The sequence below is a fragment of the Tenrec ecaudatus genome, chromosome 15 (assembly GCF_050624435.1).
Source record: "Tenrec ecaudatus isolate mTenEca1 chromosome 15, mTenEca1.hap1, whole genome shotgun sequence".
Taxonomy (NCBI): Eukaryota; Metazoa; Chordata; class Mammalia; order Afrosoricida; family Tenrecidae; genus Tenrec; species Tenrec ecaudatus.
In genome coordinates this window covers 52,505,386-53,019,945 of record NC_134544.1, presented here as the reverse complement: position 1 = coordinate 53,019,945, position 514,560 = coordinate 52,505,386, and the positions used below count along the sequence as shown (strand labels likewise).

Here is a 514,560-nt window from a genome sequence, read left to right as displayed (position 1 = left end):
TTGGTTTCCCAATCCTAGTCTTCCCAGATTGCTAACAAGGGAGTCTAGGTGATCAGTTCCTTGAGGCTCGAGTTACCTAGAAAGAGAAGTGAGATGGATATACATGTTCTAATACTTAAGTCGTATGGCCAGCTAACAGAAGTCAATAGGAAGGAAGGGGTCACTTCGAGTTTAAGTTACAAAACAATGAAATAAGAACAAGACCAGAATTATTACCCAGCACTGCTGGAGAAGACTATACGCTCATTTCTGGATCTTCTGCACTGTATTTGTCCTTCAGGAGAAAACCAGCAAATAATTCTAAAAATTGACTATAGGAATCCTATATGGTATCTGAGAACGATATGCCATACTTTCCTGAAAATGAACCAAAACACCAATCCCTTTTATGACCTTCACACCGCCATCTTGCAATATGCCTCCTAATGATCATATCTGTACACAATTGAAATGGTCTCCTGGAGAGGTAAGAGGTCGCCATGACAGAAAGTATGCAACAGAAGGTACTCACAGCCAGAAGTAGACCTTTGGGGATCACATTTGGGGGTGGCAGTTTAATTGCATAGATCTAAGACTCATGCATTCTGAAAACATTGATTTTTATGACAAGCCCATCCAGGAACTCGGTTCTCCCTGAACTGCCTTGGACAGGTCTACACTAAACCCAGGACCCTCTCCGCTGTGTTCCTGACAAATTCACAGGGTTATTCATAGAACGTTGTGTTGTTGATGATGTTAGAACTTTCCTGAAGCATTTTAAAGTTGGGGAGGACAATACTTTTTAGTAGTTTGAAGAACTACTTAAGTTTCCATCATCCTTGCCATCAGGAAGCCACGGAAAGTATCCGAGGCGGAATTACAGTCCAGGATGCACACATTCCTCCATGTGACTCTTCTCAGATTGGACATCTGGGCCAAAGCAGCTCCTGTTTCCCAGTCCCTGACTCCTTCAAAACCGAACCAAGGCTATCTCAGGCCCAGCTAGTTCAGATTCACGGGGATTCCGTGTGTGAGAGAGTGGAACTGCTCCGTGGGGTTTGCTCAGCTGTCCTCTTCAGATCAGCAAACCACCAGCCCTTTCTTCCTGAGTGCTGCTGTAACTGTGAACCACTCAAACTGAGATGAGAATCGTGAGGGTGGTGCGGGTCTGGATGTGCTGCATCCTGTTGTATGAGTTGAAACCCACGCCAAAGCATCAAACAACAGAATGACTGTTTCTTGGAATGTGAACTTACGTATTCGGATTAATTCTTAGATGTGAAGCTAGAGGGTCCAAGGAGGCGAGCATTTTTATGGTGGTTATTAGCTATCGCCAAGTTGTTCCCTTAAAGGGAAGGTCTACTTACATTCAGGATCATTTGCACTGACATTTGCCCTGGATGTCACTAATTATAAACCCATGAACACACACATGTGCGCGCGTGCACGCGTGCTGAGGCAGGGAGGAGCTGTTTGATTAACATACAGCTCTTAGAGGCCCGCTGGGATCCAGGCGGAGCTGAGTCAGAATCACAGCACCTGCAACCACGTGCCTCCCCAGCTGCTGGGTCTCCACTCCTGGTTCTGTAAATTGCCTTCCGAGAGGGGACAGCTTCTCATTAGCTCCTTGGAGTTGGTGCTAAGCCAACAGACACAGCCAGGACTGCAGGACACGTCACCACCTGAATCGCTCCAAACCGAAGCCAAGCGTGGGATATGTTTCCAGATAAAGCAAGACACTTCTTGGAGAGTTTGAATATTGTAATTTGCTCTCTTATTATTGTGATTATGATTAACCCATTGCCATGGGGGCGATTCTGACTCAGAGTGCCCCTAGAAAGGGTTTCCCAAGGCTGGCAAGTTTACTGAAGCAGTTAGCCTTAACTTTCACCCACAGAGCGACGGATGGCTTTGACCCACCAGTGCACAGTCCCCCATTTACCTGACAGTGCCCGTCGGCTGCCATTTACTCAACTCTAGACTCGTCAAGATGGCATGCGCAATGGGGTTGGGCTATTGTGGCACAAAGGGTTTTCATTGGCTGGCTTTTTCCTGATTAAATGGCCAGTCTTTTCATTCGAATGTGCTTGTTTGGTAGCAGCTAAATCGCAATCATAATTCCAGCCGGTTGTCTTTTTCCTCTTTGAGGTTAGAAGTTGGCCCACGTGGTGTGTGAAGCTTTCCTAAGGCTTTCCCACGAAGGGGCTAAGGCAACATTTCTAGGACTTAAACTGCTAACAATGCAATTCTCCCCCCAAAAATCCTATAAGCCCTAAACAGACATGTCTTCTCACAGGTATTTAGAGTAGTCAGGAAATCTGAAGGGCAAAAAATTACCCCACTGTATATAAAATTGTAATGAGAATAACCTTTTTTAAGCTGTTTCATTGGCGTATAATTCACATCATACAATTCAATAGTTGAATCGCATCAAGAAGAGTTGTACATTCATCACCACCATCGATTTAAGAACATTTTCTTCATTCTCGTCCCCATCAGGATTTGCTCCCCATTTCTCTCCAACCCCTCCTGCCCTGCCCCTAACGAACCAATAATCTAGCTACTGTCTCCATAGGTTTGCCTATCCTGGATTTCAGCTACAGAAAACAACTTTTAAAAAACTAACAATAATATCAAAGTAAAACAGGTAAGAACCTCAATCAGAAAAAAATATTAAAAACTAGAACAGAATTGATGGACCAAAAGGGAGATCAAATGATCAGGTGTTCCATTTTGACCTCACTGCCTCTGCCATCAGCCACATTCCAGTGCACAGTGCATGAGAGCAAACCTACACCCAGATGACCATTAACAGCTCTCACCACTCTACCCCCAAGAGAGAAATCCAAAGAGGAAACTCTCCTTTTTCTTAGCCTGGGTGATAATGGGAAGAGTCAGGGTGGTGACCAGCAAGGGTTTCAATGTCCAGTTTCTTCCTTGATCAGCAATGTGCCGGCCTAATGGCTGCAGGCCTGAGGGTGGAAGCAAAGGATACAGCAGAGACCAAATTTGAATGCCCCTGTCAATCATTTACTCGACTCTCTCATGGTAGAGGATGGGGTCCCAAGGTGATAAATAGTACTGATTGGATTTTTCCCCTCCCTTCCTTATAAAGACTTGCATGATCTGAGAATATAAACGGTATCTTTCTACTGTCAGAATACTTTGCTTCCCCTAAGTGTGGGATGTGTGGCCTCTTTTACCGTATATGGAGTCCCGGGTGAAATAAGATGAGGGAGTTGGAGAGGGTAAAGGGCCGGACCGTTCTACACCACTTCAGCTTGCATGAATGCACACAGCACACATTTCAGGGTAGAACCACGCTGTGTTGGGAAGGCTCTGGCTAACTAATGTGTCACCTCAATGGATTCACACTCTGGGTGCTTGCATTCCTGCGTTTCTGCACAGCAATAAGCCAGTGGCATGGCATGAACGCAATGTCCCTTCAAAAGGGACAACTCGGTAAGTGTGTCCTATGTCTATAGGAGATATACATCCTCCGAAATGAAGTCTATATTCTGGAAGAAGAAGGCACTGAAGGTACACGGCAGTTAGCTTCCCATCTGTCAAACAGAATAAGATCTCTAATTCACACACCTTCCCAGGAGAGGCTTTGTCCTTGGCAAGGCAAGGCTTCTGTCAAGAAGCTGAAGTGCATCGTGGGATTTCTCTACTGGCTGCTCCTGGGCGGAAGTCCTAGGGCTGATAGGATATGACAGCTCCTGACAAACCCAGCTCCCTGGGGGTGCAGGTGGGGAGGGCAGGTTGTCTCCTGCTCTCACTGCCATGCAATGGGTATTGACTCATAGCAACCAGATAGGACGGTGGGATGGGGGTGGGGGACCCGTGGGGGGAGCCACCCACTTTCCCACTCATCAATGCATTTGAGTTGTGGTGCTGGAGGAGAATACTGGGAGTACCCTGGACTGCTCAAAGGACAAACCCATCTGTCTTGGAAGAAGTAAGGCCAGAGTGCTCCTGAGAAGCGAGGATGGCGAGACATCGTATCACGTGTTTTGGATGTGTTGACAGTCCCTGGAGAAGGACATCCTGCTTGGCAAAGTGGAGAGGCAGCGACAAAGAGGAAGGCCCTCGGTGAGATGGACTGGTACAGGGATGGCAACAATGGGCTCAGGGATAGGTACAATTGCGAGGCTGGCACAGGCGCAGGCAGTGTTTCGTGCCCAGGGTTGGCTAACGAGAACAATGCTAACTCATGGCAACCCTACAGGACAGGGTGGAACTGCTCCTGTGGACTTCCCAGACTGTAACTCTTCACAGGAGTAAAATGTATCTTCAATGAAGCCCCCGCAAGGTGGCCGGTGGTTTCAAACTAATGACATGGCTGTTAGCAGTCTAGCACATACCTCTATGCCACCAGGGCTGCTGCTCCTTAGCTCCCCCAATCCATCTTTTCCCTACTGCTGCCCCTTTGGAGAAGAGCTGCCCAGAGTCACTTAAATCCAAGCCACTTCTTCCTTCCTTGGGCCTGTCATCTCAGCTGCGGTCTGAACAGGCAAGTTTCTTGTCCGGTGCTGAGCATATTCCAGAAGTCTGAGACACAGGAATGGCCTCCCTGGATGTGACAATGCTGTGAGAATGTCGGTGCTAACGCTTCGGAAATCAGAGACCTTCTGGGGGTTGAGTTATTTCCAAGAATGGAGTTCAGCTGTTCCAGAGGACGGGAGTCCCGGATGCAAGTAATAAAGGAGCTGCTGGAGGCTGGTGCTGCTGTTTCTCCTGGTTTGCCGTCCTACGGAAGCAATGTCCCCCTCGTGCTGGAGCGCACTGCTGTGGACATTCAGACGTAAGGGGCGTTTCCAAGGAAAGGAGAGCCTGTGTACCAACGGCTGCCGGTGCCTGGCCCTTGGCCCTTCACCCTCACCACTTCACGGCACGCCATCCTAACTCTCTTATTTTCTTTTTTTAAAAAAATAATTTTATTGGGGGTTCATACAACTCTCATCGCAATCCATACTTCCATCCATTGTGTCAAGCACACTTGTACATTTGTTGCCATCATTCTCAAAACATCTGCTTTCTACTTGAGCGCTTGGTATCAGCTCATTTCCCCCCTTCCCATTCCTCTCTCCCTCATTGAGGTAGTTAGTTTATTGTGCCAACCTGGCTGATAAACACAGGTGGGGTTAATTGAAAGGCAGAGGGATAAATGGCTCAGTGAGCCTCGCCTTTCTAGTTCTCAGGTCTCTTGCTTTGTGATGGTCGGACCAGGGTGCAGCTGCCTTAACCAGTTCCCTGCTTCACCTGGAAAGGCTCCTTTCCTGCAATACATCTCTGAGGAGAAGCCACATGAACCTAACCTGATGCAGCCCTGGGTGCTGGCGCAGCCATGTAGAGACCCCTGCCAGTGGTGAAATGCTTACATGCTCACTGATTCAGCTTTCCTCCTGCAGTCGGCATCATTGCGTCTGTTTTGTGAGATGGAGGAGGACTTTGTGGATTGGAGTCGGACATATGGGTTAATGGGTTAATGCTGGAATTGTGGGCTTGGGTAGCACTGGTTGGGATGTTTTCTTGATGTGCACTTAACCTTTATATAAAACTCTTATACACGAGTTTCTGTGGATTTGTTTCTTTAAAGTACCCAGACTAACACACTCCTGAACCCTTGATAATTCAGATTTTTTTGTTTCATGTCTTACACCGACCGCTATCTCCCTTCGCCCACTTATCTACAACAGTTTCGTTATGGAAATGTAGCTAGTTCCCAGCTTCTTACTATTGTGAACTGTGCTGCGATAAACATGGGGATGCAAACGTCTGTCTGTGATCTGCTTCTTATTTCCAAGTAATGGTGTTGCTGGATCATATGGTATTTCAATTGCTCTCTGTTTTAGGTATCACCAGATTGCCTTCCACAGTGGTGGTACTTATCTACAAGACCACCGGCAGTGGATAAGAGTTACAAACTACCACAGCCTCTCCACCATTTGTTGTTCTCAGTTTTTTTTTAATTGGCTAAAGTTATGGATGTTAGGTGGTATCGTGTGGTGGTTTTCACTTGTGTTTCCCAGATGGCGAGTGAACAGGGGCATTTACTCTTGTGTTTAGAAGCCATTCCATTGCCAGCCTTTGTGACTCATCTGTTCAGGTACCTTACCCACCTTCTCAAGGGATTACTAGTTTTTTCTTGTCATAGTCTTGTCAGATACTGTAGGTTTTAGGAGTTGTGTCATTACTAAATATCTTTTCCCAATCTGTGGACTCTCTTTCTACTCTATTAATGAAGTCCTTCAATGTACACAAGCCCTTTATTTTTAATAGGTCCCACTCATCTATTTTGTCTTTCATGGAGTGTTCCCTCTGTTATCTCTAATACCCCAGATATTCCCTGCACTAGGGCACTTCAATTTATACTGATTTTCTCATCAATGATCCTGATAGCTTTGGGTTTTACAAAGTCTTTGATCCACTTTAAGTTTGTTTTCTGTGCATGGGGTATGATGTGGGTCTTGTTTCATTCCTCTGCAGGCGTATATACAATTTTTCCAGCTCCATTTATTGAAGAGGCCATCTGTTTCCCATCTAATGATTTGGGAGACTTTGTCAAAAACCAGTTGTCTGTGTGTGGATGTTCTTATTTCTGGGTTTTCTGGTTCTTCTGTCCGGATCCACTGGTCTGTGTAACCATCACTGTATCAGTACCAGGCTGTTCTGATGACTGTGGCTGTGTAGTAGGTTTGGAGGTCAGGTGGAGCAAGACCACCTCCTTTGTTCTTTCTTTTGAGGAGCTCTTTGCCTATCCTGGGATTCTTCCCTCTCCTTATGAAGATGGTAATCATTGTTCCATTGCTCGAAGAATGATGTTAGGATTGGGATTGGGATTGCATTCAATCTGTGTAGTGCTGTAGGTAATATTGATAGATCTGATCACGTAAAGGTATTAAAGTCTATAAGGTAAAAAAATGTGATGAATTCAAATAGCGGAAGAAATACTTGTGGAAAAAAGCTTTAATGTTCTTATAAGTTAAGAATTCTTATGGATGAATAAAAACATCCCAATAATGTCCAATAACCATTAATATGTAGAATTACATTTATTTTTATAAATTACATTACTTTGCAAAAGAAATAAAAATGGTCATTAAGAATATGATAACTAACTAGCCACCAGATAAAAATAAAATGTGAAGTGTATTATTTTTTGTCTATTATTTTGACCAAGTTTTTCTATGTAATAGGATAAAGCACATAAATTAATAACAGGATTTCCTATTGGTTTGATTTTTAAGGAATACAAGCAGCAATTTGACCACAAATAACAAAAATTTTTAATATGTATATATCTGTCCTAATTAAAGAAGAAAATTATGGATAATTAACATATATAAAGGTATCTGTATACATAGTTTTGCTATCTATAGTGTGCATTATTTATTTATTTACTTATAAATATAGTGCGGTTTTTTAATTCTTTTTTTTCCTTTTTTAACTGCTTTAAAGTGAACATTTTAGTGGCATTTACTTCATTCACTGTGTCGTGCAATTTATCTAGTTCCAAACATCTTATCACCCCCAAAATAAATCTGGGCTCCTTAAGCAGTAGTTCACCATTTTCCCTTCTTCCAGCCTCTAGCAACCGCACGTCTGTACCTCTGAATGGACTTACCTCTTCTGGGTAGTTCGTATCAATGCCATCGCCAGAGGCTGTCAATAGACTCCATCTCACGGCGACTCCAGCTATGTTAGAGCAGAGTGTGACTGATTTTGACAATGTTAGAGCAGATTGTGACTGACAGATGTCCAGACTTCTCTTGAACTGCCTCAGGATGGACTCCAGCCTCCCGCCTTTTGGTGAGCAACTGAGTGTGTTAACCATTTACACCACGGAGGGGGTGCTTCATATCCGTAAAACCATTCAATTGACGACCTTTGTGTCTAGCTGTTTTCATCCGGTACGATGTTCCTCGGGCACATCCACGTTGTCGCATATGTCATCACTTTTCATATCTGAATAATATTCCATTACATGGATATGCCACAATTTGGTTTATTCATTCTTCTATTGCTAAGCATTTTAGGACCTAGATCCCTGGTGATGTAGTGGTTACATGTTGGGCTGCAATCCACACGATCAGCAATTAAAACCACCTGCAGCTCCGCGGAAGAAAGACTTGGCTTTCTACTCCTGTAAACAGTTACAATCTCAGAAACCCCCTTGGGGTGGCGATGTGTCACCATTGACTCAGTGGCCATGAGTTTGGTTTGGGGAAGGTTCACAGACAAGAGACAGAGAGGCTGGTGTCCTGGTGCCGCTAAGGGAGCAGAGCCTGGCATGAAGGTTGATGCTTTCATGATACCTCATTTGTGGCCTGAGCTCCCTAAGAACAGGGCCCACGATCCCCCCTCTTACTCCCGTCTTCGTTTCTTGTCCCCCAGTTTGAACAAGTGGCTCCCACTGTAACACCAGCACACATTCCCTCCCTAGTGGCCAAGGCTCACATGGTGGAGACAAGAGAAACTATTTAAAATACTGGCTTTTGTGGAGATGTGTCACTGGGGTTCACATGATGAAGCCATAAGAGGTCCGTCAAGGTCAGATCATCATAAACTTCCCATGATGGTGGCCCAACTGTACTCAGCCTCTCTCTGAACACCTGTGTTCCCATTACCATGCTACACTTGAACCACAGTTATACCGATCTGTGAGACTGAAAACTGTCCTCAGAACCTATGGGATTCCTTTCTGCTCCCCCCCCCCCCCCACTGCATTTGAAAATATCCAGGCCACGGATGGAAATCAAGTCATCTGAGGCTAAGGCTTACTAAACACATGTAGTTTGGCTTTGATTTCAAGCTGTTGCTCAGATGCCCCAGTGTAGTTCAGGAAGCACACTGTTGCTCTTTCAATAGGCATGTGGCTTCAATAGCCATAAGTCACAGACCTCCCCACTTATCCCCACAAGGAGATAAGGAGCTCTTAAAACACACAAGGAAGAGCGCCTGCCCTTCAGATTCTGACTCCTGAGGTCAAAGCAAGGCACAGACATATGCACTTGAATAGACATGCCAGGGGATTCCCATAATCAGGCATATGTTATGCCTATATTTTAGGAATAGGCACATCAAATATGACTTCAGAGTTCATTCCACTTTAGGTCGGTTTCCCTGGGAGAGGATCCTATTGCTGGCGCCAAACCAGTTATCTTTCTAATGGAGGATCTGCATTCAAGGAAGGGTCTATTATAGACTTGCGTTTGGGTGCTAGGCAGAATAAACTTACTGAACAATAAACAAGCAACAAACAGTGGAGGGGCGCCAGTCAGTGTTGCACAGGGAGTGTCAGGGAGTCCGTGGAGCTACCCAATGTTGAAAACCACGTTATCCTCATCTCCCAATTAGGGAATGACTCTTCACCAACAGAGAACAGAGTGTGGGGCTAAGTAGGGCTTGTGTCATTCAGGAATGCAGAATGTGGGCACAAACAGGGCAGACAGAAGAGCCGGTGCAAAGAAAGATGCAGAGAAAGAAGACAGCGTAGCTTAGAGCTGCCGTTCTCAACGTGTGGGTCGCGACCCCTTTGGGGGTTGAACGGCCCTTTCACGGGGGTTACCCAGTTCATAACAGTAGCAAAATTACAGTCATGAAGTAGCAACAAAAACAATTTTGTGGTTGGGGGGGGGGGGTTACCACAACGTGAGGAACTGTATGGAAGGGTGGTGGCATTAGGAAGGTTGAGAACCCCTGGCTTATCGATGAGACACCTTGGTAGCTTGGGCAGAAAGCATAACCACAGAGGCAAGTACATTGGGCTGAAGGGTTGGGCAGGAACCAGGTCCTCAAGGGCACGGTGATCCACAGTCATTGCTGCGAAGCCTTTGATTTGGCTCGAAAGGCTCAGGAAGGGCCTTTCCTCCCATCAGGGAGGGCCATTCCAGGGCTGTGACGGGGCCATCAGCCAGATCCCAGTAGATCAAGGAGTGACTAGGACATGAAGTAGAGTCCCGAGTTTGTGGACACCGCTCTTTGAAGAAGCTTAGTTATGAAGAAAAGGAGAAAGAACTTAGAAAACGGTGGCGGTGGATTACTTTGTTCGGTTTGATGAAAGCAGACTGTGGCGTGGCCTGGAAAAGGGGGTTTAGAGGGAAGGTGACACGCCGGGGAAGACAGCTGATTTCACGGAGGAGGTGAGAGGATCGGGGAAGGATTCAAACTCTGGGAGAAAGTGTACTTCAAAGTAATATGAGAGGCTTCTTCCTGTGAGAGGAGCGGAGAGGGACCTCAGCATGTGGGTAGCATGTGGAGGCTTTGATTGGGTTGACTTTTCTCAGAGAGGCAGGGGATGAAGCCGTCTTAAGGAGGAGGCTGGACGAGCCAGGGACACTGTCAGTGGGCCACCGGGAGAGTGTCAGGGCACGAGGAACATGTTTACTGAGGAGGGTTCATCCTGGCTTGTAGGAATGTAGTTGGTAGCATTGACTCCCAATTATGTTCGTTTCTTTCCAGCAACAATTAGGTAGGTAGAGAAATAAGAGAATGAAGCCTGTGAATGCTTTTTCTTTTCAACCCCCCTCTCCCACCCCCTTTCTATTTTTAATTTTCCATTTTCCAGGTGCCAAGAGCTACGTGACTCATTCTCGTCATCCATGGCCTGGTTGGATTACCTCCTCCGGTGGTGCTCCCTCTACATTGTGCAGCCAAACCACCTAGGGGGGTCCTTTCACACAGATGACTCCATCTACTCCCAGGGAGCTCTGACTCCAGCTGCCTTGATGATTTTAACATCACTCTGTCAGGACCCAGGTCTTAGCCTGAGCCATCACTCCAGTGCGCTGGTGAGGAATGGCTAGGAATTGATAGATTGTCACTCTTTTGAACTTCGTTTTATACATATATTCACAACAACCAAATATTCTCACAGCTTCCATTTTAAACTATCCTTTGAATAAATCATTTGCATTTCCTCCAAGTCCTGAGTTAAAGAAACCCTTTAGCTACTGTTTAAGGTAAATGGGGAAGGGTGGGTGGGTACATCAATCACAGGTAAATCCATGGATACCTGGGCATGGATACATATGCAGACTTACACACACACACAGAGTTTCTAACAGGGTGGGTGCTCAGAGAAATGGAAACAGTAGGCAGGTAGGATAGCAATGAACGGTGTGAGGTCAGGGATCATGCAATGCGTGCCCAAAGCACCCGTTGTCTTTGTATTGAAGCTGTAGAACACGGAGGAGTGCTAATCCGATTCCTTGCTCAGACGAGGGAAACCATCCAGAAAATACACAGCCATCTTTATAAAAGCAGTCGCTCTGACCTTAGATAGTCAGTCGCTTAGCTATAGGTTGCCTGGCACAGGATGTGGCTGGCATCCTGGGATAATAACAACCCTAGGGTATGTGTAATTCATTCCATTCGCATCTCCCTCTCACACAGATTTACCCTGCAATTTTTACCACAGACTATGTATGACCCAACCCAGGGTAGTGGCAGCCAACCGCGTGCCTTCTCCTGATTCTGACTATATCTTCTGCCTGCAAAATAGTTTCCTACTCGCTAAGACGCTGCCACACATTGAAGGACTCGGACTTCACGTCGGGACACTCAATGCTCAGAGAGTCTACCACTCTGACACCCCACTCCTTCGCCTCTGAGAGCTGGCACAGAAGGAGTGGGTGTGAGGTGGAAACGGGCTGCGGGGAAGAGGCTGAGCATCTGACTTGCTAGCTTCTCACTGCTTGATCTTCAATGAGACTTGACGACAGGCGGCACTCTACTCGCCATAGGGACCCACACCTTAGCCAGGGGCCCTCTGATTTCATGGAGGTGGTGCACACGAACAGAAGCGAGAGCTGGACATGGGTCTGTCGCCTCACCTTGTCGCTCTTGCTGCAGTACTTGGAATCACAGCAGATGCTAACTAACTGGAGTTAATAGAGAGAAATGGGGCTCGATTGACATCTACCATGCAGACAATGATCAAAAGAGCTAGAAAGCCAGAGAGCCCTCGGAACATCTTCTCCAGAATCAGCTGGGGGTGGGGGGGGTGTTGCTCACTTGTTAGGTTTTATTCGCTATCTGTTGAGTTCTCAGTATTGTTCACCAGGACATGTGGTCCCTCTGGGACACATGCAGGAAAGGGGCTTTGGGGTCAGTCGGCCTGGATTGTTTTACATATTGGTAGACAGCAATGGGGCTCTGCATCAAAGGCCTGGCTAGTACAGGGGCGAATGCAATCGAATGGACGGTTCTTTGTGCTGTGTACCTGCTGCGACCTGTGGACTGGCAGTCTGCCTTCCTCCCGTCCAGAAATATAGTGGACTATGGGGATCACTAGCCCATTTTATAGACCAAGAAGCACAACCTCTAAAAGCTTAAGTCATTTGCCAATATTCTAGCCTAGGTCCTCTGACTGGACAGCCCAGACCTGTTGACTGCCTGATGCTGGGGATTGCTTAGGCAAGTTTTCCAACTCTGGAAAAACCGAATGCTTCCGTTTTACTGGAGGTGCATGAAGGAAAGTCATAGGAACCAAGGTTAGAAAGATCATAGCGTCTTCTTCTTTTTTAAGTCAACATTCTTGTCGTTCCTCTTTTGATTGAGAAGCCAGAACGTCACCTGCCCAGATCAGTTCCCTTCTCTAGCCCCATCCCTGCGATGGCTTCTCCCTTGGTGAGACAAGCCCAGGTTGTGTGAAAGCACAGAGGAGGAGCCCAAGGTCCAGACTGAGGGGAGGGTGGGTCAGAGGCTGCTCCCCCGGGACTCAGTGTTGAAAGAAACGAAGAGTTTTCGCTAGGAAGCCCTGGGCTGGTATCACCATGTGAAAAATGCCTGGAAATATGGAGCAAAATATCAACTGTTCATGGAAACACCGTTCATGCTTATGGTTAGAATTAACATCTTTCAAATGTATCTTCTTTAGAGAAATGCCCATTCTGTTGGGTGAAGGTTTACTGAGTAAATCCGTTTTCCATCCAACAATTCCTACACACATTGGCTGGCATCACAAAGTCACATTGATCCCCACTTCTTCCCTCTGCTTCCTATTTCCATTCCTCCTTCTTGCTTTGTCCTTGAGCAAAGGCTCCCCCACATTTCCCCCAAATGATTATTATAAGGTGTACAGACGTCCCCAGTAAAAACGGAGCCAGGAAGGTGACTCTGTCCAGACCTGAAAGGTGACTAAGATTGACCAGTGTCTATCTGACCAATCAGCCTGGGTTTTTTTTAATGCTTTGGAGTTCTGTTCCACCTTGTCCTCTGACCCTACCCAGCACCCCACAGAGCGGCGGAGAGTAGTAGCCAGGCACCATCTAAATCTTCTGGACACACAGTGATGGACACTGCGGTTTGCCTCCATTTGGATCAATGACTTCCTTGAGTCTTGGATTCCCCACTCCACCCCACTCTTCATTGCATCCTATGGCCAGAGACCAATAGTTGCATCTTAAATGGCTGCTCACTAGCTTTTAAACCCCAGTTGCTACTGACAAAAGTAGGCTTGACACCCTTGTCTTTGTGGTCTGTTTGATACCAATTGACCTTGGTCCCCTCAGACTTGAGCTCCTGGCACAGCAACTCATTCTCTCAAGGCATTTGGACATGTTGAAGAAGGTTTCATAGCTTTGTGCCCTGAGTGCTGTATTATATTCATGAATGAACAATGTCGAATGTCCTCTTTCAAAGTGCATTTTCATCGGTATGGTCTCGTGCTCTTACCCCCACCAGCTCAGCTGGGGTGTCTCTCTATGGATCCACGCATAGAGCATCATGATTGCAGGAGTGTGCATATCACAGTGTTCACTGTGATTGACGTTAACTCTTACACTCCTCCCGTGTCTCCCTTTGCCTTCGTCAGTTTGGATGGCCTTCCTCTTATTGTGTATTTACCCAGGGGAATGTGCGTCCACCCTCTAGTTAGTAAATTGTACTCTTCTCTCCCCCCCCCCCCCCACTCCTGCTAATCATCAAAGAATGTTTCTTTTAGTGTAAAAACCTTTGCTTGATTTTTTCAATAGTGGCCTTATACAATATTTGCCTTTGTCCGACTGACTCATTTAATTCGGCATAATGTCTTCCAGGTCCATCCTTGTGATGCGTGAGGCATTGTGTAGATTCATCCTCATTCTTTAATCTTCCTTCATGTTATTTTGTGTGTATGAATCACAGTTTGCCTATCCATTCACCCACTGATGACCAGTGAAGTTGTTCCTCTTTTTTTTAAGCTACTGAAAATATTGAGCTGAGCGTGGTTATGCATGTATCTTTTTAAGAAAATCACTTGGAATCTGAATCCAACTTGCTACTTGCCTTGAACCCGAAGATGTTAGAGCTACATATATATATATACGTATATATAGATATATATACGTATATATATATATATATAATCTGCTAGGCCAGTTGATAGAGGATTGTTTCAAATCTTAATGCTACTGGTTTGGCCTCTGTCAATTGTTGTGCAAATCAATAACTAGCTTACCTTTGGTTTGCAATTACTGCAGAGTAATTACAAACTTCATTAAGTCTTTAGGTCAAAGGAAGGGAAATTTGGAACAGTTATTCCCTGGCCTCAGACTTCAGGTTCATTTTGCATTTACTTCTGTTGGTGCTTTTTTTTTAACGTTTAAAAAATATTTTCTTCTGTTGGTGTTTTTTCACCTACTTTTTCTACTTTCTTCTTGTGGTGTTTCCAGTTATGCATTCACAAATGGAGGCAATCACAGCGAAGGCAGTCTACAGTGCAAAGAAATGTGGAGCATCCTCAGCTTTGTCGGTATGTGGATTGTTTCTTCCCTGTGACTCGCTTGTAATAAATAGTCTTTCGAGGAAGAAGAGAAAGAATGAAATGGCACAACTGGGTGATGAATTAAAAAGCAAAGATATCCATACCACTACTAGCATATTATTTGATCACTAAAGTTTAATGGAAAATTGATCCATTAATCAACCAACTGGAGACTTCCCCAAAAGGCTTAACTGTCCATCTATTTGGTGAAAACCAGGGAACTGACTCTTTCAGGATTAAAGTTCCCCTTCTGGAAACAGATCCCGTTCAAGATGGATTCAGAAGAGTGACGCTGCCACCTCTGTGTAAAGCACTCATTAAAATAATTTAAGAGAGAAAAGAACCTCTGCATGAGTCTGGGTTGACTAGAGAAACAAATTCATAGACACTTGTATGTGTACAGGAAAAAGTTTTATATAAAAGAGCAATTATAAATGGAGAAAACCGCTCAGCCCAATTCAGATCAAGTCCATAAGTCCAATATTAGCCCATATGTCGGATACCAATTTATAAATTCCTCTGTAGGCTCATGAAACACATGCAATGATGCCAACTGCAGGAAGATCACAGGCCAATGGTGGGAAAGTCTTGTGGGTCTAGTGGCAGTAGAGGCATCTCAGCGCTTATAGGGGTGTCCACACGGCTCCTCCACCTCCAGGGATCTAGCGTAGCTCCTTGTGTCTTATCAACAGGAACGCCTCACAAGGAGTGAGTGTATGTCACACCTCCAGCAAGCTACTTATTTTCTTAGTGCTTCCAAATGAGGTCATCACACTGTGATCTGATTGACAGGCTAAACTCCACCCCTTCACTCTTAATAGTCTCAAGTTGATAACAGATTATGTAACTGGCACAATTTCTAAGTTCAGATAGGAACAATTTCCCAACTGGAAAGGTATTAAAGGACTATATCTGCCCTTAATCTTCCAACGTCATGAAATAGCCCTCTCTTCAAACTCTGTAGCCAGGGCTCATGGTCAGAATGCATGATAATCATTAGCAATTGGAATGCAACAGTTTGACATCAAAAGGAAGGAACAGTAGTTGGAAATGTTGACCTTGGTAATTAGAAAGGATCCCTGGAGATCGCATGGTAGGAGTTTGCAACACTCACCCCTTAATCATCACAAATACCCTTTTTTCCCAACAACACAGTCAGTGTCTAAGCACGTGGACTTCTCCAGAGGGAATACACAGAATCCAAACTGCCAACACCTGTGGAACGAGATGATGGACGTGCTCAAGATCTGTCACTAAAACCAGGCCAGGGACAACTGCAGAAGAGATCATCAATTGCTCGTATATACGTTCAGGTTGAAGTTGAAGAAAATTAAAACAATTCTACAAGAGCTAAAATACGACCTTGAGCATTCCCCACGGGAATTTGGAAAACATCTCAAGGAGAGATGTGATGCACTGAGCAGTAGTGACAGCAGACCTGATGGGCCGTGGGAGGACATCAAGAACATCACACATGAAGAAAGCGAAACGGTCATTAAAAAGACAGAAAGGGAACAAAAGAGCAAAGTGCCTGTTCGGAGACTCTGAAACGCGCTTTTAATCATAGAGTAGCTAAGGCAAACAGCAGAAATGATGAACAGATAAACCTGTCTTGGAAGACGTACAACCGGAATGCTCCTTAGGAGCAAGCATGGGTGCTGCAGTTTACAACCTTCACCTAAAGTTTGGTGGTTAAACTCACCCAGTAGTGCCTAAGAAGCAAGGCCTGGCTGTTGGCTTCCATAAAACATACAGGCAAGCAAACTCTATGGAGCAGTTCAATTCTGTGACGTACTTGATCTCCGTGGATGGCAAGGGGTTAGGGCTTGGGGTAAGATTCCTTGAGCCCTTTGTAGGTCTCAGATGTTGTGCCAACCCCCTTGCCTACCCAACATCATTTGAGCCAAATAACCCTAAGAACCCAACTCCCCGCCACTGAGCCAATCACTACTCGCAGCAATGCCACAGGGCCGGGGAGGGTAGCTTCTGTGGGTTTCCAGACTCTGAACAGAAGTAGAAAGCCTCATCTTGTCCCCACGGAATGGCGAACGGTTTTCAACGGCTGACCTTGCTGTTAGCAGCCCAGTGTATAACCTGCTACACTGCTAAGGCCACGTCAGTTCTTACCAGTCCACTGAACACAGGAAAAAATCAAGACTCAGAGACTTAAGCTCCAAGATCACGGAGCCAGTTTTCATGGACCTGTGGACTCCCCTGAACTGTGGAGTGTAGAAAACAGAACAGAAAAAGGGAAACCGCGCCTCTGTTGGCGATTAGTTTATTTTTTTTTAACTTTTGATGTCCACAAAGACAGACCACCACTGACAAGTGTCTATTCCAAGACCATAACAAGAGGAACCTCCCTTTGTCTTCCCTGAGACCGGGGCAGTGGCAGTCCCCTTTTTCCAGCTGAACTTCAATGGCATTGTGATGACGGGCAAGGAGAGGGACAGCGTGTCTGAGGGGCCTCGATTTGGACATTCACCAAAAGGCACTTGGAAAGGTTGCAAGGCACCAAACATAAAATAATGTTGTGTATCCTCCAGGAAGTGTTCTTTTGATCATAGATGGAAGCTTTTAAATTAGGGGTAATGTTGTCAATCTAAAGATGGCTGGCCAAACCCATCTCCCTATAACAGATAATTAAGCCAAAGACTGGTTGAAAAGTAGCAATTAATCACCCAAATTACCGCAGTTAGGCATTTGCTCGCTGATTGTTAGTGCTGACTCTGCACACAGGACCGTGTCTTTCCTGGCGCTGTACTCGCCCCAGCCCACGCCACGAGCACAGCTAGCTCACAGATGAGTGTCACGGCTCCAGCCAGCTCTGATCCAGACGGCTGACCTTCTCTTGCTTAAAGTAGCTTCTGCACACACAGAGAAAATCGCCATGTAGTTCTCTAAAACCCAGAGACTGAAACATCACCCAGACCCCACATCTTCTGTGAACGACAGGCCTTCAAGAGGCTTAGTCACCCAAGATGCAGCCAGCTTTCGATGATCTGAGTCACACGGTGCGCAGGGCTTAGCTGTCACACGGTGCGCAGGGCTTAGCTGGCACACCGTGAGCAGGGCTTAGCTGTCTCTAGTTGGCACCGAGTCCTCGAGGTCAGAGCTGGCTTCCATTACTTGCATCACTGAAGAAGAGTGAGTGTCTTAGGGACCGTAGAGTGGCAAAGCCCAACCTAACCAGACCCACCGCCTGCAGTGATGGCAATTCTGACGCATGCCGACCCTCCAGGACAGGGTAGAAGAACGGCCTCTGGGAGCCCCTGAGACTGCAAATCTTCAGGGAAGGAGAAAGCCTCATATTTCTCCAAAGAACTGCTGACTTCATGGATTGAAACCCAACCTATAATCCCGACGCCACCAGAGCTCCAGAGAAAAGAAGGTTCTACAACTAAAATTTAAAAAAAAATTTTTTTACGTTGCCATCAAGTCCATTTGAACTCCGGTGACCCTGGCTATAACTGTGCGCCACAGGCTCCCCATGGTTGGACTGTTGGAAGTAGATTGCCAGACCTTTTTTCCAAGGCACCTCTGGCTAGATTTAGATCGCCGTCAGGAGTCCCTGGTCAGGAGCCCAGCAGTTAGCCATTTTACTGCGCAAGCTCTCCGATTCTGCCAGGAGGGTGGAACCCAAATCTCCTGACATCGAGTCGGTTCTGATTTATTGGTGGTGGTGTTGGGTGCTGTCCAGTCGGTTCTGACCCATAGTAACCCTGTGTACAATAGAAGGAAACTCTGCCCTGTCCTGTCCTGCCTCACAATTGTGCTCATCATGTTTAAGCCCATCAATGCAGCCACTGGGTCGATCTCTCTTGTCCAAGGTCATCTCTTTTTTGCTAACTATCTATTTAACCAAGCATGCTGTCCTTTTCCAGGGACTGGTCTCTCTAGATAACATGCCCCAAATTAAACCAAACTTACTGCCACCGAGCGATTCAACTCATAGTGACCCTATAGGACTGAATAAAACGGCCCCTGTGGGCTTCTGCGGCTGTAACTTTTTGTGGAAATAACAGTCTTGTCTTTCTCAGAGTGGCTGGTACTTCAAACTTCTGACCTTGCAGTTAGGAGCCCAACATGTAGCCTGTCCGAAGTACTGATACACGAGCAACCCTAAATAGGGTTTCTGAGCCTCATCTTTCTCCCACTGAGTGACTGGTGGTTTTGAACTACCAATCTTACATTTAGTAGCCCAATATTTGAACAGCACCACCAGAGCCCCTTGGGGTATAAGTAAGGCAAATACATATTTCCTATTTTGAGTTTGCAAAGGGTGATAAAGCATGTTGTTACTGTGTGTGGTTGCCACGGAGTCGGATTCCAAGTCATGACAACCGAGTGCCGAGTGGCATTGCTCTGTAAGGTTTGCAAGGCTGTGGGGCCATCAGGAAGTAGATGTCCAGGCCTGTGCCAGGTCAGAGAAATTGGTTGTGTGTGCCTTCACTATCACCCCCATCACCCCTTGGTCTGTCTCCTCAGTGACCATCAGGGCATCAGTCTGGGCTGGACCCTGCATCAGCTTGAGCACCCTATAAACCCTTCTCCACACAGCGGCTACTGGGGGTTGGTTTTGCTTTTGTTATATCAGACAGATCGTGTCTGTCAAGAAAATCCTCTTATTAAGAAATAAGTGATAGAGACACTTATTCTATCAGTCCTGAAGGGAGAAAGTTCACATTCTGATATTTTCTTAGAGGGGGAAAAATAGAAGCAGAAATGCAGTCCCTCTGGAGTTAGACATTGGGCTGAGCGCAATTCTCCATGCTAACCAATTAGCATGCTGCCCTAGGTTTGATGGTGTCCTTCTAGAAGAGATAGCTTTACACTTTGGAAGTCCTGGCGCCTCTTTGGTATTGCTTATGAACTAGACAGGACATTTTCATAAGGATCAAATACAATCTCCGCCTGAAACAAAGGAGCCTTCATCCAAATGGGTTAGTGTGAAAACAGCATGGAGACCGCATTGGATGTCCTTCAGCTACACAAGTGAGGAGGAGGATCTGCTCCACATCTGCCCAAGGATGATTCCTGTTAGACAGACCAGTGTCCATCCACCAATCTTCCTCATCCTAATCTGACATCACTCATCCCTCCCACGGCACTCTTTCTCTGCTGAACTCCATCGCCTATTGCAGCAACCACACCGAACATGCAGATAATATAAAACTCCTGACTGTGGGGTTTCTTAGGAAAGCTGACAGGTTCAAACAAAATCAGGATCAGAAATGTGCAGGGTACAGTTCTTTCATAGCACTTCTCAGCCATGCCGGCAAGCATACTCTCTGGTCCTCAGCTTCTCAGTCTGGTGACTCCCTTGGCCTCTGCCATGCTTCAGCAAGCTGTTCTCTGACTCTACGGCATTTGGGTTGACTCATTCTATGAGCTGGGAAACTTACCATTCCCTCTCACAGTCTCTGTGCTGCCGCTCTGGTCCTGCTTTGGCTGCCACCATGTCTGTAGGTAGGAATTTCAAAAGCATTCTGCTCAACGCTCTTCTTTCTTAATGACTGTGGAAATTATTGCTTCATAGGTGTGTTCGGCTGCATTGACTGGAGAAACAAATCCAGAGACATTCGTACATGTGTGTAAGACAGAGTTTTATATCAAAGAGTAATTGTATATTAAGAATACACCTTGGGCCAGTCCAGATCAAGTCCTTTAGTTCAATATTAGCCTATAAGACCGATATTAGCCCATATGTCTGATACTAGTCCATAAATTCTTCTTCAGACTCACACAGAACATGCAATGATGCCAAAAGCAGGAAGTTCCTAGGCAAGTGGGTGAAGAGTCTTGTGGAAGCATCTCTGCACTGGCATGGCTCTCCATGTGGCTCCTCCAGCTCCAGGGCTCTGGCTGCCATCAGCATAGCTGCCTCTGGCTTGTCATCAGGAATGTGAAGCAGAGAGTGTGTCCCGCCTCCCAGAGGAAGAGAGGAAACTCCCAGAATTCTCATAAGAAGGTCATACCCACAAGGAAGCATCAATCAGGCTGTGACCTGATTGACAGGCTAAACTCCACCCCTATAACCTATGTATCAAGTTGACATGAAAGTCATGTAACGACCACAATAGGTACTGTTTAGGGTGCTCAGACACTTCGGTGTGTAGTGATGAAATGTTTTTTGGAAATGCATAAATGGTGGGGGTGGTTAAAAAAAATAGATCTTACGTTTTCTACTTCTACATGCTGAAAATCTCTACGTGGTTTCACTTCGTTTACAAAACTCCTCCTGATCCTTTCAGGCAGCCGTCAGCCACCTGGAGAACCTCTGCCCAAGCCCACCACAGCTCACCCCCGAGCCACCATGCACCTGCCTCCTGCTTTTCCACGTCCTCCCTTCTTTCTTTCCCAGGACGCCGTCCTCTCTTGTTTGCTCTTCCTGCATGCTCCGCCTCGTCCCTTTGCATGGCCGACCCCTTCGGTCTCAAATTGATTGTCACATTTGGAGGGCGGGGCGGGGGCTAGACTGGATCCTCGAAGCACTGAGCAGCAGATACCCAGTCTACCAGGGCACACAGGTTTCATTGTCTTACAGAGACGCCTTGAGAGGCAGTGACCTGGTACTCAGCCCGGACCATCAGGCGACTGACCATCTTCCTGCTTGTTATTTCTGCCAGTGCCCATGGCTCATTCATTATGTGTGAGGCAGGAGACGTGAGGGGGAGGGCAAAAGGCCTGCTCCTCACTCTCAGGAAACAGAAGCCTCACAGCCACCCATCCCTACCCCACCCCACCCTCAGCAGACCGTCCTTCCATCTCACTGGGTCTCTTGCCTTCCTCAAAGCCAGTTATTAGCCAACGGGAATAAGGACATCATGACTGATTAGACCAACCATACAGCATCAGTCCTGGGGGTGGGCTGAGGTGGGGACTGTCCTTCACATACGTGATGCACACCCACGATATGCCGCCTGAACACACTAGGGTCTATGAGAGGGCTGAGGAGAAGGAATGGAAGGCAATGGGCAGGATCCCCACCCAGCCTCTTCATTTTATGTATTAATATCTTTTAAGGATTCCTGGTGACTGCTAACCTCAAGGTCAGGGGTTCAACCCCAGCAAATGCTCTGAGGGAGAAAGATGAGGTTTTCTGCTCCCCTAGTGATTTACAGCACAGGAAACACTTGTAGGGCCACTTTGATCAGACTCGACTCTGGCAGTGGGTTTGAGTTTGTCAGGTGATGCTGTGGCTTAAGCATTGGGCTGCTAGCCATCAGGTGGGAAATTCAAACCCACCGGCCACCCTGGGGGAGAAAGATGAGGCAGTTTGCTTCCATAAGGATTTAAAGCTTCATGAACCTTCAGAGAAGTTCAACTCTGTCTGTTAGGGTCACCAGGAGTAAGAAAAGGCTGGACACAATGGATTTTAAAAATTTCTTTTATGGCAACCCCATATTCTCTAGGGCCTGTGTGAGGGGGTGTTCACTTGCATGCTGCCCATCTCCCTTGCTTGAGGAGACGCTACATGGAGACAAGGATCTGCTCTGTTCTGTGCACAGGTACCACCTAAATGCCAATGATGTCCTTTTGGCTCAAGGAATGAAAATGCCTCCTGGAGGGTGGGGGAGGGGAAATGAGGAGCTGATACCAAGGGCTCAAGTAGAAAGAAAATGTTTTGAAAAGGATGATGGGGGAGGGGGAGCAGGGAGGGAGGGGAAAAAATGAGGAGCTGATACCAAGGGCTCAAGTGGAAAGCAGGTGTTTTGAGAATGATGATGGCAACAAATGTGCACATGTGCTGGACACAAATGATGCATGGACGGATTGTGAAAAGAGTATGAGCTCCTAATAAAATGGTTTTTTTAACAAAAGAAAGGATGATGGCAACAGGTGTACAAATGTGCATGACACGATGGATGGGTGGATGGATTTTGAAAGAGCTGTATAAGCCCACACTAAAATGATTTAAAAGAAAGAAAGAAGGCACCTCCCTTGATTTCTGGCCATTCACTCAGCCCACGTCAGCTGCTTTGCCTGCATTACGGTCATGTTTAATACTTTAAATCATATTTTGTGGGTCACATTAGTCTCCCCTCTAGCAGTTGGGAAAATAGACTGCGGCTGAGAAGAGGCTTCAATAACTCAGATGTTTCCGTGTTGAGCTGCGGGACCTCCACTTGAGCTCCAGTGTCCAGGCTCCCGACTCACTGGTCCTTTGCTCAAGTGTTTTGTGCCCAGGATGTTTCGTGCTTATTGACTGCTCTCACGTCAGCTCCCAGCCTAGGGTGACTTATGAATGTGTGGTCTTTGGGGGCAAAGGGACGTTGCAGATGTAATGAAGCGGAAGATCTTGAGACAGACAGGCAGAGAAATGTTCCTGGATTGCCTGGCTGGGCCTGATCACATCAGACAGGCTCACTAAAGCCGAAGCTCTTTCCCCGCTGTGGTCAGAAAGGGGCTGAGGAAGGAAGAAGGTCAGACAGATGTGGCGTGGCTGCCATTGCAGATGGGGGAAGGGGCTGTGAGCAAGGCAGGCAGGCAGCCTTTTGAAACTGGAAAAGGGGAGGGAAAGGATTCATCTCTAGGGACCCCAGAAAGAAGATCAGCCCAGGGACACCTGTGCTGGACTTTGGACCTACATCATTACAAGTTAATAAACTTATAGTAGGTTAAGCCAGGAACTGCTGTAATTTGTTATTGCAGCAATAGGTACCTAACACACACACACACACTGTTTTTGAATATGTTTCAACACATGGTGACCCTATGTGTCAGAGTGAAATTATATCCTAAAAGATTTTAGTGGCTGCAACATTGTGAGTAGATCCCAGGTTTTTCTTTCGGAGGCACACCTTAGTGCACTCAAACTGCCAACCTTTCAGTTAGCAGGGATTTAACTGTTAGGTCCACCCAAGGTTGCCAATTAATGCACACTCACATGCCTCCTTCTCGGTCTTCTCTCCCCATTCCCTAACCCCTTCTTCTCAGAAGAGTACATACTGATGGCCACGCTCTTGTCCCAGGTGCTGTTTATAAGGACAGCCAAAGGAAGATAAAGTATATTCTATTAGCCTTTGTCGCTCTCATATTCCCCACTTCCTTTCTCCTTTCTCGTCCCCCCATCCAAGCCCCCATTATAGCCTTCGATGATCCTGGGAGTGATTCAGGGAGCAGCTAAGATTCTTAAAACTCTACTCCTCTAGGTGAGTAGAAAAGTTTTGGTAAGCCTATACTTTACTCAAAGGAACAATTAGCATACTTTTTGGTCGCTGGTCACTTAAGAATGACATGACCATTTCAAATGAAATATTTGATTGATGATCAATCAAGCAGGTATGACCTTGTGTCAAACACAACCCAAGGCTGCCCGGTCCCACTCTGTCCCACACCATCTTCACGATCATTGCTCTGTCTGAGAACAGGGTTGACCTTGGGCCTGTCTACCTCATTGAGTGACTGCATTTTCCCAGTATGATGTCCAAATAAGGGAGCCGTGGGTGACAGGAAACCTGGTTCTGGCTCAGAAGCTGTCTTGCGAGCAGAGATCTGACTTCAGAAAGAGGTTTCTGTAAATGCCACGCCAGGCAATCTCCCGGGTCCCCTGAGCACAAGCAGCGGGAGCCTTCTACAGCACTCTCTCTGGCCGGCAGCTCCTGCAGGCTCCCAGAAACCAACTCTTCCTCCCCCACTCCAGACAGGGCATCTTCAGAACGCTGGGTCTCTGAAAACACAGACTATTCACAGGAGACAGAGTTCACAGCTAGTTAGATGGCAGGAAAATAGACGTATTGCCATCTCTCCACCCCTAGCCAAAGGACTACAGGCTGTGGGCTTCCCTGCCCACACAGGGCCAGGTTTGGGTAAAGGAAGGACTAAGCCTGGCAGCTGATTCAAGAGAAGCAGTTAGAGGCGGAAGCTTAGAGACTGCCATGAACTCAGGACCGATGGCTGGCATTGATGGAGTTCAGAGAGCCTCAAGGAAGTTCTGGCGGTAGGGGGTTACGGGTGGGGCTGCCAAGTGCAAGGTCAGCAGGTCAAACCACTGGCTGCTCTGCCGGAGAAAGAGGAGGCTTTGATTCCTGTCAAGCGTTACAGGCTCTAAATCGACCAGGCAGCTCCACCTTGCCTCTCAGGGGGCTGTGAATTGGGTTGGAGCCGATGGCAGGAGGCTGAAAGGAAAGGCAAATTCCTTGACGCCAATAGTTCATGGGTTCGGCTGCAAGTTCAAGTTCCACCAAAGGCACTCAGAAGACAGGCTTGATGGTCTACCTCCCCCAAATCAGCCATGGAAATCCCTACGGCTCAGAGTTCCACTCTGACAAGCCTTCTGGTCACGTGAGTCAGAATTGATTCCATGGAACCTGGTAAGAGACAGGTGGGGTAGGGGGGAAGTGGGGAAGGAGGGGGCAGGAAGCAAGAGAGAGATGAGAGGTAAGAGGGAAGGAAGGGAGGAAGGAAGGAAGGAAGGAAGGAAGAAGAGAGGAAAGATAGGAAGTGCCTGCTTCCAAATCCAGAATGGGTTCTGAAGAAATCTTTGAGATGATAAAATTGGTTTCGGGCACCTCTCCATGTCTCCCTTTTGGGTCATGAGTTCCCCTCTCGTGCTCACGCACATGATCCTCCAGGGCCCGTAGCCATGGTGACTTTCATGGAGTCAGGGGTGGCCTCACCTTCAACCTTTCCTCCTTCCTACCCACATCAGCCTGTCCTGCCTTGGGCCTGTTCTCCACGCCCCGAGTCTGCCGGTGACAGACAAATGAATAGTAGAACTGGATTAGCTGGCTAGGGTTCTACTCTTAAAGAAAAAATTCTATCTTCAGGCAAAACCCTACAACCATACCTTACTTTAAAGTACTGACTTTCCCATGACTGTGCCAGGAAGGGCCCCGGATGGGCATGCTCCCACCTCCTGGCCACTGTTTAAGCTAACCTCTCTGGCTGCAGAACTTGGCCTGGTGCTCTCGGTTCATGAGGGACTCTGCTTACAAGTCGTCTCCTCAGAAAGAATGTTCCCGTCTATACTACCCCAAATCATGCCACCATCATTTTGTGTGTCTCCTCACTCTGCCTTATGTCCTTTGTAACTTAATTGCTTAATCACCAACTTTATGTCCTACCACCCATCTGTCAGCTTGTTGTACAGACTTGCCAGGTGTTAGGCTGCTGGAAGTTATGGCACTAGTATGTCAGATACCTGCAGGATCATAAAAATATTTACACCCAAAGATGATTATATCAAGAAGAAAGCTCACACAGTTGTAGAAGTGGGTAAGTGCAGTCTGTGGGTCAGATGTTAAGCTAGAGGCTCATGCAGCTTATGGTGCTGATGAACCAGGAATGAGGAAGGGGAAATAGGAAGCAGGAACACCACAGGCTGGCGGAGTCAGAGTCAAATGAATCCAGGGTTGGCAGATCAGGCTCATAGCTGCAGAGTCTAATGAATCCAAGGTCAGCAAGCTATGTGACAGGCCACTGATAGCTTCCAGGGTTGGCTGGCAATATGGCGGGCTGCTAATTCAAGTTCAAAGATCTGCAAGTTAGTGGCAGACATTCAGGATCCAGGACAGCAAGAGGGGACAGACTCTTCTCAAGGTGTCTGCTTAAAAAGAGTAGGCCATGCCCGGGGGAATATCCTTTCCATTACCTACGTCTGTGCCCTTAACAAGGAAGCTGTACTCCCTCCTAATCTCCTAACAACTGGTTTGCTGTCCAGAGCAGATCTCATCATAGAGTTGTTTACATCACATTATGGGAGAGGCTTCCACTGCCCAACTACTGATAATCTTGGCCCAGCCAAGGTGACACAAAACCTATCAAACCTCCCATAATCTGTGCCCTATTAGTAAGAACATCTTTGCTTTGGATTCAAAGGCCTCTGGGAGCATGTAATTGATGTTGGATTACAATTTATTCTTTTCATTTTTATAGCCAGGGATAACAAAGCATGAGAGTCACAAAGTGAGGAGCAGGAAGACCAAACAGCCCAAACAAAGAGACTAGAACTATCCACCAACTGGATTTTATTTATTTATTTATTTATTTATTTATTTATTGTTTATCTTTTATTTCATAATCATCAATTTAACTCTGCTTTCCAGCTGGACTCAGGGGGAATAAGGAGTGTAGGAAACTCGAAGAACTGGAGTGAGAGCACAAGATGAACCGATACTGCAAGCACATGGGGAATGGAAGGGTGGTTTCCCAAGCTACACAAGGAATGGTCTGGTGCTTAAGATAAAACAGAAAATCCTGATCACATTTAATTAGAGTTGTCCACAGTCAGCAATGGTGATCTTCTTGCTGGTCTTGCCATTCCTGGAACCAACACGCTCATGGTTTCCACAATGTTCATGCCTCTTTCACCTTACCGAAGACCACATGCTTGCCAACCAACCATTCAATCTTAGCGGTGCAGATAAAAAACTGGGAACCGTTTGTATTGGGTCCAGCATTTGCCATAGACAGGATGCCAGGACCTTTGTGCTTCAGGATGAAGTTCTCGTCTTCAAATTTCTCTCCATAGATGGACTTGCCACCAGTGCCATCATGGTGTGTGAAGTCACCACCCTGGCACATAAACCCTGGAATGATTCTGTGGAAGCAGGAACCTTTGTAACCAAAACCTTTCTCCCCAGTGCTCAGAGCGCGGAAGTTTTCTGCTGTCTTTGGAACTTTGTCTGCAAACAGCTCGAAAGAGACGTGGCCGAGGGGCTCGCCGTCAGTGGCTATGTCGAAAAACACAGTAGGGTTGACCATGGCTGGGCACAGCAGGACCAGACAAGACTACAGATTCAGGCGGTGGCGTCTGCAAAGCCACCAACTGGATTTTAAAACCAAGACTTAAGGGAACATGCGTCAGGCTCTTGCTGTGGGAGGTGTACCATTATATGTTCAAACATGGGAAAGCACAGTATTTGTGGTAGTTACATAATGTGTCATCAATTTGAGACTTAAGAGTGAAGGGAAAGAGTTTAACCTGTCAATCAGGTCACAGCTTGATGGCCTTATTTGGAGGAGATAAATAGCTCATTGGAGACAGGACACACACTCACTCCCTGTGAGACATTCCTGGAGCTTCACCAGAGCCCTGGAGTTGGCGGAGCCACATGGAGACCCCTTGCCAGAGCTGAGATGCTTTCAATGCCACTGGATCCACAAGAATTTCCACCCACTGGCCTGTGATATTCCTACATTCAGCATCACTGCATGTGTTTCATGAGTCTGAAGAGGAATTTATAGATTGGTATCAGACATATGGGCTAATATTGGCCTTATGGATTTTATCTGGACTGGGCTGGTATGTTTTGTCAATATTCCATTGCTCTTGTATGTAAAGCTCTTTCTTAACACACATGAGTGTCTCCCTGGATTTGTTTCGCTAGTCTATTGGGACTAACACATTATTCATTTCAATTGTTACAAGTCTCAGCTGTGTATTTTTTTTTCAGATAACAAATGTTAAGGCAATAGTATGACTAATCCTGAGATTCCAGAAGAGAAGAGTCTTGGGAAATCCTTTGATCTGTATCACTGAGAACACAGCTAAATCTGTCTCCATTGAAAGTGAAGTGAGAGATACAAGAGTTGCCACGAGTGGATTAAGCACAGTGATGAATCCGGGAGCATGCTCACACTGCAGCTGTTACTCAGGATGTGCTACTTTCGATATTGGAGGCACAATCTTTTCTTTTCTTTTATTCTTTTTAATAAATTTCTCATTTTATTGGGAGCTTCTAAAGATATCATAATATTCAGTCACATCAAGAGCACTGCTGTACAAATGCTACCACAATCAGTTTTACAACATTTTCTTTCTTATTTTTTTATATCATTTTATTAGGATCTCATACAACTCTTATCACAATGCATACATAGATCAATTGTGTAAAGCACATTTGTACATTCATTGCCTTCATCATTCTCGAAACATTTGCTCTCCACTTAAGCACCTGGCATCAGCTCATTTTCCCCCTCCCTCCCACTCCCCCTCCCTCATGAACCCTTGATAATTTATAAATTATTATTTTGTCATATCTTACACCGTCCAATGTCTCCCTTCACCTGCTTTTTTGTTGTCCGTCCCTCGGGGAGGAGGTCACATGTAGATCCTTGTCATCAGTTTCCCTTTCCACCCCACCCTCCCTCCACCCTCCCGGTATCTCCACACTCACCACTGGTCCTGAAGGGATCATCTGCCATGGATTCCCTGTGTTTCCAGTTCCTATCTGTACCAGTGTACATCCTCTGGTTTAGCCAGATTTGTAAAGTAGAATTGGGATTATGATAGTGGCGGGGGCGGGGGGGCGGGGCAGCTGGGGGAAGAAGCATTTAGGAGCTAGAGGAAAGTTGTATGTTTCATCATTGCTACACCGCACCCTGACTGGCTCGTCTCCTCCTCGCTACCCTTCTGTACGGAGATGTCCAAATGCCTCCAGATAGACTTTGGGTCTCCACTCCACACTCCCCCTTATTCACAATGATATGATTTTTTTGTTCTGATAATGCCTGATACCTGATCCCTTCGACACCTCAAGATTGCACAGGCTGGTGTGCTTCTTCCATGTGGGCTTTGTCGCTTTTGAGCTAGATGGCCGCTTGTTTACCTTCAAGACTTTAAGACCCCAGATGCTATATTTTTAATAGCCGAGCTCCATCAGCTTTGTTCACCACATTTGTTTATGCAGCCGCTTTGTCTTCAGCGATTGTGTTGGGAAGGTGAGCATCATGATATGCCAGTTTAATAGAACAAAGTATTCTTGCATTGAGGGAGTGCTTGAGTGGAGGCCCAATGTCCATCTGCTACCTTAATACTAAATGCATACATATATGCACATAGATCTATTTCCACATCCTCATATAAAAATATATGTACATATGCACATGCCTGTACTTAGACCTCTAAAAATGCCCTTTGTGGAGGCATAATCTCAACTGCTCAGTATACCTCTCCTCTCTCCAAGGAACTGCTGTTTCTCCAGCTCTGCCTATGGCTACCATGACGTAAAGCCAAAGACCTAGACTCACTATTATCGAGTCCACTCTGATTCACAGCAACCCAATGTAGAATTTCCAAAACTACGTTTTATGAGAGTCGACAGCCTCGTCTTTCTCCCTCAGAGCAGTTAGTGGGCTCGAACTGTCGACCTTCCAGTTAGCAGCTCAACACCTAACTTACAGTACCCCTCCAGCTCCTTGACCATGGACACAGTCATCTGTCAAAGATGACTCAGGCCCTTGGTCTCTGGGTTATCCTCATCTTGACTTGAGATGAACAAATTAGAAAATTTCTCTGGGATTTATGACTCTAGAACTAAGAAGACCCAGCTTGTAACTACTGAAATAGGAAGGTGGAAAAACTCAGCTCATCCTGGCAGTTACCACCAACCTGAGCAGAGAAAGAGATGAAGCTGGTAGAGAGACCAAGAGACAGAAAAATAAAATCATATTTAGAGGGATGAGGCTCAGCCCTCCCATTCAGGCCCTGGTTCCTCGGCCAATGAATAGGCCTGAAGTCTGGCCATGGTTCCACCCTACAGGGCCCCTGAGAATCCTTACCTACTCCATCAGTCTATTTTTGCCTAAGATAGTTGGAATTGTGACTTAAAAAAATAGTCCTAACTGGTAATGGTTTCTTCCTTTCCACTAGCTTGAAGATGTTCTGTATTCATCTCAAGCCTCTGTCCATTTCCTGACTATGAAGCCTGTGACATAGCTAGGTTACCTAAAAGATTTTTTAATTCAAATTGCCATCTCTTCTTTTCATAATGCCCCCCGAGCACATGTAGCAAACTGGGACTGTCCTGAAGAACGAGGAGATGTGGGTGGCCAGAGCTAAGTTAGCCTCAGCTGACCAGTCAACTCAAAGGTCAGAAGCAGTAGCTTCACTTGAGGTCTCTGGGTTGCCATTCAAAACTGAACTCAAGCTTCATTTTTAAAAAGTCACTGAACACCATATGGATTCTTAAGCGGTATAATTCAGACCGAGGGGTTTTTGCCTGGTCAGTGCAAGAATTAGACACACCAAACATCCAGCCAGCCAGCACGGCCCTTTCAGAGCGCCTCCACACGCAGCCAGGACAGACATCATTACAGAAAGCCAGCAGTGGATCCCCTAGGCTTCTTTGACCATGGATGGCTCTCATCACTCAGCATGGCTCAGCCAGCGGGACAGGACCAGCGGGAATCTGTCTCCGGGTACTCTTGAAATCAAATGCTCATTAAGCCACTGAGTGGGTGTGTGACCGGGACCAGCTACCTAACTTCATGCAGCCCAAATAACAATAATCACATTATTATCCAATGAGCTGAAGAATTAGATGTGTCTATATAAAACATCCAGCACAGTTCTTTCCTCTTAAGTGCCCACACAGTCCCCAGATTAGTATTTCTTCTCCGGTGGCATTGAACAAGGAGGCTCGTTTGTTGCCAAGCTCAAAGTTCAGTTCTTTGTCACCTGCTCTGCTGTCACAGAATCACCACAGCCGGTGCCTTTAAGGGACAGAAATTTATGTTCTCCCAGGTGCGGAGGCTGAAAGTCCAAACTAGGGCTGGGCCATGTCAAGACCTTGGAGCCTTGCCTTGCGGGCAGCCCTCCAGGTCATTGCTTTCTCCTGTGTGTCTAATTTGTTATAACTCAGATTTAGAACCTACTAAGTGGCAGTGAGTAGAGCAGGAGGCATTCCTGGCTAGGGGCAGAGGTCAACCTGTCAATCAAATGGTAGCTTGAGGACACCTTGGATATGTCGTGGTCTTTGGTAGAAGAGTGAGATCTAACAGGAATGATTTCTCTCAGCAGCTTTGCCATCCCCCATGCGGGGACTTTCCTGGGACTCTGTATCTGCCCCAAGGACAACCCCATGCGGGCCACCCAAGCCTGAGAGCTGTCAGCACCCTGTTGTACTTCCACTGACCTTGGGTCCACATAACTCTGCATTCACTGGCGTGCTTTCTCCCTGCTTCCTGCTTCGCCGTTGGACATCATGGTCCTACAGCTAGCTATGTGAGTCTGAAGAGGACCCTGGCTAGAATTGGACCTATGAACTTGAGATGGACTGGGCTTGAGTTGTACATCTTCTTGATGTACAGTTGTGTGGTAGTTATATAATCTTCTGTCAATTTGAGAGGATTACGAGTGAAGGGGTGGAGTTTAGCCTGTCAATCAGGTCACAGCTTGATGACCTCATTTGGAGGCATTAAGAAGATAAATAGCTCACTGGAGGCAGGACGTAGGCTCATTTCCTGGGAGACATTGCAGATGACAAGACACATGGAACTATGTGCCCTAAGGCTGGAAAAGCCACATGGAGACCCCTGGCAGCCCTGAGATGCTCACATCGCCACTGGATCCATAACACTTCCCACCCATTGGCCTGTGATCTTCCTGAATTTGGTATCCTTGCTTGCACTTTGTGAGTCTGAGAGGACTTTATAGATTGCTATTGGACATATGGGCTATATCAGACGGACGTATGGGCTTGATCTGGGCTGGGCCGTTTTCTTAATGGACAATTACTCTTTATATGAAGCTCTTTCTTATACACATATGAGTGTCTCTGAATTTGTTTCTCCAGTCCACCTAGACTAACACAAGTTGCTTCTTGATATAAAATCCCTTCTTGTACATAGAGGAGTGTCACTGGTTTATTTCTCTAGACAACCCAGCCTAACACAAAACCCAGCCTAATGCACTACCTTAACACAACAGAGGAAATTCACCTCCAAACAAGACTGCAGCCACAGGTTAGACTTAGGGTAGGGTTGGGGTGCCAACACTGATTTTGGGAGAGAACACAATTTAATACAGATCATCAAGATATTAATTGATTTGATTCATTTGATTGTTGGTCAACAACTCTATGCCCATCAATATGTGATAATCTTGATCACCAGGACACTTTCTTCGTCACTCTGGGAAATCAGGAGACAGGATGGGATCTGCTCCTTGGCTTGCATCTCTTTCCAAATCCCCACAGTATCCTTATGCAGCCTCCCTTAGATGTTCATCTGGAGATTAGTGCGAATAGAGCACAGCTTATGGACATTATTTTTTATCAAAAGTCAAAAATATTGCTGTCATGTCCACAGAACTGGGCTATAGGTGAATTTTCTTTTAAAATTAGCTTTAATATCAGAACTGCTGATGTAATTGAATTGTCCTGTAATTATTTCATCTACCTTGTTTTCTCTCCCAAATGAGAAGATGAGCCCCTTGGACCAGCAATTGTATTTTCTGCGTTTTCCTGTGCCCTGCCTCAGTGTGCAGTCCCGAATAGGTGCTCATACATGGATGGTAGAGAGTTGGCACGGAGGATCAAACTTGTAGGTTGTGGATTGATGGCTGGAAGGCAAGCTGGGCCCCATAGCAGAAGCAAGGGAAAGGATGGAATGCCTTGGGTGATGGGAATACAAGACTCTGTAAGAGGCATGAAGGTAGACTAGGGATTGTTAGCACCTTTTACTGGCAACTGGGGGTGTGTGGGGGGGGGGAAGCATTTAGGAACTAGAGGAAAGTTGTATGTTTCATCGTTGCTTCACTGCACCCTGACTGGCTAGTCTCCTCCCCGTGACCCTTCCATAAAGTGTCCAATGCCTACAGATGGGCTTGGGTCTCCACTCCACACTCCCCCTCATTCACAATGATATGATTTTTTTTTGTTTTGATGATATCTGATCCCTTCAGTGCCTCATGAGCACACAGGCTGGTGTGCTTCTTCCATGTGGGCTTAATTGCTTCTGAGCTAGATGGCCGCTTGTTTACCTTCAAGCCTTTAAGGCCCCAGACACTATCTCTTTTGATAGCCGGGCACCACCAGCTTTCTTCGCCACATTTGCTTAAGCACCCATTTGTCTTCAGCGATTGTATCAGGGAGGTGAGCATACAATATGCTTTTTTGTTCTTTGATGCCTGATGACTGATCCATTTAGCACCCCGGGAGCACACAAGCTGGAGTGTTATTCCACGTGGGCTTTGTTGCTTCTGAGCTAGATGGTCGCTTGTTTATCTTCAAGCCTTTAAGACGGATGACCCCTTCAGGACCAGTGGTGAGAGTGGTGACACCGGGAGGGTAGAGGGAGGGTGGGATAGAAAAGGAGAACTGATTATAGGGATCTCCATATAACCTCCTCCCTGGGGGATGGACAACAGAAAAGTGGGTGAAGGGAGACATCGGACAGTACAAAATATGACAAAATAATAATTTATAAATTATCAAGAGTTCATTTGGAAGGGGGAAATGGGAGGGAGGGAGGAAAATGAAAAGCTTATGCCAGGTGCTTAAGTGGAGAGCAAATATATTGAGAATGCTGAGGGCAATGAATGTACAAATGTGCTTTACACAATTGGTGTATGTATGGATTGTGATAAGAGTTGAATGAGTCCCTAATAAAATGATTAAAAAAACAAACAAACTCAAGACTCACTGCTGTCGAATCAGAGCTGACTCATAGCATCCCCCTGTGGGTTTCCAAGACGGTAACTGTTTATAGGAGTAGAAAGTCCAGTCTTTCTCCAGAGGAGCTGCTGCTCCTTTAGAACTGCCGACCATGTGGATCCCAGCCCAAAGTGTAAGCACTGCACCACCAGGGCTCCATAATTATAGTGGCTAAAACGGCAAGGTTTGGTTATGTATTTTAACATCATAAAATAAATTTAGTGAAAAATGAATTGGAATTGAGCTGTGGTTGATTGGATTCCATTTAATTTTCTCTTCCTGTTCTTTCTTTTCCACACAACAGCAAGGTGGGCTGTGGGTAAGAACAGCAAGCAAGGGGCTCTTATCCCTTATACCAATTTTATGATCTTAAGTCAGCTCCTTGGCCCAGTTTTCTCATCTATAAAAATGAAGAAGTAGGATAATATCTAAAGTTCTTTTCGGTTCTAATAATACTTAGTCTGAGACTCCTGTTATAATTAGGTGCATATATCTCTAAGAGTTCCTTAACTTTAACAAATAATACAGTTAAATCACTCATCTGAAGTCCATTTTAGAATTGTCGACGAGCTTTGCCCACAAGGAAATGATACATTCAATAGAAGCTGCTGGGAACACTTTCTCAAATATTATAGTTACAAAAATATAATTATCCAGAGTTTGTAACATTATAAGATAGTCTATTATTAAGTAATGTGGTAAAGAGTTTAGAAAATTGCATATAAGTGCATCCACTCTGGGTTAGGTTCTGGGCTGCTGACCTTCAAGCTGATGGTCACTCCAAGGGAGAATGGTGAGGTGTCTGCCCCTGGGGAGAGTCACAGTCTGGGAGCCCTGTGTACGTTTGCTAGGAGTCTGAATTGATTCAACGGCAGTGGGTTTTGCTTGGAGCATCACTTCTCTAAAGATTCCTGGTGGCACAGAGATTACAGCTGAGCAGCTAACCAAAAGGTCATGGTCCAAACTCACTCTCCAGTCTTTGGGAGGAAGACGTATCAGTCTACTTCTATGAAGAGTACAGCCTTGGAAACTATTGGGCAGTTCTGCTTTGTCTTATAGGGTCACTATGAGATGGAATTGACTCTATACCAATGAGTTCATTACTTCTATAACCAGAGAAATATAATTAAGAGATTTCTTCACGTAGATGGAAGAAATGCAATAAATGGTTTTAGGTTATTTTTTCCTTTCTTTGTTATTTTTTTAATCTGACCTCTTTTTTTTATTTATTTTTACCCTGTATTGTGTACCAGGAATCATATCTAAAGCAGTTTGAACTCCAGCATCCAGGTTGTTTTTCCTGCCTATGTTTTTCTCCTATTGAAGCCAATGAACCAATCGGAGAATTTTTTTTAAATCATTTTATTGGGGACTCATACAACTCTTATCAGAATCCATCCATCCATCCATCCATTGTGTCAAGCACATTTGTACATGTATTACCATCATCATTCTCAAAACATTTTCTTTCTACTTGAGCCCTTGGGATCAGCTCCTTATTTTCCCCCTCCTTCCCTCATGAACCCTTGGTAATTTATAAATTATTATTGTTTTTTCATTTCTTACACTGGCCAATGTCTCTCTTCACCCACTTTTCTGTTGTCCATCCCCCAGGGCGGGGGTTATATGTAGATCATTGTGATTGGTTCTCCCTTTTCCCCTCACCTTCCCTTTCCCCTCCTGGTATCTCTACTCTCATTATTGGTCTTGAAGGGTTGATCTGTCCTGGATTCCCTGTGTTTCCATCTCTGACAATCAGAGAATTTGAGGAAGTATTTGCACATATGTGCATGTGCACACACATATGCTGAATTCTGCTGTGTTCTTTGCTTCCTAACAGTGCTTTCTTTCACCTCCTATAGCCAACTTTCCATAGCCTCTATCCTCCTCTATACACTAGATTGGAAGTTCCATGTGGAAAGAGCAGCTCTGTATTGTTTCTGTTTTATCCACTGCTGTAGTAACGGCACCGTGAGCAATACCTGGGCAAGTGTGCCGCAAACGGATCTATTTAAAGTGTTAAGAAGTCCAAGGACCCCTGGGAGGATTAAGGTGATCCGAACATAGACCTTGGTATTTTCAATCACCATCTATGTATGTCAAAGCTGGACAATGAATAAGGAAGATCAAACACGAGTTTATGCATTGGAATTCTGGTGTTGGCAGGAATATTGAGAAGGCAGCACAGACTGCCGGAAGAACACACTTCCTGAGAGGAAGTATAGCTTGAATGCTCCTGAGAAGTGAGGATATGAGACTTCACCACACGCATTTTGGACATGTTATCAGAAGCCAGTCACTGGAGAAGGTCGTGACCTCAGGCTGGGTAAAGTCGCGGGTCATCAATGACAGAGGAAGACGTTAGGTATCCCAGTTTATGGGGCACAGAAAGAGCTGATGCTGAGAGACAATAACTGGTGCCAGGGGAGTGGAGACGGTGAGGGGAACAGGGGAGCAATCAGTGAACAAGGGGGTGGGAGGGAACGTTATGAGGATGTCTAGACAACTCTAATACGATGGATGGATATGATGTGTGAATTTTATATGAAGAAAACTACTTTAAAAAAAAAGAAAGAAACCAAAGTTGACCAATGGTTACCCTGGGTGAAGAAGGAAGAGTTTTGGCTTACAGGGAGCTGAGTTGATGTTACTGGTGGTGGAATCGTCTGGAATAAGCCATCCTCAGTAATGGTTGTGCACCACAAAGAGTGTCATCAATGGCCCTGAATGACACATGGAGAAGTTGTTGAATTGGAGAAGGTTTTGTTGTGTATGTTTTTGCCGTAATGCACAAAAATAACCATGAGTTCAAGGAAGGAAATGCTCTGCAATGGGCTGGCGCTGGTTGTCCAGCTCTCCTTGATCTGAGCGAACTATGGAATTGGATGCTATGCGGAAGCAGTGCCAAATAAACTGTTAAAGAAGAGGCTGAGCTCGGCGCGATGGGTTGAGGAAGCGGTTGCAACAAGGGGTTCACGCGTGCCAGGTGGGGTGCTGAGGGGGCCGCTGCGTGTTCCCTGAGGGTCACACTCCGAGCCTACTCCTCCACAGTAGGCCCTCAATCGATCAGGAGCCTCCTAGGGGCGATGCTAGAACGCCATCAGATTCTGGAGGTTTGTGAAATCTCCTCCTTTTCCAGAGCAGAGCCAGGGTATCCGAAGGGAAAATTCTGTGGGGAAAGGGGTCATGATCTTGGCAGGGTAACTAGGGGGAGAAGCTGGAGGGCTCTGTGAAGGCGAACGTCAATTTTGCCTTGACACCAAGGGAAGCGAGAGCAAACCTAGAAGTTTCTATAAACATTCATCTTTTGCTAGATGATATTTTAAGAAGAAAAAAAAAGCAGGGGACTCAACTTTGAGCTACAGGCTATTTGTTTTGCACGGCACGTGCGATGACGTGGAAAATTAAATGACTTTGGCCTGCAGATCAGAGCAACTCCTTGGCTAGTTAACCACAGAACTGCTCTCTGTTTCCCTCGCTGGCCAAAAGGCGATAATAACAACAGTTCTGCTATAAATATTGGATTTCATAGGCTTGTCTGGTAAATCAGCTGAAAAAATGCAGGTAAAGCGGCGACTCCCAATGGGATTGGCCAGCTGCCCTGCTGTCTGGAGGCAGCATCCTGGTGATGCCCGGAGCAGCCGACAAGTTCTGCTGCTAACCACAGAGTTGGGTCCAAAATGAGGCTTTCTACTCTCGAGAAGAGTCGAAAGTACTCCCAAACCAGACTGACTCCCATTGAGTCTGTGCGACCCTGGTGGGCTTCTGAGCGTGTCACTGTCGACAGGAGGAGAAAGCCCACAGAGCTGCTGATGGTTTCCAACTGTACACTCGGTGGATCGCAGTCAGACACACAACCACTGCGCCACCGGGGCTCACAGTCTCTGGAATCCCCAGGGGCAGTTCTAGCCTGTCCTACAGGGGCATGGCTGTCAGTCAGAACTGACTCAATGGTAGTGAGCTTGAATTTGAGAGGTCTCTTTTCAGGGGGAAAAAAAGTGCTGGGCGCCCCCCGGAAATGCAAACCTTTTGTACTATAGCCCACAATGAAGGATAAAGTGCAGGTACCCATCTGCTTTTGCGGCAACCCCCTCCCTTCTGGATTGTTCTATGGCCCCAGGGGTAGCAGTATTGCTCACTCCAGAAAACACTGATGGAAAGCCAGGACTGACACACGTTACAGAAACTCCCTAAACACCCATGTCACTGTCACTTGCCAGGGCGCCAGGTCCTGGCTTTTGGCAACCCTATGGCAATGGACCAAAACACCGCCTGCTCTCGCACCGTGCCTACGATCTGTGGTAGACTGGGCTTCGGGAATCCAGGGGTTTCCACCGGCTGGTTCTCAGCAGTGCTTAGACAGACTTGGCTTTCTCACTGGCCTTAGCCTGAACGCTCCTCTGGAACGTGTTTAGCCCCATCGCCGCCACAAGCAAGCCTCCACACAGAGAGGGGTGGCTACGCATGAAGGGCCTTGCCTGGGGATTGGCCAAAGAACGCTCTACCACTGGCCCCGATTCCACTAAGGCCCCTACACACATCAGACATTCGACCGCGCTATATATAAAATCGCTGATCAGTATGAGGTACGCAGACCCTTTCTAACACTCCGTACTTCCGTAGACCTTCTGGTACCTTCACTGGGCTGAAGGTCATCAAAACATGACCTCCAAAATGCCGCCTTCCAGCTGTGAGGCTAGGATTTCATCTCCCGGTGTCCTTGAGCCTCTGGGAGCAGCAGGCAGATCAAAGGTCACGCTTCATAAATATGTAAGTAATGCTACAATTAGCAAGGCCCTTCTGGATGATTATTTCACTGCACTGTTAGACAGCAGTGGCCACACAAAGATATAAGACGAGCTACCAGCTGCCTTGTCTTGGGAAATAGAATGGGAAGGGAACACACGTATGACATCATCCACACTCAGCCAGAAAGCTTCACATTAATCTTGAACGAACGGTTACAACCAACAGATTTCCAACAGGGATTCGGCTAGAGAGACTCATTGTGGAGTCTGATTTATTTATTTTGAAAGCATTTTATCAATCCTAAATATTTTACCCAAAGATAAAACGAGCAAAAAATATATAAATTTTTTTTCATCGTTAACTATCCCTTTTTGGGGGGAATTAGCTTTTGATTGCTTAAACTAAGACCATAGAGCAGCGGTTCTCAACCTGTGGGTCGCAACCCCTTTGGGGGTCAAACGACCCTTTCACAGGGGTCACCCAATTCATAATAGTAGCAAAATGACAGTGATGAAGTAGCAACAAACATAATGTTATGGTTGGGGGTCACCACCACATGAGGAACTGTATGAAAGGGTCGCGGCATTTGGAAGGTTGAGAACCCCTGCCATAGAGAATAAAACGATGGAGATGACCCAGTTGTGGTGACCCCCCAAATGAATCTGTGTCTCCAAAATCTCTGTGGATGGGCCCTCCAGCGGGGTTGGCAGATGACTGGCAAACCCTGAAGAACTCTGTTATGAATTTAGAACTGAAAACTAGGCGCACCGTTTCCATTTGCAGGAGAATCCGGAAGGGAAATGTGAGGGAAACCAAGAACATTCATCACCCCAGTTCATGGGTTCCCAAACCTATTTAGCTTACTGCTTACCACCTTCTTTTTAAAGATGATTTTACTGGGGGCTCTTACCGCTCTTATAACAATCCATACATCAATTGTCTCAGGCATATTTGGACATATGGTGCCATTATTATTGTCTCGGCATTTAATTTCTATTGGAGTGAGCAAACAATGCCCCCTTTTAAAGAAGGCTACTCAGTGCCCCCCGGCAAGGACAGGCTTGTGTAGCACGGCCTGTAATCCAGGACAAAGTGAAGGCATCTGAGCACTTTGGGGGCTTACGCTCCGCCCTAGGTCAATGCCATTCAATGCAACCCAGCCTCCCAGCGCCAAGGCTCCATCTCACACACTGTTACCATGACACTGGAATCGACGCGGTAGCAGTGGGCTGTTTGGGTTGTTGCGGATGCTGTTCTGTTCCTTATTCTCTTTAGAAGCAGCACGACGCGGCCAGTTTCAAGGCTTTTGCAAAACCCCATCACTATGCAAGCAGTCCTGGCCCCTGTAGCTCTGTGGTACCTGGGACAACTGTGTTTCTATGGAGTGAGATGTTCGACAGATGAAAAAAACATATATCACAATCCTTATGACCCAACCCCAAACCCCACTGCCAAGGAGGCAGTTCTAACTCACAGTGACCCTACCTAGAATTTTTCAGGCTGTAATTATTTTATTTTAATAAATCATTTTACTGGGGGGCTTTTTAACAGCTCTTATAACAATCCATACATCAATTGTATTGAGCACATTTATATGTTGCCATCATCATTTTCAAAACATTTTGTTCCTACTTGAGCCCTTAATATCGGCTCCTCTCTTCCCCCTCCCTCCCCGCCCCCACCCTCGTGACAGGCTGTAAATTTTTATGGGAGCAGGTAACTTCATCTTTCTCCTGCTGAGGAGAAAGATGGGACATCTGCTCCCAACAGACGCTACGGCCTTGGAAACCAGAAGGACTTGATGGCAGTGAGTTTCGCTAGATGCTTAGTAATGGCTGCTTATGGTTTTAGCTGGCTTTTCCTTGGTTGCTAGTGGTATCTTTTCATGGGCTGGTCTGCCATCCACATACCCGGTGAGGACGTTATCCTCTGTAATGCCGGGCCCTATGTGTCAGCTCATGGCTCACACAACTTCCCAGGGGTTTCAGGCAAGGCTTCAAAGCGGGTCACGGCAGGTTAGTAATTGACACCAGTGTTGCTCTCCAAGTCCTGCCACTGTCCTTGCGCCAGGAAGTTTCCGGAGCCTGATGCAGGAGGCTGGTTTATTGGTGGGACGCTGGGGAACATAGAGGCGAGGTCGGCCACCTTTGGTGAGTGGGGAGGAGCTCACAAAACCCTGGGTCGATGCTGACTCACAGTGAGCCTGTAGAACAGGGTCGAACGGCACCTTTGGGTTTCTGAAACTGCAACTCCTGACAGGAATAGGAAGCTTCATCTCTCGCCCATGGAGCCACTGGTGGTTTCAAACTGCTGCCCTTTCAGGTAGCAGACCAATGTATAACCACTACACCGCCCGGGCTCCGGGCTCATTTCCTACTCAGGTCACAATGCCTCCTCATCCATTTCCTCTAAAAAACTCAAAAACTCACACTCATCAAGTTGATGCTGACTCATAATGACTCTATCGGACAAGTTGGACCTGCCCCTGTGAGGCTCTGAGACTGTGACTTTATGGGAGTAGAAAGCCTCATCTTTCTCCTGAGGAGCGACTGGTGGTTTTGAACTGCTGACCTTGGATCGCAGCCCAACGTCTAACAACTACTCAGGTCAAAATACCACGAGCAACAGGTTTGCGTGCTGTGCAACACATATGTGGCCCTTGCTTATGGAAGCAAGGCCTGGACCGTGTTGAGTGGTTTGAAGGCCTGGTTTCATGAGGTGAAACCCATACGAAATTGTTCGCTGCAGACAAGTGAGTAAGCACAAGTAAGCTCATGCTTACCTTGCTTCCTAGTGTTCTGTCCCAGTCAGGGATTGTAAACTTTGATTCTGTAGGAAAGTACTGTGGGTTTGGGAATGACACAGATACCAGCCATACCTCAAAGCAGACTCTTTGATGTAAAAACAATATGAAGTTGTTCACTATAGATTAGTAAGTAAGCAAAAGTAAACCTGTGCTTACCTTGCTTACTGGATAATCTGACAGATTGGCATACAACAAAAACATAGCCTCTTCAGTGAAATAATATTTTTCTATCTTGTTCCCATTTTTGACTTGGATTTGATTATTGGGCTTGTGAAAAATGCCCTGGGGTCCAAATCCACTAGCCTTCCTGGGGGAGAAAGATGAGGCTGTCTGCTCCCAGTAAAGATTTAGTCTCAGAAACCCTTTAAGGCAGTGGTTCTCAACCTTCCTAATGCCGAGGCCCTTTTATACAGTTCCTCATGTTGTGGTGATCCCCCAACCATAACATTATTTTCATTGCTACATCATAACTGTAATTTTGCTACTGTTATGAATGGGGCGACCCCTGTGAAAGGGTCATTCAACTCCCGAAGGAGTTGAGAACGGCTGCTTTACAGGGTTCCTAGAAGTTGGACTTGACTTGCTGGCAATGGGATTTGGGATGTTCCAACTACGCAGCCGGGTCTGGGAAGCATTGCCTTATTATGTAACCTCTCCACGTAAGCACCTTTCTGATAAGAAGCTTTTCTAAAAAAAATTTTTTTGTTGTTTTGATTCACGTAGATATAATGTAAACTGAAGCTGCTACACCTGTGCTAATATTAAAATAAGGTCTGTATGGTTTACCGTCCAAGAGAATGGGAACTGGAGGTGCTTTCCAGGAGCTGGGTTTGTTTGCACATACTGACCACAGAGCGGGAGGGGCAGCCGCAACCTCTAGGGGTCATTCTGGAAATGTGGCTCAACCACCTTCTGCCTCAGAATGACAGCGCGCGCGCGCGCGTGTGTGTGTGTGTGTGTGTGTGCATGAGAGAGATGATCACAAGCATTATCGCTAGTCCTAGTGAACCAGGATGCTTGGGGATGGACCTAACAAATCGGCACACATGGACTAATTAGGTGTCGCCGTCAACCTTGAAAATCTGAGTCCTGCCTTCTCTGAGGAAGGCTGAGGCTTGAACCCTCCATTGCTGGAATGCATGTTCGGAGCGCAGGCAGGTGCTATTTTACTAGGTGATTCAGTTAAAGCTAGGATAGCTATTACAGCATGCTAAGCTGGTCTTCCAGTGGAGCTCTGGTTCCACCACTGTAATTGCAAGGTCCACAGTTTGAAACCACCAGCCCCTGCTCAGGAGAAAGAGGCTCTTTGCTGCTATAAAGAGGTTCAGTCTTGGAAACCCACAGGGCCAGTTCTACCCAGTCCTAGAGGGTTGATATGAGTCGGAAGCCACTAAATGGCAGTAGGTGTTGATTTGAAAGTTGGTCTTTCAAGGATCCCTGGTGCATTAGTGGGCTATACCTTGGACTATGAATCAAAAGAGCAACAGTTTGATCCACAAGCTGATCTGTGGGAGAAAAGTGAGATTTTCTGCTCCTGTGTAGATTTATAGCCTCGACCTTATGGGGTCACTTTGAAGTGGACTCAACTTCAAAGACTGGCAATGAGTTTAGCCAGTCTTTCCAAAGTGATCCTTTGGCGAAATCATTATGTATTCATTTGTAGTAATCAATAGCAGTAATAATAATAACTAATATTTTTTGGAACACCAGTTATGTACAAAAGAGGCCTAGTATCATAATGGTTAAGCAAATCCTGTACGGCTAACCAAAAAACCGGCAGTTCAAACCCACCAGCTGCTCTGCAGGAGGGAGAAAGATGTGTCTGCTTCCATAAAGATTCCAGAACGCACTGACATGGAATCGGCACCAAATCATAGAGACCCTATGGGACAGGGTAGAACTGCCCCTCTGAGTTAACTGTTTACAGGAGTAGAAAGCCCCATCTTTCTCTCAAGGAGCTAGCTGGCTAGTGGTTTGAACAGCTGACCATGTGGATCACAGCCCAAATGCATAACCATTACACTACCAGATTTCCGTCTAGACACCCAATCGAGAAGCCCCACGCTGTCCAGTGGGGTCGGTCTGAGCTGGCATGGGCGCAACGGCTTCACACAACAAACTCCATTCTAGGTTCTTTCTGCACACAGCACTTTCCATTCTTCTGACAACCGAGTAATAGATCGGTAACTTTTTCATCTTATTGATGAGGGAACATTTTTTCTTTCTGAATCCCTTATTTTTGCCCTATGGTGTCCCAAAGGTCAGTTATTGTTTATTTTTTTTAAAGACTTGAGCCTCATGTCTTTAGAAGCTTTAAGAATTTAGAGATCGATTTCCAGAGCCCTGAGTTGCCTCGCTGGCTGCCATTGGTGCCAGTGTCCCCTTGCTCCCCACAAATTCATTCCTCATCGCTTCTCTGGTGGAGTCCAGCGACCCGGCTGGAAATATCACACTGGCTAGACACGGAGAATGGAACTCGCAGGAGCACTGAAGGGGTAAATCGCTGTGCAGTGTTAGACCTTATTTTTATCCTGCTGCTCAGGAACCTGTTGTTATGGGGAGAAGGAGCCATGCCCTTTAAGCACACATTATCTGCCCTGGCCTCCCTCCTCCCCACACACCCCCGCCCCCGCCCTCCCCAACACCGCCACCTTTACGAGGCTCATTCAGGTGAAAGCCCCTTTGTTTTCCAGCTTAGGTCCTCCATGTCTTGGATGATTGCCTCAATTCTCTGGGGAGCTTTGCCATAATTGATGTTTGCATAAGATACTTAACCTCATTGTTCACAATTCCCCGGTTGCATCCTGTGGTTACGAGTTTGGCTGCGATCCGCAAGGTCAGCAGTTCAAAACCACTAGCCAGCTCCTCAGGAGAAAGATGAGGCTTTCTACTTCCTGAAACAGCTACACTCTTGGAAACTCATAGGGGCAGCCGTACCCTACCCTGTCCTGCAGGGTCGCCATGAGTCGGAATGGCCTTGGTGCCTGAGCCTCTGTTCCCTCCTCCGATTCTAGACTTTAGGTGTTTTCCAAGAGTAAAGGGAAAGGGTGGGTGGATGTGTGTGTGTGTGTGTGTGTGTGTGTGTGTGTGTGGTTTCTTCACTAGTTTCTGGGTTTCCATACAAAATAAGCCATGGAGACACACTCCAGTCAACAGCCTGCAGCAAAGCTGAGGTGTAAGGCTCTGTCTCTCCCAGAGATGCAAGGTGAGGGGGGGGGGAGGGTGAAGGGAGACAAGCGTGGGAGTGAATGCAGGGTGATTGCCACCCAGCTACCCACAGCTTCACCAAGCCCACACCTGAGAGCCAAGCAGCACTCTCCACTTAGAGAACCCCTGTGGAAGCAACACATCTTGCAATTATCTGTCACAGGACGGGGGTGGGGTTTTAACCTGCCGGGTTTAAGCTCCTCGCCTGGCTCTCAGTGGTCAGGGCTTGTTCCAAGTTGGAGGGGTGGTGGTTCAAGGCTCCCTCAATTCTGGGTTGTCGCCTGGCCCCCACAGGCAGCTGAGTGGGAGCCAGTGCCTCACAGCAAGGTAAAGAGGTTCCTCACTCCCAGCCTCCCCTGGTGGTGTCTCTTGCTGGCCCTCTCATTTACCCATGTTTCTACGAGAAGCCACACCTCTACAGGAACTCGATTTGGGTCAAGACAGTAACCTTTTGACATCAAATAACTGCATCTGTGAAACACCACTAGAAAGCCATTGGCAGCCACTTTCTTGGTTCTAGATATTCTGCCCTTGGATGTCCTGGGATAGACCAACCCTTCTAATCTGTCTTCACCCCCCCCCCCCATCGGTCATTTTGAGGTGGCTGGCATGTTGGTAAGATGCTAGACGCGATGCCACCAGCATTTCCCAAACCAGCAGGGCCGTTCATTGTTGACAGGTTTCAGTGGAGCTTCCAGGCTAAGACAGAGTAGAAGAGGGAAAGCCCTGCTCAGCTAGTTTTCAAAGATTAGGGTCGCAGCAGACGATTGCCCAAAGGCATCCTGGAAGACGGCCCTCATCGGTTGGAAGGCACTCAACATAGGGCAAAATGCCCACCACCACAGACTGCAACATCCCAAGAGCCGTGAAGAGGACGGAAGACAGGGCTGGACTTTGCTACACACACGGTTGCCATGAGTGGGGAGCGGCTGGATGACAGCTAGCAACAACGGTCTGCCGAATGTGGAGACTCATGAGCCCCCTCTGCTAGCCTCACTCTTTCTTGCCCTTGCTTTGTGGATGCTCTCCTACCAGGTCCGGTGTGCTGTCTCTCTCTCTCCTCGACCTTTCCACCCCATTCCTGATCTTCCACAATTTCCCAATCAGCACCCAGTTCTCACACAGCCTCCAAAATCCTCCACCGGGTCTCTTTAAGTCTGAATCGACTCCCTGGCAGTGGGGTGTGTGTGTTGTGTGTTGGCATAAACACACGCCTAGCACACGGGCCTCAAATGGTTCACGCCCAAAAGCGATGGTTCAACAGGGGAAATGATACCACTCTCGGGACTTGTGTGTGTGTGTTGCATATTTCTCACAACGCTTAGAGAGTGCTTTTGGCTTGGGGTGTGATAGGATGAGGTCTGCAGGATGAAGAATTGTCCCGTTGCCTGCTCTTCCACTGCCTGGAGGAACAAGGGCAACTCGTAAGAGAAGCAGAGTTCTGGGACTGTTGAGTGAGCACCTGTGTCCAGCCCTGAAGGTGCGTACAGAGTCCTCCATCCAAATTCTTTAGTGGGTCCTGCTGTCTACAAACTCCTTGTTGGTAGGCCCTGCCATTCGGTTCAGATGCCCAGCAATGAAATGCCGCCCGTTCTAACGGCATCCTCACAATTGTTGGTGTGGTCCAGCCCATTGTTGCGGCCACGGTACCAACCCGTCTGTGGAGGGCCTTCCTCCCTTGCACAGACCCTCCTCTTCACCGACTATGATATGGGTTTCTGAGATCTGACCCTGCCTGCTCATATGTCCAAAGGAAGTGAGACCAAGTCTCACCATCCTCGCTTCTAAGTGCTTTCTGTTTACACTTCTTGCAAGTTCGATGGGTTTGTTCTTCCTGAACCTGTGGACTCGTCAGTATTGGAAAGGCCCATAAAGCTACTTTGCCAGACGCAGGCCTCACTGATTCCTGGCCCACACGCTACAGATCCACCATACGGTTTGAGGATTTCTGCTGTTTCCTGTCTCCATGCTAGTGCTCCTGCTGATCTCTCTGGAATACACTTCTTATCTCTTTCTCCTAGACTCAGGTCAATGACCAAACCTCCCCCCCAGAAGGCTCCCCATCAGACTAATGCCCCTTCACTGTGCCCCCATGGCACATAATGTTAGATCTCTCAGGGTAGAAATAGACCTCAGTCCTTGGCTCCGCACGAGAAAGAATTCATGTCAAAGCCTGGTTTGTGATCCAAGTGAGTTTTATGAGAGTTAGAAGTTTCAGGTTTATACAGGCACCCGCAGGGCCCCTCACCCCGTGCAGCCTGCCTAGAAGCTGCTCGGAAAGTCACCCAGTCAGCACCAGGTTCCTGCCTTTTCAATTATTCCACGGGGAGGTGTGGTGGACGACCCTGGTAGACCCCATTGGCTGAATTGAATTTACCTGGCCTAAGTGGGCCAATCCAGGTGCAGTGCCCACCCAGGTGTACCTCCCCTTCCTAGCTGCAAACCTGAGCCTCTGAGCATGCACAGTGTGCCACCACTCACTCCTTCATGGGCCGGTAGCTCGGACCTCTGAGCATGCGTAATGGACACCCCAACCCCTAAGCAAGACTACCTGACAACACTTACATAATGATACTTGGTATTAAATTGCCTGCAGGTGTGTCTGTCATGCTTATTAGACTAGATGACCCTATGATTCAGGGCTTCTAGCTGATTCAGCTTTGTGTTCCACAGCTTCAGCTGTGGCTGGACCATGGTCAGACCAAACCAAACCAAACCAGTGGCCATCAAGCTGATAGTGGATTCTGACTCCGGTGACCCCATGTGTGTTAGAGTAGAACTTTATTCCACGGAGTTTTCAATTCCAGTTACCAGGCCATTCTTCTGAGGTACCTCTGAGTGGACGTGAACTGCCAACATTTCTGTTAGCAGACAAGCACTTAACTATTTGCTCCATCAGCAACTCTGGGATCACAGTAGGTGCTGGGGGGTGGGGGTGGGGTGAACATTGAATTAATTCGGCCCTTGTTTTAAATCAAACAACCATTTTTCTGATTCATCTGGTAATCAATGTCATGTCTGACTCTATTCAAGAGGCTTGGTGGTATTGCGGGTTACCATAACGGGCTTTTCACCTCAGTGTCAGCAGTTCAAACCCCATCAGCCCCTCGGGGGGAGAAAGAGGAGGCTGTCTGCTGCCATACAGACTGACAGCCTCAGAACCCTAGGGAGCGGCTCTCTCGTCCTGCACGTTTTCTGTCAGTTGAAATCACCTGCATGGCTGTGACTTTGCTTTAGTTTCTTTTGTTTTCTTTTTTACTTACATTCAGGATAACCAGCAATTTATATCATAAATCTTACCTCTTGTGTGACACTTACAGAAAAAATGAGCTTTAACCAAAATACTTTCTTTAAGATGGCTTGAATCACTTATGTGGAAAAGGAGGAGGAGGAGGAAAAGGAAGAGGAAGAGGGAGAAGCAAGAGGAGGAGGAGAAAGAGGAAAAGGAAGGGGAAGAGGAAGAAGGAGGAGAAGGCAGAATTCCTATCGTAAGTTCAGAGGAACCAAAGCAATTTTTATTTACACAAAGCTTTTTATTTTATTTTGACCCCAGTGCTGCATCCCACTCTGGACTGCATGGGAGCATGTATATAGGTATAGACAAGAGATAAAGCTCATAACACATGGAACCTGGAACAGGATGGGAATAGAGATACCAAAAGGGTGTGGGAGAGGCGGGGAGGTAGAGAGGAAGGGGTACCGATAGCAATGAATGGCTCATAACCACACACCCCCTCCAGGGGGGAGAACAACAGAAACCAGAGGGGAAGGGAGACAGCGGTTGGTGTGAGATCTGAAATCAACCATCTATCAAAGGGCCATGAGGGTTGGGGGAGGGGGAAGGGAGGAAGGGATAAAAAGCTGATTCCAAGGGCTCAATGGAAAGTAAATGTTTAGAAAAGAATGATGGCAATATATGTATGAATATGTCTGATACAATTGCTGCATGGATTGTAAGAGCCCCCAATAAAATGATTGCTTTTTTTTAAAGGCTTTTTGTTTTCATAAGGTTGTAAGCACCGTGGGAAGTGAAAGGCCACGTCTTCTCAGGGTGAGACGCAGCCCACGGTGGTGGTTTTTCCGCAGGGTGGTGAAGGGAAGGAGATGGCTTCCGGGCCCAGGGAGCCCTTCTTATTGGGAATGCCCTCCGGAAGGGAGCCTGTGGCACCGGGGGCCCTGGTGTCTGATCCGCAGGGATGATGTGTGTTTGCTTTGCCAAAGGATGCCCCTGTCTCCACTGATCTTGCCTCAGAGGAAATGCCAGGTGGAAGAGGATGAGGAGAGGTGGAGAAATATGTATTTTAGCCATGATTCTTTTACCACCACATTTAAAAATAAATGTCAATGATTAGTGGTTTCTTTTACCTTCCTTAGTGTGGGCCTGTCTTCTGACCTGGCTGCAGGGGCTGGTTCTTCACACTGTGATACAGAGAGCATTAAGGAGCCCTGGTAGCATAGTGGTTATACATTGGGCTACTAGCCGCAAGGTTAGTAATTCAAGACCATTAGCCACTCCTCGGGAGAAAGATGAGGCTTTCCACTCTGGTAAAAAGTTATAGTCCCACAGGAAGAGTTAGCTCTACTTGGATGTACAGGGTCATGCTGGGTCAAGAGTGACTTGGTGGCAGGGAGTCTGATCTTGTTGTTGCTGTTTATGTACAGCATTAGTACATGGAATGAACTGATTTCTTTTTAAAAATAATAGCAATTTACCAGAATATATAATGCCATTTATATAGATATTAATTTTTAAAGAGCTCTAATGATTTAAAACTAAGTAAAAGAAAAGAGCACTAACTGAGTGCCACAAATTCAACTATTTGAAAATAAGAGGGGATTTCAAAAAGGTCATGGAGATTCCACTATCTTCCCCGCCCCCCCCCCAACTATCTTTTAACTCCATTTTTTAATGCATTTTATTGGGGGCTCGTACAACTCTTACCACAATCCATACATCCAGCATGTCAAGCACATCCGTACATTTGTTGCCATCATCATTCTCAAGATATCTGCTTGCTACTTGAGCCCTCATTTTTCCCCTCCTTCCCTCAAAAACCCTTGATAATTTATAAATTATTATTTTTTCATGTCTTACACTGACCAATGTCTGCCTTCACCCACTTTTCTGTTGTCTGTCCCCTGGGGAGGGGGTCACATGTAGATCATTGTGATCAGTTCCCTTTTCTCCCTCCACCTTCCCCATACCATACCCTCCTGGTATCCCTACTCTCATTATTGGTCCTGACGGGGTTATCTGTCCTGGATTCCCTGTTTCCATCTTTTATCTGTATCAGTGTACATCCTCTAGTCTAGCCAGATTTGTAAGGTAGAATTGGGATCATGATAGTAGGGGGAGAGGAAACATTAAAGAACTAGAGGAAAGTTGTATGTTTCATTATTGCTACACTGCACCCTGACTGACTCATCTCCCTCCTGCGATCCTTCTGTAAGAGGATGTCCAGTTGCCTACAGATGGGCTTTGGGTCTCCACTCCACCCTCCCCCTTATTCATAATGATAGGATTTTTTTGTTCTTTGATGCCTGATACCTGATCCCATCAACACCTCGTGATCACACAGGCTGGTGTAATTCTTCCATGTGGACTTTGTCGCTTCTGAGCTAGATGGCCGCTTGTTTACCTTCAAGCCTTTAAGACCTCAGACGCTATAGCTTTTGATAGCCAGGCACCATCAGCTTTCTTCACCACATTTGCTTATGCAGCCGCTTTGTCTTCAGTGATCGGGTCAGGAAGGTAAGCATCATGGAATGCCAGTTTAATTGAACAAAGTGTGAACAGATTTCTTATGACATTAAGTGAAATACTTTTGTTTAAAGAGTCTAAATATGCCCATTTATCCAGCCTTGGATATTACAGTTGTTTACACTTGAGTGTAAAATCTGATTTGACATCAAAATCACATATCCCCCTTTCATATCTTTCATTCACTATGCAAGACTTTTCCAATATTGACCTGTGTACCATCAGACTCCACACCTGGGATATAGTGACTTCAGCGAGTCACTTGCTGTGCATAAATTGACCAACAGAGCTCGTCTGTTTTATGAGCATCCTTCAAGAAGAGACTTTTTTCTTCATAATAAACATTTTCTATTTTTCTGTTTCAGATTGATGAAATCAGATCATTCAAACAAAAAATGTCCTTCTCCTTTGGCTCTTTACCCTTTGCTTTGAAGGACTTGAAACCTTTTAACTAATAGCTTTATCGCAATGTGGTTTATGTAGGGTGAAATTCATCACGTAAAGTATACCAGGCAGCGGTTGTTTTTAGTCTACTTAGGGAACTGTGCTGCAATCATTACAGTCTAATTTTAGAACATTTTCAAGATGAGTTTTTTATATCTGTGGGAGCGTGTGTGCGTGCGCGCGCACACACACACAATCTGAGAGTGACTTCTAAAATACAAATATACAGAATTATACATTGTAATAGGTATTTCTTTCTTTAGACACCTTGGGAGACTTTTAAAGATACTTTTTCATCTTTATAATTCTTCTGGAATTGTCTTCAGATTTTCATTCACATTGTCTGAATACCCTTTGTTATAGTCTATCTTTAAAAGATATGAAAATTATATTTTAAATTGTGATTACTAAAAACTCACTGCCATTGAGTCCATTCCAATTCAAAAGGACTCTATAGGGCAGGGTAGAAATGCCCCTGTGGGTTTCCAAGACGGTAACTCTTTACAGGAGTATAAAGTCCATCTATCTTCCTCAGAGTGGCTGGTGGCTTCAAACTGCTGACCTTATGGTTTAGCCTAATGCCACCACCAGGGCTTTGTGAAGAGCTCAGGTAAATGACTAATATGGGATTTCATACTGGTTTAAGCTATTTCAGGGGTCAAAATTCTGAGTATTATTACAAGTCCTGACAATGTTCTGGAATGACCCATCTGCTAACCCTGGAGTCATAAAGCCTTTAAAATTTTCTAAAAATTGGTGCCTATCAATTTATAAGGTAATGGTTGCCATAATCCCTTAGGGAACTCACCTTAAATAAAACCAGGAACTAAATGGGTTGCCAAAAACTTTGTATCAAGATCTGTGTTGACACTGACATTGCACTATGAATTGGTATCTGGCTGTGTGTGTGACACGGGAGGGTAACTTTGGGATGCTCAACACTCAGTGGGATGTGTGTGTATTAGACTCAGAAACCCCCTAGAGCAGTGGTTCTCAACCTTCCTAATGCCGTGACCCTTTAATACAGTTCATGTTGTGATGACCTCCAAACATAAAATTATTTTTTGTTGTTACTTCATCACTGTCATTGTGCTACTGTTATGAATTGGGTGATCCCTGTGAAAGAGTTGTTCAATCTCCAAAGGGGTCACGACCCACAGGTTGAGAACCGCTGCCCTAGCGGGTCAGAACTCACTCCATGACGCTGGGTTTGTTTGTTTGTTTGGGTTTGCGTGTCTCATGAAGGCGGCCCGGTGGCCCACTGGCCTGCCAACCAAAAGGCCAGCAGTTCAAACACACTAGTTGATCTATGGGAAAAGAGGTGGCTGCCTGGCTGCGTACCAATGACAGCCTAGGAAACATCTGGATTGCTGACCTAACCCCACAGAAAACGGGCGAGGAATCACGCATTCCTTTAAATGGGCGATGCTTCTCTTCTTGCAAAGCTAAAGATGAGATAACTGCAAGCCACATATGACACGCAGGACATAGAGGATGTATTTAAAACAAAACAAAACGTGTCCTTCTCACTTGGCTTCCCATTGGCTTCTAGTTGATTCTGGCATATAGCAGCCCTATCGGACAGAATTACTGCATAGAATTTCCAAAGTCTGGAACCTTTTCTTGTTTCTTTAAAAAAATTAATGTAATTTAGGTGAAAATGTGCAGAGCAGATGAGGTTTACATTCAACAATTTATTCACATTTTGTTTCATCCATTTCAACGCCCTTGATGTATCATTGTCAAGGCCACTTCCTCCCTGTGTTTCCTGTTTCCATGCTCCTTTCTTTCCTAACTCTGTCTTAGGGTAAGTGCTGCCCTTTTGATCTTATTTGAATATTCTAATACGGGGTGGGGTGGGACAAGGAATGAGATCATTTCCAGACCTGAAGGGGGACTGAGGGCCATAATTTTGGGGGTCCTACTAATTCGTATCCCTCCAATAAGCCTGGTCTCTTTCATGATTTTGAGTTCTGGCCCACATTTTTCTGCTACGTTATTTAGGATCTCCTAATGTGATCCTTTTCAGAGCAGCTGGTCATGGTTGCCGGGCACCACCCAGTTCTTCTTGTCTTAGGGTTATGGAGATGGCTGCTTGCATGGCCCCTGGGGCTATTGAGCAATTGTTTCCATGTGTCTTTCCATTTTTGTTACTTTCTTTCCTCTGGATAAGTAGAAACCAACAACTGCACCTTAGAGGGATTCTCATGAACAGAATCTACTCACCAAAGTGAGTAGATCTATTACTATGTCATTATGCCTCAGGCCCAGGGCCTCATTTCCCTTAGAGTGTCTGGTTATGTCTAGTAAGTTTTCATAAATTTGCACCTGTCTACTCCAACAATTCCTGGGTATATTTGCAACTAAAGTAAATACACATATGCAAATATTCTGTCAAAACCTATATATATCTCAGTGGGTATACTCTCAGTCTCCCTCCCACACCTGTGCAGCCTGCATGTCTACTCAAGAGTCAACGCCATGATTACAAGACTGGGTATATAACAGTACTGGCCTCTGTTGCCTTTAACTTTTGCAAGCCTCTAGTATCTTTCCCTGCTTCCATATTTTTTTGCCTAACTTCCCTCTCATTTTATATTGTCCTCCCCTTCATCCGAGTTAACACTTGACTATCCTAGCTAGCCCTTGATTTCCCTACCCTCTCCTCACCCGCAAAGTATGTTTCTTTAATTATAAAACCCTTTTTCTGGTCTTTTTATAATAGTGGTCTCATACAATGTCTGACCTTTGATGATCCACTCATTTCACTCGGCATCGTGTCCTCTAGGTTCTTCCATGCTGCATGAATTCTACAGCTACGATATCATTATTCTTCAGTGTCCTAGTATTCCATCATAAACATGGACCAAAGCTTGCTGACCCTTTCTTCCACCAGTGAGCATTTTGGTTGTTTTTCTGGTTGTCTTTTTGTGATTGTAAGTAACCCTGCCACGAAGACTAGTATACATACCTTTATTTGTGTCCCGACTCTTATTGCTCTATGGCGCATACCATGTAGGATTTCGAGCCCCAACTTTTTTAGGGCTCATCCAGGCTGTCATCTTTGCAGAAACAGGCTCCCGCAGAGCAGCTGCTGGTTTCAAACCACTGACCTGTTGCATAGCAGCCAAGTGCTAAACCATCACACTACCAAGACTCTTTTCCAATTCCTAGACAGTGACAGCAACACAGTAATGGATTGTGACAGCAGACACAGTGCTGCCGATTCAAATGAAGGACCTGCACAGTGATGCACATATTTACAGTGTAGTTTTTATACATGCTGGACATCATTTGCAACTCTTCTTCCGGCTGTATTCATGATAGCCAACGTGTAGTGTCTGTATTAGAACACTTTAAGTTAATCTTCCCCATAGGATGCTTCTGGTGATTTAATTGCACAGATTGACTTTTCACTGGATATTTCAAGATGATACTACTGATAAGTAAATATGAACAGCAGGAGCCACTAGATTGAATAAATATTAGAAAAGCAATTCTATCAGGACTCAGATAATACTTTAATAATGTTACATGTTACCACCATGCATGCCAGTTATCATACTGAGGTGATTTGTGTGTTACCATGGTGCTGAAAGCTATTTCAGATAGAAGTAGTGTCAGCCAAGAGTGGGCAGGTTTTAGCAGAGCTTACAGACTGAGGCTAGGAAGAAAGGTCTGGCTACCTCATGCTGAAAATTAGCCAATGAAAAGCTATATGACTCGGTCTGGGAGGCTGGCCCCAGCACCATAAATTAAGTGGATTCCTGCCCCTCCCCCGAAAAGAATTTGTTCCAAAGGACGACATTGACTCTGCAGCTCTGGGAGATGGACATATTTAATCAGAGCACACGGGAGCAGATGAAGGGGCAGAAGGAGAGAGTGGAGCACAGCCTGGCCCACCAGGCCGTGATGATGATGTTCCTGAGTAGAGCAGCCAGTCCACAGAGAGAACAACATGGCTGGCCCCACTATGAGACATGATGCCCCTCAGTGACTAAGGGCGATACAGGGGACAGCACCGGAGACACAGTGTGGGAATTGCACCTGACCTGATCCCACCACACCAAGGCAAATCACTGGGGGAATGCAGCAGAACAGCAAGGGAATGGAGTGGCAAGGTCCCCAGGGAATGCTGAAAGTGGACTTTGGGGCCAGGGCGTGGTGCCCCAACAGACTGGACTGGAAAACGCTCCTAAGGGCCAGCAAACGATCCCTGAACTAACTACAAGCTTTTCTCTTGTGAACTGTTTTGTTCTGTTCTTTGTCAGTGGTTTGTTTTTGTTGTTTTGTTGTCTGGTTGTATACTGTTGCTTTGTTTTCCTCTGTCTAGTTTTCGTGCATGTTAGTGACTCCACAGGTCTGTCTGAATAGGACAGGCTGGATGAACTATCTGGAGGAAAAACAACGGGACCGACAGTTCTGGGGGGACTTGGGGTGGGGGGTTAGGGGGGTAAGGAAGTGGTGTTAACAAACCCAGGGACAAGGGAAAAACATGGGACCCCAAATGGTAGAGAAGGGGGAGTGGCTGGCCTGGTGGGAAATGATCAAGGGTTAGGGTGCTTAGAGAAGAGGTATACTCTAGCCCAGGTGGCGATGAAGCATGGTAGTAGGGCAGGAGGAAAGTCAAGGGAGATGGAGGAAAGAGCTAGGAGTCAAAGGGCATTCATGGAGGTCTAGACAAAGACATGTACATGCAAATATATATAGGAGGATGGGGAAATAGATCTATGTGTCTATATTTATAGGTCAAGTATTAAGGTGGCAGAAGGACCTTGGGCCTCTACTCAAACACTCCCTCAATGCATGAATACCTTCTTTTATTAAATTGGAACTCTATGATGCTCACTCTCCCGACACAACGGCTGGAGCCAAAGTGGGTGAACAAGTAAATGTGGTGAAGAAAGCGGATGGTGCCCGGCTATCAAAAGAGATAGTGACTGGGGTCTTAAAGGCTTGAAGATAAACAAGCGGCCATCTAGCTCAGAAGCAACAAAGTCCACATGGAAGAACACACCAGCCTGTGTGATCGAGTGGTCCCAAAGGGATCAGTTACCAGGCATCAAAGAACAAAAAATCATATCATTGACTGCACACCTCCATGATAGGATCGCTGAAGACAAATGGGTGCATAAGCAAATGTGGTGAAGAAAGCTGATGGTGGCCGGCTATCAAAAGAGATAGCATCTGGGGTCTTAAAGGCTTGAAGGTGAACAAGCGGCCATCTAGCTCAGAAGCAAATAAGCCCACATGGAAGAAGCACACCGGCCAGTGCGATCACGAGGTGCCCAAGGAACCAGGTATAAGGCATCATGCAAAAAAAAAAGATATAAGTGTGTGTATGTATGTGTATATATGTGTATATGTATATATGTATGTGTATATATGTATATATATCATATTAAATGAAGGGGGAAGTGCAGAGTGGAGACCCAAGGCCCAAGTGTCGACCAATGGAGATCCCCTCATAGAGGGGTTTAGGAGAGGAGATGGGTTAATTAGGGTGTGAGGTAGTATCGATGAAGAACACAGCTTTCCCCCAGATCCTGGATGCTTCCTCCCCCCAACTACCATGATCCGAATTCTACCTTGCAGGGCTGGATAGGACAGAGGCTGTACACTGGTGCATATGAGGGTTGGAGGTACAGGGAATCCAGGGTGGATGATACCTTCAGGACCAAGGGTGTGAGGGACGATGCTGGGAGAGTGGAGGGTGAGTGGGTTGGAAAGGGGGAACTGATTACAAGGATCCACATGTGACCTCTTCCTTGGGAGAGGGACAGCAGAGAAGGGGGGAAGGGAGACTCCGGATAGGGCAAGATGTGACAAAATAACGATGTATAAATTACCAAGCGCATATGAGGGAGGGGGGAATGGGGAGGGAGGGGGGGGGAAAGAGGACCTGATGCAAGGGGCTTAAGTGGAGAGCAAATGCCTTGAGAAGGATTGGGGCAGGGAATGTATGGATGTGCTGTATACAATTGATGTATGTATATGTATGGATTGTGGTAAGAGTTGTATGAGTCCCTAATAAAATGTAAAAGAAGAAAAGAGAAAAAAATGATTAGGGCAAAGACTGTACAGATGTGCTTTATACAATTGATGTAAGTATATGTATAAACTGTGAAAAGAATTGTATGAGCCCCAATAAATTATTAAAATTAAAAAAAAAGCTATATGACTCATTACAGAACGTTGCTTGATGCACCAGCTTTAGACACACTGTGCAGAGGAATCCACTGGTGCAGGTGGACATCATGTTTTGGCCCGAGAGGGCCTGAAGAGACACACAGTGAGAGGGATTGGCACAGTAACCACACGAGTGTGGAGATCATATCACACCACATGTTGTTCTGCTGTGTCCACGTGTTCACCATGAACCAGAATCAACTCATCACCAGGCGACGACAGCAGTTGACAAAGCACTATTTCATTTACTTGCCTTGAAGGTACTTGAGAAACAGAGTCTAAAGGAAATTAATTAAGCAAATTGCTCCAAGTCACATGTGGTGTATTTCAAGGCCAGAATCAAAACGCATGGTTTTAACTCCTCTTGCATTTCACACGCACCCTCTTGGCACCTCACACTCCTTATATACCTTGGGGACAGGCAGTGTGCACCTCCTATGCACCCTGCACTCTCCCAGGCATCTGGCTGCCCTTTAAGATATGGAAGCAAGCCTGCTCTAAGAAGCAAATACCAGTACTGCCAATCACACACACACACACACACACACACACACACACACACACACACACACACACCCTCATTACCATCAAGTCAACGGCAACTCATAAATGTCCTATAGGGTAGGGTGGAACTGCCCCTGTGGGTTTCTGAGACTGTAACTCTTTATGGGAGTAGAAAGCATCACCTGGCTCCTGTGGAGTCGTTGGTGGTTTTGAACTACTGACCTTGCAGTTAACAGCCGAAACATAAGCCACTACGCCACCAGGGCTCCTAGTGCTGCCACTTCTTAGCCCCAAGTACGTCTACATATGTGGTTCGGTGAGCAGGAAGGTCCCTCCTCCTTTCTCCTGTGGACAGGGGAGAAGTCTGGTCTTTAAAGAGAAGCAACTGGCATGGTGTTCTTTGCTGTCTGCTAATGTGGGGGACACGAATCACATCTTAGCACAATCAAGCTAGGGCTGTTCGTAAGAAATCAGGCCAAGCTACATGAATTGAAGGAAAGTACATTTCTGGTTTAACTCAAAGTGGGGATTCAAGAGCGAGATGCATCATTGTGGCCATGGGGTTTGACTTGAGAAAAGGCAGAAGAAAATCTGCCATCGGGCTGAATGAAAACCCTTTCCTGGTCTGATACCTCTGTCTCCCCCATCAGGAGGCAGAGCTCACTCACTTCCAGGTCAGGGGTCAGCAGATGCACACTTGGAAACTCCAGACAACCTCTCCCTCTACATCGCACCAGTCTTTGGCCCAAGGAATCGTGGACTGCTAACAGAGGCTGCCAATGCAGGAAAGCCCTGAGAATGGGCCCAGGGAGATGGCGGCTGGGTGCTCTCTGTCAGCAGGAGGGAGGGCCAGGCGATCCCAGAGAGGAAGGAACATCTGGGAAAAGGAAGGAGACAGGGTAAAAGAAGGTAGTCTGTACAAAGAGAGGTGTCATCACGAAATGGCACATTCTGAAGACCAGGACGGAACCCCCATAAGATTCACGTCTTTCCAAGGCTTGAGCTAGATGGGTGCTATGGAGCAAATTGGTGTCATCTTGGAAGAGAAGATGAAGTCTTAGCTCCTGTACTTGTAAATAGAACCCATTTCAAAATAGAGGTTTGCTTTTCTTACGTTAATAAGCTTTAAAGTGATGGAAAGCTAAGATCGTATTTTGAGGACTAAGGTGCACCTGACCCAAGCCAAAGTATTTTCAATCCTCCCGTACGCACATGAAAGTTGGACATTGACTGAGGGAGACCGCAGAAGAAGCCATGCATTTGAATTGCGGTGTTGGTGAAGAATGCTGGAAGTACCACGAATGGCCATACGATCAATGATATCTGATTTGGAAGAGATGTAGCTACAGTGCTCCTTAGAGGTAAGGCTGGTGAGACTGTTATCCGAAAAGACCAATCCCTGGGAAGGAACATTACGCTTGGTAAAGTGGGCGGGCAGCTCCACAGAGGAAGGCCCTTGGTGAGATGGATGGACGCAGTGGCTGTAACAATGGGCTCACACATAAGAACAATAGTGAGGCTGGCCCAGGACTGGGCGGTGCTTCATTCTGTTGTACGGTAGGATCGCTATGAGTCACAACGACTGTATGACAGCCAACAACAGCATGTTAATGAGCTTATAGCAAAGTAGAAAGAGTTTTTACCTTCTAGGTAGAAGACCCAAGTCCCAGGTTCAATCCTTGGCCAAGGCGCCTAGGCCAGTGGAGACTTTGCTCTGATATTGAATGGGTTTCAGCGAAGCTTCCAGACTAACACAATCAAGGAGGAACGACCTGGTGATCCCCTTCTGAAATTCAACTAAAGAAAAGCCTGTGGACTGCACCCGTTCCCCCACCCTCAGCCTCTCCCAGTGTGGGGATGGTTCCTTCCCTTGTGCTCTGGGGTGCCGTGTGCTGGAGTGACGCGCCGGAGGCGAACAACCACTAGCAGAGGAAAGGTCCTGAACCATCCTAGTGGTCCAACTCAAAGCAACAGACCAGAACCCCAGCAGCACGCACAAGGGGGAAGACAGGCAAGACCCAGAGGCCAGCCAGGGGCATCAAGGAGCACCTGAGGTCATGCACAAGGTCATGCACAGTGGGGTCATTCACGCTGGCCCTCCTCTAGAGCCAGTGCCCTCCTTTGGACTTTGTAGTCTCCCAAACTGGGAGACACAGGCCTGTTCGTTAGCGTCATTCATGTGGTCTTTTTCATCTGCTAACACTAGGCTAGGGGTTAATGACATCATGGCCCTTCCTCCAGCCCCAGGGTTGCCCTCGGACCTATGCAGGGCTGGAGCAATGACCTTCAAGCGAGTCAACAGCTGCCTAAGGTGCCTGGGTGCTGCTGTGGGATGATGCTGGGTTGGAGTTGACCCCCCTCCCCAAGTTGTTCTGTGGGAAAAGGTGAGGCTATCTTGTTCCCTAAAGGTTTATAACCTTGTTGTTGTTTGGTGCCATCGAGTCAGTTCTGACCCGTAGTGACCTTATGTACAACAGAACAAGATACTGCCCGATCCTGTGCCATCCTCACACTGGTAACGAAGCCTGGGCCCCTTGGTGCAGCCTTGGTGCCAGTTCATCGCCTTGATCTTTTTCTCTGGCACTCTACATTACCAAGTCCCATGCTTAGTAATCCAGTGTCAGGTTGCTACGGGACGACAGCGGGTCAAGCACCTACCTACACCCTAATTGGCGCTCAGTGGCAGATGGGAAAGGGTGCCCTCCTCTGGGGTTAGTGCTGTGCTCTACAGGGCAGCTCTGACTACGCCCTCCGGGAGGGACCAGCACTCAGGCCAATGGAGACATGGCTTCCTGGGCCCTCAGGGGCCCACTATGAGCTCCATCCTTGGACTGAGAAGTTAGGGTTTTATGTGTACATTCTTGACCTTATTTATCTTCCAGCTTAAGAGTCGTTAATTAAATTCTTACCTCACCTTCAACCAAGCCCAAGGGCAGGAATCTTCTAGATTAAACTTTAGCGCAGTGTAAGGAACAGCCTGAAAACTGAGTGGCATCAGTTTCCTTGTCTTCTTCCTTCGAATTCCTTTGGAGAATCTGTATTTATTTCCATGTCAGAGTGCAGGGTTACAAAAAGATACAGTAAGGGGGCGGTGGGCTGAATGGGTTAGAGAAGCAAACTGCGTGATACATATGTATATCAAAAGAGAGGTTGATACCAAGAAAACTGGCTCACCTGATTGTAGAAGTGGTTAAGGCCAATCTGGTTGTCAGGTATTCCCTGACTTGCAAGGCTGCCTAGGGCTGGAAAGCGAGACGCCCAGAGACCTGAGGCTGATGGCAGACATGGGTAGCTTCCAGGACCAGCAGGCAATCTGGCAGCCTGCAGGCACATGTCCCAAGAGAGCACACTACACACCAGCAGGCAGTCAGGAAGGGAGGGAGGGAGGGAGGAAAAGCGAACCAGTTCTCTGTAGTTATCAAAATAGGCCACATTCCCAAGAAGTTACCATCACCTGCGGGAGAAGGCTTCCTATCAAACCACAGTGAACCCCAGCTACGCCAAAAGGGCACAAACCCTAGCTAGCACATAAGAGATGATTGTTAGCATTACCTTTTAAAATTTATGATAACGGAAGTACACACAATGAGATTTCCTTAAGATAGTCTATTCTCTAAATGGATTTGAAATGTGATTCCACAAACTCAAAACTTGTTTCGGAACACAGAGATCAATGTTTTGTTGGTTGTTTTCCCAGCATACATTTCCTATCTCCATCTTCACAAAAGGAGCCCAGGCGGCCTAGTGGGTTATGTGTTAGGTTGTTAACGGTAAGGCCAGCGGTTCAAAGCCGCCAACTGCTTCACAGGAGAAAGATGAGGCTTTCTACTCTAATAAGCATTTACTGTATGGGAACCCCCCCTGAGACAGTTCTACTTTGTCCCCTATGATCACTACAAGCTGGAATTTATTTGAAGGCACTATGCTTGGGTTTGAGACTTCCTTCGAAAAAGAGGTGAAGTTCACTCCCCACCCTATCTGAACAGCCTTCATGTCTCATAGGCACATGTTTTAGTTCAGGAATGGATGCCTACTCCCAAGCAGGGCAATCCAAGCCAGTGAAACTCAAGTCTCTGATTTTGGTTAAACTATTGCAAGTTTCAACGGTTCCTTCCTGCTGGGTGTGAAGAGAGAACTGGGAACCTCAGAGGCCCTGGAAGTCATCTGAGGACCTGGAGAGGAGACCCTGTCTGAGAACAGAGCCAACAGGCACTGAGGTGTCTGTGATGAGACGTAATGGGGAGCACTTGAACCTGGCCAGAGTGCTGGTGCTCTGTGTACAGTCTCTTTGGGGGATCCACTTTCCTGAGCCAGATTGGGTCAGCCTTTTCTGTTGCTGGCAACCAAGACATAAAGGGTAATACACACATTTAAATTCTTTACTGGTCATTCAGACTTGGAGTTTCATGTTCAGAATAAAACACACGAAGAACCACGAAGTCCTGACAATACCTACAAGGGAGGTGTAGAAAGGAGATAGGTTACTAGATGAATGCTTGAGTTCCTCTCCTCTCCCTTCCCCACAACTCCTATCATCCCCCCACCCCTGCCCAGCCACCTTGGTTTTTCATGTCCTTCCTTCTAATCTGACACATTATGATGAGAGAGTTCCCGCTCTAACCATGCCACACCTCCTCTGCCTGCCACTAGGTACTGAAACCTTGCTCCAAGCGGTTAAACTGAGACAAGTCTGAGTAACTGGCTTGCTAAGTTCTCAAGGTAATTAGTCACAGACACACTCTGTCCACATCACACAGCTGCTGGACCTCAGCAATCCTTGAAGAACTCCTAGAATACTCTCGATTCCTTGGAGTACCTGTCTCCTCTTTCTTTCTCTGCGCTCACTCCAATCCACTTGATTCTCACGCACAGTGACCATTTTGGGGGGTTTGGAAAGTTGTAAACCTTTCTGGGGACAAATGTTGTTTTCAGGTGTTGTTCAGTTGGTTCCATATCATAGCAACTGTGTGGACAACAGAACCTACCATTCTGCCAGGGCCTGGGCCCCCCTCACATTGTTCCTATGCTGAGGCCCACTGCTGCAGCCACTGCATCCACCCAGCAACTTGCGGGCCTTCCTGGTTCCACTGCCCCTCTGCTTTACCAAGCATGATGTCGTTTTTCCAGGGATGTCTCTCTCCTGTTAACATGTCTAAAGTATGTGAGACAAAGTCTCCTTATCCTTGCCTCTAAGGAGCGTTCTGGCTGTACTTCTTCCCAGGCGGTCCGTTTGTCTTGTTTGTCTGCTAGTTTGTCATACGGTGGTGGCTTGGGTGTTGCTGGGATGCTAGAAGCTATGTGACTGCCATTTCCAGTACCAGCAGGGTCACCCAATGTGAACAGGTTTCAGCAGCTTCCATGCCAGCCGACCACTTCGGAGGAATTAGCCACTGGAAACCCCTATGGATGGGAACAAATAGACTTATCTTGCTCACACAGAGTGGCTGGGGGTGGGTTGATCCACTGACCTTGCAGTTGATTGCACTGACCTTGCCACCCACAGCCAACTCAAAAGAGGCCTGAAAATGTGCTTGGGCAGGTTCTCCACTTGGGGGAGAACAGGCTGTCTCCCAAATTTGGGATTCCTCTCTTGCCTTCTCACCCTTGTCGATTACATTGTTTTAGGAGTTTGGGGATCGGTGTTTCCACAGATTCAAATGTCAAGCAGTCTATTTGGAGTTTGGTTTTATTTGTGCTAAGCAGTTGCCAGTGTCCCTTCCCAGTATTAAGCCCATCTAGACAGGCAAGCAGAGATACACAGACACACACAAGCCAAACTCCTGTTATCAAGTGCTTTCTGGCTCATAACAACCCTGTAGGATGGGGCAGAACTCCCCGGTGCATTTCTGAGACTATAACTCTTCATGGAAGTAGAAAGCCTCCTCTTTATCGCATGGAGGGGCTGGTGGTTTCAAACTACTGACCTCGTGGTTAACAGCCCAACGTGAAACCCACTATGCCACCTGATTCCATCCACCCATCTAAGCTGCATAAGCAGCAAAGCCACCAAGACCTGTTTTAAGAGTCCTGCCCAGCAACACACACACACACACTCACACACACACGCATTCACTTATTAATGAATACACAAACACCTGTCATGACACCTGACCCTCCATGCTGGCTCAGCAGAACCTATAACCTCGACCTCTGATGGCATGATTCCTATGGTTCCGGCCCCAGTCACACTGCTTCTCGTCTCTCCTCTATTTTCTAAAGCGAAAAGGTGACAGCATCTAATACTACAAAGGGCTGGGTTATCTTACACAGAGGGTCATCTTTGAAGTCCAGAAGTGCGTACATGACAATCTTAATCAACTAGTCAAATCCTGGATCTCCGACAGCACGGCTGTGGCCATTTCTGCATCACAGAGCCCGTTTACAAAGAGAATCCTCCCCTTTCTTGGTTCGTTAGGCTCCAGCGTGTGGGTCCAGAGGTCCTCAAGAACTCACATAGCATTTGCAACAAGCCTCACATGGCACCTGCAGGTTTTTTTCCCTTCAATACAAACAATCCACATTTTTTTGTGTATGAATGTTGGCAATGCTGTGTAGGTTTAGGCATGATTGTGAAGGATGGAAAAACCGCAATTTAAAGAATAGAAATGTATATGGTGAAATTAAATTATTTCGTACTACTTTTGTGATGATGGATTATATTGATTGCATTAAGTGGTTCACTATATTTAAAATTCATGGTTGATTTCTAAATCTGAATATCGCTTTAGAAAAGTTTAAACAAGCTCAATTATAAGTGCACCAGCAGAATAAAATGTCCCTAAATGAAAAATTGATTAACTGCCTTATAAAAACCCAAGAAAGCTGGTCTAATTTGACATTAGAAACTATCCAACTGGTCATTTTAACAACTTACCTAAGGATTTTGTTAATTAAAGGTGCTGCAAATGTTACAGAAACATTTTGTTGATGATTTATGAACGCCTGTGTTTATCGACATCACCAGTCCACGCTGGTGATGCAGTCAGACATGCAGCCAAATGCAGTCATGGCTAAATTCAGTTGTCTTCCATCTTTTGTTGACATTGGTCTTGTAAGACACATACACGGCTCTACTTCCTAGGCAGGAAGGTGTAATTGTCCCAGCTGAGAACACATTCTTAACAGTTTGTTAGCTGATTTTTACAACTTTTAAATATTTGGACATACTGTATTTGGACATATTGTCCTCTTGCTTCATCGACGGGCCAGAAGTAGATGGGTACCCCAGACCCCCATTCGGGAGATCTTGGGGTCCTGTGCCCCGCGCTGGACTCCTGCAACGGTGCCGCAGGTGCCCGGAGGCTCCGCCCCGAATCCGCCGCCTCGGGGATTGGTTGCCTCGGCCCTAGTGGGCGGCCCCGGGGCTTGGGATGAAGTTCGGGGTCAAGGCCCTTGGCTGTAGTGTCATAAGCGCCGCGCGCCCGCAGCGGCTGACTGGTCTCCGGCAACGTGCTCTCGTTGGGGTCCAAGCCGAGTTTCCCCCTCTGCTTTCCAAGCCCTCTTTGCCTGCCGCCCCGTGCCACCTCTCGGGGGACTTCCCGGGTCTGGCCCTTTGGGGTGGGCCGAGCGGGGCGGGCCTCCCCTGTATCAGTCCAGCCGGGGCGCGCGGGTCCCGGGCGGCTGGGCGCAGACTGCGGAAAGCGGGGGGCCACCGGGCGAGGGGCCCCCGGAAAGGGATTTGGCGGCGGTGCCGGTGCCGGTGCCGGCGCCGGCTGGGTGTCTCGGCGCGAGCGGGCCCCGCGGGCGGCTGCTGAGTAATCCCGCGGGGGCGGCGGGGCCTGGGCGCCCACATCCTCCGCCGCGCGCTGCCGCCGGGCCGCGGCTCCTCCCCCGCGCTCTGGGCGCCCGGCGCGGCGCAGGTGGAGCCACTCGCCCGGGGCCTCGCGCGCCGCCGCCGCCGCAGCTGTCCCGCCGGCGTCCCCGCAGCCCCGCGCAGCCCTTCGCGCGCCCATGGCCGGCTCGGAGCAGCAGCGGCCGCGGCGGCGGGACGACGGCGACTCGGCCGCGGCGCCCCTGCAGGACGCGGAGCTGGCCCTGGCCGGCATCAACATGCTGCTCAACAACGGCTTTCGGGAGTCGGACCAGCTCTTCAAACAATACAGGTGACCCACGCGCCCCCGCCCGGGCCGCGCTCGCCGCGGGGCCTTGCCGGCGCCTCAGCCTGAGTGGGGCGCCCAGCACCCCGCTTCCTCTCCTTCCTGTCGCTCAGCATCCCCCGGCCTGGCCCTGGCAGCCGCGTCGCCTCCCCGGCCCGGCCTGCACGGGCGGCCGGAGCTCCCGCGCCCCGGGCCACATGGCCCCTTCCACGGGCACCCCCCTCTCCGGATCCCCGCCGCGCGCCCTCCCGCCGGCTCTCTCACTTTGTCCCCGGCCTCGCCCTCCGAGGCGTGCGCCCCCCGTTTCTCTGCCGCCCTGGCTTCCCTCGCCCTCCCGCCGCCGGCTGCCGGCTGCCCAGGTGCCCGGGTGCCCCGCACCGGCGGCGATCTGCGGGCGCAGCCAGCCTCGGGCTCGCGTTGCGGCGGCTCTGGCTCCCGGAAGGGCTTTCACCCCCCTTGGGCCCCGCAGCAATTGTGCCTGCCCGGGGCACGCATGCTGCATCTTGAACCTCACATTGCTTCCAATCCTGGTGCATTCCAGACCCTTTTATTGTTGGAAAACAAATCCACTTAATCTCCTTGCAGGAGGGGGGGGGGGTAGGGGGGGTCAAGCTAACTCTATTTGCTCATCTCTCCGCCTGTTCTCAAAAAAGGTCAATCCTGAAAATGAGCTCCCAAAGCCTTTCAAGCCAGCATATTTATTATGGATTTTCCTAATTTAGGGGAAGGAAGAAGAAAATGGAAGTGAGTGTGTGCGTGTGTGCGTGCGTGCGTGCGTGTGTGTGTGTGTGTGTGTGTGTGTGTGTTTAAATACAAGTACAAGCTTGGAAGAAAACGCACCTGTATTCAGTTATTTATTTTTATGTGTCTAAAAAAATACAGCGAAATAGCTGAACCGCTGTAGCTTCTGGCCTGTTTGTGTGGGAGGAGCCTTCTTGTGGAGGAAGGGCGGGTGGAGGGGGGGCAGAGCATCCACAAGTTTGTGCTTCACACTTTGAGTGTTGTCGGGATGAAAGGCTGTTCATTATCAGCATCCCTGTGGATGTTTCAGGGCCATCTGCTTCTCTAAGTTTGGTTAAAATGTGAGGAGGGATGTGACTGAGAGCCACATCTGTAGGAGATGCTGACTGGCCCTGGAAGTGTCCAGACCTCTGACACGACTGGTTTCCTGTACCCAGCTCTCCTTCCAGGTTCCGAAGGGCACAGCAGTTACTGCACTTGGCTACAAACTTTCTGTTGAAGAGATGTCACTTTGAAATTAGCTTTCTTGGACCCCTCTGGGAATATGAAAACCTCCTTCGTCTTACTCTGACAATGATGTACTTAAAAGGTACAAGCAAGTCTGTTTTCAAGCCAGGGTTGCGTCCATGGTGCTGGCCAGAGGAGATACATTTGAGGTACTTAATGTATATACTGTTTAAGCCGAGTTTTTTCAGCACATTTTTAATGCAGCTTTTTGTGGTAAAATTAGGTGCCTCGGCTGATATTTGGGTCAGCTTACACTTGAGTATATACGGTACTTGCCCCTACAATCTCTCCTGTTTAGTCTTTGCCTCTCTGAAAATGTATTTCTCTCACACGCAACAATGACATCTAGATATTTCATATGTTGTACTGTGTTCTTTTAAAAAACCCTTTCATTGGCATAATTCGCATCATCAATTTCAATAGTCCAAGGTTATTACTCTTTCAGACGGCTAGTTTATGTTGTATAGGGGAACATCTTGGGGTCTGGTTTACTCCCTGGGCTTGCTGGCTAAGGCACAGTACTCGCATGTTTCAGGACTTCTTGTTTTGCTTGGAATTGGCCTGTTACCTACTGTAATAGCCCCTTTTTCCTCTCGCCTGAGCCCTGGTGGTGGTGTGGGTTAGGTGGTAGATGCAGTTGCTCACTGCAAGTTTGGTGCTCCAAACCCACCAGCTGCTCCTCGGGAGAATCATGAGATGGTCTATCCTGGTAAAGATAGACAGTCTCTGAACCCCTATGTAAAGTTGCTTTGAGTTAGAATTGACTCAGTTGAAAATGGGTCAGTTTTTATATGGTTTCAACACACTGGCAGAGTGTGTTACAGATTGGGCTGGTAACCCACAGGTCAGCAGTTTGAAGCCACCAGCTGCCATGAGACCTTCTGTGGCCGGAAACATTTCTGGGCTCCCAGACCCAAAGGGGCAGTTCCAGTCTGTCCTCTGAGATCGCTATGAGTCAGAATTGACTCAAAAGCTGAAGGTTTGTTTTTGCTTCGTTTTGTTTTAGTGCACTGATTGAGACCTTGTGGTTACTTTATAATGTTGTTGGGTGTCATCGACTCACAGCTGCCCTGTGTACAACAAGAGCAACAAAAAAGTGTCCCGCCCTGCGCCATCCTCACAACGGTTGTTGCGGCTGAGCCCGTGGTCGTGGCCATTGAGTCACTCTATCTCATACCTCCTTACCGCTCTCTCTCCTTTGCCGACCCTTTCTTTTACGGAGTACCATCCTGTTCCAGGGACTGGTCCTTACGGATAGCATGGACAAAGAACGTGCTTCGAAGGAGCATGCTGGCTGGACTTCTTTGAAGCGATTTGCTTTGATTTCTGGCAGCCCCGGGTACTTTCACGGCACTCGCATCCTGATTGAAGTATATCCATCCTTCTGCAGTCTTCCCCGTGTACACGTGGGGGTGATTGAAATACCATGGCTCGTGTCAGGCATACCCTCGTTCCCAAAGGGACATCCTTGCTCTCGTACACACTTCAGAGAGATCTTGCGCAGCAGATCTGCCCACTGCAACCAGGTGTTGATTTCCTGATTGCTGCTTCCATGAGCATTGAGTGTGGATCGAAGTAAAATGAATCCTGACAACATCCAACTTGCCTGCAATCCTCGTGATGTTGTCTCTTGGTCCAGTTGTGAGGACTAGTGTTTTCTTTACACTGTGTTGTGATCCACCCTGAAGGCTGTAGTCTTCGATCTCCTTTGCTCTATGTTTCACGGCCTCATCCTCCTGGCTTTCGGCAACCAAGTTTGTGTCATCCTACCCGTGCCAGTTTGTTACTGAGCCTTCTCATCCGGATGCCATCTTCCCCTTCATGTAGTCTAGCTTCTTGGATCATTTGCTCGGCATATAGATTTAGTAAGCAGGATGAAAGGATTCAACCCTGATACACGCCTTCCCTGATTTCTCAACCCTCTTCCCCCTTGTTCAGTTCTGTGTTCAGGCTCCTCATGAGCATAATAGAATGTTGTAGAGTGCCCATTCTTTGCCACATTGTCCACAGGTGTACTCCACAGTTGACTGCCTTTCTCTTGTCAGTAAAACACAAGCAGACATGGTTCTGATATTCTTTGCTTTCAACCAAGATCCATCTGACATCAGCAATGATATTCCAACTTTCTGCACTGTTAGCTTTGTTGTTAGCTGCTATGGAGTTGACGCTGCCTCGTGGCAACCTTTTATGTGTCACATAAATAACCATTCGCTGTCCTGCACCCCTTCATGCTCGTTGGCGTGGTTGAGCTCATTGTGTCAGCTCATCTCCACGAGGGTGTGGCACAGTCTCATCAACCTTCTGCTTTGTCAAACGCCGGGCCCTTTTCTGGTGCTTGATGTTTGCTGATGATATGTCCAATGTAAGCGAATCGGAATCTCACCATCCTTCCTTCTTTGGAACATTCTGGTTACAGTCGTATTTCTTCTCAGACAAATTTGCTTCTTCTGTTGGCAGGCCCGCTATACTAAGTATGTCTGATACTCTTCATCCAACCACAGGTCCAATGCACCTTTCTTCTTCTGTTTTCCCTTCCCATCATCCAACTCTCACACGGACATGAGACTATGGGAAAGACCATGGCTTATGTTGGATGCACCAAAGTGCCATCTTTGCTTTTTAGAATCACAGGGGGGTCTCCTGGAGCAGTTTTGTCCAGAGAAATAGATCAGTTGATTTCTTGACTGCTGCTTCCATGAGCATGGATTGTTGATCCAAGTCAGATGCAACCCTGGGCCACCTCAGCTTCTTTTCCATTGCATAGGAAGCCGTGAGTTTTCTGTTGTTTTCCCATGGCTGGAAGGCAGCTTCTGAAGTGAGAACAGCGTCCTCCCTCAGGCAACAGCAACAAGATGCATCTGAGAAGGTGTGTCCTGGTGGGAGAGTGTGTTGAGGTCAAAAGAAGAGCGATTTGTACAGGGAAGATTTCTTTGTCAGAGCTGTGTACTTACTTGTTTGTTTAATAGCCTTTTCATTTTAGAGCAGTTTTAGGGTTATAGAGAAATTGCACAGGAAACGCAGACTCCCTTTTTGCCTCCTACACAGAAACACACAGTTTCTCCTATTATTAATATCTTGTCTTCCAGTGGTACATGTATTGTGAGGGAACCAGTATTGATACAACATTATTATCTTGTTGGGTTGTAATATTATCATGGAATGTTGTTTACACCCAGGTTTGCTTTTTGGCTATAGAGTTCTGTGGGTCTTGGCATGTGTATAATGTCATGTGTCCACCATTTTAATATCATGAAGGATGGTCTTCCTGTCTATCAAACTCCTGCGCTCCACCTGCCTATCTCTCCCTGCCTGTTCCTGAACTCCTGGCGACGGCTCATCTTGTTCACTGTTGCTGTAGTTTTTCCTTTTTTGGAATGTCTCAGTTGGAATTCCACAGTATGTAGGGTCCTTGGTGGCATGCTGGGTTAAGCATTGGGCTGCATGCGCGACAGGGTCAGCAATTCAGACTCACCAGCAGCCCTGTGGGAGAGATGAGGTTTTCTACACACTAGCTCAGAAACCTGCAGGGTGGCTCTAGGCCGGTCCATAGGCTCCATGAGTCAGGACTGACTCAACGGCAGTGAGTGTGGGAGTATTTGTTTGGTGCTTTCATTGAACAGTGCATGTCTGAGTTTCCTTCATGTCTTTTGGTGGCTTGATAGGCCGTTTCTCTTCAGCGCTAAGTAATGCTCTGTTGTCTGTATGCACCACGGTTTGTTTGCTCACTCACCTACGGAAGAACTTTAGGTCTTTTCCATTTGTTGGCAATTAGGAATAAAGTTGTCATAAACATCGTGTGGAGATTGGGGTGTGTGTGTGTAAGTTTTTAAATCTTTGGGGGAAATACTTTGGAGTGTAGTTTGGTAGATTGTATCATAAGCATTATGCTTAACTTTGTGAGAAGCCACCAGCCTGTCTTCATTGTGCATTGCCGTCAGTCAGCAGTGGATGAGAGAGTTCCTGTAGCTCCCCATCCCCACCAGCATGATGTCAGTGGTGTGCATTTTAGCCTTCCCAGCAGGGCATCATGCTGGGTCAAGTAGAGAATCAGCGGACGAGAGGAAGGACCTTGAACGAGGTAGATTTGCTCAGTGGATGCAACAAATAGGCTCAAACATAACAATTGCGAGGACAGTGTAGGACTGGGCAGTCTTTTGCTCTGTTGTATAACTGGGAGTTTCTGTGAGCTGGATCTCACTCAATTGTACCTAACAACAACAACAACAAAAAACAATCACAAGTTGGCAGTTCAAACCCACCAGCCATTCCATGGGAGAAAGATGAGGCTCCTGCTCCCATAAAAATTTACAACCTGAGATAAAGACTTGAAATAGACTCGATGACTGTGTGTATGGTGTGTGTGTGTGTGTGTGTGTGTGTGTGTGTGTGTGTGTGTGAGAGAGAGAGAGAGAGAGAGAGATTGAGATTGAGGGATGGAGGGGAGGAGGGTGGCGAGAAACTCTTGTGGCTCGGTGATTAAACAGTCAACTACTAAGTGAAAGGCCAGTGGTTCTAAGCCAGCCACGAAGCAGGAGATAGGTGGGACCGCAGTCTGCTCACATCAATTTATAGCGTTAGAAAACCTCTGTCCTATGGCGTCACCATAAGACGGCATGAACTCTAGAGCAAACAAGTGCATAGTGGTATTTCCTTGTTGTTTGAACGTGTGATTTCTTACTGACACGTGATGTTGAACATCTCGTCTGCTCATTTGCCATCGCATAGCTCCGTTTCAGTGCTCGTGGCAGAAGCAGCCAAGCGCTCAAACAACGCCTTACTGGGCAAGGCTGCTGCCCATGACCTCTTTAAAGCGCCGACAAGCAAGGCATGCTGGGGAACAGGCTCTGCCTTGTTCTCTTTGCTGTGATTGTGGAGAGTTGCCTTCTTCCGCCTCCCAGCGCTCGGCTGTGGGTGCACAGCTGTGTCCCAGTCTCCTCCCTACACTCAGTGCCATCCAGTCCATGTCAACTCAGGGTGGCCCCACAGGAAAGGGTGAGTTTCCAAGACTCACTTCTCCCAGGAGTTGAAAGCCTGGTCTTTCTCCCATGGAGCCGTGGTTTTGAACTGTGCACCTTGGGGATCACAGCCCAATGTGTAATGACTATGCCCTCAGGGCTCCTCATCGTGGTGTAGGAGTCAGCAGTCAGGGTTCCATTCTTGGTCCATGGCTTTTCAAGCTGCTGCCCCTGGTCTCCCCAAACTGGAGTAGCAGGAATAGTCCGCCCTCATAGTGTCCGTCTTAGAGAGAGATGGAATCCCCATGGTGCCTGGCACCGGGTACGTGGTGGTGGCAGTGGTGTGTGATTCCAATTCGGAGGACCTGATAAGCCAGAGTGCACTTGTTCCCTGGGGTCTCCAAGGCTGTCTTCTTTATGGAAGCACATCCCACCTCTCTCTTCCAGGGCCTTGCTGCTAGTTGGAACATCCTTCCTTTGCGTTATGGCCAGCTCTCACTGCTGCACTACCACCGGGCCCTCGGCACAGTGCAGTCACTCCCTCCGTCTAGCTAGCCCCTGTGTTCAGACTCGGGCATCGTAAATGGTTCACATGCCAGGCTGCCAACAAGAGGATGGTGTGAACGTTCAAGTCTATGCAGAGATGCCTCAGAAGAAAGACTTGGAGATGTACAACCCCCCGCCCCCCAAAGCCAACAAAACATCCATTGAAAACCCTATTGGACACAGTTATATTCTGAACACTGTGGGTGCCATGAATGGGAGTCAACTCATTGGTAACTAGCTGTACTGACTTTGGCTTTTGTACACGATGTCTTCAGCCTGACTGTGACCCTTTCTTGACTGCTTGCTTTGTGTAAAAGACACAATGTCCTGTATGGCCGTAGCACCTATCTTTGAAATTAGCTTCACCTCTCCCACTTTGAACAGTTTAAGATCATATGCGTTGGGAGATTTCTCTTTCTCTTCCCAAGTTGGACAGTCGGCTAGCAAGTTCAACATTGGCCGCAAAAGTCATATTAAGAAAACCTCTAGCTCAGTTTATCGACAGAAGAGAAAGAACTGACTTATTGCCTCTATTGCCTTTCTTAGGATTGTACACTAAAGGCCAGTCTCTCACCAGGAGTAAAGTGATCTTATAATCTGAGATGCAGTCCTTTTCTCGTGGCATATTATTAGGTAGGACACCAGTTTCATCAACAGGTGCTTCTGAGACAGGTGATCACGAAATCCATTCGGAATCAGTGCACAGTCTGCATTGCACATGGAATTCAGAAGCCATGTGGATGCGGTTCTTAGCTGCCATGGAGTTGACCCAGGACTTGTTGTTTTAGGTACCGCTGCGTCGGTTCTGACCTTATGTACAAGGTAACAAAACTGCCTGGCCCTGCACCATCCTCACGATTGTTCTAGTATTTGAGCACATCGACGCAGCCCCTGGGTCAGCCCAACTTCTCCAGCACCTTCCTCTTTTCCCCGCCTTTCTACTTTACCAAACTTGAGGTCCTCCAGGGACTGGCCTCTCCTGACAACGTGCCCAAAGTATGTGTGAGACGGTCTTGCCGTCTTTACAGTCTGGCTGTGCTTCCTCCATGGCAGATCTGTGTGTTCTTTTGGCGGTCCATGGTGCCATCAGTGTTCTTTGCCAGCACCGTCGTTCACGTGCGTCCACTCTTCTCCAGTCTTCCTTCTTCAGTGTGCAACTTTCACCCGCATGTGAGCTGATTGGACATGCCATGGCGCGGGTCTGGTGCACCTTAGTCCTGACTCATGGCCGTTGTGTGCCGTACATAGCTGACCTGCCTCGTTGGGCTTTCTTTGGTACCATCTCTTTGGAAGTCATGCCCAGCCCTTTTGTTCCCCACAGAGCTAGAGTGGTTTCAGACCGCCAGAATTTTAGTTAGCAGCAGATCTCAAGCTGCTTGTGTCGCCCAGGCTCCTCCCACATATCAATGAATTAGAAACATACGTGCATATGCCTGGACAGAGCCTTCTTTTCAGCAAGGAGACATTCCCTGGTGAGATTTCAAAACATCGCCGTCACTTGCACTGTAGCTCTAGGAATAAGCAACAGCCTTTCATGTTGCTGGTGCTCGCCCCCGCATGTGCTGTTGGAGATGGTTTTCAGTGGCTGGGCCAGGTGGGCCAGATGCCACCCTGGGGTCTTCCAGCGTTGTGTCCAAAGACACAAGGGTCAAGACAATGACCGTGTGGAATCGAATTCCTGACCTCTTGTTCTCCAATCCAGTCATACTCACCCACCCACCCCGCCATGCACACAGACGCACACATACATGAAACATATGGAAGACACACATGGCACACACTCGGACTTGAAGGCCTCCGGGCTATGATGAGACCACCATAGGTTGGGTTGTCCATGTAGGCAGACACTGGATTGCAGGTGTTGTGTAGAAGTCGGAGTGATAGTGTTCGTAGGCTGTAGCCGTGCCCATGCTGTGCAGACAGAAGCAACCTCCGGGCCAGTTGAAGGGAAATGTCATGCAGGAAGTGATGCCGGAGCTAAGGATGGGGTAGAAGTGCGTTTGGTGAAGAAGGGGAAGGGGCTGGAGTGGCAGCGGTGGTGGGGGAGGAGATGGGAGTGGGGAGGTGGAGATGGAGGTCCGGAGAGGAGCGGGGACAGACCCGCATGCATACGTGTGATGGCACTGGAAGGGGGGGGAAGGGGGGGCGCCGGAAGGGGGTGGTTCACGCGGATCACTGTTATTAGGCTGCCACAGTTGATGGATTATTGCACATGTGTTATTTTCTTCTCAGATCCAGCAGCTGGTGCTCGCTGCCTGTGAGTCAGTGCTTATTGTGTCAGGGTTACTTTCTTGCGAGGTGTCCAGTCAGTGGGCTTTTTACAGTGACCCTCGTCCTGTCACGTTGCAATTGACTCCTGGTTCCTCCGGGCCTTGGTGCGCTGACGTCACCGTTGTCTGCCCTGTCCACGTCTCAGGTGTGACTCAGCCAGTCCGAGGGCTGCCAGGAGAAGCGCAGCGCTCGAAGGCAGGGGACAGGATTCCTGACCAACTCCCTGCTGAGTCCAAATCGACTCCGGGCAACTGACCCACCTGACTCCACAGGCCTGAGGTTTAGCTCTCTTTCTGCGCCTTGTGAGGGCCCCATTTCCTGCCTCCACTGCTGGTGTCCCTCTCACCCTGAGACCTCTGCCCTTCTTACCCTTGACCACACGGCCACGGACATCAGCGCTGATATTCTGAAAAAGCCATGTGGTCATTGTCAAGTACACACAAAGCACACAGTCCTAAGTGGGAGGGATGTCCGTCGGTGATAAACGTGCACGAATACATAAAGCGGGTCTGAGAGTTAGTCCCTAGATGGTACGATGCATTGTGATGGTTTTCCTCTCCTTCTGATGGTCCAGATAGCAAAATCGCTTAGAAATAAGAATTCAAGCCTCCCCAGCTCATGGCCATCAAGGCGATTCTGACTCTCCGTGACCCTGTGGCATGGGCTTGTATGTCCTTGGGGATTTCTGAGACTTTAAAAAGAGCCCGTCTTTCTCACACTGGTGGTTTCAAACTGCTGACCTTGATGTCAGTAGCCCAGCAGGTTACCCACTCTACCGCCTGGGCTCCCCCTAAAATGAGAAGTGATCAAAATGTTGGCGAAGAGTGAGTGGGTGTGTGAAATTTAAAAATGGCGCCTAGATTTTTAAACACCGTTTTTGGCACATATGAAGTCGCCATATGATATCTGCCCCATCTGTGAGCGTATGGAGTAGGGAGCCCGCAGTACCGTCGTAACGGCTCCGTGTAATGGCGGGGCTGGCAGACTATGGCCTACCGGCCATATCTGACCTCCGGTCTGTTTTTGTTAATAAAGTTTTATGGGGACACAGCCACCCATTTCGTCATCTACCTGCCATCTACAGCTGCTTCTCCCACTGCAACAACAGAATTGCATACTTGTGGCCAAGGCCTTTGGCCTACAGAGCCTGCAACGAGCTATGGGGCCAGTTACAGAAAAGAGTTTGCTGAACCCTGGCACAGACCATGGCCCTTCCTGGAAAAAACAAAACCAAAAACAAACTAAAAAGGCAGTATATGAGACTTTGTGCCGACCATCGGGCATCTAACGACCTCCCCTCAGGTACTTTGGCCAGCGGGCAGGGCTTGCCAGCTGCTGTGTTTGCTGGGGTGCCCGTGGGCAGCAGTGCGGCCCTGCCTGGCTGTGGGACTTGTGGGAACACCCACGGATGCATAGCTGGAAGAAAAGGAGAAGCAAAGGAAAGCAGAAATGCTTGGGGGGAACTGATAGGAAGACCTGACCGGAAGCTCATCTGCTGAGTTTTCCATCCTCCGTTCCCGGCATGTGCCAGGCTCATCGTTCGTTCCGCCTGCGAAGTTTGCAGTTCAAGCTTCATTTGGCTCAGGAGGGATTCTTTTTAACGAACAAGGCCTGTGAGCATAGTGCTTTTAAAACAGCATCTGTAAGCATATTGGAAGCACTTAGGAAATTATGAGGAAAAGCTGAATGCGGTGGCGGGCAGATGTGTGTACGTGTGCGTGAACACAGAGTCAGAACTGTAAACCTTTCCAGGAAATCCGTGTTCTCTGAGCCGCACAAGCTGTCGGAACAGGGTGTTCAGGAAGCTCACCCGCGTTCCGCAGCCCTGAGGGAGGAGCCGTATCCCGAGTGAGAGGGGGTTTCGATGAGCATCAGAAATAGAGGGAGAGAAGATTGAAGCATAAACCCTTGTGTCGTGGTTATAGGAAACAGCTCACCGTTCCTGAAACATGACGGTTTTCCAGGTCTCGGCCCTGGTAGCACAGTGAGGGACGCATTGGGCTGCCAGCCCTAAGGCTGGTAGTTTAAACCCACCAGGCGCTTCGCGGGAGGAGGACACGGCTGTCTGTCTTTGTAGAGATGGCAGCAGCCGCACAAGCCCTGGGCGGGCAGGTCTGCGTTGTCTTCCCGCGTCATGATGAGTCCGAATCAACTAGAAGCCTATGGGATTGGGCTGGCTTATACAACAGCCTGTTTTAACGCCTCACATCCCATCTTCCCTTCAGCCCCGTTTCCTTTACCAAGGTCACCTTCCTGCTATCCCACCAGAGCAGATGGGCAGTGAAGAAGCGGCTGCTGAGAAGGATGCGAGGAGACGCTCAGGAGTAGAACCGGGCTGGCTGTGTGGCCGAGGTGGATTATGTTCCCTGTCCTTGCCGCACTTCACCTGGGGGAGGTGTGTGGGGAGGCACTAGTGCCTGTCGTAGACTTCTTCCACGTCTGTCTTCGTTCCCTCACCCCTGCACTGCCATCAAGTCCACTCTGACTCATCGTGACCCCATAGGACAGAGTAGAACTGCCCCCGTGGGCTTCTGCGACTGCCAGTCATCATGGGAGTAGACTCTTGGAGTGGTGGTTTTGAACTGCTGACCTTGTGGTTGCCTACTATACCAGGACTCCTTTTTCTGTTCCCAGCACCCTAAATACCTGTGTGCAGACTCCACTTGGGGTGGAGTAAGAGTAGGCCTTTGTGGCTTAAATTAGGAGTTGAGTCGTTTGGGGTTTTTTCAAATGGAGACATTGCATCCCGATTTCTGACAAGTGAGTTTGGATATGTGTTTTCCAGAAAAAATTCCGCATCAGTGTGCTGTAAAGGAAGAGCAAGTCCCAGCTTCTTGAGCTTTGAGTTGTCGATTGTGCTGGGAGGTCGTTTCTGGTGTAATGGTGGCTGATGGTTTCACCTCGAAGTCCTTTTCCTCCAGCTGCGGCGGCTCTCGCTGTCTCTTTCTTCACGGTCAGGAATTTCAGGGCACAAGCCACACACATACAGCAGGTAGCGGTCCCCAGTGTTTCACGAACCCTGTCCACGAGGAAGGGGCTTTCTCTGAAAGTGGGGGTACTCCCAGTTTGAGGACAAAGATGGGACACAGGCCTGGCCTCGTACGTGGCCTCTTCCTTTGAATCTACCTCCCGAAGCTGGACAGTGGGTCTGTGAAAAGCTGTAATCTCGGTGCCAGCACTGGTTTGGGGACTGGAACTGCATGCATTTTAATTTCCTCAGTGCTCACCACAGTGGGCAGTGCGGTGGGGGATGGGGGGTGGGGGCAGTGGTAGAATCCTCACCGTCTACAGAAGAGACACAGCCAGGGTAGATCAAGGGCAGCTAGGACTCATCTGTCTTGGAGACTTGTGTATTCCTGTGATGCTGAATCAGTCTCAGCAGAGCTTCCAGACTAAGAAGGACTGGGAGGAGAGGTCTAACAATCTAGGTTCCCAAACCAGCCAGTATAAACCTGGGTCACAAAGGTCCCCAATCCCATTGTGTGTGGAGTCACCGTGGGCTCAGAGCCACCCCGATGCCAGCTAACAACAGCAGTCCTCCCAGTGCTCTGGGAGGGGCTGCTCTTCCTGTCTGGGGTGTCTAGCTGGGAGCACTGAGGCACACTGAGTGAAGGGACCTGTCCGGGTCTCAGAGCAGTACGTGGGAAAGCTGGGGTTAAGCCGAGGCCATCTGGCTGCAGAGTGTGGCTGTTGAACCTCCTTGCTGGACTCCTCGCTTATGTAACTTTTCTAAGAATGAGTGTTTATCTGTGTGCTGCTCAAGCCATGCCAGGGGGAGTTCTCCCAGCCACCTAAAGGTCATATTTTGACACCCAAAGGCCACTGAGAAACCAAGGTGACCTGTCCTCAGAGAATTTGTCTCTCCTGAGCTTTGGATTCTGTGGTTCTCCTTAGGAGCCCTGGGCATCATGTGTTGGACTGCTAATGGCAGCCTGCTCCATGGGACAAAGGCAACTTTCTGCTCTCACAAAGACTCACAGTCTTGGAAACCCACCGGGAGTAGGTTTGACTCGATGGCAGTGAGTTTTGGATTTGGTGGTTCTCCACCTTGTGATAATGCCAGGATCGGTGTAAGTTCTCCTGTGGCCTGTCCTTGCCTGCCTCCCTGCCTCCCGCCTGCCTCCGCCCTTTGTCCCTTCCACTCGAGCTGTGTTGGAACAGCTCGGATCATCTAGCTAGTTCTGGCTTGTCACTCGGCTCACCTCAGATTTCCAGGAAGCATCCCACCCTCCCCTTTGCCTAGCAGTTGTGTGGCATGGATAGAAGTTTCCACGCTGCCAGGGTGTGAGCTGGAGATAGTGGAGATGGCTGCCTGCCTGGCCTCTCCAGGTGTTGCTGGAGCAATGTAGAGTCCAATGTATGTGCATAGTACAGACCTTCCCAGCTACTTGACTGTGCCAGCTAGGGCCTGCAACCAAGGGGCCCCAGCTGGGAAGCCTGGCATCAGTCCCTGAAATTGATGTTCTTTTCAGGAACAGCTAGTATATAATCTGTCCACCTCTCCCCGCCACCCCATTTCTCATTTGTGTCCCGGTAGCTAGATCTTGGTAGGAGATTATAGGGACCGTGGAGTCTGCGAATGGTGCAAGAGGTGCCTTAATAGAATGGTCTGGTGATCTCTTACATACAAAAACACCTTTGAAAAATCCTGTGAGCACACGCCACCACTCAGCCAAATCGTAAGTCAGGTGTCTCCATAAGTTGCAGTTGACCTACTGGACAAGACTGAGAGCAGACGGCTGCACAGCATGAGCTGGCCTGGGCAGGAAGACCTGTCCTGCTATTGATGCGGCCTTGGTGACAGCTGGACAGTGGTCACTCCGAGAACTGGAACTCTGAGTGATTGGTTCATGCCTGGGTGTGGTGTTCAGGGAAGGAGGCAGCCCAACTCTCCAGGGCTTTTTAAAAATCTGACCACATACCCAGGGCTCTCGGCAGTTCCTGCGCGGTGACATAGCGTGCATCCTAATGTTAGTGCCTTCACAGCGTAGAAGGTAGCACCGTGGTCCCTGGCTTCCAAAGCCACCTGCTGAGTTTCAGGAAGGACTGGTTTCAGGAAGACCTTGGCAGTGGCTGAAAGATGAGTTTTCTAGAACAATGGTTTTCATCTCTCTCCAATCTTAAGACCTCTTTTTGGAACAGATATGTCATCATTCCATTTATATGATCCTCAAATTAAATTGTTCGACAGTTTAACCTACCTTAAAGATACCATGTAATGTAAAAATAAAAAATTAAAAAAATTATTATGCCCTGAGTATTAGGAGAAGGAAAATGAAATCTGTAATAATAAACGATGTACATTTTGCAGTGTAAAGGCCCAGCACACCATCAGCAGGAAATGAAATTTAGTAGGAAGATGCATGCACCTATGTATAATGAATAAATTTTAATTTCAGGGCGAAGATCATTAGCCATTGCTTGGGAGCGGAGAAACACGAGGACGGAGGCCCAGAGCACTAGGAAATGGAAAGAAAAACAAAACAAAAAACAAATTCAGATCAAACTAGCCTGTTAATAGAAAGCAAGAAATCACTTTAATTGATGGAGTGAAAGGCAATGGATGGAGCAAGGCAAAATAGCTGTGGTCGAGGTGGAAGGGGAGTGAGGGATACTTGGTGGCGTGGAGGTTACTCGTACTGTGATCCTCGGGGTCAGCAATTCGAAACCACCAGCTGGTCCATGAGAGTAAGATGGGGCTTTCTACTCCCATAAGCAGTTACAGTCTAGGGCCCTTGAAGGGGGCAGTTCTATCCTGTCCCAAAGGGTCGCCGTGAGTCAGAGGTGACTCGTTGGCAGTGAGTTTGAGGGTTTGAAGGGGAGCGAATGAGGAAGTGGGGTATTTTGGAAAATGAGCTGGGTCTTGTTTGTCAGGGAGGAGTCGGGATCCCTGTGGCGGGGTGCAGGGTAGGGATACCTGCTCATAATGTCCCTCAGAGATACACCCTCCACTTTCAACCAGTTCTCTCCAGTTGAGAAGCTGTGGACCCTCGAGTTCCCAGTAGCTGCAGTTTGGAAGTAGATCACCAGGCCTGCCTTCCACGGGCTCTCTGTGGACTTGAACTCGGCAAACATCGTATGGATAGTTTTTGGCGTCCAGTGGCTCCTCCGTCTTTAAGCCTGCCACAAGTCATCCACAGCTTTCCCTACGTATCGAGGATGAGAGGGTGAGCTGGGGGGAATGGTTTAGAGGGAATGTCTGGGGGACAGCCCTGAGAACAGTATCAGATTGAAAAAGGAGAAGCCAACCTCACGCCATTCAGTTCAGTGCGAACATTTCAGTATGCTGTGGGAATGTAAAAAATGTTGAGTTGCTAACACATTATTGACTGGCCACCAATTAATTTGTGTTTGCACTTACACTAGTTTATGCAGTTTGTAAGCTCAAAAGGGATGTAGGGCTCTGTAGGAACTGGGTTCACGGCATAGTTTGGGCTTGAAAATAGCAGGCCAGCAAAGTGCTAACGTGAAATATTTTAAGATGTGGTGATGAAATTCCTAGGCATAGAGTGTTTCATGTACCTCGGTAGTTACTTGGCTTTAAATATATTAAGAGTGGCATAGGCTATGCCTGTTAGCTATTGGCAAGGGGGGGCTGTGGGTGCAGAGAGCACAGCATTGCTCTCAGGTGTTGGCATCTCGGGCCACGAGTCGCGTTGCTGTGGGATGAGGTCTTCCCAGGCTGCGGGCAGTCTGGGCGAACAGTTGAGCACAGTAGTGCTCAGTCTTCCCCTGACTTGGGAGGTCATGGTTGCTTTCTCGGACCATGCAGAGTAGAGTTAAACCGTGCAGATCAAGTTTATGTTTATATGTAAATGGAGGTGGACTGCAGAACGAAGGGATTTTAAACAGGTTTTGTTTGTTTTTCTTTATCAGCTGGCATGCCTGGAGAGCCGGGTAAACATTAGACTGCTATCCGAGAGGTCGGGAGTTCAAACCCACCCGTCATGCTGCAGGAGGATGATGAGGCTGTCTGCTCTCATAAAGACATACAGTCTTGGAAACCCTATGCAGGCTCGCTGTGAGTCAGAATGTACTCCGTGACAATGGATTAGAAATGCCCAGGGGATGCTGAATGTTTGTACAGCACATAGGACCCTGCATGGCCCTATTCCCTAAATGTCAGTAACACCCTCTGGTCATCATGTCACCCCCATGGGGAGCCCACACATTTTGAGAAGGCCTCCATTGGAAAGCACCAATCTTTGGGCCTATGAGATGATTCAGAATGCCGTCTGGTCTCTGCTGCTGAAATCCTGTCTGCTCCAGACGGCAGGGTGGGGTCATTCTACTGCACTCGTGGGGCTGCTGGAGGAGGTGGTCATGGGGGCTGCCGTGGGGGAAGGGGGATCGTCTGGTGGGGGAAGAGCAGGGGGGAGCAGGTGATGGTCTCCATTGTAGCTGCTGTGGAGAACAGAGCTGTGTGTGTGTGTGTGTGTGTGTGTGTGTGTGTGTGTGTATGTTGGGGGGCAGGTAATCTTGAGGGGGTGTTCCTTGACAAGTCCCATTGTCAAGTCACATAGGTTTCAGCCCTTGGCCCACGCAGCTCCAGGGATGGCCATCAGCACTGGCTCTGCCCCTCGGCCTGTGGACGGAAGGACGGAGGAGAGCCACGGTGCTCCCTTCTCCCCTCCAGGTGGCAGGACATGTGTCTCTCCAACCTCAAGGGAACTTGACCTCAGAGGCCTAGTTTCCCTGGCCCTCCTGCAGGGGAGGGCAGTCTTCTCGGGCTTTCTTGAGATGCTGAGCTTTTTGAAAGTAGGTTACCAAAGGAAGGGGGAGGAAAAAAAAGTCCAGGTCTCCAGGAATCAGGGCCCATAGCCCCGCTGTCCCATTGAAGTGACATAGCCAAGGAGACTGTGAAAGTGACTCTTCTGCAATGTGGGGATTTACGGCAAATGGTTTCTGTTCCGCTCACTGAGAGAAGCAGCTACTGTGGGGAGATCAGCCACTGACTCCCTGGAGGGTGGGGGGCCCTCCACACACACATGCCCAGAGCTCTTGCCACCGTGACATTGCCCATGGATCAGGGACCCGCTTGCTGAGCCAGTTCTCGCGTGCTGGCCTGCATCCGTCTCCCGCGCTGGGTGGGACTCTCTTAGAAACACCGGAGCCTGGGCCTGCCCTGTGCTTTGGCCTCAGTTCTCCCAGTGAACCGCTCACGTTTGCCCCTCTCCTGCTGGGCTGGCCCGCTGAGCACCTCCACAGATGCGATTTGCCTGGGGCCTGCTCATTCCTGCCTGTCTCTGCCCTCTTCCTGGTTTTATGCCATCTACACGTTTCACCCATAAAGCTCCCATCAACAGATCACCAGAGTTTGAATGTTTCTATCCTCTTATCTCTAGCACAAGTGCAGTTTTAAACTGTTATTTTAACAGGACAGAAAAAGAGGAGCATGGTATCTTGCATCCCTAAAGGTGAAATTATATATTTAGAGATCTTATTTTTATAATACTTAAAATTTTATTTTTATTTTATCACTTTATTGGGAGCTTTAATATTCCCTGGTTCTGTCACATCAAGCAGTATTGTACGATTGCTACCACAATCCGTTTCAGAACATTTTATCAGCTCCCCTTTAACCCCTCACCATACCCCCCCCGGAACCCCTTTATTTTGTTTCCACTCTTTCTTTGGCCGTATCTTATATAATAGATCCATTCACATACAAGTCTGCTGTTCATCCCATTGAGTGGGGTTGTACAGTCATCAATGCTGTCAGCTCCCCATTTCCCCCTCCTCCCTCTCTTCCTGCACCCTCAGGGAACCAGTACTCTTGCTTTACTTTCTGAAGTACTATCTATCTTGGCTTTCATATACCAGATGGTTTTAAATATGCAAATTTAACATGATTAATGAGGTAAAACCAATAAAAATGATAATAGTAAGAGGAGAAAATATGAAAGAACTAGAGGATAGTTATGTGCTTCATCAGTGATATATCACACCCTGGATTTATCATTCCTTCTGAAAGGGACTGTCCAATTTTTTTACATGTGAGTTTTGGGTCTCCACTATGTCCATGCCCCTTCACATTGATTTGGTGGCTTGTTTTTGAAGTTCTGATATCGTTTCCCATGGACACCTCATGATCACACAGGCTGGTGTGCTTCTTCCATGTGGGCTTTGTTGCTTCCCTGCTAGAGGGCTGCTTCTTTAACTACAAGCCTTTAAGACCCCAGATGCTATATCTTTTAATAGTCAGGCACCATCAGCTTTCTTGACCACATTTGCTTATGCACCCATTTTGTTTTAGCGACTGTGTCAGGAAGGGATCATACAATGCCGCATTCTTAGAACATATGGTTCTTGGATTGAGGTAAGATTTTAGAGGCCCAATGTCCATTTGCTTCCTTCTTGCATTTCCTCATATGTAAAAAATACCTATATATTTGTATATATATGTTATTTTCTTTCTTTACTCTTTTTCTTTTTCCTCCTGCCCCACTACCATGTTTAAAACCTATTTTATATAATAGTATATGATAAAGATATCATATACTGTATTTCATATAAATGTTACTTTTATATATTATGTGCTATACATAAGAACCCTGGTGGTGTAGAGGTTACGCATGGGTCTGCTAACCACATGGTCAGCAGTTCAAAACCACCAGTCAACTCTGGAGGAGTAAGACAGGATCTTCTATTCCTGTAAAGAGTTATGGTCTTGGAAACTCACAGGGGCAGTTCAATGCTGCCTTACAGTGTCACCACAAGTCAGTATCGACTCAATGGTAGTGAGTTTGGGTTTATGCTGTACATATTTCTTTGTTCAGGTTGAATTTTCCAAGTGACAGAGATTCCAAGAGGCAGTTGGGCTAAGCTGAACCCCTGCTGCCTCCAGAGGATTGCTTCGGTGTTGTCATGAGTCACTATCAATGCTTTGAGGACTTTCTCCCTCCTTTTGAACACCGACTTGCAAAATCTCTGGTTAGGCGCTGTCAACTACTCTCTGGAAACAGGAGAGAACGCCATGTACTTGTGTCTTGTAAATCATGTTTACCCTCTTTATTAAGTTCTGAAGTACATGAACTCGTGAGATCCGTCAGCTGCACACTGTCCAACGTGACTTTTGAATGTCAGGACTCTTGGGCTGCTCTCCCAGGCCTGCAAGCATCGGAGCTTGGGGGCTTCGGATGTTCTTGCAGAGTGGAGCAGCCTTTGGGTGGCGGTGCGGGAAGCAGCTCTGGAGTGCGCCCACACCCTGCCAACCCCACGTGCCACAGGCCGCAATGCCACGTGGGCCTGCCCCACCCCCTTGGTCTTGTATAGGGACCTTGCCATCCGTGGGGTCTTCGTTGGCTGATTTTTGGAAGTAGATCTGGCATTTTTCCATCTCCATAACTGGTCAAGGATCCTTGTGGTATGTAGAGTTTTCATTGGTTGATTTTCATAAGTAGATTACCAGGCCTTTCTTCCTTGTTTGTCTATGTCTAAAAGCTCTGCCGAAGCCTTTTCATAATCATAGCAACATGCAAATCTCCAACTGACAGACCGGCAGTGGCTGATTACATGCATACTGAATACATGAAAGTACTGGCAGAATTCAAACACAGGTCTCCCAGCAACATGGGAGGAGGGAGTTCTACCATGGACCATCAGTGTTCCCTGGAGCAAGGTCTGCTTCTATTTGGTTGTTCAGTAAACACTTTTGTTTACATCTTGAGTGCCATTTATAACAGCTATCGATCATGTGAGTCCACATTTGTTGTTGTTAGTTCTTTGTTGATGATTTTTGATACTCTCATTACTTTGAATTTTTCCAAATTACAAATTGAGCCAGATAATCTGCCTCCTAAATAGCAGCAGGGCAAAAACGGACAAGAACAGCCCCTGGGCAGTGAGGGGCATGTAGCTGTCTGAAGTGTGTAGCCAGGTGCGTGGCCCTGCTGTGGGGGAATTCTCAGAGACTCTTGGTCAGAAGTCGTCAGAGCTGCAGGGTGGCTGGGGGGCGAGGGAGGGCAGTGGAAAGGGTGAGCTTTGCTCTTGAGCTGAAGGATGAGTTTTATCTCAAAGAAAAACGAAACAAAGCCTCATCAAAGAAGTATTCTGTAGCTAGTAGAGTCTGCACGTCTATTTCAGGAAACGTATGAATAATGTAGGAAACCCAAGTGAACTGTAGTTTGTGTGTGTGTCTTGGTGAAAGGCACTTTCCTAGGAAGTTGTTTTCAAAGAACTGCTCACTGCCATGGAGCTGATTCCAATTCCAGGCAACTCGCTGTAGCCAGGTTTCCCAAAGGGAGTGACACTGTCCGGGGGTGGGGTGGGGAAGTGGGTGGGGAGTGCTTGCACCATCCAAGGGGCCCTGCCAAAGTGGATACTGCATCCTGCACTATGAGGTGTGGTACAAAAATTGTTAATTGCCTGGAGAACTCCGAGCAGTTTGTGTTGTTTTCTCTGAAATGAGGGGATAGACCAAATAAGTTTAGGAAACTCTGCTCTGTAAGGTCTCCAAGACTGTGAAACTGTAAGGGGCAGACAGCCTCATCTTGTGCCCCTGGGACCCCTGGGGGCCATTACCCTTGTGAGGAACAGTCCAGTCTAACCCAGAGAGCCACCAGGTTTCCTTTCCTAAGAACTGTTGCATCAATATTTCATTAGGAAGAAGAAGTCTTTTGCTTCCTGGTTCATTTGGAAGTGCCCTTTATGTTTCAAACAGGAAGTCGCAGGTAATGTTTTTATGACTGTTGAGTTGCTTTTTATAAGTAGCTGAACTATTCATGCACCCATCAAAGTATTCATTTAGTGTGTAGGTTACGGCCGGACTTCTGTGCTTATTTGTAACCCCATTGTAATTTGGAAATGAGAAAAAAATGAAAATTATGTTGAAAAAATGTTTTATTAATTTTAGAATAGTTCTGGCTGAAGGATTGGTGGGGAAGACTTTTGAGCTGTTTGATGGACTGAGGCTTGGATGTTGTCTGCCAGTCACTTACCAAGGCTGTCTCCATCTGCTCGCGGCTTAGCATGGAGGCGATAACGTTGATTATGTGGATGACTAGCATTAAAGAAAGAACCAGTCCTGAGGAGTTGTGGAGATGTTTGATTCACATTAGTGGCCAACTTAGGAAAACTGTAAATAAAATACAAATGCTTAAAGGATTACTTAACATACAGAATTGTTATCAGAAGACATCAGTGCCTTCCACTGAGCACCAGACCTCAGAAACAAATGAGTGTGAATAAAGGCCAGCTGGAGAGGAGATTCAGAGTCAGGTTGTGCAGACTGGTAACCATACAGCATGCATGGCGAGGATGAGTGTGGATGGTGGTCCAGTGGGGAATGAGGGCACTGTTACCATTCAGTGTTTTTCATCCTTTATCCCAATTCTGGCAACAATTTTGACATCAGTACCATTACAGTGACTGAGGTAGTTAGTTTATTGTGCCAACCTGGCCGATAAACACATGTGGGGTTCATGGAAGGGCGGAGAGATAAATGGCTCGGTGAGCCTCACCTTTCTAGTTCTCAGGTCTCTTGCTTTCTGATGGTCAGACCAGTGGGTAGCTGCCTTAGCCAGTTCCCTGCTTCAGCTGGCAAGACTCACTTCCTGCAAGACATCCCTGAAGAGAAGCTACATGGACCTACCCGGATGCAGCCCTGAGTGCTGGAGCAGCCATGTGGAGACCCCTGCCAGCGCTGAGATGCTTACACGTTCACTGACTTGGCTTTCCTCCTGCAGTCAGCGTCATAGTGTGTGTTTTGTGAGATGGAGGAGGACTTTGTGGATTGGTGTCGGACATATGGGTTAATGTTGGACTGTGGGCTTGGGCAGCACTGGGTTGGGATACTTTCTTGATGTGCACTTAACCTTTATGTAAAACTCTCTCTTAGACATGAGTTGCTGTGGATCTGTTTCTCTAAAGTACCCAGACAAACACAGTGACTTTGCATGTAACAAAACCAAGGCTGTCTAAAGTCAGATCTGCCCTCAACCCTAAAGTGTATGCTATTTTTCTTGCCTCCTCTAAAATTTCCCAACAGAACCAGCCCTAGTACATGACCCACTTTTCGCCCACCAGCTTAGCTTGGCGGATGGTACCACCAGCTTAGCTTGGCGGATGGGACCTGGTCATACGCACCAGAAACCTAGGAAGAACCTCAGCGATGTTTCATGGCAAGGGAAGCTCAAAGGATAAAAGATTAGAAGGGGATCCCAAATTAATCAGGGGCCAGATATTTATCCAAGTGTAACAGGGAGGCTCACACTGTACCCCGCTTTGTGACAGAAGAAGGCAACCACTCAGCTAATGTCGACTCACCGTAGCTGTGCAGTCAGCATTGTAGGAATGCTCCTTGTTTGCAGACATGGCTCTTCCTGGAGTTCTGTCTGTGCCTGCCTCAGTCCCATCTGCAAATGTAGTAATTTCTTGTAATAAGAGCTTTGTCTGGGGGGAATTTCAGGGTCTCAGAGGAACTGTCTTACTAGGGTGTAAAGTGAAACTATGAACTGAGATTTCTCATCTGTCTTAAGACTTCCATCTACAACAGAGCTTCAAAAAATTTGTGAAAGAAACATTCCATTGTTTTCTTAATTCCATGTTTGCATGAACCGTTTGAACCCCTGTCATATTTTTGTCTTTGGGATTATTGACTGCCACGATGGCTCCAACGTGTGGTGACCCGCGTCTAACAGGATGAAACGTGACCACTCCTGCGCCATCCTCACGCACATTGGTGTGCTCAGCCATTGCTGGCTCCACCCTGCGTTTTGAGTGTCTTAGCTTAGGGAGCTCATCTTCCAGCGCTATATTAGACAAGCCACCCTTGTGATTCGTCAGGTTTGCGTTTGCTGATTTTCTGAAGTAGGTCCCTGGGCCTTATTTCTTATTCTCAGTCTGTCCAAGACGCTCATGGAGACCCTGTAGGAGAGGGTAGAACTGCCCTTGTGAATTTCTTAGACTGTAACTTTTTACAGGCGTAGAAAGCCCTGTCTGCTTCCTTCAGAGCCACTGGTGGTTTCAAACTGCTGACCTTGTAGACCACACCCGGACTCGTAACCACTACACCATCAGAGCTCAGTATTGACTCCATGGCAGGGAGTTTGGTGTGGCTTTTGGCCTTGGTCTACAAGCTTCTCTGGAACCGGCCCACCACAAGTTCCTTGGTATTTAAAATGTCGGTGACAGAGCTTCAGCATCATGGTGACGTGCCAGCCACGACCACACACCATCCGACAGGTGGCAGTTGTGTCTATTAGACATCCTATGTAGTGTTCGGAGCCCTGGTGGCATAGTGATGATGCTTCGGGCCGCTAACTACAAGGCCAGCAATTTGAAACACCAGCTGTTTTCTCGGGAGAAAGATTTGACTTTCTACTCTTGTAGAGTTATGGTCTCAGAAACCCATTGGGCAGTTCTGTCCCATAGGGTCACTGTGAGTCAGAATTGACTCGACGGCAGCAAGTTTGGTTTTTGAGTGGTGGCACTGTTGACTAAGCCTTGGACTATTCACTGAGAGTTTAGAGGTTCCAATCCACTAGCCTCTCTTCAGAAGGATGAGACTATCTTGTTCCTGTAAAGATTTATAGATAGATAGATAGATAGATAGATAGATAGATAGATAGATAGATAGATAGATAGATAGATAGCGAGCCTTGGGAACTATATATATGATTGATGTATGGCTTAGTGGATTTCACATTGGGCTTTTAACTGGAAAGTCGGCAGTTTGAAACCACCAGCCCCTCTGCCGGAGAAAGAGGAGGCTTTCTACTCCGATAAAGCTTTACAGTCTGAGAAACCCAGAGGCACTTCTGCTCTGTCCTCTCGGGCTGTTGTGTGAGTCAGTATTGATTCGATGGCACTAGTGCTAGCTGGTTTATGGCACTGGGATTTAGCTTAACACTTGGGTGTGGCTATGAACACTTTTGATGCCTACAATTCTGTGGCAGTGTAAGATGGCAGCAGGGTACTGCTGAAGGCAATTGCGACAGAGAGAACATGGGGTGCTTCAAGGAGACCATAAGAGGGCCATGACATTCTGTATTTGTGTGTGACTGCGGAAGTCAGGGATCATAGAGGAGGTCGAGAGAAGAGACTCTTCAGTTCTTTCATTCTTCCAACTGCACACTGAGATTTCTCTGCAGGGAGGCTCCAGCCCCAGGTTGGAGGAGGTACAGCAAAACATTGGCATTTGCTTCCCTACACATTTCCTGAACAGCCAGGCATTTAAAGCTTGCAATTCAATCCCCTGAAAAGGATGTAGTTCCGGAAGGTACAGATAGTTAAGGTGCTCGCTTACCTATAGCCAAAAGGCTGGAGGTGGGAATTCCTTGCAAGGCACCTTGGAAGAAAGGCCTGGTTATCACCTTTCAAAAAATCAGCCCCAAAGGAGCAGAGTTCTGTGCCACAGGCGGTCCCTCCCTCAGTCAGAATTAACCCTGCTCCATCAGGTTTGGATGTGCTTTCATGTTTTATTTACAGTGGGATTCTCTTTATTTTCATGTATAAGTTAAATATTTATTGGTTGCCTACTGTGTTCCAGTCACCGTGGTCGAGCCTAAAAGAAGAAGGTGACTAAGACCCAGCCCATGTCATGTCATGAGAATAATTGTAGCGTTAGCAGGGACACCTGATGCTTTGTAAAGACTTACCATGTTTGGCATCTAATCAATTTTTTTCACTCAATCCTCCCTTCCTCTCTTGTCAGATAGACCCCATCGCTGCCCTCTACTGTACAGATGATTTGGAATTCCATTGTTTTTCAGTGCCACACACTGCCTGAGGCAGGTTTGAACCCAAGGCCACAGGAATTGGACGTGTCAGAGGAGGTGCCCAGAGGAGAGCTGAGAGGTGGTCTAAGGGCACAAGGGCAGAGGGAGATGCCCTGACTGTGCATATGCTACATTCGGGCACCATGCTCTGGGCTGGGCCTATCAGAAATGATGGAGCTTCATGCTGATAAGGTCGGTGGGCCCACATTATTCTCAGAACCAGGAGTTTTTGCATCATCCGCGAGACATTGGAGGTTTTGGACACAGGAATGACAAGATTTTTGTTTTACAAAGCTGATACTGGGGGCATGTACACAGTCAGTCTGGAAGCTTAAAAACAAGTTAGACAGCAGTTGCCATGTCCCGGTAGGAGACTGGCCAAGGCCCGGGGTTACCTATGAGAGAATCTGGTCACAGGGAGAAGAAGCAGGAGGAGCTGAGGATGCCCTGGGTCACTAGCCAGATGGTAGCGCCACTCAGGGAGCAGGAAAGAATCCAGAAAGGGGAACCGATCTGCAGGATTAAGTAATGTGACAGTGTCTTCACTAATGTGTCGCCAGTTGGGAAATGTTGCATGAAGTGTTTTAGCTCTTGGGCAAACAAAGGATAGTCAGTAGCTGGTTGTGTTTATTGGGAGTCTAACCTTTTGTCATCAGGGCCACTGTGATCATTGCATGTACTGGTTGGGTGAAGCAGAGGCTACACATGGAAGAACCGCAAGTCAACTTTGCCTCCTGACTTTTAATGCGGGACCAAGTGTGAGTTTGCCTATGAGGTTGCAGGGGGCTCTTTGAAACGAGTTCTCTTGCCTTTTTGTTGCTGCTGGGGCCCCATGCCATTGAGTCAGTGCCCACTCACCACGAGGAACTGCTGCAGGTTTTCTGAGTTGTAATCTTTACAGGAGCAGCTGGTCAATCATTCTCTGATGGAGTGTCTGGTGGGCTCAAACTGCCGACCTCAGGTTAGCAGCCCACCTCATAACTCACTAACTTCAAACTGCCAAACTTCAAGATAGCAGCTGATCCCTTAACTCAGTGGTTCTCAACCTGTGGGTCGCGACCCCTTTGGAGGTTGGAATGATCTGTCCCCCGATTCATAACAGTAACAAAATTACAGTGTGAAGTAGCAATGAAAATACTTTTATGGTTGGTGGGGGTCACCACCACATGAGGCACTATATGAAAGGGCCGCGGCGTGAGGAAGGTTGAGAACCACTGCCTTAACTGTTGCATCACGAGAAGTCCTTGACTATCCATCCCTTCCTGTGATTTACAGAAGGAGAATCGATTTATTGGCATTACGATGTGGACAAAGAATAATGGCTAAACCGTAGGCTGCCAAAAGAACAAACAAATCTGTGTTGGAAAAAATATACCCCAAATACTCCTGGGAAGTAAGGGTGATAGGCTGTGCCTCACATATTTTAGACACCTCATTAGGAGGGACCAGTCCCTGGTGAGGGACACCAGGCTTGGGGAAGTGAAGGTTAGGGAGCAAGGAGACCCATAATGCACTGAATTGATGCAGAGGCTGTGGGAGCAGGCATAGGGACTACTGTGTGCTGGTGTAGAGCGGAACAGTGTTTCATTATGTTGTACAAAGTATCACTGTGAATTGCAACTAACTCGTTGACCTCTAATCACACCACCGTGGCTCATCGTAGAAAAGTCTCTAAAGTGGAACAAGAAATTAAAGTCAGCTGTGAAGCAATCTCATCTAATCTTAAAGTCTAATTTTAAAGTCGTTTGCCTTTATCTCATCTTTTCAAAGCATCTGATTCTTTTTCATCTACATAATACTTTTTGACCCTATTGTATCTATTTACACAATAAGCAACAGATGCTATCAAGATAATAACAAGGGCAAGAGGCACAAAGATCTCTGGAAACAATCGCAAGGGCTCTGGGTCAGCACCCAGCAGGGAGGTTGAATACGTGAAGGGCATCTGTTTCCTTCTACTAATGGTCAAAGGAGACTTACTGAGAAGGCAGCAGCTCAGTGCTCGGCTACACACTAAAAGATCAGCAGTTCAGTCTGCTCAGGTCAAGATTTCAGACCAAACCCCCTGCCATTGAGTTGAACCCAACTCTCAGTAACTGACATAGTTAAAGTTTATTGTGCCAACCTGGCCGATAAACACATGGGTTAATTGAAGGGCAGAGGGATAAATGGCTCGGTGAGCCTCGCCTTTCTAGTTCTCAGGTCCCTTGCTTTGTGATGGTCGGATCAGTGTGTAGCTGCCTTAGCCAGTTCCCAGCTTCAACTGACAAGGCTCACTTCCTGCAAGACATCCCCAAGGAGAAGCCACATGGACCTACCCTGATGCAGCCCTGGGTGCTGGAACAGCCATGTGGAGACCTCTGCCAGCGCTGAGATGCTTACATGTTCACTGACTCAGGTTTCCTCCTGCAGTCGGCATCGTAGCGTGTGTTTTGTGAGATGGAGGACTTTGTGGATTGAGGTCGGACATGTGGGTTAATGTTGGACTTGTGGGCTTGGGCAGCACTGGATTGGGAGGCTTTCTTGATGTGCACTTACCCTTTATATTAAACTCTCTCATATACATATGAGTGTCTGTGGATTTGTTTCTCTAATGTACCCAGACTAACACAGTAACTGTCGGACAGAGTAGAATGTCCCCATTGGATTTCAGAGACTATACATTTTTACAGGCGCAGAAGCACCAGGAAGTCTTATCTTTCTGCTGGAAGTGGTGGATGGGTTTGAACCACTCACCTTGTGATTAGCAGTTGGATGCTTAACCTATTTCCCCACCAGGTCTCCTTCTCCCTTCTGGGGCTGTTCTGCCCTGTCACATGAGGTCACTGAGTTGGAATCGCCTTGGTGGCACAACAAAACGAATAACAGAGCCCAGAGCCCTGGTGGCACAATGAAGAGCTCCCTGGAAAATTGCTGATTAGAACCCTCCCAGGGGTTCTCCAGGCAAAGGGCTGGTCGCTTGTCTCTTTAAGGATGGCCCACACGCAAAACCACTGTCCTCAGGTGGGGTCCCACTCCGAGTGACCCAGTAGGACAGGGAGAACTGCCCCTGTGGGTTTCCAAGATTGTAACTCTTCATGGGAGCAGAGAGCCGCCCCTCTCTCCTATGAAAATTAGAGCAGAAATCCCTTTGGGTCAGTTCTCCTCGGCTGTAAGTCATTGTCATGAGTCAGAATGGACACGACACACCTGGCAGCAGTATTGGTAAGAGGTAGCCTCGCCTTTCTTGCCGGAGACTTGTTTCATACCGGCCAGTGCATCTCATGCGTGGCCTCCAGCGACTATCAGTACAGTTGTTACTGTTGCTGGGATGCCCCAGCAGATTTCAGCAGAGCTTCCTGACTGACGGACAGGGACTAAGAAGAGAAACCTGGCGAGGTACTTCTGAAAAGCAGCCAATGAAACCTTATAGATCCCAATGGTCTGATCTTGTGCTTGGGGTTGCCCTGTGCTGATCCAACCGCGGTTAGTAGCAAGTGAGGAGAGGTCAGTTACGTGATTTTCCGGTGTGTGTGTTGCATGTACCTATCTAGAACAAAGTCAGTTTTTGATATCCATTTGCTATGAGTGCTGTTAGTTGCTGTCCACTCAACTGTAACCCGTGTAACCCCCAAGCACAGTCAATGAAACAGTCCCTGGCCACTGGCTTCTGCATGATGCTTGACTCCATAGTTACAGCCGTTTCCTATTTTGAGTGTCTTTCAACCTGAGACACTCAAGCATTTTCAGCACTGTATTAGATAACATTCTATTGTGATTCATCATTTTTCTGTTCGGGAAAGCTGCTGAAACTAGTCGTCATGGAAGAGGAGGGTCCCCCTCACGTGGTCTTTGAGGTTCTGGTCGCTTTGCTTCTACAATCCAGTAGTCCTGAAGCCCCATCGTCTGATGAAGGCACAGAGGGCTGGTGGTTGAAATGGTAGCAGCATATTTTTCTGGATTATGTCCTAAATAACTGATTATGCTTTAGGCAATTATAAAGAGGAAATGTATATTATGAGAAGCGTATGCAACAGTACTTTAAATGAAATTATTGCTAGTGGGATTTCTCATTGGCCACAGTCGTGAAATTTCATGGGTTGAGTTCCAGGGGCTATGGAGGGTGGTGAAGGGACTATTAGAGGGTGCACGGGATTATTAGATTACTAGAGAGAGGAGTAGAAGTATTTCCTTTTGGAAATCATATTTGCGTATGTCATTTCATAATTTATGGCTTCATAGATTCCTAATGGCAGCCGTTAAAATGGTCATTGCTCCAAAGGAAGCGCACCTGCTGTTAATGGCAGGTACTAAAAGCATAGCTAATTCTGTCTCTGAAAGTAGGTTGCATGACTGCTAACTGAAAGGTCAGCAGTGAGAACCCACAAGTCCCTCAGTAGGAGACCGATGTGGCCCTTGGCTTCTAGAAAGACTTCCCGCCTTGGAAACCCAGGGGGCACTTCCGTTCCACCCTGCCGGGTTGCTATGAGTCAGCATTGGCAGTGGGATTAAAAGCAGGCCATTAGAGTAGAAACGTGGTTCTTTTCTCTTGGTAGGATTTTCATTGATTAATTAACTCTGCAAGATCAAGTTGTTGTTGTCTGTGAGCACTCAGCTCCACCTTGCTGCCAGCCTGTGTGTGGCCCAAGGTCTGACGGACAGGTAGATGGACAGTGGGGACAAGGCATTTAGTCAGTGGCCCACTGGAGTGAGCCAACATACACACACTAAGTTCTTGGCTGTGTCCTCCAGAGCGGTGCTGGTCTTTGGCTAGTTGTGTGGTAGCTCGTGACCTCCTTTCTTTGGATGTCTTTTTCCCCCTCACTTGTTCTTCACCATTGTAAAGGGAGTAGGATATCACTTTTTTAGTCTTTAAATCCTGAAATATTTCAAACATACCAAAAAGTACAGCCACTATCAACAAATGTAAGATCTTTATCAGCACTCAGAATCCATGAATGTGAACATGTGTCATGCTTGTGCAGAGTTTTTAGACATCAAATTGTGTGCCTGGGAAAATCCACTTAACCTCTTTTCCTCTTCAGAGCTCCCCATCATCCTCCAGTTGGGATGTTTTTCAAAGTCATATGTTATAAGGTTACTGCAGAGGTTTCTATCCAGGGAGCACAATGAGCTTTGTGCTCTGAAGATTACATATGTACATCCTTTATGAGTTTTCATTTTTGCCTGTTTTTAAAATGTTTGAAGTCTATTGATATTGATAAATCAAGTGTAATCATTGGAACTCTCCAGCAAGAAAATGTTTCATCATATCAACCTGTGATACATTTATCTATTGCCCTACCAATAGGTACTTCACTTCTATTTTCTTAGGATCCCTGTCAGTGCCTGAATGAACATCTTTGTACGTGTCTGACACACGTCAGAACATGAAGAATGGAGAGAGAGACTTTTCAGACTAAATGAGATAAGGATGCATTTATTGATAAGATGGGAAATATCAAAAAACGGACAAAAGGAAGATCATCCTGCACTCCTGCTGCCTGTGTTCAGGGCGTCCTCTCTGCAGAGGTTTCCCATAGTTGAGATTACACTGTACTCTTTCCTCTGCTTTTTCACTGAGAATGAGCCGGTTCCTGGCTTGGTCTGTTTGCTCAGTGCCAAGTTTCCAACTAGGTAGGTTTCTCATCTACTGTGGTATAATCATTTCATGTTTACAAATGAGAGATTTATAGGTGCCCTGCTTTCTCAAACACAGCAGAATAGCATTTCCTTAGTTATTACTTAAACAAAAAGATATGTTTACTTTTAGAATTGATCTAACATTCTCTTGTCAACATTTTACTATTTCCTGAAATTGCATTACTACTACAGTGGGCATACTTGTTTTTCTTCGTTTTATGTTTCCTATGGTAGATTCTTAGAAGCCGCTTTTTAAAATTATGCACACATGTGTATAGAAAGAACCTGGTGGCGCGGTGGTTAAGTGCTCTGCTGTTAACCAAAAGGACAAGAATTTGAGCCCACCAGCTGCTCCGTGGGAGAGAAATGCGGCAATCTGCTTCCATGAAGATCGCAGCTTTGGCCTCCCCAGGGGACAGTTCTATCTTGTTCTCTAGGAGGCTGGAAATCAGAATTGCGTTTACACTGTCTACAGATAGAGAGATGTGGGTAGAGATTTACAACTCTCCAAAAGGAGTGGACCAATTTTTGTTCCCCCCAGCCGCTACACGCATACTCAGAGTGACCCTGCAGAGGAGAGGAGGGGGGACCTGCACGCGCTTCCAAGACTGAAAACTGCACCGGGGAGAAGGCCTCATCTTTCCTCTGAGGACACCTGGTGGTTTTGAACTGCTGCCCTTGTGATTAGCAGCTCAACGCCTAATCCTCTCTGCCATCGGGGGCTTGGAAGCCGCTCCATGGCAGAGAGTGACACTGTAAAGGCTATGGTGTGTACAAACATACACACTCATACTGTGTTTGGCGTGAAAGTTTACATACCAAATTACTTTTATACTTAATAATCCACAGATACTGCTTTATGCCATTGATGGTCATCCCCGCAGCACTCTCCGTGTCTACTCTGGGATTCCCACTTCCGTCCATCTGATTCCTCTTCCGCCTCCTGGCTGCTCTCATCATTGCTTTGGGGCAGTTGCTCATTTTTCATCTCTTACTGCGGCATTCTCCCCAGGGGTTCCTTCTTTTTTAGGTCAGTCTATTGGACAAACTGCTGCTTTGAGATTTTGCTCTTCTTCATTCTCCTTTGCTGCTGATGGAGAGAGACCAATAAGTAGACCTTAGATGGCCCCTTGGAAGCTTTGGACACCTCACTTGGTGCTCACCAAACACGGATGGGGGCACTAGCTTTACGAACTATGTTGTTCCAGTTGACCGAGATGCCCCCTAAGACTGTGGGCCTCAGGTCCTGGGTATGTTAATGCCTGTGTACCAAGTCAATTGCCAACTAAGCTCCTTGTGTTGGACAGGGTTCTCTAGAGAGACAAACCAGATTGCTAGTAATTATATATAAATACATTTATAAAGATAGACATATAATTCAAGAAATAAACCATTAAATAATATACAGATAGATAATACAAGAAATTAACAGTTAAATTTTAAAGCAGTGAGACACTAGCAGTCCTTCAAGTTTTGAGAGCTGCCAGGTACCAGTTCCCTTCTGTAGAGAGAGCTGGGCTATATATACCCAGGCAGCAAACTGCAGGGCAGGTCCCCAACTGTCATCAACTGTCAGTCCCCGGCTCCAGAGATGAACATTCCAATCGTGTGGGCTTAAAGGGACCTCAACTTACAGCGACACAGTCCACAGGCTAGGCATCCCATAGGTAGTGTACCCCTTTAAACTGAGGCACAGAACAAGCAAGCCATTTATCCCTCTGCCCTTCAGTTAATCCTACTTGTGTTTATCGGCCAGGCTGGCACAATAAACTATAGCACTCCTGTAGGAAAAATGTCATGTATTTTCTGTCTGCTTCAAGTAATTTTTAAACTTTCCGTTCACATAACTTAATGGATGTTTGCTAGTGACATATTTAGCTAGTCCCGAATGCCAGTGGAGATTGAACTTTAGCACGACTTTCCACTACCCTGCCGACGACCTTACTTTAATGAAGTCCACACTTATCAGAATACTTCAGTCCGCATTCCTTAACCTCAGAATTCTTCTTGAGGAATTGATGGGTGGTTTTTTTGGTTGCAGATGTCGCTTTTGTAAAAAGTCAGCAAAGCCGAAGACTCGTGATGAGACGGCTTGATCAAGTGGCTGCAGCAGCGGCGCCCACCCAGGGACCATTGTGAAGTGGCACAGGACAGACAGTGCTCAGTTCCCTTGTAGGGAGGTTCACCTGGAGATGACTCCACAGCACCTACTAAGAACATACACTTCTGTGCCTTCGGAATATTCTCAAAATCAGGGCATGCCTGTCCTTCTCAGACTATGACAGGGTATTTTTGGTCCTTCCCTCCTCTGCTCCCTTCTCCCTTTCCATTCTTTCCCTCCTTCTGTCCTTTCTTTCTAGCAGGGAGGCAAAGAATGTGCCGTCAGGAAAGCCCTCTGTGCTTTGAAAGCGAGAACAGAACCCCAACAGCAGAGCCATCAAACAAGCCTGTAACCCCCTCCCCGCAAAAGAAAGACAGAAAGAAAAACCCAAACTCAGTGCCGTTGAGTCGATGCCAACTCCAGGCACTCCAGAGTCGAACCACCCCTGTGAGACGCCAAACTCTTTATGGAGGCAGAGAGCCTGGTGTTTCTCCCAAAACCTTTACTTAGGGGGAAGCCTAATTAGAGACTTGACTAAAACTCAGGGTGGGGGGGGGAGCTTCTCCGTCTGTTGGAATCTGAAGGGCGCGTCTACCAGAGGCTAGGCTGGAGACAGGGCCCAGGGAAGACGATCACATGGGCCTGTGAAAGGAAGAGCCTTCACCAGAAAGAAGTAAGACGTGTGCATTTTTTGTGTCCTTTCTCCATTTTTAACGTAGTATTCCTGAATTCATCGCAGCCATCTTTAGTCTGATATTTCGTTTCAATAAAGATCGACAGCTTCAGAAACCTGTATGGGCCCCGTTGCGTCCAATTCCACTCGGTGGCGGTGGGTTTGGCTCGTTGGCTCTGTTTGAAGGCGAATAGAAAGGTGGTGCCTTGGGCAAGCGCTCGGCTGTGAACGGACAGAGCAGACTTGACCACCTGCTTGCATCAGGTTTTCAGGCCAGGAGACCTGGGGCGGGAGCAATTCTGCGCTGTCCTATAGCTTCTTTGGAAGAAGAAGGGCACAGAAGGGGGAACGATTCAAGAAATACCGCATGCACTCGTGTATAAGCCGGGTTTCAGCACATACTTAATGCAGTTTTTGTGGAAAAATTTGGTGCCTCGACTTATATTCAGGTCGGCTTATACTCGAGTACACACGGTACATTGGTAAAATGACCTTTTCAAACACGCCAGCAGCAGGATATCACTTGATACATTTTGATCACCCCCCAAAATGGCCAAATATTGCTCCTGTTTTCAATAGTACCTTCTTAGGCATACACACACATTTCCTTCATTTTATTTAAGCCAATTCTTTATTCTTAACTTTATTCAATGAGTGTTTTTATGGTGCTCACACAGTAGAACAGCTTTAAGCATGAAGAGAAATAGAAACAATTTCTTCCTATCACCTAGACCCCTGAAAGAGCTCAGTATCCAAGTGTTCCTTTCCTGGCTTCTTTATTCCCTTCAGCAGCGTTTGTCCCTCTGGCCACGCCCCCACTCAGCAAGTCTTCACTGAGAACATCGATGTCAGGCCCTGTGCTTGGCACCAGTGCTGAAGGTGATGGATGCGGAAGGAGGCAGGACCTTCTATTCTGGTGGGAAAGGCAGTGCTGTGTGTGAGCAGTGCCCTGTGGTGGACTGATGGCCCCCTGGAGGGTCCAGGAAGGGCTGTCTGGAGCCTGGGTCCTTCTGACAGATGCTTGGGGCATGAGCTAGCAAGGAAAGATGGCGGAAGGAGGCAGGTGATCGTAGGTGCTAAAATCCATTACCAGAAATCAGGCTGTTTCCCTCCCATCCTTTTTATCTCAAAGGAAATAAAATGAAAACAGTTTTTAGCTTCCTTGTTCTTGCTTCTAGACACACTTAATTTTTCTAGAGCCATTTTGTTGTCTACATTATCAGCTTACTAAATAATCGGTCAGATTAATTAACACAGTCTATTCAAACAGAAGGCATCATTTGGGATTCAAAAGACGGGGAATTTGGAACCAAACCATGGTTCCTGGTTTTTGCCTTCTCTCTCTCTTGGCAAGCCCAGGGCTGACGTGAAGGCAGGGCCTGGGATGGAGAGGTGAGATGAGGTTTGGAATTGGACCCTGGTTTACAAAAACCTGAACTCCAGAACAGCAGCCCCGTCAATGAACAAGTAGACTAGAAATGAATCTAACCATTGGGCATAGCAGTACCATAAGGAACCAAGTTTCCATCTGAAGGAGCATTGTGAGTTATGTATTTGGCTGTTAACCGCAAGGTCAGCAGTTCAAAACCACCAGCTGCTCCGAGGGAGAAAGATGAGGCTCTCTATGCCCATAAGGATTTACGTCCTCAGAAACTCACAGGGGGCAGTCCTACACTGTCCTATAGGGTCACCGAGTCAGAATCAACTCAATGGCAATGAGAAGGAGAGAGAAGCTGTAAAAATGAACCACTAAGGTGGTATAGTGGTTACTCATTGGGCTTCGAGCTTAAGGTCAGTAGTTCAAAACCACCAGCTGCTATTTGGAAGAAAGAAGGAGCTTTCTACTCCTGTAAAGAGTTACATTTTTTGAAACCTACAGGGGCAGTTCAACTCTGTCTTACGGGGTCACTGTGAATCAGCATCAACTTGATGGCAGTGAGTTTTGAGTTTGGAAGGCTCTTGCTTATTCTGTTCCTGTGTGGGGCAGAGATCCAGGGTCTCAACTTGCTCTCCAAAGCTCCTCCCACGTCCTGCTACAAGTGAATAGCTTTATTTCTTCCCCTGAGTCGTTTGTGGCTGCTTGGCACCAGAGTGGAGCTACACGGATGTCTTCCTGCTAGGTTGCGAGGCCACATGAGATGCAGTCAGTGGAATAAAAGTCAACAGTGGAAGCGCCAGTGGTGATGTGTGCAAATACGGCTCTGTACACAGGAGCTGCAGGACTCAGTCTGGTCACTGGCTTCCTTCTTGGCTGAGGGGTGCTATGGCCTAGTGGTGCCCAGAACATGGTGCCAATGTGCTGTGGGCTAACAAGTGTGGGCAGCCATCCAAGGAAAGTCTCTGGTGACCTTTACCTGGGTCTGAAGATGACTCTCCCCCAACAATTCTTAATCAAATACCAAAACACTAAATGGCTGTCATGGTAATTATTTTGAGAGACATGCTGTCCTTTAGCTATAAAGCTTCCCCTGAAGTTACCTAAAAGTTGCCCTTTGACTTGTGCTTAGGAAGTAAGAATAGTCTTCCTAGGAAATTCCCAACTGTTGTCCGGAGAGACCAGTCCCTGGGGAAGGACCCGTGCTTGGTAAGGGAGCAGGGCAGTGACACAGAGGAAGGCGCTCAACAAGATGGATGGCCACAGTGGCCCAAACATGCCAGTTGTGAGGGTGGCACAGGACCGGGCAGTGTTCATGCTCTTGTAAATATCTATGTAAACCAAGTTGGAACCAACTCCACACCACCTAACGATGACAGCATCATCTCTGATCCCCGGCTGCTCCAAGGGAAAAAGGCGAGGCTTTCTGCTCCCAGCAGAAAGATTTCCAGCTTCTGAAAACCCAAACGGTTCTGCTCTGCCAGGTAGGGTAGCTGCAAGTTTGGCAGCGTTTGCTTTGGGTTTTTGGATCTCTGCCCCTGACACCGTCTGCCCGCTGTGCTGTTGTAGATTGTGTGTTGCTGTGAAGCTAGAAACGCTGTTACATGTATTTCCAATGCCCTCAGTATCACCCAGGACATCCAGGTTGTAGTAGAGTCTCCAGATGAAGGCAGGTCAGAAAGAATGACCTAGCAATCTATTTTTCCAAAATCAACTAGCGCAAACTATGAGGCCCACAGCAGAGCATTGTTCTATGCAGTGCTGGAAGACGGGATGGGCCCCTAGGTTGGGAGACCGTGGAAATGCTTAGTGGCCTCTGTATCTAGTCGGATTGTCTGTTACTGCAGGAGTGATTATGTAACAGTAGTTACTTGTTTAAGGAACAGTATTTACTGCCTTTGTTGTCTTTACTCTCTTGCAACTTCCCGTGTTTTCTTTTGCCTCAATCCTACTGTGCTGACCTCCCCACTCTCCTAAGTTACATGGACTCTCTCCACGTGATTTTCCTTTCTCTTCGCTGCCATCTCGGCGAACCATCAAGAGTGCATCGTTCTGTGCCTACACCTCGTCTGATTTTCTGTAACTGTAGACTCGGGTCCTATCCATCCTTTCATGGTTGACTTATTTCACTTGGCACATACCCCCCAGGCTCCTCCACACCATGAGGTGTGTCACAGATGCCCTTTCTTCTTTAGCGCCATGTGGTGTTCCTGTGTGTGTCTGGGTTTTTTATACGTTCATCCACTGATGGTGCTTGTGGTGCTGTGGGTAGGCATTGGGCTGCTAGCCACCAGGTAAGAGGTCAGAACCACTGGTTCCTCTGTGGGAGAAAGATGAACCTGCTCCCATAAAGCTTATGCGGGGCTGCTGTGAGTCAGAATGGCCTCAAAGGCTGGTGCTTTGGGTGTGTTGGTTTTGCCATTGTGAATAGGACACACACCTAGTAGTGGGATGACTGGTCCATATGGTGTGTCAGTTTCACAAACTCTCCTGTCAACTTGAGCCAAGCAGTGGAATCCAGCCTGTCAGTCCGGTCATAGCCAATGAGGCCTCTGTGTGGCCATGCAGGACCTTCTCCTGAGGATTCTGGGAACTCCTGTCTTCCTCCCTGGAGGCGGGACACATACTGTCTCTACTACACATTCCTGTTGACAAACCACATGGAGACACACTGATGGAGCCAGAGCCCTGGAGATGGAGGAGCCACGTGGAGACCCCTGCCAGCACTGTGATGCTTCCATCGCCACTGGATCTACAAGACTTTCTACCCACTGGCCTGTAATCTATGTGCATTCAGCATCATTGCATGGCTGCGTGAGTCTAAAGAGGAAGTTATGGACTAGTACCAGACATACGGGCTAATATCAGACTTAGGAACTTGATCTGGACTGGGTTGGGATGTTTTCTTAATATACAATTACCCTTCATATAAAACCCTTTCTTATACAGATATGACTGTCTATGAATTTGTTTCTCTAGTCAACCTGGACTAGCACATAATGGTGTTCCCATTTCCAACATCTGAAAGATGCCCCATGCTCTCTTTTTACAGCAGGTGTACTTTGTGTCAGCCACACCAGCAGTGCCTGAGAGTCCCAGTCTCTACACTTTTGCCAGCATTTCTTTTTTTTCTGGCTTTTGTTTGTTTGTTTTTAACTTTGCTCTTCTTGCTGGGGTGAGATGATTCCGCAGTGTTGCTTTGATAGCCATGCGAGCTGACCATGTGAGGGACGGCACATGGGAGTATACCCATCAGGATATAGAGGTAGGCAGAAGATATTTCCACATATTTACCACAGATGCCTGTGGGTGTGGTAGAGTATACAGGAGGCAAAAGTTTGAAAACTTCTTAGCCATATCCAGACACCTTGAAGGACTGAATAGGACCACCGACTAAAGGAATAACTAGGTCAACTGGCATCACATAGGCCATAAAAAGAATGTTGTTAATCGGACTTTGGAGGTTAGTGACTGGGGTCTTAAGAGCTAGCGAGTGGCCCTCTAAGATGAAATTATTAGTCTTTCCCTGGCTGAAGTGAAGAAGAATGAAGAAAACAAGAGTCAAGCAAACCACAAAGACCAAAGCACCATGGAAGCCAAGCTTCCCCTACCCTGAGATGGGGAGAACGTAGATGGTGCCCGGCTACCACTTCCAGTTGCTTTGAAAGGGATCACAGGAGAAGGTCTTGGGCAGAGTGGAGCAAAAATGTGGGACAAAATTCAAAATCATGAAAAGCCCAAGCTTTTACTGGTCTGATAGAGGCTAGTAGAACTCCTTAGAATGTGACCTCTAGATACTCTTTAACTTGAACCCCATCCCTAACCCCAACCCCTAGCTCTGTTTTCAGTTGAACAACGGACAGGTCGACCAGGGGAACAAGAACTGTAGGGAGGAACCTACATGCGCAAAGGGCAGCACTAGCCCAGAAACAACGCAGAAGGCGGGAAGGGGCAGGAAAGGACACATGGGACCCAGGGAGGAAGTGGAAAGGGATCCGTTACAGTGAGGGGATCGCAACCAATGTTGCAGAACAAAAGGTGTATAAATTGCCTTTGCTCTGGAAACCTTCACGCGAGCCACATGAACAATTTCAAACACAAAACAAAACCACCAAATAATGGAAAGAACACGGTGGCCTTGCGCAGATCAACCACCGTGAAGACAGCCCAGAACCACGTCACCGTGAGTCAGAAGAAACGTGACAACAACTGCCACCCGCTTGTAACCTCTTCTGGTCATTGAATGTGTCATTGAATGCAGCTTCCGTCTATTCAGGTTGATGGCAATTCTACCGCTGATTGTTTTTCCTGACTCTGGGTAGGCATCTCCAGCAGTTGCAATGTCCTAGGAAGTGTGGATTTTGTTTGTTCATGATGGACATGTACTTGGGACTGATGGTTTGCCGGGCTCTGTCCTCAGTGGGCAGGGCAGCAGCCCGGAACAGAGCCTGGGTCCCTGCTCCCGTGGGGAGCTTTCGTCTATTTCAGTGCACAATAAATAACAAGACAAGCATCAAATAGTGGTAAGTGCTCTACAGAGAATTAAAATGTAGAGATGTCATAGAGAGGTTGGAAGTTGATTAATAAATCCTTCTGAAAAAGAACACTAGGGATGAAGGAAATAAAAAAGGACAAATAAGCCCTTTTCAGATTTTTTCCAAACATGGTGGAGATAGTTTATTTTGCCAGCCCGGCCAATAAACACAAGTGGGATTAATTGAAGGGCGGAGAGATAGATAAATGGATCGGTGAGCCTCGTCTTGTCTCTGGCTCTTTGATCATCGGACCAGCGTGTGGCTGCCTTGCTTGTTCTGTGCCTCAATTTAGAGGCTACACTGCCTGTGGGATGCCTAGCCTGTGGACTGTGTCACTGTAAGTTGAGGCCTCTTTAAGACCACACAATTGGAATGCACATCTCTTGAGCTGGTGACTGACTGTTGGTGACCTGGCTGACAGTTGGTGACCTGCCTTGCTGGTTGCTGCCTGTGCTGGGATAGCTTGAATCTCTCTACAGAGGACTACCTAGCGGCCCTCATGACTTGAAGGACTGCCAGTGTCTCACAACTCTCTCAGGGGAGTGAGTTGCACTGAGCCATTTGTACTGCTTTATAATTTAACTGTTCATTTCTTGTATTATCTATCTACCTATCTATAATTTAACAGTTCATTTCATATATTTATATAATTATTAGCAATCTGGTATTGTCTCTCTAGAGAACCCTGTCTAACACAATGGTATTAGTGGCAGACTCCATTTTGAGGGGAAAAGTATGGTGACAAAGGGTAATTGATAGTGACTTTGTGAATAAGATTAGTAATCGTGCCCTCATTTGTCATCACTGTGTATTAAAAATGGAGGCCTGGTGTAGTGGTTACACATCGGGCTGCTAATCTCAAGGTCAGCAGTTTGAAACCACCAGCCTCTCCTTGAGAGAGAGATTGGGCTTTTGCAGTCTCAGAATCCCCAGGAGCAGTTCTCCCCTGTCCTGTAGGGTCCACTGTGTGTTGATCGGCTCGACAGCAGTGAGTTAAGTTTTGGTTTTTGTATGAAGAGTTCTGTGCTTTCCAGCGGGTTACTCCCCAGCCGCCCAGGGGGAAGGCGCAGGCTGTGTAAAGACGTAGTGTTCTTGGTTCTTTTTTCATCTCCCGGGCTGGCTACGTAGGTGGTGGTCAGCAAGTATATTTTGAATGTCCAAAGAAAACCTTGATTTAGTAGAACTTTTCCTCCAGTCCTATTTAAACAGCAGGCCATGTCTGATTTACCTTCCTTTAACCCAAAGCAGGACTGTACCAGTTGTGTCTTACATAAGCGGTATTAAAATTAAATATCCTGGTTTTATTCAAGACATTTGTGGTGTCACTTTTTTTAAAAAGTACAATTAGCCTTGAGATAACTCTGCTGATGGAAACGGGGCACAATCTGGAAAACCACGCATTTCGTGATTTCTATTGTTTTTATCTGGGCTAATTCCTTAATAAGCCATCTAATCTTTGGCTTGGTTAGAGTTGATGTTTTTTAACTCTTCACTAAGCAGACTGCCCGCCCCCCCCCCCCCCCCCGTGCTGTGGGAAATCCATTTAACTGCGCATTTTCGGTGGCTCTCTCAGACACATGGAGACGTGGAGCATGCGCTCAGGACCTGGCCCTATTTAAAGGTAGCTTTTGCTCAGGCTTGCTGGAAGGAGGACACATAGTGAATATGCCAGGGCCGCTGGTATTGCTCCGAAGGTGATTAAAAACGGAAAACTCGATTGGTGCTCGCCTGTCTTATGAGGCCTCTTGGAATGCTGCAGGGAGCACTTGACGTGCTTTAGATGAAGCCTTGTGAATTGCTAACGGCTTGCAGCACAAGTCAGCTTTCCATCCCACAATTCATTCATACTTTATTTCATCGCGGTGACGGCCAGCCCCACAAGGTAACATCTCTTATCCCACTTCCCTCCAGTCGTTCTCGCTTTTATTCTTTATGCTGACGGAACCCTGTCCTTGGGAAATGCTGCACTTTGAGCTCACATGGGTGATTATTCTAAGAATACCTCCCTAGAGTTAGTGTTCCTCTTAGGGATGTGTCTACGGCTTGGCTGAAATGGAGCCATGGGGCTAAGTCTGGTTGCAGACCACTGACTAATGGCCATTGTCTCCATATGTGCACCAGTCTCTCTCAGCCCAGTAAGCCTGGTCTCTTTCGAGTTTGGTTCCACCGTTTTGTCCCACTCCGTTCCAAGATCTTCTGTGATCCCTTGCAGAGCGACCGGTAGGCAGGCACCTTCTGGTCCTTCTGCTCTCAGAGCAGCGGCGGCTGTAGTCCTCATGGTGCTGTTTGCTTTCTCCACTCATGGTTCCTCCAGACAGGGAGAGACTAATAACTGCCTCTTCGATGACCTCTCACAAGATTCTGAGGCCTCAGTCACTACTCAACAAAGTAGGGTGAAAAACAATCGTCTTTGTGGACTATTAGGCCAGGTGACTTGTCCATCTAGGCAGGGGTCCAAAGCCCCGTGATTCATTCCCTCAAGGTGTTTGGTTACAGCTAAGACGTTTTCAAAACTTTGCCTCTCATATGTTTGGTTATATTTGTCGCATAGGAAGGGAAACCCCCCCAAACCTGGAATTGCACTGGGCAGAGTGGGCCTTTCAAAGTATACATTTTTCCTGCTGGGGAGCATTGAGCAACTCACTCTGAGTTAGTGCACGCAGTGGCAGTACCTGGGAAGGTTCTCTCTGGTCACAGTGGTTTTTTCGTTAAAGCAGTCTCACTCGAACCTCGTCTTTTTCGAGTGATGGCCGATTTAAGAGAACAGTGTGCAGCTGTGGAATTTTGTTCCCCGCTTCGGGAAAATGCCGCAGAAACTCTTGTGATGTTGCTACAGCTTACAAGGACCGCACTCTGGAAAAACCTCAAGTGTACATTCTCATTTCAAAAGAGGTGAAATGTCGATTGATGACAGTCCTCATCGTGGACATCTGTCAGCTTTCCGTGCATTCAGTTTGTCCACCAGGTCAGACTGTTAATCAAGCTTTCTATTTAGAGGTTCTGAAAAGATTGCATAACAGTGTGTGACCGAAAAAAAAGGCCTGATTTGTGGCACATGGGGGACTGGTTTTGCCACCATGAAAATGCACCTGCTCATGCAGCCATCTCAGTGTGCCAATTTGTGGCCCAAACCAGCATGTCTCTCTCACCCTATGCACCTTAGCACTGTGCTCACCTGACCTCACTCCATGCAACTTCGCGTTGTTTCTGCGAATGAAGAGGGACATGAAAGGACAGCGATTTGACCATGTAAAGTGGTGAAGGAGAAATGAGGGAGGTGCTGTCTGCCATCCAAACAGATGAGTTTGAAATGCATCCCAGAATGGAATAGCAGATTTGACAAATGCGTTAAGTGTGATGGAGAGAACTTTGAAGGTGATACGGTGGTTTTGTTAAGAAAAATTTAAATTACATAGCTTTGAAAAAAAATTCTGGGTTTGTCTATAAGTACATAGCAACAGCCCCATAGGACAGGGTAGAACTGCTCCTGTGGCTTCCAAGCCGATAGCTCTTTCTCCCACAAAGCAGCTGGTGGTTTTGAACTGCTGACCTTGCAGTTATCAGACTAGCACACCAGCACTATGTCACCAGGGCTCATTGACTCGATGGTAGTGAGTTGGGTTTGGCTTATAAGTCCGTATGTTAGCAGTGTCTTCTGCCACATCTCTATATTCTGGTGGGTGCCTTCTCCTATGCCTTCCAACACCTGGTCAACTTAGCATGTCTATCAGAGCCATGAGCTAGCATCTCCGACAATAATAGCAAACTTCAAAAACCACAAGTGCTGTCAAAGATGTAGCGATCGGAACGCTCCTACACTGCTGGTGTAGTGGACAAAAAGTACAGCCACCGTGAGAAACATTATGGGCTTCCTTAACATCTTGGAAATAGAAATACCATCTGATCCAGCAACCCCACTGCCAGGTATGTATCTTCGCGAAATGTGCCACCTGTATTCATTGCGACATCACTTACACTCGCAAGAGGCTGATACAAGAGTAAAGTAAACCTTTTCCTTTTGAAAACTACTTATTTTTGTTTGTTTGAAAAGTACTCAATAATTCTTATGTGTCATGTGAAGAAAAAAGACAAATCTTTTTCTTTTTCTCAATCATCACCTGAGGGAAGAGGAAACTGTTTATCCCTCAGATACTTTGGTCTGGATTTCTTCCTCATATTTGAGGCATATTGCAGATAAATGTTTTTATTTACTTTTCATTTTCTTTTCTGCATATCATAGATAAGTGATTGTTGAGTGAATATTGCATTCCACAGAAAGTACTGAGAACAACACAACTGTTTTGTTAGCTATCAAGTTACAGGTAGAGTTAAGCCTGTCAAGCTCCTCAGTCAGCGAGTGATTGGAGTTTGTGTACCTTTGGCACCGCGAGCCCGACTTTCCTTTCTCTGTTACTGCTGCACCTCCCACCAGCATGGGCTTCCACGCAGCTGGCCACAATAGTTTCCCATTTCTGAATGGGGCCCAAAAGTCAGTGCCGGCCATTTGGAAAGCATAGTTCTTCGCTGAAGATTCAAATGAATCTTATCTGTCAAATGTTACTTCAGTGTACTCAGAGTTCTAGAACTCGAGATAGAAGACTTTGCAAAGTGAGCCCGGGGCCTGAGTGTTTAAGCAAAATGAGGCCACTTTGTGACTTAGAAGTGAAACATTTCCAGGCGCATCTATTTCGTAGTGGCTTCTTTGGATCCAGAGCTGTGAGTTTTGGAGCCTTCTTTAACTCGGTATAAATACTATTATTTATTTGGGTTTTTTTTTTTTTTTGTCAAGTGGGGATGGGGGAAGGTAGAGGAAGGTTTTCCTATTAAAAATGAAGAAGGTACAGCAGATACTCGAGTATAAGTCGAGGTTGTTTTTAGCACATTTTTAATGCAGTTTTTGTGTTAAATTGGGTGCCTTGGCTGATATTCGGGTCAGCTTATACTCAAGTATATACTGTAAATAAGATACTTAGTTCAAATGGTATGAAAATATGTAAGACATGGTTTTCTGTTTGAATGCACCCCCCCTTTCAAGTGATATAGTTAAAATCTTTTCCCCACGAACTATATGGATTATAGGAGACCTGGTGCTGAGTGGTTCCAGAATCCAGCTGCTCCCCAGGAGAAAGATGTGGCAGTCTGCTTCTGCAGAGGTGACAGCCATGGAAGCCCTCTGGGCTGGTACTATTCTGCCCTGTGGCATTGCCGGGCACTGGGATCACCTTACTATAAAGGGGTTACTATGGATTTGGGGTGGGGAGACTGTCACCGAAGCAGTTGTACTTGTTTGGGGAAAACAATCAGAGACTGTCTTGGTGAGTGACTGGATACAAGTGTCTCCCTTCTTCTTGGGGGCCAGTTCTTGCTTAGCCTTGTGCTAAAGAGACCCTGGGCCCAGCTGGACACAGGCGGGGCCATTCAGCCTCTGCTTGACACTAATGAACAGCCCAGGCCCCCACTGGGTCGTGTTGAATTGCCCCCATTATTCTCCTTGGTTCGCTGAATGATACATCTTGTATCAAAGCAAGGACTGAATCACGGAGAGTATTTCGAACAAGTGAATTGACTAACGTGACGCAAGTATGTCTCTAAAGGTGTCTCTGTGTGGGAGCATTTCTATGGTAACACTCTTAGAACAAAGATGATGACGAGAGCAGTTTGAGTCGTGACTGTTTATCCTCCACCCCCAGGACACACACGCACACACACATGTATACACATGTACACGCACACGTACTCACGTGCGCACACATGCACACGCACACACACGCACACATACACATGTACACACACGCACACTCGCGCACACACACATGCACACACACTACACACATGCACACACACACACTTCTCACTGCAACACAAAACCAAAAACCACCCTTGAGCTGATTGCCTCTGAGGAAACAGCATGGAGGCCCTGTCTGGTCTCCTTCAGCTACCCCATGGGGAAGGAGACTCCAACCCTACATCTGCACCATGCTGGTTCCCGTAAGGCCAAGGGCAGACACATCTCTACCCTCCACCCTTCCGTATCCTCTCGTGGCCCCAACCGTTTCTCCCACACAGAGTTGCCTTTAATAATCTCTTGCCTCCTCTGTTGCCTTTAATATTTTAGTGCAATGGTCACATCGAATTTACAGAAAATGCTCATAAATATAGGGTTTGCTAGGGAAGCTGATACACTCCGTCAGGCGTAGCTGTCCAGATAACATTGTGTGACAGAAGCCAGACCCCAAGGCATCTGTACCACATGATGCTACTTACACGGCATTCAAAGCCTTTAGGGTGAGCGAGGCCAGGACAGTGTTGGAAAGGGATGCTGACTGAGAAGGAGGACCAAAGTAGGATGCTGTCATGCTGGATCAAATGTTCTGTGATTTGATCTGAAAGGAAGTCAAGCTGATGCGTACATACATATGCCAAGCTTTACTTGATGTATGTTTTCCTAATGAACAATTAAAAACAAGGAAAATCCAATAAACTATCTGTGATCATGTCCATGAATGACTAGTCCAGTTTTAGGTGTTGCAATGATCCTCTGGCAGTGTGATAATGTGAAATGATGACAGATTAAAGTAATTGGTGGCCAGATGGTTCAAAGTAGGTGGAAGTGTCAATAAGAAAAAGTGGCCAAGAGTAGAGATTTACTGAAGCTAGGTGATTCACTGAACATAAAGACAGCATTCTTTGTCGGCCATTCCCTCACTAATTCCTATTTATTGAATTCCTGCTGTGCATAGCCCGTATGATGACAGAGAAAGGAGAGGAAGTAGCAGCCTAGAGGAAAAGACTGATATTTCAACAAGAGTGTAATGCAATAGGATAAACCCACTGAACACCTACTGCCGTCAAGTGGATTCCGACTCACAGTGAGCAGACAGCCTCATCTCTTGTCGGCGGGGCCCCTACAGAGTTCCCTGAGTTGAGAGAAGCTCGCTCCCATGTGGATACACTTTGTATGCCAACAGGCCTCCTGCCTATGAGCACTGCCCACCCAGCGGTAGATACTAGCAAAGACAAATGTCTGTTTGGGTGCAGAGGGCAGGAAAGAAAGAGTTTTCACACTAGAGCTCCTACTTGAGGTAGGCTGATGAGCGCTGGTTTGGGTATCACACACTGATTGACTTTGATATATATAAATTAGACCCAGAAGTGTATATATATATATATGTAACTTACATATATAAATGTAACATATATATGAAATAAAACATCATCTAATGTGCATAATGTATGTTTAAGTACCATATTAAGTGAGAGTAAAGAGCTATTTTACTCTGTTAGAGATTGAATAAGTATTAAATAGATGAGATAAAAATTGTAGCAGAAGCTTAACTTTCCCGATAAATTGAGTCCCTAATCTATCTCATCTTATCTCTATCTCTGTGTCATTCCTCTTTTTTCTCTCTCTCTCACATTCACACATACATACGCACACACACACTACACTCTGAGAAACAAAGATGTGCATTCCCCCTGACTCAGCAGGGACCCCACAGAGATGTTTGGACTGGCCTGCAGAAATATGCATACAAAGCTGCCCCATAGTATGTGGACGAGATGTGGGGGGGGGAGGGTGTACACACATTAGAGACTCACTGGCTATCTCTACCACACAGTCTCACACACCTAATACCCAGTCAGCGATTGACTGGCTAAATAAAGTGCTATGTCTTTTTTATATAGTGACCATGAATTCGTGGCACACCATCAAAATCAGGAAATCACTTGTTTTCATCCAAAGGCTTTTCCTTTTAGAACAACTTCCAGATCCCATCCCATCCTTCTGACCGCTTCCTTGGCATGCCGGCAGGTGGAGAGCTGCCTGGTGAGCAATTCCTGATCTCGGAGCAGTCCGTGTGTACCCTTGGCATTCTAGTGCAGGTTTGGTTGGGTGTGATAACGGGCTTGTCTGTGGGATTGCTCTGTGACTGTCTCAGAGAGGATGGCGACTGCCCAGGGGGCATCCTTAACATTCTCTGGGTGGAAGCCAGAGGTTGGGAGGCCTCACTGCTCTGTGAGACACTAAAATCAGGCTCATTTTATGTGCACATCCTTTGAGCAGCTCTCTCTTTTAAACCATGAACATTATTTTTCCTTCTTTGGCCACGTTCTTATGGGTGCCAGTGTTTCTGTGATCTTTGCAGTACCCCTCAGCCCTCTAACAGTGAGACTGGAGAGGCTTACTAAAGCAGTCCCGGGTCTTTGGGCCTTGCCTAGTGGTTCCAAGTCGCGCTGCTTCCTGTCAGTCAGAATTGAGTGGACAGCAGTAGGTGTGTTGCTTGGAAGAATGAAGGGGCATGTTGCATCGGGGCAGAGAAAGCGGTGAGCCCACTGTGTGTCTAATTTTTCTTCTTGCGGTAATTTAATCTGTCTGAAATCTCAGCTGTGTTCTTGGGGATCATTGCTGAGTCAGAGGGAATGTACATCTGTTTTTCTCTCGGAGCGTATGTGTGAGAGAGAAAAGATACACAAAACTTCTTTGCATTTGCGTTGCTTCATAGGTTTGACTTTGTGTGTGGAGAGAGAGAAAGGACAACGAGGGGATTAAGGACTCCGTTTATTGGGAAAGTGAAGGTCTAGTTGCTAAGGGTACATATTTCAAATGCATTTAAGATGAAAAATTATCATAAAATAATGTTATTTTTGTTTCTTTCACAGGAACCACAGCCCACTAATGAGCTTCGGAGCCAGCTTCGTCAGCTTTTTGGTATGTTGACCTGGGGAGAGGTATTGGCATGAAGGAAATAAATATGTAAAATATGTCTGTTAGTGGCCGCTGCTGAATCCACTGAAGTGTAATATTTTTGCCTATTGGTCAGTCTATGAGATAACTTCTCTTCCTAATTTAAGAAATGAAATGCTTAGGGGCGGTTTACACATTTTTCAGCCCCAATGCTCTCTGAAGCAAGAATGTAATTGAAAGACCTCTCCAAGAGTTAAAATACCATTCAGGATCGTTACTGGGGCCATCTGAGTTTGGGTACTAAAGGCGTGTTCGAAGGTTACGAGGCACATGCGGCTTGGAAGATGAGGTAGATTGGTAGAGAACCTTGTCAGTTAGCATCCTATTTTGAAAAGCGAATGTTTACAATGGGGGAGAGAGGAGGCCTTCCGCTCCTGTAGCCGTGTCCAGTCTCAGAAGCCTGCAGGGTCCTGTGAGTCAGCCTCAGCTCCAAGGCAGTGCGTTTGGCTTAGACATTTAGGACTTGAGGGGATTGGTTGCCGTTGGGCCTCAAAGCTCATTGTGCAACGTAGACAGTTGGATGCTTTCACTTTCAGAAGCTCTTGTCACTTCACACAAGCTGTCTGTCAGCACCTATTGATAAGCTAGTGCCTGTCAAGCTATGTAATAGCCAGCAGCAGCAGCAACAACAAAGCCAGAGGTGGAGACAGAGAGGAGGGAAAGGGAGAGAACCCGTAGACTGGAGATTTGGGAGAATGGAAGAAAATGGGCAGGAGGAGATCAAGCTGCTCTTTTCCTCCCGTCACCAGTTACGGTCTCCAGAGTTGGAGACCTAACGTGTGAGTCTAGATGGGCCCGGAGCGGTACGAACGGTTTGTACCTGGCTGCTCCCAGAAAGGTTGGCGCTTTGAATCCATCCAGTAACACCACAGAAGAAAGGCCTGTGGCCGCCTTCCATAAGATGACCAAAGTCATAGAAAACCCCGTGGAGCACACAGTTCTACTGAGACAAACTTGGGGTCGCCATGAGTCAGGATTGACTCAACGGTAACAGGCTCATTTGTAAGGGAATGTAATTCCTGGACTTAAGGACAATGGTACTTGGTGGGGATCATAAAATTGGTACCCACTTAACTACAAGGGCTTTCAGGAAGGCGTCATCAGTGGGTCTTGCTCTGAAGGAGATGGAGTGGGCCAGAGAGAGTCCTGGCCTTTCAAGTCAGGGTTGAGATGCCAGTAGCTTCAGGGATGGCTAGGAAGAAGGGGGTGATGGGGAGGCTTGGGCAGAGGTGGCACTGGTCTGGTTTGGCTGGAATGGAAAAGCAGTTCAGAGCCACGCTGCTCAGATGGCAGAGCGGGGCATGTGAGGGAAGTGGAGAGTCAGACACAAGTTCATCAGGTCCTTCTGCAAACGCGTCTCCTGCAACCGCTTAGCTCTGCTTCTGGGAAGCTTCGCTCTTCTGCTGCATAAAAGTAGCCGCTTTTGAGCAGACAGGAGATTGCACCTTCCTGGTCCATTGTGGCCTGAAAAAGCTGCCGGGAGCAGGTGCCTGGAAGCTAGCCATCAGTAGAATTTATAAAATGAATTCCTGCAGTTGCCGCTCCTGCAAAGACTGATGATATTCAGCGAACACCAGTCAGCTGCTGTTTCATTAGCATTTCTGTGCAGGACTCAATGGAGCCAGGGATACACGTGGGCAAAGCAGACCTTTAAACTGAGTGGAGCAATCTGAAAGGAGATAGGGTTTTCATTCCTGTGTTTAACCAACAACAAGGTAAAATAGTCATTGAAAGGACACTTTAGTACCATTTTTTTCTTTAGATTGTTGTCTCAAGGCATCTTCTTATTTTTCGCTGCAATTATACTTTAAGTGGCTTAGTGGGCTCCACACTGAGATGCTAACCACAAGGTCCACAGTTCGAACCCACAGCCACTCCTCAGGAGAAAGCTTCCTACTCCCATAAGAAGTTACAGTCTCTGAAACCCACAAGGGCATTTTTCTACCTTGCCCCGTAGGGTCGCTAAGAGTTGGAATTAACTCAAAAGCAGTGAGTTCTCGAGAGTTTTAACATGAATAGGGGGTGCTGTAACATGCTGATGATTTTACTTGCCACAAATAATCTCTTATGATTCACCGGCCCTCAGTCTGGAGTTTCACTGCAAGAAATTGTCCTATGTTCTCAGATATTTACGGATTCATTCATTCATTCTCCTTCCTTCATTTCCCCCCTTCTTTTCTTCGTCTCTCTTTCTCTTCCCCTCCTTTCCCTCCTGTCTGTTGCCCTTCCTCTTCCCTTAGAATGCCATGATGACGTTTGAGGAAGAGAAAATGCAAGTGGCCTGCGATGATTTAAAAACTACAGAGAAGCTGTGTGAAAGCGAAGAGGCCGGGGTCATAGAAACCATCAAGAATAAGATCAAGAAGAACGTAAGTCACAGGCCACGAAGCTGGGCCCCGTCGGCCTGCCTTGAAGCGTGGCTCCTTTCCTTGCTCCGCTTTAGGTAGAATGACGGGATGAAGCAGAAGGAAGGAGGCTCTGAATGTTTATTCTGACTTCCGATGATGTGCATTGCATCACGTTTCTGGAAACAGTGGAAGCCCTGTTGAGTCATTGGGGTTATTAAGTACATGTTCTCTTGGTACCAGAAAGTATTGCTACAAACAACGAAGTGGAGGCTCAGCAGATGGATGTTTGCGCAAGGTACCACAGTGGTAGTCAGTGCTGGGACTAGAGTTGGGGCGGGACCCCAGTATCCATAGAAGATAAAGCTGAAATCTAGAAAATGTGGCACCGGTCCCTCTGCCGGGTGTCTTGGCATATATTTTTAATTTAATCATTTTATTGGAGGCTCATACAACTCTTATCACAATCCATGCATACATCCATTGTGTTATGCGCATTGGTACATTTGTTACCCTCATCATTCTCAAAACATTGGCTTTCTACTTGAGCCCTTGGCATCAGCTCCTCATGTTTTTCCCGTCCCTCCCTATTCCCCCTTTCCCCATGAACCCTTGATAATTTATAAATTATTATTTTTCATATCTTGCACTGTCCGATGTCTCCCTTCACCCACTTTTCAGTTGTCCATCCCCCAGGGAGAAGGTTATATGTAGATCTTTGTTATTGGTTTCCCCTTTCCACCCCACACTCGTCTTGGCATGTTTTTAAAAGTCCCGTGACATGTCTGTTTACCTCTTCCATCATTGTGAAAGCTCTTTAGCCCATCGTGCTTAGTTTTGCGATGTATTAAGAATAGAAAACATTCTTTTGCACAGTGGGAGTCCTGGTGGGAGTGGCTCAGGCAAGAGGCTGCTAACCGCAAGGTCAGCTGTTCAAACTCACAAGCCGCCCCAGTAAAGACGGGCTGCTTCGAGACACGACCTCTACGCCCTGAATCACAGCGCTGTAGAGGACATCCCTGAACATGTGGTTCAGGGAGTGCGGCCGGTCTGACTCCCCCAGATTGGGGCAAACCAAGAGGGGAATACAACAGAGCAGCGATGGGAACAAAGCCACAAAGTTCTGGAAGAATCCCGAAAATGCACTTCTGACTTGGGGGCACCGCTTGGTACCTCATCTGAGCTGGTTGGGGGATAGTCACAAGGTCAGCAGTTCAACCTGGAACTATGTATATTTCTTGTTTTGTTTGTTTTTAAAGATAGACAAGACAAGCAATCTCAAGGAGACAGCAATGGGACCAACGGTTCCAGGGGGGCATGGGCAAGGGGGAGATAGGGGAGAGGAATGGTGAGTCAATATGCCAGGGAGAGGGGAATAACCAAGGGGTCTAAAATTGATGACAAGGATGGTTTAGAGTCCCTGGTGATGTTTGATTAATTTAGATGCAACTGAGAGGAATTACTGAGAGGCAAATGATGGGCAAACATGATATAGTGGGCAGGAGGAAAGAAAAATAGAGGAAAAACACAGAAGTAAAAATTATTCATGTGTATATACACTGATACTATAAGTAAATACAATAAGGAAGCAGATGGACTTTGGGCTTCTACTTAAGTTCTACCTTAGTACTAGAATGGTTTGTTCTAATAGTGTGTCAATGTATGATACTCACCTTCCCCACACAATCGCTGAAGACAAGGTGCAAAAGCAAATGTGAAGAAAGCTGATGGTGCCCAGGTATTAAAAGACATTTCACCTGGGGTCTTAAAAGCTTAAAGTCAGTCATCTAGCAGTGAAGTAACAAAGACCACGTGGTAAATGTATGCCAGCCTGTGTGATCATGAGTTGTTGAAGAGAATAGCTGTCAGAAGTTCCAAAACAAGCAATCACGTCGACATGAAGGAGCATAGGCAGTGTGGAGCCCCAAGGCCCACCTGTTAGACAATTGGACAGTCCTTCCCAGAAGGGTCATATCCAGGGCTCAGTAGCGCACTGATAAAGCACATAACTATCCTAAGTTTCCTCCTCCCACTTTTATGGCCTTTGTTGTACCTCTCTAATCTTGCTAGACCTGTGTATGTATATTGATACAAATAAGAGCTTTCGATGCAGCATATCCAAGATAGATAACCTCCTCAGAAACAGTAATGGAAGTAACGATCCCCTGAGGGTATGGGAAAAGAAGGGGGCTTTGGAAAGAGGGGGAACTGAAAGCAACAATGTCTGTATAACCCCACTTGCGGGGAACAAACATCAGAATTTTAGGTGAATGAATACATTGGAAAGTGTAAGTTATGCCAAAAGACTATAATAATATAGTTAAGGGTTCAGCAGGGTGGTAGGGTGGGGGAGGGAGAGGGTAAAAGGGAGCTGATATCACGGAGTTCAAGAATAAAATGTACTGAAAATGATGATGGCAGCAATTGTACACTTATGCTGGATCCAATGTACCTATGGGTTGTAAGTAAGAGCTCCTAATAAAATGTTAAAATATATAAATTTTAAAAAGTTGGCTGCCTGCTCTCTTAAAGATCCACCGTGTCAGAAACCCCAAGGAGCAGTTCAACTGCTTTACAGGGTCACTGTGAGTCAGGATTGACTTCATGGTAGCAGATATTGGTTTGGGTGTCACTGTGAGTCAGGATTGACTTTATGGTAGCAGGTACTGGGTTTGGGGGTCACTGTGAGTCAGGATTGACTTCATGGTAGCAGATATTGGTTTGGGGGTCACTGTGAGTCAGGATTGACTTTATGGTAGCAGGTACTGGGTTTGGGGGTCACTGTGAGTCAGGATTGACTTCATGGTAGCAGATAGTGGTTTGGGGGTCACTGTGAGTCAGGATTGACTTCATGGTAGCAGATAGTGGTTTGGGGTCACTGTGAGTCAGGATTGACTTCATGGGAGCAGGTACTGGGTTTGGGGTCACTGTGAGTCAGGATTGACTTCATGGGAGCAGATATTGGGTTTCAGGGTATTGCACAGTGGATTTTCTTTATTTTAAAAATACACACCTGGGGCGCATGCACCCGCACCCACACACACCCCAGCTCACTTTTCTACCAATTAACAGGCCTATAGGAGAACAAGGAGCGCTGGTGGTGCTGTCGGATAAGCTTTGGGCTGCTCACTGTGAGTTCAGCAGTTCAAACTCACCAGCGACTCAGGGGAGAAAGATGAGTCTGTCTGCTCCTATAGAGACTTAGAGTCTTCAGAACCCTGTGTAGTGTCTTGACTTGGTGGCAGTGGGTGGAGATAAGGAGACTAACAACACTGGGGTGTACACATTTCTTAGAAACATAAACCGTTGAGATCTAAAGAGCAGCATTTTCCCAAGAGCCGAGTTCAGAAGGTCAGAAGGGGTAAGAGGGAAAGGAGGAAGGGCACAGGGAGGTGCAGGTGGAAGTGCAAACCGTGATGGTACATTGTGGGGATTGTCATCAGTAGCGTGCAACAAAATGTGTATGAATTGTTGAATGAAAAACAGATTTGCTCTCAAAACCTTCATCCATTCACAATGAAAAGTTGGGGCTGGGGAGACAAGAGAACAAACTCAACAATTTTCATGGTAAGGAGAGGCTTTTATTAAGAAATTGGACATCCCCTTGCAGAAGGGCCATGGGGAGGTGACGAGCCAGTCAGGGTGCAGTGTAGCAATGATGAGCATACAGTTTTCCTCTGGTTCTTTCCTCCACTATCATGATCCCAATTCTACCTTACATATCCGGCTGGACCGGAGGATGTGCACTGGCAAGGATAGGAACTGGAAATACAGGGAATCCAGGACAGATAAACCCCTCAGGACCAGTGGTGATATGGGGGTGTGTGTGGAGGGAGGGTGTGGGAGAGAGGGGGAACAGATGACAAAGTCTACATATAACCTCCTCCCTGGAGGACGGACAGCGGAGAACTGGGTGAGGGAAACATCGAAGGGTGTAAGATATGATAAAATAATGATTATTTATAAATTATCAAGGGTTCAGGGCGAGAGAGGAGCGGGGAGGGAGGGGAAAATGAGCTGATACCAAGGGCTCAAGTAGAAAGCAAGTGTTTTGAGAATAATGTGCTGGACACAAATGATGAGTTACGGATTGTGGGAAGAGTTGTATGAGCCCCTAATAAAATGATTGAAAAAAAAAAAGAAATGGGATGATTTTTTTTGTTTGTTTGACTGTTTTTCCCAGAGAGGCCAATGCCTCAGCAGCTGTAATGCTTGTCTTTCAAGTTCAGTTTGTGATTTGCTCCAAGCTAATACTTAAAGCATCATCAATGCTGACTGTCCCATATCAGTTGCCTGCAGCAAGGGAATGCACCCCAATCTCAGTGATCCCTGAAGGTAGAAGGCTGCGGAAGTAATAAGCTATGGACTTGTGGACTGGTTTTGGTACTCGTAGTGGTTCCAGAATTGGATTAGTAAGGATTGACGTGACTTTCAAAGAGGTGAAACTCTGTATAAAGTGTTGGGTGTGTTTTCTCAGGCTTCCCCTGCATTCTGTTTCCATCCTTCAGAATCTTGACTTCTGACTGTGCAGAGAGAGACTTAATGGAACAGGGGACTCTCGGGCTCAGAGTGCGAGTTGGGGCTTGGCCCTGAGTGGCTGCCGTGCTTCGTCGCAGTTCCTGGGAGAATCTCCTCTGCACTGTGAAGTCATAGCTGTTTGGAAGGCGCGTTGCCCTTGTGTGTGATTTAATGGTGTGTACCTTCATGCCACCAAACAGGCCGACGCCCGGAAGTCCGCCCCCTCCATGGTTGACCGGCTTCAGAGGCAGATCATCATAGCTGACTGTCAAGTGTACCTGGCCGTGCTCGCTTTTGTCAAACAGGAATTATCAGGTATGCCACCCCATTCCTTTTAATGGCGTGCCCTGCTCCGCGGACACATCGCCAACTCTCCCCCGTTCGTCTCTGAGAGACTGGTGCCTCTATGGGGCGTGGTATTGATTTATGACTCTGGAGGGACAGTGAAACCACAGGGCGGTTGGTGTGCGTGTACCTGAGCGATCTTCGTCCAAAGTCTGTGCTTTATCTGCCTGCCTCCCACGATCCTGTCACGTGATGGTTGGGTGGCATCCTGCAGTGATGCCATGTGATAGAACCCTTCTGCCCCTAGGTCAGCCCTGCCTCCTAGGCGGGAACCTCCCAACAGCAGACTGGCAGGCTGTCTCGAGGCTGGGGTGGGGTTTGAACTGCTGACATTTTGATCGGCAGCCACATGGTGAGTCATCTGCATCACCAGAATTCCTAATACTGTCACTTAGTGAAATTGTGACCACCTATAGGGGGCGGTGGGGCCGAGACTTTATATAGAGCAAGTTGTCAGAATGGCCTTTGGAGCAAAGTCTCACAGGTAAAAATTTCAGATGTTCAGAGACTTGTTACTGAAGGTCTGAGAGCTCACTAAAGACTTCCTATCACACGTCAGGGCCCGGCCTTTCACAGGCCTTCGGGGAGGGCTGTGCGCACCTGTCTTAATCAGTCTGCCCACCACAGATGTTCTCCGGGCATTGGTAGCGTTAATTTCTTTAGTGATGGAGACTCAATTGAGTCTCTCCTAGGGTACGGCTGTGGCTGAAAGGGACACTAGTTCTTTGGCTAATGTGGTTATGTCTCTCTGATCCTGACAGCAGAAATCCTTTACTCTGGTGCATAGGATGTGTTTGAAAACTAAAAATTCAAGAAGCAAATGGAAGCATATTAAGTCAGAAAGGGGTTTTCTTCTAAAGCTTAAATACAGAAGACGACATAGCTGCCAAGCAGGCACACTTCTGTGTAGGCTACTGGGAACCCTGCCTCTCCACCCCACCCCACCCCACCCCCCTCGGCTCCCACCACTGGCGGAAAGATGGGGCTTTCTCCTCCGGGAAAGAGGTACAGCCTTGGAAAGCCCAGGGGCACCGTCTCCCCTGCGTGATCCAGGCTCTCGGTGAGTTGACTCTCACTCGATGGCAGTGAGTTTGGATTGGGATCCGCATCTTCAGGCTCTCCCAGGAACCCATCGCGTCGCTCCCCTAGCTTGTGGGGAGTTGGCGCTCTGGAGTGGAGGGCCGCCCTGCCTCATCTCTAAGAGAGCAGCGGCGCTTGTCTGGACAAAACCTTTTTTTAAAAAAAAACAGGCGTTCTGGCGGCACTTTCCGTGATCTTGTACTTCCTTTCCTTGACACTTCTCAAAAAAACTCACTGCCATCAATTTAATTATAACTTGATAAGTAAAGTTGTAATTATAACTTTATTTTTAAAACAGGAGCAGGGCCCCATTTGGATTTCGGAGGCTATAAGTCCTTAGGGAGCAGAAAGCCTCCTCTTTCTCCCATGGGGTGACTGGTGGGCTCAACCTTCTGACCTTGTGGGTTATAGCCCAATGCAGAATCCACTGGGCTCTGTTTCCTAACACTTAGCTTTTCACAAGGAAGCTACCTTTGAGTTGTCCAGGCATGATGCTCGGCCATATTCCTCTGCCTGCTTGTCCCCTAGAGCTGGTCGGGGATGGCACGGAACCTGCTCCTGAGTCACACTCTCTGCCAGGTGTCTAATGGCCACCCATCACCTAATAGGGAAGTCCACCTCCCCTCTTCGGGTGGTATGTAAGAACCCTCCTGCCTCCCAGCCTCCTTGTCTTCCTACTCCCCAGTGAACCCAGAAGAAGCACACTGTCATCAGTCACAGAAGGTTTATAAATTATATCATCCAAAATCGATGGAGGGACTAGTATTAGAGCCTAAATTGTGAGAATCCAGTTTGCAGAAGGCTCCAATGTCAGTCGGAGTCCCAGATTCATTGGTGGGCCGTACGTAAGAAGTAAGTCTCCAGCGAACTCCCTCTGTCCACGATTGAGGGATGGGATGAAAGGAGTCACTAGAGAGAGGGCTTTGGAGAGATGAGTATGGAAGATCAGAGTCATAAAAGAACAGTTTAAACTTTGTCAGTTGATCCCCACCCTAATGCATGCTGGACCCGATCTGGTTTTCAACATTTCCTGTTGTTTTGTTTTGGCTCGTTCATATGAGGGTGTATCTCAGAGGTATGATGTCATTGAAGGGCACCCTTTTGAAGTTGCGTTATATGTTTTTCTGTTTTTTTGGTATATGAAACTCTGGACTGATGAACCTATAGGGACAGCAAGTGGACTATGGGTTTGGGGGTGGTCAGGGGGTACAGTGTAGTGGTCAGGTAAAGGAAAGGATGCCAAGGAGTCCAGGAAGAAAAAGAACACTTGGAAATTGATTGTGGTGACAATTGTGCAATTCTGCTTGATGTGATTGAACTATGGAATGATATAAGTATTAGCTCCCAATTAATAATTATACATATATATATAATTAAAAAAAAAGAAGTCTTTGAACTGGGGGTGATGACAGTAATGAGGTTGGCTGTCTCCTCTTTGGGTTACAAGAAACTCTAGCCCAAACCTAGCCTAGCTTTTTTAAAAAAATCATTTTATTAGGGGCTCGAACAACTCTTATCACAATCCATCCATCAATCCATTGTGTCAAGCACATGTGTACATTTGTTGCCGTCATCATTCTCAAAACATTTGCTTTCTACTTGAGCCCTTGGTATCAGCTCCTCATTTTTCCCCTCCCTCCCTGCTCCCCTCCCTCACGAACCCTTGATAATTTATAAATGATGATTATTTTGTCATGTCTTGCCAAACCTCCCTTTTAGGGCTGACTGACTTCACTGTAGGACGAAGGGGCTGATACAATGTGCCGGTTTGTACTTATCACCAGACTGCGTCATCCGTGACACCCCACACGATTGTTCTGAGCTACATGTATGTTACTTGGCATTTTAACCACTGAGATCATTCTTGACCTTTCTCAGGAGGAGGACTCATGTTCCACTTAGGGGGCCGGGCTTCCTCTCTCCCCTTAAGCTCCGGCCTGAAGCCTGGCTCTCATCTGCTAGCCTGCAACTTGCCTTTGTCTGGACAGGCACAGGCAGATAAAGAAGCTGAATGATTTATGAGTGACCTTCCAGGAGCCATATGGAGGGCAGGCCAGAGGGCGTGGACTTTTGAACATGGATTTCTCTGTGTGTGTGGAAGATGTGGCCTCATTTGCTGCATTGCCACATGAGGGGAGGGCTGCTGCATCGTGTGTGTCCAGGTTGCTGTGGCTTGACAGACGGCGACAGTGAATGCACCTTCACCTTTGGCAGTGGGTGGACACTGTGGGTCACGGGCAGTAGGGTGAATCCTGGGGAACCTGTTTTAGTGCCAATGGGAACTCAGAAAGTTAAGAAGCATTCATCTCTTTCTCGATGTGTATAAACTTTGTTTTGCACATATTTCAGTTTTTGATGTTTGACTTAGCTGAGCATTTGGGGGCTCTGTTTTGTGTGGCTCCCCTTAAGGGCACTAAAGCTTGTAATCTAAACTTTCTCCTGTGCTTTTCAGCTGTGGCACATACGCTTCTACATTACGCATGGTGTGAAGACAGGGTGAATTATTCTCATCTTTATTCATTAAAACATTTTTTAAAGATCAACTTAAAAAAAACCAATGTTTTGCTGATCATACAGTACTTGACCTTTTTATGACTGACTGAGTTAACGCAGTGTGCTGTTCTCCGGGTTTATTCATGTAGTATGATGTCTCAGGACCTTATTTCTCTGTGGCTGACCCCAAACTGCATGCTCACGGTCAGCTAATTGATTCTGACTCTGTACCTACTCTGTAGATCAGAGTAGAACTGCCCCCTGTGGTTGTAAGTCTTTGTAATCTGAGGCTGTAAATCTTGATAGGAGTAGAAACCTTCCTTTTTCTCCTGAGGAGCGGCTGGTGGTTTTGAACTGTTGACCTTTCGGTTAATGGCCCAACATGTAATCTACTAGGGCTCCTATATGGTTGTACTACCCTCTTTCCTGAAAATAAGACAGTGTCATATTAATTTTTGCTACAAAAGATTTGCTAGGTCTTATTTTCAGGGATGTCTTATTTTTCCATGCAGAAGAATGTGGTACACATCTATTGTTTATGGTTTTATTAAAAGAGACCTCGCACTTCCTGTCTGCTCCGGCTGCGCTGTGGCCAACAGTGAGCTGTGGGGCAGTGCCTGCCACTACGGTCCAGAGTCCAGAGTTACGGTAGCTTTGGGGGGGCTTATTTTTTGGAGGTCTTATTTTAAGGGGGCCCATCTTGTCCAAAAGCTACAGGAGTTTGGGAAGTACAGATACAGTGAAATAACATTTCTCTCTCCAAATTTCCACTTCTTAGTCGGGGTAAGGGTGGGGATGGGAAATCACGTTTTCTCCTGAAATGAGGCTATACTTATTTTGCATGCTGTGATTTAGTTGGAAAGTAATAACCAAATTAAGAGCTATTTATTTATTTTTAAATAATTGTATTGGGGGCTTGTACAACTCTTATCACAATCCATACATCCATCCATTGTGTCAAGCACATTTGTACTTTTGTTGTCATCATCATTCTCAAAACATTTGCTTTCTACTTGAGCCCTTGGTATCAGCTCCTCATTTCTCCCCTCCCTCCCTAACCCCCTCCCTCATAAACTCTTGATAATTTATTAATTATTATTATTTTGTCGTGTCTTACACTGTCTGATATCTCCTTTCCCCCCAGGGAGGGGTTTCTCTGTAGATCCTTGTAATTGGTTCCCCCTTTCTACCCAAACCTTCCCTTCATCTTCCTGGTATCGCCACTCTCAGCACTGGTCCTGAAGGAATCATCTGTCTTTGATTCCCTGTGTTTCCAGTTCCTATCTGTACCAGTGTACATCCTCTGGTCTAGCCTGATTTGTAAGGTAGATTTGGGATCATGATAGTATAGGAGGGCTGGGTGTATTAAAGAACTAGAGGAAAGTTGTATGTTTCATTATTGCTACACTGCACCCTGAGTGGCGCATCTCCTCCCCACGACCCTTCTGTAAGGGGATGTCCAGTTGCCTACAAATGGGCTTTGGGTCCTCACTCCATACTCCCGCATATGATTTTTTGTTCTTTAATGCCTGATATCTGATACATCATTATCACCCAGGCTGGTGTGCTTCTTCCAAGAGCAATTCATTTATAATATCAATAGTCTTTATTTTCATTTTGCTATATGGAATCCATAGGAACCCTGATGTGTAGTGGGTTCTAACTGTAAGGTCAATAGTTTGAAACCCCTTGCTACTCCATGGGAGAAAGATGAGGCTTTCTACTCCCATAAAGAATTTCCATCATGGAAACCCATAGGGCCAGTTCTCCCCTGTCCTGTAGTATCTCCATGAGTGGAAACTGACTCCATGACTGTGTGTGTGTGAATGTGAGTGAGTGTGTGAATGTGAGTGAGTGAGAGTATGAGTGAGCGTGCGTGCGAGTGAGTGAGTGAAGACTCTTAAGTGGCACACTGTCGTTCTCATTTATGATAGGTTCTTTCTTATCTTTAGGGTTGGCTGTTGGAAGTCTGAGATTATGCTTCCTGCAGATGCTTATCTCAGTCCCAGGCACATAAAATAACTCTAATAGCTGCTTAATGTTTTAAATTTTAAAATGGGTCACAAGGGAAATAAAATAAGGTAGTACCTTTAATCGTAGCGTTAACCTAAGAACAATTAGTTCTTACAACATGGCCCTACTCATATGGTACGTACGCTCAGCTCATGAAGAGATCACTGAAGATGTGAGTCGAAAAGCAAAGTGTGGTGTAAAAAATCTTAGACCAGTTTGTTTGACTTGTCCATCCTATCCCATACATAGCGTGCATATGCTGGTGGATTTAGGCTGTAGGACTTGTAGGGTGACTGTGATTTTAATTGTGACCCCATAGGAGGTACAGTCATCGTTTGTCAGAATATTAATACTTTTTTTTTTTCTTCTCCAAAATCCTAGTGTGATACATTGGGTCTGGGGTCCCAGAAATGCTCCTCGGGTTTGCTTTTCTAGGAGGGACTCTTGGTTATGATGCATCACAGTGAAAAGATAGAGTAGAATCAGCCATGGGGAAAGGTGCATGGGCACCTATTCCAGGAGAAGCCAGGCACAAGCTTTCCTTTCCCGGAGTACGGAGTGTGACAGCACAGGGCATGCTGTGAATCTGGGGTGCTCAGCAGACACTTGGCCCCTAGGGGTTTTATTGACACCTGATAAAATCCATACTCTCAGAGGAGAAAGCAGGAATGTAGCATAAATGATTAGACAAAAGGTTTAGCTCTGCCAGCCATTTTTGCTAGTTCTGGGACTGGTGGGCACCTTCGTAAGATCCATGTCTCCAGCCGAGAGCCAACCTTGGAAGCAGGCCCTTCGTGGGATAGACTCCAGGTCTGCTAGGCTAACAGCTTACTGTGTGGTCATCTTACATTAGGTCACTTTGAGGCTGGGAATCGGGATCTTTAGCAATCACTTTATTTTTTGTCTTTTATATTCCCTGAATATAAAAACACGTGTTAAAAAGTGCCTGCCTCTGCTGCTCTCTAAAGGGCCTGGGAGCCTCCTCATTCACATTTGTTCTCTGGGTCAGAGGTTGGTCCTGCATTCCTCGCTCGGCACATGCAGAAGCTCTGTCCTGCAGTTGAGCACGCGTTGATGTTGCAAACATGCCTACGGGAGACCATTGCTCAGAAATGTGGCAATGTGAATCAGGCAAGCACAGCCCATCTGAGTGTGGAAGTGTTCGCAGGAGGTGAGCGGGAGGGCAGGGACCTGAGCACACTAGTTCTGAGAGAGGCATAGCTCTTGGCTCTGGAGGGCAGGCAGTCCTAGAGCTGGTCCCCTTCCTCTGGTGATGTCTTACATCTTCTCAAGACGACTCCGTGGAGGGAAAATTCGGCCAATGAGAAAAGTTTTTCACCTCGCCCTGTGGAAGAGCTTCTTCTTTGCCACCTTCTGTCACTGTGCACAGCTCGGCAGGGCAGTGCGCGGGCCGTTCTCATGGACCAAAGGCAGCCAACCGATAGGGTGGGTGAGCTCCCACAGCAGGCATCAGGTAGAGCAGAAAGGGGGATTCATGCCATGTCTGTATGTAACACAAATGAACACTTTGTAAGATAGTGGCCATTTGTCCACTCATTAAACATTTGTGACTTTTTTTTTACTTGTCTCTTCTAGTTTGGGGCAAGAGACCAGGCTTGGTCCTTTGAGTATAAATTTAGCAGTCCATTGACTCCCATCTTGGCCTTGAGATAAAGTGAAACACAGGGTGCAGCGATGTAAGATTTATGAAAGAGCTTGTCAGTGAGGTGCCGTGTAGTCCAGGGCAACGGGGATGTCTCCCTGAGCAGATAGGACAATCGAGCCCGGACTCCTTGCATTCAGCGTACAGCACGTTTACCTACGACGATGACCTACCTGCATGAGGGACGCGACGCAATGAGCTAAGAAGCGAAGAGCCAGACGGCAAGTCAGAAACGCAGTAAATGCAATGGAGAAAACGAGCTGCAATGGTAGATCATAGCGTTTGTGGTGCTAAAATATTTATGCTCCATGTTGAGATGGTTCTTTCCAAATATCCCGTACCTGAATCCCACCCCCCGCCCCACCCAAAGAACGTACTCCGAAGGCTTGTTTTTAAATGTTTCTCTTCCCTTCTCTTTCCAGCATATATAAAAGGTGGCTGGATACTCAGGAAAGCCTGGAAGATTTACAATAGATGCTATCTGGACATCAATGCCCTTCAGGAGCTGCATCAGAAGAAGCTCAGTGAAGAGCCCTTACCTTCTGACGCTGCAAATGATAATCACATTGTGGCTGAAGGGGTGTCTGAGGAGTCTCTAAACAGACTGAAAGGTGCTGTTAGCTTTGGATATGGCCTTTTCCACCTTTGCATATCCATGGTACCCCCAAACCTGCTCAAAATCATCAACCTGCTGGGTTTCCCTGGAGACCGCCTACAGGGCCTTTCTTCACTGATGTATGCAAGCGAAAGTAAGGACATGAAGGCCCCTTTAGCTACGTGAGTAGCTGCATTGAAATGCTTTGGTAGATAATGTAGTGTTGAAAGTAAGCAAACTGCCCTCAAAGACTGTAAAGGAAACTGCAGGTAAAGCGCCGGGTTGTTTGACATGACGCCATGCCTTGTGTCTTTTCATGACACGCTGACAACTCTGTGTGGCGGCGGTGCTTATAAGCAGACCTGAGAGAACAAGATGCTGGAGGTTGTTCCAGTCCTACGACTGTATTTTATTCCGCAAATAATTTTATAAGCGGTGTTTTGAACTGAGATTTAGTCATCATGCTTCCAGGGTGTGAGGGAGATACATTTGGAATACGTGATTCTGGCGTTGTTACTCATAGAAAGAATCCTCATGTTGAGTACCGCCTCCATGATGATTCTGTGAGTCGATGGGTCTTTCCTATGCACTTGGCCTATCTTGCGCTTTTTCAGCTCAATGAGCCATGTGACTTTGTTGTGTGTAACCAAAACAAAATGAAAACTCACTGCCATTGAGTCGATTCTGATGCCAGGGACCTTATAGGAGGGAGTTGGACTGCCCCGCCAGGTGGTTGAGGCTCAGGCTCTCTGGAAGTAGAAAGTCTTATGATCTCACATGGAGTGGCTGGCTGCGTCCAACTCCTGACCTTGTTCACAGTCCGGGACGCCTCAGTCTAAACTTAAGCGGCAAATACGTACATGAGAGCGCATGGTGAACCTGGTAGCCGTATTTACATCAATTATCAGTGATCTGATTTTCTTTCTCAATCTGGAAAAGATTGACAATTTGAAATTTAATGTCAGTTTACCAAACAGCAGTCTTTTGTCTGTCTCTGTACAAATGAACTGTTTCTGTAAGCTGATTACCATAGTAGACCTTAGTGATTTTCCTCTAGACTCATGTCAGTACCGAAGCATTTAGATGCTAACTTATAAAGAGTTGATAGTCATTAAATACACCATTCATTTTGCATTTCAAGATTATCTGTGCCTTTTGAACCGCATCCAATCACACCGTGACCCTGGACTAATGTGACTACACAGATTTGTCATTTGTGCCAGTCTATCTTTTTTTCCATGTTCATATTGTGTGTATTTTGTCAATATCTCCATGAGAATTTTGCTTATCTCTGCGCAAGGAATGAATTAATACTACAAATTAGTGTGATCTCATAAAAACCACACTAGAGACGCATATTTGCATAAAATATTGATGTGTTGGTTAAACCTTTTAATCTGCTTATTAAAGCAGGTCTTGGTGTGAATTGTTTTTTTTTCTGAGCTTAATACGGCTTTTCTTTTCTTCTTAAAAGTAATGAATGAGTCAATACATTTCTAAGTAATTTCTTAATTTGCTTGTTTTTAACTTGAGTTGCCTCCAAAGGGCTCCTTATCTGGTCCTCCCATTTATGTCAACATAACATAAGATAGTGTGTGTCCGTGACCCCTGTGGTTACAAAGCTTATCTTCTGAGGCATACAGCCTGCCTTTGTGATGCTCTCCTTCTCAGGGAGGGCAGGACACTGTCCTCTCCACGATCTGCTGTTGTCTGACTTGGGCGTTGATGAGTAAGATGCGGGACGCAGACACCTCGTTTTCTGAGGCTCGTCCCAAAGGCTCCGAGCAGCAAATACTCCCGTTACGCTGTGCTCCCCGCACCTCACGGGAGGAGTCTGTGCATCTGTAGGTGACGCTGAACTTGCATTTGTCCAAGTATCGACAGAGTTAAAAGTGGGAGAGATCCTCCCCTTTCTTCTCCCAAGGCTGCGTCGTAAGCTTTCTGGCAGGTGTGTGGATGTTGGGAGAGCGCAGCCTGGAGGTAGGAAAAGTGGAAGCGAGGGAGAGCAGCTGGTTGCTGACGGTTGGTTTCCCTCCCTCTGTCTTCAGCTTAGCTCTCCTCTGGTACCACACTGTCGTCCGCCCTTTCTTCGCCTTGGACGGCAGCGACAGCAGAGCAGGGCTGGATGAAGCGAAGGAAATTCTCCTCAAAAAGGCAGCTGCTTATCCAAACTCCTCCCTCTTTATGTTTTTCAAGGGACGAATCCAGCGCTTAGAGGTAGGTGCTGCGCCTTCCCCCTCTTTGGGTGGGTGGGTGGGGGGAACCTGTCGATGATCAAACCCATAACCCTTGCTTCGGGACTTCTGGCGGGTGGAATGAGCCAGGATGTCACAGGGCAGAGGAGCGTTGTGTTCTTTCGCCTCCCGTTGCATCACGGCTCAGAAGACGCTTCCAGGAACCCAAGCTGTTGGGCAGCGCCGTCTGTTTGGAAGAGCCCTCGCTGCTAATGAGGCAAGGCGGGCATTCCCTACGGGTAGGCCACAGCACGATGAGCCATGCTTTCAGCTGGCCAATACAGAAAACCATTCGCCCCTCAGGAGCTACTGATCATTGATTTTATTTATTTATTTTGATTTTAAAGGTTGATCTTGGCTAAAAGAACTCACGTGAGAGTTCCTGCTGTAAACGCCAGCACAGCAATGGCTGTGACCACAGGATAACTTTTATTACTTTGTCAGGTGCTCAGGTTGATGAAGTAATTTAATGCTCGGTACCCCTCCCCCCTCCCCCGGCCCCAGGATATAATCATCTCCTGCAGTGGAGAGAAGAGGGGTGAATCTCAGAGAGAAGTGTGGGTCCTTCCCCAATCTAGAATGTTCTCTGCCCTACCTAGAGGCTCCCCTTCTACTTAAAAAACAAACATTTCAATAATACAATCAGAGGTGTCTTGTTTTAAATAACACGTGTCAACTCACGCATTTATAAAGTGATAGGGGAAAATGATAGTTCTTTCATGAATAAATGATTTCTCTCTGCTTTATAGCATGAAGACTGGTAGGAAAAAGAATATACGTAATGTTTAAGAAGAAACGTGTTATTTGATAAGAAGTGATTGTCACGCTTGCTACACCGACCATGTTTTTTACTCGTAGCTTAGTGATTGATCTGAGGTTTAACATCGGCATCTGTCCCCCGTTACCTGGTGACCACTGTCTCGGTCAGTGCGGGCAACTAGCACCCAGCCCAGCCCATGCAGACTTTGTCTTCTCCCTTTTTGTAATCTGGATGAAAGCTTACAGAGTAAATTGCCTTTCAAGTCGACATTTCAGACACATTTTGTCTCGTGGCAAGGATTTCATTGTCCATAATGTACGGGCATTCTCCTCACCTCCTCCCTAGGCACCCGCTGCCCCTTCCATGTGTATGTCAGCGTGTTCTAGAGTGTGTGCTTCTGTCGTGCCAGTGGTCACCTTACGGGCTCGTTGCTGGGCTGACAGTGCAGCCTTAGGGATGAGGTCACGTCCATGTCTGAAGGGCCGTAGTCCCAGGGGTTCCCCACTCTTTATCCATCCAGCAAGCCTGGTCTTGTTGATGAGGTTGAGTTTTGCTCTGCAATTGTCTCCCACTCTATCCCGGACCCTATTTTGTGATCCCTTTCAGAGCAGTCAGTAGTAGTGGCTGGGTACCATCTAGTTCTTCTGGTCCCAGAGTTGGGAAGCCTGAGGTTTGCACATAGGTTGTTGGACTAATTGCTTCCATGTGTCTTCATTTATTTATTTTTCACCTGTCCTTGCTTCCGATGAGGAGAGGCCAGCAGCTGCACTTTAGATAGCTGTTTGCAAGCTTTTCAGGCCTCAGTCACTACTCAAAGCAGAACCTTGACTTTGTGGACTGTGTTATGTAGTTGACCTGGATGTCCCCTGAAACTATCGTCCTGAGCCCCGGGCCCAGGGACTTATTCCTTTAGGTTGTTGAGTCCTGACTAAGAGAGTTTCTTAAGTGTGCCTCTTGTATGCTCTATTATAGATACAGATCTATATCTAAATTCATACAGAGCACATCTAAATGCATACAGAGAAATATCTTCTGTCAAACTTCTATATATGAGAATAGTCCCATTTGCCTTCCGGCATCGGTTCAGATTGCATGTCTATCAATGCCCCCAGTAGACTTACTGTCATCACTGTTATTGGATATGCAATTGTTTACCTTTGTTGTCTTTATATTATATTCTTTCCCCAATGTCTACCTCTCCCTTGGTCATTTTGTGCAGACCTCTCAATGTATATTGCCTTCCTTTCACCCAAAGTTAATGCACATCTACTCCTGGTGGTGTAGTGGTCACATGTATTGGGCTGCTAACTGCAAGGTCAGTAGTTCTAAACGTCCAGCCGCTCTTTGTACTCTCAGAAAGAAAGTTGGAGGGGCAGTTCCACCCTATCCTACCAGGTCTCCGGGAGTCCTCTTCGACGCGATAGCAGTCAGTGAGTGAGTACCTGTAAGTAGTAATTTGCCCGCCCTTCTGATCCGCTTCTGACAACCTTTGAAGAATGTTTCTTTCTCTGTTCAACTTTTTTTTTGACTTTTAATAGTAGTAGCTTCATCTAATATTTGCCCTTTCATAATTGACTAATTTCATTCCATATAATGTACCCTCCGGAGTTACCCGTGTGAGATGTATGAATCATTGATACTCTTTAATGTTGAGTAATGTGCTATTGTGTGTATGTACCCATAATTTGCTTATGCATCCATCCATTGATGAGTCTTAATTTGTGACCATCATTTTTTTTTATTAAATACTTTTATTGGGGATTTTTACATCTCTTATCACAATCCATATATTCATCCATTGGGTCAAGCACATTTGTACATAAGTTGCCATCATCATTTTCAAAGCATTTTCTTTCTACTTGAGCCCTTGGTATCAGCTCATTTCCCCCCTCCCCCGTCCTCTCTCCCTCATGAACCTTTGATAAGTTATAGATTATTGTTGTCATGTCTTATATCATCCTCTGTCGCCCTTCACCGCTTTTCTGTTGTTTGCCCCTCTGGGAGGGGGTTATATGTTGATCCCTTGTGATCTATTTCCCCTTTCTCCCCCCACTTTTCCCTTATCTTCCCGGTATCTCTATTCTCATTGTTGGCCCTGAGGGGTTTATCTATCCTGGATTCCCTGTGTTGCAGGCTCTTATCTGTAGCAGTGTGTATGTTCTGGTCTAATCCAATTTGTAAAGTAGAATTGAGGTCATGATAGTGGGCGGGGGTGGGGGTGGGGGTGGGGCATTAAAGAACTAGAGGAAAATTGTATGTTTCAGTGGTGCTATACTGTACTCTGACTGGCTCATCTCTTCTTGTGACCTTTCTGTAAGGGGATGTCCAATTGTCTACAGATGGGATTTGGGTTTCCACTACACGCCGCCCCCGTACCCCATTTACATTGCATATGATTTTGTTCTGGGTCGTAGGTGCCTGTTACCTGATCCCATAGACACCTTATGGTCGCGCCGGCTGGTGTGCTTCTTCCATGTGGGCTTTCCCGCTTCTCAGCTAGAGGTGCCCGTCTTTGGCTCTAGTGAATAGTGCTACGATCCACGTGGATGTGCATGTATCTATCTGTGCCACCGCTCTTGTTTCTGTAGGGCAGCTAGCAGTGGGATTGCTGGAGCAGATAGGTTTCTGTCTCTGATATTTTAAGGAAGCGCCTCACCATTTTCCACGATGGTTACATCACTCGACAGTTCGACCACCAGTGGATAATGGTCTCTTCACACCCTTGCCAGTGCCTGTTGTTTTCCGTCATTTTAAACCTGGCCCGTCATGCAGGGCTGACCCAGAGGTGACACATACTCCTCCCTCAGCTGCTCCTCAACCAGGGCTGGAGCTCATTAAGCGGACAAGAAGTAGCCTCTTTAGCCATTGGTGCCGGCAAATAGGATATCCACCTGCCGAAAAGTGAAGCAAGAGCCCATGACTCAAACCCTATGCTTTTAATAGTAGTTTTAAACAACCAACTCCAGATGGATCAAAGACCCAGATGTAAAACCTAGAGCTGTAAGGATCATGGGTGAAACATGGGGACAGTAGGTGGCATAAATGCACTATGGAACACAACTGCAAGCACACACACAGCAGAGGACAAGCAGAGCTACTGGCGCTTCCTAAAAATTCAACACGGAGAAAACTTCAGCACCAAATAACATGATTTAGAAATGGGCAGAGGACACGAACAGATGCTTTTCCAAAGAAGACATCCAGGCGGCCAAGAAGCGTGTGCAGAACTGCTCGCGATGATGTGCGTTAGAGAGAAGCCCGTGTGAACTGTCGAAGACGTTTGCCCACGAATGCTTCCAGGAACGCAACAACCCATGACTCTTTAATGTTGTTGGCAGTGGAGTCTGGGAGTCCCCAGTCCTTTCTTCTTTTCTTTTTCTATATGCCGTGAGACTCCTGACTCCTGAATAGGATGTCTACATCGGAAAACTCCCCCGTGCGCTTCTCTTTAATTCCGTAAGCCCTTCGCCTGTGCACGCGTGTTTTAACGATGACACCGATAGTTGACAATTGTAGCACAGAATGGAGAGCTCGCCAGCACTGTCATTACTTCAACCCATGCCTGGCCCGTTTCACTTCCACGATCTGGAAACGTTTTCTTTGCATTCAGGCTCGCGAGCCTTCCGTTATACGACCCCCCTTTGTCTCCCGCGATCGAAGCAACTGTTCTGACCCATCTCTCATGCAGCCGCATCCATGGGGCCAGGCACTTCCCTTTCAAGATCAGCGTTAGGGCCCTGCTTGTAGATGTTCAGGCCGTTCAAGTTCCCCCACCACCTTGGGCTTCTTCGGGAGGAAATAACACGGTAAGAGGAAAGCTTAAGGGGACTAAGTCTTCTCCCTTCCGTGACCATTTTGGAAATGAAATTTGGCAAGGGAGTAGTGCTTTCTCAGGTCTCCATCCCTTGAAGGGAAGGCACTCTGCATTTGGGAGCGCTCTGTGTGGGTAATACCAGGGCTGGTGTTCCACAGGGGTTTGCTGGCTGGGAGTGAGCCTCCAGTTTGGAATTGTGTGCCGCTCAGTAATGAGACACCGACTAGCCAGTCATTAAAATACTCTCCCTGCCCTCACTGAATACCGAATGCTAGAAATTGGCTTCCGAAGCTGCTAAAAAGACATGTGAAAACAAGTCAGGGCTTGTAGGTTGTTCTGCTTAGCCTTTTCACTGATTGTTTATTTTTAAATGAACATGTTTAACCGAAATGCTAACAACGACTCCCTCCCCTCCCCTCAACCAACCCCTCTGTGCCATGGCTTCTGTTTGTTCCACAATTCCTTCCCACTGGGAACTGAGTGAATACTAAAAGCAAATGATCATTCATTGCTGCTGGAACGATTCTAAAGTAAGAAAGGCACACCCTCTCGAAGGAGCCTTACAAACAGGATTTTAGGAGTTGCCTCATCAGCCTGAGAGTGTGGGCGTGGCTGGGTCAGCAGTACAGTTGAGTTCTCACTTTCCCTATGGGAGGCCTGCGTTCAGTTCCCGGCCCATGCATCTCAAGCACAGTCCCACCCATCTCTCCAAGGGAGTCAGTGTTGCCGAGATGCTGAAAAGGCTTCAGCGGAGCTTCTCGAGTATAGACCAGCGGTTCTCAACCTGTGGGTTGTGACCCCTTTGGGGGTCGAACGACCCTTTCACAGGGGTCACCTGATTCCTAACAGCAAAATTACAGATGTGAAGTAGCAATGAAAATACACTTATGGCATGAAGAACTGTGTTAAAGAGTCGAGGCACTAGGAGGGTTGAGAACCACTGGTCTAGATGAAGAGGGATTAGGAAGAAAGGCTGGCTCCAAACAGCAGCCAATGAAAAACCTCTGAGATTCACAACAGTTCTGCTTCCAAACCACCATTGGGACCTGGCAGTGTTTTGTTCCCTTGTGCACAGAGCGGCCGTGGGTCAGGGGCCAGTGGTGCCTGGGGTGACCCTGAGTCGGGCTGGTTGACAGCTGATAACAAGAACAGCTGTGGACCTTACAGCTCTTAGCGGGCATTCTGTCCTTTTAGACTAGAAAAGTGGGAGCAAGCCGCGTGCAGGGGTAGATGTTAGAAGCCTTCATGCGAAGTGGCTTCCTTACTTAACTGATACTTGGTTTAAGACAAAGAAAATACGACATGGAAGCACTCTTATTTAGTGCGCGGTAGCCTGAGGGCCCAGCAAACGTGACAAATGTTTTCATACGGCTCTTCCCCGAAGGCTCAGGAGATGAAAGGATTTTAGGGCTCACTTGAAGTATGGTTGGAATTAGCCTCAAGTACCCGGACAGCACCATCTCATTAATCTTCCCAGGTAAGCGTGCAGGAAGGGTCGGGGAGCAGCATCCTGCACTTTTAGAGGAGCCACTCTGCCCCAGCAGGATGTGATCGGGCTCTTGACAAGCATTTTATAAAGTCCCAGCTCAGCTTGCGAAAACACGCATGGCTGAGGGCAGTCAAGGAATTTCCTTGCAAAAGAATCTTCTACCTTGTTGGTGAGCACTTAGGATAGAGAGAGGGCCCCTTGGGTGCTTCTGTATGTGTATTTTAAAACCCCCCACCAGGACCTGGTCTGGGGGTTCTCAGTTAGGAAGTCACATCATCCAACAGGCAGTTGGTTTCTTCAGTGGCTCAGAATCCGCACAGGGATGTCGACCGCTGCCCTTGTGTAAGCTTGCTGTCACCCAGAGGGACCAGCTCAGGATGTGCAGATTGTGTTTGATTTTCTTGCTATTTTCCTTTCCCTTTTGACTCTTTCTTGAATGTTTTCCTGCAAATCAACCTGTATGCTGTCCTCGCCACCTCTAGTCATCTGGCAAGGTTAAGTTAAGGAGCCCGAAACACGGCAGAGGTTTAAAATAACATTTATTTATTTCAATCATTTTATTAGGGGCTCATACAGCTCTTATCACAATCCATACATACATCAATGGTGTAAAGCACATCTGTACATTCATTGCCCTCCTCCTTCTCACTTAAGCCCCTGGCATCAGGTCCTCATTTCCGATCCCCTCCCTGCTCCCCCTTCCTCATGAGCCCTTGATAATTTATAAATTATTATTCTGTCATATCTTGTCCTGTCCGATGTCTCCCTTCACCCACTTTTCTGTTGTCCGTCCCCCAGAGAGAAGGTCACATGTAGATCCTTGTAATTGGTTCCCCCTTTCCAACCCACCTTCCCTCTACCCTTCCAGTATCGCCACTCACACCACTGGTCCTGAAGGGATCATCCGCTCTGGATTCCCTGTGTTTCCAGTTCCTATCTGTACCAGTGTACATCCTCTGGTCTAGCCAGACTTGCAAGGTAGAATTTGGATCATGATAGTGGGGATGGGGGTGGGCGGAAGGAAGGAAGCATTTAGGAACTAGAGGAAAGTTGTATTTTTCACCGGTACTACATCGCACCTTGACTGGCCCGTCCTCTCCCCTAGACCCCTCTGCAAGGGGATCTCCAGTGGCCTACAAATGGGCTTTGGGTTTCCACTCTGCACTCTCCCCCTCATTCACTATGGTAAGATTTTTTTGTTCTGATGATGCCTGACACCTGATCCCTTAAATACCTTGTGATCACACAGGCTGGTGTGTTTCTTCAATGTGGGCTTTGTTGCTTCTGAGCTAGATGGCCACTTGTTTACCTTCAAGCCTTTAAGACCCCAGACACTATATACCTTTTGATAGCCGGGCACCATCGGCTTTCTTTGCCACATTTGCTTGTGCATCCATTTGTCTCCAGCAATAGAATCATGGAGGTGTGCACCCAATGATATGATTTTTTTGTTCTTTGATGCCTGATAGCTGATCCCTTCGGCACCGTTGATCACACAGGCTGGTGTGTTCTTCCATGTGGGCTTTGTTGCTTCTGAGCTAGATGGCCGCTTGCTTACCCTCAAGCTTTTAAGACTTCAGACGCTATATCTTTTGATAGCTGGACGTCATCAGTTTCCTTCACATTTGCTTATTCACCCGTTTTGTCTTCAGTGGTTGTGTCAGGAAGGTGAGCATCGTAGAATGCCAATTTAATAGAAGAAAGTATTCTTGCATTGAGGAAGTACTTGAGTGAAGGCCCTTCTGCTACCTTAATACTAAACCTATAAATATAGGCACATAGATCTATTTCCCCATCCTCATATATAAATATATTTGCATATGTACATGTCTTTATCTAGACCTTTATAAATGCTCTTTGCCTCCCAGCTCTTTCCTCTATTTCCTTTGACTTTCCTCCTGTTTCACTATCATGCTCAGTCCCCACCTGGGTTTCAGCAATTCCTCTTGGTTACATTACCCTTGATCATGCCCTACCAGGCCTCCCACACCCACCTCACCACCAATTTGGATCACTTGTTGTTCCCTTGTCCCTGGGTTTATTAAAACCACTTCCTTAACCCCACCCCACCCCCTCTCCCATGTCCTCTGGAACTGTCAGTCCCATTGTTTTCTCATCCAGATTGTTCATCCAGCCTGTCTTATTTAGACAGACCTGTGGAGATAATAACATGCACAAAAACAAGACAGAGCAAAACCAAGCAACAATATACAACAAACCACTGACAAAAAGAACAAAACAAAACACAACAAGAAAGAAAAGCTTGTAGTTAGTTCAAGGATCATTTGTTGGGCTATAGGAGTGTGTTCCAGTCCAGACTGTTGGGGCACCACACCCTGGCCCCAAAGTCCACTTTCAGCATTCCCTGGGGACCTTGCCGCTCCATTCCCTTGCTGTTCCGCTGCACTCCCCCAGTGCTTTGCCTTGGTGTGGCGGGATCAGATCGGGCACAATTCCCACACTGTCTCTGGTGCTGTCCCCTGCAGGGCTATGGGTCAATGAGGGGCATCATGTCTCATAGTGGGGCTGGCCATGTGGTCCTCTCTGTGGATTGACTGCTCTAATTGGGGTCATCGTCCTCAAGGTCTGGTGGGCCAGGATGTGCTCCACTCTCTCCTACTCCCCCTTCATCTACTCCCGTGTGCTCCAATCAGATATGCCCCTCTCCCAGAGCTGCAGATTCAGTGCCGTCCTTTGAAATATATTATTCTGAGGGGAGGGCTAGGTGTCCAATTATATTTGGGACTGGGCCCAGCCCCCCAGACCTCTCCACTGGTTCCCTACTCCACGCCGGAATGTTGCATTTCACACCCTGGGGCACTAGGTTGAAGTCTGGTCCCTTTTTCCCTGTGGAGATATAAACAATACCCTCCCCTTAGGTGGGTTAGCGCCCCATGCCCCCGCTACCCATTCCTTATTTTCATTATAAAATAACTTTCTTGTACAGTATGTCAATCCTCATTACGCACAGGTTCCATACTTGTGACTTCTCCTACTCACGTTTATTTGTAGCCCAGAACTCATGCTCACCTGTGGTGGGAAGAATGGAGTCCAATGATGAGCATGTTCTTAACCTCTTAGCTGAGGTCCTCAGCGTGACAACCAGTCTCCTTGTTTCAGTCACACACTGTCTCTCTGCTTTTTGTTGGCGATTTCGCTGTGTTAAATGCCCCCAGTATACTGCTAGGGAACCCTGGTTGTAGTGGTTATGCATTGGTCTATGATCAACCTGGTCAGCAGTTCGAAACCACCAGCAGCTCTGAGGGAAAAAGACTGGGATTTCTACTCCCCTAGGCAGTTACCATCTTGGACACCAAGAGGGGGTCACTGTGGCAATGAATCTGGGCTTTGTTTTGAGTACAGTGCTGAAGTGGAAAGCTGGATTCTCTCCACCTTATGGGGAAAATGCATGTGTTTAGGCATGAGTTACAGTGCTGCTGACTGGGAGCCCAATACCAGCAAATTGACAGTACTAAGCAAGGTGTCTTGAAGAGGAACACACATAAAACAAGGTTATGTTTTGACTAGTAGATGAAATTGTTGTGACCGGAGGTTTACAGATGCCTCACATCTTGTATTTCCCTTAGAGCAATGGTTCAGTATTTACTAATTCAGTATTTGTCATGATGTTATAGAACATAATTATTGCAAATAATGAGCATCAACTATTAAGTTGATGTACCCATTAAGCTGTTGCCATCAAGTCGATTCTGACTTTTTTTTTGGCTCTTCTTTTTGTGGATGCAAATCACTGAGCTGGTGTCTTTGTTTTAGCTGGATGGGTTCAACCTGCTGAACCAATAGCCAATAGCCAGCTGCTTGTACCTTCCAGGGGCCCCCATCATGTGTACCTGTATTCTATGCATGCATGCACATACAGTACATACTCGGAGAAATGTGAAAATAGTGTGTGGGTTTACACACACACACACACACACACTCTCTCTCTCTCTCTCTCTCTTCTCTTCTCTCTCTCTCTCTCTCTCTCTCTCTCTCTCTCTCTCTCTCTCTCTCTCTCTCCATCTTCACACAGGGAGATGGGGAAACAGCATGTGGGTCTGCTCTGTGGCCTCATTTGCCACTCAGGTATTGAACCAGGTGTATCCGCTCCTTCAGTCTGTCAAGAACCAAACAATTAACATCTCTGTCAAGACCGGTGCCTTTACCACTCAAGGTGCTGAGATAGATGGGATCCTTGTTTCCAAGACCCTCCCACATTACGGAATTTCCTTTGGTTGGAAGCTGCCTCGTTGCTGCTGTTTCTTGTGCAGGGACACATTCCATCTCTCAGTGCGGGCTCCGTTTGTGCCTGCTCCCACTGCCCTCTGCCCAATCAGGAGGGCACAGGGCAGAGTGTCTCGTGTCAGTGGAGCTGCTCTGACATTGACCTTCACACGGTGCTCCGCTCAGGAGCCTGGGGTCCTGGTCACTGAATTCTGTTGTCCTGCCAGGCTCTGTGTGAACTGTGTTCAGACTCTTTCCCCCCTCCACCCCCTCCCCCAGTGTGCTGGCCGTCCCTCCCTCCCACGCCTTGTTTCAGATCATCCTCTCCATTAACCGTGAGAGGTGCCTTATCAACGTTGGGGCTGGCATGTTCTTCCTGTTCTCGTATTTAGGGTAGGCAACATTTTCTTGTGTGCTCTCCAGGACACAAGAGGGCTGTCTGCATCATTTTTTGGCCCATCCGTGCACAGCTGTGGGAGGGGCAGAGACCGAGGCAGGGATCCCTTAGCAATCAGTGGACCCGAAAGAGGCCAGTGGGAGAGGGCCAGCAAGAGTCTGTTGTGAGTTAGGGGTCCCGAGGACGTGCCAACTGCTGCTGCGGCCTGAGCCTCTGCATTGTGGAGCCCCTGCAGCAACAGCAGCAGCAGCAGCATCTCTGTCTCGCTGGTCCATGGCAGGACGCGCCTGCCCCCTGCTTTTGCAGAGCTGGCTCTATCCGCATGACGTCATGTGGCTATTTATAGGCTCGGCGCCTGGCAATGCAGGAAGAGAAACAAGTCCCTCAAGTTCTGTTGATTGCAGTCTTTCCTTGTCCCTCCGACAGGGCTGTCTTCTTTTCCCAGGGCACAGGGCAGCCGTTGATTCTGTCTTCCACTCAATGACGGCTTGCTTTCATCTGGTGTAGGGAATGAGGGGTGGGGGGAGCTACATGGGTGCCAGGTCTGGGGTCCCCTGTCTCTGTTCACGTGAGTGAGAAGAAGAGGGTAGCCCAAACAGCTGATTATCAAACCTCATTTGCTGTCATTTAACCCTCTCCAAGCGGTTGGGCTGAAACTCAAGTAGGTCAGTACTGGTCCCTGCCTCTGGGCTCACTCCGCTCCGAGGGCGTCCTGGGATGAGCTTTCCTGCAGTCTGCCGTTTGTGCGGGGAGTGCACAGCCTGCTGTTAGCCGTCCTCAATGGCAAGATCGTCGCTGAAGCCATCCGTGCTCGGCAGCCACATCGCCGACTGGCTCCGAAGAAGCTTTGCACCACGTGGGCTTCGTGTGCTCCGAGGAGGTGCGCTCAGTTTAAAACACCTGCATAACCGGTTATTTTAGGAAGTCAAGCAGCTCGTAACAGTAACAAGCCAGTGGTGACCCCATTCTCATTCCATTTGCTTTCGTAGTGATTTGTCATCTTTCGTGGATGCATGGGAGACTGGGTACAGCTTTACAAACCTCATGGCTACCTATACGAACATCGTACTTAGAAATATCAGGTCTGTAGAATATTTGGATGGCCATTGTGGCCGTAGGAGGAGATTTCCCTTTGCAGGGGAATGGTTAGGCTAGGCAGGCCACGGTTTTTCTTCCCTGCTGCTTCTCACTATCTCACAGTGGCAAGTCCTATAATGAATAACTTTGTGCTATTTTTTCTAGAGTCACTGCTGGGAGTGTCATTAGAAGCACACAGTATGATTAGCCCTGTAGTTTGTGTCACATGAGGGGAGATTATGTGGAAGAACTGGTCACACCTTAAGGATCCGATCTTTTGTAGAATTATGTATTTATTATAACATTATCATTATGATATCGGCAGCAATGTTTCTCCCGTTGTCATTTTATTTATTTCTATTTCTGTTATTGTGTCGATTTAAGCAATGGGAAGTTAGCTCTCAGCTCCATCCCTCCCGCCCACTTCCAAACCACCTGAGGTTTTTATCCCACACATTAAAAATTGTGAATTAGGTGGGGGTTACATATCAGATCATTGTTTTTATATTCAACAGCTTAAACAGGTTCGCAAACCTCCTAATAGCTTGCTCAGTTTCCTGTACCCCCCTCCTTCTCAATCATCTCCCCTTATAATTTTTACTATCTGCACCTTCACCAAAGTTAATACCTGGATACTCCCTAGCCAATAGGTTCACAAACTTCCTTAGCCTACTACCTCTTTTAAAAAAAAAAATTAAAATTTACTCAGTGCCCCCTGGTAATTCAACTTTTGTACCGTAAATTGGAATCCAGGATAGAGTCAAGGCATCTGCTCTTTCAGCTCTTCCTGATTGTTCCGGAAGAGTCCTGGTGGCAGAGTGGTGACTCATTAGCCTGCGAACTGCAAGATCACCAGTTTGAACCCACCAGCTGCTTTGAGTGAGAAAGATGGGGCTTTCTACTCCCATCAAGAGTGAAAGTCTTGGAAACTCATTGGGGGCAGTTCTACCCTGCCTCCCCTTAGGGTCGCTATAAGTCAGCATCAACTTGATGGTAGTGAGTTTATTTATTTGTTTGGATTGTTCCCGAGCTCCCCACAGGACAGTGGCCCCCACTGTAGGCAACACTGCTCACCGTGTGGCTTCTCCTTCCACCCTGATAACTGCCAAAGTCAGTTTCTTCTGCTCTGAAGACCTGCTCTTCATTTTTATAGTCTCACTTAATATTAGCCTTTTATGTTCAACTAACTTCAGTCAGCATAATTTCCTCCAAATCCAGCCATGATCTGTGTATTCCTTAGCTTGTCTTCAAATGTAACTGTACCACATCTTTTGTTCATGGATTAGAAAGAATGCCTAATGATGTTGAAATGGTGGTACTCAAATTGGTTGACAAATTCAGTGAAGTCTCTAATACAAATCAGGGCTCATTTTGTACAGTAATTGACAAATAGATCCTAGAATTCATATGACATTCAAGTGATCCAGAGGAGGCAAAAATACCCTATAAAGAAGTACTGAGTTGGCAGACGGACATGTCTGGATTTTAAAACTTACTGAAAAGCTACCATGATCAACAAAGTGTGGTCCTAGCATAAGATTAGGCAGATAGGATAGTGGAATTCAGTTCTCGTTCACTGTGATCAAGTCCTTTCTGACTTACAGTGACCTCATAGGACGGAGTAGAGCGGACCCTCTGGGTTTCCCAGGCTGTCTATCTCACAAGAGTAAGAAGTCTCGTCTTCCTCCCTCAGAGAGGCTGGTGGTTTCGAGCTGCTGGCTTTGCGGTTCACAACCTAAGGAGTAACCCACTGTGCCACCAGGAAGGGCTCCTGTGGAATACAGTTGAAAGTCAGTACATAAACATTTATGATTAATAGACATTTTCCACAGGTCCTGAGACCATGCAGTGGCCCAGTATTTACTGCCTTTCTAAGAGATGGTCATGGGACAGTCGGATATCCACTTGCCAAACAATGAAATGGGAGCCACACTTCACAGCACATACACACAAAGTGACTCATCACAGACCCACATGTGGCAGGTAAAACTATACGCTCGATGGCTTATTAGAAATGACACATAAAAGCACAAACAAAGAAAAACTAGACTACAGCAACACTGAATACTTTGGGTTCCGAATAATGTCATCAAAAATTGAAAAGTCAATTTATAGAAGGGGAGAAAATAGCTGCAAATTGCGTATGTGATAAGGGACTTGTACCCAGAATATATAAAGGAATCTTACATTGCAAACATAGAAAGACAAATAACCCAGTCAAACAACGGGCAAAATATCTGAATTGACACTTTTTCAAAGATGTGCAAATGGCCAATAATTACATGAAAAGATGCCTAATATAAAAAACCATTAAGGAGATGCAAATCAAAATGACAAGGTCAACGTCACTTGGGTGGCTCTAGTAAAAGAGGGAGCACACCGTGCTGGAGAGGAAGTAGACACGTTGGAGCCCCCGTGTATTCCTGGTGGGAATGTGAAACTGTTCAGTCCCTTAGGAAAACACTTTGGTGGTTTCTCAAAAAGTTGAAAAACCCAAGAGAAATGAAAACGTATGTCCATATTCTTACTCATCATAACTGAAAAATAGAAATAATTTAAAGGTTCTTCAACTGAAAACTGGGTAAACAAAGTGTGACATTTCCAATCAATGGAAAACTATCCAGCCAATAAAAAGGATGGAAGCAGGACGGATGCCGCGACATGGACAGATTTCAAAACCATGCTAAGCTAATCACAAAAGGCCATAATTGCATTTTTTTACTCATGTGACGTCTGCAGAATAAGTCAGTCTGTAGAAGCAGAAATTATTGCTTGCTTGGAGTAGAGGTGGGTGGGAGAAAATGTGGAATGACTGACGGCTAATGGATATGAATTTCATTGTGGAGTGAAGGAAATATTCTCAGCTTCTCAGTGAGGATTATGCATCTGGTGGATATCTAAAAACTATTCAATTGTACACTTTAAATCAGTGTATTGAATGATGCTGTAATCATATCTCAATAAAGATTAAAGGTAATCCCCTCAAGGATTACCAAGGATTACTAAGGATATGTCATTTCTCTTTGACTATATATCTTCTTTCCTTTGGACATAAACTGTTGATTCAGCCAAGTTTGATGAATTTTAAGCAAGAAATATTTTCCTTTTGTCCAAATTCTAAATGTATCATAGTCTTTAGTTAGGCTTATCATACATTTTTCCTCTTCTATTACTTGCATTTTGAGAATTATATAGTAGTGAGGAAATTTTAGACATTCAAACATTTACTGTCATGATAGACTTCTTCAGAAATAAATGTACCTTTCTTTCACAAATAGAAATGCATAGACAATTCTAATTTAAATTGCAATGGATTCTTTAACAATCTTTTTGTAGTCTCATAAATCTTTGGATGTCTGAGATGTACATGCGATATAATCCTGATCCTTACTGTCATTCTTGGCTATTAACACTGTAGATTCACGAGTATTTTCCTGTATTAAATTAAATTCTTTCCAAAAAATCTGTTTTTGAAATAACTTTATGCATTGGCTATGCATCCAAACACATACAGAGTGGTGACTGTAGCATCGTTTTCATAGTTGTAATTTTACAATGTCTTTTAAACAAGCAAACCCATCATTATTGAACCTGTAAAATACTGTATACTTTATGCATTTATTCATTCATGTGTATTTAGCTATTAGTTTATGAGGTCCTAGATGAGTAGCACAGCACAGGGAGGTTCTAATTGATATTATACTTGTAATATTTCTGACTCCTCCCTGAGTAGCGCTCTTCATTGCTGCGTGCTGCTTAGTGCCATTGAGCCAGCACCGAGTCACACAGCATGGACCAGTCCTGTCAGCCTCACAACTGTGAGGTGGGAGCCCATTGTAACCATTGTGTCAGTCCATCTCTTCGAGAGTCTTCCTCTTACCAAGCGGATGTCCTTCTTCAGGACTTGTCCCTCCTGATAACATGTCCCAAGTCCCAGAGACAAAGTCTCACCCTCTTCGCTTCTAAGGAGCATTCTAGTACGCTTCTTCCAAGACAGATGTGTTTGTTCTTCCGTTTGTCTATAGTCTATTCGATATTCTCCAAAATCCAGGCACCCTTTATTGTACCATTAAGAGACTTGGGGGATTTGTGCATAGAGAGGTTCTGTGGGTACAAGTGCACAGGAGTCCAGGTAAGGCCTGATGTGCCTCTGTGCAGTTACTGTGGAATAAAGAAGAGCTGGTGTGGAGACCTTATCTTCTCATCCAGCTCTACCTACTGCAGCCTCTGCTCTTTGCAATTTCCCTATGAATTTACTGCGCCTGGGTGTGTGTCTATAACACATGCATTTTTAATCTTCAGAAGGGCTTGTTCCCATTGAGCTTTAGGAATGAAGAACTGATTTCTTCTTAGAGATGAGCAAGTCAACAGAATATCTTTTGTACATTTGGGAGAAGCCAAGTCAATGTAATCAATTCTAAACTCGACATGTGAAAGCTCTTTTCCTGTCACTCATTGCTGTTAAGTATCTTAAATGTCACTTTATTTCTAATGTTTGTTCATTTAACTTTTTCGGTTTCTTTTCCGAGTACTCTATTAGAGCATATTTATCTTATTGGAAATAGTGGCGTGTGAGGGGTCTGGTTCTGGGATTTGATGGTAGCTCTTGAAACCCGGCCTGCATGTCTGCACTCCTGTTAACTTGGCATGGATGGGGGTGTCTGCAGTGCTGGGCAGTCGTGGGAGAGATTAGATGGGTAGTGTCCAGTCTTCAGTTCCATGTCTGTTGTCTAACGTTAACATTCACTATAGTTACATTCATGTCAATCAGTCACTGTGTGGTGACACCCTCCTTGCTGAGGCCCTTCCCTGTCACCTGTGGCCTTTTCCTGGGCGTGACAGAGTATGAGACTGAGTACTCACTGTGGACCCGGGACGCAGGATGGGGCCTGGCTCCTCCTTTCTGCCTAAGTGGCCTTGTGGGGGACATCCTCATTCTCACTTACTCCATCTCTCACTCTCTCTTCTTTTTAGTCACTTTAAAATGTTTTAACTCTCACTGGGGTAAAATAATTGTGATATAAATTTGCCATCTTAGCCATTTTAAGTGTGCAGTTCAGTGTCATTAATTATATTTAAATTACTGGACAAGGTGACCATGATCAGTTTCCAAAATGTTTCCATCACCCCAGACACAAACTCTCTACCCAACAAGAAGTAACTCCCTATTCCCCCTCACCCCACCCCGAGGGCCCCTCATGTTGACTTTCTCTCTCCATGCCCTTGCCTGTTCCGTTTTATATGAGAGAGATCATAAAATACTACGTGGCTCTTGGTTTGGGGCTTCTTTCATTTGCATCCTGTTTTTGAGGTCCGTGCCCATCATCACATGGATCAGTACGGCACTGCTTCCATGCTGTGTGCTGTTCTGAGGGTGCCTGCGTGACACGCTGTTGACCCAGCCCCTCTGTCGCTGTGCCTCTGGCTAGTTTCCAGTCTGCTGACTGCTGAATGATGCTACGACAAACATGGGCACACCAGTCTCTGTTTGAATCCTTTTTAACTTCTCTAGAGGGTGCTTCTAAAATTAGGATTGCCGGGTCATATGCGCAAACTACAAACTTGCTCCTATTGAGTCTGTGACACCTGGCTCGTTTTTTGAGGAGCTGCCAAACGCCTCCAGTTTGAATCCCACAAGCAGCATGTGAGGCTTCCAATTTCTCCATGCCCCAGCTGTATTTGTGTTTTTCCATTGTGTGAAGGATAGCCATTCTCATGAGTATGAGACAGGGTGCCCCAGTGGTGCAGTGCTAACGTGCTGGGCTGCTAACCCCAAGGTCAACAGTTCGAAACCACCAGCAGCTCTGTGGGAGAAAGATGAGGCTTTCTACTCCATCAAGTGTTACGGGCTGGAGCCGACCCCAATCCCAACTATGTGAACAACCACGCCCCTACCCCCACACTCCCACCTCAGAAGAATGCACTTCAGAGGACAGCACTGGAGCTACATCTTGGGAAGAGGGGCACATCTAATAAGAGCACAAAGTGGAAAGGAAAAGGGATGGAGAAGGAGGGGAACACATCCTGGCCCACCAAGCCCCGAGGACGATATTCTTGCTTGGAGCAGACAATGCACAGAGAGGACGATAGGGCCAGCCCCACCACAAGAAATGATATCCCTCACTGACCCATAGCACTACGGGGGACGCAGTGCAGGAATGGTGCCCAATCTGACCCCATCACACTGGGGCGAAACACTAAGAGTACGCAACAGAACAGCAAGGGGAGCAAAGTGATGAAATCCCCAGGGGAATACCAAAAACATACTTTGGAGACAGAGTGTGGCACCACATCAGACTCAACCTGAACACTCGTAATGGCCAACAAACAGACCTTGAACTATTTACAGGTTTTTCCATTTTTGTGACTGGCTTTCTTTTTGTTTTTGTTTTTTTTTTTTGTTTTGTTGTTGTTATTGCTTTTGTTGGTTTGGGCTTCCTTTGTTGTTTTGTTTGACTTTGGCTGTTTTTTGCGCTTTCTTAATGTCTCTGCATGACTATCTCGATAAGAGAGGCGGGATAAATAATTTGGAGATGAAAAGAATGGGACCCATGGTTCCAGGGGATACGGTAAAAGGGGAGGTTGGAGAAAGGAAGGGTGGGGGACAACCCAGGGAAAAGTGAACTAAAATCAATGGAGAGAAGGGCATAGGATGCCTAGGGGGGCTTAATCAAGGGCAATGTAGCAATGAGGAATTAGTAAACCCGAATGAAGGCTGAACATGATGTTGGGACAAGAGGAAAGTAAAAGGAGATAGAGGAAAGACCCAGGAGGCAATGGACATTTATAGAGGCCTAAATACAGGCATGTACATATGTAAATATATTTATATATAACAAGAGGGGAATAGATCTATGTACTTATAGCTACATGTGAAGAATTAAGGTTGCAGATGGCCATTGGGCCTCCACTCAAGTACTCACTCAACACAAGAACACTATGTTCTAATAATCCAGCATTCTGTGATGCTCACCTTCCTGGCATGATCACTGAAGACAAAGCGGGTCCATAAGCAAATGTGGTGAAGAAAGCTGATGGTGTCTGGCTATCAAAAGATACAGCATCAGAGGTCTTAAAGGCTTGAAGATAAGCAAGCAGCCATCTGGCTAAGAAGCAACAAAGCCCACAGGCATCAAAGAAAAAAAATCATATCATTGTGAATGAGGGGGAGTGTAGAGTGGAGACTCAATGCCCATCTATAGGCAACTGACATCCCCTTACAGAAGGGTTTCGGGGAGGAGATGATCTAGTCAGGGTGCAGTATAGCACCGATGAAACATACAACTTTCCTCTAGTTCTTTAATGCTTCTTTCCCCTACTATCATGATTCCAATTCTACCTTACAAATCCGAGTAGACCAGAGGATGTATACTGGTACAGATAAGAACTGGAAACACAGGGAATCCAGGACAGGTAAACTCCTCAGGACCAATAATGGGAGTAGTGATACCAGGAGGGTAAGGGGAAGATGGAGTAGAAAGGGGGGAATCGATCACAAGGATCTATATATAACCCCCTCCCTGGGGGATGGACAACCAAACAGTGGGTGAAGGAAAACATTGACCAGTGTAAGACGTGACAAAATAATAATTATAAATTATCACGGGTTAGTGAGGGAGTGTGGCAGGGGAGGAAGGAGGGGGAAGAAATGGGGAGCTGATATCAGGGGCTCAAGTGGGAGGAGAATGCTTTGAAAATGATGATGGCAGCATATGTGTAAATGTGCTTGACACACTGGATGAATGTATGGGTTGTGATACGAGATCTAAGAGCCCCCAATAAAAGTGTTTAATAATAATCAAAAGTAAATCCAAAAGGAGATAATTCTAGCTCAGAACAGGACATATTATATAACAAATCTCAAATAGGCAATAAATTCACTCACGCAGAAAATGCAAAATAAGTCATCCTCAGTTCATATTGAGGTTTTATAAAATTAAATCATAATCCCCAAATGATTATATTACTAAATATTAAATTGTTCAAAACATAATCTAGTGTAAATTCACATTAAATGCCTGCAGGAGGTCTTTTGACAAACTAAAAAAAAAGTCTGTAGCATCACAGGCTTTGAAGTGGAGTTAATTTTTTTCTAGGAAAGTTAATTTTCCACAAAAGGAGACTTCTAGGATATAGTTTCTTTTCTATTAAAATTAACTTCAAATTTTAATACACTGAATTTTACTTATAATAAAATACAAATAATGCAAATGAAATTTAGAGAAAAACCCAAGAGTTCATAAACTGGCTTAAAGGGAGGTTTCTTACTCATAATGTGTTAATAATGGCTATTTTCTCGACACTAACAATTTGGTTATGGAAGTATTATAATTTTATTTGTTTTCTTTTCTAAAATAAACTTGCTAACCTGGAAATGTTTGAAAAATGAAGACGAAAAGAAAAATCATTCGGTACTGAAAAAGGCTTAGAGAAACAGGTCCCTTATAAACGGTTGGTCCATGAGGAAATTGGCAAACACCTTGCGAGGTAGGTGAGCTACTATTTGTACAGCGTATGATAGGACCAGCTAATCAAAACGGAATGAGCATAGGTGCACTGGACTAGGACCCAAAGCAGCCAGTTACCACTGAGTCAGGGCTGAGCCAAGGGGCCCCCACATGTGGCAGAGACGCACCGTGCTGAGTGGCTGCCTTTGCTGTGAGTCGATTGATAGATGTGTATGTTTGAGGCATCCCTGTCTCAGTGAATTCCAACTTACAGCCTTCTGGAAGTGAACCTTTTGCCTGTTTACCATTTATCCCACCCAGGATACCCCAAACCCAAACCAAGCTCAATGTCATCAAGTTGATTCTGGCTCCTAATGGTCTGAGAGGACAAGGTAGACCTGCCCCTGTGGGTTTCTGAAGTTGTAAATCTTTACAGAATAGAAAGCCTCATCGTTCTCCCATGGAGTGACTGGTGGTTGCAAACTCTTGGTCTAGCAATTAGCAGGCCAGTTCATAACCCACTACTTCACTGGGCCCTCCCCCAGGATACACAGATTGCTGTATATGTATACATTCCCATACCTTAGCAAGCAGACAGGCAGGCACCTTATCTGCCCACCCTCATCACCTACAAGAAAAAACTGCAGGGCCATATTCTCAGGGAAATTGAGATACTGTGCTTTTATAGTTTGGGCCAGAGAAGTTGTAAAGCAAAGCAGGACACTCAAAATTCCCAGCGCACACTTGAGGGTCCCTAAAGAAAGGCACCCTGACAGTTGGCAGTGCCCCCCTGTATCTCCCCATAAGCCCGTGGGCATTCTGCTTTTTGCATGGATGTGGCAGGTGCCACTACAGGCCCCAAGCAGCTCTCCTGGGCTACCCTGCCATGCGTCTCAGAAGAAGCCTGGCCGCCCAGAGAAAGACAGACTGGAATCAGATCCATTGAAAGTGTGCACTGAGATAACGGGAGAGGGGGAGCAGGCCAGTTAGCATTCTCAGGAATGAGACCTTCACACTGCCAAATCCTGAGGCACACCAGGTTCATGGGTATGGCCTTCCTCCTGCACTCCAGCCTCTGGGTGGTGACCTGGTTTTTTGAGCTATTTTTTCCCCTTAGCGTTAACTACCGTTTGGACGCAGTACAAAAGGAAATGGCTGGTTTGGGAAGCCGGGTTTATGTGACAGATTGAGGAGACCCTGGAATGTGAGGTCTCCTGGCAACCTGGTCAGCAGGCCTGCTGGCATAGTGGTTATGTATTGGACTGCTAACTGCAAGCTCAAAACCTCTAGAGAAAGATGTGGCTTTCTCCTCCCATAAATAGTCTCAGAAACCCACTGAGACAGTTCTGGCTTGTCCTATAGGGTCGCTCTGAGTCGGGATCATGGTGCTGGCAGTGGATTTGGTTTGGAATGTTGGCGTTCTAGTCTGGGGCAGCCCCCCCTCTCCCCCGGAAGCATCACCTTGCTTCCGTTCCCATTCCTTTGACACTTCTAGAAAAGGGAGTCTTTTGCTGGGTTTATGCATTTATTGTCACTGCCCCCCACCTTGGTTAGGAGCCCTGGTTTGCACTATGGATTAGGCGCTGGTCTTCAAACTAGAAGGTTGGTGGTTCAACTCTACCAGCTACTCTGTGGGAGACTGTCTAGGCCTGTAAAGGTTTACAGTCTTGAAAACCCTACATAGGGTCGCTGTGAGTCAGAATTGACTCGATGGCACTGGGTTGAGTTGGGTTGGCTTCCATTTTCCCAGCTGGGCCTGGCTGGTGAAATTCTTTGAGGGGAGCAGAATGGAAGCAGAATATACCCCAGGTGTCATGCACACCGACTCCAAACCAAATTCATCCTCCTGTGTCTTGCTTTTTGTACTTTGGAGGCCGTTGCTCTCTGGAGAGTTTTAAAAGAGGGGAATAATGATGCAGACATAATCAGGAAAGCCTTCGTTTTTAAAATTGGGTAGGAAATGTCCCCGGTAGTCAACTCCTCCATCCCTACATATGACTCATTTCGTTTTCTGCCATCCCTGTCGCTACAAAAAGAGTGCCCACATGTGTTTATTGGCTTTTAGGCAAGAGTACATACTTGTATATTTGTGGTAGGATCTTAATTATGCCTGATCGATACAATACGCAATGTCTCCAGGTGGGTCTGAAACATTTGGTGAGAAATGTAATTGCTAGTCACTGGAAGTGCTTGCCCTGAACAATGAAAACAACAGCGTGATTTGTTTCCAGAGTGATTAGTAGTACACATTACTAGCCAGCTAATTGTAAAGACGAGTTACCTTTCTTTCATTCTATTCTTTTTAAAAAAATAATTTTATTGGGGACTCATACAACTCTTATCACAATGCATCCATCCATCCATCCATCCATCGTGTCAAGCACATTTGTTGCCATCATCATTTTCAAAGCATTTTTTTTCTACTTGAGCCCTTGGTATCTGCTTCTCATTTCTCTCCCCTCCCTCACCCTGCCTCCCTCATGAACCCTTGATAATTTATAAATTATTTTTTCATGTCTTACACTGACCAATGTCTCCCTTCACCCACATTTCTGTTGTCCATCCCCCTGGAAGTGGGTTATAGGTAGATCATTGTGATTGGTTCCCCTTTTATCCCCCCACCTTCCCCTTCCCCTCCTGGTATGGCTACTCTCAAAATGGATCCTGAGGGGTTTATCTGTCCTGTATTCCCTGTGTTTCCAGCTCTTATTTGTACCCATGTACATGCTGTGATCTAGCCAGATTTGTAAGGTAGAGTTGGGGTCATGATAGTGGGGGAAGAGGAAGCATTAAAGAACCAGAGGAAAGTTGTATGTTTCATCGGTGCTACACTGCACCCTGACTCGTCTCCTCCCCGAGACCCTTCTGTAAGGGGATGTCCAAATGCCTACAGGTGTGCTTTGGGTCTCCATTCCAAAATCCTCCTCATTCACAATGATATGATTTTTTGTTCTGGGTCTTTGATGCCTGATACCTGATCCTATTGACACCTAATGATCACACAGGATGCTGTGCTTCTTCCATGTGGGTTTTGTTGCTTCTGAGCCAGATGGCCACTTTTTTACCTTTAAGACTTTAAGACCCCAGAAACTACATCTTTTGATAGCTGGACACCATCAGCTTTCTTCACCACATTTGCTTATGCAACCATTTTGTCTTTAGTGATCTTGTTGGGAAGGTGAGCAGAAAATTAGAACAAAGTGTTCTTGTGTTGAGGGAGAACTTGAATAAAAACCCAATATCCATCTGCTACCTTAATACTAAATCTATAAATATATGTACATAGATCTATTTCCCATCATCATATATAAATATGTTTACATATGTATGTGCCTGTATTTAGACCTCTATAAATGCCCTTTGCCTCCTAGTTCTTTCCTCTATTTCCTTTTACTTTCCCCTCGTTCCACTATCATGTTCAGCCTTCATTTGGGTTTTGGTATTTCCTCTCGGTCACATTGCCCTTCATCAAGCCCTGTCAGGCTTCCTACACCCTCCTTGCCATCAATTTTGGATCACTTGTTGTTCCCTTGTCCCTGGGTTTGTTAACACCATTTCTTTCCCCCCAACTCTCCCTCTCCCATGTGCCCCTGGAACCGTGGATCCCATTGTTTTCTCAGAGTGTTTATCCCGCCTGTCTTATCTTGATAGGCCTGCAGAGATAATATGCACAGAAACAAGACAGAGAAAAACAAACAAGCTACCTTGCTTAAGAGCATTTTAGTTATAGGAATTCATTTATTTCAGTATCCCCCCTGAGAGTAAAAATGAAAACAAATGATTTCCCAAGGTCCAAAATTCTGTTAGCTATTAAGTTGCCTCTGAAATGTGATGCCATTGATTGAGTTGTTTGGTACACAGCGTGCCTATTAAGGAAGAACATTTTAATTGTGATTAAATTTTTTTAAATTAAGTGTTCAGTGGAATGGTAAGACTTTAAATGAACCATTAGTTGGCATCATTTTAGAGCACAGGTAAAAACAAAATTGTTTCCAACTCATTCTACCACTGTGGCATTACCCTGTAGTCATCAGGAAGAGCACGTAAAGCAGAAAACTCTAGGTCAGCCTCCTTCCAAGTACAGGTGATGTCGTGGTTACCTGTTGGGCTGCTAACTCAGAACCACCTGCTGTTCCTCAGGAGCAAGGTGAGGCATCCTGCTCCCAGAAGGAGTTCACAGTCTCAGAAAGTCACAGGGACCATTCTTCTCCCACTGGGAGTAGGAATCCGCTCAACAGTGGCGAAGTTGGTTTGGGCCTCTCAGCCCATGTCCTAGTTAGCACATTAAGAAGTCTATTAATAAGGCGCTCCTAGCCATAATTCCTGTGTGATGTGTTGTAGATTCTAACCCCTGTGCCTGTGGGTATGATGCCATTGTGGAGAGAGGGTCTCTGCTGTGCTGGTAGGAGAGGGTTAACGTGGGATTCAGTCTCCGGGAAGTCACACCCTTTATTTCATTGGGAATAGGGCCTGTTGCTAGACAGAAACCACAGAGCCAGTTCTCGGTGCATAAGCGCCATCTCGGATACCAGGGGAAATGCCAGGAGCAGCCGAAGAAGAGTCACTAGGAGAACCTGTTTGAGTTCCCTGTCTGAAGTGGTGGAGGCCAAGACCAGAGACACCGGGGCTGAAGCACAGAGATCCTGGGACACAGCAAAGGAGCCAAGACGAGGCCCTGAGACAGAACAGAGCAGCAGCACAGACTATGAGCCAAAGCAGGGGGTCCATGGGGGAAGAAGACGAGGGACTGTGTGGTTGAGAGGCTGAGGACCAGAGAGAAGCTTGGCTGCTGTCTATGGGCGGGCACTGCTGTGGACTAGTGACTAGATCATTATTCACTGATCCTGAGTTTTGGCGACCTGCTAACTCCCTAATAAGCCCCGTTACGCTCGAATGTTGTCTGTGAGCTCTGCTCTGTGTGACCCTTGCAACAAATGATTGACCCGCCCCAGCAGAGAAGTGGAGTTCTGCGGCAGGAACAGTTGGTGTCAGCATTCGGTAAAGAAAGATGGGGGCGGGGCTTGTCTACTGGTAATAGGGAAGCCAGAGGATGTCAGGTATGGGCTCCCCCCATTCTGTGAAGCATGTGACGGAGCGGCCATCGTTTGCAGCTGATTTGAATGTTTCTCTGGAAACTCAGGAGCAACACGATCAGCCATGAAGCCAGGAGAACTCACGGCTGGAAGACACTACATAAAGTCGACTCCAAGCACCACAACTTTCCCTACACACCCACAATGCTTGGAAAATAAAATGGAAATAAGTAACACGAAATGTCCAGCATTGGACCTGTTCTCAACTGAGGGCCATCTACCAGGAGCTAGCCGCCCAGACACAGCCCTGGGTGGACGGTGGGGCACACCTCCCTCTCCCCTCTCTAGTGGGGGCTCCACAGAAGGCAGGCTGTCCTTCAGAGAGATCCTGTATCATCCTTTAAAATGCCATTATGGTAAAGCCATGTGTGTGTATCCAAAAGCTTGTGGGGAAAGCCCATTTTTTTTTCATTCTATGTTTCCACAAATGTTTGAAGCCTTCTCTCTCTCTCTCTCTCTCTCTGTCACACACATACACACACACACACAGGTCTTCACAAAGTTCATGGAGAAATGGGTGAAAAGCTAGTGGGTGTTTCCCACAGACTTTGAAGCCCTCACACATCTGCAGAACGTTCCCCTTTTCCAGCTGTTTCTGCACACACAGTCCAGTGACATAATGATTCCCACTATTGTGTAACCCCCACCTCCCTCTCTTTCCAAACTCCATAACAGAGGCTCAGCGCCCCTTAAGCAATATCCTCTCACTTCCCGCTGCCAACAGCGGCATTGAACTTGGCAGGGACTTGGGCTCTTTGCTCTGCACACTCCAGGCGTGTGAGAGCCAGCCAGCGCGTGTTCCTTGCTTTACAAGCGAGAAAACAGTCATAGAGTGATTTTGTAGCAGCGCAAGTCATTTCACAACTTACGAGGCAGAAGCCTCCACTGTAAGGTCTACTTCTTTCCTGAGTGGCTTTTCATACCACTGTTGTCTGTTTTCCTAATTCTCGTCAGACCAGCCAGGGCATGTGCAGGTATGTCAGAATTCAACGGAGAGTGGAGGTCGTCTTCGCTCTTTGCTATGTTCTGGGTATTCTCGTTTGTAATCATAAAACCACCCACAGATCACTTTTACCTACAATTATTTTGATGAAAAACAAAGAACACGCTATCCCCAGGATTTTCAGGGCTGCGCATTGTGCTTCTCAGTGAGTGAGCGAGCAGGATCGTCCCAGACCTCGTGGCGGCTCTTGTCGTTCAACCCCTAACCGGGTCTCTGAGTGCTTCTAAGTTCTATTACAATACTGGTCATGGAAGCAGAGACTGACTTGCGATGTAAAACGCAGCTCATTTGCTGGCGAGAGAATTTCTCCCCTGGTCATTCTTCTACTCTGCAAAGGAAATTCTGGATTTGCTGCAAATAACTAAATAGATACTGTTGTTACTGGTCCTCTTTCTGCTTCTGCCACTTGTACTTCTACTTCGTCTGCCTTTTCTTCTATTCTGTTTTTTTTCTTCCATTTCTTTGCTGCTTCTGCCATTTCTTCTACTTCTGTTTTCTTTCTCTCTAACTTCTACCCCTGCTTCTTTTACTTCTGCTTCTCCTTCTGCACAGGCACCCCACAGGTAGTGCACCCCTTTAAACTGAGGCACAGAACAAGCGAGGCGAGGCTCACCAAGCCATTTATCCCTCCGGCCTTCAGTTAATCCTACTTGTGTTTATCGGCCAGGCTGGCACAATCAACTGTCACAGATGGGTTTTCATTACAGTTAATATTTTAAATGAAATATCCTGCATTTCCTAGGATTATGTCTCAGCGTTCTACAAAACTGGTGACTTTCAACCACAGAAGTTTATTTCCTACAGTTCTGGAGGCAGGAAATTAAGAACCCGTTTACTGAAGTGAAATCAAGGCATCAGCAGGACCGCGCTTCCGTCAGGGACCATGTGAAGTTCTCGTTTCTAACCGCTTCTAGGGGCATCTCCTGGTCCGTGGCCTCATCATCCCGTCATCTCTGTCCCACGGTCACACCGCCTTCTCCTCTCTCTCTGGGTACACGTGATTGCATGTAAGCCCTTCCTGTCTAATCCAGGACAATTTCCCGGTCTCACATTCCTTACTCCACTCCTTCCTCCATCAACCAACACCTTCTCCAATAAAGGTTCTACTTATAGGCTATCGAGGTTAGATGGCGCCCGGTGGAATCGTGGGTGCCTCACTGGGCTACTGGGCACAGGAGTTTGAACCTAGAGTTGGAACCCACTTGGTCGAAAGGTGCAGCTTTCTGTTGTCGTGAAACGCAAAGGGTCATTTCCGCTCTGCCCTCTTGGGTTGCTGTGAGTTAGAACTGACTCCATGACAGTGATTTCGGTTTGGGAGCTTGGGGAGAGATGAAGACCTGATACTTTGGGGGAAACCCTCAGCCAACAACAGACATGCCCCCTGGCTCCCTTCGGAGGCAGGCAATGGAGTTTGAATAGTAGTCCATTTCTAACTTGTTGACCTTGAGTAACTTATTTTTAACCTTTTTGGTTTTCCTCTTCTTTACCTGCAAATCCAAGGAATACTTGCCTGTTTTAGGTTTTGAAAGGGTTTTTTGACTTTTTTAAAAAGACAATATTGATCCCATTGTTACTTGTTGCTTTTGTTTCTTAACTTGGATTCCAGGCATTGTTTGGACATGTCTCTGCCTCTCTAGAGGAGGATCCAGCCTTGGTATAGGTGGATTGGCAAGGTTTTCAGAATGCTTGTCTCTCTTCCAGAGGGCAGTGTGGCATCACTCTGTCTGAACTTGCAGCTGGGGACAGATCAGTGGTCATGACTCATCCAGATTGTGGTGACTGAGGGTAATTACCCGGTCAATAGGAAAATGTGTGCCCAGCAGAACCCCTGCAGCAGTGGTTTCTGGGTAACTGCTAAGTCAGGTCAATATGCAATGGCGGGGGGAGGAGGACTGTTGACCCAGAGAAGAAGTTCAAGGTGGGTTGTAATGAGAGTTGAGATCTTTGTGTGTGGGCTCTCTCTCTCTCTCTCTCTCTCTCTCTCTCTCTCTCTCTCTCTCTCTCTCGCTTCATAAAAGAATGACTGAGAAATGACTCCTTTTGGTTAGTTTGATTGTGTAACTGTTGCCAATGGAAATGTCTTCGGAGCCGTGGCTGGGTGGGATTGAAGTTACTTGTGAACAGGAATTATCGACTGGGTGGTTCATGTCTTTTCCGATTACTCTAGTCAGCTTTTATGAAAGTGAGGAAGTAGTGCGTGCTCTGGGTGGGACCTCCCTGTCAGCAGAGCGTGGGTTGTTGCTCTGGGGTGAGCGGGCATTGATCCAGCCTTGGCCTTGGTTAATGAGTTCTTTGGCTTACACCGCCCAGTCACAGCCTGTTCTGAGATGACCTTGCTGACTCAGGAGTACATTTGTGCCGCAGAGCTTCCTCTGGGGGCCTTGTGGGGCTCTTGGCGCTGGGGCAGGCAGGGGCCGGCAGGGCTAGAACTGGTCCCTAAGAGCCCTCTGCAGCTTCTCTTTCCTGACCCTTTCTGCCCCCGCCTGGCTGCCTGTGGAGGGAGGAGGCGGAGGAGTGCTGAGAAGGAATCCACGGAGAGGAGGGCAGGACTAGAGGAATTGCTCGCCCCTGCGGTGTCTGGGCAGGGGCCGCGGCTCCTGCGGCTGGGCAGTGGGATAGGTGGCATGGTGAGGCGGCCCACGCTCACTTTGGGGTGTTTGATTAGGATTTGTGTTTGTTCTTGTTCGCTGCTGTTGTCCGTTGTTGTGGAGTCTGCGTGGCAACCCCACGCACCGCAGAACAGCATGACACCCGTCCCTCCCGTCTTCACAAGTGCTGGGCCCTCCGGGTCCACGATGGCTGCCCCTGGGGAGTTTGAGTGCCTTCAACCAGGGCCATCTTGGTTCTGTGTCTGGCTGCTAACCTCTGCACACTCCATGGGAGCTGCAGTCTCGGAAACCCCGGGGCACTTCCACACAGGGTCGCCGGGAGGCAGCGTGGACGCCCTGGCAGTGAGTTTGGCTGTTAGGTTTTCCAGGCCCAGGGACTCGCCTCCCAGCGCTCTGTTAGACGGGGTCCCGCAGCGATTCTCGGGGTGCTCACTGGCTGCTTCGGCTGCAGTAGATGGTCACACCTATCCCCACCTTCTGGAGGCGCTAAGAAACCTGCCCCCCCCCCCACGGGTGACCTGCTGGTATCTGAAATCCTGGCGGGAGAACCTCTGGTATCACAGCAACCACACCCCACCCCAGGCCGGCCACTGATGGACGGGGGAGGCTCCTGCCTCTGCTCGATGCACTGCACCCCTTCTTATCCTGATGCCGCTTTCTGGGCTCTCTTATCAGGTGCTTGTGCTCCTCAGTGGCCAGACTTTGAAAGAGATTCTAAATGCTAGAAAAGATGAACTCCGTTTACTCAGGAAGGGGCAGAAGGGACATTTGAGAGTGTGGGGTCCCGGCCGGGTGAGAAAGTGGCACCCACTGCCGTGCCAGCCGGATTCTCCGAGGTGTTTGCACTGTGGGGCGCGGGAGGTGTGATGGCCAGGAGCAATGGGAGAGCAGTCTTCCAGGGTAGGGAAGCAGACTGCACTGCTCGCTGCCTGGCACAGAGAGGGGCGGGCCCATCAGCGAGGACTGGGCCGAGTGGGGCTGGCTTCATTCATTCACTCGGCACCGCTGGAGATACAGACTCTCCCTGTGCCGGCTTAGGTGTACAGCAAAGGGGGAAATGGTCATGTCCATGCAGAACCTGCCTGGTCACATGGAGCTAGGTTAGCAAGCAGCTATGACCATGAAACAGAACAACAACACAAAGTAAACACCAGCCTCACCGCCCTGGAGCCGATGCCAACCTAGAGTAACTTTATAGGACAGGGGGGAACCGCCCCTGTGAGTTTCCAAGACTGTAATGCTTTACGAGGAGAAAGTCTTATCTTTCTCCTGAGGGGCAGCGGCTGGTGGTTTTGAACTGCTGGCCTCGCAGTTAGCGCCCAACATGCCACCCCTCCGCCCCCTGGCTCCTTGAGGGCACTGCTTTGGTGTCGGGATATGAAGCAGCAGAAGGTGGTACTGAGCTCACCGCCTCTGGTGGAATCCACCGTGGCAGCCGGAAGGAGGCTCTTGGAAGGAGTTACATTGTTCTGTTTTAAAATAGCCTGAATTGTTACTCTTGTATCTAAAGCTCTTTCTCAGACACAAGTGTGAGTCTCCCTGGCTTTGTTTCTCTAGTCAACCGGACTCACACAATGGGATTGCATAACTCGCGATGTGGTTTGAATAGTGAATTACTATGATAATAGCTTGGCTATTGGGACTTCCCTTCAGAAATAAAGTCCTAAAGGTTTAAAAATAAATAAATAAAACAGCATGAATTGTGATGATTGGAAGCGCTGGGCCAATAACTCTCTCTCTCTTTCTCTCTCTCTCAGTGTCAAATCAACAGTGCCTTGACTTCTTTCCACACGGCTTTGGAACTGGCGGTGGATCAGAGGGAAATCCAGCACGTGTGTCTGTATGAGATCGGTACGTAGGAACGTCTGGTCCAGCCTCTCGTTCTCAAACGGTCCCGGTGCTTGCCCGCCTGGTGTCTTCCACTCGCGCCTGCACCATGCTCGCAGCCGTGCGCATGGCCGTGTTAGCGACACGCAGCCAGCGAGGGCCTGGCCACTCTGACTTTCACTCAGAGACCTTGCTCTTCGTGACTGTGGGAATTGAGGATAACAGGCCAGGTGACACGAGTTGGTCAGTACGCATTCCTGAGCGTTTAAATGGACAGCACAGTGGGCTTCCCTACTCTTTGTTTCTCGGAGTCTTCCTGGAGACCAAACAGGGCCCAGGGGAGAGGGGGGCAGGGGCGTCCTAGTGCCAGCTCTTGCACCAGGAGGGCTGAAGCTCCCACACGTTTCTTTAGCCTCCGAGCCATGTTGCCGGCGGCATGAGCTGCCTGGCCCTGCCCTGCGCCCCCGGCCATTGTGAGTAGGGGAAGAAATGACCATTTTCTGAAGGCTCTGGTGTGTGACTGGCAGACCAAAGGCACTGCAGCAATGTTAGCTGGTAAATGCACGAGCAGGCTTAGAGGTCTCTGTGGACCCCAGGTCTGCTCCCCCACGCCTGCTACAGTCTGGTGGCAGTCCTTTGCTGGCTTCCCTTCTGCTCTCCAGTCTCGAAGCATCCTTAAGACTGGGATCCTGGGGGATCACAGTTGCCCCGTTAGGCTGAGAACTTGAACCTAAATCCCGACACCCCCCCTTCTTTTTTTTCAAATAAGGAGTTTGTGTTAGTCTGGGATGACTAGAGAAATCCAAGGAGACACTCGTGTGTGTAAGAGAGGATTTTATATCAAAGAACAATTGTACATTAAGAAAACATCCCAGCCCAGTCCAGCTCAAGTCCATAAATCCTACATTACCCCCTATGTCAATACTAGTCCATAAATTCCTCTATAGACTCATGCAGCCATGCAATGATACAGGAAGATCACAGGCCAGTGGATGGAAAGTCTTGTGGATCCAGTGGTGGTAGAAGCATCTTAGCTCTGGTGTGGGTTTCCATGTGGCTCCTCCAGCTCCAGCTCCATGTGGCTTGTCAATAGGAATGTCTGGTAGGGAGTGATTGTATCCGACCTCTAGTGAGCTGTTTATCTCCTTCGCGCCTCCAAATGAGGTCATCCAGCTGTGACCTGATTGACAGGCTAGAGAAGTTGCAAGTTGAGAGGAGGTTATACCATAGGGTTCACATCGTGTAGCACATGGGAAAGACATGACGGTAACGATGGGGTGCAAAGAGAACTCGGGTCCCAGAGCGCGCTCTGTAGAGGGGCAGTGAGGAAAGCAGGGAGAGTGTCCCATTGGCCACTCGTAGTGTGTCTGTCACATGCCACACCTGCTGTGGACACAGTTGTGATCTTGAATGGTTTTAACCCTGTGATGGCGGAGGGAGAAGCGAAGAGCTGTAGCCAGAGGGAGAATGCACACATCTGTGTGTAATTTGTCTGGCATTCCGCTTTGTGGCCATTGTGGGGGAGGAAGTGAGTTTCAGAGGACTTGAAAATCAGAAGCCGCCTAGCCCTAGTGGCCTCTCCGAGTCCTCCCCGCCAAGGTCCACGCAGGAGAGAAGGCTCGAGCTGAAGGATGCTCAGAGACTTAGCCTCAGGACTTCCTGTTCCAATTCCATGCTGTACTGCCTGCCGTCTCTACTCTGCCTGTCATTCAAGTGTTCTATCCAAGGTCATAGGACTGCTATGCCCTGCTGGCCACTGCCAAATGAAAACAATTAGCCCCCACTTGTACACCAAGGCATGTCCTTTTCACATGTCCCCTGGACTCGATGCTGGTTCTGGAATGGTAGATCCCCACCCCACCCCCTACCCCACAGTTTAAGTGCCCATCCTTTAAGTATCTAACGACACTCCTGATATCAGCCTGTCCTCTGCATGAGACCATCATTTATGAAGGCAAGAACTTTGACCTTCTCTCCTTCGTTCCTCTTAGCTGTGTGGCCTTGAGGCAGTCACAGGAGCCCGCGCGTCCTCACTGGGAACAGCAACACGGGCAGCCCCTCTGCACGGTGGTAGTAAGCCTCGCCCACCACTGCGGGTGCTCCTTTGACTCAGGAGAGCTGGCCCATCGGGTCTCTAGGCTCGCATCCTTCTCAGAGCAGCTGCTGGGTGTGACATGCCAACTGTCAGTCACCACGTGAGCCGCTGTTTGTTTCGGCATGGTGGCACCGGGACTCCTGTCGCTAGGGCTGGAGAGAGATCGTGTAAGGTGCCAGCCCGGGGCCTGGCACACAATGGGCCCTGGCTGACGGTAGCTGCTGCCGTCCGGGATGAAGCATGGGCAGAGCGCTCCTTAGGAGCGAGGATGCTGAGACTCATATCGCACACTTGGGACATGTGATCAGGAGGTACCAGTCCCTGGAGAAGAACAGGGTTAGGGAGCTTGGTAAAGTGAGGGTTGGTTAGTGAAAAGGGGGAAGACCCCCCAGCGAGACACATTCACACACTCTCTCTCTCTCTCTCACTGCCACCGAGTCACTGCCATCCCCTAGCAACCCTTTAGGACAGGGTGGTGCTTTAGAGCTGCTGACCTTGCAGATGGGGACCCCTCTGCCCCCACTCTGACGTGGTGGCTACTAAAGGACTCACGGCGACAGTTGGGAGGACGGCGCAGGACCTGGGCTCCGGCTGGCAATGGACAGGGGCCACTCTGACTCAGAACCAGCCCAATGACAGCCCAGCTGCTGTCAACAGGAGCTTTGGGGGCACTGCCCGACCTTAAGCTGAAGCACAGGTCTGGGAACAGCAAGGCCAGCCCTTTGAACCCACAGCTGCCCCGGGGCAGAAAGGTGGGGCTGTCGCTTCTGTGAAGATGGCTCTGGGTTGGGATGACAGCTGCTCCCCTCCAGCAGAGGGCGCCAGCATGCCCGGGGAGTGGGACCCTTTCCAAGCCCACTCCCTATTTACAGAGGGCAGAGTGGGCAGGTATGGATTCTGACTGGCTAACTTTCTGTGTCTCATGAACATGTGTAAATAAGAAAAACTGACGAGACATTTAGAGTGCGTCACTATGTTTAGAACCGAACGGCCTGGCTTCCGCTGTGCCTGGACCTAACCAAACAAACCAACCCCCGTCCGCTCCTCTAGCCTGGCCTGGAGCTACCCCTATGTTCCCACACAGCGGACCTGCTCCCTTGGAGTTCTGAGCCTGGGCGTCCTTACGGATGCAGTCTGCCTCTTCTTTCCCCCACGGGCAGCGAGTGGGTTTGAACTGCTGCCGACCCCTGGTGCCACCTGGAGAGGCACAGCATGGTCTGAGGTTGCTCCTAATTGTCTGAAGGGGCTGTGGGGCATTTTAAATCACTCTGCTATACTGCTTAAATCAGTGCTGAAATAAGTGCCCATCTTATTTAGAGGCGCCCTGGTGACACAGTGGGTTCAGTTTGGGTGGTTAACCTTGAGGTCAGCGGTTCAAACCTATCAGGCGAGCCCTGGGAGAAATAGGCGACTGAGTCTCAGGACTGCAAGAGGTAGTTGGAGTCTGTCTGACCAGGGTAGCTATAAATCAGGATGGACTCACTGGCAGTGAGTGATGAGTGGGTGTCTATTCAACACGGCACGTTGGACATATGGCTCAGGTAAGTAAGGAAAATGTTCCTGTTTCTTATGGTGGGGAAGAAACCCAACCATTAAGAGTTCAGGTAGTTCACACAGACCACTCACAGCATCGGAGCTTTGTAGAAGAAGCGCGGGCCTGAATGGCAGGGCTGGTGGGGATGTGCTGAGAGTCTGTCTCCCGTAGGCTGGTGCAGCATGATCGAGCTGAACTTCCAGGATGCATTCGATGCCTTTGAGAGGCTGAAGAATGAGTCCAGGTGGTCCCAGTGTTACTACGCCTACTTAACTGCAGGTGAGTGGGCCCAAGGCCCAGGGCCGAGCTGATGCGTTTCTGTTTGGTGGGCTCACCAGCCTTCAGGTGAGGGCAGTGAGATGGGAGCTGTTCTGGGAATTTCCCCAGCATCTGAAAGTTCTCGGCTTCGGGTAGCCAGCAGCGGGACACAGTGGTCTGGCCCGCCGCTCAACTCCCAGAAGCTCCATCCTGCACACCATGTCCCTTTGTCCCTCTGCCCCATCGAATGGGGCCGTGCGCTCACCCAAGGAAGTTCTTATGGTGAGACTCTGCCGTGTTTCTCTCCTAAACAGCGTCAACCCAGCCCTGGCCACTTCCTTTAAGTCACATGTGTGTATGAATCTTCTCTCTATTTAAACAAGCTTGAAGCATGTCATGTCTCTTTCTGTTGGGGTCGTTAGCTCCCCAGTTACAAAAGGGCATGGGTTTGGAGGAGTCTGCCTCCACCTTGGGTTACCTGCTGACCTTTCAAGTCTATTCCGACTCAGACAACTCCATGCGAACTGTAGGGTTTCAGCAGCTGGGGTTTATCCTGGAAGGAGATCAGGTGGCCTTTTTTAGGCAGCACTGCTGAATGCACTAGGCATTTTAGCATCGAGCCCTGGTGTTGCAGTTACGTGCTGCTCAGCTGTTTGAAACCACCAGCAGCTCCTCGGGAGAAAGACTGGGCTTTCTACGCCCGTAGTCCCGGAAACCCATAGGTGGGTCACTGAGTCAGCTTTGACCTGATGGCAGTGAGTTCGGTTTGGTTTGGTTTAGTTTTGGTTTCTAACACGAGAGGAGCCCTGGAGTCTGCGCAGCCTGCTAACCTCAAGGCCATCCGGTCAAAACCAACCAGCTGTCTCAAGGAGAAAAGAGGTTTTTTGTTCCCACAAAGATTGACTGCCTCAGAAACCCACAGGGGCAGCTCTACTCTGCCCTATGGGGTCCCTATGAATCTCAGTGTATGGATAGCAGTGAGTTTGTTTCTTGAATGAGAGAAGTAGTTTTAGAATTTAGTTGCTTTTTTTACCCCCCTCATGTATGCGGAGCTCATTAACGATGTGCTGCCACCTGGTGGACAGCAGGGCAGTCTGCACCCTGAGATGTGTAACGCTATGGAGATTTCAGATTACAGAGATAGACACACAGTGGAAGAAATCCAAGTGACTGTACGTTTTATGCTATTTTTTTTTTAATCCAGAGTCCTGGTGGTGTAGTGGTTGCGTGTTGGGTTGCTGACTGAAAAGTCAGCAGTTTGAAACCATGATGCTCTCTTCTCCCATAAAGAGTTAGTGTCAAGCCCACAGGGGGTTCTGCCTTGTTCTAGAGGGTCTCCAGGAGTGGGAATGGGAATTTACCTGATGGCATTGAACTGAAACAAGCTCTACTTGACCCTTTACAGACATGAGAGGAACTCCATCTACTAAAAATGAACTCTTCTTAGACACCCACATTCCCTATCATTCAAGACAAGTCAAACAACAATACCTGTTTATTCTTCTGCGTGTTTAGATTTGATGAGCCATCTTCCCCGCTCACCCTGCCCTTTTGATTGATATATTTTAAATCAGATAGCATTGGCTGACAGGGGTCAACTCTGCATCCTAGATGTCCTATAATTCCTGTCACTTTTAACAAATTCCCGAACAATCGGTGAGCAATCCCCTTTATGGCCACCCTAGGTTTTGGAATGGCTATCAGGTCAGCTCTGACTCCTGATGAACAAGGGGCCCTGTATCATCTTCACACACCTTGGTGCGATGGAGTCCAGTGTGCGACCACTGCATTTGGAGAGCCTCCGAACCTCGTGCCGGGGGCTCATCCTCCGGCGCCACCGTGGGCAGTACTCTGCTGGGACCCACCAGAGTTTCACGGGCCAACGCTCAGAAGCAGAATGCCAGCCTTTCTTGTCTGTCTCAGTGTGGGAGCTCCACCGAAGCCTGGCCACTGCTGGATGTCTTCAAAACCGCCAGCCTTGTCAGTGACTGTGTGAGGGCCAACAGAATGTGCCAGCCTTGCCACTTAAGAAATGCACTTGTGATTTTTTTTTTTTTGCAGTGTGTCAGGGAGCCAGCGGTGACGTGGACGGGGCACAGTTCGTCTTTAAAGAAGTCCAGAAACTCTTCAAAAGGAAAAACAATCAGATTGAGCAGTTCTCGGTGAAAAAGGTAGGATGCAGCCTATTGCTCTGGAACCTTGTTTTGGGTGGCCATCGGTGTCACCAGGGCTACTTTGGATAGATTGGGGAAATGATCTTCAAGGTCAGAGACTTACTTGCGATGTAAAACGCAGCTCATTTGCTGGCGAGAGAATTTCTCCCCTAGTCATTCTTCTACTCTACAATGGAAATTCTATATTTGCTGCAAATAACTAAATAGATACTGCTGCTACTGGTCCTCTTTCTGCTTCTGCCACTTGTACTTCTCCTTCGTCTGCATTTTCTTCTAGTTCTTCTGGGTTTTTTTCTTCTATTTCTTTGCTGCTTCTGCCATTTCTTCTACTTCTGTTTTCTTTCTCTCCACTCCTTCTGCCTCTCTAACTTCAGCCCCTGCTGCTTCTACTCCATCTGCTTCTCCTTCTGTTTCTTCTACTGCTGCTGCTGCCTCTTCATTCTGAAGAGCTGATAATCATATCTGGGCAGGGAAGTTTCCTTAGTTTTGGAAGACTACAAAGGAGCAGAGCTGAGATGAGAGGGCAGATGGTAAACACACCACATTTTGACCTATAATTTAAAAAGGAATGCATTAACTATCCCACCAGCAGAGAACAGCAAGGATAAGTCCCCCGCCCCCTATCTATTCTGTAGTCTTTAAGAGTAAAACTTTACTAAATCATCTTGAGGGACATGGCATCTTACTTCACTCTCATTTCCCCTTGATTCCAGTCCAGTCTGTTTGTTATTGACTAAAGAGTGCAAATGTTTAATACTTCTCAGATTGTATTGTGAAATGCAACTGAGAGTATTTGGGACTAATTGGGAAAGCCGAAACGCCAATCACAGCCTACCGGAGGCACCCAGTTGTACATACATAGAGATCCACGAACCTGATGACTGAAGTATTCATCATCCAGCTTTTATGAGTCCGCGGGTTTAAACTCAGGGGAATCTAGTCTCATTTCGACATTTCCAGAGGACGCCCTTGATCTTGAGAGTAGATCGTGTTGAGCTGTGAATGACAGGCACCCATCCTAATGTGTCAAAAATGGGAGAACAAAATCTGAGTCTCTAGAGAAGCGTCCACTTTTGAGTTTACTAGGAGATGGGCTGGTTGTTCATTGCCATGGCGCTGGTGCTGGTGCTGGCGCGGAATGACCCCATGTGGGACAGAATGACGTGCTGCCCGACCTGCTCTGTCTTCTCAGGCTTCGGCATATGTCAGTCCGTTGCTGTAGCGAGTGTATGGGCCCATCTCACTGTGGGTTCTCCTCACCGGCACCGGCCTTCCACCTTCCCTTTTCCAGCAGCTCTTTCCTCCTGATGACTTGTGTATTTAAGGTAGTCCAAGTCTCGGGCCATCTTCTATAATCCATAGGCTTTCGTTGGCTAATTTTTTGAGTAGTCTGCCAGGCTTTTCTTCCTTGTCTTCCCGAGTCTGGAAACTCCTGGCCACCGTGGGCAACCTGGCTGGCATCTGAAGTACCGGTAGCATGACTTCCAGCATCACAGCCACAGGCCCGCCAATGCGCTGTGACAGGAAAAGCTGGGTGGTGGGTAAGAGTGGGCAGTCACTCACAAGTGACCTGTGTGACCTTACATGGCTCAAGAGTGGATTTTCTTTAGGATTTTTTGGAGAAAAAAATGGACCCTCATCTTGCTCACTACTTGCAGGCAGAGAGATTTCGGAAACAAACGCCAACCAAAGTGCTCTGTGTGCTGGCCTCCATCGAAGTGTTGTACCTGTGGAAAGCCCTCCCCAACTGCTCCTTCCCCAACCTGCAGAGGATGAGTCAAGGTAAAAGCAAACACACTAAATCAGCGGGACCCGGCATTCTTGGATACGTGGTCCAGGGACCCAAGAACCCAGTTGGTTAGGCAATCAGAATGAAGGTTCCAGAGACAGCCTGCCTTCATAGGTGTTTATGATGTGTGCTCAGCACCCGGTAGTGGTAATTCTGTGGTCCTGAAGGTTTCCAGAAGCATCCATGCTTTCCCATGATGCGGAACATTTCCTCCACCCCAAAAATGTCCCTGGGCCCCTTCCCAGCCAACCCTCAGGGCAAATCCACCACCCCTCTGACCTTGATCTCTGTAGAAAGTTTTGCCTGTCCTTGAACCACCTCGTACTGATGAGTTCATACTGGACGTACATCATTGTACCTGGTTTCCTGTGTCCGATTGGATGCAGGACTTGGTCATGTTGTAGCCTGCTCTGATGTCTGGTGCTTTGACTTGTGCCATCGTGTCTCACAGTAGGACGCCAACGCCCTGCTGTCGAGCCATTGCCATTCGCTGAGACCCCAGAGCACAACTGCTCTGTAGGATTTGGGGCTTGTAGTCTTTTCAGACGCACATCAGCGGGCCTTGACTCCGGGGTGCTGTTGGGTGGGTTCACACTGCCAACCTTCAGGTCAGTAGCCGAGTGAAAACTGTTGGGTCCTTCATGCTTCTTGCACATGGCTGGCGCCATGCCACTCTGCTTGTATTCCAAAAAAGGCCCGGCCAGTGGATATTCCGTTTGCTTCTGGTGTTCAGTTATCGTGAAGAAGGCTTCTATAAACAGAAGCATACACGTCTTTTAAAAGCTTGTGTTATAAATCCATGCATTTTAAATAACCTAAGGCCGTAGGTTAGGGTAATATAACCTTGATAAAAATCATATTTTAATAGTGGTAGGAAACGTTCATGGGAAGAATCAACCCAGTCTTTAAATCTAATTGGGCTTTTTGATATCAGATATTTAACAGTAATTAAGATAGAAACACAATATGAGAGGGCTTCAAAAGCTCATGGGGGCAAAAATCATTATCTTTTCATTCCATTTTCTTCCCCTGGAGCTTTCAGAAGCCCCTTCCTCTCAGACAGATAGTCACTGCCTGACACGGACAGGACCAAGCAGTGCTGAAGTGGCATTTGAGTCCACATTCTCCACCCAGTCCTCGGGATGAAAGTGAAATGAAAAGAAAGAAAGTCGGTTTTATTTGAAAGGCTTCATGACACATTCCGATGGCACCTGATAGTCGGGAAAATGATGCCATTTTCGTCCCTCTGCAGCCCCAACCCCCCAAAAGCCAAGCCCACCACCACCAGGTCCCCTCCAATTCACCGCGAGCCAGACAGGGTTTCCCAGGCTGGACATCTCTTCAGGAAGTGGGCAGCCTTGGCATTCTCCCCGGGAGCAGCTGGTGGGTTTGAACCCCTGAGCTTGCAGCCAGCAGCCCCGCCCCTTACCCGCAGCCCCCACAGGACACCTGCTCCGCAGCCTGAAAGGAGGAAAGGCAGTTGATATTGCCAGACCCGTTTCCTTGTGAGAAAACTGAGACTTTGAAAGGAGATTTGCGCTGATCCCATAGGAGCAAGTCACCATGGTGCCGGGCAGGGCACCAGACGTCAGGTAGCAGGCCATCAGCTCGTCTGCCCAGAGCTGCACGTGCTGCGGGGGAGTAGTTAAACGCCGCAGCGTGAGCTCCTGGAGAGACTGCTGCGTCAACAGCAGAGGGCAGACATGCAGAACCCAGAGGCCATGTAGAAAATACGTGTTTTTAGAAATACATTCTTAACCAGATCTCTGTTGCCCTTTGCGAGCGAGGCAGGATGTCTTGGCCTTGTCCCTGTGTAGTTGACACACACCTGGGGGAATATTCGTCAGATCTCGCTTATGGTCATACTTGTTTGGGGCGAATTATGGCATTCTTCCGCCTAATTCACAATAAAAACAATCATTTAAAAATAAGACGTTATCCACAAAATCACCCATCTGGCTCATCAGCTTCCCTGTAGGAGGCTGCCTTTTGCCTTGTTCTAAACGAGAAAGAGAAACAAAAAGGTCCGCCTTCAGAGGTTACAGACCTGTGGGGGAGGCTGTCCTGGGAACCCAAGTAAGCCAGCAGCCATGGGCCTGGCAGAGCAGTGGGCTGTCGCTGGGTCCAGTGTCACTCTGCCTGCCCAAGGGGCCACTTGAGAGGAAATAACAGTTTTCTTGGAGGCCAAAGCTATGGGAGATCTGCGCAATTTAGAAACCCATGCCTGTTTGTTGAAACAAGCGTAGAACGCTACCACCTCACCGGCTGTCCAACTCAGCCACGACAGGGGAGTTTAAACAGGGTCACAAGCCACTCGTGCAAGGCTCACGTGTTTAGTGATTAAGATCGAAATACCATATGAAGGGCCTTCAGAAAGCTTGTGGAAGAAATACTCTTTTTTTTCATCCCCCACCCCATCCCTCGCTCCCCCAACGAGCTTTCAACCCCCCTGTATCAGACAGACAGTGATTGACGGGCACAGATGAGAACGAGGATTTGTGGATTTGACTCACATTGTCTCAACTCCTTCCTAGGACTCACAGTACACACTAGCAACCCCGAGGATAGATAATCTCTTCGTATCTTTGTTAGGTGTTAATCCAGTCTCCGAGCTGCCCGTTCAATTACATTACTCCCTGGTGGTAAGCCGGAATGATCCAATTTGACACAAGCAGGCAGGGAACAGTGAGATCTTTATCTAGAAATAGATCCCAGAGGAAGGTTAGGATGGGTCGTGTAGATCCTGTGTAGCTATTAGAACCTTTCTATGAGGCCCACCTGCTAAGCATAAATGGGATCAGCTTATCTGAGTCCGCAGCTGGAATGCCCTTTGTCAGTGGAGCTTGAGTCTTGGATCCTGTGGTTTCATGCATAGCCTGCCCTGCCCACCGACCCCTCTCCACTGCATCCTACCTCTGCATGGTTAAGATGGTCTCTCTATTCTCATCACAGCAGGCAAGTTATATTAAAACCTAAGTCATATCCTGTCAGGAGCCATGGTTTATGCATGTGGCTGCAATCATCAAGGTCAACAGTTTGAAGCCACTCGTCAGGAGAAAGATTGGGCTTTCTACTCCTGTAAACTGTTAACATCTCGGCAACCCACAGGGTCAGTTCTACTCTGCCCAGTAGGGTCAGGTCACTATGAGTTGGCATCAACTGGATGGCAATGAGTTTGGGTTTTGGTATATCCTGTCAGTCCACTTCTCAGATAGTGGTCTCTCACCTCACTCAGGCCTGCTGTACCCAGTACCCCGCACCCCTGCAGGCTCTGGTACCTCTCACTGCTCATCCACCTCGCTCACTGGGCTCCACCTCACCTCTCCTTACTGATCTTGAACACACCAGCCCCATGCTGGCCACAGGGCCTTTGCACTTACATTCCGGCCAGGAAGTGCTCTTTCCCACGTGCACATGGTGCGTTTCAGTGAAGAGTGAACTGTATCTCTGGCACCCCCACCCCCACCCCTCAACTTACAGACCTTTTAAAAAAAGTCCTAGCAAAGGGACACTCATTTAATAACAAAATTCACTTGCTTCTTTCTCCCCTTTATTTTTTAATATTTGTCTGTCCCACAAAGTGTGAGAGACACTTCCTAGGAGCAGGGATGCAGGGACATTGCCTGCGCTGGCCTCTATTAAATGCCAAGCACACCTAGAACTACCTGGTACACAGGAGGCAGTCAGTAACAGTGAGCGAGGCATGAATGCACTGTGCATGCCGGGATTGGGGAGGGGCGGAGCCCCTGCTCCTGAAGAACAGACTCCACTCTCCTTCACACTTAACTTCGACGTCACTTGTCCAACCCAGTTCTGCCAGTGATGTTTGTTCTTTACGGTTGAGCGGTATATGAAAGTTCGTGGAGAAATGGAATGGAAAGAGAATGGGATTTTTCCATAAACGTTTTTCCCCCCTTACCCAGTATGCAAGGAGGCTTCAAAAAGTCGGGAGAAATGTTCTTTCTGATTTCTTGTTGGTTAACTTTGTATGGGGAATTCCGTGGAAGTTTACAGAGCAAATCATCCGTTTTATGTTCAACAAATCACACACATCTTGCTTCGGCCCCTCCATTGAAGTCCCCCTCTACACCATGACTCCTGCCCTCCTCCCGGTGTTTCCTCTTTCCTAACCCTCTGAGCATGGTCTTTTGGTCAGTGCTGCCCTCCTGTTCTTAAATACTGATTATTCTAACCCGGGAGAGTTTAGTTTCAGACCTGAAGAGTGACTAAGAGCCATTATCTTGGGGGTTCCTCCCAACCAGGGAGCCCCCGGTCTCGTCTCTGATTGTGAGTTTTGGTCCACATTGTCCTCCCACACGCTCCCGGGACCCCTAACGGGAGCCTTTCAGAGCGGTTGCTGGTGGTGGTGCACCACGTAGTTCTCCCACTCTGAAGGTCGTTTCTGTACACTTTCTGAAGCTCCTTCATACATGTGTCACATGTACAGATGCATACACATGTGCACACACACATGTGTAGTCACGTCGAATCTCAAGTTCCTATGGGCTTGTGGAAATAATTATGTCACCGGCTTCCTTGCTCTATGACCTCCACCATGTTTTCACTTTCCATCTTTTTCATCTCCTGGGAGAAAGTCATGCAGGGGTCCTCAAACTTTTTAACAGGGGACTAGTTCACTGTCCCTCAGACCCATTGGAGGGTTGGACTATAGTTTAAAAAAAAAACCGGTGAACAAATTCCTATGCATACTGCACATATCTTATTTTGAAGTAAAAAACAACTGTATACGCCCCACTATCATGATCCCAATACTGTCTTGCAAATCTGGCTAGACCAGAAGATGTACATAGATACAGATAGCAACTGGAAACACAGGGAATCCAGGACAGATGACCCCTTCAGGACCAGTGGTGAGAGTGGCGATGCCTAGAGGGTAAAGAGAATGTGGGGTAGAAAGCGGGAACTGATTACAGGAATCTACATATAGCCTCCTCCCTGGGGAGGGGCAGCAGAGAAGAGGGCAGGGGGAGACGTTAGACAGTGTAATATATGACAAAATAATAATATATGAATGATGAAGGGTTCATGGGGTGGGGGGAGTGGGAGGGAGGGGGAAAATGAGCAGCAGATATTAAGGGCTCAAGTAGAAGGCAAATGTTTTGAGAGTGATGATGGCAACAAATGTACATATGTTCTTGACACAATGGAGGGATGTATGGATTGTGATAAGAATTGTATGAGCCCCCAATAAAATGATTTAAAAATATATATAATCAAGTAAAATAAAAAAGAACCAGATAAATGTCTTCGGTGGGCCGCATGTGGCCCGCGGGCCGTAGTTTGAGGACGCCTGGTCTATGACATCTGCTCACAGAGTCTGGGCCCAGAATATACAAGCTGCTTAATATGGCGGGTTTAGGTCTGATCCCTCCCTGAGCTCATGACAGGTGTCAGCTGCGTGTTTGGTGAAATCCCTGTGATGGAATCTTGAGTCTCCTTGGCTCTGTTAAGTTTGACTCGTGCCCCTTTCCTTGATGCCCACCAATGATTGAGAAAGGGCTACCCCCGGAGTTCCAGGGGCAGAGGCACGAAGAAAAGGCTTCCTGAATGTTACCTAGGACGTCAAGTGAACGTAATGCCTTCCTGCTGTCCTTGCTGCTCGTCTCTTTCAGCCTGCCATGCAGTGGACGACTCGCATGTGGTCGGATTAAAGTATTTGCTTCTTGGTGCCATACACAAATGTCTAGGAAACTCCCAGGATGCTGTTCAGGTAAGCGGCTGCTATTGTTGCGCTTCTCAGAATAACCCACGGACACCTCCGTTTGCTCTCGTAAGAAACAAAAGACGGTAAGGCACTAAACAAAGCAGAAGCTCCCACGGCGAGGCGAACGCTGGCCACTCTGCTTGGTGACTGTCATTTCTCAGACGCTGGGAGCCGACGATGGCGCACATCAGTTTCCCATGCAACTTTGGGAGAGGGGGTGCTTTGCCGGCACTAGGTGGTTATCAAAGACAAGGACGGTCTCGTTTGGCGTTAGGGAGAGATGAGAAGGCAGGTGACTTGAAAGGATTCACCAAGCCTCATAGGTAAAGAAGACAAAGAAACGAGCAGGCGTCTCCATGCACGGCTGCTTTCCCTCTCGCTCTCCTTCTGCAGATTACGGAGGGAGGCCTGGAGGGGCCGGCTGGGTTGTGTTGCTGTTAGGAGCCCTTTTGGAGGTTCTGACCCCACGTTCACTGGTACAAAGCCCCGGGCAGGCCTGCTTCATCGTCACAGGAGTTGGTGCGTTTGACTCATTGCTGCAGCCACTGTGTCCATCGATCTCATTGACGGCCCTCCTGTCTCACTGGCCCTCTGCTTTACCAACCGTGATGTCCTCCTCCAGGGCTGGTCCCTCCCGAGATCACGTCTCGCCAGCCTCGCTTCTGCAGAGACTGTCCTCTTTCCAAGACGGATGGGCGCCTTCTGGCAGTCCGCGCTGTGTGCGGTATCCTTCGCCAACATTTTCAAAGGCGCCAGTTCATCTCCAGCCTTGCTTATGTAGACACTGTCCGGTCTCCACGTGCATATGAAGGGATCGAAAATACCGTGGCTGGGGTCAGGCACACCTTGGTTTTCAGAGTGACAGCTTTGTGTTTAACACGTCAGAGAAGTCTTTTGCCGCAGATTGACCCAATGCGATCTTTTACTTGGTTTTTTTTTTACTGCTGTCTCGATGGGCATTGATTTGGGGATTCAAGGAAAGGGAAAATGTTGGCAGCTCAACGCGCTGTTTCTCATGAGGTTGCTCATTGGTCCAGTGTGAGGACTTCTGTTTTCTTTGTGTGCCAGTATCCTTCCACCATCCTCAAGGTCATTGTCTTTGATCTCTAGCGGGTAATACCTCGGTCCTCTCACTTTCAGCAAACAAGTTGGTATCATCTTGGCTTATGATATTATGCGACATGAGTAAGAATCATTTGTTATTCTCGAGGATGGTTGAAGGAAGCTTTCTGTGTTTTTAATTTGTCCTCCTGGATTGCTTTTAAATAATTATATTCCAGTATATATGTGTTGAGCTTTTTATTGTGAACCGGGTGAAGGTTGACAGAGCACATCAGGTTTTCATTCAACAATTCACAGACATTTTGTTCCATCGTGTTGATGGCAGATCCCATAGTAAAATGTCACTCAGCCACTTCCTGTGTCTCCCGTTTTCCTTCCTCCACTCCTAACCCTTCTGAACTTCGGCCTTGAGTCCATGCTGCCCTTTTGATCTCAAATGGCGGATTCTTCTAAGGTGTGTGTGCTTTGCTGGTGCGTGGCTCCCCTTCCTGTTTGGCTGACCATGGAGCCCCAGGTGAGTTCATTTACAGACTTCACGAGTGCTGAGGGGCCTTCATCTCAGGGGCTTCAGCCATCTCTGAGACTAGTAATCCTGTTTTGTTTCTTTCGTAACGGTTTTGGATCTTTGCCCACTCGTTTCTCCCATTGTTTCCAAGGCCTTCTCAGGCTATCCCTTTAAGAGCAGTGGATCGTGGAAGTCAGGCACCATCTAGCTCTCCTGGACTCAGCGGCTTGGAGACTGATGTCTGTGTGTTCCATTTGGGTCCATTGGACCAGTCATTCCCATGCATCCTCAGTTTCCTTTCCTCTTACCTTCTCCAGCTGAGAGACACGTGAGATGGTCACTCATGCTCTTTTAAGTCCCAATTGCTACTCAGTAAAGTAGGATGTTGCGCACTGCCTTTGTTATGCCAGCTGCCTTGAGTGCCCCTCCAAGTTATAGCCCGGGACGCCCAGGCTGAGCTACTCATTCCCCCAGGTGTTTGGTTCGGTCTGAGACGTTTTTCGTACCATGGCCCCCACTGTGCTTCCCCATCTTCACAGATGTCTTTTCAGCCAAGATAAACACACAAGGGGACGTGCCCTCTGCCAGACCTGTACATTTATCTCCTCGTGGGTGTGTGCCCCTCTGCTCTCCCTCCCACACTCGTCAGCCTGCATCTCTGTCCACACATTGTCTGGTAGGTCAGCGTGATCGCCCGGGCTGTGCCTCTCACAGAGCTGGGCTCTGTTGTCCTTCGTGCTGGCACTCTGCTCAGTGTCCTTTCCCTCTCTGTTCCCGACTGCATCGCTCACCCATGTTAACGCACGGCTGCGATGTTCCCTCCCTCCTCTTCCTCACATTCCTGGTCACCTTCGGAGACTATCTCTTTAGTGTGAACCCCTTCCTTGAGGTCTCTGAACAGCGGGCGCCTGTCGTTATCTGTCCCTGCCGATGAGCTGCATCCACTCAGCGTCATGCCCGCAGGACCATCCCTGTGATGCAGTGTTTCCCATATCCATTATCCTCCTTGACACCATGTCACCTCCGTCTGGGGGGGTGTTCCTGCCCTCAGGGGCACGTGCCTGGTTCCTGTCTTTTCTGTTGCTGTGGACCGTGCTGCCGTGAACACGAGGGTGCCAGGATCGAGTGGCATCACGGTTACTTGCTCTCTAAGATAGCTCCAAGGAGAGGGCTGTCCGGGTCATGTCGTATGTCCGTTTCCTAACTTTGGAGTGAAGTATCATCACCGTGTCCACACTGGCCATCCCCTTTTATAATCCTACCTGCAGTGTCTGGGGGCTCTAGACTCTGGCCCTCACCAGCATTTTTTTTTCTATTTTTTTTTGAGCCTTGTTATTAGTGCTGGGGAGAGGTGATAATCCATTATTGCTCCAATTTGCATCTTTAATGGCTAATGACCACATGCATTTCTTAGTGTTTGTTGGCCACCGGAATTTCTCCTTTGGTAAAGTAACTGTTCTCTGCTCATCTTCAACTGGACAGCCTAGTAGTGGGAGACTTTTGACGTTTGACTCCTAGAGCATTGATGCACTTGTATTATAATAATTAATTACCATTGCCACATGGAGTAAGAGAAAGTTGTTCTTACACAGCTCCAAATGACTTCTTTTAAATCTTGTGTTTTAAGTATCAGCAAGATACGTAATGTGTCACGAGATGGTTCTTGATGTGTTTGTTCTGTGCTTTACGTATAAAAATTGGGGTGTTCAGACTTTGAGATACAGAATTTTGTAGTGGTAAAGTAAAGTCAATAGAGGCTGGTGCGTTTCCTGAAAAAATAAAAATAAAAGCCTCACGTGGGCTGGCTAGAGGGTAACATATATCTGGGGGAAGATCACGAGCTGTGTCTAGAAAGGAGACTGGAGAGATGAGAATTCTAGAACTTTGGACTGGACTTGATGGAAAGAAATGTAGATGAGAAAAAAACACCTCATATTGAATATAGAAAAAAAATGAGTCTTGATTATTTTCCCACCAATTGAAGATTGGGATGTGCCTGAAGCTAAATAAGGAAATGTATTCAGACCATTAACACGTGTGTGATTTTCATCCAGTTCTTTCAGCATGCTGCTAAAGATGAGTTATGTCGTCAGAATAACTCATATGTTCAGCCCTACGCCTGCTATGAACTTGGCTGTCTTCTATTAGACAAACCAGAGGTGAGTTCTTAGCTCATTTTCAAATAATCTCCCCAACTAGAAATATACAAAGGAGTGTAACAAAACATTCCTTATGCAGAATAACTTGGCTGAACATAGGAGGGGCCTTCAAACAATTCACAGAGAAATTCCGCTGTCTCTTGATTGCATTTTTTTCCATCAGCTTTTGAAGGTACTGCATTTTGTTCTTTGTTACCAAGCCTCCTCACTTGTCAGAGGAGATGATCTTGCCTCTGGAATTAGGATTATCAAGTCACTTTTTAGATGATGATTCTGCCTTTTTCAGAATGAGCTGATGTGGTGTGACTTTTTCAGAAGAGCACAGAATTAGATTATGGTCCTAGTCCGGCTGTTTCATGCCTGGTACTGATTAAGTTACTTAACCATGTAGTTCTTTCCTAAACTGTAATATGGATTTTCCAGGGCCAATTAAATATATGTTAATAGTGAGATAAAAGAGCCCAAGTAGTGTAGCACTCCGTTGTTAATCAAGAGGTCAGCGGTTTGAAGCCCCCAGCCGCTCAGACGGAAGGCAGATGTCGCGTCTGCTTCTCCGGAGTTTACAGCCTTGGAAACCCTGTGGGCGGTTCCACGCTTTGCTGGAACCGTGATTTGGAATCCACTGGATGGCCTGGGCTCTGGTTTGTTTAATCTTTTTGGTAGTGAGATAAAGAAGGATAATATGAAAAAAGGTATATGAAAATAAAGGTAGGATTGCTAAATTTTTGGATTATTGTATAAATGTGATTGTTCCTGTTTTTATTTGTACTTAGCTGTGCAATGGGGTAGATTTTAGTTCCTGATTTGCTTGTTACAGCAGGTTATAAAGTCGGATGCCAATAGTACCTGAATTTGCCGCCTTCTATTAGAAACTTGGGTTACATGGTGCCGGCTTTATATAACCCTCTCTTCTTCCCATTAAATTAACTAAGCATTCAGAGACATCAACTCTGTAAAAATTAGGCTAAATTAACAGAAATATGACGGCAGTCTAATTATTAAGCATTTAGCCCAAAGATGGGCTTTTCGTTTGAAAGTTTTTGAGAGTTTTTCATTAAAAAGCCTTTGAAAGTTTTATTTTATCAAAACAGAAGACAGTTTTGTGAATGTGGGTAGAAATTACTGGGTACCGATGACATTTTTACTTTCAAGATAGTCATAGAATGAATGTATGACTGTGTGTGTGTGTGAATGCGTGTATGTAAATATATATACCGAGTATGTATATGTACATCTATACAACATAACATACACTCTTGCTAAAGATATGAATGAAGTTGAGTTAACATAGCGTTCTGTGATGGTTTTTCCTGCGTGTGTGTGTGCATACATGAAGAGGTAACATGTGTATATTTTGCATCCATAGACTGTCGCACGAGGCAGAACCCTACTTCTTCAAGCAAAGGTAAAATACTGAATTTACCATTGTCCTTGACCTGTCCGACCCTTTTTCGGGTACCCCTGAGCTTGAATTCAAGAATGCAGAATGAATATTCTACTGGGTAATATTTCTTGGGAGGAGACGTGTTCATTAATTGATTCAGCCAGAACTTGATTTTGAAGCAAGATTACAGAGGTCATAAGACATTCCTATTCTGTAGTTCCTCCGGTTTTATAAACACCCTGCTCTTCCTTGCTGGGGAAAAGAAACTAAGTTCTCCAAACAAGAATTCCTGATAGTAACTTACAGTGAGCATGCCCCAAAAGGACCACTTCCAGAATGGGCCGAGGACGTTTTCCCTCCGTGAGCAATAGGGATAGTCGGCTGACATTTCCAAAAAGAACACACAGTTTGAGATTTGGGGAGTGAAGAAACCAAGTTGTTGTGAAGCCTTTACTAAGAAGGCAGGGCTTTTGCTTTGGGAAGCAGCAAACCCCGTGGGCTTTGTCTTGTCGCGTTGGCCCTCAGTGTTTGTCTTTGACCTTGCAGGAGGACTTCTCGGGCTACGACTTTGAGAACAGACTGCATGTGCGCATCCACGCGGCCCTGGCGTCTCTCAGGGAACTGGTTCCTCAGTGAGCAGCCCGGAGCCCCTGCTCCGTGCCTCCCACCCAGGTTCCGCACCTTTAGAATGAACGCGGAGGACAAAGCTCGTGTGAAGACCACCCGTGCCACAGGCACGTTTACCATTTAGGCCGACCCGTTTACAATAAGCAAACCTCCTCTTTGGAACACATAGCTACCCATCAATAATCCTAACAGAAGACAACGAGAAACACCTGGGGAGAGGGTGAAGTGACCTTGTTCACATATTTTACTTTTGTGATTGATTATTTTTAAAATAAAGCCAAACTAAGTATCGAACCTGTAATCTTGTAGAAACCTGCAACCGGAAGCACACATCAGACTGGGTAATGTGGAAAGGTCCCTGATCGATGGCTAACAGTATCAAAACATAGTCTTTGTATTGTGTTTTGAAAAAAAATAAACGTGCTCTCTAGTGTCTTCCTTTTACCCTCACAATATTCCTGGGAAGGAGGTAGCCCTGACAGTCTTGGGCCCCATTAATGAAACTCAGGCAGAAAAAGCCAGTTGACCTCCCAATGACGGATCCCATTGTCCGCGGTGGGTGTCACGGATAGGCTGAGGATTTCCTGACCGCCTGCGGGATGCTCTTTCCTTGTGAAAAAGATCCCTGTCAGTAACGCCAAGTCCCACGTTTTCCTCATCCAAAATCAAATGCTTTTCAGCTGCAGTTGAACCATCAAAGACATCTCCAGATTGTCTACAAAATGTTTCCAAATGGAGGACGCATTTATTCTTCCATTGAAAGCCAGCCAAATGAAAGGAAATAGAAAATACTTTTACAACCAAAACTGTAACTCTCTTTTGCTAATCCATTAAAAAGCCTAGCTTACAGACTAGCTATTAAATACCTACATTTTAGGACTTTCCATTTATTTGTGATATTGAATGACTAACTTTTAGAAATCTTTTACCCAGTTACATGAAAAGGTTATTCTTGAATGAATAGATATATATATATATATTTTTGCCTCAATGTATTTGCTGGTGAATGATTTGCTGAGCTATATGTTGCCAAGATTTAATTACTTCCCCCTTATCTCAGGTTATTACAGATTATAAAAGGAATTGGATTATTTTTCTAGGCCCTTAATGCTCTTTTGTTGTCATTTCACTGATCTCCGTGCACACCTGTGATTTTGAAGGCTCTAAATACCTCAGTCACTTTGGAAGGATTTTTGCCATAATTATGTGACTAAGTTGGCTCCAAAGGTGTGATTTTTTTTTCTTTTGCCCTAAAGGGTACCGTCTTAGACTGTCATTTCCATACCCATCTGTTTGGCTCAAACGCGGCTTCCTGTGAGGTTAAGATGTCAGCGCGTCTTTCTTCCTTTCGTTTTCTTGAAGCAGAACCTGGGAAAAGCATGCAGGGTGCTGGCCGACTTCATCTGACGTCACAGGGTCCGCGCTGACTTTGAGGAAATGCTCTGTTTGCTCACCTCGGTGACGGACCACTCCGGAGTGGCGTGTCCCGCAGGGCTTCTGCACGCCACCACCCGAGGGCACTTCTGCGTGGCTCCAGGGGGCAGGGGTAGTTTCAGAAGCCAAGCAGGCACTTTCTGACACGAAACCATGGGTGTCTAAAACTACCAGATATCATCTAGGTGGGAAGGGAGCCATTACGAAACTTTACGGGCCTTTTTCGTGTCTTGTCCACAGTCAGAGTCAGAACACAACCGAACCGCCCTGTGTCCCAGGTTGCGCTAGTGTCGCATCGTGTCCGGCCACAGGCCAATTAACCACCTTCCCAGGACGCTCTGCCTGTGGAGAATGTTTGAGTTCTTCCTCCCCGTCAGGTTTCCCCCTTTGGCAGATCCCACCTTTTGCAGGTTGTCTTGTCTGGGAGCGCATTTCCTCGTGATGCTTATGAAACTCTGTATCGTGAAGTTCCTCAGAGTCAGACTTACTTGGCTTTCCATTCAAATAGGATTAGGACTATTGTTCATTATTTGAAGATTACCCAGAAAACCCTTCCTTTTACAAAATTATTTATTAGTGGCTTAAAAATGACTCTTATTTCTCCAGAGAAATGTCAGAGTTTTCAGCAGGTTGTGTTCAGCTTGTGTAACTGGATAAACAGCGTTCCAGCTCTGTCCATTCAATTTCCTCTAAGAGTCAAAGAAAAGGCCTGATTAGAGACCGTCCCTCCGGGCTCCGGTCCGTATGGCTCCTGCGATAGAGCTGTGAGAACCTGATGGCATGAGCACTTTGTCGATGGTGATTCTAAAGACTCCCGCAACAAAGCCAAGATTCACAAACCTCTTGCTCCAAAGAGCGCGGGTATACCAGACCACTAGGTTGACTGAAATCTGAATATATTTTTGAGTTGAATCATTCCCAACAGTTACCTGGCCTATGGACTGTGATTTATCCGACCTGTGAACTGACTGTGATCTACTGAGTAGCCTGGTTTGGCGTAAATGGCTGTTTACCCCTTGCTGATGAAGAAAATAATATTTAAGTGGAACTCTGTGTATATGTGTGCTTTTTTATTTCCTGCTACCTTCACTGACTCCTCCCCCTTTCTCATCCTGAAGGCTTTCAGGTAGACCTAATTTAGTAAGTGTCTGATACACTTTTGTATTAGGTTATACCGATGATGAGAGAAATCACCAAAGTATGTTACCTATTCCAAACATTTATAATATGATAAATTTGGGGGCATGGTCTAATAGCAATAACATGTCCATCTTGTTGATCAATATGTAAACAAATTTACCTTTACTGGGTTAGGTATCTTTTTTATTTGAGTTCATGAACACTTCGCTTTCAGAGGTCACAGAGAGGAAGAATTGACGCCTATTGTTTGACAATGACTTACAGGACTGTACTTTCATATTTTTGTCAAAATAAAGGACAGTACCCAACTGAATTTTAAATTAGGCACACAGAGGCATACATGCACACATGTGCTTCCTATTTAGTGTGAAAATCTTTCCTAATTGACAGCTTCCTTAAGCAAATAATGGTGGTAAATATTGAAATATGACTTTGTACCGAAAACACATTCACGCAGGTATGATGTACTGTTTGGCATTTCTTATATTATTCTGAATTATGTTGCTGGTATAGTTTGTATTATGAGCTTTCCTGGTGTAGTGGGTTGTGCATTGGGTTGCTAACCACAAGGTCAGCAGTTTGGTCCCACCAGCTGCTCTTCAGGAGAACGATGAGGCTTTCTGCTCCCTTAAAGATACACAACCTGAGAGCCAAAAAGGCAGTTCTGCTCTGTCCTGCAGGGTCATTATGAGTCAGAATTACTCAATGCAATGAGTTATACAAAGGGAACCCCCAAAAAACCTATGTCTTTAATTTTTCTTTACAAAACAACCTTATCACTTTCAAAGTACTCTCCATTACACTTAATACATTTGTCAAATCTGCGATTCCATTCTTGGAAACATTTTTCAAATTCATCTGTTTGGATGGCTGACGGCACCTCCCTCGGTTTTTTCTTCACCTGTTCTGCGTCTTCAAATCACTATCTCTTCATGTCCTTCTTCATTTGCATGGAGTGAGGTTAGGTGAGTAAAGTGCATGGGGCAAGAGAAGCATGCTGTTTTTTGCCCCAAACTGGTGCACTGAGCTGGCTGCATGAGCAGGGCATTGTGGGAAAACCATACCCTCACCTGCCACAAACCAGGCCTTTGTTATCTCACACTGTTAAACAATCTTCTCAGAATCTCTAAATAGAAAGCTCAATTAACAGTCTGACCAGGTGGAATGAACTATCCCCCTCACATAAACAAAAACATCGTTTTTTGGTGGAGTACCTCATTTTCTTCTCACCGCTCTAAAAGAGAATTGCTACGCTAATGATCCCAAGATGATAGCTACAAATTAAATCCTTGCTATTGAGTTGATTCTGATTTAACAGGGATCTTACAGGATGGAGTAGAAGAGATGGTAAATCTCATTCTTTCTCTGATACATAGGAAGGAAAAGGCTTAGAAGAGGGTATGCAGAGAGGGAGGGGGGTAGTCAATCTATTAAGAGATTTGCTCTTTCTGTCAGCAGAGTAGCCACAAATCACAGTGTAGTGCACAGTGTAGCTAACTGGCTTTCTCAGAAACACAAGCAAGGGGCTGAACCTTTTGACCAAGTTAACTCGGGCATGAAATAGAAACAACGCACTATAGCCCAGGCCAGTGGTTTTCAAATAGTAGCTAGCGTGCTACAGAAGAACTCTGTGCAGAGATCTGGATGCTGCAGTAGATTCCAGGTTGGCTGGTTTTACAACCAGCTCCTGAAATGAGTCAAGTGGCCCATATTGGAGAAACACTCCTACACCATCATTTGGGGGTGTTTTAGTAAATGTGGGAGAAGAGTTATGGGCAACAAAGCACGATCCCGTTGCCTATCATAGAGCCATTGGAATTCTTGCAATTCACTGGCTTCTTGAGGTGGAAGGTTTCTGAGCTGAGCTTGACTAGATAAGACTGATGCAGAAAGAATGCATCGTACCCCCAGACCTTGGTGGTACAATGAGTACAAATCACAGGTGAGAAATAGTATGTCTTCAAGACCAAGTCTCTAGAGAGTTAAGTGGGAACCAAATGGTGAAAGATGAGATAGGGAAAGTACTTAGAGGTCATGGGAAGAATCTTGGACCTCATTGCTAAACCCACAGCCATCAAGTTGATTCTGACTCATAGTGACCCTGTAGGACAGAGTTGATTTCCAAGGCTGGAAATCTTTACGGGAGCAGAAAGCCTCTTCTTCCACAGAGCAGCTGGTGGATTTGAACCACTAACTTTGTGGTTATGTATGTAACCCTTGCCACCAGTGCGCCTATTTGTGATACTAGGAGGATCTATACCAGGGCTCCTCAAACTTTTTAAACAGGGCCAGTTCACTGTCCCTCAGACCCGTTGGAGGGCCGGACTATAGTTAAAAAACCCCAAAAACCTATGAACAAATTACTATGCACACTGCACCAATCTTATTTTGAAGTAAAAAAACAAATGGGGCAAAACACCTAGCGGGCTGGATAATTGTCCTCGGCGGGCTGTAGTTTGAGGATGCCTGCTCTATACAGTGTTTCTGAAATTTCACCATTAAGGAAGCCAATAGGTGTGAGCCACTGACCTCCTTGGCAGCCTACTCATAGTGCCAATTTGCTTGGTGTGGGACAGGTGTGCATCTTAATTAGATCACTAGTCATTGGACAGGAAAAACTGGAAAACTAAATAGTTCAAGAAATCAAAGTAGGAAATGGATGATTTCGGAAATCTTAGTTACACATTTTCATTGTAAAGTGTGCAATTCCGAATGACTCGGACAAAAGGATTGAAGAAATGAGGAGAGAGGAAAATCTTGCCTTGGGAGTTAAAGCTCTTCTCTACTGGACCTTGATTGCTGCTTCCGTCGGCACCAATGTAGTGTATAGAATACCTTTAGGCAGCAGTCAGGGGCTCGAAAGAGGCATTGCATTAGGTAAATATGCACAAAACGGTTTTAGATGGTTGAAAGGTAAAGGAGGTTACTTTGAGGACTGTGATGTGCCTGACCTAAGGCATAGGATTGTCACTTGCCTCGCATGCATGTGAACGTTGGACATTCAATAAACAAGACCAAAGAAGAGTCGATGCATTTGCATTGCGGTGCTGGCAAAGAATGTTGAAAGCATCGCGAACTGCAAAAAGGACAAACAAGATCTGTCTTGGAAAAAGTATGACCAGAGTGCTCCCTAGAAATAAGGATGGCAAGACTTTGCCTTACATAATTTGGACATGTCAGGATAATGACCTCATGCCTAATAAAGGGACAGCAAAATAAGGGAAGACCCTCAAGGGGCTGGATTGGCACAGTGGCTGCCGCAATTGGCTCAGGCAAAGCCACCATTGCAAGGGTAATGCAGGACCATGCAGTGTTTAAGTCTGTTGTGAACAGGGTCGCTATGGGCCGGAACTGACTCAATGACACCAGAAACAGCATTCTGTACCTAACAACTGCTAGGAACTCAAGATCACTCACCCAGGTTGGTTAGGTTAACGGATGATAAATATCTCCTGATTCTAAAAGAGACCATTAATGGGCTCTCTAGTGATCTTACCAGGAGGCAGGGTTGGAGTACCCAAGGGGATAGTAAGCGTAGGCTTACTTGTTCATAATAAAGGGTAGTGAACAATTTACATTTTACATCTGAGGTTCTGCGTCTACGTGTTTGCTCTCTATCTACCAAGTTCACAATACCTTCCTGCAGATTCAAATTTATAATCCCTGATAGGTACAGAGTAGCCAGTAAACAAGGTACACACAGGTTTGTGTTTATTAAGCTGTAACTAGGCAATTCACATGTTTTTCATTCCATCTTTTCTATGAAAATCCATGTGAAACTGATGTAGGCAGAGGCCTGAATCTTGCTATTGCAAAGGAGCCCAGAAGCTGTTATTTTTTTCTAGGAAAAGAATCAAAAAGAAAAAGCTATCTTTTCTCATTTATTTGCTTGCCTGATAGAAAATGTACTTTAGCATTGGTTTATACCGGCTCTTGTTTTTCAAACATGTCTGGTAGTGTCAGATGATCATGATAGTGATGTATTTACTGCCCAGCAGACACACGTGACTCCCCCCCACCCCCAGTGGTCAAGAGAGAGCTGCAAGTGGGACCTTGCAAATGCAATTCATTTTGATAAAACACAGCGACATGAAGTGCATCTGTTGCAGGCTGTATCACTTGATGGGGAGAGAACCCTATAGCCAACTGGCAAGACAGACAGAGCCTGAAGGATTGATTAGGGGAGGCATCGATCACTCCACAGGCCTCTTCCTTGAGAGGGAAACTGCCACATTGCATAAACGATTCTTTGCCCACAGGGTTTCCTGAACTATGCTGGAAGCTCTTCCTTGTGGACCCAGGGTGAATGCGAGCGCAGGTGGTGGCAGCCAGTTAGGACTACCACTAATCTCCCCAAACCAGCTCGCCTTCTGCAACCTCCGCCCCGACCCGTGGCTGTTTGGAAACGACCATTTTCCTACCCCGACTACTAGTTAAGCCCGAGTGCCAATCTTTTTTCCTTTTGGCGTCCTATTGGCTGGGGCCCCCGAAGTCCCGCCTCCCGCCCCGTGGCGCTCCGCGAGAAGGCGGGGCTTTGTGACGCACGCGCTGACGTCGCCCGGCGGTATAAAAGGCGCCCTCGGGGGCGGAGGCCTCCAGGAGCCGCCGGCAAGGGGGCAACGAGGAAGCTAAGTAGAGCGTAGCCGGAAAGCAGTAGGTGGGGCGAGTCTGTCGGAAACGCCCAGCCTCCGGCTTCTCGTCAGCAAGGCCCTCCCTGGGGGCGTCCCTCGCGGGGGGAGAGGGCGGCGGACGCCCGGAGGGGGAGGCCTGTGGGCAGGGTCCGGCCCCTCTCGGGCGAGTGCGGCGGCGGGACGGCCATCGCTGAGGGGCTGCGCTTCGGTTGCCATGGTTTCGGCGAGTCAGCCACCAGCCTCTGGGAGCTGGGGGACGCAACGGCGCCCCCGCCCCCGCCCAGATCGACGACGGGCGCCACAGGCCCCAGCTTTTAAGTGTTGGGGAGCCAGTGGCGTGTGCCCTGGACGTTTCCTGGGGTTCTAAAGCCCCCGCTCGCGTCAACCCCAGGCAACGTTTTCCATCCAAGGCAGTTCCCACGTGTGGTAATGGGTAAATGAGAGCTTCCGGAGGGAGGCCAGTTTCTCCACTGTGGACCAGTACTCGCTGAAAGGAGGGAATGGGAGAGGAATTCGTGGGTGCCGCTTTCCACAGCCCAGGCGGCCCACTGCTGTGCCCGTTAGTTGTCTGTGCTGGGGATGGCAGTCTCCCGCCACTTGGAGAGGGCGGTTCCTCCTCTGGAGCCCGCAGGTGCGCAGCACCCCTCTTCCCGGGGACCCACACTTTCCCTCCCAGAGGACTGACTGGTGGAGGCGGGTGCGTCCCTAGCCCTGCTTCAACAGGCGGCCGGGTCCCCCAAGTTCGAGCTCTCCACCGAAGGAGTGGTTTGGAGCTCCATCATCATAGCTGACTGGGAAACCATTTTCAAAAGCACGCCCTAGTCCTTCATACTGGGGAGGAAAGGATGTAATCAAAAAATAGAATGATATCAGCATATAAAACCATGTTGGTTTTAAAATAAATATCACAAACCTTTCATATTTTATCCATGTATATACTACACATTATTTTTATTACTACCCACAAGTCCTCAGCATTTAGTGAGCGAACTAGCCAAATCAGCACTACAGGTTTTTAAAACATGGCTTAATTTAGTAAAACTCCTGTGACCCTTCGACAGCACATTTTGGTGAAGGGTCTCCATACCCTGAAAACAACTGTGTTCTGAAATGGCTTGGTTTGACCAACACACACCGAGTTTTCTCCCCTGGCCTTTGAGAAGATGAACTGTCTCTTTTAAGTACTTTGCTGTGACACTCTCTGCTTTTTAGTAGAGGTTGGACCCTTGTCTAATTGCTGTACCTAAACTGTGCCACTAGCCCCATGAAACTCATTACTCTATTTACTGTAAGGATGTTGTTGAGCACACAGTTCATTATATCACCACCACCACCATCCTTATGAGGGCCCCTGGGAGAAATTTCTCCTGGGGCTTGGTGTCTAGAATAGCCATGATGCTCCCAAGCAACTGATTTTTTCTTTTTTTTAATCTCAGGAAACACGAGTCATTCAACCATTTCTATTTTGTGATGGTGGCTTTAAAGTTCAGGGACAGATTTGACACCCGTCTCTGTTAAAGGAAGCCCTCCGCGCTATCCTCACCTGACAGTTAAATGTTGTGTTGCTAACCTGCACGTTGGTGGCTAGAACTCATTTCAGGAGAAAGGTGTCACATCTGTGTCCTTACAAGATGGACAGTCTCAGAAACCTGATGGAAAAGTTGTCCTTGCCCAATAGGATGACTATGAGTTGAAATGCACCTGATCCCAGGGAGTTTATTTTATTTTCTACTAAAGTGAAGGAATGTTAGGGTTGTAACCAACTTTAATTGTAACATCATTCTATTTTGCTAGTATATTTTCTCCCTTACTAGTGAACTGATTCTTATTTTAATTAATCTGCTTATTGTAGTTTTGTTTTTTATGCACACAAAGGCTTCAAACCCTTCATGGGGAAATTTCGTGATCATTGAATTCCATTTTTCCACAAATTTCTTGAGTTCTCTCATATGTTTATATGCTTTCTTAAATCATTATTTAGAATGATACAGGATACAAACACACACAAAGTATGCAGAGACAGTTTAGGGTGGTGACCTCTGCGATTCTCAGGACGATGGATTGGGTTATACAATCTCCTGACTATCATACTATCACAGGAAAGCCAGGAAGGTAGTTGGAGAAATGGACAAGTAGAGCAGATGTGAAGGGAGGAGAGGTGCAGATGGAGGGGGGTGGGGGGGCGTGGTATAAGAGCACCACAAATAGCTTTTATCTGATGAATGTGCAAAGGAAAGACTTCAAGCTAAAAAATATGGGTATACTTAAAGCTGAATGTGTCCAAAGACAGAGTTAGAAAAATGTAGAAACATACTGTTTCCAAACCTATGTGATTTAGAAACAGATACATTAACTTAAATTCCTTTTTTTAAAAAAAACAGTGTTACTGGACAAAATTATAAATTTCTCAGTAGCCAGTTTTGTTGGTATCTTAGTCTTTGCTTTCAATAATCTTCTGGGGTTCCTGACAGAAAACCCATAGATTTTTTTCATAGGTTTCTGTGGCATTCCTCAATTGTTCTACACATAATAAGCCCTTGTTAGTGGGTTTGTTTAGTTTTTAATGACAAGGATGAGACCATTTTACCAGAGCTCAAAAAAAAAAAAAATAGACCCTGGTGTCAATTCAGAGGCAGTGACCCTTGAAGGTTCCCAAATTTGTGATCTCGAGGGACACATCTTTCTCCTGCACAGCCGAGCGCTTAACCCATTGCTTCACCAGAGCTCCTTTTTACCAGTCCGGACACCTACAAATTAGGACTAAAGCGAGTTTTCAGTAGAAGCATTTCCTCCTAGAAACTGTACTTTGATTCATAAGAAATCTTCACATAAACGGATATGCAATTCATGAGACTTTGTTCTTCTCTATTAGACTTGTGATTACAGATAGCCTGCCAGAATGATTTCTTCAAAGCCCAGACTTGTCGTACCCTATGGCCTCAAGACTCTACTCGAGGGACTTAGCAGAGCCATTCTCAAAACCAACCCACCAAACATCACCCAGTTTGCTGCAGTTTATTTTAAAGAACTTATTTTGTACAGAGAAGGTTTGTTACTGCTTTAAATTATATCATTGGTTGCTTTGAAAAAGGGTTTTAAATCGAAAACTGTCAGAGATTTGATTTCCTTTGTTTATTCCTTCAGGGAACACTCCCATGGATGTAAAAGAACTGGTTAAGCAGTTTCACCAGATTAAAGGTAAATCACCAGCGATCGTTCTAAGAATGCCCTGGGGGGACAGCATCGCACCACTAGTAGCATCTCACCAGTCAGGCGCTGTGCCCACAAACATTTTCTGTACAAACAACCGCTCAGATGCCTTCTTACTAAATCGGCTCTTTTTAAAATCTGGAATCTGAGATTTCAGAGCATTCTAGTTTTTTCTCCTAAAAAATAAACAAAGCACATCCTTTATAAAGCATCTTGCATAATGGAATGTACGTTGAGACTTAAATCAGTGTACGTACAAATTGTGGCTTAAACTCTTTATAGTATTTCCTGTCTTTAATACTAGATTGATAGGACTCGTCATTTTGATGTATTATAATTTCCTTAACAGTAATTAAAGATTTCCTAACATTTATGCTGACTTTTATCCATTTAGCAAGACAAATATGTATGCAAATTCACTTTCTTCTAAGCCTTCCCGTCTTGAAATTCTCTGGATGGTATACCCATCTCTATAGAGAGGCGTTGATTTGACACAAACATAAATTAAGGATTAATCCCAGTAAATAAGTTTGATTCATGAAAGCGTATTTGATATTACTGAAATAAAAGTGAAAAAGTTCTTAGAAAGTAGACGCCAAACATACGATCAGTGTAGCAGAGATTGTCATCCTGACTGACCCAACATCCCCCGCTGTCTGGAACTCCGGACTCTGAGCATGACGGCCTCAGGAGGCAGTCACGGGTGATTCTGCCTCTGCCCTTTAGACCAGGAGCTGTGTTGGGAGGTTGTGCATGTATTGGAGAATGCAGGTGTTTGACTGCTTCAGAATGCTTGAGATGCTAGCATGTTTGAGCATGGTGATAAAAAAAGAAAATAGCCCGGCGTGGGTCAGCCACACCCTAGTCCTCAAAATAATTCCCTTGCTTCCCAACACTTTAAAGAGGTACTAGGCAGCAGATTTCCCCAATACAATGTGTCACTTGAACTCTTGGCTGCCGCTTACAGCTTTCTTTCCTCTTTGACTGTCAACTATTTAAGGGAACCTTTTTTCTGCTGAGTGCTATTTGGGTATTTAGAACATCATTGGTGGGCCCTATATAATAATCACTGTAAAAATTAGCCTACTATATGTATTAAAACAGTTAATGAATTCACCCCTAAAAAATTATCAACGAGTCTTATTGTGCACAGTAGCTAGCTGGTTGTCTATGAGGTTGCTTGGTGTATCTAAGTTAATGTCTTTGAATTTCAGAGCTCAAAGTTAACAAACTGAGTTACTAGAGCAGCCATACTTTCGATAGAGGCAAGGCGTTGGAGATGCTGCTGGTTTTTCTCTCCAGTAACTGAAAATACCAATATGATGGCAATAAACTCAAAACAGACAAAACAACACCCCCACAGCATCGAGTCAATTCCAACTCCTGGCAACCCTATTGGTCAGGCCAGAACTGCCCTTATGAGTGTCTGAGACTGTAACTCTATTGGAGTAGAAAGCTTTGTCATTCTCCCAAGAAGTGGCTGGTGGTCTAGAACTAATGACCTTACAGTTAGCAGTCCAATGTGTAATCCACCAGGCTATCAAGTTTCCTAAAATAGTTTTCAGAGAATGCTGAAAAGAGGCAGAAACAGATTGCCTGGTGAAAGTTCTTTAGGCAGTGGAATAGTATCATTACTTGAAAATGAAGCAATGACTACTTGGAAATTCAGAGTTCAGTGTCAGTGTCTAATTTCACCATTGTTCTATATCTTTAGCCCATTAACTTAGATCCTGTCTTAGAGACTGCATGAGTACCTACATCCAGGAAATCAGCACTCTAGTCCCAAAACAGGACTACCTGGGGATGTACAGACACATAGGCACCACACGGTTCTCACGGGGTAGAGCATTTCCTCCCCCGAGTGATAGCCTCCTATTTTCTAACTGGTTTAATTCCCCAAGTACTGTTCCTGTGGGAGCGCAGCGTAAATCTGACCCCATGGTGGTTTAGTTCTCCACAGTGAAGATGTGAGCATAACAGATAAGCTCTTCTCCTTCCTTCAGAGAGCACTTCTTTTAGACGGGTTCCACTGTTCAGTGTGGATCATAGCACCCGTCATACCTGACATGCTCTCTCTGTGGGACCCAGGGATTGGAGACTCTTTCAGGCTTTAGGTGTCAGATACGGCCAAAGTCAAGTGACCGGGTTATCAGATATGAGAGCATGCAAGACGTTGACATGGGGATATTTCATTCTACAAAAGTATTCTCAAACATTTACCACCAAGCTGCCTATGTGCATGGGAAACATAACCTATATCTGGAGAGAAATAGATCTCCTTGACTGCATCTTGAGGAATTTGTATCTGCACACACCATTTGTTTTCTTTGAACACTTCATTCTGGGCTTTCTCTTGCACAATGCCCCATTTAGGGTAGGCTTCACCCGAGGGCTGGCAGTTTATCTATTAATGGCTTGACGGTTCCATGCAGTCGGGGCAGAAGAAGGAGAAGAGCACAGGAGAACTAGCTGTCATCTTCTCTGCGCTCCTCTCTTGCCCATGTCCAGAGCCCAGGACCCTGAGGCTGGCCCCCGACTGGCAGCGGCCCGCACGGTGGGTGCCTGCAGCTGCCCCAGCAGCCCACACTCTGAAACTCCGTCTTGTTCTCTTCCCTTCATTTTCTGGCAATTTGAATAAATGAAAACAGCCGTGTTTTTCAGTCTTCATTGGAGAATTTCTTCATTAGCTCCAATGAGCCTTTCGCCAATTGAAGTTTAGAAACTCTGGTGACGTTTCAAAGTAAAAGAGTCACCCGGTTCTTCCGCTCTACCTCTTGGAGAGAGGGAGGGAGAGAGCAGATTAGTATTTTTGAGTACCTGTTTTGTCCTAGACACTTTAATACATTTTATCCATTAATTCAGCAAACCCTACGTAACGTCAGAAATAGCACTCCAGTTTTACCGAAGATGAATCTGCCTCCGTGGGCACCGCAGAAGGCAGCACTGCCCAGCCCGCGCCATCCTCACAATCGTTCCGACGCTTGAACCCATTGCTGAAGCCGCGGTGTCATCCATCTCACCAAGGGCCTTTCCCTCTTTCGCCGCCCCTCTACTTTAGCAAGCATGAGGTCCTGACACAGGGACTAGCCTCTCCTGACAACATGTCCAAAGTATGCAAGACAAAGTCTTGGCATCCTTGCCTCTAAGCAACACTCAGACCCTACTTCCTCCAGGACAGATTGGTTTGTCCTTTAAGCAGTCCATGGTACTTTGAATATTCTTCTCCAGCACCACAATCTAAATGCACCGATTCCTCTTTGGTCTCCCTTATTCAGTGTCTAACTTGCATATGCATGTGAGGCAATGGAAGATGGCTTGGGTCAGGTGCACTTTAGTTCTCAAAAACTAACCCCCTTGCTTTTCAATACTCCAAAGAGGTTTTGTGCAGCAGATTTTCCTAATGCAGTTGATCTCTTGACTGCTGCATCCATAAGCATTAATTATGGATCCAAGCAAGAAGAAATCCTTGACAACTTCAGACTTTCCTCCACCTATCATGTTGTTCCCTATTGGTCCAGTTGTGACTGGGAGCGATAAAGCAATTTGCCAAGGTTGCAATATCTAGTAATTGGCAGAATTAGGATCTGGACTTGAATCTTCTTAGTTCCCTGGCTCTTCCCCACTATTGAATAAGCAACATATTCTAGTATCCTGGAAAAACCTTACACAAGGAGTCAGTCTCAGCTCAGAATGACCCCGTGGGACAGGCTAGAACCACCCCTGGGGTTTTGAGGATATCAATATTTACGGGGGCAGAACCCACATCTGTCTCGCATGAACCAACATTTATTACATACTTAATTGAATGAAATAATTTATCAAAATCATGACTTAGAAAGAATTGGGGAGTTGTTTCTGGTAGGCCTGAGATAATAACTGCCGGCTCCCTATGGCCTGGGTGTGTTATATAAAAGGTCAAGATGATTTGGGGGAATCAATGAGGTGACCCAGGACTCAGGGTGGGAAAAGAAGTAACTCAAAGCCTCCAGCAGAGGTCTGAGTACATATGTTCAAACCGGGAATGAAATTTTTTTTAATTTTTAAACTTTTTTTTTTTTAGCTTGCAAACAGATTTTTATAATAGCTGTCAATAAGGCTTAAACCTGTAAATACTGAACAGGCAAAAGTTGTGAGATAGATACGAGGGGGCTTCAAAAAGTTTGTGGGAAACTTCCATTCTTTTCAGATCTGTTAGAGTCATCACTGGGGCTTTTTCTTGCTTCTGGTTCCTTGGTTGGTCTGCTTTTGCACCTGCATGACCAGGTCCAGGGCCTTCTTGAAAGCTTGCAGGTAATTGAGAAGCAGGTCTACAGCGGGTTCTGCTTTGTTCTCAGTTTTCTCCAGGTTGTAGTCTGGCTGCTTGGCCATGTCGGGAGAGCTTGTCAGGTTGGCCCTTCCTGTGAGCGGAAGACGGTCTAGGAGTTTCCGGGAAGAGGCACCGCTGGGCGTGCCCACTACACAGTGCTCAGGCTGCAGGCGCTTCTCTGGCACCACGCCCCCGGCATAGCAAGTAGGAACCACGGTATGACCCCATTTTTTAAACGTTTTATTAGGGGTTCATACAACTCTTATCACAATCCATACATACATCAATTGTGTAAAGCACATCTGTGCATTCATTGCCCTCATCATTTTCAAAGCATTTGCTCTCCACTTAAGCCCTTGGCATCAGGTCCTCTTTTTTTCCCCGTCCCTCCCCGCTCCTCTCTCCCTCAGGAGCCCTTGATAATATATAAATTATTATTTTGTCATATCTTGTCCTGTCCGATGTCTCCCTTCACCCACTTTTCTGTTGTCCTTCCCCCAGAGAGGAGGTCACATGTAGATCCTTGTAATAGGTTCCCTCTTTCCAACCCACTCTCCCTCTACCCTCCCAGTATAGCCACTCACACCCCTAGTCCTGAAGGTATCATCCGCCCTGGGGGAATGAAATTTAAAATAGCATCCAGCTTCATATATTGACTCACCTAACCACCCACTGCCATCCAATTGATTCTGACTCATAGAGACCTTTAGCATAAAGTAGAGCTGCCTGTTTAGGCTTCTGAGACTTTAATTCTTTACAAGATCAGACAGCCTCATCCTTCTCGTGAAGAGCGACTGGTGGATTTGAACTACTGAACTTGTGTTAGCAGCTCAGTGTGTACTGGGGCTCCTTTGATAAAGAGGGCAAAACTATGAAGGGAATCTGCTAGTCCATGAGTGAGGTTAGCAAATAGGTCTCACCTTTCCACAAAGAGGAAACACCTGCATAGTAAATATAACAAGGTTGAAGGTGAGCACCCAGAGCCCAGGAAATCTTACTTATCAGAGATAACTGAGAGCCAGCAGCGGGGAACAACTTGAAGACCAGTGCTGGAGCTTACACTGGCATCCCGAGTACGTCTTTAGGAGGGAGAGAATCATTTATGAAGGCAAGTTACCCCCCCCCCAAATACTATGTCATTATAAAAAAAGACAAGCTTGGAAAGAATAGACAGTTTGAATGGATAATACCAAGAATATCCCCTTGAGATGAGCATATTGCAAGATGAGATCAGTTAGAGAAAGTAAAGTTACATTTTGGGCAGTCTAAGTCATAGTACTTAATTTTCAATCCCTCTTAACAGCGGTTCTCAACCTTCCTAATGCCACGACCCTTTAATACAGTTCCCATGTGGTGATTTCTCAACCATAAATTCTTTTCTTGCTACTTCATAACTGTAATTTTGCTACTGTTATGGATCGGGTGACCCCTGTGAAGGGTCGTTTGACCCCCAAAGGGGTCACGACCCACAGGTTGAGAACCGCTGCTCTGTAAGCACATGCATGCAAAGCTTTCAGGGATGTGAGTCTGAGCTACCTCTGCAATAATTTCTCCTCCCTCCTCCTCATGTGCCAGACGACTGAGCATCTCTGGGAGAGATGGAGTAATGACAAGTCACTTGGTTTTGGCTTCTGTTGCCTCTCCTCCTCCTCTTTCCAATGTCCAACTCCTGCTTATCTTTAAAGTGCAATGATTATTTTTTACATTTTTATTATGAATTGAGTGAAGGTTTACAGAGCACATTGTTTTCCATTCAACAATTCATGCACATTTTGCTTCATGTTATTGATTGCAAGCCCCACGCTGTGAGCTCATTCATTCCGCTCCTACTCGGGTTCCTGTTGCCTCTTCCTTTGCTAACTCTTGGCCATCTGGACTTTGCTCTCGGATGAACGTTGACAGCTTGATAGGAGTGGCCGGTTCTTCTAGGGGTTAGCTCTCTGTTTTCATCGTTCCCTTGTAGACCTGTCTAGTGTTCGGCTGAAAGTTGAGCTCCCGGCTTCAGTTTCGGGCCTGCAGTGTGACTAAGGACCATAGTCTTGGAGGCTCCATCAGTCTCTATCCAGGAAGCCTGGGGGCTTTTGGTTTTGTTTTGTTGTGTGATGTTGAGTTTTCCCCTACTCTATCCAGGATCTTCTAGTGGCCATGTCAGACTTCTGGTCTCAGGCTGAGGTGGTGAGGGCAGAGAGGTTCACATGGTCCACTTTAAGTCACTCTTCTTTGCTCTGAATGGGGAGAGACCAATAGTTGTACCTTAAGTGGCCGCTTAAAAGCTCTTAAGCTCCAGTGACTCGTCACCCAAGTTGGTTGTAGAACATTTTCTATGCATACTGTATTGTGCCAGTGGAACTGGAGAGCCTGGCGCCGAGGCCCCGTCCCAGGGATTCACTCCCCCAGAGTGTGTGGTTAGTGCTAAGAAGTTGTCATGACTTGGCTCCTTCTATGATCTACTAGATTGATGGCTGCATTTACAGCACATGTGAATACACATAGAGATATCGCTCCTGTCAAACCTATATACTCTTGCATTTGTCCTCACCAGTACAAATTGTTTGCCTTCCTCCCTATACCTGTTCAGCTGTGTGTCTAGGTATCCACTTGTCGACCATTGGTAATACTGTTGTTGGAGCGTGTGCGTGCATGCCAGTATTTACCTCGTTGCCTTTAGTTCTTGCACTCCTCTCAGTGTTTTCCTCGACCTCTGTCGTTTGTAGCTGATCTCCCCCTTCTTGCATATCCTCTTCCCCTAGCACTTAAGTTAATGTGTTTGCCCTGTGCTTAGTGACTCGCGCTTTCTTCCCCTCCCCACCCCCCTAACCATTAGAAAATGGTTTTGATTGAGAAAGCCTTTGCTTGGCATCCTAATCGTGGTCTCATACAATATTTGTGCTCTTGTGACTTAATTTCACTCAGCACAAAACCCTCGGGTTCATCTATGTTCTGTGATGTCTGGAGATTCATTGTTATTCTTTACGGCTATTCCATTGTGTCTGTGTACCACAGGGTCTTTATCCGATCACCCATTGATGGGCATTCAGATTGTTGCTGTCTGTTTGCTCTCGTGCATAGTGCTGTGATGTCCATGGCTGGGCGCATATCTAGTCATGGTAGGGCTCTCACTTCTCTAGGATGTATGCAACCCCATCCGCAGTGTTCCAGTGAGGATTCCGATCTCTACACGTCACCAGCATTTGTTGTTTACTGCCCTGTTTTAGTTAAAGATGCACTCTCTTTCCTGTTTAATGCATTTTGACACTTTGTCAAAGATCAGCTGTCCATAAGTGGATAGATATGCTTCTGGGTTCGTAATTCTGTTCCATTAGTCTATATGGGTGTCATTGAACAGGTACTAAGCTATATTGACTACCATGGCTATCTAGTAGATTTTGAGATCAGTTTGAAACTGTACCTTATTTTTCATTCTTGGTGTTTTGCTTATCCAGGGTCCACAAAGTGATTAGTTTTTCCAGCTCTTTAAAGAGTGATATCTGGATTGGAATTTCACTGTATTTTCAGATCATGTTGCATAATGTTGGCATTTTCACAATATTATTAAGTTTCTCTATCCATGAGAAAAGTATATTTCATTTATATAGGTCTCTTGATTTCTTTTTAAACAACAACAGAACTATAAAACACTGCTTTTTATCTTTTATAGTATTTTGTTTAAAAAGGCTGTTGTTTTTTTTTTATCTCTGGTTATATTTATTGCTAAGTATTTAATCTTTTGGATGGCTGTTGTAAATGGTATTGTTGTTCCGATTTCATTTCCAGAGTTCCTTTTGTTAGTATAAAGCATAGGTTCCTAAACTAATTTGACCTACTGCCTACTTTTCAAGGGGAAAAAAAAAATCTACTCTGGGCCTCCTGGTAATTAAAAATGTTTGTAGTATAGCCTTTAATCTAGGATAAAGTGTAAAAATCTGCTGTTGCAACCCTCTGCATCACTCAGGTGCCCCCCCCAACCTCCAAAAGGATGGTAATGCCTACCTTAGGGAAACACTGGTGTAAAGGAGCCCCACTGATTGTGTATGTGGACCGTGCACCCTGCCACCTTGCTGACTCTTTCAATTAGTTCTAGTAATTTTCTGACGGAGTCTATGGGATTTCACTTGTATGGAGTCATACCATCTACAAATAGAGTTTTACTTTTTCTTTGTCAATTTGGATGCTTTTTATTTCCATTTCTAGTCATACTGCTCTGGTTAGGACTTCCAAGACAATCCCGAATAGGAAATGTTAAAAGACCGACTTATTTTGTTCCCATTTAAAAGAGGAATGTTGTCAGTCTCTCTTCTTCTAGACTAATTAATGTTGCCCATTGGCAACATAAACACAATTGCATAGACACAACGGAAGGAGTACTACACAACCTCAAAAAATAACAGTGAATCTTCAAAGTGCAACATAATATAGATGAACCTGGAGGGCCTTGGGCTGAGTGAACAATTCTGTACATCTTTGTATAGGAGCGGACAGCTTCAACTCTTTCCTGTGGAGTACCTGAGACTAACAGTCAAAAGACTGTGCTGGGAAATCCCACTTCTATTCCTATTTTCTTAAATGTTTTTTTAATCAGGAATGGATGTCGTATTTTGACAAATACCTTTTTCTGTGTCAGTGAATATGAGCGTGTGGTTCTTTTCCTTTGTCTTATTTATCTAGTAGATGATGTGGATTTTTTTAAAATGGTGAATCATCTTTACATGCCTTTAATTTACTTCTTCTTTGCCAATTTGGATGCCTTTTGAATCCTTCCTGGTCATGATATGTTATTTTTTTGAAAGGTTGTTGGATTATGTTTTCTAGGATTCTTGTTAAGAATTTTTGTATGTATGTTCATGAGGGATATTGACCCATACTTTTCTCTTCATTGGTTTCGTTGTCTGGTTTTGGTATTGGGGTTAATGGAGGCATTCCCTCTTTTTCTATATTATGGAATAGTTTGAGTAGAATGGTGTCAATGCTCCTTTGAATGCTTGTTAAAATTCTCTAGTGAACCCATCTGGGCCATGGTATGTTAAAAATGCTTTTTAAAAATAACATGTTCAGTTTCTCTTTGTGTTGTTGGTCTGTTCAAATTTTTTACCTCAGTCTGGGTTAGTTTAGGTGAATGCTGTGTTTCTAGAAATTTGTCCACTCTGGATTTGAAAATTGTTTTGAGTACAGTTCTTCCTAGTGTTTTACTATTGCCCTTTTTATTCCCGTAGGTTCTGTTGTAATGGGTTCTGTTACCCACTTATTTCTTATTTATGTTATTTGCATCTTTTCCTTTGTTAAATTTGCTGGTCATTGTTCAATATAATTAATCCTTTTAAAGAACCAACTCCTAGTTTTGTTACTCTCTCTCTTGCATTTCTGTTTGGGTTCTACTCTAGTCGATTGTCTCTGTTCTGCTGACTGCACGTTTTGTTACTCTCTCTCTTGCATTTCTGTTTGGGTTCTACTCTAGTCGATTGTCTCTGTTCTGCTGACTGCACGCTTACTTTGCTGCTGATTTGCTAATTGTTGAAGATGTTGACTTGGGTTCTTTTAATTACTTTAAAAATGTTTTTATTACTACTAATTACCCTCTGGACACTGCTTTTGCTATACCCTAAAGAATTTGGTACGCTGTTTGATTCAAGGAAACATTGAGCTTCTTGACTACGTATATTCTTGCTTTTCAGACTACTAGAAATATTTCCTCCCTAATTAATGTTTGACAGCTTATCTTGTTCTTGTTTTTATTCTGTTTCTCCTTCGTTAGGATTTAGGATCAGATCTAAAGTATTCCTCTTGGTGAATCCTACATAATTCTTAGGTTTTCTGTGTTTTTTAAAATAAATTTTTTTAATTGTAAATTGTGGGGGGTGGTTAGATTTCAGACCATCAACCCTTTATTGAACGGTTCAAATCATTCCTAAACTCACTCCCCCACATGATATATTTCGGATTCTTCCTTTAAAAATTAGTTGTCAGATATTTTTCTTAAATAACACTAATCTTGTCTTCCATTGATTCTTTATCATTTCTGTGTAATATCTATTTCTGAAATCAAGTAGTAACCTTATGGAATTCTGTAAGCGGTTTTGTATGGTTTCTAATTTTCCATGTATTTTGTCAGTGTGTTCTTAAAGTGTTTTACTGAATTTCCCTACATTTTGTATGTGTTTTTTAAATTTTTGTCTTTGTTTTCATCAACTCTTTCAATACATTGATGGTATTAAAATACCCTTTTAATATCCTCACCAGGAAGTTTCAATGCCACTTCTTTCATAGAAGAATGCTGGTATATCTTGGGGATTGCAATCAATGTATGAATTGTTGAATGGAAACCAATTTACTCTGTAAAGTTTTAAATCATAAAAAAAGTTTTAAAAAATGTTTCCTAGTGTAGTATTTTGGTCACTTGTTGTGATCTCTTGTCTTTGAGATATCGTGGTAGTGTTGTGTTTGTATTTAATTGGTGATTTCATGTTGATGTATTTTGCTCAGGTTTTTTGTTCTGTTTGCTTTGATGCATTTGAGCAAGTAGGGTAGCTAGTAGCTTGGTAGTCCTAAAGTTCTTACCATCGGTCTTCTGTTTTCTGTTTCTATGGAGAAGTTGAGGGCATGATGGGCTGGTGTTGGTCACTGTCACTGATGAGGTGGTGCAAGCTTGGGTGTCTACCCTTCCCCGGTCAATGGTGCCACATGAGGTTTGGTTGTAGTTGGGCAATGTGGGCATGACCAGCCACCAGTTGAGCTGACAATCAGGTTGCTTCCCTGATCAGAATGCTGTTGCCAAAATTCAAAATGGCTGTGCTATGTCAGCCAGTTGGCAATTCAGCATTCTCTGTCTCTTTGTTCACTGCTTTTGTTCATTTCTCTCTTTTCATTGATATTCAGTTCACTCTTTATTTTTTCCTTCAAAGTGCAGGGCTCCAGGATTATCATCTGTATCGATTTCATTTAGTCTCTCATGTTTCTGTTATATAGGGCATGAGTAGTTTGTCTGCCATCTTTCTGGAAGGCCCGCAGTGTAGTTATTTCATTTAATACATATTTAAATTCTTATCAGTTGCTAGACAGTATCTTAGACAAAATTCAATAGAAGGAGACTTATTTTCGGCCATGATGGAGCCAACATAACCAGTCAATAGCTGGAAAAATGATAAGAAAAAAATCCCAGTTCCTGAATTAATAGAAAATTTTCACAGAAAGTAAGCCCCGATTTTAGCCTGGTGGCGTCTTTCAAATCTTGGTACATAGAAACAGTACAGGTAAGGAGTGGCAGTCTCACTGAGAAGAGAAACAGAGTTTGGGGCTGCCAATGTGGCTAGGACTTAAGGGTCACAGTACCAGAAAGGAGGCAGGGAACCCCCAAACCTAAACCCATTGCTGCTAAATTACATCTACTCATGCTAGTTGACCCTGTCAGTCAGAGCAGAACTGCCCATTGGGTATCCAAGGCTTGTAAATCTTTAAGAAATGACTGCTTCTACATATTCCATGGGGATAGTGGATTTGAACCACCAATCTTTGGGATAGTTGTCCAGTGCTTTCTCTACTGTGCTACTGGGGCTTCTGTATACAGAGAGGACCCTCCAAAAGTCTGCATAGACATTGTCTTTGGATCTTTGACTTCTAAGCTGCTAGTTTGGGGCAAGGCTCCATGTGGGTTAGCAGAGAGGAGCTAAGTCCTTCTTGAGGACAGAGAATGGAGAAGAGATTTGAGAAAGGAGTCTTCGGAGTTCAGGCCTAGACAGAATAAAGAAGCTTTTATGAAGTCCTGGGTATTTAGGTGGAGAAAGATAACACCTTAGAAATTATAGCAACATGATAGGAGTAAGAACAATGAAGAAAAATATCCATTAAAACTAAGTCTCAAGAGGACCAGAGAGATGTACTATTACTAGAACAAAATTAACAGCATTTAGAAGAAACCACATAATCAGAGCCTGGCCAATGTGTCATCAGTTTCAAGCACACAACTACAAACTATTAGACAGTCAAAGAAGCAGAGAGAAGTAACTAAGAATGGAAACACTTGTTATAATCAGTCCCAAAGAGGGAGGAGTCCGATATTTGAATTATTAGAATATCGCACAGGACTGAGAAACAGCTATGATTAATTTGTTTTACAAAGTGGAGAAAACTGGTACAAAGATGGAGAATCTCACTAGTTAGAAGTTAACAACAAGTGGTTATTATATAATTGCCACATGAAAACTAATGGGATGGTTTTACTAATAGGAATCTTAGAAGCCAAAGGACAATTGACTGGCATCTTTAGAATGCTGAAATTGAAACTTGCCAACCTGCAGCACAAATATTTCCAGTTGCTATTTGAGTCCATTTAGACTCGTGGCAACGTCAAGTGAGCACAGTAGCACTTCACTCCAAAGGCTTTTCAAGGCCTTACCTTTCAGAAGTGGAATGCCAGGCCTTACTTCCGAGGTCCTCCTGGGTGGGTTTGAGCTGACAGCGTTTCAGCTAGTCGTCCACTGAATATCATTATTTTTAAAAGAAAAACTAAGAAATTATCACGTAAACCAAAGCTGAGAGAATCCAGTGCCACCAAACCTGCTCCACAAGAAATATTTCTAAAAGAAATTTAAAATCCAGCAAGGGAAACAAAGGAATGTCTAAATCTGATAAGACACAGCACAAAAAATTACGTTCTATTCAGTGGTAAATATCGAATGCTTTCCCTGGCTTCCCTTGAGTTTGCGACCAGGACAACGATGTCGACTATCACACACAAATCAAGGAAGAAACAAAGCCAATTAAACTGATGCACAGATCCTCTTCATCACCACCAGCCCTATACCCTTCAGTTGTGCCACCAGAACTCACTGCCATCCAGTCAGTCCTGACGCCTAGTGGTCCCACAGGACAGAGGAAGACTGCGCCGCTGTGGCTCCGTGATGGAGGAAGAAAGCCTCAGATGGGCGAATATATGGCAGTGGGTTTTCATCAGATCCACTGGGGGCACTCTGTAGGTGAAGAGCAGGGAAGGAGCGGGTGCTTAGGGGTTGTAGTCTTTGAGCAGATGAGATGGGTTGACTTAGTGGCTGCAACAATGGACCCAAGCATAAGAGCAATTGTGAGGATGGCACAGGACCAGGCAGGGTTCCTTCTATTGTCACTAACAGTTGGGACCAACTCGATGGCACCTACCAACAGTGAAATCCCATCTGTCATCTGTATGCTTAACAAGTCATCTTAGAAGGTGGACTAGAGGAAGGCGACTGCATCAGCTTGTCTGGGGGACGGCTCCGCAACCACCTGCTAAAGGCAAATGGCTCCGCCTTACTTGCTGCAAGTCAAGAGGAATTAAAGCTACTAATGGGGAAGACCAAAGTTTTATGATGAACACAACATAGAACACAAATCCTCACAACCGGACCAATATACAATATAGTGATAAACTGAGAAAGATTTATTTGATGTCAAGGATTTCATTTTACTTAGATCCACAATCGGAGTTCATGAAGTAGCAGTCAAAAAAATTAAACAACATACTTCATTGGGCACCTTTGTTACAAATAACCTTTAAAAATGTCATGTTAAAGACTAAAATGTCCTGACCCAAGCCACATTTTTTTCTTCATGTGTGTTTTTTATAAATCATTTTATTGAGGGCTCATACAACTCTTATCAGAATCCATCCATCCATCCATTGTGTCAAGCACATTTGTACATTTGTTGCCATCATCATTTTCAAAACATTTTAGTTCTACTTGAGCCTTTGGTATCAGCTCCTTATTTTTCCCCTCCTTCCTTGACCCTCCTTCCATCACGAACCCTTGATAATTTATAAAGTTTTTTCATGTCTTATACTGACCAATATCTCCTTTCACCCACTTTTCTGTTTCCCATCCCCTTGGGAGGGAGGGAGTTGTAGGTTGATTATTGTGATCAGTTCCCCCTCCCCTGCTTTCCCTTCCCCTCCTGGTATCACCCCTCTCGATATCAGTCCTGAGGGGTTTATCTGTCCTGGGTTCCCTGTGTTGCGAGCTCTTATCTGTACCCATGGACATGCTCTGGTCTAGCTGGATTTATAAGGTAGAATTGGGGTCATGATAGTGGGAAGGAGGAAGCATTAAAGAACTAGAGGAAAGTTGTATGTTTTATCAGTGCTACACTGCACACTGACGGGATCATCTCTTTCTTTTGACCCTTCTATAAGGGGTGTCCAATTGTTTACAGACGGGCTTTGGGTCTCCACTCTGCACTCCCCCTCATTCACATTGATAAGATTTTTTATTCTGGATCTTTGATGCCTGATACCTGATCCCATCAACACCTCATGATCACATAGGCTGGTGTGTTTTTTTCCATGTAGACTTTGTTGCTTCTCAGCTAGATGGATTCTTGTTTATCTGCAAGCTTTTAAGACCCCAGACACTCTATCTTTTGAAAGCCAACCACCATCAGCTTTCTTTACCACATTTGCTTATGCATCCATTTTGTCTTCAGCGATTGTGTTGGGAAGGTCAACATCATAGAATGCCGGGTTATTAGAATAAAGTGCTCTTGCATTGAGGTAGTACTTGAGTAGAGGCCCAATGTCTGTCTGCTACCTTAATACTTAACATATAAATAAATGTACCTAGATCTATTTCCCTATCATTATACATAAATATATTTACATATGTACATGCCTGTATTTAGACCTCTAAATGCTTGTTTGCCTCCTAGTTCTTTCCTCTATTTCCTTTTACTTTCCACCTTGTCCCACTATCATGTTTGGCCTTCATTTGGGTTTTGGTAATTCCTTTTGGTTACATTGCCCATGATCAAGCCCTACCAGGCATTCTGAATCCTCCTTGCCATCGATTTTAGATCACTTGTTGTTCCCTTGTCCCTGGGTTTATAAACACCCACTTCCTTTATCCCATGCCCCTCCTAGAACGTTCGGTCCCATTGTTTTCTCCTTTGGATTGTTTATTCTGCCTATCTTATCTAGATAGACATGCAGAGACAATAGTAAGCACAAAAACAAGACAGAGCAGAACAAAGCAAAAAAGAAAACAACAACAAAAGACAAGACCTTGAAATTGTTCAGTGTTTGTTGACCTTTAGGAGTGTTTTCTGGTCGAGTCTGATGGGGTGCAACACCTTGGTCCCACAGTCTATTTTTGGTATTCCCTGGGGACTTCATTGCTTTCCTTCCCTTGCTTTTCTGTTGCATGCCCTTAGTGTTCCGCCCCAGGGTGCAAGCCACATTTTCAATTGCTTCATGTACATGTGAAAAGTAGCCAATAACCAAGAAGATCAGAGAAGAATGGATGCATTTGTATCTTAGTGTTGGTGGGTAATATTGAGTTTTGCATGGACTCTCAAAAGAACCATCAGTGGCTGCAAGCATGGGCTCCAGCAGAACAGTGGTGAGGGTGGCGCAGGACGAGGTGGTGTTTTGTTCTGTTGTACAGAGGGCCACTATGGGCAGGAACCTAAGAACAGTGGGATTCCTGAAGACTGAACAAATCTGCTTTGGAAGAAGTAGATCCAGAACGTCCCAGAGACATTGTCTCCCTTACTTTGGGCCCATTCTCAGGAAGGACCAATCCCTAGGGAACATGGTGCTTGGTAAGGTCGAGGGTCAAGGAAAAAGGAGAAACTGTCAAGCAGATGGATTGGCATAGTGGTTGCAAAAATTCAGCATAACAATGATTGTGAGGATGGCGTGGGACTGGCTAGCGTTTCATTCTGTTTTACACAGTCACGATGTTAGTCATGCATGTGATAGTCCGGGTAGACTAGAGAAACAAATCCAGAGAGAGTCACATGTGTATAATACAGAGCTTTATATACAAGAGCATTTGAATATTGAGAAAACATCCCAGCCCAGCCCAGATCAAGTCCATAAGTCACCCATATGTCCACTACCAATCTATAAATTCCTCTTCAGACTCCTGGAGCACATGCAGTGATGCTGAATGCAGAATGATCACAGGCCAGTGGGTGGAAAGTCTTGTGGATCTAGTGGTGGTAGAGGCATCTCAGTCCTGGCAGGGGTCTCCACGTGGCCTCTCCGTGTCAGGGCACTAGCGTAGCTCCATGTGTCTTGTCAACTTCAAAGTCTCCCAGGGAGTGAGCAGAGAAAGAGAGTCTCCGGCCTCCAAGGAGGAATACAGGAATTCCCAGAATCCTCAGAAGAAGTCCATGCCAACACAGAGGCCTGATTGACAGGTCTGATTGACAGGCTAGACTCCCACCCTTCACTCTTAATCCTCTCAAATTGACAACCACAATGCACATATTTGATAACATTCTCTCTTGTATCCTAAATCAAGCTGTGTGGGGTTATGGGTCTTAAATTTTTTTAAAAAATCTGCAGAGCCTGCAATTAAAGTTTCATTTGGTATCAACTTATTTTTCAATTTTGAAACAGATCTATTTAAAAGAGTTTTTATGTTTGTATTATGTTTTTAAATATCTCCTGCACTATACGACTCAGTTTATGAAGTAGTCAATTTAAATGTTACCAAGGCTGAATCAAAGATATTTGAAGTTTTATCACTTTAAATTTGATAAAACATTTTCAAAAGTTGTCAGCATCTCTTTTTAAACCAAGTATTGCTTTTTCTGCTCCTACTTATATGTTCCTTATAACTGGTAGAATGCCTTGAACTGCTTGATTTCATTTCTGTATATAATAATTCCAAGAGGTTTGCAGCAGGGTCCGCATTTTACAGATGACGGTCAGACTAGTGGATTTGGCCAAGGTGATGCAGCTCAAAGCAGAGCTGGATTTGAAACTCAGGTCTTTTCTCACAATTTTTCATCTTCTGAAAACAAAACCCCGAGTTTTCGGATTGATTGCTAATCACAGTTACGTAGTGTTCGAGCTTCCACAGTAGTTTCCTAGAGCACTGGTGGTGGTGCATTGGCTGTGTTATGCAAGGCCAGCAGTTCAAAACCACCAGCTGCTCCTCCGGAGACAAGATGGGGCTTGCTGCTCCCGCAAACAGTTACAGTCTCTGACACTCAGAGGGCAGTCGTACCCTGTTCTGTAGGACAGTTATAGTCTCACACACTCAGAGGGGGTGTCGTACCCTGTTCTGAACCTGGGGATCATGACCCCTTTGGGGGTAGAATGACCCTTTCACAGGGGTTACCTGATCCACAACAGTTGTAAAATTAAAGTTAGGAAGTAGCAATGAAAATAATGTTATGGTTGGGGTGTCACCACCACATGATCTCTATTAAAGGGTTGAGACATGAGGATGGTTGAGAACCCTTGGCCCAGAGGGTTCAGTAGGCTAGTATTTGCACAACAGTTGACCAGGTCTTCTGTGCCCACCGAGTCATGGGTGGGTTCCAACTGCCCCGCTGTAGCTTAGCAGCCCAGTGCTTCCACATTGTCAGCAGGGCTCCTCCTTCCCCTGCTACCACTAACCAGGGAGTTGTGCCCTTTGCTTCGGGTTCCTCGTGGGGAATGAAACTACTTGGTTTCCTTGTGGATGCAGCTGTGTGATTGGCTGATTTTTGTTTTTCCAACATCTTACGTATAACTTCTTTAAATCAAACTCTCCCTTCTTCTTCCATAGCTGTGGGTATTTATTAGCACCACTATTATGCATTCATACTTTTTACTTATAATATTCATGGATCTGTTTCGTGCCTCCTATTGAACTGTACATTTAATGAGTCCATGTCTTCAGAACCTGTGTGTTCTCAGCAGTGCCCAGCACGCTGACTCACACGTAACACCTGTACTCACTCACATGCACTGGATGCGTGGAAGGCTCCTGTGAGCAAGCTGTTGGGGAAGTTCCTGAGGAGAAGTGAATGGTTAGGAAACTTAAGAGTATTGTAAACCAGTGGTTTTAAAGTGGGCAACACTACCCCTGCGGGGGTGGGGGTGGGGATGGACAGGGGCTGAGAAACAGCTTCTCTTTATCCTGGATTTGGGGCTATACCAAAGTGTTTAATTGCCAGGAGGATATCAAGCAATGTTAATTTTTTTCTGGAAAGGGAGCAGTAGGCTGTTTGGGAACCTGTGCTATAAGCAGAGACAGGTCAGAGTAGCAGTGGCCTTGCGTTTACTTAACAATCTTATCCACACAAGAGCATGTGGTGATATAAGCCATCCAGAATTAGGTGCTGCATTTGGATTTAAAAGAATTCAGTGCTGTCTTAGTGACAGAACTGTAGGACACTCTCCACGTCACATTTTAATTGGACACAGATTCCTCTGTAGCAAATTCTATTTTCCTAAAGATTTCACGATGATATTCAAGAAGTGCTTCGCTAACAGGAAGTCCCAGCAAGTGCAGTGGGGAAAGCTTGCAAGGCACAATGACCGAGGAGATGCGATAGATATGTGGCCATCATCAGATTATTGAAGCCAGAGATGGTGTTCCAACTCTAGGCCGGCTTGACCTTTTACGCTAAGGAGGAACCTGTGAATCCCGAGGTTTCCTTCTGTCCTGGTTGTGGGTCAGGACAACTTTGCTTCCATCATCGCAGACATGCCAGGCATTAGGACTTTTAGGCCAGCATAGATGAGGGCCCACATAGAGGAATTACGGTAAGTTCATGTAAAATTTCCCTTTTTGAAATGATTGACCTCGCCCCTATTGGCCCCACATTCTTCATCCATCCCCGTCATTTGCCGCCTGTGCAGATCTCAGATCACTGAAAGGCTTTAGGGCTTTTCCTGCACAGACGGCAGGTCGAATAATAACAGTACTCACTGTTCGGACTTACCTACAAGTTTATCGTGAGACGCCCCGAGGAAGTGACCTCGTTGGTAACCCTGGGCCTGTCGCCACAGACCACCCTCTGTAGGAACTGCCTGACCCCGAGCAGCCCCTTCATAATGTAGGAAGGCCTGCTTGATGAGCCCGTTCTTTCTCTACCAGCTGAAGGTCAGATAATTTCTTGCCCAGGTTTAAGAATGCTCTTTCCCCACTTCTCCCCGTTTTGTATGATGGTTTTGGCCAAAAGCTTGGCTCACGGGGGCTTCCAGCATTCTTATTTCTAGGCACTGAATTGTGGTCTTCCTCTCATGGTGAATAGGGATCTGGTGGGACTTAAGTCACGTTTCTAAAGGAACCAACAGAGGAAGCACCTTTTGAGTGGATACGAGCAGGGAGCTTTCCTTACCCCCACAGAGTCCCAGGTTCCAGGCTCTCTTGTATGTCTGTGTATGGACGTTTGACTGCCCACCTCCCATTCCTGTCTTTAAAATGCTGTCCTGGGGGAATACGTGCTGATCAATCAATTTGGCTGGTCGTTTCAGTTGAGAAGTGGTCAGAAGGAATGGTAGCAGAGAAGAAACAAGAAGTTGTGAAAGAACCAGAAAGACCAACTTCAATTTCTCCCGAACCTGTCATTACACGGATGGAAAAATCTACCGACACCCAGGAGGATAATATAAGTGGACCACTATTCAGCAGCAAAACCACCCAGTTTCCATCAGTGCATGCTACACTCCTGAAGTCGGTGGATGTCTCTGAAGTCGGTTCTGATGCATCTACCAAACCACCCACCCCTAAGGCCGCCACCCCGCCCCAGTCACCAGCATCAGAAGCTGTCTCGCAAGAGTTTGCCTATGTCCCAGCTGACCCCGCCCAGTTTGCTGCCCAGATGTTAGGTAACATTCCGTCTGTTCATTCTGAGCAATCTGACGTTCTCATGGTGGATGTGGCCACAAGTATACCTGTTTTTTCTGAGGAGGTGCTGAGAGTAGAGGCTTCTGAAGACCATGTGGTGCCTTGTCCCGTTGCGTATTCTGGAGAGGTGGCAGAGATACAGGTTGTGAGCCAAACATCTGTCCATGTAGATAAAAGGCCTAGCCCCAAAGACCACCAGCCCGAACCACCAACCGAGGCTTCCTCAACCCCCTTGCAGGATGAACAAGAACCTCCTGCTAATGATCAAGCTCCTGAGGTCCCTTTTCAGGCTGATATTGAGGTTACATCAACCCTTCACATAGCGTCTCTCTATAATGATGTGCCTGTGACTGAAGGAGTGGCTTATGTCGAGCAAATGCCAGAACAAATTGTTATCCCTTTCACTGACCAAGTGGCTCACCTTAAAGAACACGAGCAGTCACCACCAGCTACTCCACCTGTAGCATCCAAGAGAGCCTCGGGCATGTCTGCCAAAGCCGTAGAGGCTGAGCAACACCCTGTAGAGGTGGAGGACAAACAGCGCAGGTCCTCAGTACACGTGGAGGCAGAAGGAACCATTCTGCTCTCTGACTCCTCTTTGAAAGAGCTGCAAGAGGTGGCAGCCCAGACTCGGCACAGAGAGGGCTCTGTCCAGTCACAGGGCTCTCAGAAATCCCTCATCCTTGAGATGAAGGTCAATGCCGTAATCCCCAACAGTACTGGGCAGGATGAGATCTGGGAAAACACTGCTTCCCTGGAGATGGAGGTCAATCCCTTGCCCTCTGAGAGACCTGCCAATGACGTGCCCTCAGGCACCTCTGTTAGATCATCTAGTGGCCCCCCTCATCCTGCTCCTGAAGGTCTTACAGAACCAGACACCGAAGCAGAAGGGGACGCAGCACCCGAACAAGGTTTGCTGGAGCCAGGTAAGAACATCAGATGCGTACCCCGTTGCACCTTGCATTTCAGGTGGCCTCTCCATTCCAGGGAACCACAGAGGTAGACTTCTGCAAGTGGGGGCCAAAGGCTTCTCCCTCACTCGTGTCCAGAGCGCCACGCCGACTTAAATGCTTTGCTGTTGGAGATTTTACTCTCGTAAGATGAGTGGTTTCAAAGCGACATCTCTAAAGCGGGCGCTGTGGTTCATGTTGTAGAGGGCAACCAGCGCCTGGAGTCAGCACCCAGAGAAACCATATTTGGCGCTCACATTAGGGGTTGTTGGCTTGGAGCGGTTCACTTGTGAATGTAAAATCAAACTACAGCAATGCGTTTACGTAGCTTGTGGCATTTCACCCCCCTCCCCCGCTCTAAGGAGAGGAGGAGGAGGGTGAAAGAAACGGTGGTGTGGTTGACTGCTTTCGCACCTAGGCTGGGGAGCTCTGCAAGCAGGTGTGGGAGCTGGGTCAGCACAGAGATTCTGCCTGGGACCTACCTTCCGCCGCTGAGGGAGCAGCAACCTCATAGCTGGATGGAGACTGGAACGGTCAGGTGGAACTCGTGTCACACAGGGGACCGGGGAGGTGGGTGAGCAGCAGAGCGGATGGCCAGGCACTTGAGCCAGGGTGGATACAGGTCAGCTGATTGGCTTCCTTTGGTCCCCTGCTGCGTGTCCAAGCCAAGCTGCTGACCAGCCATCACTGCCCCCTGTGGGACAGACATGAGTTGACCTCCCTCTCCATCTAACTATGACCTTTGGCTGCCTAGCCCTCTGGCCCCACCAGGTGCCCGCAGGGCCTTTCTCTGGCTGGGGAAGGTGGGCCTGCCTGGGCTGGGCCAGCCTCCCGCTCCTCCTGCAGACTCTCAACGTTGACTGGCCAAAGAGCCAGAGGATGAGGAAGCACGAGCAAAGCAGGTGTTTCAAAAACACGAAATTCTGTCTGGCGGTGTGATGGGGATCCTGGACAGCTGAAAAAGGCCGAGGGCAGAGTTGGGGTGTGGCCTGTGGGACTGACATGGTACTTATGGCGTGAGCAGCAATTCCATCCCAAGTCCCTGTTTCCAAGTGTTGAGCCTGAGCTCCGAGAGATCACCGAATCACAGCTGCCGCCGTCGCTCCCTTGGAAAAACTAGACTTGGCTTGTGCAGTTTTTTAAATAATCTTGCAGAAAGATCAATTGAAAATATCTGAAGCTATTGAAACTAGGTCTCTTAATCATGTGTATAGTGTCATTTTCTTTTCCGGGAAAACCAACTGACCAACCGAAAGCGCAAGCACACATGCAAAAAGGCCCTGTGCTCCAAGGTGGCATCGACACGGCTCCATGAAAGGGGACTTTTCTCCTACGTCCCGTCGTCTGGGACCAGTTCTCCAAGACAGTACTGTCTTCTTTAGGCAAGGCACACTTGACATCGCAGCTTCCTGGGGCGAGTGGACGGACGGCTTGCTGAGCACGCGGCAGTCCCGCAGGGCCACCCAGCCTTCTACTGCCCCCAGGACTGTGATCTCAAAGCCTGCCCATCATATGGGGTACTCTCCGGGGTTCTGAGTCCTAGATTTGGTGATATTTAATGGGCAATCCTGGCACCCGTGGAGGGCCAGAGATGATTATGTGCACCAAAGCTAACGTTTGCCAGTAAAAGAAAAAAATCACTATGCAGATGCATTAACCACCCCTGTGCCCCCTTTTTTCAATAGCTTGACATATTCTCAGATGATTTTTTTGTGGTTGGTGCAGTGCCTGTGTCACGCTCTAAGGACCTCGCCGAAGCCAGGTCTAGGAGGGTGCCCGGAAACAGGAGCTTCGAGTGAGATTGCTTCTTCTGCCACAACTGTAGTGTCCCTGCCACTTGCTACCACAACAACACTGTCCTCGGTTTTCAACTGTAGAGAATCTCCTTGCTTTCTGTCACATGACCAAACACAATTTACGTAGCCCTCTCTATAGCATGCTTTATGGCACATATGACTACAGATGTTTGTTTATATGTATTTTTTTTAAAAAGATTTATAAAGACATTTTTGTGCATAGCGCCTGATACAGAGACCAAACCTTTAATGCCTGCAAATTTTTTTTTTTATAGCCATAGCAGCAAGCGAAGCAGGACAACCACCACCATATTCTAACATGTGGACCCTTTATTGTCTAACTGATATGAATCAACAAAGCCGCCCATCGCCACCACCTGCACCTGGGCCTTTCCCCCAAGCAGCCCTCTATTTACCTAATCCTAAGGATCCACAGTTTCTGCAGCATCCACCGAAAGTCACTTCTCCGGCTTATGTGATGATGGACGACACCAAGAAGAGCAGTGCCCCGCCTTTTATCTTAGTCGGCTCCAATGTGCAGGAAGCACAGGATTGGAAGCCTGTTCCTGGACATGCCGTTGTTCCCCAGGCAGATGCCTTGAAGAGATATGCTGCAGTCCAAGTGCCCATTGCTGTTCCCGCAGAGCAGAAATTCCAGAAACATAGCCCCAACCCCCAGAATGTTAATTTGCCTACGAGTGGACAAGATGTCCCCCGACCACAAAGCCCAGTATATCTTTCTGTTGCTTTCCCAGTAGAAGATGTAGCTAAAAAGAGCTCAGGATCTGGTGACAAACGTACTCCCTGTGGAAGTTACGGTATTGCTGGTGAAATTACCGTGACTACCGCCCAAGTGCGCAGAGCAGAGACATAAAGCCGGTAGGTAGATGGAGAGATTGAAAAGAAACAACATTAAGTCAAACTGCTATAGGAAGAGGCACTGAGCTGGGGTATCGTCTACTGGGACGTGGCCATTGTCTTTCCGGCTGCTCCACCACCCATGCCTGATAACGCAGCAGCTGCACCCACCCCAAGATTCAGTGCCTAATCGGGGAACCGGCCAGCCAGTCAACTCAGCCACCTTCGAATACTTGCTCTCTTGTCTAGCTCAGTGGCAGCGGCTGAATGGGGGTGGGACATACGGCAGGATTCTATTCTGATCGTCTAATTGGCACGATTAAAGAGTGGAGAGAAATACTGGTGGGTCATGAAGTGGGAGCAGTGGGGGGAGTAAGGGTCCCGGATTATATGCAGAGCACTTGCACCATGAAAGGCTGTAAAGGCCCAGACAGGTTGGGGAGACAAAAAGAGGGGTGCCAAATGGAATGAACTGTGGAAAGGCCGTTTATCACCCAGCCAGTACTTAATACCAAGTACAAGGCTTAGCCTGCCCATCCTGCCCATCTGCCCCTACCTGTGGCTAGCAGGAGGGAGCAACACATGGAATCGACACTCTCATGGGGAGAGAGACACAAAATAATTACAGAAAGCAAAGGAGGAAAACGTTACCATGTGCCTGGGTGGTGCAGGCATGCTCTCAGTGAGGCGGCCACACTGCTGCCGGAGCCCTGTGGAGATTGGAGAGGTGGGACGTATGTAGCCCGGAGAGGATGAGAGATGGGGTTGGACAGGTTAGAGGGACAAGGGGAGAGATTTGGACTGAAATGCCACGGGAATCCAGCGTCAATGTTTTCAGAATAATACAATCACATTCGCTGATTAGAAGTCCCACATGAGCACAGAAAGCAGGGAGACGAGGTTAGGTGCATATACTACAAATGCACATCCACACCAAGGAGTCCAGGGGCTTGGAAGAATCCGCTGTACTTCCAGGTGCTGAACTTCCCAGAGAGACAAAAGCCAAATTCCCTTCCTGAGTGCAAGTCCTCCAGTTGCTAGATGTGAGACAGCCAACGCTGTTACCAAAATGTCTTAGGGCTGAGTGCACCTGGGCCACCTCCATGGAGTGAAGCTCAGCTAATGAAGCAGGTTCGCGGAGGGCGTAGTGACAGCTCTTGATGTTGGGTTCTGGGCAGCCGCCTTTTCACCTGTGCCATATTTTGACTACATTTCAACAATTGAATGTTTACATTATTCCAAACAGATGCCGAAAATGCCAACTGAGTCGACATTCCAGGAGGAGTCTCCAGCCAAGCATAATATTTCAATAAATTCATGCAAGCATAAACCTGGTTATTCTTATTTTTCCTGTGATTTAGAACAGCGGTACTCAACCCATTAGTTTCACAGGGGTCACCTGATTCATAACAGTAGCAAAATGACAGTTATGAAGTAGCAACGAAAACAATGTTATGGTGGGGGGTCACCACCACACGAGGGACTGTATGAAAGGGTCGTGGTATTAGGAAGGTTGAGAATCACTGATTTATAAGATAACCCAACAGAAAGGTCTGAACTCTTTGCAGATGTGCCAAGCAATGGCACTTTCAGACTCATGTACACGGTGTTGTGTTAAAACACCACACCCCCCCCATTGGTAGATACCATCCATCCCCACTTAGATGTAGCCACAGGTTTTCCCCCCAAGCACCTCCCTGAACCTTCCTGGCTTCCGGATTGGAGCAGCACGTCAGGTAAGGCCTGTGGAAGGCCTAAGTTCCCTGCACTTACCCGGCTCTCTCGTCCTGGAGACTGGCACCGGGACACTCCTGTTGAAGAACACTTGATGCCTGAGGGCCGTATTAAGGGGCAGCATCAGTACATCTGACAGTTCAAAAGAAACACACGTTTGGGGAGCATTCTATAGCCTTTATTTAGTATCGCGTAGACAATTTCATTTAACATGTTAACTTTGACAGCAATTAAAATAATTTACTGGCAGCTACCTAAGGCCCCTTAGTATGTTCAGTTTGGGGTTTGTGTGAGTAGATAAATACCTTAAGATTAATATACCCCAATTAAAGGGGCCAAGCTACTGTACAGTAAGTTTCCATACATATTTTAAGTACACAGGCGCCTTGCAAACATGAAATACACAAGACCTCCTCTTATGTGGTTTGACACTTACACACATGAGTGCAACCTGACTTCTCTGGTGGCACTTGCCACCGGACACTGAAGATGTTGAAAAGGTCGCCATGGAATGCAGATGCTGGAAGCTATGTTTCCAGGGCCTTTCTGTGAACTAGATCTTACGTGATATATATTTTCAATTCAAACGTGTGCAATTTCAGTGATTTTTTAAAACTCTAATGACATTAATTATAGGCCACTGTAAAAGTAAATTCACAGCACGGAAGTATAGAGGAAATAGCTTTTCCAGTTTAATTCTTTAGAATTTTAAAGTCAGGAATACCTATTGTGATTATTATTATTCAGGCGTTTGGGAGGCAGGAATGGATCCAATGGAGAAGATGAGCACGGAGAAAGGCCGTCTTATCAACTGAGTCCGTACAAGACGACACGCACGCCCCTGTAGTGCAGCGTGTAACCGGAGTGCCGGGGAATTCTACACATTTCAAAGTCACATCTAAAACATTCAGGCATGAATGCATGAAAATATTCAAAATAACTTGATTTGGGATCACTGTGGGATTCATCAAGCTAATATGCTTAGGGTACCAATCCTCAGGAAACACGCAACAGAAGCCCTAGAGAGCATCTCTCCCGGCAGTTTATCTCACCAGCAGATAAAAGCTTTCCAAGGAAGGATGTCTGGAGGGCAGAATGATCCGTTCTTCCTGTGAATTTCATCACCATCCATGACCAACCTTATGCCTTACTGGGTCAAATCCAAGCTATATGTAGGCTTTCTTTTTTCCCCCCAAAGGATGAGTAGAAATCAAGAAAAAACAAATTTTTTTAAAACATAGGTTTAAGACGTATTTTCAATTGACCAACTGCCTTGACTTGTCTGCATTTTAATAAATGTCAGGCAAATTGAAGTAGCTCCTGTCCCAGTAGCTGCCCGAGTAAAGCCAGTCCTGCGCGCCGTTGTAGGGGTTGGGGCCTTGATGGAACCACCTGTCGAAGAGAAAGGGCAAGATTTAGGCGGGGAATGGCTTAAAGTCATATGATCGGCTGCCTTACTAGTTTGCACTACCCCATAGATTTCCAAAGAAAAGTGATACTGCTTCCCACTTCAGGGAAATGTGTGAGACTAACATCCCAAAGAAGGAAGCGCATGCGCAGTGTGATCCATGTCCCACAGCGTCAGCAGTACCACGGAACAGAAGTTAGCCCTATCTTCTGGCTTATAGGGCTGAAAGAACCAGATAGTTATTGGATCCTCTCACTCTCGAGCCCTCCTCCTCCTCTTCCTTTTATGCAATTCCTTACAACTAATTTTTCTAACATACTTAAAAGTAGTATGTAGGCTGTCTGGACCATATAGTATTTGCCCCAGTCTTTTGTTGGCTTTGCCCTGTTTTTCTATTTTCACAAGGATCTTGATGTTGAACTAGGAGGAGACCACCTTTTGCTGTTCTATTTTTATCTAAAAGAACTCCAAGCTGTTCCTTGCCCTTAAATTCTTAGGGTTAGAGAAGTTACCTAACTTGCCCAAGCTAGTAAGTGATAACACTTAGGCCTGGTTTTAAAGACTGAATTTGTTTCAATACGCGATCCTGCCTATGTTGATTGGAACGGACTGAGCGACACCTAACAATAACAACAAGCTACCCAGGAACCTCTGAGAGTGATCTAAGCCCAGTCTTTCTGGGTCTCATTTCATCACTGATAATATGGATTCTTAGGCTCCATCTAGCTTTAACACGTCACATGGCCTGTCAAATTCTACAGAGAATTTCCTACGTTGTCTTGCATTGGAAAAGAAAAAGTTTCACCGATGAACCTCCGCCGCCACCAAGTGTGATGCCAGCCCGCCGATAGGCGGACCTGGACCCCTGTGTACCACTTGCTGCCTTGGTGCCTGCTGCTCTCTGCCACCCAGAGGGCGGGCGGGCTGCCTGCTGTCACAGAACACGAAGCCAATGGCCCAGGTTCCTGATCCTGCAAGGCTCTCCTTCCCTGCCCGCTTGCTGCTCTCCCCTTTCCCAGGCTGCACCACAGGGTCCAACATCAGGGCCTCTCAAGAGTGAGGGTTGCCTGCACCAGCCAGCCATGTGCGAAAAGGGAGACTGACACGTCTCCTGGACTGGGTGCTCCCCTCCATGACAGAGGAGAGGCCCGGTGAGCCACTGCTGCTGGGATGGTGGGGAAGGAGGCTTTGAGGGCGGAGGAGGAGGACTGAATATTTGTATAAAGACAATAAACAAAACAAAATATGTTTACCAATTGGGGAAGGGCAATATTTATTTATTACAAATAGCAAAGACTAAACAATATTACATTGAAATCCTCTTTCTGCTGTTAAAAAAATGACAAAACAACAAAGGATCACTCATTTCTAACAGCGCCTGTGCTCTTTGGCGCACAGAAATGCAAAACAATTTGCTCCAAAGGGTCACAAACATGTAAGCCATTTTATGACTGTGATTTCTTCTTTAGAGTGGCATTTTGTGAAAAGTCTTTTATATGACCTTGACATTCCTTCCATAGTGTTTCTAGAGTTAAAATTTGAGTGAAGTTAGATTTGTCTGATTCAGTCCCAAATAGTTCTCTTATCACCACAGTGGCAACGGGTGCAATTGACTATGGAAATAAAAGAATTAACTTCATGAAGCATTGTTGTTTGTTTTTTCTTTTTCCTATTAGGATTTTCCTTCACAGGTGATTATCAGGGCCCATGGTCCTGTCATCGTTTCACATGACAACAGCCATAGCTCTCGAATTCCACTTTCCCCCTTAATCTTGGAAGGGACAGGGTTTTGTTATAAAAGAAAGGCAGTTGGCTCAATTGACATTTACCTGTTATAACTGAGTGGGAATTTTTTTTAACATTTTATTAGGGGCTCATACAACTCTTATCACAATCCATACATATACATATATCAATTGTATAAAGCACATTCGTACATTCTTTGCCCAAATCCTTTTCAAAGCATTTGCTCTCCACTTAAGCCCTTTGCATCAGGTCCTCTTTTTTCCTCCTCCCTCCACGTTCCCCGCTCCCTCATGAGTCCTTGATAATTTATAGATTGTTATTTTGTCATATCTTTCCCTATTCGGAATCTCCCTTCACCCCCTTCTCTGTTGTCTATCCCCCAGGGAGGAGATCACATGTGGATCCTTGTAATCGGTTCCTCCTTTCCAACCCACTCACCCTCCACTCTTCCAGTATCGCCACTCACACCCCTGGTCCTGAAGGTATCATCCACCCTGGATTCCCTGTGCCTCCAGCTCCCATATGCACCAGTGTACAATCTCTGCCCTATCCAGTCCTGCAAGGTAGAATTCGGATCATGGTAGTTGGGGGGAGGAAGCATCCAGGATCTGGGGGAAAGCTGTGTTCTTCATCGGTACTACATCGCACCCTGACTGACCCATCTACTCTCCTAAACCCCTCTGTGAGGGGATCTCCAGTGCCTGACAAATGGGCTTTGGGTCTCCACTCTGCACTTTCCCCTTCATTCACTATGGTATATATAGTATATAATATATATATTTTTGCATGATGCCTTATACCTGGTCCCTTTGGCACCTCATGATCACACAGGCTGGTGTGTTCGTCCATGAGGGCTTTGTTGCTTCTGAGCTAGATGGCCACTTGTTTATCTTCAAGCCTTTAAGACCCCAGACACTATCTCTTTTGATAGCCGGGCACCATCAGCTTTCTTCACCACATTTACTTGTTCACCCGCTTTGGCTTCAGCAGTTGTGTCAGGAGGGTGAGCATCATAGAGTGCCAATTTAATAGAAGAAAGTATTCATGCATTGAGGGAGTGCTTGAGTAGAGGCCCAAGGTCCTTCCTGGGTGGGAATATTTTAACCTTAATTTACACATCGCCATTTTCTTGCAATGATTCCACCATCAGGACTTAGGGAAAGTAGTGGAGATCAGCTTTTTCTTAGGCCTGGGGACAATTTGGCGGAATATGTCGACAGAGACTTGCTCTCTGTGGGCTGCTAGACACCTGCCCCTGTCCTCACCCACATGAAGGATTCTGTCGGAAGGACCGGCCACGTACCTCGTCTTCCAGTCCTCTTCCGACTTGGACCTGTTCTTGCGGGCTGTTCTCTGTTTTTCCTCCAGCCTCTTCTTCTCTTCACTGGCTTGGTCTAAATAAAAACAGGAACATTAGTGGAAAGCCGTTCATCCCTATTTGGGCAAGCCAGGCACAGCCCTATGCACGGTGCGTCACTGAGAAGCCCGCGTGCATGAGTGCGTCTCCACTGTATGGCATTCCAGGCTAGTGAGCAAGAGGGGCTGGCACGCAGGACCCACCGTCTCTCTCCACAAACACGCTCTCAATGACCTCTGCATTTAGCCACTGCTCCTCAGCCCAGCTTGCACCGGAAGGCGCACCACCGATATTTAAAATACCATCAGGGTCGCCCAAGGTGGGCAAGCTTCAGTGGATTTTCTAGACTGGCACACTCTGCTTGGCACCCTTCTTCAAATTATCTCACGAAAACCAGGGCTCCCGAGAGAGTGCTATGCAGAGCTCCGTGACAAGCGCCGAGGTTGGGAGCCGAGCACAGGCTCCCGCCCCGACAATGCTGAGGGTGCACGGGGTGCCTGAGGCCTTGCTCTGTTGGGCATGGAGTAACTATGAACTTGAGCCAACTCTGCAGTAACTGACCACCACCACATGCCTTTATCATAAAGAACCTACTAATTCTTAGGTCCAAAAAATGACGTGAAGATGCTTCAGGGAAAACTTGGGTTGTAATTCACAGAGAGGACCATATAGCCAACCCCACTATGAGACACGACATCCCTCACTGACCCATAGCCCTACAGGGGACAACACTGGAGACACAGAGTGGGAACTGCGCCTGATCTGACCCCACCACACCGAGGCAAAACACTAAGGGCATGCAACAGAACAGTCAGGGAAACCGAGCAAGGAAGTTCCCAGGGAATACCAAAAATAGACTTTGGGGCCAGGGCGTGGCACCCCATCAGACTCGACTGGAAAACACTCCCCAAGGTCAACACACAGACCATGAATTGTTTATAGGCTTTGCTTTTGTTGTCATTGGTTTTTTACTGTGGTGGTGGTTGTTTTGCTTTCATTTATTGCTTTGTTTGCTCTGCCTTGCTTTTGTACATATTATCTCTGCAGGTCTATCTAGATAGGATAGGCTGGATAAACAATCTGGAGGAGCAAAATAACAGACCTATGGTTCCGGCGGGGGGACATGAGAGAGGTGGAGGTGCAGGCAAGGAAGAGGTATTAACAAACCCAGGAACAAGGGAACAACAAGTGACCCAAAATTGGTGGCAATGAGGGTGTAAGAGGACCGATAGGGCTTGAACAAGGGTAATGTAACTGAGAGGAATTACTGCAACCCAAATGAAGGCTGGGCATGAGAGGGGATAAGAGCAAAGTGAAAGGAAATAGTGGTGAGAACTAGGAGGCCAAGGGCATTTATAGAGGTCTAAATACAGGAATGTATGTATGTAAATATATTTATATATGATGATGGGGAAAAAGATCTATGTTTCAGATGGACACTGGGCCTTCACCGAAGTACTCCCTCAATGCAAGAACACTTTGTTCTATTAAACTGGCCTTCCATGATGCTCACCTTCCCGACACAATTGCTGAAGACAAATGAGTGCATAAGCAAATGTGGTGAAGAAAGCTGATGGTGCCTGGTTATTAAAAGATATAGCATCTGGGGTCTTAAAAAGGTTGAAGATAAATGAGCGGCCATATAGCACAGAAGCAACAAAGCCCACATGGAAGAAGCACACCAGCCTGTGTGACCACAAGGTGTCAAAGAGATCAGGTATTGGGCATCAAAGAACAAAAAAATCATATCATTTTGAATGAGGGGGAGTGCGGAGTGGAGACCAAGAGTCCATCTGTAGGCAACTGGACATCCCCTTATAGAAGGGTTGCAGGGAGGAGATGAGCCAGTCAGGGTGCAGTTTAGTAACGATGAAACATATAACTTTTCTCTAGTTCTTAAATGCTTCCTCTTCCCCACTATCATGATCCCAACTCTACCTTATAAACCTGCCTCGATCAGAGATGTACACTGTTAAACAGAAGAACTGGAAGCACAGGGAATCCAGGAAAGATGATCCCTTCAGGACCAGTGGTGAGAGAGGCGATACCAGGAGGGTGAAGGGAAGGTGGGGGTAGAAAAGGGGAACCCATCACAAGCATCTACATATAACCTCCTCCCTCGGGGACAGACAACAGAAAAGTGGGTGAAGGGAGATGTTAGACAGTGTAACACATGACAAAATAATAATGATTTATAAATTATCAAGAGTTCATGAGGGAGATGGGCGACGAGGGAGCGTAAAAATGAGGAGCTGATACCAAGGGCTGAAGTAGAAAGAAAATGTTTTGAGAATGATGAGGGCAATAAATGTACAAATGTACTCGATACAATGGATGCATGTATGGATGGTGATAAGAGTTGTACGAGCCCCCAATCAAATGATTTAAAAAGAAAAAGCAAACTTGGGTTGAGAAAACTGAATATGATGTGTCCAATTATTCTAAGTTCTTAGCAAGACTGCATAGCTTCTTCAGATTTCCTTCTGTAGAATCTGAGAGTTTTCAAAACATCACCACATTGTCTCAGGGATCATTTGAAGAGAGACTCGAGAGTCTTTGGTTGGACCAGGGTGTCTCAGCGCTGCCGCTGCAGACATTTGGCACAGCAAACGCTCTGTGGTGGGGCCCTTGCTGTGCGTGCAGGATGTGGAGCAGCATCTGTGGCCTCCAATTACTAGATGTCTTTCTCTGGATAAAACCCAAGTCCTCCCATATGACCAACTGAAGTCTTCAGACATCCCCAAATGTCTCCTGGGAAAGAAACCATCCCCCAGAGAACCACAAAGCTCAAGGACAGGTGTGGGTAGAAGGCATTTCACCCTTCAGTACACCAAAAGCCAAATCCACAGCTATCGAGTCAATTGCGACCCACAGCACCCCTTCTTGGTTTTTTGAGGTTATGAAGGGAGAAGACAGCCTCATCTTTCCCCGTTCAAGTGACTGGTGGGTTTGAACTGCTGACCATGTTATAATTCATCTAGAGGCGGCTATCCTCTCCATTGAAACAGAATATAATTTTCCAGCACACAGTGAGGTTAATTACAGTGCCATTTAAAGATGTTATTGTTTTCTCAGATTTCCTTGTAAGATCTAAGACAGGCCTCTCACCATAGGCCGTGTCTTAAGTTGCCAAAGGAATGTCACTCACACAGTAAATTCATATTCATTATGAGCCACCGAGACTGACCTCCGGTCGCCAGGGGAAGCGGAAGGAACCAAAGCTACTGGCGTTCATAGACAAACCTTTGGGAGACTGCCGTGCCAGGACCATGGGGATGCTCGCCCCGCGCTGGAACGCCTCAGGAGGCCTCCCTGCTGGCATCAGGAGACACTAGTTACCTATTTCTCCGTTTTCCATCGCTCGTATGTCCGGCCGTAACCTGCAGTCCGTTTTAGGAATCACACTCTCCATTTCTTTGTCTACTTCGTTCAACACCATGGCGAAACTGGTAAAATTATACATCTGCAAAGAAGGAAGCGCATCGAGTGAAGACCCCCCCCCCCCCCCCGAAGCCATCAAGCCCAACGAGAAGCCCGGAATGTGGCACGGGAGTGATGGGCCGGGGTCCCCCACCGCATTTGCTGGTGGCAACAGTGCCAGCCTTTCTCTGACCACCCATCTGAGTGTTTCCGCTTGGTCTGCCGCAGGAATGGGGGTCAGTAGCTGCCATTTCAAAGCAGGCCTTTCCCCCTGTCAACTTTATGCAGAGGCCTACGCAGGATCCACATTCTGTCTCCCTACAGATCACGACTCACTGGGTCTGGGGAGCTCATACTGAAGCTTAGAGCACCCTCTACTGAGCAGGGCCAGTCTTCCTCCCGAGTAATTAGTAAGCAGCCCCCTCAGCACACCTTCCCCACCTTGATATGAGGAGTGTGGACAAGAGCACCCTGGGTCTCAGGGCAGGAGGGGGTGGGCAATGGCACACAAAAGCCAGCAGGGGAGGAGATGGCCATCCCAGACAACCTGCCCCCGGGCCTGAGCTGGTGCCTCCTAATCAGAGGAGGCCAGCAGGGCTGCCGCTGAACGAGTGCAGTCTCACCTGGGCTGAGTTGGGCGGCCGCGGGGCTATCCGCCACAGGAGAACACTGCCAGGGATAACAAACACGCTTTCTGAGTCTGGCACTGGCATCTCGTCGGACTCCTCGGAAGAGCTCATCTACAGGACCCAACACACGCAGAGACTGTAAGTCAGACGCTCGAAGTGGCTGCCCATGCCAACTGCCAACGAGCGGCACGTACCGCCTTACTCCTCCACTCCGCTCTTTCCAGGGCGGTCAGCGACATCTGGATTAATGTCCTCAGCCCCATGGCCTTCTGCAGTCTCTCGGGCAGTGCTACATCCTTTCCCACCACCCTCCTTCCCGCAGTGCATGCAGGCACATCGCCATCAGCACCATCACCGTTCCTTCCAGCAGTGTGTGACTGCTGCTCCGGTTGCTGCCAGAGGGACCGCATGCCTCCAGGGAGGGGTGCGGAGCAACTCCTCAATGCCCCTCCACCCCACACACCCTTCCCGCCCCACCCCGCAAGCAGACCAGAGAAGTCCAGGCACCAGCCGACTCCCGGGGACATGACGCCACCCGGGGTGGCAGGGCCAACACATGGACCGTTCTCCCAATAACGAAAGCCTAAATTCTGAGTTGATGGAATTTGTTAGCGACCCCAAACTAGGAGGGAAGTGGAATGTTGGAGGGGACTTTACGATAGTGCATGGAAAAATCCCATCATCTTTTCATTCCATTTGTCCCCATGATCTTCTGGAAGTCCCCTGGTATCCATCAAAAGGACTCGGGAAGAAGTGGGCTCTGAGGGGGCTGAACTCATTGCCTTTGGCTAGCCCCTGTGGGCCAGGGCCGCTGGCAGTCAGAACCATTCCCCAGCACCCAACGACAACGTGGGCAGGGCCTCTCTGAGTGCTCATTGGACTCGGTGCTCATGTCATGAGCCCACGAGTAGGCAGAAACCGTCACCCTGGGCCTATTCCTGAGCAATTCGAGGCTTTGGAAAAGTTAACTATTCCCAAGGTCGAATTGTTAAACTGTGGGCGAAGAACTTTCAGTGACTATGCAGCTGAGAAAGCATCGCGGAGTGAAGTCAGGTAGGGGCGAGCTAGCGAGAGGCTGTAAGGCACAGTGGGCAGAGGGCTGAGTGGTGAGCAGGGTTGGGTGCGGGCAGGGGAGGGGCCTACCGATGGGGCTGCGTGCCTGTGTGGGGACAGAGGGGACGAGGGCACAGAGACTGTTGCCAGTATCACTGAAGCCAACATTTAAAAAATGGCGACAAGGGGCACATGCTTTGCTGTGTGTATGTTACCACAATTAAGAAAAAACAAAGCCAAAGGCCAAACTGTAGCAGAAATAGGTGACAACAGTGATGAAACATAATCAATAAAAACAAAACCCAAATCGCCCCACGTCATGTGGCCATGCCCCGAGCCCCAGTCACCAAGGGCAGATTGAGGGCACACAGGCAGGGCACAGAAGACAAGGCGTGCATGTGGGCATGTGTGCGGTGGATGGCTCCCTCCCTCCGAGGAGCGGCGCCACTTTTTCTACACAGACTAGCAGAGGATTTCAGGAGCATGAGGGCTCTTTTCTGAAAGTGCGCCCACGCCCCTCGCCATGCCAGCCCTCTGTGAAAGATGGGTGGACGAGTGAGCTGGGGGCAGGATGGTGCAGGTGGCCAGTGGCCTCAGGTTGGTAGCAGCTGCTGCCGGGAGTTCTGCTTGGGGGCTCCCTGCGCCTGGACCGGTTCCTTCCCCATCCTTGTCAGGCCCCTCACAGCTTCAGGGAACCATTGGCGCCCTGGGACTTGGAAAAAGCAGCTGGGGAAACTTGGATGTCAGGGGCATGCCAAGCTGTGTGCAGGGTGGTGCTGAGAGGGAGGGAGAGAGAGGGAAGGAGGCAGCGCCTAAGCAGGCAGGCTTCTCTGGTCAGTTGTCAAACTCTGCACGTCAGGGCCAGGGCTGAGTCACTCAGGAGTGGCCCTTTGGTTTTGTCAGGAATACTACAGCTTCGGAGACTCCCGCAAACAGAAGAACCACCCAAGAGCCCTGCAGCCGGTGGCTCAGAGGTCCAGGCGCGGCCTGAGCTTCGGGCCTTGTGGACAAGCTCTCGGCATACTTTGCACACAAAGGGCAGGCTTAATGTGCTGATGAGCCGGGCACTCTGCGGGGCCCTTCCCAGGGGAGAGCGCCTCCAAAGGCCGGAGCTATTATTACCTGTAGCTTCCAAAGCAAGGGACTGGGCAGAGGAGCTGAGAGACTGGGCTGAGGCTGCCCGGGTCATGAATGCAGGAGGTAGGGTGCTAACCGAGGGAACATGCCCCTCCAGGCTCGAGGGTCACAGGACGCCTACAAAGAGTGTCTGTCCCAGCACCTGCAGTCTGTCCTTAGCTCTCCCCACGTCTGCCAGGAGGGCAGGACAGAGGGCTGTGTGATCGCAGAGCCTTTGGGGGGCCAACCAGCACGAAGCTATGTGGCAGGCACGTGGAGGGAAGCAATCAGGATAGTCCAGAACCCCAAACTCACTGCCATTGAGTCCACGTTGACTGACAGCCACCCTCGGTGGGTTTCTGAGACTGTAACTGTCTATGAGAGCACAAAGCCTAGTCTTTCTCCCAAGGAGCTGCTGGTGGTTTTCAGCGACTGGCCATGTGGATCGCAGCCCAATGCCTAACCACCACACTGCCAGATCTGAACTGTCCCCTAACGAGACAGGTCAGCAAAGGCAGGACAGAAGCCCAGGGGCGACTCACTCACTGTTAACTACGATGGCCAGAACTTCGGAGCTTTGATGCACCAGGAGGAAGGGAACCCAAACCAACAAGCAGCATGATCGTGCTAAGGAATAATTTTAAGGCAGATTCAGAACATCTCTAAAGGATCTCAATGTCAAATGCACAGGAGCAGAAAGGAGGGAAACCAAGTTGGTGTCACTCAACGCCGACTTTTCCAAAGCGCCCTGAAAGACCCTCAGCCTCATCTCAACTAGACAGGCAAGTGACGCACACTCCTACTCATGTCCAGCACTGGCTACTCAGCCAGCCAGAGTGTCAGGGCGGGACAGGGAGAGCCACTGCTTGGGAGACACTGGACTTCAGTTAGGGGTGACGGGAAAATACGGGAATGGAGAATGGGGACGGTGGAGCTCTGAGTCCAACACAATCAGTGCCACCGGACTGCACTCTGGACAGTGCTGGGTGGCAAACGTTCTGTTAAATGGATATGAGGGGGCTTTACAAAGTGGGCGTGGGAAATTCCACTGTCCTGCCGTTCTACGGCCCCATCTGTTTTGAACCCTCTTTGTATTTGTCACCGAGAGAGATGATTGATTGACTGATTGATTGATTGATGGAGGAAAAGCCCAAGCACTAGCCACTCATGACTCAGGAACAGGTCGCCTCCGAAAGGATTAGCCCATATGAGGGAGGTCGTTCCTTCCTTCCTTCGAGACCCCCTTCCAGAGTGCTCACCTGCTTGCTGCTCTTCTTCTCCTCCGTGTTTTTCTTATCGTTTTTTTTGTAAGCGTCAAAAGTGGTCAAGTCAACACTGTATAAGCACTCGGTCCACTTCCCGTAGAGGGCACAGAGCTTCTTTTTGCTGCCAAGAGAAGAGGATGCTTAGCCAGCTCGTTAAGCTTTGCTGGCATCAAATATTACTAGAAAGAGCTTCGTGAGTCAGCTTCTTTCCAGAAATACGCGGTTATTTCTGTAGAAGAAAGATTTTCGGCCGGCTCACTAGGGGACACCCGCAGAGTCTGAGAGGAGCACTTTCTTTTGTTACTGTTGCTTCTCTGTCACTGTCACGGTCATCTGCCGGCTACGTCCTCGCACAGTGGAACAAAAACAACACCTACGCTGTTCCCGCGGCCACTTGTGGGCCGGGCCACCGTGATCCATATAGTTCTCACTGGCTGGGCTTCACCGGGAGACTGCTAGAGGCCAGCGGAATGCTGTCTGCCACCACCATCAGCAGGGACACTGTCTGCGTGCCCACAAGGAAGGCGCGAACCCCACCCAGGGACCACCACGGCCCCCGCAGCACCGTTTAACCTACTGGCTTGAAAAGTGGACCCTTACCTTTTGTCTTGAATGTAGCCTTCGACTTTGTGTAATTCCTTACCGAAAAGGCCACATGGCTTAAAATTCAATACACATTTGTCCCCGGTCCTAGGAAGGAAAGAGGACGCTCACATCGCCATTCGACACCATTGGGGCCACGGCCCAAACTCACCCACAACCCTTCTCGCATCAGGCGCTGCCGCCTGACGCTCCAGCATGCGTGCCCGGCTCCGTGGGGAAGGCACGCCTTGTCCTCGCTCAGGGCTGCACCCAGCCCCACGGAGAGCTTGGTGTGGCTCACGGAGGACAAGGAACTTGCCACAAAGTGGGACCTGACGCCAGCTCTTCTGAACGCTTCTATACCCCCTTCCTCGTGTGGGTACCACAAACCTGCACAGCTCAAGCAGGGCCCAGGGAGACAGCAACTGAGCATCACAGACGGAGGGGAAGCTCAGAGTTCATCTCATCTCACCCTGTGAGACGCTCCAACAACCCTGTCCGCAGCTCCGACCTCCACAGAGGTGCTGCTGTTTCCTCGTGGGCTCCATCGTCTGGACCTTACGTTTTCATTCGACTTCTCCAGGCCCCCCGCCGCCCCCTCCTTGAAGCCCACTGACAGCTCGCCATTAAAGCTGATGACCTCCTGTGGGCCCCCAACGTACTTGTGGTTTGTGATTTCCATGGTGCCGTACTGCTCGATCCAGAGCTTGCCCACGATGATGTTGTGCACGCAGCAGGTGGGGTTAGTCCACGTGTACGCTTCGTTGTGTCTGCGCGACAGGAGGCGGCAAGGAAGTGAGAAGTCTGCTAGTTGATGAGATGTGCTTTCTGCACCACTACCTGCTCATGCGAGCGGGGCCGACGGCTCAAGATCACCCAGGCCCAGAGCCCACGGGCCCTCGACACCAGCTCACACACAGGGAAGTGTGGGTCTGTGGGTGGGGTGGGGGTTGTTGCCTGGCCCTCGCTTTTTCTCAAGAGAAAGCAAATGTGTGATTGAGAAAAAATGTCTGGACTTCTGCAGAACTCCAAATACACTACATATTGCCCCAAACGTGGTGAAGACAAAGTGAAACGTGAGGCAGAAAGGAAGAGCGAGGCTCCTCTGGCCAGCTAGCAGGCTGCTCGCCTCTCTGCTTGTCCAGAATTTCTCTTCCTTCGGGTGGTCTCATGGGCAAAGAGGTGACAGGAGAGGAAAAGTAGCAAGGATGCTTAGACTCTGTGGACCGCAGGCCCAGAACCCAGCGAAGGAGAGGAACATTCCGTGCGGTTTAGGTACCGGTGGTGCCGCCCTCACGCCATCCCAGGGGAAGTGGGACATGAGTTGTTTTGGTGCGAGGACTGGGGGGAAGGAGCAGCAGCCGTTCCCTCCCCTACCTTCTCCACCCTGCCAGGGCCCGTCTTTCCAGAACCCATGCAGGATGGTGAGCTTTCCAGCCCGGCTCACGCATCTGGGCTACCCCGAGCCTCTGGTGGGAGGCGCAGGAAGGACAAGTCAAACCAGGACGCTCGCTCCCGTGTCAGCCATCACACTGTGAGTTTCCTCCCAGCGAGTCTGCTGTTATTCACGGTTCAGAGCAGGCTCCTATCATTCATGCGAGAGCCCCCCTCGTCAGAGGGGCAGACGGGGAGGGGCGCCTGTCCTCTATGGGGTCCTTCAGCTGCCCTAGGCTTTAGAGCCAACTATTTTAGTTCTGCTCCCCAAACAAGAGGACTTGCACCTTCCCTAATATCGACGATCGATCGGCGACGGCGTGCTGACTGTCACCGTTAGGTCAGAGCTTTGCACAAGGACGCCTTTCTGAAAGCTGGCTCAGAGATGGACACGCTGGCACGCTGGCATCTACAAAGCCTGTCGCATAAGCATGGCCCCAGAAGGACAAACCTGCTTCTCTCACAAGACAGCTCCACACACCGCAGCCAAGCATCGGGCTAAACGTACAACACAGCTTCAGCCTGACTAATGACTCTGGTTGCTTTTCTCACACTGTTTCACATGGAGGTAGCGCACTTACACTCCACTAAGGCTCCCCCCTGCCCCCCATCTTTTGACGAGAACGCCCAATCTCTGTGCCGACGTAGAAGTAGGCCTTCAGGGAAAGAGTTTAAAGGTCTGATTCCAACTTACTCAAGGAGCTCCAAGGTGATGGTTCCTCTGGGCTCTGCTTCAACACTCTTGCCCCAGAACTTGAGTTTGGGATAGATGGAGCCATGAAAGATGAAGTCATTGTTCAATCCTTCTGCGTGAAATGCACTAATCGGGGGGTGATGGCTGACCTGCTCGGAGATGAGTCTGAACCCAAGGTCATCTCTTAGAGAGAGAAAAAAAAGGGGAGTTGCATTGTAGTTAAACTCCAGTATTGGCTGGCGCTCAAAAGCAATGGGAAAGCACTAAGCAGATAGCGCAAGCAAACACACCATTCCTCTTCCCGTGACCCTGGCGGAAGGACAGCCGGGACACAAATCTGAGACACTGGCCAAAGGCAACTCAAATGACTACATTCAACAGAATTAGAATTCTGCCGACTGGAACACATGGAAATAAAGAAGGCTCTGCGGACCTTGTGTTTTGCACGGCATCGTGCTGTGAGCCGTGTCAATGTGAAGTGTGTGTCACTGTTGTTAGGCAGCATTGAGCCGGCTCCGGCCCACAGTGACCCCGTGCCCAACAGAAGGAAACTCGCCGGGGCTGGTGCCATCTACACAACTGTTCCTGAAATGTAGGGCCCGCTTATATTGAGATAGAGAGAGTCCACGGCTACTCTCAAACATGAAGGGCAGGTCTGAGATGAACACTGGTGCAGAGAAGACCAGGGCCCCCGAAAGTTAAACCCAAACGAATCCCCTTCCTGTGTGTGCCCACTGGACACAGGTCAGGGGCGGCACACAGAACCACACCGAAGAGGCCGCTGTTCCCTTATGGCAACAGCAAAAGTTGATGCTGACGACATGCTTTCTATGATTAATGAATAAAAATCCAATCATGTCTTATGATTGACAGACAGGGAACAGGAGGACGACTAAACCTATATGATCAGCAATAACCCAACCTTTGTGATTAATTACGCTCCACCACAGTATTTGTTATCCATGTTTCAATAAGAAGGAAGCAGTTATAAACACGGAGACCAGGAACATGCTCCGCCATTCAGAGTTGGTCCTGGGGCGCTCAGATAAGGCTATTCTCTCGTTTCCTTGAGAAGGAAGGGAAGTCATGTGAGTCCAACGTGGAATGCAGCAAAGGAGCTCACCGAACCAGTTCGTAAGTCTCTCCCAGCAGTGGATTGAAAGGCTTGCCAGTCCGTTCCCACTGAGAAGCCACCGCCGACACAGCAAACGCAGCCACGCACTGTTGGACAGAGAGCAATGGGACACGTGAGCAACCAGCTCGCTGCCTCTCAGTCGTTCAGGGACCGACACCTTGAGAAGGCAGCGATTTACACATCATTTCAGGGAGCTGGAACTCTTGGAATGTTTAATAGGACTCTAACAACTGGACGTGGAAACGGAACTTTGAGATCACAGATTAATTTGACTCTCCTGCTATAAGGCTAGACCCTCCCTCTTAGTTTTAGGGAATCCTAGAGAGGATACGAATTTTCTCAAGGACTCTTTGCAATTCTCAAATTCAAAATTACACTTACATTAATTCATGAGCTTTTTTCCTTTTTTAAGTACCACACTTTCAAGAGAGGGGCAAGAAGTACAAAACAATCACACTGATGTCAGGGCCAGTGAGGGAAAAACAGAAAGATTCTGTTTCGGATGCAATTGCTTTGTTTGCGGGTGAACAATGTGTCCATTGTACGCTGTCTGCATCACACTCGCCACGTATATCACAAAAGATCTTCTATTTAAAAGTACAAGTCCTTGTTGTAGTGCATAGTACTATGTATATGCGGGGGCTTCAAACACTCATGGAAAAATTCCATTCTCTGTCAATTCCATTTTTCCATAAACTTCTTCCAGCCCCTCATGTAATCATACAAGCACACGTATGTATTTGTATGCCCATATAAGCATCAACATGTTTGTTGACACACGTGTGCATATTCCTTCCTTATTGGGCATGTGCTGAGGCTTCTGCAGAAGAGCGGTTGAAGTTTTACCCTGATGGCATTCCGATAATATTGCTAAAGTGCAGACTTGGCATAGTCTTAGATAGAGGTCAATCCTATGAGCGCCTCACCTAACGTAAGGTGTGTGTTCCCTCGTGGGAGGCCCACTGGAGCCGGGAGGCTCTTGACATGCTGCCAGCCATGTTTTGGTGACATTTTTCTGTGACTTCCCACGTCTTTTTTAAAGAATTGGGAGTTATTACATGTATCATATCTTTTCACAGTTCATTCACATCAAGCAGGATTGTGTAATTGCTACTACAACTGGTTTCCAAACATTCTTTTCCTCTGGGACTCCTTGACACTGTCTCTCTCCCTTCGTACTGCATCCTCCTCCCGCCCCCATCACCCCGGCTGTGCCCCCTCCCTCCAGAAGCCCTTAATCTACTTGCTGTCCCTAGAGATTCGCATACTGAAAAACAGTAAAAAACATATAACGCACCTTCAAGGGGGTGACCCCCAATGACATAACACATCTGAGATAAACACTAATATGAACAAACAAACACAAGAATCCAGCAAATGTGGAAAAGGAGATCAGGTCCAGCGTGCCTCAGAGGGGGACTCAACCAAGCTCTGCATCTCACCAAACCTTGGGGCCCCCAGTGACCTGACGAATGTCCTTCATCCAGATGATATGTTTCTGTAGTTGTCTTGTCCTTGTCCCATGTAAGACTTAGTAAATGTCTTCGTTTTTAAAAAACGGAGACAACCATAATAAGGGAGCTGCTGAAGCAGCTACCCGGATGCAGCTGAGGTCCTGGGCTGCCTCCCGCCTCTCTTTCCGTTCTCATCAGTCTCTCCACGCTTCTGCTCTCGGGACTGGAAACCGGCAGAAGGGCAGCAGGGGACACTCACACTGGGTTCCCTGAGTTTGAACCTTGTCCAGCCTCGACGCGTACTTTGAGCGTGGGGCTGGGGAGAAGGAAGTCTCCAGAAGGTATGCTCCAGGAGTCTCTAGCGCAGTGCTTCTACACCTTCCTCACCCTTTCATACAGGTCCGCATGTGGTGGTGACCCCAGCCATAACATTATGTTCGCTGCGACTCCATAACTGTCATTTTGCTACAGCTATGAATTGGGTGACCCCTATGAAAGAAGGGTTGTTTGGCCCCCAAAGGGGTCGCGAACCACAGGTTGAGAATGGCTGCTCTAGAGACTTACGGCTTTCCAGGGATACATACCTGCATCCTCTCCATGGGGTCGGAGCAGGAACTGGCCTTGTGGATGAGGTATGTGTGCTCCATGTATTCAGTGAGTCGCTGCAGGAAACTCAAAGGCTCATTAAATATCACTGGCATCGTGATCTTCGATAGCTCCTATGTAACAAGGAAACGGGAGCTGTTACGTCCAGTACACACAGCAAACCCACAGTTTCCTTGACACACCATGCCCCTGGCAAGGAGGTGCACGGAAGAAGAGCACACCCCAGGCCATTTAGTGAGGATCTGTCCAATCCCATACATCGTTGCCGAACATCCCTCCCTGCAGGGTGCTGTGCACTCAGCCTAAAAGGACACACAAAGTCAGTGCAGACCCAACTCTGGTGTGCGGAGCTCCAAAGCTGGGCGTGAGCAGGGCATGAGGAGGAGCAAGCCCCCCTGCCCCACACCCCCCCCAGCCTGAAATGGGTGGGGAAGGGGAGGGGGCCACAAAATGCCACACTCTTCCCAGGGGGCTAAGAAAGACCTGATTGCTTGCAGATAATTTCCCAAAGGAAATTTCAAATGATGTTTCTCTCTCTCTCTCTCTCTCTCTCTCTCTCTCTCTCTCTCTCTCTCTCTCTCTCTCTCTCAGACACACACAAACACACACGCCCCACTGTGTCCTTTGGAGCACATGACTCCAGCAGGATTCTGGCTGAGAGCATTCGGGTGCTTTTGTGTAAGGTACAGAAGACGCTTTTAAGTGACATACAATCACTGTCGCCTCTCAAAAATAACAAGCTCAACTTTCTACCCCTCCCCCTCCAACTCCCCTTCCTGGTGAGACGTCTGTGGGGTAATGGGGTGGCAGGGGGTCAGAGTAAGGGAATGGATAGTCTCAGCTTATTGGCTTAAGACATACTCTTTCTTTTAATGGGGTCTCTTGGGGGTGGGGAGCTTGGTTGGGAGCAAGAAAAATCAATAGGACAGCTGTGTTGATACTGAAAACTGACCAGTGTCCTTCTGAAATAAAGAACCAGTCCCTCTAACGTAATCATAATCATAATGACTGGGGAAGGGCCTCTGGCCTGAGCAATAACTTTTCAACACCATGTGTCAGGGGCAAGCCAGCCATAATGAGACAGTCTTTGAACATTTCAGCAAACAACGACCTGACTTTGTTCTTTCCTGGTCAGTAAAGGGCTATTGCGTTTGTTTCCCCAACCTTCCACCTGCCAGTATTGAACTTGCCCTTAGTGGTCTTCCATGAAGCCTGCTCCCTCAGGGCACGTGGTCAGGCGGGCAGTCAGGGCTGAATGACCCATGAATATTCTGTCCCCCACCCTCAGCAAAAAGTTCCTATCTTTCTGACCTACACAATCAAAACGAATGTACCCTTCACACAAGTACAAGCAGAGCATATTTAAAAGAAAGTAAGCTCATCCGTTACCATAACGTATTGCAGAGTAAGGACAAACGTGTATCGGCTAACCTGATTAAAATAAACGGGAGCTTTACTGTTGCCTGACTAAAGAGACTAAGGTGAGGAAGAATCCATAAAGAAAAGAAGGCTCCACTGTGTACACCCTACAGGCTCATTACAAGCAGAAATCCATGGCTGGGGTCAGGCCGGGAAAAGCCGAAACCTTGCCGTAACTGAGACCCCCAGTCTGAGACGCCCCGGTCTGTACCACGCTCACCACCACCTTCTTTGAAAAAAAAAAAAAAAAGAGTGATCTACAACTCTGTGCATAACATTGAATAATATAGAAGGACATGAAAATACATCTTTGATTCCCTAGACTGTTCCTACCTTCATTGTCATATATCCTTACATCTTATTTTATTTTTAATTGTGTAGGATCAGCTCTGTGTATTGATCAGGGCTTGAATTTTCTTTTCCTGTCCCCTGCGTTCTGGAGGGCCTTCCATGCACCTAGATGCAAGCTTATCAGGCCCTCTGCAATGGTTGCTAACTCACTAATAAGACTGCCGAGTAAGACTGAGTCCCACTGTAGGATGTCCCTATTACAATTCCCTGTGTAAACTGGATTAAAGTTAAGCTGTGCCTTCTTTATCAATTATATGAGACTCATTTAGGAGTTTATATCACAATCTCATATACATGAGAATTTTTTTTCAAATCTATGGATTTAAACTTTAAAAAAAAAAAAACCCCAAATCCCTATCACTTCAAAGTATTCTCCATTACACTTAATGCACTTGGCAAATCTGTGATTCCATTCTTGGAAACATTTTTCTAACTCATCTGTTTGGCTAGCTGACAGCACCTCCCTCATATTTTTCTTTCCCTTTTCATTTGTGGACACAAAAAGAAGTCGCATGGAGTGAGGTAGTGTGAGCAAGTGCGTGGGGCAAGAGAGGCATGCTGACTTTTGCCAAGAACTGGCGCACTGAGATGGCTGTGTCAGCAGGTGATTTGTCATGGCAAAACCAGTCCCCCGTCGTCCACAAATCAAGCCCTTTTTTTTTTTTGTCGCACACTGTTCTGCAATCTTTTCAGAACCTCTGAATAGAAAGCTTGATCAACAGTGTGACCTGGTGAACAAACTATCCCCCTCGCATTAAAACAAAAAGTGAGCATTATCTTGATCTTTGATTTCACCTGATGAACTTTTTGGGGGCGAGGTTTCTCCCACTGGCTTGACTGAGGTTTTGGTTTGGGAATGTAAGAACAGCACCGTGTCTCGTCACCAGGAATGACCTTGGGAAAAAGTCTGGGTCACTTTAGAGCTGTTCTTTCAAAGCACAGCATGTTTCCACTTGATGCTCTTTTTCCAGGTCGGTCAGAACCGAGGCGCAAATTTCACAGCAACCCTCTCATCCCCAAATCTTCCATTGAAATTCGTTGAACTGAGCTCCGAGATAGTCCAGAACTTCCCCATCTCCTCAAATGTCCATCATCGGTCTTGGAGCACAGCGCATGAATTTTGTTAACATTTTTTGTCGGTTGAAGAAATTGATGGACGTCCAAAATGAGATTTGCCATCAATAGACATTTCACCTTTTTGGAAGTGTGAAAAACACTCACTCATACCCTTGAGCTTTTCCCATAGCTCTGTCCTTATAAGCGGTGTTCAACATCACAACAGTTTCTGTGACATTGTTCCCCAGCAGGAAACAAAATTTCATAGCTACATGCTGCTCTCTTAAACCGGCCATCACACACACACACATACACACACAAAAGAGGTTTGAGCAAAACCGCTTTTATGAAAAAAATTTTTTTAATGTGACCAGAGAGAACCTTCCCAGGTGACACCACTGGGTGCACTAACTCAGAGTGAGTTGCTCAATGCTTACCTAACAGGACAACTTCGCCAAGGAGAGCTTTTCTCTTTTTTTTCCCTTTGAGGTACCCCTCGTGTATGAGATTTATGAATTAATATTTGCAGAGCACATAGACCAGTTCTGGGTCCATCAGTAAATGCTCACTGGAAAAAAGGTCCCAAACCAGATCTATCCCAAGCCCTTTAATCATATACTCGTAAAGACATAGGAAAATACAGCCTTCTTGGGGAGGAGGTGGTCGGGGAAAGGAGTGGTGAGCAAACAATGCCACAGACAGGGGAACAAGTAGGGAATTAAAAGCAACAATGAGGAGGATGTAGAGATCCCGGTGGTGTTGGAGCAATAGCAATCTAGCTGAGAGGAATTTACAAAGAGGCAGAAGAAGGATGAGCATGAAGGTGTGGCAGGAGGGAGTTTAAAAAAGGAAAGATCTAGAAGCAAAGCTAGGGATAAACATGGGTGTGCACTCATGTGCATATATTAATTAATACAAATAGTTATTGGCCTACATTAAGGAATTGGATAGACTTTGGGCCTCTGCTTAAGCCCTCCCTCAAAGCAAGAACATTTTGTTCTAACAATCCAGCATTCTGTGATGCTCACCCTCCCAATACGATCGATCGCTGAAGATAAATGCGTGCATAAGCAAATGTGGTGAAGAAAGCTGATGGTGCCCGGCTATCAAAAGAGATATCATCTGGGGCCTTAGGGGCTTGAAGTTAAACAAGTGGCCATCTAGCAAAGAAGCAACAAGCCCACATGGAAGAAGCACACCAGCCTGTGCGATTATGAGGTGCCCACGGGATTATGTAATAGGCACCAGAAGAACCCATCAAACAAACAAAAACCCAAACATATTGTTGAGAACGATGGGGGTTGGAGCAGAGACCTAAAACCCAACTGTACACAATGGGGCATCCCCTCACAGAAGGGTCACAAGGAAAGGATGAGTCAACCAGGGCGCAGTATAACACCGATTAAACACACAATACTCCTCTGATTCTTTGAGGCTTCATCAACTGCCACTCTCATGACCCCAATCCTGCCTTTCAGCTCTGGCTAGATCAGAGCATGTACACTGGTACAGATAAGAGCTCACACAAAAAGAATTCAGGTCAGATAAAACCCTCAGGAACAGAAATGGGAGTAGAGATACCAGGAGGGTAGGGGGAAGGTGAGGGAGAAGGGGAAGAAGGGGAAACTGATTGCAATGATTGATGGATACCCCCACCCCACCCAGGGGGACGAACAACAGAAACGTGGTTGAAGGGAGACAGCAATAGGTATATGATATGAAAATAATAATAATTTATCATTTATTCAGAGGTCACAAAGGTGATAGGGAAAAACGAGGAGCTGCTACCAAGGACTCCGATAGAAAGTAAATGTTTAGAAAATGATGATGGTACCATATGCACAAATATGCTTGATACAACTGAAGTATGGAATGTTGTAAGAGCTGTAAGAGCCCCCCATAAAATGACTGGGAAAAAAAGATGGCCTTCAAGCAGATTCTTCTGAGTATGATTTTGGGGTCATTTAAAATTTTCACAGATACCACTAAGCGAAATGGCTTCAAAAGGGTTTCTTGCTTTCTGTTCTCAGCAACACGGCATGGGCGTCAGAGTCTCTTTTACTGCAGCAGCGAGGTGCGTGGTATTTCATCTGGGCATGCTCACGCAACAGATACTTAACTGAGGACCTGCTCTGTGCCGGACCCATTCCAGGCACTCACCAGAGCCAATCCTAACTTGGAGTGCCCTCCCTCTGTCTTTAACACGATATCTTTTGAGGTCCGGTTCCAGTCTCTTGTCATGAATCGAACAGTACCCTCCTTCACATCCAAGTCCACACAGACCCTTCAAAACACGGTCTTATTTGGAAACAGGGACTCTGCAGATATAAATCAGATAAGGGCCACGAGAAGCTTATGCTGAATTATGGTAGACCCTAAATCCAAATAAAGGGGCCCCTTATAAGATATAACAAACAACATACAGAGACACAGAGGGGGAGGGAGAGACTAGAGCGCTGCCTCTACCAGCCAAAGAACGCCAAGCATTTCCAGCACCCACCAGAAGCCAGGGGAGAAGTACGGGGCAGATTCCACCTTAGCGCCTCCAGGAAAAGCCAACCCTGACAACACCCACATTTCAGACTTCTGCCCTCCAAAAGTATGCGAGAACACATTTTGGTTGCTTGAAGCTCCCCGTGCGTGGTCATTTGATATGGCCGCCTCAGGAATGTGTGCACGCCCTCTCCCTTATCCAGCCTGGCTTCCTTCCTTCCAAGCCTGGAGATCAGAATCTGCTGCTCAAGTAGCAGTGGTCACGCAGCACACTGTACTGCCCACTGCTATGTCACGGGGATTCGCCAGGTGGTTGTCATGCTGACGATCCAGGACAGTTCTGGAGGAAGGGGCAGCATGTTGTACTCTAACCCGGGGGTGTCAAACTCAACCAAAACGTGGGCCACATCACATTTACACATTTGGTTAAATTTATATTTTGAAGAGAGCTTTCAGGAATATGGATTGGATAATTAAAACACTATGTTATTGCTTTTATTTAAACATTTATTTTATTTAAGGTATTTATCAAACTAAAATGATCCTTTTTTACCTAAAACTCGCCAGCGCTTTCCTTCCTCCTAGTTTTCACTTACCTCTCATGCTGTGACCGGAAAATATAACAAAATAACTAATAAAATACACCGAGTGTTGGACAGCTGACAAACGTGATGCACAATCGGAATGCCTTCCCCCGAACAATGTGAACCAGCGCTGCCGCGAGGTGTGATTCATAACAGCACAGCCCAGAGTGCTCTTTCTAACCTTTTGTGATTGGGATCTGTCTACATGACATGACACTAGCGTGGCAGACACATCGCTTCCAAACGTCGCCGGAACTGAGTCAGTGTGTTGATACACGTCCACAGGCCCCCAGGAAAGGCACTGGGCCACGTGTCTACTCATCTTCAGCAGTTCAAGGGTGAGCGAGGGAACTGTGTGTGTATGGTATTGTCTCAATCTCCCTAAGCACTATTTCCTTCACAACAATTTTTCTATTTTCATTTTATTTCAGAGCGTCGCGGGCCACAAACAATTACACCGGGGGCCGCATGTGGCCCGCGGGCCACCAGTCTGACACCCCTGCTCTAACTGTACTGGCACCCCTCGTGCAGAGGGCCACACTGCAGACGCTCCCCGGCCCATCCCGCCCTGCGTTTATTCCTCTCGGGCAGCTGCCTTCCTTCTCTCCTTCCTACAAGCCCCTCGGAGAGAAAATGCTCTTTTGGGAGATGAAGTTACCATGGCAACCTCCTGAAGAGAAAAGTAGGTTACAGAGCGACATGTTCAAAAACGATTCTAATTTTGTTCAACTGATGTTTCTGCGTACTCAGAAACAAATATTAGAAGGTTGAAACACCCCAAAAAGTTAACAGGGGCAATCCGAGGAGCTGGTAACAGAGGCGACGTTCATTACTTCCTTTATGCTTCTCTGTGTTTTCTGAAATGGACATGTACTGCTTTTCTAAGCAGGGTCAGAGCTAGCCAGATGAATGAACTACCTACCCCTTTCTCAGGTACTAGCTACCCGACTGGCAAGCGGAAGAGATGGGGGGGGGGGGGGGGGAAGAAGCTAACGAGCTTGCTCTGCAGAAAGCCCGCCCTGACACATTCCCCTTTCCAGCTCTCCTAGCACGCACAGGGGAAAGCCGAGGAGGAGGATGGAGCAAGATGAGCAACATCAAGGCTAGTAAGATGTGTGGCTACATGAGTGGACTTGGAAATCAAACACCTGAGTTTGGTCCCGATTCTGCCACCTGTGTGACGATGAGCAGTCCCATGCCCCTCACCTCTCTCCAAAGGAGAATGATTACATGACATGCCTTGTAAGGAGCTTGGCACGAGAAAGCCAACATACGCCTAGAGCACAGGTAGAGTAATGCCAGGCACGTGCGAAATGGCCAGGGCATGCGGGCTACCACCGATCACACACACAAGAGCTCTAAGCCCTCCCAGGTTTCACAGAGGCAAGCCCACTCCACGACGCCAAGACCTGCACCCAGCCCCTCTGTAGGGAGGCCAGTAGACTCAGTGCGTGGCCTATGGCCTCATACCTCCAAAGGGAGAGCTCGTAAGAGCCTACGGGCATGCGCTGGGATTCCTGCCCTCCAGGTTCTCATTGCCAGATCCATGGACGATCTAGCCACACCAAGACAACAAGAGTTTGCTCTTTGGTTGCCAGGGCCTGGGGACCCTGTCCCTTGACTGACACACGAGGCAGATGACGCCAGGCCCGGCTCAGCTCCCCCAGTTCCCTGTGCGCCACTCTCTTGTGCATACAAGTAGGCTGGGATTGAGTTCCTTCATTACCTGTTCGTTGGGTTTGGGATTTTCTGTCCCTTGCTGAAAATGTAGTACCAGCATGATAAGATGCTCACTGAGGAAGTCAGAGATGCACCGAGGTGACCAAACCTTCTAGCCCCCCTCTCATTTGGGGCTCAGAGAGGATAAGTGTGCTTCCATAAGGGAGTTGGCTTGGTGTTCTCTGGAATCCTGGCCTAGGAGTTTCATCTTCCAAGCCCAGAAGAACACTTGCATCTCGCCACCTGTCGTCATGCAAAACCACAGCACACAGGCCGAGTACAACAGGCACCGTGTCGACCAGACACTGCCTGCTCCACACCAGTCGGTGAGGCTTCACCTAAGTTATCAGATAAATGAGAAAAGGCTGTGGCCCACGCGCTAGAGCCCACAGCTGGTAGACCTTGTTTTCACCACCGACTCCAGGAGAAGACGATTTCTCAATCACTAGAGCAGCTCCTGAAATCTTAAGAATGCAAAAGCTCTTGGAACACAGGTCAATAATGTAGAATAAACAAACACCTTTCCACTTCTAGTGACTCAGACTGAAAGCAATGCAGGAAATGTCAGGGCTCGCATCTAGGCCAGATAAGGCTTAGAGGGAGGGGGAAGGCGAGAGAACTAAGTAAGAAAGCATATGCTCCTAAATCCAGATTTCCATAAAAAAGAGGATGCATGCTATTCTCACATACAAGTATAGCAATGGGCTTGCAGTTCCATTGCTTCTATCAGCCTGTAGTTATGTAAAATTCATTGTACGGTTCATTTTAATAGTTAATGCCTCCCAGTCCCTGGAGAAGTCATAACAAACTCCCTGTTATGTAAACTCCCTTCCATCTCCTTCCCTGTCACAGCTCCTGGAAACGGGCAGAGATTCCACTTTTATTTTCAAGGCCGTGAAGCCTGGTGTTGTGCTCTTTGGACAATGTGTGCAATAATTAGCAGTGTGCATATTTCAATAGGAGAAAAAGCTACCAATGCACGTCACGGAGATCAAGTTTCAGGAAGCAACATTAGCTAGGATATCATGGAGCATTGCAGCCGGTTGGAAAAATGAAATATTTATGCGCCGGGCAATTCTACCTGGTGACCCAGCTCCAAGCACAGTTTAAATTTATCCATGCAAATGAATAGCAACCAATGATAAAACTCTGTAATTATAATTGCCCATCAGCTGAGAAACTGAGGAGGAGGAGGAGGAGGAGGAGGAGGGAGAGCGAGCTGCTTTCTCACTTGAGCATCATCTAAACCACCTGATGGTCAGGCTGAGTTTGGATGTAACTGAACTGAAAAACACTGTAGACATGGATGGTCTCCCATTGCAAGCCTGGCTATGGACTGACACAAGGCTTTGTTTATGGAGAGAAAGGTAATCTAGGTGTTTGACTAAGTCTGTTTGCTCTGTTGCCAAAGCAGCCAGCTGGGCTGGCAGGGTCACTTCCCAGGTGTGTGACCGAGCACCCGGTGAGCTCTGGCCTGTTCACTATGGGAAGGCTGGTAGCAGGCTCGGCAGTGTGGCTGCACTGGAGCTTTCTGGACCTGTTGTCAGATCAATCTCCTGCCTTGATTGAGCCTCCACGAGATCGCCATCTTTCAGAGCCTCCAGAGATGTAGAAAGTCACCCCTTCTTCTACACTTCAGGAGGCGATGCAGTTTGTCCTCGGTCGCAAACCCAAAGCTGGCCGTTGACATCTACTCAGTGATGCCGTGCAAAGATGACCCAGCCACCTGTTACTGTGAAGCCAACACTTAGAAAACCGGATGGAGGCCAGCTCTGTCTGTAACATGTGTGCTTGCCAATTGTCCTGTGAGGCCAAATGCCTCCTATTTTGTGCAGTTCAGTTATTTCCCACTTCCCAAGATTACTGGACCATCATGATAAATGGGGAAAATGCTGGAAGGTGTCCAGGATTGTGTCTTGCTTGGATCCACAACCGATGCTCCTGGAAGCAGCAGCCAAGAGGTCAAAAGATGTGTCTCATTAGGTAAATCTGCTGCATAAGACCTCTTCAGAGTCCTGAAAAGCAAGGGTGTTACTTTGAGGATGAAGCTAGATACCTGACCCACTTCATGGCATTTTCCACTGTCTCATATGCATGTGAAAGTTGGACATTGAATAAGGATGGCCAAAGAAGAATTGATGTATTTGAACTATGGTGTTGGGGAAACAATACTGAAAGTACCATGGACTGCTAAAAGGACAAACAAATCCGTCTTGGAGGAAGTACAATCAAAGCGCTGTTTAGAGGCACGAACAGCAAGACTTCATCTTACAGATGTTCGACGCTGTGTCAGGAGAGACCAGTCCCTGCAGGAGGACTGACATCATGCTTGTTACCCGTCTCTCACTGAATGTGAGTTCTTGCCTTCTCCATACCTCTGACTGCGCCCGACAGACAGAACTCAAAGATCAAATGCCTTCCTGGGGCCACTCTGAGAAAGAAGTTTGGACACGTCTGTTGCCCTAACCCCTATTGCTATTGTCATACCACTTCTTCTCAACTCACAATGACCAATTTTGAGGCAAGATGTCAGGATCATAACTGGAAGATAATAGACAGAGATTAAGGGATTATGGGGCAGGAAAGAGGTGTGTATGTGTGCTTGCGAAGAACCACACTGTGGACCTCTTTGTCAGTTCAAGGGGAATACGAGGGGAAAACGCCAAACAATAATACAGACATACTCGACTACAAGCCAGCCCCAAATTTTCAAATTAGATTTCAGGTCGGCTTTTACTTGAGTATACACAGTATTCCTTATGATGTTTCCTGTCTAGTTACTGAATCGTGTCAGAGATAGGAGGCAGAGCAAGGTCCCTTGTTGGAAGCATTTAATCAAAGGCAGTTTCAAGCACTGGCTGGGAGCATGGACTAGGGTCAGCAATATTCGAACCTCATCCCTTGAGGTATACAAAGACTTTTCTGGGGACTTATTGGCAAGGGCAACTTTAAGCGAATAGTTTTGCATTCATCTACGTTATGACTCCATGCCATTCCCCGAGTTAAGAGAAAGAGAAGACATTAGAAACAGGATCTTCTAACCTGTGCTGAGATACTCTACATAGAAATCATTTCAGAGTGGTTTGGTAGAGACCAAATTTTATTTAGCTTTCTTGTTCTTCTACCCTGTAACTCTGAAGTCAGTATTTATAATACACCAGATCTGGCAAAGCTCCACGTTTTATGAGCTGCATATTTATCTTAGATTTATACATAAAAATGAGGCAGCTGTCATGGTGGCATAGAGTTCGAAAAATTATATCAAGCTCCTCAAAGAGAGGGTCAGTCTGACCTGGTACTCAGTTTGATCATAATACTGACCCTTTGGTTGGGTAGTGGACAGTTTGCATCAATTTAATGAGCTAAATTTGGAGTTTGGAGGATAAGATATTTAAAGTTCATGATGAAATCAAAGCATTTTATAAAACAGATTATTTGATTCCCAGTGAAAAAAAGTCTCAATTATATCAACCTGTTATCAATATTGCAAGATACATCTAAGAAAAAGACAAGTTTTATGAATAGCAATTTAATGAGCTTCTCTATTATATTTTGCAGAGACAAGGACATCTCTGGCTTTAAGGAAGGCAACAAAGTGAGAGAGTTTTCAAATATCTTTTTTTGGTAACACTGAAGGAAGTTCTACTTGAGCAATCAGACCATAACATTTTTTTGCATATGTTATTTTCTGATTTGGGGTACATAACTGGGAAGAAGTCAGAACTGAATAACACTACTAGATGTTGCAACATAAAACTTCTAGCTCTGTCTACTAATGCAAACAAGGTCTCTCAATCCTTACAGATATTAAAAAATAAAAACAGAACTGCCATTGAAATTGTCTTACTCTATCAATGGGTCAAATCCATTCTCACACTTCTGAACTCAACTGAAAAAAAAATCATTTCCCTAATAATATTTTACTTTTATGCTAATGATTTATTGCCTTTCATGACATGTCTGTAACAATAGCTTGATGTGGAAGAATGCTTTTCATTACTAAGCCCTGAAGCTAATAGGAGATGCACTTTAAAATTTTTAAACACATTTTTTCATGACAGTCAAGTATGACAGGGTAAGTTCAAAAGATGTTCACCTAAACAACTACCCCAGGATGACATTATATAATGAATTGGAACCAAATTGATGACTAGGAGTTTGAAGAGTTAAGCATGAAACGGAGAGAGGAGTTTCAGAAATGGAACAATATAACTTCTCATAGTTACATAATCAAATGCTGAAGACAATAATGTCCCTATGGTATTTCGATTTCACTGGCTATCTTGAAAAGGTGATGTAACAGTTTCAAAACTCCGCATTTATAAGATACCAGCCTTTTGTCATCTCCTACAACAACCCGAGACGAGACAACAAATGGCTACATGTCCCTGATGCGGCTGCTGCCTCCCACTCTGCACCTGGGCATCGCACTGGTCTCCCCCTGGCCTTGGCCTGGTCTCCAGAGTCCTAAATCTGAACATCTGTGACTTAGATTATGGGTCAGTCCTGCTGAGGGAGCCTTTAGCACAAAGGCCTGGGAGGATGTAAACAGGGGAAACACAAAAATGGGATTATGAAATTAGAGAGTTCTTAAAGAAAGGGACTAGGAGAGTCAGGTACTAAGGGACAAAGGTTTCCAACGATTAACGAAGATCAGAATTCAACTTCTGTGGAGTAAAAAGAGACTTAAGATTGAATTCCGGTTATGTAACCAAGTATTCATTTCATATAGAATAACCCCCAATTTTGGTAACATAACCCTGTCCAAAACAGATGGGGAGAAGAAAAGGAGGGCGTCAATTGAGTTTGGGGAGTCTAAGTCTCTACCATAATTTCAGAACAAAGCAGGTTAAAAGGGCTATGCATGTGCAAATGGAGGGGGTGTGGCTGGGGTGAGCCAACTGTCTGGAAAAGACACCCTGAGTTTCCTTCCTAATTCAGACAGAAATCTACCTCATCCATCTCAGGCGGACAAGTATCTATCCTACACCTTAAGAGCCATGCATTTCTGAGTGAGACACTACTTCATAAACCCATGTCCTCTTAACCTAAAGTATGGGCATTCACTGCTATGGAGAGTGGAGACTGGGCCCTGTTCAGTGTAGCTCTGGGCACTTGTTTGTTACCTCCACGATGCTCACACTGCCCAGTCTGACCGGCATACTTCTCTGGTTGATAGTGACACCCTTAGGGAGGAGTCCAAATCATATTTTCTGGGCTGCTTTTTAAAGATGACCAAATCAGAAACAGGGTATGAAGCAGAGCTACCTGAAGAGTATGAAGGCGGCGTTTGCAGTTGAGATTTCCCCCACAGAAGAACGGATGCAAACTTAGAAACAACTACAAGTAAATGAACTGTGCAATCACAGGGGACGGTTTAACTCTTTCGTGGCCAATGGGACACTGTACAGGCCCTACCTAGATTTTCTGCCTCTGGGCTTAAGTGGGAACCTGCTCCCTCACTTTTAAAGTGCGCTTCCTTCTGGCAGTGGCCTTTAACCTGCATCAATCTGAAGAAATAAACCTCCTATCTCACCCACCCTAGCAACAAGGATCCTCTTGGGATAGCTGTGTCCCATTAATTTGGTCAATATCCACCCAAGTCTTTAAAAAATGTGTATTTTCCCCTATCATTCAAAATGCCTTCCAGTCCTGAAAACACATTCAAGTCAGAAGGTAACTTGGTCTTGAAAGGGCTTTAAAAATGCCTTCCCTTTGGAGGTAAGTGTAATAAAGCCTCTAGATTCTGTTATTTTCTAAGTTCGAACCTATTTTCACTGGAGAGTTGGAGGAGACATATACTGATAAGAGGATTGGTACCCCAAACTACTAAAAATATTTACCTATGATAACAGCAATTCTCCCCTTAAGATACAACTTACACCCTCTGCGTGGGAATTTCTGTTGCTGAGAGGGAGATCCCCCAACGAACGGATGGTGCTCAAGTTTCGCAATCTCCTTTTCCTCCGCATTAGTAAGTGCTCCTTTGACTCTTCAGGCTCTCAGAGAGCAGCAGCAAAGGGCACGTTCCCAAAATACGGTTTCCCCTGAAGCTAGCTTTCTCTCTCTCTCTCTCTCTCTCTCTCTCTCTCTCTCTCTCTCTCTCTCTCTCTCACACACACACACACACACACAAAATCAGCAGGTTCCACAAATACACATTCCATGGAGTCCCTGCAACTCAGATAACTGTCCTATTGCAGTAAAGTATCTTTGAAAGTAAGGCAGAAGCAATTCAACATGGCGTTTCTTTGTAAGCATGCCGAACCTTAGTTTAGCCAGAATCCCTGCTTTAGGTACAAAGCAGACAGCTTCTTGGTCACCAGCTGCACTGGTTCATGGCCAGAGATGGTTTCAGGCACGAGGAGCACAGCGACAATGCAGCCAAACAACCAACACGAAAAATCATCGTGCCTGAAATTCTCAATCAACCCCTGTGACTCAACAGCCCTAGACAAATGTGGGACTAAATCCAAAGTAACTTTGAACCCTGTTTTCAGATCTGCAAGTTTGACTCATTAGCGGGTTGTGAAATCCATTTAGTAAGCTGGAGCCAGTATTACTTTAAAATAATATAAAAGGGTAATTTGGAGTAACAATGAAGATTTCTTCATTACAATGGTTTTAATAATTTTTACACACAAACCTATGTATATATTTGTATCCTGAATCACAATGAGCAATGTATTTACTGAGAATTTGAAAAACACCGATGCACGTTATAAAGAAATACTACACATACTGCCTTTCCCAAAGAAACTAGCACATACAATCTGCATCTTGTCTAAGAACGCATCCATCTGGCTTGTCCTGATGAAGCCGATTAGAGTGAAATAGGACCAGAGGCCGAGACTTGTGATTGACAGCTGAGAGTCACTGCTCACCATGCGAACTAGAGCTTCTTCAACAGTGTGCGGGCACCAGGGGTTGGTGCACACCGACCTCGTTTACCGATGCATACTCCGAGAAAGAACAGCCAGCACAATCTTAATTTCACAGCCGGGACCTACTCTTCAGCTCGGCGAGGTAAAGCCACCTGCCCACGCCCGCAGCCAGAAAGCGCCAGCGTGCCAATAAACCCCTGTGGTTGGGTTGCGAACTTGGTCGCATCCTGCATACCCTGGGATTCAGGACCCTGTGCATCGCCATGGAGGCTTCTGCGACGGGCTCCTTGGGAACGACAGGGAGGGGCTCTCTGATGGCCCTGCCCCGCCCAGAGGAAAATGCCACAGTGGACGCATCACTGTTGAAGGGATTCCAAGCACTGGAATGAAAATATTTGGAAGTTGTGTTCTCCCAGCGAGGGCGCGCGGGAGGGCGGAGAGCGCTGCCAGACTGCGCATGTGCACTGTGTGCATAGGGAACAAGGTCGCATCTGGGAAGATCTTTGGTAGCGCCGGACTCCCTGGTTCTGACGTTTCCATTACCTGCTGCCAGCCGGTCACACCAGGAAGGCACACTGCTGACGAGTGTCTTAGAGGGGCTCTGTGGACACTGTGATACTAAGCTGAAACTGTCGTTCACATGCTCACCCAGAAACCACACGGGCACATTCGAAGCACAGAAACTTGTTTTGTGCCCAGTGTTGGTGGAATCATATTCTCCCCTGTGAGGATTCGGCTTCTCTGGCGAGAATCTATGGGTGGATGAGGGGGGTCCAAGAAGTGTGTGGATAATGATTGTACAACTCGCCTGGACCTGACTCCGCCGTGGAATTGTATGACATGTGGGTGATGTGCCGACAGAACTGTTTTAAAAATAGCTGAACACCAAAAGCAAAAGTTTATGGAGAAATTCCATTGTTTGGAATGTCATTTTCCCATGAACTTTGTGAAATACCTAAATGCTATGACAACTGGGGAAAAGAAAGCCTTTCCTATTTTCTTACCACGAAGAATCACCCAGAAGTCATATTAAGTGCCATAAACACGGTTGTGCCTTATTTTTATGCAAACATGAGGATCCCCTTTCAAAAGATGCACAATGAAACACACCAAAAAGCAAGTACAACCACATCCACTGCCACATTGTGGACCTGACTCCCTGCTCCCTGACGGAACTGCCCGTTTTGAGGCCGTGACCTTGAGGGGAGTGGACAGCCACCTCTTTCTCCCGAGGAGCTGGGCAGGCAGTAGCCCAGCCATGTCTCGCCTTAATGTTATAATCCAAAATTAATAGTCAATTTACCATTCCAATACATTTCCTGAGGATGCTCCAGATGCTGAAGTCGTTTCTGGAAAACATAGGCGAGGGCAAGCTTGTCCTGAGAGAGAGAAAGGAGAAAGAGTTCATGTTGATGCCTTTGACTTTGGGAAGGAATCCACTGCAGCTATTGTGAGAGCTGCAGCCAAGGAGGCTAGAGAGACGTCACAGGTGGGGGTTTGCACTTGTTCACTGACACGCGGACCCCGAAAGCTTCCTAGACCACCACTTGGCCCCAAGACATCAGTGTTTCTTTGATTCGAATTCCCTGAGCCTCATGAGAACAGGAACTTTGGTAGCACAGTGGTTATGCAGTGGGTAGCTCACCATAAGATCAGCAGTTCCTGTTTGGACCATCTTAAAGGTACGCGATCCCTCCATGTGATGGTCTACCTGACTGTGTTTTTTAGGTTCCCAGCACACAGAGCATGTTCTGAATTCCGACCCTTACTAAATCATCTCCCCCCCCGGCCGCCCCCCACCCCCACACACTTAATGATGGTTCAGTGTCGAATTCTCACGTCTCATGCAGAATATTTAAGTTCAGTTCCTGGCCAATGCACCTTATGCATAGTCACCACCTGCTTATTATTGCGGCGGGGGGGGGGGGCGGTTACCAATTGATCTGCCAGTGAACAGATGGACTGTTCAGACTCAATTAATCAGACTAAGATGGACTAGAAGAAAGTCCTACACTATAGCTTCCCAAACTTATAGGGTCTGCTTCCTCCTTGTCAGAAAAAAACAAATCAAGACTCAGCAGCCCCCTGGCAATGAACACTTCTGTACTACCGCGGGTAATCTAGAATAAAGTGTACCTATCTGCTTTTCCAGCATCCAGAGATCATTCCAGTAGCCCCCACTAGAGGCAGCAGTGCCAACTTTGGGAAGCACCATTAAGTTGATGCCAACTCAATGACTACAGGCCAGGGTAGAACTGCCCCCGTGAATCCCTGAGTTGACCTTCAAACCTGGAATTGAAACTGTACCCTGAAGTCATCTTTATACTAAGAATCTTATTAGCCCAAGGAGTAAACATGGCCACCCTTCAGTATTGCATGACTTAAAACACAAAAATTACGAAAGACCAAATGGTCAATAGCTATTTTAAAGTTGAGATGAGAAGGATGGTGGGGCAGGGGGATTAAGTAAACGGAAGTGAAACAACTAGAACAGAACCAAATAAAATGCTGACACAATTTGAAGACTCTAACCAGTGTCACTGATCATTGCTCACAGGAACTAAGAACTGGGCGATCTGCTGGGTGTGTTCTTGAGGGAGATGGAGAGGGAGAGGGGCACCCTTCAGAATAAAATTGCTTTAGCTCTTTTCTCTGTTTTACCTAAGGATACACACTGTTCATTTGGCAGATTTGTCATCTCAGCAATCTGCCAAGTAAGTGACCACAGATGGTACTTAAATCACACGGTCTCCACTCTCCAAGACGACCAGTCTCCTGTGACTCCCTGTCACTCGCAACCATTTGCATCTGCAGTTCAGTTTCAGAGATAGGTGTAGCTGCCCTTTCCATTTCTTGCCTCTGAAGCAGTCAATTCAGAGATGGCACAGACCCCTAGGAACATGTAAACCTGTAATGCAGCTTCGTGAAGAGAGCGAAAGGCTGTGGTTTCCCCAGCGCACACCTCACTTTACTCCACAGCAGTGGTTTCTTTTTATTTTTTAATTTATTTTTAGTGACAACAATACACTTTATTATTGATGTACCTTCATGTACTTTCTTGAAGATTTGAAGTAGCATGAGTAAAAAACTCTTAACAAGATGTTAACTGATCACAATAGTCATATTACATAATATTAATAAGAAAAATCCTGCTCCTCTAAAATAGAAAAAGAAAGGACACTATTAACTAGGTCTCAGACTCTAATTCCTGAGACATGTTATGTAAATACATATCTTCTTGATTCTCTTCCTATAACTATAAAAATATGCCAAAATCCAAAAAGATTTTCCCCCAAATAGTAATTAATCATGTTTGTAAATTAGGAGAGTTGTAAATTAAGAGATTGTAAATTAGAAGAGCTTTCTTAGGACTTAGGAATGCCACCATATTAATTTTCAACAAGAATATTACATCATTGAGGCATGAAACCAATTTTTTGATTAAAAATTTATTTGACAAACTGATAACTATGAAATTATATGAAAAACTAGTAATAAGATTATTTAGCTGTCTAAAATTAATATTTTAACAAATTTCATACTACATTTCTTTGTTACTATCAGGTTTCTACATCTTTTTAAAAAAATCATTTTATTGGGGGCTCATACAATTCTTATCACAATCCACACATATATCCATTGTGTCAAGCACATTTGTACACTTGTTGCCACCATCATTCTCAAAGCATTTGCTTTCTACTTGAGCCCTTGGTATCAGCTCCTCTCGTTTTCATTGTTACCAGGCTAGGATTCTGATTACAGGGCTATTTTGGAGTAATGAGACACGAGGCTCAAGCTCTGTGATGGTCTTCAGTTTCGCAGTCACCGAGATGGCCAGCCAGCACTTCCACCGGGGGCAGCCGAGGCTCCGGGGTGTGCATGTCACTTGTTGCAGGGCTTTCTGAAAGCACGACCACAAACAGGGCAGCACTGATGATCTTGTCTGGAACACAACCTGAGAGCAGGAGGGGGCAAGGACTGTGAAAGCCCACGGCTGTCACAAGACCCCTGTGGGTTTCTAGGGCACGACATGCAGAGCCAAACAGGCCCCACACAAACCACTCTGGGTACAAAAACCACTTAGAAGCTGCAAGAGAACATGGCTGGAACGAGAAATCCCCAATGCAGGAGCTGTGGTTTGCAACATGACCGAGGTGGTGGTCACAGTGTAAGGCAGCAGCAGGAGGCGGCTGCTGCATGGGGCAGGTGCAGCCTCAGACTGCCAGCAGGCAGGTTGGAAGCCAGAGGGCCACCCCTCAGGGCAGTTCCATCAGGGTTGGGCTAGGACTGGCCTTTGGATCAAGGTGGCATGCTGGAAAACGTGTCCAACCCAACTGAGGAAACTGACGTGGAGGCCACGGAGAGGGTGTTTGGGAAACATCTTTTAAGGGCAATGGCTGAAGGGAATTTGTAGTTCAGAAGAGAAAAATATATACACTAGAGCAGAGAGTCTCAACCTGGGTCACCCGATTCATCACAGGAGCGAAATGACAGTGATGAAGTAGCAACAAATATAATGTTATGGTTGGGGGTCACCACAACATGAGGTGTATGAAAGGGTCACGGCATGAGGAAGGTTGAGAACCACTGCTCTAGGATCAGTGGACAGGAGAGCAGTCTGGAGTGGGGAGGGGCAGGAGCTGGGAGCATAGGCCTAGTAACCTATCCATGCCCCCGCTCTGATCAGGCCCTGGGCACCTTCACTGGACACCTGGTTGTAACAATCCGTCATCAGATGACTGTTCCCTGCCGTGACCTGGGACAAGGCCGCACAGCTCGTTGAAGGAACTTTGGAATGTACAGGGGTTTGGAGCACTCACGATCTCTTTCCTACAGTATATGATTTATTCTGAGGTCTTCCAGAGATTAGCAAATTACAAGTAAAGCTGTCCTGCAATTAAAAATAAAAATTCTTAGGGAGGGATCCAACAGAAGCTGGGCTCTCATGGCACAGAAAATCCCCCAGAGCTGGGGGTCTAGGGGATACTTCGCAAGGCATGGGACAGCCCCAGCACAGAGGATTGTTTGACCCCCGGAACCACAGGTGCAGAGGCTGAACCACCGTGCGAGCCTCAGAGGTCAGGCTAGACTTTGTAGAACCCAAACAACAAACAAACAAACAAACAGTCAACAAAGTTAACAGCCGAGCTGTTATTTTTCAGCCTACGTTGTTGGCAGGTGCCGCCGTGCCAGTCCTGCGTCACAGAGCCCTGTGAACAACGGAAGGAAACACTGCCCAGCTCCGTGCCACGCTCACAATTGTGGTGACCTGAGCCACTGTGACAGCCACTGTGTCACTCTTGCTCATCAAGGGCCTTCCTTGTTTCGCTGCCCCTCTGCTTCACCAAGCATGATGTCCTTCTACGGGGACTGTCCCTCCTGACAACTGTCCAGAGTATATGAGACAACGGCTTGCCACTCTTGCCTCGAAGGAGCCTCCTGGCTGTACTTCTTCCAAGAGAGCGTTGTTTGTGTTCTGGGCGGTCCACGGTACGTTCACAATTCTTTGAACCACAGTTCCCACCACCAAGTCTTTGTTCTTTCTTAGTCTATGTCCAACTTTCACAGGCATAGCACGTGATTTCAACGTAAGAGTTAAAATGAAAAAAAAAATGAAATCTTTTCCATTCTTGTTTCATATTGAAGTCTTCAAAAGCTAGGATGTATTTCACACTTAGAACATAGCTCAACAGGGTGGCTGACTTGTCACATGGTTAAGTGAATTCAGTCTCATTAAAACCTCACAGCTATGTTAAATGGAAAACTCTTAGCCAGGGCTTCCTTTTCAAAATGAAAGTGAAAGGAAAGGGGAAGTCCAGGGTCTCAATCCATCGCGGTGGCCATGATTCAGGTGTCCACAAACCCCGGGTGGCTCGTGGCTGGCTATCAGAAGTACGGAATCACCGTGACGACGTCTGCCAACGAGACGACTGCACTGCTCTAGATTCTGGGTGTTGGAGCAGAACACGGTCCAATGACAGGAGTCTAGAGATCACGAAAAGGATCCCTGGTGGCACAGAAATTAAGCGCTGAGCTGCTAACTGATAGGTCAGTTGTTCAAACCCATGAACCTGGCCATGGCAGGTAAGACCTGCCCACCTGCTTTCAGAAAACTGTAGCTCTGAGGTGCCATTGAGCCCCACTTGAGCTCCCCCACCCTGTGTACCACGGAACCACCCACAGCCTGGTCCTGCCCCGGCCTCATCAGTGTGATGCCTGAGCCTACTGCTGCTGCTGGCATGTCCATGTGTCCATCTGGTGGGGGAGCTTTCTGTTTCTTTCTTTCTTTTCTCTCCACCCCCCTTCTCCTCCCTGCATCAATGACAACCTGGGCAACCCGACAGGGCAGTCCTGCTCTGGGGTACAGCGTTGCTAGGGACTGAGGGTACCGTCAGCAACTGGGCCAATGGGAGGCCCGGCAGCCCCTCAGCCTAGTCCTGCAGAACATGCTAAACCTCTGCCCTGCTATTTAAAGAAAGAGAGGGAAGAGAGCAAACAGCTTTTTTATTTTAATGTTTACTCGGGCAGTACATTTAATATTTGAGAAAACAACTGGCTTTGGCAGCAGATGTTGATGTCCTTACATGTTTTCATTCCCCACAAAGAAGACCAAATCACTCTCCTACCCCACAAAGAAAACCAAAAGACTCTCCTAGTGATGCCGGGTGAAGGAGCTGCTACTGCGCCCGCCAGAAACAAACAAGCGGCGGGCCAGCAGTCAGACCGTCAATTATTCTCTGCTCTTGGAGTTGAATCTGAGAGTCATTATCCTGGATTCTAAGCTTCCTTTTTCTCTTCACACAGAGCAGAAACACCCTGTACCAGGAGCCAGAGGGACACGTCCCGGAGCTGTTTCAACCAGGCACACGGCCCTCCTCCTCTGCACGGCCACTCGAGCACACAAGCACTGGTGTGTCCAAGGAAGAGCTGCCCCAGCTGAGGGGGCGTGGGGGAACCTCTGCCTGCTCCAGGCTTGGGCACACAGACCCCAAATCCAGGCAAAGCCATTCTGCATGTTTGGCTAACAATGCCCTTCAGCATGGAAAGGGGGGGTGAAAAAGTGTCCTTCTAGAGTCATCAGAGAAAAAAAAAGGGTTCAAAGTCAAGAGTTCACCCCCCCACCCCAACTAAAACAACAACATCAACAACAAAACTCCTTAAGATGTCTGGCTGTTAAAGGATAATTAAAAAACACACCAAGAAGTTTGCTACAGAAACTTCTAAACAGGAGTTCAGCTTTGTCTAGTCCACTGCCATCAAGTCAAGTGTGACTCCCAGACACCCTGTAAGACAGAACTGCTCAACCCCACGGTGAGCGGCTTAAGGAATCCACGCAAGCCTCACCAGGGTTCCTTCTCAGTCAACGGAACCAAGAGCAGCACTCCCTGCTCCGGAGTCCATGCCGCCGTCCAGAGACCCTACAGGACAGAAGAGACCCGCCCGGGAGTCCCCAAGACTCTGCATCTTTACCTCACCTTTCCCCGGGGAGTGGCTCGTGGGTTCCAGGGGCTCGTGGGTGACTTGGTAGCTAGCAACCCAGCTCCCAATGCTCTAGGGCACAGGGCGCCTTGCTTAGTGTCACAGGGCCTGGCTAAACCGCATGTATTCCAGGGCCCCTTTCACGAACCTGCCGGACACCATGCCACGACCTTCCTGTGCTCCATTCAACGAGGTAAACAGAGAATACTGTGTGCTCACAGAGACCCTTAGGGGAAATATAGATGCACACATTTATGATTACGAAGCAACCAAATTAGCTGCCATCTAGTTGATTCTGGCTCATGGTAACCACATGGATGTTGGAGGAGAACTGTGCTTTGTTGGGTTTTTCAGTGGTGATCTGGGGGCACGCCATGGGTACCTATGTGCTTCTGAACTCAGCCTCCTTCCTGGGTATATGGCTAAAAGGATGGTGGAATGGGTGCCGTGTGATGTCTAAAACCGGGGCACATGTCCCAGCCAGTCTACACAGATCTCCACTTTGTATGTAGTTCATATGACTCTGGAAGCTAGACCTGCATGAGAAATGTAATACTTATGACAATCAGAACCTCGGGAAAGAGAGCCTGTTTCTTACCTGAATATCAGTTTTAAGAAAAGTCACTTAAAGTCTGCTGTCTTTATGAAAATCAAACATAGGAGGATTAAAAAATTTGCGGTCCTGGCCGATGCTGCTTCTCAATTTCGAAGAGTTCTTTGTATTCCGTCGATGTTGGCTTCCCCGGCCCCACCGCAGATGGTTTTACCCACATCTGTCACTGTTTTTCTGATGCTATTTATGGTATCAATTGCCAACCCCAATGCCGAAACCCACGAGATACAGCGCCATGATAATCTGCATGTGAAATATTGAATGAACGGCTACCCTTCAACATTTCCACTGTGGACTAGACAAAAATCTCTGCTGCTCTATTAACAGCCACTTCAGAAGAAAGAAAAGAGGGAGATCTCTTCATTCACAAATTGAAGTTTCATATCAAGTCTCAAACAACAATACGACCTTCTCAAATATGCGCCAAATGGCAGTGCCCAAAACATACCGAGTCTCTGGAAATGAAGCTTCATTTATTCACCTATCCATCAATTAAAAAATATTTTCAAGCTTGTTGATGTTATAAAGCCCAGACATATGAGGATACGAACATTCACAGTGGTCTTTGAAGCTGTTTTCAACAAACTCATTGCTCTCGGGTCAATGCCTACTCACAGTGACCCTGCAGGACAGGGGAGAGCGGCTCTGGTGAGTATCTAAGACTATAATTCTTTATGGGAGTAGAAAGCCTCATCTTTCTCCTATGGTGCGACTGGTGGTTTCGAACAGCCGGCTATGCCATCGGCAGCCTAACGTGTAACCACTATGCTACCAGGGCTACTTTTTGAAGCTGCTAATCTTTCTATTTGAAGCTGCTAGCCTTTCTTTGTAGGAGCCCTGGTAGTGTAGTGGTTATAAGTTGGGCTCCGATCCACATGGTCAGCAGTTCAAAACCACCAGCAGCTCCTTGGGAGAAAGACAGGTAGAAATACTCCTGAACAGTTACAGTCTCAGAATCCCACGGGGGTCACAAGGAGTCAAAGTGGCTCAATGGCAGTGAATAATATTCAAACACATACATACATACATACATATGTATCTTTAAGAATTTGTTTTTATTTATTCGCTTTGGACTACACGTGGCTGTAAGATTTTCATGACCTTAAATGATAGTGGGACAAGAAGAAAGTAAAAGGAAATGGAGGAAAGACCTAGAAGGCACAGGACATTTATTGAGGTCTGAATAGACATGTACATATGTAAATATATTTATATATAATTATAGGGAAATTGGTCTATGTACATATATTTAAGTATTAAGGTAGCAAACAGACATTGGTCCTCCACTGAAGTACTCCCTCAAAACAAGAACACTTTGTTCTAATAACCTGGCATTCTGTGATGCTCACCTTCCTCACATGATTACTGAAAACAAAATGGGTGCATAGGCAAATGTGATGAAGAAAGCTGATGGTGCCTGGATATCAAAAGATATAGCATCTGGGGTCTTAAAGGCTTGAAGAAAACAAGTGGCCATCTAGCCCAGAAGCAACAAAGCCCACATGGAAAAAGCATACCAGCCTGTGTGATCATGAGATGTTGATGGGATCGGATATCAGGCATCAAAGACCCAGAACAAAAAATCATATCAATGTGAATGAGGGAGAGTGCAGAGTAGAGACCCAAAGTCCATCTGTAGACAACTGGACATCCCCTTACAGAAAGGTCACAAGGAAGAGACGAGCCAGTCAGGGTGCAGAGTATAGCTCGGAGGAAATATGCAACTTCCCTTCAGTTGTTTAATGCTTCCTCCCGTCACTATCATGAACCCAATTCTACTTTACAAATCCGGTTAGACCAGAGCATGTACACTGGTACAGAGAAGAGCTGGAAACACAGGGAATCCTAGACAGATCAAACCCTCAGAACCAACAATGAGAGTACCAAGACCAGGAGGGGAAGGGGAAGGTGGAGAAATGGGGAACCGATCACAATGAACTCTATAAAACCCCTTCCAGGGGCAAGAACAACAGGAAAGTGGGTGAAGGGAGGCAGTTGATGGTGAAAGACATGACAAAAATGATAAATTATCAAGGGTTCACGAGGAAAGGAGGGTGCAGGAGGGAGGGAGGGAGGGGAAAATGCGGAGCTGATTTTCAAGTAGAAAGAAAATGTTTGAAAATGACAATGGCAACATATGTACAAATGTGCTTGACCCCATGTATGTATGCATGGGTTGTGATAAGAGCTGTACGAGCCCCCAATAACATGATTAAAAAAAACCCCAAAGATTTTCATGACCTCTAGCCATACTGTGGTTAGGGGCTGTTGAGCCGGTTTGGATGCATGGGGCTCTCTGCACCACAGAACCAAACACTGCCTGGTCCGGCTCCAGCCTCACAGTTGCTGTTATGTTTGAGCTCGCTGTTGTAACCACTGTGCCTACATGCTTAGGCTTTTTAGAAATGGGTCTGGATGGGGCAGCGCTCGTTCTGTAAGCTGCTCTTTCTTCGAAGAAGAGAAGCAGACGACACAAAGGTTTTAGATACTTGTCCCAGTCCCCCTAGGGAGACGGGGGCCTTAAAGTGTGGGTCCTGAATGGATTTGCTTGTGGTTCTCAGTGGGGATCAGACACCAGAGAGGCCCGAGAAGACGTCTGAAACTGCACACGCTGCCTGTCCTGGCCCCAGCCTTCCCCAAGAACTTCCGAGTCAGGAGCACAGTTCCCACGAAGGCAGGACGGGCACTTTGGGAGGCGCTGTATGGTAGCAGGGCCCCTTCCTTTGCGGCCATACAAGAGTTGGTTGGCTTTCTCTGTTTGCATGCTATGTGGCAGAGTGAAAGTGTTAGGCCAGTTCAGCCCAGGTGACACTTTCATTCAATACAAGTGATGAAAGAGAACATAATACTAAATCCCAAGTTCAGTCGTTATGAAATGGTGTTAAACCCTGGCCTGTCTTCAGACTTGAGTATACTTCCCATCCTGAATATAGCCTAGGGCTGCGGCTTTCAGCGTGAGTCCTCTCTTCAAGCTTCCCTTTGGCCCAGATTGGGGGTTACACCTCAAGTTCACTGTCCAGCAGGGGTCGGGCTCTGAAAGTGACTCCAGTGTGTGCACTTAGAACTCTGAGTTTCCCTAGTCCCCTATATTCTACACTTTCCTCATCTTCCCTCTCTTCACGCATTCTCTCATCATGTCTCCTCCATATCTTTCATGGGCTGCGCACTGCCCTGAGGTTAGGCATGCGATCCTGGTTCCCTCTAGATCCCCCTTGATCACCCATGATCCAACACAGAAGCAAGCATCTAAGAAAATAACTTCATCAAGAAGCAGCCTGCAATGTATTTATAACTAGCCTGCTGAAAATTGGATCGTAGGTGTACATATGCACACTTATGCACTATATAGGCATACATATGTGGGCACAGCTGTTTGAAGATACTCGATAGCACCTCTCTTCTTGACTAGCACACACTTCTTCTCTTCTCCCTCCCATTCTTTCTTTCTAACCCCAATGAGGATAGTTTATATCTGGCTCGAAGCATCTTGAATTCCTGTTGTACTACTGATATTTACTAAACACCTCAAATAGCCTTCCAAGTTAGGAGGCTCTTAGAAATAAATAAACTACAAAATAAAACTACATTTATAAAACTGAGAATGCTATTAAAGTATTGTTGTAAAACAAATGATCGTAGTAGCAATGCATTTTTATTTCATTTTCAAAAAGGATGTATGATATTAGGACGTATAGTATTATTTGAAACAATCTTTATATAACTCACCTGGGATACGGTTCCCAAGACTATTCGAGAAAGGAAGGTTGAAAAGACACACTGTGTGGAAGGTCTAGCAGTCTCACCAGCGTAAGCCTCCCTCCCTTCCAGTCCTCTGAGAAGTCTGAGATTCCTCAGCTGGGAATCCACCAGCCCACGCGCTGTCCCCTCCTGCCCCAGACTGGACACAGAGAGCCACCGAGAATACGACTCATTTTCCATCTGAACTGACAAGAGTGTCAGCAAACACGCTCGACTGCCCACCACTCATTTCCTGAGAACAAACGGCCGGTGGTTCCAGGTTGACTTGGTTAAATGCTAACCCCCACTAGCTCCAAGCTCGGCTGAACTTCCAGTGAGCAGCACAGAACCTGCAACCCAGCAGCTCCGCAACCAGTGTGGCTGAGAGAACTGCTCTGCCAGCGGGGTTCCTATTAGTGAAGGAGCTATCAGTGATAAATGGAACATTAACAGTTTAAGCACAGAACATTAACAACAAAGTAATTCTTCTGCAGTAACAGCAATGGCAAAGGATACTTTTTTATTCTGGTTGAACTAAAATGTTGTGTTACAGAATTTTGGATGATTTAAATATAGCTTTCAATCTTATGTTGTTTTCATCAAAAGACACCATGGAAGAATGTGCAGAACGTGGGCCCTCACTGATAGAGTGGGACCAGAGAGCACTAAGCAATGGAGGAGCCCTGGTGGCGCCTTGGGCTGCTAACTGCAAGGTCAGCAGTTCGAAACTACCAGTAGCTCTGCAGGAGAAAGACGAGGCTTTCTACTCCTGTAAAGAATGCCAGTCTCTGAAACTCACAGGGACAGGTTTAATCTGCCTTCTAGGCCCACCCTGAGTCAGAATGGCTGTGACTGTGAGCGGGACAATGGCTGAGAGCCTGGGAGCCTACTTGCCAGTTGATGTGATGCTGGACCAAGTAACTTACCTTCCCGATGCCTCAGTCTCATCAGGGTGACAATGCGAAGACCAACAGCACATGCCCCCAGACCGTTCACATGAGGCACGCAGTATGTCAAGCACTGAGACCCTCCCGGGCACACATCCGACAAGAGACTCAGTACTGTTAACAGCTACGACTCAGCCCCCGGGAGCAATGAATGTAACACGGCACACAGGCTCCTCACATACCTGTGACAAAGAAAGGTGCTGACACGCGCTCCTGGCGCCTCGACTGGAGGCTTCTACCTGGTGCGGCCAGCAGCCTTCAGATGGGCACACTGATGTGATTTATGTATCCAAAGAAGACTACATGTGCCAACTTTCAAAACTCCTCCAGCGTTCAGAAAGTTGCATTTTTTAGTGGCAAGTATTCATGGAAGAAATCATAATAGGATAAAAGAAACTTATTGAAATACATTAAATGTTAGTATCTAAGTCTAGGCATTAGCCACTTTAAATGTGAAGCCAACGTTGGTGTTACAGGCGCCATCGCATCATAGCAGTGTTTGGTTAATGATGCTCACTTGGGCAATATGGTCCTTTAGGATTACCACGCTCTGGAAAAATTAATTTTTTATGGCTGAACTCTCTCTCTCTCTCTCTCTCTTTTTTGGCTGTACTCTTCTTGCCAAAATGCTTAAACCAGTTTTAGGAGCAATACAATTTTCTTAAAATTAGATTTTCTGATGTGTGTACAACTGTATGGACATACTAAAGATGATTCAGTTGTATGTTGTAAAATGGCAAATTTTAGCATATGTGAATTATATGGTAATTTAGTTGTTATTAACTAACAATTTTTCATTGTTCATTTTGGGATGAAAACTTTAACACAGAGAGAGAGAGAGAGAGAGAGAGAGAGAGAGAGAGAGAGAGAGAGAGAGCCACACCCTGGTCCACTAAGCCCTGAGGACATCCCTGCTTGGAGCAGCCAATGCACAGAGAGGGCCACAGAGGCGACCCCACCAGGAGACAGGGTGTCCCCTCACTGGCCCACAGCGCTATGGAGGACAGCACTGGAGACACAGTGGGGACTGTGCCTGGTCGAAAGCCCTTCTCCCACCACACACACACTGGGGCAAAGCGTGAAGGGAGCACCGAAGAACAGCAGCAAGGAGTGAAGCAGCGAAGTCCCCCAGGAATCCCGAAAATGGACTTGGACTGTGGAGGCGGCAGGGCATGGCACCTCTTGTGACTCCCTCAGAAAACATTCACAAGAGTCAGCAGAGAGGCCTGGAACTATTTATTAGCCTTTTTACCCTTCTTTTTTGATGCCTACCTTTATAAGACAGGCAGGCTAAACAACCCCGAGGAGAAAACAATGGGACCACCAGTTCTGGGGAGACATGGGAAAGGGAGATGGGGGAAAAGGAGAGGGGAGCCAACAAACCCAGGGACAAAAGAACAATAAGTGATCTGAAGTGGGTGGCAAGGAAGGTATAGAATGCCTGGTGGGGTTTGATCAAATGCAATGTAGCCTAGAGGAATTACTGAGAGCTGAATGAAGGTAAAACAGGATAGTGGGACAGGAGGAAAGCAAACGGAAATAGAGGGAAAAACTAGGAGACAAAAGATATTTATAGAGGTATAAATATAGGCACCTACATATGTAAATCTATTTATATGTTATGATAGGGATAAAGGCCTATGTGCATATATTTCTATGTTAAGTATTAAGACAGCAGATGGACACTGGGCCTCTACGCAAGTCCTCCCTCAAAACAAGAACACTTTGTTCTAAAAACCGGGTATTTCTGTGACTGCTGAAGAGAAAATGGGTGCTTAAGCAAATGTGGTGAAGAAAGTTGATGGTGCCTGGCTATTAAAAGATGTAGCATCAGGGGTCCTAAAGGCTTGAAGTTAAACAAGAGGCCAGCTAGCAGGGAAGCAGCAAAGCCCACATAAAGAAGCACATCAGCTTTTGTGATAACGAGGTATTGACAGGATCAGGGATCAGAAGACCAAAAACAAATTATCATACTGATGTGAATGCTGGGGTGGGGTGGGGTGGGGTTGGACTGGAGACCCAAAGTCCATCTGTAGACAATTGGACATCCCCTCACAGAAGGATCACAAGGAAGGGACAAGTCAGCCAGGGTGCAGTATAGCACCAATGAAACACAAATTCCTCTAGTTCTTTAATGCTTCCTCCCCTCCACGATCATGACCCCAGCTCTACATTACAAATCTCACTAGACCAGAGCATGTACATTGGTACAGATAAGAGGTCTTGACACACAGAATCCAGGACAGATAAACCCCTAAGGAACAGTAATGGGAGGAGCAGGAGGAGAGGGGGAAGGTGGTGGGGGCAGGCAGGGGGTAAAAAAAACCTTAAGCCTTTGAAAGAGGGTGACCAAATACGAGTGGGTAGCAAACAAATCCAGAATTACACATACACACCCCAACGCTATGTATTTAATTAAAAAAATAAAAAAAAACCCTTATTACTTTCAAAGTACTCTCCATCACACTAAATACATTTGTCAAATCTACGATTCCATTCTTGGAAACAGTTTACTAACATCTGTTTAGATGGCTGACAGCACCTCCCTTGTTTTTTCCTACCTCTTCTGTGTCGTGAAATCGCTGTCCTTTCATGTCCCGCTTCATTCTCGGAAACAAAAAGAAGTCACACAGAGTGAGCTCAGGTGAGTAAGATGCACGTGGCAAGAGAGGCTTGCGGGGTGTTGCCAAAAACTGGTGCACTGAGATGGCTGCGTGAGCAGGTTCATTGTCGTGGTGTCAAAACCAGTCCTCTCTCTGCCACAAACCAGGCCTTTGTTTGTCGCACGCTGTAACGCAATCTTTTCAGAACCTCTAAATAGAAAGCTTGCAAAAACAGTCTGACCCAGTAGAACAAACTCCAAATGCATGATCCCCCTCACATCAGCAGGGCTTTTTCCTGCTTGTTTCCCCTCCTACACACTACAGAGATTCTAAGAATAGAGGCTTATGGACGTTTTATATTTCAGGTAGCCCTTCCTGCCTTCCTTGCTAAGGTATACTTGGTCATACACCCACATGGCTCACACAAATTTAACCTTGACTGGTATTTGAGAGCTGGAATAAGTGATAACCCCGTGAATGAAAGATCGTCAACTCAGTGGCATGAACAAGAGGGACTCAACCAGGACAACAGTGCTTAGCGGGGCACTTGCATTTGATCATAAAATGACTGTTTCAGAGCATTGTCATTAAACAAATAATTAACTGAGACTACTTGGCACCAGGTCTCCTTCAATAGGCTGGGCTAATTCAGCGAACAAGAGAGAGTCAAACATGAAAAGCAAGTATGTGTTTATGTGTTTCAAGCACGTATGGAGAAGAGTAAAGCCGGGATGGGGATAAGAAGTGGTAGGAGAAGGAGTTCACCATCTGAAACGGGGGCTTACGAAAGCCTCAGTCCTAAAATCCACTCAAGTGAAGTCTGAGCGACATAGTTTCAGCAGCAAGCTAAGCAGATACAGGAGAAGCCGGCTCGGCAGAAAAGATCTAGAGCTGACTGGTCTTTGTTTACAGTAGTTGGCGACCTGCGCAGTGCTCAAGGGAGGGGTCTAGATGTCAGCATCCAGGTAGTGCTTAGGTCACGGAGTGCAGGACACCGCTGAAGGAGTAAGGATTTACTTGTCCCCTAAAGGCACCCAGCCCCATGTGGACTCAGTAGCTACACAGCTCCCAGACCTGGAACAAGTGGTGTTGGTATTCATGGGAGAGGTCTCCGAGTTGTCAGCACACAAGTTAAATTTTAACCATCCAGTGCTGAGGAACCAAAAAGAAACGGTCACATCAGCAGAATGGGGTATTGACTTAAAGACAAATAGCTCACGGGATGGCAAGTCCACAAGTAGCCCCGCAGACATGCGGTCAGTTGATTTGACAAAGGCACCAAGCCCAAATACCCAGCTCCCTGCCATCAAGTCAGTCCTGACCCCGGAGCCCCTCAGGTAGAGGAGCACTGCCCCGTGGGGTCGGAGATTGGAAAGCTTTATAGGGGCAGGAAGGCATCGGCTCGATGTCAGTGAGGTTGAATTTTGGAGTCAATGGGAATACCAAGGCTCCGTGATAAAAGATTAACATCCAGAATATATACAGAATTCCTAAAAACCGATAGTACAAAGACGTACCATCCAGTTAAAATGGGGTGAGGGAGAAGAAAGGTCAATAAATATAAGGAAAAGTGCTCAAAACCATTAAGGAAATGCAAATTAAAGCCACAAATTAAATGGACACCTCAAGTCATCAGAACCACCAAACACCTAACGTTGGGGAGGATGTGGCGTAACTAACATTCTCACACCCGCTGCTGGGAGCGGAAAATGCTCGGCGCCTTTGGTAACACATGGTAACATCGCGTGAGGCTAAGCCTACACCTCACTCTCCTATGAGGCAACAACTCCCTTGTCCATAACCATGACGCTGAAACACATCAATAGAAAGGTGATGTACAGCAATTTTACTTTCCTAATCACACTAACCTAGAAGCACCCCAAATGTCTATCAACAGTACAGCTAGCTTTGCTCAGATGCAGCAATGAAAAGGGTGGATAGTGACGTACACAATCAGGATGCGTCTCACAGCACCGTGTTCAGTGACAAAAGCCAGATTCCAAAGGGCACAAGCTTTATGAATGAAACACAATGCAGTTCAAAACCAGACCAGGAATCCCAACACTGGGAACTTTCTGGAATGATGGAAAAGTTCTATATTTTCAATGACATGCTAGTTACACGGGCATCTGCATTTGGCAGACCTCATGAAGTCATGCATTTAAAATTGATGGGTGCCAATCAACACTTCTCAGATTTTTGGTCTCAAGATCAATGTCCACTCTTAAAAGTTATTAAGGACACAAAGAAAGTGGTTTTTTTTAATGTGAGTTATATCTACTGCTACTTACTGTAGTAGAGATAAATACCGAGAATATACCTTTTAAACTTATGAATCAACTTCATACCGGAACGATAACATTAATCGGAGGAGAACCATGAGGTTTTCAGTTCCTGGGTCCTCCGCTGTCCTACAGGGTTACTATGAGTTGAAATCGACTCCATCACAGCGAGTGTTAAAAAGATACATGCCAACATAAATACCATTTTTAGAAATGAAAAACAAGTCTATTTTCCACAACAAAAGATAGACTTAATTATAACAACAGTGCTGCTTCACATTTCTGTCTCCTCTTTAACAGAAGCCCGCTGGATTCCCCTAACTGCTTCTGCATTTGATCTGCCATCACACGTCACGTGGTCTGGGAGGCTCCAGTGGGACACTCATGAGAATGAGAACGAGGAAAGGAAAATGGCTTTGAAATACTGTGAAAATTGCTTGCACCGTGTAATCTTCTCAAGGGCTTGGGGGACAGCAAAGGTGCAGACCACACTTTAGAGAGGCCTGGCTCAGACTGCCAAGGTACACTGCGCCTGCCACGAGGGAACCTCGAAACAGGGCCACTGGAAAGAACACTTGCTCACCATTATTGAGACTGAATTCCCACTAGTATGGTTGACTCTGAGAACCGCTCCACAACACACTCGAGACGACTCAGAGTTGAGAGATGTCTGTTTCAAAATACTATTTCATTTCTGGGTTCTGCTTTCATGTTTTAAAGAGCCCGCCCTTCTGCAATTAAGTAAATTCAGAGATCTTTGAAGGCCATGAGTAAGATAACATTCAACCATTCTGGCTCAAACTCATCTTTAGTAGTCTGATTGGCTTAAACAAGGATGGGTATAATTTTCATATCATCTTCCCATTTACATCTGAAAGTATTCCTGATTTCCTTGGCCGTGCAACTCCAAAGAATTTCAGTGTTAAAAGTTGATGCAATCTGATTTTCTTACTGAAAATTACACTAAGAGGCAAGCAGGGAAATAATGTATGCCCTCCCAAACTGGTAAGATTTGTACAAGCTTAAAACTATTATTCTGTCTTCATTATTAATACTATTAATCAGCATTTTATTATAAAGTAGGAGAAACAAGACTGTCAAAGACATCTTACATAAGAAACATCTGATAGCTTTCATATACTGAAAGCAAAATGATTAAATGGGACTTAACACCAGACGACTTTGTTTAGTACTCTTGGCTTGCAGGGCTCATACTGTATGGTAACCCTCTGCTTAGTCTCAGGGTTTGAAGTCGGGCACAAAGTTCTCCGTGTGGGCAGGATGATGCCATTCTGAAACTGAGTGGAAACAGGCTCAGTTGAACAGGAAGGACATGGGGTTAAATGACAGATGGGAACCTGCTCCTAGACATCCTGGACCAAAAATAGCTTCCCTTCTTAGAAGCAGGTCAGAACAAGTCTGAGATGAGAGCTACAAGATTTGTCATATGGCTTCCTAGTTACGTATCTAAAAAAAGCCCAAAACCTAAAGTACCCAACCAAACACAACTGGGATTTCCCAGTTCCCATTTTCAGCTTACTGTGAGGATTTTTGGAGCCATGGTGCCATAGTGGTTCCTCATTGGGCTGCTAATCGCAAGCTCGGTACTTCAAAACCACCAGCCACTCCATGGGTGAAAGGTGAAGCTTTCTACTTCCTGAAAGAACTACAGCCGCAGAAACCCACAGGGGCAGCTCCAACCTACTGAGTCACTGGGATAGACTGGCTGGCAGGGAGTTCCTGAGTTTATCCTAAGAAGTGGCCCATCCCAATGGAGATCCCCTCATAGAGGGGTTTAGGAGAGGAGATGGGTCAGTCAGGGTGCGAGGTAGTACCAATGAAGAGCACAGCTTTCCCCCAGATCCTGGATGCTTCCTCCCCCCAACTACCATGATCCGAATTCTACCTTGCAGGACTGGATAGGGCAGAGGTTGTACACTGGTACATATGAGGGCTGGAGGCACAGGGAATCCTGGGTGGATGATACCTTCAGGACCAAGGGTGTGAGGGGTGATGCTGGGAGAGTGGAGGGTGAGTGGGTTGGAAAGGGGGAACTGATTACAAGTATCCACATGTGACCTTCTCCCTGGGAGAGGGACGGCAGAGAAGGGGGGGAAGGGAGACTCTGGATAGGACAAGATATGACAAAATAACGATGTATAAATTACCAAGGGCACATGAGGGAGGGGGGAGTGGGGAGGGAGGGGAAAAAAAAGAGGACCTGATGCAAAGGGCTTAAGTGGAGAGCAAATGCTTTGAGAATGATTGGGGCAGGGAATGTATGGATGTGCTTTATACAATTGATGTATGTATATGTATGGACTGTTATAAGAGTTGTATGAGCCCCCAATAAATTGTTTTAAAAAAAAGAAGCAGCCCATCTCAGAACTGGAATGTTAGCCTCCATGGGCAGTGAGAGGGGGGCGTGATCCCAGTTCTCTTCTAGACTGTAGATCTATCTGCCTTAGATGGAAATGGCTGATACTCAGAATGCAGCACTGGAACCAAGTCACAATTACTAGACTATGTGACCTGGAACAAAATTGCTGAGACTTTTGGTCCTCAAAGGCCTGGACACTATGCAAAACAACAACAACAATAAAAAACAACCCCCCAAAACAAAAAACCATGAAGTTGAAGAGAATGCAGAAAGCAGAGACGGACTGAACTTTGAAGCTTCAGCAACCTGCCTCCTTCCCTGTTTCTGCGCTTCCCAGTGGACTGTGGTCAGTCCAAATGTACCCGTGTGGACTACGAGCCACAAGACGGTGTTGGAATCCGCCTGAAGGTGTCTTAAGAGACAGACATGGGATCTTCTTCCAAAAGTCACAGCCTTGAAAACCTTCTGGAACAAATCTACACACAGGCACCTATCATTTTATAATCTATGTCCTGTATGTGTCCCATTTGTTGTCCCTTTCCTACCTGTTTTTGTGATGAATCAATCTGCCACCACTTATGATTTAGTGACAATGTCCTTCGTTTTCTACACTTTGTAATTGAGCCAGGTGGCTTTGAGTCCCTCAGGCACCATGGCGGCTTCATGCTGATGGTCGCTCATAGGAATGATTTGTTGCTGACTTTTATTTTGTCTTTGTTCTATTGAAGACGTACTAAAGTGGCCTCTGGAGAATGTATTTGACTTTGGGGGTCTCCTTTTCCCTAGAACATCCTAAAATACACAATCAGATCCGAGTCAGGATCCTTGGCCTTCAGAGGTTGCTTTGTTATTGATGTCAAGCATATCTCGAAGGAAATTGCTAGGAAGACAGAGGGCAGGTTGAGTCAAGAAACCCTGAAGTTTATTTTGCAAGCACAAAACAGATGGAAACAGTGGGATTTGCTGCCCCCAAACTGCTTCGGGAATCAAGCAAGTTTTATACCCAAACTATGTGATAAAAAGCGGGTTGAGTAATGATCACAGGAAACAATCAATACTCCAAAGTATGAAACAATGAGCAAGTTGTGCAATGGGCACAGGAAACAATGACCAGTGCCTTCATGTTTCAAAGGGTGACGGTGATCAGGAGTGCAACATTTCCCAGCCCACCATCTCCTGAAGCACCCTGTTCCATGGCTTATCTAAAGGGGTGTTTCTTCATGCCTGACTACCTGTTTCTAATGGCCTTGATTACTGCATCCCTAAGTTAGAAGACTAAGCTACTGATTATAAGCTTAAAAGGAATTACTGCTGCATGGCAGAGGGTGGTGCAGGCACCAGTGGAAAACTCCACTTCGGATTTCCAACAAACGAAATCTTAAATGATGTGTATTTCTAGTTTTTTCTTATTAACACCAGGTTAACTCTAACTCTAACTCTAACTCTCTCTCTCTCTCTCTCTCTCTCTCTCTCTCTCTCTCTCTCTCTCTCTCTCTCTCTCTCTCTCTCTCTCTCTCTCTCTCTCTCTCTCTCTCTCTCTCACACACACACACACAATCAAAAATAGACAAAGCTTATTTTTTTCTAACATTAAAAGAATGGGTAGCTCTTAGGAGTAGAAGGTTTTTTTCCCCCCCATTAAAAACTACTGCACATTATAGGAGAGTACTTTTTCCCCCTAAGGATTATTTTGAGAGCAAATGTTTAAAATCTTGACTCTGTTTAAAATTGGCGAACATCTTCATGCGCATGTGTTCTTTGGAATGGCTACGCGGATGCAGCTGGGCATGGCTACAGGCTCAGAGGACAGACTCCTTATCAATCAACTGAAATCTGAAGCGTGCCCGGCCTTGAGCAAACAACATCCAGGTGCTTAATCAATGCTTTGGGGCTATGATGTGAATGCTATACAAATTGTGACATAAAACAAACAAACTTAGCCGCCCAAATTCAAGGGCAGGACAGCCTACCTTCAATTCTAGACCATGGAAGTGTTCGTCTAGGGCTGAGTCTGTATTTTAAGAACAGAAAGGGTCTAGGGCAGTGTTTCCCAACATGAATGATACCGCCCCCTAGTGATACTCCCCCATCCAGGGGCCGGGTGCTGCAAAAACCGATGCCTACACTTTATTCTGGATTATGGGCTAAAGAAAGTTTTCACTTGGCGGGGGGGAGGGGGGGTGCTGAATTTTTATTTTTTCCTGAAAAGGGGGCAGTAGTCAAAGAAGTTTGACAGCCAATGCTGTCTGGAGCTGGGACCGCAGTGGCATGCAGATCCCAGCACTTATTGGCTAAATGATCTCGGGTAAATAGTGTAAACTTGCTTTGTTTTAATTTCTTCACCTGTAAGCCTGGGGGTATTATATCCTCCTACCTTCAAGGGGCTTCCAAATGTTTGTGGAATAAAAAGAATGAGATGATTCCATAAACTTTCTGAGGGCCCCCTGTATAATTCAGGAATGTCTAGAGCAGGGATCCTCAAACTATGGCCCGCGGGCCACATGCAGCCCACTGAGGACATTTATCTGGCCCGCTGGGGTGTTTTAGCCCCATTTGTTTTTTACTTCAAAATAAGGTATGTGCAGTGTGCATAGGAATTTGTTCATAGTTGTTTTTTAAACTATAGTCCGGCCCTCTAACAGGTATGAGGGACAGTGAACTGGTCCCCTATTTAAAAAGTTTGAGGACCCCTGGTCTAGAGAATAAACAGCGAAGTTTCATCTCGGTCTGAAGGATCACAGATCTTACAGTATACAATGTAGAGGGCAAGGTGTGGTTGTTACTGCTGTACACATGATTGTAGAGGGCTCTGGAGATGAAGCAGAAATAGCTCCCCCAGATGACTGCACGGGGCTCTAGTTCTTGGTATCCAGAGCTTTTGAGGAGCAGCCTGTTGCTTTGAACCAGCTGCGGTGCTCCAAGGGTTAAGCGCCCAGCTGCGAATTGAGAGGCCAGTGGTTCAAACCAACCAGCCTCTTCCTCGGAGGAAACACCTGGGAAGCTGCACCGTTGTGAATGGGTATTTGGCAACTCCCTATGGTACTCTACTCCAACAAGTAGGGTCAAGAGGAATCGGAAGTGATTAGACAGCTCACAAGTACAAAGCTCATTTTAAAGAGCCCTGGTGGTGCAGTGGTTAAAGCACCCAGCTGCTAACCCAAAGGTCGTGATTTGCCTCCCGCAGCCACTGGGAAAAGACATGACTGTGAGCGGCTGTTAGGGCTCCCAGGCTTGGCAACCTCAGGAGGCTGTCCGCTCTGTCCTCCAGACTCACTCGGATTTGGACTTGACTGAATGGCCCGGGGGGGGGGGGGTCAGTTTTCTGCATGCGCATTCTAGAGCAGAAGGGGAGGCGTGGGAAGAAAATTAAATGCTTAACAAAGTCAGGTGACTGAGCCCGAAACCAGCAGCAGCACTGTGGGCCAAAGGGTCTGAGCTATGGTCATGGTGCAGCCTTGGTGGCCTAGTGGGTTACATGTCAGGTTGCTAACTTCAAGGTTAGCAGTTGGAAACCACCAGGTTCTCTGAGGCAAAAGAGGAGGCTTTCCACTCCTTGTGAAGATTCACTGTCTCTGAAACCCACAAGGGCGGTTCTGCTCTGTCCTACTGGGTCACCATGGGTTGTCATCGCTGGGACAACAGCGAGCTTGGTGACTGTGGTTTTATGATCATGGCACAATGTCACCTTTCAGCAATGTACTGGCAGTATTCAAACATTGGAAATACCAAAGCTCTTACATAAGAAACACGATTCTCAAGAATCTGTGATTATAAGCATTTTACTTGGTTCACCCACAACTCATTTTTTTTAGAGAGTGATTAGCTGTCCCAACCATGCTACCTTTAAGTCCAATCAGGAAATTATAAAATATAATGGAACCATACTTTTTTTTGAGGGGGAGTAAGGAGTACTGGCCCGAACTGTGTTATGCCACCTCTTACTTCTCATTAACACTGGCCCCGCCCTAGTCTACTACAAAGCACAGTCAGCTGAGATCAGTGCCTCATCAAACACTGTTCCATGGGGCGTCCATACGAGGAAGGGAGGCACTGCAGGTAATCCATGCGAGTCACTGCGGCACGAACAGAGAATGGGCCAGGAAGCCACTGACTATGGTAAAAACCAGAGCTCATCTTGGCATTTAAATCTGGGCTCACCGACGTTCAACATCAACATGACTCAATAGCAGGTCGGCTCTGCTGGACAATTCGGGCTGATCACATTTTACACAATGAATGGGGTTTGAAAATAGCTGTGTGCCAATCAATTTTCCTTAAGATGTTTCATTTGGGGGGACTTTGAAAACATCTGTATGTTTTAAAACAATTTCTTCTTTTGTTTATTGACACTGTGAGGGAGGACAAGCCATCCTGAGCTAACAGAGCAAACAATAAATACCAAGCTGTCCCTGGAGGCCGTTTTCTCCTGTAGGCCAAGTTCAGAGTGTCACAACTCCCATGGGAGAGAAAGGCTCCAGTGTGCTTGTAGAGTAAAACGTACACGTCACCAGAAGTGAAGCTGCCCCTGTTTGGGGTATTATCATTCAGAAATGGGTAGAGTCGTGGGGCAAGGTATACATGGGATTCAAAGCCATTCACAGATGGTTTTGCACTGAAAGATACTTCCCCGGGCACAACCACCTGTATGTTCACCTATGCACGTGTGAATGTGGGGCGCAGCACCTTCAAACAGAACAAGGTCCCAAGCCAGAATATAGATTCTAATAAATATCTGCTTCTTTCTTTGACTATTTTGGGGATTCGGAGTGTTTACACAGCAAACTTGAAACAGAAATTGGATATTTACCTCAGAGATTCAAAAAGTCGAGGGATCAAGAGGAGACAGTAATGAGACCTCTGTCTGAGGAAAGCAATGTCAGGGGACCTAAATGAGGAACAGAGCTCCCAGCTTCTAGCCACCTCTTGTTTACATGTCTGACAAGGTTCATTTACAGCCAGCTTTCTAGAGCCCAGTGCTCCTGTGGCATTCTGAATAGAACAAGGAACCAAGCCCAAACCCAGACACCCTTGTAAAATATGATGGGAATCAAGGCCAGAAGACTTTAAATATTTACCAAAAGAAGCCAGTTATATGCTGAGACCAATCATCTCATTTCAGCCACCGCTTCCCCAAACTCCCTTTTCAAATGAGTACAAGTTTGAAAAACCCACGCAATACTTTGGGATAAGAGCTAAATGGAAGAAGACACGTGTGTTGACCCGTTTTGCTTAGGGCTCCTCAGTTTTCACACGTATGTAACAGCACCTGACACTTAATGAGCTGAGTGCACTGCTTTGCAGAGCTTGCCATCATGGGCCAAGCAGGCAGGTCTTATTATTACACCCAGTTTGCAAATGACGAAGCTGCGTTTCAAAGAAACTATAACCTGCTTGAAGTCAGGTAACTGGTAGCTATGGGATTCAAACCAAGGTAGCTCTTAATGAGTGTATTTTATTCGCTTACTAATATCTTTTTCGAAGAAGAAATATAGATGTATTCTACCAGAGGAAGAAGGGGGGTGGGGGGAGGTGGGGGTAGCACAAGCTATTGGGAGGTTTGATAGGTTGTGAACTACAAAAATGATGATCTGAAATGTAAACTCCTACCTAATGCACAATAAAGTTAAAGAGATAATATAGGTTGTGGCAAAGATAAGAACCCAAAGCTGGGATTTCATTCGACAGCGCTGTCACGGAAGTGTTTTAAGTAAATACATTAATCTCACTGTGCTTCCTTTGAAGGCAGCCTGGTGGCACTGGCCACGTGGTTGGCAGTTGTGAGAGCGATGACGCTGTCCACTCCCGTAACGACCCACAGAGTCCGAGTCTCGCACTGAGTCGGAAATGACTCAACGGCAGTGGGCGGGGTTCGGTTGGAGGCTTCATTTAAAAGCAGCCTTGTGTTTCTTTTGACAAGGCTGGAAAAATGCTTTTCAATTCATACCATAAAAAACAAACTAGTTTCTTTCATGATATTAAAGAACTCGAACATTGGTAAGTTCAATAATCCTACAGAAAAAGGGACCAGGGATACGCGCAGTTCAGAGAGAAAGAAATATGAATCGGTCTTAGTTACGCATAAAAAGACTTTCAACTCAGAGAGGGCACTCTGTCAGAATGGAGCTTTGTTCTCAGACTGTAGAACAGAGTCGAGCAGTGATAGATATTTGTTGAATAAAATATTTATTCATGTACAGTGTGTGGACAGAAGGGCAAGATACAGGAACAGCATTGTGAATTTTTCTACCATTTGTGTAGAAAAATATTTTATGCTCAGATAAGCTTAAATATGCATAAAATATCTGAAAGGCAAAGAGCTAATAATAGTGTTTGTATTTGGGGAAGATAGGGGGGTGGCTAACTTAAAAAGTGGGACTGAAATTGTGTAAAACAGATGCTATTTTCCTTCTGAATTTCGAACCACATGAATGTTGCACTTACTGAAAATATTTAAAAGAGACATCTTTAAACTAAAAACATATAAACATACACTCATATGTATGCATGTGCATGAATACATATACAAACACACATATATTTTAAGGATTAGAAAAAAGTAATCAGATTGACGAAGATCAAAGAACGTAACACCAAAATAATTGGGATCAGCATATATATTATTAAGTAGAAGGAAAATGATGTGCAAAATCATAATAAGCTACTAATTCACTAATAAAGAAGTAAATATGAAGATATCTTGGTATTGTTATATTAAAGATAAAATTACAGGAAGAATTATAAATACACTCCTAAGAGGGTGGGCCACCACTTGTCATTCAGTGTGTCACACCGTGGTGGCTTTGAATATAAGCAATATCCATATCTCCTTCAGAAGGAGCATGGCTCAGAATGAGAAGATACAGTGGCAAACATCAATTAATGATTAGAGCTTGGAATGGATGAATTATGAACCTGGGACAATTTGGAAGTCATTAAAAATAGAATGAACTGCATAACGATTGGTATTCTGGGTGTTAATCCGCAAAAACAGACTGATAGTGGACACTGAATCCGAGAGTCAGCTGGCTGACTGTGCCAGGAATGACACAATCAAGAGGACCATTCGAAGAGCTATCCTGAAGTACAATGCAGGCTGTGGCAGGACAGTGTCTGGCTGCGTGCACGGAGGTCTGGTAAACACAACTATTATTCAGATGCATGCACCGACCATTGAAGCGAGCGAAAAGAAACGGAAAAAGTCACCCCATGTCTCCTGTCTGAAATTGATCAAACATGCAATCAAGAATCATTGAAAATGACTGATTAGAACGCAAAAGTCGGGGGGGGGGGAGGCAGGAACAGTGGTTGGAAAATAAGGCCTTGATCACAGACATGAAGCTGGAGATCACATGATAGAGTTTCACAAGACCAATGACTTCTTCATGGCGATTAACTTTTTTCAGTCACACCAAAGGCACACGGACTTCTCCACATGGAATACACTGACATCAAACTGACTACACCTGTGGGAAGAGAGCATGGAAAAGCTCAACACCAGTAGCAAACGCCAGACTAGGGGCCGACTGTGGAACAGACCATCGATGGCTCACGTGTAAGTTCAGGATGGAGTGGAAGAAGATGCACAGGAGTCCATGAGGGCCAAAATGTGACCGTCTATCCCACCTGAATATCGAGCACACCTAAAGGATATATTTGATGCGCTATCTACTAATGATCGTGACCTGATGAGTTGTGGGATGACATCAAAAACATCATTCATGAAGAAAGCCAAAGGACATTAAAAAGACAGGAAAGAAAAGAACAAGGTGGATGTCAGAGGAGATGCTGAAACTTGCTCTAATTATAGCGCCGTTAAGGCAAATGGAGGAAATGGCAATTGAGTTGAACAGAAAATTTTAAAGGGCAGCTCAACAAGACAGAGTAAAATAATATAATGAAATGTACAAAGACTTAGGGAAACAAAAAGAAAGCACACACTCAGCAATCTTAAGCTGAAAGTCCTCAAGAAGAAAGTCAAACTCTGAGTTGCAATACGGAAAGATCCTATGGGCAAAATATTGAATCATGCAGGAGGCATCCAAAGAAGATGGAAAAAATGCCCGGTAACTTTACAAAAAAGAACTCGTTGACATTCAACCATTTCAAGAGGTATCATGTGAGTAAGAACCAACGGTACTCAAGGAAGGCGTTCAATCTGCACTGAAAGCATTAACCAAAAACAAGGCTCCAGACATTGATGGAATACTAATGGAAATGTCTCAACAAGTTGAGGAAACATGGAAGGACTCACTCATTGATGTTCAAGAAATATGGAAGACAGCTACTTGGCCAACTGATCGGAAGAGGTCGGTTTGTGGCCATTCCAGAGAAAGGTGACCAAACAGAGGCACAAATTATAGATCATTGATATAGAATACAAGTAAAATTTTGCTAAAGCTCATCCAACAGTGGTTGCTGTAGTGTCTTGAGAGGGAGCTGCTAGACAGTCCAGAATCAGAAGAGGTTGTAGAACAAGGACTATCACTGCTCATGTCAGATGAATCTTGGCTTACAGTAGGGAACACCACAAAGATGTTGACTTGTATTTCATGGACGACCGTGTGGATGTTAACACAGGGTGTAAACAACGTACCAGGGTGAAGGATGCATTGGGAAGTTCTTTCGAGAAGTAGAGCCAACAAATGCAGATGGACAGTGGATTAGCAGCATTATAACCACTACTTTGCAGTCCCTTGTGAAAGAAGGATGCAGCCAATGATTACGGATGGCGGCTAAAATCATTAATTAGGTGGAAGGCTGTCAGAGAACTTACTCATGGAGGTGTGTGAAATTGGCTGGGCCCAGAAAGCAATGCGAATATCATAAAACCAATTAGAACTGAGACTGCACTTATCCCTAGTTGATGTGATCCAAGGAAGTACAATAGTTTCTATACTTATGAAATAATCGTGTTTAAAACAGAGTAATCTACCCAGTTTGCAGAAGGCTATGGATGACAGTGGAAGCCAAAATGCATTTGCAGGATCCACACATGGATTAAGAGTCCAGTAAAAAAAAAAAGCCTCTGGCAATAATACAGGGCTGTGAATTGCCTCGTTATCAGAGAGAGCATTGTAACGCCCATTATGGCAGATGGAGTTGAGTTAAAATACAATGTCCTGTCATTTGATTTCCCTTTTAATCCATTGTAAAACTGTTCTAGCTTTTAATACATATATATTTTAAAGTGCTAAATGACTGTTAACAAAACAATTCTGAAAACGCTGCTACTGACCATACCCGCCAGGAGGAAGAGCGGCAGGTGTAGGATTGAAAGTTTACCACATTATAGAATAAGGTAATTCTCCAAACCACATTCTGCATGGCAAATCTTCATAGTGAAAGAGTTCAAAATGTGGGGAAAGCAATTTGGGGGCCTTACAGAGAAGTGGGAAGCTGTCTAAGTAGAGGTGAGTAAAACACTGTCCTTTAGGTTGCAGACCGTGCCTGCCCTTCGGTTTGAAATTGCCCTAGATTCGTATTAGAGTGAGAGTCTAGCTTCTCCACAGAACAGGGACTCTGTACAAAAGACACAATCTGGCCAATCTGGGGTGAATGCCTACAAAACTTGTCCCCAGTACCATGAAGTCATGCAAGAGATGTGAGTACAGGGAAGAGGTCTAACCAGAGGGTAGGGCGGTCAGGTCCTCTGCTGCTGCCCAGCCATCACAGAATGGTGCCGTCCGACATGCTCACGAAGCTGGAAATGACAGTGACGTCTGCTGACTGAACAATGTCAGGCAGAGCCCTTAATGGTGGGTGTGTGCCCCAAGCTGACGAAAAAGTCAAAGTGCAAATCTAACTTACAGTTTTCCGACAAAACTTTTTGGCTCTCATTCCATTTTTTTTTATCAATTTCAAGTGAAGTTTGTGCAAAATAGTTTTCTCTTCATTCAACGATGTGCACCAAAAAAGGAATCTACTTGTTATCTTCTTGGTAGGCTTTGACATCAGATTGTTCCAGTTTTAATATTTTGTTTTCTTTTGAGATTTTTCTCTCTTCTGACTAGTCATTGTTGTTGGTTGGTTTGCTTGCTCCCTGATTGTTTTATATGATTGTTGTGTATGAAATCCAGGATAGATAGATCTATAGACAATAACTGGATGAATAATTACCTAGAGGCACAGCAGGGAGACAGTGGGGGAAGTGAGGAGCTAATAACAACGAATAGGGGAGGACAATGTTCTGAAATTGCGGTGATGATTACATAACTCTTCTTGATTGAAAAATTAAGTGGTTGATATGTGAAGTAGATGGCAATACAATTATTTTTTAAGGGATATATTTAAGGCCAATCTAAATCGAGTCAAATCTCTCTATATAGCTACACCAATTTACAGAAAACTCAGGAGACAGAGGAACAAGTATACTAGCACCAGGGGAATACAATGAGGAATATCCAGACTACATACATTCCACAGGACAAATGACCAGGTCCTTTCTCAAGTAAACATCAAGGGAAAATATGAGGACGGGAGAAGAAATCCAGAGATTAAAATGGAATCAAGACAAACAGACAGAAACACATTATGTTGACTTTTGGATTTTATTTTTTAACACACTGTTAAATGACACTTAGGAGAAAATTGGGGAAACTGGAATATTACAGAAATACTTGAATTATTAAACTATTTTCTTATGTGTAATAAAGTTATCACGGCTATTTTAAAAGGGAAAAATGTCCCAGTGCTTTAGAAATACATACTGAGTTATTTATATATATATGTATATGTATGATTGATGGTATATCTTGGATTTATTCTAATATATAGGAGAATGGGATTTGTCTCCTTGGTTTGGAAGTGTGGGGTTTGGGTTTCATGGGACATTTTAAATCAGCCCAGTGTCATGTGTAATGGTTTATTGTACTTCACAAGTCACCGTCTGGAGCCTTGGCTCGTAAAACCTTGCCAGTGACCATCCAAGGCAAAACAATCCATCTCTACTCACTCGGCAGCCACCAAAGGACGGTAGAATAAGGAACAAGGGGAAGAGAGAGGATATATGGCTAATTGTTCCCCCCACCCCCACAAAAACAGCTTCCTTTGTCATGAGACTACCTGGGGCCTGGCTACCATTATTGATGGTATATTGATTATATAAAGCAATCTATTATACTTTAGCTTAACTAATAATCAATCTGCTGTGAGCATTATGTGCTTTCAAGAACGATCTATATGGAATCGAATTGACAACAGTACCTCTGAAACTTAAGACAGGAAATTTACGGGGTTGTGAGTTGCTGTGAATGGGAGAACAGCTCAGAACAGCAGGCTGACATAGTCGAATGTCTCAAAGAACTGACCCAGGGTCAGCAAGTTGTACATGTAGAAACTGATGAACGGGGTGCGTCTCGCTGCACATATTCTTAACAACAAGAAAATCGTTTTTTAAATTATGGGGATGGGAGCATTATAGTTGAGACCATGCTGGGCGCTCGATGATAGCTGCTGTGTTGGAAGATGGGGGCAAGGAGGGCATTACACTATTCCCTCTGCTCGTACTTGTAGGTGTGTGTGAGAATTTTCATCATAAAAACACTTTTTTTACATGGGATTATACAATTCAAAATTTAATTCCTTTTTGTCCTCCTTCCTACCCCAGGAAAATAACTTAGTTTACAAGCTGTTTAATATTTATTTTGCTCATTCAAACATAGTTCCAGATCATGGCTGTCTTCAAAATTGTTCTCAGTTGCCTACAATAGTCCCAACAACAACAAGAACAAAACAAACTCTCTGTCATCAAGTCAATGCTGACTCCTATTGACCCTATAACAGTGGTTCTCAACCTTCCTAAGGCGTGACCCTTTCATACGGTTCCTCATGTTGTGGTGACACCCCAACCATAAAATTATTTTTTGTTGCTACTTCATCACTGTAATTTTGCTACTGTTATGAATTGAGTGACCCCTGTGAAAGGGTCATTCAATCCCCGAAGGGGTCATGACCCACAGGTTGAGAACCTCTGCTGTAAGACAAGGTAGAATTGCCCCTGTGAGTTTCCAAGACTGTAACTCTTTATGGGAATAAAAAGCCCTGCTTTTCTTCCAAGGAGTGGCTGGTGGTTTCAAACTGCTGACCTTTCGGATTGCAGCCTAATGCATAACCACTGTGTCATGATGGCAAATATTCTGAGAGCCCTTTGAGTTGGGCAAAACTATCTCTTACCATCCTTTGCTTACAGAAGGCTAGAATAGAATGGACATTGTGGTTTCTGATTGTCTTTTAAAGAATCTCAAAGGCTCCTGGGAAGTTTCTTGGGGTCTAGGGGAAGAAAATGGGTTGGGCTTATGATTCAGAGCTTCAGACCCCAACCCATCAGCAGACCCTCTTCTACCTGCTATGTAAACAAGGGCGCAAAGAGGTGAATGTTCTGGAAAAAGAGGACTCACAGTTTTCCTAAGAAATTCCTGGCAAAAAGCTCAGCAACTGAACCAAATATTACAAAAGTACTTACACTGAATTGAGGTGCAAACTGTTCATGAAAATTATGGAGGTGCTAACCAAAAGGATGGAAATTCAAGTCCCTCTAAAGTTGAAAGGGGGCCTGAAGATCTCCCCACCACCCTGCCCCTAAACCCCAGTCATTGCAAAGCCTAGACATTCAGCCCACATGACTGAACAATTCTGGACAATTCTAGTTAAGGTTCTTGCTCTTTCCCCCACAACTTCTGGGTCTTTTGAAATTCAGAGATGTAGCTGGTCCCTTGCTTAAGTAACCCTGTACCCTGCATGGAAGGGATTACACCAGGTATTTCCTGACAGATGAGAATGCTGTGCTGTCCAGACCACCCAGAGGATGAGTCCCTATGCAATTTGGTGCCCTGATTTAATAAAATCTGAACATCAGTGGAATGCAGATAACTGAGCCATAGCCTCACAGAATAAAACATTTTAATTTAGGTGTTTCCACATACACACCCCTGCCCCCATTCAATGGTTAAATATTACACTTCCCCACACCATTTACCAAACTGTCCTTGCATCTCAGTTGTCTGCGATGGCAGCTCTAGCACACATCTCATATTAACTAGCACATGGTTCATCTCAAATATAACACCTCTGTCTACGCGTGGGCCCTTGGGAACTTCTCCATTCCATTGGTCAGTCTATTTCTAGGCCCATTCCAGTGTCTTCATCACAAAAGTCTATCTTGACATCTAGAAGGACAAATGCCTTCCCTTCCCTCAGCCTGGCTGCTGGCAGCATTTGGGCTCCTCAAGACCCTTTGTGCTTCAATAGATATTGCAGGATCCAATCCAGTTTTCAGCTTCTGAGAAAAAGTGCATTAGGATTTTAATTTAAACTACACTGACTGTACAGCTCCATTCGGCAAGAACATCTTTATGACAATGGTTTTCCTTTTCATGAATGTCTTATAACAAGTTGAGTGTGTTTATAATCAGGCAATTATAAATATTACTAAAGAGCAGTGCCTACAAGCAGATACACGGTTGGCATGTAAGCTGTTGGATTATGGCCGGGACATTGTCAGCACTTCACCTCTTGTTCTCCACAATATCCTTGGGCAGATCGCAGCACACACAAATACCTATGCAAAAATCGCCTCTGTTAAACTCCCTGGGTGTGATCTCATTCGCTTGTCCACATTTGTGCAACTTACATGTCGTCTTTGCATAATAACAATTGTGTTTCTGATTCTATAGGAACCGTTTTTCAGTATTTCACTGGTAAGTTGTTTGCATAAACTTTAAAAAGATTACAAAAGTCCTCTTCTGTTTATGATTTGCTACGATACTTAGTAACTACAATGAATGAGTAACTTTATTGAAATGTTTTCTTACCCATTAGGATGGTCATGTGCTTATCTTCTTTGATCTATTAATGACATTAATACAGTGAATGGCATTTACAAAATTATAATATGAACCCAAACTTCCAGATTTGATTCATCTGCTCCACAGTCACATCTCTTACACCACATCCAGTGATGTGGATGAAATAAACATATTTCTTTCACATACACAGCGGAAAAGTGGCTATCAATTTAGAAGAGCACAGAATAAAGTTAATAAATTAGGTATACAAGTATCATATTACCCCTATGGAGCCCAGATGACAATAAACTCTATAAATAAAAATCTACACCCCAGTGCAGGCGAATTTTCCGAAAGCAACCTGATCTATCTTCTGGAAAAACAAACACTGCTATCAAAGTGGAGCATTTGTTTTGTGCATTCTCTATCCTGCACCACTTTGGGTTCTAGGTCATCAAACCAAAAGTGTAATTTTTCAACATTTCTCTAAAAAACACAGCAGTATGGTAAAAACCACCGGTCAGCGGAAGCACATATCAGTAATTCAAAATGAATAAAACCGATGCTTTCTCTACCAAATTCATACTATTAAGACATTGTAAACCCAAACCAAACTCACTGTCAAAGTCAATGCCAACACAGGGCAACCCTGTAAAAGACTTCTAAAACTTAAGTAAAGGACAAGGATCTTCATTTTGGAATTTCCGAGGAGACAGCGAGCAAGTTCCTTTAGCTCTGCCTCTTCATTCATGATGCCTCAAGCTACCCAGTTAGGTAAGAGAAGACGGACTTTGTGGGTAGTTATCACGCGGATGGATTAAAATCCAATTACACCTGTACTTTTATCATCCTGAAAAGAAACTTCTTAGTTTAGCATGCCTTATCTTGTACTACGTTCATACGACATGGCCTAGGGCTGATGTTTTTCTGGTTTTCCAACTGCTCCTTGTGGTGGAGGCGGCTAGGAAAGGAAACTCCATGAGACCGAGGCTTGGAGAAACAAGAGAGGATGGAAGAAGCTCTTCTACAGAAGTCAAGTACATGCAGTGTTCTCTGGATTGCAGGCATACTTTCCCAGGCACTACAAAAATATCCAGGATCCCTGGTGGTGCTTTGGGGTGAGCACTGGGCTGCAAACCACACGGTCAGCGGTTCAAAACCTGCCAGCTGCTCTGTGGGAGAAATATAGGAGCTTTCTACTCCTCTGCAGATTAATATCCTGGGAAACTATGTGGGGCGGCTAGGAGTCAGAATCTACTTGACAACAGGGAGCTTGGTTTAAGTTTATATGTTTATAAAACACACCAAGAAAGGGGAAATACGTCTTTTAGGAAAGCACATTTTCTTGGGGGTGAGTTGTATTCAATAATATGGCCCTTCTAGCCATAAGTTCTTGTGTGAGGTTTATAATTCCAGGGGGTATATGCGTGTGGCTGTATCCCACTTTGGAAGGCATTTTCTGCTATACAATGAACACGATTAGGGTGACAGTCAGACCTGACAAGCAGAAGGTATGAACCAAGCCACACCTCTGCTTCCTTGGGGAACTCTCTGTGACTACTTTACTGGAGCGTGTGACTTCAATCTTACAGAGCACAGCTGGGACGGCTCCTTAAACGTGAGGCTGACGGGGACTTCGCACATGCTATCGGAGGCACCAGGCCCTGGAGAAGGGCCACATGCTTGGGACAGGAAGCTGGCCTGCAGTGAGAGGATGGACACAGTGGCTGACACAGCAGTGATCGTGAGGATGGCTCAGGACTGGGCAGTGTCTTGTTGGATGAGACACAGGATCACCGTGTACGGGAATCAATTCAACACAGCCTAGCAACGACAACTGTATCAACGGATTGCTCAGCTTGAGCAGAGGCTTTTGAATCCCAAACACCAGTTGATATATTTTTTATTCATTGAGATTTAACACATATAGCATTCCATATTTCAATAAAATAAAATAGAATGTACAATTGTTATCACAATCAATTGCTAACACAGTCAGTTTTCAAACATTCTTTTTTCTACACGTACTCTTTGACATTGTCTTCCTTTTATCCGCCCCCCTCCCCAACACTGTACCTCCCCCCTCCCCCTTATTCTACTTGTCCATATAGGTTCATCAATCCTGGGTTTCATATACCAAAAACCAGAAAAGCAAGTAAAACAGCTTTAAGAGGGGTGATCTCAATTTACATAGCACCAGAGATCCACTCTAATATGAACAAACAAAAACCGAAGGAAACAATACAAACCCCAAATACAGAACATTTGGGAAACCAGATCAGGTTTCCACATCATAGGGGGGGATTTACTGACAAAGTTGTACTGTTCAGGTCAGAGTTATGCCTTTGATCTTCCATACTCCTCCCTCCCAAGCCCTCTGTTTAGTGACCACTTTCCTCCCATCCCTCAGTTTTAGACAGGGGGTGTTCCCAGGGGCGTATTTCCTAAGTAGTTCCACAAATGAATCTGGGGGTCCCACTGTCATCCATCGCCTTCTGCACACCGGATTCTCACAATTTAGGCTCTGACACTGATCCCTCCTTCAACTTCGGATTCTATGGATTCCTATCCTTCGGGGACTGATGATGGTGTGCTTCTTCCATGTGGACTTAGTTGACATCTCACTTAGATGGCTGCTTGTTTGGAGACAAGCCTTTAAGACCCAAGACGCTTTATCTGACAGCCGGGCACCATCTAAATTCTTCGCCACGCTTTGCTATAGCACCGGTGTCTTCTGTGTTCCCTTCCTGAGGGTGAGTGCAGTTGATAAAATTTTAAAGTGCTTAAGGTTAGATCAGAAAAGTCAGACAAAAAAGTTTGAATGAAATTTTTTAATATTTCAACAAACTTTATTTTAACAGTAAGTATGATTTGTGGACTCCAGGCTTCACAGTTTCAAGACCTTTAGGTAATTTACTGATACTAAGTTGAGCTAGTAGGTATTTAGCATAATTTAAATGTACATACTTTTACTTTTTATGCCACAGAGAAAACATATGAGCCTGCTAATAAGTGTGTTCACTTTGCCACTTTAACAGGTTTTACTATAGAGATGTGACAGAGATAAAAAAAAAGTTAAGAGCCTTATTTAAAAATTCAATTTTATATAGACCAAGTTTTTTCTAAGCTTTTTAATCTAAAGACTGATAGGCAAATTTATGAGATTTTAAAGAGCTTTAGTACCAAATACATAAAGTAAAACCTGGGTTACTCATTATTAAAATGACAACATTTTCTTTAATTACTGAAATGAAAAGTTAATTTTCTCCTCTATATAACCTGCCTGGAAGGCAAGACTTTGGTGTCTCACTAGAGTTCTGTCTCTCCCGAGTTCGTGTTGTGGGAAAAACAAGACAAAGGCTCCTTTTCTGAAATGGAACAAGGCTACTTCCCCACACCATCGGAGGGCTGGCAATGGCCTCAGTTTGTTCCATCTGCTCAGAATAGCTGAAGAGTGCCCGCCGATCCTTAGAGGTCGCATGTCTTGCACCTCCTTTACTGACTTAACTGTTCTTAGTGGTGGGAGCTGATCTCATTTATTGAGCGTTCACGTCTGTACCTTACTCGGGACAGACTATGGAAGAGGTAGGAGTATGATGTAATCCACTTCCTGCAAAAGCACAGTAACTGCTGCCATGGCTGCAGCAGGCTGACAAAGGCCCCCTGCCTGCCCAGAGGAGAAGGCCAGAAACCCCGCCAGACAAAGGATATGTTATCTAAGCAAAGCACTCATGCTGATTCTTCAACAACTGCATCTCCCACTGGATGCCTCTTTCCATTCCTCAACGATTTCACCTTTGTACTCAATGGATGAACACATTTGTATTACAGTTAAACAGATAAGGGCAGCTGGCAGACCTGCCAGGTGCATACTCCGGTATTTCCTTCCCAGGACAGAATTAGCCCCGGCCTCCCAGAGGGGTAGCCATAACTGCAAAAGGAAGCCTGGAAGACTGCTGCCCTGGACTGTACCATGGTCAATGGTGTCAAAGGAGAGCTGCCAACAGCACATTGACAGGGCTTCCCCAGCCAAGCAAAGAACACGCTAAACTTGATCAAGTTAATTACCTAAAAATTCTTGAATTTTTCTGGGTAAGTACAAACAGAATCATTTTTGTTAACCAGGGACAAACATATACACATTGGAGAGGGGATCTGTACATTTTTTCCTCAGCTCAACAGTATTGGAAACTTCTTATGGCCACAGAATCATGGTGCAGAAATGGGGTTTAGAATACACAATCTACAATCATTTATCAAGCAAATAAACCCCCATTTTATTGAAACTCATAGTTCATAATTTCTTCTCCCCAAGTGATCTTTAGGATCACAGTAAGAGGCATCGTTGACTGATAATTTTATGGAAAGCTTTACGACATGAATACCAGCCCGCACATATGTCACAGTGTCTGCATGTTTGTGCTGATACTGGAGAGCTGTGGTGTCTGTTAGGTTTCAGGAATCTGGGGCGGTTTCTAAGATGAACCAGCCAAGGGAGTAAGAACACGCTAAGGTTAGCAGACACCACCAAACAGGCCTATTTTGCAGGAGCTGGGTTGTATGAAACATCTTTGTTTCAATTTAACAAAGTTGTGTCAACAGGTTGGCAATATTACCATTCATTCTTAATAAAATGAACAAGAAGATCAAGTGACCAGAAACTAAAATAGCATTGGGAGGCAGAGTCATAAAAAATGCATGATGAACAAAGGAACCCAGTCCCCACTTCAATAAACAGCTCTGAAGAGCCGGGGAAAGAGCCAACCTAAGGAATAGATGTGCCCTGAAAACCCTGGTTGCTCAGTGTTTCCTTCTTGCTTTCCCACCAGTCCGAAGGATGTCCTCGTCTTCAGTGGACGAGAGGGAAAACACTTAGGTCAAATCAAGTCTTTGATGAGCTGTGGCAATAGAAATAACCCACACAGAGAAAGATACGAAGGTAAAAAAAAACTCTCTTCAGGAACACAAAGTGCAATGATTAATGGGGAGAGGTGACCTACCTGTGCTTTTTGATACCGTTGGAGAGAGAATCTCCACCTCCACAGTCTGTTCCTTCAGACATTCTGGCTTTCCTGCTGTTCAGATGCTCCCCTCCTTCCCCTGCAAGCGAGCGCGCCGCCACCACTTCCAGTCGACTTAGGGATTGTTCTGACTCGGAATCTGCGGCGAAGCAGGTCCATAGTTAATGACGTGGACGCCAGAGCCAGGCTTCGGTAACAATGGGCAGCTCCCTCCCGGCACCAGGCTCTGAAACTTAAGCTGCCTACTTTGTCTCCGTTAACTACCTCCTCCTCAGAGAACGCACACCACGAAGCCTATGGTGAATTTATGAAACAGATATGTTTATATAAACTTACAATTAAACAGGTGTTACATATTTAAAAGACTTCCAGAGATTACCCATCTCCCTAAGAAAAGGTATCCCGTGTTTCCCCCACAGATTTCTAAGTTTATCTCCCTTCTCATAAGAATCATAAGTGTTTACTTTCTTTAAATTCAAATTTTATAAAACACACAACAAACTATAGTGGCCACACTTTGGGGACGTTTACATTACATTCTATACTGTAGACACAAAAGCAGAGTTAATTTCAAAACACATTATATGTTATGAAATAATTAAACTATTTATATCGAACCCAAAGTATATCATAAAAAAAATCCCACATTCTCGAATCCACTGCTATTTAGCTGGTTCTGCCTCACTGGCCCTGTAGGACAGGGGAGAATGCCCACGTGAGTTTCACTAGGGGAGTGGAAAGTCCTGCCTTCCTACTTTCTTCTGGCTGGCAGTTTTAAACCACTGACCTTGCGGTTAACAGGCCAATGTGTAACCACTCTGTTCCCAGGGCTCCCCAGACTATCCATATACCATTTAAATAGTCGGCAGGCATTTTTAGGATGAAAATGCCATGCTCCCAATGGGCTGCATTCAGGGTGGAGCCATCGGATCACTTAGGAACAACGAGACAATTAATTTTTATAAACTGCATTCTAGTTTTCAGGCACTTACACCTTCTTCATCTCAGTTCAATCTGCCAAGGTTGCTTTGGTGAAGGCAAGGCAGGACCCTGGGGTACTATGTCAATGGTCTCACAGCTTGGGAGTTGGCTGGACTCGAATTTGAACCAAGATTTCTGACTCCTTGTGCAAAGCTGTCTATATTTCAATTTAAAGCGATATTATCCAGTCTCCAAACTGTAAATCATAAAGCTTAGGTCGATGTCTGTGTTTTTATTAAAATGCAAAATTGAGATAGCTCTCCATCTTAATGAAATGACTATCTTGCGGACCTGGTTAGACCAGAGGATGTACAGCGGTGCAGTGGGGATCTGGAGACACAGGGAATCTAGGACAGACGAACCCCGCAACACCAGCGGTGGGAGTGGTGACACCAGGAGGGAAGGGGGTGTAGAAAGGGAGAACCGATCTCGGAGATCTATGTGTGACCTCCTCTCTGGAGATGGGCAATGGGGAGGCGGGTGAGGGGAGACACCAGGGAGTGTAAGATAAGATATAATAATTATTTATAAACTCTCAAGGGACCAGGGGTGGGATCGGGGAGGGAGGGGGACGGGGGGAAAAAAGGGAAACCGAGCTGATTCCAGGAACCCAAGTGGAAGGTGAATTATGAGAATGATGAGTGCAATGAATGTATAAGGGTGCTTTGCTCAATTGATGTATGTACAGATTGTGATAAGACCCTTTTGAGCCCCAATAAAAAGATTAAAAAAAAAAAAGAAATGACTATCTATTCAGCTCTCGGGGGAGCATCCGTACCCATACTCAAGCTTATTTTCACACCAAATACATGTATTGGCATTTCGCTTAGTCCCAGGTGGTTTCAAATAGTTCATGGCCCATTTTCCCTCAAAGTTTCACCTCCAACCCCCTGACCTTGCTCTGTTAGGCCTCAGTCAGCAGGAGTTGTTACAGGGAACTTAGAACATAAAGACTCATGGCTGGCGAAGTGAGGTCAAGTTTGTTTTGGTGTAAAAAATTTGAAATCCCTGTGTAATTTTAAAAATAATATACATTTCCATGGTTCTTTGTATATTCTTCATATATCTCTAAACTGTTCATGAAATTTAAAATGTTTAGTACTTTCTCCCCTCCCCCCTGTATTCTATAATTCCACCCAAATTATGGAACCTTATATTTTATCACATGAGGTTGATTTGGAAGAGCAATTGATAGAGAGGTGTAAGTAGAGGTTGGATAATAAACTTTTAACTCTGAACTCTGGGCACACTTAATAATGTAGGTTATATGCAGAAAGATTTTCAATGCTAGTAAAGTTATTCTATTTTATTTTCTGTAAACTAACTTTAATTGAATTCCTGAAAATATAGCTTTGTTGTGCTATAGTCCTATCATAAATAAGCAACTATTTTTAAAAAATAATCATTTAAAGAGACATTTTTCAATGTCATTTTTGGCAGATAGTCATAAACTTTTACTGAAAAACAGAAACAAACAAACCACAATCTGAATAGCTAATAATTGATAGTCACCCAGTCAATGAAATAAGTAGTTATTAAAATTATATCCTCAAAACAATTTAACAGATAGAAAAATGCTTTTGATAGAATGCTAAATTAAAAATTAAGATATTATTTTACAACCCTAAAATATAGGCTGAATTTTCATTCATTTGTTTGCATTTTAAAAAGATCAGCCTGTCTCAAGTATGCAGACATATGACAGGACTTCAAAAAGGGTGTGGAAAAATGGAATTTAAAGACAATGGGTTTTCCCATACATTTTTTGAAGCTTCCTTGTATGAGCCTATGGGTTCAATGGAATGACAGGCCTGGCTAAGGGCACCAGGAGGCAAAAAGGGGCTGGGCAGATGGGGGTCAGGAGAGGCTGCATGGACGACTTGGTGCTCAAAGGCAAATCCCAGAACAAAGACAATGGTGTTCAAGGCGGAGATGAGAGTCGTGCGTAAGAGGAGAGACGTCAAAACCTGAACAAAAGACAATAGTGCTCTTGGGGTGGTGAGTTCCACTTGTGTACTTTGGTTTAAAAGAAAAAAATTATTTATAAATTTGGATAAAACAAAGTGCTTGTCTTTGTTAGAACTGTGTATATGCATGATAAGCTTATAATCGAGAGAATCACAAACCCCAAAAAGCAGTGAAGCCAAGCACCTCAATGTTTGTGCACAGGATTCTGAGTGGGCTATAAGAGTTAAGAATCAGAGGGCAGGGACTTGGCCGTCTAAAGCAAAAACATGCAAATAAAAGCAGTCGACAGTAGATCCTAAATCAGAGGCAAAGACAGCAGGGGCTTATATGAAAGAGGCAGGTTGTCCCCAAATAAGATGTCAGCATACGGAATACTTGCTCCAAGATCTACTGCCTTCGTCCTTATCAGGCAGGTTAAGATGCTGGGCACCTGCTGCGTAAGGGTTGCCTTGCTAATTGCAAGGTTGGTGCCTCAAGCCCACCAGCTACTCAAAGGAGAACAGAGAAGCTCTCTGATCCCACAAAGACTTGTAGCCTCACACACCCTCTCGAGACTCCCTAGGAGTTGGCATAGGCTCTATGACAGTGGGGGGTGTTTCTGTTCTGGGACAGGCCCTCTGTTTACCCCAGGGCCCACAGCTGATAGCAGTGCTCAGACTTGTCCTGTGGTTGGGTGCTTGACTCTCTCTTTGCCTCTTCTGATCCATGTCTCTTCTACACCCTTTCCCTACAGTCTTCCACCTCACACCCATTCTGGTGAGTCTCTACCCTGCTCCCCACCTTCATTTCCCTCCAGTAACGATCAAGCTATTTCTACCCTGCTCCTGACAAAGGTCATCAATGACTTCCACATTGCTAAGTCCAATGGTCACCTTCTGGCTCCTATTCTGACTCATCGACTCTATCTCACACTGCTTCATTTGTTCCTCCTTCCTTTATCATGTATTCATGTTTCCAGGCACCCCAAAACAAAACAAAACAAACATTGTCATCCAGTCTATTCCAACTCATGGCAACTTTACAGGCCGGTAGGACTGCCCCATTGGGTTTCCAAGGCTATACGTCTGTCTGGTGGCAGAGTGCCAGATTGTTCTCTCACGGTGGTGGGTTCAGACCACTGAGCTTTACGCTAGCAACAGAGTGCTTAACCACTGCGCCACCCCTGCACTAACATTTCCGTCTTCCGAACAAATGAGTCCAGTCGGAATGGCTGCAGTGGCTCACAATCGAGGGCGCGGTGGAGGGCGGGGAGGCGGCAGGAGTGTGGGTGAGGGCATGACTAAGCTGAGCACTTGGTCAGAGTATGAGCCCGGCTGGAGGAATGACTGCTAGGTAATCGAACAGGAGGAAGGAGTGCAAGGAGGAAGGAAGTATTCTGTCAGATGGTCATGGAAGACATACCAGGGGGTAGCGCTCCCAAGGGAGTTGCCTGGGAAGGTTCTCTCTGTCACAGTGAATTTTTTCGTAAAAGCAGTTTTGCTCAAACCTCGGGTTTGTGTGTGATGGATTTAAGGGAATGGCTCGTGGCTGTGAAATTTTGTTTCCTACTGGGGAAAAATGCTGCAGCAGCTGTTTTGATGTTGAACGCAGCTTACAAAGGCAGTGCTTTGGGAAAAACTCAAATGTATGAGTGATTGTGTCATTTCAAAAGAGGTAAAATGTCGATTGATGACAGACTTTGTCCTAGACATCCGCCAGCTTACCAAATGGATAAAAACATAGTCCATTCTATTTAGAGGTTCTGAAAAGATTGCATAATAGTGTGTGACAAAAAGGTCTGATTTGTGGCAGATGGGGGACTGGTTTTGCCACCACAACAATGCACCTGCTTACACAACCATCTCAGTGTGCCAGTTTTTGGCAAAAAAAAAAGCATGCCTCTCTTGCCCTACACACCTGACCCACCTGACCTCGCGCCATGCAATTTCTTTCTGTTTCTGTGAATGAAGAGGGATGTGGATGGACAGTGATTTGACAACGTAGAAGAGGTTAAGAAAAAAAAACAACAACAACAAAAAACCAAGGGAAGTATTGTCAGCCATCCAAACAGATGAGTCTGAAAAATGTTTTCAAGAATGGAATCACAAATTTTCAAATGTAATGGAGAATACTTTGAAGGTGATAAGACTGCTTTGTAAAAAACTTTAAATGCATAGCTGTGAAAAAAGCATTCCTTTTTTGGAGTGGCACCCCGCTTAGAAAGATAGGATTAAGTGAAGTGGAAAGGAGGTTGTGAGCTAGTCATGAAGCTGACTGCACAAGATGCAGCAAATCAAAGTGAGGCAGTGGGACAAGGGAGAATTAACCTGTGAATGAAGCTGTCTCCCCAAACACCCCATGAGTTTCTGTACACTTGCTAGACTCACAAATTTGTCTCTGAGCTTACTAACATCAGTGGCAAAGAAGGAAATATGTTCAATTAAGACTGTGTCTATAAGAGCAGAATAACCAGTTACTTAAAACTCAAATAAACAAACAAAATATCAATATCTCAACTATGTCTAGTACTAAGAGAAGAAAGACATCTAAAATATAAACAAAAAGTCTCCAGGTTCTGAGCATCTGATTTTGTACAAACCATAGCTATAAACCAATCCCCATAAAGCCTATATTAGGAATTTTAGGTACATGCAATATAAATACAAGTGGGTGCTAGTTTATACACATTAAAATGATCATTACTCTCTTATGACATTAAGATACTTTATTATAATCAGAAGTATTTGAGTTTTTATGCATAGAAAGATACATTACCAGGGAGCTTCAAAGGTTTATGGATAAATTGAAATGAAAAGATAATGGAATTCTCCATGAACTTTCTGAAACCCTCTCTTATATATTATGTATTAAAATAAACATTTGACTAATATGTGATGCAAATTGTCCATAACCATTCTGATTGATGAACAAATTTAACTTAAAGACAGATTTAAGAGCAGAGAGACTGTCTGTAGATGTGAAATAGCTTGGACTTCCTTTGGTGGTAGCTGAGAATCATCCTTAATCGACTACACACTTTTCTACCATTAGTCAAACCACTCTTCGTATCTCCTGGGGAACCATAGCTCTGGATATATTTAAACTCAAACAGGATTAACTAAATACCAAGCAGGCCATAGAAGCTAGGGAGGTTTAATGGCCAACGTCAAAGCCTACCCATCGAAGTAGTTGCCCTGCAATGATAAGTCAGTGATCAATCTCAGTGTCTCTGGGGTGATAACTCAAATTTCTCTGTAGTTCCTCTGTTGTGCGCACAAATACGCATATAACTATCAAACAAGTCTTACTTTATTTACCATTCCATGCTATTGGACAACACAGCAATTTCTTGGTGAAAAATATACAGTATTACGACTATGTTGAAGTGGGCAGATAAGTGTCTAGATAGCACTAAACACCAATGAGAAATAGAGTATGCACTGTTTTATGAGTTTGTTCACTCCCATCTAGTTCCAGAATGATTTGGGTAACTTAATTGATAATTATATAGCAAAAACGTTGAAATAAAGCTTTGAAAACTAGATAAGTACAATGTATAAGATACATGTTCAAGTCTACAGACAATCCTTTAGGGTAAACAGAATCTTTACCCATCATTTCTCAATTAAAACAGTAGTTTTAATAGATACAACTTTGCTTGCTGAAAGTGAGGAGGACTTGAAGCACTTACTGATAAAGATCAGGGATTGCAGCCTTCAATAAGAATTACAACTGACCAGGGGATCGAGTGGGAAGAGCATGCTTTGAAAATGACAATGGCAGCATATGTGCAAATGTGCTTGACACACTGGATTAGGGGTCCTCAAACTTTTTAAACAGGGGGCCAGTTCACTGTCTCTCAGACAGTTAGAGGGCCAGACTATAGTTTTAAAAAAAACCATGAATAAATTCCTATGCACACTGCCAAGCAGGACAGGCAGCGGTGGCAAAAACACCCGGGGTGTCGGATGAATGTCCTCAGCAGGTTGCATGTGGCCCGCGGGCCATAGTTTGAGGACACCTGCACTGGATGAATGTATGGATCATGATAAGAGATGTAAGAGCCCCCAATAAATTTTTCAATAATAAAAAACAAGAATTATAACTGAATGTAGAGGAAATAAAAATCCTCAAACTGGACCAACAGGTAACATTATGATAAATGGAGAAAACACTGAAATCGGCAGATTTTGTTTTGCTCGGATTCACAGCCAATGCTCATGGAAGCAGCAGTCAGGAGACAGATACCATATTTCAGTGGGTAACTCTGCTGCACAGACCTCTTTAGAGTGTTGAACGCTGGATGGTACTTTGAGGACGCAGGTGTGCCCGCCCCAAGCCAGGGTATTTCAACTGCCTCATGTCCATTGAGTAAAGGAGGCTGAAGTCAAATGGGCGCGTTGAAGTAAGGTATTGGCGCAGAGCACTAAAAGTACCACGGACTGCCACGAGAACAAACAGATTTGTGCTGTAAGAAGCAAAGCCAGAAGACTCGTAGAGGCAACGGCAGAGAGGCTTCAGCTCATGTACTCAGGACATGTTATGGAGAGAGAGAAGTTCTCGGACAAGGGCATGGTGCTCGGTAAAGTCGAGGGACTGCGACAAAGAGGAAGAGCCTCAACCAGAGGGACTGGCACAGAGGCTGCAACAAAGGGCTGGAGCCTAAGAAAACAGCGAGGCTGGGGCAGGTCCAGGCAGTGATGTGTTCCACTGTACACACAGCGGCTACGCGTCACAACCAACTGGAACGTACCTAACAACAATGGCTTAAAAAGAACCGAAAAGTATTGTAATGCGATAAATTTTCAGTGGGCCAGATTTTTAATGAACAACTTTAAACACATTTCAGATTGTGCACAATCTGAACCTCTTCATTCATACAGCACGGCCGTCAATGGCATCTCCTGGGTCAGCAGGACTGTAAAAATTAAAAATACCATGCACTCTGTTCTTTTACAAGTGAGGAGATTATTCAGTTTTGATTTGTTAAATTTTCCTAAGAATAAAAAACTGAAAGAAGAAGTTATGAAGTACTGATAAGTTATCTGGATATGCGTTTTTACAAGTGTGACTTTAAAAAATAAGCCTAAGAAGTCTATTAGATCCTAAAAATCTAAAGCGCTTGGTGTGTGGAAGGCTGCAATTTACTTCTAACTTCCATTTTGAATTCTGCCATAATTTGAGACCCATTTGAATTCTTTCTTCCTTCCCCAATAAGCGCTGGCCTTTATGAAACCCACAGTGTGGCCCTGCTTAGACAAGCCTGAGCAAGCCCAGGAAAGGCAGTTTGCCCTCAGGAAGAATGTGCTTGAGGGTGGCTGGACTGGTATATAGAAAGGCGCTCACACAAAGAACCAGAGAACATGCTTGGGCACGACTTTCTTATACAATGTACTCAACTGGGCATGTCCTTAATAATGTATCCCAAACAGCCAATCCAGAAATGTTCATGAGCTTGCAATGAATTACATGCACATCCCAATCATGACCCTTTCCCTGAGAGTGGTCAAGTGACCCGCCACCGTTCATGATCTGATGATTTTTCTTTGCTCCCTATAGTCTGTAACGAACTCCGTATGATTTGGAATCGACTCTGTGGTCGCCTAGGTGAACATGAGGAACTCCATCTTGTTTCAAACTGCCTTTACCCCCACTAGCAGTTAGGTCCCGTCTCCTCTTCCCTCCCCCAGCTTTCCCACCAAGACCTTGACTCACTTGGGATGTCTCCAAACCCGGTCTGCCCAGTTAGCAAGAAATGTACCCTAGCTGAAAGACTTTGATTTAGCGTCTGCAGCTGGCTGTTCCCCTGACCCCACTACGCTGCCAACCTGTTAAGAATGTCATGGCTAGACTATCCCTCCCCTTAAGCCAGTCTCCTATTTGGAACTTTTTTTGTTCTGGATCGAGAGGTTTCCAGGTGCTATTTACTAAAGGCTTGAGTTATTAATATCATGGTGTGGTTGATCTCACCCACTTACAACAGACTCAATGCCAATGGGCTGAGTTGAATTGATGGCTGTGAGTCAGTGGATTCCCCTGGCATCTGTACTGGCTACTGATGATACTCTCAATTGAATGATGGGCTCTGGTTCAGCCTATGTTCTGTTTGAGGGCTTCCATAATTAATTATACACACACACATATATTCTATTTCCCTAGTTTAGAAAAAAATAATTGCAAGGAGAAAATGTGGGAGAAGTGTGGGTAACGTCCAACTAACCCTTCCTCCTATTGCTTAGGGTAACAGGACAAGATCAGGAGGTAAACATGCTCAGTTGAATACCTTTATTGTTTATGGCCTCCCATTCACTGGACAAAAATCTAAAAATGTCCAAAGTAATCCAAGGTACAGGCTAAAAGATCGGTGCCAATTTTCTGTTTCATCTTAAGGTCAAATGGCTTCCACTAAATAAATAAAAATATAAAAAAAAAAATTTCGCTTCAACTCATAAACATGAGGTCAAAACGAAGAGCACAAAGACAATAAATGAAAACGACCACATTTAAAACATACTGTCAACTGGAAACAAGGATGAATCCCAAGGGGGCTGCCAAACACTGGGACAATGGACTCCTAAGGAGAATCTTGAATCTGAAACAGAATCTTGGCAACAGACTGAAGGAGTCAGAAACATTTCAGACACATCCTCTCTCGATGTTCAAGGTCAAAATCAGTCCATTGGAACAGTGTTCCTTTTGACAGAGTTTCTTGAAATGACTGGCCTATCACCAAACGGCTAAACCTACTGTGTTTTCTAGACTCGTAAAATCTGTGCACAAAACTGCAGATGGGGAAAGACGCAAAACTACAATGATGTTCAGGCTGCTGGAAGTCACCCGCCCTGGACTTCGGACTATGAAACCAGAGCGTCTCATTTTGTCTTGCTGTTATCTTTTCTCCATCAATTTCCCCCTAGGCAGCTCACACATGCACACTCTTTACAAAGAAAATAATTCTAAAATAAAGATAAAGTAATCCAATGAGAAGAGAAAGCATTTTAATTCGACTTCCCTGTAATAAATGATTGAAGTCATGCATTCCAGGTTGCACCTGTGACATATACACACGTGAATCCAGGCTGATACACAGGGACAGCGTGGGCAGAGGAACTCTAAAGAGCCTGGGGTAAGGGTCAAGCAGCGATGACACTGGAGCGGTATTGTGAAAGATGAAATAGGGTTTAAAGCAGGGAACTAGGACATTGGGCCTTAAGGGAAGAGTCAGTAGCCCAAGGCCTGAAAGAACAAGGTGTGTCCAACAATATTTAGCATAGTTGCAGAGAAGCGTAGCCATAGGGGTGGGGGTGGGAGTGGGGAAATACCATCACCAGAATAGAAGGTGCCAAAGCAGGTCAGAGAAAGAGCTGGGCTTTAACCTGTATGTAATGCGCACCATTGAGTCACAAGTAGTTGGCCAGAGTGGGAAAGAGAAGCTTCAGATTTTACAGAGAACGCTGACGCACGCATTCGTGTCCCGTGGCCTCTGTAAGGCGGCGTGGTGGCGCAGTGGTGAAGCGCTTGTTGGGGGCTGGAACTCACTCGTGTTCTGTGGGACAAGTGTGCGGCAGTCTGTTATCGTGTGTCAGGAATTCTGATCCATAGAGCTGCTCCCACATAAGGTTTCTGAGGCTGCAAACCTTTCTGGAAGTGCACCCTGGTGGGCCATGGTTAAGCACTGGCTGCTAACCAGCAGCATGGCAGCTTGAACCCACCCAGCTGCTGCACAGGAGAAAAGATCCGGGGCTCTGCCTCCTCCTCCTCCAGAAGAGGGGCTGGTGGGTTTGAACCGCTGACCTTTTTAGTCCGAGGTCCAGCACTTATCTCACTGTGCCCCCAAGGGTTCCTCACCACAAAGTTAGTGACAGAAGACAAATTTGTTCTCTCAGTTCTAGAAACTAGAATCCAACATCAGGGTAGGCTGGCAGAACCACCCTCCCTCCTGAGGTGCTGAGGGCCCATCGCTTCTTGCTTCCCCTGGGTTCTGACAGCCAGGCGCATCTCTGGGTTTATGGACTGATCTCAGCCATCTTGTTTGTGTACCTGTCTGATCTCCCCTGCCCTTCTCTCACCAGATTGCTAGTGCTGACACTGAGGCCCCACATGGGCAAGCCTCGGGAACCTTTTACATGACCACTCGGTGCTAGAACTAACTCGACGGCAGTGTATTTGGGTTTGGTTTGGTGGGAAAACCATGACGATCTTCTCATATCGGGAGTCTTAAGTTAATCACATCCACAAAGTATTTTTTTTTCTTTCCAAACCAAGGTAACATTTATAAGTGCCAGGGATTAAGACATGGGCATGCCTAGAGAGCGGAGAGACTTGTTTCACCCAAGTCACCTGGAATAGGAGTAGGGAAACCCATGAGGAAGGCCATTGGAATAGTCTAGGAGATTAAAAGGAGGGGCAGTGTGAGGAAGGCACTGGTGGTGAATACAGGGGCAGAAAGGTAAGATTTGCTCCCTAGAAATGGGAAACCAAGAAGAACAAATAACATGAATTGCACATCTCTCGTCTTCACAGTGGGGAGTTGATGACAGGGAATCTAGAAGGACTGGGGAAGGGATGGCAGGTCCTCTTCTCGTCACATGGAGTTTGAGGTGCTGCCCTAATGGTGCAGTAAGTATACTAACAATGTGTGACCTAAACAGGTTCGGAGGAAAACCCTGGAGCCCTGACTCTCCAAGGAAAGAAGAGAAAGGGAGTTGAACACCGCGCGGTAGGGAAAATTAACGGGCAGAGTCCATACAAGGAGACCCAGAGGAGCAGCAAATTCTCAGCTGGCCAACCATGACCCAGATCAACCCCGTCCACAGCAAAGGACAATCCCCAGTGTGCCCCGATAAAGAGAGTTGCTAGGGATGCAAAGTTCCTATTGGGAGTTACTGTCTTATTGATTGACAGCACTCAACACCAATCAAAGAAGCAGGCCACAGTGATCTAAGCCAAGAGCAACTTCAGCAAAATGATAGGGCTAAAAGTTCAAATGCAGGGAGCTCAAGAAAGAATGATGGGAAACAAACATGAGAGGGGATCAAAGGGACTTTTCACATAAGATATTTTTTAAAAGATTACAATATGCTGATGATAATAATCTAGTGGACACAGAACACTTGATAAGCTGGGAAAAGGGAATTCTATGTGATGTTCTCATATAGATCAGAGGAGACAGGGACTGTCCCCAATTAGGCCAGAACAGTCAACCTCTGTAGAGGAAACAAGAGAGATGGGGGCACATGCAGAGATAATTGTTGTCTTTAGGTAGTGAAAAAACGAGAACTTTCTCACAATAAAACAAATATCAGAGGATAAATGGCCACGGGCAGACTATAGTGAACTATATTCCTTCATATAGAAGGAATGATAGACACATATTTACCATGGCTACAGGATGAGGTGAGATTACTAGTAATGGGCAGGATGGGCAGATATGAGAAATACACAGAGATTTAAAACACCAACTGCAGCAAGCAAGACCACTGATGTTGGGAATAAAGACCGAGTCTTACTAAATGGCTCTCTGCACTTGGGAGCTCTCACCAAGTCTATTCGTCAAATCCTATAGAGTAATGTCAGGAGAGATGCCATTACCCTTTGCCAACTCTGACCTGGCATGCCATTGGGGGCTTAGACTGGGTAACGGGTGTCAGGACAGCTTCTGGCACTCCTCCGGACAAAGCCACCGTCATCACATTACATTCAGTTTTGAAGTTTTTGATTAAAGGAACACGAGTGCCTCCTCATACAACTGCTGAGAAATGCGGAAACTGGTTTTATCTCGGGACACAACCATCTGGTGGCTTTGCCAGTCCACACGGCTGATTTGTATGTAGTATGCACGCGATATCAACAGAAATGGCACCGAGGGAAACCTAGCAGGGAAGCTTTCATGGAGCAATTGATTTCTACATGTTTCCAAAAGGAAAAATGAACAGAAGCACAATGCACTCTTGAATTACAGTAGGCAAAGGGCAATTATTCTCATGCGCTTGCTATCTCAGTCACGTACTAAAGAAAGGCTGGTAAGAAATGGTTCCAAAGTGATTCTATACATTTTTAGAAAGTAACCAACTTAGGTACTTTTAATTTTCTTTCATCTCCCCCGCCCTCCCTAAGAGCCAGGCCTAGAGCATCAACTTGAAGGCAAATACTTCTAGAATCAATTTAGTACTTTCAAATCCTTGCTCCCTCCTTTATTACCAGCCCTCTACTCCCATAGAACTCAAAGTGGTATATACAGACAGTACGGAATCTGGATGTATTACAGATTAGCCTGTGATCCTTGTTGAAAACCAATGTAATTTTTGGGAACACAGGAATATCAATGCCAAATATTTAACAATCTGTACCTGTCATGTATTCAACAATAGACACTAGCTCCTGTTAGGGTCTAAGCCAGTGGTTCTCAACCTTCCTCATGCCGTGATCCTTTAACACAGTTCCTCATGTGGTGGTGACCCCCCCCCCAACCATGAAATTATTTTCGTTGCTACTTCATAACTGTAACTTTGTTACTTTTATGAATCAGGTGACCCCTATGAAAGGGTCTTCGACCCCCAAAGGGGTCGTGACCCACAGGTTGAGAACCGCTGGTCTAAGCACTTCAGGAATATAGCCCTTTCATGACAGAGAGACAAGTATGTAACAATGAAAGGGCAATAGCCACACACACAAAAAACAAAACCCAAAACATAACCAAAAGAGCCAAGCCCACTGTCATTGAGCCTATTCCAACTTAAGAGAGTGATCTTAAAGCCTATAGGCTGAGGGGAACCAGAAGAAGTTATTCATTCACTTGGGGGGAGGGGCGCTGGTGTGGGGGATCAAGAAGATCGATGGCGGTGGTCGAGGGCTTTGGTGGGAGAAGGCAGTATAAAATACGGGGAAACTGCTAGGTGGGATATGGTAGGAATATATAATGGTTCCTTCTGAGTAGTTCTTTCCTTTTACTTTGAAGTTTCTCTACACAATTAGTAAGGTTTCAATTACTCCTTGCGTCTCTTTGCTTCCATTTGCTTAAAGATTCAGAAATGTTTAGCCCTTCTCCCATGAAATGTTTGCTTATAGCTGCATCCAAAATTTCACTCAACATCTTTTCATTCTTTAAACACACACAGACATACACTCACAACAAAATACCTGGTTTCATTAATTTATCTCCTTTGAAATAATTTTACATGTTGAAATTCAACAAGTTTGGAAGAAATGTGTTTGCTTTGTGGCATTTTTATTTCAAAATTTTATCACTGAGCATACTTGAAAAAATAATTTTCTTCAGAGATATCACGGGCCTGGACACATTATTCTAGTGCCCTGGCTCAGCAATGCTGACTGTGCTGTGCCAGGGCACATTTCCACTGGTGCAAATGATCCGTAAAAGCTAACATGACACATCATGATAAAACGATATGATGATGGGAAATAGGAAATTTAGATCTAAATAAATAAAATGATCCTTTTCATTTAAAGGAATTAAGACAAGTTATACGCAACCATTTAAAAGTTAAAGAATTGTTTAACATCTTTTTTTCATATGTTCTCGATATTGGACTAGTTTTGATCAAATCTATTATTCTAAGTAGTCAACTAAAATTAGGATACAAGTTGCCTATGTTTTACGTTCGTGATACAAATTGCCTATGTTTTACCTTCGTGTTTAACTTGTTATCAAATTGCCCAATGTATCACTGTTGCATTTGAGCACAGGAGAAAGGCCAGGGAGAGAGGGCACAGCACAGGAAGCAGGCCTTGGTAGAGGATGAGTTTGATGAGATAGGCAGGCTGTGGATCACGATGTTGAGAAGTTATGGGGAGGTTTCAGGGAGGGCAGTCTCACTGTGGGTGGTCTACAGCATGTTTATTCATACTGGGATGGATTGAGAGCACAGTCCAGGCAAGAGGTTACTGCCAACCCAGGCTAGGAGGGATGAACAGGGTGCAGCACTGATGATGACAATGAGGCTTCTCACATTCCTCAAGTCCTGGTCCGCCGGGCACTGCTTTCCATGCACCACGTGCATCCTTTTAGTCCTTGAAATAGCCCTTATGCTCCATTTGTAGATGAAGAGACGAGGCACAGAAGAATCATGATTGATCAATAGCCTTTCATCTCTGGTCTTTGCCTTCCTGGCCATCACACTATAGGGACAGGGCATATGAAGGGGTTTTCAAAAAACCCATCAGCTTTTAATTCAGTTTTTCCACATGCAAAGACCTTCTTGTAGATGGAGTGGAGATGCGGTTTGAAGGTGGAACTGACAGGATGTGCTCTGAGCTACTGTGAGCTGCTGGCTTTAGAAGACAGACAAGAGTGGCAGCAGAGAAAAATCTAGAAGAGGATTTGGAAGGAAAATCAAGGACTGCTCCCCCCCTCCCCGTATATACAGCTGGCAGGGGGCTATATAAATCTCTAACCAGAGGACTGAGGTGGAGACAAAAAGTGGGCATGATGGTAGCCAGACTAATGGTCCCCTAAGATGCCTATTTCCCAATCCTGGGACTTATAAATACATTTGCCATCTTACATGACAAAGGGGATTTTTGTCATTAAATGAAAGATCTTAGGGATTATTGTTGGTTACCTAGGTGAGCCTAATTTAATCAAAAGGGTCTTTATCAGAAAGGGCCAGGAGGATCAGGATAAATAAGACTGGCAGGTGTTATTTCACGGACTTTGAAGATGGGAAAATGGAGTCAAGGGCTGCAGGTGACCTCTAAAAGCTAGACAAAGCTCTCTGAGAGTGTCTACAAGTGCAGCCCTGCGAAAGGCTGGATCCGAATCTCCAAAATGGGAAGAGAACAAGTCTGTACCATGTCAGCCTTTCAGCAGATGTTATTTTCTTTGAGAAGCAACAGGAATTAATACTCTGAATTCTATGATAAATGGAGGTAAGAAACTGCAGTAACGAAGCAAAGACCTCGGTAGGCATGAGGGGGTAGGAATCAGTGAAAATGTGGAGGGATCGGCCTGAACTGAGGAGACCTGCTCCTTCTTTCGCAGCAGGAGGAAAAGAGGCTGTAAGACTGGAGGTTGATGGGTAAGGATTCTTGTGAGAAGATTATTATTACTTTCAAAATGAGGGTTTTTCTTAACTCAGATAAATGATGTGGCTAGGTCATCAGCAAGGTCAATATTTGAACCTAGGCCTTTTGACTCTTAATTTTAGGAAAGTTTCCAATTTGTACCAGAGGATCCTCAAGATGTAGTGCCAGAAACAGCAGAAATGGACACAGAGAATCACGTACAAAGTTCAGGCGAATCAAATCAAACCCAGGTGAACCGTCCAGGGCAGAGAGGGGCCACATACTGGCTTTGTCTTACATCCACAGGAGACCTCTGCAATCGCTTCAGCACCTGGGCACAGATTCAGGAACCTTCCTAACACAGCAGTCACGGAGCAGCAGGCACTGCAGAGCCATCTAAACTGGCACTTGCGATGAAGCTTACTTGCCAATCCTGATCTAGGTACATAGTTCTTTATAGCTCCTCCTGCCAGAGAAGACAATGGCGAAGACAGGCATTGAAACACCACTGAGATGCAGAAAGATGCCAGCAGCTGTTAAATATCCATCCACAAGAAAATGAAGCACGTCACTCGGTACCACCATGTCATGGACCACTACTCAACCCTGAGGCAGAATGCACCGGAGCCATGGTACTGATAGAAACATTTCTGAGATTTGTTTTATCAATAAAAAACGGTATCACTACTCCCATTCATAGTTGAAAGAAAAATCAATCTATATGCCACATGCATATATACATGCAAATATAATTTCTTTACTTTCTGGAAGAGAATATCAGGCTATTTGTTAACACAGACCTCTTACATAGAGTGTGTGATCAGGGCAAGTAGAGAAAGGAGACTTTCAGTATGCAATCTATCCAGTTTTATATTGATTATTTATAACAAACATGTTTTCTTTAACCAAATAGACACAGATAAAGGGATGCATACCTATTGATATATGTGTTGACATTTATAACTGGAAAAAAAAGGGGCAGCTGAAGGACTTGGACTCTTTGATAACCAGTCTTTTTGGCTTGGCTGAGTCCTTCCTTAATCCCACAATCCCTCTAGTGGCGTTCTGTTTTGGCTTGCCCACTGCAGAAGGAACTCTATGAGACTTGGCACATTTCTGGCGTTCAATAGTTGCCAGCTTCTTTAAATGTCACCCGCTTCCCTTCCTCCCCCTGGCACTCACATGCAATGCCTTGCTTTGCTTTGCTTGTCGTCCACCACTTTCAGATCCCACCTTTACTTGCTCTCCCCAATATGGGCAGCCACTCCTTTCCCAAGTGCCCTCTTCCATGGACAACACCATCATCACTGTACTCATGTCTCTTCTTCCAAACTCCTGTTATTCAAACTACGAATTTCCCTTTTGTATTTACATCAGAGCTCCACTAACCATGCTCCTGTTCGCTCTTTTTGTTGGTCTTTATATGATGAAAGCTCACTTCTCTGTAAGTTCACTACCCACTAACACCATTGTCCCTGAGCCCTGGTGGCACAGTGGGTTTTGCATTAGGCTCTAATACCCTCCCTAACCAACAGCCACTGGGAGGGAGAAAGACACGGCTTTCTACTCCTGCACGGGTTGCGAGGGCAGCTCCACTCTGCCCTACAGGGCTGCGATGAGTTGGAATCAATTCAATGGAACTGAGTTTGGTTTTTTGGTTTGTTTTGGAACATTGCCGTGCTATGTGTTCTGGACCTTCCTTCATCTAATCTTAACTCTTCTTTCTCCTACTTTCATTGGGATTTCTCTTTATAATCTTCTACTGTGAATTACCACTTCATATCCACCAAGGTTTCCTGCTTCCAAGGATCAGGCTTTGTGAAAACCCCAAAACTAGGTATACATTCACCTGTTATATATGCTTTTCATTTCCATCCATGAAAGAAATTTCTCTGTTTCAATGACCTATAATCACACCTTTCCACACCCCCTGCCCACACCTGCCTCAGAAATTGTGAAAGTGTTTCCTAAAAGGTCATGGCGACTTAGCAGTCCCTCCTCCGCAGTCACTCTTATCTCTCCGTACTGGGTTCCCATTGACTCAAGACACACCTGGCAGGATTCTCAGTACGATTTAAACATATCAACTCATACAATCCTCACAGGAACCTGTTGAAATGGACCCTCTAGCTCAGATTGAAAGGTGTAGCACCTGAGAATCAGAGACGGAGGAAAGAGCATGGGACCTGCTGAGGCCAGTGTCATGACGCCATCCAGGCAGCCAGGCAGCCAGGCCCTGGAGACAAAGCTCCGCACGCACTCCTCCCCTCTGCTCCGCTGTGCTCTCTGTGCTGTGGGCACCTCTACTTAGGCACTCGGAGGATGACGCCGCAACCCAGCCCTACTCATCTGCATCCTTGACTCTAAGACCCCGCTGAGGGCAGGAATTGTCCACCTCTCTTCCCCTAGCATGTGTAATGGCACCTAGCAACAGGAGGTATTTAATGAATGGATAAACGAGCCAAACAAAGCACTAACACGGAGCGTGTTGTTTCAACAGCACTCCAATCCTAGCATCGCTCAGCCTTCAGTCTGGGCAGACAGTGACAAGGCCTGCATTTCAGATCTTTCATGACACAAAGAGTGGGTAGTTTGGGAACGGTGCTGACCCATTGCTATCTGTTTATTCCCAGACACCCAGGTGACCCCCACCTCAGAGTACACTTAGGGGCGGCCTTGAAATGATCAACATCCCAGGCTGAGGGGCTCTAGAATTACCTGACAGAGCATCATAGAACTCGTCCTCGCTCAGGACACTGAGAGGCGGGGTTCCTCCAACCACAGACTGCTCTAGTTCATGGTGCTCAGTGGCCAGAGCCTCCAGGGCTTCGGACAAAATTTTGGTTTTTTCTTGTTCTTGTTCCAATTTGAAATTCCTCACCTGGAAGAGAACAAACGTACAAAAGAGACGTCAGCGTGGTGCGACTCAGACCTGCTCGGCGGGAGGTGAGAAGGATGTGCTTTTGACCCAGTTCAGCTGCAACCTCAGACACACAGACAGTGGTGTTATATATACTTGGATGAATGAGCAGAATTACTAAGCTAATTCTGCGCTTCCCAGGGGACCATTTCTCACCACAGCTCTGGCTAATGAAAATAGATTAAGAACGAGCAAACAACTTCAGCTCAAATGATCAGGTGCCTGGTAAGCAAATATGAGTCATTTCAGAAAACAACTTTAAAAAATATGTAACTCTATAGAAGTACAGTTTAAAAATCTGTCTCGGGATTAATCATGAAGAAACGCGTTTCAGTAAGTTATCACACCAAATGAAGAAGGCCATTGTAAACATCCAAATGTGTACCACACGAAAGCACGGGCTACAGTCACAACGACCCAGATGACATCCGGAACAGTCTATGCGCATGCCAAGGAGAGGGCCGCACGCTGCCAGGCAGTACCTCTAGCCATTTTTATCGTCTCGATCCCATATTTTACCTTGAATTTGGCACAAAAACGAAATCAGAGCTAGAGTAGAGAAATGGCTAGGTGTGGCTTGGTTCTTCAACCTCTGAAGAAACGGTCCATGTCTCCAAAAAAGGCCCCAGAGCATTTGGACCTTTGTCATTGATTAAAACCTTCTAAATGGAAAGAATTCACTCTTCATATAAAGTAGCAGGTGGGGACCATTTCGCCGGTTTTTGTATCAGAAATTCTGGAAACTGCAACGATGCTACAGTCTCCCTCAATTTCTAGAGACAATGCTAGAAAGAGTTGGGCTATAACGACGGTCTCCTTCCTGCTCCTCAGTTTCTCCCCCTACCAAGTAAGAGGATGCTACTACAATCTAATGATCTCATTTCATTAGGGGTCTTCAACTAAAAGTACCCTTTCTTTCTCATGTTTCCAACAGAATCCTACAGTCCCAACATCTAAAACAAATCCCTGTGCTGGGAGATGTCAGGTAGAACTCACAATTCCCAGCGCTGTGGCCCACCCCTCTCCTCAAGGCCCAACCAGGGGCTTCACCAACACAATGAAAGGTATGGGGGAGTAGTAGCTCTTCCAGGTCGACATTTCCATCTTTGTGTGTTGGACGCTGAAGCCCCTCTGACAATTGCTCCTGGGAAGTCCTCGCCCTGCGGGGGCAGGCCCTGTTGCTCCTGGGCATTTCCTGTCTGAGATTTGTGGCTCCCTGAGGCCTCTGTGGGTCTGAGTCCCTGGACTTGCACATTAGCCGTGACACTGCAGGCGTCAGCCATGTGACATTGTGACACATGGTTTTGCAGCAGACACAGAGTTAACGATCTTCATTGCCTAGGGAACAGTTCTAGTCCTTGGGTACCTGTGTTTACCCTTACAGCAATGAGATTATTATTATTAGAGCCGGGGTAATGAAATAAAAATAGCACTACATGTTAAGCAATAACAAGCAGGGAGAATATGTAAAACTGAGGGGGTAAGGGGGAAATGACATGTAACGATAAATTTGAGGAAACTGAAAAATGCTTGCAAATATTCCTAGTAGGAGTCCCGATGATGCAAGGGTTAAGTGCCTGACGGCAAGGTTGGTGGTTCTAATTCATCTTGCTATCTTCCCCTACAGAGGTTAGAGCTTGGAAATCCGATGACATCTAAGACCCAGCTACTGGCCTCTTCCTTCCACAGGACTTCTCAGTACAGGCCAGCCACAGGCTTCACTAGCTTGAGATCTAGATGGTGCCTGGCCACCATCAACAACCATTCCAACCAGGGACACACCAGAAGGCCCAGTTAAGATGTGGAACAAAACTCTAATTCATTGGGAAAAAATTCTTAATGTCGTGATAGAAATGTGAACACTTGAGACTATTGCCCAAAGAAAAGCTTTTAACTCTGAACTAAAGCCACTTCTAGATGTCGCCTCTCAGACAAATAAGGACCTACCAATCAAACAATTAATACCCACCCCACGAGGAAGGCGCACCTTTAAACCAGCACCCTATCTTAAGACCAAAAGATCACCATGTGACATCAAACAAAGATGAGACAGTCAGGCAGGGCAGGGAAACTGGATGGGCAGAAACAGGGCTGTCAGGGGGCAAGTGCTGATAGATCGCGGGGACGGTGACCAGTGTCACATCACCATCTGCCTAGGAATTGCTTCTGTGCGAACTTTCATGTAAAACACAATGAAATAGTGACGACCAGAACATAACAGCTAACATTAAGCAACATACACAAACAAACAAACCCCCTGTGGGGCAGTTCCACTCTGCCACTTGAGATCACTGAGGAAGTAAGGGGGAGTACAAATGTAAAAGAATGATAGTCATCATAAAAAAGCTGTTCTTTCTCCATCTGACGGAGAAAATCATTCATTTGTCGATAAACCAAGACTACAAAATTGTACACAATGTCCAAAACAATCCTTTCTGTCAATCTAAAACATCTATGATGACTGTCAGAGTATCTGCAGATTATTTTTTTTAAGAAAACAACTCACAAAACAAACAAAAACAAAACATGACAAGAAGGACCACATTCTTCCACCCACTCTCTCCCATTGGCTGCATGGTGTTAGCTTTTCAAATGTCAAAATGCAAATGTGCTATGGATTCTTAAAATTAAGACCCAGCTAAATTATTCCTCTGTCTTCGACAAATACACAAGTCCACGTACCAATGACGGCAGCAAAATTCAGAAAAAAATGATTGACGCCCCCAAAAATTCAGTTCCTGCCAGAACAACAGCAACCACAACAACTTCTTCAACAGGCAATCCATCCTCTATCTATCTAAAATAAGCACCCTTTCAGTGCTCTGGCAGTGCCATCTGTTCTCACTTGCTTCGAGAGAAGGAGTAAAGAGTAGGAAGCAGAAGAGAGAGGGAGAAAACAGAGGCTCTAATTCTGTCCTGTGTCTTGCCTTATTTTTATCTGCCAATTGATCCGGGAATATTTTTATTAGTTTCAAATGTAACGGAGTTTTCTGCACCCAAGATTATCTTTCTGGAAAACTGCCCACAAGGCAGCAGCATCTCTCGGCATGCACAGCACACCCTATGAAAGTGAGCAGCTGTAGAGGCCACAGCAATTGCACCAGCAAAGAGCTCTCTACATGATTCTCCAGCATCTAAGAACATATCTCACTGCCACAGTACTTGATGGTCTGTGAGAAGACTCATCGGGACAATGTAATCTCAAGTACCCTACCTTCTCAATATTTTGGAAACACTTATGTAGAGCTACTGATATGGAATATGCCGAGCATAGGTTCATAATACGTTCATCTTCCTTTTAAACTATGCTATCAAACTCCCACTTCCCAGTTCAGAAAACTATATACTTTTAACAGAAACGGTACCCTTTTGTGTAATATTAGTTTTGAATCCCGTGCTCTATTTGAATTGGTTTTGAATCCCGTGCTCTATTAGTTGTGCAAACAGAACAAGGGAATACTACGTGGTTTAAAATCAGGGAAGGTGTGCATTGGGGTTGGGTCTGTAGCTGAGCCAATCATCAGAGAAGCTCGATTCTATGATGAAGAAGGAGACAACAAGAGTGGAGGGCTTATTAATAACCGCGGACCTGCAGATGATACAACCTTGCTGCTGAAAGTCAGGAGGAGTCGAAGCAATGGCTGATGAGAATCGCGGACTGCAGCCTTCAAGGTGGCTGAAAACGCAATGTAAAGAAAACCAAAATCCTCACAATTGGACCAAGAAATAGCATCCTAATAAGCATAGAAGAGATTGAAGTTGCCAAGAATTTTGTCTTGCTTGAGTCCACAAACAAGGCTCATGGAAGCAGCAAGAGAACAAAAGATACATTGCAGTGGGGAAGGCAAATTTACGGCACAAAACCCCTTTAACGTGTTGGAAAGCAAGGATGTTCCTTTGAGGACTAACGCGCACCTGGCCTAAGCCATGGTATTTACCACTGCCTCACAGGCATGTGAAAGTTGCTCACTGCATAAGGAAGACTGAATAAGAATCGATGCATTTGGATTATGGCACTGGCAAAGACCATTGGCAGGACCACGGGCGGCCCAAAGCATAAACAAATCTGTTCTGGAAGAAGTCTGGTCAGAATGCTCCTTGCAGGATGCATGCCAGAAGGGCGGCCAGCCTTCGTCTCATGCACTTTGGACTGGCTGTCAGGAGACCAGGTCTTGGACAAAGACATCATGCTTGGGTAAAGTGGAGGGGAAGCAGAAAAGAGGAAGGCCCTCCACAAGCTGGGCTGACACAGTGGCTGCAACAACGGGCGCAAAGAACAATTGTGAGGTGAGCGCAGGGCCAGGCAGTATTTGGTTCTTTTAGATCAGAGCCGACTGCAATAGCACCGAACAACAACATAGACATGTTGAAGACCACAGATGGTTTTCCAATACTCGAACAGTAGCGATCCTGATGAGTATCAATGGAATACAGAATATCCTTCCCAACGCCACGAGTTTATCATAAGGTTCAAGTGCTTCCAGAATAAGGTGGACAGGACACTGTTCCAGTTCCCATATCCATCACACCCTTACTTGAGACTTTCCCACAGCAAGTCAACACATAACTGATTGAAAAGGTTAGGCTTTTTCTTAGGACAAATTTGAGAAAGGAATCACACTTCATAGAGAATGTATGCATTGGGCCATGTTTGTAGCCCCATCAAGTCTTCCCAAGAGTCTCCGCCTCCTTCAGTGTGGCCCACATTCCACTTTGCGTCATTTCAGGCCGGCAGGTGACACTGACAGTGCATGCTTCCAAAGCAGTCTTCAAACCGTCAGTGACTGCGCACCGCGAAACATCAGAGTTCTGCAGAAGCTGTGAGTAGCCAGAAAGCAACCTACGACTTTACTAGGTTGATTGGGGATAAATCAGGCAGATGATTAAATGTGGCACTGTCACACCACTAAGTGGGTGGTAAACGATTATCATTCACAGAACGCTGACCAATTACTCACTTATAGGACAGGTGAAATGCTGGGCTTGATCAATCCAGTGTGGCTCATTTTAATAGCCTAAGTCTCACACATTTCTTCTTTGCTATTATTAGATGGTACACGGTTACAAAAAAACAAGAAAGTGATTCACTTGAGATGGAACCACTAGCTCTTGGATAAAAAACTGGTACAGGGAATCCAGGGTGGATGATAACTTCAGGACCAAGAGTGTGGGGGGCGATGCTGGGAGAGTGGAGGGTGGGTGGGTTGGAAAGGGGGAACTGATTACAAGGATCCACATGTGACCTCTTCCCTGGGAGAGGGACAGCAGAGAAGGGGGGGAAGGGAGACTCCGGATAGGGCAAGATATGACAAAATAACTATGTATAAATTATCAAGGGCACATGAGGGAGGGGGGAAAAGGGAGGTAGGGAAAAAAAAAGAGGACCTGATGCAAGGGACTTAAGTGGAGAGCAAATGCTTTGAGAATGATTGGGGCAGGAAATGTATGGATGTGCTTTATACAATTGATGTATGTATATGTATGGATTGTGGTAAGTGTTGTATGAGTCTCTAATAAAATGTAAAAAAAGAAAAGAGGGGAGAAAAAAAATGATTAGGGCAAAGACTGTACAGATGTGCTTTATACAATTGATGTATGTATATGTATGGACTGTGATGAGAGTTGTATGAGCCCCAATAAATTGTTAAAAAAAAACCAACTTATCTATCTTTGTCTCTCAAGTAAGGATCACCACTGATGTATTTCCATGGTCATGGATCCAACAGTATTCTCACTTCAAGAACTTATTGTCAGATACGTACTGTAGGTGACTGTTATTACCACAGATGTGTGAAAACATATCCAGTAGCAGGAGGCCTGGTGGTGGTGTGTTTACTCGCTGGGCTGCAATCCACTTGGTCAGCAGTTTGAATGCACCAGCAGCTCCTCGAGAAAACGGCTGGGCTTTCTACTCCGGTACACGGCTACCGTCTCGGGAACCCACCGCAGACAGCGATGAGTCCGCATTGACTTGAGGGGACCGAGGGGAAGTTCTTGAGAGCTCTTCTGATCACTCGACAGCCATCCTGCTTCTGTAGACCAGGTGAAGCGCCCATGGGATGGTCATGGGTAACGCTACCCCCAAATCCACAGCCAGGCTGAGTCACTCTTTCACGCGCAGGGTCCAAGAATATAAAAATTCATTCCATGTCTAAGGCATGATCAAGTATGAAAATATATTCTTGGGATCATCCAGCACATACTTGCCAAATACATTTCAGGATTTTCACCTGACACTGCCCTTTCAGCTACCCCACCCTCTCAAAAGGTTCCCAAATGTAATCACTTCCAACATATCCATAAAGTGTTTCTATCAGTCCTTCCAACTACTAAACAAAAACACTGATTGAAGGAGAACTATGCCTCTGTGACTCAGCCGGGGTCAGTGGAAAACAGATGGGAAGGGAGGCACGCAGAGGAAAAGGATTGTGGGATTTGGGTTTTAATAATTTGGTTCATAGGCTGACTAACAGGCCTCAGAGGTCCAGGGTGGAATCATGTCTTAAGACGCAGCTGTGAAAATCCAAATAAGAGATACGTCAGGGTAATAGTAATCAAAGTGTTGCAAAGTAGTCCCATTCTGGGTCTTGAAAGGTTTCGCTCACAGAGCTGGGGCTATAAGGGAGAAGAGCAATCAAGGAGCACTCCATGGTTTCTACCTGATCCACAGCAAGGACAGCTTCATCATTAGCTAAGGCGGGGAAACTGAGGAGAAGCACGAACCACTCAGAACTCCCTTTTCTCCACACTGAGTGTGAGATGGTCTTGTATTTCCAAGTCCAATGCATCAGGTAGATATCAAATACACATGGAACCAGGTGGTCAGGGAAGAGACCTAGGTTAGTGATGACTCTGTACCTGGTCGCAGAACTAGAGACAACACTCGGGATAAAATGAGATCGAAGTGAGCACATAAGAACTGGAATCCTAGAAGGAGAGGTGAGAAAGAACCAACAAAAAGAGAGAACGAAGAGGTAAAGGGAAACCAGGAGTCTGGTGGCCTCGAAGCCTAAAAAAGTGTCAAGGAGGCAAACGTGATCAACTGCAAAAGGTCAAATAACATGAGCCCTGAGAAGCAACCGCTGAATTTAGCAGCATGGAGATGGACGGGGACCTGAGCCAGAGGAGTTTCCGTGGGTGGGGTGTTAGAGGCACAAGCCAGATTGGAATGGTTGAAAGACAATGCCAGGAGAAAACTTGGAGAGAGTCAGCATAAGGCCTTCTCAAAATGTGTTGCTAAAAAGGAAGGGGAACAATTGGGGTAGTTGCTGAAGGTGGGGGTCAGTAGTTTGTACTTTGGAAGAAAACACAGCATGTTTCTATATTGATGGGAAACGTTCAACAGGGAGGGGAAAATCAATGACGGAGAAGAGAGAGATGAGAACTGCTAGCCTGATGCTCTTGAGCTTGTAAGAAGGGATGGGCTCTGATTCACGGGCGTAGGGGCTAGTGTTGAAGAGCACTCCCAGCGCATCCCTCATAGCAGAAGAGGCAAAGAGGATGGGCACAGATTCAGAGAGGTACAGATGGGTGGCTGAAAAGGCTTTTCATTGCTTTTGTTTTCTCCATGCCCAGAAGAAATATAAAATGTTTTGAGAATGATGAGGCCAACGAATGTATAAATGTGCTTTACACAATTGATGTATGTGTGGATTGTGATAAGAGTTGTATGAGCCCCAATAAAATGATTTAAAAAAAAGAAATATAAAATAACACAAGGTTACATCCTCTGGTGTACAAAGAAAGAAGCTCTAGCCCCTGGACACAAAAGTTGTTTGCCCTCAAGTTAAAAAAACAAAAAACCAGATGAGTTCCACCAGCTCACAAAACCTCATTTAACCCAACAGGAGGTGGCCAATCAAGCCTTTTCCTCCTCTTTATCGCTGAGTTCCTCTGGTTCCTGGACCCACCCAAGAAAGCACCTTTCTCACAGGCAACACCGTCTTCTTTATTTTGGCTCAGAGAGAAGAGGACTCCCTCCGTCCCCTCAGCAAGAACACCCTCTGCATCTCCCTAAGCTCCAGCTCGCCACAGACGCTCATCTGGCGGTGGACTGCCTTCCCCACGGCAAGCAGAACCGCTTCATTGCAGCTTGTTAAACTGCAGTTTCTATAATATGCTGTTAAGTCAGCCACTTTCAAAATTTATCCTCAGACACTTAAATGAAAGAAAACCTGGGGGTTAGTTGGCTATCTGCAGTGCATAGGAAAGAGGCATTCAAGAAATGCTTGTTATTTAAAAGATAAAAATTTTAAAGCAAGCTAATAGTGTCATTTGGGAAGACCAACATAAATCCAAAATATGACATTTATTTTTGTTGAGCTTGTTTTAAAATTACTCCCCACAAAAATATAAATCAATGAGAGGCTTGTACTGTATGCAAACACATTTAGTTTTCATGCTTTCCCCCCAAAAAAAGTAGACATACAAGTACACTGTCTACTTGTACAATATGGTGCATTCAGTGAACTAAATGCATATTTAAATCTAATGCTTTATTCAACGGCACTGGCATTTATGACAACTTGGTATAACTAAGATCTCATAAAACTTGCTCTTTCAGTTCCAAAGCTGCACCACTTGGCACTGATTATAACACGCAAACAAGGACTTCTCTTATAATGGAAAAGTCTGCAGCAACCTACATTTTACATTCTAGAAGTAGCATTCAGGGGATTACATCACTAAAAGCACCTCATTGTATAACTTCTAAATTATTCCAGATTGCAGTGTTTAAGGTGGTAAAAATTTCTAACGGTTTTTAAGAATCATCATGTCAATTATAGAACAAAATGCTAGATGATCATATCATGGTATATATTAAATATAATGCAAACATTTTTCAATGTAATGTAACAAATCAGAGTTAGTTATATAAGATGGCAAAATTCAAAATCATTCTACTCAATAGACTGAAAAATTTTAGGCACTCTTTTTAAAGCGTCTCCGAGAAATGCTTGTTCTTGATGGCTACTCAGTGCCATCATGGTAAAAGGAAGGTTCTGGAAAATATTTCAAATGGATGAATTGGATGAATATCTTGGTGTGTATTAACAAGGGGGAGGGAAGAACAAAACAGTAAGAAATAATTTTCTTGATAAGGTTTCTTTAACCAGTAATAATAAACATTTCAAATTTTACCAAGAAAGATATCACTTAAGGGCTGGGCCTTAGTAAAAAAAAAAGAAACAAAAAGAATCATAAAATCTCAATGTCTTTCATTTCAGAACGAATTCACGGAGCAAACACAGAGCTTACCTTCGTGAGTGTTGGCCTAAAGCACGGTTTTGCTCACACAGAATTATTTGTATTCCTCAAGCAAATGAGCAAGTACATTCACCACATTTTACTGTTTTCAGAGGGGTTGCTCTATACTGTTGTGTGTGTGTGTGTGTGTAAAAGGCTGATGAGAAAGGCTCAGTAACATGTCGAAGGTCAGCAGAAGGTCAGCAGAGGGCCAAGCACTGGCATCGCGGTCTCTGAACTCCTAGTGCCCAACGCTGGACAACCCACTGTGCGGGAAATGCTAAAGGCCCAAAGGCAGTGTTGAGGGAGCACATGCGTCGTAGAAGCAAACGATCAAGCAGGCTTTCTTTGACGGGACTCACCACACCGGTGGACCATGCTAATAAGAGAGCGAGCAGAGTTAGGTGAACTCCAGCAACACACTTGTTACTGTTGTTGGGCTTGTGGTTGTGTATCTGTATATGAAATCCAGGAGTGCTAAGTCTACAGTGGTGGTAGCTGGATTAATAATGTCTGAGGAGTATGGCAGGGGAAGCGGGGAGAAATGGGGCATGAATAATAGTAAGTACGAGAAAGAAGAAAATGTTCTGAAGGGGATCGTGGTGGTGACTGCACAACGCTTTTTAATTTTAAACCATTGAATTGGATTATATGACAATCAACGGTTAAAAAACTAATATTTAAAAATATAAACACAACTTCCCTAGTTCCCTAGCTGAAGATCACCTCCTGTAAAATGACAAAGGCATGAGGTAAACTAGGAACCTGCATGAATCCGCTTCCTCCAGGACACAGGTTTCTCCCCCAAGTCCTGGCGCCTCTGTTCAATTCAAATACTGGCTTACAGTGGGGTTCTGGGTCATCAAGAGTCGGATAAGGCATGGTAACAAGACAGGTGTTTTACTGAAAGAAGGGTGTTGCCGCCTGCTGTTTACAGACGTGTTTAAACACTGCAGACTCATGCACGCATGAACTGGAGCCCTGGTCGCAGTCCTTTCTGCGTGCCCCTCCTACAGGTACTAGGTAGGACAACCTCTATTTCGCACTGTATCTTGAGCATATGAAGACATGATCCCTAGGCTCAACATTTAACATTTAAGAATTCAGAAGATGAAATCTTCCAAATGTTATTTTTGGGTATATTTAAATTCACATGATACTTGGTCTAGACTTACATTTTAAATGGCTTGCCTAAATTTAAATATTGAGAAACTTGTTTTTTCCTGATTTTCTTTTTCCCCCCCAAAACCATTTTATTGTGAGTTAATACAAATACCATATCATTCCATAGTTCAGTGACATCAAGCAGTATTGTACACTTGCTACCACAATCAGTTCAAAACACTCTTTTCCTTCCTGGACTCAACATCAGCTCCCTTTTATATCCCTCCCCTCACAACATGCCCCAGAAACCCCTATTCTACTTGCTAGCCTGATAGCTTCATCAATCCATGGTTGTTGTGCTTAAAAATAGACAAACATATAACACAAATTAAGAGGGTGATCCCCCAATGACATAACACATCTGAGATAAATCTCAATATAAATAAACAAAAAAAAAAATACAGGAAATGTTGAAAACCAGCTCAGGCCTAACGTGCATCAGAGGGGGATCAACTGACAAGGTTGTAACCGTTCAAGTCCGGTTCACCCTTTTGATCTTCTATAGTCATCTCTCCAATGCACTCTCTTTGGTCACCACTGTCTTTTCGTAAATGGCAATCAGTGGAGGCTTGTTTCCTATATAGATCCCACATATGTCTCTTGGGCTCATATAACCTTGTTTTCAGATTTCTGGTAAAATAGGTAAGAAGTCACAAACCATTTGGAAAACTATTTATCCTCCAAGTACACCCCCTTTTTCCATTTGGAAAACTATTTATCCTCCAACTACACCTAAAATAGCATGGTAAAAAAAAACAAGATATATTTCTGTCCGTGATAATAAACACTGTTGTAAGCTACAAAGGCGTTACTGAAGCTAGGACAATTCAGTTAGTGCAGGCTGCTTACTCAATGAAAAATTACAGGGGCTTTGGCTATGTCTCAGTTAAATTAGCTCAGGAACTAATTTTTAATGAAATGCTAAAAGAAAAATGTACCAAAGATGATACATTCTCAGCTGTAAATAACTGACTTACAACAATTTGTAGCAAAACCATTTAAGTGCATAACAAAGTGATGGAATCGCTATTTTGAACAAAGTTTCAAAAGGAGTCTAACACACTTGATATAAAAGGAAGGGAAAATCACAGACAAATCTCAATCAACCATACACAAAACCCAAACAAACAAAAAGCAACTCAGAGCCACTGAGTTGCTCCCAAGTCCTAGTGAGAAGACAGCACTGGGTAGAGTTGACCCTGTGAGGGTCTGAGAGTTTAACCATTAATGAGAGTAGAATGGCTGACTTTCTCCCTCAACAATGTATTGTGAAACTCTAACTGCAAATGTAGCCGAGGAAACAATGATAGAATTGGAAATAAAGCAACAAAACTGTCAGCCACTTCAGAAGACATGATAGTCTACGTAGACGTGCTGAAACACCAACAGCCATTCAAAAACACCTGGAGTTATTTCAACTTAATAAGGGCTACTGAGTTTGCAGGATAATGAGATCAACATGCAAAAGTTAACATCAATCTTAGCCCCCAAGTGTATGTCACTCCTCACTGACTTGCCTTGGTACTTTTATCAAGAATCAATTAACCAAATGTGTTGTCTACTTCTGGACTCAAACCTGTCCTGTTGACCAATGTGTCTATCCTTTCAGAACTATTACACTCTCCCAATTACTGGATGGTTAGACTAAGTGCTGAAATCAAGCAGTGGTTCACTAATGTCTTCTTTTTCAAAGGACATCTGTACCAAAAACATTACTGGAATTTTGATTTGGATAATGTTGACTTGACAGATCAGTCCATCAGAGACTTAATAACTTAAAATTGTAGTCCTGATACAAATGATTTCTTCTAGCAATATATAAAAATATATCTACACACATAAATGTACATGTATCTGTCTTAGAAGTACAGTCAGAAGGCTCCTTAGAAGCAAAGACATTATCAGAAGAGACCAGTCCCCAGAAGAGAGTATCACACTTGCTAAAGTAGCGGGGCAGTCAAAAACCAAAACAAAAGGAAGACTCAACAGATGGACTGACACCATGGAGGCAATGACGGGCTTGCCCAGAGGAACAGTTGTGCGGATGGTGCTGAACCAGGCAGTGTTTCGATCTGGTGTGCATGTGGTCGCTATTAGTCAGAACCCACTCAACAGCACCCAACAACAAAAACGCACTGCAGATCTACACCTAACAGCTTAACACAGAAACTTCTTAAACAACATACAGGAAAAAAACCTTGTCAACCAAACCCAAATCAAACCTAATTAAAATTTTTTATAATCAGTTTTTTTGGGGGGCTCATACAGCTCTTATCATAATCCATACATCCATCCATTGTGTCAAGCGCATTTGGAAACACGTTGCCATCATCATTCTCAAAACATTTTATTTCTACTTGAGCCCTTGGTATCAGCTCACTTTTTCCCTCCGTTACCCACCCAACCTCATGATCCCTGATAATTTATACATTTATTTTTCATGTTTTACACTGACCGATGTTTCTCTTCACCCACGTTTCTGTTGTCCGTCCCCCTGGGAGGGGTTTATTTGTAGATCATTGTGATTGATTCCCTTTTTCTCCCCCCACCTTCCCCTTCCCCTTCCAGTATCACTACTCTGAGGGGTTTATCTGTCCTGGATTCCCTGTCTCCAGCTCTTACCTGTGTACATGCTCTGGTCTAGCTGGATTTGTAAGGTGGAATTGGAATCATGATAGTGGGGGGCAGGAAGCATTAAAGAACTTGAGGAAAGTTGTATGTTTCATCGGGGCTATACTGCACCCTGACTGGCTTGTCTCTTCCTTGTGACTCTTCTGTAAGGGGATGTCCAATTGTCTACTGATGGGCTTTGAGTCACCACTCCGCATGGCCCCTCATTCACACTGATATGATATTTTGCTCTGGGTCATTGATGCCTGGTACCTGATCCCATCAACACCTCATGATCACACAGGCTCGTGTGCTTCTTCCATGTGGACTTTGTTGCTTCTCAGCTAGATGACCACTTATTTATCTTCAAGCCTTTAAGACCCCAGACGCTATATCTTTTGATAGCTGGGCACCATCAGCTTTCTTCCCACATTTGCTTATGCACACATTTTGTCTTCAGCAATCGTGTCGGGGAGGTGAGCATCATGGAATGCCAGGTTATTAAAACAAAGTGTTCTTGCATTGAGGGAGTACTTGAGTAGAGGCCCAATGTCCGTCTGCTACCTTAATAAGGAATAAATAAATAAATGTACATAGATCTATTTCCCTATTGTCATATATATATTTACATATGTACATGCCTGTATTTAGACCTCTATAAATGTCCTTTACCTCCTAGTTCTTTCCTCTGTCCAGCTATCACGTTCAGCCTTCATTCGGGTTTCAGAAATTCCTCTTGGTTTCCTTGCCCTTGATCAAGCCCTACCAGGCCTCCTACGCCCTACTTGCTATCGATTTTAGATCACTTGTTTTCCCTTGTCCCTGGGTTTGTTAACAACAGTTTTTTTAATCCTACAAAAAACCCCGGAAACAAGCATATATCATGTGATCATAGTTACAGTACTAGGCATCCACCTAAGAGAAAGGAGCAATTATTTCCACACAAACTTACAGAAGAATTAATTTCCAACAACCTCAAACTGGAAACAACACAAATGGCCAGAAGGTGACTACACAGATCCCTTAGGACACATCCGTATTGAATACTAGCCACTAATAAATAAATCACTGATCCATGCAAAAGCATGGATGAATCTCAAAATAATCATGCTGAGTTAAAAAACTCAGCCTTCCCTCTCCCTCAGGCTGTATGATTGTCTTTATGTAAAATTCTACGGAGACATCTATTAAAATACGTGGTTACGTGGTTATGACAGGAGTGTGAGGCATACTGGGAGACACTGCAGAGGCCGGAACACCTTTGGGAAGTAACAGAAGTGTCATCTTCACCACAGTGATGGTTTCACGAGTGTAAGCCTGAAGCAACACTGTTCCTGCACAAACAGCGCACATGTTACATGACTTTGCACATACTGCGTGATGCCCTGGTGCGCCAGCTTTCTGAGTGCAGGAGCTTATTTACATAGGCATGTCTGATGGAAAAAAATATGTCTCTCATTAAACTCCACTTCAAATACATGTAGTTTATGGTAGATCAATCCCACCACAACAAAGCTAAGAAATATGCTAACACTTGGCAATAGTGAAGGCATCATAAGAAACTACCCTGACAATGGGAGTTAAAAGACTAACACGCTTCTTATGAAATCTGAGGCATGTTTTCAAACAATATATAAGACAAAGTAAAGCATCCACTCTGACAAACATCGTAAACAATGTGGGGTATTAAACAGCAGTATGTACTGCGTTTGTGTATGCACACCAATAGGAACATAATTAGATACACCAACACTTGCTGTGGCTGCCTTTTACAGCTGTTGCTGTACGTTACTGGAAATAGCCTTCCGTAGACTTCTGTGTGTATCATGTGTCTTTCATGATGATGCACTTAGAACTATGTGTTCAAGTATACCTGTTTGGGGACTGATGCTCCGGAGCTGCAGGATGCATGGCTTCCCCTCTCGGTCCAGCTCATCTGAGACTCTATTACAGTCCCGTCTCACCACGGCGGCACGGCTTCCAGCTAAAAATAGCTTACTCTTATATAACCTCTCCCCACAACAAGAGGTAAACAATCATTTTTAAAACCAGAGAATCCAACCCATAACCTAAATTAAATTTGTCCTCCAGAAGTGGTTGAACGGCTCAGCTGTTAACAAACTTATATGTAACAGGAGTGACATGGTAACAACTCTTTTTACCAATGAACTTTATTGTGTTTCTTCAAATCTAAGAAATGAAATCATTTTAAGTGTAGTCAATGTCCAATGAATATTGGCGAGAAATACCTCATGTGATCAACACCACTATCAATGCCCGTTACTCCTTCAAAGATCTCGCTGCCTCATTCATCCCGCTCTCCCGATCCCTGACCCTCACCCTGGAGACCCTCCTCCAATCCCTCAGGGTGGACTCGTACATTGGTTATGGACTCCAGGGGACTGAAAGCATGCAGGATGCACTCTTTCGTGTCTGGCTTCTCTCACTCCATATCAAAGCTTTAGAGCTCCATTCATGTCGCTGTAAAAGTGAGTTTCTTCATATTACCTGCTGAGGAGCACTCCATTTTGACAATGCATTGACTTCTAATTCTACTTTTTAAACAACACCTTCATCTGTTTGTCTGGAAATAGCTTTCTGTGTACCCAGAGCACGATTGTCAAGATCTACTCTACTCTCTTTGGAAAACCCTTTGATGTCTATTCTGTCTTGATGTTCCCTGTCTCTGAAGTGAGGAGGGAAAAGCCACCAGCACCATCCCTAAGATCAGCTGGAACGACAACTCGGCAAGTTTTAAAACCTGTGGAGAAACAGGGTGTCACAAGTTTGCAAGTCGCAGTCCACAAGAGAAAGGTGTTTGCATGGCCGACAAGCACATGAAATAAAGATGCTCATTGCTATTAGCTATGAGGGAGGCGAAACCCAAAGCACAATGAGGTAACACATCACCCCCTATAGAATGGCCAAGATTCAAAAAAATGTCACAAGACAGGTGTTGGTAAGGATGTGGAGAAATTGAGGTTCATATGCATTGCTTGGTGGGAATGCAAAATGATACAGCCACTGGCAAAAGTTATATGGATCTCTAAAAAGTTAAACATAGATCGACCATGTGACCCAGCAGTCCCAATCCTAGGGATATGGCCAAGAGAAACGAATACAGAGAGCACAGAGACTGTGTACCAGTGTTCACTGCAGAAACAGTCAGAGTAGCCGCAACGCAGCATCAGCCTAAGCGTCCATACAGAGCTGAGCACAATGAGGTATATACAGTATGCAGTGGAAGAGTGCTCACATTGTGAAGTTACCCACATTGGGGATAGAGCCTGAAAAAAATTATACTGAGAACACAATTCACACACACACACACACACACACACACACACCTGTATGATCCCACTTACATAAAACAGATGGGTAGACACAGATCAATGCGCATTAGTGGTTGTTTGCTAGAGGTGAGAGGGTGGAGGGGATTAGGGCATCTTGGTTTAACGGTACTATATTTCTTGTAATGACAGAGTAACTTGGAAATTAACAGTAGTAATGTCTGGACAACATGAGGAACATACATCCATAAACTGTACATGACAAAATTGCTACTGTAGAAAATGTGTGTGCCTCTGTGTATGTGTAAAATGAGGCCTGGCGGCACTGTCAGGTAAACGTTGGACTGCTAACCTCACGGTCAGTGGTTCACATTCAGCTTCTAGTCTAGAAGGGAAAAATGAAGCTCTCTACTCTGGTCAAGGTTTACAGCCTCAGAAAACACGTAAAAGGTTGCTGTGAGCTTAAACTGACACCATGGCATTGGGATTGATGTGAGGGCACACTTATTACATACATATACACGTAGGTACACATACCCCCAAACTTGGGGTTAGCAGCCCAATACTATCTGACAGCACCACCAGGGCTCCTTTTTTATTAGATGGTGAAAAATACTAAAGAGAAAAATGCTAAATATGTGAAATAAATGAATTGGATGATGTACGAATTAGATGCAAATAAAACTTTCAGAAATTTATATGTGCTCAGCAGGGGTCTGGAAGTGGTAGGGGTGTGGCTGTAATCTTCCACAGGCTAGCCAGAGGCCCCGTGAGTCCCCACTGCTGCATGAACAGCAGACTCAGGTGAGGGAGAAGGCGTCATGGAAGAGCATCGCAGGTAGAGGAACAACAAAAGGTCTGAGGCACCAAGTCTTGAGGTTGAAACGGTTCACCTATTTGAGTAACAGCAGGGACCCACTGTGCTGACGGAAAGCAAGCAGTGTGAGCATTTAACAAAGTAGAAGCCCAAGAGGCAGGCCAAAGAACCCATCGCAGTTTTGTAGGCCTTTTCCTTGGCAGGATTGAGCACCAACTGCGAGGAGACACAATGGCCACTCCAACTTCATGTAGACACTAGATTCAGTTCTGGATGACACATTAAAAAATATTCTGAGAGATTGGTAATGAGTGAGGAAATAAAGTGTCTGTAAAATTCGACCTAACAGTAACAGTTGAAGGACCAGGGAGATATTCAGCTTGGGGAAAGTAATGATTTACTAGTAGCTCCAAAGGCTGAGAACTCATCACGAGAGAGGGAACACCACTTTCCTGTGCACACATGAAATCATGAATTAAAAATAAACGCCAAAAGATTAGGCAATACAATTTCACATTAACATAAAATTTAACTCTCTAAAAACATTTTCCATAGTGGAGTGTGGTCTTCTATAAAGATCATTCACATATAGTAGTAGGAACAGCAGGAGCTGCGTTATACACATTCAATATGTTTACTACACGGAGGTCTTCTGATAAGTACTTGATATATGCCATGTCATAATCTGCTCATAAGCCTGTGAGATAGGGCATTATTATTGTTGATGAGAAAAATTGCTCAGTGAGATGCATGGCCCCACTAGGAGCACACAGCTAGTAAATGACCAAACTGCCTCTCTGCTCGGACCTGACTCAGACTCCAAACCCATAACTATTGGACTATATCAGAATACACGTCCAAGGAAGCAAGTGTTGATGTATAATATAAATAGCCATCTCGTTGGCCTGCAGGAAATGGTAGAAAGGATCCCTATCCATGGGAGAACATTAAATGATATCTAAAATCTCACAACATTGTCAAAGCTTTCCTTTGACTTAAACTTCACAGAAGATTTATATTTCTAAGTACAGGCAAAGATCAAATAATGAGAATTCACTAAAGAATAGGATACATTCTTTCCTATTCTACCACATACATACTCTACATCCATTTCTATTGCTGAGGTTAATAGCATTCTGATTTACAGTAGTATATACGCTACTCTATTTGTTCCCGTGTGCAAGTTAAAGTAGGCTTGACTTCTCTCAAGGATATGAATTTCTTCATCTATAGCATAATATTTATGATATTTAAACATATCTTCCATTTTATTTCACCACGTAGGTAAAATTCTTGTTAATTAAGTAATCAACCTTCAAAGTACAACAGTAAATTGCCTCTTGGTATCCAAAAGCCTAGAAAGAAAGTGGGAGTAGAGTACACAAAGTGGAATACCGGTCTCCAGATACAGAGTTAGGGGAGTAAACTACATCCAGGAAAATCTAAAGACTCATTCCTGGTTTCTAGAGGGAAATCAGGGAGCAAGGAGGGCGAGGAACGGGAGGCTGTGCGCCTAGCTCCACCCGTCCACCAGCACAGCCTCTGTGAAGCAGCGTAAACTCGCTGTGCTGCAGCTCAATGGCAGCCCATGCGCGGCGAGACGCTCGGGCAATTCTGGGGTTCCACATGGGGATAGGAAACGTGAGGCCGGCACTGGGGAAGTCCCTTGATGAGGTGGACTGACAGAGCGGCTGCGACAAGGGGCTCAGGCATAGGAGCGATTGAGAGGCTGTTGACACAGGGCCATGGGCAGTGGCTTGTTCTGTGGTGTATGGGTCACCATGGGTTAGGGCCGACCTGATGGCAGCCAACAACGACAGAGACTTCCACATGTGACCTAAAACACACAGTCAGTTGATCTGCATTATCCTGAGAGGGAAAAAGGAAAACCATAACAATCGTTGCCGTTTATTTTAACTTGAATTATTATTAATTATTGAATTTCAATAGTCTGTAACCTAGTCAATTAATATAAACACATATACTTTCTTGAAATAAAATAACACCACAGAAATCTATGCTTATCATTTTTACAACTACTTAGTACTTACTGTTTACAGACACCCCCCAAATATAACCACCGCTGTAAAGGTACTCTGGGGCACAACCACATTCCACTAATTCACAAGAGAATAACTGTGCCAGTAATTTCCAGACAGTGAAGCTGTGAAAATACAGAAGCAGCTCTGACTCTGCTTGGGGGTAAGGCTTGAAACAGAAAGAGTGTCCCTACCCATGGCGGACGAGCCACAAATCAGGCTCTGAATTCTCTTAAGGCCCCAAACAGAAATATATAATCAATTATGGGCCTTTAATTGTCCACAAGGAAAAAAAATACAAGACCTTTGGGGAAAACGTCCTCCCTCTTTACCCTCAGGTCTAATTTCTCATTTGGGGGAGTATACAGGGGACTATGCGTGAGGTAGGGCACGAAAAAGAACCGACAATATTGTTAGAACTCATTTTGCGGAAAAATGCCCCTCACTGGCACCGGAGGGTATAACTCCAACTTGCAATTTGCCGAGGGCCGTTTTTTTTTTTTTTTTTTTAAATGAAAATTTTGTTTAGGTTGAAACAGTGTGACAAGCTAGTTTAACCTTAGGATGGCATTTAGACTCTCTAGAGACATGGACAAATTCTTAAAATAGGACTTTTACCAAAACAAAGTGTTCACAAAAACCTGGACATTATTTTCCTGGAACACAGGTGTTTCTGTGCAAAAAGCAAAGATTCTTCAATATTATTCTTGGCCATCCGTGCTGAAGCTGATGTCCTTAAGTGAAAATGGAGAAACCAGGTTGTATATCACCCTTGAAAATGATGGGTTGTCTCCTTGAATAGCCCCTTATTCCTCCAAGTGGTGATGTAGTGGAGGCTGACTCTTCAGCACCACATTTGGAGACTTAGATTTACCTTTAAGTTTCGCTCCCCTCCAGCAACATACAGCAGGTCACTGACATGCTTCCCAGGCCCAGTCTCCTCTTCAGTGAAACACACGCAAACAGATCAAGCATTTCCAAACTGTGGGCTGTGCAGGTGTCTTAGTGGTTGAGGAATGTTTTGACTGTGATTTGTCTCATGTCCTGGTATTCATCCGTCCCCAAGAACACCTTCGAAATCTACCCAGCATGATGTCCTTGAACTTCCTCTGGTCTGACAGTGAGCCTGCCTTTTCGATTGTGAACACTCATTCGTAACACGGTAACAATGAATAAAGAAAAACTTCAAAATAAAATCATTTCTATTTAAGTATAAAATTTAACTAAGGAGAATTACGTTCACAAACTCCATTGCTAACTTTACTGTGTAAGCCCAGAATCATAATTAAACAAACAAACACAAAAACCTTTCTCATCGAAATATTCTTATAGAAGATTGTTTTTTTTCGGGTGAGCTAAAAAAAGAAAAATAAGAAAAATTCCCTGAATGCAGCAAATGATAAGGAGTTGGAGTATGAATAGATGGTGTTCCTGCTTCATCTTCCAACATGCCTTTGGTTTCATCTTCCTATGTTATCTCTGTAGCCCGGACAAAGTTCTTTTCCATTAGGCAATCACTGTCATATAATAGTAAACCGATATTTGATATCTAATGTACAGAAACATAAACGTAGACGGCAGATATATCGACAGGGATGTTAGGAATTAAAACAAGCCCAAGCTCATGAAAAGCCCCAGAACCACCCTGCTTTGAGCAGCACATTGACTCTCCAGCTGGGGAGGTTTAGCAAACTCAGCCTTTTTATCTGAACCCCTGCATCCAAACCACCGCTGAGCAAGCCCCTGTGCTTCTTGTCATTCCTGTCATCTAACACCCCATGCCACCATCATTTGCCTTCTACTTATCCATCCCCTTCATCGCTCAGTTCTTGAATTAAACACAGAATCCTTTACAGCTATCCGAAACATGAAAAGTCTATCTTACATAACATCTAAACTGGGAGAGAAAAGGTCTGTGTTAATAACCTTCTGCCACTGAGGAGGAGTGTGAGCCTGTCCATTTCCCAGAGTCCCACTCCGAGGAGGGATCCGAGCCTCGTGGCTGCATATAAGAGCAGGTGCACACTGTCCGTGGCACTTCCTTTCTCAGTCTCCCGGCCCTCTCCCCGGCTTTGTCTTTGACTGGACTATGCATGGAATAGCAAAGGTCATGGGGAACATAATGAAGTGCACGTAAAGAAACCGAAGTGTAATGCACCCTGGATCTTGTCCTCTTTGGGCCAAGGTTCGGAGGAGAAGGAAAGTGCAGGAGGAAATATGCTGTACAGATTGTGGACAAACTCAAAGTATCAAAGTTCAAAAACTCAAACTCACGGCGTATCCTTCTCCTTCAGAGTGGCCAGTGGTTTCAAACTGCTGACTTTGTGGTTAGCAGCCCAATGTGCAACCTCTATGCCACCAGGGCTCCCACTCAACTAGAGAAGGAGGTAAGAAGTTAAGGGGAGAGAAGAAAAAAGTAGGGGGAAAAAGGGGAGAGACAGTCGTTCTTCTCTCACTCAGCGTCTCAAAGGTCAGAGAAGTGCTCAGAGTAAAAAGTAAGACAAATGACCAGATCAGCCAGGGAGGATGAAGAAATGGAGACAAATGGCAAGCAGTAAAAAGAGAAAATAATTGGAGAATACTAACAGACTCAAGTGAGAAGGGGGAAAAAAAGAAACAGTCAACCCTTACAAAAGTTTGAAGTATTTCACATGTTTGGAAGGCAATAATGCAGACTACGTATCATCCTTCAGTCTAGATCAGTGGTTCCCATCCTTCCTCACGACTCTTTCAGACAGCTCCTCAGGTTGTCGTGACCCCCAAGCCATAACATTATTTTCATTGCTACTTCATCACTGTCATTTTGCTACTGTTATGAATCACGCAACCCCCATGAAAGGGTCGTTCAACCCCCAAAGGGATCGTGACCCACAGGTTGAGAATCGCTGGCGTAGAGAGATGAAGTCTAAAAGACTAAATATTAAAGTCCATAATGACGTAAGCAGGTACATATTCAGCAAAATACTTGAATTAAGAAATACACAACTTGAAAGTTGGACGAGGACAAAATTTGATGGAATTATCCATTTTCAAGGGACAGAGCAACAACAACATAAAGGTCTCAGGGGAAGAAAATATTAAGCTTGAAGGAAAATTAGAGATAATTACAAACATTAGTTTAAGGGAAGAAGATGCATCAGATGATCACAAAGCCAAAATGCAATGATTTTAAACGCAATCAAGTATATAAATCTTTAGCAAGAATGATTTAAGAGATAAATTTGAAAACATAAGACAGCTTTATGTGGAGACACCCAAATAAATATTAAGGAAAATATAAAACATGAGGAAAAGTAATACATCATTACAGATCCAATATCAATTTAAAAGACAATAAAATTATGAACAATTTTATAGCAATAAATGTCAATTATTAAATGGAAAGATAAATTTCCAGAAAAATATGATTAAACTTACCACAAAAGAAATAAAAACTAAAATAGCCCTCTAGGCATTAAATATATTTATTTTGTAGTTTAAAAAATATCATAAGGTAAGATGGTTTTATAGGAAAATTTTGTATTACCAAAGAATAGGTAATTTCAGTTTTACATAAGTTCTTCAAGAGAACAGCAAATGATGGAATATTCCTGAACTCATTTATGAGGACAGTATAATCTTGATACTAAAACCTGATATGAATGGAACCAAAGAAGGAATTTACAAGCCAATCATACTCAGTAACAGAGGTGCTATGATCCAAAAGAAACCAAATTAAGGAGTATGTTAAGAGTGCATTATTGCAGGAATATAAGAATGATTTACCATTGGAAAGTCTAGCAAATTCTCTTAATAGATGCAGATAGGGCATTCTCAAAACTCAAAGTCAGTGCCAACGAGTTGATTCTGACTCATGACGACCCTAAAGGGTAAGGCAGTGTAGAACTGCCTTTTAGGGTCTTGAAACCAGAACTTTTCATAGGAGTAGAAAGCCTCTTTTCCCCAGAGTAGTTGGTGATTTCGATTTGCATAACTAGCAGTTAGCGGCCCAACGCACAACCTAACACATAACCAACACATCCCGGAGGCTCCTAGAAAGAGCACTGGGTAAAATCGAATGCGCTTTCATAATTTAAAAACACCAGCAATATGAAAATGCAAGGTAACAACATTAACCTGATGAATGGCACTTATTAAGTGTCATTTTTTAATGGGACATCATTGGAAGTTAGAAGCAGGTCTTTTAAAATCAGGAGTTAAGTGCGGGTTGCCACTATAATGAGGACAATAACACCAGAATCAGAGGGGTAAGGATTGAAAGCAAACAAAGCTATTTATAGAGCAGAACAGTCTACTTACATAGGGGTTCTTGTGTGGCACAAAGGGTTTGTGCTAAACTATTAACCCAAAGGTTGGCTGTGCAAACCAATGTCTGGCAGTCTGCTCTCATAAAATATTACAACCAAAAAAAACCCGGGAGCACCGTGCGCATTGCTTCTGCTACCTCACTTTCCATGGACTCCTCTGCTCATTGTCATCTGGCTTCTTCATCTGCCCTGCTTCTAAAACTTCTCCCTGTAAGGTCCCAAGGTCTTGCTGGCCACCAAGTCCAACGGACATGTTTCAGCTCGTACCTCAACTTTGGCAGCATGCATGTGACACATCAGTGACCTTCCCGGACACTGGTCTGTGTTGCCTTGTGCTTCTCTTCTAGACGTTTGCCGGCCCCGGCTGCTCTATCTCAGTGCTCCCCACTAGCTGCCTTTCTTCCACTCGTCTTGGAAATGTAATCAATTCTTTGATTTCAAACACTTCCCATCTCTATTTACCCAGAGTAATATAATTTACTCCCTCTGCTTCAATTACCGTGTTCATTCCATTCACAACACTAATGATGCTCAAGTGTTTACTGGACATGTACTTACTGGGAAGCCACCATGTCCAACAAGGAACGCCTCTTCCCCTCCCCCTGTCTTTACTCCAAGCTGTGGCCTTCTACGCAGTGACTTATGCCACAGGCCTTGGCACTTGACTTTTCCCTTCCCCTTCATTCCCACACTCAATCTGTTATGGGCTCCCCAGGAGGCTTTCTGCTCTCACAAAGAGCTACAGTTTCAGACACCCACAGGGCACTTCTCCCCGTCTTCTGGGGCCCCTGGGGCAGAACTGACTGGGTGACAGTGACTTTGGGGGTTCTGAGTTTGGGGTTTATAGTCGTTCTCTGTGCTCTCTCCCCACCTCCTTTTCCACAGTTGCTCTGACCCTGATTATGTCACTTAAATTCCTACACCTGGTCACTCTACTTTTAGTCCTGCTCTCTAATCCATCTTAAAGCTGCCCAGTGTTCTTCCTAAGGAGCAGATCTGATTAAATCTCTCCCCGATTAAAGTATTCCAGTGATGATAAATGTTCCAAGTCTAGGCATACTGTACAACATCCTTCAAGGAGACCCTGCTTACACCCATTTAGGCTTTATTTTCTCTCTATGCTGCCAAGCATGTCCCAGTCTTAGTGACCAGTCGGCTGACATTGCTTTCTGTTGCTTCTGAGCGTGCTGTGCCTCCTGTAAGTCTACGCAGTCACCTGACGCCGCTCCTATGTAAAACTCAAGGTTCTATAAAGATGGACTTGTCTAGCAGTCTCTAGGAAAGGTAAACATTCTATACTTTATGAATTAATCAAAGAAAAGCATTTTATATAAATGAATTGATAGCAAATCTACTATAGATCATTATAAAGATATAGGGGGGGGTATGTAGTTTCCTAACCCTCAAATCAGAGCTCTGGTGGCACTGTGTGCTAGATGTTTCACAAGGTTGACAGTTCAAAACCACCAGCCACGTCTCAGGATAAAAATGAGGTTATCTGCTCTTGTAAAGATTTACGGTCTTGGAAACTCTATATAGTGTCGCTATGAGTCGTCATTGACTTGGTGACAGTGGGCTTGCCTTGGATCTACTCTCCGTCACTCAAAGCTCACCTTGTTATCTAAGCCAGGCCCTGCACCTTATATTAGGAATATAATGAAAAATAAGACAAGCACACTTACACGTTACATTATTGATAGCATTATGAAATGCAAAAAGTTATTGGGATAGATAAAGCCAAGCCTAAGAAGACAATTGCATGCACACACACACACACACACACACACACAGGTCATGCTAATAATTAAAACTGTAAGTATGTATTTTTGTTCAAAAAACTACACAAAAGTTACCAAACTTAATCTATAGTAACTTTGCATGTACTTACTTTAATTTATGTGTAACTTATGCCCTAGGTATTTCCTAAATTAATTTTAGGAGTATTTTACAGATTTTATATACAATAACCTGAAATCTGGGAATGTTATATAATATGGACCACATAAAATTCCTAAATTTCTTCTTCTTAAAGAAATCAATTTTTTTCTTATGAGAGCTGATAAGCTAAACAGATAAATCTGAGTGTAAAAAATAGCAGTGAGAAGTTTACAACATCATTTTGAAAAAAATATTTTATATAATAAATTAGAGATAGAGCTTAAATTACTACATAATTATTTTATATAAAATTTCAAATGTGCTTATAAACCACCCTGAATATGATTGTTCTTAATACAGAACACTCGGTGAGTGACACCCCACCCCCCTTTCTGTAGATGGCTCCACTGTGTGTAAGGGGCTGTGTGGGTCGCTCCACTGTGTGTAGGGGGCTGTGTGGGTCACTTTCCCCAGCAAGGGAAGCCCCTGAAATGAACCTTTAATAAAGGCTTGAGAGGGAGGGGGCAGACTAGCATCCAGAACCCTGATTCGCACTGATATAAGTTCTTTGAAGACCCCAGTCTAGTAACAGTAGTGTGAAGACAAAGGGCGAAACTGTTCTTAAGATGAGAAATCCATCCAGGGATCCAAATGAGCTAACTTGTGAAAATGGCCAGCTTGTAATCAAGCACGGGCTAGCAGAGAGGAAACCTGGTGGGCCCCGACAGAAAAGAGAACCTGCGTTCAGAGCCCAGTGTTGGAGCCTGCACAGTTCTCCACCAACTCGCATTTCAAGCATTTTTCTCTGCTGTAAAGATTCCCGCTGGGCAATGCTGGGCTTTCAAAATCAAATGCCTTGAATTCTGTCTTTGAGCCTCATTAAAATGAAGAAACTTTTAATAGCTTTAGGAACTCTCACAAGAAGCTCTAGCATCTTTCCCTCTTCACGCCCTCCTCCTCCCTAGAAAAATCCAGCACCAGAGAAGACACAAAACAACCAGCCACAGGCTTTGAATGCCAGGGAACGTGATTCCCCACTGGCTTCGGCTACGAAGAAAGCCTATGAGTAATCAAAAATCCGTAATCAAAACGCGAAACTTGAAAGCCACCTCCTCACTCCCCACCCCAGTATCATTTCCCTCTCCTCAACCCATTCATGCCTTTTTCCGCTCCTATTTTGGGGATTTTGGTCGCCGCAGAACGCGATGGTTCCGTTCATTTCAATGTCAGCCAGGGCAGAGACATGTACAAAATCACCAACTTGGAAGGTTATTTAGGACAATAATGTCTTTCACTGCCTTACTCCTCCCACTCCGGCACCACTTGACCTAATACTATCATTTTAGCTGAAGATTCTCAGGCAATGCTCTGACTGCAGGAGCCCACCCAGGCGTGCCCCCATTGGATGACCCGGTTTGGATACCCCCGCCGCACCCCCACCCTGGTCCTCCGCGGCACTCCTGCACACACAAGTCCAACTATTCTCGGATCTACTCGCATCCCTCGATCGCATCTGGCCGCCCTCCTCCCTTGCTCCCTGGCGCAGCGCGTCGGTGGTCCCAGCGCGACCCCCGCAGAGTCACAGCCAGCACACACGCCCACCCACCTGGACTGGATCTTGGGATCCCGCTGGCCGGCACTGCGCCCCTTGGGCAGCTTCAGGAGCAACCGCGCTCCGCCGTTCCTCTTCCTCCCTCAGTGCACCGGGGAGGTGCGACCCAGGGCGGCACCACAAGGTCTCCCTAAGTCACCTTCGCGCTGCCCGCCCCTGGGCGCCAGCTCAGCGCACGCCTCCCCCCACGAGGTCGAGGTCAGAATGAGGCGCGGCCTTGGCACAGGGCGCCCCGGGCCAGTGAGATCCGCGCGCACAGCACCCCTCGGCCCTGGGCTCGGACCGCCCTCCGAGCAGGCTGGCGGCGGTGCCCCTGGGCGGGCAGAGGGCCTGCAGCCGGCGGCGGCTCTTAACCTAGATGGTCCCTCCTTCCTCCGGCCAGCAGAGGTGCGGCAGCCGAGGGCCAGAGGCGGCCGGCAGATCGCACACAGCCCCTCTGCACCGCCGGCGCCGCCGGATTTTTCTGGGAAGGGAAGTAAAGAAACTGCTGCTACTTGCTTTGGCGTCCTCCTTCGCGTGGAGGCGCCTGCGAGGTCCTAGAGTAGGCTGTGTACACAGCTCTCTGCTGGCGCCGCCCGCCCGCTCAGCCAGCGACTTTGAAAGGGCCAGCGCGCTCCCTGATAAGGGAAGGAATCCTCTCCTCTGAAAGTCGCTCTCTTCCGGGACAATTGGCACTTACACAGAACAGGGGGGAATCCTCTCCTCTGAAAGTCGCTCTCTTCCAGGACAATTGGCACTTACACAGAAGAGGGGGTGCTTCAGATTTATGGACAAAGGCTGCAGCCGCCCACCTACTTACTTTTATGCACTGGCTGGGCTGTGATTGGAGTACTGAAGACAACCCAGCAAACAAACGGGTGTTAAGCCCATGAATGTGAAGCCTACCTGTGTCTTACCATGGAAGGGTCCAAGGCTCTGAGTGCAGGAAAACTCGCCCCCGTAAAGATCAATAAACCAACCTGTGCGCCCAGTACGAGGAGACCTGCTCTAGGGGGTGCCCAAGGCTCTAAGTCTTTACAGAAGATGACGGCCACATCTCTTGCCCAGGGAGCAGCTGGCTGGTACGACCGACTGCTGACCTTAGACTTAGCAGCCAAGGACTTACCAGCTTTGCCTCCAGGACTCCCGACCACGTGAATATTATACTCAAGCGGGATGTTCACACTAGTGACACTGCTAGTGAGATAGGAGCGCTTTGCTGGTGGCACCGTTTCGGCAGTGGGTAAGCACTTGGTTCCTCTGCTCTGCGGGAGAGCCATGTGGCAGTGTGCTTCCCTACTAGGTACAGCCTTGGAAATTCTATGGCCGGGATGGATGTAATAGCAATGGGTTTGGGTTGCAAGGTCTGTAAATCTGCCTCGTATTTTAACCTGCAGAGAGTAGTAAGAAACAAAACAAAAGATTACCTGGACAAGCTTCTTGAGTAACTGAAGTTTGTCGCAAAAAGCAGGGTGCCGGCTGGACAAAACTCTGGACGTAAATGCAGCGATGACACCATGTCATACTTTGAAAAGAGGTACTCGCTGTACAGGAGGTTATCAGAATACGGTGGTAAAGTCGGGTTGTCTCTTTTTCTTTCTTTGAAATTCTCCATTGATGTCCACGTAATGTGGCATTTGGAAAATGTATTCAGCACTAAAGAGGGCTCCTACAACAGGGTGTTTCTCCTTAGGTCCCAAATACTGAGTCGAGGATGAATTCCGTTTACAAACGAACGCTAGCCACAGCAAAATACCGAGCCGCAAAGGCTACTTCGCTTTAGCAGGAAGACACACCTGAAACGTGCCCGGCATGTGGCTGAGGGGCCCTTTTCATTAGACAACTCATCGAGTTTCCCGAATTCCCAGACAAGAGTTTGGTCAAGATCAAGGTTGCTGTGTTTAGAGTACAGTACTCTTTTCCTCTCACAGCCATTACTCACCATCCATCCAAACGCTCAGCCGTCGTCTACGACACGTCAAGTGAAAGCAGCCCTAGTGGCACAGCGGTTAAGCACTCATCTGCTGTTAAAAAGTTGGCAGTTCAAATCCACCAGATACTCCAGCAGAAAGGAGTGGGCATCTGCTTTTGTAACAGTGACCGCTTTGGAAGCCTGATGGAATCGTTCTATTCTATCCAAGATGATCACTATGAGTCAGAATCAGGTTGCCAGCAGTGGGTTTTAGTTGATTAACATGGAAAGCACTAGGCTAGAAATGCCACAACCAAAAACCAAACTCACAGCCACTGAGTTAACTCGGACTCAAAGAAACCCATTCGGACAGGATAGAACTGCCCCTGTGGGGAAGTAGCTTTCCAAGACAGTAGCTCCTTGAAAAAACAAAACAAGCTTCATCTTTCTCCTGTGAAATGCAAGAAACTGATGATAATTAACTAAGATATGATTGCTTACTTAGAGAGTTCCCGTGTAGTAAATATATAATCGGGCGAGTTAATGTATAATCCTAAAACAGGGCAGAAGTGCTGGGATAGCAAAGAATTCATGGACTAGGAGGAACACTTCACCTACTTCGATGGGTGGATCTGGGATTAGGAAACTGCTGCAGTCATCCAGGTGAACAATCCCGGGAACGTCACCCAACACGGTGGCGATAGGTATTTATTTGGGAATGGGGGTGGCAAGGGGAAGCAAACAGAAATAGAGGCAAATGACAGGATTTGTTTATACATGAGGGTGAAGAAAAAGGGTGAACCCAAGATAGCTCCTGTGTTCTGAGCTACAGTTACTGAATATGTGATGGTATTTCTACCCTTGAGTTGAAATGGTAGCTCAGTTTAGACATCAAACCAAATTCATTGCCATCAAATCAATTTTGACTCATCTCACTGTCATCGAGTAAATTCCACCTGACAATGACCCTACAGGGAATGGGAGAAAAAATCCTGTGGGTTTCTGAGACTGTAATGGGAGCAGAAAGCCTGGTCTTTCTCCCATGAAGTGGCTGGTAATTTTGAATTGTTGGCCGAGCGGTTAGCAGGTCAGTGCATAATGACTATGTCACCATTCTGACTCAGAGAGACCCTACAAGACCCAGAGTAGATCGATCCCTCTGGGTTTCCAAGGCTCGGAATCTTTATAGGAGCAGACAGCCTCGTCTGCCAGCCTCACAGCAGCTGTGGAGTTTGAATTGCTGACCTTGTGGTTAGCAGCCCGACATGTAAGCCACTGTACCACCAGGGCTCCTCAGTTCAGAGATACTGGTTCTGAAGTGTTTCTGTAGAATAATATGTAAACCTTTCCCAAGGCAGCTGGATATACTGGTTCAGAGACTGGGAGAGATCTAAGACGGAGATATCTGAGTCATGGATTTCTGGCTCCAGGAGAGTGTGAGATCATCTGGGGAGAATGCTAAGCCTGAGAAGGCCGCCCACAGAAAACGAGGGAATCCTCACATCTAAGGCACAGGCGAGAGAAAAGATGAATTAGAGAGAGACTTTGAAGAAGTTGCTCTAAAGGACGGAACAGTCAGAAAACAGGCCCAAGGAAGCCACAGAGAAGAAGTCCCAAACCAGGGAGAACTCCAAAGGCTGGCCCTTCCAAGGGCAAGCACGATAACTTGGGAATATGCTCTGATAAGCAAGGCGATGTGGACAGAAGAGTTACAGTGGACAAGTCGGGAAGTGAAGGAGTGACACTGCAAAGTATCATATTTTCAGGAACAGAACTGGAAAGAAGACCGGACAATCAGCTCGCAGCGACAGCAGAAGGGAGAGCCGGAGAGGCAGGTGGGCGGGGAGAGTTCCTCCAGCCAAGGGGAAGCAGGAAGGATGGCAGCAGAGGCAGATAAAACTGGAGGTGAAGGAGTACAGCAGTGAGCTGATTGTCAAGACGCCCAACAAGAAAATGTTCTGCTGAGGAGACGGAAGGGGGACCGGCTGAATCAACCAAAGGGCTGGGAGAAAGATCGGGAAGCTAAATCATTAGTGTTCTTACTCAAACCAAACTCAGTGCCATCAAGTGGATTCTGACCCACAGCGACCCAGCCGGATGGGACAGAACTGCCTCCTGGAGACTTACTCTTGATAGGAGCAGAAAGCCTCATCTCCTAGGGAGTGGCTGGTGGCTTCTAAGAGCAGCCCTTGCAGTTAGCAGCGAACATGTAACTCCATGAATGTGGAGAACTGGAAGTCCACATTAGGGCTTGCTCAGCAAAGACTTCCACAGCCTGTTCCGAGTAGCAGTCCTTGGTCCCAAGTAGCTTCTGTGCCCTTCTGTCCTTCTACAAACTGAGCTCCATCCCTCCAACCAGGCATTTGGGTCACATCTCCCCGGCTGGCAGGAGATGTAACATGAAAGGCCAAGTCATTTTGTACATGAGTCTGTTGTTGGGTACTGTCCGATTGGTTCCAACTCAGTGTAAAACAGAGCAAACTGCTATCCAGGCTGGTGCCATGCTCGCAAACACTGCCAGGTTGAAAGCTCTAAGTCAATGCATCATGTTGAGGGTCTGCTCTTTTCTGCTGACCCGCCAACTTTACCAAGCGTGACATTCTTCTCTGAGTCCTGGCTCCACCTGGTAACACGTTCCAAAGCAAGTAAGATGAAATTTCGTCATCCGTGCTTCTAAGGAACACTGTGGCTATCCTTTTACAAAACAGACTTATTTCTTCTTTTGGAAGACCACGGTCTAGTCCACATTCTTTGCTGACATCGTAACTCAAAAGCATTGATTCTTCTTGGGTCTTTTCTATTCAATGCCCAGTTAGTGTCCTCAAAGTGGCGCTCACGCTTGTTAACATTCTCAGAACGTCTTCTGCAGCAAATCTGCAGCCTACAGTACATTGCTTGCTTGATTTCTTGATAAGGGCTTCCATGGCAGACTGTGGATCTGAGGATGAAGAAATCCCTGACGCTTCAATCTCTTCTCTGTGTGCCATGATGTTCTCTATTGGTTCTGTTAGAAAAGGTATTGCTTGCTTTACATGGAGATGCAACCCAACAAGTGCTTCAAGTCTCCTCCCCTTTCAATAAGCAAACATTCCACCTGCAAGCTGTTCATAGATAGCCTCCGATCTTAATGTCTTGTTCTTTATAAGGAATAACTTCCATCGAAAGAAACAAGAATTTCTTTTCTGCTTTGCTGCTGTGAGAATTTGAATGACTGCAAGCTATTGGATCTCTGCTTTGGGTCGGGCATTATATAAGGCATTTCATCAATATGATCTCACTTCCTCTTTAAAACAATCTTTTTTTGCTTGGTCATCTTTTTTTAAAGGCAATTATATTTACAAAGAGAGACTAAATAGCACTGTTAGAAATTATGCCCAGATCTGTAAGTTCAAAGCATAGGAATGTACTTTAACGACAATTTTCAGATAATGGAAACATAATTAATGGTTCTAGATAAATAAGATGTTACAGTATGTAATTAGTCCACTCTAACTTCAATTAAGCAATTACATTCCTATGTGGAAATTCTTAGGACTTTGAAAGACTAAGTTCAATGATGCCACTGACCTTCCAAATACTTGGGAGCCTTTCTCACTGCCAACAATCATAGTTCCCAGAAGGATATCTATGGATTCTAAAGAAGGCCTCCCTGGTTTGATTATTTCTTGAACTTATGGAGAAGAACCTTAAAAATACTATGAAAGTTTAAAATAATACTAAAGAGAACATACTAGATAAATTAATGTGCCAGTCAAAATACTAATTTATGCTATATTCATATCATTAATCTATTTATGTGGGGCCTCAAAAATTTGTGCATAAATTTAATTCTATTTAAATCTCTTTTTCGGTGAACTTTTTTGAAGACCCCTTCTCCTCATACATTTGATCCCCACACCAGAGATGTTTATATAATTTCATTTTATAGGAACATGGTTCCATAGCTGGGAGGAGCCAAGGCAGGACTCCTAACAGGCCTGCCAGAGTTCAAGCTCAGGGCTTTTCTATCTGGCCTCTCTCAGTTGAAAGATGAAGACGTCAAGGTGCAGAGAAGTTAATTAGCCCACTGCCCCTTCAGAAATGACAATCAATCACACAAGTAGTCAGGCACATTGCCCTACCACAGTGAACGCGTGCACACCTAGATTTTGACACTGAGAGCTGTTGACGAGATGTTGACCGAGGCAATATATTTTTTAAAAACAAATAGTTCAGAAAGATACATAATCGTCTTCTCCAGAAATTAAATACACACTCCTTTAGTAACACATTATTTATAATCTGGTGGTCAGCCTTAAACCTCATGTGTCTAGCACAAAAAGAAAGTCTCAATGTGACCAGCAGGTGCCATGGAAGAGAGGGGAATGAAATCTGGTGTGGCAATACACTAAAAGCGCCCCAGGAGTCACTGAAACCACTGGCTCGCTTCAACACCTCTCTGCAGCTTTAGTTACCATCCCAGCCAGAGATAGCTGGACTGCTGAACCAGTCCTCCTTTAGAGAAATGAGAATGAGAAACTTCCGAATCACCAAAACCTTACAAATGCTGACAAGGGACATATTTAAGAAAATGCTAGCTTTAGCAACTGTTTTCCTGTAATGGACTTTCTGTAGCTTCCTTTAAAATTAATTTACATATTTTTCATATTCTCAAAATAAGCTAATAAGTTGAATTTGTGGCACAATATACTGAACATAACATATGCAATTCTTTATATTAATCCACAAGATTTCTGTTCTAAATCTGGAGAAAATAAAATTTCAGATTTTTCAGATAATGGACTCTTCAATACATTAAAAGTTCTTTTCATCAAACCCGCTTTCCCAGCAGGAGTCCTGGCAATACCGTCAGGTTAGCATTGAGCTGCTAACTACCAGCCACTCTGTGGAAAAGATGAGGCTGTCCTGTAAGGTTTATTACCTCCGAAATTTAACACTGGTTCACTGTGAACTGGAATCGACTTGATGGTGGCAGGTTAGTGTAGGTTTTGTTTCGACTAATCTCTAGCTAAAATGTACCCAAAACAACAACTATAAAAGAGTAAGAAATTTAGTGTCTTAATCTGAACAATATAAATACATATATAAAGCATATATTTCCTTTATAGAGATTTTTTTTGGTACAAGTAGTTAAGTAGTTCACTACTAACTGACAGGATGGGGGTTTGGACACACTCAGAGGTACCTAGCGGTCTGCTTCCCCAAGGTCACTCAACTAGAAAGCCAAGCTCTGTGCCGTCACGTCAACTCCACTTCACAGTGACCCAATAGGACAGGGTAGACCTGTCCCTGTGGTTTCTGAGACTGTAACTTTACGGGAGTAAAAAGTCTCATCTTTCTCCCTCAAAGCAACTGGTGATTTTGAACTTCTGACCTTGGGTTACAAGATCAATGCATAACCTGCTATGTCACAAATGCTCGAAAAACCTATGGAATGATTCTGTTCCACACATATGGAGTCAACATGAGTGGGAACTGACTGGTAACTAACAACAGTGAGAGCAACCATCTAAACCGCAAGCAGAAATTGAAGCCTCTGTGTAGAAATGAGCAAAATGGTGAAGAAAATCTATGGTCACTTGTCTTGCATGAAAATCATGAAAATGAAGAAAACAAAATATATACAGCAGAACAACTCTTACTCCAGACAACCCAAACAGTACGTCCTGGCAGCCTTTAGAAGAAGAATTACTAATGGTTAAGATAACATTTTTACTCATATTTTGAAGAGCAAATGGCAAGATTGTGAAAGGGAGCGTATAGGGGAAGAGGAATTCAGATCATATATAAGGTACCCACTGAGTCAAGCTGAAAGAGCTAAGTATGTCAGTGCTCTATTTATCAAACAAAAGTATTGTGTACTTGTTAATATGAATGCATCTATAAAGCATGTATTTCCTGTAGAAAGAGTTTTTATTTCGGGAATATTTCGCCTCTTCCTTTTTTTCACTGCTATTACAACCCTAAGAAATTACATCACCTTGAAACACACCTGTTAAATACAGATACACGGTAAATCCAAATGATGAAGGGAAGTTGTTAGAGAATGCTTCTGCCTAATCAATGGCAAATGCATAATTCTCACTTCTGGGAAAATAACAAAGTTTTAATTTCCCTTGTTAATACTTTTTCCTACTGCTTTTGGAAAATTTCAAAACAGACTAACAGATCAAATGTAGGACACATGATTATTTGAACAATTCAATTTCAAACTACCTACCCCTTCTTGTTTGGTGAAGAGGTTAAGACAGTCACTCAGAGCAGCACACGTTTCTCTGGATGCTTCAGAGACAACTTCAACTTTCTGAAGAAATGATGGGAGCATTTCTGTCATAAGAAAAAATAGCACATCAAATGCATGAGATTTTAAGTACTCATAAAGTGAACTAAGGCCACAAAATATTTTTAAAAATGTATACCAGCTTCATGTTTCCTTCCATCTATGTAAGCAAAGCATATAACATGTTTATTGAGCAGAATTATTACACGCCACCGTGTGCATGCAGACAAAGAGCCCTGCCTGAGACACTCAGGTACGCGACAGGGAGGAGAATCCAGACTTCAAAAAGTCTACAGGTTCAACTCTCACTGTAAACTTTAGTACCAGTAGCAGACAAGAAAGACTAACAGAATTACTTATAAGACATTAACATTTCCCGTCATGGACCTCTATGCTAGATCAATTGACTAAAGAGAGGCAAAAAAAGTTTTTTAGTTGACAGAGGGGCTAACACTTCTGAAGGCAGCATTAACTCACACGCCTCGTGTTTGTTGTGTTTATTTAGAAAAATGTTTAGCATTAATAGGTCCTTTCCATTTCAAACATGGAGGTCTTGAACCTTTGAGCATGTATTAGAAAAAGTAAAAATAAATATCAGATTTCCCTTGCTCCCCCAAAGGAAATCATAACTCACTTTCTTATGCAAAATAATTCTGGAAAGAGTAAAACATACATATTATAACTTGAAAAGAAAAATGTCATATCTTGTCTAGGTGAGTACTAGTAAAATATTATTTATTTGAATAGATTGACTTTTTATTGATTACACATTAGGTTTCTTTCTATATATCCCATTAATCAAGTAAAATTGTAACAGTCAAGAAAAGTTTTCATACAAAGTACCCTAAAGGAGAAAGACACTGATGAGCCCTGTAGCATGCTATGTATGTCAGATCGCCACCGACTTACGTAACATTCTTGGGAAACAAGGCCGACCAACAAAAGCAACCAAGTCAGTGAAACACCAGACAACTGCCGACGGGAGTCCACAGAACACTGGGTTTCACCGATGCAAACATTTTAGAATTAGGAGTGGAGTGACAGCATTGGAAGAAAATAAAGTGCACGATCATGCCATTGGACATTATATGGTCTATCAAAACAATTTTACCACATGCATCGCATTCTTTATATTAATTTCTGGGGAATACATCTTTGAGTACTTCTCTTTCTTTTCTAAATGTTCTGTATCAAGGTGATTTATTTAAGTCAAGTCCTTTTGAATGGTGTCAGGTCACAGTGAGGTGTCAGCCAACCCCACAAAGAAGGAGCGCACCAGCCCATGATGCAAGGGTTGTCAATAATCGAATCCAAGATCAGAGTAGGAAAGGGTATCAGAGTTTGAATTCTGCACACCTCGTCAGGAGAACACGAGACATGCCAGTAAAATCCCCAAATCCACTGGCAAAGGTCTCACATGGATGAAGCCCCCACTGACTTCTCGCAGTCCGCTGAGCAGGGATGTCAATAGTCTTGCCCTCTAACAGAGTCCACCGGAGAGTGCATAAATAGTTGTTAGTTATCACTTATTTTCCTTTTTAACCCACTTTTATTTTTATTTAATCATTTTATTGGGGGCTCATACAACTCTTACCACAATCTGGTGCAGTGATTCTCAACACTTCCTAATGCTGCGGCCCTTTAATACAGTTCCTCATGCTGTGGTGAGCCCCAACCATAAAGTAATTTTCATTGCTACTTCATAACTAAAATTTTGCTACTGTTATGAATTGGGCGACCCCTGTGAAAGGGTCATTCGACCCCCAAAGGGGTCACGACCCACAGGTTGAGAACTGCTGTTCAGGTTTCTATATCTTCTACGTTCTTTTAGATGTTTTCCTGAGCTTTATTTTATTGTTGGTGGTGGGGTTTTTTGTACGATTTTTTAAAATATGAAATCCAGGGTAGGCAATTCATATAGTAGTAACCAGATCAATAATTTCCTAGGGTTATGGCAAGCAAGGTTGGGGAGTAATAGGGAGTTAATAATAATGGGTTCAAGAATAAAGAAAATATTCTTCAATTAACTGCGGGAATTGCACAACCTTTTCAGTAGTGTCAAACCACTGAATGATATGGTACGTGTATTCTGTAAGCAAATAAAACTGGTAAGAAATAAGAAGAGTCCTTTTCTTAGAAAAGTTATTCTTCAAAAGTCCTTAATCAAAGAAGACAACAAGCAGAAAGGGTGAGAATGAGAGAAGACAGGTGTGAACCACCTTTCATCAATAACTGGATAGCACATCAAACCCTACTTTTCATCGTATGAAGAAGTTTCCTGGTGCTAGCAATCCTTAATAAAATGAAAATAATAGAAAATTGGAAAATCCTGAAATAAATCTGACTTTACTTTTTCCTTCTGAATATTCAATGTACATTGTAAAAATACATTCTCCACTTGGTTTCTAAATAACAGAGTACTATCTTAGCTACCTTGTGTTGCTACAGCAGAAATACCACAAGTGGGTGTTTTTAACGAACAGAAATATATTTTCTCACAGTAGAGGAGGCTAAAGGAAGATTTTGGAAACTCTAGGGGGTCAGTCCTTGTTTTAGACCTTCTGCTCTTGCACAACCTTCACGTGGCTGGACATCTCTCCTCCTCCTTCTACCTCTTTCAATCTGCTCCTCTTGTATTTTATAAGAGATCAACTGAAAACAAACCCTACACTAACTCCATGTCATTGATAGAGTAAAGACAACCCATCCCCAAATGGGATTATAGCCACGGGCACACAGGTTAGGGTTTAAAACACATATTCGGAGGGGAACACAATTCAACCCATAAAAAGTAGCTTAAGCTAGATGCCGTTTGATTTAAATATCATCTCAACAGATGTCTCACACAGAGCTGTGAACTGAGTACTGTGAGGATATGTACAAGAAAAAGTCAAATACAGGTTCTGCCTCCCATACATTTTTAGGGTAATCTACTAACTTTACACTTAAATGATAAAAACGACAGAAAGATGGAAGTGTAATCATTCATGGATGCACTTATCACATGGTTAATCAGCTATATATCTATCTTTTAGATGTTTCATGTTTGATATTTATTAACATAAAATCAATAACAAGTCAAAAATATTTTAGGAGAATTTACAAGTTTTTAAGCAAAAAAGATACTGCAAGTTTCTTAAATAACCTAAAAGCTATACCAAAAGAAGCTCACACCATTTTTGAGAATCCAGAGTGTCAAATTCTTTTGTCCAAAACAAATCCAAAAGTTCCCTGATTCGCAGGACAATTTAGTGGAGCAAGATTTTCAAGTCCATAGGAGCTTGTTCAGTGGCACAGGGGGGTTGCTGCCACCATTGGGGGCCATCAGGTTGGTCCTGCCTCGTAGCAAGCCTATGCACACAGAGCCACCACCACGCCTGAGGAAACACCCTCACTGCTGCTGGGGGTGTTTGAGCCCTCTGCTGCAGCCACCGTGCCAATCCATCTGAGAAAAGACCTTCCTGGTTTTCCTTGGCCCTCTATTTACCAAGCATGATGACCTTTTCCAGGGCCTGGTCTCACCTAATAACATGCGTAACGTACGTGCGATGAAGTCTTGCCACCCTTGCTTCCAAGGAACGTTCTGGCTATACTACTTCTAAGACAGATTGGTTTGTTCTTTTGGCAGGCCAGGGTACTTTCGATATTCTTTGCCAGCACCATAATTCAAATACCTCAATGCCTTTCTGTCTTACTTATGTAAGGCCCAACTTTCCCACGCCTCTGAGGCAATTGAAAATAACATGGCTTGGGTCAGGTGGCACCCTAGACCTCAAAGTAACCTCCTTGCTTTTCAATACTTTAAAGAGGTCTTGTGCAGAACATTACCCAATTCAATGTGCCATTTGATCTCTGGACTGCTGCTTGCTTCCATAAGCAATAATTTCGGATCCAGGCAAGAGGAAGTCCTTGACAGCTTCAATCTTGTCTCAGTTTATCATGATGCTACCCATTGGTTCAGTTGTGAGGATTTGGGTTTTCTTTACATTGAATGTGGCAGAGGGTGGGAAATGATCTATTATCTTGGTGAATACACTAGTTCATGGTATCATGGGTCATTCCATGCCCACTGGTATGCTTGTTATATGATGGTGTTCATCCAATGCTATACAGAATAGTACATACAAAATGAAATGGTTGAGGTTCTAGAAATGTTACCATCAGGGAATCATTTCAAACATAACTTAGCAGTAAAATTTATAGACTATAAAGTGTTCTGAATAAAAAGGAAAGGTCATAGTTATTTTGTCTACTGTTAAGAATATGATGCCTTTATTTCTGAGAAGTGATTGTTATTGTACTAAAAATATATTTTCATAGCTCAGAAAAGCTGCCAAAAGAGCCTATTCAAAAAAGCTTAACTCTAGATACAGGTATAAAAAGCTCACAAGCTGTCATGTTTCATGATTGCGCTATACAATTTTTAATTGGCTAAGTTTGAAACTCAGGAAAGTGCTTACTTCCTGTTACACTAGCAAACTGATCTGTAATACAGACTACCTTCCTTGTCCTTCCTGTATACAAGGTTAAGTTAAAAATAACTGCTATAAACATCACAGAAACATTTGTTACAAATACCAAAACACGAAGAGACAGTTTCCTGACCTATCCTCCACCTAGGTCTGAAGGCAGTGGTTCCATTGCTCTAAGCTTTCTCCAAAGAATCTCTAACCCTTTCCCAAAGAATTCTGTGCTCTCCCATTTATGGCACATCAAAAGAGCAGCTCTTCCAGGGAGCTAAATTGTGTTCGTTTTCAACACATGTTCGGTGTGCTCTTCGAGTCTGAGGAACAACAGGAAGGCTGACAAGAAGCTCTGGGCTGTAGGGTGGATGGGCTAAGGTTTCCCAAGTAAATTTTCCTGCAACCTTTCTTGTGGGCCTTGATGAATGAACAGATCAAAACGGAACTTCTTCAGTGCAACTTTACTGACCTATTTTGCAACAAGTGATTTTTCAGTTTCTTTAAAACCCAGGGATGTGGAGTGTATAGGGAAAGCAAATATAACAAGGATCTTGGGGAGAGGGAGGGTGGGGGCAGTAAGAGGAGAGGGTGCCAAGTACTCCAGGAAGGAGAAGTGTGTTAGAAGATTGATTATGGAAGCAGCTGTACAATTCCGTTTGACATGACTGAACTATGGACTGATATGACATATGTATGAACTCCCAAGTTACAGCAAACTAAAAAAACAAAAAGCAAAGACCCAGGAACGGGTTTTTGGCTCGCACTAAATCCTAGCTCCAACCTAAGAAAAATTAGTTCTTACATCATGGCCCAGCTCAATACTCACCCTCAGGAAGGGAACACAAGACTATAGGGTGCTACCGTAAAATATGACGAAGAATTTAGATGGTGCCCAGCTGTCATATAAAATAGCATCTGGGGTCTGAAAAACTTGTCTCCAAACATGCAGCCATCTAAGTGAGATGTCAACTAAGCACACCGTCATCAGTCAGGTGATCCGAAGTTGAAGGAGGGATCAGTGTCAGAGCCTAAACTGTGAGAATCCGGTGTGCAGAGGCGATGGATGACAGTGGGACCCCCAGATTCACCTGTGGAACTGCTTAGGAAATAAGCCCCCAAGAACTCCCCGTCTAAAACTGAGGGATGGGAGGAAAGCGGTCACTAAACAGAGGGCTTGGGAGGGAGGAGTATGGAAGATCAAAGGCATAACTCTGACCTGAACAGTTACAACTTGGTCAGTAGATAACCCCCTATGATGTGGGCTGGACCTGATCTGGTTTCCAAAATGTTCTGTATTTTGGGTTTGTATGGTTTTGTTCGGTTTTTGTTTGTTCATATTAGAGTGGATCTCAGAGGTGTTTGGTCAATGGAGGTCACCCTCTGGAAGCTTGTAACATGCTTTTCTGTTTTCAGCATGAAACCCAGGATTGAGGAACCTAGAGGGACAGCAAGTAGAATAAAGGGTTTGTGGGGGAGGGGGCAGCCGGGGATGGAGTAAAAGGGAGATGGTGTCAAGGAGACCATGTAGAAAAAGAATGTTTGAAAACTGATTGTGGCAACAATTGTACATTCTACTCTATGTGATTAAAAAAATGGAATTATATATGTCTAAGTCACAACTGATAATAATAATAATCAAAAGTCTCCCTACTAATAAAGTCCCCGTGATCATATGCTAGATTCCTAGGAAGTCAGTGTCTCTGAGTGGACCTTTCTTTCTGAAGACACTCTGAGGAGCCAAAGCCAAGTGTCTTACTGAGACAATTCCTCTGCTGGCGCTCGCTGATCACAGAGACATGCTTAAACACATTTCCTTTGGAATAAGACCATGCAGGAAGGAATTGGATCCTTAGTAGCAATACTCTTCAGTTTATACTCATTAAAAACAAAAGGCCACACTCTAACAATGAAGACTCTCCATCAAGGGAATCTATCCACCTAGATTGTCTTCCTGGAAATATCCTTCCATTTCACAGCCTCTATAATTTGTTCAGATGTTCTTTCCTCCCTGAATATTAGAAATAATAACTATTCACATGGGAAACGGTGAACTTAGCTGTGTACTGAAAAACAAAACACTCATATCTTTATTAAATAAATATGGATACTAATAAAATCTTTACTTTCATAATTTGCATAAAAGTCTAAATGGTTTAGAATAAACTTATTTTTTACAGCATAAGAACTGTGTTACAGCTTTAAAAGCAGAGCAAATTGCAACCATTTTCAGTGATGTTTCCACAAACTGGCTGATTAGGGCTAAGAAAGATATAGGAGATAATCTTTCTTTAACTACATTTTGTAGTTCTATTTTGCTTATACTTCCAGTCTTAGCTCCTCAAGAATTTCTACGATCTGGACAAGATCTTTAAGAGAAAAAAGTAACAGGTGGATGACATCTCCTGTCCTTATCCCTTTGGTAATGGGATAGTTTAAATATGCTTTATTAAAAATTAAAAACAAACATTAGGGAGGATAAATAATGCAAAACTAAGAAATCTAATGGGTAAATCTAAATATGATAGGACACAGAAAATATAAAAATGATATAGTTTCTACTTTGTGGTGAGAAAAAAATGCTATTGACTATATATATGAATGTGTATACAAAAGACATTATCTGCCCTGCATGAGATAATAAGACAGTTTAAAAATTGACTTCCACATCAAACTGGAATTAAATTGTCTGAAAAGAATCAGTATTCGTTGCCCAAGTAGAGAGAACTTCTGCATGCAATCATTTTCTAAAAATTTCCACTACATCTGATGCATATGAGGAGGTTTCCAAAGTTCATGGAAAATGGAATTAAAAGATTATGGAATTCTATGAATTTTTGAAAACCCTTGTGATGGCATGGTAGGTTACTTGTTGGGATGCTGATCACAAGGTTAGCAGTTCAAAAACACCAGTCACTCCTGAGATGAGGCTTTCTACTCCCAGAAGACTCTCCAGACTTTGAGACCCACCAGCTCAGTGCTATGCGGCCCTATCAGTTTGCCAGGAGTCCAAATTGATTCAATGGCATGGAGTTTGTTTAGAATGTCTCAGGAGAAGCAATGAAACCACGAATTCAAAAAGAAGAAAAATATGATAGCAGCGATGCTCAAAGACATAAATAGAATCTCAAACAAGTTGTGCACACATTTTATTTTCAGAATCTTCAAACAAAGAAGAAGTTACCAATGTAAGTAGTGGAATCCAGGGAAATTTGAAGAAAGAGGTATAACTTGGGTTGGATGTGAGAGAACGAACATTTTTTTTTTTTTGGTAAATACTTACATACTGAATTTTTAAGTATATATTTAACAAAGCATTGGCCACATCAGCACTCTTCATATGTACAAGTCAATGCCATAATATGTTCATCTGGTTGTTTATGCCCCACATGTCCCAACGCTCTTCACAGAAGCTCAGGGTCCCCTAGGCACCGAGTCTTCCCCTCCTCCCTGTGTGCGTGTCTGTCTGCCTCATCAGATAACTACCTGAAGAACTCTGGTTTCTTATACAAGGTCGTCCATGTTAGCTGGAACATACAATAGCTGTCCTCTTGTGACTGACACACAGCATGCAGCATGTGTGCCATCCTAAGATTCGCTCATGTCATAACATATTGAAACCTCAGTTCTCTTTAGGGCAATAAATATGTACCAGAGCTTGTTTACTCATCTGCTGATGGGCAGTTCAGATGGCTTCTATGATCTGGCTATTATGAATCATGCTTCAATGAATCCTGGTGTGCTAGTTGTTGTTCGTGCTCATGTTTCCCAGTCTTTTGGGGAAAGTTGTTGTTTGGTGCCATCAGCCAGTTGCGCTTCATAGGGACCCCGTGTACAACAGAAGGAAACACTGCCCAGGTCTGCGCCTTCCTCCCAATGGTTCTTCTGCCTGGGCCCATCATTGCAGCCACGGTGTCAAATCATCTTGTCTAGGGCCATTTTCTTTTTCACTGCCCTGATACTTTACCAAGTATGATGTCCTCTAGGGGCGCATCTTTCCTGACAACCTGTCCAAAGAGGGAGAGACACAGTCTCCCCCAACTTTGCTGCTAAGAAGCATTCTGGTTGTACTTCTTCCAAGACAGATCTGGTTGTGCTTTTGGCAGTCCGTGGTACTTTCAAGATTTTTTGTCAGCAGCATAATTCAAAGAGTCAATTCTACTTCAGTCTTCCTCATTCAATGTCCAACTCTCACATGCATAAAAACAACGGAAAAGACCATGGCTTAGGGCAAGTGCACACTGGAGTCACCTCCTTGCTTTCAACGCTTTCAAGGTTTTTTTCTTGGTGAGAAGTGAACCCTACATAAAAGCAACAACTGTGGTGTGTACTTTCGCTTGCTTTCATCTGCCCCTTAAAGACCTGAGGATTGGGGATGGCAACAAAAAGCCGTATTCTAAAGGTTGAGTAGTGATAAAGCAGGGAGGGCGCCCAGTGAGGGCACCCAGGAGAGTGTTAGGAACATCCGGGAAACGTCTCAGGACGATGCACGTCAGTGATAAAGAAAAATGCTGACACTAATGGGAACAACAGCCGCCAGAACATGAGGAGGAAGACCATAGGTTAGCGCTGACTTCAGAATTAAAGGAAGAAAAAGGTCAGAAAGGAGACTGCTGACATGAGCAGACACAGACCACAGAGTATCTTGTAAATCAAAGTAGAATTATGGATCTTGGGGGGGGGATACCAAGGCCAATCAGCCTGACATAGACCCCACTTTGGTTATTAGTGAATGGGGTCTTAAAGCTCAGGTGCAAATATTGGTCTCTCCCCCACTGTGAGGAAAGAAGAGTGGTGGAACTGGAAAGCAATAAGCAAATATGCAGTGCCAATGGACTAATGAACCAAGCAGACATCAGTCTCCACCCTCCTGGGACGAGAAAAACTAGATGGAGCCTGACTACTACTACCAATTTCTCTGAAAGGGACCACATTAGAGGTCCTAAACATAGAGGAAGAAAGTGGAACCGAATTCACATCATAAAAGAGACCAGTTTTATCATTCAGACAGACTGAAGAGACCCTCAAGACTATGGTCCTAAGTTCTCAGGTGTGCAACTGAACTCATTCACGTCAACCATTTAAGAGCAAAAGGTCAGTATTACCCATGGACACAGGGTTAGGAAAGGAGGAGGGAAGGGAACAGGAAACACAGGGAGGAAGTGGGATAAGTGATGGACACTAAGGGGATGGAAATGAGTGAGTTGAAACAAAATGTGCTTCAACTGTTGACTGAAAATTCATCTATCTCTTTTGTAAACCTTTACCTAATTCATAATAAAAAGTTGGGGGAAAGTTTGAATTTAAAATCTACCTAAGGGAAGTGAAAAGGCGGCAAAGATAAAGAAAGAAGATCAAGAATCTTAGGAACTTAGATCAAGGATCTTGGGAACTGAAGGAATAGGGAGCTGGAGGCAGTGTGACCCGTGGGAGCGATGGCCATGCCCTACTTTCCGGTATTCCAAACCAAACTCACTACCATTCAGTCAACCCAGACTCTGACGACTGCTCCGAGTTTCCAAATGGTTTCCAAAGTGGTGATTCTTTATGGAAGTTGGGGAGGGCTACAGAGCAGTGAACAAAGGAGAGAACTGTAAAAGAGTTTACTAGTACATTAAGTAAGGGATAAAGAGGAGCAAAGGAGCATCCACAATTAGGGCTTGGGAATTTGGGTGAATTGGTGATGCATCCTTTGAGATGAGAAACACCAGAAAGAAAATTAGGGACAAGAAAACAGAAGAAGAAATGGATAGTGAAAACACAATAAAAAGATTTCTTTGCCATAATTTGGAACCTCTACATCAGTCCCACCTTACACCTGAGCTTCTAAATAGAAGGCAATGAGGAATGATTACTAAACAAATTAATTTGAATAGCATACCAAGTGAATATGAAACAGAAACAGAGGGTTAGTTCTTTATTGGCTAAGAGCCAGGCAACCTAGGGTCACACTTGGCATTGGAGGCATAGTGGTTATGAGTTAGACTGCTAACCACAAGGTCAGCAACGTCCATAAAGAGTTAACATCTCAGAAACCCACAGGAGCAGTTCTACGCTGTCCTATAGAGCCAGAATCTACACAATGGCAATGAGCTTGGTTTGAGCTTTCTGGGGGACCTTGGGCAAGTTACCTAACTGTCTGTAACTGTGAGCCTAGCTGTAAGAGAAGAAACATATCAATAAGAAACATATTAATAAGAAACATATCAATAATTTAAGCTATTGCATAAATTGTACCGACCAACCACATAAATGAGCTATGTATTCCTATATTTGCTATGATACCAGATAAAACCATTTATGGATTATTGCTATGTATTATACTGGAAAGAACATGGAATACATACTACTTGGAAAACTCAGGATCTGGGAGACTATCCCAAAACCAAGCTATAAATCTGGAGAATAATAATAATCAAATTATACTAAAATTTAAGACAACAATTATACACGAGATCTGAATTCTGTCTACAAATATTTTAGCTTTTCATCTTAAGAAGTCAACAGCAAACAATGTAAGTAGTTCAGGGCAGGGCACTTATCTGTTTTCTTTAGTACATACAGTACAGGGCACAAGATTACTTTGTGAAACTTTTAGGCATAAAGAACAGACTCATTTACCTTCAACTCTTGAATTCCACTCATATAATCATTTTAATTTGACTTACTACTAATTGATTGTCTAGAAAATGTTTATAATTGTTTATAAAGGAGTTCACTCATTTTCATAGTAGATATGTGATACAGGTGTATCAGCTCAGAATCAGACAACATAGTTTCCCCATTGACATGTCCCTATATGAAATATCTTTGTAGTAACAGATATCATGCATATCACTTCATATTCTTATAGATTGGATAATAATCTGTTCAATCATTGATATAGACATAAATACCATCAATATGACTGCTGTATCATATAATCTCAACCAAGAGACTTTTACTTCAGGCTTAAAAAAACAAACACTGAAATTTGGGTATAGTTCGGATATAATTTCTTGCTTTGACCCAAGCTATATGAATTAATCTTTTAATTTCTCTGGCCCTTTTCAACACCCTTTTTGAAGGTTCTTTGTGAAGATGTTGTTTTAAATGTCTACTGATGAAAAGGGTTCTAAACTGAAGATCCTAAAACCACTGACTTGCATACTTTAAAGGAGTGAATTTTATCTAGTGTTAATTATAGCTAATTAAGCTCTTGATTTTTAAAAGTCCACTGAGCATGAATAGAGCAAGTACTATAACATAATCTGCCTCGCAGTTAATAATCAAAACACCTTAAGTATTGACCATCTTAAAGTTACCCACGTGTGATGTAAGTAAGCGTGTGCTGAGGTGACGTAAATAAACTCAAGGCACATTTGGGCAGCCACAGACTACTGATGCTCAGTTTCAATGAATATAAACAGTTCTTCACCTTTCCTTACCTTTTAGCAAGTGAACCTAGGAGTCTACCCTGGCAAATCAGCTTATGATAAAAACTGGGAGTTCATCATAAATTCAGAGAGAACAAATTTAATTATAGTTTAGTAGATTCACTTATATTCACATCATGGATAAGCCTAAGGTCTAAGAAATGTGATTAATTAAAAATGATGAAGTAATAATTATTTTCTTAATACTTAAGTTTTATTCTTGGAATATTTACAGGTAACCCTAGATCATGTATACCTAACTGAGTGTAACAATATAAAAGCTACTGCTAAAAGGTAGATTCATTAGATAGACAATCATATATAGAGATAGATACACACACACATATATTACACATACATACCTACATGGAATCATAAAACACCAAGACCAGGAATAAGCCATCCCTTCATTTTATGGATGGAGAAACCCAGGTGTGCAGGGGGTAAATGCACAAAGCTAGGAAGTGGCAGAGCCAGGAGTTAAATTTAAGATGATCGGACTCCAAAACTCATGTTGTCAAGTATTCAAAATAGAACTCTCATCAAAGAGCTGAAATTTTAACTTCAAACCAGTTTTCTTTTTCTAAAAAGAACAACCCTACACATACCTGTAAAGCAGGTTTCCTCCCTGAGCAGGAATGTATTACCCTTTAAAATTTTGAAAATAGCTTGTGAAATACGATTGTGAATTCTGAAACCAAACGTTCCCCACAAGGGCAGACATGTGTCTGCGCCAGTAGGTTGCATTAAAGACTGGTTTTTGTTTGCTTGGTAGTGCTTGTGTTGGTTTGTTTTTACCTTTTGCCACGTCACACTCCTTTATCATGTTGAGAAAGCTGGAAATTTCTCTATCTAGTCTCTGTTGACATGTTTGTGCTTTCTGAAAAGAAAAAAAAGATAAATTAAAATAATGGATATATCAAAAACCCCACTGCCATTGAGTCAATTCTAAAGCTTTATATATGAATGGAAGTATGGAACTCTCATCTTTTGCTCAAGATGAGCTGATGGTTTAGAACCACCAACCTTGAGGTTAGCAGTCCAATGCTTCCCATACAGTGCCACCAGGGTTCCTGATTTCTCTAATTCTACAGATATCCAACAGCTACGTACAAAAACCCTACAACTTCCTTCATTATGACTATTCTCCCCCTTTGCCAGAGATGTTTTATCATTTACATTTCTTTAACTCATTTATTCATATTTTAGTAAGTCTAGCTAATTCCATCCAGAAATACAAAATGCACTCCCTTAGAAATATCCCTTAACAGCCGTTTTTAGTAAAAATGAAAACAAACAGTCCTAACATTTGGAACTCACAGGCTGATTCTGACTCAGCAAAGTATACCGAGACCCCATGCCATCAGACCAAGATCATTTTCTTAGAAGTAGTCAAAGCTTACAAAATTAAGGTAAAAACCAATTACAGAAATTATTCTTCATTGTAATTTGAAAATTCTGCGTTCTTAAGTCCCTAAAAGCAAACCATAAAAAGCAGAGTTCCGTGATGTAGCATGCAAGTCACATGCTTGTAGATTTTTCCATTTGGAAATCAGACACATCCATTTATTGCATTATCTATGCTATTCTGGTGTTTATTTGTAGCTTCTCTTTGGTACTCTTGATTTGGTATGGGGCTGCTAGCTGCAAGACGTGGGGTTCAATTCTACCAGCCACTCTCTGGGAGAAAGATGAGGTTGTCCAATCCCGTGATGACGTAAAGCCCATGTAGGGTAGCTTTAAGTTAGAACAGACTCCATGGCAGTGTGTTGAACTACTAACTGTAAGGTCTGCAGTTCCAAACCACCAGCTGCTCCACAGGAGAAAGAGGAGGCTCTTTGCTCCCATGAAGAGTTGCAATCTCAGAAACCCATAAGGGCAGCTCTATGCTGTCCAATAGGGTCGCTATGAGTCATTGAGTGAATAATTGAGTTAAAAGAAGTGGGAAGAGCAAAAATTATCATTGCAAATTCAGTTGGTTATGGCCCTAATTCCCAGACCAATGCTAATTGGTTCCGACTCACAGCAACTCAATGGGTCTCAGAGTAGAACGGGGTTCCACAGTTTTCATTGACTGATTATTTGAAATACAGTCTCTCAGTCTTTCTTCCAAGGTGCCCCTGGATGGACTCCAATCTCCAACCTTTCAATTAGCAGCCAAGTGCATTAACTACATACTCGGGAACTCTATGCCCCCGAAAACAAAACAGAACAAAACAAAAAACCCCAAATGCAAACAAACAACCACTGCCAGTCCATTGATTTTGGACTCGGAAGAAGCACAGAGAACAGAATACAGCTGCTCCCCAGGGTTTCTGAGACTGTCCATCTTTAGGGAACAGACACCCCATCTTTCTCCTGTGGAGTGACTGGTGGCTTTGAAGTGCCAACCCTGTGCTTAGCAGCCCAACACTTAGCCCAGTGTGCCACCAGAGCTCCTGGGGGCCTCCGCAGAACCCCGACCTTCATAGTGTGCGAATCACCTTGCGGTGGAACCACCTTGCTGCCTAGCCCGGCGAAGCTTCTCGGGTCTGTCCTCCTCATCTCCACAGGTCCGTCGCACGGAAATCTGCTCGTGCAACATTGGACTTATTGTATCGATGCCCCACGATGAGACAGATAAGCACTTTTCTCATCTCATAAATTATTTAGTGCCTATGAAGTTCAGCTTAAATACAAATTATTCATAACATCACATTAGTGACAGCCAATGCACTCTGCGAAATCTATGTTTCTTTTTTTATGAAAGTGCTAGTGTAACAGTACAATCCATTCATTTATTTTATTTTAGAAGGAGAATCTCTGCACTATACAATCAAAAACACCACCAAAGGAGAATGGACGCTTGATCATTGTTAAAGCCAGTTATCTCCAGTGAATACAAGTTGGAGGCCGGAAAGTCAGTCTGGGGAACTGAAAGCAGGGGGACTAGACACTCCTGTCATAAATTTAGGAACTGAACATCATTCATACGTGCTCTCTCTCTAACATTCCTCAGTGCGACTGTTCTTTCCCTTTCTATGGTCAGAGTTAGCTGCACTCACTTTATGGACAGACAACAGCAACAGACGTGGGGTTAAAATCCCAAGCAGGAAAAAGCACCACTGAAGCGTACTGCTCTTCCCTTAGCTAGCTATCTAATATTGACTGCGTACAAAAGACATACTAGGTCAGCTGGAAAAGAGTCAGCATACACATACTGTTTTACAATTGGGTATAATGTATTTATTTATATAATAGTGCTATTTAAGTGACACTAAAGAGAACAGAATTATTTTATTAACCCAATGAAATATTCTCCAATTTAAAATTTGTTCTAGTTTTTAATATCTTCTGCTTCCTTTTCTATTACAGTTTTACTACATTTTTTGCTGTTGTTTTTTAAATGTTTTTCTGTACATGAAATTCAGGATTGGTAAATCTATCGAGACAGTAACTGGATTCATGGTTCCTTGGGAGTATGGCAAGGAGGCTGGGGCTGAGGAGGCATGGTATGGGGAGCTAATGATGAAACAAATATGAGGACAATTTTCTAAAACAGATTGTGGTGATGATTATACAACTCTTCTTGATATGATTGAATTATTCAATGTTATGATATATGAATTATATGCCAATAAAACTTAAAAATATAAAACTCATTCTCCAAGGTATGGTGGTTTGCTTTTTGTTATTATTGGTTTTAGTGTGTAAGACCTAGGATGTACTCATGAAAATGAATGATTACCAGTTCTGCGCAGAGTCCAATGGTGTTCTACTGCGTATTTCTATGGCACTCACATTCAGTCAAGGACTTGTTGATGTTTCCATTTTGATTTAGTCTACACAAATGTGATCCCGCTACAGGGGATGTTCGAATACCTGAACTTTGACATCATTGTTTTAAACCCCAGTGATCTGGGCACAGCATACAGAAAACAACAACTCCAGTGACTGAGAAGGTGTTACAGGTGTCTGTCCACCCTCAGTTTACCTGCTAGTTTGGCTGGTTTAGGTCAATGCTCCCTTCTTGATGATACCTGACCGATGGGGCAACTTAGAAATATGCATCAAGTGGATGCACAGCTAGAGAGGAGTGGATAGCACCAGAGACTGGCCATTAATTCTATTTGCTACAGACAGTGTCCATTTCAATTATCCGGTCAGAAAAGACCCGGGGTTGCCCGAGAGATGGAGACAGGGGACTGCTTCGGAATGAGGTCAAGGGAAATTTCTAGGATGCTAAGAAATAGGCTATAGCTTCAAAGCAGCAGCAATTACACAAGATGTACAGATCTGTCATAACCCATCAAAGTGAACATTTAAAATGAACTCATATTACTGTGTACAAACGATGCCTGTTGTTGATGTATGTTTTTAAAATGCAAGATTGCGGCACACCGTGACTGCAGAAAACAGTGTGGGGCCTGCTGGATTCCTAGCCCTGCGGACGGCAGTCAGCCCTATTTCAAGAGTACCTCTACTCCGCCATTCTTTAGTCTAACTCAGCCGAGAGAGAATTTATTAATCTTGTTACTGAAAGATTTTCATGACCCTGATCTGTGATTTGAAAACAGGTTTTACTTTATAGTCATAAACAAAAAAAAATCAAGACAAAGAAGTACGCAACCCTCTCTCACATGCCTATCAAGTCTGCAGCCCCTCCTCCCTTTCTCCAGTCCCCAAGCAACAACACTAACAACTGCTTGTCTTTCCAGATGTCAGGGTGCCAACCCTTTACCCCCAGGTAGTAGTCAGTTAACTATATCCTCCACACTGCGTTCCTGTCACTTATCTGTCCTAAATATGCCAGTGTCTTGCTCGCTAGCACCAGGGCTGACCGAGAGGGAGAAAGCCTTCCGCTTGGCCTGGCATGTTGAATGGAGACGTCTGGCCTCCTACAAGGATGAGTTTCTGCTCTGTGAAGCCATCCACATGGTGCTTCTGTTGTAGCACAACTAGCAAGCCCTTGAAAGGACAGCTGATGGAATTATGGAAAGTAATGACAATTCAAATGAGGGACCAGAAGGAAGTACAAAGGTACAGAGAAAGAAAGAGATACAGAAAGTAAAATCAGTTACAGAGTTAGAATTACGCTTTGTCACTGTAAGGAATACACACTGCACAAGCAACAGGCTGCAGCTCAATGTGGATGTGAGGTGTGCTTCTGGTGAGACTTCAACAGACAGTGATGGCCATGTGAGTGGACAATAAAGGACAGGCAAGGCTTTGCATGCAGTGGCAAAGAATTGGTCTGAATTATGTTCAGCTGTTGGACGGATGGCGCTGTACATGATAAACTGGGACATCTGGATGAGGAGATTTCTAAGCAAGACCCCCAAGGGTCAGGAGAGTTGTGCCGTGGGCATCTGATCCATCAGGGCAATGCACCTACTCCTTCTTTAAGCACAGCAAGAGCTGCTTCTCCTGGCCACCTGCAGTAAAAAGGGGGAGTCTAAAGAGCGAGGGGCTTAAAAATGCACTGTGCAAAATGAAAACAGAACTTCTTAACAAGGATGTGGCTACGACACAATCTTTTGGTAAATACTAGTAAGTTAAGACTGAGCCTGATGGATCTAACCAACTACAGCAACACCCCCCCGCTAAGATTGGAGGGGACAGAGAGGGAACGAAAGGGAAGGTTACCACCTGCCTCTTGGAATTCGACAGACAGAAACTAGGTCAACGGTGGTACATGGGCTGTCCTCCAAGGAAAGGAAAGGCCCATCCATGAGAGCAGCGTGGAGATGAGCCGAACGCCGGCAGGAGCACAGTTTCAAAGGGTACGCCCCAGCCTTGGAGCTTTCAACGAGTTAGCTATTCGCCGTCCCAATTCTAGAATGTGGGTCTGCCATTAAGGGGCGCCAGTGGGATGCTCAGAGTTGAGGGGGTAGACTGCCACACCCCGGGAGATATAAGATTGGTTTTGTGATTAATGATAGTTTAGTTTAGGGGTTACCTTGGAGTCTCTAGATGTCTAGAACCAATCTGATCCACAGATTGACCTCAGGATTTACTTGCATCTCGGAAACTCGTGGATCCAGGTATCTTAGAGTCAGCTTATAGCAAGTTCTATTTATCATACTTCTAAGTTCAACTCAAAATGAGTCTATTTTAGATCTGCCACTAGTGCTAGAGTCAAGATTCATACTCTTAACTTTCCTTTGAACACAAATATGCTATAATCTGAAAAAACAACAAAAACAACCCCAGAATGTTTAAAAATGGCTAAAACTCTCATTGACTTCAGGTGTTATAAAACCTAGAAGATGGAAAAAAAAAGTCATGGTTTTAAGGCTAACATAGAAGGGTGAGCCAAACAGTATTTCCACCACCATGCCAGTGCATACATGAGCAGGCCTATTCCACACAAAATGTGCTTAATCACATCTCTGTGATCAGCGTGTGGCTCCAGACATGCTCTCTCAGCAATACACATTTTGAGCTTCATTAGGGTGCTTTCAATACTATGTTCCGTCAACACAGCGTCTTCCAAGGTTAGGGTGTGTGCTGTTTGGAGTTCCAGAAAGGTAATCTTTTCTTCTAGGGCCCAGGACAATCATGACGAAGGTTTAAGAAAATGAAGGACTGCATTAGTGGAAAAAGGCCAGGCCACTTGTTCCATCAGGACAAAGCGCCCGCCCATTCCTTAAGGGCAGCAGGAGCTGAGAGGAGCATGCCATCGGGGGCAATATCCTCCCCACCCTGCAGGCCCGTCTAGTTCCTCCCTACCTCTCTGTGGTCACACTGCTTACAGAACACAGCAAAGGAACACAATGGGGTCCCTACGGCCACAACACGGCTCTTCTGACCTGGTCACTCAGAGAGTGCAAACTCCCTCAGGGAAGGGCCAGAGAGAGGGAAACACGGCTCCAGCCATGCACACACCTACGAAACGGACACGTCAAGAAACAATAGTGCCCAATTTTATTGTTTCCATTTAGAAAAATGCTTCTATGATTTGGTGGCAATATCTTTATCTGGCCTTCTTATGAAGAAAATGATTCAAATAAGGAATAGAATGGAAGTCTGATTATCTTTCTACAAAAGAAAACAATTCTCTTTCAAGAAAAGTTTTTTAAGAGTTTGAAAGACAGGATGGGTTTTTTGCATGTAATTTCTATTTAAAAGTTTAAAAGTAATACATTTCTAGGAAAGGTATCGATATACTATGCAAGTCTTTCCAGATTTTATCACTTACCTTATACTGAAGGTAGACAAAAAGTATTTCTTGGACTTACAGAATACTGACCAAAAGTATGCAGTATCATTTTATTTTTTACTTGTTTAACACAATTTTGGCTATGTACATTTAAACCCCCTCTATCTAATCAGTTTTATTGTTAATTAGAGGCTCTAATAACTAACTGTTAATTTTGCCAAGTTCACTGATCTGAAAATCATACTTCTGGTTGCCGCATTACACATTAGCCTTTAAAAGAAGCAGTTCTGGGAACACAATTCTAGAACCAATGCTAGGAGATGCCTCCAACAAAATCGGGATGGGCTCAAATGTCTAAAAATTCCCTCATAAGTTACAATTAGGGTAGAAGAATCAAATATCTTCCTAAGGCCTTTAGGTCAATAAAACTTCCTGTGTATTAGTAAAGTTATGATTAAGTTGTTGACTTAGAAATATTTAAATCCTGAAATTAATTCATTAAATTAAACACTGTAGGCAAATTCATATGCTCTGACTTTTTTTGGATTGAAACCCATCATCCCAACAAATTCTAATTGTTCCAAACGTAATTTCCATTCTTTCATAGACAAGGTGGATCTATAAGGTACAGTCAGAAAATTGATGCCCCCCCAAATACCTATTTCATTTCAATTAAATATGGTGATATTTCTCTATGGATAAGGCATTGATGTCACTCCGGATGAGGGTCTCCTCATTCATTACTGACACTTTAAGCAATGAAGTTTCAGATTGCAAGTGGTTTTAAATGACACTCCTCACTAGGAAATGCATCACCATGGTTGCATTATTTAAACTCTGAAATGTGCAATGAAGTCATAAAGGGCAGCAAGTCAAGGCAGGCACACGCCCCCTGCTGGTGGCAGTTTGTAAAGAGTATGACCTCCTGATGACAGCCGCCTACCTACCTGCCCATCATTTAGGGCACTTCTAGAAACATGTGATGGTATTTGTGTGACAGGAACATTATACACACAAAAAGAATAAGAGTAGGCAAAGAGCAATCTATTTCCATTATTTTTAGGGATCTTAATTTCAAAAGCTCACAATCTAAAATAACAAAACTACCTGGTGCAATGTAAGTAGCAGAATTCGCTACAAAGACCAAGATATGTTTTCCAACTTACCTCTAAAGATACCTTCAAGTCTGCAGCAGAAACTGTATCTTCCTCTTCATCGTCAGTCACCTGGTCTTGGGAGCAGTAGTGAGTGCTGTAGGCAGAGTGCTCATCTATTGCTTCCAGCCAATCCTGAAACATTCCGGGGATTTCAATAAAAAATGAAGAAGCATCTTTTTTCTGAACAGATAATATGACAATGATCTGATAGTATAGGGCCTACATGATAAATAAAAATAAACTCTATCCTCAAATAATAACAAAGCCACCAACAATTCAATAATGATCTGGTACTCCTGTTCATAAAAGATGTTACCATGTATATGCTTACACAGTCAGCAATGTTCATACTCCTGTGTTACAGCCATTCACGAATACAGAGGAATGTTACGTGCCAACATTAAAAAGACAGCACTGGTGAATAAGGTACGATATAATAATGGAGTCAGACGCACAATTTCACCAACATGTAATATTCATGTCATAAGAAACTAAAATCTCTTGATGCCAACAATTGCCCTGGTGCTTTCACTTTTACTTAAAAACAAAACAAAACAACACACCAGTCATTTCCCAAAAGGACATTGAGACTGTCTCGTCTAAACGTAGATCGTTTGCTTCGTCCTCATTTTCTTACAGTATTACTCACGGTTAAATTCTTACCAATTCATGAAATGCTGAGAGAGCAAGGATCATGAATTACACTGTTTGAGGGCCAACATTAGCCACTGTGAGACGTAGACTTTTAAAATCCCTGGCAGTATGGGCTGGGATCCGCATGGTCAGCAGTTTGAAACCACCAGCAACAACATGGGACAAAAACTGGGTTTTCTAATCTGGTACAGAGTTCCATATTCCCGGGAAGCCTGTCAGGGTCCACTGTGAGGGGCATGGACTCCAGGGCAGTGACAATTGGCTACAAAGTAAGAACACTTGAGAGGAAGGAGCAGGCCTGGGTGAAGGTGCTCTACTGTACATCAGGGAGCCATGGACTGCCCTCAACTTGGCAGCACCTAACAACAAATGCTTACATACGTGTGTGTACACATATACACATGTATAGCAATGTATATACACACCTGTGTGTGTGTATGCCTATGGAACTGCTTTGATTTAAAGGAATATGGATTCTCCATCAAATGGTTGTAACATGCCTTTCTGTTGAGTGAATCCCAATTTTCTTGCTAACTGCTATTATCCAACGTACCTTCAAAGGAAAGCATCGGACCAACGGGACCCTGTACTGTGAAGCTTGATGACCCTGGTAAAATCACTCCAATCTGAGTCTCCAGTTTCCTTGTCAAGGAACTGAAGGACAGACTTAATTATCTTGCCATTTCCAAACGACAATTGGGCATTTTCCCACAACCATAACTACCTCTTAGAATCAAAGAATCAAAATAAAATATTAGAAGCAGAAAATACCTGTAGGTACATGTTAATAAACAGCTAATTCATGAGCCAAAGTCTAAAAGCCTCATATAATTGCCCTATTAAAAAGTATGATTAACAAGATTTCAGCTGCTAATATTAAACCTGTCTCAAAATTTTTTCTAAATTTTATGAAAGATAAGTAAATCCATACAATTACCTCTCGTGACTGTTGAAGGCTATTTTTAGGCACCCTGAAGCCATGGATAGTGTCATCAAAGCATTTAATAAAGAAGAGGCAGCTATCAGTGGATTTTACCTTTGACACAGAGAAATCAGTGAGACAATAACACCACTCACATAAAACGGACCGCTAAGATAGCTACGCCTAAAGCTAAATGTGTGAACAGTGATACACAAACTACTTCTAAACATCAAGAAAAATTGGAAGGATAAATTACAGTGGGAGTATCAAACATAGAGAAATGTACTGTAAATTATCTGTGTCCAATATGATTTTCTCATTCTTAATACCCCGAAGCAAATATTTATTGTCCATTGGCTATAGTTGGGGTTTCTTACTTTCTATGAATATAAATTATTACACACTTCAGTTATAAAGTTCTCCAAACCCACAGCTCTAATTTCTTATTTACACCAATATCTTGAAGTCATCGTTTTACCTCTACTTTAAGTAAAGAAAATGCTGGAACTAAGTATAGAAAACTGCATAGAAGTAGTTAAGGTTGATAAAGAAGGATAAAAGTGAAGGAAAATAAGAACAATCGCATATAGCTGTCATTTTGAAATAGGAATTCGGAAGGAAAGAGGCCTTGAGAATGTAGATGAGCGGCCTTCTGTTTTAGGACCCTGGTAGGGGCTCCTCGTGGGAACAGCTGTGCACGCAGCGCACAGCACCGAAAGGAACCACTAGAAAGAACTGGAGCGTGACTGGAAGTCGACAGACTGGTGGGCATTGGAGGAGCGGGGACCACCGCACCCTCGTCATGGGAAAGAACAATGAAGAGCTACACAAGCTCGCTCACCCACAGCAGCATCTAGAGCCACTTGTATCCTTGGGAATCTAAGAAACAATGAACACTGAGGAGTGGAAGGACACCAGGTGCGAAAGAGCCAGAGGGGACCCTAAACTCTGCTTCCCCCATCTCTAGCTGACTCATGACTTATACATACATGTACAGAAGACAATGAAGCGCATATAAACACAACGTGTCTGAACTAGTCAGACCAGAGCTGAGCTCCAAGAAACAGAATTTTCAACAAAAATGCAGGCCAGAAAATGACTTGCTAAAATGAAGGAAACAACATATTTCAGAGAAAAAAATGTAGCCTCTCTAGAAGTTAGTATCCATAATACTCAGGATGTAATCCCAAATTACCCAACATACAGAGAAGTATCAAAGTGCAGGACAAAATGGTTCGAATAAAAGACTCGAATGACATGCTGTCTATGAGAGACAGACAATAAGGGTACAGATGCAGACAGGCTGAAAGAAAACAACAAAAAAGCTTTGAAAACAAAATAAAGACACACCCACATACACAAGCCTTAGAGAATCTGTTGCCAGCGGGTACAGCTTACAAGAAAGAATAACCAAAAAATGCACTGCTCTTGAGTGTATTCTGACTCACAACGACCCTGCCGGCAGAGGAGAACTGCTGCCTAGAGTTCACAAGGCTGCAAGTGCTTTACGAAGCAGACAGGTTTCGCTTTATTGTAGACCCTGAGGTTAGCAGCCCAATGCTCAGCCCACTGTGCCATCAGAACGCCTTAGAAAGGGTAAAGGTGTTCTTTAGACTAAAAGATGTGCTACAGATAAGAAATAAAGAGAATTGGTGAATTACAGGTTTTAACGATTTTTTAAAACTTCCTTCTCGTGCTTGCTTCGGCGGCACATATACTAAAATTGGAACGATACAGAGAAGATTAGCATGGCCCCTGCGCAAGGATGACACGCAAATTCGTGAAGCGTTCCATGTTTAAAAAAAAACAAAAAACTTCCTTCTCTTAATTGATTTAGAAATAACTACAGAACACAATAATAATAAAATTATATAGGTGGGGTTAAACATATAAAGATGCAATATACGTGACAATAAAAGTACTAGGGAGTAGAGAAATGATAGTACAGTGTAGCAATAAAATAACTCTGGATGGTTACCTGAATCCACAGGGGAAAGTAAGGAGAGCTGGAAATGCTGAACATGTGAGCTAAAAACATAGACTATGCAAATATATCTCCCCTCATACTGTGCCTCTTTAAAGACACATGAAATAACATGCACTCACTCATGTAAATGAATGTTTGCAGCCCCACTATTCATAATAGTCTGTGTCTACCAACTGATAAGCAAACATGGCATATGAAAGCAATAGATTACTAATTGGCCATAAGAAGGACTGAAGTACTGATACATGATGCTACAATAAAGATGAACACTGGAAACAATCTATTAAGTGAAAAGAGATGATCACAAAAGACCATACATATATTGCATGACTCGATTTACATGAAATGTGTGCAATAGGAATCGAAACAAAATGTGTATGATTAGTGAATATAAAACTGATGAGCTGCTCTGTAAACCTTCCCCAACTCACAAGAAAACTTTACAAAGAAAGTGAAAAAGTGGCCACCTAGGCAGGACGAGGGGTGACTAGGGGTGAAACAAAACTATTCATGGGCAGGTGCTTTAATGTTTGGAGTGAGGTAAACTGATTGCCGCAATGGGTACACAGCTCTGAGCTGCGTGACTGCACCACAAACGCTGAATTATATATGTGCACTTTAAATGTGTAGCTTTTACAGCATGTAAGTCACACGCCAACAAAGTCGTTAAAAATACACAGAACAGCGCATCAAGAAATCAAAATAACAGTGCATGGTTAGCTTTTTTAATTCATACTATATACATAACAATAATTGTGCAAAGGAAGGGTAGTTTCTTTTTTCTCCTAGGTGTTGCTCCTTATAGTGTTCATATTTTATAGACTTTAACTAGTATTAATCAGAAGCAAATTGATCTAAATTAAGGTAGTTATACTACGTAGAGCACCCACTAAGACGACAACTAAAAAGTATGATAAAATAATTAACACTAGAATTCATACCTACTGAATGCTAAAGAAGGAAGCCAAGGAAAAATAAAATGAAAAAGAATGAACAGGAACAAGTGGCAGTTGGAAATCCTGCCATATCAATAACAGCTTATTAAATGTCAAAGTAAATATTCATCAAACAAGCCAATAACAAAGCAATGCTTATGAGAATGCATGAAACTACAAAGTATAGTTGTAGGCTATCTGCAAGAGATGCTTTAGCTTCAAAGGGCACGAAGGTTCAAAGTAAAAGGAAAAACATATATATTATGTAAACAGTAACCAAATAAGAGCTAGGATGGGACTTTAGGGAGGTGGGGAATGTTATTAAGAACAAACTACCGAACTCTAAATCACCGAGTTGATTCCAACTCACAGTGACCCTGTAGGTCAGGGGAAAATCACCTCCTGGCTTCTGGGACTTTAACTCTTCACTGCGAGTAGAAGGCCTCATCTTTTGAATTGCTTAGCAGCCCAACATGTAACCACGATGGCACCAGGGTTCCTGAGAAATAGAGCAGCTAGACATAAAATCAGAGAGATGAACAGACCCAACACCACAATGCCTGGTCTTCTCAAGCACACATGGAACATTCCCCAGGACAGACGGAAAGGCAGGTCAGAAAACAAATATCAGCAACTCTAAAGAACTGAAACCATACAGAGCATGGGCTCCAACCAAAATGAAGTTAGAAATCAACAACAGAAGAAAATGTGACAGACCTACAACTATTGGAAAATGAAACAACACATCTTTGAACCTATAGATTTGAGAAGAAATCAAAAGAGTAATTAGAAAATCTACCGGGCTGAACGAAAAAGAAAACAACCCAACATACAAAATCTATGAGATATAGTGCTGTAAGCAAAATAATTAGCAATAAATACCTATCTTTGGGGGAAGAAAAAGATCTTAAGTCAATAACCTAAACTTCCATCACGAACAAATGATGAAATGAGCAGTCCCTGCATCTCAGCAGTCACTCAATGAATGCTTGTTAGCTTCTATTGATAAGGGATTCCTAAGTGGAGGCTTCAAGCAGACAATTAAATAGGGATCTATAAGTTGCAGAACAAGGTAAAGCAGAACACAGCAGGAACTAATCAACTCTAGAGAAACTGAAGGCCAAGAAATTTTTTAAAACAAAGAGGTGGATGGACAGCATGTTTATTTATTTATAATATTCGAGCTAATCGCATCTTCCTTTTTTTTCCAAAACCATTTTAGTGGGAGCTAATACAGATATCATATCATCCCATAGTTCAATAATAACAGGCAACGTATTGTACAATTGCCTTTTGTTTTAAGGGAAATGTGAGTAAAATAAACCTTCCATCAGGGTTTTAAACACAGAGGGTTTTGCATGACAATAAGAGCCCAAAGGATGAAGAGGAAATGGTCCTGAAGAGCAGGGACAGAAGAGAACAGCAAGGTTGCATCCAGCAGAAGTGACTAGAAGATTAGTCATATTAGAGGCAGATTCCTGGGCTTTCCAGACAAATCTTAAAGAAGAGGTGCAGGGATAGTGAAGGGGCCACGCACTTGTATAATTCGGTGGTATTGATGGGCATCTGACAAGCCTATGACTCCCCAAGACCAAAAAGGCTTGTCCCTTGAGTCTTCACCCTGATAAAAGCAAGTCTGCTCCAAAGAGTAGCTAAGCTGCGATGGTATGCTGACATCCTAAAGGATTTGAACCAAGAACCAAGAATGGATGTCTAGGCCCCAATCACAGACCAATTTCTATAGACAAAAACTCACTCATTCTTCTGGCCTTTCAAGCAGCCAGAAGGAAATACAGAGAACCTAAGGGCCCTGGCTTCTGTCACCAGTTCCAAAATTTAATGTAACCTCAGCAAAGAATGGCCCGTGTCCAAATAACATATCTGTGAATATGTATCTATATACATAAACATACACACACGAATTATTGAAAACTCTAGATAAATATTTGGGCATCATCCAACTCTCATTCTAAAATATGTGGAGCTAATCCAAAAAGCTGACTCTCTCTGTGTGTGTGTGTGTGTGTGTGTGTGTGTGTGTGTGTGTGTGTTCCCATAGGACTTTGAGATTTCATAAAGCTTCAACAGATGATTTCAGGCAACAGCTGGCAGAGCGGATCTCAGAGGTGGAGCAGCCTACCGTGCACACTGCTTGAGTCAGGTGTTTGCATCCCTGGCGATAAATGTGATGCACGGCATCAGGCCTTCAAAACAAACATTAAATTATTACACCAAAGGGAAAACAGATAGGTGGAAACTTTAATCTTTCAAAAGTCAGATATTAAAATGTCATGATTGTGAGGATAACACTTACTGTTTCCTATACCACGAAAGGACTCCGTGTTCTAGCACTACCCAGAATAATCTCCAGCCAAAAAATCGCGAGCTCTAATGGACAAATGACAAAGTGACACATCGAGGTTCAAATGGTTGACTGATAAAAAGTAATTTAGTGATGACAGTTCTATCTGAGTCTTTCATCTGGACAGCATTGCTGAACATCAACAAAAAAAAATCACGCACAAGCTTATGTACTAGCTGAAGTAATGAAAACTTATCCCTGCAGGGTGACGACGGAGAGAAGAAGAAATACCATGCTGCTAAGCCCAGTGATGAATACTGTTTGTTATCCCAACTATCTTGTTAGGGATACTTGTAGGAAATGGACTGTTTGTGGCCTTGAAATACAATTTCCTCAAAGGTAGGAAAGAACTTAAAAAAAGAAGTCATTATAAAATGCACATGCATATACATATAAATGTAGAGAGGTAGTGCTCGTCACTACAAAATAACTGAACTATAAATTCTAGAAAATAACTCAACCACAAAATCCACAGACGCTCTTAAAACCAGAAGGATTTCATATGTGCATTTCACGCACTCTGTAACCATTCAAATATTAATTTGGTCATAGGTCCTAGGGACATTAGTATTGTAAGAACCCATTAGACTGATTCTCACTCTTGGCAACCCCATGAGTTAAGAAGCAGAACTTGCTCCATAAGTATTTCTTGGTTATGATCTTTGCAGAAACAATTGGCCAGGGCTTACGATGAGTTGGCATCAACTCGGTGTCAGTGAGTTTGGGTTTTTCTTTACTTTTTAACTCTTACAAAGTCAGTGGGTGATTTTGAACCATCAACCTTTAGATGAACAGTGAATTGCACGTTGTGTCAACCAAGTTCAATGTTCACAACAAAACTAACACTGTCATTTTATGATTCCGTGAGGTAAAGATGTATTTTGTCCCACCCACTCTGGGCCATGCAAACCAGGTCATCTAAAAGTATTGGAAATCAACAAAAAATAACCAATAGTAGCCTAATGAGGTCTAACATTATAAAAATGGTTGGTTACACAAGGTGCTTTAAACAGTTCATGGAAAAATGGAATGAAAAAATAATGTGATTTTTCTACATGAACCTTTTAAAGACCTATCATATGATAAGATCCAAGAATGATTACATCATATATTCTGGAGAAATGATTGCAGAAAAAAAGTCTTAAGGAAAAACACTAAGCATCTGAGAATTACTCTTTCCAATTTTACAATGAAAACAAATAAAAATCCAACCTACCTTCCAAAGAGGGCCTTCATATCGTTTCAATGTTTTGTACATGACCTATTAAGTAAAATGTGAAGATCATGAAAGAGGCCAGGCTTACTGGTCAACGGTGACTAGTGGAACCCTAAGCCTATGGCCCTTCGTCACCCTACAGATCTGGAAGTGAACTCCACCCCCATGTTGGACTACTCAATCATGTCAGATCCAAAAGGCAGCATTGACTCAAGGACAAAGTATCAAGGGCGAGGAAAGCAGGAAGAATGGAAACGGCAAACACAGGGGGAAAGTGATGGTTCAATAAAGGGATTGCAACAGATGAGTTAAACAAAATATCTGTCATGTGTTGAATGCTCTATAAAGCATCTGATCCCTGTAAACTTTCACCTAATTTACAATACAAATTACAAATGTTTTCACTGAACACGCTTCCAACCACTTCAAATGTCCAGATGTGTTCTAAATATTCTCACATAAATTTAAATATATCACTACATACCTTATTGCCTAGAAGTATATGTTTGATTGCAGCTCCCTGGGCAAGGTCAAGAGGTTTCTGATCTGCATACAAGAAAAGAAAAATGTCGTCAAGAATTGAAGCTGCAATCGCAGGACATCATAGTCTTCCATCAATCCATCGACTACATCGTTTTCTTCTCTTCCCAAATTACCTACCTGAAACTGATCACCTCAATTCTTTCTGGCCTCCTTTTTGGTAGCGAAGAACACTCAGTACAGTTTCTGTGATAGCTCAAGCTTTCTTCCTTAAGCCTCTACGTATTCCTTGTAGTTACTGTAACCACAAACTAAGTAGTTGAAAACTATATAGACTTGATCTGCCTGAAATCTGTTCCGCTGAGCTAAGTTAAGGAGCCTGCAACCTAAGCTCCAGAATTCTAGACGGTCTAAGGAAGACTCCATCCCTCACTTTTTCCAGCCTTTAGGTGCTGTCTCCATTCCTTGAGTCTTTCTTCTTCCATCTTCAAAGCACATCATTTTAAACTCTGTTTCCATCCTCTCTGTGTATTTTGATGCTCTTGCTTTAAAAAGGATCGTTGTGATTACATGGGGCTCACCTGGGTAGTTTATTAAACTCTCCTATCTCCAGATCCTGAATATAATCACATCTTTGAAGGTCCTGGTTCAGCCTACCAAAGAGTCCTGGCGATACAACGGTGAAGTGTCTGGCTACTAACCAAAGGATGTGTGGCTCGATCCCAGCAGCTGCTCCACAGACGAAAGGACCTAGCGATATGCTCCTGCAATGACCAGTGGTGTGTTCTATCAAGTCACAGCTGACTGTGGAAGGAGAAATACCCATTGGGTTTCCTAGACTGTAATCTCTTACATGAACCAAAGGCCAGGTCTTACTCACGTGGAGTAGCTGGTGGATTTGAACTGTTGACCTTGCTGGTCGTTTGAACTGCTGACCCTCTGGTTAGCCGGCAAATGCCTAGCCATTGAGACAGCAGGGTTCATTTGGTAGAGCCCAGGAAACCTATGAGGCAGTTCTACTCTGTCATACAGAACTACTGAACGTTGGACTCGACTGGTCAGCCTGACAAAACAACCACTTTCAGTCCACCACACCACTTTTCAGCTACTTTACAGGGAAAGAGGTAGTAGAGAGCTCACAAACCAAGAGCGTGATGGTCCACACTGGCAGTCAAAAGGAAAACGAGAAAGTGAGGAGGCAGCTAGGAAAGCACTTACGGTAGCCTTTCTTTTTTTTTTTTTTTTAATCTTTTTTATTGGGGCTCATAAGGCTCTTATCACAATCTGTACATACATCAATTGAGCAAAGCACCCTTATACATTCGTTGCACTCGTCACTCTCATAATTCACCTTCCACTTGGGTTCCTGGAATCAGCTCAGTTTCCCTTCCCCCCCCCCATCCCCCTCCCTCCCGATCCCACCTCTGGTCCCTTGATAGTTTATAAATAATTATTATATCTTATCTTACACTCCCCGGCGTCTCCCCTCACCCGCCTCCCCATTGCCCATCTCCCAGAGAGGAGGTTACACATAGATCTCCGAGATCAGTTCTCCCTTTCTACACGCCCTTCCCTCCTGGTGTCGCCACTCCCACCGCTGGTGTTGAGGGGTTCGTCTGTCCTAGATTCCCTGTGCCTCCAGATCCCCACTGCACCGCTGTACATCCTCTGGTATAACCAGGTCCGCAAGGCAAGGTAGAATTGACCTTACAAATGCAAGCCGTTTGCCCACTTGACAGTCAACAACAAAAGGCCAGAATTTGCCTTATCAAGGCTACTGAATGAGGTCTGAAGTGAGTAGCAGAACACAACATGAAGGAATCAAGCTTTTAAAACAAAAAGAAAATAATTTCTTAACCTCCAATAGCTTTGACTGGCTAAAGAAAATAAAGTACACATTAAAAAACTATCCTCAGGATAACAAATTAAACTGAAACTCTATAGTAAAGCAAATGTATGTAATTAAACAGCCTTCTTATAAATATCCAACACTTGCTTAGGTAGCACGGCGGGCTAGGCATGAGGTTGCCAACTGAAAGGTGGGAGGCTCACATCCACCAGCCTTTCCCTGGGCCGTGGGAGACAGATGAGGCTGGCTACGCCCATAAAGATGTCCAGCCTCAGAAGCTTTAGACTGTGTCGGATCCACTCCATGGCTGTGGATCTGCTCTTGGTTTTGCTATGCACAAGGTAAGATGTTTGCCAACGTTCTGATGCGAATCTATGTTATGTGTCAATTACTCTTTTCAACATTGATTTTGAGATTTTTTTTAAATGGGAAAGGGAGGATAGGCATAGAAAACAGGAGAGAACAAGAAATGAGTTTTTAAACTATACTTAGATAATCACCACCGTTCAGAAACTGTTAAGTGAATGGTTATGATAGAAAATGGCTGGGAGACCGGTTGTTCTTAGAGGTTCGGGGGCTGATGTGGGAAGGGTGCTCTGAGGAGCAGAAGTTAAGTGAAAAGATGTACCCAGCCCTGGGAAAAGCAGAGGGCATGAGCCCTGGGGCTGCGGGAGGCAGATGGTTTTATGTCAGATGGTGTTAAGACACTCCTGACGAGGGGTGGGGTCAAACATGCCAATCAGGTCACAGCCTGATGCTGCATCCTCGGCGGTGTGGCCACCTCATAAGGAGGACTCTGGGGTCCACCCTCTGTCTCTCTTCTCTGCTTGTGACCACCCTAGGAGTGCTGGAGCCCTGCCGTGTTTCCATGGACCTTGGATCCACACGACTCTGCGCCCAGGACCCTGTGATCTTCCTGCTTTACACAGCATTGCTCTTATGGGGCTGAGTGGGTTTGAAGACTTGTGGACTAGGAGCAGACTTATGGACTTGAGTTGGACTGGGTTAGGATGCTTTCTTGATAACCATTTCTTGAAATAAAACTCTTTCTTATATATAAATGAGTTTGTCTAGATTTGTTACTCTAGTCAACCCAGCCTAACACACCAGCAGAGGGAAAAACAGCTGAGAAAGGAATGGTTTCCTGCATAGGAGATAAACTTCATGCAATAGAGGCCACATCACATAAGGGCTCAGTGGGCGAAACCTTTGTGGGAGAGTTTAAGTTTGCTTTTATTCTAAACCTCTGTGAGAGTAAGTTTGGTTTTATTCTAAACTTGGTGGAAAGCCTCAGCAGCAGAATAATGTAATATGGCTTCTATAAAATACTGTAATAATGTTAAAATTGCAAAAACATTAAAAAAACAATTAGGGAAATGTGAACTTTGTCTATTTGATGATTTAATGAGTATCAAAATATATTTATATGGCAATACTATTGTGATTGTCTTTTTAACAGCTTTATTGAACTATATGGAGACTTAAAATGTTCACAGGAAAATGGAAATAAGAGATATGACATTTTTATATAAACTTTTAAAAGTCCCCATGTATAATTTATATGTCATACAGTTACCCACTTCAAGCATACAATTCAACAGCTGTTAGTATATTCACCGAGTGGTGCAATGACTATGTGGTTTGTTTTATTGAAGGGAGAATTTATCCTTCATCAATATATTGGAATATTTACAAATAATGTGGTAGATGGCTGGAGAGGGTGGGAGAAATGAAACAAGACTGGTCATTATTGATAACTCCTGAAGCATGGTGACTAAGTGATTATCATTTAATTATACTACTTTATTCTTTAAGCGTTAGCCAATTTCATTATAGTTCTAAGAAGCTCCAAAGGCACAAACGTTCAGTGTTGAGCTGCTTAGAGGATGGAACTCGCCGCTTTGGTTGGAGGTTGGAATCCACTCAGTTGCTCCTGGAGAGCAAAACATGGTGACTCTGTTTGTATAAAGACTCTCACCTCACTGTCAACAAGTCGACTGCAACGCATACTGACCCCAGAAGACAGAGCAGAACTGTCCCTGGGGGCTTCCAAGGCCATACATCTCTACGGAAGCAGAAAGCCTGATTGAGTGTTCTCAGGAGTGGCTGGTGAGTTTCAACTGCTGACTTTCAGTTAGCAACACACTGCAGAAGTCATTATGCCACCATTATTCTTTAGAACCCTGATGATGGAAGTTCCACTCTGTCCCATGAATTCACCACGAGTCTGAGCCCACTCAGTGGCAGCTAAGAACAATACATTTGTTTATTCTTTAAGAATACTATGATAGTTGCTTCCCACCCACTGCCATCAAGTCAGTTTCAAATGGAAGTGATCAGATAGAGACCTTCGGAGGCTGTAGATCTTTACGGGATGTGGACAGACCCATCTTTCTTCTGTGGATCAGCTGGTGGATTTGAGCTACTAACTCCATGGTTAAAAGTCCAACTGGTACCAAACAGCAGCACCAGGACTCCTTGATGATTGTATAATGGCTTGAAATGTTTCCAAGAGAAACGCAAGGAGACTCATTAAAGAGCAATAACAAGAATTCAGGAGAAAGACAGTGGCCTTGTGGATGAGAGAGTTAGCAGTTCAGGAGGACAAGCACAGGTCTTTGAGATTTTTTGAGGAAGACTGACTTGTAGGCCTGCAGATGGATGAAACTGGAGCAATCATATATTACTGTGATAGTGGGGAAAACTTTAAAAAATCTTAATGGAGAAATTACCATATACACGCATGTATAAGCCATTTTTCAGCACATTTTTAATGCAGTTTCTGTGGTAAAATTAGGTGCCTCGGCTGATATTCAGGCCAGCTTACACTCGAGCCTATGTGGTGATATTGAGGCTCGCTTTTCCCGCCAGCACAGAGGAAGGTACCCTATAAAGGTCCGCCAACACTGATTTATTTTCATTCTCTCTACAGGGCGCTTTTGAGAAACTATTCCTGTAGGCCAAGAGGAAGAAGACAATGTGATTTCTTTCATAGAATTCTGCCCTCATACCAAAAATAAATCCTGAACTCCTGCCAACTAGATGAAATTCCAGTCCAATGCCCTCATTTCTGGACTCAATGTCCAAAATGCTTGACACCCAGCAAAATTTTTTAAAAATTCCTTTTGTACTGAATGAAATAGCCAGACTCCCTCCTGTATGGGCCTAGGCAGTCATTTCTAAATTCACTGCAACTCTTCTCAACAATGAAATAAAATTTAAAATGATTTAATATTTAAATTTTTGTATGATACCAGATTGTCCCTTCAGTGGGAAAACTTAGTATTATGAAGATGCCAATTCTAAAATCAACCCACATGGAACATAACTGCAATGAGATCCCAAGAGTAATATAACACGGAACTCAGAAAATAAATTAAATCTTCTCTGGAAGAATATACGGGTAAGAGTGTCAACAAAAATCCTTTGAAAAGCAGAACAGAAAGGGGGAAACTTTACCCAATACTCCAAAACCAAACCAAACTCACTGCCATCGAGGTCAATGCTGACTCATCGTGACCCCATGTGGGTTTCCAAGACTGAAACTGTTTACAGTAGCAGAAAGCCCAGTCTCTCTCCTGCCGAGCTGCTGGTGGGCTTGTACTGCCACTCAATTTTAGAACGTTACAAAAATCAATGAAAACAAACGCGATGCAAGGATAGTACGAATAAAATTATGTTTCAGGGCACAGCAAATCTAAGTGCATAATTAGTGATAATCAGTTGGTCACCATTTGTACAACAGAACAAAACACTGCCTGGTCCTCTGTCCTCCCTGCAGTTGTCATTTTTGTAGACGTTGTGTCAATCCATCTTGCTGAGGGTCTTCCTCTTTTCTGATGACGCTCAAGCCTGACACCCCTTCCCAGGGATTAGAAAAGTACATTGGATGAAATTTCATCATCCTCACTTCTAAGGGAGTATTCCAGCTGGTACTTCTTCCAAGTATCGCTTCTGTTATCGCTAAGTGCTCGTACTAGTCTTATTTAAAATTTTACTAAAAGTAATAACTACAGCAATAAGGGAAGAAAGAGAAATAATGAGGATCCTAATTATAATGGAATAAGTAAAACTATCTTTATTCATAGATGGCATCATCCTATACACAGACAACCCACAAGAAACCAATAGAAGGAGTCAGCAAAATGACAGGGCATAAGCTTAACACACAAAATAAATATGATTCCTTATGTCAAAAAAGGAATATGAAATGGAAATGAAGAAAACAATGCTCTGTACAATAACTCATTCCCCACCCCACTCCCCAACCACCCCAAAACCCACTAGGAATAAAGCTAACTAGAGACATAAAAGAACTATACAAAGAGAATGAGAAAACACTGCTGCAAGAAACAAGATGTACGTAATGCAAAGCCATCCACACTCAGGAACTGGGATACTTACCATTGCAAACATGTCCATGCTACAAAAGCAATCTAAAGACACGATGCAATCCTGATCCGAATCCCAACAATACTCTTCAACGAAATGCACAACAGTCTGCAAATTTACATGGAAAGGAATGAAGCCCCACATAGCTAAAGCAATCCAGAAGAACAAAGTATGAGACCTCATGCGTCTGGTCTCAAAACTTACTTCCCAGTGATGTTTATCAAAAGTCTGCTTCTGGTACCAGATAGACACGTAGAGTAATGAAACAGAACTGAGAACCCAGAAATAAATATTTCCATCTGTGGTTGGTTAGTAGTCAATAAAGGCTCAAGGTTCTTTCAAGAAGAAATAGTGCCTTTAACAAATGATGCTGGCAAAACTGGATATCTAAAGTTCCTAGGATATAACTGAGTTACACAATTTCACGTCAACTTGATAAAAGAATTAAGGGGTGGAGTATAGTCTGTCAATCAGGTCCCAGCTGGATGACCCCTCCTTGTTGGCGTGGCCTTCTCATGAGGATCCTGGGAATTCCCTCTCTCTTAATGCTGATGCTGCTATCAGAAAAGGTGGGTCACTCTCTCTCTGCTTTGTCCTCCTGTGACAACCCACGTGCAGCCACGGGAATGGCAGCCAGTGCAATGGAGATGTTTCCATTGCCATGAGATCCACAAGACTTCCCATCTACCGGCCTGTGATCTTCCTGCATTCAGCATCATTGCACATGCTGCATGAATCTAAAGAGAAATTTAAGGACTAGTATTGGAAATAAGGGCTATTATCAGAATTATTGACTTGATCTAGACTGAGCTGGGATGTGTTCTCAATACAGAATTGCTCTTTGATACAAAACTCTCTCTTATATCCCTATGAACATCCCTGGATTTTTTCTCTAGTTAATCTGGTCTAATACTTTCTGGTACCTTGGTAGTGGGGTACTAGAGAAACAAATCATAAAGATGAAGAGTGGATGCTTGTTTGACTTCTGCCTCATGGAAAGCACTGTCTTTCTCCCTTGGAGTAGCTGGTGGTTTCAAACTTCTGACCTTGCAGTTAGCAGCCAAATGAACAACCGCTATGCCACCAAGACTCCTTAGATGATCTATTATTAAAAGCTAGACCTGATAGCTTTGTCTCTACTTTTTTTCCTAAGAATTTTATGGTTCTAGTTTGTAAATGTACATCTCACGTCTATATTGATTTTGGTTTTGTGCATGGGATGAAGTGTGTTATCTGGGTAGATTATAGAAACAAATTCATAGACACATGTGAATAAGAAAGAGGTTTATATACAGGAGCAACTGTACATTAAGAAAACCTCCCAGCCCAGTCCAGATCAAGTCCATAAGTCCGATATTAGCCTATATGTCTTATACCAATCTATAAGGTCCTCTTCAGACTCACGGAATACATGCAGTGATGCCAAATGCAGGATGATCACAGGCCAGTGGGCGGGAAGTCTTATAGATCCAGTGGTGTTGTAAGTATCTCAGCACTGGCAGGGGTCTCCACGTCGAGTCTCTAGGTCCAGGATTCTGGCTGTATCAGGGTAGGTCCATGTAGCTTCTCCTCAAGGATGTCTCACAGAGAGTGAGCTTTGTCAGTAGAAAGTCTCCAACGAAGTGGATCGAGAAAGATTGAGATAGAGAGAGACAGAAAGAGAGAGAGAGACAAAGAGAGAGAGAGAGATCTTGCTTCCAAGGAGGAAATCCCAGAGTTTCCTCAGAATCCTCAGGGGAAGGCCATGTCCCCACAGAGGCCTCATTGGTTATATCTTGATTGACAGACTAGACTCCACCCCTTCACTCTTAATCCTCTGAAGTCCCAAACTGACACCAAACTATGTAACAATCACATGAGACATAGATCTTGTTTAATTTTTTACACATGGAAACCCCACTTTCCCAGACCCATTTAATAAAGAGACTCTTTTTTCTTCAATGATCAGACTTAGGTATGTGGGCTCTGGACTCTCAATTCTGCTATCAGAAGAGGTGGCATTGGTCTTTTTATTGCCATGCCACTCCCAGGCTGTTTTAATTACTGTAGTGATATGTAGTTGATGGTGCCGAGTCAGCTCTGACTCATAGACAATGACAGGTAACACTTCCCAGTCCTATGTTCAAGCTCACCGTTGCAGCCACTGCGTCAATCTTTCTCACGGATGGTCTCCCTCTTTTTCTGTGACACTCTATCTTACCAACTATGATGTCCTTTTCCAGAGATTGACTTCTCCTGACAAAATCTCTCCAACCTTGCTGATACAGTATACATTGCTGTGTAGTATGTTTTAATATCAGGATGTGCAAGTCCTGCTACTTTGGTCTTCTCTTTTTAACATTGTTCGAGCTCTTCAGGATCCCTGTCATTCCAGACAAGGGCTACTTTTATTTCTCATCTGTCCCTTATTCCTATGTAAGCTCCCTCAATAGCTCTTTTCTCTAAAAATAAATAAGTAAATAAGTAATTATCTTAATTTACCTTTTGTACACCCCAAATGAAGCATCTCTACAGATGTCCCCGAGTCCCACAACACCTATACTGTCCTTCCATTATTTTGCATGCTTACCCTTAATTGATAAACCTTTATTAGGAAATCACCATCTTTAAATTCAACCTCTAGCTCCTAGGTGTATACTTCTACTTTTATATTTGGGAATATATTCTACTTTTATTATTCGGGAATATATATATGGTTTTCTTTCTTTACTTAATGCTAAATATAGTTTAAAATTATGGGATGCTGTAGCTATCATTCCGTAACTTCCTTTCTTTAGTCAAATTGTGTTTATCTGTGGTGATAGATGTAGTTCTAGGCATTATCTATTTTAGTACAACTGCAAGGATAAATCACGCTTCAGGCAACAGACTTTCCTGTCTTTTTCCACTATTTCAAATACAGGTAAAATAAACATCCTAGAACATAGCTCCTTGTATTTATGTGAATGCATTTTTTTATTTTAGTTTGGCAAATACATATATACTAAAGCATTAGAGAATTGGAAGTTTTTCTATGCAAAATTCAGTGATATTATGCTGAGCATTGTACAACTATGACCATTATTGAAAAATTTCCATCACTACTAATAGAAACTCAATAACCCCTAAGCAGTGACTTTCTCCCCCCACTAGTACCCCCTAATAAACTTTAGTCGATTTCCTATATAAATGGATGCTGTGGGAGCTTGGTTTTTGCTGGCTCCTGTCTGCATCTGGCTTGTCCACCTCTGGTTTTGTAAACTTGAGTCAGCCACCTGCCGTATTACCTTCTGACCCCAGGATCCATCAGTGTCCTCTCCTCTGACCTGCCAGCCTTGCAATCATTCATTCACCTCTCCAGACACAATCCTGATCTGTTGACCTTGGATTCATCCACCACTGGAGCTACCAGCCTGTGAGGCTCCTGCCAATCCTGGGTTCATCTGTGCTTGAAATTACTCAAGCCAGGAGACGTCTCCACTGCAACATCCCATCCATGGACTTAGAACCTACATGGACTAAGACTGGACTCTCCTGCTTCTACAACTGTGAAAGCCGTTTTCTTGATATAGACTTATGTAAACATACAGGGATCACTGGTTTTAATTCTCCAGTCTAAGCTAGACATGTACCTAGGATTGATATTCCTGTGTTATCCTCTAGTTTTATGCTGCACTGTTTCAGGAACGACCTAATGGTTTTCCACCAGCTTCTCAGCACTTTGCCTCCTGTCAGCAATGGATGGGGTCCAATTGCTTCATAAAGGGTGTACCCCTCTCCCCGAAAAACAAAAACAAAATGGAATTGCACTGGGTGGACCCGAGTTTTCATATTATTTGGTTTTCCTGCTAAGTAAGCATCAAGTAACTCGCTCTGAGTTAGGGCGCCCAGTGGTGTCACCTGGGAAGTTCTCTCTGGTCACAATGAATTTTTTTGTAAAAGCAGTTTCTCTTAAACCTTGTTGTTGTGATGGCCAATTTAAGAAAACAGCATGCCGCTGTGAAATTTTGTACCCTGCTCAGGAAAAATGCCACAAAATCTGTTGGGATGTTGAACACAGCTTACAAGGACAGGGCTACGAGAAAAACTCAAGTGTACAGGTGGGTTTCTCCTTTCAAAAAAGGTGAAATGTCAAACATGTGATGACAAAACTCATTCTGTATATTCGTCAACTTCCCAAACAGATGAAAATGTTGACTCAGTGCATTTGGAGTTTATTCCACCAGGTCAGACTGTTAATCAGGCTATTTAGAGCAATGGTTCTCAACCTGTTGGTCACGACCCCTCTGGGGGTTGAATAACCCATTCACAGGGGTCGCCCAATTCATAACAGTAGCCAAATTATAGTTATGAAGTAGCAATGAAAATAATTTTATGGTTGGGGGGGGGGGTCACCACAACATGAGGAACTGTATGGAAGGGTTGTCGCATTAGGAAGGTTGAGGGGCACTGATTTGGAGGTTCTGAAAAGATAGTGCATCAGTGTGCAGCAAAAAAGGCCCTGATTTGGCTTGAAGCTGATGTGCCAAGACGTGAACACAACATACCGGCAAATGCCAGAAACCAACAGAGAGGTCTGTGGGGCCAGCCCCAATCCCAACTATGTGGACACCCTCCCCCCCCCACCCCTGCCAGAAGAATGCACATCAGAGGACAGCACTGGGGCTGCAGCTTGAGGAGAGAGGTGCATCTGATTAGAGCACACGGGAGAAACACAAAGGGATGGAGAGGGAGGGGAGGGCAGCCTGGCCCACCAAGCGCTGTGGAGGATATTCCTGCTCAGAGCAGACAGTGCACAGAATGGACATTAGGACAGGCCCTACTAAGAGACACAACCTCCCTCACTGAACCATAGTGCTGCGGGGAACAATACTGGAGACACAGTGCGAGAATAGTGCACAATCTGACCCCATCACGCTGAGGTCAGGCACTGAGGGCACGCAGCAGAGCAGCAGGGGGACAGAATGATGAACCCCCCGGGGAAGACCAAAAATAGATTTTGGAGACAGAGTGTGGCACCCCATCAGATTCGACTGGAAAACACTCATAAAGGCCAACAGACCTTGAGCTATTTATAGGCGCTTCCATTTTTGTCAGTGACTTTTTGTTGTTTTGGTTGTTGTTCTTGTTGTTTTGTAGGTCTTGACTTCCTTTGTTGTTTTATTTGGCTTTGCCTGGCTTTTGTGCTTATTAATGTATCTGCAGGTCTATCTAGATAGGACAGGCAGGATAAATAACTCGGAGATGAAAAGAACGCGACCGATGGCTCCAGAGGGATACGGGAGAAGGGGAGGGGGGAGAAAGGAAGGGGAGGGAGACCAAACCAGGGACAAGAGAACAACAAGTGAACTAAAATCAATTGGAGAGAAGGGTGAAGGATGCCTAGTGGGACTTAATCAAGGGCAATGGAGCAGTAAGGAATTACTAAACCTAAATGAAGGCCAAACATGATGGTGGGACAAGAGGAAAGTAAAAGGAAACAGAGGAAAGAACCAGGAGGCAAAGGGCATTTATAGAGGTCTCAATACAGGCATGTACATATATAAATATACATATAGTGAGAGGGGACTAGAACTACATACTCATATCTATATGTTAAGAATTAAGGTTACAGATGGACATTGGGCCTTGACTCAAGTACTCCCTCAACACAAGAACATTTTGTTCTAACAATCAGCATTCTGTGATGCTCACCTTTTCAACACAATTGCTGAAGACATAAGGAAACGTGTTGAAGAAAGCTTATGGTGCCCAGCTATCAAAAGATATAGCATCTGGGGTCTTACAGGCTTAAAGAAAAAAAGCAGCATCTAGCTGAGAACAAAGCCCACATGAAAGAAGCACATCAGTCTATGTGATCATAAGGTGTCGATGGGATCAGGTGTTAGGCATCTAAGACCCAGAACAAAATCATACCAATATGAATTTTGGGAGGGGGCATGGGGTGAAGACCCAATGCCCATCTGTAGACAGTTGGACATCCCCTCACAGAGGGGTCACAGGGAAGAGACGAGTCAGTCAGGGTGCAGTATAACACCGATGAAACACACAACTTTCCTCTAGTTCCTTGGTGCTTCCTTCCCCCAACTATCGTAATCTCAGTTCTACTTTACAAATCGAATTAGACCAGAGCATGCACACTGCTACAGATAAGAGCCCAAAACACAGGGAATCCAGGATAGATAAACCCCTCAGGGCCAACAAGGAGAGTAGAGATACCAGGAGGATTAGGGGAGGGTGAGGCAGAAAGGGGGAATCAATCACAAGGATCAATCTATACCCCCTCCCAGCGGGATGAGCAATGGAAACGTGGGTGAGGGGAGACAGAGAATGATATAATATATGAAAATAATAATCTATAACTTATCAAGGATTCGTGAGGGAGGGTGGGCAGGGAGGGAAGGGTAAGAAATGGGGAGCTTAAAACCTGGGGTCAAATGCTTTGAAAATGATGATGGCAGCATATGTGCAAATGTGCTTGACACACTGAATGAATGTATGGATTATGCTAAGAGATGTAAGAGCCCCCAATAAAAGTATTTTAAAAATAACCACAGAACAAATAGAGAGGGGTGTGAGTAAACGAGTAATGGAGAAGAGAAACTGCAGCCTCTCCCCATGTAACATGTCCTTTAAGATGTCAATACTGACCCTCTGTATGTATGTATATATTGTGATTAGAGCTGTATGAGTTCCCAGTAAAATGATTTTTTTTTTAAAGTAAAGGTCTGATTTGTGGCAGACGAGGGACTGGTTTTATCATCATGACAACGTGCCTGTGCACATGCAGCCATCTCAGTGTTCTAGCTTTTGGCAAAAACAGCATGCCTCTCTTACCTCACATGCACCTGACCTCACTCTGTGCAGCTTCTTATTTCCGCGAATGAAGAGGGACATGAAAGGGCAGTGATTTGAGACATAGAAGAGGTGAAGGGGGAAAAAACAAGGGAGGTGCTGCCAGCCATCCAAACAGATGAATTTCAAAAATGTTTTCAAGAATGGATTCACAGATTTGACAAATGTATTAAGTGTAATGGGAAGTATTTCAAAAGTGATAAAGTTGTTTTGTAAAAAAAAATAAATAAAGACATAACTTTGAAAAAAGTTCGAGTGTTTTTGGAGTACCGCCTTGTATCTTTGCCAACACCTGTTACTTCCTCTGTGTTCTCTTATCACGGCTGTTCTTGTGGGGTGAAGTGGCATCGCATTGTGATATTGACATGTCTCTCCCCAATGACTAATGCAAGGATCCCTAAACACACTGTCAGGTAAGCTCTGGGCTGCTAACAGCAAGGCTGACAGTTCAAATCCATCCATCGGCTGCTCTGTGGAAGAAAGTGGGGACAATCTGCTCCCATTAGATTAGAGCCGGGGAAACCACTACCTGTCACACTGAGTTGCTGAGTCAGGACCCACTCAATGGCAGCTGACAACAACAATAATGAATCATGCCACCGCTGGTCACTTTCTCACCCTGTGGAATCTAGGTTGCCATGATGCAGGAAGCTATGCCACCAGTACTTCAAATGCCAGCACAGGGTCACCAGCACATTGATTTTTCTACAGCACAGTTTTTTACTTTTTCAGTCTTCAACTCTGCCTAGGTCCCCTCAGAAATTCCAAATGAAGGTACATTATGGCTAGTCATTTTCAAATATTCTGCTCTATGACTCTAACCCTCATCTAGCTCATAGGACCCCAAACTCATTGGGCCACTACTAACCCTTTTCAGAAAAAAAAAAAAAAGGATTCAGTGACCCCCTTGCGATTCAAAATGCTTTGCACCATAGTACACAATCCAGGGTAAAGTGCAGGTATGGGCTTTTGCAGGCCCTCACCGTATACCACCCCCCCAAAAAAAAACCCGCATGGCAAGAACAGCACACACAACTGGATGGCTCCAGCACCCCCGAGGGGATGGTACCAGCCACTTTGGAAGCACTGGTCTCGATGATTACCCACTAGCACTCCTCTTCCCAGGCCCTCAGTGAGCCAAAGTGGGGATGCCACTCACATTTCTGCTTATCAAAGTCTTAATAGATAACCACGGTATTGAGGCTCTATTCAAAACAGGAAGAAAGAAAGGAAACAAGTATGGGGAGGACTTTGTCAGAGACACCATCCGAAGTCTTTAAAAATGAAGCTGCATTTTCTAAAAATCTTGGGAGGGCTTCAAGGTCTGTATCAATGACCTAATCCTTTAAGAAGATCATCTACACTACTCCAAGCTTTCACCATAGCATGCAATGCTCACAAGGTGTTAGGTGCGATACATTCCTCCAGACTCTGGGTACAGGAGACGAGTTAAGAGATGATCCTGACCTTTAGGGATTCAGACTACTGGGAGACAGTCACCTAATGGACAATTACCACAGACTGGGATTTGGCCAAGGAAGCAGATGAACACCAGGGGGCTGCGGGACCAAAGAAGAGGTCCAGCCCATGCTGCTGGCAGACAGAGGCGAGCGTATCAGAAATGGTGCCTGAAGATGCTAGAGAGACTCTCCAGGTAGGTTCTGGCCTGGTTACCCAATCTTTTGCTACAGACATGTCATATACATTCATATCTTTCTCTGGATGGCAGACCTGTCTTGGTCATTGTAAGGGTCTACAATGGAGTCAGCAGCGTTAGACAGTTATGTCTTAACTGGAAAGTAAATCAATACCTTTTGTGTGACTGCCTTGATTTCAATAGTAAATAGTAAACATACAGTTTAAAGCTGAATATAAAAGTAAAGTTCTATACCACACTGATTTCATATTATAGCTTCAAAATCAGCAACAAAGGCTTTCACTAAATGCTTACCGTTTTTGTTTTTCCGACTCGGGTCCGCTCCGCTTTTGAGCAGTTTTAAGGCACACTGCTTATGGGCTCGGTAAGCTGCACAATGCAACGGTGTATTTCCTAATTGATCCGAACAGTTAACGTCAGGAGGACTCGGTCTGTTGAGCTGAGGGCGAAAGAAATGGACTGCAGAATGAGATCGCAACGACTGGCTTTCTCCCATCCTACGCATGAAGGCAAGGGACTGTCTCAGGCAGAACCTCACACTGCATGCACATAATGCACAGCTGGGGTCCTGAGCAGCAAGGCTACCAGTAGCTTCTCGCTCACAGAACCAGCCAGTCCTGTCACTCCCCAGGCTCAGGTTCACTGTGCTAACAAATCTCAGGCCTATGCCAAGGGCCCACGCTCCTCTGACAGCAGATGCCAGGACCACCCACCCACCTCAGGGAATTCATATTTCACGATGATTTTCTCTCCTGCCAGTCTTGTAAAGAGGTTTGGAGACATAGTGGACTACATATTGTATTGCTAACCACAAAGCCAGCTGTTCAAACCCACCAGCTACTTCTTAGAAGAAAGAGGAGGCTTTCTGCCTCCATAAAGATTTACAGCCCCAGAGATCCACGGGGGGGGGGGGGGGGGTTCGATTCTGCACCACGGGATTCCTCAAAGTCACAACAGACGCAGTGACGGCGAGTTTGGTTTTTGCAATGCTGCAATTCGAATGCATGACAGCAGAACTGCAAATCAGTCTCTTATCAACGGTCATTCAAGGGTCAAGTCCGTAAATGTTCAATGTGCAAATGTCAAGATTCTATAGACTTTGTTGTTCCCATTCTACTGCTTTAGCAGTTCCTTTATCCCTTCAAAATGTTTAAGCCCGGTATACGGGAGCCAATGAAGACTTCTGAAATGAGCTGATGTAACATGAAAGCAAATGGCAATCCTTCACGTCTTGAATCCTGAGCAAAGTTAAGTGTCGAGCTTAAAGAGGCTATGTAGGAAACAGAAATGGCAGAGCATGTCTCCAAAGAAGGAGATAAAGAAAAAACAAAACCCCCAATAATAAGAATCATAGTGGACAAAGTTTCCAGTCTGCTCCAACCTCCAAAAGCTGTATGTCAAATACTTCCCTCTTCTGCCCGTTCCTCCCGGGACGGAGTGCTCATCAACGTGCAAGAAGTGTGTTCCACACTGCCTTAGCTGGGACGGGAGGGGCGTTAGTGACACGAACCTCTGACCTGCACTGATGCATCGGATTTGGGGGGAATGTGTGTGGAATGAGTGGAAATCAGAAACTCATAAAGAAACATTCCAGTTGAAAATGGGTCACACTCTTACCACGTGTGTGCTTGTAGACACGAAAGGACCTTCATTCTATTTTGGAGTGGATCTCTGCAGCTTTTGGCCCCATCAGTCAACTAAGTTATGACTCACATGAAGTAAAACATGCCCCGCGTGTAAGGAAGCATGCGCACATGCACACACACATGTGTACACACACACGCACACACACACGCACGCACACGTTTTTGGTTGGTTGGATTTACCAGTGCAGTGAGCTCTGCTGTTCTGCCTTCCCTAGCTGCTGCTAACAGTAATTCTTCAAGCTTTCTTTGCTGAGTCCTTTCGACAGCTGCAAACGGAAAGTACATTTCACTCACCTACTGGTCAGGAGCCCACTGGCACATTTATTACAAAGATGCATAAAGAACACAGTGATCGTGGTCACACAAATCAAAGGGCTTTATTTTTTAAATGCAAACACACTTTCCACTGCCTTACATCTGAAGTCTGAATGAATTTATATGTTAAATTCAGAGGTCTCTGGGTACTTTACTCATGAGAATAACCAACACTAACAAGTGTACGTTACTCTGGCACACCGAGACACTCTCATGTCTCTGCCTTGGGAAGGGACAGTAGAGAGGCTTACTCATGGACTTAGGATGGAAGAGAAAAGTACTAACAGGAAAGAGTCTCGGGAGGAAGCTCTATCAACATGTAAATGTACTCAGATTGGCATTCATTTGCTTTCATGCATCCAAACAAATATATCCCATACATTTATTTAATACTATACTATTATGTGCCAAGGGCTATTCAAAGCATCCTAAAATATCAACTCATTAACAGAACTTTTTCCCAGTGGTCCTCTGTGAGTTGGGTATTGCCATTATCCCCATTTATAGATGAAGAAACTGAGTACCAAGAGGCTAAAGGAACTTTACCAGGGCCCCATAGCTGGTAGGTGGCAGGGCTGGGATTTGAACCTGGGCAGTGGCCTCAGAGTTTAAGCTCTTACCGCTACTCATGCTACCTCCTAAATCACATTTGTAGGGAAAGAGAGCAACTGGCCACTTGATTTGTTTCAGGCTGGACTATGTAAAAAGGTCTAGTTTCTGCAAGAGTTGAATTGTGCTTTGGCTTACAGAATAGAAGGAAATTCATAGAAAGGCTTAGTAATCCCACTCAAGAGCTGTGTACTGGCTGCAAGGGAGGAACTACAACAGGTTTTGCAGGTCTTCTTGGCAGGTGACTGAGGAGACAGATGAACATGTATTAATTGTAATTACTATGTGCTAGTTGTTGTACAAGACAATATACATACCACCTTATTTCAACTACAAAGAACAAGAACATTGAGCATGGTAACAGCTGGAATTTGTGCTGTCTTAAGAAACGATTCACACTACTATACTCACTATCTTCTAGTCTCACCATTTTATGTTCATGCGCAGACCCCTCTCTACCTCAAAGGAAGAGCGTCAAGCCTCCACCTCGGCCCGCAATGCTTCCTTCTTTGCTGGAATTAACAATATTCCATCTTTTCCCCTTTACTGGTTCCACCTTCTGGAAATTAGACGGATGCCCTTGTCCCTCTTGTACATACCTCTCCAACTTGAGTTGTCATGTATCCTCTCATGTCTCCTTGAAGTCAGGTCCCTGTTCTTAAGGAACCGTGTCCAGTACAATGCACACTTGGTCAACAAATATTTACTGAATGATCGGACACTGCTTCCTGCTAGTTCTACACTTTAGGGAAGTGAAGGACACCCTCCTGCTGCTTTCTAGATTGTCTGGGCTCATCAGTGAAGGAAAGCAGACAGGGAGTCAGAGTTGGAAAATGTGCATGTGTTCCAGGACTGTATGCCAGGACCTTTTCTGTTCTCTGTTCATTCTGTTGTTTGGGGGGGATGGGGGGAGGGGGGCAGAGGAGCTTCAAGTATGTTGATAATGTTCCCTTTTAGACATGTATCCTGGTTACATGGAGGCGCTTCATTCGTGAAAACAAGAAGCTGTTTGTATATCTTATGGCTCCGTACATTGTTTGAAAGCCAATACGGGTAGTCCCAGATTTATGGCATGTCAGAGTTACAAAGAAACACACGGACCCCAATTCTACCTTACAAGTCTGACTAGACCAGAACATGTACATGAGTACAGTTAAGAGCTGGAAATACAGGGAATCCAGGACAAATAAACCCTTCAGGACCAATATTGAGAGTACCCATACCTGGAGGGGAAGGGGAAGGTGGGGGGAGACAGGGGGAACTGATAACAAGGATCAACATATAACCCCCTCCCAGGGGGATAGACAATAGAAAAGTGGGTAAAGGGAGATATCTGATGGTGTAAGACATGAAAAAGAATGCATGGATTATCAAGGGTTCATAGGGGAGGGAGGGTGGGGGAGGGAGGGGAAAAATGAGGAGCTGATCCCAAGGGCTCAAGTAGAGAGAAAATGTTTTGGGAATGATGAGGGCAACAGGTGTACAAATGTGCTTGATACAATGGGTGGATGGATGGATGGATTGTAACAAGAGTTGTAAAAGCCCCCAATAAATGATTTTTTTAAAAAGAAAGAAAAGAAACACACGGCCTCCTGAGGTTGTTTTAGTGTGGGTTTCTGACAAGCACATTGTATTGCTTGTGGTTTATGCTGCAGGCAATGTGGCAGCACATTATTTGCAAAGGTCATTCTTCTCAGATGTTTACTCACAGATATTCAATGTTAAGATTTAATAAAGAGATGAATGAAAAGAGGTGATAATACGGACAACTGGAAAACAAATGAGGTCTTCTACTGCTCTTAGAATGAATATACAATGGGAGTCCACAGAACAACGCCCCGTCATAGATCGGGGACTACCTGTACACAAATCCAAAAAGCCATTTGTCTTAGCAAAGTTAAAATGAATACTGATTAAAAACCAACACTGCCTGCTCACTCAGGCCCCAGAGTTGGAGGCATCTATGTAGTCAGGACGTCTCCCGCTCCTCGGGATAATCCAGCGGGTCTAACCTGCCTTCTCCAATTCCGCCCGAACCCCTGGTGCTATGCCTTACAGCTTCTCTCGCCTGCATTTCTATGTCCCTTCGCTACCTTGCTGCTCCAGTCAGTGAGCCACCTTCCTCATGGTTCTGTGTACCTTTAGAAATTTGAACACTAGATGTCAAAACATGCCAGCATCCTCTATCAATTAGAGTTTAACAGCTGTAAGTGTTGGCTTGAGGACAACGTCCACACGGATAATTGTCTCTAACCAAGGACCTCTACCAATGGTACTATCTTTAGAGCACAGACGTGCTGTCACTGCGTTGGCATCTCAGAAGCCATTTGACTGACAGCCTGGATCTTAGCTAGTACTCCAGAAAATGATGGTTACACCAAGATCTAGAATATTTACCTTCAAGCATGTCCCAGATTTCTTTGTCCTGAGTGACTTCTTTTGCTCTCTGTCCACTTCCATTTACAATTGAAGTATCAGCATCATATTCCAAGAGAAGCATTACCAACTCCTGAAAAAGCAACAGAATTATTTTTTGGCTATTATTAAGCTAAGACTTTATTGTATTACAGCCAATTTCCAAATGATCAGAGGGGTCCTTTGATAAAAAAAAATACTGCGTATAGGGACCAGTGACTCTTGAACCCATTCCAGCTCACGGCAGCCCATGTGTGTCAGAGAGAAACTACGCTCCACAGACTTGCCCAGGGCTGACTGGTCCAAGCAGATCACCATCCCTTTCTTCTCAGGTGTCTCAGGGTGGACTCACCTTTTTGGTTAGCACCTGAAGGAGTTAACCATTTGCACCACCCAGGGATTCAGGATAGAAAAAAGGCAGTGTGTAGCAACTGTTAGAACACATCAGTTATAAGTGATCCCTTGGCTGTTCTAGGTGCAGAAGGCCTGGTCCTCTCACCCCTGCTCAGGGCAGTCAGCGTTCACCAATGGATCTGCTGGGGTAGCCCTCCAGGACTGCAAGGTAGGCCTTGCCTTTCTTTGCCCAGGCCTGCTTCCTCCTTGGCCCTCCCTCCCCCTTCCACAGGGGGTGACCTTGCAAGTACCTCAATTAAGCAGATGGCCACGAATTTTCATCTCAATCAGCTTTTCTTGGAACCCAACCTACAACAATGTCAGTACTGACACCTATAGTCCAGGCTGTTGATTGGTGCTATATGCAATGAGATATGAAAAGCCAACTGGACCGTGCCTGGCACACAGCAGGCGTTCTGCACAGAGTAAGAGGAATGAAATCCCAGGGAACAAGACAGATGGCCTTATGCAACCTCAAGATGATCTCTAGCTCCTAGTCTGGGTGAGAGATGACCCGGAATTTAATACACGTTAAATTCTGCAAGACGATAATAACAAGTCAACAGAAAAGTAAATATATAGTCCAAGTATGTACCATTCTTACCACATCCCTCTTTCAAAGCTATTACCATACACTCAGGTATAAGCCGAGTTTTTCAGCATTTTTATGAAGTTTTTGTGGTAAAATTGGGTGCCTCGGCTGATATTCAGGTTGGCTTATACTCAAGTATATACTATACAACATATACAGGAAGTAAAAATGTCAAAATTATAATGGCATTTGAAAATTAAGGGAACAACTGATAAATGCAACTTTTAAAGTTCTGGTATATACATTTTCACCAAAGAACCCCACTGTTGATATTGTTAGGCACAATTTATACTTACCAAACCCAAACCAAACTCACTGCCATCAAGTCAATGCTGACTCAGGACCCCTGTGAGTTTCTGAGACTGTCACTGTTTACAGGAGTAGAAAGCCCCATCTTTCTCCTACTTGGTTTCCAACTGGTGACCATGCGGATCGCAGCCCAATATGCATAGCCACTACCCCACCAAGATTCGTTAAATTAGAATGGAAACTGTGAATTATCACATAATGAATCCATTATTTTTTATTGTTAGGTGTCATCTAATTGGTTCAAACTCATGAAGGCCTTACATACAACAGGATGAGCCATAGGCTGGCCCTACACCATCCTGACAACTGTTGCTACGCTTTCATAAATTAGGCCTGCTATACTGCAGTACGTGATTCACTGATGCCATCATTCTCAAATGTTCACTCACAGATGGTCAATGCTATTCTTTATAAAGATACTGATGCAAAACACGCTGCAGCCATGACGTCAATCCAACTCACTGAGGGTCATCCTTTTTAGCTGATTGTCTAGCAAGCTTGAGGCCTTTCTCTAGGGTCTGATCTCTCGAGCTACTTTGTCCAAAGCACAAGGGCTGAAGCTTTGCCCTCCTCTCTTCCCAGGAGTATTCTGGTGCTCCTGCTGTCCCACAGGGTTGCTAGGAAGCAGAATTGACTTGAGAGCAACACGCCCAAATGCAGTACACAAGTATTAACTAATATGAGTGGAGATATAGAAAAGTCCACAAAAACTGCAGAAGACTTCAAATAACCATTTTCAATTGTGACAGAGCATCTAAAAAGAAAGAACACCGAGAATACTGAGACTTCAAATAAAACCACGAACCATGTGGACCTAATGAACATATATATAAGTAAAGAACACCTGGATAATTTTCCAGAACAGACTACAGGTTAGCACACAAAACAAGTCTCAAAAAATTAAAAAATCCTGCAATCAAAGCATCTTCTTGACTGTAATGTACATAAGGTGACTTTAGAAGACCCTAAGGTCCACATTGGTTAAGTCACCAGGTCCATCCACATCAGTGTCAAAGCAAAGAGCATGCAATTGAAGCCCTACGCAAGGCCAAGTGCAAGTTCCCTGGGTACCAGAAGATCAAAATCTCTAAGAAGTGAGGCTTTACCAAGGATAGCACGGTTGACATTGGGAACATGGCGGATGAAGAGTGCCTCCTCCCAGATGGTGGCTAAGTCAAACACATCCCTAGTCACAGCTTTTGGACAAGTGGTAAGCCCTGTATTCATGAAGGTCTTGCTAGCATTGTGCTATCTGATCTGTACCCATCAATAAATTGAAAAGAAAAAGAAATCAATACCTTTGGGGCACAGAAAAAACCGTACTTGATATGTATAGCAATAAATCCCTACATCAAAAAACAAGAAACATCCGAACTTAAACCGGCAACTTGAGCAAACAGAAAAGGAAGAGTAAACGGCACTTTTACACTAAGTAAAAGGAAGAGTAAACGGCACTTTTACACTAAGTAAAAGGAAGAGTAAACGGCACTTTTACACTAAGTAAAAGGAAGAGTAAACGGCACTTTTACACTAAGTAAAAGGAAGAGTAAACGGCACTTTTACACTAAGTAAAAGGAAGAGTAAACGGCATCAGAATAAAGAAAATCATAAACACTCAGAGCGAAATGAAATAGGAAACGAAAACAATAGAAGCACAACCAGGGCCAGAAGTTGGTTCTTTGAAGGGTCAGAGAAACCCCCTCATGGAGGGGTTTGGGAGAGGATATGGGTTAATTAGGGTGCGAGGTAGTACCGATGGGGGGCACAGCTTTCCCCCAGATCCTGGATGCTTCCTCCCCCCAGCTACCATGGTCCGAGTTCTGCCTTGCAGGCCTGGATGGGACAGGGGCTGTGCACTGGTGCATGTGGGGGCTGAAGAAACAGGGAGTCCGGGGTAGATGGTACCTTCGGGACCAGGGGTGTGGGGGACGGTGCTGGGAGGGTGGGGGGTGAGTGGGTTGGAGAGGGGGAGCTGGTTGCAGGGGTCCGCGTATGGCCTCTTCCCTGGGAGAGGGACAGCAGAGAAGGGGGGAAGGGGGACTCCGGATGGGGCAAGATATGACAAAATAACAATGTATAAATTACCAAGGGCACGTGGGGGAGGGGGGAAAGGGAAGGGAGGGGAAAAAAAGGGGAGGACCTGATGCAAGGGGCTTAAGTGGAGAGTGGGTGCCTTGGGAATGATTGGGGCAGGGAATGTGTGGATGTGCTTTGTACAGTTGATGTATGTGTATGTATGGATGGTGGTGGGAGTTGTGTGAGTCCCTAATAAAATGTAAAAAAAGAAAAGAGGAGAAAAAAATGATTAGGGCAAAGACTGTACAGATGTGCTTTATACAATTGATGTATATATATGTATGAACTGTGATAAGAATTGTATGAGCCCCAATAAATTGTTAAAAACAAAAAAATAGGCAAACCACTGGCTGGGTTGACAAAAGAGAAAAAAACAGAAGAGGTAAATAACCAAACTGAGAGATGGAATTGGTGACATTATAATGGATCCAAGAAAAAAAATTGTAACTGATTATCATACAAAGTATATGCCAACATATTTGAAAACCTAGATTAGAGGAACAAATTCCTACAGACACTCTACCTACCCAAAGTCACTCAGGCAGAGGTAGAATATTTACACAGGCAACATCTTACCCTCTTTGCTTTAGCGCTGAGTTACATGTCATGGCACACGTATGACACATGGTGTTTATTTGTTTCCCTGCTAATAGGGACTTGGGTTATTTCAACCTTCTTGGTTATTGTGAATATTGCCACAGTGAACATTGGTGTACACGCATGTGTCTGAGTTACTGCTTTCAAGGTTTTAGAAACATAACTATGAGTGAAGCACTTGGGTCACATGGAAATTCTATGCTGAACTTTCTGAGAAATCTGTTTTCTAGATTGGCAACCACTTTACTTTCCCACCAGTAATGCATGAAGGTTCCAATTTCTCTAAGTCCTCCTGAACACTTGTTATTTCTCATTTTTTTTCTATGAAGAGTCGAATGCTATCTGATCCCACTTATATGTAATATCTAGACCAGGTACAGAGATTCTCTCAATGGCTATAAGGAGCTTGGAGTCAGGGGGGCATGGGAAATTACTGCTGAAGGGACCAGAGTTTCTGTATGGGGCGATGAAAAGCATTTGGAAAAACAAGATGTTTGCACAACAGAAAATGGGAAAAATTTTGCTGTATTTACTTTACCAAGAACAAGAATAGAAAACCAAGTATGTGGTTTATTAGCAAGCTAAACAAAACTAACCATATTACCCACTAATTCCACTCCCGAGAATCTATCCAAGACAAATAAAAAAACACGTGGATGAGAATATTCATAGCAGCATTACTCATACCAGTTCCAAGCTGGAAAACACCCAAATGACCCTCTTCTATGGAGATATAGAACATGTGTCCACACATGGTAGGCTATCATACGGCCATAAATAGAAATAAACTACTGATAATGTGACTCTACAAAGGGCTGGCCTAGATTTTGTGGGTGAGTTCTTCCAGTTGCTGTTCTGCTGGTCACACCAGAGAAAACACGCACGGCTGTTCTTCCAATCAGTTCCGCCCCTGAGAGATTAAACACAGAACATGTTTTCACCTTTCGTCCAGTGAAGGCAGCTCGGTGAAGCGGCGTGTCTCCCATGTCATTTAATACGTTCACTTCTGCGCCAGCCTAGTAAAATAGGTACAAAGACTTTCAATGGTTTCTACAGATCAAGAAATATGCATAACTCAAAATAATGCCCGGACATGCATGCCAAATACAGGTAGCTCCAGGTTTTGAACATCCAACTCCCCGTAGCTCGAAGCAACAAACCAACACCTGTAAAGCTGACTTCACGGATCCCCTGCTTTTCCAAAGTTCCCACTACCCCGCTGTGCTTTGCCGTCCAGGAGTACCTGCTAGTGCTAACCAAGAGAAATCTGAAGCGGGTTTTCGTTCAGACAAAAGAAGACAGAGAGCAAAGGCAGCGGGCAGCCATTTGGCTGTGACAAAGGTGGCGTGCAGGTGGAGGGGTGAGAGCAGCATCACCCGGCTCCTTCCAGGGGCGCTGCACACAGCACCTCTGTCTCCTGCTGCCTGAGCGCTGAACTGTCTGTGTCACTCCATATTGGGACTGGAGGCCCTCACAAACACGTCCCATCCAGATCGTTAAGCCTTCCAGGTACGCACAGTGGTTCATAATACTTTGAAACATGAATCAAAAGGTTACTATGATTACAAAACACAAACAAAACAAACCCCCTGCATGGAGTCGATTTTCCCTCCAAGTGACCCTAAAAGACAGGGTGGATTGTCCCGGGTGTTCTGACAGGGTTAGTTACTCTTTACAGGAATAGACTGCTTTCCTTTCTCCTGCTGAGAAGCTGGGGTTTCAAACTGCTGACTGTGTGGTGAGCAGCCCAACACGGGAGTGCTACGTCACCAGGGCTCCTCTTGCTATAACCACTGCCGTGTGATTATGTACAATGCACTGCAGTGTATCTGGAAGTGCTTCTTTGATCATTTTAAATACAGTAGGGAGCACTCAATACTATATACTAATACAAGCACTGGTCTAACTGATGTGAGAGATGAACTCTACCTGCTTTGGCTTACATACAAATAGACGTACTTATGATTTGCTATCCCTATAAAAAGTCAATTTATTTCACAGTGAAAGTAAATAGTAAGCTCCCTAGAAGATAAAAATCTATCTGCAAGGTAGAAGAATGACAGAATATTTACTTTTAAAACGTACACAGCTTCCTTCTATTGAAAAGCCCTCCGATTTGAAAAGGGAAAATGATCTCTGAGCACAGGTTCTCTACCATCAAGTCAGTACGTTTCAGGGGGATAAACAAAAGAAAACATTAGCACCATTTAAATACACAAAACCGTAGGACAGAAACCACTTTCACACGGAAATGGCAAATGGATGTGAAACAACGTATTCGTCATAGAAGTGAGAAATGAAAGACCTTAAATTGCTCAGTGCTCCTCACGCCATTCTGGCATCTTCTACATCGTATAGAATGCACGCCCACTGCTTTCACTGTGATGCTCAGAAAATGGCATTTTCTCTCGTTAATATGGTTCACCCCTTCAGTTTTGATATCCAGGAACCCTCACTGCCACTGAGTCAATTCTGACTCATGGCAACCCCGTGGGACAGAGTGGAACTGACGCGGGGTTTCCAAGGCTGTCAGTCCATAGGAGGGCAGGAAGTTCCATTTTCCTCCCACAGAGCCACTGCTGGTTTTGAACTGCTGACCCTAAGTTTAGCAGCTCAACGGATAACCTACTGTATACCATCAGGACTCTCTAAAAAAATGCAATAGTGTAGCTGATTTGGCAAATGTTTTAACATGGATAGTCCTATCATTTTTAAAGTGTGTGGAGAGGAGGGGTCCAGGCTAACTTAATTCATGTGTTTAATAAAGAACAGTGAAATGTTTACAGTGGCACATTATTGCTCCAAATAAGCTAACATATATCTTAGTTGGCTTTTGTAGCACTTTCATCTTATAATTTCTGTAACAGTGGTATTACAGTCACTGAAAAATTAAAACCGTATGTGGTGGATTCTAAATGAAGCAATATGTACAAACACAGGCTCCGACATCCATGAGGTCAAGGGTTTCCAAAATTAATGACCTTTTTCCCCCTTCTTTCCTCCTGACATATGCGAGTCACCCTGGGACCTGTGTTTCCGTCCAAAGCAAATGTAGAACTTACTAATAATGTAAGCTGCTTTGGGCCCTTCACCATGGCAGTAAAGCTCTTGTCGAAAACCAGGGGAAAAAATTAAAACCACAGACTCACCTTCAACAGATCCTGGACTACTTGCTTATGTCCAAAATAGCATGCCAGATGAAGAGGCGTCCAGCCCAAATTCGACTTACTTCTTCCTAAAATAAGGAAAAAGTTTCAAAAATGTTTAGGTATTATTTAGAGACGGTTACAAGAAGATCTATTTCTCCCTCACACAGTACTTGAGTGCTTTGGTGAAAGGCTCTCATTAACATGGTTTTCTAACGGCATTATAATACCATAAAAAGATTCAGGAAAGACAAGGAAGCAATGCAGAAGACCCAGATTCTTGGTGCACCAGTCTGCCTCAACTTCCCCTTCTCTACAAAGGTGGAGGAAAGCCATGCGGGGATTATAATCAAACCAGATGATCCCTCCAGACCCGTTGGCTCTAGGTTTGAGTCTCCAACTGCCTTGCTGCCGTCTAGCAGCGCTGTTCTCTTGGCACAGTATTTCATGAAAAGCAACTGTCTTTGGAAAACTGTGCCATGTAGGCAGAGTGGAGAGAAATGGAAAATCCTGAAAGCACATTTCCTGAAGCAGCAGGAAAGCTGTTCACTCCGCAGACAGTAACTGAAAACGGAGTCTTGCAACTTTAGATAAAAATCACAGTTAATGAGGATACTGGGTTACTACTGTGGCAGAGTTCAACAAGAACCAAAGTTAAAAGGCAGTGAAAGGTTAGATGCTAGAAGGAGAGCCAAGATGTCTAAAAAGAGCCAGCGCTGGAAAACCTGAAACTATGCCAGGGGAAGTAAACCGATTGCTTCGAGGGCCACAGTTCAGACACACGCGGGCTTAGTGCACACGAAACACGTCTGCACTTGTCTTTGCAGCCAGTGGATGACAGCAGAGAGTCCTCTCAGTACTATCCTCATCTTGGTTTCATTGGAGTGCCTTTGAAAAGAAAGTTCAAATGAAAACAGTTGTTTCCCCAGGGGATCTGCTGGGCCAGTTAAACTCAGAGCAGAGAAGCTCTGGCACCCGATTTTGGTGATTTAGCGAGGTTATCTTGAAGATTTTCACAAAGGGCACGGGATGATCATGGGGGCTTTTGTGAGAAGTCTTAAGAAACTAAAAAGTGGCATCCATGAGGAAAAGACCGGGCAAGCTTTGCCAAGGAGGTTTTTTTTTTTTTCTGGTACAACGTTGCACCCGCTCGCTCTGAAGACAGCAAGGGCCGCCTTATCAGAATTTCATGGGGCACCCTTACCCCACGCACCTTACAACCGTGGTCTTGCCCCTTCAAACTCTTTGTCCCCCAACTCAAAGAACATTTCAAAGCAACCTGAGTTGACTCCTTTGAGGGTGCCCAAACTACCATTTTGATGTGGTGCAAATTGGAAGGGCCAACTTCTCTGAGAAGGGCCAGAGAGATGGAAACACTGCCAGCTCCTTACAGCCAGTTACAAAATTCGAACTGAGGCTTGAGAAGCCACCGCCTCTCAAAGCTCACCAGTGTCCTGTCAACCAGAGCTGCTTCTCGGGAGGGCGACTGTGGATGACTGTATCTCTGGCAGCAGACACACTGTCTTCAGCTGCTGGTTTCACATTTGGTACACACAGAAACCTGAGCCACCTTCCTCAGCACAATCGGGGCAGCTTTCTAACAACTTCCTGAGCCGGTCCTGCTGCCAAGAGGCCCGAAAGAGTGAGTCACTGACCCTCACTCTGCACAGCTGTCTCCGCTCAGCTATTTCTAGTCTGCCCTCTGGCGCCCGAGTGCACAGTTTATAAATCACAGCACTGCTGTCTTCAGCCTTGAGCATTTCTTTCTCCTGTTCTTAACTGAAACACATCCCTCCCTTATGATCATGCCCCTTCCGTCCCCTGTCCGCACACCTGATGTATTTCACAGGGCAAGAGTAGTGTAAACCTAGTGCTGTCTTTAATCAGTTACCGCTCCAATCGTGAGCTGCTAACCACAAGGATGGCTGTTCAAACCCACCAGCTGCTCCAGGGAGAACGTCAAGGCTGTCTGCTCCCATTAAGACTCCCTGCTTCTGGGGGTGGGGGGTGGGGGGGGGGGATGGGGAGCTAATAACAATGAGTAGAAGAAAATGTTCTAAATGTGGTTGTAGTAATGATTGTACAACTCTTCTTGATACGATTGAACTATTGGATTGTACGATATGTGGATTATGTCCCAATAAAACTGCTTAAGATTCACAGTCTTGGAAATCCACAGGAGCCGTTCTATTCTTGCCTATTGGGTTGCTTTAAGTCAGAATGGATTCCATGGCCGTGGGCTTGGTTTGGGTTTGGTAGCTGACGCAGAACTTAAAACACTGGGGACAACAGTGAATATTACTGGGTCATCTCCAAATAACATCCAGGCTTGGTTAAGGACTGAATTTTGTCACTTGGAAAATTCTAGAATAAATCAAATGGCATTATTGCAAACTCACTCACTCACTGCCATCAAGTCAATCCTGACTCATAGTGACCCTCTAGAGAGAGCAGAACTGCCCAGGTGGGTTGCAAAGCCGGTAAATCTTTACAGATGTCAAAACTCATCTTTCTCCTATGGAGGAACTGATGGCTTTCAATAAAAATGATAGGATCCCTTATTAAGTGAAAGTACCAAAATGTCCAGCTACTGTTTCTTGATCTCTCCCATCTACGCCTGCCCACTGCGGGGGCCAGTGTTTCCGCCGTCCTGATCCTTCCCCCGAGGATGCTGCAGCCTTCCACATATATGCATCAACAGGGCAGTGCGGGACAAGCTACAGGAATGCGAACTGTGCGCCTTCTAGACGGGGAGTTTCAGCAACAACAACAACAAAACGTGAAGGGGCAAAACCAGGGCTGTAAGGTGCATGGGGGTAAGGGCTCCCAGTGACCGTCTGATAAGACAGCCACGGCTGTCCTCAAAGGGCGAGCAGGTTCATGATAGCAATGGGGAAAAAAAAAATCCTGGGCAAGATTTTGTCTTTTTCTCATGAATGCAGTTTTCCATTTTCTTAAAACTTCTTCCTACTAAATCTTCTTGATTACCTTTGAGATAACCTATCGAGATTGCCCCCTCTGAAACGTACACAAAACTGTGATCATCATCCTGAGCTGGCTCTGCATCTTGAATTTGATTGCTCCAGCAGCTCCTCTAGGAAGCCACCCTTTGGAATTGGACTTTTTTGAGGCTACCCGAAGGAGACTAAGACAAGTGTATAACTGAGAAAACTTATCTGTAGCCATTCACTGATGGGGGAGGCATTTTTCAACACCACCTGATTAGAATAACCCATGCATGAAGTGGAACCCTAGCACAAGACTTTGGCTTACTCTCCTGTGGTATCATGGTGCTCCTGGCCCCCGTCCCTGGGAAAATGAGCCAGTCTAGAAACAGGGGTTTTCTTTTGCTATCAGGTGCTATTAAGTTGGTTCTGACTCAGAAGTACCATATGGACAATATGGTCTTATCATTGCTTTTACATGTGAGTCCATTTTCGCAGTCATCTTGTTGATCCATCTTGTCAAAGCTCGTCCTTTTGTTCCCTGCCCCTCTACTTTACCAAGCATGATGTTCTTCTCCAGGGACGAGTCTCTCCTGTTAACATGCCCCAATGCGCAATGTATCCAGAAGGATGCCAGTGGCTAATTCCTCTGAAGTGGACATGCTATTCTTTCATCGTAGTCTGTTCTTAGTCTGGAAGCTCTGCTGAAACCTGTTCACTTTCGGTGACCCTGCTGGCATTTGAAATACCAGTGACATAGCTCCCAGGATCACAGCAACACGCAAGCCACCACAGAAAGACAAACCCTCAGTCAAGTGGCTGTGAGTAGCAAATTATAAAAAGGAAAAACAGACAAGGAGACATACACGTAGGGGCAAGAGATTGTGTGAGGAACCCTCTATGAGCCAAGGAATGTCTCAGGCTATCAACAAGCAGGGGCCCTCCCAGAATAACCCATATTTCCATGTGGACTTCCAGCCTCCAAAACTGTGACACCCCAAATTTCTGCTCTTTAAAATATCCATTTGTGGTTTAGTCTTAAGTAACGGAGACACACCCCTAGCCAAGTGACAGCAATACACAGAATCATATGTTGAATGTGTCAATATGAAGGCGTATTTTGCTTTGGAAACTTGCCCATAAGGTTTATATGAAGTACGAACAACATCTTGTTGCTGGGGGTCATCAAGTCAGGGTTACTGTATGAGCGCTTAAGTTCTGCAGGACTTGGTTTGTGGAAGGCTGAGGTCCAGAGTGGGAGCCCTAACTTCACTTTGAGTCTTGACATAACTGGTCATTAACCCATTTATGTGACTCATGCACAGAGAAGCTCAAGACAAACTTAGGGAGGGGCAGTTTTAACCTCAGGTAGAGTGTGGCTGAAAGTAGATTACACTCCCAGGCCAGCCTAAGGGCAGTCAGTTTGGTGCTCAGACTTTCAGGGAGAACTGGTGTGCGGATCTCCAGAGTCTCCCTTGCTTCTCTACTCTCATCCGCAGCAGTTATGAACTGGCCTGCCACCAGTTCATGATTGTGTGATGACGTCCTTTGTTTCCGATCCTCTATCACTCGCTCCATGACTGGATCAGTGGAAGGCCACCGGACTGTGTACATGCTATCTTGCCTTGTTCAGGAATCATTGTCTTTTGTCCTATTAAAAGTTTAATAAAAGTATAAGATATGTTTCAATCTGAAGTCTTTTCCATTCCCCTAGAATATTACACTGATAAACACGCTACATAAGACCTCCTTAAATTGTTGAAAAGCAAGGATATTACTGTGAGGACTAAGGTGGACCGGACCCAAAGGATGGCATGTTTAATGATCTCATATGAATGTGACAGTTGACATTAAATAAGGATGATCAAAGAAGAGTCAATGCACTTGAGTTATGGTGTTGGCAAAGAATACTGGAAGGACTATGATGGACTGCCAGAAGAACACACAAATGTGTCTTCAAAGGAGTCCGGCCAGAACACTTCTTAGAAGCAAGAATGACAAGATTTCATGTCACTTTCATTTACTCTGGACATGTTATCAGGGCATCATGCTTGGTAAATTAGGGGGGCAGTGTAAAAAGAGGAAGATCCTTGACAAGGTATCTGCACAATGGGCACAGACATAACAACAATGGTGAGCACGGAGTGGCACACGTTAGTGATTTGTTCTGCTGTACATAGGATCGCCGTGAGTCAGAACTTGACAGCACTTAACACCAGCAGCAGAACGTTACATAGAAAAAACAAAGCCATTGCCATTGCCATTTAGCCAATTCCAAATCACAGTGACCTTCCATAAGGTTTCCTAGGCTATCCACCATAGAGGTCAAGATAGCCTCATCTTTTTCCACCAGAGAACTGGTAAATTTAAATCATGGACCCTGCAGTTAGCAACCTAACACTTCACAACTCTAGCAGTACTCCGTAGCCATACAAACATATAAACACTCATTTAGTTACAAGAATGAGTCACTATTTACATACCAGATCACGAACACCCACTTCCCAACATGGCAACACCATAAGCAAAGCTGACAGAGCAGCCTGATTGAGGGTGTGAACATACTAGAAATATAATTTAAGATTTAGCCTCTTAAAAAATCCAAAAAGTAGGGATGCGGAGGAAAATGGTGACTCGATAGGACTCATCTGTCCAAAGCTCCTGCTGCCAGACCAGAAAATTGGGAGGTAAGGTAAAGGAAACGGGGAGGTAGAGTCCTGAAATTAGAACTAGGGTACTAAGGTCTCTCCTAAACCCCATTTTTTTGCTGTGATTTCCAAGAATGCTCTAAAGCACTCTAGGTTTGGCAAGCCGTGGGTGCCAGCTGACAAGCTCCTCGGCCCCTGTCGGGAGCAGAGATCTCTCCAGGCTGACACCCTAAAGGGGACATAATCCCAGACATGAGGAGAACCCCACACCAGAGCTCTCTGCGCTGTTGGCTGCCTTGAGCTCACACAGCCTGGGAAGCAGGGGGAGGTGATAGCCATAATTTGGAGTAGAAGAAAAAGCAGATTTTTACCTGAGGCAGTTTGTGGTGTGGAAGAAAATAGGCAGGTGGAGTCAAGGGAGCAAATTTAGTTTCAATTGGCTGAGAAGGAAACAACCTCCCTGATAAGCTGGATCTCCCCTTCTGGGGGTAAGAGTGACAGCCCCCAAATCAGAGCACATCACAAGCATAACATAAAAATGAGACTTTTTTGCATAACAAAGACTCACTGAAGCAAGTCTTAGATTCTAACAGAGCACTGAACTAGAGCCTGGAGAGTGAGGGAGACAATTCAATTTGATTCTATTCTAACTGGCCAGGGGGATTAAAAAAAAAATTCCTCTGATCTAGTAGGGCACCAGCAGTCTAGATAGGACAATAAGACCCAGCTTCCCTCTCAGTGATTCTACATACAGCTGGGGAGGTCCTGCAAGTCCTGGGGTCCTAGACGGGGCTGTGGGAACACCTCGCCTGCTGCCCCTGCTACAGCGCTAAATACAGCACAAGGCAGGTATACCAGTGAACTCCAGAGCTCAGTACCACGGTGGGAACCGACGCCTGGCCATGGGTGTGATTTTGCCTTTGAAAGTAATACCACACTGCATCTGTGGAACCCTACATCAAACGGGTACAACACCCCACTACCTTGAGGAAGAGTTGGAACTCCAGCCTCACGAACAGGTGATCAAGTCTCAGTTATCTCCTTACTTACCACTATATTTCTTCTTCTTTATTCACTCACCCTTCTCTCTCTCCCACTGCAGTCAGTCTCAACAAGCTCTGGTTTGTGTAGGTTCCCACCCCCCTTTTTTTCTTTTTCCCTTTCTCCTCTTCTCTCCCAGTCTTTCCTATCATATGCCACTAATGGTTTCCAGGTCACTACCTACGCCTAGGGTAAATCAACCCAAATAGCAGGGGGAACTCCAGCCTGCCCTCCATGGGAGTGCTGTACATCACACAAGGCAGCAGGGACTGCCATCTACGCCATGCTGGGCTGCTGAGGAAACCTCCGTCTAATCTCTAAGGCGATCTCATCAACTAGGGCAATTCTGCCCAGCACCACTGGGTCCCTGCATTAAAAGGCACACCAACCTGCCATTGTGGGGCAGGGTCTAAACCCTCTGGACCCACATTCAAGCAATCAGGGACCAGTAATCTTTTTATTCTTTATTTCCTCCTTCTGTCTCTCTTCCCTCTTTACCATCACAGTCAATCTTAGTGAACACAGTTGAGTTTTTTCTCCCTTCTTTCTCATTCTTCTCTTTTTCTTTCTTTCCTCTCTCTTTCTTTGTTCTCTTAGCTTCTCTCTCTGCTTGTATGATTCTTTCTTCTCTCTCTTTTTCCTTTCACATGCCACTGCTGGTTCCCAGACTCCTACCCTCTGCCTAGGGTAACTCTGACCACCCAGTGAGCAGCCTGCTCCCTAAGACAGTGCTGCACACAGCATAGAATGAGGTCAGTTATCTCTTTATTTTTTGAATTCTCTCTTCTTTGCTGTCTGTTTTTCTTTTTATTTCTTTCTTTGTGTTCTTCGTTTCTCCTTTTCTCCTAACTCTTCTCTCTTTCTACCACAGCCTCAGCAGATTGTTGTCCATTTTTGTTGTTTTTTCTTTTTTTACTGCTTTTAACTTTTGTTTACTCTGTGCATTTTAGTTGTGTGTAGTGAGTGGGTATTAGTTTGCTTGGCATTGTTGCTCCAGTCTTTGTCTTCTTTTTCCCCCCTTTTTCCTCTACTTTCACTATCTTTCCAGTCACAAGCCACTAGCGGCCTCCAGGTCACTCTCCTCTGCCAAGGGAAACTCTGAAGGCCCAACTTGGGGACCTCCCACCCGAAATTATTGGCTTTAAAAGTAGCTGGGGAAATCACGCCGGTCCTCTTGCATACACCAAACAGCAGGGGTTCTCCCCTGCAAACAGTGGGGGCATATCCAGCCTAAATCCCGAGAACCTACAAGTGACTGGGGGAAACGCCTGACCACCCCTGGTGATGCTCCACGCTACTCCAGGAACATCCACCTAATCTCCAAGGCAATCTCTCTGTCTATGATAATTCCCCTGCAAGCTACAGTGCACTACACCAAGGGGGTATACCTATACACCCTTCTCAGCACTGCAGTTGCAGAGGAAAGCACCACAGGCCAGCAAAGTTGCTCCAAGAACCGTGAAGCCTACTTAGAGACCGGCCAGGGAAGCAATGCCCTTGTTGGCCCACAACAACCACACCAGCATCACATGAGAGGAATATCCAACACACATCCCAATTAATGGAATACTGGATGGTTAGGATAAGAGTGAAACCACAGGAAGATATAGCATTAGCCTGAAACCTCAGTAGAGTTAAGGACAGGTAGTACGTAGAAGCACTCATACGAATCCCCCAAGAAAAAACTCAGGGCTCTTAGACTCAGGAAGATGGCTCCTCTAAAACAACACGCAATGAACAACCAGTTCTAACAGTTTCGACAAAAAAGCAGGAGAAACAGAAGACAATGCTGGAAGAATTCATGAACTTAACGATGGGCATAGAAGAAGCAGATATTTACCTGCCACAAAAAGAAAATTTCGGATTTCTATTTGGAGTCATAAAGGGTATGAGGGAAGCAATGTTGAAAAAAGATGAAATGACAGAGGAGATAAAGGCAACACATCAAAGGGAAATACAAGAATTAAGGGATGAAGTAACAAAATCCAGTGAAAAATTGACACACCTTGCCAACAAACTTGAGGAGGCAGAGAATCATACCAGTGACCTAGAGGATAACCAAGCAGACCTCAACAAATGGGGAAAATCAGTCAAATAAGACAATCAAAGAAGCTGAAGAAAACTTGAGAGCCATGTCTCATGCTATGAAAAGAAACAATACTAGAATAATTGGACTACCGGAACAAGACACAACAAAGAAGTCAACAGCAAAAATAGTGAGGGATATTTAGAGGAAAACTTCCCCAGCTTAATAAATGAAAATCAGGCAACCACTCATGAGGCTGAAAGAACACAGTCAGACTCAATCCCACGGAGAAATCATCAAGAGACTTAATTGTCAAAGTATCCAACTATGAGGAAAAGGAGATCATTAAAGCAGCTAGGGAAAAGCAAACAGTCACATATAAAGGCACCCCAATAAGACCTCTCAGCAGAAATGACGAAGAAGAGGAAGGAATGAGTAACATATTCCAAAAATTGAAGGAAAACAACACAAACCCAAGAATACTTTACCCAGACAAATAATCTATTAAGATAGATGAAGAAGTAAGAGTCTTCCCAGACAAGGACAACCTCAAAGGATACATAAAAAAGAAACTCATCCCTACAAAAGATCCTTGACAATCCAGTAAGGGGAGAAGATCAACACTCACCAAGGGCAAATAAGAGACCATTACATAGAACAACTCCACCCATAGGACAACAAAGAGTAAACAATGCCCAGGAAAGAAGGCAAACACAAACCACACACACAAAACAAGTGGATATGATAAGGAGATAGGAAAATATCCAACACAAAAGGTACAAGATGACATCAGAGAGTCCACAGTAGGACCTGTGGGTATCAGAATAGGTGAAGCAGGACGGAACATGGAAGCATTTCTGCCCCCTGCATTGTGCCAATAAGGAAGCCAGAGAACTCAGAAATAGCCAGCCTGTGCCTTCTATTGCATAAATCTACTTCAGGGGCTAACTTACATTGATCTGAATATGATAATCTTACAACCTGGGCACAAAAGGGAAAAAGGTGAGCTGGCTGCCCCCCACCCACCTCACTCGCGGATCCCTCATCCGAATGTCAGTCCTCTCTTTGCTGCTGCTCCTCATCTTATGGCCTGGGCACAAGTTATGCCTTTGGCCCCGACTGCTTTTATTCTGATTAACGCTTATGCTCACAATCACCTTCAAACTATTTCCCACAAGAAGCACATCCTAATCTTTCAAATTTGGGTCCAATCTCTTTCCTATGTGATCTAATGACACAGCCTGCATCTCCTAGTGAATTGTTTTAAATCATTTTATTGGGGGCTTGTACAACTCTTATCACAATCCATTCATCCATCCATCCATTGTGTCAAGCACACTTGTACATTTATTGCAATAATCATTCTCAAAATATTTGCTTTCTACTTGAGCCCTTGGTATCAGCTCCTTATTTTCCCCCTTCCTGTCATGAACCATTGATAATTTATAAATTATTATTATTTTGTCATGTCTTACACTGTCTGATATCTCCCTTCACCCATGTTTCTGTTGTCCATCCCCCAGGGAGGGGGTTTTAAGTAGAACCTTGTAATTGATTCCCCCTTTCTATCCCACCTTTCCTCCACCCTCCCAGTATCACCACTCTCATTGGTCCAACCTAGTGAATATTTTTAATGTCGACTAAAGACTAATCCAGAAATCGACTAGGCCAATTTCAGTGAGGACAAAGACCTTGCCTGTTTCTACATCATTATCACCATAGCACCTCAGGAGACTCTGGGCCTTTAGTAAGAACAGAAACCTGCTGGGTCAACTGTAATGTCTTGGAGTAAGAAAAGAAAGGTCATAGAAAGCAATTGTAAGTTCAAGGTCACCTCGCACTTTGTACAGTTTAGGGCCCAGGACAATGTTAAGAACAGACTTCAGTTTCTCTGACTTCGGAGGGCCTAAGACATTTCACCCACTCTTGGAGGAAGTTTTTGCCATGTTAAGAGTCATCAGAAAAACGGGTATTAAGTAAATAAATGGTGAGAGCTATCCACCGAGCTAGCAGGATGCAGATAAAAGTGCCCTCAAAGCTTACCTTTGCAATTAATGTCAGCAATGATGTCTGCCTTCTTCATGGTTTCAAGGACCTGCCTCACTTCCTCCGTGTTGCCATTTCTGGCGTGATGAAGAAGGTGTTGTTCTGTTTCTGTGTTCATTTCTAGAAAAAAAATAATAGCTATTATCTAAGAACATGATTAGTGTTTAGATATTGTTGTTAGGTGCCATCTAGTCTGTTCCAACCGATGCACAACAGAACGACTATGCTTATCTCTGGAGCATCCATGGTCTGCTGTTTACTATTCTTGAGAGCCATTGTCACCATTTGTTCACTCGCCTGCCAGACACTTCCTTTGAGATGTTTTCCTGAAAGAAGTCAGGATATCTCAGATCCACACATTGCCCCATCTATTGTGTCTGTGCCTGATGGTGGTTTACACACCTCGACTCTATATACTCTCTGTTAAAATAAATGTTCTCTCTTGATTCCGGTTATGGGGAAAGCCCCTGTATGTTCCGCGATCATTGTTTTCTTCCACAATTGCACAGGCAATCAGTCCTCAGGACCTCATGACTGTGGGGCTGGATCCCACACATGCAGAAAACAGGCATTTGGGAGAGTTCAAGACTGGCTGGAAGAGCCTCAGTAAATAATTCACTGTCCCTGTAATTCCCTTAATCATGAGTATTGTCTGTCGGTTCTGTGTGGCTAATGTAAGAGATAATCAAACCCAACCGAAAAGTGGAGTGTCATGGAAGGAATGACTGGTGTCAGCAAACAAGAAAAGAAGGGGCAGACAGGCATGCCTGTCCTGTGTCCTGTGGCAATTGTCCTGAGGTTTATGTGGAATTGGATTCTCCTTTTCGCTGACAGCCAAAAGCGGTCAGATGGGGGCCCCTCACCATTTACTCAATCATTTTGAGTAGTGACACTTTCATGATAAGTCTCCTCACCCACGAGCATGGTGTATTCTTCCACCTCTAAGATTCTTTGGTTTCTTTTTTTTTTCTTCTTTGCCCTAATCATTTTCTTTCTTTACATTTTATTAGGGGCTCGTACAACTCTTATCTCAATCCACACATATAGATTCTTTGGTTTCTTGTAGTAGTTTTATGGTGTCTTTTTTTGCCCCATGCTCCCAGCCCCGTAGGGCTTTTGTATCTACGGTTTGCTTTCTTCAAAATACTTCATTTTGGGGGAAGCTATTGTAATTGGATTGTTTCCCTGATTTTTTATTCAAAGTTCTCTTTGTTAGTGTGCAGGAATCCAATGGACTTTTGTGTGCTGATCATGCGCCCAGCCACATTGTACTCTATTAACTCAATTCATTTTCTTTGGATTTTCTGAAATTTCCTATGCACAGGATCATCTCATTTACAGGTGAAGATTGCTTTACTTCTTCTTTGCCGATTTAGATCCCTTTCCTTTCCCGCCTTGCCTTATTGCACTGTCAAGTACTTCCAGCATTACCGTCGTGGTGCTAAAGAGCATCCTTTTCTGACTTCAGTTCATAAGAAGAATTCTTTCAGACACTCTCTGCTGTTAATAATGCTGGCCATTAGTTTACAGTATATGCCCTTAATTATGTTGAGTAAATGTCCTTCAATTCCTATCTTCCTGAGAGCTTATACCAAGAATTGTTATAGCAAATGTTTTTTCTGCATCAGTTCATATGATTATATAGTTTTCTTGTTATTTATTTAGTGGATTATATTGTTGTTTATAATGTTGAACCATACTTGTATACCTGATATGAATTTCACTTGGTTATGATCTATTATTGTTTTGATATGGTGTTATATTCTATTGGCTGGATGTTATTGAAAACAATTGTGTCTACAATCAGGAATATTCTAGAGCTTTTTTACTGGTGTCTTTACCTCATCGTAGGAGCCTGGGTGGTGCTGTGGGCTAAGCATTGGACTATTAACTGCAAGTGTGGGAGTCCAAGTGCACCAACTGGTTCTTGAAAGAAAAGGAGGTTGTCTGCTCCCATAAAGAATTACAATCTAGGAAACCGTAGGAGCAGTTCTATGAGCAGAATTAGATCAGAATCGACTCTCTAGCAGGGGGTTTGGGCTACATAGTATTCCTGATCTGTCATCTTGTCACACTGTGTGTTGCTATAATTCTGGAAGCTATATAACCAGTATTCCAAAAACCAGAGGCTAATCATGCTTCACCCAAGGTCAACATGCTTCAATAGAGCTTCTGGAGTATGGTCCTCTAGGAAGAAGAGCTGGTCCACTTCTGAGAGATCAGCCACTAGAATGCCTATTAACAGCAGTAGAAGATTGTCTGACTTAGATGAGCCCTTCAAGTGGGAAGACATTCAAAATATGACTGGGGAAGAGCTGCTTCCTTAAAGTCAAGTCAAACTTAGTGATGTGGATTGAGCAAAACCTTCAGGACCTTCTCCATTTACTAAAGAGGCACAACTCAAAATGAGAATAAATAGCTTCAAAAGATCGTTAATAATCAGAACACAGCGTGTATGAAGTATGATTCTAGGAAAATCAGAGCTCATAAAAAATGAAATGGAATGCATAGAAATCCATATTGTAAGCATTGGTGAGCACAAATGGACTGGACTGCTCATTTGGAATCGGACAATCACATATGGTTTGCTATGCTGGGAATGGGAAAGTAAGAAGAATGGTGTTTCATTTATCATGAAAGCGAACATGTCAAGATCTAGCTTGACATACAACCCTGTATGTGATAGAATACTATCTATACATGTACAAGGAAGATCAACTAGTACAACTATGATTTAAACTAACTCATGAACCACTAAATCCAATGACAAGGAAACAGAAAAGTCTTTCAACTTCTTCAGTCTGAAATTGATCAAATATGCAATAAAGATGTGTTGGTAATTACTGGTAATTAAAACGCAAAAGTTGGAAACAAGAGGAAGAAACAAAACTTAGAAAACATGGTCTTGGTGGCAGAAAGGAGGTTGGAGATTGCTTGATAGAATTTTTCAAGACCAACAACTTCATTAACATACATATTTTCAACAACACAAATGGTAACTGTACATGTGGACTTCGATAGCTGGAATACAGAAGAATCAAACTGATTACATCTTGGAGAAGCTCAATATTACCAGCCTCCCCCCCCCCACTTCTTTCCCCCCCACCCCCACCCCCAACAAAAAAGGCTACGAGCTAGCTGTGGAACAAACCACCAATTATCCGTATACAAGCTCAGGTTGAAGTCAAAGAAAATGAAAACAAGTCCACAAGGGCCAAAATATAACCTTGAGTCTATTCACCTGAATTTTGAAACCATCTCAAGGCCAGACTTAACACATTGAACATTAATGATTAGTTGAGTTGTCGGATGGCATAAAGAATATTGTACATGAAGAAGGCAAACAACCATTAAAAAGACCAGGGGGAAAAAGATCAAAGTGGCATCAGAAGAGACTCTGAAACTTGCTCCCTTCAGGGTGTAGAGCACATCCCCATTCTTTGGTGTAGGACACCTACTCTCTCAAGCCCTTCTTGGCCATGGTAGACGGTGTGGTAAATGACATGGAAGTGGACGTATCTGCGACCTCTGGTTTCTCTGTTGCCATGAGGCAAAGGTCAAACAAGCTTCTACACTCCATCCTTCCTCTCCTATTCTGACACCAACCATCCCTCTCACGCCTCTCGACTTCTATGCTGGCGTAATTTGCTGCAATCACCACACAGATTTCACAGAGGATACTCACAATTAAGGGAGTTCATTCGGGATGTTAACAAGTTACCACAAGTCAAGATCAACCAACAATAAGGATGCAGTCATTGGTCTGCTCAGCCAGTAGCTAAGCCAGGGGTCCTCAAACTTTTTAAACAGGGGGCCAGTTCACTGTTCCTCAGACCCATTGGAGGGCCGGACTACAGTTAAAAAAAAAAAAACAATGAACAAATTCCTATGCACACTATACATATCTTATTTTGAAGTAAAAAAGGGGGGGGGGAAACACCTGGCGGGCCAGATAAATGGCCTTGGTGGGCCACATGTGGCCCGCAGGCCATAGTTTGAGGACCCCTGAGCTAAGCTGTCTCTCTCCAGTTCTTAAGCTCTCAGCCATGTGGTCCCTTGGCCGTTGTCTCCATGGGCCAGGAAGCTAGACTTATCACTCCATCTAGGGCAAGGTAAAGCGAAGGCACACCGTAGTTGTGGCACTGCCCTTCGGATTCTCTGTTCCAGTCTTTGATGCCTCTGGTCTCAGCGGCCTTCACTACTTCAGACAGGGATCATGGGTGTGCTCTTCCAAGGTCTCGAGGGTTCTCTCTCTTCTGCCACTGCTTCAAAGATGGCTCATCCTTCTGGCCAGGAGAGCGGTAACACTAATTGACCAATCTCCTCCGTTAATGTTACCTTTGCCCTAGTTGAAGAGTCCCACCCAATCACTTGGTTGGGAGTTACAGAGAATGGGAAGAAGAGCCATAAGCAATCTCATTCTACCACCGTAGGCAGGCCCTTCTCCAGGCTGCTCAAGCCTTCCCTTACCCACGCACACCTCCTGTCAACCCCCTCGGGACAGGTCTCCTCTTAACCAAGCATGTGCCTCTGGCTGGACAAGGCTCTCTGCCTTCAGCCTCTCACTGCTGGCCTCTCTACTGATCACTGGGCCAGCTCCTAGCCAGTGAAGTAACTTGTCAGCAGTCTTGGCTACTTTCTCAACAGCAGCTTTCTTATACAGTGCTTTGATCTGTTGGACATAGGAGTTCTGTGAGTCACAAACAACTTGTTGGCACACCACAGCAACATTTATCAATAAACTATTTTTGGAGATTAACAATTGTGAGAAAATACAACGTAAAAAAGCCAAATTCATACTTTGAGCAGATTTTTTAAAAATGTCTTCAAATCATGAGGCCTGTTATTGAAAAGCACGTTGTCTCTCTGCTATTTAAGCCAAAAGAAAAAGACAAGCCCTTACTGTAGCTGGCCAAAGTGGACTTGGCCAGATTCTACCACAACACATAGTATCTTTGATGATCCCTTTAGAGGACCATGGCTTTCAGTTGCTCTTTTAAAATTCCTGAATGCCAAGCTCCATTTTCAATTTACTGTAAGATTTTAAGTTGATAAGAGGATGTTTTCAAGAAACCTACTAAGGGGAAACATTTTTAACTTCAAAATATGGGAGGATATAGCCACCCCACTACCCCATTTTATAGCCACCCCACTACCCCATTTTTTGGTTACATTTCCTCTCTTCCAACATGCCTTAGGCAAGCTATTAGGCAAATTAGAGATTACTTTGAAGAAAAAAACAAGTCATACAAGTTTTTAGCTTCCCAGAGCATATAAAAATAATTCTTAGCCTATCTAGTCATCTAAAGGGTACAATAGCATCAGGAAAAAATTTTAAATATTGTGAGAATGACCAAATTGTGATAGAAGCAAGGAGTGAGCATACACTGTTAGAAAAATCATGCCAATAGACTTGTTCCACGGAAGGTTGCTGCAAAGCAAAAATGCAATATTTGAGAAGTGCAATAGAGCAAAGTACAATAAAACAAGGCATGTCTCTTTTTGAGGAAACAACTATATATTTTGTGGTTTTAAATGCACTAAATTACGAGTTAAACTGGGGTATATACTTGATAGTCAGCACTACTCAATCCTCACAGTGTTAGGCTGTGTTCTCTAGAGAAACAAAACCAGGACACTTATGATTAGATAGATAGACAGACGGACAGGTTTACATAGCAAGAACGAATATAACAGTTAATTCATCCACACTGAAGTACAAAAGGCTCAGTTGAACTCACTTTGTGGAACAGTTAATGTACTTGAAGACTTTCAACTCACATGGGCTGCTGGTCCACGGTCAAGAAATGGAGACAGTGGAGTTTTCCCTCAGGCAAGACAGGCAGTCTGCCACAGGCAGCCCACAGCAGGTGGGTCAGCAACAGTTAGTAGCTTGGGAGCTTAGCAAAGCAGGCCTGGATGGGATATTGAACTCAAGCACTCCAAGACCAAGGTGACAAGATCCACCAGTCTCAAGCTCAAGCGATGTACACACCAGCAGCGTGGCGAAGCAGGTCTCAAAGGAGCCTTAAGCTCTAGCGACATGATTCAAGGGGTTGGCTTGACCCACAAATAGTGTAGCTCACAGGTTGAGGCAGAGAACTAGCTAAAGCAGCAGCACTCTGGTCTGATCAGCAGAGAGCAAGAAAGAGGCGGATGAACCTTGCAGAGTTATTTATCTCTTTGCCCTCCACTCTGTGACCCAATTAATCCCACATGTTCCTATTGGCCAGGTTGGCACAATACACCCAACTATCACACTCACTCAATAAAATGGTAAGTCCTGTGGCCCCAAGAATCATGTCAGCTTAGTGGACACACTAAAAGTAGCTTAAAGGGCTATCATGATTTGCTAACTATGGTGGTGGTTAGCTGCCTTCGAGTCAACTCTGACTCATGACAAGTACAGGCATGCAGAATAGAACTGTGCTCCACAGGGATAGCACGGGTTTCTGAAACATTTGACCAGGCCTAACTTCTGAGACACCTCTGGGTGAGTTCAAACCACCAATCTTTTAGCTGGTAGTCAAATGTTCCACGGGCAACTGTGTGTGCCACTCAAGGCTCCTAAATTTGGTTGGGAGCTTATCATTTCATAATTTGAATTACTATTTTTATTTATAACCACAATTTCTAAAAAATCAAATAAAACAAAATCTCTACAGAAACTGGATGATGGAATTCAACAATCAATGAGAACAAATCTACTTCTGAGTTTTTAGAGTTTTGAATATTAGAAGTTCAAACTACTACACAATGGGTGTCCTTTCAGGAATGAAGTTCCTAAAAGAATTTGGAAACATAAAAATTTAAAGTCTTGCTAACTTTACTCAATTATAAATATACCACCATTTAACTGAAATATAGTTCTCATCACTTCAAGCTATTGTGCTATTAATAAAACCAAACCCCCTCCAAAAAAAAAAAAACACCCCTGGAAACTATAGTTCTCTGGGAGATGCCAACTCACAGCAACCTTCCAGGGCAGTGGAGAACTGCTTCATCGAGTTTCTGAGTCTACAAATCTTTATGGACGCAGACTGCCTTGGCATTTCCTGTGCAGTGGCTGGTAGGTTTGAACCTTTCTGGTTTACAATGTTTAATTCCCTGCACCACCCGGCTTCCTTAACAAAAACTAAAGGAAGCCTAATTATTTTAAAACTGTAAAAAACAAAAACCTAAGAACCTCAGCACAAGGAATACATACAAATAGGGAAGGGTACACACAGAGGAAGCTGAAGTTGACAAGTGGGATATACTAAAGCTAAAACATCTGGGTACATCGAAAGACTTTGCCAAGAGAGTAATAAGAGATTGGGAATAAATTTTTAGCAATGACATAAGACAAAGAGCTTATTAATAAAATATACAATGCTAGCCTCTAATAATAATAATAATTTTTAAAAAACAGCCTGATGAGGAGGGAGGCAAAATCCTGAACAGAAGTTTCACAAGGGAGGAAAGTCGGATGGCCAATAAGTATATGAGAAAATGTTCCTGATCATTAGCCATCATGAAAATGCAAATTAAAACAATTATGAGATACCACCTAATACTCTCAAAGGCAGCCCAATTAAAAAAATCAGATAGCAACAAATGTTGGAGGGTGTGTGGTGAGATAGAGACTCTAACCCACTGCTGGTCGTCCTGTGAGTATATTCAGCCACTGTGGAAACCGATCTGGCGATACATACCTAAAGCAAATGGACATTGAGTGACCTTACAAGCCAGCAATCCCCCTACTGGGCATGTACCCAGAAGAAGTAAGAAACAGACCATGACCAGCCATCTGTGCTCTAATCTTCATCACTGTAAAGTTCACAATCGCAGAGAACTGGAAACAATCTACATTTCCATCAATAAATAAATGGATTTAAAAACTCTGGTATATACTACACACAATGGAGTATTATGCATCCCTAAAAGGCAGTGATGAATGCATAACGAATATTGTCTCTGGGTAAAAATTGGAGAAAATTATGCTAAGCAAAGTTAGTTAAGCACAAAAGGACAAGTACACGAGTCTACTGAGTTCAGTTCAAACAGCATAATGGGCATAGAGGAAATTTAACTTAATTCATGATATCTGGGTTAAAGTCCAGGCCCTCTGGCAGGAGTCGGACCAAACCCAGGGATGCATATAGCATCCAAATAAAAGAAGATGCACATAACATTGGGCTGAAAGACATCTTTCCCACCTCTCCCACACTTTTAAGGACCACAGAGGGAGGGGAGGAGGGAAGGAAAACAAAGAAAAATCAATGGCATTGGGGGTGCAAGGCACTAATCTACCCAACTGTCGACAATTGAACACCCCCCACAGAAGAGTCACAGGAAAGAATGCGACAGCCAGGGTGCAGCATCGGATTAACGAAACCTACAACCTTCCTCTAGGTTTTAATGCTTCCTATCATGACCCCAGTTCTATCTTACAAACCAAGCAACACCGGAACATGTACACTGGAATAGACAAGAGCTCAAGTCACAGGGAATCCAGGACAGATAAACCCATCAGAAACAGTGGGAGAGGGAGAGAGAAAGGGAGAGGAGAGAGAGACTAGAACTCACCCTGGCACACCAAGCCTTGAGAGCAGCATTCCTCTCTGTTCCCATGTTCCTGCATTATCTCCAGATAATGCACTGAGTGGACCATAGGGCCGACCCCAGCTCAAGACATTACATCCCTTCACTGGATCACAGCACCATAGAGGACAACACTGGAGATACAGTGTGGGACGTGAGTCCAGTCTGATCCATCCACATTGGGGTGAATCAAGAAGGGGGCAGAACAGATCAGCAATGGAAGCAAAGTCACAAAGTCCCTGAGGATTCCCGAAAATAGACTTCTGACTAGCGGCAGTGCTTGGCACCCCACTGGATTTGGTTGGGGGATATTCATAAAGGTCAGCAAATAGAACTGGAATTATTTATAGTGATTTTTTTGTTGATGGTGTTTTTGTTTTGTTTTATCTATATAAGATAGGCATGATAAGCAATCCTGAGAAGAAAGCAACAGAACTGATGGTTCTGCAGGAGGGGTGAGGGGTTGGGGGGGGAGAGAAGAGGAGGTGGGTGGGAGTGGTAAGCCAATAAAATCAAGGACAGGGGAACAAGGGATCTAAAATGGATGGTGACCAGGGTAGAGTTCCTGGTGGTGTCTGGTTACTGGTAACCTAGCCAAAAGGAATTCTTTAGAAGCAAATGAGAGGTAAGCATGATAGTGGGGCAGGTGGAAGGTAAAAGAAGAAATAGGAAGTAAAAACTGTAATGGAGATATAAATATAGACATGTATATATGTAAATATATTGATACATAAAGATAGGGGTATTGGCCTATGTACACGTTTATATGGTAATACATTAAGGTAACAGATGGACCTTGGGCCTCTACTTAAGACGTCTCTCAACACAAGAGCACTTTGTTCTAATAACATGGCAGTGGGTGATAATATCCACCTTCCCAACATGATCGCTGAAGACAGCCTGGGCACATAAGCAAGTGTGGTAAAGAAAGTGAATGGTAACCAACTAATAAAAGATATAGCATCCGGGGGTCTTAAAAGCTTGAAGTCAAACAAGCAGCCATCTAACAGGGGAACAATGAAGCCCACATGGAAGAAGCAGCCCAACCTGTGTGATCATGAGGGGTCGATGGGAAAAGTATAAGAAGTTCAAAAACAATCACATGGGTGTGAAGGAGAGGGGTCAGAGTGGAGACCCAAAGCCCATCTGTTGATACTTGGATATTCCCTCACAGAAGAGCCACATGGAAGGGACGATACATCCAGGGTGCCGTACAGCGCCAAGGAAACATGCAACATTCCTCTAGTTCTTTAATCATATCCCCCACCCCCACCCCCGCTATTATGACCTCAGTTCTACTTCACAAACCCTGCTAGACTGGTATATGTACTCAGAATCCAGGTAGTCAAACCCCTTAGGAACAGTAATGGAAGCAATGAATCCATGAGGATATGAGAAAGAAAGTGGGGGAAGTAGGGACGGATAGCAATAATGGTGGTATAATCCCTCTCGAGAGGATGACTATCAATTGTAAGTGAAGGGATATTAGGATGGTGTAAGATATGTAAATAATAATGATTTTATATAATATATTAAAGGTTCACGAGGGTGGTAGGGCAGGGGAGAGAGGGAATAAAGAGGAGCTGATATTACAGGGATCAAAAAGAAAATATTTTGAAATTAATGACAACAGCTGTACAATTTCACTTGATATAACTGATTTATGGGTTGTTATGATACATATAAGTGCCCCCAATAAAATTTTTTAATAAAACTGTAAAACAATGTTACAATCATGAAAAAATATGACAAATAATTCTTTTTATTCTTGATAGTGTATTAGTAAGGTAACAGTGAAAACATAGTACATACTAAGAATTCAAATACCAAGAAAAAGAAAAAAGAAGGGAAAAAGGGTGGGGGGAAGTCTATAAATAGTTCCAGGTCTGCTGCCCCTTCTGAATGTTTTCCAGTATGATTTGGTGAAGTGCCATGCCCTGCCCACTGATTCCAAAGTCTATTTTTTAGATTCCTTGGGTACTTCATTGCTTTGCTTCCCTTGCTGCTCTGTTGCACTCCCTTCTTGTTTAGCTCAGGTGTGGGTGGGAGGAGGGGGTTGTCAGACCAGGCACAATTCCTGCATTGTGTCTCCAGTACTGTTCCTGTAGCCCTGTGGGTCAGTAGGGGGGCATCGTGTCTTGTGACTAGAATGTCACTCTCAAGGCTTGGTGGGTCAGGTCAAAGTTCTCTCTCTCCCGCCTCCCCTCCTAGATTGCTCCTGTGTGCTATAAGTGGGCTGTGCTCTGTAGTGCATTCTTCTGGGGAGGAGGTCCAAGTAGCCAGGACTGGTGCTGGTCCTACAGACCTTTCTGTTAGTTTGCTGCTTCATGCTGGTATGTTGCCCTTGAGGCTGGGAGCCTCAGGATGAGGTCTGGTGTCTTTCTGGCTTTCCTCAGCGGACTCATGTTGTACTTGCCCTTTTGTGCTTGGCTTCCTTTGCTCAGCATACTTTACTCCGGCTCTTCCCAAGCGTCGATGTACTTCATGTGTTCAACACTGCTTTTGAGGGATGCATAATACTCCACTGTATGCATATACCAGAGTTTTTTAATCCATTCATTGGTTGATGGAAATTTAGAAGTTTCCAATTCTTTGCAACTGTGAACTGTGCGGTGATGAACATTGTCCCACAGATGCGTGGTCATGGTCTGTTTCTTACTTCTTCTATGCCCAGTAGGGGGATTGGCTGGGGCATATGGTAACTCGATTTCCATTTGTTTTAGGTATTGCCATATAGATTTTCATAATGGCTGCACAAACCTACAGGGAACCTAGCAGTGGATGAGAGTTGCTATCTTACCATATCCCTTTCAACACTGTTGCTTTTTTGTTGTTGTTGTTTTGAATTGGGCTATATCTGAGGGTGTTAGGTGATATTTCATAGTTGTTTTAATTTGCATTTCCTTTATGGCTAATGATTGGGAACATTTTCTCACATGTTTATTAGTTCTGTTCGGGTCGTTTGCCCATCTCCTCAATGGGTTTTTGTTTCTTCTTATTGTAGGCTAGCAGAGTATTGGAGATTTTAGTAGTAAGGCCTTTGTCTGATATGTCATTGCTAAAGATGTTTTCCCAGTCTGTGGCTCTCTTATTATTCTCTTGGAAAAGACTTTCTATGTACACAGGGGTTTTAACTTCAGTATATCCTATTTGTCAATTTGTGCTTCCTCTGTGTTTGTGTCCTTCCTTATTTCCAATAGCCTATGTATTCCTTGTGCTAAAATTCTTAGGTTTGTCCCAATTCCCTCACTTATGTCCCTAGTTTGGCATTGTGTCTCGAGACCTGTGATCCACCTTGAGTTTATTCTTGTGCCTGGATTGAAATAAGGGTCATTTTTTTTTCTGGAGGTAGATATCCATTTTTTTTCCAGCACCACTTGTTAAAGAGGGCATCTGCTTCTCATTTGATATTTTTGGGGGCCTTTATAAAAAGTCAGTTGTCCATATTCTGATAACTTCATTTCTGGGTATTCAGTATTTTTCCATTGGTCGGAAGATGTCTTTATACCAATACTACGCTATTTTGACAACTGTGGCTATACTGTAGGTGCTAGATGCAGGTAAAGCAAGCCCTCCGACTTTGTCCTCCTTCTTGAGTTGTTTGCTAATTCTGGGTTTATTCCCTCTCCATATGCGGTTGGTACTCAGTTTTTCCAATTGTTTTAAGAAGGATGTTGGTATTTGTATCGGGAGAGCATTAAACTTGTATAGTGCCTTAGGCAGGACTGACATCTTAACTATATTAAGTCTTCTGATCCGTGAGCATTGGATATTCTTCCATCTTTGGAAGTCACTCTTGGTTTCTTATAATAGTGTTCTCTAGTTTTTGTACAAATACTTTGGGTTTTTTTAATTAGGTATATCTCTTGATATTTCTATTTCATTTTGTGCTTGGCTTTTTTATCTCCTCTTCCGTAGACTTGTTCCATGTATATAGCAGTTGGAAAGACTTCTGTTTGTTGACATTGTATCCTGCCACTCTGCCATATTCTGCTATCACTTTCAGCACTCCTCTTGTGGAGCTTTTGTGGTTTTCCATATATGTCATATTATGAGTGAAGAACAAGAATTTCTCCTCTTCTTTTCCCAGACCTTTGATGTCTTCCTTTGCCTTATGTTGTTAGCTAGGCCCTCCTGTAAGGCGTTAAATAGACATGGAGACAAGTGGCATCCTTGTCTGGTCCTCTTTTTCAGTGGCATTGTTAGTCTTTCCCCACTGACTACCACATTAGCTGTTGGCTTTTCATATGGGGCTTGAATTACATTGAGGAATTTTCCTTCCAGTCTTATCTTCTTGAGTGTCTTAAACAGGAATGGGTGTTGGATGTTGTCATATGCTTTTTCCTGCGTCTACTGATTTCATGTTTTAGACTTTTTCTTACCAATATGTCGAATAAAGTTGATGGACTTTTGGATGTTGAACCAGCCCTGCATCTCTAAGATGAATCCCACTTGGTCATGCTGAATTATTTGACAACCTAGACTCCACCTCTACACTCTTAATCCTTAAATTGACACCAGATTAGGGGAATACCACAGTCACCTACTACGATTTTTGAGGCTATTTCTTTTTTCATCTTTTGGAGCCTTTGATTGACGAATTTTGTGGGTCTCGCATTGGATGTGTAAATGTTTATCATGCTCATTGGCTCTTGGTCTACTGATCCCTTGAGCATTCAATAATGCCCCTCCTTACCTCTTGTTGTGGCTTTCACCTTGAAATCAATTTTGTCAGAGATTAGGATTGCAACCCTTGCTTTTTTTGAATTGCTCTTTGCTTGGTATATTTTCCCCTAGTCTTTGATTCAAGCTTGCGATGTGTTTCTTGTATGTAGTAGATCGACAGGTTGTGTTTTCTAAGACAGTCTGTTAGTCTCTGCGTTCAGTCCATTGATATTCAGAGTTATAACATCCATCAGTGGATTCTGGCATCTCCTAACTTTTGTGTTGGGTGTTTTCCTACCTCCCTTCTATCAGTGCATTGTTCAAATGAGTGTGTGGTTCATTCTTGCTTTCTTGTCACCATTAAGCTTGTTATCTTGGGTGCTATTTTTAGTATGCTGACCTCTGGGTGGAGTTGCCCAATGTGGTGGTCTCCTATTTGTGTCTAGTGAGTGTCGTTCTTCTGACCACACTGGGTTGGCAAGGATTTTTCATAGAGCTGGGTTTCTTTTAATGTATTCTTTGAGTTTTTCTTGTCCGGGAAGACTCGTACTTCAACTATCTAGACAGATAATTTGACTGAATAGAGGATTCTTAGGTTTACATTGTCTCCTTTCAACATTCAGAATGTTACTCCACTCTCTCCTCTTCTTCATGGTGTCTGCTGGTGGGTCTGATCATATTCTTATTTGGGTACCTTTATAGGTGACTGACTTTTTCCCCTTAGCTGCTCTCATTTTTCTCAAGGTTGAATAATTTAGCTATTATATGCTTTGGCGAATTCTTCCTTCAATTCAGTCTAGTTGGTGTACTCTCAAATTCCTGGATGGTAGCCTGATTCTCATTCACTAAGATGGGAAAGTTTTTCTCTAGGAATCCTCTCACAAGTTTTGCTGTCGACTTCTTTGTTGTGTCTTGTTCTGGTAGTACAATTGTTCTGTTGTTCCTCTTCATAGCATCTGACATTTTCTCAGGATTTTTTCAATTTCTTTGATTATATAATTTGACTGTGTTTCCCATTTGTTGATGTGTACCTGGTAATCCTCAAGGTCACTAGTTCTTCTAGTTTGTTAGCAAAGCCTGTTAACTTATTTGTTTTTGATACCTCCTCTCTTAATTCTTGTATTTTCCCTTTGGTGTGTGCCCTTTATCTCTATCATTTCATCCTTTTTCTGTAATGCTTCCCTCATATCCTATATGGTTCCAAGCAGCATTCTGAAGATTTCTTTCGGTGGGTGATCAACTTCTGCTTTTTCTATGCATGTCACTAGATGCAGGACTTCCTCTGATAATGTGTTTTGTTTCTCCTGAGTTTTTTTCGTTCAGGTTATTGAGGGTGGTTGCTGTTTGCATGTCATTTTGGAGGAGCTTGGCACCATTTTCCAGGGAGTCAAAGAGTGCTGGGCTCTCTATTTGTGAGGCTGATAGGAATGCTTCTTCAGGCTGCCTATAGTCAACTTCGCTGGGGGAAGGCAGGGGGGGGGGGTGTGTTGGGCTACTTCTTTATCACACTAGGTTTTTACTCTCCTTAGAAGCCAGGATTCTATTTGGAAGACAGGTCTGGTGGGCCTCTTAAGGATCACAGGCAGGGCAATGCAAGCAGCAAGTGTAGCTCTGTGCATGGGGGTGCCAGACTGGTGGGAGAAACACCACTGCCATGGCAGGGGGTGCTAGGCAAAGGCAGGGAAAGTCCTGCTGCTGCTTGCTGGTGGAGGTCCCGAGCTAACACAGGATATGACTGACTGATGTGAGTGGAGGTCCTGGGTAAAGGCAGGAAAGACCCCCCCCCCCCGCCCCAATGCCACGGCAGGGGTACCAGGTGACAGTAGGTGGTGCCGGGCACTGGTGGAGGCAGCTGCTGCAGCTGCAGATGAGGGCAAAAAATTCATTTCTTTTAACAATCACTTAACTATTGTTACTTAACTTTTAATTCCACTTATTTCTTTAATAAATCTTTGCGCTAGGAAACAAAGACAACCATGGTGTGGCACAGAATTGGCTATAACTGTATTAAGTTTTACTTTGGTTTGTAAACCACTGAGATCAATTTAAAATGTGTACACAAATCATTCACCACATAATATTCAATGTATTTATATTATCTTCTTTTATTCATATTTGCTGCATACTCACACTGACTTATATACTCTATAGACATATCAAAATATTGACCCCTTTCTGACATGTCCCAAGTATGTAAGACGAATCTTGCCATCCTTTCCATTTATCACTTTATTTTATCCAGCTGAAATGTTAATCATTGTTAAAACAGATGAAAATTAAATAAGCGATGTAGCTGTATTTTATGAAATCACTGAAACTAATCTTACCCACTAACCACTGCCATGGGGTTAATCCCAACTCATAGTGACCCTACACGACAGAGTTGAATGGCTCCTTAAAAGGTCTCTGAGAGTGTAAGTCTTCATGGGAGCAGGCAGCCCTGTATTTCTCCCAAAGAACAGTAGGGGATTTTGACTCACCAATCTTGGGGTTAGCAGTCCAATGCCTAGTCCGCACAACCACCAGTAAACTTACTAAACTCCCCAAATCAAATTCCCTACCATCAAGTTGATTCAGACTCACAGTAACCCTTTAGGAAAGCAGCACCACCTCTGTGAGTTTCCTAGGCTGTAAATCTTGACAGGAGCAGGCAGCCTCATCTTCCTCCATCAGAGCAGCTGCTGGCATCACCCTGATGCCCTGTGGCAAACAGCCCAACATGTAATACACTATGCCACCAGGGCGCCTTCCAATAACCTTACAAGCCCGAACCATACTCATTGCCAAAGAGCTAATTCCAGCTCATAGAAACCCCACAGGGCAGAAGAAAACTATTCTTTTGGGTTTCTGAGACTTAAATCTTTACAGTAATAGTCAGCCTCATCTTTCTTCCAAGGAGTGGATGGTGGGTTTGTGGTCAGCTCAAAGTGTAACCCATTAGACCAACAGGGCTCCTTTCCAGTAACCTTAAACTGAAATAACCAAACTCACTGCCATCACGTCGATTCAGACTCACAGTGCTCCTACAGGGCAGAGTAGAACTGCACCTGGAGGTCTCTAAGAGGGTAGCTCCTTTAAGGCGTAGAATGCCTGCCTCATCTTTCTTCTGAGCAGCAGCTGGTGGTTCTGAACTGCTGACTAGGAGGTTTGCAGGCCAACTCATAACCACTGTCACCAGGGCTCTTTTCTAGTAACTTAGGTTGCTATAAATTGTGTCTGCTTCAACAACGAAGACCTGACCTTAGTTGCTAATCTGATTGGAGTTTCAACTTTATCGATTCTGAACTATTAACTAGTGTTTCACAAAGAGGCTGTATATGTAGAAGCAAAGTATAGTGAAGGCCACAAGCTAGATAAAACAAGTTTTAGATAATATAAAGAGTTCAGTCAAATGCTATCTTTCAATAACAATTCCTCAACTTTCATACAAAATGCATTTAAACGTTGCTATTTTGATTATTTGCCATTTGAAAATGATTTAAACAGAATCAAATCCCTTTGTTATACTAATTCTAACCAGTTGTGTGTCACACTTCCGGGAACTTTCTCTTTATAGGAAAACTTTAGACAATGAAGTAAAAACATGTGGTTACTTTCCATTGTTATGGGATAGGAAAATGTACAATTAAGGACTCTCACTATATAGTAGCTTCCTACTTACAGGCCGATAAATAAAACAACTCAGAGAAAGTGAATAACTTAGGATATCCTTTTCCAAACATCAATAAACCGTTTCCAGTACTTGCTGTCTACCAATGGAGCCACTAAACACCCACAGCTGTGGAATCCATTCCAACTCATAGTGAGCCTTTAGGTCAGAGGAGAACTGCCCGGGAGAGTTTTCTAGGCTGTAATCTTTACGGATGCAGGCAACCACATCTTTTTCCTGTAGAGCTGCTGATGGGCTCAAACTGTTGACCTCTTGGTTCACAGCCAGGCATTTAGCCTGCGTGCTTCAAAGGCTACGTTAATACCATCAGTCACTCAAACTCCAAACTCACTGCCATGGAGTTAGAGCCAATTCATAGTGACCCTATAGTACAGGGTAGAACTGCCTCTGTGAATTTCAGAGACTGTAATTGTGCACGGGAGTAGAAAGCCCCATCTTTATCCCGAGGAGCAGCTTGTACATTTGAACTACGGGCCTTGCTGGTTGCAGCCCAAATTGTAACCACTATGCCACCAGGGCTCCTTTAATCGTGTCAGTACTGATAAAATATTAATGGAAGAGGTCCAGTGAAGAAAATTCCAACATTTCTATAGACCAAGGACATCGTATATTTATATGACCCCATGACCGTCTGTGAGTATACACTGTACAGAGTGTATAATAGCTCTTTTCTCACATGTAATCAATTAATTTTAGTGAGGTTGGCATCTGCTGGTACCTACAGTACCACTGGTTCTTTCTAGAAACTGTGGGGAATTTATCAACAAGATTGCAATTGTCATCAAACCTGGCTTAAAAGAACGGACGAGGCTCTGAAATGTTTCGGAACCTCATATGCACTTGCTATTTTATTTACTCCCCTACAAGCAGTTCTACTTGCTACTTGCCTCAGTGAATCCATGCCATGTACAAAAGCTCAGCTTCTAGGAATGCCAAGAGCTAAACATGGCCACAACACAGGTCCAATGAAAAACACTGTGGTCGCTTAATAAAATTAAGTCATAAGGAAAAAAAATTTCATTTACAAGAGCAGTGTACCATCTTAGCACAATAAAGGGACTATTTTCTTCAACCTGGTTGATGGCTCTAAAAGTGTATCATTTGGTTTTTGTTTGGGGGTGGGGAAGGGCTGGGGAGAAGTGTTTTTATAGAAATAATATTTAGCCAATGTGAATCACAGACATACCAAACTGCTCAAACCATACCTGCAAGAGTGAAGACAGGAACCTCAAAGACAAGGATAGGCACCAAACTGCAAGTGTCTGCTGATCTAGTGAAGCATTTAGTAAATGTTATTGATAAATGATTGTCACTAAGACCTTACTTTGATCAACTTAAAAGCAATCACTCCTATTTTGATGATCAGTTGCTCAACTGTTAGGGGGGAGTTGTGCTGCCCGAGCGAATTAAGAAAAGGGTTATTAGCTAATTTTATAGCAATGTTACTGGCAGTTTTCTCCCCTTCTTTCAACAGAGTGTAGACAAAGTTCATGTAGTTCTTGAGACTCATGGGATAAAAGCCGTGTGGATTCTCTATTCCTTAATTAATACTAAGATCTTTAAAATTTCAACTTGAGGTTTACAATGTGTTTAACAATGGCTGCAGGTTGGAACATGAACACTGCCAGCCCTTCAAACAAATCAACGATTTTCCAAAGGCTGGGTCAAGAGGGGAGACCATTTATAAATCTATATCCAGAATGTATCTGTCAGAGTGCAAAACTACAAGCTAACAAGTTGCAAGGAAAATCCATCACTGATTTTCCTGCTAATTCAATTATGTCAATTACCCACAAAAGTGTAACAGCTAACTTTGCAACATCTAAACTTTTCTCCAAGCCATTTCTTAAGACATAATCCAGACATCAAAGCACTCACTAGTTCAGTTGCAACATTCAAACATAATGACACACTACTACCGAGACTGAATTTCATAATACAGGCTGCAGAAAGTGACCATTTTGAGCGCCAGAAACTATTAACTAAATCAGGACGACCCTTTTCAATGCTTCCTGCGAATCAGTAGGGTTGCCGATCAAATGAATCATTAATGTTTCTCTTGGGCAGCCGCTACGTTCCAAGCTGTCCCTGAGATCCCATTCAGCATTCACATTTGGATTGACCGCGGGCGCACTGTAAAAAGCAGTCACATGAACAGCGCGTGACTCCCGCTCTGAAGCAACGCTTCCTGTGCTCGTAGGAAATTAAAAAGTTATAGCGCACACAAGCAAGACCCTTGAAAGTACGTAGCTGGTGGCTTTGAGGGGAAGCAGCAGCCCGAAGTCCTGGCACCCACGGTGCAAGTGCAACAATGCCAACATCTTGCTACTTTTTTCCTGCAGTGCAGGAGCAGCCCGCGACCGCTGGCATGCTCAGCTAAGTCAGCATCTTCACGCCACGACCCTGACCATCATCGGTGACGAGCGCCCACCCCCCGACCCCTGGCGCCCAATGACCTCCACCGTGGGCCCGCTCACCACGGACCAGCTCGAAAGACCCTGGGCGCAGCCCCGAGAAACGGACCTCCGAGCTCACCCGGGCTCCCGGGCTCCGGGGGCGGGGCCGCGCGCCGGGCCTCCGTCCGCCCGCCCACCTCCATGCCTGTCGCCCACGCCGGCTCGCTCGCCCGCGGGTGCCGAGTCCCAGGGGAAGGTCGGTCGCCAGGAAGCCCGCGCGGGACCCGAGGCGCTGGCTCCGAGTGGCACCGCCCCTCCCCGCGGCCGCCCGAGATGGTCGGCGCCCGGCCCGGCACGTGACCGGCCGGCGCGGGTTCTTGCCCCGCGACTGCACCTGGCCGGCCGGCCGCCGCGAGGAGCAGAGGCTGCGCCGCGCTGCCAAGCACCCCGCGCCAGGCGAAGGGGCAGAGCCGCCCTGGGCACGGAGGAGCTGGGCAAGCCCAAGCAAACTGAAAAGCGCGGGCTCCGGCCTGGGCACTCATTAACTCAGGCACCCCGCTGCTCAGAGTTTGCTCCGGATTGCCACTTGACCCTTGTGACCTTAAATTGGCAGTGTAAATAACCAAGCCCCGCCTTTTCCTCAGGTGTCAAGCAATGCTCTTGATGTGTCCTGATGGATAACTGCCACAAGATAGAGAGCTGTAAGTGAGCAAGGAGAGATGCATTTACACAATGCCCGCATTTCCTGATGCCACGGTTTCTCAAGGTGAAAGTTACGTCTAGTATCATTGCAACTTTGTTCACAAATCAAATCAATGAGAATTTCTGAGCATGAGAACTTTGCTCTACTCTGTCTTATATTTAGTAAACATGACTGTTTGTTTTGTTATTAACCAACGAGGACTCTTCCTCTAAGACAGACCGCTGCCTCACTGCCATCCAACCCCGGACGGTCTAGACCTGCTCCTCCGTGTGGAGTACAAAGCCTTGTCTTTCTCCCGCTGGTGATTTTCAAATTCTGGACTTTTGGATCCGATAGTAGCCAAACCACACATTTTTAAAACAACTGTGATTTTACTAAATTCAATCTAGAAAGATACACTAACAACTATTAAGTCTATTGGTCATTGGGCTACATGTGACATGCCGTGATATGTGTGTGTGTATAAAATCATGGTTGATCATACTTTAGAATGATATCTGAGAACACAAATGGCCCAAACATCATCTTTTATTAATAATAAAAACAGGCGACTATCCCAATACTTCAACTGCAAAATAAATGGTAATCACGTTTGTCTTGCATTCTCAAAAGCTCTCCAACCATCTCCACAGAAAAAATAAACACTGCTTAAATAGTTTCCAAAATGATTCCACAAAAAAACTCCATTCTTGCTTGCCGATTTAATTGCCAGAACCCAGGGCTTTCCATTTGCAACTCCCTGAGTTAATACAGAAAACTAGCCATGAGGCAGATGAAATATTAATCAGTAAGGTTGCCAATAAGAGCAGTTCCAATGTTGGAAGAATCACTAATAAACTGAACTAAAACTATTGTATTTAAATAAGGAGATTCAGGGAAAGATACTCCCTCGGCATTTTTATTACTGAGAAACCAAATTATTGTTGACTTTGCTAACTCTTACTAAACCCTTTAGGGCAGAATACAAGTACCCACCAGGTTTTCAATGCTGTAATCTGGAAAAATTACACTCAGATGACCACATTTCAGTGGGTTCAAATCACTGACCCTTTGGTGGACAGCCTAGCACTTAAGCCCTGCACCACCAGGGCTCTTTGCTAATGGCAAGTACAGGTGAAAACAGTGGTACAAACAGAAACAAAACAAAGCAAAACACCCTCACTGCTATCAAGCCGATGCTAACTCATAGCAACTCTAGGTAGAACTTCCCCTGTGGGTTTCTCAGACTGTAACTCTTTATGGAAGGAGAAAGTATCCTCTCTCTCCCAAGGACTGGCCGAAGGTCTTGAACTGCTGACTCTGGTTTTCATCCCCACGCGTAACCACTACACCACTCAGGCTACATAGAAAGCATGGAGAGTGTAAATCTAAAATACTACTATCCAGTAGAATGTACTGCAATGATTGTGCAGAGATGTTCTATAATTCTATTTGTCTAATACAGTAACCACTAACCACAAGAACATTAAATGTGACTGGTATGGCTGAAGAACTAATTTTCTTTCATTTTACTAAATTTAAATAGTCATACGTGGCTGGCCACTGTCATATTGGATACTGCAGCTCAGGACAACAGAGCTATATTCATTTAACCATATCTTAGCCTATCTTGTTTACCTAGCAGGAACAGAACCATTGGGACATACGTATAAACACTTCCCTCCACACACTCCTGAGCTGACGAGTAAAGAGATGTTTCAATTTTATAGCTGCAGCAGTAAGTTAAAAATCATGATCTCAGCCTGGTGATAGTTCATGGAACTCAAAAAAGAAATGACAAGCACTGAAAGGAAGCAAAATGAATTTGGGGGTAACTAAACAGCCCTACCATTTCCATTGCTACCTGACACAAAATGAAACGTTACCACAGTGACTTTAGATCAAGTTACTCTTCATCAGAATTGCCTGTTGCCTGGTTCAGACTAAATCACCTAGAAATATTTCTTCCCCACCCCCACCCCCCACCCCCAACTACGTCAGGAGCCTTAGGGGATCACATCTCTCCATTATTCCTGAGCACACATCCCAACAATTCCTTCGCCAATACAACTTTCTACAGACAGCAGTATCTGATATATCTGTTCCTGGAGTCCTGGCTTAAACCAGAAACCACCCCAGAATGCACTGCCTGGGTTGCATGTCTTAACAACACTCCCCTGGTGCCAGGGTGGCTTTAAAGAGTTGCAGAAGCACAGTGAAGGCTTGCTAAGTCTGATACAAGGAAAGGTTTATGGCCTGAGACTTTGGGGAGGGCTTTGGGTAGGTAATTACCTGCTGGTATGCTGAAAAGTAGGTCAGATGTCCGGCAAATCCAGGGAAATGGCTGGGTTGGGGTTTAGTGGAACACACTATACACTCTCTGGTTAAGATTGACTCTGGAGCAGCAGAGCTCTGAGGGGGGTCATTCTTAGTTTGTTAAGGTTTGGGTTTGCTTAGTTGATTTGGGGTTTTTTCCTCTCCCTCTTCAATTCTGACTAAATTTTGTCATTTGGGCCATGTACTTAGTTACTTTAACAACAGAAGAGATTGGGTACATTTTCCAGCATGACATTTTCATCTGAACTACTTTTGTACTACTATTCCTCTTATGCTAGGGGTGTGACGCACAGGTGTCTAGGTCATTGCCTTCCACAAATGAGTGGTTTTGCGGGATCCCACAGGCACCTCTGCATAAACGTAAGTTTCCAGCTTTTCGCTTCACTCTGACTAGACCAAAACTTTCAACTTTTCACTTTGCTATCTATTCACACCTACTGTCCCGATGGATTCTGACAGACTAGTCCTGTGAAACAGGGTAGAACGGGCTTCTAGAGTTTCAATGGCTGCAATGTCTATGGAAGCAGACGGCCCCATCTTTCTCCCTCAGAGCAGCTGGTGGCCTTGAATCATCAACTTTCCAGTATCAGCCACGTCACTGGGCCCCTTTGTGGGCCACACCCCTTATTCTCGGCTTTCCAGAAGGGGTCTAGCTAAAGGGTTCCTCCTTTACATGAGCCTGACCAACGATCTACTCTATACTGTACCCAGCAGAGAACCTCTGAAGAACAAGGAAGCATGGAGATTCTCTCAGGAAGGTGTGCCTGGGAGGCATCCCAGGAACATGCCTGAGGCATGATGCATAATGGAGGGAAGTGAAGGTAGAGAAAGCAAACCATGTGGGACAGCGCGAAGGAGAGCAGAGAAATGCTGACCAGGAAGGGTAGAAGCAAGAGCAGAGAGAACCATTGAGACTCTAGAGCAGTGGTTCTCAGCCGTCCTAATGCCGCGACCCTTTCATACAGTTCCTCATGTGGTGGGGACCCCCAACCATAACATTATTTCTGTTGCTACTTCATCACTGTAATTTTGCTACTGTTATTAATCAGGTGACCCCTGTGAAAGGGTCATTTGACCCCCACAAGGGGTCTTGACTCACAGGTTGAGAACTCCAACTCTAGAGCAGGGGTCCTCAAACTTTTTAAACAGGGGGCCAGTTCACTGTCCTTCAGACCCATTGGAGGGCTGGACTATAGTTAAAAAAAAACTATGAACAAATTCCTATGCACACTGTACATATCTTATTTTAAAGTAAAAAAAGGGGGGGTGCAAAAACACCCAGCGGGCCAGATAAATGTTCTCTGTGGGTTACATGTGGCCCGCAGGCCGTAGTTTGAGGACCCCTGCCTGGAGTGTGGAAACATGGGGGAGGGGGTACTTTCTGCTGAGAAAACTATAACTTGGGGGCTGGAAATAGACTTTACATCTCAAAGCCTAAATGATGTTCATGAAGCCCAGCAGTATAGACGTTCATGTGCTTATCTCTCTGCCTCACTGCAGTAAATTCGTACTCTTTACATGATGTAACCTGAGTGTTTTTCTGTTCCTTGAACCCAGAATGAGCCAAAAACATTAGTACTACCCATTTCCCTGCTCTGGTGGTTTGCTTCATTATCTCTAAGAACAAAGCTGCCAAGCACTTCCTCTTTTCAGTAGCCTCCTCTCCCTCAATAGCTCTGCTGTTCTTGGCGTTTCGGAGACTTCCACACACATTTATTTTCCAGACAGCCACTCCTGGAGTCAGTCATTTGGTAGTGCCTGATACGACCATGTCCAAGGTCCCACTCAATGTGTTCATGCACAGCAAGTAATACTAGTGCATTCACTCAAGTGACAAAGACCTAAAAGAGCCACTCTCGACCAGAATTTGGACCTGGCTAGGAATATCGGTCAAGCCACAGTCTTGTGGGTCTTGGAACTGGAAGAGAAAACATCTAGTTCAAACTCAAACCGAAACCCAGATTGCCCTCAACCTCAATTTGAAGAGGTATTCCCTTCAGGACTTCACAGAAGGCAGATCACAGTGCAGCGTAAACCAGTCCTGCCCTCCACCGCTGCCCTACTGTACCTGTCAGAACTTCCTCTTACAGAGGCACATGCTGTCTTCACATAGCACTCACCCATTAAACTCATTATGTAACACAAAACTTGAGCAGACTAGTTCAATTCTACTTTCATGTGCCATCATTTAAAAGCTTATAAATGACTAGCATGCACTGCCTTTAGTTCTCATTTCTAGGCTTGCATTCCCAGATGCTCCAACTGGCCTCGTGCTCCAATTGGTCATGCCATCCTGACACACTGTTTGTTCTTTTCTCTCTTAAAATTTAGCATCCAAATCAATCAATTCATGCCTGTCTCCTTATAGCGAAAGAACATCCAAGAGCAAACCAAACTGACTCATAGCAACCCTGTAGGACAGAGTAACACTGCCCCTTAGGTGAACACTACTATTGGGAAACTCTTTTAGCAGGCATCAAAGAAAGGGCAGGTAAAGACCTTGTGTGAGACTTGCATGCCTACTTATCATGTTCCAAGTCTATATATACTAAGGTAATTAAACTATTATAATATATGTACATATAGTCACATATTATGTAATGTATATTTACTACTACTATTACTACTACTGTTATTTTTTCTGACTAATTATGCCAAGCAAGTGTCTCGACTAAAAAGATGAGATAAATATTTTCAGATTTGGGGAATATATTTGAAAATGCAGCAAATTTTGTTCCTAATGAATACTCATAAGTTTTTCTAACTGAACATGAAGAAACGCTGAAATATTGAATGTGCTGAATAACACCATCCTGAGTTCCTACTATGAGCTCTCCTCAGAAGTCCTTTGGGATGTATCCCTACAGAAATTCTGTGGAGGCTGTGGCTGACTGTACTCACCCTCTCAAACTCACTGTCATAGAGTTGATTCTGACTTACAGCAATTCTATGGGACAGAGTGGAACTGCTCTGTGGGTTTCTGCGGCTGTAAAGCTTTGTGGGGGCAAAAAAGCCTCATCTTTCTCCTGAGGAGCAGCTGGTGGGTTCAAACTGCTGGCTACCATTTCCAGAAAAGGCCATGTGACTCAGTTTATTGCTATATTAACCTTATTGGAATGAACTGGCAGTGAATCCCCTGTCTGCAAGGTATGCCCGTATAAACAGACCTGCTGACCTCCTTGTAATCTCCACTTGGTGGCAAGCACTCTGGTCTCTGTTCCGCTTTTCTCCCTCTCCTACCTCATCCCCTCGCTCCACACAACTCACATCTGCAATTTACCTATCCTTTTTTGTATAACCAGCGTATGCTTTACAATTTTACATTTCATCAGAGGGGATTCACCAGAGGTTTAATTCACATGTATCGCCTTCACTTTCTTTTTTAACTGAAACAAGCTTAAAATGGAGATCAAATGTTGACATATTATATTTTAACGTAACTACTGGCATGTCTACCGTAATCAATTTTACAATGCTTTCTGTATGATAACAAGGCTATTCACATCCCTCAATTATGGACAGAGGGGATTCACCAGAGGCTTAATCCATATGTGGTACCTGCAAATGGCTTCCACTGCCATCCATAGCTTTCTGCAAACCAAGTGTTCAGCATTTAAACTTTGATACCATTCCCTCTTCCGGATTCTCGATCACACATGCCTGTGTGCTTCTCCCATGTGGATTTAGTTGATGCTTCACTGCTCATTTGAAGGCAAGTCTATAAAACCCCAGAGGCTATTCTTTCTGATAGCCAAGCACCATCTAGTTTCTTCACCACACTTCGCTATAGCACCCATATCATCACTGAGATGCAGTTAGGTTAAAACTTAGCCCCTTATCATTTGCTCTTCCTTATGACCCCACTGTAAATTTCTTCTCATTTATAATATTTCTGCTTTTTTCCATTTAGATTTTAATGTTTTACTTTGTTATTCTTGTTACTTTACAATTTTAAAAGGTTTTCCTATATATGAAATCCAGGATAGGTAAATATATGGAAGCAGTAACTGGATTATGGTTTCTTGGTGGCATGACAGAGGAGGAGGGGGAAAAGTGGGGCTGATAATGATGAGTGCAAGAATGAATAAAATGTCCTAAAACTAATTGTGGTGATGTTTATACAACTGTTCTTGATATGCTTGAACTATTAAATTGTATGTGCAATATATGCCAATAAAATGTTTAAAACATTTAAACATTTGATTGTGTAGTTCTCTTGTCTCAAACTCTACTTTTAACTGCCTTTAGGGGGTAGTCTAAACACTTCAGCATCAGGAAGTCCTACATCTGTGCAACTTCACTTCCCATCACTGCACCGTGACAGGTGATGCTTCAGCAACTACGAACAACTTTCAGTTCCTTGAATTGACAGTTTGATGCTTGAAGACTTTTGCCCGTGTTGTTTTGTTTGCTTTGAACTCTCTGCAGACTCTTCCTCTCATTGATGCTGATGCTGCATTCTCTGTCAGCTAGAAATCACTTTGGAAAACTTTCGGGAAGATGGCCACGGAATGACACATACCAGCAGGTTTCGCAGAATCCAGCCCAAGAGAGTTGCTTGGAGGGAAATTCAATGCTGCTGGGCTGGATTGCAGGAGGTGCATCATAAAGATAATCATAAAGATAAGTAGGCACAGACCCACGGGGTTTTGAGTGGCTGGGGCTTTTGGATTACCTCAGTGGAAGCTGGCTGGGGCTTGACCTTAGTCCAGCCACTGTATGGGCCGGAGTCCAGACCATTTGGAGCCCATAGTAGGGTTTGGTCTCAACACAACCACAGTTTTCCCCTGCCTGCCTCAGGGCAGGGATCGGGGTTCAGCTACATTGTTGCTTCTGTTTACATCTCTGCTCTCTAATCCCACACAGCCTTGCAAGGCTGCCAAGGGACTTTTTCACAACACAGCCACAGCTTACTGTGCCACGTGAGCAGGGACTAAACACAAACCCTCACAGCTCCATGGGCAGGGATCAGGGTTCAGCTACATTGTTGCTTCTGTTAACATCTCTGCTCTCTGTCCCCCAACATCTCTAAGGGCTGCTCAGCAGCTTTCTTGCGACTCTTCTTGCAGCTCAGCTGCAGCCTGCCACTGGGGCTTGGGGCAAGGAATAAACCCTTGCAGCTCCACAGGCAGGGAGTAAGACTCAGCTACATAGTTGCTTTTGCTTCCCTCACTTCCCTCTACTCCTGAACAGTCTAAACGGTCTTACTTTTTAAATTTTCTCCTCCTCCTTGTCTGTCCTCTTCTCTCACACTCCACTGCTGACCTACAGAACACTCTGTTTGCGTTTGCCCTAGGGCATTTACGCCTGTGCCACACCCAGCTCAACTTCTCACCAGGGAATTCCTGTCTGTGTACCTTGGGGCATAAGGCAGCTCAGTCAACACTTATCAACATTCTAAGCAACTTCAGCCCAACCTCTGCAACACCAAGGCAGGCAACCAACCAGCCTTCTGGGACATTCCCCTGATAGGGAAGCCACAGGAGGATAAAGTGGCAGATTAATCCCATAGTAAAATCAGCTATAGGCAGTTCGAAGAAGCATTCCTATAAGTCTCCCAGAGAGAGCCTAGAAAATGGCACCTGGTCCCTCTAAAACAACTCAACGCAAACAGCCATCAGCCCCAACAACCTCAATGAAAAAACAGGAGAAACAAAAGGCAAAGGCAGAAGATGTCCTAAACATAACAACATACATAGAAGAAGGAGACATTGAGATGCCACACATAGAAATTCTCAGAATGCTGCTGGAGTCATACAAGATATGAGGGACAATACAGAAAAAGGATGAAACGATAGAGGAGATAAAAGCCATACACCAAAGGGAAATACAGGAGCTTAGGGAGGAGATTAAAAACAGTAGCAGAAGCATGGTCCTTGAGAATTGATTGGAGGAATCAGAGAACCGCATCAGTGACTGGGAGGACAGCCAAGCAGAATTTAATAAACGTGAACAAACATCTAATAAGATCATCAGAGAAGCTGAAGAAAACCTAAGAGCTATGCCTGATGCTATGAAGTGGAACAACATTAGAATTATTGGCTTACTGGAGGAAGACACAACAAAGAACTCATCTGCAACAATAGCAAGAGAATTCTTGGAGGGAAACTTCCCCAGCTTAATTAAGGAAAAATAGGCAACCATTCAGGAGGCTGAAAGAACACCAGCTAGACTGAATCCCAAGAAGAAGTCACTAAGGCACACAATAGTTAAATTATCCAACTTTGAGGAAAAGGAGAAAATCATGAGAGCAGCTAGGGAAAAACAAGCAATCACATATAAAGGTTCCCACATAAGAATATGCTCAGACCTATCAGCAGAAACTATGAAAAAGAGGAGAGAGTGGAGTAACATATTCCAAAAATTGAAGGAAAACAACGCAAATCCAAGACTACTCTACCGAGCCAAATTATCAATCAAGATCAATGGAGAAGTAAAAGTCTTCCCACACAAGGACAAACTCAAAGAATACGTTAAAACAAACCCAGCCTTACAAAAGATCCTTGCCAACTCAGTATGGACAGAAGAACAACACTCACCAAGCATAAATAAGAGGCCGTCACATAGAACAACCTCACCCAGAGGGCAGCAAAGAGAAAACAGACCCCAAGATAGCAATGGCTTAAGGATAAAAAGAAGTCAAGAATGATACACACACACACACACACACACACACAAAACATACACTAATGAGAAAGGAAAGTAGGAAACTCCCAACACAAAAGGTATAAGATGACATCACAGAGTCCGCAGATGGAGATAATAACCCTGAATATCAATGGCCTGAACTCAGGCATTAAAAGAAGGAGACTAGCAGACTGGCTTAGAAAACACAACCCATCAATCTGCTGCCTACAGGAGACACATCTCAAGGCTACAAACAAAAATAGACTGAGAATCAAAGGCTGGAGAAGGACCTACCAAGTAAACAGCAGTACAGAAAAAGCAGGGGTTGCAATCCTAATCTCGGATAAAATTGACCTCAAAGTGCAAACCATAAAAAGAGGTAAGGAGGGACACTATATAATGCTCAAGGGAATCGTAGACAATGAACCACTAAGCATTGTAAACATATATTCCCCGAATGAGAGACCAGCTCAATACGTCAACCAAACACTTCAAAAGATTAAGAAAGAAATCACAGACTCGACAATTATAGTGGGTGACTTCAACACACCACTCACTGAGAAAGATAGATCACAGGGAAAGAAACTCAACAAGGAGACTAGAGAGCTAAACTCCACAATTAGACAATTTGACCTGATAGATATTTAAAGAGCTTTTCATCAAAATTTCACATTCTTTTCAAGTCCCCATGGCACATGTTCGAAGATAGACCACATGCTGGGGCATAAAGCAAATCTACATAAATGTAAGCACATTGAAATAATACAGACCTCTTTCTCTGACCACTGTGCCATAAGACTGGAAATCAACAAAAGGAAGACAAAGAAAATAAGAGCAAACAATTGGAGGATGAATAACTCTCTACTGCAAAAGGAGTGCGTACTGGCGCAGATCAGAGATGAAATTAGGAAATTTCTAGAAACCAACAAAAATGAACACACGATGTACCAAAACTTATGGGACACAGCAAAGGCAGTTATCAGAGGAAGTTTCATAGCAATACATGCACACCTGAGAAAGGAAGAGAGACTCACGATTGATACACTGGCACAAAATTTACAAAAAAAGAGCAGAGTCAGCAGGACAATCCTACTAATACCAAAAGAAAAAAAATTATAAAAATCAGGGCTGAGATCCAGGAGAGGGAAAATAAGAAAACTATGGAAAAAATTAATATCGCTAAAAGTTGGTTCTTTGAAAGGATAAACAGCATCGATAGACCACTGGCAAACCTAACCAAAGAAAGGAGGGAACAAATCTCAATAGCAAGAATAAGGGATGAAAGAGGGGTCATTACAAGAGACCCTAATGAAATCAAAAGGATAGTTACACTGTACTATGAAGGACTGTACTCCAATGAATTCAACAATTTGGAAGACATGGACAAATTCCTAGAAAAACAATCCCTCCCTAGACTGCCCTTGGGGGACATCAAGAATCTCAACAGACCCATAACAATAGAAGAAATAGAAAAGGTTATCAAGGGATTACCAACAAAAAAAATCCCCTGGACCAGATGGCTACACTGGAGAATTCTACCAAGCATTTAGGGAAGAACTAACACCAATCCTACACAAACTTTTCCAGAACATAGAAAAAGATGGCAAACTACCGAACTCCTTCTAAGAAGCTAGTATAACTCTGATACCCAAACCGGGCAAGGATCCCACAAGAATTGAGAACTACAAACCAATATCCCTAATGAACATTGATGCAAAAATCCTTAACAAAATACTAGCCAACAGAATACAAACGTATATAAAACAAATAATTCACCATGACCAAGTAGGATTCATACCAGGGATGCAGGGAAGGTTCAACATATGAAAGACCATTAGTATTATTCGTCACATTGACATGACATAAGAACCACATGATAATTTCAATAGACACAGAAAAAGCATTTGTCAACATCCAACACCAATTCCTGTTTAAGATACTTGTGAAGATAGGAATGGAAGGAAAGTTTCTAAAGACAATACAAGCTATATATGAAAAACCAACAGCCAATTTGGTAGTCAATAGAGAAAAGACTAACACAATCCCACTGAAAAAGGGGACCAGAGAAGGATGCCCCTTGTCCCACTCCTATTTAATATCATGCTGGAGGTTTTAGCTAACAGCATAAGGCAAAGAAGAGACATCAAAGGTATTGGTCTGGGAAAGGAAGAGGTGAAATTATCATTATTTGCAGATGATAAGATTTTATATATGGAAAATCCCAAAAGTTCCACAAGGGGAGTACTGGAAGTAATAGAGGAGTTTGGCAGAGCGGCAGGATACAAGATCAACAAACAGAAGTCCATTGGACTGTTATAAACATCGGATAAGACCACAGAAGAAGAGATAAAAAAGGTGGTACCCTTCACAATAGCCAATACAAACTGAAATATCTAGGGATATACCTGACTGAAAAAACAAAAGATCTATACAGGGAAAACTATAGAACACTATTACAAGAAACCAAGAGCGACCTCAACAAATGGAAGAATATCCCATGCTCGTGGATTGGAAGACTCAATATAGTCAAGGTCTTAGTTCTGCCAAAAGCACTACATAAGTCTAATCCCATCCCGATAAAATTAGCCTCATCTTTCTTCAAAGAAATGGAAAAACTAATTACCAACTTCATATGGAGAGGGAAGAAGCCCAGAATTAGCAGAGAACTCCTCAAGAAGGATACCGTGGGAGGGCTTGCTTTACCTGAGTTTGGCACATACTATATAGCCACTGTTCTCAAAACTGCATGGTAATGGTACAATGACAGATACTCAGACCAATGGAAAAGAACTGAAAACCCAGAAATAAAGTCATCAGCATACAGACAGCTGATCTTTGATAAGGGCCCCAAAAATATCAAATGGGAAGCAGATGCCCTTTTAACATGTGGTGCTGGAAAAAATGGATATTTACCTGCAGAAAAATGAATCAAGACCCTTATCTCACTCCATGCACAAGAATAAACTCAAGGTGGATCACAGACCTTGAAGTTAAACCCCAAACTATTAGGGCCATCAATGAGGGAATTGGGACCAACTTGAGAACATTGGCACAGGGAATACACAGGCTATCAGAAATACGGAAGGACACACACAAAGAAGAGGCACACATTGACAAATGGGATATACTGAAGATAAAACACTTGTGCACATCGAAAGAATTCACCAAGAGAATAATAAGAGAGTCCACAGACTGGGAAAACATCTTTAGCAATGACACATCAGACAAAGGCCTTATTACTAAAATCGATAATACTCTGCTAGCTTCCAAAAAGAAAAAAACTAATAGCTCACTCTTGAGGTGGGCAAAGGACTTGAACAGAAGTTTCACAGGGGCAGAAATCCAAATGGCCAACAAACATATGAGAAAATGTTCCCGATTTTTAGCCATAAGAGAAATGTGAATTAAAACAACAATGAGGTACCACCTGACACCCTCGAAGGTAGCCCAATTCAAAAAAAATCAGAAAGCAACAAGTGTTGGAGGAGCTGTGGGGAGACAGGAACGCTCATCCACTGCTGGTGGGCCTGTAAGTATGTACAGCCACTATGGAAATCAATCTGGCAATAGCTAAAACAGATGGAAATAGAGTTACCATATGACCCAGCAATCCCCCTACTGGGCATATACCCAGAAGAGGCAAGAAACAAACCAAGGCCAGACATCTGTGCTCCAATGTTCATTGCGGCACAGTTCACAATCGCAAGGAGCTGGAAGCAACCCAAATTTCCATCAACTGACGATTGGATTAAAAAACTGTGGTATATACATACAATGGAGTACTACGCATCACTAAAAAGCAGTGATGAATATATGAGGCACATAGCGGCATGGCAAGAACTGGAGGAAATCATGCTAAGCGAAGTAAGTCAGGCACAAAAGGACAAGAACAACATGAGCCCACTGAGGTAAGTATTTAAAAAAATGCAAAAGGGGCATAGGGTAAAAATTACTGTATACAAACTTTTTTGGGGTGAGTACTGTGTAATATGCAGAGACCAGATCAAATCTAGGGATGCACATGGTAGACAACTGGGGAGGCAGTGGGGAAAGAAAAATAAAAGGATGAATATAAGGAAGAAAAGGGGAGCGGGGCCATGGGGCACTAATCCACCCAAGGGGAGGGTATTGGTTATATCTCCACAGGGAAAGAGGGACCAGACTTCAAGCCAGTGCCGCAAGGTGTGAGTACAACATTCCGGCGTGGAGTAGGGAACCAGTGGAGAGGTCTGGGAGGCTGGCCCCAGTACCAAAAATTAAGTGGATGCCTGCCCCTCCCCCAGAAGAATTTGTTTCAAAGGATGACATTGATTCTGCAGCTCTGGGAGAGGGACATATCTGATCAGAGCACACGGGAGGAGATGAAGGGAGAGGAGGAGAGAGTGGAGCACAGTCTGGCCCACCAGGCTGTGAGGATAATGTTCCTGATCAGAGCAGTCAGTCCACAGAGAGGACAACATGGCTGGCCCCACCATGAGACATGATGCCCCTCAGTGACCAATGGCACTACAGGAGACAGCACCGGAGACATAGTGTGGGAATTGCACCTGACCTGATCCCACCACACCGAGGCAAAGCACTGGGGGAATGCAGCGGAACAGCAAGGGAATGGAGCGGCAAGGTCCCCAGGAAATGCTGAAAGTGGACTTTGGGGCCAAGGGATGGTGCCCCAACAGACTGGACTGGAAAACAACAAACGATCCTTGAACTAATTACAAGCTTTTCTTTCTTGATGTGTTTTGTTTTGTTCTCTGTCAGTGGTTTGTTGTTGTTTTGTTATATACTGTTGCTTTGTTTTCCTGTCTTGTTTTGTGCATCTTATTATCTCCACAGGTCTGTCTAAATAAGATAGGCTGGATGAACTATCTGGAGGAAAAACAACGGGACCAACAGTTCCGGGGGAACTTGGGATAGAGGGAGGTGGGGGGTAAGGAAGTGGTGTTAACTAACTCAGGGACAAGGGAACAACATGGGATCCAAATTGGTGGTGAGGGGGGAGTGGCAGGCCTGGTAGGGAATGATCAAGGGTAAGGTAATGTAAAGAAGAGGTATAGCTGTAACCCAGGTGGGGATGGAGCATGATAGTGGGGCAGGAGGAAAGTCAAAGGAAATGGAGGGAAGAGCTAGGAGGCAAAGGGCATTTATAGAGGTCTAGACAAAGAAATCACTTTGCTCCAAAGTCCTTCTCCAGTCCCCTATTTGAGTACTACCAGACCCCAACACAATCTGACAAATTGTCCCAAATAACACATAGAACCTAAAAATAACACTACCGTAATAGTGTTCACAGACCCAGTTCAAGACTCTGGCTGCTTGATGCTGAGTGCAGAGTCTGGGGAAGGAGCCTGGCCCTACCATTCTCACTGCTGGGGTGCATGCTGCTTCTTGAACACTCCCTGCAAACCAAACAAAGGCTTGTTGCTTTTGTTTGTTTGGACCTTCTGTTTCACAAAAGCCAAGACCCTCTTCAGATTTCTTTCACTTAGCAAAAACTCAAGTACCCCCAACCCCAAGCCCAGCCATTGAGCCGAGCCTGACTCACAGAGGCCCTATTGGAAAGAGCAGAACTGCTCCCAGAGTTTTGCAAGGCTGTACATCGTTATGGGAGGAGAAAGCCTCATCTTGCTGTACATCGTTATGGGAGGAGAAAGTCTCATCTTTCTCCCGCCGAGTGGCTAGTGGGTTCCAATGGCTGGCTTTGCCTTTAGCAGGGGAGTGAACAACCCACTAAGCCACCAGTGCTCCAGTACACAACTGTGTCTTTTATGAAAATGCCGTTGTGTCAAATGAACTGTTGCAAAGCAGGAAGCCAGCAATAGTGATGAGAAGGACAAAGCCGCTTTTGGACGGATGACAGACTGGCACAGTGATGTTTTAACGAGAGAACTGCTGGAAGGAAGCAAGAGGGGTGGGGAAGAAGAGCCAGGACAACCCACCAAGAAGTTTCTGCAGTCATCGAGGCTAATGGGAGCAATGGGAATAAGAGGAAACAGTCCAACGTGACCCATCAGTGGAGAAACAGTACACAGGGTTTGATGGCCTCCAAAGGTAGCCCTGGAAGAGAGCACCGAATAACTGGGAAGGGAGCTGATCTGAAGGTGTTTGCAAGTCAAGCAGCAGAACTGAGACTTGATTCAGTAGGGAGAAAACAACAAGAAAAGCACACCAACGTTGACATATTCGGAAACTGAAAAGTACTTTTATTTAACAAGAGTGGTCAAATGAACTAGAGTGAGCAAAGAATGGAGGCAGTGAGGTACCTGTGGTTATTCCCGAACCAGATCAAAACCCACCAGGGTTTCGGCTCTCTGTCCGCAAGGGCCACGATGACTCAGACTCGACCTGGCGGCAGTGGGTGGTGGGTAGGGACTTGTTTCATGTGAGGTGAAGAGGAAGCGACTGCTGTACAACGATGTCACTTACCACAGTTTAATACTTGATGGTTTCCAAGGGTACCTCAGCTATAAACCACGGGCCTTTTAAAGTCAGAATCCATGGCTTTTTTCTTCAATATATAACCTAGATTATAGCAAAATGAGGTCTCACTAAATATTATTAGATGACTAACTCAATGGGAAAAAAATCAGTAAATAAGCAATTATGTTAGAAAGGGGGAATATGAAGGTCAACAGGATCAGGGGAGGTTTTAAATTTGGCAAGAGAATGTTGAGCTTGAGCTGAGACACCTGAAGTTCCAGTGTGCAAGGTCTTACATATCCTTCCAGAAGAAGAGTAAGCGCTCAGAAGCTCAGCAGACAGCAAACCTGGAGGGAGGCCTATTAGGGAGCTGCTGGTGTCAGCCACACCCTACTGGCACCATCTGACATCTCAAAGAAATGATGCTGAAATCAATCGTGGTGATGTCCCTGCAGGACAAAGTGCTGGAGGACTGGGATTCTGCTCCAGATAGCCATTCAAAGATCCAAACTGCTTCCAGTGTGTGCATCCCCATCCAAGCGTGCCATCAAAAGTCACGTTTCTGTCCAACGAAATGTCGAGGACGTCTGGGCCCCATCGGGTTTTCCAAAGCTGCTGATTCGGATGAAGACGCCAGGCCTTTCTTCCAAATCACCCTGGGGTGGACTCCTGCCTGCAACTTCTTGGTTAGCAGCAGAGTGCATAGTCCCAGTCCTAGGCACGACCTGCAACTCAGTGGTCTTCAGAAGCCCGGCAAAAGGAAGGCATGCCTGCAGGGCTGTCCTTGATGGTTTATAACCCAAACTCATGGTGGTTACATCACTTCTATCCACCCATTTCTGTTCTCTCAAAACCCCAGGCTTATTGTTGTAATGGACAAGCCACAGGCCTTTTCAATCCATCGCCAGCCCTGACTTTGATCTGGGTCCTGAGAGGATCTCTGTGGATTGAAACACCTGAATGAACTGCCTTGCCTTCTGGCTTCCATTTGGGTTAAGCTGATGAGAGGCACCTACAGGAGAGTGACCCCGCTGAAAGAGAAGTTGAGGTACTTATCACATCCTTACTCCCTACCCTTGGCCAAGAATGTCTGGAAATTGCTGCCTTTTTCTGTGGCTGCAGTCCTTGTGCCATGGCTCTAGTTCTCACAGGTCCCAGTAACACTGTTCTCCTTAACAGCTTCTTTTAATTCTGCCTGGCTGGTTCTCCATCCCTTGCGAGGGTACTTAACCTTGGCCAGCCTTCTCTAAATTTCTCTTCACTTAAATGCTTTGAGTGTGCCATTGGTTGCCGGTGAAGCCCTATCAGATCCATCGTTGACTATTGTCAGTTGCATTGCTCCACAGGGTTCTCTTGGCTCTGATCTTTATGGAAGCACCGCATCAGGCGTCCACAGAAGCTCTGGAACAGCACCCTTTCAACTTAGCAGCGGACCACAAATCGCTTATGTCACCCAAGATCCTCACTGTTGACTGCTACTGCTGTTAGGTAGCCTTGAATCGGTTCTGATTCAGAGGGACGCTACAGGCAAAGAAGCGAAACACTCTCCAGTCCTGCAGCATCCTCTCGATTGCTCTGTTGGAGCTCATTGTTGCAGCCATTATGTCAATCGATCTTGCTGAGGGTGTTCCTCTTTTTCGCTGCCCCTCATACCAAGTTAGATCTCCTTTTCCAGGAATGGGTCTCTCCTAATGACATGTTCAAAGGATGTGAGATGATGTCTCACCATCCTGGTTTCTAAGGAGCATTCTGGCTGTACTTCTTCCAAGACAGATCAGTTTGTTCTTTTGGCAGCACATGGTACTTTCAATATTCTTCACCAGCACCATAGTTCAAAGACATAAATTCTTCCCCCATCTTTCTTATTCAATGTTCAAATATCATATGCATATGAAGCAATTGAAAATATCGTGGCTTGGGCTAGGCTCACCTTAGTCCTTAAAGTAACATCCCCACTTTTCAACACTTTAAGGAGATCTTGTGCAGATTTACCCAATGCAATGCATCATTCAGTTTCTTGACTGCTGCTCCCATGAGCATTGACTGTGGACTCAAGCATGATGAAATCCTTGACAACTTCAATCTTTGCTCATTTACCATGATGCTGTCCATTGGTACACTGTCCATTTGTATACTGTCCATTGGTACACTTTTCTCATTTATCATGATGCTGTCCATTGGTACACTGTGAAGAATTTCATTTTGGTCTTCTGTGTTTTTTTTGTACGTTGAGTTGTACAAAAAAATCACTATTGTAGGCTGCAATCATTGATCTTCATCAGCAAGTACGTCAAGTCCTCCTCACTTTTTGAAAGTTGTTAATAAGCCTTCCTCCAATCATTATTGAATTCTTCATATAGCCCACCTCCTATGATTATCTTCTCAGCATACAGACTGTTCAGTACGGTGAGAGGATACAATACTGATCCATACTTTTGATTTTCAACTATGCAGTATTCTCCTTTCCTTTTTGTACAACTGCCTCTTAATTCATGTACAGGTTCTGCATGAGCACAATGGAGTGTTTTGGAATTTCCAGTCATCTTGGGGTTATTCATAGTTTCTTATGGTCCACAAGTTGCATGCCTTGGCCTAGTCGATGAAAATAAGTAAACAGCTTTCTGGTATTCTCTGCTTTAAAGATTCAATTAACATCAGAAATGATATGTACTATTCCACTTCCTCTTCTGAATCTGGCCCCAATTTCCATCAGTTCTCTGTCAATGTACTGCTGCAAGCATTGCTGAATGATTTTCAGCAATTTTACTTGCATGTGCTATGATAGTGTTCTAGAATTTGCTCATTTTTGGTCACCTTTCTTTGGAATGGGTACAAATAGAGATCTCGTCTCATCAGTTGGCCAAGTAGCTGTCTTCCAAACGTCTTGGCACAGACAAGCGTGTGCTTCCTGTGCGTCATCGTGTGAACATTTCAGTTGGCATTCGGTTCAGTCCTTGAGCCATGTCTGTGACTAATGCCTTCAGTGTAGCTTGTGCTTCATCCTTCCCATTGGCTTTTGCTCATATGGTTCCGCTTGAAGAGTTTGTCACACTTGTGTGTTACTACGCTGCTGTAAGTTATGTCATTGGTATTTTCAAGTACCAGGAGAATCACTCAAAGTGAACAGGTATTGGCCGAGCTTCCAGACTAAGAACAGACAATGAAAAATGAATAGGCTGTCTACTTCAGGGGAATTAGCCTGCAATACATGAAGGGATGATCTACCTATTGCAGATTAAATCTATAGCCATAAAATTTCATTAAAAGGATGCTAAATAGTTTCTGGCTAAGGTTAATGGCTTTGGATATCTTTATCTTCTTGCTCCATGAATTGCATAATATTTTGTGCATAGCACAAAATAAGAACTCAATAAAAACCTATTGAATTATACCAAACTAGTCAGCTTTCCATAGCTTTTTAAGATAAAGTACTAGGAGTAGAAACCAAGCCAACATTGACAGTGAAAATATGCAAATAGTATAAACACACACATCACTGCTATCGAAATACATTCTCCCCTAGATTTGAGAAGATGGTTCAGTGATTATGTTAAAAAATAAAAATTTTAAGTGCAGTAGAAAACATATCTACTTGAAATTCTTTAAAGTATTTTAATGAGAGGGAAAGAACTATATTCACTTTCCCCCCATATGTAGAGAAATCACAGTCTGAAAATTCAAACAAAAACTAAAAAGATGCTTTATAGTGGCTAAACAATGAAGGTGTTTTTAAAAGGTTTTGCCGGGTTCTGTTGCTGAAAGCAATACCAATCTAAACTGGCCAGGTTGAATTAATGCCTTCTGTCCACGATCTCAGGAGAAAGAAGGGGCGGAGTTACAATCTCAGAAACTCCCAGGGGCTCTTCTGCCTTGTCCTATAAGGTCCTTCTAAATCGGCATCGACTCCATGGCAATGCAGTCGGTTAGAGTACATAATCTGCTTCCAAGAAATCAACGATTGAAAGCCCTCTGGAGTATATTCTTACACAGATTGTCCCATGACACTGCTACAGTCCCTACAATGTATCAATCTTTTCACCTCTTCCATCCACCTGGCCCATTTCCATCCACCCTGTTTGCCTTCTCATCTTTGCTTTGGGTAAATATTGTTTGGTCTCATTCAGTTGATTGTTTAAAGGAGCACATTCCTCCCAGGTGTTATTGCTTATTTTAAAGGCCAATCAACCCCCAAGCTGAAAGGTGACTTCCAGAAGCAGCTTCACTGCGGGGCGGAAAGGGTATCTTGAGTGATAGTCTTGGAAGCCCTCTGGACTATGGACTATTTCTTCCTGGAGTTTTTGGGTTGGCTAATTCTTTGCTCTAGACAAAAAGTGAGCAGTACTTGTCACTTATCTAATGTTTCCTGAGAATCTACCACATGCTGGAGGTGGCTTTTGCTTTTTCTGTTGTTGGGGATAGTACAGTAATTCCATGACTTCATGGAGTTTACCTCATGATTGAGGAGTACACTGCAGTCGACAACTGTTGGGTATGGATTAGAGCCCAAACCCAAACTCTCTACTCTGAGTCAATTCTCTGTAGGGCAGGGGAGAGCTGCCCCTTTGGATTACTTTACAGGGGCAGAGAAATGTATCTTTTTCCCTTGGAGCAGCAGGTACGTTTGAATTGTTGACCTTTTTGTTACCAGCCCAAGTGGTAATGATATAATACAATGGGACGGGCGTGGGGTGGGAAACCACCTATTAGATTTTGGAGTTCTCATGTCTGAAACTAGGTGACTCTATGATCTAAATAAGATATGGAAAAGACTATTCTGTAATTATGTCTGAGCAGACAAAACCAGGGCATTGCAAACCACTAAAGCAGTCCAATGCCCCTCTGTTCCAACTGACACGAATGAGTGCAGCTTTAGGCCTACACCACTCCTTCTGTCTCTGAGAGAAGATACATGAAGAAACTCCAACTTAGAATCGCTCTTCTACTCCGAGAGTCTTCAATGCAAAGCAAATCCCTCTTCCTCGAGGAGATTCCAACTCTTAGCAACCCTATAGGACAGACTAGAACTGCCCTGGTGGGTTTCCAAGACTGTGACTCTTTACTGGAGTAGAACGTCTTATCTTTCTCCTTCGGAGCATCTGGTGGTTTCAAACTGCTGACCTTGTGGTTAGCAGGCCAATGCATAAGCACTCCACCATCATGGTTGACTCTGCTCCCCTCCAATGCCCAACAGAAGCCTAAAGCCCCCTAACAAGACTCTCACAGCACTTTCTTACTGAGCTGTTACCTTAGCCAAGCTGTGTGCTCACCCTTGCTGCCTCAAGCATCAACACACCAACACTGTCGGATTACTAGGGTCTTCCTGTGCCTTGATGATGGGCATCAGCCAGAGGGAGTTGGAGGGGGGCTTAATTAGGGTGATCAGAGTATTGAATGTGTGCTGAGCACTGACAGGGAGGAAGACAGACATTTGAGTACCTGGTATGCATGTCCAAATGTGAAGAGCAAACAGGACAACTTCATGGAGAAAAATTACCAGCTGTGTTTTATGAAAACAGAATTCTCTTACCCACGACACTCAAAGCTGTCTTGCTCAAGGGGATTAGAAATGTATGCGCTGATGGACAAATGTGGCGAGGAAGGCTGATGGTGCCCGGCTGTAGAAGGATATAACATCTGGGGTCTTGGAGGCTTGAAGGTAGACAAGCAGTTGTCTAGCTCAGAAGCGGCAAAGACCACATAGAAGTACGCCAGCCTGTGTGATCACGAGGTGTCGAAGGGATCAGGTACCAGGCAACAAAGAACAAAAAATCATATCATCGTGAATGAGGGGGAGTGCAGGTTGAGGACCCAAAGCCCATCTGTCGGCAACTACAAAGCGGTCTCAGGGAAGAAACGAGCCAGTCAGGGTGCAGTGTCCCAATGACCAAACATACAACTTTCCTCTAGTTCTTAGAGGAAAGCAGCATCACTCCCACTATCATGATCCCAATTCTACCTTGCAAATATGGCTAGACCAGAGGATGTACACTGGTACAGATGGGAAATGGAAACACAGGGAATCCAGGACGGATGAATTCTTCAGGACCAGTGGTGAGAGCGCTGATATCGGGAGGGTGGAGGTAAGCTGGGTTAGAAAGGGGGAACTGATTACAAGGATCTACATATAACCTTCTCCTTGGGGGACAGATGGACGGCAGAGGAGTGGGTGAAGGGAGACATTGGACAGTGTAAAGATATGACAAAATAATAATTTATAAATTATCAGGGGTTCATGGGGAGGGGGTAATGGGGAAGGAGCCACAGGAAGGGAGGGGAAAAGGTGAGGAGCTGATACCAGGGGCTCAGGTGAAAAGCGAATGTTTTGAGCATAATGATGGTAGATGAGCCAGTCAGGGTGCAGGGTAGCAATGATGAAACATATAATTTCCCTCTAGTTCTTAAATGCTTCCCCCCCCCCCCACTATCATGATCCCAATTCTACCTTACAGATCTGGTTAGACCAGAGGATGTACATAGGCAAAGATAGCAACTGGAAACACAGGGAATCCAGGCCAGATGACTCCTTCGGGGCCAGTGGTGAGAGTGGCGATGCCTGGAAGGTGGAGAGAATGTGGGGTAGAAAGGGAGGAACTGATTACAAGAATCTACGTATAGCCTCCTCCCTGGGGGAGGGACAGCAGAGAAGGCGAGCGGGGGGAGACATCGGACAGTGTAATATATGACAAAATAATAATAATATATGAATGATGAAGGGTTCATGAGGTAGGGGGGAGTGGGGAGGGAGGGGGGAAATGAGCAGCAGATATTAAGGGCTCAAGTAGAAGGCAAATGTTTTGAGAAGGGTGATGGCAACAAATGTGCATATGTTCTTGATACAATGGATGTATGTATGGGGATAAGAATTGTATGAGGCGCCAATAAAATGTTTCTTAAAAAAAGAATAAATGTATCCTTTAAAACAAAAAGGGAATCATGATGGCAGTGGGTGTGCAAATGTGCTTGACACAATGGACGTATGTATGGACTGTGGTAAGAGTTGTATGAGGCCCCAATAACATGATTTTTTAAAAAGAAAAGGAATGGATAACACCACAACAGACCCAACTGATCTAATGAAAAGATGAAGGGAACACTATTAAGAACTGTCCTCCATGTCAATAAAACTGCTGTTAAAAAAAGAAATGTATGGGCTGAAACAATGGCTATACTTTACACTGTAACCGTTTGAAGGAGTGTCTGGTTTATACCTAACTGTTTCAAGGTGACTAGGCTCACTGAGACCACTATGCATCATAACTTCCATTGAAATTTATTTTCAGAAAATAATCAAAATTAACAAACATATCCTGCTTTTAAAATTATTGAATGTATCCTGCTTCCAAGGCTGAGGAACATATCCTGTTTTCAAAACTTCAGAGATCTTATAGCTATGACTCATTGACCTTGTGATTGTCTCGTGTTTAGCATAGTTTTGGTTACGGTTGAATATTATTAATATTTAAACTGATACCTTTTCCTTTTTTCCTAAATATCAACCAATCAGAAATTTGGTTCCAAGTTCCTGCTTACTCTGTGTATGATAACTTTGAGAATTCTGATTTAATTGAACTCTCACTTACTTGGTAAAGGACACATTGCCCAACTGCAAATTATCTAGTAAATCTGAATGACAATCTGTTTTGATGTTCTGACTTGTTGTTTTTGACACGTGTGTCTTATACATTTTAACAAATTATCTTATACATTCATTTGAACATTGATTTTGTGTTAAGGGAGGAAGCTAATCTATTTTGAGTACTAATACTTTGAATGAAGAAAAACGTCTAAAGAAAAAGAAGTGTGAGGTGTCATGTAAAGGTGGGAGGAAGTCTTGAATAGAAGAGGCATTCACTGCACGAGAACCTAGAGTACACTGGCATCCTTTGCCTTCCTGAGACCCCTCACACCAACTTTCAGCCAGAATCCTGCTCTTTCTTGGCTGTAACTCAATCCTTGCTAATGTTTTAACAGGTAAGTAAAAGCAGAACTGATGACTATCCTTTCTGTAAGTATATTCATTAAAAACAGGCTGGTTGAAAACCCAAATACTAAAAAGTTAGAGTTAGTACTTTTGGAAATGGGAACTCACACCTTAATATTGGACCAGAAACAGAAATAATGACCCTGAACTACTACCCTGAGAGGAACATGAAGCACTGTGGTGTTATTAAATACAGTCCAAGCCCACTGCTAAGATTTCTACTCCCACAGAGTTAGTCTCAGAACCCCGCCCCCAGGCTGTTCTACCCTGTCCTGTAGGGTTGCCATGAATCAGATCAGCCTTACTTGCACAGTGAGCTATGAACAACCCTGAGAAATTTAATTAAACAAATTTAAGAAGTCAGTTGACCACACACTCATTTCTGTGGGATACAGATATGGACACATTTCGCTGGTGATCAGTGAAGTACACCGCACCCCCCATGGGCCTGGGGAGTCGTTCATACTGCAGGATGCCCATACTTCAGAAATGGGAGGTGGTCGCTTCTTCAGGAGATGAGTTCAAGCACCACACAGCAGGCATTGCCCTCCAGTTTTCTTCAGAGCCCCTGAAGTCAGGACAAATCTTTGGTGCCACTATTTTTTCCAGCTACTGGTTATACAATTGTCAGGATTTTTTTAATCATTTTATTGGGGGCTCATACAATTATCACAATCCATACATACATCCATTGTGTCAAAAACATGTACATTTGTTGCCATCACCCTTCTCAAAACATTTGCCTTCTACTTGAGCCCTTAATATCTGCTGCTCATTTTCCCCCTCCCTCCCCACTCCCCCCCACCTCATGAACCCTTCATCATTCATGTATTATTATTATTTTGTCATATATTACACTGTCTGATGTCTCCTCCTGCCCTCTTCTCTGCTGTCCCTCCCCCAGGGATGAGGCTATGTGTAGATTCCTGTAATCAGTTCCCCCCTTTCTACCCCACATTCTCTCCACCCTCCAGGCATCTATGTGCATCTTCTGGTCTAACCAGATTTGTAAGGTTGAATTGGGATCATGATAGTGGGTGGGGGCGGGAAGGAAGCATTTAAGAACTAGAGGAAAGTTATATGTTTCATCATTGCTACCCTGCACCCTGACTTGTTCATCTCCTCCCACAACCCTTCAGTAAGGGGTGTCCGGTTGGGTACCAATGGGCTTTGAGTCTCCACTCTGCACTCACCCAAATTTTCAATATGATTTTTTGTTCCTGATCCCTTCGACAGCTCGTGGTCACACAGGCTGGTGTGTTTCTTTCATGTGGGCTTTGTTGCTTCTGAGCTAGATGGCCACTTGTTTATCTTTGAGCCTTTACGACCCCAGGCGCTATATCTTTTGATACAACTGTCAGTTAACCTCTACAGGCAGCAGCATTATTTATGGCATGTTAGGACATTAAGGATTTCCTCCTTTGTCTAATCTCCTGCTAATCTTGTCTGTTGTTTCCTTAACAGAGCTTCTCCACAGATCTCATCCTTTAATATCCTGCATTTTAATCTTTCTTTGTAATGTTAATCGTTTTTCTCGACCATGAAGGGCCCAACTGTTGTCCAGATGTATGAGTGGCACAAAGAGAGACTGTAGCCTTGGCATTCTTTGTCCCATAGCTGGCGACATGGGCTTTCTACATACTGGTGCTGGAGGAAAGACTCCGTAGTAACAGTGTACCAAGCTGGCTTGTTCATATTTTGTTTCTTGAATATTTTAAGGACACAATTTTGTAAGTGAAATATTTTAGTACAGATGTTAGGGTAACTCAATGCCACATAGCCGAATGTTACAGTGAATACTAAAGCAACACAATACATGTATCAGATTGGGGCCTGGAGAAACCTCAGTGAGAGAGAGAGAGACACTGAGTTCTCAAACAAACCAAGCTCGCTGCCATCGAGTCATTTCTGACTCAGTCACCCTTAGGACTGAGTAGAACTCTCCTGGGGATTTCTGAGACTGTAAATCTTTATGGGAGTAAGCGCACGTCTCATCTGCCTCCTGAGGAGCGGCTGGTGGTTTCTAACTGCTGGCCTGAAGTCAACGCAACACGTAACCCACTGCGCTGCCAGGGCGACTCCAAGAGAGGGTCACTGTGAGTCAGAACAGTGCGAGAAACCCAATGAGCTTACATGTCCAAGCAGTGTACTAGGAGCAATACCCGAGAGAGAATGTGGTAAGAGCCTCAAGAGGCTCAGAGTCACCAGACAGGTGCCAATCTGATTCCCAGGTCCAGGAGGAAGGAATGGACGGAAAGGAAGCAGGGCAATGATGAGGAATCGCTCCAAGTAAGGTTCAGTGCTGTTTTCAGGGAGCCCTGGAATCCAAGTCACCCAAACCGAGGGGTGTCCCTCCTCGGGGATGGGCCGGCCTTACTCACTGCACTCTTGGCTCAGAAGTTGGTCTCAGTGCCAACAGTCAAGGTTTGAAACGTTCTTGGAAAAAAGGAATTAAACAAGAATGTAATTTTCCTATGAGCTTCTTGCTGCCCCCACACAGATTTCTGAGAACAGTAGCTGGGGACCTCCATCAATGATCCTCATAAGACTCTCAAGTTTTAGTGTGCATACAAAATCGTCTGGGAATCTTATTAAATGGAGAGTCAGTATGTCCGGAGTGGGGCGTAGGATTTGCACATCTCACATGTTGTGAGGTAATAGGACTTTATTGGTCTACACACCTCACTTTACGTAGTACACTCTTCATGAATACTCAGAAGCCCTTGATTCAAATCATCTGAATCGGCTTATGGAGAACCTCTCTCAGGCTTAATCTCTCATTTCCTATCTGCTCTCTCCGTTGCAAGGAGCCCTGGTGGCCTAGCAGGCTATGCCTTTCGATGCTAACCACAAAGTCGGCCGTTCAAACTCACCCACAGCACCTTGGGAGAAAGATAAGACTAAGTCTCTGAAACCCAAAGGGGCAGTTCTACTCTGTCCTGTAGGGTCGATGAGAGTTAGAATGGCCTTGATGGCAGGGAATCCTAGAGTTGAGGTTAGATGCACACAGTTCCAAGGTAGGGCTTTCCATTCCAATAACACATGCCCTGCTTGCTTCTAACAGCACAGCTGTCAACTCCCTCTTGTCACACCGCTTGCACATCCCTTTATGGCCATTTCTATACATTTTCACATAGGCATTCATTTTTGGTGCCGAGATGGCTAGAGGGTTTTGGTTCTCAGTGATTTCAGTAACATTCTCTTCCCCTTCCACGTATTTTTTTTTTTTGGACAGTTTGCTTTTAAGCAAAACCAGTTTCAAGGCCTCTCTTGCAACCAAACTGAGCCCCAAGGTCCATGATGCATACAAATCCTCCTACAGCCAGTCAGCCTATCTCCTTTCCAGGTGTTGACCTTGAGGGATTAGGCCACGTGTATCTACCCCCAGGTGGAAGCCCTGAGGGCTAGTAGTTGAGCTGCTAACCACAAGGTCAGCAATTTGAGACCACCAGCCTTTCCACAGGAGACAGAGGGGGCTTTCTACTTCGTAGAGTCCAGAAACCTACAGGGGTGCTTCTACCCGGTCTTATGGAGTCCCTGTGCGTTGTAACCGGCTCGATGGCAGCGAGTGTCACTGAGATCGCCGCAGGGGAACGGAAAACATCTACAGTTGTTCTACCACCATGGAGCTCCATCCATCCTCACATGGCTCCTTTCCTTAGTTCTAGGTGGCGCAAATAGTTAAGTGTTTGACTACTGGTCAAAAGATTGGGGTTCTGAATCCACCCAGAGGCACCATAAAAACCCCATGGTGCTCGGATCCACTCTGCAGAGGCACAAATACATTCCCTAACTTGCTCTAGCCACTGACTGCTCTGTGGCTCTTAGCTTCATGCCAAGATTCCAGGTCTTGCGGTGTCTCTTGAGGTGGATGAATTGGCCTTTGGGTTCCGGTCCTGAGTGGAGGCTGATTTAACTAGGAGAGATCACCTGGAGACCCAATGCTGACTAAACCCCGGGAGGGGGTGGTGAGGCCAATATAAGCCTGGGAGGAGGCTCTCTGGAGAGTTTGCCTGGGGAGTGTGAACATTCTGTTCTCTGAGGGAACAGTCTGTCCCTGGGAGACATGGAAGCTTTGTTCTGTTCTGAAGAACACTAACTCCCCACCCCCACCCCCATCTAATCTTTATCTCTGTGGGGAGGGGTCATTCCAGGGGATAAGAAGTTAGGAAATTCTTAAGAAGAGACCCTGGGCCCTGCAAAGGGCAGAGCCGAGAGACACAGAGGCAGAGACCAGCAGAAAGCAGAAGCCGGTGTCGACCACTGCACAGAGCAGGCTGAGTTTAGAACTAGAACTTCAAGGCAGTGACAGCTCTAGAAGTAGCAGAGACCAGAATTGGGCCTCTGCAGGCACAGAAACCCCACTCAGCGCACAAGGAAGCCTATCTGAGTCAAGAGGGGCAACCCAGCACCCAGGTGTGGGCAGAAGGTCTGAAGCTCAGAGGCCTTGTCCTCAACCCTGGTGCAGTCCATGTAGAGGCTGACCTCGGAGCATGTCTGCTTCAAGCTGTCATGACGAGGCTGCTACTCAAGATCTGGACCAACCACGAACCTGCCTGACACCAGTAACGTAAGAATAAAAAACTGCTAATAGAGACAACACTGCCCGTTCCTTATGGCTTGGTGCTCTCCCATTCTGGAGGCATCTGTGTGCACTGGTGCTGCCGGAATGAATGTGGTATTCTCATTAGTGAAGAACCTGGCAGGCGCCATCACAACACATTTGTTTTGTTTAAGCCACCTGTGAGCGCATGGCATATGGCAGACAGCGGTGCTCACACTTGTGTCTCAAACCACGGGATCTTTTCTTCAAGGAAAGCTTTCGGCTGCTCTGGTTGGAGCAGCTGGCTGCCCGAGCCTGGGCTGCAGTCCGAGCTCAGGACGAGATGAAATTTGAGGTGCTCAGGGACCTACATTGTATTCTTACACATTCTCTTGGAAGCTGTGGGGAGCACGTGATGGCTTTGCAGGATGAAAAAGGCAGGAGAAAGACTTGGACTTTTGAAAGATCGGGGCATAGAGGATGATGTCAGCAAGGTCGGGGGGAGGGGCGGGCTGGTAGAAAGACCAGGGTAGAAGATTTGAGGGCTGTAAGTGCCATCTGGGCATTGGGATCATCCGAACATGGTGCTGGGTTTGGGGGCTGTACAGCTCATCTCCCAATGTCAAGCCTAAGCTACTGTTGCAGCTGGGGGGTGCTGGGGCTGCAGCCATGGAGTGGGGCACACAGGAAGAACAGGTTTAGAAAGAAAGAAAGTTCAGTTTGGAGCAGAACTCCGTTTTCAGGAGACATTTGGCCAAATGAGTGTGAGAAGCAGCCTATCCTGGCTTCCCAGGCATATGTTAAAATTTGCAGACCATTCTTAGCCTACGTTGAGAACTGATTAATACGAGCTACTCAGAATGCATGCTAAGTCTCTATTGGTCGAATTGTCTATAAAAATCTTGATTGTTCCCACTGGGCCCTCCTGAAAGTGGATGGGTTGTTGTGCACGTGGTTGTAGCCAATACTGCTGTCCTCTCTTCAAATGGCTCTTCGAGTATCGGGTTTGGGGGCCTTATGGATGGTTTTATGAATCTGGCCACATGTTTGAGGTCCAAGAGGGAGGATTTTGGTGTCTTTTGGAGGGGAAAATGTAATTCGCTTTTCAAGCTAGCCTAAATGAAGACTTATTAGAGGTCCCATTAGGAGGCAATAGGAATAGAAAGATTAGCATACTCTGCAGCAGGTACAATGAGCAGGGTACTGCGAGGTCTGGAAACGGAGCTACTGTGCAGTCCACTGGACCTGCTGTGCTGCACTGTAACCAGGGCTGCCTGAGCTTTGCCCCCGCACAGCCCCTTTTCACGGAGACATTTGCAACGCGGCAACTGCTGCCTCAAACACCTCCAAGTCATTACACATTTGATTTTCAATTTTTGGTGTTTGCACGTCAGAAACTTTTTATTGTTGCCAATTTTTTTTCGAGATACACCCCCCCCCACCCCCTGCCACCAAATTTAAGTAAGGGATTTTGACCCACAGCCCACGCAGGTTTGGTTGAATAGTTAAGTCATGCAGTACAATGCTTTAAATGCTGTTTGAATATGGTGGCTTTTGAATCAGGCTTTAAATTCCTTAAAGGGCCACTGGAAGGCAGGGACAAGTGGCTGAGACTTCAGGTCCATCAGCACCATTTCAGCCACAGCAGCCTAATCTGTTTCACCTAAATTTGGACAGAAGCCAGGGGGAGGAAGGACAGCTCTGTAAGATAGACAGCTACCCTGGGTTAGGATGGTAATTGTGGAGAAGTGCACAAGGTCAACCCCCTCAGGATTCCCGGGCAAAGTCTCCACCTGGAACACAAATACCGTATCAGAGGGACTGCAGCATGAACTCTGGACTCCCACTTGGTTGGAAGGGGGACCTTGAAACTATTTTTGCTCAAGAGGAGAATACATACACTGTCCCAACCAAGTAATTCACAAACAAATGGAAAAAGGGGGAAAGAGGATATGATTTACAAAGGACTGGAGCTCTTTAATCCCTCTCCTGGTGCCAAAAAGAATGTGCACAAGCAGATGGATGGAGGCGATCATAAGAAGTGTGCAAGTCGCTAACAGTGAGGTTGGAGGCAATGAACTACATACATTCCTTAAGATGGCTTGGCTGCATTAGTTTTCGGCCCATGTTCTCTCAGAATGTCTTTTCTACCATTCTTCAACTAGCTGACCTTCTAAAATGTAATTGAAACAGTCCTTTCAAAAAAAGGCCCATATAACAGAGAAGGCCTATCTTTGTGCTACCAACCCCAAATAGAACTTATACCTAGTCAATTTTATTGGTAATTTACTTTTGTCCTCACTGATCTTAGCTTGTTGAAAGAAGAGCAAGGTATTTGATGTGTGCACAAGGAGCTCTGGCGGTGTAGTGGGTTACAAGTTGGGTTGCTAACCACAAGGTTAGAAGTTCGTAACCACCAGCCATCCCTCGAGAGGCAGAAGCAGCTTTCTGCTCCCATAAAAATTCACAATCTCAGCAACCCAAACGGCCAGTTCTATCTCCTCTGTCCTAAACTTTGAGGAGTATCAACTTGACAGCAGTGAAGGAGAATGTTTGGCATAATAAAAAATAAGAAAACTCACTGGGTAGAGCTGCTCCTATGAGTTTCTACAACTGTCACCTTGTAAGGGAGTGGAAAGCCTGGTCTCCTACAGAGCCAGCTGGTGGTTTCAAACTCTTGACGCAACATATAACCCACCAACCAGTAAGCCACTAGGGCTCCTCTTACCACAGTAAGAACTTCATAAATGTCTGTTGGATTAATAAATTCACAGGGCTTATACTTAGGATCCTCTCAAATCAGTGCGTATGGACTTCTTAACAAGTACTTAGGTAACATACCCCTGGCCTATGGGAGAACTTTTAATGGGGAGCCCAGAAAAGACCAAGAGCAAAGAGAAGCGGAGGATTCCCTGGGTGGTGTAAATGGTTAACATACAGAGCTGCTAGCGGACAAGCTGGAGGTGGAGTCCACCCAGAGGCAAATCCCCCCAAACCCACCGCCACGGAGTTGAAATCAGCTCACAGTGACCCTGAGGAAAGACCTGGAATCATCTACTTCAGAAAAATCCGCCTTTTGAAAACACCATGAGGCTCACGGGGCTACTCGGGAACGCCTGTGGTGACTAGGAATTGGAACAGACTCGACCACCCCCATTATCCTAAGGAAGGAAAAAGAAAGTTCGTGTCTGGAGTTTTTTCCTGCTTGTGTGGTTAGGAAGTGTGGTAAGAGAAGATGGAATGCGTACATGGGAATTATTTCTCCGTGAGGTAACTGAAATAACTCACCACACTATACTGAGTGGGGGGCGGCGTAGAAGTGACACGAACGGATTGAAATGTTTGGCCCGATTTAACAAAGATCCTTAGGGTGACGAGCATACTTAGTGTCGCATGTGAACGCTGTTTCATAGGTTTACCAAAGGCGCCCTTCAACGTGGCATTAGCTTTAGGCTGTTAATAGCAAGGCCAGTTGTTGGAATCCAACCAGCTGCTCCATGGAGGAGGGGGAACGATGTCTCTGCTCCCATACAAGTTAGAGCCTCGGAAGCCCTCGAGGGTTCTACTGGGTCCCCTAGGGTCCCTCTGAGTCTGGGTCAACTCCGATCGATCGCTGTGGGTGGACTGTCTTAACACGCCAGCGAAAGCGATCACAGGACAGCCGTGGATGGGCACGGCTTTCCCGCGCGCTTTTAAACTTGTCGCCTCATCTCACCAGTTATCTTTTCTTCTCTTCCTCGTAACTCGAGCCCATCTTTGTCAACACCATACAAAATAACTGTTCGCAGGTCAGAAACAAACCCAAAGGAAGCAAAGCAAAAGAAAACCCCACCCCACCCCAAAAGAGAAAAAAAAAAACACCCCAAAACAAACCAAAATGAAAAAAAAAAAACCCTGCCTTCAAACGCAGACGAGTGTGGGGTCGTAGACCGCGGTCGGGGTCCCTTCCCGGGACTTGGTGGTCAATTCGACTCTCGAACGCACGGCTCCGAGGGGGACGATGACAGAGGCAGCCACCCTGCGCAAGCCGAAGCTCCCAGCCCCGGCGCGATCCAGGACAGCGAACTTGGAAGGCGTCTGCGCGCAGAAGGCTTCGCTCGCGCAGGGAGGGAGGGAGGGAGGGAGGGAGTGTGGGCATGAAGCCCGGGCAAGTGGCCCGAGCCCGCGTCGCAACCCGGAAGCGCATGCGGGCGGGCTGCGGAGCCGCGCAGTTGCAGTTCCGGGTCAGGCCAGTTGTCGCCTGCGCACTGCCACTGCCGCAGTGCCCGCCCCTGCGTCGAGGAGCTGGCCAGCCAGTCTGCGTCCAACCGCTCCTGTGGCCAGATGGCTGAGGGAGATCCAGCGGCCGACCAGAGGCAGGTGAGGACCCAGCCGGCGCGCATCCTCCAGCCATGGCTCGCCCTCGCTTCGCTACCCCGGGCCGCCTCCGCTGAGGGGCCCTCTGCCCGGGGGCACCCCCCAGCCCCACGGGTACCGCCCGGCGGTGTCGTCTTGTCTGCCATCCTCCATTTTTTCCTGGCGCAGATTCTCCACCGAGCGCCAAATCTTGGGTTGGCGGGGGTCCCCCGTCACTAGTGGGTTCCCCTCGGATGGCGTCGCGGCCAACCTTCTGCAAGGATCGTGCGTCAACCCTCCGAGCCCGAAGCCCGGGGTTCGGCTTGCCGCGCGGTCTCGCTTGGGATCAGCCCCTTGAGAATCCTTGTTTCTACCTCTGCGAAATGGGTGGTCGCACAGATGTTAGGGCTCCCGAAGACCCACCGAACCTTATCCATCTTAGTATCGAGGTTCCCCTGGTGCAGGGTGGATGCGGGCATTTGATAAGGCTTTTCCCGCCGGCCTCTGCGGACAAAATGGGGGATGGATGGGAGATGGGGTGGGGGGGCTGGAAAATGAGGCGCATCCTTGGCGTCGCGTTTCTCATCTGCAGACCCAGTCGTTTGTCTTCTTAAATCCCAAACCTATATACAGTTTCGGGAAGGGTAGGCTAGCCACACACAAAAAAAAAAACCCAAAAAACCCACAAAGCAACTACCACCGAGCCCCACACCCAAATACGAAGAAGAAGAAGAAGAAGAAATCCACAGTATAAGGCGGATGCGTGGTAAAACCTGACTGGGAGTTGGGGGGAGGGGGGGGTCACCTGCCTGTTAAAAACTAGGTAGAGCGGAGAAATTATTTGCAACCTATATATACATTGTGAGTCTTGCGACAGGGTATGGGTGTGCATATATACTGTAGCCAACGCATATTAATGTAGCCAGGCTCGAGTCCCGGCAACCCAGCGGCGCCTGGCGACCACCCAGAAAGCAGGACGTATTGATCCACTGCGGCTCATGCAGAGTCTCTTTCTACAGATAGATTTTCTTTTCTTTTTAATAGGGTAGTGACAATAAATGCAAATACCGCATAGAGGAAAAGGGTCAAAAAAGGGGGTTTAGGGTATGTAAATCTGTTGACTTTTTTTCCCCTCCCTGGTCAACTTCTTTCAGAATGAGGAAATTGAAGCAATGGCTGCTATATATGGCGATGAATGGTGTGTCGTTGATGAGTGTGCCAAAATATTTTGTATTAGAATTAATGACACTACAAAAAATCCCAAATGGACCCTTTGCTTGCAGGTATTTTTTTTTTCCCCTTCTCTACAGCCATTTCCACTTCAGCATTGACTCTGTGTGATTGACTTTTATTCTTTTACTGAAAAATGTTGGGGTGATAATGTTCTTTTGGTGGTGGTGGTGGTGGTGACGACTTGTCGGAGATCAGCTAAACGTATCAGTAATTGAATTTTGGATCACCTTCAAGTCACGCTTTAATACGTAGTTTCATTTTATTGTTTAATTCCAATTCTTTTCATCAGAATGCACGTAATGTACCATTGACAGGCTTGAGTTTCACTTCCCATCATTTATTTTGCCCATCTAATTAATAGGTGAGTGCCTAAACCTGGCAAGATGGCTGACAGTACCGAGGAAGAATCAGTCATTTTGATGACTCATAGGGTCGCTGCTGTTTTCTTTATTAAACCCAGAGGCTGTTGGCTAGAATGAAATCAAGATGACTGCTCGTCCTTCCGCTATCAAGGATGCTTCATTCAGCTTTTGTCATGATGTTTTTCATAATAACATTTTCAAAGAAATGTGTATTTTTTTTGTGTGTTAGCTATTCATCATCGAATCACACTGGATGCCATATTTTAAAATGTTATAGGATTTAAATAGATATCTTCAGAAGCATCTAGAAAAAATGTTTTCATGCCATTAGAGCCATTTGAGTCAAGGATGCATTTACCTCTATTTTGGTTTTCATTTTCCATTGTCTCCCTCCATTGATTTCCACATTTGATCATTTCTGAGCAGTGATTGGCCCCTTCTCAAAAATTGCTGCGTCACTAAGGCCTACTCAGTAGGGAAGCAGAAATTCCATGAAGGAGTTCTCTGCTGAGATTTAATAAAGCAGTGGTTCTGTTTCTTGAGATTGGCAAGCTAGAGATTTCACTGATGACTAGTTTTAGAAATAGAGGTTTTGATCCATGATAAAGTGTACCCAGATTTGTTTTTAAACTGCTTCATAGGTGCTGCTACCGAATGAATACCCAAGTACAGCTCCACCCATTTATCAACTGAAGTAAGCAATATCTCTACATTTATATTTTTATCAAAAGATGCTATTTTTCCAAGATTGTTTCTCTGTACTATACTTTGTGTTTATATAAGACTTTTATTCTTAAAATGCATACAGAAGTTAAAAATGCGCTTTTTTAGCTTCTATCTACATTTTAAAGAACTTAAATAGAAAATTATATGAAAGCACATTGAAACATGCCACTTTTAGTAAAAAGGAGAATCATAAGGTTCGGAGGAATGACGCAGGCACAGTATCGGCTTTAGAGCCAGAGAGAGAAACCTTCCTCGATCTATAGACAACCTGTTTGTTGTCTGTGACGTAGTTTGACTGAGAGACTCCAGTGCAGGGAGTAAAATGGCCCCCAAGGTTTTTCTAGCCGGCTGTATGGAAAGGTGCAGCTTATTCAGCCTGGCTCCCACACAGCCCCTGGGGCAACCTTTTTGTTAGTCATCCAGAGGGCCTCAACATCTAGAAAATGACGCTGCCTCAAGGGTTTCACCTAGACCCGCCATTACCGCAGTTCTGACGCATTCCTTGATGATAATCCTCTGCTAAAAACTGCCTGCCTTCTAGAAATGACGCAGCAGCTGCTGCTTCCGGCCCCTCCCCCCACAGTTTTGGAGCAACCATTTTAGCAGCCCTGGCTCCATCTTTCTGAGCCCCTGACTCTTGGTCTGCCTGAGCAAGATTTATAAACCTGAAAGGCACAGAATTGTACCAATTTAAAACTATCGATTACTAAAAAAATTTTGACCTACAAGTAGGATTCTTTTTGTGTCTTTGAAGCCATAGCAATAAAGTATATTAATAATAGCTCTAATTTAAAATTTTATTTGCTGCAGGTAATAAATAGAATTATAGAATGCTGGTAAACAGTCCTTTTTTAAAAAAAATTGTTTTTTCCTAAAACAATGTGACAACCAGCTTGTTTTTTGAGACATCAGAAGAAAATTGGGGACCTTGATATTGTGGCAAACGCTAAATCTGGGAATCTAGATTCTAGGAGCTATTTTGCCATTTGTATAAACTTGAACAAGTCTATGATATTCTGTAAACCTGTCTTATTTTTTAAACCATTAAAATGAAATAATAAAGATTTTTATCATGGCTTGTTGCAAGGACCGAATGAATTAAGGCTAATGAAAGCATTTTGCAACTGTATAAATTTATAGACATATATGAATGAAAATCGATCATTTTCAAAAGTGAAATAAAGCGTGTGATTTAATCTTAATTTCTGTATGAGATAAAAACACAATCCTTGAATAATCTTCTTTATTGTGTTTTATTTCATCTTAGTGCTCCTTGGCTTAGAGGGCAAGAACGTATGGATTTATCCAATAGCCTTGAGGAAATATATATGTAAGTGACAGGTGATTAAAATAAGGTTCTGGTAGTGATTACTTTGTGGGCATTTGTTGAAACCGTGATTGTGTTAGTGGCTTTTCTAAACTTTTTTGTTAAGCAGCCTTTCCATTAAAAAAAAAAAAGATGCACTCAAAGGGGCCTCAAAGGTTGATTTTATATATGGGATTTTAAATATACATTTAATGTGACTTCTAGTCAGATGTGCAAATGCAGTAATTAAGAGCTAATCACTATAAAAAATTGGTCAACTATGAATGTAAACTCAGAGAATACAGCTCATAGGCTAGGTAGAATGAAATTTGTATCTGCGGGATCCTAAGCTTAATTCTTTATCAAATACATATATATTTTCATGGAAACTTCTTTGGGGCCATAGGACTTAGAATCCATTGCTCTAGTGCACTTTCCATTCATTAAACAAATATTCACGATGTAGCAGACACTGCTAGACCCTGAGTATGCATGGTTAGGAGAAAGCACAATCCCTGTTTTTCTGGGATTTCGGATACATTGGGGGAAGTGTTACTCATAACATCATAAAAATAAGTGGCAAATTGCAGCTGTGAAGACCCTCCAGTGAATAAAGAATACAGTACTGAACTGTGTGAGACAGCCCATGACCTATTCTTGTTTGAAGTGCCGAGGAGTTCACTAGGGTGACGGGAGCTCCAGTGAGGGCGCAGCTTGAGCAAAGGCTCTGTGTCCAGGGGGTTGGGCACACATTTCAGGAAACGTAACGGTGGCATGGTGGGAGAATGCCCTGGAGACAATAGAAGAACTCATGCACGGTTTGTAGTCCATGTTAACCATGCTCACCTTTATTTCGAAAGCATTGGGAAAGGGCTTTAGTTAAGTAATGGGCATACTGTCAAATCACCCAGGGACGATGTAAAAAATATACTACTAAGTGAGTGGCCTGAAAGAGCAAAACCTGCTTTTCTTACAGTCCCAAACAGGAACTTGACTGTGTCGACTCCTGTAGGTTTCTCCCGGAGTCCCTGCTGGCTGCTGGCCATCTTGGGCGCCACTCCTTGGCTAATAAATGGGTCCTCGCATACTTGTCTGTTTTCCCCCTCTGTGTGTATTCTGTTGTTTTTATAAGACCCCACTCACTAAAACACCACTCAAATGATGTGTGCCTACCTTACTCTGCCATGATTCCACTAACATAATAAAACCTTACTTTTTCAATATATTTTTCAAGTTAAACCATTTTACAGTTTTATCGACATCATTTACAGAACATACAATTCAGTAGTTCCCTCCTATTAAAAAGAGCTGTGCGATCATCACCACAATCAATTCTAGAACATTCCTTTCCTGTTCTCATTAGCTCCCTGTTTCCTCCTAACCTCCCCTGCCACACCACCAAGAAACCATTAATCCAGTTACTGTCCATAGATTTACCTATTCTGCATTTCATACTCAGAAAAACATTAAAAACGTTTTAAAAAAGAAATGTCAATTGAAAAGAAAGCAGAAAGTATTAACTCAAATTTAAAATGGTCGAAAAGGAAATCAAATGATAATGTGTTACATCTGCAATAATCTTTCCAATGCGCGCTTACAGCAAGGCTGCTTACATCTTGGTCTCTGGCCAGAAGGAATTCACTTCATCAGCATGGGGACCCAGCAAATGGATTTTGGGCTTCACTGCCATCCATCGGCTTCTGCAAACTGGGTGTTCGGAAGCTAAGCTCTAGTACAGCTCCTTCCTCTGGTTTGTTATTATTTACACTCCTCGATTCGCACAAGCTTGTGTGCTATTTCTATGTGGACTTGGCAGACACCTCACTGACATGGCTGCTTTTTAAAACGCAAGCCTTTAAAACTCTCCTTTTTTGGGTAGCCTGACACTATCTGATTTCTTCACCACACACTGCTGTAGCACCCATATCTTCAATGGGCATGAGGGCAGATATCGAATAGGGCCCTGTTGTAATACCTGATTGTTCTTAGATTAGGGCTATATTAAGTGCAAGCTAAAAATCCATATATCTATGGTTTATGCTCCTGGGTCACTTTAGATACATCGTTAACATTTATTGGGGACATGATAAATCATCTCCATGGGGCATATGGTAATTCTATTGATAGTATCATTAATTTAGCCAGTGTTAAAGAATTTAAAACGTTGAGAAAAGCAAAGTATACATGTTTAGGACAGCATTTTAGGCCAAAAGATGGATTGTTACCTATACAGATTAAAAACTTAAGTGACTGGTCACTACACAAACAGTGAAGGTTGGAGATAGGGAAAAACTTTCAATAATGCTGTTTCACAAACACAGAACTATGCTAGACTTAAGATGTGTCATTAAAAAGTAGAGTGTGAAAATAGGTACATGGTAGCCTTGGGCTGCTTCTATTGGGCACCATCAAAGCAAGTGATTCAAACCAAAGTGCAGTGCTTCTCAACTCTATAACCTTGAGAATAGTAGCCATTTGTGGCTTCTCACACTAGGGCGTTTCAGCCTTAAGTGCAAAGGAGGGGTTCGGTGGCTTTACTTTGCTACAGTTGTGATAAAACCCTATTTTCTAAATAGGGTTACACATAAGGTGTGTCCTGTCGCGCACACACACACCCCTCTTTTACATGGAACTATTGACCTTGCAGTTAGCCCATTGCATAACTTGGCACCATCAGGACTCCTCTGACTCTAAAAGTAACCAAGATTTGGATATATCACTATGGGCTGCCCGCCCCCCTCCCCCATTTAGTAATTTCACCACCTTGACATGTCTTCAATTAACAGCTTTGTTAACCGTCCCTAACCCAAAGTTGTAATTGGCCACTACGCTTGTTCTCCTAATATTTTTTTCCTGTAATCCTTTATTCCTACTAATTTGCTTTCCCAAGAAAGTCAAGTACCGGATGCATACTGTGTTTGTTTACTGGTGGTGACCTGACTGTCCACCTGACATTCAGTTTTCAGTACACTTTGACTTGTGGTATCAACGACTTTCTTAAAAATGTTTCCATTCTTGGCTTCCATCGTGTTTACCATAATCATCAGTCCCATCCATGTGCAATGTCGTGCAGTCTGAAATGGCTTTCTACCTGCCTTTTCCTAAGATGTACACTCCCACAGGACACAACACCCCTTTTCCTTAAGAGTTCAGTTGATTTATTATTTAGGAAGGGTCGGCCTTTCAAAGTAGTTCTAAGGTTGCAATAGAGGCGATTCTGTATTCTTTTTAATAAAAGTCCTTTGAAAACCCCAGTCTCATTGGTATTGTTTTTGTACCAGGAGCATAAATGGAAATGTATATTGGTTTTTGAAAGGTTTATTGTGACAACGATGACTTGTATTTTTACACATACTTTATTCCAGCAGGGGCAGCAAGTGAAAAATAGCACCCAACCAATCCACCATCATCCTGTCTATGCCAACTCATAGTTAAGCCCAATGCTTAACTCAACGCACCACCAACGTTCCTGAAAAATATTACTAATGTAATACTGATATTACACATGTCAATATAGTTCTTACTGTTTGTAAGTTTTATTATGTTTCAAAATGTTACATTTCTGGTTGTCAATGTTTGAATAACACTTGGTTTTTATTTCAATAAAGAAAAGATAAGCCGTCTTATGAAGGGAGATGAAGGCAGAAAAGGTTTTTTCTTCAGTCACCCTTTTCAGCATTGGCAATATGCTGGTTCTCAACTAAGCTTTGGGGATTTAAAAACTATAATTACCCCTATAATGCTATGATGACTGAGGGTTGGGGCTAAGTGCTATGATAGCCCTCACGGAGGTCTTAACAACAAACTGTGTGGACATGTGATGAGGACCTAGATAGAGAAGGGGGCTGCATCGCGACAGTGACCTCTGAGCACGTTCGCCAGGTTCTCACCGGGGAAGTCGAATGGATACAGTCTCATTGCTGTGAAGCCACCTGACAGTTTCAGAGGTCAGTGAGCAGTTTTAAGATGCCAGGTGTACAAACAAAAAGACCACATAAAACTGAAGTCAGCAGTCCGAGTTTTGTCTTGTCTCTGGACGTTTTAAGCAGCTGTGCTTGACAGTGTGGAGAAAGACTGGGAAGAGCGGGATTGTGGAGGAGTGAGATCATCTATGAAGATGAGGAAGGAAGGGGCCCCACAGGAAGAGCAATCTGTCACTGTTAGCGGAGGCCATCTTTTAATTAAGGCAGTGAGAATGTAGATGGGAAAGAACGGCTGAAACATTTAAAGAAGGTAACCCAGATGGGATGACTAGGTGTAACCCAGATGGGATGACTAGTTACCTTGGTTACATTACCGTATTTTTGCGTATATTTTTTTGCATGTGACTTTTAAATTGAAACTATTTTAATAAATAACATTTAAAGCATACTAATGTTTGTTTTAAGGCAAAAGGATTGCTTTTTTAATTTTTGTATTTGAACTTGTGATGTACCACTGAATAACCATTTTAAATTCAAGTGAATGATTTTAGTATCCTACAACTCTTCGTGTTTTGCTGTGCCATGGTCTCTAAGAATTTAACATCGGAGAGTGAAGCTTCTGGAAGCCAGTCTTTGTATAAGTGCGACTTCTTTGTGTCTGTGTTCTCACCTATTACAAAGGTACCATCTTTGTCGGGATTTTAATCCAAGTAGCATATTAGCACATACAGCTATCGTTATCAATGTTATCAAAAGTTACATAATTGCGCCATTTTGAAACTGAGATCAAGTAATTGGGCTAAACTCATCCATAGTAGCACATTTTAGTAAGGAGTCTTTTTAAAAAATTATAACTATTGGGACATTAAATAGACAGAAATTAGAGTCACAAGTAGGATTAGAGTCCCAAATTACCTAACTTTGTTTGGATTATGCTAGACCAGAGAGAAGTTATTTAAGAAGAGTGACTCATAAAATAGTTAAGCTAAAATACTTGATTTTTAAAGTTGATCTTTTTCTCAAGTTGAAATAAATTTGGGGCCAGAGTCTTTATCTGCTTTACCATCATTTTGATTTTGTACATAAAGCACAGGATCTCGATATCTAATGACTGTCTCAAATCGTGTGCTGAACTTTGTAAGAATCAGAACCACTTGGAGTAGACAGAAGAAGCTCAGTAACCAGCCCTCCGTGCTCAGTGCATCTTTGTCTAATTAGAGTGTGCGCGCGAATCGGTACGATCTCCTCACCATAGCAGCAGAAGTGTGGAAACCCTATCTCAAGAGTCATAACAACCTCTCATGGACAGTTAGCTAGGAACAAGCTATTATCAAAAGAGAAAACACAAATGCCACAGTAACAGATTGAAACCAGCAAAAAATCCCTTTCACTGGCAGCATTTTGGAGTCTAGGGAATTAATGATTTTAATTTTCCTCAGCAAACTTACACACCCATCACAACTTCCTTTACACTGAGTTCAGAGTTGTGCTAAATATTAATGAGGAAAATCAACCAGTACTGTTTGTCAAAGAAGATAATGCAGTGGCCACGATAGAAGGAAAGTATGCCAAACCCCATTGCCGTCAAGTTGACTCCAAGCAGCAGAGAGCTTTCCGAGGCTGCAGAAGCGAACTGCCAGCTGTCTGCGCTTGGAACTGGACCTCCCAGTTAGCAGCCAAGCACTCAGACCGCGACACCACCAGGTTCTCTAAAATATGCCAAGGCTCAGTATTTGGCTGATGGGAAGCTTAAAATGGATTCTAAAACTGCCTCAACTTACCAAAACCAGAACTACTGCCTTCCAGTAGATTCTGACTCTCAGCAACCCTGAAGAGGGTTTCCAAGACTAGGAAGCTTCCTCTTTCGCCTGTGGAGCGGCTGGTGGGTGTTAACCCTGCAGTCATCAGCCCAGCATTTACCCTACAGTGCCACCAAGGCTGGAGAACTGCCTCAACTTTGAATAATCAAACACTGGGAAACAAGGGGCTTGCTCAGCAACTGACCACCACAGGGACATTTCTCTGAGGCTTCGTGCTGAGTGAGAAGCTTCATAAGTAGAAGCCACAAAACAACAGTTTCATATGGTGATATTTTTGTTTAATAAAGATTTCTATGTGTAGTAGTCCTTATTTACCTTCATACAATGCACTGTTTCTAACCCATGTTATTCTGCATGCTGGTTGTGGACGATCCCGTTGGTGGATGCTGACAAGTTGCGATAAAGAAAAGCCTTGTTCTTAAGGGGAGTATTTAGAGGAAGAAGGGTGAGCCTGTTGCTCTGAGGTGGTGTGATTCCCGTTAAATGTACCTCTCAAAAGGTACCTACAATGAGAGTTGACACTTGGGCCTGTATCTCATTGCTGTAGCCATCCTTTAACCTAACTCTGGGCATGCCTTCAAATCTCCTAAGCCATTCTTACTCCCAGTGAGCTTTTGAGATAGATTTAGTTAGCCAAGGTAGCCAAACATAATTTGCTACGTAAATGACTCCATTTGGGCAATAGAATATTTTGCCAAAAATGGAAGAGGTGGCTATACACTTTGAATTGAGGAAGTTCCCCAATGCATGGCATTTTCATTGTGGAAACAAGGATACAAGGGGAAGTGTAACAAATAGGTGGGTTGAGATTGGTCAGAAAGCTCAGAAGAGCAAGCAATGAGTAAGAAATTATATCTTCAGAAAGTATATCAGATTCATGCTTTCCCAGTTCAAGTCAGGATTTTCCTTTCCCTTTGATTACAATTGTTAAGTCAATGTTACTCTTCAAGTCAGTAGGAATTTTAAATGTATAACACAGGTTTCTATATATTCCTCTTTGGAATGCATAGTTCGCTTGTGGATACACTGTAGATTAAGAAGGATGATGGAGCTGGAGATGGTAAGCTTCTGAAGTAATGGTGTTTTTCTGGCTTCTATTTAGACAGAACATTGGTGAGAGTATTCTTTACCTGTGGGTGGAGAAAGTGAGAGATTTCCTGATACAAAAAGCTCAGGACACAGAACCAGGTAGGATTGAAAGCGCTCAATGCTCTTTTACATTTATGGTAAATAAACTTTTGGGTAGATATTCTACAGATGAAAATCTGTATTCTGCTCTGTTGAGGGTTTATGTATTAAAATGTAAGCTTCTCTGAAAAGTTGACAGTCATACAATCATGGTCATTTCTTTGAAAAGTAGTTTGATGGCTGAAGAATGGGTCAAACTTCCCTGTTTTTTTTTTACATTTTTAAGGCTATATGAACATATAGGAACCCTGTAATGTGCCTTATCAATTATTATACTATGTAAATTAGACATTACTTTCACATGAGTCTAGTGTTGTAGGAAAAGAACATTAAAAATAGTGACTTATACAAGGAAATAAAAATTGCTTTTAAAGAAATGGAGGTGTTATTCACAAACTATAATATTCACCCTTTGAACAATTCAGCCAATTTTACTATATTCACACAGCTGTGCAACCAATACACCTAATCGAGTTCAGAACTTTTGGAAATTGTTAGTTCCATTAATTATTCTTTTATCGTGTGTAAGCCTATGGCAATATGGTAATTGCTAACATTTCTGATCATTTTGTTCATCTTTGTTCTGCTTTTCATAAATACCTTTTAGAAAAGAAGCTAACTTATTTTAATCTGATTTTATTTCTAAGTAGAATTTTATTGTTAGTACTGGTTAACTGTTTTTAAATAAGAAGAAAGAGGGTTTTTAAAAAAAAAGTAACAGTAAAAAAAAAAACCAAAAGTTATAAAAATTTCAGAATATGCCCGGAGAACCAGTTACTTAACACTCCGTTAGCAGAATTATTACACATATATTGTTGATGGTAGTTTATCTTTTTCAGAGCATGTCTCCATTTTCTACAGAAGCAAACATTTTTATTACTTTCAAGACAAAGAAAGTATTGTATTAATTGGCATGAAGATATCATGTCCATGTAATGATCTTTTTTTGAAATATTTTCAATTTTTTTATGACGCAAGTACTGATTTTTATAGCATTTTAGGACCTCTCTAGAGAAGAATAGTTTTTAAAATTCTTAAAAATTTCCAACCTGCCATTTAGAATGCAGGGCGATTGCAAAAGAGAACGCAACGCACACCAGTAAAATCTACTAGATCCCTCAGAAGTTTGAGATCACTTAACTAATAGGACATTTTTGTAATTATCCATATAAAAAATGATACTTTCCCCTCTCTACCTGCAATTCAGTTTAGGCACTCTTCCAATATTAGAGTTATTCATTTATTTGGTACATTTGATAATTTTGAATTTTTAGAAATTTTTTTAGTATTTTCCATTAGAATTTTCTTCTTACTGCATGTTAAAATGGAAGAATTTTTAATTCTGAAGAACTAATTAAGATAAGAGTTGATATTCAGGAAAACTCATGAATATTTTCTTCTCTAAGGCTCTCCATTTGAGTAAGTGTTTATTTTGGTCTTACTATTAGTTTTTAGTGCAAATTTACCTTTCGATTCTTAACAGTCCAGTATAGAAAATGCAATTGCACTGCCAAGACTCTGGTTAAACACCAAGACCTAGTCATTTTTAAAGTGTTATTTCTTACTTGCTTTGGTAAACTAGCCATAGTATCTCATATCCACATAGCACCAGAAGTGAAGTCGAAAACTGAAGAGGAAGAGGTTGAAAGTGAAGAAGAGCTCACTGAAGTGTGTGATTCAGAAACTCCAGGTCAAGCAGCCGAACCTGAAATGAGTGAAAACAAAGCAGGTATAATATTACTATCTGGGTTCATTTGAGGTGAGGAGGGTGGTAGTAATATGCATTATTCAGAGGGATGGGACAGAAATTTGGTGAAAATCCAGGGCTCCTGCTCTTGTTTCAAATAACTCCCATTCATGTATGTCTTTATGGACTGAATGTAAGCTTTTGTTTGTAAAAATGCAGACCCACCATTAGTAGATCAAGGGTGAGAATAATAGTGTCCAGTTTATGTGGGTCTTCGTGCTGTATTTGTCCAAAGGCCCAAATCAGTTTAAGACCAGGGTAAGATCGAGCATCCAGACTGCACCTGATTCCTTGTCCTGTTCCTGCCATGCACCAGTGTGATGACTTTTTGACATGTTTAAACCTCTCCGGCATTGTGTTTACACATGTTGGTTGACATATGCCCCATTAATTGTAAGACACAAACTGACTTGATGAGATTCAGCCAACCAGGGACTAGAAATAGGAGGGAACTTTGAATTGTTTTCACTGAATAACTTTTTATCCAAACTGAGGTAGATGAACCACTGAGCCACCGAATAACCCTTAACTCTGGTAAGAAACGGGCTGTTCTTTCTAAAGAAACTGGTTAATGGAATCATGAACTCATTGACATACCAGTGGGTGCATGATACCATGATGATATACTTAATTCCCTGAAATGACGTCGGAACAGTTTCGTTAGCAGGAACACAATCTAAAGTTACAGGTATTCCGGCACAGCGGTCAGCAGTAGTAGGAAGGACACGTGAATTTTGTTGTATCAACAGTTCTCACCCTTTTGGGTCTCAGGACTCCTGTGTTAGGCTGGGTTGACCAGAGAAACAAATCCAGTGATACTAATATATGTATATGTAAGAAAGAGCCTTATATTAAGAAGTAGTTATATATCAGGAAAACATCCCAGCCCAGTCCAACTCTTCAAGTCCATAAGTCTGATGCTAGTCAATAAGCAGAAAGGTGAAGCCACAGAGAGAGAGCGGCTGGCCTCCAGAGAGCTGTATCTCTCAGTACTTTCAGGCTAAACTCCACTCCTAGATTTTTATAAATCTTCAAGTTGACATGAAATTATGTAACTACCACAATTCCTTTATGCTCTAAAATATTTACTATTATACCTACCAGTGTATACGCCTGCAACAACCCAGGGTGTGAGTCCCAAACTACCACTTCGATTGAGTGGCTTCATTAAAAAATGTTGTCTACTGGGCAATGTGTCGGTCAACTTTTCAATCTAAGTTATAATTCAAGTGTATTTTTGAGGACAGGTGTTAAGCTCAACTTTAACAACTTTGTGTGGGTAGATGGACCAGACTGCCTACATTTCTTTCCCAGTTGCTCTCTCCTCTCATGCTGTCCCCCTCTAAGGCCAGGTGTTCAGTATTCATTTAATGTGCACAGAATGCATAACTGTGGGTTCTTCCCATTTCTAGAAGCCGAGGAGTTACCTCCCATTGACCATGGCGTTCCCATCACTGACCGCAGGAGTACTTTCCAGGCACACTTGGCCCCTGTTGTTTGTCTCCAACAGGTAAAGTACTGTGTCCAGCTCACTCTGGTGTTGTCTTACCAAGCGAATTTAAGTAAACATCCTTCACTTTCAGTATCATTTATTTCCATTCCTACCTTTAATTTTCACATAAGATAAAAATGATTTGTCCATTTTTTTTAAAACCCTAAATTACTGTGACACATGGAATGGTTTTCTTGTGTTTCTCTTTGTCACATCTCTCAGGATTGTATCTAAACTGACTAGAACCTAACCCTCTAGTGAATGCTCCAACCACGATCGCCCATTGTGGTGGTTGTAGACCACCATGGCACATCCTAGCTTGTCACAACGACTGTTTGTCCGACAGAGCGGGAGCCCTTGAAACGAGTCTGCTCCATTGCTGCCCCGTTAGCTAACGAGCAGTGCACAGCCTGGCTCAGCCCCTTTCCTACCTGAATTCTTTTTCCTTTCTGCTTTCTGATCTTAAAGTGACCTACCTATTGCTACAATTCGGGAGACGTTTCAGTCAAAAACTGTATTCCTAGGTCTCTGCCTTTCTCACTCTTTCCAGAGAATCCCTTCTTCCTTGCTGCTGTAATCCAGCCACCTTAAACTTTACTGCTGTACCAGGCAACGTCACCCCACCCTATGAAGCTGCATTAAAAACCGAAACCACTCGCATTACCTCCGCACGGCTTTGTAGCATGAATCTCTGCCTTTGGTCTGCAACTACTCGCTAACCTCTTCTCAAACCCTGACTTGTAGGAATACAGTTCTTTGGAAGGCTACCCTTTTGCTTTCTTTGAGTCTCCCGAAGGGGAAGTTCTTTTCTGCATTGACTTATGGTGGAGATAACAGCTTTGGGCGCACCCACCCTTCATAGCTCTTCTCCCAGGAATCCTGCTTTTGACCCTTGTACACAGCTTTGTTGCCAGGGGCCCTCCTTAAGCCTTCTGTTCTAAACCTGTTCATCCTGGCTCCTCTTGCTGTTGCTGGTCATAGCTGCTTAGACTTATAGGATCATAATTTGTGAGAGCTGAAACAAATCTTAGAGATCATTGTCTACTTCATTTTATTGATCAGGAATCTGAGGACCTGAAAGGTTAAAAAATGATGTACTCAAGATTGCACAACTTGTGATCCAAATTGGTCTCCCTGTCTCCAGGTTAGTCTTCCCTCCCTCCAATCTATATCCCATACTCCTTGTCCTTCCTCACCTTTCTGAAAAGTCTGGCCGTGTCTCACTCCCCTGCCCTCTAGTCTTTGCTGACTTCTGTCGTCTATGAGAGAAAGTTTAAGCTAAGCAACTAAAGTATAGGTGACAAGACCCTAGCCTGTCATTCTTGACACATCTGCCATTTACCCATTCACATTCTGTTACACCTACACAAAACCATTGCTCACCTCCCCGAACTCTTCTCTTTTATGTTCTTGTTAAGATTGCCAGAAAAAGTACCGGATGCCAAGTTAAATTTCAGTTGCAGATAAACATGACTGCGTGAGCTCGACTAACACTAAAAATAATTTGTTATTTGTCTGGAGCTCAAAACTGACTGGACATCCTGTACTGTATTTTTGTTTGTTAGATGGTACCCCTTGTCCCTACCCTTGCACATGCTGTCTCCTCCGAATGAGCTGTCTTCTTCCTGACCCACCTCCTATTCCTTTCTGATGCACAGCGACTGCCTCCCACTGGATCTCTTCCGACCTGGACCTCCCTCCTGCTTCCTCCTCCCGCACCTCAGTGGGCTCCAGATTTTGGTTCTAGAACATTTGGCACAGGCCGGCATTGTACACATAGGATGGACATACCTTGGGTACATTTGCAGAACTTAATGTTTAGAAATTCTCACATTCACACTGAAGAGCCTCTGCACAGGACCCCACATGTTCATGCACGTACGCTCAAGTGGCTAGCTTCTGTCCCTACAATTAGGAGGCATTTTTGAAGGTGGATCTTTCGGAGGCTAGAGGTACTCTTTGTTTTTACACTGCAGTGTAGAACAGGGTCAACGATCATTGTTAACTGACGTGGCTTAAGATGGCGTTCTGACATGTGTTTACAGAGCCAAGAAAAACATTCCTCAGCTTATTTCTCTCAATGCTTTTTTTAAAGGTGAAAATGGTTCTCTCCAAATTGTATGAGAATAAGAAAATAGCTAATGCCACCCACAACATTTATGCCTACAGGTGAGCGCTCAACATCATGTTAAATATGTACAATTTGTTTAAATGGGGGGAAATCGTGGATGGTTTTAAAAAAATACTCTTATATGGTGATTTTCTCCAAAATGAAAGTAAGGGACATGGATTTTATTTATTTAAAAGAAAAAAAAGAAGAATTAGAAGTAAAATGAGCCCATTTCTGCTATTAAGTATAACTTTCAATAATATTTTTATATATCCCCTTTTGTCTTTTTAATGGAAAGTTGTTTTTCCCAATACTTTACTCATATATTTTTCTTAATTTAAAAAAGAATTTATATATGTTTATATAATGGCTTTATAGTTACTATTTAATGGCTTGTAGTATTTGCTTGAGGCTCTCTGTCGCAAGATATTTACCTGGTTCTTTTGTGTTTCAGGTTTTCGTATCATTAGAAAGAGTCCTTGTATTTTTTAGATCATTTCCTGAGGGTCGGCGTTGGTTGTCTAGATTTCTGTTTTCGAAGTGAAGTCGGGGCCATACTGAAGAGAAAGAATAGGTCTCTATAAGTGGAATTAATTTTAAAAAGTGTGGCTGTTCTTTGAACTTTTGCTACATATCACCACGTTACTCCACTCCCCACCTCCTCATCCCCAAGTCTTTCTTGTAAACCTTTCAGTTTAACCTCCCTTTAACAGGGGATTAAAAGTGCATCTTTTACCACGTGCCTCTTAGTTTTGAGTACTGAGGATTTTAGACAAGTCTCTGCTCCTTTGTCAGTAAAGAGGCAAAGGGCACACGGTTTTTAATATACAAATAGGTGCAGGCTTGATAAAGGATATCCCATCTGCTGCCAACTTGTCGTATCTGACGCACGGTGACCACATAGACAGAGTAGAACTGCCTTGCTGCGTTGCTGAGATTTTAAATCTTTACTGGAGCAGAAAGCCTCATCTTTCTCTAGAGGAGCTGCTGGGGGGGCTCAAACCACCAACCTGTGCTCATACTCTGCATAACCCGGTTATGCCACCAGGATATCTTTGAAAGGATATGGCTTAGCCTAAACTCATTATAAACATAGAAATTTGATTCAAATTTAAAATGTGATTGAGACTAGTAAAAACTGAAACCCAAAAAAAGTTTACAAAAATAAAATCCACCACTTTTGGTAGTTAAGTTTTAATATTCTGAGTTTGCATATATTTGAAATGCCAAAATTTCCCACCCCCCAAAAAAATCTTTGTTATGTAATCTCTTTCTTGAGGACTAACCCTCAACAAAATGTTGATGAGTCATCAGCATGAAAATGAGGTATCACACTGCTCTCAGGGATTAGAATGTGTTATCAAGGAGGTAACTGATCACCACCCCTTACTCCTCTGTACCTTAAATCTGTCTCGTAAAATTGGCTTAATAGTGCTGTCTTTCCTCAATTGAACCAAACCAAACTCAGATGCCAACAAGTCGATTCCGACTCACAATCTGACCATCTGTGGGACTTCCAAAGCCGTCAGTACTTAGGGGAGCAGAGAGCCACCACTTCTTCCTGGCTGGTGGGTCTGAACCGCTGACCTGTGCTTACTGGACAGCACCTCCAAGGCGCCGGCAAATGAAGTCACCTCTAACTAATGGAGCCTGGTGACAGCAGCTGGCCAGCCGGTAGTTATTGAGTGGTTTCATGGCTGTAATACCATTCGTATCATTGATGCAGGCGTGTAGCTCCAGGCGTGGTGGTTAAACACGCCACTGCTAACCAGAAGATCAGCGGTTCCAATCCACCAGCTACTCCTTAGGCGAAAGATAATCACAGTCTGCTTCCATGTTCTCTGCTGCCCCACAAGGTCACTATGAGCTGGACTTGTCCACTGTGTGTTGGGCACATTAGCCAGGTCCTAGATGATACCAGTTGGGGAGGCCAAAGAATTCCACTAGATGGCAGACTCTGACCTGCCCTGGTTTCGTTTTTGAATTTCCAGCACCTAGCTGCCTAGCTGTTTTCTCCATTGTAGGCACGGCATCAATATTCCAAGTCCTAACTATCTAATATAAAAGGTAAAAATAGTATAGTTCATCTGTCAGATTGATAACCAGCCAATGGAAAACGATAGAGAGAAAAAGATCTCTTCTCATTCTTAACCAGAATGGAGAAAACAGAAAATAATACTGGTTTCAAGTAATATGTGAAGAGAGTGCACACTATAAAATTGGTTTTTATCTCTTTGACCTTTTATGTGCACTTTATGCGACCTCTTTTATGACAGGAGTACGCCCCTACTTTTATATCACTTCATTAAGCCTGCTGTGTACCAGGGGCTTCAAAGAGTTAATGGAAAAATGTTACTATCTTTTCATTCCTTTTTCCACAAACTGTTTGAAGCCCGTTCCTATAATGCTTCCGCACAGTATAAAAACCAACCCCCAACCGAACTCCCCGCCATAGCATCAATGCCAACTTATAGTGATTCTCAACGATGATGTAGAACTGCCTTCTTTTCAATTTCCAAGAATCTAACTGTTTAGGGGAGTAGAAAGCCCTGCTTTTCTTCCATGGAACTTCTGGTGGTTTCAAACTGCCAACCTTGCGGATCATAGCTGAACATGTAACCACTAGACCACCACCGCGCCTCTATCCAATATCTACTCAATAAATGTTCTGGAATGACTACTCTATGACATCACATCATCAGGGTAAACGGATTTGATTGAAGTAGGGGAAATCTGAGGTGTGCAAACTTACCTTCCTGCAGTAGCATTTCTGATTCAAAGGAAGCACTTTTTTTTTGTGGTTCCTAGCTTTCCAAATAAAAGGCAGTATTGATTGGCTAGTAAATCATCGGGGGCGGGGGGAGTATCCAGTATCTCCTCTAGTTCAAGAAGAAGAAAACAATGAAAACAAATATACTGACTTTAGAAGTAAGCGGATGAATGGAGATGAATATTAAGGAGTCAATTTAATTATACTGTTTTGAGGTACTGACGTGCAACCCTACTTTGTGTATTTCCAGGATATATTGTGAAGACAAACAGACCTTCTTACAGGACTGTGAAGATGATGGGGAGACAGCCGCTGGGGGGCGTCTGCTCCACCTCATGGAGGTAATCTCTACCTCACACCCACTGCCGCTGAGTAGATTCCCACTCAGGCCTTCGGTCAAGCCTCCTTACTTCTGTTCGTGTGAGCCATGACATTTCTCAACTAAACGGAGCTCTTTAGCTATTTACCTGAGAAACAGGTTACATCCGTTAAGCTGTAGAACGTAGCTTTGATTTCATTAGGAGTTAATTTGTAAACCTCGATGAAGTGCAATTCTGGGGGTGTGGAGCGGAAAGCAGAGGTTTAATCTCAAGGTGTGAGTTTCCCAGCGCATGCTGTCTCAGCTGCGGTCTCGTCTGCCCCCAGCGCCTGGGTTACCCCAGGCGCGAAAGGACCGGGCTGTTGTGAGCCATACGATTGGGTGATTTTCCAGCAGTAGGCTGCAGGTCTTTCTCCCTAGTCAGTCTTAGTCTGGAAGCTATGCTGAGACTTGTTCAGCATCTTAGCAGTTCAGAAGCCTCCAATGAGACATCAGTCCTGACTGTAGAAGCGTGTCGGTCAGGAGTCCCACAGAGAAGGTAAGAATTCTATCAAACCATCTCTATGCCTTTCAACTCATTAATAACCCAATTATTTTCAACTCTGGGCAATGCTTACTTCCCTTTTCATTTGACAAATTTTTACCCTTTTTTTTTCATTTCTGTCTTTGTGGAACTCATGTCAGTTTATTAAGTTCTCTTATGGCATTGTTTTAGGCTCTGAGAGATGTTCTTCCACAATTTCTCTTAAAAATCAGTGGTTTTTGTTAAATTTTAAAAAACAACCACATACTTAATTTTCAAAAGTTCCTTTTCCCATCTCTATTTTGTCTCAATGTCCTCTTCTGTTTTATGGATGCATTATCTTCTAAAGTTTCCGAGGATATACTTATTAGAGTACTTTTACTCGATCTTTTTGTGTGCATGGTTATTTGTTTTGTTTTTAAGTTGTTTTTCTCTTTAAAATTTTCCTCATCAGGTTCAGTCTGTCATCACACTGTTGTGCTAGAGACTTGTACTGTTGTGTGCAGTGGTTGTGTTCTAACCAGACCTGGCCTTGTAAACCTAGGGAGTGGACGTCAAGAGCAGCACTTTCCAAAATAGAAGGACGTCGCTGGCAGCCCCGTGCAGCCCCGTGCAGCCCCGTGCAGCCCCGTGCAGCCCCGTGCAGCCCCTGTTCTCTCCAGTTAAGGGTTCAGCAGCTGCTTTTCTTGGGTTCAAGGATAAAATGAGCTCTGCTGGCCAAAACCATGAAGACTTGGGACACGGGCTGCCTCCGACCTGTCCAGTTCCCCCAAAGTTTGGGACTTTGAGACAGGGTAGAACAGTGTTTCTTGTCCAGGTTGCCTGCTCCTTCTAACACTCCCTCCCCTCATTTGTTAATAGTCTGACTCGTTGTTTGTGCTCATGGTGCCCCCATGAGATAGATCAGTGGGGATTTTCAAATGTGAGTGTGCACGTGGGTGACTTCATTCCCCTTCAACACTTGCACGTAGACGTGTACTCTGTGTGTGTAACTCTTTATGCTTCTGGAAATCACAGATTTTGAATGTGAGGAATGTCTTGGTGATTGTGTCCCGCTGGTACGGAGGCATCCTGATAGGACCGGATCGCTTTAAGCACATCAACAACTGTGCCAGAAATATACTTCTGGAGAAGAATTATATCAGTCTGCCGGTAAGTGGCTACTGATCACGTGTGTACACAGGAAGTTCTCCTCGGTGTCTGTGAAGCCCAACAAAACATAAGACAGAAAATTAAGACCGAGTCAGGATGTGTGTGGTACATTAGAATCGTCTTTGCACTAGGAAGTTGGTGATTCAAGTTCTAGTCAGAAGATGTGACTAGCCATTTGTGCCCTTGGGCAGATCCCTTAATGGCCTTGAGCTTTAAGTTCCGAGCTTCATGGAGTTTTGCAACTACAAAAACTATCCGAGACCCTCTAGTTCCCACTTCTTAAAAGTGCAGCCCAGAGAAATAGCAGTCAGTCCCACTGGCTCCATGTTCTTGACGAGCATATGTTCTGCAAGTTATTGTCCTGTGTAGAGCCTGTAAGAAGGGCCTGTGGATTGCATCTGACCTCCTCCGACGTCATAAGACAACAGGAGAATCAGTCCAAGGCTAATTCTTTCTGAGTCAGGAGGCAGGCATGCCTCCAGCCTTCGTTCTTCAAGGGATAGCACCACTCCCCCTCCTACAGCTCGCTTTACATCTCAGCTGAGTGCAACTGCTGATGGCAGGGCCATAACACAGCTTCAGCCACCACACTCACGATATGAAGGCTTTATTCAGAAAACTGGCAGTGGACAGGTCAGGGTCAGATATGCTCGTGACACAGTTCTTCAATCAGGACAACTCTTCCTCAGCCATGCCCACAAACTGGCCTCCCTTTGGCCATTGACCCTTAGGCCTACAGCCCCCTGGCCTCTGCCCTGCTCGGCAATGTTGCAAAGCTCCTTTCGCTCTGCCTCAGCCCAAAGGCCCTGATCTGTGTGTGGGTCAGAAAACCTAGCTCCCCCATGGAAATGCCTGGGGGCACCCCACTGAGAAAGTGGCTTCCTGCCCCAAGGCACTCAGCTGTACTTGCTCTGCAAACCAGGAAGCTCACCCTTCTCTTCCTTGCTCCCGCCCGACTCCGTTGCTGTCATTCCTCTCTGGTGTCGAAGTTTTTGCCCCCAGATCTCATGAGTCCACACATTGCATTCCACTCCTGACTCTGGATTCTTGATGGTAGTGAGATCTCTCCTCCCGTGCTTCAGTGAGACTTTTATGCGCTAGGATGGGCAAACCGACCAGTCCCCACTTTGGCATGCCAAGCTTTGACAAGTATAACTAATCCTGTTAACAATCACTCACACCTGAACCCTGCCAGCAGCCCTGTGGTGGTGAACCCCAGGGACTCACATGCCTTTTGATGTCTTCTTCCTCATATTTTCAGTTGATTTTGTTCCATGTTTTAAATATATTCATTTTATTTAAACTCTGGAGAGTGATTAGATTCAATAACATTTAAATTACAAATACACAAATCTGATCCGGATTTTTCTTATATTACTCTTGATTTGCTTTAAAAAGTGCTACAGTAGATTATTAAGTGAAAGCTAAACTCCAAACTCACTTCCATTGCGGCACTCGGACTCACAGGGACCCTACGGGAGCGTGTAGAAAGCCCCGTCTTTCTCCCGTGGAGCTAACTGCGTGCCCTGTGGTTCGCAGCCCGAAGGGTAACCACCTCACCACCAGGGCTTATTAAGTGCAAGTGTCCTGTCACATAGAAGGATGACCCCTGTGGAACTGATTGGTGCCTCATGATTATGTCTATCTGTGTGACTGTACTGAAGGCCTCCCTAAGCCAGCATCCTCCTGTCCGTGGGGAGATAGATACCACATCCCTCCGTGTCTTTTTCAGGAGGAGTCGTCTAAGGCTACGGGAAAGAACAAGAAAGTGAAGAAGGACAAGAAGAGGAGCGAACATTAATTAATTCCTGAAGCTACATGAAAGGCCAATTGGCCTGTAATCACATCCGAGTCTCACAGTCATCAGAGAATATACATTGTGCAGTGAGAAAATTCCTGACTGCTCAAGTCAGCCAATCCATTGTGAACCCCAGTACACCAGTATTCTCTTTCTTGATTATAGTGTTTCATCTGCCCAAAGTAGAGAACTTATAAGATTTCCATGTGTGTTTCAGGCTTATTCGAGAAAACTAATTTGAACGTAATTACAACTTCATCTAATTTTAAGAAAGTAGCAGTTGCCCAGGACAGTACCTGAAATAACTGTCCATTTCAGTCTCATGTCATGTACCTTTGTTAGGTGGGAAAGAACTGTCTCTAGAGGCACATAACTCTCCGGTCTCTCGTCACTGGAGTTGTCCTTCTGCTCCATTAGTCTGCCCTTTGGCTGCTCCTTGATGTTTGATCTTGGCACGTGTCTGCTTGTGACTTATTTCCCGAGTCCGTTCCCTTTCATTCCACAGTGTTCACCACTGAGTCATGGATTTAAGTGCGAATCCACCTGCAGATAATGTACTGCTCAGAGGCTTCTCCTCTGCCGTATTTGTTGACATCCATGTTACGCCTCAATTTCTGTAGCAAATTGGTGATTGTGAAATTTTATAGTGATTATCTAGTCTCTACCTGCTTTGAGTTACTTCTCGTAAAGTAATGATATGGCGTGTCAGTAGTCTTCTCCCACTCAAGAACATGTGTTTGTGTAACCTTCTGATTTCTGTTAATAACCTGGAAGTACGTTTCTGTGCTCTTTACGGAGGAAATGGAACTGGACTCGAAGCTGGGCTGTGGCTCGTGGGGCATTTGTAGAACGGGACAGAGGGTGGCAGAATGACCCTGGAATTGAGCAGAAATATGCTGTGTAGTTAAGACAAAATGTGATGCACACTGCCATTCCCGCCCCAGACAAAACCTTGTCAATCCCATGATCTCGTGAAGGGGATGAACAAACCTTTTTGATGGAGACAACCAAGAAAAACCCCTCTTTCCCCGAGCCGACCAAATCTTCCTAAGTCTTCGGTTCCTTCCATCTGCAAGTTATTCAATTTACTTCTAGGCATTTGGATAATAACTTTACTTTTAAGATGTAATAAGTACTTATCTATTTCCTTTGAGAGATGATTGTAAACACTTGCTAAAAAATAATGATCTCACATTTGCCTGGGATTCTGTTCCCAAGAGGGAGGGAACAGGAAATAGGGGCAACTTTGGGGTGGCACCACAGCATGGACAGTGTCAGAGAAAGGGGTAGGCAGATGTTTGTTCCTTCTCTCTGATGTTTTGCCTTTTAAATATCCCACATCCTTACTTGGTATTTTTAACGTAAATCTCATGCATAGGCTTACATTAAGATGGAGTCTGAGGAATTAAGTTATATTTATTATTAGTGTGTTTAGTGTTGTCAGTTACCAAGAGTCATCAGAAGATGATCCATATTACCTCAAGTTCTATAAAATTAACTGTCCTAGGTACTGGTAAAGTAATTAAAGAAATTAGAGACCATTCCCTAACTAACATAATTTTACAATTTTGACATGTACAAAGAGATGTAAAACAGCAGGGGTTTGGTGCTGCAGAAAAAGAAGTGTGAGCTCCTTTTTCTGCGATATCAAATTAGTCTTGAAGGCTGTTTTAGCCAATATTTATTTAAGTCTTTACAGAAAACAAAGCCCCCTATATATTCTAATTTACCCTTATTTTAAAAATATATATGTCTTAATTTTGTGTGTTTCTACAAAGTTTTAACCATATTTTACTGACTAAAAATCTCATCTCTTTTGTCTAAAGACAGCTAGCTCGTAAGAAAGAGAGATGAAAAATTCTCAAATTTTAACCCTGAGTTATTTCATACTCTGACCATTACGGAGACCCTAACTAATGACAGTAAGATTTTATTTTTCCCCCTCTATTAAAAAATTTCCTTGATTAGAGGATTTTCAGATTCTCCAAATAATAATTTTTATAGCCAGATCTATGCTATGGCATATTTTACAGTACATTCTAGTAATTGAAATGATTATCTACATGCCAATATACGCTCAAGTAGCATCTACTTTTTAAATGGGAATCGCAGTAGCTCCATCAAAAGTATACTTCGGAGGGGTATGTCATGAAACAGAACCTGTATTAAGAGATTTATATCAAACTGATCATAACCAAGAGACAGCGTGAAGCAGGTCTTGTTTGAAGAACAAGTGGAACTTATTGAGAGAATTGCACAAATCACCTGTAATCTCACTATCCAGAGATGGCCATTGTTGACATTTGGTATGTACATTCTTCTATTTTTCTCCGATGCATGATTTTGTACATATGAATATTTTTCTTTCCACAGATAAGAGTATTAAATTGTATATATTGTTTTGTGTTCTGTAAATTTCATATAGAAGTGTAATATTGTAAACATTTTCTCATATCAATAAATATTCTATGGCACAATTTTTTATTGTGGTAAAAAAATTTGTATAACACAGAATATCCCTTTTAACCATTTTGAAATATATGTGTGCCACTTGCTCATTCCAAAACTTTTCCCTCATTCCACCCCAAAATGCTGTCCTCATTCAGCTCAGCTCAAACTCGGTTGCTCACCGGTCAAAAAAGTCTTGATGGCCTTGTGCAAATTCATTGTTTCACTAGTTTATAAAGATTCCCTTAGGTTAACTTATAATGCAGGAAGTTCCTTCCACAACTTCAGGGCAAAGGGGCCATTCCTTCTCCCCCTTTGATTAGGAAAGAAAATGATATTTTTAAAGGCCAGCCCCTGTAATTTCATCGTCAGAATTGCACTGTAAACAAAGTAGGCCTACAAAGTACAGCTTGACTGGCAGAGGTGGAGGGCACTATGTACAGCTCTATTCACTGCAGCGCTGTTCACAATAGCAAAACAGCTGGAGCTGTGAGCAGCCGTCCGCAGATGAATGGAAAAGCCTCCCGGCTTACAGAGAGCAGCCAGTATGGATGCCAGTCACAGCACCCCCAAAGCTGCTGTGTATGGCTAAGTATGCCTGTCACTCACTGTGAGTACCTGTACTCAGGAGGAGGGCACTCGTGGATACTCCTTAGGTATAACCAAATCCCTCTTGGAGATTCGAATCACAGTCTCATGGGACATCTTGGTCAACCCCATAATAGGGTTCACAAAGTTTATAGTCTACACCTTGGTCTGGTGGGCAGTGGGCAGTGTCTTACAAGTGTGCAAGCAGCCGCCTAAGATAAGACCTTTGGTCTCTATTCTTCCAGAGAAAAATAGAGACAAGGAAACCAAAGACACACACACAACTTAATCTACAATGTAGACTCGATGTGAACCACAGCCTCACCACCCTGAGACCAGAGAAATTAGATGGTGCCCATCTACCACTACCAACCCTTCTTAGAAGTGTCGCAATAGAGGACCCCAAGAGATTGGAGATAAGGTGGAACAGAACCTCAAATTCTTAAAAACCACACCACCAGCAGCAAGAAAAACACCCTAGATGTTCTGAACTGGTTAAGAAGAAAAGACTCTGAGACTGTTACCCTTAAATCGTTTTTAAAGCTTGAACCAAAACTTGCCTGAGGTCAACTTTTAGATAAGATATTGGTTCACAAAAATAAAAATCACCCATGAGTCCCGTGTTCCTTTCTTTAGCATAACAAGTATGACACCAAATGGTCGACAAGTAATTTAAAACAGATGAGAATGTATGAGGGAGCAGGGAAACGATATTAATGAAAAAAAGACAACCCAATGGAAATTATTAGGAATGTTCATGCATTCTCAGGACGGTAACCAGTGTCACTGAATAAATGGTGTAGCTCTGTCTGTGGGATCCAGCCCCACATCTGGATGGATCCTAAGGGGGCAGCTATGTAATTGAGTAAATTAAAGAGACCTGCAAAGACTCGCCTCTTCCATGGAGACTGGAACCAGAGAGAGGAGGAAAGTAGTCTCCAACAGGCGTCTATAATCTTGGACATGCAAGCCACATCATACACATAGGTCACAGGAAGGGGGTACATTAGAGGCATACAAGTCATAGGAAGGCGAGATACTAGGGGCCCACCCATAATAGGAAGGGGAGGTACTAGCAACACATATGTAACAAGAAAGTGGCTTAACCTTGGCCTTCCCTGAGCTGGCTTGATCTGAGGTGTCCCTGAGCAATTCTCCAGGGGAATAATGTGTGAACCTTGTTACTAGGCAGTGGGCCATACTGGTGGGCAGTGGGATGGACAATAGGGTTTGATTGCTCTCGATGGTAGACAAACTTCAGACAAGTAGCCTTCAAGTGTACGTAGTAGCAATTATGTGCTCGCAAACACTTTATGATTAGCATTATTAAAGGGAGACATTATGGGAAATAACTTTTACTTAGGAGAATGTGCATGGGACCCATCTCCAACCCATGAACGTGAAACAGAACGTTCTGAGAGGAATCTAAGGTTGGTTGCTGATGGCTCTCGGGATCAGCAGGTAATAGGGCAAGCTGTTGTCCCCAGTCCAAGAAACCAGATGCAGGATCCAGGCCCAGCAGAAAAGTGAGCTGGTATTCCCACAGCTTCAACTTTTATAGGAAATAGAACACAATCCTGAGGAACCAGACTTCCAAGTGCTCCAGGGCTGTGACCTGAGTAAAGGGGGTTGCACTCCACCCTAACCCCCCTCAACTGTTTGGCTGCTGCCAGCATATCCCGTCATGGAGCTGATTACCTTACGTTGGGTCACGTCACCGGGAAGGACTGAACTGCCACCCTACTGGATCCCCTACTGCAGTAGCATAAAGAGAAGGAGTCTCATCACAGCTAAAGGGTGTGATACAAGCAGACGTCTGGAGAAGTTTTGTGGTGGCACTCAGCTGTGCTTCCTCACTAGACTCGGGAGCCACTGTCTGGGCTCAACACCTCAGAACCAGGGAGCTCAAGCTGGAGTCTCCGGCAGACCCCAAATGGAATATCAGCCCAGGTTTCATATGACTTGCTGGTCATATAGTTGTGTGCTTGCTATGCAATCAGTCCCAACAGCAGAACCCCCATGGGGTCTTCACGGAGACTAGGGGAAACCCCCCCACCCCCCGTCCCCAGTCTCACTGTTAGGGAAAACAAAACAAAACAAAACAAAACAACATGCAGACAAGCTGCAACAAATTGCCCCCAGATTCCTCAGACCCTTAGTTTCAAAGAAAGACTATCATCCAGTACATGTTATGCTGTGATGAAAGGTTGGTGTCATGCAGCTATCTTGACAAAACAAATTCCATGGCTGATGAATTTAACCTTCGAATCTTAGACCATTCCCCTGACCCACGATCAAGGCCTCTTTAAGACAAAATGATCGTTCTTGGTTTAACAGCAATTACTTGCCTTACCAAACCCCCAAACCAAACCCACTGCCAGTGAGTCGATTCTGAGTCATAGCAATCCCAAGGTTTCTAAGACGATGAATCTTTACAGTAGCAGACAGCCTTGTTTTTACCTGCAGTGTGGCTGGTGGGTTTGAACCTGGACCTTGCCATTAGCCGCCCGACGCCTAACCCACAGGACCACCAGGACTTCTATTTGTCTTATAGCGTCACATCATCAACAGCCAATCAAAGCATCCTGCACATGTTGTATATGTGTACTAACCAGGAAAGAGTTAAGGATTGAAAGAGGTAGCTGAATAATTCCATAGTCCCACCACAGACTTTCTTGTGTATGGGGGCTAACTTCAGAATTCTTCTGCCTCCCTTATCTCCAGCTCCCTGCATGCTATGGTATTTATCTATGGTATAATTGAGAATAATGATTATCATTCATCAAGCCTAAGTCATCTTCCGGCCAATTCTCTTCCATTGGGATAACACCCCAAGGGTGATTTAACTCCGTCTCATATTACATTTGATCACCAGCATCAGTATTGTTATAATTTGTATTAGCTACTTATCAAGTCTACTTATTATATCTGTGTGGTGCCACCCAGTAGTATCGTGCGCTGCTCAGGATACGTGGTACAATCTAAATCAGACATAAGTATAATCACTTACTTCGTTCCTCCCAGCACAATCTACCTTTCCTCATAGAAGCTTTCCAAACGTCGTGAGGGCCAACCACATTCCCTTTACCTACGCACAGGGTTTGACAGGTATTGGTTCCCAGTGAGGGAGGCGTCTACAAGACAGCATGTCATGGGTTGAATTGTAGACCCTCAACTGCATTGTTTACCCCCTAAGTATGTCAACTTGGCTGAGCCATGATGCTCAGTGATTTGGCAGTTATGTAATTATGTAAGCAGCCCTCACGCTAGGGACTGACGTGAACAGTCAATACCTTGATAAGGGAATGAGGCAGGGATGTAACATGCTCACGCAGATTACAGGCCCCATCTGATGAAAGGGGAGTTTCCCTGGGGTGTGGCCAGCATCACCTCTTATCGTCCCGAGTGAAAGGAAAGAGTGGCAAGCAGAGAAAGGGACCTGACTACTACCAGGAAAGATGAGTCAGGAGCAGACTGTGTCTTTTGGGCCCAGGATCCCTGTGCCAAGAAGCTCCTAGAATCCTTAGACCCAGTGGAAGATTGACGCTTGCGGACATCCAAGAACTGAGAAGGAAAGGAGACCGTGCCTTCCCCAGAATGGCTGGTAGAGAAAGGCTTCCCCTAGAGTCGGTGCCTCTGAACTGTGAAAGAATAACGTCATGTTTGTTGAAGCCGTTCACTTGTGCTGTTTCCACACTAGAGAACACTAGAGAACTTTGACATAGGCCACGCCTTCCCACAGGCTGGACCCCGGCGTTTGTGTTGCAGCATGCTTTTGAGTCAGATCCAGACTCATGGCGCTCCTCGGCTGTAATCTTTACCAAAACAGATTGTCACGCCTTCCGCCGAAGGAGAGTCTGAGTAGGTTCGAACTGCCCATCTTTCCGTCCGTCAGTAGAGAGGACACCCTGGACCTGTAACAGTGTGCTTCATGCCCACGAGTTGCACTATAGAAAACGATTGATTAATAATCACTCATGGACCTAAAGTTCAGTTCCTTAAGATGCGGTACTCTCCATTAACAAATGTTCATAGACTGGGGACTGAAGTCTCCATCAGCACATGCCCTGTGCGTTGTGATGCCTGGTCTTGGTGCCTGGGAGGTCAGAGACTCTCTGTGAACTACGGCACCAAAACACCCAGCTTCGGTGGAAGTGCAAGCTCATCCCCTCTCAGTCAAGGTTTGGGTACGTGGGCTTCACTTTGATGGTGAGACCCCTACTATCAATGCAGTGTTAACCGTCTCACTTGCCTTTCTTATGAGAGGGGGCCTTGGAAGTCCTGCACCCCCAGCATTTGCTCCAGATGTGTTTTGATTCCAAACATGCTTCTACATTAATAACAAATGTCTCTTCATCACTTGCTCCCAGCCCAACTCCTATGTCTGTTCTCCTAATGCTCTTATTTCAAGTACATCACAGCCGCTTGATCCGCCATTCCTGTTATTGCTACTGTGTAATCTAGTTTTCTTCTTATTATTAGGAATTAATTTTTGACACCAAAATATTGGGTGCTGTGGTAGCTACATAGTCTGGTGTCAACTTGTGAAGGAGTCTAGCCTGTCAATCTGGTCACAGCTTGATGCCCTCATTGAGAGAGCGACGGAGAAAAATAGCTCACTGGAGGCCAGATACACTCACTCCCTGAGACATTACTGATAATGAGCCTGATGGAGCTCCAGTGATCAGCTGGAGCCCTGGAGCTGGAGGACCCACACGGAGACCCATGCCAGCGCTGACATACTTCCACCGCCACTGGATCCAGGAGACTTTCTACCCACTGGCCTGTGATCTTCCTGCATTTGGTGTCATTGCATGTGTTGTATGAGTCTGAAGAGGATTTATAGAGTGGGATCAGACATATGGGCTAATATTGGGCTTATGGACTTGATTTGGACTGGGCTGGGATGTTTCCTAATGTCCAATTGCTCTTTGACATAATGTTCTCTCTTACACACATATGAGTCTCCCTGGATTTGTTTCTCTAGCCTACCCAGGCTAACACAGCTGTTTTAGGAAAGACCATGGGAGGAGTAATCGCTGCCCAGTGGATCTTGGTTTGGATATGCCACCTTAGGTCCTGTCTAGTCAGTTCTGACTCATAGCAACCATACGTAGAACAGAACAGAACTCTGCCTGCTCCTGCGCCATCTTCATGCTTGTTCCCACGTGTAAGTCCATTGGCGTAGCCATTGTGTCAATCCATTTTATCGAGGGTCTTCCTCTTTATAATTGCCCCTCTACTTTAGCAAGCATGATGTCCCTTTTCCAAGGACTGGTCTCACCTGATAACATGTCCAAAATATGTGACCCAAAATCTCACCATCCTCATTTCTAAGGATTGTTCTGGTTGTACTTCTTCCAAGACAGTTCTGGTTGCTCTTTTGGCAGGCCATGGTACTTTCCTCGATATTCCTCACGGGCACCATGATTCAAATTCATCGATTCTTCTTTGAGCTTCCGTATTCACTGTCGATCTTGCACAATCATATGAAGCAATTGAAAATACCATGGCTTGGTCAAGCTCACCTCAGTCTGGGACTGAAAAATAACATCCTTACTTTTCAACACTTTAAAAAAATCATTTTATTGGGGCCTCTTGTAAGAGCCTTTATCACAATCCATACATATACCCACTGTGTCAAAAACCTTTGTACATATGTTGCCATCATCATTTGCAAAAGATTTTCTTTCTATGAGTCCTTGGTATCACCTCATTTCCCCCCTTCCCCAACATCTCTCTCTCAAGAACCCTTGATAATTTATAAATTATCATTTTTTCATGTCTTACACAAACCGCTGTCTCCCCCCACCTTCCTTAATGTTGTCCATTCCCCTGGGAGGGGTTTATATGTTGATCACTATATTCGGTTTCTCCTTCCGAGCCACCCTCACTGCCCCTCCTGGTATCACTACTGTGATTATTGGTCCTACGGGGGTTATCTGTCCTGGATTCCCTGTGTTTTGAGCTCTTATCTGTACCAGTGTATGTTCTTTGGTCTCGCTGGATTTGTAAGGTAAAATTGGGGTCATGATACTGGGGGAGGGGGCGGCAGGGAGGAAACATTGAAGAACTAGAGGAAAGTTGTATGTTTTTTTGGTGCTATACTGTACTCTGGCTAGCTTGTCTCTTCTTTATGACCCTTCTATAAGAGGATGTCCAGTTGTCAACCTATGGGCTTTGGGTCTCTACTTCACCCTCCCTGTCACATTCACATGAATAGATTTTTGTTCTGGGTCTTTGATGCCTGATAACTGATCCCATCAACACCTCATGATCACACAAGCTGGTGTGTTTCTTCCATGTGGACTTCGTTGCTTCTCAGCTAGATGACCACTTGTTTATCTTCAAACCTTTAAGACCCCAGATGCTATATCTTTTGATAGCCATACACCATCAACTTTTTTTTTTACCACATTTGCTTATGCACCCATTTTGTTTTCAATGATTGTGTCAGGAAGGTGAGCCTCACAGAATGTCAGGTTATTAGAACAAAATATTCTTGCATTGAGGTAGTACTTGAGTAAAGGTCCAATGTCCATCTGCTGCTGCCTTAATATTTAACATAAATATATGCACACAGATCTAGTTTCCTATCATTATATAAAAATATATTTACATATGTACCTGCCTGTATTTAATCTCTGTACATGTTCTTTGCCTCCTACTTCTTTCCTCTATTTCCTTTTACTTTCCTCTTTTCCCATTATCATGGTTGGCCTTCATTTGGGTTTTGGTAATTCCTCTTGGCTACATTGCCCTTGGTCAAGCCCCACCAGACATCCTACACCCTTCTTGCCATCGGTTTTAGATCACTTGTTGCTCCCTTGGCTTTTCAACATTTTCAAATGGTCTTGTGCTGCATAGTTACCCAATTCAATGCACCATTTGATATCCTGACTGCTGTTTCCATGAGTTTTGATTGTGGATCCAAGCAAAGCAAAATTGTTGGCAACTTCAATCTTTTCTCCCTTTATTATGATGTTAGCGATTGATCCAGGTGTGAGGATTTTGGTTTTCCATACTATCTACTAGAACATCTGTCTTTTCAGGTTCCAGAGCCCATGTTGTTCTATTTAACATTTTTTCTTTCCTGGTGATCCTTGTGTTCCCATTACCCCCCTAACACCATCTCTTCCACTAAACAATAGAATATCTGCATGTCTACCCACACTAATAGAACAGTGTGTTCTTGTTATGTGGACCTTTAAAAACAATACTTTATTGAGTTTTTGTGCTGGTCTACACAGCAAGTTCAGTTCCCATGTGATGATTTCCCCACAAGTTGTCCAGTGGCATTAATTTTATCGTTCACGTTCTCTTTAATATGTTCAGTTTGTTACCTATCCCTTACTCTAGTTTCTCTAGCCCCTTGTCTTCTCATCTTTTCCTTTGAGTAATTATTAACCTTTTGGTCTCAGACTGCTGGTTTTAAAGTGGGGCATGGCTCTTATGGATAAGATTCTTCTCACTGTGTACTGCTCTGCTTTTTGAATAAAAGACCATCTCAAGAGCTTGGCTCCAGATTTAAAAAACAGTTCAAGGTGAAATCTCTGTAAGTCCTCTGCTCTCTACTGTCCTGGTTGTTCTGGGTTTCTTTTATACTTAAAATAGGAATTTGAGTTTTGCTTTGTATTTATCTCCCCTTGCATCCAGGACCAGCAGCTATCGTGAACCTTGTCAGAAGAGTCCGTGGGGGTGACTGGGTTCATCTAGTTCTGTTCTCATGAAACATGAGCTCGCACCTTTTGTAAACTTGTTTGTTTTTTTGACATCTTTCTGCTTTGTTCCTGGTGAGTTGAGACGTGTAGTCGTGTCTTGGATGAACACTCAAAAGACCCTAGATCTACTCACTTCCTAGGATGCAGATTATGATTTTTGTCAACTATGTTTTTTTATGTGCAAGTAAAATTTTGTGGAAAGTGAATCAATAACAATTCCAGCAATACATCAACAGGAAACTCCCAGAAATTCAAGCCCGATTCAGAAGAGAATGTGGAGCGAAGGATATTATTGATGACATCACATGACCTTGGCTGAAAGCAGAGAATACCAGAAAGATGTTTGCTTCTGTTTTATTTGACTATACAAAGCCATAAGACTGTATGGAGCACTAAAATCTATGGATAGCCTTGAGAAGAATGGGGATTGCGGAACACTTCATTGTACTCATCTGGAATCTAGACCAAGAGGCAGTCCTTTGAGCAGTGCAAGGGAGTACTGGGTGGCTTAAAATCATGAGAGCTGTGTGTTAGACCTGTATCTTTTCACCACGCTCATTCAATCTTTATGCTGTGCAAATAATCAAAGAATTCGCACTACAGGGAGAGGAATGCAGCATCATGCATACAGGAAATCCTATTAGCAAGCTGCAGCATGGAGATAGCACAACCTTGCTTGCTGAAAGCAAGGAACATCTGAAGACGCGCACTTATGGATGAGGACCAAGGACAGTCTTTAGTATGAATTACAATACCATATAAAGAAAACCCAAATCCTCACAAGTGGACCAAGAGACAACATCTTGATAAATACTGAGAAACGATTGAAGTTGTCAAGGATCTAATTCTGTTTGAATCCACACTCAATGCTCATGGAAGCAGCAGTCAAGAAACAGGACAACGTGTTGCATTGGCAACTGTGCTGTATAAGAAGACCTCTTTTACGTCGGAAAGAGCCAGGGTATCACTTTGGGGACTAAGGTGTGTCTGATCGAAGCCGAGGTATTTTCAGTGGCTTCCTACGCTTGTGAAAGTCGGACATCAACTGAGGAAGACTGTAGAAACGGCACTTCATCCACACATCATACAATTCAAATAATTCAATCATACCAAGAGGAGCTGCACAATCATCACCACAGTCAATTCGAGAACATTTTCTTCTTCCTCGTGCTTGTTGTTATTTGTGTAATTTTTATTTCAATTTTGCCAAAAATACACACAACAAAGCATTCTCCAATTCAATACCTTCCACACCAGTTCATTTGCATTGTGGTGCTGGTAAAGAATATTGAAAGTATCATGGACTGCCAGAGAACAAACACATTTGTCGTGGAAGAAATACAGCCAGAATCTCTTTAGAAGTGAGGATGGAGAGACTTCATCTCACATGCTTTGAACATATTATCAGGAGAGACCAGGCCCTGGAGATTGACATCATGCTTGGTGAAGCAGAAGGGTATCGGAATGAAGACGACTCTGGATCAGATGGATTGACAGTGACAGTAACGTTTGACTCAAACAATAATTTTGAGGATGGTGCAGGATTGGGTAGTACTAGATTCTTTGGTACATAAAATTGCTATGATTTGGAACAGATTTAACAGTGCAGAACAACAAAAACATGTTATTGCAATTGGCTGTTATCCCCTGGCTCCTAAGCCTTCAAACTCAGAAGACCAATGTTGGAAGGTAGGTGGTTATGTCAGAGGAATGTTCATATATATGTCTTGAATAAATAGAGAAGCTTGTATGTACATCTTTGCATTGACATATACCAATAAACATCTGTTCTTACCTATGTATGTCTCCCTATTTACCTATGTACGAGTTTCCATTTGGTCTCTATTGATCCTTATATTCTTTTATTTTCCTGTTTTACATTTATTTGAAATGAAATCTAGACACGTTTGAGAATTCATACACAAAGACAGAAGACTTGCAGTGCACAGGGTCTGAAGCAATACTGATGAGCATCAGGAGTTCTTACAATTTAAGTGTGACAAGAATAACCCAGAAAGCTTGTTAAAGCTCAGATTGTTGGGTACCATCCTCAGAGATTCTCACTTATGAAGTTTGAGGTGGAGCCTGTGCACCTGCCTTTTTAACCAGTGAGTATTCCAAGTGATGCTGATTCTACTGGTCTGTGAACCACAAATTAAATAGCTCTTTGCTGCTAAATAAGTTTAATTTTCTTCCCAATGTGACATATGAGGACCTGATGCCAGGGGCTTAAGTGGAGAGCAAACATCTAGAGAATGATGAGGGCAATGAATATACAGATGTGCTCTACACAATTGACGCATGTATGGATTGTGACAAGAGTTGCATGAGCCCCCAATAAAACGATCAAAATAAAATAAAAAACCTTGGGATGCTGTAAACTAATTTCAACTCCATTAAAATATTCTTCTAAACCAGCAAAATGTATAAGCCAAAAATAGATTTGAAACATTTTTAGTTTATGCTAGGCTTCTCTGTGGAAATTGTGGCATGGAATATATATAACCAAAAAAAAATGAAGTAAGTAACAACAGTATACTTAGTATACTTACAACAGAAATCTTTCCTTTTTCTAAAGAATTAAACCAAATCGGGAAATCAACATAAATCAACATGATCTCGGGCTCATGTACAATGGTTTGTAAGATTCAATGAAAACAGCAAAAACAACATACAGCATCAAATTCTTGGGGTTGGAGTTTAAATACAGTTGGATAATATTGAATTCAGATCTCTTACTGTATAGGGACCTGTGTCCCGAGTAAGGGGTTGCATGCCACTCAAATCTTCCGACAGCAGATCCCATCGTGGAGCTGATTACATTATGTTAGATCACATCATGGGAGAGGTCTCAACTCTTACACTACCGAGTAGTCTGGCCTAGCCAGGTTGACACAAAATCTAGCTATCACAAGAACTAATGACACAAATCCTCCTGGGAGCATGCTTCCTAGCTCTGAACTAAAACATGTTGGAATTTTTTCTAGTGAGAAGGTTCATAAAGGAGACTGCTTAATTCGGTAAAAACCCAGGGAAACACACCAGCACATGCTTCCTTTCCCCTCTCCTTTCTGACTTACTCTTTGCATCACAATATCAGGATAGGGATCTCATCCACCTTATTCACTTAGTTGTGGTTTATTGTATCATATTTAATAGCTAGAGAAGATCAGCCCTTAACAAATTCCTCCTCTAGGTGACAAAGCTCTTTTCACCAATAATTACTTTTTAATATTAATTTTCTTCATTAATTCTTTAGTTTTGAATAACACAATTGGAAAGAATAAAAATTTTAATGTAATCAGTTATTTAAATACCTCTTTTTTTTGATACAGTGGTAAATCATGCAATATTTGCCTTTATAGGTTTGATTTATTTCCCTTGGCCTTATGCCCACCAGGTTTCTATCTGCTACACTATGCTTCAGGGACTCGTTGATGTTCATGGCCATCACCGTAACCTTCTGTACGTCCACCTGACCCTCAGTATCTGTGGGCCCTGCATTTGTGGATGCAAGCCACCACACATGAAAAGTGTTTGGGGGCTGGAGAAGACATATCCTGGTCAAAACCATCCTACAACGTCTAAGAGCAAGTACACAGTGCCTTTAACATAGGCCTTCATCATATTCGATATTCTAAGTAATCTAGAGATGGTGGGAAGTACACTGGCGAATGTGTGTAGGTGAGAGGGTTTCCTGACCGTGCTGTCTACATGACTCTTACTTCCCTCTGGGGTTCTGTGGTATACAGTCCTCTTTGATAATCCCTAACGCTCGGCTGCATTTCTTCATCTCAAGGAGTCTTCAGGGCTCTGCCTGCGTGTCCACTCTCTGCATCAGCCCTAGACACTCTCCTGAGAGTGTTGTTGGTTCTCAGAGGGGATCAACATGGAACCCCATGTATGCAGACTAGAATGGATCCAGAGGACTTGGTCCTTCTTAAAACGAAACACAAGTCCCATTTTATTGTGTTTTCAGTGAGGGTTGTCATGGCAATTTAGTTTTCCATTTGCCGTTTCCCCCACAAATCCTGTAGCGAGAGTCCTTACAGCTTTTCACAATGTGCCAACCTGCTCTTTCATTCTGTTGCTTCCATGGCAGCACTCTAGCTGTTCTGTCTTCTTAGCTCCATATCTTTGCTTTAGAATAATTGTTGATCTTTGGTTTCTTATAAATGTAGTTTTAAAATTTTTTAAAAATAAAGGACAATTCTTTTTTTTTTCTTTTAAAAATCTTTTTATTGGGGTCTCGTATAACTCTTACCACAATCTATCCATCCATCCATTGTGTCAAGCACATTTGTACATTTGTTACGATCATCATTTTCAAAACAGTTTCTTTCTACTTGAGCCGGTGGTACCAGCTCCTCATTTTTTCCCTCCCTTCCCCACCCTCCCTCCCTCACAAACCTAAAGGACAATTATTATTTTGGTGCCAATATGTTATTTCATTAAAGGTTGGTTTCAGAGAATAGTTTCTGTTCCAGGGTTAGAAAGTATATCAGGCTGGTTGTCTGAGGGAGTCATCCAGTCTCAACTGCTAAGCGAGGCTGGAGTTCTGTTCCACATTTCCCTCCCATTCTACCCGGGTACCTGTATTATGTAGCTGACCAGAATAGTCAGTAGGAGTGTCTGGGTACTATCTAGTTTTTCCGATCTCAAAGGACCTCTGGAATCATCTAGAACTTTTCTAGTCCTTTCGGGAGCAGATCTCCAGGTCCATTGTCCTTGTGCCACTCAGAGATCCCATTCCCAAGATTGTTCACTGGGGCCACCGTGGGGCTGACTTCCTTTTCCCTTTCGTTCAGAAGGTCATTGTCTTTCATTGCCTGACATCCAGTGCCTTGAATTTCTAGTATCACAGAATCTTCTTCATCCTAGTTTGGCAAGTAACATCTGTGGTCATAAATGTTGTGATCAAGTATATAAGTTTGTGATCGGGTATTTAAAACACAGTGATTGGTTTGTACTCATCTGGAGGAAGAGAAGGAAGAAATCAGAGCTGGAATGAGTCCACAGGACTAATAGCACACTTGAACCATAAATTTTGTCTAGCCTGAGATCAAAACTAGATGGTGCTTGGTTGTCATTAATGGACCGTTCTGATCTGGGACACAATAGAAAGTTCCAGAGAATGGGAGAAAATGCACAACAAACTTAAATTCCTAATAGAGACTAGAGGACCCCCCCCCCCCTACCTCAAAGACTATCACTCCAATAAACCCTTTGGGCTTGGACGTGAAAACAATTCTGGAACTTGTATGTCAATAATAAATTGGCTTTAAAAATAAGCAATATCACCCATGAACAATGTGATCGCTGAAACAATCAACTCAATGAGAGCAACATTTACTCCAAACTGGAGTGGACATGAAGGGCCAGGGGATCTAGATCAATGAAAACAGAAACAGCAGAATGGAAACAATAGGGAACCTGTACATTGTGGAAATTATAACCAGTGTCACGGAACAATATAAATATTGTTAAGTCAGAATCTACTTGGCTATGTAAGCTTTCACCTAAAACTCTATAAACCATTAGCTCTGCCTTAACTCATATATTTTATCCAGTTTTGTTTGTTTGATAGTTCAGATAGGACAGTAAATTCAATTCCTATTATTCCATCATGGTCAGAAGGAAATATTTAATTGGATCCAAACTGTTTTAAAATATGAGTATAATTTGAACTCATTCATTACATATACAAGGAATTAATTGTGTTTTGTACCTATTGTATTTCTATTCATGGGAGAGTGGCTACATCACATTAAAATGCATAAGACAAAACTTTTAATTTAATTTTTTAAAGATACTTTTTCAGTGAAAGGGAAACTATTACCACAAGTTTCTTTTGTCAGAATACGGAAGTACTATGAGATCAGCATTAGATACTGGAGATGTTTTTAGCTGGGGACTGAACTGTTCTTGCCAGAATTGGCTTGGGAGATTAGTTGGCCATTTAGCATCTTCATCCTTTGACATAATGATGGATGTTAATTGCACAAGTACTTTTATATCAGGCACTTGTATTGCTTTAACATTTTTAATGACCTTACTAGCTTTTGCTATTATGTTAGGAAATGCTGTGGTCATTGTAGCTTTTGTGGTGGACAAAACCCTGAGACATCGAAGTAATTATTTTTTTCTTAATTTGGCCATCTCTGACTTCTTCGTGGGTAAGTTATATATCTTTATTTAATATACTATTTTCCAAAAATAATTTATATCTGAAACCTTATTTCAAAGAATTTTATGAAATTGAGGACAATTGAAATAAGAAGTTTAAATATTAAAGCTCAGGAGGCTATATGATCCTATGGTGAATATTATGCATATTTCAATGATTGTTACACTGGATGGTCATCTGAGAGCAATATATCTTCTTCAAGAGTAATACTTATACACTCGAACATACTGAGAAAAGAAATAACTCTTAAGCTACAACAGTTTAGAGACTATTCTGGAGTCCTACTTCTACCAAAAGATGACAGACTATTGCCGTAGTATTAGAGTAACAGAAGTTAATGTATATGCTACCAGCCAGCACAATGAGAAAGTGGGTTCTAGATGTTAATAATGTTAATTTAGCCAGGGGACAGAACAACTATCATGAAAAATATCTTGCAGATAATGTAGTATCAAAAAATTATATGATTATAAGAGCCTGTGGGAAACAAGTTCGTGTTTATTTGATGAAAATGCCCTTTGTAATTTTTCACTGCTCCATGGTCATTGTGTTTAACACTGCTTAACACAGCAAGTAGATTTGCAGAAATATTAGCTGATTTTATTGTTTCATAGAAGCTGCTCATAAAATTGTAGCTGATATATTCAGGTTATTTCTATGGATAACTACATAAATTATTGTAAAACATAAATATGACTCAGAGGATAGGTAGTTCATTACCTGAAATACAGCAATTGCTCAATGAATGTTAGCTTCCTTCTCTCTTGTGTTCTCTGCAGATAGGTTACAACCCACATCCACACCCCAGAGGTCATAGTGGGCCTACTTTGTGTAAATACCCAGTGGTGCAATGAGCTCAGCATTAGGCTGCTAACCAAATGGTTGATGGTTCAGGCCCACCAGCCATTGGATGTAAGAAAGATGAGGCAGTGTATTTTATCAAAATTACAGCCTCCAAAGCCCACGGAGCCGTTGTACAGTCCTCTAGGGTGGCTATGAGTCAGACTTGACTTGATGGTTGTTGACGTGCTTTCCTTGGCTTTCCTAAAGAACCACTAAGTAATGAGGTGATATATTGAAGAGAAGGTAAACTCCTCCTTCAAGGACAAGAGAACTTCACAACTGACTCTAGAAGTATAGAGTGAGATGTGACCTCACAAAGAGATACCCAGTGAAATGGGAATTCAGAGGTGGGAGAGAGCATATGTGACACTGGAAACTTTGAAGGATGTGAACTTTGAAGGATGGGTAGAATTTCCACTGGGAGAGATGGGTAGCAGAGGAGGATTCAAATCATCAACATCAGCCCGAGGGCAGAAAAACACCCTGCGTGTCTTCACTCATTTGAACTCCAGTCTGGCTGGTGTGTGAATGGGTGTATAAGGGTATACACTTTTAGGGGATAATTATGGGGTGGACAGATTCTCTATAATGAAAATCTCTGAGTAGCAGGACAAACCTGTGTTGGAATTCATTCAGCTGGCCATTTCCAGATTTTTAAAGCAGGATAGCAAGGGATCGATAGAAGGTTTACTTTAGAGGCAATAAGACAGGCCACCTGGTTCCAAAGACAATCTGCAGCAATTTAGGCAGAAGTCATATGAGACAAGTCTGAGCTTGAGAAAAGATGGAAGGCAAACTCTAAAGGTGGCACTGAGCAGGGAGAAAGAGAAAGTTGAGTTAAAGACTGAGTTTGGGGACTTCGTGACGAAAAAGAAGCTCAGCACTATTCATTGAAATAGGTGACACGTGGGTAGCAAAGGTCATGAATTCCCTTTCCAACGGTACATTTAAAGTTCTGGAGGAAACTTCTAGCTGGAGAGACTGATTTAGGAGTCAATGGCACAGAGATGACAGGGCCACAAGTTTAATATTGGCGTCTAGCCAATGTTTTTTAAAAAAAATCCAACAGCTCAAGGATCATGTGAGGCTGCCTGAGGCAGATTGGGACATCATGTGCTCTGAGGGCCATGGGCATTCTTCTGGCCAAGTGCCTTCTCACAGCTTTCAGCATTGCTCTTCCATAGAGAATCTAAATTTGTGGTATCTGTGTAGATTCCTCAGGCTCACTTTACTGCCGAAAACCAACCACACCTTTATTGACAACCATCTAGTGTCAGAATAGATCTCATCTGTGAACTGTCCCAGGAGTCCCTGGGTGGATCTTGCTGCTAGCTAATAGAGTGGCGCCTGGCATAAAAAAAAAAAAATCATGCCATTATTTAGCTCCTGTAGATGCAGCAGTGAAAATGCAGGCAAAAAGTCTTACCCTCATGGTGCTGCTGTTCCTACTCGGGGGAAAGGAGGCGAAAGAGGAAAGGAGAGAAAAGTCTTTGCAGATATCTGTAAGGCCACAGGCAACCTTATCTCCCCCGAGTCCCCCCACATTTCTTTGACCTAACCTCTTAGAACTGCTACTCCCCTTCTTCCTCTCTCTCCTCCTGCTTCGCCTCTCTTCCTTGCCTTTCTTCCTTTCTTCTCTGTGTTCAACCAGGTTGACAAGAGAAACAAATTCATAGACACGCATATGTGTAAGAGAGAACTTTGTATCAAAGAGCAATCAAACATTAAGAAAATATCCCAGCCCAGTTCAGATTAAGTCCATAAATCTAATATTACCCCATATGCCAATATTAGTCCAAATATTCCTCTTTAGACTCACGCAATGACACAGGCCAGTGGTGGAAAATCTTGTGGCTCTTTTTGTAGTGGAAGCATCTCCAGCGCAGTATGGCTTCTCCAACTCCCGGGCTCTGGCTCTATCAGCATAGCTTCATGTGGCATACCAACAGGAATATCTCGCAGGGAATGAATGTATTTGGCCTCTAGTGAGCTATTTATCTCCTTCATGCCTTCAATGAGGTCCTTAAGCTGCAACTTGTTGGACAGGCTAGACTCCACCCCTTCACTCTTAATAGTCTCAAGTTGACATCAGATTATGTAACTACCACGTTCTTCGTCTTTCTTTCTCTCAGTTCCCCTCGACCCTCTCCTTCTCCTTCCCTCTTCACTTTTTCCTTCACTTAATAACAATTTATTTGTGTTCCCTCACATTTTCTTCATCAGACATACCAAAGGATCATCATTATTATTTTTAATTCAAGAAACTGACTCTTCAAACATGAGGTGCATTTGATCTAGAAGCATGGTTGAAGTATAAACACTGGGGGTGGGTGTATCATAGAAATATTTCCTTGTCATGTTGTTTGACTCTCCTTTGGAACGTGCCACAACCAGCCCCAACATCTAACAAGACAGAGGCACTGAGCACGATGCCTGTCCGGAAACATTATGGGAACCGTAGGAGACACCAGGGGCTCATTACACACAATCCATCAGGCTGGAGCCCACTTTGAGTTAACTACTATTTTAAGCCTTCCTCATGTTTCAAACATACCATTCCTCATTCATATGATTCAGAAACTGTGTGCGAAGAACATTTCACTCAGCCTCCTTTAGCCTGACAGTCATTGGTGTTTGTCCTGTATCTGATTGTTGGCATTTCTCTCTCTGATATCACTCTGTGGAGGAAATGAATGTGCCCGTTGGAAGTGGTCATCCGGATAATTGAAAGCCTCTACTGTGAGTCAGAATCTATGACTAATTTTAAGCTAGCTCGATTTAACTCAGATGACCCAAACCCAGTGACGTATTTTGCACCCCAGGCAGCGCACACAAACACCCTTGCTAAGACGAAAGGCATCACTCAGAATTTTATTTATTAATAAAGGTACAATGACAACATGAAACATTGGAGGTTAGTTGCCTCCACAGAAGCATCAGCTACTCGACTCTTCACGGGTAGGGTTTTTCTCTCATACTTGAAGGTCAGTCTTGGTGCGGGGCTGGGAGGCCCCATTCCCTCTCACTGGTTCTGAAAGCACCCCATTTGCATCCTGAGCTCATCTTGTTACCTTTTCCTCTGCTTTAGCTTTATTGTTAGTCTTTTCGATAGGCTGGCTTGCATTTCATCTCACACAAAGGAAACACCTGCCTGATAGAGCAGGTGGGGACTCAACACTAACAACGACCGACTTCAACGGCACTCCCACCGAATGGGTCACCTTCCCCGTGAGTGGTGACACCTGCCTGAAATGCCAGAGCCGCCACCGCGCAAACCTCCTGGTTAGCTGTGGTTCCGCGAAGCCATTCCATGTGAGAGCTCACGGCCCCACAGTTTCTGTCGAGTTGCCGGACTCCCGCGGATCCTTGGGTGTTAGAGGCCCACTGCTCCCTGGGACTTTCAACGACGGGTCTTCCAGAAGTAGATCACGAGGCCTTCCCTCTGGGTAGATTCAAACTTCCAACCCTTGGTTCGCAACTGAGGGCATCGCCCCGGGACTCTGGAGCTCACTCCGGTAGCGCTTGTTTGCAGTCAGTCGGTAAAAACACTTGCTGAAATCAGGCTGCTTGGTGTCAGGCCCAGGCGTCTTAGCTCGCTAGCAGAGTGCACCTCGGGAGATCACATCTCCCTTTGGAGCCTGGCATTCTTCCTCGGAGGGGCCTTCCTGGGAAAATGGATCAGAAAGCTCCTGTTTTGTTTTGTTTTTCCCCAGGAGCTTTTTGAAGTCTCCTAGTACGTTCATTTATCTTGGAGCCCCTTGCACCTGCACCCAGCATATGGAATGACCCAGCGCCATGTCTGGGATCTTACAATTGTATCATGCACATCAACTGTCATTAGTTTTCCTTACTGAGGTTAAGTGGCCAGGTCTCTGGTGAACGCTGGATGCTAGGAGAAAAGGAAAGATTAGTGGAGCGAGGTGGAGAGCACTGTCCCAATCCTCAAGCAAGATGAGTGAAAAGATAAAGCAGATCTCCTGGGGAACATGCTAAGGGTGGGAGAAAGGAGAAGACAAACCCAAGGCCAAGAGTGTGCAGCTGAAGGAGAAGTCACTTCTGTGGAGGAGATCCTGAGAAAGATAACATGGAGGAAGTCAGGTCTTTAACTGAGTGAAGAAAAAGAGGGAAGGAAATAGACTCAACCAAGAGAGAGGAAGGAACTCCAGGAGGGAGGAGACAAAAAAGGCCAGGGGGCTATAAGAAGGGTGGCCCATTTCATGAAGATGGCTTTGACAGTACAAGACTGGAAATAAAGCTTGTTACGGGCACTTTCTTTAACAAGCAGTATGGAGCCATGAAAGGTAAAATGTTCACAAGAACAATTAGAAAAATAATGAGAAATGAAGCCCTGAGGTATATTACAAGAGGGACTCAACTTGAAAATCTTAGGTGGAATGAAATAAGCCCGTCATGAAAGGGTACCTCTTCCATGCTCCGACTCAGCTGATATTTCTCGGAGAGGCAAATACATAGAGACAAGGTTTATCAGCAGATCCCAGGTGCAGTGGGAAAGGAAGGGAAAAGGTGGAGTCAGTGCTCAGGGGATACGGAGCTTCTGTTAGGAGGGAAGGTATTATGTGGCTATGGACATGAACCTAATGTCCCTGAAATGAATGCGTGAAGATGGTTGAATTTTTAAAAATTTACATATCTATTTACCACAATTAAAACACCACTACTTTAATAATACATAGGAAATTAGACTTGAGTTTGTTGATGAAATAGCACGAATTCACAATCAAGCAATTTTTAGTTGACTCAGCTATTTTACTGTGTTGTGTACGGTGTTCATAATATGCTTCTTGTGCTAATTGAGGTGTTCTGTTTTTCACTCTTATCTGTGTCCTGTACAGGCATGATCTCCATCCCTTTGTACATCCCTTATGCATTGTTCAAGCAGGAATTGAGAGATGGACTGTGTACTTTCTGGCTCATCGTTGACTATCTCCTGTGTACAACATCTGTATACAACATTGTCCTCATCAGCTATGACCGATACCAGTCAATCTCAGATGCCGTAAGTCAAAACCTTATTTGTTTTATGAGAGTATATAATTTTAAATGTGGGGCCTGAAAGTAAACATCTTTAGGTATAATGTTTCGTTTAGCTGCAAAACCTTAAAGGAGCTTTATTTTGTCAATCTGACATGTAATTCTCCCTAGTGGAAATTTTCTGCATGCAATTCACTTCCCTATGGCCTCTAAAATGGGAGGCATCTAATAAACAAACAAACAAACAAACAAACAAAAGCCAGATAGGTTGTGAGAGGCGGTGCCAGGCGTACACTGCTCACCTGTGAAGAGTTTGGGTTTAGGTACATCTCCTCTCTTCCAGGGACAGATGGAAACTTGAATGCATGTATTAGGATGCAGCTTGGCAAGCAGGTCAAAAGGACTCTAGATGGAATGAGAAGAAAAGATCAATTCTGAATGGTCCAAAGAAAAGACGGTACACAGGGCAGCTCTAGGAGACAGAGAGAACCAACCCGAAAGATCAAGGTTCAGTGCCAGCTTAGAACCACACAACCTCGCCTATAAGTTAGTGGTAACTCTTAGGTCAATCCAATCCCTCAGCCACAGAACTTAGGAGAAAACCAGAGAGGTCAGTGGGTAGAGAGCAGCCGCAGAGGTGACGCAATGATGCAAATCTTCGAAGCCTGGACGGCAAACACCCTTCATTTCTTGGGACCCAGAGACCCGGGTCTCTGTGGGGAACTGCTATGTACAGGCATGTTGCTAAGGGCTGGGATTCAGAAATGAATTTAGACTTTCTGTTTTTGAGGCAAATACGAGTAGTCCAAAATGGAGACAGGTTCCATGCAACGGAGAACGTGCTCCCAGCCCTGAGGGGGCAATGTCAGATCTGTCCCAGAGGGCGACCCAGCCCAGGGCACCCATGCGTGGGAGAGCGGTTTAGATAAGGCACACGATAGAAGACTGACAGGAGACTCCACAGGTTGGAGGCCAAACAAGACAGAAGTTCACTTTTCTCTCCCACCCAGAACAATGCAGAAGAGGTGGTATTCCTCCAGGGTCCCGGGCTAACAGATGGTACCGAATCCTCTGGGGTAGCAGTTGACAACCTTTTTTTTTCTGTAACGGGCCACATAGTAAATCCTTTGACCTGGCAGGTCCTATGGTCTCTGTTGCAGTGACTCAAATCTGCCCTTGTAACAAGAAAGCAGACATAGGCAACAAGGACAAAAAAAAAAAAGATGGGCGTGGGGATTTTCTAAGGTTCTTGGTACGTGGCCCAAATGGTTGACATTTAACTACTAACGGAAAGGTTGGAGGTTGGAAGCCGTGGTGCATGTAACCCAGCAAACCCTCGGCAACATGCTCTACCACCTGTAATTCCCACGAGTCAGAACCAATTGGGCCACAGCAAGGGTTTTATTGTTGTTTTGTATGTTCCAATAAAACTTTATTTGCCCAAACAAGGAGCATTTGGCCCATGCACAGTAGTATGCCAACTCCTGCTTAAGGTCTCTGGCTTTGCTTTGTCAAAGTCAAGATGGTTGCTGTACTTCTAGATGGAGAGCAGAAAGGGCAGACGTCCGAGGGAGGGATTTTCTTTTAACCAGGTGGTAAAGAATCACATAACGAGTGCCCATCACATTTTCTTGGGGGAATGTAATCACCCGGGTCTGTCTCACCACAAGGGGAGCTGGGAAACGGGGCTCTAATGGAACAGCCACGTGGTGAGGATGAAGAGGCGAGTGGTTGGGGAGAGTCAGCCGTCTCTACCATTTAGCGTTCTGGAGTCCGCTGTGTTTGCACTGGCCATCCAACCATCATGATGGTTCCCAGAGAGGCATCTGGCATGTGATGGCTGAGGCAAGAGTAGATGGAGGAAAGAAAACAGCAGGGCTAGACTACAGCTAGAGGGCAGGGAAATTCAAATGTACTCAGAATTAATTCAGAATTAAGAGAAGATAAAAAATGACCAGGGCAAATATTATTCCTGGAAAAACGGGCAAAGGCATTTAGAATGGCCCTGGCCTCCCAGTTCATCCCCAACACAGGCATCATCCCGTGGGCTCCGCTACCTCATAAAGCAACCCAACAGACAGGGTGTCTGGACATTTAACTGGGGACAAAACAGAACCACAGTAAAAGGCACTATTGTGAATGATAATATAGTCTCTAATTGGGTGGAGACTGGGCCATGGACTGATTTTAGAAAGGCCTCTTTACAGGCTTGGGTCAGGACTCAAGCAATGTTCTTACTGCCTGTCTATCAAAAATGGTACTCAGAGACGAAGAGATCAACATCTTCTTCCCAGTTCCCTGGGACGTCCATTCTCCCCCTTGACCTTAGGCATAATGGAAGAGATCACTTTTCAGCATATTGCATCATCTCATTACAAAGGCTGCGCAGAGCAATTAAAACACTAAATGTAGTTTTATGACCACCTAGGTATTGTTACCATCTTCATAACCATTAGATTTAGTACAATAGATGTATTAATTAGTGCCATGAGAAGCACAAGGCAAGAAAGCATATGAGAGGCTAGAGCTTGTGGTCAGCACCATATGCATTTTAGCTTAACTTTAGAAACACCAGTAATTTGGGGGAGAAAAATCCAAACAAACAAAAACTACTTTCCTGCAGTTTTTTTTAATAACTTAAAACAAAAACATCCAATTTGGTGGGCTCGTCTCAGCATGCATAATCAATCAAAGAAGACAGCACGGGACAAATAAAAACAGAAAACCATGTCGCATGACATTTACCTTCCCAGGGGGCACAGCCCCTGGGAGATGGTAAGAGCAGAGTGCTCACGTTTCAGGTACAGATTGCTGCCCTTCCTTGCGCAGGACATTTGAGTTGGAAGGAGTCTTATGGTCTAAAACACTTTGCAGGAGATTGTCTTTGCAAGGTCTCCTCAGAAAGGTGTTTGTAAATGAATCCATCACGCTGCATGGTCGACCCTGTGGATTCTGTGACATGAATAAAGACAATGCTTACTCCTCAAATCTCGTGTTTCCTCTGTGATTACGACAGGCCTTCAAGAAGCTTGGAACATTGGAATGAGACTATAATGGGATTTTTCCACGAGTGCTTTTGGAAACCCCCTTACACTTGTATTTGTGACCAAGTCTGTCTAGAGCAGCGGTTCTCAATCTTCTTCACGCCACGACCCTCTCATACAGTTCCTCAGGAGGTGGGGACCCTCCAACCATAGCATTAGTTTTGTTGCTACTTCATAATTGTCATTTTGCTACTGCTATGAATTGGTGACCCCTGTGAAAGGGTCATTCGACCCGCATAGGGGTCATGACCCACAGGTTGAGAACCACTGATCTAGAAGTTCCTTTACTCTTGAAAACCTTTCTAAAACACTTCAGCTCTTCTCATCCAGATGCATCTAGATTCACTTACCCGTAGGCTTGTTATGGAGCAGATCCAACAGGGTGGCCAGTTCTAGATTTCAAACTGACCTAGAATCCTCCTATTTATCTAGTGGCAACAAGCAGAAATGAAGAAGCAACTTGGCCATGCTCAATAAGCCTGCCCTGCTTCTCCAGAGCAGGTTGAAATGACTTTCTTTTGATGCTTCATCTTCTTGGGAGTGGTGTAAGAGTTCTGTTTTCCTATCTTTGACCCTACTCTGACATCTCAGCAAGCAGTGCGGGTCAGATTCTTTCTGAATGTTGGAATCATATAAGGCAGTGGCCTTCAGTTGTTTTTGACTGTGACCAGAATGGAAATTCAATTATGATTTTCTATATACTTTTCTCTCTATGTATGTATAGCTACAACTGTATTCCCAAGGCAACGTTTCCACCAACAAATCTAGCTTTCCTACGAGTGAGGTAATCTCCTATTTCCTATCCTAGTTTGTTAAAAAAACACTATGCCCCAAGATAGAGAAATGTTGTGAGCTGTTACTCTCCATGTCAACTCTTCAACAGTTCAGATGAGCGTCTTTGAATAGGAAAAGTTCCTTTCTTAGTTTAGATCTGGGCCTTGACAGCCTCTGTCATGTCAGCGACTTAACCTTGAGTGTTACAATCTTCCCTTTGAAAACCCAGATGAACCTAAACCCGGGTTCCACTGACATAAAAACTGCATCACGGTGCCCAGACCGTACGTAGCCTTACCTCTTAAGGCAGTCCTGTAGGTGGAGGGCAAATGTTTTGAGAATGATGAGGGCAATGAATGTACAAATGTGCTTTACACAATTGATGTATGTATGGATTGTGATAAGAGTTGTATGAGCCCCTAAAAAGAATAAAAAAGACAGTCCTGAAGTTTTTGAGGATCTCTGGGATACTTTATGAAACGGATACATATTCATTATACTGACATTTAGCTCTTTGGTATCTTTCAGGTGTCTTATCGAGCCAAACAAACCAAGCTCTTGAAGATTGTGTCCATGATGGTGGCTGTCTGGGTGTTGGCCTTCTTGGTGCATGGTCCGATGATACTGGTTTCACAGTCTTGGAAGAAATTTGGGGGAGAATGTGAGCCTGGATTTTTTTCAAAGCAGTACATCATCGCCATCACGTCAATTTTTGAATTTCTGATCCCAGTCATCTTGGTGGCTTATTTCAACATATATATCTACTGGAGCATATGGAAGCGTGGTAGTCTCAGCAGGTGCCCACACCAGCCCCGTCGCAATTCTTCGTTCTCTTCCAGTACAAGTGGACACACATGCAAACCTACACTAAGGACATCTCTGCCTGACCTAAAGGAAACAGTAACGCCCATTCCTTCGGGGAAACAGAGAAAAAAGCGCAGCCTGTTGCTTTCGTTAAGAACTCAGATAAATAGCAATATGACTGTTTCCAAAATGTGGTCCCTCTCTCGGACAGATTCTGTAACTCTTCACCAAAGGGAGCATCTTGAACTGCTTAGAATGAAGAAATTAGCCAAGTCCCTGGCTATTCTCTTAGGTGTTTTTGCCATTTGCTGGGCTCCGTATTCTGTGTCCACAATTTTTGTTTCAAATCAACATCCTAAACCACGTTGGTATGAAGTTGCATTTTGGCTCCAGTGGTTAAATTCCTTGATCAATCCTTTTTTGTATCCACTGTGTCATAAACACTTCCAGAAGGCTTTCATGAAAATATTTTGCATGAAAAGGAAGGCCATACTATCCCGTAATTGATCGCTATCCTCTAAAAGACAATTCTCTCACATTCGTAAAATTAAGTCTTCACCTCACATAAATGAATCTGACTGATTTTCCAACTTGCTCTTTTCACTCTATCAAAAAGGTCCATAGAAGTGTAATACTTTTGAACTTAAACAAACAAACAAACAAAAACCGGAATTGAAAGTCAATGTCAAAGTATTCTGATGGTGATAACAGTATAATGACCAGCTGGCAAGAATATTTTAATAAACACAAGACACAAAAAATACTATAGTTTTCGTAGTCATTGCCTTTTCCTTCTCTTTGAGACCTTGATAGGACATTGACTTTAAAAGTCGAGTTTTTGTTTTCTTTTTATCTTCCATGTTTGCTAGCCTCCTTAAGCCAATTCCCCTTTTTGTTATTTAGGAATGAAAACTTGTTGAGTTCTACAATCATTTCCTAAATTATGCAATAGAACCAAGAGCAATCTTGCCCCTTGGCTGATCACTGGTCAGGAGAGTTGGGGCTTGAGTGGATCACATGGGGAGTGAGAGTGTACCCACCTGAAAGAAGGAGCCCATGTATACTTTCAGGAGGAGCACACTCAGCATATCTGAAACGGGATGAACTCAACCTAAAATTCAAACCTTGAGTTGCCGTCTTGAAAGATTCTATGGGCAAAATATTGAATGATGCACGAAGCATCCAAAGAAGATGGAAAGAATACACAGTCACTGGACAAAAAACAAAACAAAACAAAAACCAAGCTAGTCAACATTCCACCATTTCAGGTGGTAGTTTATGAGCCAGAACCAATGGTGCTGAAGGAAGAAGTTCAAGTGGCACTGAATGCATTAACTCCAGGAATTGAAGGAAAACCACAGAAATGTTTCAGTAAGCTGATGAAGTACTGGAATCACTCAGTGGTCTATGCCAGGAAATTTGGAAGAAAGTTACTTGGCCAAGTGACTGGGAGAGATTCATATTGTGCCTATTCCAAAGAAAGGTGACCCCACCGAATGCTCAAATTCGTTGATATTGCACACAAGTGAAATCTTCTGAAGGTCATCCAACAATGATTTTAACAGTATATTGACAAGGAACTGCCAGACATTCTGGCTGGTTTCAGAAGAGGACAAAGGATATTATTGTAAAGTCAGTTAGATCTTAGCTCAAAGCAGAGATGGTTACCCGTGTTTCACTGACTATGCAAAAGCATTTGACTGAGTGGACCATCATAAATGGTGGACAACCTTGAGAAGAATGGGAATTACAGAACACTTCATTGTGCTCAAAGGCCATGTTTGACACTCTACTTTGCTGTGTAGCAAATGGGCTCATCAAAGCTGGTGAGTGCTCCTCTGAAGTGAGACTCTCAGTTTCTCCCCACTGTGATAAAAAAAAAACCAGAGTGAAGCCAACACATGAGAACCAAGGTACAGTCAAAGGACTTGTCAGCCATGTGAACCCCGCCTTCGATGACCCTGAGATCAGAAGGGCTACATTCAACCCAGCTGCCACTGCCAATTTCCCTGAAAGGGATCACACTGGGTCTGGGTAGAGTGGGAGAGATGTGTGGAACAAACATTGAGAATAATAGCAAAGACCAAACTTAGTGGTTAGATCTAGATCGGTGGAACCCCTGAGATTGTGGTCCTTAGACAAAGTCACCCCCCGGGCTCAACTTTCAAATGACATACAAACCTTTAAAGTGAACTATTTCAGCAAGGAAGGGCGCACTCCTTAGAATCACCACGTGAGATCAAAAGCAGCAGGTGCCCAAGCCTAAAGCTTGGCGGGCAGGGAGGGATCGGAAAGAAGACTAATGGAAATGGTAAGTGCAGAGAGGGAGTGAACAGGGGGCTGTTACACAGCGGATCCAATCGCAATAAATGCTGCAAAACCCAATGCAGGCAAAGGCTTGGGTGAAAAACCAATCTTCTCTGTAAACTTGCACCAACTCGCAATGAACATTTATGTTTTTTCCTGGCGTTCTCAGTGTATCGCAAGAGTCACAAGTGCTTAATAGAGTCTTCTTGGACGTAGATACATTAAGCATATCTTTGGGGAAAGGAATGTAAAGCTTAGTGCTGTAAGGTGAAGATTTCAAGTTTACACTAGAGGAACTTTAACTGTTTGTATAAGAAAAATAATATGTATTTAATAGAAAAAGCAATTTCAATGATTATTTTGGTGTAAAAAATAAAGAAAAAACAGGTGATCCTCTTTGCTATGGTTGTGGTTGTGGTTGTTATGAGATGCGGTGGAGTGGGTTCCAGTGCATAGCAATGCTGTGTGTAAAATGGGATGGGCTCTCGCATGCTCCCGCACCATCCTCGAAATTATGCTTAACACCCTGCTTGCAGCCACAGTGTCCAGTCATGGCATTGCCGATATACATCTCTACTGACTCTCCTTCACCAAGCATGATGCCATTCTCCAGGAACTTGTCCCTTTCAATAGCATAGCCAAAGAAGGTGAGATGGAATTTCTCCATCCTTGCTTCTAAGGAACATTCTGGCTGTGTATCCTCCTAAGAATTTGTCTGTCTGTCTGGTAATCCATGGCAAATTCAAAATTCTTCACCAGCATTACAATTCAAATGCATCCATTAAAAGTTGATGGACAGTTTCCATCATCTCTTAATTCCAGTTTACCATGAAATCTTTGAAGTCCCTTTGTAGATACAGGCCAGCCTTGGTACAAATGAGGTCTGGCCCTGTTTGTATGAGTTTTTAAGTGAAATTTGTAGGTGAGTGGAAACAGGTGCATTTGCCTTGTTCTGTGCAAGAAAAGACTGAGGGATTTATGGCTACTTAAAAGCTGTATGTTAAACAAATGAAGGTGATTGTGATACAGAATTTGTTGCTAGTAAGGGTTGGTTTAATTTTTCCAAAGTAAGGGCATGTTTATATAACATTAAAGGGCAAGTATAAGTGCCCAGGAAACCCAGATGGAGTGGTGAGTTAGGAGTTGAGTTGCTAACCCCAAGATCAACAGTTCCAATCCACCAGTTTCTCTGAGGGAGAAAGATGAGGTCATGTGCTCACAACAAGAATTTTAGCTTTGGAAACCCAAAGAGGCAGTTCTACTCTCTCCTGTAGGGTTGATATGAGCTGAAATATATTCAATGGTAATAAGGTTTTTCTTTTTCTTCTTTTGTTAAACGAGTTTGTCCTGAAATTCATTATACAGAATATATCTCAACTCCTAGTGATACCTAGACTTAGGTAGCTATATCTAGTCTGGGTACTTTAGAGAAACAAATCCACAGACACTCATGTATAAGAGAAAGTTTTATATAAAGGTTAAGTGCACATGAAGCCCACAAGTCCAACATTAACCCATGTCTGACACCAATCCACAAAGTCCTCCTCCGTCTCTCAAAAGACAAGCAATGATGCCGGCTGCAGGAGGAAAGCCTAGTCAGTGAGTGTGTAAGCATCTCAGCCCTGGCAGGGGTCTCCACACGGCTGCTACAGCACCCAGGGCTGTATCAGGGAAGGTCCATGCGGTTTCTCCTTGGGGATGTCTTGCAGGAAATGAGCCTTGCCAGCTGAAGGAGGGAACTGGCTAAGTCAGCTGCACCCTGGTCTGACCATCACAAAGCAAGAGACCCGAGAACTCGAAAGGCGAGGCTCACTGAGCCATTTATCTCTCTGCCCTTCACTTTACTCCACATGTTTATCGGCCAGGTTGGCACAATAAACTAACTACCTCACGTAGGTAGTTCCTATTATAGAATGAAGGCTCCTCTTGTCATTTAAATAGCATTCACCCTCTCTCACACCAAAAGTGTTGGCTTATA

General features: G+C 44.9%; 5 protein-coding genes and 1 non-coding gene across 11 annotated transcripts; 5 read left to right on the top strand and 1 right to left on the bottom strand.

The window, feature by feature from the left end:
- The first annotated feature begins 65,617 nt into the window (after positions 1 to 65,617).
- TTC39C (tetratricopeptide repeat domain 39C) lies at positions 65,618 to 181,433 on the top strand. 3 transcript variants are annotated; one of them, XM_075532575.1, is made up of 14 exons: positions 65,618 to 65,875; positions 113,576 to 113,624; positions 115,901 to 116,029; positions 120,724 to 120,838; positions 128,540 to 128,894; positions 130,761 to 130,929; positions 161,617 to 161,710; positions 165,487 to 165,594; positions 167,635 to 167,744; positions 169,406 to 169,529; positions 175,170 to 175,267; positions 178,883 to 178,987; positions 180,354 to 180,392; positions 180,918 to 181,433. In XM_075532575.1, the coding sequence occupies exons 1-14, from the start codon at positions 65,724 to 65,726 to the stop codon at positions 181,005 to 181,007; spliced, it is 1,737 nt and encodes a 578-aa protein (XP_075388690.1). In that variant the 5' UTR covers positions 65,618 to 65,723; the 3' UTR covers positions 181,008 to 181,433. The 3 variants fall into 3 exon arrangements, with proteins under 3 accessions (XP_075388690.1, XP_075388691.1, XP_075388689.1); XM_075532576.1 differs by lacking the exon at positions 65,618 to 65,875 and adding an exon at positions 67,104 to 67,266; XM_075532574.1 differs by lacking the exon at positions 65,618 to 65,875 and adding an exon at positions 113,017 to 113,239.
- A 9,648-nt stretch (positions 181,434 to 191,081) lies between these two features.
- Positions 191,082 to 216,241, top strand: CABYR (calcium binding tyrosine phosphorylation regulated). Its single transcript, XM_075533004.1, has 5 exons — positions 191,082 to 191,250; positions 191,348 to 191,401; positions 210,940 to 212,238; positions 214,334 to 214,937; positions 216,163 to 216,241. The coding sequence occupies exons 1-4, from the start codon at positions 191,103 to 191,105 to the stop codon at positions 214,930 to 214,932; spliced, it is 2,100 nt and encodes a 699-aa protein (XP_075389119.1). The 5' UTR covers positions 191,082 to 191,102; the 3' UTR covers positions 214,933 to 214,937; positions 216,163 to 216,241.
- Positions 216,242 to 216,812: 571 nt separating this feature from the next.
- OSBPL1A (oxysterol binding protein like 1A) lies at positions 216,813 to 460,126 on the bottom strand. 4 transcript variants are annotated; one of them, XM_075533000.1, is made up of 28 exons: positions 459,969 to 460,126; positions 408,167 to 408,289; positions 397,467 to 397,552; positions 395,259 to 395,333; positions 390,333 to 390,444; positions 387,192 to 387,277; positions 385,660 to 385,804; positions 370,638 to 370,699; positions 370,154 to 370,198; positions 368,890 to 368,963; positions 368,716 to 368,779; positions 363,669 to 363,767; positions 362,087 to 362,209; positions 354,578 to 354,659; positions 341,845 to 341,951; positions 306,569 to 306,731; positions 287,879 to 288,038; positions 250,359 to 250,434; positions 234,528 to 234,662; positions 232,478 to 232,575; positions 231,355 to 231,537; positions 229,889 to 229,996; positions 229,245 to 229,334; positions 228,639 to 228,765; positions 225,205 to 225,321; positions 224,501 to 224,624; positions 221,108 to 221,198; positions 216,813 to 218,042 (listed from the first exon to the last, which is right to left on the bottom strand). In XM_075533000.1, exons 2-28 carry the CDS (start codon positions 408,285 to 408,287, stop codon positions 217,940 to 217,942), a joined length of 2,856 nt encoding a protein of 951 aa, XP_075389115.1. In that variant the 5' UTR covers positions 408,288 to 408,289; positions 459,969 to 460,126; the 3' UTR covers positions 216,813 to 217,939. The 4 variants fall into 4 exon arrangements, with proteins under 4 accessions (XP_075389115.1, XP_075389118.1, XP_075389117.1 ...); XM_075533003.1 differs by lacking the exons at positions 341,845 to 341,951; positions 354,578 to 354,659; positions 362,087 to 362,209; ... (10 more) ...; positions 408,167 to 408,289; positions 459,969 to 460,126 and adding an exon at positions 334,413 to 334,435; XM_075533002.1 differs by lacking the exons at positions 341,845 to 341,951; positions 354,578 to 354,659; positions 362,087 to 362,209; ... (10 more) ...; positions 408,167 to 408,289; positions 459,969 to 460,126 and adding an exon at positions 333,728 to 333,867.
- Positions 365,347 to 365,453, top strand: LOC142428308 (U6 spliceosomal RNA). The gene has a single exon (XR_012780231.1). It is a non-coding gene; the product is annotated as a U6 spliceosomal RNA (small nuclear RNA).
- A 194-nt stretch (positions 460,127 to 460,320) lies between the features above and the next one.
- On the top strand, positions 460,321 to 485,327 carry IMPACT (impact RWD domain protein). The gene is made up of 11 exons (XM_075533268.1): positions 460,321 to 460,429; positions 461,560 to 461,688; positions 462,642 to 462,694; positions 463,994 to 464,056; positions 470,878 to 470,963; positions 472,570 to 472,692; positions 474,123 to 474,220; positions 476,298 to 476,371; positions 479,333 to 479,423; positions 480,942 to 481,076; positions 482,809 to 485,327. Exons 1-11 carry the CDS (start codon positions 460,394 to 460,396, stop codon positions 482,875 to 482,877), a joined length of 957 nt encoding a protein of 318 aa, XP_075389383.1. The 5' UTR covers positions 460,321 to 460,393; the 3' UTR covers positions 482,878 to 485,327.
- Positions 485,328 to 499,614: 14,287 nt separating this feature from the next.
- HRH4 (histamine receptor H4) lies at positions 499,615 to 510,782 on the top strand. Its single transcript, XM_075533082.1, has 3 exons — positions 499,615 to 499,807; positions 505,515 to 505,678; positions 510,000 to 510,782. The coding sequence occupies exons 1-3, from the start codon at positions 499,615 to 499,617 to the stop codon at positions 510,780 to 510,782; spliced, it is 1,140 nt and encodes a 379-aa protein (XP_075389197.1).
- Positions 510,783 to 514,560: the final 3,778 nt, after the last annotated feature.

Bases quoted from the DNA above. Each gene is read 5' to 3' on its own strand.
- TTC39C (XM_075532574.1), top strand. From the start codon at position 113,031: ATGGGTGCCAGTGTTTCTGTGATCTTTGCAGTACCCCTCAGCCCTCTA. The intron at 169,530-175,169 runs GTAAAAGCAAAC...CGTCTCTTTCAG, and splicing joins CCTGCAGAGGATGAGTCAAG to CCTGCCATGCAGTGGACGAC. The intron at 180,393-180,917 runs GTAAAATACTGA...TTGACCTTGCAG, and splicing joins CCCTACTTCTTCAAGCAAAG to GAGGACTTCTCGGGCTACGA.
- OSBPL1A (XM_075533000.1), bottom strand. From the start codon at position 408,287: ATGAACACAGAAACAGAACAACACCTTCTTCATCACGCCAGAAATGGC. The intron at 250,435-287,878 runs GTAGGTCACCTC...TCTCTCTCTCAG, and splicing joins AACGGTATCAAAAAGCACAG to GACAAGCTTGCCCTCGCCTA. The intron at 229,335-229,888 runs GTACGTTGGGGG...TTTCCTTCCTAG, and splicing joins ATGGAAATCACAAACCACAA to GACCGGGGACAAATGTGTAT.
- IMPACT (XM_075533268.1), top strand. From the start codon at position 460,394: ATGGCTGAGGGAGATCCAGCGGCCGACCAGAGGCAG. The intron at 476,372-479,332 runs GTGAGCGCTCAA...GTGTATTTCCAG, and splicing joins CACAACATTTATGCCTACAG to GATATATTGTGAAGACAAAC. The intron at 481,077-482,808 runs GTAAGTGGCTAC...TGTCTTTTTCAG, and splicing joins AGAATTATATCAGTCTGCCG to GAGGAGTCGTCTAAGGCTAC.
- HRH4 (XM_075533082.1), top strand. From the start codon at position 499,615: ATGATGGATGTTAATTGCACAAGTACTTTTATATCAGGCACTTGTATT. The intron at 499,808-505,514 runs GTAAGTTATATA...TGTCCTGTACAG, and splicing joins CATCTCTGACTTCTTCGTGG to GCATGATCTCCATCCCTTTG. The intron at 505,679-509,999 runs GTAAGTCAAAAC...GGTATCTTTCAG, and splicing joins ACCAGTCAATCTCAGATGCC to GTGTCTTATCGAGCCAAACA.
- CABYR (XM_075533004.1), top strand. From the start codon at position 191,103: ATGATTTCTTCAAAGCCCAGACTTGTCGTACCCTATGGCCTCAAGACT. The intron at 191,251-191,347 runs GTTTGTTACTGC...TTATTCCTTCAG, and splicing joins ACTTATTTTGTACAGAGAAG to GGAACACTCCCATGGATGTA. The intron at 191,402-210,939 runs GTAAATCACCAG...TGGTCGTTTCAG, and splicing joins GCAGTTTCACCAGATTAAAG to TTGAGAAGTGGTCAGAAGGA.